Consider the following 576,716-nt stretch of genomic DNA (forward strand, 5'->3'; position numbering starts at 1 on the left):
TATCCATTCTCATTGTGCCCCATGACTTGCTAATTTAAATATAACCTCTATTGCCCAAGACAGGTTGTCCTAGAAACTATTGTAATAATGTATTACTGTTTGGGATATTTATATGAGTAGCCCTGCACACATCTTATGGCTGGTTACCCCTATAATTAAAACAGTTGTGATTATGTTATGTTTATAATTTATCATGTGACTTATAAATACCCATTTAAAATCTGTTAAAACTTCCTGATTCCCAGATGAGAAATAGAAAAGAATTTTAGAGTGAAGCTTCATCTAGAAGTTTTCCTGGGCTGTGCAAGGAGAAGGCTGTGTTCTTGTGACACTCACCACATTCTATTTTTCACTTCATTATTTAATACATCTGGTTCTGAGGAAAGCAATGGATCTGCCATCTAGCTTGTGATTGAATCTTCTAGACTTAGATTTTTGTTGATTGCATTAAATGCATGCAGAAGCAAAAGCCAGTTAATATGATAAGTGAGAAGTCATTTGTCATTACAGTTATCCCTGTCTGGCTGCATTGTTGTGAGTAGTGTGGAAGGATGGGGAAAATCATCTATCAGAAAGCACTATTGATATAAAACCAGCACAAAGATAGAAAGCAAAGCAGCCAGAGGTGTCTTAACTTTTAGCACGAACTTATTCAAATAGTCTTGATGTCAGTGTCCCACTAACCAGGGGAAGTGGCAAAGAAACTCAGATAGAGGCAAGGTGAACGCCATGCTGCTGCACAGAAACAATGGTTAGTAACTCAGATATTACCAATTGATCTGAAAACACTTTAAAGGCAGATAACTGTCAAGCCTGCATTTTATGGAGGAAGAGGCTAAAGCACAGAGTTTAAATGACTTGCTAGCAGCTCAGCAGTAAACATTGGTCTTTTGAGTCCTATCAATTGTCTGTTCATTATACTACTGATATTGCCATGTCTCTTCTGGATTTCTCCAAAGGCCTACCACAGCGTAGGAATCCATGACAAGGTTATTAGATATAAGTCTGGTATTAAAAAAAACCCACCTTTTTCAGCAGTGCTTCTCACACAGTTCTTTTCATAACCACTTCCAATAATGGTAAGGGGTCCTGGGGCTAAAAATCTTTGCATTCCCCCACACAATGCAGGAACTCCTTCAAAAGTCATTCATCTGCAATTGAATGAGGGGGAAGTATCAGAAATTCAAAAGCATGGTAGATGCACAACATTCCTCTGTGGATGGCTATTAGCTTGCTAGCAATTTGGGGAGAATAATTCAGCTTGTGGATTCTATGGCCCTGAATTCATTTTGTGTGGTCATATATAGCAATCCTGCAGTGGCAATAGATGGAAGTAGCACCCCTGCTGCCAGCTTTCTTCCACAATTAGAAAACTGGCATTTTGTTCTGAAAGCATCTTTTCACAGATTTCTTAAATTTATTGGGGGGACAGTGAATGCATCACTGTACAAATGCTGTAAAATCCAGCCTGTGAATTACTCAGCAAATGGGGTGGTGGATAGGACCCTCCATGCTGTGTTTTTCTGTTGCTAAGCTTTGGCTATGGTGCCTCTGCTATACCTTTATTTATAGAGCAACATGAGCTTTTCCAGATCAACTTAAAATGGGAGGTGACAGATTATATGACAGGCTGAGAGAGTTGGGGTTGTTCAGCCTAGAGAAGAGAAGGCTCCAGGGAGACCTTATAGTGGCCTTCCAGTACTTAAAGGGGGCCTATGGGAAAGATGGGGAAGGACTCTTTATCAGGGAGTGTAGTGATAGGACAAGGGGTAATGGCTTTGAACTGAAAGAGGGCAGATTTAGATTAGATATAAGGAAGGAATTCTACACTGTGAGGGTGTTGAAACACTGGAAGAGGTCGCCCAGAGAAGTTGTGGATGCCCCATCCCTGGAAGTGTTCAAGGCCAGGTTGGACGGGGCTTTGAGCAACCTGGTCTAGTGGAAGGTGTCCCTGCCCATGGCAGGGGGGTTGGAACTAGATGATCTGTAAGGTCCCTTCTAACCAAAACCATTCTATAATTCTATGATTCTATGGTCTGTCATTACTTAAACTGATTTCTTTATATTCACTTACATGAGTTATTTTTGTTGGATCAATATAACGATGATGTGGAATAAAGGCCTTTCTCTGCTGCCTCTAGATGCACAACTATACAAACCCTAATTATTGGTCAGAAAAGATGTAGTGAAAGTAGCACACTAGATCTTGTATAAGACTCAAGTGATAGCCAAAACTTCAATTTTTTCTTCCAGCATTTCATGACATTGTTTCTTCAGATGTGGAATGCCTGCCCCTGCTGTGCAAGGATAGGGTAGCCTCCATCTCAAGGTGTTTTACCAAAGGATTAGAGAATGGGACAAAGACCCTGTGAAAATAAGTAGAGGTAGGCAACGATATCAACAGGTGGTGGATGAGATATTGTATAGGTGATTTCATTCTGTTCATTTTTGTTCGTTTGCAAAATTGTGGGTCAAAAGAAAATGGGAGAAACTGCAGTGAATTTAAGAAGAGCTGAAAATACAGCTTGCACTGTGAAGCTTTTTGTCTAGCAGTCAGTGGAGATAAACTTTACATTTCAAAGACAGCAGGATGAGAGGCCAGATTAACAGCAGAGGAAGTTAAAAAAAATGTTTTTTTGAGCCTTCAGTAATACAGGATCAGAAAAGTTTGGTATGATAGTATATTTAACATACTTTAGAAGCCAATTGCAGGATACTTTGCGGCAGTACTGAGATCAGAAAAGACTTCAGGAATCCTAGAGGAGAGCAGAAATAGAAAAAACTTCAAGAAAACTCAAAATCCTTGTAGCTGAGTGAGAGAAGGAATTAAATATGAAATATAAACCACTGGTGTTAATATGTAGATTTTAGTATTGTAGCAAATTGGACATTCTGACTTTGCATTTTTTAGACAAAAAAAGTTATTGAGCTCTATGAAAACAAAATTACATAAAATGTTGTGAAGATTAATTATAAATTTAGCACTGGGAGAAACAATAAACATATTTTACCAAAAGAAATAAGTAGATAAGTGAAATCAGTGTTTTCCTGAATAAAAACAATTGAAGCAAACCAATTATGGGATTATGCGTCTAATTCGAACATGAATATGACAATATTGGATTTCATTGTGGCAGTAGTCCATTGTCAGTAGGAGTCGCCACGATGAAACAGATGAATTTTCTGAAAGTCAAAACATGAAATAGAAGAGCCTGCTAATACATGGAGCTGTTACATGTGAAAAATTCAGAGTAGGGTCAACCACCTCAGTTTTAGGGTGTGCTTTGTTGAAATGCTTAGCTACAGTGTGGTTCATTTAGAAAGACATTAGGTAAGGAGATACTGTACATTAGGAATAAAGGTATCCTATTAAAAATGTGGTACATCATGGGAGGACTGTCTATTATTATAGGCTTGGATGATATGTTTTAGCTAAAGGCTTACATTAGTATTCAGGCACTTGTTCTATATTTTTCCTGTTTTTACGGCGCTATCCCCTTGAAACTCATTAAACCTCTTTCTGCAGTAGGCTAGCCACTCAGGCATGAATAATCTAAGGGGTAAACAGAATATTGTTATAAATACACAAGTGTCCTTTACAAAAAGTAGTAAATTTAAAGATGATTAAAAAGCAACAACAAAGAACAAATGCCCTCTCAAGCACATTCAGCTATAACATAACCAGTATGTGTTTTTCTTGCAAAGGATTCATTAGAACATAAGTCTTAAAACTGAGTGAAATAAATAACTCAGCCTGATTAATGAGCTACCATTAATCACCTCTATATCACAAGTTCAAAACCAAAAAAGAGGATTGATTTATTATTGCTTTCTGCTTTATTTAATCATAAGAGACCCATGCAAAATAGGTATAAAAATGCTGTACTGTGTATAAACGAGGACACATTCTAACATGACTGTGTTTTTACAAGGCTTGTGAGAGTTCCGGTTCAACTGACCTTCTAAACATACATCCCTCTATTTATTATTTTATATAGTTCTCAAGTTCAACTGACTGAAGTGCAACTACATAAGGGCTATAGGGGTTTAAAAAATTTTTAAAAAGTTTGAGGTGTCTAAATCAATGTTATGTAGATGAGACAATTAACTCCAAACCTGCAGTCTGAACTTCCTCTGTTTAAAGTCTGGGGGAACACTGCAAGTGGTGTAATTTGCAAAGTGAACCAAGTACCTCCAGCACTGTGTCTCACTTGCACGAGTGTGTCTCTTGTGATCAAGACAGTAGGTGAGGAATGTCTTTGTCCCTTTTCCCTTTTGTGGCTTTTATATAAAACCTATAGAATAAAACCAGAAATCTTCTCCTCCAAGCTCAAGAGAGTTCTATCCCAAAGAACATCAAGGCATGCAAAAATGACAGGAGACCAGTGTGGATGGACAAGGAACTTCTGGCCAAACTCAAAACACAAAAAGGAAGTGTACAGAGGGTGGAAGGAAGGATGGGTAATGTGGGAGGAAAAGATAAACATTTTCTGAGCATCCAGAGATGAGGTTTGGAAAACTAAAGCCCAAATGTAATTGAATCTGGCCCGGGATGTCAAAGAAAACAAGAAGGGCTTCTATAAGTACATAAGGTACAAAAGAAAGACTAGGGAAAATGTGGGCCCATTGCTCAACAAGACATGGGATCTGGTTACACAGGGCATAGAAAGGGCTGAGATACTAAATGCCTTTTTTGCCTCAGTCTTTACTAGTAAGACCAGCCTTCAGGAATCTCAGATACCAGACACTACTGAAAAAGTCTGGAGCAAGGAAGATGTACCCTTGGTGGAAGAGGATCAGCTCAGAGAATACTTAAGCAAATTGGACACACATAAGTCCATGGGCCCCGATGGGATGCATCCACAAGTGCTGAAGGAGCTGGCTGATGTCACTGCAGGGCCACTCTCGATAATCTTTGATCAGTCATGGCAATTGGGAGAAGTGCCCAAAGACTGGAGGAAAGCAACTGTCACTCCTATCTTCAAGAAGGGCAAGAAGGAGGACCCAGTGATCTACAGTCTGGTCAGTCTCACCTCCATCCCTGAGAAGATGATGAAACCATTTCCAGAGTCATCAAGTATAAAAAAAACCATTGGGGGTAATCAGCATGGCTGCAGCAACTTGATAAATTTCTATGATGAAATGACTGGCCTGGTAGAGGAGGGGCTAGCAGCGGATATTGTTTACCTGTTTACTTCAGTAAGGCATTTGACACTGCCTCTCATAAGATTCTCAAAGACAAGCTGTTGATGGCTGAATGGGTTGAATAAGCAGACAGCGAGGTGGATTGAAAACTGGATGAATGGCCAAGTCCAGAGGGTGGTGATCAGTGACGCAAGTCTAGTTGGAGGCCAGTAACTAGCAGTGCACCCTGGAGGGGTCAATATATCTTCATTAGTGGTCTGCATGATGGGATAGAATGTTCCCTCAGCAAGTTTGTCAATGACACCAAACCAGGAGGAATGGCTGATATATCAGAGGGTTGTGCTGCCATCCAGAGGGACCTCAACAGGCTGAAGAAACGGGCTGACAGGAACCTCATGAAATTCAACAAGGGAAGTGTAAAATTCTGCACCTAGAGAGGAACAACCCCACACACCAGTATATTCTGGGGACCACTGAGCTGGAAAGCAGCTTGGCAGAAAAGAACCTGAGGGTCCTGGTGGACACCAAGTTGAACATGAGTCATCAATGTGCCCTTGCGTCCAAGAAGTCTAATGGTGTCCTGGACTGCCAACAGGTTGAGGGAGGTGAACCTTCCCCTCTCCTCAGCCCTGGTGAGGCCACACATGGAGTGCTGTGTCCAGTCCAGGGCTCGTCAGAGATATGGACATACTGGAGAGACACCAGCAAAGGGCCATTAAGATAATTAAGGGGCTGGAACATCTCTCCTGTGAGGAAAGGTTGGGAGAGCCTGAAGAAGAGAAGGCTCAGCGGGAATCTCATCAATGTATATAAATACCCGAAGGAAAAGCATATAGAGGATGGAGCCAGGTTCTTTTCAGTGGTGCCCAATGACAGGACAGATGCAATGGGCACAAACTGAAACACAGGAGGTTTCCTTCAAACATCAGGAAACACTTCTTTAATGTGAAGGTGAATGAGCACTGGCACATCACTGGAAATATTCAAAAGCCATCTGGTCATAGTCTTGGTATACTGGCTCAGGGTGGCCCTGTGAAGTGCCAGAGTTGACCTATAGATGAATCCTGTATATTTTATAACTGATAACCATTGTGCTACTAGATATTGTACTGTTATAACAACCCACTTACGCTGATGTAAAAAGTGCAAAAGTGTTGAAATACTAAAGCTTGAACAACAGGCCCCAAGCCGAAGCTGCTAACTTAGTATGTAATCGATAACAAAGTAAGCTCACTAGTGAAAATGCAGCTTAGACAGATTATAATCAGTAGTAAGGATGAAATGCTGAGAGAATGTATCCAACTTTCCTTGCTCAGCCTTGTTCAAGGCTGAGAACCCAAATGTTCGGCCTTTTAGAAACTCTCTTGGTTCTCCCCCCGGAGCCCTGGCCAGGCTTTGGGTGGAATCCAACAGGAGAATGAAACCAGAAATTTTCTGCTCAAAATAAAGGTGCCAGTTATTCTGGCTTGCCAATCTCTAGTATATAAGGCCGGACCCACTTGCAGCGACTTAAACAGGGAGCTTTGGATGCAACTCAGGGAGAAAAGGAGAGTTTACAGCTTTTGGAAGAAGGGGCTAGTGACTCACAATGATTACAAAGATGCTGTGAGGCTATGCAGGGCAGAAATCAGGAGGTCTAAAGCCCAGCTGGAAATTAATCTGGCTTCAGCAATCAAGGACAAGAAGAAATGTTTCTATAAGTATGTGAGCAGCAAAAGAAAGACCAGAGAGAGTCTCCATCTCCTGCTAGACACAGGAGGAAACATGGTAACAAGTGACAAGGAAAAGGCTGAGGTGCTTAATGCCTTCTTTGCCTCAGTCTTTAATAGCAAGACTAGTTGTACTGAGGGAATCCAGCCTCCTCAGTCAGGAGACAGAGACTGGGAGAACGGCCCCATCGCATTCCAGGAGGAGATAGTCAGTGACCTACTACATCACATAGACATACACAAGTCTATGGGACCGGACGGGATACACCCGAGGGTGCTGAAAGAGCTGGCTGGGGTGCTCCCCAAGATGCTTTCCGTCATTTACCAGCAGTCCTGGCTGACCAGGGAGGTCCCGACAGATTGGAAATTGGGCAATGTGACGCCCATATATAAGAAGGGTTGGAAGGATGATCCGGGAAATTACAGGCCTGTCAGCTTGACTTTGGTGCCCGGGAAGCTGATGGAGCAGCTCATCCTGAGTCCCATCATACAACACATGTGGGACAACCAGATGATCAGGCCCAGTCAGCATGGGTTTCTGAAAGGCAGGTCCTGCCTGACAAACCTGATCTCCTTCTACAACAGGGCGACCCGCTTATTGGATGAGGGAAAGGCTGTGGATGTTGTCTACCTTGACTTCAGTAAGACCTTTGACACCGTTTTCCACAGCATTCTCCAGGCGAAACTGGCTGCTCGTGGCTTGGATGGGCACACACTTTGCTGGGTTAAAAAACCGGCTGGATGGCCGGGCCCAAAGAGTTGTGGTGAATGGAGTTAAATCCAGTTGGCGGCTGGTCATGAGTGGTGTCCCCCAGGGCTTGGTTTTGGGGCCACTCCTGTTTAACATTTTTATTGATGATCTAGACAAGGGGATCGAGTGCACCCTCAGTAAGTTTGCAGATGACACCAAGTTGGGTGGGAGTGTTGATCTGCTCGAGGGTAGGGAGGCTCTGCAGAGAGATCTGGACAGGCTGGAGCGATGGGCTCAGGCCAAGTGTAGGAGTTTCAATAAGGCCAAATGCCGGGTGCTGCACTTTGGCCACACAACCCCCAGCAGCGCTACAGGCTTGGGGGGGAGTGGCTGGAGAGCTGCCAGTCAGAGAGGGACCTGGGGGTGTTGATTGACAGCCGGCTGAACATGAGCCAGCAGTGTGCCCAGGTGGCCAAGAAGGCCAATGGTATCCTGGCTTGTATCAGAAATAGCGTGGCCAGCAGGGACAGGGAAGTGATCTTACCCCTGTACTCGGCACTGGTGAGGCCGCACCTCGATTCCTGTGTTCAGTTTTGGGCCCCTCACTACAAAAAGGACACTGAATTACTCGAGCGTGTCCAGAGAAGGGCAACGAAGCTGGTGAAGGGTCTGGAGCACATGTCGTACGAGGAGCGGCTGAGGGAACTGGGGTTGTTTAGTCTGGAGAAGAGGAGGCTGAGGGGAGACCTCATTGCCCTCTACAACTACCTGAAAGGAGGTTGCAGAGAGCTGGGGATGAGCCTCTTTAACCAAGTAACAAGCAGTAGGACAAGAGGTCATGGCCTCAAGTTGCGCCAGGGAAGGTTTAGACTGGATATTAGGAAGTATTTCTTTACAGAACAGGTTGTTAGGCGTTGGAATGTGATGTCCAGGGCAGTGGTGGAGTCCCCATCCCTGGAGGTGTTTAAGAGTCGGGTTGACATAGCGCTTAGGGATATGGTGTAGTTGGGAACTGTCAATGTTAGGTTACTGGTTGGACTAGATGATCTTCAAGGTCTTTTCCAACCTAGACGATTCTGTGATTCTCACTTTGGAAGCCTCACCTACGGGTGGACGCACCGCGTAGGATTTCCCACTTGCCAGGACAGGTTCTCCAAATCCTCACTCTAACCTGGGCTCCCCAGCATCTGCGGATCTGGAAGATGGTAATGTATGCAAGTGGTGATGTATCTTTCTTAATCACTATTCTCTCTCTCATGTAGTAATGATTTGATGCATTACCCTGTATTTTCCTATTTGTTGCTTTAGGTGCATTATTCTGCTGTTGCTTTAGGTGCATTATTCTGCCTTTTCTTACTGCATGTTTTCTGTATTACTCTGTTACATTATTTAGTTATCACTAGTAAAATACGCCTACTCTTTTCACTCTGGTGTCTGAGTTTAATTGGTATCCTTAATCAGCAAAACACCCTGCCTGAGCAGGAAGGTTGGACCAGTTTCCCTCCAGAGGTCCCTTCTAACCTCAACCATTCTGTAATTCTGTGAAATAATCCTGAGAACTAAACCTGGAATGCAAACCCAGCTCCTGTCTCCAAGTCACTGTCTTACCCTTGGACAACAAAATGAGGCTTCCTCTTCCTCCTCTCCTGTCTCCCCTTTGCATTGCAGAGGTTATCTATGGCAATTAGGGTGCTCTCAGGTGAGAGGAGCTGTGGGCTGGAGCTGCTTCAGACTGACAAAGGACTGCTTTAGTTATTTCTGATTTACAGAAAGTCAGGCTTCTCTAATTGACAAAGATTTTCCTTTGTACTTACATCTTTACTTTCTTCAGACAACGACCACAACAAACCAGGCTCCTACAGAGAGCCAAAAGGAAATAATGAGTAAAAATCTATGTCTGAGTTCCCTTTCCCTTCCTGCTCCTGGAACTTAGGCACCCAGGTCAAGACTGTGGCTTGATGGTGCCATTGTTTTTTGACCCTCAAATCTTGTCTTGAAAAATCAATGTGTGCAAAAGTTCTTTCAAGTAACCGAAGAGGCCTCACTGCTTTTAACGGTGGAAGAGAAGGAGGTGGTAATATTGTCCACAGCCTGGGTTGTATCTGATTAGCCTGCTTGTACAGCAGGAGATAAAGTTAGGGAGAAATTCAGATGCCCAATTTAGGTTACCTAGTGCCTTTGATAAGGGTCCAGGTATCCCATGTGTTCGGTGTCATGAGTAACCATACTGGGCAATTTGGTAGTATAGTTTATGGTGCCTCAGGGCTTTCTTTGATTGCTCTTTTGAATTAAGATACAAAGATTCTGCCTAAATATTTATTTGGATACATAACTAAATGCTTTCTTAGACATCAGCCTTCCTGTTTGATTTTGGCTAAGGAGCAGTGCCTGACTTGTTTTAGTTTGTGATAGTTGTAAAGTGGGAAAAAAAATCATTATGGCTAGTGGAGCTATATTCATATAACGCTGGAGTATTTAATGTTTTACTTTACCCTAGTGCAAACATCATTGTAATGCATACTAACTCACAGAGTTACTGAGAAAATAAATTCATTAATCTTTACAGGAGGGTTATGGTCCTCAAATGAAGGCATTCAAAATGCAAAGTTATTATCTAAGAGAACCTTGACATTTAAAATTCATCTGGCAATATTTTGACATGTCAAATATGTAGTTAATTTTGAATATATGGAAAGTGTTCAGAGGCATATTCAAGTCTGTATTGTCCCCCACACTGCAATAATTACCATTTGCAGTACATCAAAAGCAAGAGCTCCAGAAGTGAAATTGACTCATGGAAACCAAAAAAGAAGAAAACAGTTTGAACTTGGACATGAAATGCTCTAAAGAATAGCGTATATACTAGTTAACTGAAAATGAGATGGTCTTTAAACCCTTGGAGGAAAAAAAAATAATGCTAAAAGTGAACTCTGTCAGAAGAGATGGCCCAAAAGGTTAGGGTAGCTGAAAAAATGGAAGATTAAGAGAGATTTTGCATAACTGAATGGGTGAATTGGATCATAAACAATTCTGTCATAGGGAGCTTTCTGTCTGTAGCTTCAAAGGTGTAAGGAATACAGAAAGTGGAACTGGCGTTTCTTTGCTTTGTTGCTAAGTTTGTGACAGAGAATGAAATCTTGCATTAGGATATCTTGTTAAATTGAATTTATACTAGAGTCTGCATTTTATTTTTTATTGTCGTGTGACACTACCTAATCCTTTTGATATTGCAGTACAGAGAGAAACCAAAATTTGATGGCCAATAGCTGTGAAGACAAGTTATAATGGAGTAATTCTTCTTTTGGCTAAGATGCAAACAAGTTATTAAGAAAACTAATGCCTGTGATTTTGCCACTTGTTTGTATTCTATATATTATGTCATTTTTCCCTCATTAAAATGTGCTTTTGCAAAGTGTTCATAGATTTAGAGATAGCCTTGCAAACTCTAAAAGCCTCAAAAATGTATGAAAAAAATATTAAGCATATGAGGAGGAAGGATTTCTTTTTTCCAAAATATCATCATTGAAATTACAATGGAATTATCACAGGTCTTTATACTGAGGCTATTGATTGTTTTTCCGCTGTTTAGTCTACAGGCAAGCCTGTTGCTTGAATTGGGATTACAGGTATTGAGACAGAAATCAGAAGGGATTGATCCTTACCATAACACATCCTTGATCTGTCAGCTGGAAATAAATCTGTTGGTTGATATTGAGACTGTGGTTTTGTTCTCATGTTTGGAGCTGCTAGGAAAATAAGACTGTTACTGCCACAAATTATCAGACAAAGTTTATGAAGAAGTATTTGTTTCTCTAATTAAATTATTATAAATGAATTTAGTTCTTTAAATTAATCCACGTTTTACTATAATTTTTGTTTATTCAGGCTGTTTTGTTACTAAAATGTAAAGGAATGTGTATGATTGGAATATTTTCCCATACATGGGGATTCTTGGATCTGAAGATTTTTCAGACTGGTGAAAACCCTTAACAAACTAGGTAGTGATGGTATGGAAAACCACCCTGTAGTTGTCCTTATAAAGTTAACCTATACATATCCATGCTGTTAGCTTTGTAAGGAGAGATGATTTGGTATTCATAATTTTTTGTAGTGTTCAAAACTCTCAATTGCCAGAAATAGAAAGTAAGGACTGATCAAATTAGACTTGGAAAATACCCACAATAGTTTAATATTCTTTATAACAAATTATTTCTTACAACTTAAAAAGTAGTTCAGGTTGGTCAGAGATTGTGTAGCTCACAGGATCTAGATTGTTTGTATAGCTATTAATACTGAACCTTGTGATACTTGGTTATGGTGCAGTTAGCAAAGAGAAATAGTGAGCTTTTCTGTTTGATTCATGATCTACTGTCGCATCTATGTTAGTGCCAGAATGAGAGGAGATAGCTTTTAGCTTTTGTTTTCCAGATTTACCTATACTTAACTAAAAGGAAGTAAGACATTTAGTAGCAAACCATAAACGATGTAAAAAGGGAGCAAATATTGTTATTGGGAAAAAAGAATCCCATGAGTACATTCTTCATTAAATATGTTATCTGTCAAGAAAACAGGTCAACTCTTTGGGAGTTGCCAGATGACATCTGGCTTTTCCAATTGTTACAAGGAAGGATGCTTTTTTGTTTGTTTTTTTTTTGTATGAAATATCATAGTATTCTACAGAGGAAGAGCCATCCTTCAGGGTGGCTCTTTACAAGAAAAGACACTTTTTAAAATATCAAAGAATTAACTGCATATAAAAATGATTTTCAGCTGTTAATGAGTCCATGTAAAATTTTTATGTGAGCTGAAAAGCAGATGTCTTTAAAAGGTAAGGACTCAGCTTTTGCTCAAGGATTTTTTTTATATTTACCGTGAGATGTAAAGCCTGGACATTGATTTTGCTGTCCTAATATTCCCAGAGGCCAAGAAGTCAAACTTTGGATTCTGGTTTCTAGAGACCATTATACATGGACACGACAATTTAAAGGGACTGTTTGGGGTTTGACAGCCAATAAAGCAATCTGTTCGGATATAGCTCATAAGACTTGGCTCTAAAATTCTGACAAATTCCCAAGCTCACTTTGGATCTTAAGCTGCCCTCTGTAATGCACATCTAAACATCTCACACATATTCATGAATTCAGTCTTCTCAAAGGCTCTTATAACAACTACATGAATAAAAACTACATGGCTTAAGAAGAGTCCACTAGAGTTCTAGACCTTCAAAATGAATAGGCAATTTAGCCTCTGCTATTAAATTACACAGTAAAATATCATTTGTTATATAATTCCAAATACATACACTGGATAACTGAGCAAGAACCAGCTGAGCGTCCTTTAGATTTATAAGTAACCCATCTATTCCAGTGAGCAGAAATATTGAGTATAAGCCCCCTAAAGCTATTACTGAAAAATAAATCCTGAAGATCCAATATTGTGCAATATCTAAAACATGTACCTAGAAGTCCTTCACTGCTTTCCCTTAACAGGAGTGAGTAAATATTTGAGCATGCAGTGTGCATGTTGAAATTTCTTCCTTTGACCCCTAAAAAGCAGAACTGTATAGGTACTGTAAGTAAACTTCATGGTGCTTGGAGAAGGAAAAATAGGACATCAGCGATACGGCAAACAACCAGGTTTCAATTCAGGATGTCTGCCTCATTGAATTCCACTTCTATGATACTGATTTGGCAGAGAAAATGGTTTTTCTGCCTTTTTCCAGTTCCAGAGAGCTTACTTAAATAGGTTATCTGATGGCAGAAGATTCTTCACTGCTATTTACCTTGAATTTCTCCTTGATGTATGAAAATTAGGATAAGTGTCCATGAATGTGCTATACTAATTTTCCACTAGTATAAATAGCTATAGAGACTTCAAATTAATAAATACAGTATCTTGAGGGTGGGCATGTAGCCTCTGCTCTGTTATAATCAATGACTTTTGGCCTCTAGATTTAATGAGTCTTAAATTTATCTTGCAATCTAAAATCCCCATAGCCATGAAATTTAATTCTGGAATTGTATTTCTGAGGGTGCAAATGTAAATATCTGGCAGCCTAGTTCAGCACCATAAGAGAGTGAGACCATGAGAAAACGTGGACTTGAATGTGGAACTGAATGGTTTTTCTGGTGGCTTAGCAATAAGCGTTTTTCTGCTCCATATAATGCTCCTTGGGCCTGAATTCATGCCTATTTTTCTTATTTAGATTCTTCCAGAATCCTGTGACATGCTAATTTGCAAGATGAGCTATAGAAAAAGCTATTTCCAGGGATTATTACTGACGTTATTTGGGGCAAATTGAGTGACAGTAACTATTTCTTCCCTAAACTGCTGTGAAATTTCATCCATTCTTCACCAGTCTGAGCTGCTCAAAACTGGGATTGTTCAAGAAATTCACAGAATTATTTGCTGTATCACTCTGGATGAACTTGCATTCTTAAAAATATAGCACACATTAATAAATGACAGTTGTAATGAAATGCTATTGACTTTGCACTTAGTCAATTTAGGTGTTAATTTCTGGTTTGCTTGCATGATTATTCTGCAGATGAACTAAATCAGCACACTGCCACAGTGTTTGAACATTAGCTTGTCTTGTCATGCAGTGAATACAGTTATGTAGTGAAATAAGGATCACGAAATATGTCACAAGGACAAAATCCGGCAACTGTTGAGAATGGGATTGCAAGAATGAAACTTTGGTAGATAACCAGAAACGGAGCAGACTAAGCCAACGTCAGTTACACAAAAAGAGGCCCTTCAGTATATGTTAATATGCTGAGCCTTAATTTGCCATGGGCTAGGCTCCTAGGCAAGTTTGCTGTCCTTGCAATACAACTGATAGCTTCTTGCAGGGGGATGTGACAGGTGACAAGATAAATATTAAAGCTGTGTCAACTAACTCCGTGTTCCTAGGAGCGTCCTAGGAGTCTTTAGCCCAGCCAATAATGCAGGTTCTACACCCCTTGTGCACTCAGAGCTCTCGTGTGAAATTAAGAGCTTTGAGTGCAAAAGCACTCAGTACTAGATTTTTGTATTGTTTTGAAAATCTCAAGCATATGTCTTTTTCTTTTTCTTTCCATCTTTAGCTACATATAAGCCACATCCCCCTCACCTTCTCCAACCCCTTCAAGACAGGAGACAGAATTTCTATACCTTAGACCCAGGCAAGTCTGGATGTTCTTGGAAAAATCAGCTTTTCTGTTTTATCTTAGGCAAGCATGGTTGAAAAGAGGACTTAGAGTCATTGCAATTTTTAAGCATAGAGTTCCTCCAGTAGTGGCTAACTTCTTCATACTTCTTGGGCTGTATTCTCCATTTGAGAAAATGTTGCTGATAAGAAATATTTATATAACAGGTAATTTAAAAATTACTTTATTTTTATGCCAAGAGTGACATTAACACTTAGATTGAGGGCTAATGGACTCTTTTGTAGTTCTGTGAAAAAGACAACTCTCTGGGTAAAAAAAAAGTTGTGAAATCCATGGTTATTTTTGTTGTCAAGTTCAAAAGAAACATCAATAAGAATGCCAGTGCCTCGAGTCCTTTTGTCCCCTTCAAAGAATATATATTGAATGTTTTGTAATAACAGTGCTTGTGCCTGTGATGGTTCTGATGCAGTAATCAGGAAAACAGTGGCAGAACCACATCAAAGAAATGGGAATATCTTTGGATAAACCAGCAGATTTTACTCTTGTATAGACAAATAATCAATAATCTGCAATTTCGGGAAGCTGGGCAGCTCGGGGACATGGATTACCTAAAAATCAAAGTTCAATGACAGTCTTTATAAAATTACATCATGAAGTTTCTAAGTTAAATCCACAACCGCAGAAATGCAAAGCAGAAGCTAAAATTCTACTTGTCCTCCATGGACATTTACCATGGACTCTTTTCCTCAAGCATGCCTAAATACTGAAAAACATACCATAAATTTTGCTTTTGCATGAAACTATTTCGCTTTTATGTGCTTGATTTGTTAGGTGGTGTGTTGGGTTTTTTAGTGTTTTTTTACAAATTAGGAAATCCCCATTATCTATCTGGTTTTGTTTTTCACATTTTCAAAGTCTTCTTAGAACTTAAAAGTATGAAAGTTCATTGCCCAGAGGAGTTTTATCAAAGCTGCCTGAACATTTGACTCAGATTTAGCAGGGTCTCACGTGAGTAAGACTACTTACTTGAATAAAGCTAAGCATTTTCCTGAAAAGCTTTCTGAAACAGAACTTAGATCTGGAAAAATATGGATGAAATACAGGTTGTCCTAAACCGTAAGACCTCCTCTGGGAGGAATCAAATGATAACATCAGTAATAATTGCTACTAAAATCACATCTTCATCCCAGAGGATCTCTAACTCATTCTCACCTGGATTGAGACAGACTTTCATTTCAGCACTTTCCAGTAGTCTGTAAAAAGTGGCTTCTGCCTACAGAATCATATAGTTTAGCATTTTTGTAAGTTCTCATCGTATGTCTCCCAGCACACTACACACTCATTTCCAGAACACAGAAGTAAACAGAAGGTCATGAATTCCCAGCATTTCAGTGGCCAGATGGGTGATATAGCATGGACACATTGATTTCAGGACCGCATCACTGTTCTGAGTCCTGCAAAAACTAAGTGTACCTAAGACCTCTGAAATGAAGGCATCTTTAGGCTGGAAGGCAGCAGTCAAACAAAGAAGAGTGACAAGTACAGGTATTTCTGTGGGGCTTTTTGTTTGGTTTGGTTTGGTTTGCTTGCTTTGTTTTGGTTTTCCCTATGACAAGATCTTACTATTGCATAACAAACCATGCCATCTTTTATATTCACTGAAAATAGTCCAAATATCTACTTGAAAAGTTCTATCAAAATATGTATTTTTTCAAGTGATAATTTAATTATTTTGAATTCTGTACAAGATTTTTAGTGGATTTCAAGTAAAGCTGCGATATGTTTAATATTCTAAGACTAGATATTAAATTGGAAGAATAATTATATCTACTTATGTACCTTAGAAAGTGCCAGTTGCTACTACTCCTTCCATCACCTTTCAGGAAAATGGAAAAGTTTGTTTTGACTTGAACTTAACTCTGCACATCACTGCATATCGTAAAAAACTGTGACTGCCTCTGGTTTTTAGACATCAATGGTATACAGGACTGTGAAACTTATTTATACAAGACTGGCATTTTTTTGGGATAGAATCAGTCTAAGAGTCGGACAAAAGTGATTTAACATATGTACTAATTCTTTAACTACCATTTTACTTTGTGCTTACAAAAGGACTCTAATTAACAGTTGAATCACCAAAGTTTGGAAGTCTTGTACACTAGGACAGTCAGAGCATTTCATATACAGAAGGTGATATTAAAATAATTTTCTGCTAATCTTTTTTCAACATACATATATCTTCAAACAGGCATGCCATACACTAAAGAATACAGATGTGGAAAAAATGCTTTTTTAAATGAAAGAAAGGCTTCAGCTAAATTATTTTGCAATTGCAGAAGTACCCAGGCCATGTTTCACAGTTTGTTTTTTGCTAGATCTATGCCTAGAAACATACCTATGTTTTTCAATTAAGTCTACAGCTACAAGGGTAATTGCTACACACATCGCTTGACATTACTTCAAAATTCTTTATTGAGTATGAATTTCAGGAGCATCAAGTTTTGCAAAGAATAAAAAAATCCATAGAGGGAAAATTAATCAGTTCAGAAATCTGCTATAATGGCATTTGTAAGTGAACCTTAAATTACTAGCATGCAATTGGGAGAACTAGCAATCCCTTCTTTACCCTTTTAGCTATCAGTATGGGCTGTGATGAGTTTAATTAACGAAGTAAGTTCCACAGATACTCATTAGAAATGTTCTTTCAGGAAACATATATTAGAATGTTAGCTAAAATAGAAATTTAATGCACTTCATGTTCTGATTAAGTTCATTTGTATGCCCTACACCCCTGGTGCATCATCTCTAGTAGGACTTTTATTCAAAACGAATACCAGAGTGTTCCAGAGAATACCAAAGAAATGAAGGGTTACACCTTGGGAGTGGACATAATCTACCTCTAACAATTTGATTTGGGGAAGTGGGCTTCACAAATTGGTCTGAGGCAATTGATACCTCTCATTAAGTCCACCAGTTGCATGCCTCAGGTAGACAGTCATTGCACTGGATTCAGCTACACAATGGGCTTGTGAACACCCTTGTTCTGGTTTCAGCCCAGAGGGCAACTGAGGGCAACGCAGCCCTTCACTCAACCCTTCCCCCCTCAGGACTGGGAAGGAGAAAATAAAGCAGAAGGCTCTGGAATCAAGATAAGGACAGGGAGGGATGATTCACCCCTTACAGTCCCAGGCAAAAGTCAGATTTGTTAGGGGAAGAAAAAAAGAACATCACTTTAATTCGAACACTAACACCACCACCACTTAACAGATAGAGTGGGACAGTGAGAAACTTAGCACATCTTAAAAACACCTTCCCCCCCACCCCTGGGCTGCCCACTTCTTCCTGGGCTCACTTTTGTTCCCAGTCTCTCTACCTCCTCTCCCAGCAGTGCAGGGGGCAGAGAATAGGGGGTACAGTCAGTCTGCTGCTCCTTCCTCCTCAAGGGGAGGACTCCTCGCATTATCCCCTGCCTGAGTGTGGTGTCCCTCTCATGGGACACAGTCCTCCATGAACTTTCTCTGGCATGAGTCCTTCCCATGGGCTGCAGCCGTTCCTGTGCTTCTCTGGCATGGGTCACCCCTACATGCTGCAATCCTCCCATCACCAAACTACAACAGTGGGGGCTTCTTCCCATGGAGTCCCAGCCTTCATCAGGTGCAGTCACCTGCTCTGGCGTGGGGTCCTCCACGGGCCGCAGGTCGGCATCTCCTCTGCTGTGGACCTCCATGGGTGGTGGTGGTAGGGCATCCTGCTGTCTCACCATGGGGTACGGAGTGGGTCTCTGCACTGGTGCACCTCCTCCCCTTCCTTCTCCTTTCTACCACTGACCTCGGTGTTTGCATAGGTGGCCTCCTCTTGACTCCTCCTCATAACTCCCACTCCTCCTCCCAGATTCCCCTTCTTAAATACATTATCCCAGAGGCACAGCCACCATTGCTAATTGGCTTGGCCTTGGCCAGAGGTGGGTCCAACTTGGAGCTGGGGAGCTTTGAGATGCTTATCACAGGGGGCCACCCCTGTAGCTGCCAACCCCACTACCAAAAACCTCGCCACACCCACATAAACCCAGAACAACCCTCAAGTCTAAGGCTGTGTGTGCTAATTCCTGAGCAGGCACCAAAAAAACTAATCATGTTTCCGTAACAATTTTCAGTCAGAATCTTTCTTTTAAGTCAAAGTTAGCCTAGCCATCATAAAGGTAGAAAAAAATATATAATTCTGGGAGTATTTTTAAAATTCTAAGACAACTATGTGTGACTTGACTGGGAAGTTGTGTTCTTCAGGCACACTTGTACAAAGCATGCAATACTGCCAGGCATCCAGCAATGGCATCTGAGTTCTGGGCTGTCACAGTGTCACAGTGTTTACAGTCTCTGCAAGCTTCTCTGTTTTTTAAATTTTGGCTAGTGGACTCTATTGACAGCACTTGTCCTGTCACAGCGGTTAAAGTGTGTGAGAATTATTTTATTTCGGGGTTTTTTTGAGAAATGTATTTTTTGTTTTCTTGCTTTGTTGGCATGCTGTAGCCTTTACCTTGCAGTAGGGAAGTTTTCATATAATGTCCACTTAGTCCTTCAGGTGTTTTAGGTTTTGGGGGTATTAACTTTTTAGAAGGAAGTTTCTGATCCTTAACTTAAAACATTCTGGGAATTGCATTATGCTACTCAGGGCTGCATGCTATTGTGGCACTGATTGGGAGGAAAGAGCGGTGAACTGCAGTGCAGCACTGGACAGGTAGCTCACACAGCGCTGGGCAATGCTAACAGCCTCTGCAAGCCATGGGAAACTCTCTGTCAGCTATTTGCCTCAGAAAGAGAATCAGCAACCAGTCTTTATGCTGAAAGATTCTTAGTTATTTTGAAGGTGACCTAAAAGTTCTGATGAATGTAAACTCTATAGACCAAATTCTCCTTTTTTTTTTTTTTTTTTTTTTTTTTTGGGCCAGGATAAGAAATTGATTTCATGTATTAAACCTACTGTAGGGGGTAAAAAGTCTAGTTCTTCTCATCCCCTTATTCCTTTACCTGTAATGTGATACATTGTTATGTTCCTATTTCACTAATTCAACAACAGTCAGGCAACAGATACCTAAGTTAGCCATGAATATAAAACATATCCTAGTCATCCTAGGCTATCCTTAGCCATATGACATTTTTATAATGTGATTGCAGGAAGAATTTCCTCAGAGACCTGTAATGGATAGACCTATTATAGCTCTAAAATAATTTCATAAGGGACAAAATAATGTCTTTGAAGCTCGTGTATGTCTTAGCTGACTTGTGCATTAGAAAACTCTCAAACATTACCACTGAAACTCAGAAAGGGTTTCTAAATGCATGACACGATGTGCAAAACAAAAGATCCATTACAGATGATGCAGGTCTTCACAGAATCACAGAATCGTCTAGGTTGGAAAGGACCTTGAAGATCATCTAGTCCAACCGTTAACCTAGCATTGGCAGTTTCCAACTACACCATATCCCTAAGCGCTATGTCAACCCGACTCTTAAACACATGCAGGGATGGGGACTCCACCACTGGCCTGGGCAGCACATTCCAACGCCTAACAACCTGTTCTGTAAAGAAATACTTCCTAATATCCAGTCTAAACCTTCCCTGGTGCAACTTGAGGCCATGACCTCTTGTCCTACTGCTTGTTACTTGGTTAAAGAGGCTCATCCCCAGCTCTCTGCAACCTCCTTTCAGGTAGTTGTAGAGGGCAATGAGGTCTCCCCTCAGCCTCCTCTTCTCCAGACTAAACAACCCCAGTTCCCTCAGCCGCTCCTCGTACGACATGTGCTCCAGACCCTTCACCAGCTTCGTTGCCCTTCTCTGGACACGCTCGAGTAATTCAGTGTCCTTTTTGTAGTGAGGGGCCCAAAACTGAACACAGTCATCGAGGTGCGGCCTCACCAGTGCCGAGTACAGGGGTAAGATCACTTCCCTGTCCCTGCTGGCCACGCTATTTCTGATACAGGCCAGGATGCCATTGGCCTTCTTGGCCACCTGGGCACACTGCTGGCTCATGTTCAGCCGGCTGTCAATCAACACCCCCAGGTCCCTCTCTGACTGGCAGCTCTCCAGCCACTCCTCCCCAAGCCTGTAGCGCTGCTGGGGGTTGTTGTGGCCAACGTGCAGCACCCGGCATTTGGCCTTATTGAAACTCCTACACTTGGCCTGAGCCCATCGCTCCAGCCTGTCCAGATCTCTCTGCAGAGCCTCCCTACCCTCGAGCAGATCAACACTCCCACCCAACTTGGTGTCGTCTGCAAACTTACTGACGGTGGACTCGATCCCCTCGTCTAGATCATCAATAAAGATGTTAAACAGGAGTGGACCCAAACCCGAGCCCCGGGGGACACCACTCATGACCGGCCGCCAACTGGATTTAACTCCATTCACCACCACTCTTTGGGCCCGGCCATCCAGCCAGTTTTTTACCCAGCAAAGCGTGTGCCCATCCAAGCCACGAGCAGCCAGTTTTGCCAGGAGAATGCTGTGGGAAATGGTGTCAAAGGCCTTACTGAAGTCGAGGTAAACTACATCCACAGCCTTTCCCTCATCCAATAAGCAGGTCACCCTGTCATAGAAGGAGATCGGGTTTTTTCCTGGTACAAGCAGTACGTCTGATTGTATCACAGGAAGTCCTCTCAAAGCAAGAATGTCTTTCCAAATAAATACTTGAGGGGTATTATGGCCACATGTCATGCGAATCATTAAGTCAGTCTCAGGTTCTCGGTCTTTCCTTTCCCAGTCTCTCTTCGCCGCCGGCCGCAGCCAAGCGCTGCCAGAGTCGCGGGCGCTGCCAGGGCCGGGGGCCCCGCCATGGCGCCCGCCCGGGTCCTCCCGCGGCTCCGCCGCTCGCCCGCCCCCGCTCCGGCCACGGCTGAGGCGCGACCGCCGCTTCGCCGCGGGCCGCTTCCGCGCCCCCTGGCCGAGGGGAGCCGGCGTCCGGGGACAGCGTCGGGGCGTGGGGCGGGGGCAGCCCCGCCGTGCCCCGTTGGCCCCGGGGAGCCGCCCCGCCGCCGCCGCTCCGTCTTGTGCGGTCCGAGCGCTTTCTGGAGCCTCACCGAAGCCCGCGCGGCGCCTCTCCCCTGAAGGCCGCGGACATGGGTCTCCTGGGCAGGCTGGCGGCGCTGCCAAAACTTGCCGGGGCGGCGGTGGGCCGGGGCGGCGGCGGGGCCTGGGGGCGGCTCTGCGCGGGGAGCCCACTCCCGGGCTGGGCCGCCGCTGCCCGCCGCCCGCCGCCCGGCGGCCGCGCCGCCTCCTCCCGGGCACCGGGCGAGTACGAGGAAGTTTTCAGGTCCTCCGTGGCGGAGCCTGAGAGGGTCTGGGGAGCTGCCGCCGAGCAGATCCAGTGGGACAAGCCCTGGGCCCGGGCCCTGGAGAGGGGCCGCCCGGGGAGCGCCTCCTGGTGAGTCGGGCTGTGCCCCCCTGGGGCGGGCCCGGGGCTGGTGGGGCGCGGGGGGGCTGCCTGCCGGGGCGCTGCGGCTGTGCTGGGTGGGGGGGGCCCGGGGGTAACACAAAACTACCCCACGGCGTATTTGGGGTGCTCACGGTGCCGTAGCTGGTGAAGGAGATGGCCTCAGAGCATGGGGGAGTTTAATGATTACACTTGGTTAAGTTTAATGATTAAAAGCAGCGTGGATGAGTGTGCTGGGGTGAGAGGGGAGTTAGCTTGCGCCGCGACAGGCGCGACATACACGTGGGTGGGTGGGTGTGATGTCTGTGCCTGTCTGGGTGACACGGGTGGGTGCGCCTGATGCTGCCCCATCCGACCCTGTTTGGGCTTGGCTTGAGAAAAGTGAGCACGGGAAACCGAGCATGAGGTGCCGGGTACGTGTATGAAAACACAGAGATGGCAGCTTTCAGCGTTGTTTAACCTTTGAAACTAACTAAGTAGGTCATAATTTAAAGGATGTGGTTAAGGTAATGTTTGGCAAAAGCATTGACACTGAAATATATATATCCACGTAGTGAAGGGCAAACTGCCCTAAGACAGAATGTGATACCCTTCTCATAAATTACTGGATAGTCAATTCTCAGTACTTTGTCAAAGGTGATTTACCTGTTAAAATTCTGTGTTGACCACCATCACCTCTTTTTCAGCAAGTTTACATCATGCTCTTTGATCTTTTCTCAAGGAGAAGATGGTATAGGATAAATAAGGCAATGCAGGGTGAGGGTCATCTTCGGTACACTGATGTTCTTTGCCATTTTTATATTTTTCTGGTTTCATTTTAATTTAAAAATACTAATCGTTCTCAAAATATAATTAAAAATATTAATCACTCTCAAATCTGTCTGAATGAAGAGATACAGAACCAGTAGAGTGGAGCTTGCTTTCTTATTGGTGACTGATGTTATTGCTTGGCATCTCTAGTAGCGACAGTTGTTTATATGTCTTAAGCTGAATGTTAAACAGCCCTCAGGCAGGATAAATCTCTTCGAGTCAGCAGGGCTGTATAACAGTCAGAAGTCTTAAAATGGATGCATAGGGAGACCTGTGTTCCACTGACCTTCATTTCTAGGTCATGGTGTTATTCAAAAATGGCAAGTAGGATTGCCTGCATAATTAAAGACCCGTAAAGCTCTCTGGCTCTGGTGTTCCTGAACAGAATAATGAAGAAGTCAATACAGTGGTTACTTTTTAAGAACTAAGGAATGGGAATATAATAGATGCCAGTGACCATGGTTTTTCTATTAGATTCTGTCAAACAAACGTGGTTTGATTTGCTGAGCACGATAATCTTGCTTGCTGAAAGTAACATGGTTAGGTCTTTGTAAAGCTTTGTGACTTTTCAGATGGAAGTTATTTGGTCTTATGGCAGGGATGACTGGATAAAGTTTATGGGCTGAAGTCAGACTTATGATAATTTCATGGGTCTTTTCTGGCCTCACTTCTACTTGCATCTTTCTCCCTCTATGGATGAAGATTGCCACAGACTGAAATTATCTCATTAATGTGGCCACATACCTGAAGGGAGGGTGTACAGAAGATGGAGCCAGGCTCTTTCCAGTGGTGCCCAGTGACAGCACCAGAGGCAACGGGCACAAACTAAAACACAGGAGGTTCCCTCTGAAGACGAGGAAACATTTTTTTAATGTGAAGGTGACAGCACTGTCTCAGAATTGGTTGTGGGGTCTGTATCCTTGGAGTTATTCAGAAGCCGTCTGGACATGGTCCTGGTCTGCTGGCTCTGGGTGGCCCTGTTTGAGCAGGGGGGCTGGACCAGCTGCCCTCCAGAGATCCCTTTGAGCCTCAACCAGTCTGTGATTTGGTGGGATTATAGAAAGATGCAAGTCTCTGAAGACTCAACATCAGGCCATAATTATTGCTTGGATGTCAGGTATCTGTTGCTCCGTTGTGGATAGTAAAACGTTAAGCAATTCAAATTTGTATAAACCTCTTTAATGTCTTAATGTGCAACATGCAATTTTATTTGTTTCTTTATTTAAGTTTGCCTTAAGTGATAACATACTAGTGTAGTACTCTAACGCCTCTGAAGTCCCAGATAGTTACCAGCATTCAGTGTGCTTGGCAGGATAACAAGTAGGTAAGTTCTTTGAGGAAAAGATGGAATGTAAGAGAGGGAGGATACAAGAGAGTCTTTCAGAGGACATGCTGAAGAGAAAACAAAGAGGATGGAACGAAAATGAGGAAGAGGCCAGGCTTCCAAGAAAAACATAGCTTGCTGGTCTAACAGCTTAAAGATGTAGTTCTTGGGGACACCTTAAAAACAGTATTAAAAAGTTCATGGATGTGCTTCTTGAGTTAGAATTTATCTCCTGTGTCAGAGACATATTATTACGTCATTTAATAAATATCCATTTATTTTCAATATCTTTGGTTCTGGTTACCAAATGTGAGATTTATGGAAACAGATACTTTTCATATATTTTCTGGTCTCATTTACTTCAGTTGAAGAAGTTGAAGGAGGTGGTTAATGAATTTGAAATGTAGCTGTAAGGCAAATGTCAATTCGTCCTTTCTAAATACCCTAAGAGCGTGAAAGAAATGTGCTGTGTGCCCTAGTGTGTTTTCTTCAGTCTTTTCCATTGGAAACCCTGGTGTTATGTGAGTAGCTTGCAGAATGATTTCTGAAAGGTATGTGATTAGTGTCACCATCCCCTGACTGTTTTGTTGAAGCAGTAATCCCAGGGTCTGTTGACTGTTCTAACCTGCATATCAGTGGCTGCTATGACTCAAAACATCATCTGGTTTTGCTCACATCAAAAATAATAAGAAGAGCAGAAAGCATGGTTGTTCAAGAAAAGGATGAGGGAATTGGAATTGTTTGGTGTAGAAGCCAAAAAGGACATGTTTTAAAACGCATAAAATTTGGCTACATAGTTGAAGGAAAAATTGTTCTCTGAGTTGCCTTTGAAGAGGTCAAAACTGGAAGTTTCAAACTGCAACAAGGGAGATGGAGATTTTAGATGTTAGAAAGAAAAATCTTTTTAATGCTAAAGGTGGTGTAATGCTTGAACAGATTATTTTGAGATCTGTGGAATCCCAGTCAGAAAGGTTAAAGCAAGGATTTCTTTAGGAATGATAGAAACAGTTTTTCCTAATGCATGCAGGCAGAGGGCAATTTTGCAAGTTATGTTTTTTCTCTGAAGACATAAGAGCAATATAAAATCACCTTCAAACTTTAGGAATGTTGGAACAGATTGCTATTCAAATGTTGCTTACACTTTTTAAAAATGTGGCTGGATCAATTAACAATATTATTGCAAAATATCTAATACTGTTGTGGTTTTGTCTAACACTTTATTCAGCTTCTGTTCTCACTTCATCTAGAAAAATAAAAAGAAAAAAAATGCAGTTGATTCCTGGGAACTCAGCTTGGAGAAGCATACATACACTGTACGGCATAAAAGGATTTTAGCAATATACTTTTTTTACTGTTATGGTACAAATTAATTTTATTTTTTTCTTTTGCGTATATGCCAGCTTTATTCAGAACCTTTACCTTCTTTCTTTTTTTATCTTAATTATCTTTGTTTCTGAGCCATTGAATGAAGACTAAAAAATGTCTCTGAATACAGCTACTTTGATTCTTAAGATAGCAGATAGTGTTGGAAATTAAAGCATAACTTTTGAATATTCTTGTGAAATGAATTATAGTTATGTGTTGCCTTCTTCACTACTATGCTTCATTACTAGCAGGTGGGCTGTTGTCACATCCAAGAGAATCTGAATATAGGTAAAAAAATTTCCAGGCCGTAGAGGGTAGATGTAAAGCTGTATGTAATGGGAGTCCTCCTATGGAAGACCTAACTTACTGACTTGCCAAAAGTAAAACATGAAGAGAAGATCAGTGCTTTTGTGCCCTCTTCTACTCCTACCCCTAAAAGGTTAACAGAGTAGTCATATTGAAGTATGATTAAAGAGGTAAGTGCATGTGCTTGAGATTCCTGTTTGTGAAACAACAGTCTGTGAGACTTCTGGCGGGGGTGAGATGGGAGGTGCTGCACCCCAGTCACGAAGAGGCAGTAAGTCCTAGGTGACTACTGTAGGCAGCTTTAAAGAGGCTCAAGGGGGTCCTAATGTGGATAACCACACTCAAATTATTAAAAAGATGCCTTATTAGATCTGAGTTATGCATAATGTGGATTATCAAAGGCTGCTGCTTTCGTGAATGTACAGGAAAAAAGACATCAAAAGGATAGGTAGATACTGTAAGAATATTGGTTTAAATGTTGTGAAGCAAGCTGTTTTGATATTATAACCAGTTTTAAATTCTGCTGTGATTTTTGACAGGAAGAACCATGTCATTTTTTTTCCACCGTAGCACTAGTGAAAGGTAGATGAGCTCTTCAAAGAGCCTGCTAGTGAACTGAATGCAGTTTCTTTTATGTATTAGAGTTGTTACTGTTTACTCTTTTTATTTGTTTTACTCATCCTGCGCTCCATTTGTTGAATGTTATTAATTTCTCAGCATTAGGAGCACAGCCTAAAATAAGGTTCTTCAGACTTGGCTTCTGTTGGTAAGCTGCATTGAGAAAATTATCTGGTTAGCAACAGATTAGCATTTTACAGTCCTGTTTATTATGGCAAGATTTACTGGCAGCTCTTACAAACATCTTGCAGATCCACCTCTGATCTTTCTGCAGTCTATTGGAATATTTTCCTTTTGATTATAAACCTCTGTTTTAAATAGGAGCATCTCATTGATGTCCTTATTCTAAAACTGGATCCTGGTGTCATGCTGCCGTTTCTTTCCAACTAAAGCTTATTCAAGCAAATAAAAGTTCCTCCCGGGTACTCATCTCCTTGTGAATCACTGGATCAACAGAAGTTTGCAGCGGCACAGGGCAGCTTTTTAGAGCCAAGCAGCTTTTATTTCTCAGCTGGAAGGAGATATTTGAGCATGTCCTTGGGTGGCAGTAGAGAAGCGAAAGTCTTGCAGTTATGGTCATGGTAGCTGCATGTCTGCCTCTGATCCTGTAAGAACCACCCTCCTGAACAGAGTAGCAAAGCTGCCATCACACTGTCCAGATAGTCTTGGGTTTTGTTTCAACCTGCAGTCACATCTTTTTCACAAGCGATTGTTAAAAATTTATGTAGCAGTGTCAGTGTTGCCCCGTATCTTTAGAACAATCCAAGCTTCGGTACTTGCTCATGTTTGGACTGTTCTTAAGTGGTTATGCATAGTAGCCCAGGTACTGTGCTTCCTTGTTCCCTTGTTTGTATTGTTCTACAGTGGTTTGATACAAAAATCAATGGTGACCTGAATCTTACACAGCTTTTATGACCGTAATTGGACGTTTCTCTATATTACATGAAACAAGTCCCAGTCCTTTATTGTCCATACAGTTCTTTTATGGAAAGGGGTTTTTAGTACAGAATGTTTTTGTTACTTTTTTGGTCCCCCACCTTCTCCTTATTAATGGCATTGTAAAGGAGTCACAATAAAAGATTGCTGCATCCTAAACATCCTAACTGGTTTTGGTTTAATAATTGTCATTTTTTGACAATGAAGACTATCCTATGGCATCTGTGCATACGTATATATGAATAATATCAAATATCCTAATTTAGAGCAGTCCTTTATCAGACAGGAAAGATAAAGAAGGAAATACTCTTTAACTAGTAGTGCATTACTTCAGGCCATTTGTTTTTATTTGTAGCTACATTATAACAATATTGCATTATCACAGTCAGTGTCCCCACAGAATTTTTTGGAAACTTTCAACTGTGTTTTTTCTGTGTGTTGCTCTTCTTTTTGCTATGGAGAGATACATGCAGATAGGAAAACAAACACAAAGAGCATTATTTAGAGTGAACTTTAATTTTTAGATTCTGTGTCATCTTTCAGTAAGTAGAGTCATCTTTAAATCTGGTGCCTTCTGTGTTTTCTTACTTGAGGATCATGCCGCACTTGAATTTTCTTTTTCTATGTAAAATTACAATAACAATGAAACCTGAGTTTGTGTTTTTCTTTAATTAGAAGATGAGAATTTTCTGTAAATGTCTGGCTGTCGAAGAGGCTATGACTCACATCACTTTACAGGGGATTTTGAGTCACATGTAAAACACGGTAATGTCAAATGCATTATGAATGTCAGACAAATTTATAAGATTTTATATTTGTTGGGGTCCGTTTCACTTAGATACAGATGCTTGTATGCTTAACTTATTGCCAGGAGATGAATAAGAATATTTTGAGTCCTGAACCTGTTCTTAAAAAGGGTATGTGTGCATACCAATAGAAAGTAGCGTAGTAACATATTTTCATAATGTCAGATTATTTTATGTGAATGTGTGCTTTTATCTGTGAAACCTTAGCTATAAAAATCAGAACGATTGATGCGAAGTAAGTTAAGACCAAGTTTAGCAGATTCTTAGTTAAGTCAATTAAGGTACAGTACTTCACTGTTTTCACTAATAGGCTTTTTGAGTAAGTTGTGAGGATATAGAATAAAAAATGACTTTTTGAACTGAGTATAAAGTTTTATGAGCTATATTTTAATTGAATGTTCTCATTCCTTAAAAAACACGTAAAATGCAAAAAAATAGTCTTATTAGCCTGGAAGGCTAGCTGTTAACATACTTCAACTTCTTTTTTAGGTTTGTAGGTGGAGAGCTGAATATCTGTTACAATGCTGTAGATCGCCATGTTGAGAATGGACGAGGAGACCAGATTGCCATTATTTATGACAGTCCTGTAACAAATACCAAAGAGAAAATAACATACAAGGAACTTCTTGAACAGGTATGTTTGAGAATAACCTTGTTACTGAAAATGGGCAGTAAATATTGCATAGCAGGTAGATACTAGAGGGGTAGAAACAGTCTACCTTCCTAGTTTATTCCTTTTGCTGTGCTTGGTATTGATTTATAAGCTTCATACCTGTACCCAATTATACTGCATCCAAGAGGTTTTGATCTTCCTCTAGTTCTCTTTCTTCTGCAGTTTTGTATTTTTTTTTCCTGGTTGGTTAAATTTTGAACTTTTCTCTGTTGAAGAACAAAAGTACAGTTCTGTAGAAATGAAGATGTGCAACTTGGCTATTGCTGCACACAATTGAGTGTAAAACCAAATGAAATTTAACAGGGAGGATCTCTATAGAAAGCTGTGTCACCTGCCCCATTGTAGGCTGTAGTGGGGGGTGCTGGTGACCCTGCACTATTTTTCTGTCTGGGAAGTCTGTGGATTTCAACTTCCCTGTTGTCTGGGGTAGCTTACCGCCAGCTGGGGTTGTGAATACCCAGCTCTGCCTCAGCCCATTCAGATTTACTCAGTGTGTGAGCACAGGTTGTTGCCACCATGGGTGTTTGCAATCTGCTCCATTCAAGGTTCTCGGCTTTCACAGCTGTCAGCTGGTGATTTGCCCTTGCGCTGCTCCTCTGTTTAGCTGACTTTTTTTTCTTCCAGTTGTATGTAGCGGTTGCACTTAATAATGAGTACAAAGAAATGTTCGAGTCAGACTCATATTCTTCCTTAATGTATTTCACTGTGCGCGATGCATTACAGTGAATGGAACACACTCACGCTACTTCAGATATGCGCATAGTGTCTGGAGTAATGTGAACCTATGGTTTAAAATGTGAAATGAGGTTCACAATACAGCCCTTCAGTTTGTGAGGGTTTTATTCCACTGTTTCAAGAAAAGAGAAGTCATACAGCTACAAAAAATTATAAACCTGTACTGCACTCTACCTTTTAAGGAAAATATAGAAAACATTTACTCCTCACCAGTTTTCTGTTGATTTACCAAGTCCAAAAATGAAATTGGAAATTACCATACAGTATGCTGCTGCTAGAACAGCTAGCTTCAGTGTTTTAAGAAATCATAAGACTTTAAAAAGGCCCAACCCCTTATCTAATTTAATTTATTATTCTATATATGTATATATTTATGTATATCATATTATATAAAAATTATAATTATATATTCAATTTTATGTCGTGCCATATATAAATACAATATATACATAATATACACATGAAATATATATGCATATATGAAATTGATTTATACATATACATATAAAAATACATACTTGTTTTATTTTAATGATGTAATACAACAGCCTCTGTTTCTCTTTTTAAGCTTGATGTTCTTATTAAGTCTCCTAAATTTGTGTCACTGTATTCCCTATAAGCGTATTAAATGTTTTAGGATATGGCAGATTTGTGCAGAATGAGGAAATGAGTTGAGATACGCATCCTTTCCTCCACATTTCTTCTTACAGCAGCATTACCAAACCAAATGGAAGAATGGATTTAAGTTTTCTGGGGGTATGTAGCAGAACTCATTCAGAAGTTCACTATAATCTTGCTGGTAGCTGAGTCCTATCTAAATACTGTTTTTGAATTCTCTACAGTTTGCTGTTCTTCTTAATCAAAAGGGAATATAAGTGAAAGGCAGGATTTGAGATTAATACCTTGTAGGTTGAAGCTTTCTAGTCCACTCTTGTGGAATAAATTTAACTTGGTTTACCTGGTAACTACTGGACACCTGATAACAAAGGTATTCACAAAGAGATCTGCTGAAAATGGAAGAGATGTGGGCTGGTGTATTTTGTGTCATGGGTCTAGTAGGTGCTGGGAGAGACTTTGAGAAAAGGCCTATGAAAACCACCGTGGAGCGTGGGTGATGATGTTTGGCTCACAGCCCTCAGTCACTGCTTTGTCACTATGTTCTCAGTCTGCTCAATGTAACCTAAAAGTACTTTATCTTGTCATTTTGAAATAGACTTTCAGTGCTCTGACTGTTTCATTATAGACCAGTACGAGTGCAGATCAGACATATGACCAAAGTTGACAAACTTTGACAGGGAAGGAAGCCTTTTGCCTTCTTTCATGACTTCCTTTCCCAATTTAAAATAGCCTGACAGTGTGTATCTGTGTTCAGACTGTTGTTTGGACTGTCCATACCAACAGATGCTTAGTAGTCTGTCTGGATAGTGTAATGAAGGTGTCTTTTCAGAGAGGCTGCCTGTTCAAAATGTCTCTACACGATATCAGCACTTGAAGTGGTGGAATTCTTTCTGGCTTTTGGTAATAAAAGTGGAGTTTATAGATGGATTCACCAGAAGTTATGTAGGATAACTATGGGACACAGGATGGGAAGATGCAGAGTTTGGTAGCAGGTTAGATCATTTGTTCCAGGATCAAACTCGTGGTAAGGATGAAAAAAATGACATAGGTGCCTGGCTAGAGATAATAAGGCTCCTTAGGGAGGGTCGGATAGCTTGAGCTATGTATTCAGGAAGCCTGTTGCATTCAAATTATCCCTATCCTTTTTTACTTATTGCACTGCTGTTCAGATGTGAGAGCTACAGTAATGCTGTGATTTTGAAATTAAGCACCACTAAACTCTAAATAATTGAGAGAAATGTTGGAAGCTTGTGGATGTTTAGTGCCCAACCTGTGGGAAACTTTTTTTTTTTTGGCAGAACTGGAACAGAAATATTTCAGGACAATTTCAGCAATTCTTTATTGATGGAAATAATGGCAAGATCAGTTTTTGTTGATATTCTGTACCACTATTCTGTCTTCATACTTGGAAAGTCTTGAGAATTACAGTTAGTTAAATTGAAGTTGTATGTAGTGCATGCAGTTGCATTTTAAGTGTGTTAATTATATGTTGTTATTAGAGATTAAATCTTCCAAATGAAGAGAGGAGGAATTTGGCAAATTTAGGACATAACAGTCTTCCAGAATGTACTGATTGGACTTTTTTTTTCTTTACTGATGCTTGTTATAGGCCTTTAAATAGGTTGGACAGAATGTTGGACTGAAGACCATGAAATGGGGATGTAGGTGAAAGTTTTGAGTATGCCTTGGGAGATTCTCTAATTCCAGTAATGAGATGACAGGAGAAGATAAGGGAGACACACATTCTGTTAGAAATATTTCTGAATCTGTGTAGTATTAGGGAAATATAAAGATACCCAGAAGAAATAAGGAGCGATGGCTTTTAAAAACAAATTTTCTGATTATGTTGGAAAATACTACCATTTTGAAGTTAAGGCAAAGGTTGTTAGGTAGGTGGAAAAATCCCTTCTGTATACATCATTGGGTGATTTCTCTGGAACGTCTCACTTGCTAAAAAGAAATCTCAAGAATGTGAGTCATATTATTTGCAGTTGTTGACACTTGACAGATCATGTACACAAAAGCAGTATGATTTCTTTCTGTGATTCCTTCCAATAACAATGCAGTTAACATGCTGAATTCCGTGCCATAATAAATAATTTGAGTGCAGTAACGTGATGTGATTAGTAAAACCAACACCCCCCCAAGTCTCTGACAGCATTGAGTGTTACAAAAACATGGATGAGAAAGAAGGGCTTCAGTTTGTCAACAATGGGCTAGGATGTAATTTCTTCTGTAGGAAGGTTTTTTCCATAATTACCCACCCTAAAAACATCTTTTTCCAAAATAGCTGTATCAGCCATTTTCGGTTTGGATTTATTTGTTGTATCTGTCTTGCTTTGATCATATCTCCTGTATGTGACTGAGGAATCACCCAGATTGTTCTGTTACTAGTAGTCTTTCTCATTCTTCATGCTTTACTCCATCTTCTTTCTTTGCCTTCTGCCTTAAAAAATGACCAATTCCTTCTTAGCTAGAAATAGTGACTTGCAAGATATTTTTTGTCAGAGTTGATTTTGAATCAAAACTAGAACGCAGAAAATCCTACTAAGACTGATAATCCAACTTTTTATCCTCTTTGGTAACGCAACATTATCTTGATAGAACTATGTATTAGACTTCTTTAATGCTGGTTTTCCTTATCTTATTTAAATCTCAAATGGCATTCTTCAGTGCATGTCCTAGAAATGTTTAACTGCAATGTCACTGGGGTAGCTCTTCAGAAATATCAATATTAGTATTCTTTGAAGGACAAGACTAATCAGGAATTTACAGAGAGTGTTGTCTTGGGTTTTTCACATTTCACGCAAAAGACTTCCAAATGACACTGTAAAAGTGTGAAGAAGCAGCTGGGTCTTGATCTCCCCTGACTGAAGATAGTTACGTTGCGGCATGTCAACTTCAACAATGCTTACAGTAATGTTTAATTTGGTGCAGCTTGGGCAGGTGAGTGAAGCAGAGCCATGCTGAATTAACTGCTGAGACTCCTGATATTTCCACTATATGTGGTTTGTGAGCTTTACATTGGACTAGGTTTAGTTTCATCCTTTGAACCAAATATCCCATAGCTCACTTCAAAGCCGTCTGAACATAGCTATCCCAAAAATCTTTGCTGCCTTGACTTGTGGATTCCTTTAGGAAGTACCATGCTTGCCCTTCTCACTGCTGCTTGATTTCTCTCCCCACTCTGAGTGGATGTTGTCCAAATAATGGCCTTTTAGGAGAACATAGATGCTGTAGGAGTTGTGAAGAACACTGTAGGCTATCCTTCACAAGTACCAGAAATTCCTTCTGAGGCAAGTGGCTGTCTGGAACCCATCTCTTGTGTGCAACCAGTCTGGAACCCATTCTCTTCTCTGCAACCAGTGTCCTAATTCTACCAGAAACCTAAACACAGTCCCATGCTCAACACATGTACAGGAAAAAGGGTATGCACACTTGCACATGAGAGCATCCGGACCACTGATTTTGCAGTTCCTGTTGCCTGCCGTGGCAGAGAGTGGGCCAAGGGGATGTTCTGCATGTTCTTTTGCAGGGGTACTCTGGAGGTTGCAGGCATGTAAACCTGTACGGCACTGTTGTCATCCTTTTCCCTATATTCTGTCCCAGGACTACTGATCCTGGGACCAAGGACGTGGATGTCTGTGGATGAGCAGTGGGCTTGGTGGAGTGCCTTCCCCTCCCCTGACGATCTGTTCAAGATCTCTCTGGTAGGGACACGTGCACTGTGTCACCTCTGAAGCATGGTTTTGCCACCTCATCAAGAACATGGCCTTCATCTATTTGAAGTGAATACAGCACCACTTGTCAAGCCTGCTGCCAAGTGGTAGAGGACTGACATTAGCAACAGAGTGGTGCATCTGCTGGAGAAGCTTTTGCAGCAGTAGGAAAAGAAGGAAACAATGATTAAGAAGAGTAATAGAAGAGTGAAGAGGCTGATCAAGGCGGGGGGAGTAGGAAGGAGTACTTCGTTTAGTAGTCTTGAAAAAACAAAACAGCGGAGAAGCTGAAGAGCATAAGGCGACTTGCTGCCTTTGCTTTAGAGGAATGCCTATGTGATGTGGCTTTTTTTACACCATGAGATGCACTTCAAGGTGTTTCAGGAGCTCTCAGTATTTGAAGAATACTTTTGTGTTTAGCTTGCATTGAAGTCCTTGACACTGGTAAGATCCAGTCATTGTTCAAGCCAGGAAGGTTTGAAATTCCTGTTTTGAGCATTTTGAATGAAATTTCTGTTTTAGTATCTTCTAAGAACTCCTCTTTTGACATGGACCAAAACTGCTTTTTGTATCTACTAGGGACAGCCAGGTGATTTACTTCAGAACTGCAGTACTTCCCCAAACCTGAACTGCTAATACAGATGTAGTATTTGTTTGGTGTCGTAAAAATAAAGCCATGCTCACTGGGGGCTTGCATTTGACAGAAGTGTAATTTAAGCCTGGATGTTCAAAGCTGAAAGCCTACTTGAGTTTCTTATTATATCATTTGGTCTCAAGTGATTTTACTACTGAAGTGTCAAATATATTAAAGTGATAGAGCAATCTTAAAACTTGAAGAAAAGTGGAGAAATAGCATGCTGGTAGGAAAATAGCAACTGTAAAATCTTGAGTGACAAAGTACGCTGTCTTAACGTAAACCATAAATGACAACACACTGTAATAAAGTGAAAGGTTTCATGGCTTTTAACAGTTGAAAGAAATGTCACTACTCACTATTCCCCCCACCCCTTTTTAGAAACAGTGATTGCTCGGATGTTTCAGGGTTTCCACATCAATCTTAAGGGCAGTGTAAACCTGCTTTATGATGTTCTGTAGTCTTCCAAATAGTTGCAGATAGAGGCAGTGTTTTATTATGTAGTTGAAATGTTCCCTGGCTGTCAGAAGGATGAGGGAAAGGGCACAAGGGAAATTGTAGATACCAATGTATTGTACTGGGTTATTGCCTTCAGTGACATTACACTCTCAAGGTTGGGGAGGTTAAGTGCAGACAAGTGATTACTGGGTTTCCATGGAAGATGTGGTTCCTGTCTGCAGCATGCTACATGTGTTCTGCTTTAAGTACAATTTACCCATGATAGGTTTCAATAAAAATGATTTAAGTACATGCAGATCTCTTTGCTGTCTTCCTCCTGTAGCCAAGTACCAAAGTTATGTAGCTTGTGTACACAGGCACTGGGAGTCTTCTATTATGAATCACAGAATCATCTACGTTGGAAAGGACCTTGAAGATCATCTAGTCCAACCATTAACCTAACATTGACAGTTCCCAACTACACCATACCCCTAAGCCCTATGTCGACACGACTCTTAAACACGTGCAGGGATGGGGACTCCACCACCTCCCTGGGCAGCCCATTCCAATGCCTAACAACCTGTTCTGTAAAGAAATGTTTCCTAATATCTAGTCTAAACCTTCCCTGGTGCAACTTGAGGCCATGACCTCTTGTCCTATCACTTATTACTTTGTTAAAGAGGGTCATCCCCAAGCTCTCTGCAACCTCCTTTCAGGTAGTTGTAGAGGGCAGTGAGGTCTCCCCTCAGCCTCCTCTTCTCCAGACTAAACAACCCCAGTTCCCTCAGCCACTCCTCGTACGACATGTGCTCCAGACCCTTCACCAGCTTCGTTGCCCTTCTCTGGACACGCTCGAGTAATTCAATGTCCTTTTTGTAGTGAGGGGCCCAAAACTGAACACAGGAATCGAGGTGCGGCCTCACCAGTGCCGAGTACAGGGGTAAGATCACTTCCCTGTCCCTGCTGGCCACGCTATTTCTGATACAAGCCAGGATACCATTGGCCTTCTTGGCCACCTGGGCACACTGCTGGCTCATGTTCAGCAGGCTGTCAATCAACACCCCCAGGTCCCTCTCTGACTGGCAGCTCTCCAGCCACTCCTCCCCAAGCCTGTAGCGCTGCTGGGGGTTGTTGTGGCCGAAGTGCAGCACCCGGCATTTGGCCTCATTGAAACTCCTACACTTGGCCTGAGCCCATCGCTCCAGCCTGTCCAGATCTCTTGAAATTTATATTAAATTGTATTATTATATATATTAAATTAATATATATGAAATTACTAATTATGATCTTTAAATTACACCTTTTTCCTTTAGCAAGCAAACATTGCCTTTTTCTTCATAATTAATAATTATAAAATAATAATAATAATGAATAATAATACTTGTATTTAACTACTTATTGCCTACCATCCACACTTACACTGACTATAAAATCACTTATTAAATATTGTTTTCATTGCCTCTGGCCTTTTTGTCAACACTCTGCTTGAGAGTCTCACAAGCAGCAAAGATAAGGATTAGTCTTCTCAACTCTCTGAGATAATGTGATAGTAGCTCTGTGTTACAATGAGTTTGTAGATTTTAATGTTTTCGCAGTAGGAAGTACAGAAAAGGAATTTACCTTTGGAAGTAGAGTTGTTATCCTCACTTATAATTACTTTCACTATTCCTATCTAGAAATGACTGTAAATGCCCGTGGTATGGCAATACATTCTAGTTGTATACATGTTCAGGTCTTGTTTTTTGTTGGGTTTTGGTAGCGTATGTCAGTTTCATACAGTATTGATAGGTATTAATAGGTCTAGAATTAAAGATACTTTCTTTTGATAATGGGTAACATGTAAGAGGTCTGTTACAAATAAATCATATATATACCTTAGTTTGTGTGAGTTTTCAGCTTGGTATGGTGATGACTTTACCTTCTAAACATACTCTCTTGTGAAAATAACAACAGGGATTTATGCAAAGTTTATGAAAAATGAAAGCTATGCTGTTATGTTCTGATGCAAGCGTGGATGCTTGGGGCTTCTACATTTCAATTTTCTTAAATCCTCAGGAAGTGTAGAAATATGCATAGTTTGATTGTGTATGAGCTGTGTATTTAATGCAAACACAGGTCAGATGCATTTGGAGCTTTTGTAATTTACTCTCAGGTTGCTGAAAGACTGAACATGTGTTCCCACTGAAGAGAGCAGCAGTGAATAATGCTGTATTATCCTCTTCAGTATGTGTATCAGATAGGCCTCCAGGACTGGATGTAATTGCCCCAAGTTTTCTTGAATATGACCATAAAAGAGCCTAATGCCTATAAATCTCAGAAAGTAACAGCGGTACTAGCATTTGAAATATTAAACTGGAATAAGGTAACTCTTTAAATAGAGAAGACTTAAATTTCATAAATAATACAAATGAAAGTAAAACATTTCAAAGAAAATCTACCTTCCTGACTAGCTCATCCTTGAAAAAGATGGTCCTTCCCTCCTGTCGTGCTAGCGCAATGTGTATTATTGGCCTAGGCAGCTCCCATTGCTTGCATTATTTGCTGGATCAGTGAAAACAGCTCTTACCGCTTTAGAAGCTTGGGTATTTTCTATTCTATAGGCAACATCCCCCTGCTACGCTCAGGAGTTTGTCTCCCCTTTCCTTTCTAGTCTGATACTACCTGAAGAGTCTTTCACGAGACTAAATTTTACTTGAAACTTTATCTATGTGATATAATGAATAGATAAGGAGTAATGCAGTACAGCTATGATGTGAAGAATTCATATATGAATAGAGTCATGTTACCTTGATAGTAAAAGAAATTGGAAACTTCCTATGTTTATTGTAGTATTTTCTAGTGAATGGCAACCTCTTAAAGAATAGTTTTACTACCATTTTACTACTAGGTAAGAAGAGTTCTCCTGTAAGACAGAGCAACTCCTTTGTTCTGAACTTAGATTTATATGTCTTCAGATATCCCAAGAACTTCCTAGAGAATTTAACTTTTTAGTCATATCATAATGTAAAACTATTGCAAGCAAAGCTCCTGTTCTCCTTACATCTGACCGACATGTAAACATGCTTCTGGAGTATTCCAGCTCACAACTTCCTGGGATGTTTCTACTTCCATCCTGTTTCCTCTTAGCTTATTAGTCTATTTTGTTTCTTCTTAGTCTACAGTTTTTCCTCTTAACCTATTAGCCTATGTTTTGTGCATAATTACACATAGTTTTACCTCTATTACTTATACACCTTTACACACTGATGTCTAATTGAAAAATTTAAAGGCAGTGAGCAGGTTTAGATACTGAGTGTTACACAACTGTCAGCTTCTGGAACTCGAGAAACCTCTGACAGCTGAGTTCATTCTGTTGCTCTTGGGAAATTAGTAATTTACTTTTCCTTCAGAAGATGCCGCATTTTCATGCCACAACAAGCAGGTTGGGACAAGTGCATGGTGCTTGTCACAGGCTCCCATGCTCACTCTAACAGAACTTACTATGTGTTAAATTGTCTGTCCTGGTGTACTAATGAAATATTCAATACTAGTTTTGTGACAGACTACTATACACTGTTGAGGTAATAAATATTTTCTCATGGTGATGCAGATGGCTGACATTGCTGCTGGTCTATCACATTTCTTGAGTTCCAGTCCTTTGCTGCCGTGCATAGTCTGTCTTCAGGCTTCTGCATACCAAAAATTGAAATCTAAAAATGGGAGGAAAAATTACTTCTTAAATGTAAACATGTTTCTCTGAATTTGTATTTACATTTGGTTAAGAGTGTAAGATTTCTTGTCTCAGATTTCTGAATTTACAACACTGTAGTAGAGCAAATATTACTATATATTGATTTGTGTTTCAAACTTAACTAGTTAGGACAGAATATTCATTATGAAATGCCCTGTTTGCATCCATTCTTAAAAGCTAAAATTCAGAAATATAAGCAATTATGAGTAGTTAGAGTGTCATTTAAAAATTTGCAAAACGTTGCTATTGATTTATTTTTGCTCTAATGTATAAAATAATTAGCTGCAGTCCATTCTCATTTTACAAAAGAAAAATGTGTTATGGTGTTTTTTTGCAAAAAGGAAATTGTCCTAAATTTATTGAACCTGGATTGCGTCATTCATCAACTTTCTGTATCATACTGGCTTGTCTCCTTAATGCCCTGCATCTACTGATTGTGTGAAAGTTGTTTTTTTATGAGGCAGATCTGGAGAAACTTTTAATATGTTGTGAATGTTTTGTCAGTACAGGTCTCCAAGTTAGCTGATGTCATGGTCAGACATGGTGTGAAGAAAGGAGATCGTGTGGTCATCTACATGCCCATGATTCCACAGACAGTGTACTGTATGCTGGCGTGTGCGAGAATAGGAGCCATCCATAGCCTGATTTTTGGTGGATTTGCATCTAAAGAGCTTTCTGTTCGCATTGAGCATGCAAAGGTAATACGTATTTGGAACAACACACACCATTGCATTAGTTACTCGTATGTCAATGTCAAAAACCTGTGTTGTTTTTTTTTTTTTCCCAGAGAGGATAACAATATTTCTCTTTGTGTGCCATGCAGTTTCAATTTGTTTATAATACCTAACATTGCAATATGAACAAAGTACTACATCTGTGCTGAGGTTGATACTTTTATAGCAGACATTGAGATACAAACTTTGACCTCTTTTTAAAAAAGCATGATTTTAACATGCTGCAGTCCGTTTAGAGCATATTTTCTTCTCACGTTTGTCAATCTTTTTTTACAAAGCATCACCTTAAAATTGGCTTTTCACCCAGCATTTTCCTCAAGTGTATGAGGAAAATTCTGCCAACCCTAAATGACTTCACTGGTTTACTTGATGTTTAGACATATTAGGTCGTAAATTTTTTTTAGCTATAAATCTACTTCATCTAATTTCTGCATGAATCAAGGCAGCTGGGGAACCAGTTGCCTTAAGTAAGTGACTCTGCAGAGAGCATAATTAATAGAGGTGAATGCTTTAAAGGCTTCCAAGTTTGACACAAGCTGAATTTGTTTATAAAGCGTTAAGTAAGTCTTTGTAAGTGAAAATTCAAATAGTACTTTAATAATCTACTTAGTAGTTTATGTGCGCGTATTAGTAACTTGTGTATGCGTTAATTTCAAACCAGCTAACAATGTTTGTATTGGAAGTTTCTGTTGTTGTTTTGTACCAGTGAACAAGACAAAAATCTTTGTCATCGTAATCAGTCACCTGGATCATTCAGACCATCCCGTGGAAGCCATCTATCACTGAATCATGCTGGTTAGATGTATAAGCCAAAACATTATGCAGGGTAAAGTCCACAGGATTTGTGGAACTTTTACTTAGATTTTGTGTATAGAAGTGCTTTTCACATCACGAAGGCTTGAATTTTATGAATATCTGTAAATAGAAAGTTGAAGGCATCTCCTTTCCCTGCCTTGATGTTTTAACAAAGAAGTTAATAAAATGGCTCTAGTAGTTTGTAGGAATTGTGAGAAAAAGCTGGGAGAAGGCTAACAACAGCTCCACAGTTTTTCCTGTCTTTCTTCCCACTCCCCCACTTTTTTAACAAACTATAAAAATTAATTTTAACTCATAGAATTAGGGAAAAATAATGTAGAAGAAAAAATTATAAACTTAAAATGAAGGTTGCTACAAGTCATGTAGCATGTTTACTTTTAGAATATTTTGCAAATATTAACTAGTTAATCCCAATGGATTTTCTCTAAGCAATGAAGGGAGACAGCACAGTGATCATAATCCTTGCTTCATGCGTTAAAAAGAAAACAGATAAAGTTTAAGTGATTTACCCAAGGTCACATAGCAAGTCTTTTGAAGGGTTAGCTATAGAACTACTAGCTGCAGGCCATGGATTAAATCCTAATTTACATTGCCTTTTTGTTTCTTTAAAAGGCAGATCTAAATATTGTGATGATTTTTGGTCCATCTGATGTGTAATGAAAGTGTAACTCAATCAATCTAAATTTCAAAACATGCCCCAGTTTTGCAACACAGTAAAGCTTTCTTGTTAAGTGAATTGCACACTACTAATATTATCTTTAAGATATGTATATAAGTAGCTGTGATACATGGTATTCTGCTGAACTCAGAAGTTAATTAAGCACTTTCAAAAAACCCTAATCTTCCTATTAGGCTTTTATGTGAATTGGTTTAGATGCTGCAGTACAGGACCTAGTGTTGGTAAGATTAATTAGAAAGAGTTAAATATGTGCAGTGCAAACCTGGCTGTGAGATGCTTTTGTAAAGACAGGTCAAACTTGACATTTTATTGGAAGATCTAAGTGAAAGAAATAAGCACTTTCTAGTGACTATGAAAAGGTACATATACTTTACCAGTTTACCTTAATTTATCTTGAATTTTAAATAGATCTGGGAATGCTGCAAAGTCCTGCAGCTGATAATTTCTACTCTTGTCATGTACTGGCAGTTACAGATAATTCTGTGGTGAATTGTGATGAAGTGGTACAGAGCATGAGAACAGGCATTTCTTGTCATCTTCCCTTTCACCTGAATCTGAGAATATATAGTTTTCGCTATTGAAACAATAGATACTTTCATAGAATAGTTTGGGTTGGAAGGGACCGTTAAAGGTCATCTAGTCCAACCCCCCTGCAATGAACAGGGACATCTTCAACCAGATCAGGTTGCTCAGAACCCCATCCAACCTCACCTTGAATGTTTCCAGGGATGGGACATCTGCCACCTCTCTGGGCAACCTGTTCCAGTGTTTCACCACACTCGTTGTAAAAACTTTCTTCCTTATATCTAGTCTGAATCTACCCTCTTTTAGTTTAAAACCATTACCCCTTGTCCTATCACAACAGGCCCTGCTAAAATGTTTGTCCCCATCTTTCTTAGAAGCCTCCTTTAAGTACTGAAAGTCTGCAGTAAGGTCTCCCCAGAGCCTTCTCTTTTGCAGGCTGAACAACCCAACTCTCAGCATTTCTTCATAGAAGAGGTGTTCCATCCCTCTGATCATTTTTGTGTCACTTCTCTGGACCCACTCCAACATGCTGATGTCTTTCCTGTGCTGAGGGCTTCAGATCTGGACACAGTACTCCAGGTGGGCTCTCATGAGAGCAGAGTGGAGGGTCAGAATCACCTTCCTCGACCTGCTCTCCGTGCTTCTTTTGATGCAGCCCAGGATATGGTTGGCTTTCTGTGCTGTGAGTGCACATTGCCACCTCATGTCCGGTTTTTCAGCCACCAGTATCCCTAAGTCCTTCTCCGCAGGGCTGCTCTCAATCCTGTCATCCTCCAGCCTGGATTGTTACCAGACTTGCCCTGACCCATGTGCAAGACCTTGCACTTGGCCTTCTTGATCTTCGTGAGGTTTGCACAGGCCCACCTCTCAAGCCTGCCCGGGTCCCTCTGAATGGCATCCCTGCCCTCCAGCGTGTCGACTGCACCACACAGCTTGGTGTCATCTGCAAACTTGTTGAGGGTGCACTGGATCCCACTGTCTATTTCAGTGATGAAGGTATTAATCTGTACTTGTTGCAATATGGACCCCGAGGGCCACCACTCATCACTGATCTCCATCTGGACATTGAGCCATTGACCACTACCCTCTGGATGTGACCATCCAACCAATTCCTCATCCACCATACAGTCCACCCATCAAATCCATATCTCTACAATTTAGAGGGAAGGATGTTGTGAGGGACCATGTCAAAGGCCTTACAGAAGTTCAGCTAGATGACATCTGTAGCTCCCTTGTCCACTGATGTAGTCACTCCATCATAAAAGGCCACTAGGTTGGTCAGGCATGACTTGCCCTTGGTGAAGCCATGTTGGTTGTCTAGAATCACCTCCCTGTCCTTCATGTGCCTTCTAGGAGGATCTGCTCCCTGATCTTCCCAGGCACAGAGGTGAGACTGACAGGTTGGTAGTTCCCAGGGTCCTCCTTTCTACCCTTTTTAAAAATGGGTGCAATGTTTCTGTTTTTGTAGTCACTAGGGACTTCACCTGACAGCCATGATTTTTCAGATATCACAGAGAGTGGCTTGGCAGCTACATCAGCTATTTCTCTCAGGACTTTGGGATGCATGTCATCAGGTCCCATAGACTTATGTATGTTCAGGTTCCTCAGGTGGTCACAAACCTGATCTTCTCTTACAGTGGGAGAGACTTTGCTCCCCCAATCCCTGTCTTGCGGTCCATCCACTCGAGAGGTGTGAGAAGCAAGGTTGCCAGTGGAGACTGAGGCAAAAAGGTTGAGTACCTCAGCCTCCTCCTCATCTGTTGTTACCAGTTTGCCAGTCTTGTTCATCGTGGGGGGATACGCTTTCTTTGACCTACTTTTTCTCTCTGACATACCTGTAGAAGCCCTTATTATTCTTTGCATCCCTTGCCAAGTTCAGCTCCAGCTGTGCCTTGGCCTTCCTGACCCCATCCCTACAGAAGTTGGCAGTGTCCCTATACTCTTCCCAGGATACCTGTGCCTGCTTCCACTGCCTGTGCATTTCCTTCTTGCCCTTTAGTTTGACCAGCAGGTCTTGACTCTTGCCAGTCTCTTGCCTTCCTTTCTTGATTTCTTACACCTGGGGATCGAGAGCTCTTGTGCTCTATGGAAAGCATCCTTAAAGATCTGCCAGCTCTGTTCTGCTTCCTTGTTCCTGAGGGCAGTTTCCCAAGGGGGTCCTATTGACTAACTCCTTGAACAGCTGGAATTTTGCTTTCCTAAAATTCAGGGTCCTGACTTTCCTCTTCACCTGACCCATACCCCTCAGGACTGTGAACTCTAGCAGTGCATGATCACTGCAGCCCAGGCTGCCTCCAATCTTTACATCACCTATTAGCTCACTTGTGTTGGTGACCAGCAGATCCAGTATCGTGTCCCTTCTGGTAGGTCTGTCTATTACTTGGTTTAAGAAGTTATCCTCAGTGCATTTCAGGAATCTCCTGGATTGCCTACAGTGCTGCTTTTCCAGCAGATGGAAAGGACATTAACTATATTTTGAGAAATAAATGTGACATCTGTTTAAACACTTTTATCTTAGTAAACTAGGAAAACCAAGAAGGCTACTTAAGAACAATATGCTTATATGCTTGTTTAATAGGGTAGTTGCTATGTCTTCAACAATCAAATTTTCTCCTGTTTTTTAAATCACAATATTGTATAGCAATTCCAGAGGACTTTTTAGATTTTAAGTCCAAACCCTGCAAAATAAAATACAAGTGATGGAGTTTTTCAGACATGTATTTTTTGAAGATGCTTCACTAAAGCAGTGTTATGATTTGCAAGTGAACAGTTCTTTGAAATACAAAATGTACAAGACACCCAAGTTGCTCAAAGCTGTTACTATCTTTCATTGAAGTGAGAAATACTGTATTCCTCACTTATTTACAGTTGACACATTTAGAAGTTTTAATAAGATCTCCTCAAAAAAATGAGCTCATATTTTGTAATAATTTATTCTGAATGAGACATAGTTCCTGCGCACAGGTATGGCTATGAATGGTTACCTCTACTTCTCACAGAATCACAGAATTGTCTAGGTTGGAAAAGACCTTGAAGATCATCTAGTCCAACCAGTAACCTAACATTGACAGCTCCCAACTACACCATATCCCTCAGTGCTAAGTTGACCCGACTCTTAAACACCTCCAGGGATGGGGACTCCACCACCTCCCTGGGCAGCCCATTCCAATGCCTAACAACCCGTTCTGTAAAGAAATGCTTCCTAATATCCAGTCTAAACCTTCCCTGGTGCAACTTGAGGCCATTCCCTCTTGTCCTATCACTCATTACTTGGTTAAAGAGACTCATCCCCAGTTTTCATCATAAGATGATCAAACCTTTTGAGTGATTAGGCAGCAAGCTCAGCTGCTGATACTTAGGATGCACAATTGCCTTATAATAGTTGCAATCCAGTCTTATCTTGTCTTGAAGCACTGTTTATTTTTAGAATACGTATTGTAGATTAGAAAGCACTATCTTCTGTTTTATTTTTAACTACTTTTATAGTATGGTTCAGGTCTTTTTCTTTAGAACACTGTGTAATGTCTGGCAGAACTTAACGTGCATGGCAGTCTGACATGGATCATCTAACCACAAAGCCAGTGCAGTACAAGCAGGTGCAGCAGACCTACATAATGACTGCATAAGCACCGGATTTCTGTAAAATCCATGTCACTTCTTTTAAGGAGGACCGAGGCACAATGAAAGTGCAGTAAGTTTGAGCATAGCCTTGTGATCAGATGTGTGGCTGGGGCATGAAAAGGAGAGAGCTTTGACTGTTGAGTAATGAGGGCCTGAGTGCTGGATCTCTCAGTAAACATCTTCATGACACTCCTGACATTTTGTGCCCCAAAGCTAGTTGGTTTTCAGTTTGGGCTTTTTGCAGCTTTATTAGCTGGCACAATAAAATGTATTTATTCCTTTTTCTAAACTTTGCCTTGTATGCTATTAAAAGACTATAGAAGAATTTGTAGTAGTAGTCTTTACAACAGAATAAAATTGTTGGTCTGGTACTGTTGGGCCTTGCTTTATCCCTTTTCCACTTCATATTTTTTTTTCTAGAGCTTGCTATAGCTGGCATGCCTTTTCCTGCAAACCTTTGAAGTTTCCTGGTTTTCCTTCAAACTAGGTATATTTCTCTCTAATCTTACCATGCAGGACTAAATGGAAGACTAAAAGAGATGGGAAATGAGTGTATAAAAGCAACATGGGAGCAGAGATGCAGGGGAAGTAATGTTAGTAGACAGAGAGATAAAACACTAGAGAACAGCAGTTAAAGCCAGCAGTGGACCTTTGATTTGCATGGAGTGATCCATGATGCTTCCAAGTAGCAACCCTCACTTAGGAAATACATCACTAAATCAGTGTTGCTTATTTTTAGACTTCCTTACTGCATACAAAGCATTTGATGGGCAGAGGTGGCACCATTTAAAAATGACTGTAAACCTGGTGTTGACAACAGTCTTTCCTCTTAACAATTGAATAGAACTGTGTTAATATCTTGCATTAATTACAGTCTAATTTCAGGGTAGCTTCCAGCTGAAGTTTCAGTTTAACTGCATTGTATTGTATCACCTTTTATTAAAATTGGTGCATCCCAAAAGAGAAAGATGACAAATTCTGAAATTTTAAAGCTCACCTGAAATCTTTATTTTGAATACACACTAATTAGCAAACTTCCCTGAATGGCAGATTTGGACAGGAAACATTTTGTTACTGCACAAGATAACAATTTAATCTGGGCTTTCTGTGCTAAGTTTAATGCAGCCTTAACTGTGGCATTGTGGTTTGTGTCTGCTTAATGACATTTATGCTAATGAATACAATTTGTAAATTAGCTTGATCAAAATGGGGAGCGTAAGATAAATATACTTCTGAAACTCCAAAAGCAAGGAGATTGAAGACTCATTCTTCTCCAATTAAAATGTGTTCTAACACGTAGTTTCTTCAGTGCTACTTTTTATTTTCTGGAATACAAGAAATAAAAATTCTGATCTTGGGACATAAGCCAAAGTAGTTTGTATGCAGATTTCTTGACTTAAGAAATCTTACATAAACCGGAGGTTGAATTAATGACAAAGATGCTAAGTCCACATTTGGAAATAGAAATTATTCTAAAAACCCCAGAACTATGGAAATCTGATTTTTAGTGATTTTGCATCCTGAATCCTGCAACCATCACTTGAAAGACTCTAGCTTTACTTCCCTCATGTGCCTTATGACTTTAGCTTATTCTCTTCTTGTATTTCTAGTTTCCTGTCATCTTGCTTGACGCCTTTTTCCTCTTTCTCTTTTCCCTCCAGTGCCATTTAATCGCAGGCTGGAAGAGAGCCAGCAAAGTGATACAGCTAGTTTTGAAATATGCCATTGGGTGCAGGCAGATGATCAGAAAGCAGGCTAAATAGGACAGATAATTGTTGACATCACTGTGCCACTTTTCCTTAATGGAGGGACTAAAACGGAAATGTTTTTTCTCTCTGTTCGTTAATCTTTGTACCACTTATAAGAACTTAATGCTGTTGATTTCTTACTCAAATTTGGTTGAAAATGGTGAAGAGTGTCAGAAGTTACTAGTGTGCTCCTGAACAAAAAACAGATGTATGGGCAGCATGATCGCACAAGCCTGACTTCCTTAGTAAACTGATCTAAACCCTTGTTTCTAATTATATGAAGATAGATTTTATACATTGAGTATCATTAATCAAAGAATTTAATGGAAAACATGTTATTAGGTTACATATATAAAATATATTGCAAATTTATGTATTAACAATCTAACTTCTTCATTTTAGCCCAGGCTTATTGTAACAGCAAGTTTTGGTGTAGAACCAAAAAGAAAAGTGGAATACATATCCCTCCTAGAAGGAGCCCTGGCAAGGGTACAGAGCAAACCTCATAAAGTTCTCATTTACAAGCGACCTAATTTGGTGAGTGTACAGTTGTTGTGCCTTTATGTTAACTTGCAGATGTGTATGTAGTGCACATGTCTTTTCTCTTTTACAAGTAAAATTTTAGTGTATCTGTTGTTGTTTGTTTTTGAATTTTATGGGAGAACTTTATACGTTTTAAATAGTAAATAGATCTAAAGCAGCAGAGAGATTACTGTACAGAAAATTGAATAGTACTGTACACAAAATTGAACAGTGCATATTTTTTGACTTCCATGTTTTGAATTCCATGTATTCCATCTGGTTTTCTTTTGATGGTTTTCTATTTTTCAATGGGCAGGGCCATGTTCCTCTTGCCCCAGGTCGTGATCTTGACTGGGAAGAAGAGCTTGCAAAAGCACAGCGTTATAAATGTGTCTCTGTTCCCTCAGACCATCCACTTTATATTCTGTATACATCTGGAACAACAGGTTTGCCCAAGGTAAAGGACTATCTGTAGTCTAAGTGTCTGTGACCAATCTATTTGCAGTTCCACTTGAGAAAATACTTAATTAAAAAGGTTGAAAATGTTTGCCAGTGCTATAAATGATAAGCATTGCTAGAATTGGTTTAATCTCATTTATTCACATTTCACTACTTTAAAGTCAGTGTCTGGGAATAAATCACGTTTGTTTGTTTAAATAGTAGTAAGATAAACTGCATTTACTTCAAAATGTTTGTACAGTGTAAACTTTTGAGGGCAGCAGAATGTCTTTTATCCTTTAATATCTGCTGTGTTTTAAGTGTTATAGATAAGCATAGTATAGTCACTTAATGGCAAGATTAATTAATACATCATTTGTGTGACAGCATTTATTGCTGAATAGTCTTTGCTTATTCATTATTTACATATTAGCTAATCTTCCCATAGATAAGATGTAGTGCATGACATTACAGATTAAATGAAATTCAGCATGTTCTGAAGGCTTGTGTTACTGAACAGTTCTGAGAACATAACTCCAATGAAAATGAAAGTTTAATCTGAGTAAGTGAAAACCGACATAGGGCATTCTTTGAAAATGTTTGCTTTCAAATGTCAATTAGTCTTTATGATCTATTTTTAAAAGATCTTATTCTAAAAGCAAACTTTTGAGTGTTTGCTTAGTACTTACAATTCTCTTCTAAAGTGTAGAAGGTAAGCTGAATATAATTTTCTGGCAGTGGTCTTACCACTGCGAATTCAGAGACAGTATCACACATCCCTGGATATGGCAGTGTTTAGACTACTACTAGAAAATTATTTAATGATGTGGCCTATAAAGTTCAGAATCTATGGGGAGGTAAAGGGAAAACAAACATCAGTTTTGCTGAGAAAAGTGTCTTCTTCTTTTACCTTGAATGTGGGCACTTTAAAGCAACATATGTATATTGGATTATTTAATTATATTGTCAAAAGGTCCAAGATAAGATCCTTTATTACAACAGGTGGGTTTTTTTGACTGTTAGTTTCAAAATATAGTATCTCAGAGATACAAGTTTTCAGAAGTTTACTTCACTGTGTTGGCTTTCCAGAGAAAAATATAGACACCTTGAATGAATCACCCTCATAAGAGGGGGATTGTCAGCTAGTGCTAAGCTACGACGAGTAACTTAATGAATAAAATAACTCTTTTGGTGATGCAAGTAAAATTGCTCACTTGTGACCTTCATAACGAAACTTCTGTTAATCTCACAGCAGGGACTAAGTTAAAAGCTGAGACTAACAAAGGCAATCTGCTTTCTGAAATTTGTGAAGTGTTAGTTAACTATCCTCTGCTGTGGCAATCTCCATTTTAATGATTTAATATATCTCCACAGTCCCTTGTTTCTTGGATGAGGCCTGAAAGTGCCTATTTCATTCTATTAACTACATAAAGAGAATGTACCGTGCCTAGCACAGACAGGTAGCTGCATTGCGGTGTCTGCAGTGTAGAATTTGGTCCAATGAATCTCATCTGAATTTTAGTTTAGGACATCAGGGCATAGTTTACTTAATTCTTTCTTCTAGAAGCAATGTAGTGGAAGATTATGAAATATATATTAAACATACAAATACTACAAAATATTTCGAAATTTTTCCTATTAACAGCATTCCAGAGCTGTTTTTTGGCTTACTAAGGTGCATGATGCTATTGAGACTCTCTCATTCTGATTTTCAAATCCCTCTTTTAGACTGAGACCGAGATGTTCTTCATTTTGCATTCATATGTATACTTCAGGCTGGATATTAAACCTTTCAAAAATGGACATCTGGTTTAAGCCAGTTTTCTGACATCTTTAGAAAGTGTCGGTGCAGAAGGAGGGGTACATTTCAGGCAGTAATTCACCCCAGTTATTTTAGGGATTGGCTACTTCACAGGTGCTCCTTTTTTCCAGTCATGATACAGAAAGTCTATGCAATGAATTACAAACTCGCCTAGCATTTAGATGGCCACAATTTAAGTGAGGTAAATACTCAATCTGTATATTGTCAGTGTATGTTGACTAAATAGTCGTATATCTGATTTTAATGAGAGAATTCTAGTTTTGTTAGTTATCTTTTGAAAACTATTGTCATCTACGCCTTGGGCTGGGTTTTTATGTTTGTTTGTTTTCCAAAATTACTTCTTCAGTGGGAGTGCTATCAGAAGCATGTACTTGTTGGAATGGATTCTTTTCTTAAGTGAAAAGTATGTGAATTAGACACCTTTAAGTCTATTAGTGCTAAAACCCAAAAATTTCACTGAAGACAGGAGTATCGTTGCATCCTTCAAATTATCTTAAATATTCAAATTTTCTCATTTAGGGTGTTGTCAGACCAACAGGCGGCTATGCAGTTATGCTGAACTGGACAATGTCAGCTGTATATGGACTCAAACCTGGTGAGGTAATTCTGTTTAAATGTCATGTAAATGTTGAACTCTTAATGTCTTAAAAACTCTTCTCTATATTTATGTTTTTATTTCATTTTAGGTGTGGTGGGCAGCTTCTGATTTAGGCTGGGTTGTTGGTCATTCCTACATTTGCTATGGGCCTCTCCTTCATGGGAATACTACAGTTTTGTATGAGGTATGATCTGTTCTAAAAAGCCAACCTTTGAAAAGGCAGCATCTCCTCCAGCTGATGATCCTGATGATCCCGTTTATGCCTGTCTATTCTTCATGCCATGTATGTTTTGTTTACATTTTGTGTATATCTTCAGTGTTTATACTTTCCCATCTATTAGAGTAATTCTTAAGGAAAACTTACTTTACTGTCCGTTGAACTTCTCTACTTCATCTGTGTGACTGTTGATGGTCAGCAGGGCAAGGAACTCCAAAATACCAGACCTAGAAATGACAGATGGTGGAGTGTACCTGGAGTGTTGCTGAGTCTTCAGCCACAGGCCACTAGACTAACTTTATTATGGGTCTAGGAGAGGATCTTATGTTTTGCATGTCTGGAGATGACAAATCCTTACTGGGTCTGAGTTGGAGGCAATCGGGAGCTTTATGGTTCGAACTGGAACTTTTAAGAAAACTTGTCTCTTCTTTCCTCACTCTACCACTCCAAGGCAGCTGAAGCCAAGACTTCTTGGGGGATGAAACTCAGTGGGGTGGAGAGGAAACTAGTCCAATTAGAGTGGTTGGCTGCATCCTAACTTTAGTGCTCAAAAAAGCAATCATGCTGCCTTTTATTGTTATTTTTTCAGAAGTTATTGTTGATTGTCTAATCTCCAGGTAGGAAGATATGGTATTGCTTGAACCATCTTTATTCTTCAGGAAGTGAATCCAGTATCTATCAGTGACAGTGAAAGACATTTTATGTAAAAGCACTGACATTGTTAGCTATTAAGAATGCTGAGACTTGATTGTCTGTATTCACCTGACATCAGGAATTCTGAGTGTGTCCCAACTCCTCCAACACTGTGCAGCATGATGCCCACCTAGTAACTGTTCTGTCTTTTGTAATGGTCCTAGAGGCAGAAGTTCTTTTAGCTCTGCCATTGTGGCATGCTATCACCTCTGTTGATTTATAGTGGTAGTTAGAAACATGTGAACCATTAAGGGAAATCCAATGGTAACTCAGAGTATACAAGAGCTGCAGAAGTGTAGTGAATGTACTGGATACTGAGGGCATGAAAAAGCACATGAAACAAGCTTTGATGACACTGTGGATATAGCAGTTGTCAGGGCACCATCTGTACACAGTGCTTCTGGAGCAAGGGAGTCAGCATGATGTGGTGGAAACTTACTGTTTTACAGACCATCATAGATGCAGAAGTTCTGCGTAAGGAAGTGGATATTACGAGTAAACTTTCTCTGTCTTCCTGCTATTACACCATACAGCTGAAGATGACCATACTAGAACAGAATTGGATTGTTACTGTTTCCAGCAGCAAGCATTATCAAAACAATCCTTTGGTGTTTGCACAACCAGTTAAGTTGGTATTGGTTGAGATGTGCTTTGCTGTTATGAACTTACTGCTTGGTGGGTAGCTGGTGCTGGGATTGTGCCTGAATTTTGAGTAAATACGTTTTTGAATCGTGGGGATACCGAAGACGCATGGGCAGTTGTAGTAAGGTGAGGTTGCCACCAAAATTGTTTGGATGCTGCTGCACCAGACACTACAGAACTGACTATGGCTGTCTTGGAAGTCAGAAGTATACTGCTGGAAGTTCACTCTGTGAATTTATAAGTGAGATTCTCACAAGCAGAAGACACCTCTTGAAGCAAGTCAAGGATCCTCAAGTCCAGAAAAGCAGTGGTCATTGGGGGTGCATCTACATGATATGTCAAATCACAGCAGTAGTGCAGTTCTGAAATAAGTCCTCTGATTGTCCTTGCTTATTGATTTGGTTCACAGAGTGGTTTTAGACATATGAATGACATCTTTACAGAGAAAGCGAAGACAGAAGCTTTTCCACTTGGGATAAAAGAATAGGATCCAATGAGTGGGACTGTACTGCTGTGAAGTTTTCTAGAACAAATGGAAAGTAAATGTGCCAACAGAAAGCTTTAAAACTGTCAAGAGCTCCCACCTTACTCTGACATACTTCTTGTGCTATGCGAAAGGGCCAGATGCTATGTGTGACTTCATATTTGCTAATGACAGCAAGATGTCTGCTTGTTCTGACTTTCAGCTGCTCCTTTATTTCTCCCAAGCTTTTGCTTCTATCCTCTTTACCAGCCCTATTTCTTCTACTGTCCTACCTTTATGAACAATATCTTTCTTATAACCTTATTAAAATTATTCCTCCATTCCTACTGCTGCATTTTGCAGTAGTGACAACTGTTATATTGGCCTCCCAGAATATTGAGCAAGGGGCAACCTGGAGCTTGACAGCATGTGCTCTGAAAGGCTCAGAAGTTCTCCAGCAGATGCATCACCCTGCTTCTGACGTCAAACCTGCTGTAGAGTGGAAGAGGACTGACAAACAGTGCTGCATTCATTTCAAGTAGATGAAGACCATGTTCTTGGTCAGGTGGGAAAACCGTGCTTCAGAGGTGGCACAGTGCATGTGCCACGACCACAGAGATCTTGAATAGTCTTCAGGGGAGGGGAGAGCACTCCATCAAGCCCACTGCTCAGGAGGACATCCACGCCCTTAGTCCCAGGACCAACAGACCAGGAGAAAAGTCCAGGGAAAAGTGTGCCTACAGTGCTGCACACATCTGTATGCCTGCGACCCTCAGAGGACTGCCACGAGACAACATGCAGGAACATCCCCTCTCTGCCATGGCAGGCGGTGGGAATTGCAAAATCAGTGGTCCAGATGCCTGCATGGGTATGTACTCTTTTCCTGTACATGTATTGAGCGTGGGACTGTGTTTAGGAGGTTTCTGGTAGAATTAGGGCACCGGTTGCAGAGCTGTGGAAAGATGGTGTAAATCTCTGGATTGACTGTGAGAGCTGCTGTGCCTTAAGAGATGATTCCCATGGGGCCATGCACTGTGAGGGAAGTTCTGTGGAGCAACAAGCCCCACCAGACACTGCCTGTGCCATCCCAGCTCTGCCTGTGTGCCAGGCACAGTCCTGGCAGCCGCATAAGTCATGGATATAGTATACCTTGATAATAGCCCTCTGAGGCTTCTGCAGAAAACCCGGCCACACTGTCTCTTTCTCAGATGCAGTATATAAAGGACCTATCCAGTGGTGGTAGCAGTGTTGGTACTTCTAGTCACCTGTAAGACCTTGTCCCTGCCCTACAATTCAGGATGATACCATTTCTTTGAAATGCAGTGGTTAAGGTAGTGGTTGTTGGCAATATCTTATCTCTTGCTCTGCCTCAAGTCACACTCAGGAAAGGTCATAAAGGGGAGGACACTGCAGGCTGAGGTAAGGCATAGTTGAATTAGCCAAGTTTACCCAAAACAAATGAATTGAATGCAGCAAGGGAGAGTGTGAAACACACAAGTGTGAAGGAGGAGAAAACTGAGGACAGAGAGAAGTATTGGGAATCAGTTCCTTTTTAATTATTGCATAACATTTGCCAGATTAAAAGACATTGATGTCCAGTGGCATTCTTCCCATCCCACTCCATGCACTGAATGCCTGACAGTTGATGACTGTCTTCAGTGAAGGAGCAGACAAAGTGCATCGCTGGATTCCCCACCTGTGACAAAGAGAGCAGAGAACTCTGTATACAGGTACTGCAGAAGCTATGCTCAGTGCTGTAATCTGAAGGAAGGTCTCAAAGATGTCCTTGCAGATGGTTCAGACTAAAAGTGATAATCCTGAATTTGCAAGGTTTTGGAAATTTGCACAGTGTCTGTCCCACATAGCCCAGTGTCTTTCAAATGACCAAATGTAGATTGCTGTTCCATTATGCATTTCATAAAAGCACAACTAAATTAGGCCTGTGCTGCACCATCGTCAATGTGGGGCACAAGGGTATGCAGTATCTCTCATGATGCTCATTGGCCTTAAGGACATCATGAATGATCTTGTCCCTTCTTGATAAGAAGGCACTGGCGTATGTTTTCATTCTGTGACCAGAGATATGGAAGACAGGGAATATAGAAACTTTATGGTGGAGCCTACTGGTGATCTGTGAAGTGACATGCTGCTGTCACCTGCATGAAACAGATGAAAAGGACAGCATGACACTTCCTGGAAGAGAAGGCCCTTCAGTCAAGGGAGCAGAGATCTGTGGGATAGTTTTCTGTCAGAGAACTCTGAGCTGCATTTTTGGTCCAGTGAACAAGGCTGTCTAGTATAACATAAACCTCAAATAACATCTAATGGAAGAGGTAAAGAGCATTGGCATTAAGTGGTTTGATCTACTAATCTGCTCTAATTCACCTCACTACTTGCTATGTAAACAAAGTCTGTGACACCGTATGTGCTCGTGTTCATGTTCACATGGTACGAAGTTTATTTTTACCAGTGCATGTAGTAGGAAGGAGATTGATAATCTCTCATACAACAGCAGATTGTGCATAGGTGACACCCGTGTATGTTGTTTTGTACAAAATCCTGTTGTTTATAATTTTTCTAACAGAACTATGTAAAATAAGGAACAAAATGCAATGTTTAAAAGCAAAGCAGATCTTGAGGTCTTACAGATGTGTTTTGGAATATGCTCTTGTCTTTGTGGTTAACTTTTAACTTTGTGGTTAACTTTTAAAAGTGTTTACTTATTCTTCTGTTCATGGAAAGACTGTGGGTAGTGTGTTAAGTTGTTCTGTGAAATAGAAAATGAGCTTTTGTCAGGATGTTTTTCTTCCATATCATTTTGTGATCTGTAGGATCTGAGGCAAATAATTTTGTTTTTTGGCTTCTAGGCATTGGATTGATTTTTCAATAATCTCTCAGAAAAGCAGGTTTTCAAAACAAGTATTTTTTATTAAATATTAAAATACACAAAGTGCTAACAAGCACAAGGGTTTTTCTTCCCTAAGCAGCTAAGACGGAGAAGCTCACATGCCTTAATGCCCCTGGGCAATCATTGCAGCAGCTGGAGAAAACTTAAATGTTTATTCTTAATTTGAATCTCAATGTACCTTCTGTCCAGATAAAGCTTACATTCAGTTGTTCAGCATGATAGCTTGCGATGAATGCATTATTGAAATACATGATGCAGAGAATATCTACAGTGCAACTATGGCAATAAAAATCAGCCATTCATTTGAGTATTGCTTATGCTTAGCTCTTTTTTGAAGAGTCTCCAATGTGCTAATCTGGTGGAATCCACTTGCTTCTGTTAATTTAGAAACCAGCTCACTGTGGAACTTCGGAAAGCTTTTGAGTCAACGACAAGTGTCAGATTGCTGATTGCAGGAGTGATGCTAGGTTCTTAGTGCACATACAAGTTCTGAAGGACATTAGGAAGCAAGGTTATTTCTAACACATTGCAAATTAAAAGTAACAAGTAGTTTTAAAAAGAGGAGGAAGGTGTTTGTTTAAAAGCAGTGAGGCAAAATCCTAGGAAAAGAAAAAAAGGCAGTATTCAAGAGGAACAGGTAAGTGAGAGAATATGTTAAACTCATGAGGTACACTCTTTTGCAGAAAGGATTCCTTAGTAACTAAATATATGTGGAAAAGGGAGTACAGTATATTTACTGCAGTTTATATGTTCAAATACATTTGTGTAAGATGAATAAAAATGTCCAAAAGAACTACCACTATATACTTGTGTACTTGAACTTGCAAATAACTCCAGATGCAGAGGTGGATTCATGATATTTTGTAGTACATGTGTGCATACTGTACAGCTTTCCTATACCTTCTGCTCATGCCAGAGGTCATGCTTGTCAGATTCTTCCTGTGTGTTGTTCGTTTATGTAGGACAAGCATGGAAATATCTGTGAGAACTCCAAGAGGTTCACTAAATAATTTGGCATTGATTTCAATATCTTGAGTTGTCATGTAGGCTCTTGGTTAATTACTTATGAAATAGAGATCACTACAGTGTGCTTTCTATTGCGTATAAAAAGATCATTTTTGATCATTTGGTCATACATATGCATTCCCATATGCAGATGGGTGTTCATAAAAGTAAGCCTACATCATATTTAAGTATACCTATACAGATAGTAGTCTCTTTTTTCTCCTCGTGTACATGACTGTTTCTTACATTTCTAAGTGTATTTAATCATCCACAGTTTTCAGTTGATTTATTCAGCTGTTCTAGTCACTAATCAAAAAATACTGCTTTGATCTTTTTTTTTTTTTTGTATTTTAGAATCCTACTGGATGAATAATAAGGCCTTCTTTTAAATTCCTTTGCTTTTTAATGAAGAAATTTTGGAGGCAGTGAACACATAACATACCTATTCAGAGCGTATCAACACTAAATGTGTGAGTTCAGCTGAAATTTGGAGAAGAAAGAAATTGAGCTCTTTTCTAGGCTGATTTTATAACTTGCATAATTTACCTGATGTTGGATACTTTTCAAACTCCATCTCAATCTTTATTGTATCTCCAGATGGTCAGTATAGTTCAGGTATACAATTTTGGGGACTTCAGTGGCTTGAGGGTCTCCACAAATAATTAAACAGAGACCTCCAGTTACAAATTACTTTCACTAGAAAAAATGGAAATAGTAAAAAAAAAAAGTAGTTTTTATTCCCTTTCAAATTGAATTCTATTACAAAAGAGTTCAATTTTCTAGTTTGTCTGAAAAAACCCAGTGATTTCACACTAAACTAATAGAATTTTAAGGCTGGGGACCACTGTGGTTGACTTCTCTGATGTTCTGAATAACAAGGAGCAAAAACTTCACCCAGTAGCAGAAATGCCCATTTATAGAATCAAATACAATATTAGCTCGAGTATTAAATTAGTATAGTCTAATTAATGTTTAAACACCTAATAGACATTAATTAGATTTTTCATTCCAAAGGGATTAATTTATCACCACCACACTAGTTAAGTAGAAGAGGAAAGCAGTGTGAGAAAAACAGCAGCTTCTTGGAGATAAGGAGAAGACTTTGATAGTTTCATAGTAGCTATTTTTGACCACTGATACACTTGGCCACATTAAAATTGTTGCATGAATTTGGCAGAAGAGAATCACTAGAATAAATACTGCAATGAAGAGGTTTTCATTCTAGCAGGTGTGGAATAAGATAAGAAGGAATGGGGAGGAAAGTGATGAGTTCCATCAGCAGTCTCTGTTACATAGTTGTCTTACAGTGAAGTTTTATCTCTGTGTGAATGTGTGGGGATCAAGATGTTATTGTCATTATAAAAGCACCTCTGAATTTAAAATGTGTTGGGTTTGGAAAATAAAAAGAGTAAAAATTCTATTTCTTTAACAGTGAGTATTAAAGAAAAATCAGAGTTAATATCTGGTTGACCTACATGTCTGCTTTGTGATTTTTGCTCTTGGTGAGAACATCATTAAACAGTAATAGGACATTTCCCATTTTTCTTTCTCTGAGATGCCACCAATCGAGTCTTCAGACAGAGTTCATGACAGCAGAGTCATCTTTTTGAGGATTAAAAATGGAAAGAAAAAGAGGGCTTCTGTACACACAGGGAGAAAAATAAAGTTGACAAAGAGGAACAGCGTATAATTTTCCCTCTGCTCAGAAGACTGTCTTAACAGTGAATATTCATAAATTTGTAGTCAAAGTTTTTCCTAAATGTTTGCCTAATGATGAGTTTTGGGTTAGGGAGTGTAAGTATGCTGTTTAGGTACGGGGAAAGAACACCTCATCCACTTTGTCTAGGGACGACCACTATTGAATATAAACTATGCTGACTTCATACCCTCACTTCTTCAATTGATTTGTTTATTTTAAAATTACTTAGTAGGTGACAACTTGACGTTCTAGCAATTGCTATGGAAACTATGTACTTTTAATTTTTACTTGCTGTGACACCATTGTCAGGAATGTGAAAACAGTAATGAATTCCTTTGAATACAGTAAGGTTTGTTTAGTTTTTTTATAATCTGTCCTGGATTGTTTTTCTCCAAGGCATGACAAACTTCGGCTATATATAAGCTACTTGAAGTCTCACAGCCCACTCTGGGTTGCTCTTGCTAATAGGATTGCAATCTGTAAGTAACAGGGCAGCATGAAGAGAAAGTCTAACTACCACCTGTGATCCTGTGATGTCAGGAAGAAGGCAGCATTGTAGTTCCAGTTCTTGGGACTTTGAATTGGAGCTAGGATATGGAAGAGGATGCCTACACTTGCCAAGGAGCCATGCATTAAGAACTTCATTTGGGTGATCTAGAACAGAGAAGGAGCTATTGTTCCACACAGAGCTGCAGCAGGATGTTGCTGTGCATGTGGAGCCTTCCTCACAACACTCACTGGGTTCCTTCCAGTCCCCAACAAATCTGCAGGGTACGCAAATCTGCTGTTGCAACAAATCTGCAGGGTACACAACAGCAACAGGTTTAAAATTACTTAAAATTAAAAGAACTTGGCACAGTTCTGGAGGCATCCGGACTTTCTACAGTTCTTGTAAGCCATTGTCATCAGTTTACAAAGCAATCACTGTCTCTGAAGTTTGCCAGTTTTGTGATCTTTCTCCCATCATCCGTACTGATTGTACTTGTGGAGTGAATTCAGTAGGATGTATAATCTCAAGTCCTTAGTGGAGACAAGGTCAGCAGCAGAAGGGTGAATGTCTCTATGAACATACTCTTGAATCCTGATGTGTCAGGATTTTGCATGTGCTTTGGTGTCAGCAGGTTTTAGTGGCAAGGAGTTCCATGTTTAATATTTGCTATGCAGAGAGAATTTCCTCCTCATGATTTTGAATTGATCTTTAATTGAAGAGCCCCTTGTTGCTAGGGGTCAGATGGATAGGGAATTGCTGCGCTGTTACTGATGCATTGTGGTTATTTTATTATAGCTCCTCTTATATATCTTTTTCCTCAAGTAATCCATCCTGGTGGCTTCTGACTTTCTCCATAGAGAACTCTTCTATCCCCTTGATCATTCTTGCTGCCTGGCTATGAATCTTCTTTCATAATCATGTATTATCCATCAACACATTCTGCCTCAGGATGTCTGCTCAGCTGGTAGACGTCTGATAAATTACATGCTAAATCTAGGTACTTCCAGAAAGATGTTCCTATCTGTCTGTCTGTCTCAGAGTCTCTTGGTAGGTTATTAAAAGAAAGTCTTTTCTACTTGAATCCTCCTAGCTGAAACAAGAAGTGTCTGTTTCTACTTTTCTTTTTTAAATTAGATGAGGCAGATCACTCTCTTTCTGACTGCCATGTTCTTGTTTACCACACTCTTAGTTCCTGCCAACCACACATATTATTGCCAGTAACTTCTAAAATAAATTTTCATCTCCAGTATTGATGCAAATACTGAATAGCAACAGGTCTTGAACTGAACCCTGCAGAAATCCAGCAGAAGCATCTCATTTGCTCATAGTCTCCACTTGACTCAGCAATCTGTCAGCATATTCTGAATTCAGTTACCCTGTGCTTTATGGTTTATATTACTAACTTTTTAAAAATCAAAATTGGATGTGGTAATAAGCCTCTCATGGCATCTTGTAGTACTTCTTAAAATTTTTGTATAATAAATGAGAACTCTCTTTGGCAATTTTATTTGCATTTTTGGAGTTCTGAAATTAATTTGCACTGTCTCAGATTTGTTTTGCTTATGTCTGTTTTTGTTTATGCATTTGCTAAACTGTGAATAGCTGCCAAGGCCTCAGGGAAGTTTTTCTGCAGAATCAGTAAGAATATTTTACAGCTGGGCGAGATTTTTTTTTCCTAAATGAATATTTTAAGTGTCACCTTATTCTTTGGGTATTATTTCCTATCAGTTGTCAGGTGAATTTTCTGTTTCTTTCCTTTCACTGTTTGTGTTTTATTTGTTTTTGTCCTAGATCTGAGAATGGTACTTCTCCAAACCAAAGCTGCTGTAGCTTACTGTGACATATAAATACCAACCTGACAGAGCCCTGCATGCCTACCCACACACTCCTGAAGGTTTAGCTGCTTGTGTTGGAACATGTGCTTCAGGCTTGCTGGAGGTGTGAGGCAAAGGCAGGGCTGTGATGTAGCTCAGGCAGGGACCAAGGGTGAGGGCCTAAGCGTTAATCACCTTCTGAGGAAGGGGAGGCTCCTTTCAGCTCTTCTCAAAACTCACTGTTTTCCTAGTGGTCTGATCCAAGGTTGCACAACTGCAGCATGGCAAACCTGGCTTTGAACATCAGCAGCCAAGCCCATAGGAGAGAGTGGGTGTGCTCAGGGCCAGATACAGCCCTTTTACGGGCTTTGGACATTTCCGTTTGGTTAAAAATAACAGCCTGCGTTGTAACTGGCAGACTAACCAATTTCAGGTTGCTCCACAGCTAGGTTTTTTGCTGTCTAAGATGATTGATACTAATTCAATGGCATAATTAGTGAGAAGTTTATGGAAATTTGGAATTTTTCAGAGTCTGAGACCATTTGTTTTAGCGTTAGTTAGTGATGTGGGCTTGAACTCCTAACCAGATGGTTACAGATCTGCAGGTATAGTGAACATTATAGGGAGATGACATGAACTTGAATAAATAAGTTCCTGAACTTGATGAACACAGGAAGGCTGTGATAAAGAAGTCTGAAAGGATGATGCTTAAAGACAGCTTAAAGATTTGTTTTGGGAACTGTGTGTTATCTGACAGACAAAAGGACATAACTGACTTTTTCAGCAAGCAAATAGCATAGTTTTGCAGGTTTTTTTGGTAATTCAGGATAGGCTATTAGCAAAAAGAGGATTTTTGGCACTGGTGATATTCCTCCCTGCTACTTGGGCTGAGAACTGTTTCTTTTTATTTTCTCCCCATTTGCTTCTCACCACCTGCTCCATCCTTCAAAAAAAAAGGTCTTTTCAATTGTGCATTCTGGTTTGTCTTGTGGTTTGTTTTTTTTTTTTTCTTTTTACGGTGATCCTCTGCTCCAGCACTCGTCTCACCAGCAGTATCTCACCATAGGGCTGCAAAGCCAATGGTACGTATCCAACCTCAGAGGTCCTGCATTCTTTAAACCTGCCAAATGGTTCATCAGTGCTCTTGCCACTGTTCAGGCACAGCCAGATGCAGAGCAAGCCTTGGGAAGACTGTAGTGTGGAAGGCAGATGAGAGAGAGGGAAAAAGAAGAATTTCTGTGAGCCTGCATCACAGCCAGCGTGCTGCTTTTTGTGTTGGGATGGGTCAACTAACTTGATTAGTGTGTGTTTTCATAAAGGCATTTACTGTGTTACTACTGTCTCATTATCAGCATAAAAATACTGAATTTAGTAAATTCTTGAAGGTATTAAAATGCCTCTGTTCCTTTTGCATCTTGGTAAAATAAAAAGTATTAGTTTTGTATGCTGTTTTTTTTTCCACTGGACCTACTAATGTATTCCAAATTTGCATTTATACAAGGATGGTGAAGGTATGAATTTGTCTTGTGACTGGTGAACTGCTGTAAAGATGGTGATGCTTCAGTAGTGAAACTTTCTCTGTGTTTGTGGCTTCTTGCATAAAGCATTGACAAAACTGTTTGCAGTGTGAAAAGTTTATGTCTCTCCTAACTTGTGTGCTCTGTCAATGTCCATCTTCCAAGTGTGGCCTTTCTAGTGAAAAGGTCATGGCAATATCTGTAGAGCTAAAGCTCATTCTACATTGACATCATCTTTCCATAATTTTAGAATATGTGTGGAGCAGTTCATACACTGCAGTAATGGCATACAGTAAGATTGTGATTATACGATCCTGTGCCAACTGCTTTTCATATTTGCAGCAACACAGAAAAGTATTTTTGATTATTTTTTGTTATTATTACTTACCATTGGACAATTTTTCACATCTGATTACTTCTGTTTATAATTCTCCTGATTATGCTCCCTAGCTCAAGACAATCTTTAGTTTTAAAAACCAGCTACAAACCAGCCCACAGACTGGTTGCACACTAAAACAGAAAAAGGATCTGGTCTTCATGTGGGGTAGCAGCCCACAAAGTTTCCAAGAAGCCAGTTGTAAGGAGTTAAGTGGGAATCTTTCCAGAACTGGGAGGAAATTACTAGGTAAGAAAAAGCTGGCATTATGTCCCGCAGGGCTTTGCATGGGGATATAGCTGCAGTGCCACTGTGTCCAGAGACTCCTTGTTCAGTGGGACTCTGGGTGTTTTACAGGCTGCTTCGCAATAAGGGTAGACGTAGACATGACTCCCTCTGCTGCCAGCATAATGACAGCAGTTTGTGGCTGTCTTTTCACTCACACGTCCATTTGTCCTATTTTTCTAAGTAGCAGCTAGTATGTGCTGTGTTCATGCAAGAGATTGTGCCCAAACCTTGTGAATTTATTTCTACAAGTGAATACACTCACAGTATTATTATTTTTAACAAAGCCTTTTTTAAAGTCTTACTTGAAATTACTTCTGTTGCTGTGCTACCACTACTGTTATGTGTTCAAGCCTTGAACTGTCAAAGAATTATGAGGTATTTTTATCCTGTGACATTTTAAATTATTCTCTCCATAGGGGAAGCCTGTGGGAACGCCAGATGCTGGTGCCTATTTCCGTGTGCTAGCAGAGCATGAAGTAGCTGCCTTCTTTACTTCACCAACTGCAATTAGAGCAATTCGTCAGCAGGACCCTGAGGCAGCCTTGGGAAAGCAGTACTCCCTGAAAAGGTGAACTAAGGGTACACTGGAAGCAGTTTCTTACAGAAACAGGCTGGATGAATTAAGAATAGCAGTGTCTGGGGCTTTGCCCGCCTCTGTATAGCAGAATTTAAATGTGTTCTTGACAATTTAGGTGTACATGTATTTGCTTGTAAATTTATATTGATAGTTTGGAGGAGATGAAAGCTGTTAAAAGGATTATGACTCTAAGGTTAAGAGCTCTTAGCGAGTTAGGAGTGCTTGCTCAACCTTAATTTTACTCCACTGTACTTATACGCTGTGATACAGTCTTGGATTACATGATTCTGTGCTGTATTCCCACATGACCTCTCATTTCATTGCCTGCACAGTATCTTTAGTGTTTGTTTAGTCAGCAGCTAGTCAATGTTTTGTTTATCTCCCCATAACATAGTTGCTGTTTATGGTTATGTGCTCCAAAGATTGAGCTATTTGCTGTCTCGTACTGTTTTTAAGGTGTTTATCACTATACTATCAGCATGCTTCAAAATCACAACTGAGTTCATCCTCACAAATCCCCTGTGAGATGAGAGAGTGGTATTTGTGTTTTGCAGATGGGAAGCTGAGGCACAGAGAGATTAAGGTCAAAGTCTTCTATTAGTTTTGAATATCCAGTCTGAGCCACTAAACTACCACTGTTTCAGAGTTCTTAGCATTATATGGTTAAAATGTGTTATTAGCATTATATTAATAAAATGCCTCTCACACTGATTTGGATCTGTGAGTGTTTAGTACTTCTGGAGACCAGGTTTCTGTATCTTCTGGCAAACATTCTAAAAATGATGTACCACATCTGATCTTGAAGTTGAATAATTTGCTCAGCATCAAACAAGGAATGTGTCAGACTGTATAGGCAGTATTCAGTTGTAAAAACATCTTTTATCACACTTGTCCAAAGAGAAGGGAAGGATAAAAAGCCGTGTAGCTTCATTAGACCTCCAGATTCTTAATTGCTCTGGAAAGTTTTATTTATTAGTAAACTGGATTTATTCCTGAGGTGTTCATTACAAGTTCATCATTGCTTTCTTCCATCTGTTTTGAGTGCTATCATTAATCCTTACCCCTCTTTGAAACAGGAAACAAACTCATTTGAGACCCTAATGCGCTATTCTTCTATGATGTTTATTGACAAGAAAGTGATTCAGATGCTAGAAAATTTAATTGCTGTTCCTCAGCATTTTTTAGGCAATGACTAAAATGACTTAGTCTGTCTTTAGAGTATTCATTTCATGGAGAATCTGCTAACCTGCTCTGTAAGTTGTCACATTTTTTGGCCAAATGAGAATTCCAGATAAGAGTCTCCTTTTTGATATCAGTTGCCGCAGATATAAAGAGGTATTTCATCATTCCTATTCAGTGCATAGTTAATGAGCTTCTCCATTTGTCTGCAGATTTAGTTGTCTCATAATTCACTCAGCTTTGGGCCATGTCATTTACTGGTACGTGACTTCTCTTTACTAAACCTTCTAGCACAGCATTTAGTATCTAGTAGGTGCAGTTAAGAAATTGAGACCAACAGGTGATTTAAAGTTTCTATTCTAGGAAGATCTTTGCTTTTGGGTGTTACTTGGATGGACTTTTCCATCCAAGGTCAAGGGAATTCTGTCTGTTTCAGTTTGAAATCAGTCTTACTTTTAGTTCATTTACTTGATCTATGATGCTTTCTTCTCTGTTATATGGTACATAATCTTTGAAATGAGATGTCTTTCTGCTACCTGGGCTAAGATGTATCCTTACTTACTTTAGAAACTCCAAAACACATATCGAGGAATGCAGTCCTGAAAAAGGGTTCTACCATATTACATTTCATTCCTGAAAAATTCTATTAAAAAAAACTGATAAAGATCAATGTCACTTTTTAAAAATCCTGTTAAAAAAGACGATTACTGATAAGGTACAAAGTTGGCAGGCAGTGCCAGCTTCCAGTATACAAGGGAGTACTTGATTTACATGAGTAAACTGAATTATAAGCAGACTTGTGTTCTTTGGAAATTACATAAGTTAAATAAATTTCTGTTTACGTGAGATTTCCAAAGGTTCTAGTGTGTATGCTTCAAATTCCTTGTTGGCTATCGGAGTCAGATCTTGAAATTTGTTTGCCTTTGACACAAAACATCACCTATGTCTTAAACATGGCTCATGCTTAACAGTAAAAGAGATGTTTAATTTATAATACTGTAGGATAAAAACCCTGTTCAACCATACTTTGCTAGAGGATCTAAAGACCTGGCTTTGATAACACACAGTGCTGCTGAGCAAGCTGTCTGATCCTATTGCTACCTGTTCTGTTTGAAAAACAAGTAACATCCAAATTCTACAACCCTCATATACCTCACCTTACTCTGTTCAACTTTTAGCATCTGTTCTCATCTTCACGAGGTAAGTCTATAACACCAAGCCATTAACTCTTCCCATATTTGGAATCACACTTCATCCTTTAATTGACGTAATTGTTATGAACTGGTTAGGTCTGATTTCCAAATGATTGACAACTGACAGTTTTGCATGAAATGGGGCAACAACTCAGCAGATTAGGTTAACATGCAAGTAATAATTTGCATTTGGTGTCCCATAGCCTAATTGGCTTGCTTTACTTTCAGTCAGCTGTGAATGTTCTGTCATTTTATATCAAGAGATTCTTGCTTATTCCTCTGATACCAGGTATTAATGCACTTGCTTTAGAAAAAAGTATGAGACTGCATAAAAACTGCAGAAATAATGAATATAAAGTAGATTAGAAACACCCATTTTCTGTCTCATAACACAGGAACAAGAGGATGTGAAATTAAAGTAGGAAATTCAAACCCGTGAGAACGAAATACTTTCTCATATAATTGATGTCTCATACATGCTGCTGGAGGATATGTCATCAAGACCCAGAATTTAGGACAATTGAAGTACATTATGTAGTTCTGCCTGCTACCCTCTACTCTGTGCTGCTGTAAATCATGTATGGCCATTGCTGTTGGAGTCCTGAGCCTTTGTGGAGCTCCCCTTCACCCACCCTGTGAGAAGGAGCTGAGCTGCAGTTGTGTTCGTTGTCTCTTTTGACTCTGACCAAAGTGAAATCTATTCAGGGAGGAAAACAAACAAACACATCAGTGGAGAAAATTCAGAAGACATGAACATATTGTTTATTTATTTTACATAAGTGTCTGCAGTCTCCAGGTGCATTAAGAATTAGTAAGAGTTCTTTATTTCCAGTTAATGTTAAAAAGTGCAAATGAACCTTCCTTGCTGTCTTTTCAGGAAAAAAAGGTTATTTAATGCCATGCTGATGGAGTTTTTCTTTGCCAGAAAAAATCTGGTGTATGCATTCCAAAATTAAAAACACTTCTGTGATCTGTTGATTTGGAAAAGTGCAGCTCAGATTATTACCCATGTGAACACTCCTGCTTTTGGGAAATGGTTTGAATATGTGGTTTCTTTTGTGTTTGGAGTGACACTAAAATGTACATGCTGTATTGAACAATTTAGATTGTGTCAGGGACATTAGGCACCTTGATCTGTCCCCTGTATCAGGTGATACTTCAAGTCCACTCTGCTGGACTCCTGAATAGCTCCTAGAAACTTGATTGCAGTGAATTTTGTGCTAGGAATGTAGGTTTTCAGAACAACAGTTTAGGACATAGGTATTTAACAAGTTTTAAGATCTTTCATCCCCATTAACTGCATTGCAGTGATAGATGATTGCTGTAACAGGTGCATTGACATGCTTTGACGTTTTAAGTGGACTGTTAAAAAATTGTTCAGTGGGACATTTTATAACCTTTTCCATCTTTCTCTTGCTATACTGTTTGATAGGAGAAAATAATTCCATAGTTCTTATACTTTGCTAGGCTTGTGGCACTTTGCTCTGATATTGTTTTTGATGGTTTTGTGCTGTGAATTTGCCAGAGCTAATCCCTTTCCTCACAACATAAGGTTGCTCTTGAGCCTGCATATTATTAAATCTGATTATTAAAACTGATTATTAAAACCAGCACTTCAGAAGATAGTAATTCTGCTTTTGGCTCAGGGGATCACATGTTGTCTTAACTTTTTCATCAAGTCTTTTAAGTTCTTGGTGTTTTAATAGCCCTATTTTTAAAACAAGGACAGTTAACAGATTTTTTCATGATCTCGTAAAGTTAATGAATTAATAAATTGAATTTTTACATCATAGCTGAAGTCTTGTGTTTAACATGCCTAATTACAGAACATTCCATATAATGTAAATTGAGCAGTGCTTAACAAGAGTGCCCTGCATGTGAACATGAGTCTTAAAAAAAGTCATAAAATACATATTCGTGGTTTTCACTTACACAATATTTTGTTCTCTTCTATCATAAACTTTTTTCTGTGTTATAACTTCCAGTTAGCTATTAACTGTAATTATCAGCAATGGCTTGTGCTTTACAATAAAAAGCATTCAGGTGCAAGATGTTGATTTGGGTCACACTCAATGTAATAATTATCTTCTAATGTGGGAGGTGTGCTCAGAAAGCAGTTTACCAAAGTGAGGTTGTGTATTTATGAGTACAGAAAACTATGCTTATTTGATGTGAAAGCTGCTTATACATTTGTTCCCCTGTCTTCTATTCCAAGAAGGAAGCCACTCTAAGCCATCTTGGGGTGTCAGAAAGGAGGGTTGGCTGAAACACTGTTATGAAATTAAGGAAGTTGAATTATTTCATCTGCATATTTAAGTTCAACATGGTAACATTGTTTCAAGATCTTTCATAAGTTTGTAAATAGATGTGCAGTAAGTTCATTTTCATATATCAGATATTATTATGGCTACCTCTATGACTGTTACTTCTGCTTAGTTCACATATAAGACCATTCTCAGGTTATTATATTTAGCTGGTGCAGGGGTCCCTACCTTGATGACTAGACTTCCCAATATCTTTTGCTTGTGGAAATTTGTTTTCCTGTATTCTAACTATGGATCTGTAAATGGATCTAAAAGACAATAAACTCAATAAATGTTTTCAGTCTAGGCCAAGCATCACTGTTAAATAAACTCTGTTCAATTTTGGGGCACATGGCTTATTGCACTTCATGATGTTTCATCCCATGTTTTGCTTACATTGTCTCCAGATGTAGCTTTACTCTGTACATTCTCCTGCCTTGCATCTACACAGCAAGTAGGTCACTACTCCTTACGCTGTGAGAGGTTGCCTTTTATGCTAATGGAACGTGCTTATCCTCTGGAGAGGAATGGAGTGTGAATATTCAAAGTATGCTTTTTGTTTTGGGCAGCAAACGCGATGTCTGTGGTCTCTAGATGAGAGGTCAATGTCTAGGTTCCCTCTTAGAGGTATTCCCAGTTCTCTGGCCAGACAGGCTAATCTGTGCGTTTCTCTTCCTCATTTCTGACACCCTTGAGTTACTTGCTCTGATTTTTCTCCTAATTTCCTAAATTGCTTTCTGGATTTCATCTACATGGAAAGATGAATCTCATAGTTTTCTTTCTAAATTACACGCCTCTGATGTGAAATTTGTTTCATGCCCACCATATCTAAGAATTCTTTCTTTTTGTGGCCAAAAGTCTACAGGTTTTACAGAATCAATGCAGTTTGTGTCCATTGCTGAACGACAGAGTCAAGTCCTTTGTTCAGAGGTTGTCTTCATTTATAATGGACTGTACGAAGACTTGAAGTGAAACAAAATGTCATTGACATTGATCTGGCTGTGGTAGAGTGTGCTGTAATCCTAACAAGGGAACATTTTTGAGAAGTATTTTTAAACCTAGGGTCTAATGTTCAGCCACATGAAGCTCCATTCATATCTTAATTAGGCATTCTGTCATCTCAGAAGCCTTGAGGATTGATGCAGTATTTGGTAGAGTGTCTCTGTGGTTTCTCTTGCATGACAGGCTGTTCTCAAAATGTTTAGTTGCTTGTAGTGTGAGTATACCTGTACACTTTCACTTGAAGAAAGAAGGAGGTTATTTGCTAGTAAACAGAGTTCTTCTGATGTGGAGTCTGGATCTGTGTTTGCCTCTTGTCTTTCCTCTCTTTCCTGAACTTTTTTAGGTTTTAAATTGCATCTCTGGGCAAAATGAAAGTGCTGTCTTTGGTTATATGCCAAGTAGGGAGGATTCAGGAGAGGGAAGGCATGACCCCACCCTCTGCAGCTATTACAGAAGACAAGCAAGTTCTTTGGTCTGTGGTGATAGGGTATTTGCATGGCAGCTTTGCATTCAGAATTCACATTATATATTCATCCTGCCTCGTGGCAGGATTGCACCTGCTGGTTACAGGCATTGACATGGCTGAAGTGTTTCAGATTGCCACACCAGCCTTCCGGGGAACGAGGAGTATAGTTGGCCATTCATTTTCATCTGTATATCATGAACCTGAATTAAAAGTTCTGTGTTTCTACCTGAAGAGGATTGTGTATTTCTTTGTTGGAGGTGTGGGGGCAAGATCGTAATTGATTCTTCTCTTTAGTATCTTGTTAGGTGACAGTGTCTGAAAATACTAAAATCTGTTTAAATGGAACATTATTAACAACTTAAAACTAAGTTATGCTACAGGTATTTCCTTTTAGTTCTGTTTATTTCTTCACTAATTTTTTCTGGTATCTCTTTCTGACCCTTTTTTGGTATTTCATTCTTATGTTTTGCCTAATGGATATCTACCTAGTTCCTGTGTACAGGTCATTTAATTATTTTTTACTTCCATTGACAGTTGCTTGCCTCTGGTCTCCCAAGGTCTTTACAGTCAGAAAAGAAAGCTTCTTTTATGTGTTGTATTAAGTAGCATAAATTAATGTTGCTAAGATTCTAATTGTTCCTTAGTGGGAAGGAGCATACAAAGAATCCTCCCTCCCCTTTTCCCTTTATCTGGGACACTGACCAGAGATATTTATTGAATTTGTTATCTTGTTTTCCTTTCCCCAAGCAGATCAAGATACATACTTTTTTTATTTTTATTTAAAGGTTCAGAACGTTATTTGTAGCTGGTGAGCACTGTGATGTGGACACACTAGAATGGTCAAAAAAGGTCTTCAAGGTACCTGTCTTGGACCACTGGTGGCAAACTGGTGAGTGTTTTAAAATACTGTTTATAAAATATGGTGAGGAGATATTTTCAGACTTCTTTCCCAAGTCTGCAGGTAGAACTGGTTTCTCTTTCCATGAACATTTAAATAGCAGGACCAAGTGTGAAGATAAAAATTCAAGCAGGAATAATGTTTTTTGTTTCTTTGGAAGTGGTCTGAAAAGTGATTTCAGGGTATATTTAAAACACAGGGTTTTTAAAAGCTATATAGAAAAAAAGGGTATTTTCTGATGGCTGTGTTAAAAAAAAAAAAAAAAAAAAGAAAAAAGAAGTTTGCAGTGATATTTTTTCCAGATGTATTTTTGTATTGTTTGCATGTGTGACTATTTTGTCACAGAGAATTTGGTAGTTAGGGAAGCTTTCAGGTTTAAGTTCAGGTTTTTCCACATACATTTTGTGTAATTAAAACCAAACAATCTGCAGCCCAGAGTAGACTCCTTGGTCTTTAATATTGTTCTGTATGGATCTCATCCAACTTCTACTGATTATTTTGGAATGTCTCCCATTTATTTCACTGGAGGAGGATTAGATACTTAGACTGCAATGAAGGAATCAGAGTACCAAGCTATGTGTAACTTTGCAAAAATCCCGGTTAAATTCTGGATTAATCTTGATCAAATGTATCTCCTTATAACTATGGATAAAAAATTCACTATTACACGATCAGATTTAGATTTTGCTGCTTACACACATTATTGTTATTTAAGCTAAGCAAGTGTATTACAAAAGCTCCCTCCTTTCCTCCCTCCTTTGCTTCCTTCCAAGAATACCTCTTCTATTTTCTGTGTATCATTGTTTTGAGATGCAAATTTTCCATGGCATTTCTCTCTATGGAGAAAAACATTTTGATTCCCCCATGATGGGTCAGATACCAGATACATAAGATTAGAATAAAAGGTGGAAATTTCTTTAGTTTATCTATAATATGTAATGGAATCAGTTGAGGAGGTTTAAAAAGCATGATTTTTATTAAAAAGCCCCCACAATCTTAGATAAATACTGAGAAGGTACTGGAAGATAGTGTCATTTTTTTATTTAATCTTGATTTAATCTGCTAATTAATACAAGAGACAAGACCTATATTTTGCTCACTTCTCTATGATCCTAATGTCTTTAGGCAAGAACATGTCTCAGTGATGCAGAATGAGCAAAATTTTTTAACTGACAAAGGTTAAAAGATCAAATAATGTCTTTGACTACCTACTGAACTGGCAGTAAGCAATATTACTGTATGTAATTTTGTGTGTGTTTTTATCTATGTGCACATATATATATAAAATTGCCTATAGCTCTGGTGTATATTTAGTGCAAATGTTTAATGTTACTGCATTCATTCAGATGTATCTCAGGTATCAATGAGAGACCTCAAAGAAGCATGTGGATGTAACTGTATTCATAGTGTGTAGAGGTAAGACTGTGTTTGAGAGACTTTTCAGAGAAGACCACGAGCCCAGCTCAAAGTACAGTATGTTTCTTGATTTTTATATTCATGGCATGCTCTTAAATTAAATTGTAGCAGGACTTAATGAGCTAAGGCCATTTCAAATACAGTGTTTGTGAGTATTTAATAATTTGGTTAGAATGAAGATTCATTTTTATTTCCAGGTGATTTTTGTAGAAATATGTCCTGTTGAATGTAAGCAAGATATTCAGTCTGAAGGAAATTACTAAGTTAGAGTTCCTATCAGAGAACTGACTTTCAAGGATTAAGGAGAAGGAAGGAAAGAAGAATCACAGAATCACTGAGGTTGATGAGGACCTCCTGAGGTCATCTAGTTCAACCCCTCTGCTCAAGCAGGGTCAGAGAGAGAGTTGCCAAGGATCCTGTCCAGTTTTGAATATCTCTATGGATGGGGATTCCCCAACCTCTCTGGGCAGCCTGTGCTAGTGTTTGACCGCCCTCACAGTAGAAATGTTTTTTCTTGTGCTCAGCTGGAATATCCTGTGTTTTAGTTTGTGCCTATTGCCTCTTGTCCTGTCAGTGGGGACCACTGAGAAGTCTGTCTGTCTCTTCATTCCCTCCCATCCAATATTTATACACGTTGATAACATCTCCCCCAAGCCTTCTCCAGACTGAACAGTGGTAGCTCTATCAGACTCTTCCTATATAAAAGATGTCCCCTTTCCTGGCTTTTCACTGGATTCTCTCCAGTACCTCCATCTCTTGTACTGGGGAACCCACAACTGGTTCCTTTAGATGTGGCCCTACTAGTGCTGAGTAGAGAGAAAGGATCATCTCACTCAGCCTGCTGGCAGCATTCTTCCTTTTGCAGCCCAGGATGCTGTTGGCCTTCTTTGCTGTGAGGATGCATTGTTACCTCATGGTCATCTTGCTGTCCACCAGGATCATAAGATCATTCTCTGCAGATTCTTCTTTTTCCAGCTGTCTGGTCCCCAGTGTGCAGTGGTTCCTGAGGTTATTACTCCCCAGATGCCAGACTTTGCACTTCTGTTTTTTGAACTTCATTGAGGTTCCTGTTGACCTGTTTCTCCAGCTCGTTGAGGTGCCTCTGAACGGCAGCACACCCACCTGATATATTACCTGCTCCTCCTAGTTTCACGTCATCTGCAGACATGCTGAGGGCACGATGTTTCTCATTGTCCAGGCAATTAACAAAAAAAATGAGTGGTATTGGCCTCACTATCAACCTCTGGTGTATACCACTAGCGATGTGCCTACAGTGGGACTTTGTGCCGCTGGTCACAACCCTCAGGGCCTGGCTGTTCAGACAGTTCTCAGTCTATCTCGCTGTCCATTTATCTAACCCACACTTTGTCAGTGTATCTATGAGAATGTTATAGGAGACAGTGCGAAAAGCCTTACTAAGGTGAAAGTAAACATCATCCACTGCTCTCCCCTCATCCACAAAGCTAGTCACCTCATTATAGAAGGCAATCAGGTTGATTAAGCATGATTTCCTCTTCATAAATCCATGCTGGCTACTCTTGATCACCTTCTTGTCCTTTCTGTGTTTAGAAGGTGAAGGGTCTGAAGAATATGTTGTACCAGGAGCGGCTGAGGGAACTGGGGTTGTTTAGTCTGGAGAAGAGGAGGCTGAGGGGAAACCTCATTGCCCTCTACAACTACCTGAAAGGAGGTTGCAGAGAGCTGGGGATGAGTCTCTTTAACCAAGTAATAAACAATAGAAGAAGAGGTAATGACCTCAAGTTGCACCAAGGAAGGTTTAGACTGGATATTAGGAAGCATTTCTTTACAGAATCTGTTGTTAGGCATTGGAATGGGCTGCCCAGGGAGGTGGTGGAGTCCCCATCCCTGGAGGTTTTTAAGAGTAGGGTCGACATAGAGCTGAGGGATATGGTGTAGTTGGGAACTGTTAATGTTGGGTTGATGGTTGGACTGGATGATCTTCAAGGTCTTTTCCAACCTAGACAATTCTGTGATTCTGTGGAAAAGCTTTCCAGCATTAGTTGCTTCATCACCTTCCCAGGGAACTGAGGTGAGGGTGACCAGCCTGTAGTTCCCTGGATCTTCTTGCCTTTGTTGAAGAGAGGACTGACATTTACTGTCTTCCAATCTCCCAGTTGCTATGACCCTTGCAAGATAATCAGGAGCAGCATTGCAATGACATCAGCCAACTCCCTCAGCACTCATGGGTGCAGCTCATGAGGCTCCATGGACTTATGTATGTCCAGTTTGTTTAAGTACTCCCTAATCAGGTCTCTTCCACCAAGAGTAACTCTTCCTTGCTCCAGATGCCCTCTGGTCTCAGAGGTCTGGGAATCCTGAAAGTCAATCTTACCAGTAAAGACTGAGGTGTAGGTGGCATTCAGTACTTCAGCCTGTTCTGTGACCTTTGCCACCAGATCCCCTGTCCTGTTCAACAGCAGGCTCATGTCTTCCCTACTGTTCCTTTTGCTGTTTGTGTACTTGTAGAATCCTTCCTTGTTGCCCTTCATGTCCTTTACCAGATTCCACTTGAGGTGAGCGTTGGCTTTCCTAAGCCCATCCCTGCACAATTGGATGGCATCTTTATACTCCTTCTGAGACATCTGCCCCTATTTCCACCTCCTCTACACTTCCTTTCTGTCTGAGTTCAGTCAGGAGCTGCTTGTGCATCCATTCTGGCCTCCTGCCTTTGATCTCGTATTTGTCAGGATGGACTTCTCTTGAGCTTGGAGGAAGTGATCCTTGAATATCAACCAGCTCTCCTGGAACCCTCTTCTCTCTGTATCCCATGGGATTCTTCTAAGCAGATCTCTGAAGAGATTAGAGTCTGCTGTCCTGAAATCCAGGACTGTGGTCTTGCTTTTGCCTTGCTCCCTCTTTTCAGAATCCTTAACTCCACTGTCTCATGGTCACTGCAACCAAGGCTGCTCCTGACCATTTGTTCCTCGTCTGTAACTATGAGGTCCAGCAGAGCACCTTTCCTTATTGGCCCCTTGATCACCTTTGTCAGGAAGTTGTCAACAATGCACTACATAAATCTGGATTGCTTGTGCCCTGCTGTGTTGTCCTTCCAGAAGATAACAGGGTGGTTAAAATTCTCCATGAGGACAAAGGCCTGTGAATGTGAGACTTCTTCCATTTGTTTAAAGAAGGCCTCATCTACAGGCCTCATCCTGATTGGGAGGTCTCCAGCAGATGCTCACTACAACAGCATGATTGTTGGTCTGCCTGCTGGTCTTCACTTGTAAGTTTTTGACTGACTTCTGACCTGACTGACCTCTGACAAGGCAGAGAACCTCTGAGGTAAAGTGCAACACTCCCTCCTTGCCTCCCAGCCATAGAAAAAAGTGCTTAATAGAATACAAGCTAATAAACTAGATTTGTATAACTTTTAAAATAGAGAATGGTCAGGTCTCGCAAGTGAGATGAAATAGAAATGCTTCTCCCCACACTGTCCTCTGTTCCTGAACTTCCCTTGAGATTAATATGCCCAAATGCTCGGGGGAAGAAGCAGGTCTTCCTCCCTCTGAAAGGCTTCACTTGTCCTGGAGCACAGCAGCAAGGGGAGCAGATGAAAGCAGCCTTCCTTTCTGCAGTTCAGTTACCTCTTTTTTAGCAGAATACAAAACATATCCCTTTAACTGTGAAAAAACAAGCAGTCATGTCACATTCAACTGTGTCTGTCACTTGGTAAAATATTGCTGAAAGTAGATTTCTGTGCTGGAAAAGCCTTTTCCATCCAATATTACTGGATTTCAGTACACTAGGTTAAAGCTGTATGTGCTGAACGTGAAATATTTTACAGAGTAGATAACCGTCTGCTTCACTTCATATTAGAAATATGCAAGGTTTGTGACTGATGACAGAAGACCCAAAAATTCAGAAAGAACAACTTTCCAAACTATCTCTAAAATAAAAAATGACAACTAAAAGCACAGAATAAAAAACCCTAATCACTTCTAGCAGGAAGAGATTGAGACAATTAGCTATCTTATGTAGAGCTAATAAAATTTTAAAATTGATTTTTTTAATAACAAAATTCAATTCAAAATAACAAAACCATTGAATTTTATGAATTGCCATTTTTGTAACTAAATTGCAGTGGAAGTTATAAATTGCTGTTTTGTTATCTCTGAGATTGAAAGCTTCTGACTTCTAGATATGAAAACACTTTTCACCTTTGATAATATGGGAAATTATTACTTATTCCCCAATCTGATATTTGTCTGCATTCTCCCAAAACAAGAGAATTGCAAAACTATGAGAAATGTTGGCATCTTAATTTTACCTGAATACTGTAGATCTTACTTATGCAGTTATGTCTTAGTTGTTGGTGCTTTCGACTGAGGCCAAAGCAGAAGATGGACGAGGAGGGCAATTCAGTATCTGGGTAATTAGTGTTTCTTGTATGATGGGGTTATTTCTGTTCCCTTGTTTATGACTGAGAAAAGGAGGGAAAAGATCAGCTTTGTAGAGATGAGAAGTGACTGAGTCATTATTTGGAGGTGGAAATGAGTATGAGTGAAGGGAAACAAAAGGCTGACCAACAAAAGTATTATAAAATAAAAAGGGAGTGTAAACCACTTGCTTCTCCAGGTTTAGTAAGGTATCTTCAAAGCTTTTGGCCCCTTTGCCGTATATTTAAACTAGAAATAAATGAGTATGGACAAAGAAATGTAGTTAGTGTTTTCTTTTGTTTTTTCATTGGAAGATTTATGGAATATATGAAATCACTGTGAGTTGAAACAGTAATTTGAAACAGTACTTTGAAACAGAAGAAAGCTTTCTTTAGGGGATTTCAAAGCAGCTATACCTGGAAAGTCTGATTGATTAAAGCTTTGATTTGTGTCAATACACTTCCATCAATAACACTTTAAATGTTAATATTTGTATTACAAGTATAGTAAGCACATCTTACAAGCTGTGAAGTGTATGTCACAGGATCAATGAGCAGCAAGTAGGATCTGAGGTAGTAAGGACTGATAAGCACTTGCTGTTTTCTTTGGAGACGTGGCAATGGATGAAAGAATGGTACTTTCAGATCCTGTGCTTCTCTGTACATGGAGAGAGGACATTCCTGTTTTGGATTTGTGCAGCTGTTTAGTTTTTGCTTATTTATATGAAAGGACGCTTAGCATGTAAATAGCAATTTTCATTTTCAAAGTAATTGAGCAAACACAATCAAATTAATTCTTTTAACGCCCCTGTGAAATAAGTAAAGTTATTCCAGTCTCGCAGACATTAAATTGAGAAAGACAAGTATCTTGCCCCAAGCTATCCAGGAAGCCATTGCAAATTCAGTTTTAGAAAACAAAGCTTTTCTTGCTCAGAGATAAATTTTCCTGTCATATTTACTTAGGTTTTGTGATATTGTGTCTGAAGGGGAACAAGAATGCACATTTTGGACCTTGTTCTGTCTTTGTGTGTACTTATGTTTAAGGAAATGATACAGTTGTTCTGTTTCAGTATTCCAGGTAAGAACACTACAGGGCACTTTGCCAGATCTGTTTAAATAGCCTAAACAGTGTTTGGGTTGTACTTGCTGTCTCACATCCTTGGAAGAGTCTTTGATATACAAAAGATGTGCGTTTGGGTTTCCTTGTGTCGTGGTTTAAGCCCAGAGGGCAATTGAGGACCACTTGGTGGCTGGGTCAGTTCTCCACGTCACCCCCACCCATCAGCCCCTGCAGTGGGATGGAGAGGAGAAAATAAAACAAAAGGCTCGGGGGTTGAGACAAGGACAGAGAGGGATGACTCACCAATTATGGTCACAGGCAAAAGACAGACTCGATTTGGGGAAAAAATCAACATCAATTTAATTTGAACACCACCACTACCACCACTACTAATTTACCGATCAGAACAGAGTAGGACAGTGAGAAGTATAACTACATCTTAAAAACACCTTCCCCCTCGCCTCCCTTCTTCCCAGGCTCATCTTTGCTCCCGATTTCTCTACCTCCTCTCCTCGAGGGGGGCATAGGGGGACAGGGTATGAGGGTTGTGGTCAGTTCATCACACATTGTCTCTGCTGCTCCTTTCTCCTTAGGGGGAGGACTCCTCACACTCCTCCCCTGCTCCATCATGGGGTCCCTTTCAGAGAAGACAGTCCTCCATGAACTTCTCTGATGTGTGTCCTTCCCACAGGGCTGCAGCTCTTCATGAACTGCTCCAGCGTGGGTCCCTCCCATGCATTGCAGTTCTCCCAGCAACAGACTGCTCCAGCGTCGTCTTCCTATAGAGTCCTGGCCTTCTTTGGGCACAGCCACCTGCTCTGGCGTGGGGTCCTCCATGAGCTGCAGGTCAGCATCTGCTCCACCATGACCTCCATGGGCTGCAGGGGGACAACCTGCCCTCTCACCATGGGCTGCAGGGAAGTCTCTACCCCAGCACACCTCCCACCCTCCTTCTTCACTGACCTGGGTGTCTGCAGGGGTGTTTCCCTCACTCCTACTCCTCTTGCCACTGCAGGTTCCCCCAGCGTTTTTTTTTTTCCTTCTTAAATACATTATCACAGAGGTGCAACCACCATTGTTAATTTGCTTGGCCTTGGCCGGCAGTGGGTCCGACTTGAAGCCGGGGAAGCTTCTAGCAGCTTATCACAGGGGTCACCCCTGTAGCCACCTCCCTCACTACCAAAACCTTCCCATGCAAACCCAGTACCCCTTGGTTTTGGAGCTAGCTTTGAATTCTAGAAGAAAAAAAGGGTAACAGCGATGAGGTTGTGTCAAGCTGTGGAAGCACAAAGGCTCTGAAAGCTTGTGTTAAACATCTTCAACTGCTTTCATGTTAGCTATTCAGTATTTTGTAATAAAAAGAAATAAAATTAAACTCTACCACATTCTTTTCACATTTGAAAAAATGTTAAGAAGTCAGATTTCTCTTTCTTCATAAGTATAGGATGTAAAGAGGTTTTTTATCTTGATATTTTAATAAAAACATTTTAAGACTCCATCTTTGAGGATGTATAGGAAAATTCAGATGAAACAGAAATTTAACTGAAAATTCAGTGATAAAATTTGACATGCATAAAATCTCATTCAAGAGACATGTTTCCATACAACTTTTTTGGTTGTGTACTATGGGAACCAAAGTTGCATGAGAGTGTAGGAGGTTCAAATTGGAGATATCTACTATGTTCTGAGTGTCAGCTCACTGGCAGGCAGAACTGTGAGAAGATTGTGCACATTTTCTGTTTTCATGGAAATAAGCTGCCTTATCCAGTAAGGAATGGGTGTCTGCAGCAGGCATTAGGACAAAAATCACATAGTGGTTGCTACAGTATGGCTGCTGAAAAAGAAGGTTATGGTATGCGCTCATCGTAATGAGATCTTGGATAGTCTGAGATGTAGTATGGTAAAATTTACTGGTAGGAATTTCCCAAGTCCCCAAGTAGTACAATTAATTAATATACTCTATCACTTTTAAAATTGGTCTTGTTCCTTCTCTGTGTCTTACCTCTGAAACACGCAAATGCTATGTTGGTAATATTTTTATTAGAACATAACTATTATGTAATTCCACATAGGAGTAATGGTTATACAGATCTTTTATTAGGACTATACAAACAAAGCAACTGTATAATTTAATTCAGCGTAAAAAGTATGAATCCTAGTTAAGTATACTCACTGTAATATATTTCAGTGAAGTATTTCCTACCACAATCATGTCAGAGGAGGAGTTTATTAATGTGTCTCCAAGCAGCATGGTGTGGTCCCCAGTCTTCAGTTTCCATTGTGTTGTCTTGGCAACATTGTGAAGAATCTTCTGTGAGTATCAGGAAAGATGGATTTTGCAACTGAATTGTGTTAGCTAATCTTTCCAGGTTTCCACCACAGAACTGTTATTTAGATGAGTTACCTTGTTAATCTAGATCTCCATCTCCCCACATTTGACAATTGGATTCCAGATTTTGTTCTTCAGTCATCTTCTGCTTTTCCCCATTCAAAACTGTGCAGATCAGTCCAGTGCATTCCTTAATATGATGCATTCCAGTCTGCATTCCTTTAATGTGGTGAAATTTTCAGACCAATAGGCAGAAGGAAGGGTAAACTAGACAAAGGGTGGCTGTTTCATTTGCAGCAAAAGAGTCAATTTTTGGAAAATTTTTTCTGAGTGCCAGAAATTCAGTTCTGGAGTTATAGAGCCCAAGAATCTGGAGCTGAGATGAAAGAGATGAAACAAATTTCTTCTGAAGTCCAGGGTGCTGGTTAAGTTAATCAGATGGTGCCTCAGTGTAGATGCAGTTCATGCTTCTTGAAGATGTGTCTCCTGTCAAGACTAGGATCATATTTTTTTAGTGGAAGTTGATATCCTGCAGAACAGTTGTACTGAGGTGAGAATTACTTTGCAGAAACTTCTGCAGCTCTGCAGCACTGAATTAGAGAGTCTTCTGAGCATAATTTTCTGGATGACTGAACTTATAGCAGGTACCACTTGGTGGATAAGGAATTGGCTGGGTGGTTGCACTCAAAGAGTTGTGGTCAATGGCTCGATGTCCAAGTGGAGAGCAGTGACGAGTGGTGTTCCTTAGGGGTCAGTATTAGGACCAGCGCTGTTTAATATCTTAAGTGCACCCTCAGCAAGTTTGCCGATGACACCAAGCTGTGTGTGCAGTCGACACGCTGGAGGGCAGGGATGCCATTCAGAGGGACCTGGACAGTCTTGAGAGGTGGGCCTGTGCAAATCTCAGGAAGTTCAAGGCCAAGTGCAAGGTCTTGCACATGGGTCGAGGCAATCCCAAGCACAAATACAAGCTGGGTGATGAGTGGATTGAGAGCAGCCCTGTGGAGAAGGACTTGGGGGTATTAGTGGATGGAAAACTGACTATGAGCACCGGCTCGCAGCCCAGAAAGCCAACTGTATCCTGGGCTGCATCAAGAGAAGCGTGGCCAGCAGGTCGAGGGAGGTGATTCTCCCCCTCTACTCTGCTCTTGTGAGACCCCATCTGGAGTACTGTGTCCAGCTCTGGGACTCCCAACAGAAGGAGGACATGGACCTGCTCAAGTGTGTCTTAAGGAGGTCCACAAAGATGATCAGGAGGCTGGAGCACCTCGCTTATGAGAACAGGCTGAGAGAGTTGGGGTTGTTCAGCCTGGAGAAGAGAAAGCTCCAGGGAGACCTTATAGTGGCCTTCCAGTACTTAAAGGGGGCTTACAGGAAAGATGGGGAGGGACTCTTTATCAGGGAGTGTAGTGATAGGACAAGGGGTTTTAAATGGAAGGAGGGTAGATTTAGATTAGATAGAAGATTAGAAGAAATTCTTTACTGTGAGGGTGTTGAGACACTGGAACAGGTTGGCCAGAGAAGCTGTGGCTGCCCCCTCCCTGGCAGTGTTCAAGGCCAGGCTGGACGGGGCTTTGAGCAACCTGGTCTAGTGGAAGGTGTCCCTGCCCATGGCAGGGGGGTTTGGAACTGGATGGTCTTTAAGGTCCATTCCAACCCAAACTATTCTATGATTCATGTAGAGGAAGAGGAGAAGAGTTGTCATTTATTGTGTCTCTACCTGGGTGCTTGCATTCTGTCCTTTAAGGGTATGAACATAAAGATTATTTCAGCCATTGTTTTTTGCTTAGTAAATCAGACGTGCAGATGTGAACTGCATGTTATTAGTTACAATAACTTGTCATTCCTTCAGTGTCATGTTAGGACACCCAGTTCAAATAGATTTTTGATTGTCCTTATTAGAAGAGAGAGAGGAGGAATTTTTTTCAGGGGCCACAGGCATTGCCAAGGCAGAGACTGACCTTTCAGTAGTTCATGGCTGTCTCATTCTGTACAGTGGCCTTTACCATTAGCTTCAGAGAAAGGAAAAGGAACAGAACTTGTATTTTTTCATTTGTCTGATCAACCTGTCAAAATCAAGGAGCTCTTTCCTAACTCATCCTTATGATTGGCTTCTGTCTTGAGGTTGGAGCATTGATAGTTCTTGAAATTTTTATTTTATGATAATTTAACAGAACTTAAAAGGAGTAACATGGGTTTACAGTAGGATTTGACACTCTTTATTTCTAATGAGCCAAGTGATTTGGGGTAAATTGCTTTGGAGGAGCGAACCAGTCTCTTAAACCTATGAAGAGCAGTTGTGCCTCTTTGTCCCAGTATTCCAGTTATGTTACCACTCAGATGTGGAGGAAGAAGGGGGGAAACCTGCCCCTCCTCAGCATGGGACATTAGAGCCCTCAGTCCATGTCTACATCCAAGGAGCGTGCTGTTATTGCAGAGACAAAATTTCCTCAGCCTCACTCTCTTTCCACCCCACCTTTTACTTTTTATTTTGGTGGTTGAATGTGTTTAAGATATAAATTACTTGTGCCTTTATATGGGCAGTCACATGGAACATTAGAATTACAGAATATTCTTAAATGAGCCTTGAGCACCCTGTTTCCAGGCAGCTAGAGAAGAGAATTAAGTGTTGAAGAGTGCTGGTGCTCAGAATCATGCATTTTATTGGTGTAATCCTTGTTAATCTAATGGTAAAATACTGAATCTCTGCTCATGCTGACACAGTTTAACATCTCCATCATACATGATTTGTGACATGCCTTAGTAAAATGGGTGATGTTACTCCCCTGATTGTATTGCCCTCTGTAGCATTTCAGTCCTAGAGTCATCTATATTCATCTTCCAGTCCTGAATTTTCATGAGTTTTCTCTGCGGAATCCACGTGAAGACCATGTGAAGAGGAGTCTCCTTCAGAAATTTAGGCTGAATCTGCTTAGCTGAGAAATATTTTTTACAGCAATATCTTGTTTATTACTATGTACTGCTTATGTGTGTGTTGGACATGAAAGAATGTTTGTCTGGATTATATACATATGCTCTAAGGTGTTTTTACTTTGAATGAATCATTACAGCTGCATACGTTTATTGTGGTCTTTGGTGCTGTTCACTTCTCCCCCATTTCATGAAGTGTGCTTTCTCCTCCAAAAATGTTTCTATTTTTAGGGTTATTTCAGATGTGCATTTCACATGGCTTTCAGTTCTCCCATGCATTTTGGGAAAAGTGCCACGTTCTAAAGATGATACTGGGTCAGAGATGGCAGGAGTGTTGTGGCTTGAAAAAAAGATTGATCTCTTTTGTTTTTATTTATGGGATTGATAACCAGTTTGGGCATGGTTAACTCAGTAAGCACACTAGGTCTTTCTGGTAAAAAAAAAGCACATATCTCTGTTCTTTAAATTGCTGGGAAGGTTCTCTTCCTCCCGGCTGTACTCTTTTCTTCCCACTGGTCAGCACCTCCTCTGTGTTGATACAAATTCAGTATCAGCTGTGCCACTGCCACTCTGTCTCATTTGTGCTGACATTTTCTAACTTAGAATTGATAGAAAGTATGTATTAAGCTTTTCTGTTGCCATTGGACTTCAGTTTCTCAGTGTTTATTAATCTTAATCTTTTCTGATTGTCTTTCCACAGGCAGCTGGGGACATGCATTAATATGAATGAAGTATTATAAATGTTTTCCTCCTTTTTAAAATTTCATTCATGTGGTTTAGAAGATTGAAAATAAAAGAACTGTAGAGCAGTCTTAAGTTACAGAACTCAGCCATGAACGGTGTTTAGTGTGCACTGAATAGGCAAATAAAGGAGAAAAGGGTACACCTTTAGGAATGAGTGTGCTAAATAAGAATAGTGCAGTCTCGTTTGCCAGAAGGAGACAAGCTGTGACAGCACCTTGAGTTTGTATGTGTGTGAAGATGTTACAGGTTGCTGATCTTATTCTTGTCACATGATAACTTCTTTTTGTTGCTCAGAGAATAAAGGCTGCATTAGTGTACAGTAGATGATTTAAGAACAGGAAAGATGGTAGTAAGATGCATGGATCTAGTGCATGGAAGGAATGATCCTTTACAGGATTTAAGGCTGCTCAGTGAAGGTGGAAAGAGAGACGAGTTTCTAAGATGTTAGACCCTGATACAGAAAAATATATTTGAATTGCACAGTAGTAATTTTATCTGTCTTTTCCATCTTGGCAGTATTACTATGCATACAATATATTAAGATTCCCCAAAATTATTAAACAGTAAATGGTTAGTACTGAGATGTGTAATTACTTCTTATAATCTCCATTTATCTCATAGTATTTTATCATGATGTTACAGTAGGAGAAAAGTAAAAATTAGAAATTAATTTTTATTCTGAAAATATATTATAAATATGTTATAATTCAATGCATTGCCCGACTTAATGCATCTTTAAACACGCCATCTGACATCTTCAAAATATGACCAAAAAACTTTCTATTCTCTGCTGATTATCTTGGCTGTCATTTTGTTATAGGCAACTTATGAGATGTACATTATAAATTACCATTTGGAGGCAAAATGAATGCATAAACCCCTGGTGCTTTTTGATGAGCTTGCCAGTTCATGGTAACTGAACTTGTTTCCTTCTTTGGTTTTAATATTTGTCATGGCTCACCAATCTTTAACTAAGCTAGTTAGAGCTTCTTTACAGTTACATTTTGTAGATTTATTCTGGAAATTTTATTTGGATGTGCTTAGAAATCTTCAGAGGCCTTGTGTGTATATATGATACCACAAACAGCACAGTTTGTAAATATTCCCTGTATTTGGATAGGATTGTGAAAGGGAGCCTTGGGGGAATTTTAATGGTTTTGGGGGTTGATTTTGTTTTCAAATGAGTGGATTGAATATAGCAATAGAACTGTTATGCAAGAAGTGCTTGGCCTTCACAAGTGTAATATGCATTCATGGTAATAGATGAATTATGACTACAAGTGCTTTGAAGCATTTAGAAAATACTAAAAGCATTGCTGGTTTCTCTTCTGGCATTAAATTCTAAGAATAAGCATGGAAACTAAGGTACTTTTAGAAAATATATTACTTTAAAAACAAAGTTGATTTTATTTTGAGAAACAGGCATCAGATTTTCAAATACCTTTAGCTTATTTTGTAATTTTTTTTCCTGGACTTCTGCACATTCACAAGAAATGAGGGAGACACTCTGCTTCTGGCTAGCTGTACACAGGTGTTGTACACATATTAATATGGCTCCATAGTCAGATTAATACTAACATTGTAATTTTTAGATTGTGCAAACACGCTTGAAGCTGTCAGTCTCAGTGCTGTATACGTGCATAATAATATGGGAATGCTTGCCCATTTAGGTAAGTATGAATATATTTTAATTAGCACAACACTGAATATAATGCAATATTTCCTTTTAAAGATTGGAAATAGTGTCCCAGCTGAGGTGGGAGGCAATCATTGATACCACCACAGGTTAGGATTTGATAGAAAGTTAAAGCAATAGAGTAACTACATAGGTGAGCTTTCAGAAAGCTGTTTGTTGCTAAAGCTCTGTTTCAGAAAAATGGCCTGGCTTATGAAAGCACTTAAATGTGTACCTGTGTTGCATTTGACATTTAAAATGTAAAGTGATATCCTAAACCATGAATTAGACTAAATGGAAAAATTGATTGTGGGAGAGAAAATTCTTGTTCCTGTATTAAATGAAACATACTGAGATAAATAGCTCAGCAGTGGCGGTATGTAACTGGGTGTGTGATTTGCGAATGGTCTAAGCTTACTGTTGTCGTTGAACTGCAGTTGGCAACTAAGCCCCACATAGACGGTCACTCCCTCTCCCCGTGGTGGGATGGGGGAGAGAATTAGAATCAGAAAAGTAAAAGTGAGAAAACTCATGGGTTGAGTAATAGGCAAAGCAACAGCCGCATGCACAAGCAGAGCAAACCAAGGAATTCATTCACCACTTCCCATCAGCAGACTGGTGTTCAGCCATCTCCAGGAAAGCAGGGCTCCATCACACATAACGGTAACTTGGGAAGACAAACACCATCACTCTGAACCTCCCCCGCTTCCTTCTTCTTCCCTCAGCTTTATATGCAGAGAATGATGTCATACGGTATGGAGTGTCCCTTTGGGCAGTTGGAGTCATCTGTCCTGGCTGTGTCCCCTCCCAGCTTCTTGTGCACCCCCAGCCTACTTGCTGGTGGGGTGGGGTGAGAGACAGAAAGACCTTGATTCTGTGTGAGCCCTGCTCAGCAATAACAAAAACCATCTCTGCATTATGAACGCTGTTTTCAGCACAAATCTAAAACATAGCTCCATACTAGCTACTATGAAGAAAATTAGCTCTACCCCAGCCCAAACCAGCACACTTACCTAAGTGCAAACCACCAGTGAAAGACAGAGCGGAGCATCCCTCCTTCATCTCTGGCGCCCTGCCTTTGTACCTCTGCTCTTAGGCCAGTCCTACCATGTGTGTGGCCACACAACGAGCAGAATCAGAGCATTGATTTAGGCAAAAACTAACCTGGCTGAAAGAAAGAATAATAATTTTTTTTCTTTTTTTTTTAATCTGAATCAGTTCAATCCGTTTCCATGTAAAAATGGGGTAAAAAGGAAGATGGAAATGTACAGCTGAGGTGTAGAAGGATAATGAGACCACACTTTTTTTTAGTTATCTTCACTGATGTGCATTTAAATTAGCTCAAGTCAACTGTGCAGTGTCCAGTTGTGCATCTTAATTACAAAATCATCCTTCATATAATGAATAATGAAAGCGAATATGGCTGTCACATCATTGTCCCTTTTAGCTATCATCTGTGCCATGTTTCAGACAATAACCACTTTCTGTGGTGTCTGTAGCGTATGGCCTTGTTGTTGATAGAGTAGCACTGGTGCTACCGTACCATAAATAATGTAGAGAACTTCAAGTGGAAGTGAGTACTGAACAGCAATTAGTCATAACCAGAAAAAAAGCAAATTTTTGTGCAATGGATTGGTCCTGTTCAAGTACTTCTGTACTTGAGAGTCTGTTTAATTAATGGATCTTTCTGGTTTCCTTAGTCACCCTTTAAAAAATGGATTGGTTCATTTCCCATTTATATCTCTTTTCCATGTTTTCCAAGTGAAGTTTCTACATTACAGTTTCTGAATAGAGAAAGTTAAACAGTTAAGTAGAGGTTTTTTAAGGCTCTGTATATAATTTAACAATGTGAGAAAGGTCAAATTTAATTTCACTTGGATGTGAAGAATAGGTGAAAACCACTGTTGTTTTTCCATGAGGCTTACAGATAACTTGTAGAGGTTTTACACTGTTTTGTAGAGTATTAGTGGGATGAACAAACATGTTTTGCAGCCATCCCACCTCAAGGTAGCAAATTGTTCCGATCTTCTGCCAAATGAATGTAATCTAAATTGTAAGCAGCCTGATGGATGCCATGCTTTAGATGTGGTAGTCTCTCTGAGTAGTATTCGAGCAAGAAAGTCTTAACTGAAGTTCTTTCCAGTTCGTTTACTACATATTCTTTACCCTAGCTGTAAGTTTGTAAGGAGTAAGAAAACACCTTGTAAAACAAGTATGAAAGTATTGATTACAAATCACTCAATTTGCATACCTCACCTAAAATTTGATACTTCATATGGGTTTTGGTAAGGTAGACTCCTGCTACTCACCATATTTTGACATTCTCTATGCACCTGATATTTATTTGTTAATGCTGCATGCATTTAAGTCACAAGATAAATGAGTTAAGAATGCAGTCAGATGGAGGAAAAATAAATGATAATTACCATCACTATTCAAGAATTTTTCTGCTGCATCTGTCATCCTCCTCAGAAATAAGGGGTGAAATGAAATACCAAATGATGCATGAAAGAGTTTTTGAAGTTTCACTACTAGCCAGGAAAGCCTTTCACAGTTTAGGATGATAGATTGTCTTTAATCAAACCTAATTGTGCATAATGTGTGATTGGATTTAATTTCACACTTGCTTTCTGACAGTTGGTAAAACTGAACCAGGGAATCCTTAAGAATTTACAGCTCTCCAGATTCTTCAGTCGTTGTCTCCTTGTGGCTCCTCTCACTTTTCTGTTATAGTTTGCTGCGGTACCCTGCTAAATATATTAGACGATGAGAATTTCACTAAATATAAACTCTTGTCATTAAATTTGATAGGCTTAAGCAAAATGAAGAGGAAATGAGTAAAATGGGTGGAAAAGTTCATGATATAATTTCACTAGCCTTTACCCTTAGTAGGTGGCAAAAATCACGGCATATGAACATGTACTAACAATGTGGGTGCAACTGTGCTGTGGACTTTTGTGACAGTCTGCCAGCTGACAGCCCAGCAACCTGTTCTCCTCTGTGCGCTTTAGTGCCCTGGGATAACAGTGGCCAGGTGTCATCTCCTTGTTTTAATGCTGATGGATGATTAGCATCAGACTGTTTGTAGTTAAATACCTAGCACTAGCCAGGTGTACTTGGTCTTTCCACACATTAATACTTCAGCATGCACCAACCTGGAGCTGATCAGAAAATGTAGATCCCTTCCAGGGAAGGGATAAAGAAAACTTTGTGGCAAAATTATATAGTAGATATTTTTGAGTCCATGCTAAAGGCATGATGAGCTGTACTACACAGAGGCTAAAATACTTATCTGAAATTATCTTCCAAGACCAGTAAGCATAAGACTAAAGTGATGCTTGGGCTACCAGCCTGTAGCATGGCTATCTAGACAGAATTTGTCAGAGTTAACAGTGCTAAATCACAAGTTGTGAGCGAGGCCACCTACTACTAGTGCAGTCAGAGACTTAGAAACTTGCTTGAGTTTTAGTGATGATGAACTGGCAGGGAAACTGACTGCTTTGCTCTGCACAGTCATATGCTGAAGAGTAAAGGAAATGAGGTCTGTATGAATACTTGATGATCTGGCCCCTGAATTTTCAGGACCCTGCCAATACCTATTATTCCTGTGGAGTGTTAGATTTAGTTTTGTTATAAGGAAGCAGTATGGTATGCTGTGATGCAGATTTTGAGTGCTATAATTCATCTGGTACTATGGTTTTCTGTTCCTGGATGTCCAGTAGTTGTTGCCATACCAGAAAGCATGTTGCTGTTACTTTATTGAATTCTTCATTCTGCCCTTTCTGGCATAATTAAAATTACCATTGTGTGAGGGAGCCTGTGCTTGTGGATGCATTTGTTATCAGTTGCTGCCTAAGCTTTCTCCCTTCCATAGACCCTCCTCTTCATTTTATCAGTGCTGTCTTCTGCTGTAGTAATTCCTTTAATTCCTCTCAACCAAAATGACAGCTTTGCCAGGAGAATTGCTTAAAACAGCACTGCCACAGTAAGAATTTAGTGTAATATATTTATTGCATTCATTAATGTGTTAATGTATGACAATTGCTCCTTTTTCTTCTCTTTTTTTTCTCCTGCTGCATGACAACTTCCCACCTCCTTTGCATGCTTCCAGTGTCTATGCATTGCATCCTAAGAAAGTCAAACCAGGCAGCCTTACATTACTCACTTAGTGCAGCCCAAACTCAAATATTAATGTCAGAATGCAGTGTATTTTCCCTAAGTATATCCTATCAGAAAATACAGTATTTCAGCAGTGTGACAGTCTATTATGTTGAGGAACATGAGACACAGTCTAGAAATTATAATATATCAGGAATGTAAGTGGTACAGAGCATTTTTCATCTTCAAAGTCCTGAGTTATTTCAAAACTGTTTATTTTGATTGAACTTGACTGTTGACTGTGAATGAGCAAGACAGTTTTGAGCACAGAACTTACTAGCTGTTTCTCTGCATCATTTGGCAGAGAACAGGTTCTGCAAGTGAGGCACATGGACAGGTGGAAACTTTCTGATGAATAAAGTCAGGCCTTTACACCCTCACAGACTCCCATTGCTACTTGTAAGAGAGTGCGCTTTTTGCTTCTACATTAGCAGCACTTTCTCTGGCATGAGAATTGCTTTCAGAGGTGCAAATGCAACAAAAATGCCTGTATCGGACTGTTCATTACTTGTCCGCTTAATAATACTGAAATATTTAAAAAATAATATCTTCCACTTACATGTAGAGCGGGACAAAACAACATAACATCTTTGAATTTCAAGGACTATTTCTTTACATCAGCCCTTATCCTGAAAGTAAAAGCATAAGGAGGGACTTGGGACACTTTAACAGCTATGATTTTAAGATGATCTCTCACTAACTCTCTCCCAAGTCTTAGTGAAGTGCTTTTCATTATTCTCAGAGGTATGTATATTCATTCCATTATAATTCAGAGCAGATGTTGAATGTAGTTACCAGACTAGTTGTGAAACATTGCTCTTCCAGTGTAAAACGTTTATCCTCTAAATAGCTGTTTCATTGTTACATCATAAGGTGTTATGCAAAAAGAAAATTGTTTTTATGATCCAGTTGTCCCTTCCACAGCCTGAGGGAAAGCTAATTTGCTAACTTAGTGAGTGGAAGGTTAGTGCCTAAATGTTTACAGAAGGGACTGACTGGAAGACAAATCCATTGTTCTCTTCCTTACATTAAAAATAGGCAAGTTCCTAAAGACTTCAGTGTTGGGAATCTGTCTAGATGCTGTACATTAATTTCAGAGAATCTGCAACTATAAACAAGTGAGTGTCAGGTAAGGGGTGTCTGTTTCTACATTCAGAAGCCTGATGTAAGGGATAGGTGGAATATAGTCTCCATTTGGCAAGCATTATCCTTCTTCAAACTGTTGCTGGTTTAACTTTCAGACCTGGGTCTCGTAACCTGCATATAGGTCCAGACTTGAATTGTAAAGAAACCAACCTTAATTCAAACTAAAGATTCTTAAGCAACATTACTTATTGGAAATATATAAAAGGGGCACACAATACTTGTATTACACATAATTGGTAAGGAAAATTTCGTATTAGTACTTATTTTTCTGTATTCTTCTGAACAGTGATGATTTTGTTTCAGCAGGGTTTTGAATTGAATTCCACTTCCAAGTCAGACTGTTTTTTCTGTGATAAAAAATGCTGTCCTAGAAAGGGTTTACTGTTTTCTGATCGTTTTGGGAAATTGATATTTCAATCCAGCATCCTGTTTGGAAGATATGGATTGATTTCCCAAAAAACAGCACAAAGGATTCATGCTATCTTTTGACAGTACTCCTTTGTGCTTCTACAGTGTAAGGGAATCTTTAGCATTCAGGAGCTGTTACCCTAACACAAAGAGCAGATGCTTTTGGGATTCCCTCTCTGAATTAGTATCTGGTCCAAGCACCAAAAAACCATTTTTTTTTTTTGTGTATATAAAAAGTCTTACTGATTCATGGGAACTGAACGTACGGCACTGGGTAAATATGAAAATGCTATATTCACTGGTAATTGAGAAGACAATAGAAGAAATAGCAGCAATTATAAAGACCTATTCACAAAGTTTTAGAACTCGTGATTCTTGATTAGAATAGTGGACTTTCATTCAGTCTTGTTCACTGTTGTCCAAAAAGCAGGGACAAATACAGATGACGTTTTCTTTCTAGTTTATATTGTTTTCATTAGCAGTGTATCAGAGAGTCATATCCAAACCAATTTTCAGAAACTTCAGATTCTCCCTCTCCCCTCAGGGTTTTTTGATTGAGAGCTCTTGCTTAGAAATGATTATTAATTCCCAGTTCATACAAATCTTACTGGTACATCAGGTTAACAGTGATGCTGTGTTCCCTACCTCTCAGTAGCAAACCTAATTACTGTGTTTTGGTGATAGGAAAATACCTTTCTCATGTGATCTGTTGCAGTATTGTTTTTGGCTCTTGCCATGCAGTATGTAAAGCAACATATATTCTATGCTATGCCTTCTTTTCCTCCTAACACAGTCAAAAAGTAAACTGTCCCTTCCACTGTCTTTTCCAATTCCCTGTTCTCTAAGAAAAAGACCGTTTTTTATTCTGTTCTGAGGAAAAGAGAAAAAAAGTCTTCAGTATAGATGCTGTACAGAAAATTAAGCTCACAAACTGTTGAATAAATTGCGAGTTTCTCTTCCTGCAACTTTCAGTGTGATCACGGATGGAGTATGTTAGATCATTTTGATACTGTGTCACCACTGTAGTTGTAGCTTGTGTGTTCTGTGTGTTGGAAGAAAAGATCAGGATATACGACTGTGTGGGTAATGTGCATTATGTAGAAGAAGGAACAGGGAACGATGGGGAGACAACTAAGCAGAGTTTTTAGCCTGTCTGCATTAGGATTGAGGGTTGATGGTTCTCATTCTGTGTCCCACAGCTGGAGTTGGGCTGTAGCTTAACTGTGCTAGGTTAATGCTAATTTTCACTACTTACTAACACCTGATGTAAAACCACCACAAGTTTCTGTAATTTTGTTGTTCTTCTTGCTTCTTTTAGCACTTGAATAGACATTTAACAACTTCTGAAGTGGCAAAGTAATTCTGTGGAAGCTGAAACACCAAAACAACTGTAATTTCGTAATGCAAGAGAACTGAAAATAGTTTTGACCGTACTGATCAGATATAAATACAGAGCTGAAGACAAACCTGCTTTGTTGTGCTGACACTTGAGGGTGGTGTGGACTATGAATTCCAGGCCAAGTGACCTGAGACTTGGGACTTCTCCAGAATAATGAAGCCATGTTTTTAAAGTAATAGTCTCATACTGTGTTTCTGGTAATATTTACAACCACCTACACTTTGTTTTCTGTGGCTCAGAGTTACAGCAGCATTTAAAAGTAATTTCTATAGATTTTTTTCTTAGAGGGAAAGAGAGAAGAGCAACTGGTCTTTTTTCAAACTTAGACTCTCTGTTATATATGACTTGATAGTTTTTATTCCTCTTATATAATAACAACTCTTGTAATATAAAAATGTTATGTGAAATTGAGCTTTCTTAAGAAAAAGAGGAAGGTGAGGAGGGAGGAATTTCTAGCTGCCTAACTGTGGGGATAATTAGGAAGGTGTAGGCATTACAGGTGTCTCATTTAGAAGCTCTGGAAAAGACATTTTATGTTGGTGCTTCAGAGGGGTTTCTAGACCTTACTTCTGTGGGCTCTGTTCAGGGAGCAAAGGCATGCAGTGCCAGTGTTCAATTTATTGGTGGGCAGTGAGATGAATGTATATCTTCCTAAGATTCAAAAACTGAGGGACATTTGTCTTCTCACATCTCCTCTGCACCCCTCAAAAAAACCCACTCCAGAATGTTGTCGTTAGTAAAACTTTAATGTTTGTAGGTGGAGGAGGAGAAAACATCTGTATTATGATCACAAAATCTTGCAGCAGTTTGATTTTCATTTCTTGGGTTGTTTCTCTTGAGTTTATTTTGTGAACACTGAAAATTTAGGTCTGACTTTTCTATCCTGTTTGTTTTTGAACCTTTTCATTATCTGGAATAGTTCTCACCAAGAAATACTAGTGAGATCTCCAGGATTATAAAAGAGATATTCCTGATTTCATTATTTACAGTAAATTTTGTTAGGCACTACCTCTTCTCCAGTCTTCCTCACCAATATTGTCTTGGAAAAGATTTGGCATTTATTCACCTTCCAGACCTCTGAATGTGTAGCTCCAAATAGAACAACAGACACTTTGATATTGCTTTACAGGGATAAGATAATCAACCAAGAATGGATTGATGTAAAAGCTCCTGAATTCTGAATCTTCCATTGCTTGTCTGGAATTTTTATTGTATTATTTTGATGTGCTGGACTAGAAGCAAAACTTAAAACCAATAAATACTTAATGACACTAAGAACAATCTTAACTGACAATATTTGTGTTCGCTTAACAGAATCTGGTTCTGCAATTACTGCTTCCTGTATTGGTTTGGGGAACTCTACAACACCTCCACCTGGACAGGCAGGAAAACCAGTGCCGGGATACAATGGTAAGACTGTACTAAACATTCTACTAGAAAAGAATATTGCTTATATTCCTGAGTAAGTGCTCTTTAATTTCCATACCTTGTAGAGAAAGCAAATTACAGTCTTTTTAACACATTTTTCTCCTTCCTGTAACAGAAAGCTCTGCTTTTGTGTGTGTTATGGAATATGAAATTCAGTTATGCTCAAGAAAATTGATCAACTACTTCTACCTTTATTATACGAAAGGACTAACACGTACTTCTACACTGGATATAAAAAAGATATGAAAAAAGTACTGTGCTTTAAGGCTTGTGTACAGTTGCACTGTTTTAAATGAGAGCAGCAATGAAATTTGTATTGGCAAATCAGAAAGAAAAATGTTAGTAATAACCATAAGCAAAAGAGGAAATGATAACTAGAGAAGTAATTGCTGTAACTTGCACTTTAAGTGTTCTGTTATACCTGTGTTTATCAATTTTCAGAGGCTAAATTGTTTTGGTTTGGGAGATGTATTGAATAATTATGTCTCAGAGACACATTGATTAGCTTGATTAGATATTTTTTTTTTTTTTGGCCCTACAATTTGATATGAGGAGTATTCTGAAGTGCATAAAGAAAATTCTTACTGAGGTCTGTCTTCCACAAATATGTCATAGTGAACTAACAAATAGCTTGGGAAGGATATAAATCTTCTATTTAAACTCATCTCATACTTTTGTAAAGAAAATCAAAGTCATTTTTCTGCCTTTTTGTACAGGTATATGGGCTCATATTTGAGAGAGTTGTTAAGCACATTATCTTTCAATACTTCTGGAGAATTTTCATTTCCAGCTGGGAGAAATGGTAGGCTATGGACCAACATTAAAAGGAAGAGCACTCATTGTATGGCAGGTATTTTCATGCAGAGGGTGAAGCTACAGGATTAAGAATGCAAAAATATTTTCATATTCAGGAACCCTGATTTTAACACAGTTTTCAAGAATTGCTTGGAAGTCCAAAAAATAATTACATTAAAGATCAAATGATCTTCAGGAAAAGTTTTCACAACACTGGGCAGAAAGAGCTAAGCTGTTTTTTTCTTCTAATACGTACAAGTGGAAGTGAACATTAAAGAAAATAAGCATTTTCTGCAGCTCTGGATTTTGGCATTTACAGTTACAGCATGAAGACAAGCAATAGCTTAAAAACAACATTAAAACAAAGCTGTGAAGTTTGTCCAGAGTTGTAATAAATAGGGAAGAGTAGAAGAATGTAATTGCATCACATGCGCTATTAAATGATAGTCAGGCCTAGAAAAAAGCGTGAGTAGCAAGAATACAAAAATTTCCTATCGATTTTTTGGAACATTGGGCCTAGTGTAAGTAAAGAATTTCTTTAGATAGAATGAAGGAAATGTCTTTAGCATGCCTTAAAAGGGAAACATAAAATGAGCACTAAAGTTCACTAAAGATTTATGAAGGAACTTTACCTCTTTCAGTCTTTGGTTTGAGGCCAGTTGTGTCTTGTAATGCAGCCATAAAATAGTGGATCTTGAAATTACTCTGTACTGGCAGCTGTCTTGCTGTCACCCACTTCTGTTTTGATGTTGTTTTGCTGCTGTTACTATATTAATTAGAAGAGATCCTTATGCCATTTAGAAGATAGATGGTTTTGGACATTGCTAAAGTTGTATTGTATTTATGCTGCAATATAAATGGAAAGTTAAAAAATATACTTTTTTTAAGCACAACTTTCCTGTTACGGTATTGCTAAAATAAACTGATTTATTTGGATTTTTTTAGTATATAAAGAATAAAAGCAGTATTTAGCTATGATTACAAAGTGCAGTGGCACAAATTGCATTTAAAAGTGAATCAAGATACTATATTAATTTCTAGTTCTACTTCCTCAAATCAGACATTATTTTGTGCATTCCCTTTGATCTACTTGAACCCTTTCCAGATAATTTCATTGCATTGTTTTCAAACTGAAGCAAGTCTGACATTTTGAAGAATTAATTCTGTTCAACAGTAGTTCAGGAGTGAGCAGTATATTATCCCCCTTCCCTGAATTTTTGTACATTGAAATACAGTGCTTGTAGGGAGGAGAATAAGTGGTGGAATCGCTACTATAAGATAGTTACAATAAACTGATTAGATTTTACTTTAGTATACTAAAGATAGGAAAAAAACAGTAGAGAGCATTGAAAGCTGCATGTAAGTGTGTCTTTTTCATTGTGTGTTCTGAGCCTAAATTCTCCAAGTCTAATGATACTATGTTTTTACACATGTTCTTACAACATCTAAAAATATATAAGAAAAAAAAAAAGTGTTTACAGATTATAAATGGGTTTTATTTATGCCATTCTTGCTGTTTTACTTAAGTGTCTTCTATGTGTCCATTCATCTTTTCGATTATCCTATCCCAGTTGCTCCAAGTCACTGATTTGTAAAACTGACCTTGTGTACTTGCTTGTGTCTTATGTGCTGAGCCATTGCTTTCAGCAGGCTCTTCAGTTACTTAAAAATTACCATCCTCTATGAAGGAGCATCTTCAGCCAGAAATAGTAAATTACAGTTGTTGGCATTCTTTGGACAGATAGGATATGATATTACTTACAAGAGTCTTAGCAGGGGTTTTAGTCAGAAGTCTGTCATCCTCTTTTCCCCATTTCCTCTGGAGATTTTTAATACAGAATGTAAGATTACTTGTAGTAATATAGATCCAGCTGCACATTGCTTTCTTTGCTTGGTCAGGCTTCAAAAGGCATGTTTTTAAATCCATGTCAGCCCAATCTGTCAAAATGTTCCCTCCCTGTTTTCCCATGCTTTAGTCATTTCACTTTGTTTAATTCCATTTATCAGAGGCCAAGTTTATTGATATCTGTCATTCCTTTCTATGCCCACACCTTCAGATGGAATGGGTGGTTGTAGACTTCCGAGATGACTGCACAGAAGAGGCTAGTTCAGGTGTTTTTCCTCAGAAACCTCAGTACCAGGATATGATGCTTTGTGATGGGCCAGTGTCATCCAAGGAAAAGGCTTCTGTTGGGAGTTCTGGATCCTTCACTGTACTCTAGCATTACCCTGCTGTGCGGCTGTGGGTAGTTTGTGAGTTACTTTACCTCTTTGTGCTAGACTAGAATAAGCCTTGTCAGCTGGAGAGCATCTTTGGAAAACAGACACACTTACTTACTGCTAATAGTATTTCTCACATTAACTGGGTTAGCCTCCAGTAATCTTAGCTGTTATTTCTTACTCATGTTACCTGCACACTTTTTCTTGTATGTTACATATCTGAAAGGTCCTTTGGTATTTGGAAATTTAGATTTTCCAGTATGAATTTGACCTTTAATTTTCAGTTCTTTAGTTTTCTGTTTGTGCTATTTCTGCTTCCAAAGCACAAGTATTATTTAAGACTTTTTGTCCTTATGGTTGGATGTTAATAAGGTCATAGAATCATAGAATGGTTTGGGTTGGAAGGGACCTTAAAGATCATCTAGTTCCAACCCCCCTGCCATGGGCAGGGACACCTTCCACTAGACCAGGTTGCTCAAAGCCCCGTCCAACCTGGCCTTGAACACTGCCAGGGAGGGGGCATCCACAACTTCTCTGGGCAACCTGTGCCAGTGTCTCACCACCCTCACAGTGAAGAACTTCTTCCTTACATGAGATTGCCCACTCACAAATTACTTAATTCCTTTAGTTGCTTGGTGTATTGCCATTCTGAGGTGTGATGTAAGTTGATAGCCATGAAGAAAGACACTGTCCTCCATCTAAAGATACACTACCTAATGGGAGTTCTCTTCCTATATTACTTTTTTACAGTGATGATACTGGATGAAAATAAGGAACCAGTGAAGGCAAAGACTTTGGGAAATATTGTGGTAAAGTAAGCAAACTAAGTCTCTTACAGTTAAGAGAAGCTTCTTACATGGGTTGATTGTCTTTTGCAAAACTGCCAGAACTTTTTATGTCTGTTAATGTTGAAAAATTGCAGATGAAACTGTGTGAGTGACTGAGTGTGGACTGCTGGTTTTTTAGTTAGACTACAGCCAAGTTTACCATTTTCTTAACTACCAGCCTATTGGCCCAGGATGAAGTCTTCCTGTTGTGATGTATGAGCAAGATACTGAATCATTCTCTTCACTATTTTATCTTTAAGTTTAGTGAAATAATACAGCAGTGCAGATTGACATGCTTTGGTTTACAGGTGTGATGCTGCCTCCTCTTTCACTATCTCCTAATCCCAACCCATGAACATTTTTAGAGGGAAAATGTATATATTCTGTTCTCTGTAAAAATGTCAAGATGTCTCTGCACATGTTTTGCATGAAACAAACAGTGTTCAGTTGTGGTAGTACTTGGACAAAATGCATACAGGAAAAGACTAGAAAGAAAGAGAAGGAAAGAAGGAAAGAAAGAGAGAGAAAGAGAGAGAGGAAGAGAGAGAAAGAAAGAAAGACCTGCTGTGCATCATGTAGGTGATTTTTAGTACCATTTAGCAGACTCCTGTCAGATGAGTTCCATAAGCTTTAACATTCTTTTTAAAAGTACAACTTTCTTTGCACCTTTTTTTAGATAAAGGGGCCTCTGTTTAGATAAGACTGTGAATATCAGTTACATTTCTCTTATCTAGCCTTCTGCCGTCTCACTGTTGCCAGAACCTTTCCTTGCTTCTGTAAAGCTCGATAGGCTACTGCTCCCCACAGCCCATGCCAGCTCTGGATTCTGGATGTTTCACAGGCTTTTAGGCTAATGGCATTTTTCTCAGACAGATACCTACTTTGTGATTAACATGCTAGCTGTAGTCTTCTCTGTTTTCAGTCACAGAAAATACTTCAGTTCTGAACACTTCCTAACTGCCAGCAAATACAAGTCCCAAAAGAAATGCATTCATTTACTTCTTTTGTGGTAAAATTTAGGAGAGTTGTGGTAATCCAGTCTTCACTGCTTGCTTAGGTGAATGGAAGGAAATATAAAGATAAGCATTAACCTTCAGTGAACTGAAATTCTGTCAAAAGCCAAAGCGTTGGGACAGATGTACTGATTCTGATGAGTTGTTAAAGAGAGAAGTTAACTGAGGACTGAGGCACTGTTCATGTGAACTGGAGATGAGACAGGCAAGAGCTACAGGCCCTGGAGCATGCTGCAGACGTGCAGTGCTAAAAACATGGGCTGGCTGGCTGCATAGTGCTTGCTTGGGAGTCGGAGTTGCCAAGGTGTGGAGGTGTTTTGCTCAGCTGTCCTACTGATCTAATGTAACAAGACCACTGTGGAGACTAAGATAGTACTACGTTAAGTTACTGTACTGTGTGACACAGATGTTTGTTTCCAGGATAAAGTCTATAGCCTGCCTAATTTTCAGCATTTTAGGCTAAGTCACCAGAATACACAGGCATGTGTTTAAGTTCACACATAATCTCCCTTGAAGCAGCAGACTCATATTTAGACGTAGTTTTTCTGTGACAGATGTAAGATTGTGCCTTTATTCCATTGCTGAGTACAAATAATTAATATCACTCCAGCCTTTAATAGATTGTGGGTTGCAGTATCAGTAATCCAGGTCAGAGTGGAGGGCTGTCTTTTGAAACTCTCACCTCTGTAGTGCCTGATGCCATAATAAAATGTAAGCTTGTAATCAATATTTTGTAAGAAATTGATCCTAGCTGTCTTAGGCATTCAGCTTGGATGGAATAAATTGCCTACCAGATGTGCTCATGTCTCTCTGCTGACTGCAGGGGTGACACAGGTAGCTTAGGGTAGGCTATTTACCAAAAATGAAATGAACTCCATCCTTAGCAACTCTGCCGAACAAGCTCAGTTGTTATCTACTAACAGGTTATGTTGGTAGATGTGTGCATACATTTCTGAGTCATTACTATCTTTAAGTGCCTGTCAGGAGTGGATATTACCATAGTAGAAGATCCTGTTTGGAGTTATTGTCAAAATCTTAAAGCCAGAATTTATATTCCCTAATGTGGCCCCATGTTTAGGCATTTATCTTAAGAAATTACAAATGTGTTTATACATTGATTTGTTGTTGTTATTGTTTATTTTGTTTTCTTTTCTGCTGCAGTCACATAAATTGATAGGGGAGAAAGGGGGGATTTTTGTTTTTGTCTTTTTTTGCATTGGGTCACTCAAGAAAGAGTAATGGCACAGGGACGCTGTTATTTTATCATGTCCATATGTATCGTAATGTCCACTGTGAAATACAGGGGAGAGTAGGGGGCAAAGAGATTGCACGGTATCATTAACATAGTCAGTATGAAACAATTCTGAGGTTTGTTAACTATCACCCCTTTTCCAGCCCTTTTCTGACTTAATCTTTTGGGACAATAGGATCACTTAAAATCCATTCTGCAGCTTAACAAAAAAACCCCCCAGCAAAACAAAGCAAATGGATTGATGAGCTTTAGGAGGCCAATTGTGGGATTTTTTAACACTTCCAACATTTCAGTCTGTGAACTGTTCAGAGAAGTTAGTTTTAGGATATTAGGGTTAGCAATGTCTTAACATTTTGTTCCAGGTTTTATTCTGGTGAGTGACAATTTGCTGCAGTGTTTAGTTGGATTTTTGGTCATAAAAATCTGTGGCTGTTAGGTTAAGGCATCACATTTTCTATCTTCTCCATTCAGCTAAGCAGTTATTTAGCTGTAAAGTGTTTTCATTTTCTGATTAGGGCTAGTTTTTATAAAGTCCTCCTGCAAGAAGCCTTTCCTTTCTTCATCTCTTCATCAGGCTTCAACATGTACAGATGCCTTAAAAACAGTGGGGATGATCCTTACTAGCAGGGACATGTCCCCATGCAGCTAGAAGAAAATGGGGTAGGCAGGATAGTTTTCACTATTACTTTGTCATACACTCAGCAGAAAAATACGGTGTACCATTTTAGAAAAAAACACAGGTATTTGCTTTATCTGCAGCATATGTGAGTTGAGAAATATTCTTCAGTATTTCTTGGAGAGGAGAGTGGCCACACACTGCTGTGAAAAAGTGGTATGCTGCTGCTCTTGGTTATTTTTATCCCAGTCTAACTCCCGGTAAAGACTGCTGGGGGCTGCTTGAGGCCTGCAGTGCTCCTAAGTATAGTATTTAAAATATCCTTGCAACAGAGTTTTAAACTTTTTAATTTTACCCTGCAGCAGTCAAATGCTTTAGAAAGGTGGTTCTTACACCTCATTACTCTACCTTTCTGCCCCAAGTATGTTCTTTTCTTTACTCATCTGCCAACTGATACCTGGGTTTTTTTCATATAACCATCTTTTCCCTTTGGAAAGATTTTTGCTGACAAGAGCTCTCATAGAGGCTAATTTACATGAACAATGCAATAATCTTTTTGACTTCTCAAGTCTTTCAGGATAAAGTAATCAAATACAGTGTCACAACATTTATGATAAAAGGGCAAGGGAAAATGAAGATGACTGCAGCTCATGAGGGTGCGCTTGTACATTTTTTTGAGCTAGAACCTTTGGACATGAAAGATAATTAACTGAGGATTTATTTTGAAGTGAAAATGATAGCAGCAATGACCTCAATTTCTGTTAGCAAGAGCAGTCTGATTTAGTGACACACTTCTTGCATTGATCTGACCTGCCTGTAATTAATACGCACGTGAAAATGTGTATATTTAATCATGATTAGCTGTGAGAATATTCAAAGTTCTGATAAGGAACGTTAGCAAAGAGAAATACCATTTAAATTCCAGTGCAGTGGGAAACTCAGTTTTGGTCTTGTACATGATAAAGATCGCAAACCTATTATGTTTATTTTATGAAGCAGTTGTCAGAACTGTCTCATTAGCTAGCATTTTTATTTATGTTCACTCACAACAGCAAGAGGACTGCATTTGCCATATACTCATTCTATCCAGAGAGTAATGCCTGCCAGTAAATTTCCTGGTAGATCCTAGTTACATTTCCTATAGTGTCTGTATCGTTAATTTTGTGCCATAGTAATGGAGGTTTACAGGATAAATATTTACAAATTTGTTTTACCAATCTCCACTGCACAGAATCACATAAATATTTCTGTTCCATATTCAGAAAGAGGTGAGACAATGTAGTTACATCATAAGTGATTCTGAAATGCTTTGGTTGCATTGGTTAAATTGTGTTTAAGGATAGCGACTGTGTGAGAGGCTCTGCAGACGATTAATTTGTGGGGTTTTTCTCATGAATTTTGGATTAGTGGAGGAAGAGAAAGGAAAATTATAATGTTCTGTCAATAGTTAAAATTATTCAAATGATGACCCAACCCATTATATAAAGTAGAATCCTGAAAAGCTTTATGTACAGTGCTGTAAGAGTGTAAAGTATTGAAAAATAATTAAGGAGGTTTTATAAAGAAAGAGCCATGATGAATTTACAGCTTTTTATAATTTTATACTTTAAGTTAGCTGACTAGAAATGTGACAAAGCTTTTGAAGCAAATACCGTGAAGTTAATATCCTTTAATAGAAGAGATGTTTAGAAGTAAGCAACCCATTCGCAGTTTCACTATTTGTGGTACTGTGTTCGATCTTTATGCAGTATTTAGAGAGCAAATAGATGTTCAGTAAAAAGCTTACTTATTTAATATTTCTTATAATGCATTAAAAAAAAATCAGTATCTGTGTGGAAGTCTGAAGCAACCTGAAGCTAGGAATGTAATCATTAAGATGCACAATAGAAAGTTAAGAGCTTAAAAGGTAGAAAAGGTAAAGAAAAAGTTGTAATATTTCACAGCACACTATAGTACCTTGGTATCTCATTAAAGAAAATAAAGAAAAATCTTGTAGGATTTGATGGGTCAACATTTGGGCATTCTGACTTGGGATATGTGCATGAGAAAGGTCACAGCTCTTGTTTGTGCTCTTCCCCTTCCCTGGAAGAAAAGGAGGCCGGGAGGCGGTGGCAGTGTGTTAGATAGTGAAAGCAAGGGGAGACTCCATCTGAAGCCGAGTGGGGTATATGGCCTTAGCTCAGAAGAAAGACAGTTAGAAGCTACCTGAGATGCCAAAATAGCCACTGAAGATCTTATTATGTAGTATCATAGTAATGAATGTTGTCAGTTTTTCTTTTTTTAAGTGTGTGACACTATTGCTGTTTCATGCTTTTATCATTAAATTTGATTCAATGATAAAAAACAATACTCAGTATTCTGAAATTTCCTTCTATGAATGTAATAATCCCCAAAATACAAGTACTTTGACATGCTAAGAAACATCTCTCTCTCTCTCTCATATGTGATTGTTCTAGAGTGTCTGAAGGGGTTTAAGCTGTATCTCCATTGCTTGAGTTGTTTTTATTTTTGTCATTATAATGATGGCTTGTCTGTTTTGGAAGTGGTGTTTAATGTTTTCCTATTATTTTTTTTAATATAAAATAAACAAAAAATTACATAAGGTAGCAGAAAATTAAAGGCAACCCAGCAGAGGCCATGTTGCAGACTGGTCTGAGTGGCTTGGCCTCAAGGAAGATTGCTTGGAGGGAGAAAAACATTGCTTGTAAAATCATGTAAAGCAAACGTGTCATCCTGCATAGACCACTTGCAATATGTTCTTGTAAGTAAAGGCCATACAGCTAGGAACAATAAAAATTTGCTAGATTTTGACATGAAGGACTGTACGCCAGAAAGCAGTGACTTACGAAGGAGCTTTTTATGTTAAAGTGGATAAACCACAGAATACACAAGATTTTTGAATGGAAGATAGCTGCTAGTGTAACTAAGCAGGCAATATGATTTCTTGCTATGCAAAAAACTGAAAAGGAACTAATACTACTCTCTGTGGATATGATGTTAGTAAAACCATTATGTTCAGTTCTTATGTCCGTATTTCAAAAGACTATTGAGAAAATGACTGGATTTTAGAGAAGATATGAATGACAGTGACTTGTCTTCTGGAAATCTTGGCTTAAAGAAATTACAGTTTAACTTGTGGTATGTAGTTCATCCAAGATCAGTTAAATGATAACTTTATCAAGGCCGGGAAATACCCACAGGACAAAGATGTCATTGAGAGATGGCTGTTTAATCTGGCATAAAGAGATTGGAAGCTGAAGCTAGAATATTCAGATGAGAGATAAAACACAGTTTTAATGGTGAAAGCATTAAACCATTGGAACAAATTCTTGGGGATATGGTGGTTTTGACACCTCTAGGTCAAACCTGGATATCTATTTTAACCAAAAGTTATGGAATTGAGGCAGGATTTAGTATATGGCATCCTTTAGCCTGTGTTATATGGGAGATCAGATTAGACGATCATGAAGAACCTGTGCAAAAGATTTCTTGCCCAGCCAGCCTTCCACATGTTTATCAGCTTTGTCTTTTCCCTTTACAAGTGAAACAATGAGTAGGACACTCATCGTGAGAGGAATGTGGCCAAAGATGGGTTTTCTAACAGATCTCTAGCTGAGAACATGTGAGTAGCATTTGAACTTGCTTTACTTTTAACTTCTTCCAAGCACTTTCACTAGTTTTTGATGGCTTTCTCTTTTCCCCACTAAAATATTTTTTTTTTTTCAAAATCCACACTGAGGCCAACTACTTTTGTGACCCCCTTCAGCTAACTAGAGTAGCATTTCATGAAGATTGATGAATGTTCAAGATCTTCTACTCTTACCTTGTCTCCACCCTTTTTCCTGTGCTATTGTTCCTAGTGTCTGAAAAAGCTTCTAGATTGCAGATGGCTTTTGAACCTTCAATCATATTTTTTTTAAGAGTGATGTTTATGCACAGCACTGCATAAATGCTGAGAAATAACATAGCTGCCAGTCAAGATGATTTAGCTCCATTCACAAGCCCAAACTCATTTAACAATGGCCTGTACTTGCTTTGACTGGCTGTAATGAACAGCCTGTGAGTACCATTGTCTACCATAAAATAAAAGGATATCTTTTCTGCAACTCTGCAAGGTAACATCACTAATAGTTTTTGACTTTCATTTGGACTTTCAGAAATCTGCTTTTCTGTGTAAATTATATTTTGAGTGCTGTGTTTATAATTGCTTTGTTCCATCAACAAGGAATCCTACACCATTTTGATGAGTGGCATCCTGAAAGGATGTGACACATCAAGTCAGATTTTCTTGGGCTAAGTTAAAGGTGGGCTGTTCTGTATAAGGTCAGCCACCATTGTATGAAAAATAAATGAACTGTGAAACAATGCTTAAAAAACAGATAATGATTATCATTTAAAATTCTCTAGCAGAAAACAGTTACTGTGAAAGTGCTTCAGAGGTTTTTTTGTGATGCTGCCAAGCTCACCTAATCTGTCTTAGTTTCTCCAATTTAGAATGAAATTACCGGCTTATCTTTGTAAAATGTAACCAGAGTGGATCTTTGTAAAATGAACCCATATAATTTACATCATTAATTTACACAGTTTACTTAGTTTTCCTGATGCTGTTCTAAATGTATTCAACCCTGAAATGAGAAATGGGCCTGAGTCTGTATTCCTGTAGTTCTACAATTGTCATATTAATGTCACTGGAGTAAACGGAGAATAGCATCGTTTGTACTGCTGTTGCTGAACTGGTGAAAAAATACATCTTTTTTGAGGTTTGAAATCCAAAGGTAAACTTTTCTCAAGTTCACATGTTTTGATTCAGCTCAGTGTAGGTTTTTCTCTTGAACCTCCACTTGGGTTTGAAACTGCCTATGCTTTGCTAGTTAAATGGGATGAGTTGACTAGTTAGCCTGATCCAATATAGCTGGTAACACATTCGTATTTTAGAAAAAGCTGGCAAGCTTGTGACTGTCCTCTGCAGAAGGAAGAAGCAATGAGGAAGATGCTACCAGAGTTACGACCATATGAAAAATCAAAGCAAGAATAGTGTAAGGGAGGGCTTATCTTTAAACCGATAGCAGATGCAGAAGCTCAACACTGGCTTGTTTGTGGCTTGGCATGCAGGATGAGGGAGAGATGAGTTAATGGATAGCTAGAGAAATACAGTAAATATGTCCCAAAGGGAAACCAAGCAGAGGAGCTTCTTTGTAAATTGTAGAAATGATGATGAAGGAACCTACTTTCTGTCTTGGTCTTCTGTGGTCCTGTCACTTGTGAAAGGAAAGCAGGACCATTTGTGGGGCAATCATGCTTACTTATGTATACCCGGCATTTTTTGGGCAATATATCCTCTTAATAAAAGTAACCCCAAAAGGCCATGAGTATCAACTCAGTGTTTGGACAAAGAGGCAACAGTTTGTAAATATAGAACTTTTAAATTCTGATGTCCTGGCAAAATTCCAATACACACAATTATGTTCTGGCAAGCTGAATTCTACCTTTATTAATTTTATTAATTATTTGTGTTTGCACAGCACCTAGAAATTCTAGTCAGTCATGATGCTAAGAACAAAGAATTGTATGTGTCCATTGATCTGGAATTACTTTGCCTAAAAGATGGACACATGGAAGATGGCATTCAGTTTTTGCTTAGTAGATGGAATAAGGTCCTAACTGCAAGTAAATTTTTACAGAAAGCCATGGAAGCATATTTTCAGACTGTGTCTGTATTGTGCTATGATTTGCGCTATAGAGGTACCTGCGGTAGCCAGTAGTTTAGCAGTCTGGTTTCCATAGACTCAAAAAATATGCACCATGGATGTACTTGTCGATGTGATTTTCCTTTAAAAAAGCAACCCCCCCCCCCCCCCCCAAAAAAAAAAAAAAAAAAAATCCCAAACCAAGTGGTGGGAGCAGGGATTATATTTTTGGTGATATGTTACATACTTCTGTGTTTAGATTTCTAAACTATTACAGTTACAAAAATGAAAATGCTTTTCTGATTTCAGCAATAAAATTGTTTTTTTCGATTTAATGAGTAACTGCAAAGTACTGTATAGAGCTGTGGAGAAATTATTACAGACTTTGTCAATACAAATTGTCCTTTCTCTCCCATCACAAGGATGTTTCAGACTGTTAAATAAATTTAAAGTGCAAAATTTGCAATGACTGAGGCTGTTATGAATTGCTATGCTATTAGCAACTAGGCAACAACCATAGTAACTACCATTCTCTAGCGGCTTTTCTTGAATCTAAACAAGAGATTTTTCTTTTAAACTCATACACACACCAGTATCAATATATTGTCTTTCTAATTATTTTTTTTTCAAGGCAAATACTCTATAGGTCCTGCTTGCCTATCACAAGGATGCTTACTAAGCTTGCAAGGCTTGAAATAGGCCAGTGAAATCCCTCCAGGTGGGCAGAAGCCAAACTGCCCTCCTGAAGCCTGGATGGCTACCTGGAAAGTGTTTTGGCATTTCTGGCCTTACCTTAACCATACTTTCAGGGAATGTGATTTATAGGATGTCTGGAGCCAGAACACTCAGAGAAAGTACTAATATTTATAGTAGTATATTCTATTATGCTAATCAAGTTGAATTAAGCTGAAAAAACCTGGGATTGTAAGAAATCATGGATTTGAATCATTAGTAGATGATGTGGCCTTTTCAATGTAGCTTGTACTATTTATACCATATTTAGGAAAAAAAAAAGTGTATAATACTATTCTTTTTGTAAATGTAATGTTAGAAACGTACATGTCACTGAGCTGGTAGCACCTATTCTTGTGACCTGAACATCATAGGAGACCTGTACTGATACCAGTGCTGCTACACTACAGAGGGGTGTTGCATTGCTAGAGATGTTGCTTTCTGGTGTCACAGGGACCCTATCAGAGTAGAAAATATAATACCCCTGGCTAAATATTTGCTGGTTAGGAATGCAGGCATATGCTAGTAAAATCTGTATGAGACATTTATGATTTTATCTGTATAAATGTGCTTGCTTGCATGATCATTCTCTCTTGTTAGTAGGGTTAAGGTTCATAAAACTTGTGTTGATATGCCCAAATATGTATCTCTTAGGCAGTTCAAGTAAGATGTGTTTAACCCTATCAGATCTTTGGAGGGAGAAACAACTTGTTAGCTGAGACATCTGTAGCTTCTCTTCTTCCAGCAGATATGTATGTGAAGTGTCCCATGTTTTGTCATGCCTGTGTCCTTGACTGAAGAATGGATGTATAGTATGCATTGAAAACTCCACTAATAAAAAAATCCAGAATTTTGCAGCTTAACTTGTTAAAAAAATAAAGTCCAGTTTTCAGAAAGTTCTAAAAGTGACTTTTATCAATATACTTTCAAAAAACTCCAATAATTCCACTAATATTATGCACAGTTTAAATAAAAAACAAAAGCATTTTTATTCATATTGTCATTACTGAAGTTGAGTTATATCTTTTTACAAAAACTGAAGATCTGATAATTCATATGTCTATGCATGTGTGAGTGTGTTTGTGTGTTAGAGAAAGAGATACCTATAATAATGAAGTTGTCTGTATCATAGCATATATGCATACAGTTCTGGCAGATACTTAATCCCTGGGAATGTTGAAAGCTGAATGCTGATAACATATTTATAGTATCGTACATAATGTTTACTAAACCAAATATTATTTTACTGAATGCCAGAGATGCTTTAAAAGGTATGGTCTGGATACAGTTCAGAGCTATATGCATGCGATCGCAACAAATGTATGGTCTTTTTGATCTGTTACCTGCATATTATTAAGCTGAACTGTTTTCTGATTCTATAGCCAATTATTATCTATCTGAATATAAAGTATGAATGGAGAGCATGAGTTGTACTTGTTATATCTGTGTTTCTTACTACTTCCCTCTACTCTTTTAATTTAAGGTTGCCTTTGCCTCCCGGAGCATTCTCGGGTCTTTGGGAAAATCAGGAAACATTCCAGAAGTTATATTTCCAGAAATTTCCAGTAAGAATTGCAAAATGAATTATATAAACATTTGGTAATCCTACAGAACTGAATGGTAGTAGATTTAAACTGGATAACATACAAAATTCTTGTACCTTATTTTAATGGGAGACCTTTGAACGTATGTGTTACATAATTAAAAACATTTCAAGGTAAAACTTTCTTCATCCATACTTCAAGATTTTGGGCACACTGTTTTCTTTTTAAGATTTAAAACAAAAGAAGTAAACCTCAAGCTTCTGAACCTAAAAGCTGTATTATGTCATTTGATCTAATAAAAGATATAAGCCTCGCAACCTTAGACTAGCATAGCTTCAAATATACTACTGCTGTTGACATGTAGTCATTCTAACTTTGTATCAGTCCAAAATATACACTTGCCCACGGAGCACCTAAACACGTTGGAGGCTCCTTACTACATTAGTTATGTTTCCTTGTCAGATGAACTATCCAGGGACTGCCTTCCTCCTTTCCAAATGTCCAAAATGGAAAGTTTGATTCAATAAAAGTAAATGAGTGAATTGGCCAGGCAAATTTTTTTGTGTGTGCACTTGAATCATGATGATGAGGTATGCTTGGATCCAGCAAAGAGGAATATCTTTAGGAGCAATTTGGCAACTGTCTTTATATTGTAACAATTCCATTCTCCTTTTGTAGATTCAGGCAACATCCTTCTCCAAGCTGTCAGGGATCAAAGTAAGCAGAGTTGGAAAAAAAAACAGGTTTATGTTTTGTCTTCTGTGTTAACAAAGCCTACAAAACCTTTCTGGAAGGGGAGCTGCACGGTATATTATGACATAAGAATGGTGAAAAATATTACAGAATTAAACCTTTCAGGCACCAAAAACATATTTCATTTGAAACAGTTTTGTTTGTTAGTTTCATGGGAAATGAATGAATTTCTGAGTTTATTTTTGGTGTGTTTTGTTTAGGGATATTATGATACTATGGATGCAGGTTATATGGATGAAGATGGCTATTTATACGTCCTCTCTCGAGCTGATGATGTGATCAATGTTGCTGGACACAGAATTTCAGCAGGCGCGATTGAAGAGGTTAGCATTGCCTCACAGTAAAATAGAAGACTGAAAGATGAATAGAGAAAACTGAGACTGAAAATCTCACAAAATCATTTTTTTTTTCTGCTTTATTTGATTGCATTTCCATCTTTTAACCAAAACATTAATTGTTTCAGGTCTTTCCTATTAAGGTGCTTTCTGAGACCATAATAAATTTAGTCAACAACAAGCAGTTTGTACCATGGGATTGATAAGACAGGCATGATTTCACATTTGAAGGTGGAATTAAGGGGCAATATAGTAGTATGTGAAGCATTCCTGTAAAGTCTGATAACATATTTATTTGTGAATACATTAAGGTAATGTAGGGTCAGTGTGCCAAGTAGTTTTACTAGGTACTGTACTTACTTAGGAGTAGAAACTTTTATTCCTAAAATACAGTTTTTAGGTGCATTTTTTAAAGTGCTTGGTGTTGGCTGAATTCTTTTCACATAGACTCATACTAGTGCTTTTTCTTGAAGAGTTTCCTCACAGTTTCTTGAGAGCTGTTTTGTCTCTTATTGTATGAGCAGTGCTAAATGAACAATGAAAATCTCTGTAAAAAAACCCTGCTGTTAAATTGAAAGTCATTAACGTAATACACATGCAACTCAAGAAGTTGAAAATAGTGCAGTTCATAATAGTATCTGAATTTCATATCACTGTTCTCTCACCCCTCTGGAACTGTTGCGATTGATTGCCAGTTACAAATTTCCCTGATGATGTATCAATTGCCTATTCAGGGAGTATGGGAAAAGGTGTGCTGGGCATGTGCAAGGGAAAAATACACCTTTAAGAACTCTGAATTTAACTGTTCGGTTAGTCAGTTTTTGCTTTAAAATGTTTGTTAGTCTAGTGACTTTTTTTTTTTAAAGGATAGAAAACTTAAAAGATAATAGACAAAATTCTGATTACACAAAATTGAACAGATTCAGATAAACATAGGCAATCCTTCGTGGATTGGTCAGCCAGGGAGCTGAACTAGCTGCTGCCCTGACTCAGGTCTATGGAGACATAAAGGTGGCTTTCAGTCTGCTTAAACCTTTTTCCCTTTGAAGTAATTTTTTCGTGTTGCTCTACTAAAGCGCAGCAGGGAATCTCATCCCCACCCCTTACTGCTCTATTGCTCTGGGGCTGACCTGGGCATTGTTTCTTCCCTTCAGGCTGAATCTGAAGCTAGTATAACAAATGACAAATTGAATCACTTCCTCAGTTGTATTACCTTTGTATTCATTGTCCTGAGCTCAGTGTCTCTGTTTTTCTCCCTGCTAGTTAGGTCTTTCCCGTAGAAACAAAAGATGTTTCATCACTGTGAAGTTCTAGAAGCTTTTCTAGTCACCTTTTGGAACAAAGCTAAAAACCAAGAGTGTTGTTAATGCATGCACAGCAAATTACTAGTTAAATGGGAAAGGATTAAGAAGACTACAATTAGCTTTTCAGTAAGATCAGTAAATACAGAATTAGAGGTTCACTGAATCACCATCTAATTGTCAGTCACCTTGTTGTGCAAGTATATTATCTACATTTACATTATAGCTGCATTACAAGTTTAACAAGATTTTCCTTAGTGCTTTGACTAAGAATTTCAGCTTTATTATGTTCCAAACAATAGTTTCTTTGTCTAAGGTATCTGTTAATATCATTGGAGCTCCATCTTTACTGCAGTGTGGTAGGTGTTACTGTTTACCTTGCCAATCAGTGAATGTTAGCCATTATGGTAACCTCAGCCTGTGTTGATCCATCCATCTCTTTTGTCTGTTCATCTGTGGTGTCCCTGCTTGCCTTGACTCTTGCTGAAAAAGTCCAAATCAGATCTTGCCTATCTGAGGTAACAGACTTGAAATCAAGGAATTTAGCATTAGTTTCTGTCTGCTGAGATTTTTCTTACTTTTAAACAATTTTTAAATGTCTAGTGCTGATTCTGTTCTTTTTAGCTGTTTTACAAAGTTTGATAATTTTTAAATTAGTATTTACAATTTCAGTCATTTGAAATTAGCTGTCCCAAAGTCAAAGGCATGTTGATAGAATTATGGATAGATTGAAGAAAAATATTACGGTGACTGCAATATTCCAGCTTAACGTAATTATGAACAAGTGACAGACTGGAATGACACAAACAAGCTACTACAAAACAAGCTGGCAACACTTAAATCTCCACCATAGGGGTCCTGTTGATGCCTGATAGGTAATTATGGTATTCATGGTAATGTCAGATTACTGCAGACCTTTTTCCTGTATTTCTGTAGGAAATAGCAGTTACTCTGGTTGTAGACCTTACTTAATTCATTGCCTTTTCTTCTTTTTTTTCTTTCCTTTTTTTTTTTTTTTTTTTTGCTTGTTCATTATATATGGCAATCAAGTTGCTGTGGTCAGGATCAAGAAGTCAGAGCAGGAAAGAATGGGTATTTATAGCAGGAAACAGAATGCATTACTGATTCTATAGACTAAAAGTGACTGAAGATCATAAGTGTATGTGATGCATTAAAATACCATGGAGACTTGGAATTGCGTAAGATTCATTCCTGTATGATTTGTCAGATTGGATACAATAACTTCTGGACAAAGTAGGCTGCATCTGAATTCAAACATACTCATATATATTTAGCTTCAGCATTTTTGCAGCAGGCTCCTCTGCCCTTCTAGTTCTGGGATGAGCCCAGCCAGAACTAACTTCAGTCTGTTGCACTTGCTGTTCTATATATGGCTTGTGCACATCCCACTTAATTCCTGTGAAAAATATACAGTTGCAAAAGCTGTGTGTAAATGGTCATGCTTTTGTACTTTGATAGAGCATGCCTCTGCTATTAAGCTTACTGTTGACCATTTGCTTTTTTGTAGCATGGGACATTTCTAGGATCATAGTCTGTGAAATAAGTATAGCTTATGTCAAACAAAGTATGCAAGAAACACCTTGTGCAGATTTATTTTGCTAAAAACTACTTGGTGTGTGTTGTAGTGACCATGGCACAGACAGCCAGTTTCTCCTTCCTGTTTTGACTACAAATCTTAAGGATGGTGAAATCTGTTTTGAGGATGGGTTGTGGGAGACCCTTTGAATTGTTCCTTCCACCATCGGTTTCACAACCAGGTCACACAAGAGCCTCCCTTTTGTTTATTGGAACAGCAATGATTCAGCTTTCCATTCCTTCAGGTTTTTTTTCTCCTGTCTTCTCTGTGCTTTTTCTGTCTTCTTCCTCATGTTCATGCCATTGTATGAGTAGCCGATTGTTGTGGTTTGAACTCTATCAGGTAGCAAATCGCCATGTGGCCAGTTGTTTACTCCCCTCCCCGCCCCAGTGAAATAGGGGAGGGACAAAAAAGAAGAAATTTGTAGGTTAAATAAAAAAAAAATTTACTAGCAAAACCAACAGTAATGATAGTAGTCCAAAACCGGTAAAATGCAGCAGTGGCTCACCAAACGGCAGCCGGCACAGAACCCATCCCCAGCAGCGATCTCGACAACTGCGCATGAGAGAGCACGTGCCCACCTATATGCTGAGCTTTGACCTCACGTGACATGGAATGCTCCAGTGATCGATCAGGACCCAGCCCTTCAGCTGTGCTCCCTCTCAGCCCAAGGAAGGTTAACTCTATCCTGGCCAAAACCAGGACACCAATGCAAACGTGGTGTTCCTACTTAATTAAAAAAAAAGCTTTTATTCTTAAAATTTTTTAGTCAGTCTTCCTTTCAGTCACACCACTGCCTTTGATTTTGACAACACAGTGTGAAGATCTGTTATTAGCAAACACATAGTCCTCGTATGCACAGATAAATTAATATGCACAGTCACGTCACGTGGCCTCTATGTGGCCTTTGTGTAGTGTCACGTTAGGTCCTCTGTGGTTGAGTACAGAGGACATGTTGAAAGCACTGTTGACAGCAAGATGCTCCAAGGGACACTGGTATCTACATGAAAAGAGCCAGTTGCTTTGGAACAGGATTCACAACTGCTGGTACCTTTAGTCCAACTTTGTCCCAGACTTAGTGTCACACATTTCAGTATGTGCTGAGACATCTTGGTGACCTTTTTCCAGGAAGTGAGAACCTCAGCTGGCTAATTGGAAAGAAAAGAGAACCTCTCACTTTTTTTTCCTCTTGAGATATTAGTGCTACTGTCCATCACTTGTATAATTGTGTAAACATGTAGTAGCAAGGAGGGGACTCTGGTTTAATTCCCTTTTTTGTATAAGGAGCTGAGACCTAATGTTTCCAAGAGAGTGAGCTGAAGTAGGCTGGCCGCAAGCTGAGGTTGTGCCTGTATTTGGCTTTGGTTGAAACTATGCCTTTGTGCAGCAAAGAATGAAAATGATATGAGTCAGAGAGAATGAACTAATATGACTTTATAGCCCTGTAGTAGGAGTGCTTCTTTGGTTTTGGTCCTTAATCCATGCACTTAACTCCATGTTATTTGTAATGTTAGACTAATGCTATGTGTTCTAGCAAAGACCTCGCTACAAAACCAAAGGTGTGATACTCTCCCAAAGCTGTGAGGAAATCACCTTTGCTTTGTTCTATATTTGTATCTTGTGCTGCCATAATTTCTTATATTTGTTTGAAAACTACAGATTAGGTATGTATGAAAGTATACACACATGTGCATCTGCAGTATGTGTAGTTGGAACCCTGAGGTGTACTTGACTAAATATTTTTTGCTGTCAAAATGTAAGAAATGAGTCTATGTTTTATGTCCATGCCTATGGATTTTTTTCACTGAAATATTCAGTTATTACTAGTTCAGTTTAGTTTTGTTTTCTGTCCCTCAGTGTATTCTCTTCCATCATGCTGTGGCAGACTGTGCTGTTGTGGGCCAGGAGGATCCTTTAAAAGGACATGTTCCATTTGCACTGTGTGTACTGAGAGAAGGTGAGAGCTTGCTGATACTGATGTGACTAAGACTTGCAAAAGTCCCAGAAAAGGTAAAACATATGAACTTCTTCACTAGGGATAAAGACAGAAGAGAAGAAGATTTTGAAAGAGATTGTTGAGCGAGTTCGAAGTAACATTGGTCCAGTAGCAGCTTTCCAGAAGGGAGTATTTGTGAAACAGCTACCAAAAACACGCTCTGGCAAGATACCGCGTTCAGCTCTTTCTGCACTTGTCAGTGGAAAGCCATATAAGGTAGGTTGGAGATGACTCAGGCACACATGCACATCCAGAGACACAACATCATGGTTTTGATTATCTAAACCATTCTGCAACTGGTCCATGACTTCAGGTGGTACATTATATTTTATTTCTACTGTAGTTTACTCAAAAGATTTTCATGTTCCAGAGCCTTCCAAATACTTTTTTCTTGTTTGCTTTTGAAGGCTAGATTTAGGAGATTCTCTGAATGAAATTCTGTTTTACTCTTGAAGGACTGAAATCTACTATCACATGCTTCTGTATATTCTTCCTTTTCAGATAACACCAACCATTGAGGATGCTAGCGTGTTTAAACACATTGAAGAAGTGCTAAAGAAAAATTAAATGGGATAATACATTGATAACAAACGTGTCAGTTACTGAAGTATACAAAGAGACTTTCTGTTAGGAAATAGCACATTTTAAAAACTAGTGATGATTTGAGACTAAATTTTTTTACTTCAGAAATGTTACTGTGTTCTTTACCATATTGTCACAGACAATGAAGCATACTAAAGTCTCTGCATGTTGTCATATGCTGGATATTAAGATTGCTAAGAATTGCAAATAGAATTCATACATTTCTATAGCCTTAAAGGGAAGGAGTCACTGGAGTATCTATCTCATATGATGTCGTGTAACCTTACATTGCAATCCATTATTGTATGCGACCAGTAACTTGAGTTTGGCTAAAACAGCTTACAAAAGGTAAGTAATGAACTGAGGATAGTAATAAATAGGAATTCTGACGTGAAGATTATTGCAGACATTAATTGTCCTCACTTGTAAATTATGAGCCTTTATGTCTTTTAAATTTTTATAAATTTTTAAATTTTAAAATTAGTTTCCTTGATTCCACTGATTTTTTTTGTTCTTTCTGCTATAAATTAGCTTCCTATAATTTTTTTACTCAATAACTTTCTTGAAGTGTCTTTTTTTGTAGAATGATAGATAATTTCTAGTTTCCACATCTGTGAAAATCTTGATTTGTCCGTAGTAATATTCAATAAAACCCATGTATTTTAAATAAAGTCAGGCATTTACCCTTTACATTTTCTGACGATTTTGTTGTCATTTGTATCACTTATGATGATGATAACCAGAATGTGTTTCTGCTGACATAATTGGACATTTCAGGCTCCCTGAGATATATATACCTGAGAAATTTAGCAAATACAGATACTAGTCAGACCATTCTTGACTTTATAGGTCACTTCAAAATACTTCCAGGGTTCTCAGCAAACCAGGGGATGAAGGATACACCCTGCATGCATTACTTCTCAAGCTGCAGGGTTTTAATTGAGCAATAAATGTAAAAATCCTTTTTAGAATACATGTTCACAGAAAAGTTTAAAAGCAGAGAAGTGACTGAAACTTGGCAGTGTTTTTCAGAGGAGGAAACAGTAAGCAATATGTAAATTCAGATAATGTTGGTATAAAAGAGAGGTTCTGTACTTAGGCTAAGCTGAAGTAGAATTTAAGTCTAGACACGTTTTGCTATGGCTGTGTGTCCTCAGAACAGTCCAGAAATAGTTACCTGTTGGTAAGGATGATAGCCTTGTTAAATGATAAAATAAGCCAGCAGATTGATATAGGAACTAAAAGGTCACAGATAGGTACTAATTAATATGAGCCATACCCCGATGTTGCCTTGTGTCTGTGACCTTTTTGTAGAGTCAATGAGCTCTACCAGTCTACAAGAAATAAGTAAAATGGCTCTGTGGTTTTTCACTAGGGACTGCATGCAGCTGAGCCAGCTGTGTTGAACCAGGTCATACAGTCATATAGTAGAGCAGCCTAGTCTGAGTCTGTGCTGTACTTGTTTTTTTGCCAAATAATTGCATAAGGTAGCCACCCTGCTCAGCTGTTTGATTTCACAATCTGAATCACAATCTGAACAGGGAGTAAAAGCATTTCAGGACTGAGTAAAGACTAATGATGCTTTGTGGTCGATATGCCTACTACACAGGTTAGTGATTTATATGTGGGAGTAATTTTGCTCCTCAGAATTGTCCTGATAACTTGCTTGAAATACTTCTTATATAAGTTGCAGTTAGTATTTTCTTCTGGATGGATTATTAAAGTACCAAGGCTTTAGTAGGAGGCCCGTGCCAAATAATGGAGTGCCTTGCAGAGACTGCCGGGTATTTTTCAGTTTCACAATGCTGCAATTTAGCAACCTATGCTGAACAGCTACAGGGCAAGAGAGAGGGATCTTGGGAGTTGTCATAGTGGGGTTTTTTAATTAGTGAGAAACTACAAGAGTCTTGTCACAGGGGAACTGTGGCACATTCACGAGGTGTATGGCCATTACTTTTTTGTACAGTGAAAGCTGAGATGATGTGTATGTTTGCTGTAGTTATCCTGGCTGCAGCCGTTATGTTGTAATTGCAGAAGCAGGGGAGGGGAACTCATGAGTGAGCACAAGCCCTCTAGTAAAGATACTGCAGTAGCATGTAGGAGAAGAGGATTAATTTCCTAGATCTTGTATAGTTTTCCCAATGATATCTCATGTTCCTGCACCAGTTTCTCTATTTGTAAGGAAAGGTATCCAGTTTTCTAGTTGGGGCTCCTTCTTTTAAGGAAGAGAGAATTAATATCAGACTTAAAAAATAACAACGCAACAGAACATTAGTAATGGATATTTAGGCACTTACCTTTATTGACAAGAAACAATTATCTCTTCTCTGAACTGTTTGTGAAAGGCTTGAATAGTTAGAATTCTCAAGTGTCTCCATGACAAAAGTATTTGTAATAACTTCTGCTTTCTGAGGAAGTGTGAGCTTTTTTTAAAATATTTTTTTTTAATTTTCTTTTTTTTGTTTATTTTGGTGGAAATTATTTAAGATCAAGACTGGGATAAAAGAGTGGGGCAGAGTGGTCAGACATACTCTGCTACTACGCTGGTAATGTGGAGGAGGATTCCAGAAATACCAAATGTCTCATTCATCAGCATTCAGAAAACCCAGCCAAAGAAAGGCACTTTACTGCAGCAGTACAGTATGGAAAAATAGTTTTCACGGGCATTGCTTTTGTTTTCCAGAGAAACTTTTTGCTGAATAACTGTGATTGCAGAATGCTTTCTCTACAGCTTTAGCTTTGTGCTGAGCTGGAGAAAGGGAGGAGGAGTAATCATTCTTGTTCACAGCCCTGGTGCTGTCCAGCAACCTGGTTATACTACCAAGGAAGAACAAGCCCATTCAACAAGCGATAGGAGAGCACTGATTTTCTTAATTTTGTTTTTAGACAGAAGCAGCATGTGGGTAGATTTGAATGGTCAGGGAGTTATTGAAACTTGTCTGGAAGAGGTTGATGTAGTAATTATTCCCAGTGTACTGAAAGGGTTGGAGCCAGCTAGACAACATCTAGCATAGCCACAATTTCTAGCTGTTGAGAGTAGAGCTTCATCTCCTATGGGGGAGACAGGGATGTGCTAGGAGATTTTATGTGTTAGCCTTAGGTCAAAACTGAAGTCATAGTAATACTCCTAACAGTGTATCTTTTAATTCTTCTGGTCTGTTTTCTTCCACTGTGAAATAAATAATTTGGGAGTGCTGTACAGCTAGGGAAAGATACCTGCAGCTTTGGTTGAAAGATCTCTCTAATTCTTTTCCCCAACACACCTCATTCCCCCCTGCTCCCTTAATTTGAGTGTGGGCTGTGACAATGCAGACTGCAAAAGAAATTTTGTAAAGTGGGAGCTGACGTTTACAAGGGGAAGTGTATTCAAATGATACTGCAACCACAAAAATGGTGTTTGCATTGCTTTACTTTGTGACAATCTGGACTAAAATAATCAAAAAGGAGGTTGAGGAAGGAGAAGAAGGAACATCAGCAATGATGTCAGTTAAGCCCGAGGAACTGTACATAAAAGAGCCATGTCTTTATACAGTTGCGTGCTAACCCAAGCCATCATATCGCACCCATCAGCAAGTTCAGTGCTCCCTCTCGTGGCAGATTCTGACCATTAAATTCATTGTACCTCATACCTGTTAGTGGCAAAATCTGCTTATGCTTAGCTATGAGAAATATCTGGCATCCAAGCTATTTTAATGCTACTATGTACCAAGCTTAATAGACTTATAAACACAAATAGCACTGAATTCTTTTTTTATTGACATTGGGGGAGAAAAATCTTTCACCATCTGATTGACTGAAGTTTGCCAAATGAAAATAGACAAAACAAATGTTTATGTACGTGCAAACATTGCAGATCAAACTGCTAAAAGAAATAACTAAAAGACAGGTCTTGAGCTAAGATCAAGCAGCATAAAAATAGCAAATAGGTAAATGACTATTAAGTAGGTCTTACTTTGAAACTTCCCATTTAAACAAAGAATAAACAACAATAACACCACCAAAGAAAGCCACAGCAGGTAATAGTTGCTCTTCTAAACTTTTATACACTATATATTAATCACTCTGTCTTTCAGTTATTTCCTCTGATAAAACTGACTTCTGTGAAGTCTCAGCAAGGCCATCTTGGCTAAAAGCATAACGTTAGACAGGAGCCTGTCTAATGCCCTGTTATAATGAAGAAATGGTGGGGTTTGGCTTCTCTTTTCTTTCTTTTTCTTTGTTGTACATATCGAAACGAGAATCTGATTCTATGCAAATATTAGATTTCATTTTCCAATGCTGGCTGGTGTCTGAAGATCCTGGAACGAAAAGGTGGCTCTTGGTAAAGCAAGATTCTTCTTGGTCCACAGGTAACATAGAAGAAAGTTTTTTGGGATTTTTTTATAAATCATGTTTTATTTTATTATTTTTTTTTTGTAAACAGTTCTTCTGGGTTTATTTATTTGTTTTTAAGAGGTGAGCCATCATGGTGCTTTTCTATAGATATCTAACATTTCCATTTTGTCTTTAGAGGTCCATTTTGGCTCCAGTTCCAGGTTATGTCATTCTATTATACATCATCAGAGGCAGGTGTTCAGCTTTAAATATTGACAGATTTTTTCAGTAGGAACATTTTGAAGCTTCTAACTCTGCTAAACATATTCATTTGACTGTTACAATCCAAAAACTGTAAAAATGGTGGAATGGAAAGATACAAACGGTATTATTGACACTGTATTGTCAAATGTTTGCACTGAGACCCCATGTACCATAGATTTTATTTTTAAAAAATCATATTTATATCCATTTACATAAGACTTACACATTTTAAAAGAAATACACAGTAAATACGTAAATGTCTAGTATTTTACAATAAAACAGATGGAACAATGTAAAAATGAGTGACTTCATTTGTTAAAAGCTTTGGATGTGCACTACTGCCAAATTTCTGATGACAGAGATGCTGAAAGGAAAGGGGGAGGTTGATTTGTTTTTCTTTTTTGTTTTTTTAGTAATTTAGGTATTTTTTTCTTCTTGTTTTAAACTAACCAATACACGAAAGGAACATCATATCTGTTTTTCTGATAAATTTTATGTGTTCTCTTCCCTATTACCCTGTTCTTGCAGAAAGTTTTAATGCTCTTTTTCCTAAGTAGTGGTAGTGCACTTCAGGTAAAGTAGAAGAAAGAGATGACATCTAAGGGGAAAAGAATAAACATTAATTAGTGAGATTCTTTGATTCTAATTTGATCTAAGATGCAATGACACCAGAAAATATTATAGCACTAAGTAAACTATTGCATGTTTTACTAAAACATGGATTATGAGTATCTGAGATATGCAGTTGTTGTTTATTTTTAGATCTGTAGCATAAATCTATTAATAATGCATTTTAATATTTTACTAATGTATACTGACTTTTGTCCTAGATCAAAAGAGACTCCTGCTTATGTTCATTTTACAGTTGTTTTCTTGCTGGTTTAATTCAGCACTGGGATTAGTTTCCTGCATCTGAAGACCTTTGCCTGTTTGGCACAAGGCTGAACACACATTTTAAGTGTATAGACCTTGTTGATGTACTTCATGATTCTCCTTGTTCACTGCAGCTTGACAGCATTTACCTTTTTCACCCTGGCAATTTCTTTGCTATGGACCAGCTGTTTCCAGATTATCATTCACACCTTTTCGGAACTCTTCGCCACCTGTCTTTACAAATCCCCTTCAGAACCCTTCATTGATAAAGTACGTCGTTGATTTTGCCAAATCCCCTTTGACATTTCATTAGGATTAAAGTGAAACTGGTATGTTCTATTGCCCCAGCCTGTGGCAGTAAAACTGTCCTGGCTGAGCCTTCTGGCTTGGTGGTGACAAGTATTTCATAAGAGAAAAGCATTGGGAAAGCTTAGACATACAGCCACCGCAGCAGAAAGCTTGACGTGTCCCATGTGCTCTATGGTAGAGTTATTTGCAAGATTAAATGGCCAGACACCATCAGTCTTAAATATTCTTAAATTTCTGATCTTGAGAATTCATTCAAACAGGGCTTGCAGAGTATGCTCATGTAACTGTTCTGAGAATATCAGTTGGTGGTTTCTGGCAACTTGTCATGGTAGTTTCAACAAATGTTTAAAAAAATACCTGAAACACAACTTGAAAGCATGTAAATTGAACCCCGCTGTTGTGAAGAAACACTGTAAGGTTGTACCCCATTGGTATTGTTGGCATAAAGTATTTTGAAATACGAGGCTTTGACATTATCTGTAAGAAAGGTGAGTAGCAGAATGTGAGAATCTACAGCCTGCTGTGATCACAGGCCATCTCATTTGTTCCACGTGCAACGTGTTCGAAGCTCTCTTTTCAGTCTGCTCTTCATATGCATATTCCCCTTTACTCTAGTAAAAATACTCTTTTATTGCTATTGTGTGATAGCTCATCCAGCTATCCATCCTCTCTGCTTCTTAGTTAGAATCGGTCCCTGATTCTATGCATGCAGATAATTTAGTCACCAGAGTAACACAGCTACTGGTGTATTCTAGGCAAGGTGGTATGAGCCTGGGTCTCCATCTGACCTGGATCTGGAAAATTTCAGGAGGCATGTTGTAATGAATTATCTTCCCTTTTGTCCAAGTATCAATCAGTTCCTTCCATGAAGAAACTGTTACTCAGGAACTGTGATCACAAAATTCTGAAAACTCTTCTGTTGTCCTTCAATCAACTTCACATCCCCCATATGAGCAGTTTTTGTTTATATGTTCATCCTTGAGATTCAGATAATTTGTCTAGCTTTTCAAGTTTGATATAATAATGAAGGCAATCTTTTTCCTGCATATTTTTTATATAATTTACTGAAATGCAAAATTATTTTAACTTGCTCTTTGGTTTATAACCTGTGTGACATTTTGAAATTGCACTTACGAACAGTGCATATACTAAAGTTCTAGTTCACACCATCTTGTTGCTTCTCTAAAAGGAGTATATGGTAAGTGAAAAGAATTAGTAGTGTATTAGTGTCAGTCATCCTCATGTATTAGCCTTTACAATTTAGATGTAAATTTGATATTCTTATAGAGCTCTCAAGCATTTAAGATTAGAATGTAATTGGCAGAATAGTGGACAAACAGCAAGTACCAATGTGACAGGTATCGTTGATACCTGAAACACTACTAATACTCCTATAGAAATTAGAAGTTAACTTTTATAGTTTGTATAACTTTGTATAAACATCTTTTTTCTCAAAATACATGACTCCCATACACATATAGTGCCAGCAGTTTGCTACTTTACTTCTCTTTGTGCATTACTACTTTTTAGACAATGTTTGAATAGAGTAGGAATAGGTAGTTTGGATAATCTTAAATTAATTTTTGTTAACATACCAATTTTCAATGTCTGCCGTTGTTGCACTCTTCAAACCTATTGGAAAATATCACCTCATGTGCATGGCCCACTACTGTTGGCCTAATAGATGGCTTGGTGTTTGAATTTCATTTCTTGGTCATACTTTATTGCTTTCAACATTGAAATTCTGAAGCGTATAGAAGAAAAGATACGCATCTCTGCTGTCAGTTCCTACTTCCACTGAACCCAGTGAGAGTACTGTCATTGACTTTACTGACATAATATCAATATCTGATCTATACATACGTAAACATAAAAAGATTTATGTAGTTTATGTGATTCATCATAATTTTTGTAGGACCAGCAGCTAAACTTACCTCTTTCAGGAAAAAAAAAAAAAATCTCCTGTGCCTGTTCTTTAGTGGTGGCATGAAAACTTCCCTTCTCTACTAGATTAAGATTTTATACTCTTGCAGTTTCCTCAAGATCTGTGAAGTAAGGCTTACATCATCTATGTGAGCAATCTACATTTCCCACTGGCAATGTTTGCTGTTCCTAAGCACTTTTTGAACCTGCCCAGCATTAGTAAAATCTTGATGGCCCCAAGCCTTTCCCAGTCTTAAAAAAGGACTTTCTTGCAGATCTTGGCATGTCTTGCCTATACTATGCAACAGCTATTGAAGCATGTTTAATGCCTGGTGAGGTTTTGGTGCTATCCAAATATTCTTTCCACCTCCCCTACAGTCCCCTGAGTAACTAAATGGAAAAGAAAACTGTTTTATTGAGAAAATAGTAGCATGAAATGGTGCCATATTGATGAAAGCGCTCATCATGTTGGTATTTTTTGTAAAACTTGTGAGGTAACAGAAAACAGTGTATTTCCACAGAACTCTGGAAGAGTGAATCTCTGAGATTCATAGCCATATTCAGAAGATAAGCGGTGAGAAATGCAACATGAATTCCACTACTAAATTTGATCTAAAGTTGCATCCAGCTCAGAATATCCTTTCTTTGTCACTGGTCAATTCTCAAATGATTTGAGAAGTGCAAGAATCTCTGTAATAGAGAACTTTGGAAGATTTTCTGTATAGGGGAAGTTTTGTTCTAGATTTATGCAGCTGTAATGTTCTAAATTGAGCCATATGTCTCATTTAAAAAAAAAAAAAATCTCTTCTGCTTTACTAACTGCTTCCCCCTCCCCAGCTCCTGGTAGATCTCCTTCAAGTTCTTATAAAGTGAATTCACTCCCTGTGCCTACTGCTGTCTCCCCAGTTCTAGCTTTCAGTTTCACAGCATACAAAATGGTTAGTGAGCTATTATCTGAACAGAGTTCTCTAAAAACTTTTATCTGCTAAAGTGGTTTCAGCAGAAAGAACCTGCTGTTTGAGATAGGGAAAAGAACAGCGTAGCATCTCCTGGACTGAGCTTGCGACTGTTGTCATGATGAAATGACCACCCTAATGAGTTGAGTTAGGTCCTCTGTTCCATGCTGGCTCTTGCTTAAATAATGCCAAGGAATATTGGGTGTAGCGTACAGTTATGATGGCCCCTTATGAATACTCACAACAATTCAGTGCGGGCTTCTTTGCTAGGCCTTGTCAGCATGAGTATGTGCGAACTGTTGAGCTGTCTAACCTCTGCAGTCGTGATGAAGCAACTGCAAATTGCAAAAAAGAGAAACAAACCAGAACCTCTTTAGAATCAAGAAGAAAATAAATCAATCTGTTTCCCACTGAAAGGGTGGCTATTAAATTGCTCTGTGGCTTTCTATGACATGATCTGGGCATGGTCTATTTCAGAACTCAGAGTTTCTTCATATCTGGTGTACTATTGAAACCTGTCAACTGAAAGTTTAAAACTCAATTTTGTCTTTATTATGTTGGAAGTTCAAATACTGTACCTATCGTGCTGTTTAAATACTATAGCGTTCTTAGCACTGGGAGATAGGAAGCCAAATCCTGGATGAAGATAGTCTTCAGAGCTACCTACCTTTAAGTCTACTGAGTTCAGTACCCAGCTCTGTCTGGAAGACGTCGAGTAAATCATTAAAATCTCCCTTGTTCCTTAGTTCCCCGTTTGTAAAATGGGATTAGTATCTTCTACATAATAGCATGGCTAGAAGATGAAATCCATGAATGTTTGTAAGGTTCTTGGCTACTACAGTAATGTGGGTCATGGCAATGCCTAGGGACCTTTATTTGTACATGGAATTTGACTTGGAATGGATTTTTGTCTTATACCTTCATCATTGCTAAAAAGTGCAGGATTAAAAGCAAAGCGTGCACATGAGCAGTGGAGTCAATGGAATTCAGTGATGCAATCAGTAAATTATTCCATCTGTAACTGCAACCATATTGTTTTTAAAGGTGAGAAGCTTTAATGGAATTTACATGGCAATATTGTCATACCAAGTTCATTCAAGAGTTACAGAATGTAATCACTACAGGTAGTGTATTAAATTACTTTGAGACAAGTGTATTCATAGATCTAAATCCTCTCCTGAGGAAATAAACAGCACTATTTGAAATGGGCCAATCTGTGTACTGGTACTTCTCAGAACTTCAGGCAGGTAGACATGGCTTTATCATCCATCTACCTGAAGGAATAGCTGCAATGGGATTTGTCCCTTCTCCCCACCCTCTTACAATGATTTTTAAATTTTGCTTATTTTCTAATTATGATCTGCTTGTTACTTTTTCAATCATTGCTGAGTTAGTGTATCTTTTGGAAATTAAAAGATTTCCAGAGAAAATTAAGACTGGTATACAGTAACTCAATGGGTACCTGAAATTCAGTATTTGATAACTACACTACCTGTTTGATTGAGTCATTTGATGGCCAAGGCTAAGCTAGTGAGTTTGAAAGTCAAATAGGAAAATAAAGGTGATAGCCCTTTCTAAGTTCATTCTCTAAAACACACTCCATCTCCTAGAGAGGCTAATGAGCTGAAAAATGTGCTTAGATATATGCAGTCTTAGATTAAAGTCAGTAAACTAATTCCTCTCTCTGGATGTTTCCTTTGCAGACCTAGGATGGCTAGATAGCCATTTATTTATTTATTTATTACTAAACACTGACACTCTGAAGCAAACCTGAAAAAAATCAATAGTACGCCAAGTCAGTGCTTTTCCATTCCGTAATTCAACTTTCCCAAACTCCTTTCATCCTAGTTACATGAGCGCATTCATTCTGGTGCCAGACAGACATGCACTAAAAGTCAATTTAGCACATTAGAATAAGCCTCTTGCTTTTCAACAATAAGTGCAGAAATGACTGCATACCATCAGTTGCCATCTTCCGTGACTGCCCTGATGTAGTGGTTAATCTGAACCCGGCTGGCAGCGTTTCTGAGGAGCCCGGCATCATGCTGATCCCATGAACCTCGCGCGGAGGAAACTGTCGTCGCCAGGAGGGGCCACGTCTGAAGTTCTTGTCATCGCTCTGTCAACAGAGTTGTATTTGATAAAGCAAAATGAAATTTTTTGATTAATTATCCAGCTGTCTGCTGCCTCCCACTGTCAAATGTATTCCACAACAACTACACTGCTCTGTTGCACTGCATCCAGTAACTGCAGTGTATTTGAGACATTCTTGTAAAAGTAAATGCTTTAGAAATAGTGAATGCTAGGGTGGAAAACTCTTCTTAAATCTCTGCCTTGATACAGTAGAGGGTTTTAGTATCAGCTAAAGTAGAACTCTTAAAGGTCAGATCTCTTTTAATGACAGAAAGGGCAGTGGTTTGTTATGGCATTAGGAAGCTTACATAGAGTGCTAATAAAGAGTTAAAACACTCGTGCATGCACAGAATTCATAGGCATCTCACATTTTCAGCAAGTCCTTAAAAGTTTTATTCCTCCTCACATGCAGAAGTCCAAGACTTGAACTTTTTTGCACTGGACTCTTACCTTAAGAGGAGTATTTTCCATAGGTGGATTTGAGATTCCCCATCCTAGATGACTGTCTCAAACCCAACTCTATTACATATTGATTAACTTTGAAGAACCAAAAAAAAAAAAACAAACCACCACCAAAAATCCACTTTTCTTCTTTCTTATTTTTAAAGAAATAGTGTAAGTGTCCTAAAGAATAGGTTGCACAGGCAGCACCCCCCCACCACTTGCTCTGGCCAGTAGAACTTCCACTCTTTTCTGCATGTTTCCTCTACAGAAAACATTCATCTTAAGGTAAAAGTGCAGTGCCAAATTTAGCATCCAAAATTATATGAATATGTAGCCATACTGAGATTACTTTAAAAACCTTTACTGGCATTTCCTCGTTTTTTTCTTAATGCTGTAACTGATTCTTTTTAACAGTGTGCGAATTAACATGTCTTCATGCATTCAATTTAATTTTTATATGTAACTGTGATATTTCATAAATACTGAAAATAAAATTAATTACTTCCTCAAGTCGTCTTTCAGTTCCTAGTGCTAAAAGGTTGTTGTATTCTCTCTCAAGGATCTGCCGTGCCTAGAGATACCAAAGTAAAAATTAAAATGGTTGAAGATGAGTAAAAGGCAATAATGGGTACAGATTAACCAGAAGTAGTATGAGAAAACTTGCCTGGGTGTTTTGCGTTGGAATCTGTAATAATAAAGCTAAACTGCTGTAATCAAAGTTTTCATCCAGTGCTATAAGTGAACCATGTACACCACTTTCTAGAATATTATTTGCATATTCTCGGAGGCCGATAGCTTGTATCCAGCGTATGACTCGATCGTTGCTCCATACCAGCACATCTGTAAGGACATAACACCGGTTCAGTCTCCTGATAGCCGGTAACTTCCAAACTGTACAGGTGCATGCCTGTAGTTGTGCATGCACTGCAGACATCATACTGCTTTATTTGTTAAATAAGGAATGCCAGCAAACTATTCATATAGCTTTAATATCTCCTATTCAAAATCCTGTGTGATTTTAGCTACTTACAAGTTAAATGTTTATTCTAAATAATGTTTCCAAAGGAGAAATGTGCCTCCAGAGGGCATCTCCAGAATGCAATTCCTCTCACCTCCTATAGATTCCCTTTTCAATTCTTAGGCAAGATTTTACAGATTAATAGTGTAAGGGCACAGGAGAAATATCTGTTCCTCAAAGCTTCACTTGAGAGTTTTATATTAAACATTTTGAAAGTTGGGTCAGCACCTACTATTTTATAACATGCCATAAAGCAAACGATGAGTTCACAATTTTAAAGACTAACACTATTTTTAGTTCAGTAAGCTGGTTGAGCTGTTAAGGTCCATGCCAATTATAAAACTAAGGTGACAAAATAAGCTAGGAAACCATTTTTGAGCATTTAGCTATTACAAGACAAGTATCTTAACCTGCCTGTAAGATTAAAAGAATGGTACTTACACTGATCTTTATACTTGCAAGTGGGAAACGTGATACTGAGTTTTGTGTTACTAAGTGATGAGGCTTTTTCCTGAACCCAGAGAAATCTAGCTAATGCAGCTGTTCTGGGAGCAGGCATTCTCCATTGCCTGACTAGGGGCATCCCAGACTTTGGGGTCAGGATTGGCTGAAACACAGTGTGGCAGCCAGGGATCACTGAGACTGAATCCCACCTGGGACCATGTCTAACTGACCGATGCATGACAGGGTGAAGGCTGGGTGATGGAGGCTATGGGTTATTACCCTTGTCCCAGTGGTGACTAGCATTGAAGCAACACCAGAATTTGAGACCACTACCCAATTCCTCCGCATCAGCTTCTAGCTACACCCACTCAGGCTGATTGACACTGATGCCTCCACATCCAAGGCAGTCTTTGCATTAGTGCATGCCATCATCTGCCTTGAGCAAATGCATGCTTTCACTAGCCATTCCCCCTTCTAATTACCTTTTTTTTTTTTTTTTTTTTTTTAACTCTTTCAATCAGCATTTTGCTTGAGAAGTGTTAACTGCTGTATTTGCTAGAGCTGGAAATGCTTAAAGGAATCAAAGGATTCACTTCTGATAATGGAAACAAAACCAACAACCCTGATTGTTATATATAAAAGGAACCATGCAGTGAGCCTGCAACTGCTCTAGAGAGCTTTACACAGAAAAATACTTTAAAATCAGCTGTTAAATCTTCTACTAAGGCCAGGTCTGTTAAGAACTATTCTTATATACCAACCAACTGCTTCAGTGGCCACCCCTCCAAGCAACATTTTCTATGATACACATTTTGAAGTAAGAAATGAAAGGCAAATGTTTTCAAAAGCAGGAGCACAGTGTTAGTGATCTGAGTGCTCCCATTTCCCAGTGTTTCCGCCAGCACGTCTGATTGATCTGCAGGCTATTTGGCCTTCTGCATCTGAGACAGAAAGAGGCTTGGATAAGATCCGTCCCAAAAATCCAATTTAACAAAATTTACGTATCAAACCGCCATTCAGAATTGCAGCCCAAATTTAGCAAAGTACTTAACTGTGCCTAATTTAAGGAGATATTTTGTGTTCTGAAAACAGATGGACTTAACGTTAGTTTTATTTAAAGCACATGCTTAAATGCTTTGCTAAAATGGCATGACAAGGGGTTAATACTGTCAAGTATCAAAAGAAGAAACATTTCCAGTATTCATTCCCAGGAACTATCACCTTTTATTTCATGCTGACTCATTTCTCTTCGCTTTTCCAGTTCTTTTCTATCATAATTCAACCTCTTTAAACACATGATTCCATATTGCAAGCTTGTTCTGTTATTTAAAGAGAAACATTTACAGAGTTAATAAAGATAATTTTGAAGATGGGAACATATGTAGGATGTATTTCCTTCATTTCACATGAGGTGTTTTATGGTGCCCAAGAAGCAAATCTTGAGGACAGAGGGGAGAGCAAAACCATTAAAAAAACTCCACAGACTTCAAAAATGAAATGGACAAAACCAAAATGAGTACGTTTGAATAAATGTTCTAGCATAAGAAACCCAAAACATTAAAAATCCTTTTCAGAAAAGGTCAGCCCTTGCGAGCCATGAAATGTTCTGTCAAATCAGGCCTCAAAAAAGTGACAAATCAGACAGTACATTAAAAAAAAAAATCCACTTCTTGTCACATAAATATCATTGTCCCTAAAGTCTAAATACCTTTATTTCCATATTTCCAATTTAGCTTCCTGGCTATATCCCTAGATAACCTGAACAACTGACAATCTGCTTGTACTGTTAACAGCTTTTATGTGCTATAGCTTTTCATTATTATGAAGATCTCAGGGCTTCAGATCTTAGTCTACCACTTTCTAATACTTTAAACCACTTAATAAATTATTACTGTTTCTGTATTGTCAAGGCTTTATTTATATATTAAAGGTTCCGCACTCATTATGAAATTTATTATAGCAATATTTTAGTTTTGAGAGACATAATTGCAATGCAGTTGCTATTACTAAAGGAATCTCTCTGAAGTCAGATTTCTGACACAGATTTCTGACACAGATTTCTGACACAGCATTCACTTCTCTGTGTGGTTTTCCACACAAGAACAACAGAAAGTAAGTGTTTTTATTCTGTGCAGCACTGATCACTACATCAGACACATAAATGTCTTCATAGGTGTAGTCTTTATGCCAACATACCGATGAAAGCTATCCACCATTTTTAAGTGCACACGCAGATCTTTCTTTGTCAGGTGATCTAACATCCTTGCATCTACCAGGCATTCCATAAAATAACTTCGGTACTGAGGTAAACCCAGACTGGGGAGCCATTCGTTACCTATCCATTCGTGGTTCATATCACCATAAGCCAGGGTCTATAGGGGAAAAAAAAAAAAAAGGAGAGGGGGAATAAATTCTTGAGTTTGTTCAAGGTTGTACCACAGACTGAAGACAGAATATCTACCTGCTATGCTCATTTCTAGTAAGATCTCCTAGCTTAGAAACCCTGTCTAAAAAAAAAAAAAAAATATTCTGTTTTGACACTGGAGGTGGAAGCCACTGTGAGATATTTGTTACTAGTAGCAGCTTTGTCTGTTGTGTCTTGTTTTCTATCTTTGTAAATTTTAAGCATTTTTTTTGTTATAAGAAATCGTAGTTTCAATTTTGAGTTTTAAATGCAAGCAAACTTATTACACATCAAAATGTGCTTGTTTCATAATCTTACTTGCTTTCCATTCTGGAATATTTAGGCTAGGCAAATCGTACACTGAACTTGGTAAAACAAATACAGCCTCAGGGAACCAATGGATGTTTGTGTCACTGTTTAGTGGGGGCTAGCATTTCCTAAACAGTATCTAATGACACTTCATGTCCTTTTGAGACTAAAAGTTAATTTCAGTTGTTTGTCAGCCAAGGTTAAGTTCACCATCAGTCACAGCAGGTGACCACATGCATTCTATTAATGAGATATTTTTAGCTGTGAACAACTTAAGTGCATCATATGCAGAGCTCAGTAAATTAATTCTTTAAGATAGAAGTAAATCAGATTCCTCCTAGAAGCTAGCATTCAGGCATTAAGAGACTTCATTGCTCGGCTGAAATTTCAGTAGGGTGAGGAAGAAAGTATATGAAAAACACACATGCATTTTGAGCTATTTTTATATTTTACATCTCACTATTGTCAATTACTTTGTACTACTAAAACTTAACAGAAAAGAGAACTCATAAATTGCAAGCTTAATACCTCCTCAATAGGATCATGCTCAGTTTGAGCATCACTTTTAAGTCTAACTATCTTTTTGGTTTTGTTTTTAATGTCTCCTGTCATTATAGAAAATACAGTCCCCTCATCTCTCATTCTTGTGAGATTTTGAAGAGAAAAGGAATGCCATAAGTAAAGACAGTAAGATTGTGTAAGATTGTGCATGTATTAGAGAGAGAGAAGGAAGTTGAAAAACATAAGTAATTGGTAGTCTAACTAAAGTGAAAAATTTTGTTCCTAATTATACCAGACTATTTGTAGACTGATACTTGGGTTTGATTTATACAATTGTTCTAAAAAAAAATCTGGTATAATTTTAGAAATGTTAGATCTCAAACTCTTGCCATATTTTATTAGCCTGTTCTCAAAAATGAGGAAAACAGACTTTCTAGATTTAACTGGAAGGTAGAAGATGTCTCTGGAATTTAGCTGTTTCTTTTAAGAAAAATATTTACAGCATATGTACCTCTTTGTGCTTACCTAGCAAACCTGTCCAAAGAATATTTTCTTTGTATTAGAAGAACTCTAAAATGTGTAAATCATAATTCAATCACTGAGATAGTGTCACAATACTATACTCCTCTATGCATATTAATACACCGTTAATTACATTATTAGCTTTCCATTTAAAAAAATCACATGAAAGAGTCATACCTGAGCCCAGCTGCCCTCTTCAGACTCCTTCTGTGTTATCAGCAGGAAGCAATTAGTAAAGCAGGTAAAAAGACAATAAAAAATTAGTGATAAAAAGATGTGGTTTTCATGTGTATGTTAATCTTAGTACAAATGAAAACATACATGTAAAATGTGCCAATAAAATAACTCCAGTCAGTGGCAATCCATGGGCTAAACTACCTTAAAAATTACAAGACCAGAACGATAAAATGTTAGTAGGGCAAATCTAGCTAAGTTTTCAAGATATAAAATCATTATAGCTTGGTGAAACTTTACAGCATTTTCTTAGACACTTTTTATGGTTTCACAATCAAAACACTACCATTTCCTTACAAAATTTGGCATTAGAGATGCCATTTTTTGTTTCTACTTAGATTTTGCAACATTCACAATAAAAAGCTGTCTTCTTGTGAATGTACTGTAGAGGAACTTTTTATATAACTTTTTTTTACAGCAAAACTATATTTTTCTGGCTGGCCAGTTAAACAGGATCAATTCGACTTTTGGTCAGTTGAGTGTTGTTATATTTGTATTTATCTTTACCAACAATAATAAAATTGGAAATGAGCTCAATTGTAAAAAAAAAAAATATTGATGAGAATCTGCTTCGTGAGTGTTCATGAGAAAACTTAAAATAGTGTAGCAAGCATAAATTGCTGAGAAATAAATCTTTATTGCATGAAAATGTAGCTTCAGTACCTCCCCCACCATTTACGGATTGGGCTGACTATAAAGTTTTCCAAACTGACGATAGGTTTTTCAAACATCTCACTGTAGGATTGTATCATGTTTTATTAGCACTGTTACGGAGTTGTTATGATGTAATGCTGAAAACAAAACCTAAAATAACTTATGTTCCAAGTAAAAGAAAAAAGTCAGAACTATCAAATAAAATCTGTTAATATTTACTTATGTGCCCCCAAAGCAGAGATAGTTTTGACAAAACAATCAATAAATAAATGACACACTCCATGCACTCTAAATCAAAGAGCATGAATACACAAGTATGGACATGAAAGAGTCAGCATTAATGAAAACACTGAGTTGTGTAATGCACAATTCTCAAGCCTTTTCTTATTTCTTTCTTGCTCAGCAGATAGAAAACTATATTAAGCAGAAGTACTGGGGAGTTGAGTACAGGGGTAATGTTGCACCTGTAACCGCGACAATTTTGTTTCACTAAATCAGGTTTCACACTCTCAGTGAAACTATTATGTACTGTACTCCAGTACTGGTTTTAGGTTCACACAATTTTTGTGACTGCAATACAGGTTGTAATCTCTTTTGCTGAGAAATTATGTAACTGTTCTTTAAATTCCATTTCACTACTTCCTTCCACAGATTTCTGATGGCATGCTTGGGAAGCATCCTACAGAAGATATGGCACCTGCACTAAAGCAGATACATCCTAGTTCTCTTTTGAGCACTGAAACCATTTTAAACAAGTGGAAAGACTAACCGTTTTAGCTGGAGCAGCAAGATTTTCCATTTCTTCATGGGTCACCCAAACATTGCCTGAGGGCTATGGACAAGGCCCACAGGAAGGCAGGTGGGATCCACATTAGGTAAGCAGTGGTAAAGAAGAAAGGCAGCACCACTGTAAGTTAACAGCGTATAGCATCACCATCAGCACAACCACGTTCTTGCCTCTACCGAGCTGCAACTAGAGACAACTGTAGATGACTTGCTTTGTATCTTTCATTAGAGGATTCTGAACAGATGCAGTGCAGTATTTCAACTAGAACTGATGGATGAAATCCAGCAGACCATCGTCACAAAGGAAAGAATAATAATTAAAGTTGCATTTCACACACAAGTGGCGAATACAACCTTTAGCTCATAGCTCTGTCTGGAGGTAAGCTTCAGATTTTCCAGCCTAAATATTCTGCACACATCACATGCTCATATTGCAATCTAAATAATGATTACTCCCCCCACATTTCTGTAAATCAAAATGTCAAAAGAATTCACTTGTAAAACTATTTTTCCTCATCCTATTGTTTTCAGTCAGATTACTACTAGGACAGTGAGATGAGGCAGGGAGAGGGTGTGGAAGTCTGCTGCGTTTTCTTGAGAGCTGAAGTAAATTAACTCCTTTCCTGAGAAAGAGGGGAGGCAGAAAGATTTGGGACTCAGAAATGCACATTCCAGAGCAGGGCAGCTTTGCCTGCCAATTACTCAGTGAGAATTAAAAAAACAAGGCAAAATCATTCCCAATGTTTCTAGCTCGCATGTACTGTTTTCTCATTTCATGTCAGTCAATGCTCTTATGCTTTTAAAATCAAAATGAATTTTGTTTATTAATTCAACATAATGTTGAGTCTATACTGCTTTACTTAGGTGAAATCCATTACAATTCATAGTATTACCATGCTTATGACATATACAACTGTTCTGAGGGGAGAAAATATGAGATGGGGAACTATAATATTTAAAGAACCTTAGCAACATGAAGATAAAAGGCCAGTCAACAGGGACATCAGAGTCCTGTTGCCCAGTTGCTTATATAGGTCAGTGGATCTGGTACCCCTCAAAGGTATCTCAATTCTAATTTCCACCAAAAGATTCTCCATTAATTCCATGAAGAGATTACAAAGTATAAATAATGATATTATTTTAGGAACACCATTATTATTTGTATCTTACTATTAGAAGTCCAGGCTGCACTACTTGAGTAGTAGTCTTTCTCCTTCACTTCTATGCTGTGTTTCCCATCTGATCAAGCCTTGTTCTTTTTGTTTTTTGGGTTTGTTTTTTTTTTTTTTTTTTTTGTTCGTCTCTGTTGCCTCTTTCACAGCCATCACCATCAGCCTCTCAGCATGAAACTCCCCCTTGTTTCTTTTTCTCCTCATCAGTTTGGCCTGTTTTTCTTCATTTTCCACTAAAACATGCTTTTTATCTACAGCACATTATGTTCTTACTCTCCCCTATTCTACTTTCTTTCTCTTCTTGGTATATTCTCCTTTTCTTTCAGACTTGTATCTCAGTATTTCTTATTTACTTGCTTCCTTTCCATCTGCTGCCACTCTCCCTCCCTTCCTCACTGTATGCACACACTCCACTTCTCCCTTCACACCTCCAATCACTGCTTCTCTTAAAAGCAGGAAGTACCTAAAGCCAGCCGACTCAGATTAGATAACATTTGAAAGGATGCAAAAAAGGGGAATGGGAACAAGAGTCAAAAGAGCTGTGTTCCTAAATAACCTCTCCCACCTCCTGCCTTGTCCACCCACTGTCCCCCCCCCCCAAAAAAAAAGAAAAAAAAAGAGAAACAAGAAAAAAAACAGAAATATAATCTTATTTGATTGGAAGAGATGAAGGAAGAGAAAGGCAAAAATACAGGCAAAATTACAAGTAAGATGCTCAATACTGATAATTTAGGTAACAGCAAGGTTAATCAAAAGCACAACTTAAAAACCATCACAATCAAGTGAGCGAGAACAGGTCTTTCTAGGTCTCTATAGGACAAGCCCCACTGATTATGAAGTGTGTGTTACCATAGAGCCACTCTTGTACTACAAAAACCTTTCTGCAGACTCCTGCAAGGTGAAGGGGGGAAGAAAAAGCTGAACAGGACTCACTGTTCTGGATGTTGGAGGTGCTGACGGACTTGTCAGTGATACCATCTCCTGGATTGCTAATCGGAGCTTTAAGCGATGTAGAGGATTGCTAATTCCAATTTCTCTTTGAATCTCAGTATCGGACAAAGCAGACATAATAGCTCCGCTCTTCACGTTAGCACGACAGGCAGCAACATACCAGGCTGGCATGCCTAGCCAGAGCTGTTGAGAGAAAGGACACATTCATCCAAAGCATTGCTTCATTTCTCAAATGAAATTAATCATCAAGGCACCTATCAAGCTGCATAAGCACAGTAATACACACAGATGAGTATGAATATCATAGTCTTTAATAAAACTAAATTGTTTCAGAACCTTTGAAATTGCCATGGCTTCATGTGAACTCTTTCTGTTGCTTTTATTGTAACCAGAACTTTAAAGCAAGGGATGCATTGAATTATTTTTAGAGCTGTGTCCCTCCATCACCTGGGATACTCCTTTTCCAGATATTTAATGAGCAAGTAGTGGCACAAGTCAGGGTTATTGCCCATTCGATAGTCTTATCATATGCAGAAAACAATCTAAGAGGAATTAAGTAATTTTTTTACTCTTGTACTAAAATGGCTTTCTTTTTCCATGTTAGTCCCCATGGTGCACAATCTTATGCTTTTCAGCTTTTATTTTCTTCATAGAAATAAACCAAGCACAGTTCAGATAACCAACCTAGTGAGGACTGAGCTTACTGTAAATTTTGGAATGGTGTCATATCCCAGCTAGAAATACTGGTTAGAAGTTGTAGCAAAGTGTGAGCACAGCTACATCACCTGTGGATTTAGAAGACACATACTTGTGACTTCATGCTTTTCCTCTCCTAATGTTAGCCTTACCAGCCTAGATCAGCAACAGCCCCTTGTTTCACCGCCTAGTCTTTCCTTGTAAGAGGTACTTTCCACTTCTAGCAGTCTTTCCTGGGACCTACCACATACGAATTCTTCTTGGTTTTCTCAGCTTTCTCATTTTGTGCTGCCTCATTAATATGACTGTCAGTGCCTACAGCTCTTTGCTCCCATAATAATTTTATAGCAGGGATACATACACGTGGGAAGTTTTTGTCACAGTATGAAATACATTATACTATAGCAAAAACTGTGAGAAGGACATAAGCCGTCAATGCCATAATCACTGAGATTTTGGGGATAACACAATGGAAAACAAAGACAGACCTAGCTAGGTGCATCTTGAATATGCCATCAGAATTAGCTGATTTCATTATTTTAATTTTTTTCTCTTAATAATGTCTCACTAAAAGAGGACACAAATGAGTCAAAACATGCCATCAGTAAATTCATCAACAAATCTGGAAAGCAGAGACAAATTAAAAGAATTTTTACCTAATTTCTCACAATACAGGGAAGTCCTGTGTGGTTATTAACAAGTCTATATCTTATCTGGGAAATATTTACTTAAAAGATATCTGTTAGATCACTTTTATGTCACAGAGAAAACAGACTTGAATGTCAGATTCCGAAAGAGCTTTGTCAGGCTTTTCTGTACTGACTCCTGATGAATCACAGAGCTTGAGGAATGACTGCATCATGTTTCATAAAGTTCTTCCCACTGATGGGATAAACCACTGATCTCCATCCAATGCTAGTCCGAACCTTAAAAATATGATCTAATTCCAACTAACTGTTACAAAATAGTTTAATGAAAGTCAGAAAATGAAAACAAAAATGTAGATTACACCCAGCTGCGCTTAAGCAAAGGGCCATGAGGAAACTATGCATAACTTTAAAATTTATTTAATATTCTCACTTAATTTGACATTATTTTTTTCATACATGCACTTGAAAAGCAGGAAAGTGTAAATACTGGGAGTTATTTACCCTGCAGAAATAGATTCAAATATTTGCTGCTCATTAGGTAAATTAGTTCTTTAACAAATTAGGTAAATTAGTTCTCTAACAAACAGCTGTCTCAGAAAATGCAGTTAGATGAAAACAGACTCTAAAAGGAGGGCACAGTAATTGTTTTAGGCAGAGAACCCAGATATCAAGATTGATATACTTTTCCTGAATTAGTTAAGAAAACCTACAGTTCTTAAAATATATCTCAACTATGTTTGTGCTAAATACAAATGACCAGAATAAATGATAAGGCTGAGAAGTTAATCCCTGTAAAGTTTGGAAATGTCACAAATGTGATCACATATACTTCTTTAATTTGGGCCTTTGTCTCCTTTAATATTAATTTCAGTTTTCAGTTGAAGAGTCACATACCATATTTTCCCCAGGAGAGTATGAATTGCACACAGCGTCCATCTGCTGACTGAATGCACTGATGCTTACTGAATAAATACAGTACTTCTGCCCTCATATCTTTTTATCATCAGCATTCAATCTGCATTGAATACTGCAACACAAACTTCCTCATGGGCTTTCCTGTGCTACTCTCATTGTATTTCCCAAGAAGTTCATAGACATCAATTTCTCTTTACAGCCCCTCTCGGAGACATTGGGAAGCATGTCCTATTTTGCAGCTAAGAATCAAGGGAAGAGAAGATTAGGGCTTAACTTGTCAGAAATATCTTCAAATTTTGGATCATCCTGGAGGACATCAAGGGCAGATTTTTCTCAGTATTCGGAAATGTATAGATTTTTGTGTATTCACATTCCCAGCAAATCAGCTTTGACTGTAATATTGAATATGTCCAACTGATAGAGATCTGGTTACATAACTCTCAAAGTCATACAGAAGTCAGGTAGTGGCCAAATTAATGGATGATCCATATTAACAGAGATTTTGGAGGGAAGGAAAATATAATGCCATTTTCCAAAGTCATGCACAAATGCTTGAACTGTCTTTCTGCGGTTTTCATTTCATCTTTTTCATTAGGTACCTTCAGCAAGTCCAATATGAAGCAGAAATTTTGTAGACATTAGCTGCTTTCATTCCTCATCCTTCATTTATTCCCTGAACATATTCAGGTTAAAGCTTTGGAGAGGCACCTTTTTCTTTAATTGAAGGGAAAAACTCTACAAATTCTATCTGATGATCAATGTATGATACCCACAGCAGACATGAGAATGGGTGGGAATGCATAGAGACGTTTGCTTTAGACAAGGAATAGACAACCTGTTCCTTGAGCCAAGAGCTTATACCTCCATTGAAGTGATACAGCCTTGCCATGTAAGTGACTGTGTACTTATGTAAGAACATCCTTACTTTCTGCCTTGTCCTCCCCTCAACATCTCAGTAACTATTTTTTTAAAAGTTCCTTCACCTAAAACATTCATTGATTTTTTGTCAAAATTGATGGACAGCTCTGCTGAATGTTTCTCTTGATGGGTTCCAAAATCCACTCACTTAGGGTCTCCAAATAAAGGAGAGCTCTCTGCAAACCTGATTTCAAGATGAAGGCACTGCCTGTCAAATCAGAGAGATTTCAACCTGGATCTCCCACACCCTGGGTGAAAGTGCTGAGAGGGACACCTCTTTTTCCTGTTCTGAGTGATACCTAGGTAAGTCAGCCCTTTCCCATTATATTCTAAAAAGACAGAAAGTTACAAATTCTTTAAATTTATTAAAAATTCTGAAGATGTAGCTTCTATGTTGACCTCAAATAAAATTTGATAGCTAATTTTTGTTTTCTCCTTAGCACATCATCCTAGATAAACTCTGTCTGTGGAGTTCCTAGATATTTTAGACTGAGAAATTATAAGATTTCAAAAATTTGGGGTTTGACTGCATTTGATAAGCCTTTTTTCCTATTCTCATCCCCCTATGTAATCCTGTCTTACTTTTTTCAGCTCTAGTCTCTGATTTACACCAACCAGTGTCAAAATCTGCTTAGTGCTCATGGCACAGTACACAGGGGAGAGAGGAGGAGACTTTAACAGTCTCTTTTAGAATTTGTAAGGACGAGCACATAGCAGTAGTCTACAAACGTGACTCACATTTCCAAGTTACGGCCAACACTTACCTCCAGCCAGGCAACCACTGTTGGCCCATCCCACTGTGCAAAAGGCAAACCCTTTCTCCGAGCTTCTTCCAGAAGTTCATGTCTAAAAATGGATCAAAAAATGTTAAATATGTAGAGGTATGTGTAATGACAATATAGATGCAACCATGCCTTTTTGTTAAGGGTAACAACAGTGAAGAACAATGACAGGCATAGCAAACACCAGTGAACAACACAGCTCCTTCCCCTTTTTGAATGTATTCCTTAATCTATTCCCAACTTTCTTTTTTTTCCTGTTGCATTTTGACACCCCTTTAAACACATAACATACAAAAGGCAAGGTTTCTGTTTGTTCTTAGCTGAAGCAATACAGAATTGGGATACCCTATATAAAAGGATCACCCATATAATAGAAGACATTGGTGAAGAGAGAAGACTGAGGGATTCCTCCTGAAACGAGCTTAGCTCTGGTCAGGTAACGACCCAGAAAGGCCCAAAATTGCCAACTTCTTGACCTGAGCTAAGCATGGATGTAATGCAGATGGGTCTCAGAGGTCTCAGTGTTTGAAGCACTAAACCTGCTGGACCAGCTATGCACAGTTCTAGGGTCTCTGGAGTAGAGGTATTCTGCATTTTAAATAAGCCATCTGTGGCTAATTAAGAATTGGTTATATCTTTAATAGTTCCATGTTAATTTTTTTTATTATTGCTTATATACAAAAGAAATCCATGTGGTTTACTGATTTGTACATTTTTATAATTATAGAATTGATGTGGTTTCTCAATTTTATGCATAGATATATTTTTATTGAATTGATCAGATATCAATCCAACTCCTGCATCTGCAGCTACTCTGGAATGCAATGGGTATGTATGTAAAACATCATTCTCAAAGCTTAAAATATACTTTTAATACAGCAGTATTAAATATTTGGTAAAGTTACGTATAGGCCAGTCAGCTAGACTATCAGGAAAACGTTCTATATTAAACACGTTCAACCATTTGATCAGACATTTTTATTCCTGGAGCAGGAATAAAGAACCCATTGTGGTGGTGCTATAGAGAAAGCAGTCCTTCAGAAGTCTTTTTTTTTTTTTTCTGGTATTTAACAACATATTTTCAGCTGCCTCCTACTGAGTGAAACACAAAAGAATGCTCTCAGCAACAAGCTGTAGTGAAAAACAAATTAGACATGGACTATGCTAATATGGTATTAAAATTTGCTTACATTCCCACATAACAAGGAATTCTTGGAATTATAGCTTCAATTTTGCTCTGTCCTCCTTTATTACCACAGGCTTTGTGGTTCAGTTATCCCTTGGCAATTCACTGCCTTAGCAGCCTTTCAAATATACGTACTACAAAATCACAGCAGATAAAAGTGATGGAGTGATTTTACTTGTAAGGAGTACTCCTTCTGGGATTTTTGCACCGCCAAGGGGCCAGACTGAGAGAATTTGTCTTTAGTAGAAAATGGAACTCAAATATGCAATTTTGCATACGTGTCTAAATCCCTGGCTCTGAATATTAATAGAAAGACAGCTGCTTTACTTTCTATGTTTATGCTGTAGTAATATGTAACATTACAAATACTTGACAGCATTACTGAAGTTTATCTAGCTTCTCCTCCCACACATCCTTTGCAGCATATCTTATCCTTTGTCACTCAGATGTCCAAAGGCATTGTAGAGCTATCCTTGCTTTCAAGGAAAACATGATCCTTGGTAAAATGAGAAGAAGTTGCTCTCTGGGTACACAAACACCATGCTACCTTCAGTAGCTGGTGGAGGTGCAGGAATCCCATATTCCTGGGGAGACAAGTAGTGAAGGCCAACAGAGACATACACACTTGGCTGCTCAGGAAAGCAGAATTAAGGCATGGCCAGACTTGGCCACCTCCCAGCTACTTGTGGATGAGGTATTTGGGTTGCAGCCTTCCCTCGGAGTTGGTTCTGCAGGGTGCCTGCAAAGCTACAGCAATGCTGTACCTCCCTCAGGTGCCACAAAGGCTCCTGCTGCCAGCAGGGCTGTGAGCTGGCATGGCTGTCCTCAGGGAGGGCAATGATTTCAGGAATGCCTCTGCCTCACCTGGCCAGTTTTGGTGTCCCACAGCAGAGCGCAGACCCCACAAAACCCTGTGTGACTTGCTCCTTCCCCAAAGCCAGCCCAAGCACAGGGAGCCACCCCTTCTGCAGCTGGGAGTCCCATGGAGACACCATCCTTGGAGGAACATGATCCCAGATTTTTCCTTATCTGGACTATTCTCATCAACCATCCTAGCTGAAAGAGAAGGGCTGGCTACCACAGTAAGTAAAAAAGGAGATTATGGCTTTGAGAGCCACTGGCCTTCCTTGCTTGTCTTGGTCTCCTCCAAGCAGGAGAGCAGCAGTACATGGTCTACAAGGAGACGGGGAGGAAGTTTTTGCCTATTTCTTTGATTTGGTGTTAAATCCCTGTGTGGCCTCACGAACTGAGGTGCTTGCAGAAGAGGCATTGGCACTTTAAGGTCTCACTTCCATGAAAAACTTAATTCCTTTATGCTGGAATTATAAAGTGTGTATTTCTAGGAAGTCTTCTGTGACTGCAACATCTGAGCTGGCCTGAAGCTTGGTGGGGAGGCTTAGCATTATTCCAGTGCTTCTCAATCAAATACACTCTCCCAGAGTAGGAAAGCACTTCTGTTACTTCAGAGGCAGTCTGGCTCACAGAGCTAAAGGAAAATATAGTTATGGTTATTGATTTTGGCCAAAGAAAATGGGGTCAGGCCAGGAATGGGATACCCTATATATATGCTATAGCCAAAGACTACAGTATGATAAACATAATCCAAATCGGTTTGGCATGTAGAAGGAAAGTGTTTTGGGTTGAAAATGTTTTTAGTGTAAAGTTAAATTCCTTTACTCGGATATGCACAGGGAATACAGCCATCATAAGGCCTGTGCCTCACTTATTGATGTGTAATACTAAAAAGATTTTTATAATATTTCTTTCCCTTAAAAAGAATTTTATGCTTCAGAATTTATACTTCCTTCCCTCAGATGTTTTGTTTAAATGCCTCTCCAATATGAAAGTTCATTTAAATTATATTTTACTTTTTGAACAGTATTCTTTGACTACTTTTTAATACACACTAGGAGATCTGCAGAACATGAATCTACAATTTCTAAACGAGAACTAAACCCAGAATTTCTATTTTTTGACTAAGAGAGATGTTCTTTAGTTGGCAGTCAAAGAAAACTTTGGGGTGTTTTTGATATGAACTAGCACTATAGAAAAACTTCACTCTTTCAAAGTAAGTTAAAAGTGTCGTATAGGAAAAAACATGTATCATTTTGATCAATAGTGCAAATCATCACAAAAATTAATCCGGTGCTCTGCCTATTTTGGAATATAATCTGAGTATCTTTGAACCGCCTATTGTCCTTGTGGGATAGTCACTGGCTTCCTGAAAACAGAAGGTCCCCAAAGCCAAATATTGGTGACTGCAGTTCAATTTTCCTCACAAAAACATACAACTGATCACAGGGGGAAGAAGAGAGGAATACCCTAAATCTCATCACTCCCTCTCCCTTTCATTGCAAAGATAGGGTTTGGAAGTTGTGAATAGCATTATACAGTTTCTCTAATCTGGAAGATGTTTTGCAGGGGAACGTGGAGATTTTCTCCTCCTAAGACTTAGTCAGAAGAGTACTACATGTTATAATGTGTCCACTTTACATTGGTAAGGAGGCATAATTAAAATGTAATTATTTCCATGCTCATTTAGGTTTTTGGCAACATATGAAAACAAACTGATAAGGAAGAACTGACATTAATTAGGCATTACTATGAATGCTATTATTTTGCAGATAGGGCTTTAAACCACTTACTACCACTGGAATGAATTCCAAATTAAAGCCGTATTTTTAAAGATAAGGTTATTACTGTTCAAGAATTAAATCTTCCTGGAGACATTATGGGAATAACTGCAACATGCTGTTTAAAATATATCATTACCCTGAGCCTGTTTTTGCAAAGTTAGGAAATTTCATGAACATCATCTGTTTAGCATTCATCCAGAATTTGAGAGATGCTTGTATTTGTCTGTTTTAGAGAGAGTGCCTTATAGTGGCTGTCTTTACTCTTTTATCAAAGACAGAAAATAAAAATCACATCATGCCAAGTTGTGTTGTGGAGTTGTATGTCAGAGAAGCAGGGTTGCTTCCCTAGCAATGACTTCTGATGTTTAATCCTTCCCCCAAATTACTTCCTAAAGATATTCCTACACTGGGCTATTTTCTTTAGCACCATTCTTCCAGAGCCAGGTGCATCTGCCCAAATCAACCTACCAAGCTGAGAACACAACTGTCTCATACCATAGGGACTATGAATGCTTCAATATCCCTCTGGACAGCGGAGGCACATTGGAGCAAAAGGAATGGGAAAACGGTAAGAGCAAAACTATGTTATTATCCTGCAAGTTTTCTATATCCTTCCCGTGCACTGGGAAAATTCTAGTTCTGTATCAGCAGCCCTCACTAACTCATTGCATAAAACTCACTGAATGTTATTAAAAATAAGAATAAACTTTAAATAGACTTTGTGTGGGAAGTTAACAAGATCTGGATTTAAAGCATGTCATTCAGTGACATTCAATTTTCTTTACAAAGATGAGACTCCCCCCATGAAGCAAACAAGAAATAACAGCTTAGGATTTCTGATACACATAATGCAAACACTCTGTGTAATATATGAAGTCCAGACACTGTCTTGATGAAACTTCAACAATGTTTCGGCACAGACCTTCATATTTCTGCAAATAATAGCATTTACTCTGATAGTTCTAGTAGGGTTCACATGGAAAGTCCTCAGGGGTAGTATATTGCACATATTATAAGGTCTCTTAGTTAAAATGTATTCATAAATGTGAGATAAATTGAAAAGGACGCATGGTGAAGTCAAGAGCCAAATCATGTTTGTAAAATGCAAGCAGAATTTATTTAAAAATTGGGGCAATTGGGCATTTTAGATTCTATGAAATGGCCTTTACTCATAGACATTTTCTCAAAATGATAACAGACTGCAGTGTTTACCAAGCAGATCCTCTGATTATTATGATTATTATCAATACTAAAATGTTTAGTTTACAACAAAATATTATACAATTGGTTTCTACAAGAAAAATAGACAGAAACGATAGACCAAATATGCTATATTCATCTGAGCAAACCTATGATTTCAAGTTAAGATTAAACACATCTGCCTCTCAAATCTAACATACTCGCATTCAAAAACTCCAAAATTCAGGAGAGAGGATTTCTAATAAATTGAGCTGGATTTGGATTTTATCTTTTCTATTATCATGTGCTAAATATTTAAGAGAGGCTAGAATTCTGTAGCTAAGGTCACTGTATGACAAAATAAGGGAGTTGAATTTGTATAAATTAATAATGAAATTAAATGTCTAGTAAAAAATAAGTTACATTTTATCTATTTATTTCCTACAAGACTATAAATATTTTTAAAGTAGAAAAGAAGTAGAAAAAGTAGTAAAAGTAGTAAAAAGTAGTAAAAGTAGTAAAAAGTAGAAAAAGTAGTAAAGAAGTAGAAAAAAAAGAGAAAAAAGACTCAGACTTGATATTGTCATATAATGCTGATTTAATTTAATCTGAAAGGATCCATCTGATTTAAAGATTACATTAATTAAAAACTGGGTCAGATCTTGTTTCAACTTTGGCACTTAAGTGACCTGTCTTTTAAATCACATGAAATCCTCATTCTTTCTCAATTTTGATACTTGATATAATAGCCAGACTAAGAACAATGGACAAAATTCAACTTCCTTTTTTTTACAAAATGTGTTGTATCCAACTTCAAGGATTTTTTAGAAAAAAATGACTAAAACACAGAAATCAAGATGCAAATAATAAATTAAAGTTTTTAAATCTATAAAACAAGAAAGTATAACTTTAAATTTAACAGCAGCCCAAATAACACAGATTAGCAAAGCAGATTTAACAATGCTGTAATTATTCTATATAGGTGTACATTTTAAGTGTATGCAAATTGAAGGGCAGCATTCTTTTTTCTAAAGACATATATTAAACTAAGTGAAGCATGTTCAGGAATGCTTAATACAGACCCTAACAAATTAGAGTTGCTATTAAAAAAATAATAAAACAACTGTGAAGTAAACACACTTGCATAATACATAGCTTTGCAATGTTGTATGTACTGTACTACATTAGAGACCCCCAGAGTTCCCAGGTTGATTAAATGTTATCAAATCTATTTTTATAAAGCCATTTTATAATCACATATTTTAAAATAATGTGGTAGCCCCTGTTCTCTTTGAGTTTTTTATCCTTATACCTTTAGAAAGTTATAGCTTATATGTGCTTTGAACAGATAAAATTTTCTCCCTAAATTCCAAAATTATTCAAAAAACCCCTGTATTTGTATGATAGATCAAGAGGAGATGAAGATTTTAAACTTGATATCAGGTTAACAATTAAAAAAAAATAAAAAATGAACTGGTGAAGAAGAAATTTATATGCACAAATGAAATATTATTATACTACTACACAACAGGAGAGCTCAAACAGAAAAAATTGAATTGTGTACTCTGGATTACTAGAGTTTTTACAAGTTTGAGTCCCCTGTGATTTAATAAAACAGAATTTATGCCTTAACAGCACTTGTTAATCTAGGCCTTCACTCTCACAATTTTTTCCACTGACTTAATCTTTCAAAAGTCTTTGTGATTCTGGGCTTTATACCTCCCAAAATGTGTTTATTTTAAAAAAATTGACAGCAGTTATCTTCAAGTAGTTAATCCATTATGTTAAGACCTGCAGGAACAAGTCCTGGCCTTAATTTGTATATGCTTTCAAGGTTTACCATTATTTTTGAATACTTTGAAAGTTTTGATGTTAGTTTCCTGCATGGATTTGTTAGATAAGGTTCACAGAAAAAAAAAAAAAAAAAAAAAAGAATAAAACATAGAAAATAAACATGGTGCTGAAAATGAGTATGTTCAGCAGCCATGGTGTTTTAACTTACCCAGATATGCTTTTCATGAGATGGAGAGATGAATGGAAAAAAAAGCACATAAATGTTAATGAACATATAGTAGTCCATAAAAAAATTAAATCATATGATAGATAAAATAATACCACTATTATAACTACAGAAATCTTTCTAACTGGTCTTTGAGTGCTTTAAAGAAATAAATGTTCTTGTGAAGAACAGATGCATCTTTCAAAATGAGATTTTAATTAAACTGATGTTGGCTATTTATCTACAAAACATTCATGACAAAGATCTGTAAACACAGTGAAAGCGGAATAGAATTTCAAATCGAAGCATTTTGCCCAGATTTGAATAATTTCATAATGATTTTTGCATAACACCAAAAATCCTGAAAATCCAAACCTGTGGATTTAAGCAAATTACTACAGAGATACAGTAAAATTGAGTGGACTACAAACCAAGGTTTATTTTCTATGTGCATTTTACTAATATTTTAGCAAAATATCTTACAGTAATGATGAGCTAGACTTAGGGTTTTGTGGTTTTTGTTGTTTTTTGGTTTTTTTCTTTTTTAAGTATGCAGGTTTCATGCACATAGGTGACTAACATTTGTAATGGTTATTCATGCCTTGCAGTATTTTAACTGGAGCTGTCATACTAATACTAGATTAGTAGCAATAGTGGTATGAGTGATTTGCCCTCTAGGTAACCTATTCTTACCAATATAATGGTAACGGTATCTGTAGGAGAAAGCAGGATGCTGCTGATGATAATAAACTTTCTTCAGCATCCTTTAATTGCCATCATAAAAAGAAAATTATATGCCTGAATGAAACCCAGACATCTCAGAATATTATATTTCTATTAACAAACGATTTACAGAGATATAAAAATGCTTGGTAGATAGAACTGTAGAAAACTTGGGTGTGAAAAGCCTGTGCTCTAATTAAGAAAAGGTGGCAGACGTTTCAGTGAGTTCAGGACAGCGCGGGTTTCAAGATCTTAAATTTTGTTTTCACATGTGTGAGATCAGCAGAACAGCTGGGAGAGAGGAGAGGAAGTGTGATACAGAAAAGTAGGTGGAAACAAATGACAAATTTGTACACAGAAAGTTTAAGAAAGGAAAATTAAGGAGGGGAAGGACAATGAAGGTATGCAATAAAAATAAAGCACTAGAGAACTATTTAAACAGTTACCAAATCTGATGGAAGTAGCACTAGAATTGAATAAGCATTCATGATTCATGCTCATTTTCTACTGTGCTAACTGTAAAGACTGACTTGAACACCTGTGCTAGAAAAGCTTTTAAATTAGGACCTTCCAGAGACTATTGAACCAGAACGCCCATTTCTTACATATTCCTCTGAGTACTCCTTTGGGTATGGGTAGAGATAAATAAACAGGGGAATTAACTGGAATGCAAGTAATTTTCTGGCAGCTTTAATGAGCTGGCAGTTTGCAGTTGCTTGGGGATAACTTATGGGACCTGAAGGCCGTTCCAGTCTCCCCCATTACAAAAGCAGAGGATCAAGGGACATTCCTTCACCTCCTGGGCATCTTGTCTGCAGAATAATAAAACACAGCAGAAAATAATGGATCTTTAAATTCTAGCTTTCACCTTTTTGTAAGACAACCATTTTATCACCGTTTTATTGAAGGAACCTATGATTTCCCTTAGACATATATTAAACTAGAAGTTATGTAGAATTATTTTCCTGTGCTGTGTTTTATCCATTCTTCCCTTAAACCCTTATTCTACAGCTAATCTGAAAGGATAGTTGCATGTGCTGGAGTTGCATGGCTTGTTTAGAGAGCCAGCTGCATGCATAAGGGTGGATGCTTATATTTATCCAGAAATCCCAAATTGCAATAGTTAGGCCTAAATGTGTAGATAAGGCAGGGACTGGGGCTTTGTTCTGGTTTTGTTTGATTAAAAACTTGCAACTGGTTGTTACAAATACCCTTATCTTTTATGAAGAAAAGAATAAAAAAAATTGGCAAAGGATAAAAATATTACTTTTAAAAATACAAGATTTTAAAAAATATGAGTTAGATATGGAATAAAATATGTTGTCAATTTTTTCATCCTCAGAATAATCTGAGTAAGGTTTATTAATCCTCTGCAAGATAAATATCCATATATCCTTACATTTGTAATGCTAAAAAGGCTCCAAGTATCTAATGTAATAGCAAGATACATTTTTAACATTGCAAAAGCTTTGACTGATTAACGATTTGAAAGGATCTTCCAGTAAGCGTTAAAAATGTTTGCTAAAAGAATTAAATTTAAAAAGAAAATTCATCTTTATGTATGCTTGAAGGATTAGACACCGATCCAGCCAAGTGAAAACCATGGTGGACACAGCACTCAATCCTACTGAACACAATATGTTTTGCTAGGAAGGGAGGAAGAACTAAAGATCAGTCTGAAAGCTACTAACATCAAGCAATTTCTCATAGATGAGGTAGGAAGGGAAGAAATTAAATGCAAAACTTGAATTTCCTAAGGATTCAGTAAATAAAAGACCTGGGGAAAAAAAAGGCATCATGTTCTTAAGAGCTACTGTAAAAAATAAATCATGTACATTTATGATATAATAGTGTTTAATAAGCATTAAGTATACAGGAACATTAGATGGATGGCACAGAAAAAGACCTTAATTAATCCAATTGGCTTCATTTTTTAAAAATGTGTGCAATTAAGAAAATCATTAGAAACAGGTATTTGTATACTGCAGAGGACAGAGATTATTTCTAGTCACAAATACACTATGTCAAATTCTAATTGCAGTTGCACACATAAAACGTAATTAAAGGGGCATTGTGTGGATTCAAAAACAACTAAATGATAACTACATCATTTGAAACTCTTATTCCACAAAAAGGTCTACCTAGACATTTTCAAGTAGCCTATTGACAGGGATTTAAAACTTAGGTTTGCCCATTAAAAATGGAAGTTCCAGTATTCTGCTTTCTTTTACTGATCATGAGGCCTATTTTTTGTGACTTCTCTCTATCATCTTCCAATTTTTGAAGGATATGATACATATGAAAACCAACAAAAGAAAAGGACCAAAGCGTTATTAGGAATTTGTCAAATTTATCAAAGGAACATATCAACATTTATCATTCTTTTTTTTCCAGGTAGAAGGGAAGAAGAGTCAATTCATACAACATGCTCTCATGTTCATATGGAAGTTACTGCTGTTTAATATGTACATCACTGTAGTCAGCTGAGACTTAACATCATTGCAATTCTCTCTATGAATACTAAGAATTTATTTTTACACTGTGATTTTACACATAAGTACTACTTAGGTCTTGATTTTATTACTTATTACTTGATTTTACAAGTCTTTATTGATGTATGTAAACATATGTATGTGTCCTGGCATATCAAGGCTTTTCTGCAATCCACCTGAAGGCAGGAGGTGGTATCTGGCAAATGAAAACCTGTACTTGTGGAGTAAATCTCCCCAAAACAGGTTCATAGGAAAGAACGGTTTACTTCGATTTTCCTTGGAAAATATAAACCTCACATCCTAAGCTCATTTTGGAAATATGGAATTAATAAATTCTTGTCCAGAGTCAAATCAAACAAAATTGAAGAAAAAAGCTCTGCTCTTGTCTGACAGATGACTAGGAGTGATAGCATTATGATACAGTGCAGTTATTTTACCAGCTATAAGGTAAGTAATGACTGTTATTTGAATGCTCATAGTAATGAACTAGGGAATTTATCAGCTTCTGGGCTGGAATCCTGTCAGTATGATCCAGGCTAACTGACTTGCATGTAAATTTTTTTCATGGAGATAATTTATATTTGGGATTGCTGCGGAAGCGATGGCATAGGCCAATCTCAACTGTGCGGCATGCACAAGGTCAAATCCACCTCTGTGTGGCAATCTAGGACTACACAGCACTTAAATGTCTCTCAAAGCTTGCCTTATGTTGGTGTCTTGCACAGGATGAAATAAACACATCCGGTGAGATATCAGTAATTATGACCAACAATTACATACTTCTATGCAACACAGAAGACATATATATCCTGCCTGTCTTCAGCCTGCTTCCTTCTTCAGGCAGATACTTACTTGCTGCAACATTGCATGTTGTTGGAGATCAAATCAAACATCACATGTGAAAAACATATATATTACTGGCACTCAGAGCTATACTGCACTTTGAAAAACAAAGAAAGACTCTTTAGAGCTGTATTTGCCACCAGTGACGCACCTCGGTAAGGACGATTTGACATCATTTCTGAGCAAAACTGTGGATAAGGAGAATACAATTGATGTTCACTAGGACAGTTAGAGCAAAAAGGGAAGCAAACATGGCTCTATTTGTTGATAATATTTCAGGTTTGGCTGAGTCCATTGTTAAAGAAGATCTTTATAAAGAGTTCCTCATATGGTATTTTAGTGAAAAGGACGGTAAAACATTTATAGAGCTTCTGTTAAGTGCCTTAATTTGCTACCTGAGATGAGGTCAGTGGGGATATGTTTTTAAGGGGGATACAGATTATTTGATTTTAGGCACTCTTTTTCTGAAGTATGAATTGTCTCGTGGGACACACGCTGATCAACTTCTGCTGTCCCAGAGGACAGTATGCCTGTATCCAAACCCTCTGTGAACCCTTGAGTTATAATAGAAACTGGACTGGCCTGAAACTTCCTACACTGGGTCCCAGCTTGGCCTATCATGACAAGCCTGAGTGAATGCCAAGGCCAAGTTATTGTGTGCCGGCATATTATTTGGTGCAAAAACACCCACAAAGGATGATCTTATGAACAGCTGGGATAGTGAATATACAATCATGAAGAAAAGGTACCTACAAAATTCAGAATTGGAAATTTGGTAACCCTTTTTCACAGGGGAAATCAGTAATTTTTCACAGGGATACTGATTACTCACTAGAAAAAAATGTACTAAGAGAAAAGCTCTATTCCTCATTTCAGTGATGGGTGCCTTCTGGAAAGTATATCTTAACCAAATAAAATTTATGATTTATATGAGTGCAAATTATTTGAATCTTTAGGGGACTTAAATGAATGTAATGGTGACATAGAGGGTATCAGCATCATTAATGCTTTTAGTCCTAAACTCCAAGTTTTCTTGAAAAAGTTACTCATTAGGCAAACACACTCTGAGAGTTAGACAAAAGGCAGAAGACATTATATACAAAATATTAACAGCTTTTTTACAGAACAAGTGAAGTGGAATATAAAGCCCAGTTTAAATAATAAAAATGTAGTGTAATATTCCTTGTCACACCCCAGCATCACTTATTTTCACCAAATAATGGAATAACACCCTAAACATTCTAAATACCCCTGATATTCATTTTTTGTTTTCTAGGACTGCATGCTCGATTTAGAAATAGTGAGACTTAAAAACTAGACCTGTCATATATTTAATGTCTGAGAGTAAACATCTATGGATGATTCATGCAACTTATCTTTTCAGATTGTTTTAGGGACATGTTTGGTCTAATTAAAAAATTCTACACAGCTTCTTTAATTTCTCTTTGATGCCTTAGAAGAAAGACTTGTTCCTAATAAATCTACTGTAATAACCAAATGCTGGATGAATAGAGACGCTTGTTTGAGGTTTATAAATGTCTGGCATATCACTGAGACAAACTGTTAATTACATTTTAATGATGCCTAAGTAGTCAATTGAAACTGAAAGAAATTTTACATCTAAATAGCATCTTCCAAGCAAGAAGCAGGAAAACTTTGAATTTTAGGTTAATGACACTATAATCACCAGAGAGAGAATTGGTCTCCAGAATTATCATATTCTCTCATGAAACTTTTCAGAGTGAAATGTATTATTCAGTAATCTATTCTATGCATGTAGATTGTGCTAAAATAGTATAACACACTGCAGCAAGTTTGTAACTCCACGAGGCCAGAGCAGGGTCAATGCATGTGCTTGGTATTCTGGAGCAGGTGGCCAGGAGAGTACCTACTAATGGTGGACCATTAGTACCTACTGGCTGCAGCAGCCAACAATGTGAAACATGATGCTTCTTCATCCCTGGGGTAGGAGCATCCTTGCTGAATTACTGATGAAGTTGAGTACAACGAAAAATGTGAAATTAGAATTTTAGCATTTTAAGGTACTTTTCACCTGGGAGTTTAATTCAACTGAAAGAAATACCATGGATAACATTTTAACAGGAATTTGTCCTTTTATAATTACTTCTATCCACTTTTAATTTACTAACTCAAAGCTAATTGGAAACTCTGGTGATGTTAATGAGTACTGTGAGAATGTGTTGATCACAGTGATGAATCAGACATCTGGTTTCACATCAGAGGGAGACTCCTTGCTTTCTTGCACCAGAACTACCATTGAACTGAAAGAGAATTTCACTGAGTTGTTAACAGGACTGAAAGCCATTTCACTTGACTTATGTATGTAAGAGAGAAACATAAATTCACTATATGGTATTATTCCTGCTTTACAGAAAAGGGAATTGGCTCTGGGTTCACTGTTTTGTTTGGTTTTCTTTTCCCTAAGGAAGTGACAAAGCCAGCATAAAGAAAGCTCTCCCAGACCTGAAACGTAATACAAAGGAGTGCTTCCCTGCCTATCCTCTAACTATCCTTCTGGTGGGCCTGGTTCTTTTGGGGTTTTATGTCCTAACCTAAACTAGAGATAGAAATTCTTAAAAGGTGAAGTGCTCTGCTCTCTCTGTTCAAGAGACTGGGCTCACTAACTCTGCAGGGTTTGTAGGGACTATTTAGCAGATAAAAAGGGAATCAAATGCCTGACTTAAATCTTACTGCTATATCATGAGATAGCAAGTGATCCTCAGTCTTCTATTAATACATCTTATAAAGACCTCATACACATTACTATCAATCTTTATGTTACACAGCACAGTATTCTCATTTGCACTATTCAGATCAGTAATGTTGCAGCTACTATATGCATTTGAAGGCTCTGTCTTCAGAGGGAGTTACATGTTGTTAAGTGTTGACAAAAAGGAATCTGACCTACTGAGACAAACTTTTCATTTAAATGACTTTCTGGACTGTTTCAACTTAATACTTTCCAAGGTAAGACACGCAAACACCTGACTGCATTTTTTACAACGAAATGTTGGTTCTACTACACCCTATTGATAGCTTGGCACCCTAATGCCTCTCATATACATGAGACTCTACTGAATTATCTCTAACACAAATGTTACATTTTTCCCCATATCACAGTTCTTCTACAACTATATAATATATATATATATAAACTAGCAATATTTGTTAACCTTTCTCTGATAGTAGCTTAAGAAGAATCTTAACACCAGTTGTAAGAATTCCAAACTGAGAAGCTATGAAGACAGACAAATCTAAAGGAACGGGGAAAAAATTAAAAATCTTCACGACATAGGTCTATAACATGTACTGAGGATATATAGTATGCAGTTCAGAGTAGATAAATAGTCATAGCCTCAAAGGAAAGATTCCTGTCCTTCAACCAGAGAACATTTCGATTATATGTAATCCATAAACAACCAAGGACAGACAGACACAGGAGAAAAAAAGGAAAGACTTGAAAAGCAGAGAGCACGGAAAAGTCTAATTGTGTGAGATTAGGCAGAAGTATAATAACAGATTACCTGTACACCTACTATTTCTGGACCCAAAACTTGGTAGCCGCTGTCATATATGAAGTAGTCATGTCATATATGTGTCAAGTCTTATGTTATTTTATCCAGTTTAAGGAACTAACGTGAAAAAGTGAACAAAGTGAACACAATTGTCCCTTCAGAGTGATTTCAATACTGTGGTACCTTCAGACCTCAGAGCTGGAAGATAAATAGGGACTGCAAAGAATAGGCTGCTGAAAATTCAATTATATTCTTTACGAATAGTAATGATGGTCTCAAAGATGCTTTCTAGATTTATTAAAAAAGCATAGTAATATACTCTTTACATCCATATATTTCAAAATGACTAATGAGTGATAAAAATTTATAGATAAGAAATATAGGGACAAGACTCATTAACCACAATATCCCTCGAAATGTTATTGTGAGTTTCTTAATTGAATTTAAAATGTTTCTTCTCTCTCAGCTAGCAAAATGACTGCTTCTCCATCTTTAATTGCTAAATTGAGGCTGATTTAAATGGAACACTTACATTTGTACATTGCATGGATGTGCACATTTAAAGTTATATTTCATCAGCAGCTTGATATGAGAGTAGTGATTAAAAATATTCTACATATAAATTTAAAGAGAAGCTGAAACATTATCCCTAGATTCTTTGGATTAGAATTGCAAATTCTCTTGAAACTTTGCAAAGGAACATTAAAAGACTGAAAGAAACCTGAAAACCCTAGAAATTTTACAAATGAGGCTTTCAGAATCCAAATAATAGCACTAAAATTAATGGTTATAGATGAAAAATAAACCTGTTTGTTTACAGAATGAGTTTGCAAAGCCATTTTTAAGTACCATCTTTTTTCTCTGACACCCTCTAATTACACTGGAACTGTGATGCTGCCAAGAGGTTTCTTTTGTGTTTGTAGCTTTATTTTAATAGGTCTCCTTAGCTTCTGGCAGCTGCTATGAGTCAGTGTACTAGTTTTACAAGGAGATGCACCAAAGACAGCATTAAATTATTATATAATTTATGTGAACAAAAAGCTAGGTTACCATTGCTGACAGGCAAAAAGAAAATGAAGCTGCTAGGTTTTATGGGGAGCCTTTGACTTCTATAGACAGAATTAATCATGTGTTCAACAGATAATGCAAAAAATCTTTTTTTCCCTTCTGAAAATATATGTAGTGAGTCATTAAATGCCTGCTTATTTTGTAAGAATTGCACAGAAGGCAAATGGCATGGAATTAATGTCAATGTGAAATAGAAAATGTCTCTTTCTCATAAACCTATGTTCTTTCACAAATGAAACACTACTGCACATTTGATAGACTCTAAATATTTTCCTCTATATTTCACATGCAGCTTTAAAAACTTTTACACTGGAAAAAAACACGCTAAGTGGTAAACTGCAATAGTAGATGGTCTCGCTTCTCATTACACGTCTGCGTAAAACCAACATAAAACTGCCATTTGAATCAAGTTTGAGCAAATGAAAGTCACATGAAAAAGGTTCTCACTTTTTCTTTAGTCTTCGGTCCTTTTCTGCTTGGGTTCCAAGTTTGCCTAATCCCAGAGATTCCTGAGCTGCTGCCTCTGTTTCCATGTAACCTCCTGGAAAACAAACCAAACCAAAGCAAACCACACTGTATTTTCCCATAACTCTTTCCCAGTTGTTCCCCTTCTCCCTTCAATCCCTTTCTCACCCACCACCATCGTCTATGTTGGTTTCTTTAAGTCATGACATCTGGTGTTTGTGGGCGAACATCTGTCACCTACAGAAGTAAATGCTGGAAAAGAGTAGAAGTAGGGGGGAAAAATTGTTTCCTCCTTGTGTTTAGCAGAAATGTATGAGAAGAGCACCCTGATCTTTGCCTGTTTTTATTTGCCTCCTAAGGCTCAGTCTCATGGTACTAAGTAAGCAATGCCATCACCATTTTTTAATCTTAGTTGGAAAATGTAGAAATGAAAGGGCCTTCTCAGGAACTGTCTCATTATTATTGACATAATACAGCATCACTTAATGGTGTAATACTAAAGTCTTCATTTTGCTCTCATATTGAGTCTTAGAGTCTTTGATGTCATTATCCCTGCAAACTCCCAAGCCAGAGATGACACAAAGAATCTGTCAGAGAAGTAAAAAGCCTCCTAGGTCTCCCTGGAGGTATCTTGTAGGCACCGAAATCCTATCAAAGTCATGGGAACTTGAATAACTGGCATAGATTGACAAGGGAAGCTAAGCAAGGACACCTGAATCAAAATAAAATCGTATTGTAAACTAAGGACATGACTGATATTGTATGATTTGAGCTGATCACAAAATATATCCACTAACGTGACTTAATGCAGAAGTGGAAAGATGCTCTGACTTTTTTACTGCTTCTGGATTCAAGGAAGAAGGGACCTGCTCATGGAACTGTTAGTAGTCTCCTGGCTCCACCTCCATGCCTCTCATCTGCACATGTATGTGTGTAGACAGAGGGGCTGCAGCACTTCTTTGAGGGATGCTTTCTTCCTGTGCTGCTATTCAGAAGGTGTGTAACTGGCACAAGAAGGGACAACAGTATGCTAAATGTTGGAACTTGACTCCATTTGGCAATGGCAACTTCTTATTTCTCAGCTAATGGATAGTGAACAATTGTAGAGTGGACACTGGCATAATTAAGAAGCAAAGTATAAATTCAAATATTTCTATTCTGATTCATTGATTTTAACCATAAAATAATGCATAAATATTATATAGTGAAATAGTATCACAGCCTTTTACAAGTCACACTTACATGAATCTCAATCAAGTGAGAACAAAACCTATTGCTGTATCGTGTTTATGACGTTAACTTAGAAAAGCCTGGCTTTAAGCTGTCCTTTCAAAGCGAGTGTAGTTTTAACACTCCTGATTGTCTAGACAGAATTTTTCTTTATTAAAGAGGACACTACTTCCGTAAGTCTCATGATGAGAACAATGCCTCCAGTCACGAATGCAGAAAACATGAATGTAGACTGCTTTACTTCGTATGACTTTCAAAGTTTTACAGAATATCTCATGGAAAGTTTATTGCTGACTCTGGAGTAAGTTTTTAATTTGTCAAACTGCTGTATCAACATATCCCACCTTTCTGAGAGAGCAGCTCGCAGTATGTTAGATAGCGATGGCATGAGTGCAGTGCAATGAGGGTTTATCACAGGTTGGAAAGTACTCTTGGCATAATGGACTTCACCATAAGACAAACACATCTAGCCCTTTGAACAACCCAGGGTACATTGTATTGGATGTGGTGATTCTGCCTGTCAGTATCTTATGCATGTAGATGGCCATGATAAATGTTTCCTAACAAGCTAACCTTTGCATACATCATACAGATTAGCTTGCTGGGGCAGGGCTAAAAATCCCTCCAATGTATTGTTTGTTTTAGGGACTAGAATATTTAAAATGTAACATGGGAGGAATATACAAGCGTCTAGTGTGGTATTCCCCAAGTGAGATAAATTTAAAATAAAATAAATAAATAAATAAATAAATAAATAAATAAACAAACAAAAGGCACTCGTACTCCCTTCTAACATTCCTTTTCCCTTCAATAATTGAAAGAAATCTCGAAGAATCTAGAAATCTCGAATCCTGATTCTAAAAAAGATCTCCTAAGGCATGAAGTTGCCTTTGAACAATAATATGAATGCTTTAGCAGGGATGGTAAAAGTAGCAAATTACAAAATAACGAAACTCTGACAAGCTTAGCAGTTGAAAACTAATAATTTCAGAGTTTTGCAGGGAACACAGAGCACAGAAATCTTCTGAGTGATAGCCTGGCTCTGTTGAAGTTAGTGGTAAAACTTTGGAGGTTCCAATATTGCTTCTTAAATATAAGTATATATTACATGTGGTTTTAGAGATATAGAATTAGTTACAGAAGTGTTATGTGTATTTACAATGTATAATATCACTGGGATCTCTAATATCCTCTGCATTGACATGAACATTTAAAGTGCTCTTTTAAGTGCAATTGTGTGCATGTGCAAGTATTCATATAAGGAAAATTAATGTTTCGGAGGCTCAAAATTATGTTTATTACTTCTTTGACACTTGATGTGCAATATAAGTAGCATGTAGCCATATCAAATTAGAATATTTATTTTAAGCAAGGAATTAAATTAGATACTTTTATTGATTTTTCATTAGAAATTTAGGTTATGAAAACCATAGAAATATACTGCAGTGCAGTAATGATAGGACTTACTCTCCAGATTTCTGTGATATAGTATCTAACTATAAATAGAACTATTAATTATATAGCTGCACAGATAGCATAGCTGCCATGGAATTGATTCAGGTACTACCATGATTGCTATTTTTTAAATTTTGTTTTGTCTTTAAAGTACTGCCATTGAATGGAAACTGCCAGTCAATATTTGTTTTTCTTTTTGTATTTTAAAACTTAAGATGAGAAAAACTACTCTATAATTCAGCTGTTTAATGCTGTTTCAATTTCTAAAAAAATTTTGCTCCTAGTTTTTAGTCAGTTAACAGTCCTATTGTTAATTTTATACATTCTTGTAAACCTACTTTGCTTAATTAAAAGGTGCATTATACAGAAATTTTTGCTGTTGGGCTAAAGGATGGAAGCCATAAAAATTTCATTTAATTGCAAATCTTCACTAATATCTTTTTGCAATTTCATGAGCTAGTGTTGGGAATTACAAATAAGCTTTATCCAATTATATATATGGCTTATTAATCATGGTGGGTATTATTAAGAAATTAATCTATTGCCAGATTACATTGTTCCTGAGATAATCTTAAATTGTTATTTTATTTTTGTTCCACAATGCAAGGAACTGCAGGGAAGACCAACACATTTATTACATCTTTGTCTTCTATGTTCCTGAATTACTGTGAAATCATAGATTATTATGCATAATCCATAAGTATCAATAAAATTGGTTTTATGGAATGTAAATATGAATTAATAATGTGGTCTAAAGTTATAAAATTCTCCATCAGTGCAGACGGTGACATGTAGGTGTTGAGAGACTCCTTTAATAGATTCTGAAATACATTAAGTTATGGAAAAGATTGAATAAATCACTTTTATTCTTCCCATAGTGAGAAAAAAGAGAATTTAAATTGCAATTAGAATTTTTTTTTTTTCAAGAACACAAGGTTCTCAGAGGCAGAGAGGAGAGAGGTTGGAGTTTAAATGGAGAATGCTGTTATTTGATTTTATTCTGATATTTTGACCTTAATATTACCTTATTTTATTCTGTATGATTTTAGTGATCGGTTTGTTAGTTGTGATAAGGACATACTTTAATTTCAGGCTTACATATTGCTTAAGCATTTATAGTTACTGCAAACCCTTAAAATTCTTTTACAGGTGTTATGTGGTCACCATGGCAGTAAACATTTAGTGTCTCACAAATTCGTACTACGTGACATCTTCGTGACTAAGAAAGAGCTATACTTCTATTTTACTGACACTTCAATTTGATGCTTGTGTTGGGATGTGTGTATATGCCAATCTTAATGTAGCTAAATCAGATGATAACCTAGCAATATAGACTGCAGCTAAGGATGTATTTGCCTGTCTGGGCAAGCAGACTATGAGCCTTTGCTGAAGACTGTCCCTTCACCTTCCATTGCTTATGTTACCTAAGGCAGTCAAATAAATTTATGCTATAACTGATTTTTTTTTACATGTGGTATAGACATATCCTATGGAATATCACAGAGGAAAATTTTTACCAGGAATTAATGATACTAAGGTCTTGCCAAGAGAAAAGGGAAGAAGAAGTAGGAAGAAAACAAAGCATTGCCCTGAGCAGCATAATTAATTGAAAGAGTATGGTGAGGACATTCAGTGATAGGCACTAGCAGACATCTATTGACAGACTGAAATCTGAAATGCAACTACACTTACTTGCAAGGATCTTCCATATCACACAGTTACACCCTTTATACTGGCTTATTACTTACTACTTTCTTATCTCTTTATTTTGATTATTTGAGAATACACTTTAGCCTAATTCAAGAGACTATCAAAGCAGTAGGTTTGGTGAAGAGGTTGACTCTCGTAATTTCTGCCAGAAGTCTCCTTTCATTTGTGCTATAGTCATAGCAAACTCCTGACAAATACAATTGCTGATAGCAATGAAGTTTAATGGGAAACTGAAAAGAGGCAAAATTAAAAATGGAAAAATGACTGTGAAATGGTGACCTTGGCTTGTTACCACTAATTCCTTACTGAGCTGTCCAAGTCGAGCCTTCTCTTTTTTACCGAACAAACGTCCTATTGAAGACTTGATTCCTTTCTTCTTGGGAGCTTTGTGCAGGGAGTCCTGACTGCTATTGACACTGCCAAGACCAATGCTTTCTGGCTCCAATGAAGCAGGCAAGCTACTACAAAACGATAATAAAGAAATGGAATAGATTACATTTGCAGGTATTTTTTTACTGTGAGCAGCTCTGCAAGCAAATTAATTGGTTATACTTTAGTAATGATCTCCCAACAAGTGAAACGATCACATCTTTTTTAAATTTTTTTTTTCTAAAAATCTTATACATGTTTCTAAACATGTAGAGCAATACAAGATCACGTTTTTTCGATCAGGCTGATTGGATCTTATTAAAAAAAGAAGGCTGAAAATAAATATATATTTTTAATTTGCTAAGAACAGTTGATGAAAAATACAGGAATCAGCCTGCTATTTGTCTTTCTAGATTTGCAGTATTGCTACTTTTAGCAGTGATCAAAACTGTACCTCAAACCAGAAATATTCAGCATGTATTTTAGCACTGAGAAACATTCCCAGGGTCATGCAAGAGACAAAGGGTAAGGCTTTCTCTCTCATGGCAGGGGAAACAATTGCCAAGAAGAAACAGGAAGAAATCAGGTCATTTTGGAATAGTTAAAGAACAACATGATTTGAAAAGAATAATAAATGAAGAACTAATTAATGTTACAAACATCTTACCTTCTGGCATCATTGTGGTATGAAGAAGGAAGGGTATGAGTCATTCTGATAGCTCTGGGTGTTGGAGGAGGAGAAGTTTCACATTTGATTGTAGCTTTATCTTCACGCCCATCTTCTTCAACTACTGCAATCTGGGGGAGAGAGACTCCATTGAGAGCAGATTAGCTTTTCAAGAAAGTTTCAACATATGCTATACGAATTTGTCAAGTGAACCAAAGCATGTATGGTCTCAAGTGCAATTTTTTGAGCAAATTGTTTGGATTCTTATTTTTGAAAGAGGCTATTAGGAAAGAGCAATTGCCTAAATATGGCAGCTTAAAGTACATATTTGAAAGAAAAGAGATTACACTTGGAGAAGAATTTCATTCCTTTTATGCCAAACAGGTTGATCCAGTAAAGATCGAAACAAGAAAATAACCTTAGACATGAGCGGGTCTCTTGCATTAAACAGGATTATTCACGTAAACAAAGTTTCTCAGGGATGTAAGGCAGAAGGTTAATACAGACAGAAACAGGACCACTCTCACCATAGCTTGTTAAAAGAATGGTCAGAATGCTTGAAAATAAGCATGAACAAAAGGGAATTTTGTCACAGCATATCATGATTTATCTTAAATGCCATCTCCTCTCATGTAAAGATAGATCCCATATTCAGTGCCAATTCCATAAGCAATTTTATATTGCTCTAGAAGATTTCAAGTGATCTGACTCTGGTTCCTCCAGCAAGAAGAATGGCCAAAATACATTTGAAGGTAATTCTTTTGTGTCCATGCTGGTTTTAACTGTATTCCTTTAAATTTGTGGTGTAGAGGCTACTACTCCACAGTATCACTGGTGGGCCTTAATTCTGTGGCTTAGCTGTGACCCCTCCAAGACTTTCCAGCTAGGATTAAAATGATTATGTTCAGGAATCGAACAAAAAGGAGCAGAGGGGATAAAGTGGCTGGCCAGGAACCTGGTTATCTAAATAGCAGATGAATACGATAAATGTGCTCCCCCAAACTTAAAAAATCCCCCAGAATCATACCTTTCTCCGATGTTTCCTTAGGTCACTTGGCTTAGATTGGTAACAAAAGCAGCAACAACAAAAAAAGAATGATTAATAAATCTCATCTGAGCATAACAAAATGCCACACATTTATTCTTCTCGCATTCAGAAGTGGGAAGCGGAGATTTCATTAATTTAATACTATCCATAGTATATACTAATTATACAATTGGTGTCATAAAATAAGCCCTGACAAATATGCCATTCTGGGAAAGTAGTAATTTTTTCTAAAGTTACAATCTCTTTCATTTTCATAAGCTTAGCAAAGAATAGGACATTGGAAGTTTATAGTAGCACTTTTTTTTTTTTTTTTGCGTTTTCATATAAATCCTTCCACTACTCCCAACACAGAGATTTTTAAATTTTTTTTTTTTTTTTTAGTTTTATCTAATATTACAAATGTATAAAGGCAAAATATCATCAACAAATACTATGTCTGAAAAAGGGGTCGTCCTCTCCAGTTATCTCATATTAAAGTGACTGGCACTTTCAGTCAATGGATGCAAATTCACCCATCTTCTCTACTACAGCATTATTTTGCAGTAGAAGACTGTTAGAACGTATCTTGTTCAACACCCTTTTCATTCTTATTTTGGGTAGATGTCTCATTCATTCAAGGAAAGTTTAGGATACTTTGCAGAATTTATATACTGCATGGACCTGGGCTGTGGAAACTCATGCAGTACTACTTCTCCAGCCAACCCCTACAGGACAATTTGACAATTTGGGCTCTAGAGACCAGAGCTCTACAGACCTCTTCCCAACTCAAAGTTTCCACTTAGAGGATGTCTGATAGCCTGTTGTGTCTGTCCCCAGCCAGTAAGGAGGAGATATACGACACTGAACTCCTCCTGAATCAGTGCAGGGCAGAAGTATCCTGAAATGGTTGATGAGGGTGAGTAAAGTTGTGGGCTGTGCTGCTGAGCACGCAGTGGGGTGCTATTTCTACAGCCTATTCTATGTCAAGAGTTCAGCTGCAGCTCATATAGACATATTCACGTGAGCTTTATCACAGCTAGAGCTGGATGCCAGCAAGGCCATAGCAACCTGAAGTGCAGAGGCTATGCTGTCATTTTGTATTTGAATCTGATGAACCTACTGAAGCCACTGCATCCAAATCAAGGCAACCAGGCAGTGCAGGTGTCGGCTGGAAGGTCAGTTTAACTATTGCCATTTATCTGTAGCCAGGCTGCTTAGTTTAAATGGCTGGTGAAATGGAGACAAACTGCATCTTCGGGAACGTGCTGCTTTGGTGAAGTGGGTGGCACTGCGGCAGCCTGCACACCCCACCTCCTCCACAACACTCTGCACCACCAACATTTTCATTTGTACTGTTCATCAGTGGGAACTGGGTGCAGCAAAGAATCGGTGCCACAATCTGCCACAACCACCAGCACTGACCTCCTCTCTGCTGTCTTTAGTTCCCAAGAAGGCAGTAACCATCCTAAACTGGGAGGGATAGAGCTGTATACAAGTAGTTGTCAGTTCCCAGGAAGAGGGAGTACTCAGCTAGATGATAGTAGACAAAAGTCCCTACTCCTAGCTGAGTGGAATGAACAGCCAGGCTCCACTCCCAGCTGTTCTTAGCAACCTTCTCAGCTAGGAGAGTTAATTTCTTGCTTTCTGATTGAGATCAAGGCTCATTTCCCTTCTACTGAGAGGCTCCACAGGGAACCAGTGCTGCTGTTGCTTCCCAGAAATGGACCATAAGGGGACATTGGTGACATGATTATCAGAGAAATAGCAAATAAAAAATAGGGTTACACATATCCCATTTTTCTCCTTGTATGTATAGATCAGCAGCATGGGCTGCTTTGAGTCTCTCTGAGAGCTTAAAGGGATGAATTCACCAAGGCTCCAAACTGGTTTGTAGCTCACACTGAACCCTGCGTCTGCACTCTTATCAGTATCAGAGTTGTACATCTTGAATATATCAACACACATACTACCTTCACTTGACTGTTGCACTGCTTCTTTTTGTCTAGGACCAAAATAACGTTTTTGGCAAATCCCTTTTCAAATCAAACCAGACATTTCAGAATGTGTCCTCAAAGGTACATTAATGTTAGAAATGCTTCGCATGACAATTTGATGGCTTGGTATCTATTTATGTGTGCTGCTTGTAATGCTGAAATATATCAGTTAAATGAATTACTGGAAAACAGAGCACTTATTTCAAGTGCTTGTTATATTGTCATGAAGAACACATACAAAATGCTGCAAGTATAAAAGAGTATAGCAAATATAGAAGTATATCAAAATGATCATATATATGAAGTAGTAGAAGGTTTTAATGTCTTCTAGACATTCCCTGGAGGTTTAAACTCAGCAATAGTCCCACAGACTATACAGTAATAACTGTATCACTTCAGAACTTTTCATTAGTAAACATTTTTTACCTATAAATTGATTACAGTAATTCCACTGATCAGTTGTTATTAATTCCATGGCCTGTGTGCTGAAGGCCCTTGATCCTCAGATCATTATGTCCCTGGTGAATCATGCAATGCTCAAAACCACAATAATCAAACCCAAACCCACCCTAATGTCCATATTCTAGCTAATTTGCCATCTGTATGTATGATGAAGTGAATAAAGAATTAGAGAGATGAGCCATTCATACAGTGAAAAGATGAAATATTTAATACTAGAAATATCACACCTAAAATTGGCATCACAAAGTTTCTTACCAGTGTCATAACCCCCATCCTGTCCATCTCCCTGGCTGGACTGCGAGGGGTGAGTTTAGGAGTTGAGTGTCCGCTGGGAGGAGATGAGCTTGCAAGTGACGATGCCGTCACAGAGCCAGTAATGGATGTACCTTGGTGGACTCTGGCTAGATTTAAGCCTTCCAGACTCACGCTGGCCACTCTGTTCTCTATCTCTTCAGCACGCAGTTCTGTTGACTCTTTCTCTTCCTGGATTAACCTTATTAAATAAAAGAAGAATGTGGTTGTATTTGTCTCTGGATACCCCAAAAGCGATACTAAAACTCATTTATTTTCAAATGAGATTTAAAAGTAAAAGAAAACAAAGATGAATATCATAGATCAACTCCAAAATAATATTGAAAAGGGTATTTTTTAATCTCTAGAATGATAATATTCTTTTTCTTAATTCCTCTATTCTCAAAAACTGAAGAATCTGCCCAACAACAGGACTTGGACATATGACATTTCAGGAAGATTAGTTCCTATGCAAAGGAGACAGTGAAGGGGAGGGGGTTTAACAATCCGATTTACCATAGGAAACTAATTCCAATCTTAAATTGGCTTCATCTGATTTTCTGTTGCTAAAGCATGAACTCAAATTTAAAGTCAAATGAAATTGGGGCTTTAAGAAGGGAATTGCTAAAATAATCCATATTATTAAAGCAAGAGAACATGTAAAACAAATTGTCCATTTCATCCCTACAAATTGATGAAAAAATGACAGTAGTTTCTAAAGCACTGAATATTTAAGTGAGTTTAATTAAAATAGCTCTCTTGTTAGCAACAAATATAAGCTCCTTGAACATATATAGCCTCAACAGGATGTTTCCACTGGGTTCTTTAGTTTTGGTTTTTAATTGTGATTGCACCCAGAATGAAAAAATGTGTTTAAAGTCAAACATTTATAAGTCCTTTGTCCATAAACAAATGTTATCAGTCTTTTTTTGTGAAAAGGAGGAAAAAGTATGATAGATCAAGGTTAAATGAGAGAATACAAAGTCTGGGGAGGCTGAAACTGTGAACCAGGCTTTTCTGAGTTAAATGAAGTAAGTACAATAAATGTAACCATAATACATTGAAAATAGAAACACACAAATTCCTGCACGGTCATAAATCTTCCCTAACATCCATTTCAAAATTTCTACAAAAAGTCTACAGTTCTTTCTGAAATGAGGCATAGTAGAGACTTAAAGGCAAATAATATTTTGAAAGGGAATTATAACAGTATTTTTCATTTTAGCAATCAAAATTCTGAATCATCTTCTATAATAAAACAAATCTAAGGCAAAATACATTTTTAATCTTTTGATATCTCCAATCATTTGATAAACCCTTATAGTGTGGTCAAGAAAAAGAAAACCAAAGAAACAAAGAAAATGCGAAATGTAGTACAGTTTATAAGACTATCATTGTAGAATCATTTTTCCTGAAACATATTAAAAAACCCCGAAAAATTAGTTACCTGGTTCTTTAATAATGACGGTGATGGTAATGAAAGCCTGTACTTCACTATAAGATTAGCAGTAGGGGAAATGAACTACTCCAGTGGACCTCCAGTAAAAATGGCCATATACAATGTGCTTCCTTTTTGAGATAAAACTCTACCTAACCTCTAAATCAAGATCCTGTGTTAAGTAAAACAGTGATCTGATTCAGGGTGGCACAAATAATATCCCACTATGTCACCTGCAAGTACAATTCCTGTGAAAGCCTTTTAATGTATTATGTGAATTGTCAAAATGCTAATATTTTTAAAAAACAAATATATTTGTTGTATCTACAGTTTCTTGAATTGGTCACAGTACTTACTTCTTTGTAATAATGGAAAATATGGATAAGGTTCTCTCTTTTACATACAGTTTTAAGGAGATATACCCTCCCAACAACAAAATTTCTCATTGACTCTATCTTGACAGGTATAAGAGGTTTGAGAAACAGCAGCATAAACCTATCTGAACAAAGAAATTCTGGGAGTACTGAAAATGTGAAGTCATAGATCTATACAAAAAGTGTTCTCCTGCACAGAAAAGTTATTCAAATTCAGTATATTCCAATAGAGCTCTCCCTTTGAAGTTACCTTGCTCAGAGAAAGACTGAGATCTGGCAAAAGGTAATCTGGTTTTGATTATATTTCTCACCACAGTCTTTCTGTCTATAATATTACCAGAAAGTCACTAATACATTTAGCAACATCCCTTCTAGAGAAAGAGTCACTAATGTGAGGATGTTTCCATACACCAAGGTTTTTTTTAAAGTTACCCTTCCTGAAAAACATGTAGGAACGCTTTACGCCTAAAATATGGTTTAATTTATAAAATCACTTAATTAAAATATGTAATTTGATTCTCTATCACTTCATTTAATTTGCCCAGAAATCCTTAAGATACAATCAATTTACCACCTATTTCCAAGCCCTATAACCTGATTTAGAGCATGAAAAAATCACATTCTATGCCTCTATAGAAAATCAAAACCATGTCTTAGAAAACATGGCTTATATTAGGTGTAACACAAGAATAATTACCAGAAGAAAGCATGAAGAGCACTGAAATAAAATATTTCTGATAGGAGGTCATTACTGAGTAAGTGGAGTCATGCAGAATATTGAAAAAGACTTTGAAGAGAGGACTATGAATAGTGATCTGTCACATCTGCCATGTGTTAGCCTTCTCTGATATATTTCTCTTCAACTGGTGAGCAGTTCTTCACTTGGAACATTTTTGAAAGAAATCTCTATGGTCAGGAAATGAAGATGCTGTTGTTATCTTCACACAATCAATACTCTTCTATGAAAAGCTCACATATTATCAATCCTTTAAGTGTACAAGTGGTTTCCTAATTGTTATGAACAGTACCTGAACACATGCACTAAAGGAAGCTTGAAGCTGTAATCATAAATGCATCACAACTTTTTCAGGCTACATACCTGATTTCCTTATTGATTGCATCTAGCTGCTCCTGAAGCATCATGGCCAGTGTCTGGGCATCAGAATGGCCACTTGGTGACAGGAGGTCCATGGAGCTGAAAAGTGTTTCTCTATCATCGTCATCAATGTCAGACATTTCAGTGTCGCTTTCAAATGGATGACTGCTCAAAACGCCAATCTGCTGGGTCCTATTCCACTCATGATCTCCAAGTGATTTTACCTGAGCAGGAATTAGGATGTATATGGCTTATTCCATGGAAAACAACTGCAAATTTGGACTTCTATAAAGTGGGAAAGGAAAGCAACTAATATTTAAGAATAGTTATTTAATGATTAATTATCCATTAATACTTGCAATATTACCGCAGATGATGTAAAGTATTTTCACATTATTGCTAATGGTGTGTAAAATTACTATCAGGAAAATTTACACAAAAAGATACCCAGAGGAAACAGATAGTCAATTATACTTGAACTCTGATGTCTGAACTTCAACCTTTTCTGCTTTCATTTTAGTACAACAGTACTCTAGTCTGAGCACGTATAGAAAAAAGCTCTGCTATTTGGGTTGGGTTTTCTTGTTTGGTGGGTTGGTTTTTTGTTGTTTTTCTTCTTGAAAAACACAAACTGTAAGCTTAACAGCCTGAAATACATTCTCTTATCAGGGAATGTATGAGAAAAAATTGGGGATTAACCTTTGGTTCATCTCTGCGTACTCCCATCCGGCCTCTTCTAGGTCGCCTTATCACTTTAGTTGACCGATAGTCAGACTGGCTATCAACCAGTGAGCCCACAGAGTACCTCAGCTCTGCTGATGTGTCAAGATGAGGCCTATAAAAAGAACCACATAAGACTGAGAGAGTAATTGGAATAACAGCAGCAATCCAATGACCTTCAGTCTAGGAACAGATTTCTTTTTTTAAACAAACAATTATTATGTATCACATAAGAAATGACAAATCACATCACAAAATACAATTTAAAAGTCTAAACTTGAAATCATGTTATGAGAAAATTAAGGAAGAAAACAAACAAATAAGACCTTTGATTTTTCAAAAGGAAGGACTTGCATAGTAAAACTTACTGTCCAAAACTTTAACATGAAAAAACTGGCAGATTTCAAGATAATTAACAGAACTGGCTGCTGAATGTACTCCCCTGTATATTTTCCTTCCATTACTTTCCCGCTGTAAGCCTGTGCTCTACACCATGAAAATATTAGTGAACTGCCCTGCAATGTATACCATCAGTTATGAATGATTCATCTTTATTTGATGATGCTTTTGAGAGTTTTAACCCCCAGGTTTTCCTGCAGTCCTGGTAAATCTTGGGACATTGTGGTGAGGCATATATGTAATGACTTCAGCATATCTTTTCTTGGCTGCAGACAATGGTCCCTGGCCTTTATGTCCTTGGTCAAACAGCAGCAGTAAAAGTTCCCTGCATGTTGCAGTAGAAGCATCCTGCCCATGGGCTGTGTATCCGAGTCAGAAAAGCAAAGGCTTCATGTACCATTTGAGCATTCAATCACAGCAGTGGAGACCTGAAAAATTTCTAGGTCTTAACATATAAGCAATCTCCACATAAAAATATATGAATAGCATGATTATAGTAAAAAAATTAAATGTAACAAATACTATAATAATAAGACAACTATGTATTTGTTTGTAGTCACTCCTAAAACATGCTTGACATTTCCCTATCTATAAGAGCATAAAATGAGAGTTTAGTGATGCACTTCCATTTTTTTTTTTTTTTCTAAGCTTAGGAAAAATGCTTACAATCACCTGCAGACAACTTATAGGGTTCACAGCAATGTTGATAATCAGTTTTGGGAAACAAAATAGGAACAAGTTTTGTTCTTAAACACTTCTTTTACTTTGAAAAGAATGCTGTTCAAGAAAATGATGGCTTTAATCCTAGACCTAAAAAAACTAAGAGAATATCCGCTTCCCAAACTGAAGGAAATAATTCAGAAAACCATATATATCTATGCTGAAAAGTGCAGGCTGTAAGCGTGACTGTTTTCCTGAGCTCTAGTGATTCCTTGATTTTCCTTGAGAAGAACTTAATTTGAACTAAAACATACTCCTACTTGGAAGACTGAAGCATTAGTCTCAAATTTCAGACATCACTTTAATAAAGTAAAAGTGAAAGATAAAATATTACAACTGTGGTGCCTGTTTATTAATAAATGGGAAATGCAAGAAGGTCATGGAAAAACATGAAAGTCTCTACTACAAGCTACTTTGACAGAATGGTATGAAGAAACATAATTACTCTCTGGTATTAAAAATACTGTGACAAATCTAAACTAATAAGGGAAGGATTTCAAGTGCTAATATAGTTTCTTTTACAAAAAATAAATACTGTAAGAAAACAAATGAAAAAGAGAGGTACCAGAATTCCTGAAACGTGAGTATGTGCCATAGTAATCAAATCAGGTACATTAAAACGTCACAGATACTGGATGTTTTAGAACTTAGGTACTGGGTAAAGCATACATCAGATCTCATGTTGTTGTCATAGATGTCCTTTACTGAACAACCATCTTCTCTTATGCTTTCTGTCATGCCTGGTAAGAACTTCCATAATATTAGAAAAAGTATGATTTTACCTTTTAAAAAATTCCTAAAACTCATTTTGGTCATTATACTAGTAAGAAAACTTGACAACAGTTGGGCTACAAATGTCCTGACCCCTCCATCTACAGCACCAGACAAAAATCTTTTGTCTGCATGTCTCTCATCTGTTATATAGCAAACCCTTTAAGGCAGTGACTGTTTTTTATTGCCTATGTACAGTATTTGCTGTAATAGAACTTTGCTCTGATAATTGATAGTACTTGGCATTTGTGCAGCAAGTTGGCAGGACAAAAGAAACAGCCCAGGTTTGTCTCTGGCAGCAGATATTTATCTGCTGACCAGCTGCATTAATCTGCTGAAAGAACAAACTCCAGCAAATACAGAACTGAATATGGGCTGAGAACAATAAGTATTTAAAGCTGCTATCAGCATTATATCCCTACTCCTGAGAGGGCTGGTAGCTTCGCGAGGTGAGGTCACGGAAGGGGAAGGATACTGCTTTAGGAGAACCTGCTGAATTATCAAGACATTTAGACAGCTTACCAAGTTCAAACAGCCATCTGACAAGGGCTAACCAGACTCCTATTTACAGAGCACAAGCTAATGATACTCATCTACCCAGGAAGAAAGGCTGCTCTTCACCAAGAATGGCTGCTCCAAAAACATCTCTGATGTTTGTTGCAGCAGATCAATAGTCTGTGTCCTCACAAGCACTCTCAAAAAATGTTGTGCATGCCTATAGTCACACTTACACTCCCAAAGGAACAAAAATTCGAACAGTTACAAGCAACACATTCTGAAATTCATCCATTTACACTTCTCAATGTATAGAAAAATATAATTCCAAGAGATAGTAAAAGATTGAGGGAGAAACCATTTCCACGTACTGAGGAAACAATAGGCAGACAATACTTGATGCGAGCAAAAAAGTTATCCAACAAAAATAACTTTAGAGGATTACAGTGCTCTGAGTTTAGTCTCAGTCCATGACCTTTGGCTGGCAGGTTTTAGAAGTTAACATGTTGCTTGTTATGAAAACAGGACACAGCACACAATTATCAATAAAGTAACAATTATATTTTTAGGGATACTTTTAGCCAAGAAGGACTTTCTAGAATTATAAATTCACTTCAGCTGTTAAGAACTATTCTATGGTATCTGTCTCACTATTGTTCCCATATTGCTTTTCTGCCAAAAACAGACATAATGTTTAATGTCCTATAATGGTATTTTCAGATCTCTCTGAATACTGCCTTTAGCTTTAGCTGAAGATCTGTGGTTGTATGCTACACACTAAGCAAAGCTGAGTTATTTCTTGCTAATAAAAAGATAATTATTAGATATAATTGACAGAATAAAGATGATCATAAATACGCTGATCAGTTTCAGCATTGAAGAAAATGGTTTCAACTTTATTTTTAAGGTGTCCTAGGAAAAAAATGGGTATTTGGATATACTTTTGAAAACATTACATAATTTAAGACTTTCCTTAATCTCAGTAATATTTCAGTGTATACTCACTGCTATAAGGCCCCGTTTACCTATGAAAAAAGTGAAAAGCAACAGTAATAATCATTTCACAGATTTTACATTTTATAATAAATACATGACTATTTTTATGCATGGTCTGAACACATCCCTGTTGTAAATACTTGACACTTACATGTATATTCTATTTCAACTCAAAGTGAGGAAACTTTTGTCATTAAATATTACCTTGACAAGGTTGGTTCAATTAAAGAACCAGCCCTCAATTTCATTTGATCCAGTTCAGATCTCAGTTTCTCAATTTCTTCGGCAAGTCTTTCCTGGAAACGAGAACAGTAAGATATACTTGTGATACAAATTATGTTTAGTTTATGGGATACTGCTCTCGTAAAACTAAACAAGTAAGATAAGATAAACTGAACATAGCACTGACTATAATAATAAAAGTCAGCAAGCTCATTCAAGTCTCATTATTGCTTAAGACATATGCATCAAGAGGAGGTTGTATAGCACTCTACTGTTTTTCCACTATCTGGAAGTGATGGCAGGACACATTTGTCCTTGAAACGTACTTTTTTGTTCTTATACAGCTAGGATGAGGAAAAGAAGAAACAGCACTGATCTGTGCACTAACTGCACTCTGTGGCAGGCATAGTTCAGCATGTGACACGACATTTGCCCTTTAGAGATCACGATCACGTCCTGGCTTTTTATTTACTGACAGAGACACAGACTTAGAGACAACCACATTATAGGTGGCTTGTTGAACAGCAGCTTTACAGCTCGCTCATGGGAGCTCATGAAATTCCAGTGCAAGGTGCTGCTGGTAAAAAATGAGTGTGTGCCACAAAAAATGGATTTTTGGAACCAACTAACAAAAAGGCTATTGACAGCAATCACTAGGGAAAACAGCGCTGTTCTGAAAACTTACAAATAATTATTGTCTACTAATAAAATGAAATCAAAGAATTTTAGAAGAAATTAAGAGAGAACATGGCATGAAGATGTAACACTACTGTTCCTAGAATTTAAAATGTTCAGGATTCCAAAATGCTAGGAAGGAGAAGGATCTGCACTGAAGTAATATCTGATTCAGTAACTCTTATTACAGTATTTTTACACTATTTCTTGGTTGAATAGAATCGCTGAGATGACTTGCTGGTCACTCTACATGCATCATTTGCTAGTTATTTAGAGATTATTAATATCTGCTGTTATGTCACAGAATCATCTAGGTTGGAAAAGAGCTAGAAGATCATCTAGTCCAACCATTAGCCTAACATTGACAGTTCCTAACTATACATTATCCCTAAGTGCTATGTCAACCCGACTCTTAAACACCTCCAGGGATGGGGACTCCACCACTGCCCTGGGCAGCACATTCCAACGCCTAACAACCCATTCTGGAAAGAAATGCTTCTTAATATCCAGTCTAAACCTTCCCTGGCACAACTTGAGGCCATTGCCTCTTGTCCTATCACTTGTTACTTCCTTAAAGAGACTCATCCCCAGCTCTCTGCAACCTCCTTTCAGGTAGTTGTAGAGGGCGATGAGGTCTCCCCTCAGCATCCTCTTCTCCAGACTAAACAACCCCAGTTCCCTCAGACACTCCTCGTACGACATGTGCTCCAGACCCTTCACCAGCTTCGTTGCCCTTCTCTGGACACGCTCGAGTAATTCAATGTCCTTTTTGTAGTGAGGGGCCCAAAACTAAACACAGTCATCGAGGTGCGGCCTCACCAGTGCCAAGTACAGGGGTAAGATCACTTCCCTGTCCCTGCTGGCCACGCTATTTCTGATCCAAGCCAGGATGCCATTGGCCTTCTTGGCCACCTGGGCACACTGCTGGCTCATGTTCAGCTGGCTGTCAATCAACACCCCCAGGTCCCTCTCTGACTGGCAGCTCTCCAGCCACTCCTCCCCAAGCCTGTAGCGCTGCTGGGGGTTGTTGTGGCCAAAGTGCAGAACCCGGCATTTGGCCTTATTGAAACTCATACAGTTGGCCTGAGCCCATCGCTCCAGCCTGTCCAGATCTCTCTGCAGAGCCTCCCTACCCTCAAGCAGATCAACACTCCCACCCAACTTGGTGTCATCTGCAAACTTACTGAGGGTGCACTCAATCCCCTTGTCTAGATCATCAATAAAGATGTTAAACAGGAGTGGCCCCAAAACCGAGCCCTGGGGGACACCACTTGTGACCGGCCGCCAACTGGATTTAACTCCATTCACCACAACTCTTTGGGCCCGGCCATCCAGCCAGTTTTTTACCCAGCGAAGTGTGTACCCATCCAAGCCACGAGCAGCCAGTTTTGCCAGGAGAATGCTGTGGGAAATGGTGTCAAAGGCCTTACTAACGTCAAGGTAAACAACATGTACAGCCTTTCCCTCATCCAAAAAGCAGGTCACACTGTCGTAGAAGGAGATCAGGTTTGCCAAGCAGGACCTGCCTTTCATAAACCCATGCTGACTGGGCCTGATCATCTGGTTGTCCCGCATGTGTTGTATGATGGGACTCAGGATGAGCTGCTCCATCAGCTTCCCAGGCACCGAAGTCAAGCTGACAGGCCTCTAATTTCCTGGATCATCCTTCCGACCCTTCTTACATATGGGCGTCACATTGGCCAATTTCCAATCTGTCGGGACCTCCCCGGTCAGCCAGGACTGCTGGTAAATGATGGAAAGCATCTTGGGGAGCACCCCAGCCAGCTCCTTCAGCACCCTTGGGTGTATCCCATCCAGTCCCATAGACTTGTGCATGTCTATGTGATGTAGCAGGTCACTGACTATCTCCTCCTGGATTGTGAGGGGGTCGATCTTCCAGTCTGGCTGAGGAGGCTGGATTCCCTCAGTACAACTGGTCTTGTTATTAAAGACTGAGGCAAAGAAGGCATTAAGCACCTCAGCCTTTTCCTCGTCGCTTGTTACCATGTTTCCTCCTGCACCTAGCAGGGGATGGAGGCTCTCCCTGGTCTTTCTTTTGCTGTTGACATACTTATAGAAACATTTCTTGTTGTCCTTGATTGCTGAAGCCAGATTAATTTCTAGATGGGCTTTAGACCTCCTGATTTCTGCCCTGCATAGCCTCACAGCATTTTTGTCATCATTGTGACTCACTAGCCCCTTCTTCCAAAAGCTGTAAACTCTCCTTTTCTCCCTGAGTTGCAGCCAAAGCTCCCTGTTTAGCCAGGGTGGTCTTCTCTTACAGCTTCTCTTACAGCACCTGGGGACAGCCTGCTCCTGTGCCACTAAGACTTTCTTCCTAAAGAGCGCCCAGCCTTCCTAGACCCCTATACCCTTCATGATTGTCTCCCAAGGGATCCTGTCAAGCAGGTGCCTAAACAAGACAAAGTCAGCCCTTTGGAAGTCCAGGATGACAGTTCTGCTTCCCCCTCTCCTGGCCTCTCTAAGAATAGAGAACTCTATTATTTCATGATCGCTGTGCCCTAGTCAGCCTCCAACCGCCACATCATCCACCAGTCCCTCTCTGTTCACAAAGAGGAGGTCCAGCAGGGCACCTTCTCTGGTCGGTTCACTCACCAGCTGCGTCAGGAAGTTGTCTCCCACACGTTCCAGGAATCTCCGGGACTGGTCCCGCTCTGCTGTGTTGTATTTCCAGCAGATGTCTGGGAAGTTGAAGTCTCCCGCAAGAACAAGGGCAAGTGATCGTGATATTTCTCCTAAGTGCCTATAGAATATTTCATCCACCTCTCTGTCCTGGGTGGGTGGCCTATAGTAGACTCCTACTTCAACATCTGCTCTGTTGGCCTTCCCCCTGATTCTAATGCAAAGACACTCCACCCTGTCTTCACTACACTTGCACTTAAAGCAATCATAACAGTCCCTAACATACAGCGCCACCCCACCACCTCTCCTTCCTTGTCTATCCCTCCTAAAGAGCTTGTAGCCATCAACTGCTGCTCTCCAGTCATGGGAGACATCCCACCATGTTTCTGTTATAGCCACTACATCATAATTTTCCTGTTTCATCATGGCTTCAAGCTCCTCCTGTTTCTTACCTGTGCTGTGTGCATTGGTATACATGCACTTCAGATGGGCTGATGTTTTGCCCTCTTCCCCCTTCAAATCTAGTTTAAAGCTCTGTCAATGAGCCCAGCTAACTCCTGCCCCAATATCCTTTTCCCCCTCTGGGACAGGTGCATCCCATCTGATGCCAAAAGGACTGGCGTCCTGTATACTAACCCATGATTGGAAAATCTGAAGCCCTGACAGTAACACCAATCTTGGAACCACAAGTTCATCTGTTGAGTTCTCCTGTATTCTTCTTCATTCATCTCTGCAACTGAAGGGATGGAGGAGAACACAATTTCTGCCCCTGACCCCTTAACCAGTTTCCCCAAGGCCCTGAAATCTCTCTTCACTGATTTAGGACTTCTCCCGGTAATATTGTCGCTACCTACCTGAAAAAACAAGAGAGGGCAGTAGTCCTTGGGTCTCACTAGAGCAAGGAGTTTAGCTGTGAGGTCCTTCACCCGGGCCCCAGAGAGGCAGCAGACTTCCCTGTGAAGCAGGTCCGGTCTGCATATGGGGCCTTCGACACCCCTCAGAATGGAGTCACCCACTAGAATCACTCTTCTGGGGTTCTTTTTTAGAACTGGTTTTAATACCTGGTCTAGAGCGACCTGGCCTTGGTGGACCTTGATCTTCCTCCTTGTTTGACTCATTTTCTTTGTCCTTCTCTACTTCATTCAAAAGTTCCAGGGCCCCATATCCGTTGTGAAGGGACACCATGGAGGGTGAGGGAGGTCGGGAGAGGATTTTCCTGCCTCCCTGAGCAGGAACCTATTTCCAGCCTCCCCCATCTCTTAGGTCCCCTCCTTTTGCCTGGCAGCAAGAGGATGAGGGATTACCTGCCTCGTTTGGAGCCTCCATTTGCTCCTGTTGCTTCAGGGGTGCTAAGGTGCTACTCCACCAATCAATTTCCCTTTTGCACTCCCTAATACTTCTTAATCTTTCAACCTCTTCTTTGGGTTCTGCCACCAGGCTGAGCAGGTCATCCAGCTGATCGCAGCGCACACAGGTGTTGTCACTGCTGCCCTCCAACAGGATTGACAGGCTCAGGCACTCCCTGCAGCCTGGGACCTGGACCACTGCATGTTTGTGTGGCAGCTCCATCTGCGTTGCCACATTCTTTCTGGTGGTGGTTTTGATGCAAGTGGAGACCATGGTTCAGTCTACTCGTGGAGGATGATGAGATGACAACTAGCTCAGATAAGTTCTAGACCCAGGAGATGGACTGTGCCCTGTCTGCTCGTCCTGCCTGCGTGAACTGCTGTGCCATACTCTTCTGACGCGTCACGCCCTGTTTGCCTGCCCTGTTCGCCACGCCCCAGGTCGCTCATGCTCCCTGAGGGATGCTCTTGCACGTGAGGGGTGTTGGGCATCATCACTCCATGTCCATCTGTCCTAAATTGCTTCATCAATTTCTTAATCAAAGTGGAACAAATAAACCCTTCAAGGTGGGAGCTTAGAAGCTCTGGAGTCAGATGTATGTGGTTGTGTGTGAAGAGAACTCATCTCCAGTTGAGTGGTAGCGGAGGTGTTCTATTTATTTCACTTCTCACCCTTAAGCAAGAATCAATAAATACAAAAATATCTTTGCAAAAATACTTTTGAAACAAATGTAGATTTTTACACCAGATTTTTAATTTTTGTCAAGAGTTGATATGCACATTCAAGCCAGAAAATGGACTGAAAAATAATTAGCCACTATATTCACTTTCACTCAAACGCTACTAAAACAGTAAAGTTAGGTTAGAGATAACATTGGAAAAATACCTTCTTTACACAGACAGTATTGGTATCCATAATTCAGGTTTAGATTCACTGGTAGCAAAATAATAGAAACTTTTGTTTCCACTGATACATCTTTAGAAAGGTTGGTGTTGTTATCTCACTCAATGGTGAAGTACGATCCTGATTTTCTGACACCTAAATCACCTTATAACTGTGGTAGTACAGGACAGAAATTTTAGTTATTTAAAATGGACTTCAAGCTCCTTCTTGGGACTTTAATTTCTCTGCCTTTCTAGAAGGTTATGAATGTAGATGAAAATAACAGTTTATTTGAACAGATACTTCTTTCGTTATTTTTCTCAAAGTTCTTGATTTTGGATGTCATATGATATAATTATATTAGTATTGAATGGAACGATGTTTTTTTAAATTCTATAAAATCGCTTTTAAATGGATTTGATACATTACAAAAGCACTGTTGTGAATCTGAATGCAGATACATTTGTGTATCCTACTGCGTTCAGGGCAAGTATAACTTCAAAACAAAATCCCAATATTTGGGATTGGAACAAATATTTATAATTTGACTGATTCACTAAACAGTATTAGGGGTTAATTTGCAATGAACTAAGAAAGGCCACTTTGAGCTATATTTAGCATAATGCCATGCACCCATTAAGAAGAATTGCATCAAATCAAGGAATTACATTCTTCATTATGAAAGTGTAACCAGTTATGCATACAGCTCTGTTAAACAAGACTTTTTCAGAATTAAAACTGCTAGAATAAAAATTCCAGAGCTGGTAAAATCAATATGAATTTTAGCATTGAATTCCTGAGGCTAGGATCTCAACCATGAATTTAGCTGAGAACAATTGTTAGAGACCTGTAAAGGATAGTTAAGGCATCTGGGCGATTAAAGGAATTATCACTGATGCCAGGAAGATTTTACATGCTAGTTGGATAATTAATAGAGCATATACATATTTCCAAATAATAAAGATATAAATATTGATAGAAACAGATAAAATCACAGTATTTTGTAGTACCTTGTCATGTAAAGACTCTTCCAGATTTTTCCTGAAACTTTCAGATTCTTGAATCAAAACATTCTAGAAATAAAAAGAAGAATAATAACAAAAATGAGAAAGAGATATGCTAAATATCACCATATACATGTAGACTCCATGTACAAGTTAGCAAAGTTCATATTCACTGGACTTTAATTTTAAAATTCTTTAACGCTTCAGTTTGAGTATATATTAAATTTTAAACACTGGAAATAATCCAAGCATGTAGGACCATGTTATTTCAAGAACAGTAAAAACTTAGTATCTTCCTTGAACTGAGCAACTGTCACATTCTTACACAACTATTTCTCCCAGGTTCTTCTTTTGGCAGGTCTATTTCTTGCTTCGTATGACATTTTGTTTCAATGATATAAACCAGAAGTACATCCTCTGAGAGGTTCTGAAATATCCTTCTGAAAGACACTGAAAGATTCCTCTCAGATCAACTGAAGGTAAGTAAGTAGAAGAAGGAGAGATTAAGGAGGGTCAATATAAAGGTCATAGGATTTGAATTTTACAGGCCCACTGTGCCTCACATCAAGGAAACCCTGTAAATAACATTCCCTCTCCAAGGGTAGATGCTCCTTCTCATGTGGTGACAGCATTTTACTCTTCCCAGAGGAAGTGAGGTGAAATCAGCAGGTTAAAATACAGGAATGACAGCACATCTGAAACATGGCAATTCCTCAGTTCTCGTCCACTTTCTCTCACTGCCTCATACCATGTCGTGCACTGGTCCTTTACAAGCTCTTCATCAGACTCCCTGCTGATAAGACGGACTCATAATATTCAGCATATCCAGTTTGCAGTAGTTCTGGAGAGATGCTTAAGCACACTCTTGAATTAAGAGTTGAATGTGTAACTTAGATCATATTTGTGGTAATATTTGGTAACACAAAATCAGCATGATGCCTCTATCCTGATAGAAGTAGAACATGTTTCCTACAGGAGAATCTTTATTAAGCTGAACTTTATACTGCTCTTTGCACTGTACCTTTTCTTCAAGTGCTGCCATTCTCTCTTTTAAGTGTAGCTGTAGGCGTTCATTGGATTCTGTCAAAAGTCTGTCTACGGTATCCGATAATCTTTTGTTGTGCTCCTCATTCATTTTTTCTCTTTGCCTTGCCTTTAATGTAGAATAGAAAAGACAGATTGGTAGGGTCCAAAATTAACCAGAACAGACTTGTATAATTAAAATTTTAAAAAAAGCTATGGTAACTGTATCCATTTAAAGAAATTCCTCAGGAAATGTAATTATAGTTACAGATTAATGCACTTTCATTTTTGTATCAGCAGAATACTTCGAACACTGCAACTACATGTAAACTGGTATATTAAGATGGTTAAGTAAAGGGGGAAGATGCTGCCATCACTCCTAAATAAAACATTTACCAGTAGATAGATTTTTGTGCTGGAGTGCATAATGTAGTGCTATATTGACAAATTAAAAGAAAAGTACACATAAGTTGTCTGCAATACACATACTCTTTGAAGTTCCTGATTCTTCTCTTCAAGTTGAGCTTCTAAGTGTCTCATACGTTCCTCAATGTTTCCATGTCTTTCTTCTGCCTGTAAAAAAATAGAAAGACTTGTTCTGTAATTTAAGTGGCTTCGTAAGTTTTTATTTCAGTAAAGGTTAAACAAAACATAAAGCAAGCTACTACTAACTGCAAACTTAGTTTTCCGAAAAGAAACTTTATTTAAACAGGCAGCTGAACAGCATTGCTTGAAATGTGTCAGCTACAAAGGCCTGTTACATCCAAGCATCAGCAAAACATTGGAGTTATTTATGAGCAATGAAATCAGCCAAATGTAACATGCAGACTGTGCATGGTTTGAACACAAACCTGCCATCGTAATATTGTAAGCTCCTGAAGCACTGAACTGCACGATGGTTGATTATCAATAAAAAAAAAAGTTAAAGAAAATGAAAACCAATCAGATGGATTCTATTTAGCAATAGAAAGTAAAGTCCAGTAGGACTACCTTCCTACGTATGGAGATCATTTCTTGTAGTTTAGCTTCCATAACATATTGATAATCATCAGATGAGGTAGAAGAGGTTGGATCAGACTAACAAGTCAAGGAAAAGGAGAGGGACAAAATTGAAAAATCAGAACTAAAGACACTGACACTGAACAGAACACAGCACAGAATGCTTAAAAGAAAAGTGTGACTGAAAATTTAATACTTTTAACTGACAGATTTTTACATGGAATAAACTACACTGATACTTGGTGAATATGATGCAGTTGATGTGGAGAAACTCAAAATAATGGAATGCTAAAAAAGCTATCAACCTACACATGGAGGTTCAAGGTTAGTGATGGCTGGCTGATGACATATTACTATAGAGTGGATTCAAAGCAATACTGTCTAATCTAATGTTTTTGTTTTTTAATTGTGACAAACTAAACACCAGAACAGAACTCTGCAAGGCCAATGTCAGAATGTCCTTTATAATAATCCTATCATTTTCTACAAATGAAAACAATGCATAAATACTAAATTAATGGATCGGTCAGTTACAGAACTGTGCAATATTATGGTACATTCCCTAATTTCTAGAAAACAGAAGGAACATCAAAAGAGACAAGGCTCAAGCTTCAGTATTCCATTTTAGAATACACTACATAAGCCTTTTCGTCCAAATAAACAATATAGATTTCATCACTTTGAAAAGATCCACCCTGGTGGATCTCTTTGGAAGATCAAGGTCATGAGATAAAAGAAGAACCTATAAATAAAAATTAATTAATAGGAATGAAAAGTAATTACTGAGTATATAAATGGTAATCCATTGAAATATTCATTACTATTTCTGACAGAAGTTGACCTTAATTAGGTCATTCATCTCAAAACATGAATATTCATGTTATTGTCATCAAACAAGGCCATGTTATCATTCAAAATGAAAAAAAAGCTCTTAAAGGGAAATGCTATATTGGATTTGTTGCTATGGAAACAGTAATGTGCACAAGGCATATAGACATTGCTACTGATGACTTTGAGTTGTGAGCTCACGGTTGTCAAATGCTATTTCACTCTGTCAGATTTAGCCTCTCTCAAAAAGAGATCCTGAACCCCATCTTTAGATGAGCAAACTTTAATATGTACAAGAAATACTAATTTTACAACTGTATTTTTTTAGTGAGACTGTTTTTCATATTGTTATCTACTAATGATTTATCAAAATAATTAGGAATAGGTAAGTAATTCCAGATGTAGATCATAACTTAAAATTACCAAGCAGTATTGTCAGGACCAAAAGATCAGACAGAAAACAAGCCTGTGATCTAGAGATTTACAAATGTAAACTACAGTTTTTGATATGAAGACATCCATATGAGAAAATCCTGCTTTGTACAAATACAAGAACAATGCTTAACTTTGAAGATCACTACTATTCTTTTCAGAGTAAGTATATTCACAGAACTCAGATTCTTGCAAAATTTAAGGGAAATTCAGTACACGTTATAACTAAGTTAATTTAATAAGTACAGTTATTGTTTCTGATCATGAAGCAGGCATTCTGCGATGTATTTGAACTTATCTGAAAATATATTGTCTATTTACTACAACTTGGGCCAGTGACATTCCTTTCATTATTTTTTTTATCTGTTAGCTTTACATATTAGTTTGTTTCAGCACACCAGTGATAATGCATTGCTTCCACACCCAACTGGATAAAAAGAAAGATAGGGTTGAAAAAGTTAAGTCCCTGTGATTGCAGAAAACCAGATCATGCTAACCCTTTCACGAAGTGACCAAGCTTTATCTTCTGTAGAAGATAGACTTTTCCCCCTTCTGAGTCCTGGCTGCACTATTGGTTCAAGGCCTTCCCTTAATGCATCTCCAAGGGTCAGGAGAAGATCTGAAATCATCAAAGCTCTGAGCTGCTGATGAAGAAGGCTTAAATAATTCTACCTCTTTTGAAACCATTTTCACTGAGGGAGATATACAACCCACTGGGGGTATCATCCTACAAAATTAAGCTACTTAGAAGCTTCATTAGCTGACTGCAAACCTTAAAAGCAAGTTACTTAATCTTCATTGCTTCTATACACTTAATTGTAGGTTAATGCAAAATATGCAGATAACCATAGTAATACTTCTAGGTTCAAAGGGGATCTCATTTAAGCCTTCTGAAATCTGGTGCTGTCTGTCATAACCCATCCTTGAGAAGCTGGTCTAGCTTCCTATATAATTTACATTTATTTTTCAAACTGAAAAATAGATTTTTCAGTCCAAACCATGCCATACCTTATTTCTTAGCAGGAAACAGTCTTTTCAATGCATAAAATAATTGTGGTATTAGGCCTAACTATTATTTGGAAGAGGAAGAAGAATAAAATTATTGTCAGAATTATGTATATTATCTGAATTCTTATACAGAAAACATGATGTTCTCTTAAGATTGTTATAGCTAAGTCTGTTATTTTGTAACTTGCTACAGTTTTAATAATTCTGTAAAGTAGATATTTAAGATATATAAACCTTTCTGCATAATAGCTTGCAGTTATTTCACTAAGAATATTAAAATGTTGATAGGTACATCCTTGTTAAAAAAATCTTTCTGAATGTGGCTCAGAGCACCTGTACTTCATTTTCCAGCAATGAAAGAAAACAGAGCTGATCTCCACATTCATCTCCTTTTACATCACTTTAGTAGGACAAAGAGACTTTAAAATTAATTAAAATTCAATATCCCTTAGAATAAAAATAAATGTAATTATTCTAAACACCTCAATTGCATTTGAATATTTTATGTTTCTTTTATCTATATGCATTTTATTTGTTTGTTCCTAATGTGTTATTCTGTATTACTCTAAAAGAACCAAATTATTTAATAATTGATACATTAAACAATTAGGCTCAGCTGCTTGTCTGGCAGAGAACAAGCACAGGTGAGCAGCCTTAGTATCTACTCTGGGCTCTAATGCTATTTAGGGATTTTAACCACTGGTTATTATGTGCAAATGCAGGAGCAGCCCCTGCAGCAGGGACATGAATCAAAAGGGTGTCCTCTGTAAGGACTAGGGAGACAGAAACACATGTACATACTCCCTTTTTCTCTCACTTGCAGAAACTCACTTGTAGACAAAGAGCAGCTCCTCCACCTCCTGGTGTGCCTAGCTGGAAAATACTCCCAAAATGAAGGTTTCAACACCTCTCATTGCCCTTTATGCTGAGGAAGGCCCCAACCTAGGTCTCAGAGAGCTTACTCCAGACAAAAAGACCTAGCAATTCAGCTAGGGAACTAAGGGATTTGCAAATGCCTCCTGCACAGACTTCTCCACACCACACTGTTAGGATTGACTGACATGCCTATGGCAGCTACATTTTTTTGTTGTCCATGTGTGTTAGTCAGCCCCCGACATTCCCACTGAAATAGACTCTTTGAGAGACCTGGGAGCCTACCATAAAAATACTGAATGTCTCTATCTCTGCCTTGAGGTTTGAGGCACGAGGCAGAGGCTGAGACACCAGTGTTAGTCATGTTCTTGTAGCAGAATTTCAGATACATGTGAGACAGAAGGCATAACTGTGGACTCTGAGGTTCATAAACAGAAGTTGGATTTCTTCTGACTTGCTTTGCTAGGAGTTAATTGAGTCAAAAGCTTTCTAAAGTGGAACATGTGTGACTACTTGCTTGGCAGACCTTACCCTACATTCTTCTTTTTAATATACGATTTGCATGCCTGTTTGCTAATACTTTATACAGGAGGATTAGTAAGACACATGATGCAGTATTCAGCAACTAATATTTAAAGCATTTAGCCAGCACATTCAGTTATAAATAGATATGCAAATTGTGCATCTTAGATTGGATTAAAAATTTATGAACAAAAACTAACAATGTCTGACCCCTACGAGATACCCGCATGAGTCTTAATGCTCACTTTGCACCCTATATGCACCCTATATGCAAACAGCAAAGAAATAGCCAGTATAAGCCAGTAACAGGCAAATTTTGCTTTGAGGGAATACCGAAGCAGTTTGTATTATTTCTCTCTAACCCTGTTAAAACTCTGCTGCTGCTCCTGCTGCTAATGCGCCCACAAATAAAATGTTGCTTTCACATCATCTGTTACTGTTGGCACTGCACATTTTCTAGGTCTTTGCATCTTAGTTGAAAAACAAAGTCCAACTTCATTTACAGAAAGCACCTGTATGGTACAGGTGCTATAATTTTTCTTACTCATGCTGAGCTGCGGGAACAAATTTAAACTTTTCTAATGGTACAAGCCAATTTCTACTTTTGTGACCTTGACTTTTGAATACCTGTTGTCTCCAGATTTTCTACCGGCTTCTTACGGCACACATCCTTTTGCTATCCTTTGAATGAGTGAGTTATTCAAGAAGAGAGAATGCATTATTGCATCAAGCTATGTAATTGAAGGTGAAAATATGTGATCATGGTGACTGAGTAACAACAGCTCACAAAATTATCAGCTACTTGTTCACATGTTCACTTCTTACAAATGTGACAAAGTATGTTGGCTTAAGTCATCCCTTTTTCTGAAACCAAACTTTTCAGTTACTAGATATCCACACATTCTTGCCCCTCCTTCATTTCCCCACTATCTTTTACATCTCCACTAGGTTTAGTAAGCAACTCCTTCAATTTATTTCTGTCAAACTTGCTTCTTTCATTTCTTCCTTCTGTCAGGACAAAACCTTCTGTGGAAAGGGAAGCACAAGAGAAGGGGTGGTTTGAGAAGATAGTACTGTGTTATAAATGTGGAGTTTTCTTAGACTTCCCTCCCCATAGAAGACTTCTTTTTTTTCCCCCCAGAAGATTTATCAGATTCCTTCTCCAGCTAACACATCTGTCTCTTGTTCTGAGAGATGCTTCTGTTTAACCATATCCACTTCTTGCGGGATAATGTCTTTCCCTGCTTTCCATACTTTCCGCTGCAGACCTTCTCTTTTCATTTTCTTGCAACTTCCCTACTTAATGCAAACCAGACCCCCACACTGTCACAAAACAAGCATCATGTCCCACTTGCCTCCAACTTTCAAGTAATTTTTTATCACCTTTAAAATAAGCTGAAGCTGTTACTATGCTAAATGTGGTTTATTATGATTATGGTTTCCTCTTCTCTATCTCAGTGCTTCTCTAATGCAGCTAAAAAGCACTGTTGGTATTTCTGGTGATCTGCATACAGGAATGATGGAGTAAAATGTTGACTGCTGTCTTGTGATCAGAGAAGTGACATGGTAGCTCTGCTGCACAAGCACCCAAAGGGGAGAGTGACTAATAGTGGGAGTGAGTGAATGGAAGAGGGAGATGCTGGTTGTCTCAACTAGACCCCTCCTTGAATACATGCAAGAAGAAACCATATTTACAGACTAACCATCTCAAGATTTTGGATGCTCCAATGTCTGTCCCTTCTGAGGAAAATAAACATCTTACAGGATAAAGAAAGGTTTGGTTAATATTGGAGGGAGGTTCTTTCTACTACCAACTGCCTCTTCTTCAGGGCAGGCAAACAGACCAATACTGTGAGAGTGAGTACAAGGTGGCTCAATGAGTCATGGCAGTCTCAACCTTGAGATACATGCTGAGAGCTGTGCTACTTGTCATGACCAGACAGATACCAGTGCGACGGCCAGGCAGGACAGCACAGTACATGGTATCATGCTGTTCCAGGTTAGTCTGCCCCAGGCTGACTAACCCTCCAGTTGCTCACCCAATGGGCAGAACACAGTGAAAACAAAGCCAAAGAAAAGTTCAAATGATTCAGGTAAATTTATGGGTACTTATCTGAGTTCACAGTATAGTCCAAACTTTTGGAAGTTCACTCCTTATGAACTAGTTTGGGCATGGAAAAGTAGCAAAAGACATTCACTAACTCATATATATAAAAAAACAACTAGTTTTAAAAACTGACACCGTAGAAGGATGTCATTCTACATCCTTCTTTTGCAGAAACCCAAGCCAGATTTATTATGAGTATCATAAATTGAGTGCTATGAGGAGGAGTATAATAAATTGAATGCAGAATTGTAACATGCATATTTGAAACTTGAGAGGAGGGGAGGGAAATCACATCCAAATCCAGAACACATTTGTTCTGTTTTATCTCCACATGTAAATACCTGGTGTTATATTTTACCCGCAGTGAAGCAGTCATGGTTTCCAGTTATCCCATACTACTTTTTAAAAAAAACCATGTAAAACATATTTGGCTTAACTCACCTCTTTCATATGATTGTAACCCCATTAATCTCAGAGAAGCCACTTTTATTGAGGTAGTACAAAAGAAAGGAGAATCAGTTTTGACTTTTTTGCAGTGCAGAAGGACTAGCTGATTCAGGGCACTCATCTTTTACTTAGCATACATGAACATGCAGTGACCATAGCTCAGGTAGGCAGACTTAAGGTAGTCTGAAGCCAGCTAATTTGAGCCCTACTGACAATGTGTATGCTCACAAAGCTCAAAAAAAGGCAAAATTAATTAAGCATTATTCAGCCCTTTATGTAGGTCTTGCAGCTTTCATTGAATAGCTAGTGTGGTAACAGTACACCGGCTAGCTAAAACTACTTAAGTATGCTGCAGTGACTACAGTGTCATCCTTGGTTTCAGGCTACATTTATGTGATCCATGAAAAGTACTGGACTTTAAACTTCAGAGCTGTCAAAGCAGAACTTTAATAAGCTCTACAGTTTGCAAAGATGTTGTATATAAGAAACATAAAACACAGGCTTATTTGGCCTGCTGGCCAAATTCTGACATTCTTCTCCATGTCATGTATATAAGTTTCTTCAGTTTTTCATGTAATCACAGAGAAATGAACAGAACCAGCATTACAGTCTGATAAACTTCTCAGAGTTTCCCGCTTGGCAAAAACTTTGATAAAGTACAAAGTGAAATGGGGTGGAGCAAGCATCAGCTCCATTCACAGCTCTCTAACCACATCCCATGAAATAATGTAAGAAGACAAACAGAGATGTATACTGCAGCTTTATGGTCACAATAACAACAGTATCTCATGGAAGTCCCTGAGTGCTCTGCATGGTTGAAATGGGATTTCTTCTTACAGTATTTGTCATTAATATATGTTAAGAAAAACGCAGTTGCAAGAAAAGACATGCTTGAGACTGCAAAATACTTACTGGTGCCTAATTGCTGGAGAAATAACTCAGGAAAAATCCTCTTAAAATAGAAAACAATATTTTTAAGCTACTGAGGGCATTAGAATATGTGATTATTTGTTGAATCAGAAACAACTGGAAAAAAAAAGTTAAAATGCCAAGAGATTGCTCTTATGAGCGCCTGAGTTTTTATTAAAATGCAATGACATTTGTTTGGTATTTCATGTAGGTCTCTTTTTGCTGATTCTTCTTTTTTTCCACCATTTTCAGTCTCTCTTTCAGATTCCCACCCATTCATATAAACCTAAAGTGGACAGCACAAATTCTTGATTACTGAATAATGATCTTGCCTTAATAAAATTAAAAAACCCCAACCCAAATTCCCCAGAAGTCCCTCTTTCTTCTAGTTCTTAACTAAATTACTTAAAAATCAGACTTTATTAATGAGCTGCTCAACACTTAAGGTTTCACTATAAATACAAACATGAGAATTTAAAAAAAAATGCCATCGAATTTAAAAAGAGCTAGGCACATAAATAGCTAGAAACATTCCTTGGCAATAGAAAAAGGAAAGCTTAGATAAATCAGAATGATATGTAATACAATCTCTTAAATGTCTTTTTCTTTATTTGTCTGATTTTAAGAGACGAAGAATAAACATATTTATATGTCTTTATGAAGCTGATAATACCTGAGCTATAGTATTAACTACATGCACGCCTGAAAGTATTAGACGCCAAATATGAAAATCACACTACTGAAAATTTATTTTTATTTTAGTTTTCTGCAAGAAAGTTGCCATATAATAAATTTATCAGAAAAAATAGTTTGAAGTCCTCTCAGGGTTTCACATTTTTCTTTCCAGATATCTGATACAAAGAATCATTCAAAACAAACTTTGAAAGTATATACTGCAAGTTGTCTTCATTTATGTTACACAAATGATCCCAGCTGCCACTAAGATTTGATTTTATAGCACTTATTTGAATGAAAATAATTGTTGTTTCATATACATAGTGTATGAAAACGTCCAGAAGAACTAAGTGTAGGAATGGGACTTCCCCCCACCCCTCTCCCCTTAAATTAGAAACTCTTACACAGTAAAATGAATCCATTTTCTTCTTTCAAATTAGCTTGATACTACTTCTGTTTAGTCCTTGAGGTGAGGAATCAGGATTCAAATCAGTGTGAAACAGTGGGTTTTCTGAAGTGAACCTATTTCTCAGGGCAGTACCTTAGTCAGAGCTGCAATTCTCTGAGCCAGTTCAGCCTCCACTTCAGGTAAGGTTTCAGCCTTCCTCATTGTCTGCTGCAGCTTCTGCTCAGCCAGCTCCAGACGCTCTTGCAGCTGTCTGTTTTTGTCTTCCAACTGAAGGCCAAAGAGAGATAAACAGGTATAAAAAAACCCCCATAATTAAGATTTTCCTTCAGTTTCTTAGGTATTGGAGAAGCAATCAAAACTCACTACAAAGGCATAGATACTCCACAACCTGTGACAGCTTATTGGAGAGGTATTAATTCAAGCATGGAACAGTGCAGGCTGCCAGTCTTACTAATCATGAGTGATTTGAGGCTCAAGGATCATATGAAGGTGAAGAAAAGGAGTTGTAAATGGCACTAATGAAGATGAACAAAAAGCTCCTTTGATCGATATGTTGTTTATCTGAGCAAAATAAAAGTACTGGTGCCAGTAAAATGAGAATTTTCTAAATGGAAATACTGAGTCCATCTCACAGAAAAGTTTATGTATGAGTTAAAACGGCAAAGTACTATTCCAAAAGGATAGAATTCCCAGCAAAGTTTCTGTCGCCAAATGCAATTTTCTGAAGAAATGTCAATCATATATCAGGAAATGTTAAAACTGACATTTCATTCATGAGCCATAACCTGGTTGCTATTTGCTAAAGGTGCAGTGATATTGTTCATTGTGAAGCTACAATTAAGTCTTATTTTACAGAGGTGAAATTGATTAATCTGTGATAACCGTTAAGGAGAAACAGGAGGACTTTTGATAACTGCAGTATTTTCTGCCTACTGAGAAGCACTACATGATTAAGAATTTTTTAATGGCTTGATGTTTCCTACTTTCCTGCTCATTCCAGGCGATAGAAGACATAATGAAAAAGAGGAGTGTGCTTTCAGATTCTTTTTTAGTCCTTCAAAAGCATGAGAAGGTAGGCTTTTCACATCACAATCCTGCAAATCAACTTTAAGTCTGCCTGTGTATATTCTAAGCCTAGTTCTATTGATCACTGCTTTGAGTAGGTAGACCTCTGCAGGACAGCATGACTTACATTGGCAGCAATAAAAACTCAGATGCAGACACCTTACTCTTCCATTGCTGGGTGGTTTGGGTTTTTTTTCTAACAATTGAAGATACCTCTTAAAATAGTCAAAGGAAGCTGGCAGAAGCTGGAGAATTTGAGTTCTGATGTTTTTATTTCCCTGAAGACATAGTCACATACATATATACACATACACACACACACAGGGATGTATGCATGTGTGTGTAAATATATTTGCACACAAATCATAGAAGCAGAGATTATCATACAGGTTTTTCCCATATAGCATTTTATATTGTTTGAAGACATAGGTGAAAAAAATAAAGACATCTGATACTCGGGCTGAGGAGCAATTTCATCTTTTACAGTTTGAATTATATTAATTTCATGTTAGCTTTCAGTTGACATTGTATTCTTCAAATTACAAACCAGTGTTTTCTATTCACTTTACACTTCAGCTTTTGGAATCACCATGGAAACAAAGTACTATGACAGAAAGCTGTACAGTCATGTTATAATCTTTTTAAAAAGATGTTCACAGATAGTTTAGCTTTGTAAATTTTTTTTTTTTTTTACACACTACTGATACATGAAATCTTTAGAATATATTGTGTGCAAGTTTTGATCTTTCCTGCAGAAGCAAATGTCTTTTGCTTATACTAATTTTTTTTAATTAAATAAAATTCAGAAAATTGTTACATAAGTAGCAAAGATAATCCTTTACTTAGGGGATATGACTGTGCATTTATGCAAGACACATATTTTCCAATGTTAAATGTACATGTTGATTTGGTATTCACAGTTGTAGTAGCTAAAATGAAGCTTAGAGGTGCTGAACAACTTAGGGGTTTTTTTATAGATTAACTGGTCTGTTGACTCAAAACAAACAGATGAACCTAGTGGAAACCTCCTACTGTAAGTCTGCCCCCTTTTTTGCATTAATTTTTATGTCTGTATGAAGAAAGCAACTGACTAATGCAGATACTGCACCTGACGTAAGATGGCTTCCTTGTTTGCCAGTTCATTTTCCAGCTTATCGTTCATGTCATGTATGGAGGTGGATTCTCTCTGTGCACTGAGGTAGCGCTTCTCCAGCGTAGTTATTCTCTCTTCCATATCTTCCTTTTGTGCCATTGCCTAGTGTGACAGAAAAACCCATAAAGAACCATGCAATTGAAATGTTACAAAATTCATTTTAATGAATTTTCATACATTTTAATTTTCATGCTAACAGTAGAAAGAGATGTAAGGTATGCTCAGCAGTAATTTTTCTGTTTTAAATAGAATTTATTTTCTTTGGGATTTCTCATAACTACAATATTTAAAGCAGTAACTGTTGAGTAAAGCAAACAGAAACAATCCTTACTTTTATATATTTTTCTAGTTTCTATATTTTTCAGTGCAAAAAGCATAGCAAATGAAGCTCACATTTACTTGCTTGCTTCTTAAACAACATCAGGCTTGATCAGAAAATAGAGAAACTGATATAGTTACACAATAGAAGAAACATAGCGCAGTGATGTGGGGAAAAAAAATCTATATGCACATTTCTACTTTTGTTCCTGGGTCCTGCTAAAATTTTCTGCCAAAGTACATGTAGCAAACAGCCCATGACATGCCCTGAAATTTCAGCAAAACAAATGACTGTACTGTTGGATACATATTATAACCATAACATATGGGTATGTTATCCATATATGTTATTGATAAGGATTTCTTTAAAGTCTTGAGCTGTTTTTATTCATGTATTACAAGCTGGCCTCACTGAAGTCAATAGCTGTAAATTAGATAGATTAATCCTTAGTCTGTCTATTACATTGTTTATTTCACTTCACTTAATTTTAGTGAAAGCAGAAAATCTTATTAGTTTTAAACTTGTGTCTGGCTCTTGACAAGACTTACAGGTTGCCATGTAATCTTTCACAATGAAAATATTTACTGATGAGCATGCCTTGCTGTTTGTATTGTATTACATTATGAACGCAGTGTTGAAGTGTGATTATTTTTCAAGTAAGACACAATGAACATATAAATGGATCCAAACAGCTAGTCCTAAAATGGACCATATTCAGGTGTTCCTTTTGCATATTGCTGGAAAAAAACCATAAAAATAGTAATTATGTATGTAATTCATTAAAAACATACAGAGAAAAATCAAATAATTTATCCAAGTTATAAAATACTAAACTACCCTTCTTGTTGCAGATATTTCTTTTTTTGCATTAGGGAGACTATCTTTTGTGGCAGTATGAAATGATGAAGACAGACACTTCCACCTTTACAAATACTTTTCACAGCAGATTTTGCACTGACATTTAGTAATTATTCCACATGCAAATGTATCAGTGGTCACTCTACTTAGGAAGCAAAGGGCTGAAAGCAACTAAGCTTGTAGCTGGTGTAATGTGGTATTTAAGAGAGAAACAGCAAGTGGCAATCAAGGATCCGTGAGACAGCAATACTTGTCAAAATGTAAATGAGAGTGGAGGTATTAGAGACCCCTAGTGATATAATGTAGCAGTGGTGAAGGAGAAACTATGGGTGTAAAGTATTCCTTGTAACCAGATAAAAATATACAAAACTTAAAAGAGGCAGGGTACAAAGATGTGAAGACACTTTGAGGCTGTGTCGGGCATCAGAAGTTCTGAAGGAACATTTCTTCCAGAATACTGGAAATAATATATATATACACATATATAATATATGTTAAATTCATACATACAAATTCATATATACATACACACAGACATATATATAAATCCATATGAAATACCTACATTGTAGGAAGCAGTGTAACAGAAAAATAACTACTCTAATTTCAAAATACTAAAATAGATTCTAGAAGCCAACCACCCACACATATTGAGAACATCCATGTAAGGGAAGATACTCCAGGGAGTACTAAGGAGCACCACAAATTTAAGAGGAGGAAAGAAAAGTAAAATTGAATTATATTTCCATTTATTGAGAGAAGGGAATAGCATATTATAACAGGAGTAATGAAATTACCACACATGAGTAATTATAACTGATTAGGTAAATAACACCATTTTATAAAACAGCCCAGGAGTTTTAAAAATGTACTTTAGACTATCTACATGACCAGCACCTCTATTTAACACGGTTCATCTTAAAATAACTAAAACTTGCCAGAACGTACTCTAGTAGTGCTAAAACACAAAGAAGTTTGCCTTCCTCCTATTAGAGTCGCACATATATGAACATGGTTTTATCCAGAGATGTCTAGTACTATTTCTTAATGTAAATTTTGTGTTTCCTATGTACAAGGGCTTTTATTAGTGCTCAGCTTTTGCTGCTCATATTCATTGGCCTATATCAGTTTGTAGTGGGTATCACAGGAAAAACAGTCAAGAAATACGAGGTGAGTTTGGTGAACTCCTTACCTCTCTAATGTCTCTCTGATATTTACTGTTCATTTCCTCTGTTTTAATAAGCTCCTTTCTGGCAGTCTCGGCTTCCTGCTCTACCTCTCCCACCCGGGAAGACAATGCAGCCAAGCGGTCCTTCATTTGTGCCATTTCATAGTTTTGTTTTTCCAGCAATTCCTGAAGTTCAACAACTTGACTGGCTTCATCATTTGAGTCTATGGAGCCATTTGATAGGCGCTGTTAACAAAGAAGTGACATTATTTATTAATTATCTTTTAATGTGGACTCTAGCTAAAGAATTTTTAAAACAAAGATTATTTTAAAAATTACAAAAGAAACGAGCAAGACAAAAACAATTTTCATGGTAGATAAAACAGATGCAGTTATGAGAAAATTGCAAAAGATTTGTATTAATTCGTATCAAGGGATTCTAGAATGTAACAACACAGAGAAGTAAATGTTTGCATTAAGGGTAGAATACTGCACAAAAATGGTTTTAGTTTGACACTATGACCAAACAAGTACAAATTGCAACAATATTACTCCTAAAAAGCACCAAATTACATCCATACCTCTTAGCTATAATTACACAGAATTTAAACTTAATGTCTCTTTCATTTGCAAAATAGACCACACTGCAGACAGGAAACAACACTAATAAATCACCAATTCACTGTACCAGAAAGTGCTTAGAGTCTGGATAACATACTGGTTAGGTCTACGTTAGAAACAAGTTCTGCTGAAGTAATTTGTGTGCTGCTGAAAGCCCTGGTATATAAAAAAAAACCCCAAACAACCCAGGAGTCCAAAACTCCCATGGCACATGGCATTTGAAATATGATCTCAAGAATATGATTTATATTGCAAATAAATGATTTCAAGAAAGAAGGGTGTTCACTAGCAGGACTTGCTGGCATTGCCTCATTATAATAGTCACACTAACCTTTTCCAGCATAGGCTAAGCCATGGTTTCATACAAATTTAATTATCTCATATAAAAAAAAAGGCAAAAAGAACAAGAAAAACCAAAATGATTTGATTTTGACCTATAACATGAAAAAATAAACTCAAAATAGTCCAACTTGCTGTTAACTTTCTTGATTAGGCGCCAATTCCTTGGTTAATTTTATATTATGCAGTATGGGAACAAAGTATTTCAGTGTAACTGTCTTTTTAAATAGGCTATGGATCTCAGCATCATATAGGAATATTGGTCCTAAAAGGCGCTTGTTGTCCTTCAGATGCTAGGGTGTATAGCAGTGTATATATGAAATATTCCTAGCAAGATTGCTTTCATTAGCACTTCTGTATTTTTATTGCCAAAATATATTTACATAGAAGTCTTCAAACAAATTCAAAGAACATTACTTTGCTTAATGGCTTTAACAACACTCCTTCCCAATCAGCCATAAAATGAACCCAGAACAAGACCACCTGCCCCTCTGCGGATCATTGAATAAAATTATTTTACTTTAAAAATTCATTACATCAGATAATTCAGTTCCAAATCTTCTTTCTTTATACTAGTTAATTATATTATCTTGACATTTTATATTAGCTGCTGAACCATCATCAATCTACTTTCAGGTCACCACAGTAAAATGACAATAGCAATTAAAAAAATTATTTACACTTAGTTTGTTGTTTGGAAAGCATTCAGTTAGTGTACTTGAATCAAAATCCCATTAATATGAAGCTATCACATATACAAACAAAATAGTACTCAAACAAGATAAAACATTCTAACCATCAGACTTTATTCCACTGTGTAAATTAGAGATAACCTTTTTTATCTGTGATAATTTGGTTTACAGGTTTAATATCATACAGCAATTCTAGCAGTTCTCACAGATGAATGGATTTTACGTTGCATTGAATTTGCCCTGTAACTCTCTAAATATTGATCCAGGAATTGCTGCAAGGTTATAATAAACCAAATAAGAAATTTGAAAAGCAATAAATAGCATGTGATCATGTAGCTTATGTGATATAAACCTTGGTAATTTTGAAATGGCAAGGTGCAATATCTAGGAGTATGTTCACTGGCAAAGAAATCTTTTCATTAATAAAACGTTTTTCCTCAAGATATTAATTTATATGTGTTTCGATTATTAAATGTAAAAGATATCTTTTTCTAATTTACTTAATATCTGAGACTTTTGAAAGACAAATAAAAATGTATTTAGAATTAATCTCTCACCACTAGACAAATGCTGTGATTGCCAATTATGCATATATATATATTGATTTATGCACATAAACTTCCCTCATAGTTCTTTGATGAGCTCTTTGTACAAGTTGCTTTAATTCTATTCATTGTTCACTTTTGCCTTACATTATTCCTGTATTCATATATAGAGCTTGTTGGTATTGAAATTTCCAATTTACCCAAAATGTCAACATTTAAATTTTTCTTAGTATGGGATTTTAAAAAAGTTTTATTTAAAAATACAATGAAAAATAAAAACCCCTCAGCTTAAAATTTGGTATTTTTAGAATTTTGAAACATACTTTAGAAGTTTATCTAGGAATTTTAATTGACATTTTGTCATTTATGCCTTGCTATTATTTTATTATCATTATACGGATACATAACATGGAGTAATCACTCCAAAAGATCACAGGTAGAAAGTTATTAAGCATTAATTCAAGGAGTAATTGACACAACATTCCTCAGGTTCTCAGGAAGGTTTTTACCAACAGTTTTATGGCCATACTTTCCCTTCTCTCCCAAACAAAAAGCAGCTTGAACAAAAATGTGAAAATATGCTATGCTGATGCCGATTCAAATGCATTTTCTGAATTAGTGAAAGGAGCAGAAACCTCCCATGCTCCAGAAGAATTCCCTATGGAATAAGCTGAGGGACAGAATGGCAACAACTTCTCTATTAGTTGTTTTATGAAGAATGTCCACGTCCCTCATAATATTTTTTTTTTTTTTAATTTTAAATTTTTCTTTTTATCTAGCTGAATTTTTTTTTATCTGGTTGAATTTTTTGTGCTGAAATATTTCCTGGTACTCAAAGAGTTTCCTGTTGATGATGCTATTTATTAATCACAATCCATTTGTAAATAAAAAATTAGTTGAATGCTTATAGTAATGAAATCTAAGTTTTGAATAGATCTCTGTTAATTACCTGAAGTACTAAGGGAAATCTTCTCAAAAGAGCATGCACAAAAAAGTTTCAAAGTACACATTCTTAACTGTCATATCCCTATACTACCTAAAATCCCCAACATATGCAAGAAACAGTGTCAAATTAGTAGAGAGAAGGGGAAAAAGAAAGTACTGAAAGTAAGCTGAAACAATTGGGAAGTCTTTAAAGGAGGACAGGAACATGAAAGAAAACTTTCTAACCAGCTGAAACATTCTAGCAGAAGAAACAAACAAACAAAAAATGTACTTGGTCCCCAGATCTGGCTTATAACTTAGTCATCCAAATAAAGTCTTCAACAAATTTCATGATGATGACTATCAAATGTGGTTGTGAAAAAGCTACATATGGACACATTCTTTAATTTCAGCAATTTCACATAAAAGTATATACTAGCAATGGCTAGCTTTCCTTTTAAAAAAGAAACATGGCAAATAGCTCATACGGACCAATGCTTCGCTTTTTTTTACTGATTAGTTTATCCAATAAAAGATAGCCCATCTGTTCATATCACATTTTCTTATTTAGATCGCAATGCTGCAGAAATGGTATAATCATATATTGTTGACTTCATCTTTTTTGCTTTCTACAGACACAACAAGTACACACAGTTGCAACCTGCACATGCCTGCTACACACACCAGAAGGGTCTCTGCCCTATCCCTCTGCCCCCTTCCCCAGGTTTCTTAGCTAGGTGAGAAATCTGGTTGGCATCAGCCTGAAAGATCTAATACAACCTCAGACATCTTTGCTTGGGCTAGTTGAGAGCAAACAAAGGTAAATGAACAACTACATCTGTACCCAGCAAGGTAGCACTTGCTTTCCTCATCGCTGCAAAGAATGAAGGAAAGAGAAGCAGCAAGAGGAGGGCCTGCTGTGGGTTTTTGGAGGTTATCACCACATACCAGATAAATAACTGAGAACTCACAGTCCATACTAAGAGTTTCAGAAACGCTCTTACTTCATAAACCAGGCTTTTACACTCACCCAAACATACTGAGGGGAGCTAGGAGGAGAAACAGAAAGGAGATGAAATAATCAGGTAAATCTGATGACAGTAATGGTACCAGCTACAACAGAGGCAGCATACCACAGAGGAAATAAAAATGCAAAAAATATCCTGTAGGACTGAGCACCTTACAGAGTACTACAGATTAAACAAGGAATGTCTGGGGGAGGGGAAAAAAAAATAAATCTTTGAATTGCTTAAGATCTGTGGAAATGGAGGAGAGAAATAAATGTTCATGTTCCCTACTGCTAAAGAGTATGAAAAGGACACTAACATCCCTGGTATCAGATTTTCTTTCTTTCAAGATCCAAAAAACACAGCAGCAAGGCAATCTGCTGCTTGCATAGGAGTGTCAGCAGGGAGAAGGACAGCAAATTGGAGCATTACACATAACAATAAATCCCCCCTAGATGGTTGCTTCTCTCCTCTATTCCTCTCTGCCATGAAATAATAAAACCAGCTACAGATTGGTTTACTAGTAAAAAACAACAATGGTAAAAGGAACACCAGGTGAAAGCATAATACAAGACTAACCCAGAATATTGTAGCCTGTGTTAAGTCATTTCATATTGCTCTTTCAATTAAGCCTTAGCAATAATACTGAAGGCAATCTGAGTGGAGGTACACTTAAGTTAAAAAAAAAAAAAAGAAAAGAGTAAGGACACCAAATACAGCAGTTATCAAAGAAATTGTAAAAGTGTCCCAGGCTATTGATTGTAAAGTACTTCTTCATTTTATTTTGTTGAAAGAACCTTACAGTCAACTACATAGGTTGCAAAATATACACAGGAACCTAATTTTATAAAGGCAAACCCCAAGAACAGTAAAAAGCACCTCCAAGTGATATTTTTCTCTCCGGTTGTAAAACACCTGAGACAGATATGTTTGGTCTAAATACTATCAACCAGTAATTAATTACATATTTTGTGCTAGAATTTAACCTCAGAGAGTGGTGAGAAGAAAAAAAAAAAAAATCTCACAGGGTTACCTCTGAACAATCAGCAGGGGAGATAGGGCTCCTCATCAGTGCCTCTCAGTTCGTGGTAGAAGGAGCACAGGTGATTCACATGATGCCCATGTGCATAAGCATTTCCATGCCCAAGGACTACATTAAGCTCTGTCTAAGCACAAGGTATCTTTGAATAATTTAAAGTAATCTTAACATTCAAAAGTCTGGTCTTTTAGAATTCCTAGAACAAACTATCATTGTTATGGTGTAAGCACTGGTTGAGTTTTTTTATTTTTGTGGGCTTTTTTTGTTTTGTTTTTTTTTTTTTAAACCCTAAAAGTGTGTGCCTTATGTCTAGCCTTATACTAAGACACTCTCTAAATTTTTTTTTTTTTTTTTAAAGGAGTACTGGCAAGTTCATTACACCATAAATCCGTAGTGTCAAAACTGAAATCCTCACCGTGTTCTCAAGTCAGTATAATGTCATTGTTGTTTTTGAGAGTTCATGCCGAACAAATTTCTTTCAGGCTCTCCTCCTAATGTTCAAGACAACTGTCTGTGTTAGTTAGGCTGGCTGACTTTGGCAAATAGCATAACCCAGGAGAGTTCTGACACTATGTTACACTATGAAAACTTTTGTAAAAAAACATCCTTTTGATTATACATATTTTCTTGACATGCAACATAAAATCTAACATTAAAATGGCTTTTCAAAGGTCTGCATATAGTAAGTTCTATTTACTAACTATGTGAAGGTTCATTTGACCATATAAATATTGTAAATATATGCAAGCAAAGAACACAAGTTTTTATAAGGTCTCTCTGAACCTTATAACATGCCAAATCAGGTTGGTTTTTTTTTTTTCCCCCCACTATGAATTTGGACAGGAAAGCAATGATCTAAAGCATACATAAAAAATAAAGTAATACATACAAGCTAAGGTTCAGCAAGGAATTGTTTTCAGAAAAATCACAATATTTAGAAAAGGTTGTAAATATAAGACAGAATTGCTTCTAAATAACAGAATGTTATTGCTGCAGTAGCTCTTGGAGACTGGAATATACTGTTACCCACCTCCAGACATGACATAACCTCACATCTGCCATAAGCCTGTGACCCTAACATTCATGGTGACTGGACTTGGTGATAATTCCTCTTTCACTCCCTGTTATTCTAGGATGGCATCTCAACCTAAAGAAACATCACTGACTCAATTTTGTGAGACTTCTCCCTTCATCTTCTACTAAAGTGGGTGCCAGGTGTTGCTTTATAAAATATGGACGTATTTGGTCAGTTGCTCTGACTTTTGGTCAGTCAACTGCTGATATGGAAGCTGAGAAATGAAGGCTTTCCTGCCCTTTATCTGCAAAATACAGAATTTCAATGGTATCAGTCACTTTAGAAATATTTTGGAAATAGAACATGGTCAGTGGTAGTACCAATTTTAGAGGCCTAAGTTATGTTTAGACTCTCTCTGAACCAAGATAATACCTACAAATAATACATATATAGAAAATTCAACATGAGGAAGAGTAGGAAAACAATGCCATATAAAGTTTAAGAGCTTTAAAAACAATTTTTGGGTTTTTTTTAGGGGGTTTTGTGGGTTTATTTGTTTGTTTTGGTTTTTGTTTTTTAAAAAGCTTTAAAACCAGTTAGACAGACAAATTGGAAAACTTTGTCCCAAATTTCAGGGAAAAAATTATTTTTTTTAGATCTGTAGTGGTGGAGATGTTCCATCTTGGAAAAGCTGGCCATGAAGGCCAGATCATCAGGGAAAAGACAGAAATACTGTATATTTCTCAGGTTAAATAAACTTGTTTGAATTCTGTAGTAAAGAAATACTAAAAAGTAAAATAATCACAAAAGGAAGCTAAACTACACATATCACTTGACTTTGTGAAAGTAAAAGTTAATGCTGTAAAAAGTAATGTCTACTAATGCTGTTTGAGATGTAAAAATAAATGAATAACAAGTTACCAGAAGATGCTTTTTACTCTACTGTAGAGTTCATCCACCCCTATTCCATTCAAATGCTTCATGCAAAAGGTTTAAAAGAAGGTAAATTAAATTAACACAGATACATAGCTATGTGATAGCCCAATCACAAGTGACAACTAAACAAGCAAAAGGAATATGATCGTCATCCATATAATCAGCACACAAAACAGAATGTGAAAAGCTATGCCAAAAATAATAGCATTATACCTAAGCTGTCACAGTCATTTCTAAGCGGTTGGTTGCCTCTTTATGTTCAAAGGCACGCTGCTTCTCTGGGTTGTTCCATATCTTTTGGTCTCCATCAGGCAGTAGTCTCATAATCATTAAAGGTCTTCTCTTCAGTTGCTCTGAATTTTCTCCAACCTCTAATCAACTATCAAAGCCAATGTTCTCCCAAGTGAAATATTTCTTCCCTACCTCAATACCAATGTAAAAATAAGTACCTTCTCTGGCACTTTTCTCCCCAGACATCCTCACTTTCTTGCTCTTCCTACCAAGCCATCAAAAGACTCCAACTTTTATTATTGTTTTAAGGAGCTGGAATAACTCTGCTTCCTGATGAGCTTTCAGATCTTATTCTTCTTTCTGATGCCTGTAATCACCTGTCACACTTCACTCTTTTTGCAAAATGGGGTAGGAAAAGAAGGTTTACTTGATGGGTGGGTATTTTTCTTCTTGTTACTGACCTCTTCCAGAATTCCCAACTATTTCTCTTTTACGCTATTAGAAAAGATTCGGAGATTTTACACAGGAGAGAGAAATCAGTCCCTGATTCTTTATTATAAGGGCTAGTTAGCTGTCCAAACCAAATTATACATGCAAACCCCACCCTCATTTGCCTTGCCTAACTCCCTTTTCTTATTAGTCTCACCAGCCTACCATTAGAAATGACTGGCCTGATAACTCCTTGCAGCAAATCATCCAGCAAAGGTCAGTCAGTCAATGCTGTCAGCTAGCACAGTGCTTGAAGTGTAAAATTCCCCTGCAAAGGTAATGAGACTTTTAAAGCAATGTTTTAACAGGTTTGATACAGAGAAGTATATAGGGGTTTCTATGAGGTAAACAGAAAGTTTTCATGACTGAAAACAAATTAATTTATATGAAACAGAAAAAGAGCTGATTTCTTGAAAAATTAAAGATCTGACTGAGAAGTCTATTGATTTATCATGTAAATGATGCGTAAGTAACGCAGCTTTTCAGGATAGTGCACTAGTGTTGAGCATTAAGTATTCATAGTCATGCAGACATACTAAACTATTATGCAGTATTTACAAAATATGCACCCAGCCTCTTTCAGAGAGAATACTTCATACTCCCCCAGACTTACTCCTTAGACTCATGAAAATCCCTAGTCCCAGCTGCAGCTTTTATCCATATTTCCTTTCACTCTGAAAACTCCTCACCCCCCCAGGTGTGTCAACCCATCAATCTTCATTAAGTCCTAGCCTCAGCACATGCTTCTTTAATTAGCTTTATCAATATTAATCCAGAAAGAGATGATTAGGAAGCCAGAAAGATATATGTATGGCTTGGAAACAAACCCATCATCTGATTATCAAATGTATTTTGTGTCTGAACTGTATTTGTTCTCTAATTCAGAGTGTGAATGACTTGGGGCAAGGATCACATCTCCCACTATTTTTTATACATTGTGCATTCTGACTGCACTCAGAAAACAGCAAAACAAAAAGTCCTTACAGCAAACTTTAAGTTACAAACACCCCTTTGATGGTTGGTGTTCAATCCTTACTAACTCCTTTTTTAGACTGGTGCTCCTGATGAGGGCTCCATGTGTCCTGCCTTCACTGATTTCTCTGCCATTCCACTATGCTGACATTTAAAAGCAAAGTTTTTTTTTATTTAGTCATTCAAAGCAAGAGAGCACACATGATATAAATTAATAAGTAAAAACTGAAACTCAAAGTTTTCTTCTGCAGTTTTCTACTAACCATACAAAGTGATCAGAAACCCCCCAAATAATAAAGTCCAAAAATGGAACAGATTCTGATGACAGCTCTGAAAGAGACCTGTTACTTTTATTATATTATTTAATTTTAAATGTATTTAATCTGCACTTTGAACATTAAGTCCACTGCGTTTGCTTTGGCAAGACACCTTTTACTCCTACAGGATACAATGTCTGTAACCGTTGTCAATGTTTTAACAGATTTTAGTACTTATAAACTACCAGCATTTGATTTAATTATTGGCATATGTTAATACTATGAATAAGAAAAGATGTGACTCTTAAATAAGCTGAATGTGACTGCCTGAGGTATATTATAAAGCAAAACATCCCCAGCTGTTTAACACATGTAAAAATAGTTATATACAGCTCTAAGTTCCTCATAAAATGTAGTATTATTTATTTAAGAGAAAAAGGTCTTTGTTGCACCAGAACTATCAGACTGTTTTACCTATCCTGGTATATGTATCTGTTTCCATATACCTAAGCCTAAAACATTGTGGTTTATTATTCTGAGGCAAAGGGGATAGCTATACTGGTAAAACTATGGGTAGGACCAGTGCAGTATACTTGTTAGAAAAACTAGTTAATGAGTTTTAATGGTACAGTTATGGATCTTGGAATAAGGAACATTTCTCTTATAAGCACATTACAGGTATCATAGTGACATATGAAATATTAAAAAAAATAAAGGCACCAAATAGGGACAAACAGTCTTTGTATTTTAATAGTGTTTTCAGGTTGCAGCTACAAGGGTCAGCAATAAAGTTTAAAAATAGGAACAGTGCGCTTCCAAGGAGAAACATCTTGATTTACACTGTACTTAAATGCTTAGCTTTCATGTCTTCAGTGTAACAGAAATCAACGCTGAAGTGCTTTGTCAAGCAGGACCCCTCTCATGCATACATGGCATCTTTGAGGATAAAAATAGTCATTCCTCAGGCCAATTAATCTCTGATAAAACTTCATTAACTTCAGAAGAATTATAGCAACGATTTGTTATATATTTGAATTAAAAGATGTGGCATGGAATTTACTGAGGAATATTCTCGAACATGGGCCAGAAATAGGCAATGAATTTTGAACCATCAAGGAAAGAGATCATTATAAGTGAAGGGGATTCTTTAATGGTGGACATTTAAGGTATACAAATACGAGAAGATTCAATGTTCTCCCAAGCAACTTCAATCCTTTCCAATTTGCATATGAGCATTTCTGAAAACATTCTGTTTTACTGCATAATTTAATTTCTGTGGTTCTTATGGAAGCTGAAATAGAGGAATGAAAAAACAACTTTATTTGAAAACAAACTACTTATTCACAGTATCATATTTTTTGGGGTCCATCAAGCACCACTTTAAAGGCACACAGTTTATAGCAAGAAATGAGAGCACACTCTGCTTCCTATCAGGATCTGAGACTCATTCCTGTTTCTTGCTCCAGTTACATATGGTAGATGGTGCATGAGATTCAGCCACAGGTTCAGGCATCCCAATATGTCTTTAAAAATACTAGTTACTATTTTAGTAAGGAAAATCTTATATTTGGGGCATGTTGACAAATTATCCTTCAAACATTGTGAAAAATATTTCATTCCTCCAACTTGACTATGATCATCGATTGGATATACATGAAAATGATTGCTAGTTCAAAATGGCAAATAAAAGTAGAGACAATGGATTCCTCAAGTAACTCATTACTTCATAAACTTAAAAAGACTTTTATATTGCTTTTTGATAAAAACCAGAAGGAATCGTACTGACAAAATTACATGGAAAACAGTACAATGGGTTATGAGTTAGATGGGCGAATAATCTGATGCTGGTCTCCAGTATGTACAATTTTTTTTTTTTTTTTAAACGAAAATATTAGTCTTTGTATAGTCACTTGTCTGAAAAACTAACGGGTGATGAAGTTTCATAAAAATACATATGGTTTTCATACTTGTAGACTCTCTCTCTTGATATGTATACTTTGTTTATAATATGAATAATAAGACTATTCAAAGTGACTTCAGATAGGACAGGAAAAAACGTTTCTGATATACTTCTACACATAACAAATTAGAACTCTGAAAAAAAAGCTTGCATAGGAATAATCCCAAATATTTGTTTTGATGGATTTTTTCTAAAACATACCACAGTCTGGAACTGAGAATAAAAAGTGCTTGCTTAACTGGATCGTTACTATGTCATAATTTCTTTCTTTTCTTTTTCCTTTGAAACTTTTCTTACAGATTTAAACAATTAATACAATTCCATTATTTTTCATTAAAAAAATTACACTGCTACATGGCAATAAGGGCTAGTTCTGGAGTTTTGCATATTCTTGGATTACTCTCATACTTATTGTTTCTCATATTTAGTACTTGTCTTTGTTTTATTAGTTTTACCATTGGATATATTTTGTCTGTTTTCTCTACTTTGAAGTTCCCCTTAGCCTTCATACATGAGAACTGGCCATGTAGTTATCAGTAAGAAGGACATATGCCTTGATTTATCATCTCATAAAACTGCTTTTGTATTCACCCAGAGTTCTGAAGCAATTACTGAATATGTTATCACTTTTATTGGCAATTAATATATTACTGTTGGAAGTCAGAGGACAGTGCTTGTGATTATAGAATTTAAAATGATGCTCCAGCTGCCCTGTGACACAGAATCACAGAGCTGGCCACCTAGCCTTCTCGGCACCGTACACTGTCTCAAATGCAAGTTATTTCTCTTAAAAATCTTTAAAAGTTTCCAGTTCTGGAGACTCCTCCTGCTCTCAGCAGTCTGTTCTAGTGTTTCATTGCTTTCACTAGATTGAATGACTGATTCTCTTTACATCTGAAGGTTCATTTTATATATTTCAAGATAATAATTCTGTGTCCATTAGTCTCTTCTTCTCTAGGCTTTCGGCCTACATTTTGAAAATTCTCCTCACAGGTTATATTCTCTAGATTTCTGATTGTTTTTATTGCCATCTTCTGAATTCTCAAGACAGTCCATATCTCTTATCAAGAGTGGGACCCAAAGCTGGATACAAGACTTCAGATGAAGCCTTACTGGGTCGAGGAAGGTCCAGGAATATTTCACATTCTGGAGGTTCTAGTTCCATTTAGCTTTCCCATCACAGCATTTACCTTTATACTGTTGATCCATTATATTTTTATCATCCACATTAATCCCCAGAACCACTTCTGTAAATTATTACAAGCCTGTTTCCCATATTATGTAGGTACTATGTATCTTCATTCCAGCCTTCCTATACCTTGTATGAATTCTTAAAAAAATAACTATGAGGTTTAAACAGAGACCTTTTTCCATACCAAGGGATGAAGCTTATTTCCTACCTGGTGTTGAGATCCTACCTCTGTCACTGGCAATCACATCACCCTAGGTTATATCTTCAGTGTAGGTCCTACCTTCTGAATAATTCTGCTTATTTCTCCTAAAACACTTAGTCCATTTCATCTTCCCACTTTGCGATTTCTAGTAGAACCTTATCTCAATGGATAGCAAGTTTTTCCTACTTAGTCTTCTACCAGATGATAACAATCTTTTTCTATATTGCCCATTGCCCCATTAACCACCTAAATTTATGAAATTTAATGAAAATTCATATACTTTCTCATATACTTCCAACCTAAGCGTTGTGGTAAAATGCATCTGTGGGCTTCGTTTTTTTATTCTTTCTCACTAAGGTAGAAATCCACTGGTCAAAGACATTCCTGCTTTTACATGAGATATAGACTGGTTTTGCCCATTGGCTCCTGAAACATTATTCCAGAGTTGAGAAAACCAAAGATCACTTGGCAAGACCACCCACACACTCCAGGATGTATCTTTCTTTCTGAGCTATGAAGCTTATCATCAAGGACTCATGAGAACCAACCCTTTTTGTCCCAAAGCTTCATAATCATTTTGGGTTTGCTTGGGATAAATAGCCTCCTGTAGTTGTTTCGGTGTAATAATTTGAGGTGGCAGATAAACTTTGGTAACACTTTACTAACGCCCTGCACTCAAGTTTCTCCAGAGGTACATCAGGTGTAGGCAATAGACCCTTCTTGTACTGTTAGGAGCGGCTCATCTGTTGTCATTCACTGCTGGCTGTTTCAGATGGGAAACCACCAATATTGAGAAGAGGTGCACCTAAAGTACACCCCACAGAACAGCAAGCACCTTCTTCACTGTTTGTGCCATTACAGAGCTTCATACCTGCCCAGCTTCTTTCCTTTAACATCCCTACATAGATCCTCCATTGGTATCATCTTGATCTCTAATCCTGTTCAGTCCCACCTTTGCAGCTTCCCTATCTGCTTCCTAAGAGATTTCCCAATGGGCACTTTATTCACTGGGAATTCTGCCTTTCCTGACCTTTGCTTGTGACCAGGCTGTGGTCCTTACAGATCAAGTGGAGGATCTGGGTGGTGACAAGTGGTGTCCAGTGGTCACAGATCTAGGTAGGAGAGTATCTGATAATAGAAATGGTTGCATCTTAATTCCCACAGCAGGTGATCTTTGCCAGGTTTTTTTAAAACAATTTTTCAAAGTCCTTTAATGTTCTTCTGTTTCTGCAAGTTGGCCTCTTTGCAAGTTTCTGTATTTGTTAGCTTTTAAATTTCTCTTGCCTAAATGATACAGCTTAGTGTGCTGGGTTTGTGTGTGTGGTGGGGGTTTATGGTAGTGGGGGAGAGGCTGCAGTGGTGGCCCCAGGTGAGAAGCTTCTCAAAGCTCCCCTGGCTCTAAGTTGGACCTGCCTCTGGCCAAGGCTGAGCCAATTAGTGATGGTCGCTGCACCTCTTTGAGAAGGCATTTAAGGGGAATCTGGGAGGAGTTGTGAGGAGGACACCTATGTGAACACCAAGGTCAGTAGAAAGAAGAAAAGAGGAGGAAGGGGAGGAGGTGCACCCGTGTACACCACCCCCACCCCCCCTGCAGCCTATGGTGAGACAGCAGGGCCACCCCCCTCCTGCTGCCCACGGAGATCCACAGTGGAGCAGATGTCAACCTGCAGCCCATGGAGGGACCCACACCGGAGCAGGTGGCTGCACCAAAAGAAGGCAGGGACTCTACAGGAAGAAGGCCCCACTGTTGTAGTTTGGCAGTGGGAGGACTGCAACACTTGGAAGGGATCCATGCTGGAGCAGCTTGGGAAGTGCTGTGGCCCGTGGGAAGGACTCATGTTGGAGACAGTTTGTGGAGGACTGTCTCCTGTGAGAGGGAACCACGCTGGAGCAAGGTAAGAGTGTGAGGAGTTTCTCCCCGCCAAGGAGAAAGGAGCAGTGGGACTGGCCACACTCCCCCATCCCTGCCCCTGTGCCCCCTGCCTCCCTGCGGGGAGGAAGTAGAGATATCGGGAGCAAAGCTGAGCCCAGGGAGAAAGGAGGAGTGAGCGGAAGATGTTTTTAAGATGTGGTAGTGCTTCTCACTATCCTACTCTGTCTGTTAAGTGTTTCTGTTGTCAGTGTTTGAATTAAATTGATGTTCTTTTTCTTTCCCTAACGAGTCTGTCTTTTGCCCTTGACAGTAATGGATGAATCATCCCTCCCCATCCTTATCTCAATTCCTGAGCCTTTTGATTTGTTTTCTCCTTCCCATTCCTGAGGAGAAAGGGATGAGTGAGTGGCTGTATGGTGCTCAGTTGCCCTCTGGGCTCAAACCAGGACACTTAGAAGCTTTAGTGTCATAGAGCAGAAATTTTAACATACCTAGGCAAGATCTCCCCTAGAGAACATGTGTGACTGTACCTGTTTAATGACCTGGCATCCCCCTGCCAATAGCAACTCACAGTGCGATCTGCAGTCTGTTCCAGGCACAAAAAGCTAGACCCAAGAAGCTCCTTGTTGTTTTTCTGTTGTTTTGTTTTAAATCAGGATAATTCCATGTTGAAATCTCTAATACTTTCCTACAGCAGATATATTCCAAAGTTTGGAATTTTGTGAAATCATAATTAAAAGCCATTCACTCTTCTTAGAACTTCTCCCTTTTTTTTTTTTTTTTTTTTTTCAAAGTAATAAATATTCAGTTAATACTTCTCACTTTACTGTTATTTTCTTTTGAGATTTTTCATTCATACTCGATAATGAGTCTCCATTTATGATTACACCCTGTCACCATTAATAAGATTTCTATTTCTTAAAGATTAAGTAGCTTGATTTCCCTCACTGCTCATTAAAAAAAATAAATTACTATGTACTGAGCCATTGCTTTATAGAAATCAATTTATGGTACAGTAGAACAATCTCCTTTTGAACAATATTTTTTGTCTCATAAAAATATATATACATAAATTGCTTTCTATAAAATGTATAAACTCTCATTTTAGTATTCTTTGATTTTCAGGTTCTGGAGGGTTTTTTTTAATACTCAGTTTTCACTATTAGCTTTTTCATAATTTTTCTGATATCAGTGTAGATAAACAGACTAATGCAACCTTGGTCATATTGTTTTAATTACTGGCATGACATTAACTCTTAGTTGTTCTGCAATGTCTCATTTTTCCAAGATTTCTTGAAAAAGAGAATGAATGGCCCAGAAAAGTTCTTGGCCTGTTCTTTCTATCCTCTTGAAAGGAAGTAGCCTAAAAGTATATAATAACTTCTTTTAGCAGCTATTCTAAGCACTGAAGTAATAAGTACTATTTCTATGTTACTGTGAAATGCAGTCAGATTATCTCATTTTTTCCCCCAAGACTATAGTAATCATTCAGTACTGATGCTACAAATGAGCTGAAATCTATGTTGACATATTTTTCCTAAATACACAAGAAGTTATAGCAGCTTCAGAAGGGATGTTAAACTTTGACACAACTAAACCTCAGAAAACAGTCCAGTCTTCATGTTTTCCATGTTAGCCATGCTGGCTAACTCTTTCTGTAGGTAACTTTTAACTGAGCAATCCTCTAATTGGCTATACCGCTTTGGGACTACCTGTTCTGGGAACCTAGGCAAGCTCTATATCGATGTCTGTGTAGACTTTACCATGTCTGTATCTCCTGGGAAGTCCAAGAAGATAGGCATGATTAATATGGTGACTTCCTGAAGGTCTTGCTTAAGTTTTACCTATATAATTGTTGCAACAATCAGCCACAACATTGAAACCTAAAATGTAGGATCTACTCAGACTGAGTGAAACTGAACCTTGATCTCCTGTATTGTAAGAGGGTGCAAACCATTACCTCATAGCTTATTGTTTTCTAAATGGATGTTTAGAGTCTGGACTTAAGCTGAAGTATTTTACAAAGAGGGGACTTCTCTTAACAAAAGAAGGAATTGATGGTGAGCACTAAGTTAATGGTAGAAAGGTAGAGAGCAGCTAGTGCAGAGGATGTGAATTAGAGTGCACTGGTTGATCTGGTGTCAATATAGCCTCCTGCTAACTCCCTTTCCAGTATGTTTTCATTACTATAAGGAGCAAAAATCAGTAAGCACAAGCCTTTAATTCAGCTTAACAAGGCCAACATAAATTGTTTTGATTAGGAAGCATAGAAGTTTTCTGGACATAATATTCTAGAAACATTTCATACAAAATGATAATTATGTCTTACTTTGGCTTTCATTCCTGTCATTAATGTTTAAATATGCAGATTTGTTAAAGGACTGATATTCTTATTTCCACTTAACTCTGCTTATAAGTAAAGAGCTCAGTGGATCAAATCAGAAGACATAACTTGCAAAGAAAGTGGAAAACTAGAGATTTTTCAGCTAAGCAGTGTGGTTGTATTTAAAAGCACGAGTGAGATGTTCACTGTTTTAATAAAATTTCACAGATGTGTCAAAGAGTAAGATTTTGCAAGGAAGAGGAAAGTAGCTGAACAGTGTTTACTGTATGTTTCTCAACCACATAGATTACTCAAGGAAAGATACACACATAAAATAAACCACAAAACATGTCAAATTAATGCTTGCAGTGCGAGTGTGCCCTTGTTAATTGGATTGCCTATAAAATAAATAAGTAATGATGAGTTATATTTTGTAAGTATGATTTATGCTACTGTTCATCACATGCCATTAGACAAAATGCACAGAGATCCAAAGAGCAGCTCTACTCATTTCAGCTGTCTGCCAAAAGTTATGTTATGCTTGCATTTTAATTTCATAACTCTGAAGCAAGAAAAGAAGATACACGACTTGGTTTTTATCAATCTGGAAAACTAAGGCTTAAAAGAAAACCTTGCTTTTAAATCAGATATTCTCTACCTTTTTTTCTCTTTAAGACTTAAGTGGCAAATACTTAGCCTGAAGTCTATATACCTATTTCTTATTGAAAGAGTGCTAAGTAAAATGCTCTTCACTTCTCTGTCTGTGAACATGGACATGAATTTGAAGAGTATCCATAGGTGGCACAGAGGAAAATGACTTTTTCTAGGGTTTACGTCTCTGTCATCCCCTTATGGACTATTTTGGCAGCAGTTTTTGCATATATATCCTTGCAAATATATGTGCCACTAAACCTTGCTCTTCTGTATGTGATGTGCAGAGGATCACTCAGCAGGATACAGTAACCTTGTAACATTACACAAAAAATTAAAAAAAAAAAAATTGTTATAAGCTGTGGGTTTAAATCAATACCCTATCAAAGAGCAAGGACCTGCCCATTTGCATTTCCTTTCCATTTAAACAAGTTCATTTTTTGATACTGATTTCAGTAGACAGACAATATTCTAAAGGGATGTCCCATAAAATATTCACATAACAAAAATCTAACAACTGATTATTTGTCATATTGATTATATGATCCAATGAAAACTAACATTTTATACCTTTTCATGAACCTTTTGCCCTGGCTCCATTCCTTCAATGTGCTCTGATTCGGCAGGCCCTTCACCAGCAGCCATTTTCCTTTGAATGTGTGCATTTTGTTCACGCAAAGCTACAATCTGCAAAAGAAAGAAAATAAGTGGTTAATATATATAACTGAGCAGAAAATTTGTTAAATCTATTAACATTTTGATCCTTTATTGGTCATTTGTAGCCTTTGCAAAATTATGATTGTACATGCAGAGAGGTTTTAAAAACGAACACATTAATAATGCCTAAAGGCCATTAAGGATACAAAGGAACCAATAAATGATAGGATAGTCAACACTGTCTTGTTTTACCTTCTATCCTTACTTTGTGCTAGGGAACTTTTTTTTTTTTTTTTTTTAGCTTGAAAGATGAAAGAGCTGTTAGGTGTTGATTTTGTAACACTGCAAGAACAAGACTCATACTTTCATATAAAACACAATGGATGCCAAACTGGCATTGTAGGAAAACAGTGCCAAAAGGCTATGAATCAAAACCAAGTTATGTAAAACAAAGTGCTATGTTTCTGTCAAATTCCCATCTGTTAGTAACTGCAACATACATTTTAAGTGGTTTTTGTTAAGAAAACATGTATGTAAAACTCCTCTACTGTGGACATTGACTATTTTAATGCATATACAAGTAGGTTTTACTGTATTAAACATATTGTTTTATTTAATCGTAGTGCTATTAAAAATCCCATACTGGAAAATAAACTGCTTTCTCTCTGACTTTGTAGCTTATTCTCAGACAATACACAGGATGGAAAGATTCAGGTCCTAAAATTTTTTACATGGTATATTATGATAAATTGGAAGATCTGGCTAATATAAAACTTATTTATTTTGACAAACTGCACAATTAGATCTTGCTGTACCAATCTGCTTTCATTAGCACATCTAAGAAATGATTTACCGAATGGCTACCATCGTGTATTAAACACACTCCCTTTGTATGCTGTAACTGGTAACTCCATAACTTTTTTTTTAATAGCTTCACTCATTTCTTTTTCTTTATGGTTCAAATGGTTCTCAAATCTAAACTACAGAAAATACGGTTTCCACCAAGCAAAATTAGCCATCAATTAGTGCTAAAAGTGACTTTCAGGTAGACTGCAGGAGATACTTAAATGTATATATTATAAAATTATGATTTATGGAGAGTAACTATACATCACGTGAAACAAACGTAAAATCACAGGATATGTTAACTGGCAGCCAACAAAGATCTGAATTTTCATATGACAGTCTTTCATTGATCCATTAAACTGCAGACTTCACTATGCCTTCATTTTGAATTATCACCTGTGTCTAATACAACTCTTTAATCACCCTTTAGCTCAGTAAGAATATTGTATAAATACTACTGCAAAATTTTATCATTCCACCACATATTCCACAACAGTTTATTTTTTCTTAGCCTCTGCTGGTCTTTAGATACCCTAGGATAACCACTTTCTAAGTAAGCAAGTAAATAAATAAAATTCAATTATCCCTTCAAAGTGAAAGGCAAAGCAAAGAATACAATATCATGTATCATTATTTTTGGGGATTCACTTGATTTTTTGAATGTTTGGGAACAATGTCTTTGCCAAAAATCCATCATTACTAAAGCTTATTGTTTCAATGGTTTTATTATGTAATGCATGCAGAGTAACTTTATACAGGAAGAAAATGGGAGTTTGAAGTCTGGAAGGTCTTAAAAGTTTCAGCTCTAGGGTAGTCAACAGATAACAGATCCAAGTTGTGAAGAACCACACAGCTAACTTGCTTTCATACTTGTTCTCTCTCCTTGATTTAAAGAATAAATTAAGGCAGAGTTAATGCTCCTAAGGAAGCATGGAAACTCTCCCATGTCTTACAAATAAACATCTATACAGGTAGCCAAAACACAGCTGAATGGATGATGATGATGAAACAGGTGAAGATGAAGACACAGATGACTCTAAATGTTTTCCTAGGTAGCCTCTGAATCTTCTTAAATTCTGATGTTTATTACAACAGCAGACAGTGGTAATAGCACAGATCTGGATAAGAAACTGGTTGTTGAACATAGATAAAACTCAGTAATATTACTTTTGAGAAATGCCTATTTCTTATATTGATGTTTTTATGTTTATGACATCCAACTTAACATATGTACTACAAAACATGTCCACAGACAGCTTTCTAAGTACCTAGATACTATTTAACCCTGTAAGGTTAAATTCTTAATGGTTTTCATGCTAAGTTATCTTTTGAAAAAGTAAAAGGTAACATTCTTGAGGAGGAAGTCATATATGCTAAAAACAAAACTAAATAAAAGAAATAAGAGACAGATTAATAGAAAATAAATGTGGATAAATACTACTGTTGTATTTATTGTTGTACTCCAAACTGCACAATCAACCAAAACCTTCACTTCCAAATAATACCTGCTAAAATAGGATCAAACATATCACATATTTTTTCTTTACCAACTTCTGACTGTGGACTTCAAATGATTAGATTCCTTTACTAAATTGCTATCACAGACATTATTTTCCTATTTAGCACACTTGTCAACATTTGACCTGGACCACAACAACACATTTCAATGGTACTCTAATCTAAAGTGCGTGTAAAATTTCAGAGATGCTAGTCTCTTCATAGTTAAGTCTAAAGATATTTTCCTGTCGCAAGTCTAAATTTGTCTCCCTGATAACTTTGCCAAACTCAAGTCAGCTGAACTGAAAAGCTGTTTTTTGATTGAAAAAAATGAAACAAGATTAAAAGGTAGAATATTACTCTTCTAGTGAACCTTTTTGACTTTTGTGGCTTAAACCCATTAAAATATCCTATAACCTAAAGAAACTTTCCTTTAGCTTGTTCTCTTCTCACAGGCATGTTGATCTTCAACATTCTTCTGACTTTTGTAGTCAGTTTTTATGACTGACAAGGGATAATTTTATAACACTGAAACTTTAAAGAACTTCCATCTATTTAGATTCTTCCTTCTGGATTTCAAACGTACATAGAAACAAATGGCACAATTCCTAAAGTCCCACTCTGTCATAATAATTCTGAACATACCTTTACAAAACTTCACCTTTTTGTCTCAACTTGAAAATATTTTCAACTTTCCTAAAGCCCAGATTTTTGAATTACAATTTTGGTAAACATCCCTACTATATTATCCATATAAATTCCCTCCAGAATCTTAGCAGAATTTGTGTCCATTATCTACAGATAACACTGACCCATGTTTTTTATGAAGTTAGGATTCAACAATTCAGATTAAAAATTACAACTGGTCTTCATTTCCATAAATGACCAAATCTACATCTCATGCCTGTACACTTGAAAATAACAGTCTGAGTTTAGGTGTTAAGGGAATATTAATTTCAAATATTAAAATACACCATGAAACAGAATATCAACACATAAGCTAGAACTGATCTGAAGAAGTACCTGATGTTACAGAATCATATCCAACAGCCATGCTGGTGAAAAGGACAATGTAAGAAAACAATAATCTCATAATGAATAAAGATTACACAAGACTATAAATCAGTAAGCAATAGCATAAATTCCATCCATTTAGCAAGGGAAACAGTCTGATTACTATCTGTAGTAGGACACTAAGACATATACATGAAAGAAATAAGATTCACATTGTAGTTGCAAAAACTGCCAAACTGTGAAGGATAACCAAAAAAAAAAAAAAAAAAGGAAAAATCAGCACACAAAAAATGGTAATATTTGAACTAAGTTTATGGGACAAAATAAAAATAAACTGGAACATACAAACTATACATGAAGATGTAACGGATTTATTCACGGTGCAAAGTCTGTCACAAGACACAAAACGAAGCAGGAAAAGCATTTCCTCTACATGTTTACTTTGGATAATTTACAAAATAATTAATTTAAAATTATTTGAGAGGTATGAGATCAGAATCCATTTCTAAACATACAAAATCCTAAATGACTGAGTACCTCTGCTGCTGAAACTGAATCAGTTCTCTACTTCCAATTGCTTGAGTGGCCATTCATAACCTCATTATAGTTTCAGGTAATTAAGTTTACTATGAATACTTAATATACTTACCTATAACAGCAATGAAAAGGAGCTACCAACTTATTACACTTATTTTATTATTAACAGTTACCTACTATAGATCAATTTTTAAATTACGTACTTGTTGGTCTGTGCAGTCTGATGTCATTCAAAAATCTGTCTTACATTTACAGAATGTTGGTCTTGTCTCTTTACTACTGTACACATATCTTGAGCATCAGTGGAAAAGCTTTTATTAGATTTCCTAGGAGCAGTAATTGTCTCACTGCCAGACTTCCCCTCAAAGCACCAGCATTCTTCAACCCCTTTCGGTTTTGTTGAGAGATATATGATGTTTTGGCTGCTTTTTGCCCTGTGTTTTGGTGTTCTGGGCTTTTTTGTGAGCATATACTAAAAGAAAGATGACTGCTACTTTGCAACAAGATGTGTAAGAACAAACCTGAATTAATTTCTTATTTTCTTGATCAAGTTACTTTAAATCCAATAAGAAAGCATCATATAACCTACAAAATACCAAGAAACTTGTCAGATATGGCTTAGATATAAGATATAAATATGTAACAATATCTTCTTGTTCAAATATTAAGTTGAAATCCCTCAAGGTTGGTGGAAAGGAACTAAATGCATTCCTTTTATGAATTATGGTGATATTTGACATTGACAAGTCCAGGAAGGAAGAATGATAACTTTAGACAGGAAAAATGATTTTGTAGTTGAAAGCTCAGAGGGGATCAGGATTTGGAAGTCTGAGATGATCACTGGTGGTGTTACCTGATAGATTTGGGATGAATCAGAGAATATTGACCAGTTAAGGACCAGACAAAATAATGCTCTCAGCACTAGGCTTTCCCCATAAGTGTTCTGACATCCTCAGGGAGAAGCTGTCGTTACTATCAATGTATAGCACACATTGTAAATTACAAGGATGGTATTCCAGGTACTTTACCTACCCATAACAATTTCCTTTGCTTGAAATCCTGGCCCCTGAGGCCTTGTTCCCAATGCTGCTGTTCTGTAAAAAGTGAGCACTCCATATCTGACCTCAGCACAGACCATGGTCTACTTAGAGCAAAAATGCTAAGTGTCAGCCTTCAGCATTCTGTATCACCCAGTGACTTAAGGCAGAATTACAACAATTGAGCTGAAAATCTTGAACTTATCTGGTTGGCACAGAGCAGCATAACTGAAAAGTCAAAACGCTGAACGTTTAGCTTAAAGTGGTTATCTGATTCCTTCTATAAATGTTGGAGGGAGAAACATTGCCAGTGGGTCTTCCATGTCTTGAAATAGGTGGGATGAACAACTCGCATATATTTTCTCCTGACTGAAGGGAGAAAAGACAATGATCTTAAACTAGAGGGTCCCATCATAATGGCTAAATTTAAGTAAAACAAATACCATTAAAGGACTGACGAAATTCCAGAAAGAAATTTATGAAGTAAAAAGCATGCCTGTAATATGGTATTAAACACTAACCTGGTCCTGCCCACTTCTCAGACACAGTGGGGAAAACTGTTCCAGTTACCTTATGGATGCATATTTCCCTTCTCACAGTGTGTATACAATAGAGAGTCCTGTACACAGTACAGTACAGAGAAAAAGAAATTTTAGTTACATGTTTTCAAAAGTATGTGGCCCCTGTGCAGGCTAAATAAAATCCTATTCTAATTTTTAAAATAGTTACATAATCAATTTCTCTATTGACTTTTTCTTTAATGTTTTTGCTATTTAAATTGTATTTAAAACCATCCACCAGTAAGGGATTTAAATGTAATTATTGTAATCATCTTGATTTAAGTTTGCTTTCCATTGAATAAATGATTACAGTATGTAGAGCTATAAAGATATTTAATTAATGAACATATAAGGCCAAATGTTTACAGAGGTTTTTGTAGAATTCTTTCTAATATTTAAAGTAGTAGAAAACTTTTTTACTTATTTAAATTTTTCTACTTTGAATTTGCTTAATTTCTCTATTTTAAATAGTTTTAGAACAAGTTAAATATACTGTTTTGTTGTTAACAGAGGCTCTAAACACACATATATCATGTTAGGCAGTCCCCAAAACCGCTAAGAACCTGGATCACTTAAAAAATGTAAAGCATTACAGGAAGACAATTATTTTAAGCTTTTGAAAAGCTGTTTTTTATAAACTTGCCCTACCTTAAATCACTGAACTTGTTTCTTTGATCTTCCAACATTGAAACAAATCTGTCCTAGGCAATTAAACTCATTGATAACCATGTTTTACTTCAACAGATCGAGAAGGCTTTTTGTTTAATCTCCTCTTATCAAGAAGGTGCTTCTTTTTACATGGACAGTATGCTAAACCAAACTTCTTGTGACTATATGGTGTCAGTTTTCCATCCAGCTCTTATGTCTTTCAGAGAACAGTGAAAATGCCTACTTGGATGTCCTCCTACATTATTCTATCATAACAGTCTATATTTAAACACTGTTAAATATCAGATTTCAGTCTACTGAGAACATAATTCAGATTCCTGGTCCACCTTCTGACTTTGCTTTAATTTTGACAGGAATAGCTTTTGTTAAGCTTTAATCAATGTCTATCATTTTATATGGTAAATATTAAGTGTAGCATGGGGAATAAAGGATGCTTAGAGACTAAGGTGATTTCCTTCTGCTTCAATGGAAATTTAAATCCTGATTCATAAACATAAATATAGCCTTTTCCAGTTATATTTCTAATTTGTGTTAACCTCAACACAGCCTTTCAGAAACCACTGGTTAGAGAGTTCAGAGATATTTAAATAAGGTGACCAAAATTGTTTCAATTGTACAATAAATTTGTCAGTATTAATATTTTATTTTAGTGATAGAAATGCACATACATTTTCTTGACATTTTATATGTAAATTTTGAACATAATTACAATGGTAATCAGCATTTTGTATTATCAGGATCTAGTATAAACAATATGCTATATTCCTTTCAGTCTTTGGTGGAGGAAAACCACTGCATGCGATGCACCCTTGAAAAACATTTTCATGAAAAACAAATTGGGTTTTTTTTGAATCTGAGTGAAAAACAGGTATTATGAAAGGAGACTTTTTTCATGAGGGAAAGAGCATTTTAACCAAACTAAGCCAATTACATGAAAATTTATGTGCTCCTTGAAAGTAGGTTAGGAAGGATGCATGTCATTCAGTGGGGGTCACCTGGATGCCTGCCGTAAACTGTAAGAATAGGACTTACATAAAAACCTCAGATATGACAAAATATTAATTTTAATTGTATTTTTCCATGAGTAAAAAGGAATCTTTTAATAAGCCTCTTCAAAAGGTACTTTCAATATTTAATTAGAATCCCACTGGATAGTTTCAGCTTTTATTTCAATTTTAGTGAACCTGTCAGTTGAGGTGTGACAGATTTAGCTGTAGTATTTTAAGACATTTGTGCCTCTATCCTCTCAGTCTGACTTTATCAGCAGAATGTCAGAAGCAGCATGAGTAAGTGCCCAGGAGTTGCTGGTCATGCTTCCACTTCAACACAGTTTCATATAGGATGCAAAACTAGGAACTGTGGTACCCGAGGCACAGAAATGCATTCTCTGTTGTAGGGGCAGGGGAAGTTATACAAGTATACAGAAAAATCTACTGGGGATTTGAAATTTCTGAGCAGATTCCTCCAGTCTACAAAGTTAATGCAATTTACAAACCAAAGGCAAAACAAACTGTCACAGTGGTGTCTGAACGTCTTTCCATTCCCCACTTTCCAGCTTATACTCCTTGTCCCACTGCTTTGTAATCACTTGCAGCCTCATGATTGCCAAATTATAGCAATTCTAGCATAGCATTGTACACACTTAACCTGCATATGTTTTCACACATATTCACATCACTGAATAAATCACTGATAACTTTGCACGACAGACCACTCATGAAATCACAAACAAGAACTCTGTAGAGGTGTCACAATAGGATGGTTTAGAAGTAGTCAAACTAGTATGAGAAGATTTGAATGGAAATTTGTTATTACAGTATAGTGGCAAGTTTTTTGAATGAGTAATTAGATTTTGCCTGAAAGTAGATGCATTATTAAGATTTTTAATTTGTTCTGACAAGAAGATTAGACATTTCTAGGCTTTAAACATATTCCAATTGAACAGTCCGATTTTCAAACATGCCTAAAATATACATCCTGAAGAACTGGGGAAACACCTACATTCACACATAAAAGTATTGCACATGTCCCTGTGTATTTGTTTATGTTGTACTATGTGCTCTGGAATGAGGTAAGAAACCACGCAGGAAAGGCAAAATCATGACACAAAGCCTTTTGGCCCAATAATCATATTTTGCATGAAAGAAACCACTTCTAAGTTACATCGTGCTGTCACTCTTTGCAGGATCCCAGAGGAAGCCTTGCGTGTGCCAAGCTACAGGGTCTCCCAGTAAATAGCACAGAAGTGGATGTAACCCCGAGCCCTGCAGGACAGTGGTTGGATTACAAACTCTGGCAGTGAGAAGCAGAAGTACCAACCCAGTGAGAGCTGCCCTGAAAAGGCACACATGGAGCACTACAAAGGATCTCCAGATTAGCAGCTTGATTGCACTGCAGCAAGATCTGTTTGTATTTCAATATGTAAAGCAGTGCACTGTTTTAAGTGGTTTTGGCATCCTGACACCTGCTATTTAAACTCTTACAAGACTTCCTTTTCCCAATAAAAACTTATATACTAATTAACACGAGCAAACCAACTGTATTTGGTCATTCACTAATGATGACTTTCTTAGCCTGTCTTGAAGATCAACAATGTTTTAAGTATTTCCAATAATCAATGGGATTGAGTCACAAATTCTGATTGGCTTCAATTTCTGCATTGATCAAAAGAGGAGCACAAGTTGGGAGCTTTCCTCATCTTTGAATAACAGTGATGAAACATGTACTAGTGGGATGGTTCAGTAATAAAACCACCAAAGTATTCCTGAAAACCCAGGGGAACAGGTGGGGTGTGTGGCTCAAATGCCTTCTCAACATTCTTTACTAGACAACAGCAGATGAAAGTCTAAGATTCACAAAATTATCTAATAATGTAAATTCCTTCTCATCTACCAAATTGTCTGACTTTGGTAGATGGAATAAAGAAGGGATTAAGGTAAGAAACATTAATTTTTTTTTTTTTCCCAACAAACAAGCAAATACAGAATTTTGGAGCTATCCACGTATAAAATAAAATTAATAAATGCACATGGAAAAGTGAGGTGTTGGTTTGCAGGGGGGGGATCCTTCTTCCTACAGTGGTAGCTAAAATCTCAGTACCTTTCAGTATCATGAACAAATGAACTGCACAGGATTGATGAGTAGCTATATACATAGCATTTGAGAGAGTGAAAACAAGATGTTCTTCAGGCTATCTTAAATGCACATTCTGACTTCATAAACCAAACTTCTCATAAATCCACACAGTCTTTTAAAACAGATAAAAATGAGTATCTCTGAAGATGGCTTTAGTGCTGAAATGCTTTAGTTTTTCCATTCAGCAATGCAGGTTCTGAGCTTTGCAACCAGTTATATTTAAAAGCGCAGGTACAGACTTAGAACTTTATTTTCACAACAGTTTAAAATAGCTGTGGACTGAACAGCATTATAATCAACATTAGCCACACTCTGAGAGAACAAAACAAAAGAAAAAAAGCCTTTTCAGATCAAAAAAAAATAATTTGGAAGACAGGGAAAGAAACCTTCAGCACTAAAAATGCATTTTGGGCTCACATTGGGGGAAGAAAAAAGCATAAAAGTTTTTTTTAATTTAGCACTTTGTCTTCCCTTCCATTCAACTACTTAAAACAAAAAGAATGAGACAAATTTGCAAGTAGGGCTTTTGTAGCACTCTGAAAATTCACTTATAAACTAAGTGTTCATGTCTGACAACCTCAGCTAGGTTTATTTTATATTTGCCTGGATTCCAGTGTATTTTATTGCTATTTAAGTGGTGAGCTTTCCAGAAACTTTACACGATTGAGCCCTTTAAAATATGTCCTGACATGTCAAGAAAAATACTACTCTATTCAAAGAAGGAATCTGTAGGAGTTATGAGTAATACATATTTTCAAGATTTTTACATCATAAACTCTTTTCTTCCTTCCTTTTTGAGATTTTTGACCTTTTACTAATATTGCTGGTTAGCTTTCATTGCTCTGGGGAAATACTCATTAAGGTGAAATCACCTTTGTGAGGGAGTCTTTATAACCCCTGGAGATTAGCCAGTAGTAGGCCTAATGAAAACAAATCTTGTACGTTTGTGCTATATGGAGTTTAAATAAGTGGAAATTGAAATATAATCTCTATGCTCTTACTCTTTAATGGCTGAGAAGCATTGCCCTATCATTACTACAAATCCATCATTTGATAGCGAGCTCTGCAAGAGAATGTACATTCAGATTTACACCAACAATTTTTTAGATAATCAGAGGAGCATTGTAAAAGAGAGTTGACTTAAAATGTCAGAGGGTCTTCACCTTTTGGCAAAAGGGGGAAGTAGTACACTGAGCTCCAGCACTTGGTTACATTATTCCATGGTTTAAGTAAGTCTTTACCTTCTATCCTTCTAGTTCTGTCACAGAAATCTAAAGCATCTTGCTTCTGCAGCTTCTGGTATGTCTTGATTACTTTATTCTTATAATCCTGATGTAAGCACTGTTCTCTGTGACCCTGCTTGTATGGTGGCTAGCACTTTCAGACTCTGCTTTCCTGTCACTGAAGTGCAAATAATGAATGACAACATGCAAAGATGACGGGAGATGCTCTGAATCTGTGTCAGATTCGTAATTTTAACTGGAAAACATGACAATACTAACCACACATGATCTTTTACTGTTGCTGGTTTGTGCTTGTGATAACTATTGACAGGTCCTGCTATCAGTGTTTCATTGACACGCCTATGAAGGTCACTTCTGTTTGTGACAAGGGTACTGTGGTCCAGGGGTAGCCCACAGCTGTGGCACTCAGCTGGCTGCAGCAGGGGACCACTCATAGGACCTCCTGCTGTCCGTTTACACCATCACTGAGCCCTAACTCCTTCTGAACACTAAGTGCCTGGATCAGCAGTCATTTTTGTACTTTAAATGTAATAATACACTACTATTTTAGTCTGGTAATAAGGCAATAGGATTTATTAGTCTCCCTTGCTTCATTATCTCTAAATTGGAGAGACATGGATTTGATGGATGGGCCACTCAGTAGATAAGGAATTGGCTGGATGGTTGCAGTCAATGCCTCGATGTCTAAATGGAGACCAGTGATGAGTGGTGTTTCTCAGGGGTCAGTATTGGGACCAGCACTGTTTAACACCTTTGTTGGAGACATGGACAGTGGGATTGAGTGCACCCTCAGCAAGTTTGCTGACAACACCAAGCTGTGTGGTGCTGTCGACATGCTGGAGTGAAGGGATACCATCCAGAGGGACCTTGACAGGCTTAAGAGGTGGGCCTGTGCAAACCTCAGGAAGTTCAACAAGGGCAAGGGCAAGGTCCTGCACATGGGTTGAGGCAATTCCAAGCACAAATACAGGCTGGGTCATGAGTGGATTGAGAGCAGCCCTGCAGAGAAGTACTTGGGGGTAGTAGTGGATGGAAAACTATGAGCCAGCAGTAGGTGCTCACAGCCCAGAAAGCCAACCATATCCTGGGCTGCATCAAGAGAAGTGTGTCCAGCAGGTCAAGGGAGGTGATTCTCCCCCTCTACTCTGCTCTCATGAGACCCCACCTGGAGTACTCTGTTCAGCTCTGGGGCCCTCAGTATAAGAAGGACATGGACTTGCTCAAGCGAGTCCAGAGGAGGACCATGAAGATCATCAGGGGGGCTGGAGTGCCTCCCATATGAGGACAGGCTGAAAGAGTTGTGGTTGTTCAGCGTGGAGAAGAGAAGGCTCTGGGGAGACCTTATAGTGGCTTTCCAGTACTTAAAGGGGGCCTACAGGAAAGATGGGGAGGGACTCCCTAAGGAGAGACCTCATCACTCTCTCCAACTACCTGAAAGGACATTGTAGAGAGATTGTTGCTGGTCTCTTCTCACAGGTAATTAGCGATAGAACAAGAGGGAATGGCTTTAAACTGCAACAGGGGAGGTTCAGACTGTACCTTAGGAAAAAATTTTTCACAGAAAGAGTGGTCAGACAGTGGAATAGGCTGCCCAGGGAGGTGGTGGAGTCACCATCCCTGGACGTGTTTTTAAGGGTCGTTTGGATGTGATGTTGGTGGATATGGTGTATGGGAGAACTTTGTAGAGTAGGGCTGATGGTTGGACTCGATGGTCTTTTCCAACCTGAATGACTCTGTGTGTGATTCTGTGTGTGACTCTACCAGGGAGTGTAGGGGTAGAATGAGGGGTAACGGTTTTAAGCTGAAAGAGGGTAGATTTAGATTAGATATAAGGAAGAAATTCACCACCCTCTGTGAGGGTGGTGAGACACTGGAAGAGATTACCCAGAGAAGTTGTGGATGCCCCCTCCCTGGAAATGTTCAAGGCCAGGTTGGACGGGGCTTTGAGCAACCTGGTCTAGTGGAAGGTGTCTCTGTCTGTGGCAGGGGGATTGCAGCTAGATGATCTTTAAGGTCTGTTCTAACCCAAACCATTCTATGATGATTCTATGATTATGAATTCTGAACCAAATTAAGTGTTACTGTGTAAATAACTCTCCTGTGCTATTGCACATAGTCTAGAGCATGCACCATTTATTTCTATGGTGTACTGGCAACACTTTGTAAACAGAATAGGAGTCATCTAAAGCAACTGTGCAGTTGCTATTATGAAAAAGAATATCTGTCAAGATTTTTCACAGAAGATTACCAGGTATATTTCAGTACATATGCTTCAGAACCCCTTATCTAAGTAAACAAAAATGTACTATTAATTTGTCACAAAAATTGTAGGAAATATGATATAGTGAAAGAATTGTCTTTTACAAAGGCTAGCACAATGGGAAAATAATAACAAATACCAATTACATGGTTGCATTATAGTGTGTATTTGATACCTGCTGACTAATTTATCTTGCTTTTTTTTATTCTAACCAAGCTCACCAGAATAGTAGAAAAATTATTCTTCTTTCATTATTACTCTCACAAAGACACTAGTAATGTACCCAAACCAGGGCACAAAAGCCCTAGAATTTGTTGGTAGTACAGGGTCTGATTTCCAGCTGGTCAGAGCTGAGGACTGATTTGGCAGAAACATTATGAACTTCATTGTTTTCAACAATATATGAGTTATTCAAATATATATACATAGTGTGTATATATATATACATGATATATAAGAATATATACACAAGTATTTTATTTACATAATTACATATTATATAATTACACCCTGTGTATATAATTATATATGGATATATATGTTTATATCCAAACATATTTTTAGTATCCAGGACATTGACCATAAATAAAATAATGTGCCTCTAAGGCTTTATGTAGTTGCTTAGTACATAAGCATTTAATTGAAAACTTCCCATGCTTAAGTTATATAATTCTGTTTGAAAAATCCTGCTCAGGTTAAAATGAAGTATTTAGCTATTTGCAATGCAAATCCATTTTCCTCTTCTAATTACATTAATATATTACCCTCCAAGTAACAACAGTCTTTCCCAAACAAAATTTTTTATTTTTTGTCTGCATATTGTCACCTAGAGACTTTGAGATTGTTTAGATTTATTTTGACTGGACACATCTGTTATGAAAACACCACTATTCTGCATGTGTAGTCAGTTTTATTAGATTTTCCTATACAGTGTATCTGTATTAAAATCGTCACCTCTGTTACTGATTGTACAAAACATGAAAATACAACAGATAGATAGGATATGAGTAAAAATCCTGAAAGGAAATGAACTTCACCCCAGAACTACAATGAAAGAATATCAAAGCCCTGATCTGCATGCACAAACTGAAGAGATCCCAACTTAGATCTAACTCCATTGTTGAAATTGAAGCAGAGTGAATTAAAATTTATATTTCAAATATTAAACCAAATGTACCCATTTAATTTTAGTCAAGATCTTAATACTTTTCAATGACATTCTTACTATGAGTCAATTTTTTCCCCTGATTTCTCCGGTGAGGATCAAGGATATGGTCCTCACTGATACAACGTTTATATAATTTTAATGGTAAAGAACATTCTTCATAAGTGGAGCTTCTAAAATAATTTTTTATTCTAGAATTACTGCAGAAAATAATCTATCATGATAGCTATTTTCTAATGCAAAGGAATTATACATTTTCTTCTTTTTCGTAACCATGGATTCCACACAATTAAATGTGTCCAAACTACACTCTCCAGGTGCAGTGTCAAGCAAGCTGGATCATTTATTATGGAATGAACCAAGCAAAACAAACCCTCTACAGCTCCTCTTGGACTAATTCTACCTATACATTGATAGTTCCTATTAATCTTAATGAAGATTATTTAATATATCTTAATGCTTACATTTTCCAATCAAGATCCCAAATAAGGACAAGTATCTAATTTCACCCCATCAAACCCAAAATACTTTTTATGTTTTTGGATCCCAACTAAAATTATTCCTATATTTATTTCTATTACAGACATGTGACGGGAACTTGTTTGCAATAAATTAAAAACCCCTGATTTTAAAAAAATTCTCCTGATACGATTACTTAGGTAAGCATTTACCAAGATACATCTATCCTTTGTATATCCCCAGCAAAGTCTCTGTTCCTATTTTTCTCACAAATATTTTATCACTAAGATGTTTTATCAGCATTAGCAGACCAGTAGCAAGATGGCAATAATTTTCTTTGTAGCGTATCAGTAACAAATGTGAAATCAATTTGTCACGCTTGTGGACCTCTCTTTGCCTATTGTCAATGGAGGGCCAGTATAGACCTCTGAGTGGCAAATTACTCTTGATTCACATTATTGCTGGCACTGCTCACAGACATCAGTTTTTAGTGTCTTACTAGTTAACTACATTATAAAATTGCTGAATACTCTTAGAGCTGCATGTGCACTGTTCAGTTGAGGTGATCTAATATGAAAACACAAATGATACTTTTTCTGGTTCATATCTTAATGGGAATATTGATTAATAAATATGAAATTTAATAATTTTATTTAATAAATATCAATTTTATTTATTGACTTATGTCATTAATTTAAATCTTTTACTCATATGCAGCATGTAAGGCCTATTCATACATTAAAAATTTATTATGGAGAGTAACAGGCATAAAACATAATACTGTGATCTTGTTATACTATTTAAAATCTGGTTTGAGAATTAATGAATGTAAATGTTCTTAACAAATCATGTACTATTTAACAAATATGCACAAAATTGCATAATCATTCCAAAGAATCTCATTAAACAAATGTTAAAGCAATCATAGAATCATAGAATCATTCAGGTTGGAAAAGACCCTGTGGATCATCAAGTGCAATCATCAGCCCTACTCTACAAAGTTCTCCCCTACACCATATCCCCCAACATCTCATCTAAACGACCCTTAAACACAAAACCAATATATTGGTCCAGCAGACTAAAACCAAAGGATACTGCGTATGTGTTTTGCATTTTCATCAAGATGGATGTGCAAGAAGGTTGTTAATGATAAAGAATCAACAAGACTGATTCTTGCAATTATCTTGATCCACATGAACATCTCATTTTACCAAACGTCAAATGACCCTGAAGCTGATACACAGAAAGATAATCAACTACGTTCTTAAACCTGAATTTATACTTTCAGAGCAGAATAAAATGGCATACATTTCAAAGTTTATGAATCCCAAAATAACAGATCAAAGAGAACTGATGTATTCTTTCTGATGCCACATGAGAGGCACTCTGTGCATACTGTGAGCAAATGAAACATTAGACATTAAAATTTTCACCGATATCCTTTGTACAAGTAATAGTGAGCTTTACAATGCAAATCAGATAAGCATACCTTTAAATATATGCTATGTTCTTTACTTTAGCAAGTTGGTGTGTTTAAAGTAAGATAATTTGCTTACACAACCTTATGAAACCAGGGCCTGTGAGAGTTGTATTCCATTGATTTGTTAAGCTCCCTAAAGAGGCTGCCAAACATATGACGTTAAATCCAGTCTGAAATTATCCCAGTGTCTAATCTCATGCTGACCATGAACAATCCCTAAGCCAACCATATACAAATAGTCTTCCAGTTTCATTAATCTCCTGGAGTTTTCAGGCATGTAGGCAAAAGATTTTGAAATATGCTCAGCCACACATCTGGCTCCTGCCATCCCTGTGTCCTGCTCTCAGCTTGTACTTCCGTGGCTTCATCCCATCTCCTCTTTCTCCCTTTTTTCTAGATTGTATGAGGAATATGTGGTAAATTAGAAATCCATGAAACCTGTGCTAGAAACTCAGAGCTTTCTTATTCTATAATTCTCTGGAATGAAGTAGAGAAGATACCAGAAGATCCATTTATCACTCTCTGAGACATGTTCTTCAGCTTCACGGCTCTGTGTCATATATTGATATATTTGTTTGCTGTTGTGCAGAAATGTCAGGCATGCTCTGTGATGCCTATTTACTGATGAATATAAAATTTGTACAGACCCCCAAAATAACTCCAATAACTCAACCTCATGAGATCCAGAAAACGGAAACTTTCCATACATGCTGATTAACTGTAGAGCAGTTGTGTTATGTAGTGAGTCCTGAACACTATGTCCTCCAGTTATTTCAACTCAGGACCTCAGGGACAGCACTGTTGTTCCCTCCCTGCCTGCAGTCCCAGCTGCTCCTCCATTAAAAAAACAGGGATGTAGCTGGGGTGAGGGGATGTACTTAGTATTTATCTCCCAGGCACGGAGTTATGACATGGTGAGCATGCTAGGATTCCTGCAGCGTACCAGGATTTATGTGGTGTACCAGGACAACAACTGTGTGGCAGACTGTGCACCTGAGTAGATGTCACTACAGCCATCAGCTGTTAAAAATCGAGTTAAGCAATTTAGCCAAGTTCATCTATCGATACTTACGAAGTCGACCATCGCACCCATGAATTCTACTGGATTGCATCCTACTTTTTCTGCTGTAGGAACGTTCAGTCAGTCACTCCAGTTAAAATAACCTTGATGCTTTTAGGAGCAAGAATATTCAAAAAGGACCAGATTAGCCTGAGTCTTGCGAGTGATATTTGCAGAGTTCCTATGATAGCAAAAAGTGCAAGTGATGATTGCCACATATATTGCACAGGTCACTGTGCTACCTTGGCTTTACTCATGTTTCTAATCATGGTGGAACAAGGTTTTGTTTAGTCAAATATTTGTCAGACAAAAAAATGAAGTAAATTTGAAGAGATTTGCAAAATATATTTCAAACATCTAGCTGTCTGCTCTTTTAATGTATATTTAAACAATTGCTTCATAGCTGCACAGCAGGTTTGGGGGAGAGAGTAAAGAAAGAGGAATTGGCAAATCATAGTTTTACACAGCTTTTTTACCTTTTGCCATGTTGCTTTAAGCATTATCTTATAAAACTTAGATCTTTCTTTTCTTCAGAAAGTGCAGTTAACAGCTTATAGCAGTTTAAGAGTAATGTATGTATGCTTACTGATACATAGGGCTGTGCCACAGCAGAAGATTGAGAGGTGCAATAGATCTCGGGCTGTTTTGTGAATAATCAGAGTAGAACTAAGATCTACTCTTCAATGATAAATATGTGAAATTGGGATTCACCTGAGTCACAAATCTTTATATAACAAATCCCATTTAAAATTTCACAAGTAAATAAAATGAAGGAGAAGTATTAGCCATGACACAAGAAAAACATTAAAATTGCAGTGGAGATGTCTAGCAGCTTGAATCATTTTAGTGGAAGAAGCCGACTCCTTCCTTAACAGCAGTAACATTCTGAAGCACCCTAATCCATTTATATTTCAGATTTTAGAATATTTTGAAAATAAAAATAGAATGTAATAATTGTCTTTATGACATGATATTGAAAGGAGAGTAATATATACAAGTTACCAAGCACTCGATATCAAAGATTTTATTAGGGCTATTAATCACACGGCATTTGTGAAGGAATAAAAGCCTCTCCATTCAGCTACATTCTTCCTCAAGAAGCTCTCCATGTACACATGAGCACAAGCAATGCATCCTTTCTGTTAATCACAGTCTTTCTTTCACATTGGTTTCTTCTAAAGAATACACAGGAGGCATTCAAATTAAATGAAAAGTCAGTGCAAAATTTGAACATGCCATCAGTATTTTAGGATTTGCTAAATGGAGGGGTAAGAGAACACAGCATTTCAGGATGTCTTTTGAAAATACCCTAAGACATTTGGGCAACTACACAATTCTGCTTTACAAAATCATTTCAGTGAAGACCAAAGTTGTTGAACTTAATTAACATATATTACTGGGTTGCCAACAATACACTGTGGCCAACACATAAATAGGCCTAAGTTACTAAGGAAAGTTATAAAAGGGGAAATTAAATCCCCAAGTATTTTTTATCAAGATTTGTATAACAATACTAAAATATGTGCAAAATCATTATCTGCTGTCACTGTAGAAAATATATGTTCTTTTTGTACTCAAAATTGGAAAATTTTTCTCTGTGGTAGAAATTTATGGAAATTATACAGAGAAACTACTTTTGTAAGTGGAATAGTGATGTTCATCTCAAACATGTCAATAGAAATTTATGTTCTAAGTGACTATCTGAAGAATGCATTGAATTTTAGACCTATTCTGCCCCGAATCTAGTGAAAAATGCTTTTGATGGCAATGCAAATATCAGCCCTGCTGCCCTCAATATCCACAAAGAATTTTAGTGGGTTTTGTCCTCTGAGAACTTAGATTAGAATTGAGGACATAAAATGAAATAACTATAGCAACTTAACTATTTCTTGTGCTTATTTCTTTCTGACTTTATAAAAAAATAAGGCAATGAAGGATATAGTGCTGCTGGAGTAATTTTCAACCTCTTCAGCTGCCATGCCACACATCCTAATTCAAATGTGTAGAGACAGAAATTAATGCTGTGGAACATGGAGTATGAGAAACATCCACAAAAAAAATCATTTTGCTTTATTACCACATTTAAAATTTAAGGGCAACAATGACTTTTTGCAGAGCTAACATTTAACTAGATGGCTAAGGTTAAAGGCAGAATGAAAAGCAATTATATATAGCACATAAAGATTACATTTCAGACCAAGATATTTTTAATTATGTGCAACTTTGCAGAAAAGATATAATTTGGCACAATTACACAGACATTTAAAATTAAAGTTCAGACAACAAAGAAAGTCTCTCCAGAGTTAGACCTGTGTAAATTTATAGCTTAAAAAAAAAAAAAAAAGTAGGAGAGAGTTTACAAAGCAGTACCTTTCAGTTACACCATTCTGAGAAAATATGGTAAAACAGGGTACTGTATATGAAGGCTGTTTCAGATTTTTTGGAAAAAACTATGCTTAAAGTATAAGCCATCTATATGGACTTCTTCAGAAAAAAAGTCATTGAATTTTACCCAGTTTCATCCAGAGATTTGATATCCATAATTTCTGAATTTCATATCGATGAAATTCTGTAAATATTATATGTTCAAGAAATGTACATGCTGTTTTTTTCAGCAAACTATTCTACTCCAAAAATCACCTTGCATTGTATTTACATACAAAGGCTAAGGACACCAAAAAACTCCTGCAACAAAATGTGCCTTATCCTAACAGGACCTGAAACAGCTGGGTATAAAAATATGTTTTCACATGCAACCACGGGTAAAAAGAACATGCCATAGTTAGCTGAGGTTTTACTTTAAAATACATATATATTAACTATTACAGAATATTTAATTAGCAGTCATGATACTCCAGTCATGTCTGCAGCAACCCTCATGGTCAGAGTCAAAACTCTTCTCAACTGTTAGAAGGTTTTTTTACTGGTTTCTTGACTTGCCCTGCATAGAAGTAGTTAGGCAATTAACATGGTATTTCAAGTTCTTTGGTGAATAAGTGGCTACATTTTCTGATGTTTCTGGTATAGAATATAAAGAATCATAAATCACAAATCATCCTTTCTCTTCAGTGGTGTAAATAATTTCTTAATGCTTTCATGGATTCTATAAAAAATAGCATTCCGGCACTCTAATGAATAAACTAACCCACTGTCAGGAAGAAACCCACTGCCCAATTAGGAGAATACATGCTGTTATATGAGGCAGAAATTCATGCTCCAAAACTCCTGCAAGGTCTCTGATACCTCCAGGAGTTCAATTTAGCCTCAAAGTTGAGCAAAATTCTGTAGAAGCAAGAGCAAATTGTAACAATGAGGTTTTAAAATGAAGCCTGAGTGTTTTAAATGTAATTTGTGTGTCAGCTGACAGAAGCAATGTAATGTTGTTTGGTATTTGCAAACAGCACTGGCATTTTCAACAAATGCTGAAGTGTATGGTAGTACAGTGAATATAAACTCAAACCAGTAATTTCTCTAATTCCATATTCTACACAGTCCCAGTGTTTTCTCAGTTCCTAAAGTGTATCTTTGAGATAATAAATGTAATTAAAGCTGTATTTTCCATGACACATTTTCTACTAATGAGGAAAGATGGGAAAGCCAGCATACTAACCAGAAAAAAAAAAGGGTTTTGGAATGTCACTTATCATATGATTCTTATTAACACAGGAAGATTTTACAAGGGCTGGATAAATGTTTAAGAAAGACATGAGAAAATTCATGTGCAAAGTAAGCACAGCCATTAAAAAAATTACTTTTTCCCGGTATAGAATTAACTATGTACAAGGCTTAATTTTACACACAAGCCTTGGGAAAAAGCTCTAAAGTCATTTTTTGGGAAACTGTTGAGAGTTCTGGCAAACAATGAAATCTGTTAATGGAAATGCCAACGGTTGTCATTTAACACTGCACATTGCACCAGAAATGGATTTAAAAGCATCACTATGGGTCAGTCTATAATCTATGTATACTTGCCCTGTGGAAGTCACTAGAGCTTGAGTTCCTGGTGATATATGGCACTAATGAAATATCTTAGTGTGTTGTTTGCACATGCTGTAGTTTACCATAATTTAACAAAGACTCACACTTGAAACGCTAATAAGAGGATCTCAAAAGCTGTGGAACACAAGTGGTTATCTTGTTATAAATTTCAATATTAAAGTTAATTTCCACAAAGATCATAAATGACAAAACTGGGAAGGAAAATTCGCATCCCACTTTCCTTGCAAATGAGACTCATTCTCAAATTAGTGTGTAAAATGGAAGCTGGTTAGCAGAACCTTGTTGGAATTTGAAAATGTTCGTACACTCACTGAAAAACATCACATTTGCCTTCAAAATGTTCATAGACAGAGACTATTTTACCACTGAGCTTTGGTATTGGATGTACCACTTGCAGCTTCTCTAATTACTAACTGCAAATTATAACCTTCAGTGACAAAACTATTTGGTGACAACATGGGTTATGTGGAACTAGATGAAAACCAACATCATTTTAAAAGCACCTGAGGGGTAAGCAAACGTAGCTGTGTTTTACAGTAATTTAACTAAAAGCAGGAGGTAAATTTGTCAGAAAATTGTTAACAATATCTGCTATTCATCTTAGCTACAACAGACCAGTTGTGAACAAATAATGGCTTCCAGTGTAAGCATAAAAGAAAAAAATGTGGTAATTTTGGGTATATCATGTGGTAACTGATGTTAAAAATCAAATATTATAAGGATGACTATGGAATTTAATTACTGTAGACAGTTATCTTGCCCCAGCCTGCATGAAAACTCACTAAAGGCAATTCAGATTGCTGCTGTATTTAAAGGTCCCTTCTACTGCCACTAATCAGCTGCAGCAAAATAAAATATATAGTCAAATAACTTTTTCCCCTAGTAAAATATATATTTAAAAATTTTTCAGTCCACTCTTTAAATATAATATAGGTCCATTTTGTATCTCCCCCATATCTAGAAGCCCACTGCCTGATTCAGAGAGCTTCTGCTGTTTGTAAGGAATAAGACACCTAAATTTAGCTGTCTATGCATTAGGTGTCTACATATGAGCTTGTTGTGAGAGTCAGTTACCTAACATAGGCATCTGGTGTCATTGCAGTGACAAGGGTTATTGCTTCCCAACCTCTAGCTCCAGATAGACACAGCCCTCCTGTTAGTTTTGTGTTGTATCTGCAAGCCCTGCCAGATTTATCACCAGGTTAGCTGGCAGACTGGATTTACTAGAGCTCCACAGACTACAGTCAAATTTTAGATACCAGCTCACATTTAGACATTCAAATTCAAGAGTCCTAATTCCTGTGCTCTGTAAGATATAGTATAATGCTTAGTGTTTGTAATGATGTACCCTGTAAGTATCCTCCAGCTTGACACAATTTAATACCAAGACTTCATATTCAGTAGAATAGTTAATGTAACTGATATGCTTAATTCTACCCCTATAACATTGTTCTTAAACCTGTAGCAAACATAAGGATTTCCTTGATAATTTGATGTATACATTGTCATTTACAGAGAACTGACTTTTTGAAAATATTAAACATTGCCTGCATATTAAAATATTACAAAAAAATCAAAATAATTTCTGTGTAACATTTATGTGAAAAGGAGATAAACTACATATTCACTTTTTTTTATAGAAACTATTGCCTTCACAGAATCAAACCAGCAATGAACCATTTGGTGGACATTCTTGTTTCTGAGAAGTTCAACTGAACCAATGACAGTGACTTATGCTGTATCAATAGTCCCTGTTAGAACTGCAGACAAAAGCCCTTCTCTATTACCCTGGTGTGACTACATATTAATATTAGCTACACAAGCTGAGTTCCCACAGTGGGTCCAACTATCCATCTCAATTGCCCCTGCAGTTTAAAGTCAGTGTGTGTTACTATTCCCTATCAAATATGACGTGCTTTGTAAGATGGTGTTGGCAACTAGAGCTGAATTCAGCTTCACCAGAGTTATAGATGTTTTCACTCCCTTTAGTATGTGTGTAATATGCTACAAAGACTGTTAAATGAGAGCTTATTTACCATTCAATGATGGAAAGCTATAGTCTCTCTCTCTCTCAATTTTTTGCTTTTATACAGGGATATTTCCAATAAGTACTCATGAGTGTCTGCAGTTTCCCATTGTTGCTTTGTGTCAGAGCCACAGTCATAAGCTTTCAGAGAAAGATGCTATTTTAACATACATATTTCTACTATTTTTATCCCTGAATCTGATATTTGTTATATACCTAATCATTTACTTGTTAAATCAGGGGACCAATTTACTCTTATTGTTTTACGTTTAGATATAGTCCTGAATATGTAGTACACTCTTAAAATCAGTATTGATATGATAGAAAATATTAATTCTCTTGGGAGAACAGACACTGAGTGACAGGAATACAGAAATTACTGAAAACCATATATTCGAATCCCTTGGAAACTTGGCCCACTTATTTTCATATATAGTAAAATAAATTTTTAAAGCTTGTGTATTCATTGTGGAATCTAGTATAAAACCAGGCTTATATAATGCAGTTCTCTAATTAATTTTGTCTTGTCTAAATAACTAATTGTGTGAACATTATCTGAATTGTTCAAATGCATTAACTGTTTGAAAATAATCCACTGATTCTCTTCCACATCTCTTCTGATCTAGCCCTTTTTTCATTTGAATTTCCATTTTTCAGCTTTAACAGTTCCTCACAGGAAACTGGAATAACAGTATTCAGATTGTCTTAATGTTAGTGTTATGCTTGGATGATTAATTGTCCTTCTAAATGTTTTTAGTATTTAGTATAACATTTTGAAGGATTTGGGGCAAGAAAAGCTATGAAAGTCCTATTTCAATTTAATTTAATTGTGTGTGTTTTCACTCCTTAATGTCAATACAAGTTTCACTAATTTTTTTAAAACTCCAAATAGTAAGGCAATGCTCTAAAGACCTGGTCCCGTTCCCAGTGAAGTGAACTCGGATTTAATTGCATCATGAATGGGAAGGATTAGAGGAGTGTGATGCATCTCAATTGGCTGGACTGACCAAAAGGACTGCTTTCTATTTAATAAACACTAGTATAAAAAACAGATTACGCAACATAGTGTGACTAAATCATTTGAATCCAAGTATTCTGGACATTATGAAATGGAAGAATAAAAAAGGAATTTTATTTTGACAGAGATGAAGTGCTGTTAGTTCAGAGAAGGGATGATTCAAAATATCTAGTTCATAGTTTATAAAAAGGAAGTACCAATATTTTAATTGCAGATCCTATTTTTAAGAAACTACTGTAAGAAAGTAACTTTTCCTAGCTGAATACTGGAAAAAAATTATTTTAGGAGTCTCTGTTTTACATTATCACACATTATTAAAATTACAGGTATTCCATTTTTCCAGAATTATTTGGTAGTACTTCAAGTTTGTGTCTGTTTTCAGTTTCTGTCTTAAGCCTGAGTAAAATGACACCAGTAAATGGACATAACCCAAAATAACTTTAATCCAACTCTATTGCTTGTCTGATTTATTTTTCACAGTGTGAGAAGCACATGTCAGGTGAAGAGTCAGAACATGTGGGAATGGTAAAGTCACCGCAGACTCCATTATTTATATTTTTTGGCCTTAGAAACATCTCTCTGGGGTGAAAAATTCATTTCTATATGTATGTACAGTTATGTGTGCAATACAACTATGTGTTGCTGTTCACCCTTTCAAAGAAAAGAGAACAGTCTGAAAACTACCATACACGAAAAAAATCTCTTGTCCAAGTTCACAATAGTTATATGACACCACAGTTCACCATGATAAACTGCAATTAAAAGGGAAGAGACAAACCTAAATTTCAAGGTCATCCATAATCCTTTCCTCCATCAGTGTTAACATTTATATATATATGTGTATGTGTATATATATATATGTATGAGTGTATATATATATATGTGCTTTTCTTAATATTATAGTAAAATGTAAATTCCGGTTATTATATTGCTTATAGTATCTGACATATTTGTTGGTTTGCTCCTTTTTCATGTCCAATAAGAAATGAGGGAATCTCTCACTAGCTCTTGGATTCTGGCTTGCTCACAAGGGAAAAGAAGAAGGGAATAAATCAGTAAATAGAAGGTTGTATTAATCTTACAACCACCTTAAACAAGCCTCACTGAGCAGCTTATTCAGAACGTAATTTACCTTTTTTTCTTTTTCTGACAGTTTTAAGAAAAGTGACAGGGAACACATGGGACAAAGTATTAGAGAAATTGAACCTCAAAAGGGGAGAAAGTGTTTTATGTTACCTCCTGGTTAGCAGCAGCTAGTTCTTCTTCCAGTGCAGAGACTCTTTCTAAAGAAACCCTCAGTCGTTCCCTTACCTAGAAGAAAAATCAAAATATGTGCAGTAACGTAATTTCTATCAGTCTTTAAAGATTATATAATCCGCCATATGCACTACTGTATGCCCTGCCAGTCTCTTTGCAGGCATGTGTGTTGCATCCTTTCATGAAACATGTGTAGTAAACATTTAAACCTAACTATAGGAAGATTTAACCCACAAAAATAGATGTCAAACTTTAAATGCCATACTGCTGTTCCACAGTTTGCCTATAATTCCATGGAATACACAGGAAATGCAAATATTCTAAGACCACATTAGGCATAAAAATAAAACGTTGTTCACAAGCATCTTTTACAAAGGATAAGGAAAAAACCTAAGGTGTTTGAAGTCCAGTCCATGGAAGATAACTAATCTGTTCATATTAATTGAATGCAATAAATTAATTGAAAAAATAACTTGCAGCATTGCCTTCAGGTACACATACTAAAGATTTTTTTGTATCGTCATGTGGTTTGCTTGGGTTTTAAAAAAAGTCATAAACAAGATATACTCTCATAAGCAGAAAAGACTGCTGCATTTGTACCAGTTTCATAGTTACTCAATTATTATTATTACTATTGCAATTTTTACTAAATACTAATTATTACTAAATAATAATAATGATTTAATACCTCTGAGGACATATTTACCATGGAGTGTTCTGCCTCAGCCTCAGCTCATGTAGTGACAGACAACCTAAGCTCTCCCAATATGATCAAAGGCACATCAGACCTAAAGTGATCTTCAGTGCTGTGTGTAGGTGACTCTCTCCTGATTATGAAAGGAGCCTCTCCTAATCTACACAACTTCATTAGGCCCCTTACACTAAATGACTTTACAACCTGGCTAATCAGTCAACACTCAGGTTATATTTCTAAACACGATCCAGCTACGCTGCAGCAATGCTGTTCCAGCTGATGATCCAAGGATGTTTAAGGCCATTAGCAATGTTTGTAGAGAAAGTTAGCACATTCTATTAGACCAAGAGATGTAGCTGGAAAACAAAGCAAAACAAAAATCAATCTTTCATGTTCAATGAAACACCGTACATTTTCATGTACGTACAATTGTTTTCACACCCTTGACAAATACAGGAGATCCCTGAAAAGGCTGTGTATATCCTAATGCTTTCATACTTTTTCCAGTGATACCTCTTAGACTAATAAATATTATCTTTCCTTACATACTTTATTTTCCATTACTAGTGACAGAAGCGAAATTTTGCAAATAGACACACCACATCCCAAGAATGGCGTTGACTTTAATAGATGAAAATTACTTAGAACTATAACATAGCATGTTCACTAAATTTTAAAACTAACTAAATCTAAAGATCAAATACATATTCAGGAAATGAACGCTAAAAAACCCCCAACTACTCAGCCTTTCTAACAAATGCAAATATAGTTGTTTATGCAGTCCTTTGAGGTTTTGGGTCCTCTTTACATACTTCAGCTTTATTAAAAGAAACAAAAATTGAAAATGTATTTTATGTATTCACTTAAATTATCTGAATGCTCTCAGGTAACTGTGGTGTTACTATACACTAAATAATACTGTTAGCCTTAACAGAACAGAAATCACTTGTGATTTGTTCAAAGGAACAAAAGAAAAGTGAGTTAGAGTGTTAAGGTTTAAGAAATATTAAGCCGTTCTCAAGATCAGAAAGACTCCTCAATTTTTTAGTTCAATTTCTGATTTATTAATTTCCCTCTATTCCTTCAGCACTATAAGACTGAAAGAAATCAACTGCTAATGTTCCCAAAGATGCATGTTGTAGCTTAAATGGACATTTGTTATAGGGTTTGACTATGTAATCAACAGCTGAACTGCCGTAACTGACTGTGCCGGTTTCTCACTTGATGCAAATGAAGTTTAAGCCATCTTGAAGTGGCAGTAACTGAGCCATCTCTGAGCAGCAGTGATAAGAGTGAAAATTACTACAAATTTTCATGACTGTTTCAACTGTTTTCATGCACCAGAACAACAGAATACAGTGAAAATATGCAATGGAACACAAAATGGTTTTGCTATTTATTAAACTTTTGTATTATTTTTCATCAAAGATGTATGTAAAAAATCTTTAATCATAAAGCTTGCTTTCCAAAATGAGCTACACAATTCCTGGAAAACATCCTCATAAAGCTTCAGATTTATGGTAGTACATAAGCTATCATACCAGTCATTTTATATAATTTTTTTTAGTATTCATTTCTAAACCACTTGAATTACATAAAATTAATTTGAAGTATTTTATATACTAATTGTAATTTATTCGTAATTTTCATCTAATTCTATTTTTAATAAAAATACTTCACACCAACTGTATAATGCATCAATTATTCTGGCTGTAATTGAAAAACTTTCTTTAAATAGCTGAAAAAGTATTTCTTACTTCATTTGCCTTTCCTTTTTTTCTATTTTTTAAATCATATTCTGCTTGAAAAACAGCATAATTTCTCCAGTTCTTCTACCAGCTTCCAAGGGATGCTCAATGAACCGTTTGCCTGTCCAGATGGACAGAAAGTTCAAGCAGTATGAGTACACTACCCAGTAGTCACATCTTTCCTCTGTCTCTACTCCTACCACACTCTCTGCCTTCCCAGATGTTCTCCCGATTCCAAAACTCTCTTTCTGTATCCTGCTTCTCTTCCCACCACCATTTCTGTCTTGCACTAGCTCTCCACTATTAAAGTCCATGTCCTACCAGTGAGGGGTGTAGTCCTGTCTTCAGGAGGCTTGATTTCAATCTCACTAATGACAGTGAGAGCTGGCAGACAATAATTTCTTAATGGAAACCTCATCTTAGATAGTAAAAGTACATGGAAAAATAACATTCATATTTCTGGCTTCAGTCCTCTTTGCTGTAAGCGCTGCTGAGGGACAAGACAATTGAGAGAAAATTCACAAGACAGCAGTTGTTAATAGCTGAAATGAAATGCAATGATTTGGTAATTTAAATTTTTATAAGTTTCCTGAAACCTCCATGTATTCAAACCTAAGTGTTTTATAAATGAGAATGCATGTTTAAAAAATATGTTATAAGATGTCTTAACACTGGCATAACTAGGCCACATTACCAAGGAGGTCACATCTCCACAAGGACCTGGAATCAGAAAAATTATCTTTAACCTTTACACACTGTAGCACTGTAGCACTGAGTCCTAATTGGTTTTATACAGACATTTTAAAGTCTGAAAACAACACTCCCTGGTAATAATAGGCATTTTTTTCCAAAGAAAATTTAGGAAACACATTTTTACATGGTATTTCAGAAAAAATAGATAGAGAATTAATGTCTTCATTCTGAATATCTAGCTATTATATTCAAATCCAATTTTTTTCATTCTTGGCCTATTGTCAGTAACAACATGGAACAGTACAAATGTGACACAGAGCAACAGTTGGAAGTTATTTCCTTTGCCTTGCCTTGCCTTGCCTTGCCTTGCCTTGCCTTCCCTCCCTTCTATGTACATAGTTAAAGCACTGCCTTTTTTATAATGACCTAACTAAAATTGCAGTCTGATGGCCCTTATTTGTTCTCTGAATATAAGAGTCGCTGAAGGAACTGAAAGCAACCCTGCCTTGGCACAGAAGACTTCTTTTTTCCTTTCATCTGACCAGTAAACAACTAATTCAGATTCACATTTGCCATGGTGACATTGGAAATGTTGCAACTAATTTTTCATGTTCAACCACATGCATAAAGCTGAAGGAAATCTTTGATTCTATCAGTGAAAAAGAGGAAAAGTGCTACCTCAGTGCTCTGATCTTAAGGAGAAATTTGTTCTGGTTTACAGTGCAGAAACTGTAACTTTATTTCTCACTTTAAATTTCTTTCTCAGTTGTCATTTGATTTTAAAATAAACTTGAGGAAGAGCAAAAAAGCTGAATAAAGATTTCAGGTTTGGTCATTCACATTCCAGGAAAGAATACAGGCTATAAATGTCATACCAACATATGTGCTGTACATATATTTTGAAAAAGATTTTACTCTGAGCAATTATTTACTGTTTAGTAATTGTATTAATGTTTTCCTGAGCTTTTAAAGTTTATATTGAATAACCTTTGAATCTAAATACAGGGCAACAGCCAAAGCTTCTGAAAAGTCATATACAAATGTATTGCAAAGAATTTTATACTGGATTCCCTCTTCAAATTTATGTTACAGCAAACAAAACAAACAGACTCATCCTCATTTTTCAGAAGTGCAGGAAAGGGTGTTGTTCCTGGTCACTATCTTGTTACAGAAAAAGGAGCTGGAACAAATGGAAACTATATTTATCTTATAATTTGTTTTTATTTTTCATGTGATGAATGCAAATTAATGATTAGAGTATTACATTATTTTCTCTTTTATGAAAGTCAAAGATGGTAAGTGAGTAACTACAGTTCGTAGAAGTAAGCATTATCTTAGTGAGATAGTGTTTACCACTTCAGAAATAACATACTACTTAAATTTCACATGGTTCTTCAGTGTATTTCTATTTTCTTTTCACCAAATAAAGCTTTATTAAATAAGGTTAAACAAACTAAGATTAATCAGATGTCACCTGATCTATCAAAACATGCTATAATATACATCTTTAAAGGACAGATTCCCATTACAGTTCCACAGACACAGCAGCAAAGGGTTTCTCCATGTTAGAGGGTATATCCAACAAGTGCCCAGATGACTGGGTATTCCTCTGGCTTTTAAGTGCAACCACATTATCTTGAAATGTAACATAGTCAATGTCATGTTAGAACTGCTGTCGGTGCAAAGTATCACCCATATTTCTCTGTCTCCTAGCAACTGCTTCCCACTTTTTCCTTGCTGTCAAATTCTTTCTTCATTCTTTCCAGATCTGTAGCCCACAAAGAGCTTTTAAAAAGCACTTGCACATGCTAGAATTGAATCACTTTTTTTCACGAACAGTCTATTGAATAAAAGCTCTCCTAGCTACCTGCTAATGAATAAAAAGATAGTGATAATGTTGACATGAATAGGTTGGTTTTATTTGCATGAATATTAGGCATACTTTTGTGCCATGAATCAATCTTAAGAGAACGAGTGTTTTTGAATCTTAGCTAGGACAATAACACTTGGTAGTTGCTTTCCTCTTTGAAAATCAACTGGAAACTTTTCTTAAAACATTGACAAAAAAATGGGTTTGGAGAAGTTGCTTCAAACAGTTTCTTCTTTCCAAATGGACACTTTAAATGTTGAACCCAAAGTTTTAAGCAAAACAGGAAAAATGTCTGCAGGAAAATAAACATGTTCTGACAGATATTAGAGGTCAATTATAGCTATGGGATGGTATAAATAAAATATCTCTTTTTTCTAGTTTTTTCTTCTTGAATTGCATATAACGAATATGTACTTCCTGATCTACTCTATACTCAGTGTCTATTCTAACCATGAAGTTAATCTGAGCTTCTTCAACTCTGATGATGTCTAGTAAATCTCAACTTCATTTGCTGTATTATAAACTATTCCATGTATATTCATTTATAATATCCCAAATATTTCATAGTGCTGTCTTACATTATTTCTACAACTTTTCATTGCATGAAATAAAACAAAGAAAGATATCAGTTACTTAGCAGAAGTAAGAGAAGTCTTTGAGATCTGAAGCACCAAGAAGGTTGGGGGTGATTAACTGAAGAGAAGTTTCCACAAAGACTATCTTCCCTATAAATAAAGGTCTGTATTTCAAGTGACTTACACAATAGCAAAGGCTATTAGAAATGTTAAGTCAGAATTTCTTATCAGTCCCAGTCGTAATCAGTCCTAACCTCTAGTGTTTAAAACTCCATTTTTTTTTAACAATGCTCATTGTTTGTGGGACATAACTTAACCTTACTCTTAGAAAAAGCCATCACTGAATTTAACTTTGAACATAAAGAAAATTTAGAATTGGTAGCAGAACTACTCATGTCTTGTGTTTTCAGATTTTAAAAAATTTTAGCATAATTAGATAAAGATGTTTGAAAATATGTATAGCTTCTGTCAAATTAAATTTCTAAATAATAATACAGCTAGTGCAGTATCAATTTAATTTTCTGTGCCACACCTCAGTTACCCAGGGAGACACAATGAAATTTCTTTGAGATACACATAAAATAGTAAATATTTATAAACTAAATTAACTCTTTCATTATCCCCATGCCCTAAAGTGAAAATTCTCACAGAATACACCAGGACTATGCAAGAACAGACTAAGAAGATTGTTGTTTGGCACTTCTAGGATTTCATATAGATAATGGGGTAAGAATAACAGCATACTCTTACTACCTTCTACTTACTAGGATGTACCTATTGGGTTCAGCCAAAGAGGACTGGCTCTCTATCATAGGAAGCTCATGATAGGCTTTCATTCTACAGGGGATGAAGGGATGCTGAAGGAGCTGTCAGACACTGAAATAACTGCCAATGACAGTCATGCTTTCTCTGAATAAAGCCATGATGGCCGTGATCTCCCTATGGTGGTCTATCTTTTGAACAAAAGGTAAAGGCAAGGCCCAGACTTCATGTAATATACCGAGACCCAATAGGCTTTTTGAAAAAAGTTAAAGTATCATTCTCCTTAAACTTAAGCAGGCCTCCCTGGAAATATGAACCCTGAATTGATAGGTTTTATTTTCCACCCTCCAGTCGTTTTGTATTTTTCATTGCATTTTATTATAGTAATGAGGACATTTTTGTAGTTCTTGTACTGTGTACATAGTAATCCTTGCATGACTAGTCATGTTTTGTGGCAGAGCTTGTTACATCACCTCGAGATGTCTTAGTGAGGAAGTGAAAACATTTGCATTTAGGAAGAATGTAAAGACTGTCTTGGGATTTTTGTAAGTTTAAAAGACAAACATTTTTATGAAAATATCTTGTTATGCTTTTTCAAGGGTGTAATGGCTAAATTATTGGTTTCAATGTCAACATTTTTTGTGAAGAAAAAAAATTAAAGAAATGTTTCCATTATTCATTTGAAAGGGTCATAATACATTTTCAATGTACTTTTGACAGTTTCCATACTCTTTATCCATTAACCTACTTTGGTTTTGAGTGTATTTTCTGCTAGGGCAGTGTTTATTTCCTTTGATATCAGTATATCATATATCATGGTTTTTTGCCTCAGTTTTTACTGCAAAGTTCTCCCCTCAGGCCTCCTTGAGCATAGCAGCAGTCTGTGCAAGTGAAGCATAACCCACAATGCAGGAGGACAAGACATACATAAGTCAAAGGGAGTAGGTTGGCTGAATCCAGGGGTGCTAGGAGACTTAACTCGTCATAGTGAGGCCTTTTTCATCTTTGACAGGTAATGGCAGTCAGGGGAGATTTCTGATGAGTGGAAAACCCACAAATGTGTCCACCATCATGAAAGGCGAGAATTATCCTGGGAAGATCCTGGGAAGTACAAGCTGGCCAGTGTTGGGAAGGTTATGGAACAAATCTTCCTGGAAGCCATTTCCAGGCACATAAAAGGCACATGGTGATTGGGAAGAGCTAGTATGTCTTTGTCAAAGGCAAATGACATCTGGCTAACCTTATTGCCTTGTGTGATGAGATTACAGGCTCCATGGATGAAAGAAGAACAGTGAATGTTTTTTACTTTGTCTTTACCAAGGTTTTCTGCAATATCTTCCATTTACCCCTAGAGAAAAGCATGAGATATGAATTGGATAAATGGATTACACAGTTCATAGAAAATTGGCTGGACTGCAGTGCTCAAAGGTTTGTGATCAGTGACACAAAGTTCAAGTGGCATCCCATTACTATGAATGGAATAACCCCAGGCAACAGAACAGGCTTAGGGAAGAGATTGCAGTTTTGCAGAAAAGATCTAGGGGTGAATAAGGCCAGACATACAGTTCAGTCAGCAGGTTGAGGGAAATGATTATTCTCCTCCGAACTTTTGAGACTCCATCTGGTTTTGGTCTCCCTGGTACAAGGAAGACACTGACAGACTTCAGTGAAGGCCCTCCGAGTTGGTCATGGGCTGGAGCACATGGCATATGAGAAGAGACTGAGAGAGGTGGGTCTGATCAAATTTAAGAAGGGAAGATTCATGGGAGACCTTATTTCTGTCTACAACTAGCTAATGAGAAGATGTTGAGAAAACAAAGCCACCTTCTTCTTGGAGATGCAGACTGACAGGACAAGAGGGAACAGGTGCAAGACTCAACAACAGAAACTCCAGCTGGGTATTATAGAAAAAAAATTACAGTGAATGTAGTGAAACACCAGAACAGGTTTTCTCCCTGGAGATATTAAGTTGATTAGACAGGACCCTAAGCAACCTGAAACAGTCGGCCCTGTTTTGAGCAGGTTAGGCCAGATGTTGTCTAGGATGTCCAACCTACATTATTCTATTAGTCTCTGAATAACTTCAATGAATTGTCATAGGTGGATTAATATCTTATTTCTGAAGGGTCTGAAACAAATCTAATTTATATTTCTGTCAAAGAAAGTGCAGAATAGATGACTCATGACATAAAGGTTTTTTAGCACATTTGGGTGCATGCAGTCCTTTTTACTTCCATTATTTTTGATTAAGAATCCCAATAATGCTGACAATGTGTGGTATAACGTGATAGCATTATATTATCAGGTATCTAGATGATACATAAAAGATCTTTGATCTAATCCTTCAAAAGAGAGACACTATAACATAAACACATAATTTTATACAGGATTTATATCTGAAAAGAATGTGTGCTAAATTTATAACAGATTATTTTAAAATAATTTACTAAACTGTTTCCTTGGTTGATCTTGGAATGTTTTATAATAAAAATATTATTTATTATATCAAAATAAAAAAGTTTCAACACATAGATGAATAGCGCATAGGAAAAAGTAATTTTGGCCAATCAATTTTAAAACTTGTTCTATAATGTAACAAATCTCCTGTTAATACGATTGTAGATGGCGATTTTTCTACACTGATAATTATCATTACCACTGGGACAGAGATCAGATATATACATAAGATGTGTACCTGTGTCACTCCAAATTTTTTAGATGAACTGAATACTGATTTTAACCTGTTACAATAAAAAAATATAAACCCAGAATTTTCAAGAATATAGGTCAAAATATTATATTTAGCTTCAATCTAATGCTGTACGATAATTTTCAAAATAAGATGTAAAATAAACTGCATAGTACCTAAACACTAAAACATTCACAAAAGAAAATGTGTAAGAAGTACATAGCTGCTGAATAATCAGAATCTATTTAAAGTTTGGTTCTTACTATTTCTCAACTTTATCCAGCATAATGTCAAAAAGTAAAAAAGAAGGAGAACTCCCTACTCTACAGTTTTATCAATGTTTAAAGTGTTAGATAAAAGATCAAAGCTCAGACCCTATTGCTCCTCAAAAGATATTTTTAATAATATAGAATTTTGTAAGTCCTAATGACATCTAAAAGTTTATTACAATTAAAAGCTTGCAGCAGCTAGAAGTCCCTATATTCCCTTTTCTAGATTTTCTTTAAATATGCTTTCATGATATGTAACTGAATAGAACATATAACTCAAGAGATATACCTAAACACAAAGTAAGTTTTGATTTGGCATAAGTTCTTTGAACCAAGTATGACTCATAACCCACAGTGTTTCACACCTCTATTTCCAATGAAAAATAAATGTTACTGTATAACTACAGCTACCTTTTTCGTAAAGCTGTTTCTTTTGATAATAGTTACTTAAATATAGTCAACTTTCTGAGTATATTTCTGAATTTTAAAAAGTTAAACTTACTACTGTGAGACTGTTGAACTGGTTCCACACAACACAGCTCAACTGTGCAGACAACAGTTTCAGATTTGTGCTGCCGAATGTCTCCCCAGCCTACCCAACCATCTCAAACAGAGAAGCAGCTCAGCCACAGAGATGAACCCAAGCAACTCAGCCAGGACAGACCCCACAAGGAACTAGGTTCTTTGCTTGAGAGCAATGGGTCTCATATGCTTCCTGCATATGTAGTTTTGAGGCACTTAATTCAGGTACATCAACTTCTGAGCATATTGTTTCTAGACATGAACTGAATTTCTGAATTCATATAAGCAATGCTCAAGGTGATACCTCACAGTTGTACAGTTTCATTCAGACAAAAGTCCTCCCTGCACAGGACACATCAGGAATTCATTGTAAAGACCCTCTTAATTAGCATGACTAGATGCTGTTAACATCAGTCATTTTTATCTTGATTCTGCAAGCCCTTCATTACCTCTGATAACAAAAGATCTACTACTTATTTTATGTTGCCCTACTTGTAGAGGGAACACTGTGCTTATGTAGTAAATGCTAAAAACATCTCTGAAACAGGAGGTTTTCCTCCTAAAAATTTTTAAGAGGCAAGTTCCTTTATGTAGTTAGAAGCATCTCATTCTGCCTTTTTACTCTGTGTGTTTTTAAAATTTGAGATACCTACATTTTCTCAGCAATAACTTAAAAGCATATCATACAGACAGTAAAATCCACAGTGTCATCTTTATTTAGTGTTAAATAGGAGAAGCATGTCTGGTAGGGGTGAGATTTGCTTGTTTTGAAAAGTCAGTCCTATTGTCTACAAAAGATAGCTAAAGTGACCTGAAGCACATTGCAGCTATTACTCATACATTCTTATGGATTTCTCTGGACATGTGTAAATGCTCTATGTACAGGACATATTCTAAGATGTTAATAAACAATACTGTTGCTCTGTTGCATCATAAGGCACAGTTAAGTAAGCTAAAGAGTGTATTTAACAAGGTTTTTTTTCCATACTGTACCTTTTCATCCAAAGCCTTGTGGTGCTCAAACAGAGATTTCAGAGCTTTGAGGACCTCAACTTCACTGGAAACTCCTGAAGGAGACTGGGCTTGCCGTTTCACCACTGTCATCCTCAGTGACCTTTCGTGTCTTGAGACAAGGCACTCCAAATGCTCCAGTAACAGCTATTGGATTTGATATAAAAGGTTATTAATTTTTGTGCACCTAAATGCCATGTAATTCTAACTGCAAAATACATGGTACCAAATGGCAATTTTCCTGGCAACCTCACTGTAGGAGACACTGCTGGAATTATTGACAATATTTCACGGTTCTAAATCAGATGGAATAAATAGAAAAAAAGGAAATCTACTCATGATTTCACTTAAAACTCTGCTATGAAAAGCGAGAACAAATCACTCAGCATAGGGTCACTATTTAACTAAATTAAGTACATATTTACAATATTAGTTATGATAGTAATTGATGAGCATTAACAATGAAATAACAACCAGAGCCAGTATAAAGCATCATGCAAAAATACTAAAGAAGTTTATAATTAATTGTAACTGTAATATATTTTCAATTTACACTGGAAGTTACTTAACAAAATACGTAAAAGTAAACAGTATATTTTATTAATTTTTTAAGAGTATTCATAAACGCCACAGCTAATGGTGTTTGTTGCTAGCATGTGCTCTAAAATGTTCATTGTCTCTGTTGTATTACAAACATGATGGAAGACAAAAAGGTTCATAAAGAAAAATTTCAGGCTATTGTAAATATCTGTAAAATAACCTGTAAATAATCTATTGTAAAAAAAAATTATAATTATTTTTCAGTATTACTCTGAGGTTAAATGAAAAATTGAAATGATGTGTTGATGTTGTATAGAAGATTCCTGATTTGTCTATACTTTCATAGGGCTACCATTGCTGCTCTTGTTGTCTGAACATAAAAGAGAATTGATTAGCTGTAAGATTAAAGCAGGGTAGCTAAATTCATGAATCACAATGTAATCTCATCTAAGTCATTGAACTGGAAATTTGAGTTACATGGATAATTGTTTATTATTTCTCCTTCAATGTGGTTCTTAATATAGCTATTATTAGTAAAGATAAATATATATCTGTAATCCATAGTTATTCTCAGTCACATAATGACCTTTATTGTTACATGAATTAATAGACATAGAAGAGCAAAAGCAGAGTGTAATCACATTACACTTGCAATATATTGCTATTAAATCAGGAATGATTAGGGTTTGATGTTATCTTTGCTTCAAACATGGTTCTCGTGTTTGGATTTGCACCTGGTTATTATGTTACAATAACTGTATTATTCACAAAAATAGTGAACACATATGCAAACAATGTTAATATATTAAGAATTATAATGACTCCACACAGTTCAAGAAAGGAGGGTATTTCTACTGTTTCTGAATTCAAGTCATGGCCTGTATTTATCAAAAGCAAATGTGCAAGAAATCCAATAGGGCTGACGCAGATACCGGTGGATTTTTAACTATTTGAGGCAGTCCAAAGTCTGAAGAGACCTCTTCATCATAGAGCCATCAGGAACTTGGTACAGGGCTGTGGTAAGGTTGTATCTTAAATGAGATCAGAATAACTTCCAAATACTTACAGAGCATTTCTGTTCATTGCAGTACTTAAAAATACAGACTGTTATCATGAACAGAACTGAATATGGGTCTAAATTCATATATCTTTGTGATTTTTCTAGGCCACTTAGTTTATCTAGGAGATAGATGGAGGAAAGTAAGTCAATAGTTGATTTCTAATGCTACAACTTACTCTCTGCCCAATCTCTCCAGAGACTGCATGGCTGCAACATTTCCTTCTCTCTGCAGCTGGGCTCTGCCCCACTCCACAGCTCTGGGGTAGCCAGACTCTGACTCTAATCTATGGTGAGGACTTACATTTCTCCACTTGTTGGCTGATCCTGCTAGTCTGGCTCATCCTGCTCTGTTGTATGTCTTGTCTGCCTTTTTTTATGCAGAAACTTTTCAATGCATCATAGCTATCTCTGAAACAGTCTAAATCTGGTCAAAATGCTATGAATTGCTGGAGAAATTGAGAAAAAAAAGGAAAATGTTGAACCACAGTTGAGCTTTTAGAATGGGCATTCCTTCCATAAGTCTATAGTTGTCTGAAGCTCAAACTGACACCCACTAAAACAGTCCAGAGTAACAAAACCTTGGTGACTATTTTTTGGCCTAATGCTGAGCAAATTTATCATATTTGATGCCCTACTACGCTAAACAACTTATCTCTCAGACAAATGCTGTGGTGATCGGAAAGGAGAATTCTGAGAGCCTGTATGCAAGTCTTAGTTGGAAGGGAAAATGAGAAAATCTGGTTTAGGAGAGAAGAAAAATTATGGTGACAGAATTCTTGACATAGAAAAAGGTTTAATGACAAAGGGAATTGCGCATAACCTATAGCACAGGGATTAATAAGGAACACAGGAAAAAAGCTAATATACATCCAGAGCTTCATTTTGAATTGGTGTAGACAGATAATCTCAACAGAGAATTTGAAGTCAGCATGGACAGAAGAAGGACAAGATCCTTACCAAGAGAAGGAATAATGGAGATCAAAGAGAGTGATGAAGAGAGCAAAAAAGTTAAACAAGGTTTCCAAGTATAAGAGTGGTTGGAACTCAAGAATTTCTAATGGGGTGATTATGGAGGAGTTTACTATGTGGGATGAACAGTGCAGCTCCCTAGCCCTTTGCAGAGCAGCAGATAACATAAGTAACTTTAGGTTAAGTTACTGTCATGTTAGAAACATGCATAATACATAAAACTAAACCAATGAAAGTCATGTATTTAATATACACAAAAGCTAATTTTGCCCTTAGCTTAGAATTATCATTTTAGAGGTGACAATATCATATTTCAATGTCTGCATATATTTCATATTCATTAAACAAATCAAGAGCAAAATATTGTGTTGCCTATTTTACTGTATCAAGACAGATGAGCTGATGTCACAACTAAGTGTCAAAATACTCAAGAAGAGTTACTGCGCTACTTTTGCACATTTTCTTTCTGTTCTTATTCACTCAAGCTACTCAGTCTGAAGTGGTTCATTTTTCTAGAGACTACCTCTGAACACTGGAATTTTCCTTATTGTGTGTGCTAGGTTTGTGTGGCAGGGTTTTTGGTAGTGGGGGAGGGGACAGCAGTGGCCCCCTGTGAGAAGCTTCTCAAAGCTCCCCCGGCTCCAAATCGGTCCCACTTCTGGCCAAGGCCAGGCCAATTAGTGATGGTGGCCACGCTTTGCAATAACATATTTAAGAAGGGGAACCTGAGAGGGGGGTGGATTTTGAGAAGGAGTTGAGAAGGACACCTATGTGAACACAGAGATCAGTGGAAAAAAGGATGAGGAAGGGGGGGAGGTCCACTGGAGTAGGGAGCCCTCCTGTACCCTGTGGTGAGACAGCAGGGCCGCCTCCTCTGCCACCCATGGAGGTCACCGGAAGAGCAGAGATTTGCCTGCGTCCTGTGGAGGACCCCCAGGACTCTGTGGGAAGAAGCAGCCCCCACTGTTGTAGTTCGATGCTCAGAGGACTGCAACACATGGAGGCAAACCATGCTGGAGCATCTCGAGAAGAGCTGCATCCTGTGGGGAGGACTCAGAGCAGGAAAGTTTGTGCAGAACTGTCTCCTGTGAGAGGGACACCATGTGGAGCAGGGGGAATAATTCAGAAGAGTGCTTCCCTCACACACACCTTGGAGGACGAAGGGGCAGACTGAATGCACCTCCCATCCCTTGTCCCTGTGCCACTGGGGGAGAGGTAGAGATATCAGGAACAAAAGCTGGGCCCGGGGAAGAAAGGAGGGGTGGGTGCTTCTCATTGTCCCATTCTGTCTATTAAGTGTTGGATTTGTTAGTGTGTGAACTGATGTTCTTGTTTTTCTTCCTCTAACGAGTGTCTTTTGCCTGTGACCATTTAAATGTGTGAGAGACCCCTCCCTGTCCTTATCTCGATTCCTGAGCCTTTTTGTTTCATTTTTTTCCTTCCCAGCGCTGATGGCAAAGGAGTGAGTGAACGGCTGCATGGTGACCAGTTGCACTCTGGGCCTAAACCATGACACCATCAGCCCTAAGAATGCTCAAGAAGGCATGCTAACATAGGTGTTTGGCTTGTAAAAATTTTGTATTTTTGCTTTTCAACATAAGTTAACTCTATTTCTCCACAAATTCTGTGAGCAGCAAATTTTCTTACAGCAAATCCATCTGGGCAAAGAGTATTATTAACCAAGTCTCCCAGTGCCACATTACTCCCAGCCATGCTGAAAGGGAAGAATAACCCAAGGGTTAGAAAATCTGACTCTGAGTGAGCAACTGATAGCAAATCCTTGTCCCCTTCTCTGCTGAAATGATACTGCTATTTTATCCATCTTTGCCCCAACTACAGTTTTATTAAAAAAAAAAAAAAAAAGGTAATAGATCTCTACTTCCCTGGAATAGAAAACGTAACTACACTGACAGAACTATGAAGTGCCTCACTGCTACAATGATGTGGGAAGGGACATATAAACATATAAAATTGACATTGAAGATAGTGGTGTGTTTAATGACTGAAGGAAATCACAATAACCTGTGGGCATGGGGGCATGCTGAGGACTTCCCCACCTATATAATTCAAGAACTACTATTCCAAATATTTGTGAGACCACCACAAGATTTCATGTCAAAATAACATTGTAACAGTATTGGTAGTTCATTGAAATTACATAAGAATTGTTAGAAAGAGCTTTAGGTATTTTAGTATGTTGCAATTAAACTCTGGCACTAATAAAGGTCATGGGCTGCTGAGCATTTTCTGCTCCCTCACACTGTCAAGTTGCTACAGTTGTCAAGCTCTCAGAGGGACAGGCAGCTTGCAGAGAAAAGAAGATGAAGATCAACAGCAGCAGGCAGGACAGAATCACCCACGCATCATTGCTATGCTTTTCCTACTGGAAAACATAAACTTGACAATGAATTATGAAATAATCTGACAAGTGAATTTTACTTTTATGCTGGGCAAATTTTAGGATGCTCAAGGTGCTGTGCTGATAACTGTATTTTAGCTAAATGGGATGAAGGTTTCTGGAGCTCTGGATTCTTCATGAGCATAAAGAATATTTTAAAATAATCATTTAAAGACTGAAAAATGTTCTAGTGCATATTCTGTGAGTGAGTGAAGCATCTTCAAAATGTTAATTAGAACTAAATAGGGGGTTGGAACTAGATGATCTTTAATGTCCCTTCCAACGCAAACCATTCTATGATTCTAAATTAACAATAATAGAAAAAACTGTTAGAATGTACCCAGCTTCCTGTATTTCTGAAATCACTTCCAAAGTACTTGTGGAACTGATTGATTTCTGTGAATGCATGGTTAAATTTAATGATGTAAACTACATCAGTGTAGGTTATCACCTACCTATGTTATGCTATACTATCATTACTACATGGACACTGATTTACATATGAAAAATGAAAAAAGTTAAAACATTCTTTTTCAGGAATGATGACTCAGTAAATTGAAATTAGTGTGATTCAGTAGAGTTTGTATTACTACAGGACGTGGATTTTAATCAATATAAAATATTCTATCATAACTTTATTTTCAACAAGCTTGTTTGTAAAAAAAAAGTTCACAGCAGGATAATAAATGGAGAAATTAAAGAATCAGGAAAGGGTGATGGAAAGAAAAGGAGAGGCATACTTAATGGAATACAGGGAAAAAGTATAAATGATAAAGGTTTCACTAAAATGAGACAGACTTAGCTTAAGGGATACCTTAGAGGAGTGGGGCAACCCACTAAGAAGACAGTTCTATTATGAGGTCTAGCTTACAATTTCTCAACTGCACAGGCAAAATTTAATTTCTTTTCAGTCTATACTTAGAATGCACATTGTTCAGTGAATCTCCATCTCCAGTGCAAGCAATGAAGACTAAGTAAAAGAAGCAAACATGGGGTTGAAGGCTATCTCTAAAACCAGTCACAAAATCAGTCATTTTCTTCAGCGTTGTTCCACAGTGGTGGAAACCATTTTGCACCTGTGGTCAGCTGGGGTCAAATAGCTATACTGTTCAATTACTGGTGAAAATCTTTCTTTGAAAAAACAAAGTTAACTACAGCATATGTCCCATGTCTGTCCTTCTGTACATCAAAGACAGAAAAGAAAATACTGTCACCTAAAACCTTAACGCAAACACACATATGTGAAGCAAAAGTATGAAAGAAAATGTAATAATCAGGATAATGATACAAAGTAATAGAAAAGAAGAAAAGGGGTTTTATGAGAATAATGAATACAAATATAATAACTATTAGATTATAGAGTGTTTGAAAATACAGGTATTGAATTACTATATATTACATTTAATATTGTCATCCTGTTTTCTGTGACAGAAGTTCTTATTTTGAAAGAAGAAACACATGAGTCTAGAAGACAGATCACAATATTGAGGTGAAAATAATAAAAATTACTGTCATTTGCATTAGTGAAATAATGCTTTTGTCTTTACAGAACTTTAGGAAACATACTTGTTTTCATGTGTACAGTGCCTTCAGACTGTAAGAACTCATGTTATCATGTTTAAAAAAAAAAAAAAGGTAGCCTCACTTAGTTTCAGCACCTATCAAACTGATGTAAGTAAAAGGACCTCTAAGAAAATGAACTAAATAAAGGAGTTAAAACCATACTTTAAAATACATTCTTAGAGTTTTCCAACACAATAAAAGGGAAATTTAATCATAAAATATAGGGTTAAGAGGGTTAAGTTCTGATCTATGGCTTTATGAGACTGCAATGCCTAATTGAAGATGTTTTATAAACCATTCACTAAGGAATTGAGACAATAAGATATGAATAAAATTAAATTCAAGTCAGCCTTATTCACTTTAATAAATGCTTCAGCTCCTGAGGTATTAAGACGATGATACTGTCTTTGTTACTGCTTTCATTCATGAAAATAGGTTTAATTTCTCCTGTTTCTAAAACTGCTTGAACTGAAATATTTTAGATCAATTTAAGTAACATTTTATGCTATATACAAAAAGCTTATGTATGTGTCTGCTCTCTGCTTCTTTGTAGTGATAAACACAGTCAGATTAATCCGTATTAGTATTGTAAAAGATTTTTGTTTCAGCTGCCAGTTCAAACCCTGAATTTCCTCATAATCATATTCTAATTTAATAAATTAATCCTACAAACTTTTTCTACTTTTAAAGAATACAGGTTGAGACAAAAATAACTTTCAAGTTTAATTTAAAATTAGCACAGCCAAATTAGTGTTATTTTATAATTTCCATTAAATAATATGTTCGATCATATTGACCTTTTTTCCAGCTTCAGAAAAGGTGCTTTCTTTCCACATGCTATAGGTGATCATTCTAGATAGAGAATATCCAGAGAAATAACTGTAATGGTTTCTATTAAGATATTTTTGTGTACGTTTTCAAAGACACATGCAATGTTTTTTCAGAGAGAATCTGTTTGTCTTCTTGTCAGCAATGCCACACAAAGCCATACATATACATATGCTCCTGCATTTTCTATTTTGCCTTGTGTACTGACAGATTAAGTTGCCAGATAAGTTTTTGACATGAAAATATTTCTACTGTAATATGTCAGAAAAAGTTAATTATTGTAGGCAGTAAAAATACATATTTAACAGCAAAAGGTCAGTAGGAAGCTTTGCATAAGAATGCTGCTAGAAGGATTGAGTAGGAACTTGATTAAATATTGGGGTAAGGTTTAAACCCTGGTATTTTGGCTGAGATGAGACCTGGAGTATACGGGTCCCAAAGAATGTAATTCCATCATAGTCTTTCTCTAATACATCTAATTGTCAGCATCTGCTACTGCAGCTTGGCATAGAGTGGCAAATCATAATGTGTGTTGTTGTTTTGGGTTGGTTTGTTTGTTTTTGTGGAGATTGGCAAAAACTGTATGAGGTTGTTGCCCAGAAATAAAGACGCACATAGGTGTGGGTCCAGAATAAAGAAAAAATTGCCAGTTAGGCATAACTGAAAATGTAAAAGGGAGCTAGAAGGCTAGTATGTACTCAGAACCTGAGTTGCCACTTTTATTTCTTCTTGCTGATCTTCAGTTTGAAGCAGTAGGTACTTCAAAGAGTATCATTATGCTGTCACTCCAGGGAGATAAAAGGTTGGATTAAAAAATTCTGAGAATTTGGAGCTGAGCCTCTTAATTGTAGGAAGTGCTACTTGGGACAAAAGTGGTTGTTGTGAGTAGTTCCACTATGTGTGGCTATGCATGAGCGTGTCCTGGGAGGGCAGGTAAGCCTTGCTAGCACAGTCAAGCTAGAGTTGGGTTAAGTGTGAACACTAGTGGAATGAAAGAAAGAAGCTTAGTTGGACTAACTTTATATATTAGAAATGACATTTAATTTCCTCATTGCAAAAGTGTATCAGTGATCTTCCAAATATTATTATTTTATTAGAATCTTTGCTTAATTAACAGAAAAAATTTGGAGCAACTTTTTCTTACAAAATATTAATGCTGCTTTTCATTAATAACAGCATAAATCTCAGTTTGCAAAAGTGCCTCTTTATAAGCAATGCCTTCTCAATGAATGGTTCTAGAAATCTCACCACTAGCATGTCATCAAGACTGTATTCTGAAGACAACAGCTTTGTATCTAAAATGCTGGTCTTCCCCTACGAAAGAAGTGCACAGGAGCCTATACAAGACAGCATGACTATTACAGCAAACTGGCAACTCATGTAGTATATGTCAGCTTAGAGCCTGGCAAGAACATATATATGACATGATGGGGTGATAATTTATTAATGAACATGCTAGAGATCAGGATAAGGCACGTCTCTCAATTTTTTCTCTCTCCTTCCCCATTAATACTTGAACTGTATCTTCCCCACTTGTTTACTGTAACATCTCCAGCATTTCCTATATTTTTTCATAGCCTAAATCTTTTAATCTCTAACACCTAGCTTCATCCTTTTTCTGAAAACACACTGGTACAGTTTGTTAATTTTAACTGCAAGGACTTCTTGCAAGGATTATCACACTATAACTCTCATTTGTTGGTATTAGTTCTCCTGGAAAATCTCTTACCAATTTTTCTTTTACATAACACAAGAAACACAGGAATGGATGATCTTTAAGTTTCTTGGTTTGCAAAGAAAGTGCCTATGACAGCTCAGTCTGATTTAGGTGATGACTTGCAGTTGACTCATCTTCCTTTTCTCTCACAGTTGTTTGGCAAGTGACTATCCTTGGCTTCTAGGCTGTTTTGGGATTTTTGCTATTCTGTACTGCTTAGATCAGACCCACAGTAAGTACTGGTACACTGCAGTTTTAATATACCAAGTTGGTGTTCAGTGGGCTTGTAGTGAAATGGATAAAGCACTGTGCTAGGCAGCTTTGTGAGCATACTTATGGAGAACTTAGGACAACTGACATGATGACCTTGCAGATCTAGTTTATATGGCATTTTTTCTGTAAAGAAAGGAAAATGGATATATGTTCTGTGCAGGAATGGGTATATGTAGATTACTGAATAGGTACAATTGAGCATATATTTTAACTACATCTCTGTATTCAAAAGTCTGTACTGGAAATTAACACAAAGTATTCTTTATTCTATGTAAATTATTTTCTTAATTGACTTTCCTATTTTTACCTTAAGTACTAAAATAACTGATACATGTAGCTGTTACTGATAATGTAAGCAGCTTTAGAAAGTCTTCAGATTTGTAGTTGAGATGGTTTGCTAAACCTAAAGAATGCAGTGCAATGCCTATGTGCTTGTACACTGATTAATTGTACTTTTGTGGGGGTCATTTTGGACAGTATAGACTGTATGAGAATTATGGGACAAAAAGGAGGCCTCACCTATATCTCCCATGACATTTCACAAACCCATCACCTCTAAGACTTTTGTGTTAATTGTGATCATCTCCAGCACCTCCAAGCTAGCATGGAGGTAGATGGGTTAGCTTTGTCTCTTCTTAGGCATCTGTATCATTTGTCCTTCCTTGGATTTCTGAAGTCTATGGCATGCTAATGCTATAGCTGAACAAAAGAAAGGAGGGAGAAAGACCCTCTCTCTGTTCTTTCCTCACGTACATTGTTAGATTGCGTTCAGAATGCAAATTAGCTGACCAAGAAAAGATGTTATCTGAGCAGCCAAAGTGCTATTAGTTTAGTGAGAGGTGGAAAACAGGAAGAGTTACCCAGATCACAGAAGAATGAAATATGGATACGAGAAAACATCCTTGGTGTTCAAACTCTTTGAGATCTATTCCATATGTTTATTACAAGTCTCACTCCTGTCTGATCTAGGACTACGCCATCTCTTTTCTCACACCTTTCCATACCCCATAAAGCCTCCTCCACTCTCTTCTTCCATTTATTGACCAATTCTGCTTTTTCCCAGACACTTGCACGTGCAAATTATTTTATTCTGAAAACCATTCTGTACACCATTTGAGAATTTTCAGAAGGTGCTATCACATATTTTTGTTCCCAGACAGAATAACATCTTCTGATTAAACTGGAACATGGTAAATCTTGTCCTCACTCAGCTGTATGGCAAATGACATTTACTTCAAGGGTCACATGGCTGCATCTAGACTAAACAACAGACTGACTGTGATATGTGTGGCAGCCTTCATCTCATCCTTATTCAGATCAAATCCAAGGCATAGGGGAAAGCTGTCTACTGTAACCTTGTCTTTTGCCCTGATAAGAGAGGTTGCATGAGTCCTTTGCTTTAGAAAACATTTAAACTGACTGTACTTACCAGAGAATCTGCTATTTTTGTAATATATCTTGCTAACCCATTTCCTCCAGGACTGAACATCCTGTTACTTAGAACCTTACAAGTCTTATGTACTTACTAAAAGGCTGGAATTTAGTCCTGTTATTTAGACAAATTTATATATAAGTATATTCCTCTTGCTTTACACATACATGATACCCTCAAAAAAGGTATGCTGTATACTTACTCTTGTGTTGTTTCTTTCAGCTTTAAGTTCTGAAATCTCCTCCTCTTTTTCAAGCAGCTGTTCCCTGCATGCATTTAATTCTTTTGTCAGTGCAGCAAATTCCTGTGGAATTAAATTATATATGAAGTTACCCAAGATGTAAGCACTAGAATAATCAAATCCATATGCATTCTAGAGTTTGAGGATTTATAAATTATCAACACAAATTAAAATAGCTTATGTAAGCACCAGGATCTACCAAAACCATTTAAAGTTTAGGCATATCTAATAAAAAGTGCCTATGGAAAACACTGATTTAAGTTTAGAAACAAAAGAAGGTTCAAGATGATGGCAACCTCCTCCACACATCAGCTATCAGAACCACACCAGAACAGAGCTGGCCTATTTCATAGCAACAGAGACACCACATTTCACACATAAAGAGGTTCAACTCAACATATCTGCTTATCAAATGTTCTTGCCTCTCTGTAAGGCACCGTTGCAATATGGCATGGGAGAAAAAGGTTAAGGCATTCACTGATCAAAACCTATCTAATATCAGATTAACATAAGTAATATGTGTTGTGAAAAAAAAAAATTCTCATTCTTTTTACTTGATATTTGAATTTAACTATTAAAATATATTTGGGCATTATAGTGAAAGACTGTGATAAGTCAGAGCAATATTCATGTTTGTTAGTTTGGAGTGAGTTTCCTATGAAATAATAACATAAAATGAAACTGGATTTCAAGTTGTTCCAGATGCTAAGTTTTATACACGCAACTAACAGGTTTTCTGAGAAACTCATTTTTCAGTTGTCAAAATTCCTATTAAAATGTCTTGATTTTACCATTGTTGTTACTTTTCAACAATACACATAAATTTTTGTCTATACAAAGGGCAGTCACAGATTTGTCATTCATTTCAATTCTGAAAAGGTTTCAGAAGGTTTATTTCAGAAAGGTTTATTTTTGACAGGCACAACATATACTAAAATGTAGTGGTTAATGTTATCATTTACAGCAGAAAGATGCTACATGTCTCACAAAAAAGTGAGGCAAAGGATGAAAAGCCTTTAAATTTTGTGATCATATCTCAGAAAAAAAAAGTCTTGATGAACAGCATTGCTGCTTAAGAATGATACATACAATTTTTTAAATATTAAGTTAATTTTAGTTTGACCAAAAATAGTCAGTGCTTAAGAGCACCCACAAGCAGCCAGAGTTAAACTGAAGTCATTCGTAATTCTCCCCCTCCCCACCAAAAGAAAGCTGTTTAAGAAAAAAACAGGTGGTTTATCTTATCAGCCAGTAGGATGAAGCTGAGACTAAATCTACTTATTTAAGACAAAAGCTAGCAATGATCTTAAAAGGGCTTGGCTTGCTGCTTCCCCTTGAGTTGCTGAAAACAGCTTTTATCTGAAGTAAAGTGCTGTTCAACAGAAGCTTGGTAGGTATTTCTAGGCACATTCTGTTTTAATGAAGTTTCTAAATAGTTAATGGTATATGGTATTATTAATAATATATTAAAAAGTATTCAAATAGATTTCAGGTGATATTCCAACAATGAGTAACTAAGTGGTTTTTTTTAACTTTTCAGCAGCTAGAACTGGATTCACGGTAAACCTCCATGCAAATTGCATGGTAGTAAGGAAAGCATTGTTTTGATGTCCTCAGTGGATTTTGTTTTACAGATCAGCCATTGATCACATGAACCATGAACTTTTTGTGTCATACCTCCTAATCAGTATTTTCATATTACACCCTAGTGGTCAATAACTTGTAAGGCTACACAGAATGCTTTGATGTTAAAGCCTTTAATTTAGCCTTGAAACTTAGATTTAAATTTTAAAACTTGTCTCTTGCTTTTAAAAAGTATCATTAAAACTTCAGTCTGTAGGTCTTACTCTAGGGTTCAAAAACTGCCAGTCCAGCAGTGTTATTCTGTCCAGAACTTTGTTTAAAATACTCTTCTCCTTAAGGTTGTAACTAATGTTACATACCAAATGAAAATATCATATTTAATAGAAAGCCAACAATCTACAGTGAGAATCAGAATTTTGAAGTACAAAACTACACATGCATACATTTTTTTTTTCTTCATATTCCTCTAAAAGAAACTTTATAGCACTACAGGGTGGAACATTTGTTACTAATTTACATACAGTTTATACACATAGATAAATGACTATAATACTCTCAGAATCTCACAGAATACACTTTCTGTGTAATCTATGTAGTGTGTCGTTGTTATTTATGTTTTCTCAATTCTTTCTATCATTTCAGTTGGAATTAAAATAGACATTTTGGCATATGCTTGGGCATCCAGATGGATGACAGGTTGTGAAAAGGATAACAAGTATCTGGTGACTTACTGTGCCATTTCCTAACTACAGTAAGGCAAAGGAGTCTGATATGATGCTTTTGTTGCTTTCCTTGGAAACAGAAGAGGGTATGAGTTTATCAAATTGTACATTCTTTGCTGTGCCAAGGCAAGCCTGATACCAGCAGTACAGTCCCTAACGACTTGGTCAATATAATCTCAAATAATTAAGGAACAGAGTTCCTTTGAGTTTGCTGAGCAGAATGGAGCTGATTCTTAGAGAAATTTTGTTTGGTCATCAGATTAAATTTTCCCTTGCTTAAAAACAAATCATTACTGAAAATTCTGCTCCCAGAGGGTCCCATACCTAACACAGTGGTCTCTCAGCCTCGAAACATCTTCAGCTTATATTTGTAATAACAGTTAGCATCCACTTTAGCTGGGCTACCTTTGTCCAGTATTTTAGACCTTTTTACTTTTCTTTTAGACTTTTTTACTTTTAGATCTTTTCACTGACACAGCCCCTTCAAGCCTTTTAATTATTCCGTTGCTGCTGCTCTCTGAAATTCCAATAGTACCGCTCTTGACATACCTTCAGAACTTGCATTTACAACAAGCAGTCACCTCTTTGTACCTCTGGAGCTAAAGTGGCCAACTTCATCTCTTCATCTGTAGTACTAGAGACTACTCAGTCATCAAGAGCTTTGACTTCTCTGACAAATGATGACAGAAAGAGGTTTTTTTCTTGGTGTTTATATCATAAGCCTTTTACAGAGGAAGTCTCGAAGTAAAATTGAGTTTGTCCTAGAGCTTTACAAATTATTATTTCTGTCACATCTGCTTTGATGAATTAATAACTAGGATAAAACCTCACAACAACTTGTTTTTCAATTCATACTTCCAAAACTACACGTAAAACTCATTTTCAATATACCTTTTTCATCCAAGGTATCCCTGAGATACGGCAGTGTAATGCTCCAGGGAACATGTTTCTCCCACAGGTTAGAAGAAAAGCAAAGCATATTTTTGTTTTACCCAGTTATGTAATAAATAACATGTGATGATAATGACCTCTGCTCATGCAATTCCCTCTTATATATACAGGGATTAAGGGAGTACTGTCATCTAGAATCATTGTGTGCAGCAGAAATCTTGAATGGTCAGTCATACTTTGGGAGCCCTGAAGGTAGTATCTGTTGCATAACTAATATGATTTGACAGGCACAACTGCACTCTTAAAGCTTATGTAGAAGTTGTGTGGCTATAAAGCTAATTAAGAACTGAAGTGAATTAAAACTGTATGAAAATTATTCAGTTGATTGCACTGCTTTTATACTATACTATGATATTAGGACACTAACAAATTTTTTTCATGATAATCCAAGAAAGACCATTTTTTTGCCATCTGACTAAATATAATCTCAGACCCTATTTTATCTGCTGTTTCTCTTTATGTCTTAATACTTAGGCTATAACACTCAGTCTGACTGAAAAATAGCTGACTCAAAATGACAGGTCTTCATTTATCCCATGTTTATCTTTGAAGAGAGGGCAGAAGCCTTGAAAACAAATTCAACAGAAATCTGTAGCCACCAAAAGGACCGCTAGGCATTACAAATAAAAAAATCAGGGACTTCCCCTGGTGATGAATCTGAGATACACTCAGAGCAGAGGCTGGAGGTGCCTGGGAGAGGGGGAGGCCATCGGGACAGGCAGGCTGACAGTGCTGCCAGATGTGTTGGCAGCAGGACTGTGCAGAAGAGGCATACACAGTGCTCTTACCATTAAATCTCTGACTCTAGGGGCTGGCTTAACAAATGCTACTTTCTTTGCTTATTGTTCCCAGAAAAGGCCTGCGAGGTTTATTTTTTACGACAAAATATGCAGAAAATGTATATAACTAGTCTCCAAGCTGAGGGTATGCCACAGAAATTATGAGACCTCATAGCTGCAACGCTGAACTGTTCAGCATGTGTATACAATCCAGTACAGAGTGAGTTGATACGAAAATACAGTCTCTCATAGTCCCCACAAAAAAATAACTACTGAAAGAAGAAATTTTGTAAGACCACCAAAAAAAAAAATCCATAAAATTCAGTTTCAGAAACACTGGGGAGATTTGGCTTAAAATCTCCTCTGGATTTTCTATCTTTGAACCACAGTTCATTTCAGGAATGAATGAGTGAACTAATCTCTGGATGGAGAAACAATAGCAAGGCTTTATAATTTTTATTTTACATTCAACACAAGCTGTATCAACCAATTTGCTTTCCTACAAATTTATATGTAACTCATTTAACATAGGAAATTACTATCTACTACAATCCCCTTGGAGTTTTAACCTTTCATTTATTATGTTTTCATCCAATCCAATTTTGTAAAAAAAATTGTACCTTCTTTCTTATTATTCCTTCATTGGAAATATTGTTGGAAATTCTCCACACTTTTTAAATGACCAGTGATTTATTTTAGCAATTTTGCCATTGCCAGCACACAGTTTTCAACCTTGTTGACTCCTATTAAGAAGACAAAACACTGCAAAGCTCTAAATGTAATTCACTGTTTGTCTTCTTACTACAGAAGAGCCATAATAATAGTCCTTGATTCTAGATTAGGTTGAATGCAAGATTTAAATATGTGGGTTTGGTGTCAATCTTCTGAAATGTTTATTGTTACATTTCTGCTCAAAATAAGAGTTCATTTGCCCACAAGTTTTGGGTTGGAAAATATGTACCCTGAAATATTGTATTGTAACAAGACCCAGGTAAAAACAGGAAATCTGTTTGGATCTCAGGACTAAACTTTTGGTCTCTTCATACATAAAAAAGACATACTTTCAAAACTGTAGAGTACTCTGAATTAGTTTCTTTAAAATATTATCAGATCACTTTGCACTATGATGCCAATTGCACAGAGTTTTCGGTACTTCACAAATAAATGTAAGCATAATTGATTCATTCCCCCTTTTCCCCTTTTTTATGCAGTGGGCTTTATTTTTTTGGTTTCTTTATCTTTTCAAGAAAAGTGGCCACTAGTAGTAAATTATATAATAAATAATATGATGTGGGTGGGCCACATCATGTTGAACTACTGAATCTCAAATTTGAACTGAGTGTTACTTTGTTTGACTCACACCATGCTTTCACAGACAGGGAATAAGGTGCTTTTCTTCAGGGGTGATCTTAGTGGCACTTACATAGCCACTAAACGTGCTTCAAACTATCAAGGAATTACCAATGCTGGTTTGGGTTATTTACCAGTCTGCAAGACATCTAAAATGAGGAAAGTGTGATTAAATGTGACAATGTAAGAGTTCATTAATTCACAGAGGTAAATGAAGAGGATGAGATTTGTGTTACATAAGAGAGAAAACTAACTCAGTAACACAGTGGACTTGTGACCCCTACTCTTTTTTTTTTTTTTTTCCAGAAATGTGGGCACTGACTGTAATTTTGAAATATGCAGACACCTGCCCACACATAAGCACACAGTCAGTGCTCCTTGGCAGAAAGAAAAAAAACTTTTCAGAGCCCATTCTAACATCTTCAAGAATTAATATCACAAAATACATTCACTGAACAGAAAATTGGACAAATGAAGAACTGCTATATAGCTTTCCATCAAGAAGGAATTCCTTCTTTGAATACTCAGTTGAATCTACATCAGATTTTGAACTAAATTCTGCAAATATTTACTTATTCAGCCATCCCTTTCTGGGTAGAAGAAATAATCTCAAACTAGTGTAGCCTCTCTGTGGATGGCCTACTATTGTGAATGAATTATTTATCATAATGACTGTGGTCCCAAATTAAAAGTGATGTAATTGTTTTTTCCGAGCAAACAGAAAATGCCTCAAATTCTGTTTCAGTACCTTAAAAAAAACCCAGAAGTTTGCTTCTAGAAAAGACATGAAAAGAATAATAGAGAACTAAGGATTGTACTAGATAAACTTTATATATCTGATTAAGGCCACTGAACATATTGAATGAATGTGGATACACAGATTTTGGTTTAGCTTTGCAGCATATGTAACCTGACTTTTATATAAATGTCATCTAAATTCAACAGCTGTATCATGTTACTTTCATGATTTTTTAGAACAAGAGTACTAAAAGTATTCAAAATTATATTTCAAAAGTCAACCAAAAAGAAACTTTAGATGTTATCTGTTTAAATGTTAGTCCATGTGATAGTACTTCTAGATAAATTTAAAGATAATGGGAAAAACATACCACTGTCAGAACTTATGATGTAATCTGCCTAATTTTCCTGCTATAGTACATAGTTGTCATATGAAGATTAATACCCACATATTTTTGAAGTCAAAGAAAATCTCCCCAGCACCATGAGTATTATGACAATGGCTCAATTTTTGGCAATGATTTTCTCACACAGGATTACTTCAGAAGAAATCTGACACTACACAAAAGACATGGGCACAAATCCTCCATGATAGTTTTCACTTGAAACTACGGCAATAATAATATGAATGTAATTTACATGGTTTTAGAACCACTGTTAAAGAGTAGTACTGCCACAAGGAATAATCCAAGTATAACTCTCTAATCAGTACCAAACAATCAAACACAAACCTGTGTTTCATTATTTCCCAAATTAGCGTGCAAAATTGTTATGTAAAAACATAAATTTTACATGACACCAGCTAAAGTTGATATTCCTGGTTTTTTTCAGAGTTAAATACTCTTTAAGGGAAAACTGCTGAATAAAGTATGCAATCTGCTGTTTTAATAATGTTTTTCCACTCCCTCTGTTTTTAAATAATTTAGATTTGGTGCTCTCTATTATCTGTTGCATACTGATCACTAAAAATTATGCTTTCTGAATAATAATGTCCACCCAGTGGGTATTGGTCTGTTAAAATAAAGCTATGTTTCACACTTACAGTAATAATAAAACAGAAGGGCAAGGGAAAAAGGGCATGATAAAATCGACAACAGATTTTTACTTTTTTACCTAAAATTTCCTGTGTTCTTTGAAACTCTTCAGATTATAACAGATGTGAGTTCACAAAAGCTTAAAAAAAAGATGTTAAACACAAGGCAGTAGATGCTAAAAATTAAACATTCCTTATTTGTCATCCTTAGTATCAAGTTATAAAGCTTGAGGCTTCAAAAGACCTGACAGCCTCCATCCATCAAAAAAAAAATTAAATATTATAAAGATATAGCCTACTTTTAAATATTTTTTATTATAATGTAGCAAATCCAGTTATACCAAACTAGAGTCATTCTCCCATATTTATGAACAAAAATGAAATTAAAGTCTTTTTTTTTTCCCCCTAAAAAAAAGCAAATGGAAAATTTAAAAGTCTCTTGTTCTGCAGTTCATGTTCGCTCGATTGGTTCAATTTGGAATAGATATCACAGTGAAGGACAGCATACTTAGTTTGAAAATCACAATTGTGTCTTTGGTAGTTTGCTCCTGACTGGTGGGAAGACTAAGGCACAGAAGGTCTATAACCAAATAAACCAGCTGTCTGGTTATTACTGAAACGGGATGGGATAAAACATCACTCATATAAACATCTGTAAACATAATAAAGCTGAATTTGTAATTCAGGTGGGTGACTTAAACAGCTCATAATATTATAGATAGTGTAGGATGAAACTGCAGACTGGCTTACAATGTGTTTTAATTAGTCATATTTCAGAATGTTCTACTAATCATACTGTACTGTATTTTGTAGAAGTATTACTCATGTAAGACACTATGGCAGCACACTTTTCAGAAATGGGATGAAAGTGATGTTTAGTTGAGTCTGTAGTGATTTTTTCTTCAAATCATACCACTGAAGTATGGAAGTAAATAAGTTATATAATAAGGGAAATTGCACCATCAACATTTTTCCACTTAATAATCAATGCCTTTGTTTTACAGATATTCGTATTCACTTCTTCTAAAGGTAAGTAAATAACATGCAGATATGGTTATGTTGTAGACTATATTGTTATTTTCAAGTGACACTCTTTAACATAAAAGATACTTATATCAGTATGTCTTGATTAATTAAATATTTTGCTGCACCAAAACTGATGACAATTAACTATTCAACAGAAATTTATCATCTATTAATAAAGAGAAAGAGCAAAATATGGGTCTAGAATGGCATACTATGACTAATTTATAAAATTATGGAAAATGGGATTGATTTTATTCCAATTCATCGGAAGTATATTTTTCCAGATATTTAAATATTAAATATGTGAAACGGTCACAGAGCAGTAGCAGAAACGAAGAGTAAAATGCTGTATCGAATTACAAGACTACAGCCTGTCACTGTCAGCACAGAATTTTCTTTTATGCTTATCATCCTACTTATTTTTTTTTTCAAAATTAAAATAAACAAAGTTATAAAGGGAATCACCCTGGATAATATCTAAATTATTGAAGTGCTTTACAGACTGTACAATGTCTTGAGCACATACATGCATACATACAACTCTCATTATAAGGCTGATTGAGGTCAGTACATGGCCCTGAGAAATAACCTAAATAAATCCTTACACAGAGGATATACGAAGGGTGACTGTAAGAAGCAACACATGCTTACCAGTAAACAGAATAGGCCTTGTCTTATAATATTGGTAAGGAACGCGCAGCTTATTTTGGTGCCAATTCCAGTTTACAACTCTGGTTGCTTTTTAGGATGCCTGACTCACTTTTCAAACTCTTTACTTCTCTAGCTTTGACTTTTTCTACACGGCATCTTGTTGTTTTCTTCCAGGCAAACTTGACAAAATACAGCGTGACCTTTCCTTCTCCCTCATTTAGGGGAACACATACTGTTCTGACACTTGTCTCCTTCTCTTCTTCCTCAGCACTGTCTCTGGGTAAATTTTATCCATGATCACTCATTCAGTTATTAATAATAGGTCAACAAGTCTGCTGTTCTGATTCAGAACACATTCTTCCTTCCACAGTAAAATCATATTTTTTTCCATCTCAGAATTTGAAAAAGCATACTAAATAACTAACATTAAATTACTGAATATTTTAAATATACTTAAAAATAAAATTTAAAAATTCATCACTTTATAAAATCAAGTGAAAGCTATCTGATATTTGGCTGTTTTCCACTGTTTCCCATTTTTTCATGAATTTGCTCAGTGTATAAAAAATTATAGAAAATGACAGAGAAAATGTAAACATGCGTATTTCTATTATTTTGAATAACACCGCCAAACTTCAGAATATCATACATACTCTGTTCTAACAAAAAATAATTATGTTAAAAAGTTGGTTTTTTTCTTCTTATCAGAAAAGATTTGTCAAGCTAAAACCAGAATCAAGACTACTAACTGACCTCATCCATCAACTGATCTCTTCACATATTTGATCTTCTTCCTGGCAAGAATAGATGCTACCTGATGCTTGAGTATGAAAACATTAGATTTTCTGGGTTGGTTTTCTCTCACCTAATTTGAAAGGTATGTTGTATTAAAATCTATATCCAAGCTGGTCACCCAAGAACAGCAAAGGGAATAAATGTACTTTTAGGATGTGATTGACCCCACATGCTACAGATACCTATTTGGCTTGAAAAGAACTTCAGCTTTGAATTCCTTATTTTTCTACATAGGGCTTCTATAAAGGCTATTGGAAAAACTACCTCTTTGACACAATAGATGTCTGCCAATCTGACCAGTCCCAGCTTAACTAAAGCTTGTTTGAGAGAAATAAATAAAATTCCCAACTTTAGCTATGAGGGATCACTTTTTAGTTGGTATCACTGGTGGCAATCACCTTCCCCACTCCGCCCCCAAAAATAAAATTGTGGAAATAACAAATATAAATTGGTAGTAATTAACTCATTCTTCTAGGTGCTAGAATTCAACTGGAGGAGTATGGGGGGGGGGTGGGTGGCGGGGGGTGGTGGTTTGGTTCTTGGGGAAGACAACAAGACAAGTGAACAAAGTCAGGATGAACACCAGGAAGTTCAAATGAGAATATAATGAAAGGTATGGGAGAGGGCATCTGTAAAATTATTTTAAAAGGACAGATTGTTTTCTCTAGAAAAGAAAAGTTTAACTGTGGATAAAGTAATGTTGCTCCAATAAGAAAAAGGTTGTTTGTTATAATGACAGGAGTGATTATTCTCCATGTGCCTTGAGACTGGGGCATAAATAATCAGGTTAAATGGCAGTTAAGGCAGTGCAGGGCAGTATTAGGAAAACCCTTCATAAGTATAGTTAAGCAACAAACCTGGCTATACAGGAATTGTGTAATGACACGCTTTCACTGACAATTCAGACAAATATCTGTGAGGGTTTATGGTCTTGTCTCAAAGAATGAAGATGGAATGACATTTGGAAGATATGTCCATTTTTTGAGTCCATGACAATGAATCCATATATATAGTTTCACTACTGTGAATTCTACTTTACTTTCTATTGGTGGGTCCTTTAATTTAGATGACTACGGTATATATTGACTTCTATGATGAAATTGCATTTACACATAGTACTTTCTTGGTGTTTCTGTTGGAGTTCATTTAAGCCATGAATTTCACTAACTTGTTTTCTGTTTGATAAGAAATGTAAGACATAAGTGGTTTGTTTTGTAGAAATGTGTTATTGATCCTTACACTGCAAACAAATTACTTTTTCTTCTTATGTTGATTTCCTCTCTTTACAGTTAGCCTAAACAGTTACCTAATATCCACAAAGTCCAAATATGTACTTCAAGGAGGAATTCCAATTTTGCTCTTTAGAGAAATCTAATAGAATATTTGGGTTTTATATGTACAATAGAAGTAACATTAAAATTTGCTCAAACCTTATTTTATATACTAAGATTGTTAATAGTACTCTTTCATTTGGTCTACACTATTACAGTGACCTTTAAAAACTTCAGTAGAGAAAACAAGATAATTAGTTGCAGACATACTTCATCAAGAAATATGAAGAATTGCTAATTACTGACATAGACTTTGTCCTGAATAAAAATATAGAATGTACTTACAGATGCCAAGAACACCTAACTAAGGAATGGCATCTTCTATATCAGAAATCGCAGAACCAGTAAAGATCTGACTAGCCTCTGTGCTTCTCATATTAAAGATAAAGGAATAATAAACCATCTTAAAATGATATTAACATTCGGACACTGGCAATTTCATCCATATGCTGTCACAACTACTGAAGTATTTTATTTTTTTTTTTTTAAGAATACAGGATAATTGATGTAAAACACAGCAGTTTTTCAGTTCTGAAAATGTAGTGAGTAAACTTATCTTTTCCTCTCTAAAGAAAGAAGTTGGTAAAGCCCAGTAGTTAATAGTGATAAAAATGTTATCCTAAAGGATTTTATTTATTTTGAGTCAGCAAAAATAATAGACAGAGTCTTGTTGATTTCAGAGAAACAGGACACTAAATCAGAAATTTTGATGAAAGGACTTTTTCACTGATGTTCAATAATGTGCTGCATTCATGAAAGGAGAAAAAAACTTATAAATTACATCATCTATACATAGTGTACTCTTGGGTATGAGAAATAGTTCAATATATAAGAAAAACTACGGCTTATTACTGCTCTGCAGCACTCTGGTGATTGCATTCAATAAATAAGAAATTTGCATCAAAATAAAGCCTCATTAGCTATACAGTTTTGAGCTGCTCACTGGACAGGTGGTCTAGAGGCTGATTCTGCTCAGACCCCAGGCAATTCATGCCTCTCTGTCAACACCTTGTCACAGGAAGGTTTGCTACCTAATTTTCACACACACACTTCAGAAGCAGTTGGGCTTGTTTGAAGTGTGACTGCCACTTTGAAAACTAAATCAGATTTGCTGATCCAGATCTAGTGCTCTAAATGAAAGTATGCTTCAAACAAGCCCAGTTACCTTTGAGGTGCTGTAGAGCTACTGTTTCTGTTTGAAGTTCATTATCCTACTACATTATTATCAATTCAATGTTACATCTGTCCCCTCTTACTACATTGTGTCTCCAGACAACTAAATAAACACAGATGATAACATTCAGGACAGAGTATAGATGACAGCTTTGAGCTCTTCTATTCAGGAAACTTCAGTTTAGGATTACAGCTATCACCAGAAGATCTGAAAGAGTCATGTGAAGGGGAGAGGAATAAAAATTACTTTTCTAAGGTAGTGTTTTAGTGAAATACATGCACATTCACAAAGGCACACATACAGACTATTGAATACTTTCACCAGATACATCTCATAACATACATCTCATACATACATACTCAGACTATACCTTAGCCCTTCTTTATCATTCTGCATTCACAGTAGCTAAAGTCAAAAGAAATTGAAAACATGATTTTAATAATACTGATTCTCAGAAATCCTGGTGTATTTGCAACATAAACAAACCATGTTTATATTATGCCTTCCCTGTGAAATAGAATGCATACAGACTCAATCCTACCTGCCCATAAATACGTCTGTCAGATTCACTGCATAGAACTTTCACAAACTTCTTGCATTTTACTGTACAATATTCAGTTTATGATTTGTATTTCTCCAAGATGTGCTAACTGCCAAGGTTCAGAAATTAAAAAAAACCAATCCAAACCAAACCAAAACCCCCAAACTAGAGAATGTGCTAAAAAGTGTATGTTAAATACATATTTTTCCCTAAGTGTATTTAAAATATATTTCCAGAAACAGGACCATTATAAAAATTATAAATAAACATCCAAACAAAGGCAAACCACCAGAAATCCAACAGAAGAGGAACTTGTGTTTTAGAGCATGCTCATAATTGCCAGCTGGGTTGAACTGCATTAGTACCGTAACCTCAGAAATCTTCCCAAAGTTGTTTGTGTAACTATTTATTATCATGCAATATTGCTAAATCAGATACCATTCTATCTTTCCTAAATTGGCTGTTTATATTTCTCATTACAACCACAAGACTGCAACCACAATATACAACTAGACACCTGCTGAAGCTTAGGGCCACATAGCAGTTCACAGTGCTTCAAAACCTTATGGCTATATTCTCCTCCTCTTGCCCTTGTACCCTGAAGCCCGTGCATACAAAGAAATTAAACTCAGCCACAACCGTGGAAAAACTTTGAAGGATTTAGCTTCTAAAAAGTCAGTCCCTGAACCCAACCCATCAATTCTTTGAAGACAATTTATAATTGAAAGCATATTAACTTCAGAGGGAAATTTTTATTGCAGCTGAGTAGAAAGTCACAGTTAGCACCTATGATCTTACAGCTAGCTCTCAACCAGGCACTCTTTCCTCCACCTCTAGCCAGAATGGCTTACTGTGTTACCTTTCCCAAACTGGTAGCAATGGATGAGATCATGATGCCACAACATAACTCTAAGTGCCAGCACTCACAAATGAGATTAAGATTGCTAGGTTAAGTATCCATGATGGTAGCCCTGTATTAAACTCTGTGCTTGCCCTGATAAACTGGTAAGCAATTAATAGCTGATAGCAATTAACTTGCTCAAACAGCTTACTCTGTCAGGTTTCTGAATGTGGCTAGTGCTTTCTTTGATGGGCAACTGGGCAAAAGGAGGTGATAAATTATAAATAATTATCTGGAAGTACCTCTTCAATAAAACAGAAAGCAAATAAAAGTACATAAAGTAAACAAAGGAATGTCCCCTCACTCATCAACTACTTGGTGTATCTACAAAAAAAAAAAAAAATCATCATATGAGAAAGCTGAGAAAAAGTGATCATTGCAATCAAGAGGATACTAAAACTTCAGTGAAAAGCAAAACTTAATAGATGACAGTCTCTCCAGAAGAGAATTTCTTGTACTAGTTTAGAGTTGGTAAAGCTGAACAGTTGCTTGTTTGCATAAATTACCAACAAAACTCTACAGTAAGCCATTTATGTTAAAAATTTACTTTTTAGTTCCTTAGTAAAAGGGGAAAATTTCTTATAATTGTAGATAAATATTTAAATCAAGAGAAATGGCATTTGGTACTTTTGATATGGAAAGAAGTAGATAAAGAATTAAGGCTACAGCATTGTATCATGCCGCTCGTATATTAAAATAAATTTCCTGGTCCTAAAAGCAAGATTTTTCTAAGTAGGAAGAACATAAATACTGCAGAAAATGATACCTTGCTAGTTCGCCATTCTCTAGGTAATGTATGTGTTTTGCTACTTGTTAAAAAAGTAGTGGGACTTAGTTAAGCGTAGTGAAGATTAATAATTACAGCAATCATACTATACTACACTTTGTTAACTTTGATTTAGAGACATGCAATCCTCTCAGGCTGAAGCCCTGAAATCTCTGTCATCTCAAAAAGGTAATTGCCTGGAATATATTTAGTATATAGCCATCACCCATTAGTTTACAAAAAATCTTGAATATATCTGTTTCAGGCAAACACCTAGTTTAGTGCTTCTGAGTTTATCTTGTTTGACAAAGACTGTGATGAGGAGAAGTTAAAAAATGAAAGAATCCATGCATCAGAAATAAAGCAGAAGATAACTCCAGAGATTCTTGTTACATGTCAAAGTCTACATTCCAGCTGCCTGTAAAACACTGTCCCACGTGTGGCCATGCAGCCCGCAACTCAGCCCACCTTCAGCTCTCTCACAGGTACTGTAGCTATCTCACAGTCTGTCTGTAAACTGCCTGCCAGTAACCTGCCTGGGCACTAAACCACCTAACAGTCTGGAAAGGTAATAAATACCTCAGTAAACATGGGCAGAGCACCCTGTCTGTGTCTTGACCTGCCTGATGAACTGAAAATCTGACTTCTTGGTCAGCCAAAAGGCTAGCTGCCTGCACTGTATTTAGTACATAACCATCACGTATGAATTTACTAAAAGTCTTGAAGATATCTGCGTAGGTGGACATCTATTTTAGCACTACTGGAATGCAAGAAAATCAGTTCATTATGGAATTGAAGGCAGCACCTTAAGGTATCATCTCTTCCTTCTGATCTTTTCTGAATCAACTGGTTTTCAATGCCCTGTAAAGCTGTGTGTTATCTAACATTTCCATTTCCAGTTTCTATTATTCAAAGCTTTATTACCAACTTTATGAATAAGACACTGAGCTATAGTATAAGTCAATACAATATTTTTATTTGAAGCAAAATATATATATGCCTTATTATACACTAAGAAAGCAATCTATTGTAATGTGGGAGACAGTAAATGGACATCTAAGAAAAGTACAATTCCTTCTTTAAATTTTGGAGTTATTTTTCAAATGCATGCAGTGGCCAAAAAGAACAAGACTAAATGAATTAAAATGCAGTGACAACATTTCAGTGTTCATTAACCACTTTTAGACCATTTTGGAAACCCAAGCATTGCAATCACATCAAAAGACTTTCTCAACATAAAAATGAAATATGAGAACTGAACAAGGTGGCTTTGCAAACATAAAGGGGATAATAAAACCTATCCTTTTTTGTACTTTATATACATAGACACACAAGCCCATATCTGCTGAAATAGAAATGCTTAAAATATCCTTCCCTTCTGATCATGCTGAGCTTTGCATAAAGTTGTACCTTCTGTTTTGCCTCAGGATGCTTATTCAACTTGATTTGCTTGTTTCCTACACATTTATTTGTTGAGATTGAAATAATTTTATTTGTTATTAGGTAGCTTATGTAAAACTGTATGAACATATGTGCATGCAATCTTTACTAGATCTTCAAACAACCATTTGCATAAGAACTTACATATATCTTAATTTTTAAATATAAATGAATTTTTTTTATTTCTTTTAAATTATTCTCTAAAGGCCTTCTCTGTAATCACTGGTTAGTATTTCATAGAAATCTTTATAAAACATTTAAAACCAAATCTTTGGTTTGGTATCAGAGAATTAATTACGTAATAAAAATAATTATTCCTATGACTGATGTCTTCTTCACCTTTCCTATGTGCAGTATCATACTTCTGATTTTCTGTTGATGAAATTTCCCTATTAAGACTTCTGTATTCCAGAAGACTTGACTAAAAACCTGAATTTTACAAGCTTCAGCTTTATTATCTGAATGTGGCCATTTGGACTTGTTAAGGAAAGAGGGACATGCACATACAAACTGATTAACATATTCTTTCTGTTCTTCCAAGAATATTTCCTGTAATTTGCAATATTGCTGATTCCATGTGATCGATCAATGAACCCCTACAATGAAATAAACTTCAGAGAAGACAGACAAGGATGATGTGCTCATGAAGCTCAGAAAATAATGTTGGAAATGGCCACAGCTATAATAAAGGAAGCTGAATTTATCTCAATACGAGGGAGACTAGAGGGTGGCCTTTATTGTAGATAAATGGCTGTATCAGTTGAGTGAGTCAACCGGTTATGTAAATGGCCTTCTTTAAAATAACTAATAGAAAGCATTATCTTCCTGAGCCAGGCAGACCAGCATGGGGGAGTCTGTATATGTGGCTCAGTCCGACAAAGAGTATAAATATTGAGCAAACAGCAAAAAATGACTTTGAAGAGAGAAACAAGTTTGAGCTGGCTTCAACCTATGTGTTCCTTCCCAGTAACTAGGAATGCCCGGTGCTGTGACAGCATATAGAGAAAGGTAATGGGAATTATGTTCATTATGTGATTTCACTGTATAGTGCAATTGCTATATTGTGCTTTCATTGAGATTTCAGAATATTTCTGTGTCACTTTTCTAAATCAAAATCCCAGGAAATATCTTCAAATAAGTAAAATTGTATTAAACATTAAACCTTCCTCATACGTAATATTTAAAAGAACCTGGTCAAAGAGTATTGAGCTCTGATATTCTGAAAACTCAGCAGTAGAAATTCAATAGCTCTCAGATTTCTTCACTTCTTTAGAAACTGATGATATTATGTAGGCATGTGTGGAGAATGTTAGCTTATGCTGGGGCTCTACTAAATGGACAGACCATGGGACCACATTGTGAATACAGAGTTTCAAAGTATCTGAATAAAAGTACTGCTCCAAGGAACTGCAAAATGTTTCCAGAAGTCTCGACTGCATTGGCAAACCTCTTAGGAGTAACAACATATGAATGATTCAGACTCAAAAGCTTTTTCCATGAATTGAGTTTCTGTTGAGTTGAAATAGGTTTCTATGGTAGCAGTAATGTTACAAATGATTCCCCGTGGCTTAAAAGTACCAGGTGACAATGCCTCTAGCACCTACTGCACTACTTTCAATCAAGAAAAAAAATCATGCTGGGATCCAGAAGATCATCAGCTATACCCTCCATCAGATCTGATAATGTGGCAAGGCTAACTACGTCAGAAAGTTAGTCCCTTGCAGTAAATCTTGCTAAATTAGATCCCAAGAATGCCTTATATTTTTAGAATTTTTAATTCCAAAAAGTAATCTGCATCTTGACACTAAATCCAGTGGATGGATTCATCCTCAAGGATGGGGTTATCGATTTATATAGTTGGGATTTCACTATCCTGACTTAGAAGTCTGACTTCAGATGTCTCTCTCAAAAGTCAGTCAGTCTAAACCAGTAAACTTCTTTTGAAGGGACAAGAACTAAACTATCAAAACTTGACAAAGCAAACTGGTGATTTTATGTCATTTGAAAATATTAAGAAAACCAAATATATCATCCCATGCATACATAGCTTTGGGAATTTTTCCACCAGAGGTACAATACTTGGAAACACTTTCTCATCAAGGTCAAATATATTGGACATTGTCGCTGGCTGATCCAAGTGAAAATAATAGAACTTTCCCTTCAGTCCTTATGCTATAACACTCTATACACACAACAAATTTATTTCATATTAAATCATTTTTATAAATTTGCACTAGAAACCCTACCCCAAGGCCTAGCATTTCATCATACTGTGTGGTATGAAAGCAGAGAAAGATATGGTTTCTCTCCAAAGGAACTTAGAATCTAAGTATAAAAAAAGAGGCAGTAAATTGCAAGGGACAAGACAGAGACAATGTGACAACATGACAGATAATTGGCTTCAGCTACATACTGCATAATCAATTTTCCTGATAAATCAACAGAAATGAGAAAAGGTAGTCATCACAGCCACCTGGGCTGATAAACAAACAGTAATCCCAGGGGAGATCTGAATTATACACTGTCATACAGTACAATCTAGAGCTTGATGGGTCTGCACTGTGTTCTCCTTCAGTGCTTTGATTGCTAACTCTTCCTTTACAGAGTTATGGGCCAGCAACATCAGCTGTGCTGCCTTTTGACACAGCTCACTTTTCAGTGGGAGCTCTCATTTTCATCCTCTGTCTCCTCTTTATGTCAAAATAACATTGTGAGTGTAAACATTGGAAATACATTCCTCATTTTCCTGATTAACACGTAAGCTTTGAAAAGTGCATTAAATTGTAAGCAAGAAAGCCAATGAACAAAATAATGACAAAAATATGAACAATATAAAACTGATGGGAATAAAAGTAAAATATGTAAACAGTAGCTAACAGTGTTATAAATGAAAAAAAAAACCCAAATGAATGCCAGGATAGGAAATTCAACAAGACAGAAGTAACCTCCAGATTTCACTAATCTTCTACAATGTAATGACATAACAAATAATTAAAAATGTGTAACATTTATGTAAAAGAGTAGTGTCTAAAAATATCAGTGAAGAATACAATATACTATGACGACCTAGGCAACAGCAGTACCACCAAAAGCTGCAAGTGGAAACTTGATACACCTCAAGGGTAAATGCAAAATTATGTACTCTGGCCAAACCTACACTAATTACACTTCCTCAGCCTTCAAAACAGTGTAACTACTAGTAAATTGCTCATTGGCTTGCTATCTCCGGCTCATGACAACTCCCAAACCAGTCCTGGGAATTGCTTTGGGTGAGAGCTAGTTGTCCTGGGGATAAATTGTGCTGTGACCATTCTAATAGTTTACAGCTATGGATGATCACCTTCAGCCACAGGGAATCTCCATGGTGTAGCAGTAGCTTAGAGTCGGGGCTGTGCTTCACTCCTGCAGTGTTCCTGGAGACAGATTAAACAAAGACTAGGAGATTCTTGCACCCAAGGATAGAAAAATATGTGATAGAACAAGAAAAAACTGTTCTGCGCCTCCCTTGCCTTTGGGTGCGTTCCAGGATAAGCAGCAGTGTACATTTATGCCAGCTACAGAGATGTCTGCCTCCATAGCCCACAACTCCCAAATTGCATCGTGAGCTGTCCACACAGCTGGCAGAGTAAAAATATAAACTGCAGGTGGCTGTTGTAGCATCTGGTTAAGATTTAAGACTCAAGATGTCCTGCAGCAGCTTCCAGTCAGTCCCTGACTCCCTGACTGTGCGAGGAACTCCTAGGAGTGATTGCCATAGCACTGCCACTTCACTCTCCTTCCTGGTCCTGATCTTGGGCACATGCTTTTGTTCAGGCCAGAAAACATTCATTTATACAATCAGAACAACCTCATCTCTGCTCACCGCTGGAGTACGTGATATCACAAACTGTGACAGAGATACAGTCTGTAGAAGACCTCATCCTCAGGCGCAGCTCTAGAGTGAAGAATAGAAGCAGATAGTTTGCTAGAGTTCAGAGCTTCATAAAAATTTAATTTTCCATGTGACACTGTACAAACCTTTTTTGTTCCTTAGACATGCTAATAAATGAATAACCGCAAAAAATGTTATAATTTTTGTCACGTGAGAACAGAATATTTTAAAGGGAGACCAAGAAGTGGAGAGAATGACATGCCTCTGGGATACCTTTGGAGGATTCTGGACTAGTTAAAATATATAGATACAGGTCACACATTTATAGTTACCAAAAAGGAACTATACCACAAAATAGTCCCTGAAAATATGTCTCCTTACTCTGTAAGGCATATATTGTTTGCCGAAGTAACTAAATCTATTGCACTGTAAAACTGCCCCCAGGTGTATGCTACCTGCACAGCTGGTCCTGGAGGTGGAGGCTAAATGAGATCTTTAAACTGTACCACTGTAACAGTCCAGACTTGTCCTCAAAGGGACATAAGAACAGGAAAATTAACAGTCATGTTATGCTGTTTGTGGGCAGAAGGTCATAAGACTAGACTGTCCTATGGAAGAAAAAGGTAAAAGAGTATCTCGGAAATACATGTTTTTTTTCCTACAGTAGCTCCCAGGAAGAAATGCTCCTCACACATAAGAGGAGCTTGTTTCTGGTGACTCTGTAATTCACAGGATTGAAACTCACTATAACTTCCAGTCTTTTCTTGCCTCCTGGAGAAAAAAATGACCTACCATGGACTAACTGTGACTGTAGAATGCAATTTGATATAGGCTATATCATACAGATCACATTATATATCTCAATTTAGAAATACTAAACAGATTATGACCTCTTAGACATATTTTTACCCTTCATCTGCTTTTACCAACTTCATTTGGATTTGGGTTCTGAGTTAAAACAGGTGTAAATGCATGAGAAAATAAAAAATGAGGAAAGACTACCAGTGTGACTGCATAGTCTCATGTCAGAATTTCCAGCTATAGCCCACGTAATTTATGAGAAATTCTATTCTTTTAAATAGCCAGGCAGGTAATACACATATTGATTAACTGGGTCTAAGTGTAAACAATACATCTTGAGAAACTGCATTTTTTCAAAGATGTTGTTTAAACATGAAGTTATCAATCAAAATTGATTCCTTCTCAAGATAAATATTGATACTTACCAAATATTTTAAAATCAATTGAGTTGAACAAGTAGTTAGTTCTGTAACTATGGACTTGTTGGAGTGGGTCCAGAAGAGGGCTACAAAAATGATCAAAGGGATAGAACACCTCTCCTGTGAGGACAGGCTGAGAGAGTTGGGGTTGTTCAGCCTGGAGAAAAGAAGGCTCCGGGGACACCTTATAGTGGCCTTCCAGTACTTAAAGGGGGCTTCTAAGAAAGATGGGGACAGACTTTTTAGCAGGGTCTGTTGCGATAGGACAAGGGGTAGTGGTTTTAAACTAAAAGAGGTTAGATCTAGACTAGAGATAAAGAAGAAATTTTTTACAATGAGGGTGGTGAAACACTGGAACAGGTTGCCCAGAGAGGTGGTGGATGTCCCATGCCTGGAAACATTCAAGGCGAGGTTGGATGGGGCTCTGAGCAACCTGATCTAGTTGAAGATGTCCCTGCTCATTGCAGGGGCATTGGACTAGATGACCTTTAAAGGTCCTTTCCAACCCAAACTATCATATGATTCTGTGATTCTGTTTTGATCTGCTTTAAGAGAAATATCAAAGACACTGTTTATGGAACAAATAAAAATGTATTATGAAATTTGAGGATGATATTTGAAAAAGAAAACTTATTTAAAGGTAACATTTCCTAATAAAGCTTCAGTAATGATACTTGCCTGAAAAAAAAAAAACCCAAAATCCTTCTGAAACTAAATGGAAATATAAAACTCATTTTGCATGACTGCAAGAAGAAACAGATTTCCAGTGTAAGCTTGAGCTAATAATATTTCAGTAATTTTCTATTTTGCTTTAGCAAAATAGTAGATCAAAGAGACAAAGTGCCAAATTTTCATCTGATGAAAATGAGCAAAATACACTGAAGTCAATAGTAAAGTACTTAATTCACCAGAAAAAATTAAAGCATTTTAAGAGGTACTTCTATCACTTTTGAAATCCAGTAAAGCTTTTCTCACAATATACACATGCTATTTTTATTTCTTTGATACTTTTGCAAAGTGGAAACAGTTGTGCTTTTATTCTTATAATCTTGTAACCAAATACATTCTTGGTCTCCTTCCCCCTCTCCCTGGTAGTGATCATGCTCTTCAAGGGGAGGCACAGAATCAGCTCATGACAAGAAGATATTAAGGACTTATGAGAGGAATCAGCACATGCTCCACATCTAAATCTAACTGGGCATCCATGCTTCAAAGTATCCTCAACTGATTTTTTTTTCAATTCTCTCAAAATTAATCTATCTATTCCTCAAATGTAATATTAGTTGATTCCATAAATCATGATAAAATTAAAAATTTTTAATAGTTTTTGATCCTCACCCTGGGGGATGTGACCATAGACAAGACAGAAGTTCTCATTTTACTCTTTATTTTATAAAAATAAAATAAGGCTATTTCTTCAAAGATATTTTTAAAGTTAGTATTTTAAAAAAATGAGACACTGTTCACTCTATATAAAACTTATTATGATTTCCTACTATCCAGTTTTCAGAATTATGTTAATACTACTCACAGAAGAGAAATTTAGACAGTCAGATGAATCCTGAGAAGTTTTTAAAATTAAGATCTGAAAAAGCTTCTTTTTCCATTTGTATTAAATTTGGATTAAGTCTAATTACAAGAATAATAAAGCCAAGAAGTAACTCAATATGCATCAAAATCAGGAAGTCACGGTAGTAAAATTTGTTCATTATTTGTCTGGGGAATAATCCATTCATGCAGAAAAAGTATATGTTTAAGTGAAAGTTTAATATGTTTAGCAGATCACAGGATGCCTTTCTAGAAGTATCTTCATAAGATTTCTTTCTGCTCACTTGTCCCTAAATATGTTTCTTTTTTTTCTTTCTAATTTTTAAATATTTCTATTATTTCAAATCATCTGTCTCTTCACACTTGTCCCTTGCCCTATAATTATGCTTTACTCTATAATTATGCCTTTTACTGTGTAAAATACAAGATGGGGAATAATGAAATAAGAAGCCAGTTGATGCTAATAATCTGATATTGCTGAGTGTCTAAGATGTGTAATACAAAGGATGGCCAATCTAGAACAAAAATAAATATTTAATTAGTTATAACTAAGATCAGACAACAAAGATGTATGACAAGCTCTTCTCAAGTTTTTTTGTGCCTGTTTTATTTATCTAGATTAAAATGCATCAACAATTTAATCAAAAAAAGGAAAGAGTTGCACAATTCATTGTATCACTGCCCAGGTAACCTTTAACAGACTTACTGCACCTGAATGAAAAAGTAATGGTGAAATTCAAAGGTCAGGTGAGATTCAAACTCTACAGAAGGATCATATTCCCACTTCTATCTTTTTGCAAACAGAAACTAATTCATATTGCAGCAGCATTAGAATGTAAATGTAACACTGGAGAGAGAGTTTCTTTTAAAAAATGCATTTGGATGTTCTGTCATCATGGCTCCTCAGATAAAGAAAATAAATATGCTGTATTTGAGATATACAGTTCAGAGTTTGCATGGTATAGATTTTTTTCCCTGGAATTTCCTTTGGGAAACTGAAATAAAGTTTAATCCTTGCCTTAGTATTATATTCAATCACTATTGTATAAAACACTTATGCATTTCCAAGCCAATGACTTCCTTGATGCACTGCGGAAATTTAAAACATAATCTTTGGTGTAAGCTTTTTCCTCTGATCCATCACTTGCAATATCGGTATGCTTTTCAATTATTTCTAACTCCAAACTGCTGTAAGCATGAAACAGGTGCTTAAGTAATACTGATCTTTAAAATAATTCCTTTTCTTTCTTGGGGCATGTTTGTTTCTTTTTAGTAGACAACTATTAGCAATTTAATAAACCATAACTATTGGCTGGAGAAACAATTACAACAAAATTTATTTCTCACCACTCAAAATGTAATATATTTGTATGTGTACGTAATTACTAAAAAGGCTATATTAGAAGAGTGTAGGAGTGCTATTTAGGTGCTAGTACCAGGATTACGATTATCTACAGAAGTGCCTTATGCACACATACCACTACTATACCATCATTCACTATTGGAACTCAGGATATCTTCTGAGGGGGCACCTCTGTTGTGCTTTCACCCTCCCTCAGTCTCTAGACCTGAGACATCTTTCCTATAAAACCTGATACATTTCCATGAGAAGTTTTCTTTTTGATGATCTGCTTTTTCAGTTGGCACACCTGGGTCGTTGAAAACTTCCTTCTCCACTGTTACTTCTCATCTGGGTCAGTTCGTGTCCCTCCCCGACAGCCACAAGCCCCTGCTCCCACTGGTGTCTCTGATCCTCCACCTGCTTCCAGACTCCATGCTTAATGATTCATCTTTATTTTCCCCCTTCCAGTCCTTGGCTGCTCTTTTTAATCTAATCATTATTTTGTTCTAGCCCAGGATTCTTTCCCTTTGCATGGCAGGGCTTCCTCCTCTGCCTCTCCTTGGTTCCAGCAAAGGTGTCACAGCAGCAAGAGAGAAAGGCTCCCAGGTTCATTAAGCAAAAGTTATACACCAAAAGCAAGGAAACCCCAACACGAAAAGTACATTTCAGCATCAATCAACATTAACTATTAGAAGTACTGAAGTCCTTGCTCTAATCTGATTATATTATCCATCAAATGTTTTTGTTTTAGAGCCTACAGTGATTTTAATTTTATTTCTTTGAGTAGCAAAGCTCAAGACAGATTTTCTGAACATCTATGGGGGTTATGTTGTCCTCAAAACTCACATGTTATTCTCAAACTCTATGCTAATTGTTACAGCTAGCAATCACAATACTAGCAGCTACTACCATTTTAAATGACAGAAGTTTCGCAAATGGGATTTAGATTGAAGGGACACTGTTTTAACCCACTAAAGCAACTGATTTGTTTTGTTATCTGCCACACATAAAATCCCTTCTACCATCTTCTGAGGAATTTAGATTCATTTACATAGATTATAGCTACATTTTTAGAAATAATTTCTAAATTATTTTAGAAACTGACGCAATTTTAAATCAAATTTGCCTGGCAGCATATTCACCTCAGCTATATCTATGTTGGGGAAAAGATACTCGTTCCACTCACAGGGTTGGATGTGCCCGACGCATGTCCCCATGTAAATCAGAGTGGTTTCTTGGTTGCCAAGGAGAGCAACACCCCGGCAGACAGGGCAGGCGGGAACAGCAATGGGCTCTGATAACAGCCATGAACAGCAAACAAGAACCATGGGTTGGATGCAAAGACCCATCAAACATCTAAAGTGAAATTTCAGCATAACCCTTGTTTTCGTAGACTTAACAACACAATTGCACAATTTGTCACTCTGAAGGTTCAGGACCAGGACAGCAATGCTGAACTGTTGAACATCAATATTAAAAGTAAATAGCGTGAACATGACTAATACTGATGCTCTGTGAGCTAATTGTTTACTGTCATTTTGTGACATTGTCCAGTTTAGGCATATATTTTAATAAAAAAATAAAGATTTCCAAATAGGTGTAAGAAAAAGTACTTTTAAACTTTGGTTAAACACATATTAATTTATGATTGTTCATCCTTAATATGTACATTTAACTTTAGCTTTAAAATGTGTTAGACGATTCGGTCAAAACCTTCATTATCATCATTCATAAAAAAACAGCATGTCCATGTGTAAGCTTAAACTTTCATAATTATTAAGATTTTGAGTAATCACATTTTGAGACTTTGAATGATCTGTCTAGTATAATTCAAAAAATTTCAACCTACTGGACACATTCTAAAAGAGTATTTTGTACATTTTAGCATATTAAAATGTTATAATGAGAAAACTTTTGATTGCTTTATAAAGTGATATTCTTTGCCATCAACTATTTCAATATAATAGGAAGGAAGAAAAAACTGTAAGTTCCTGTCGTTGTTAATTAAAACCCCAAGAAAATAAGGAATGTCAAGTTTTCATTACTTAGTTTAACTGAAGGATTCCTTGAGATCTAAATATAAAAATAAACTGAATCTGAGCTGATTTCTTTTTCACCAGTCTTGGTCCTAACTTTTCAGGACCAGGACACGCATTTTTCTATCCTAAACCCCTCCTCACTGACTTAGCCAGACTAGAACCTAACTTAGTACAACTTTCCAAATCTGTAGTGCAGAAAAAGTGCAGAACATTTGAGCTTGCTTTCAGACACACTGGGAGCAACATGGCCTGCTATTTGGGGAGATTTCACCTTGTAGAAGATTGAGAAGTATTGTAAATGTTGAATAATGTTATTTTTACAAAATCTACTGTTTAAATTGCCAGGAGTCTTTAGCAGCTATAGAAGTCACATGTAGCCAAAGCAAGAAAGAGCAGTTACTGGCTGCAGAAAAGTCTGTAATTTGATGCACTAAGTTACAAGTAATCAGAGTTAATTCTTTTTACTAAAATTAGAGCTGAAGATGTTTAGTCAGATAGTTCCATTTAACTGAAATATCAGCATATAAATACACAGTATTTAAAACAAGCAAACAAGATTATGACTAAGAAACTGCTAGATATCAGAAGTAATCTAAATCCTAGTCTCAGATGAGAGCATTTTATCACAGATTTTCACTGATGATAGCAAGTGGCAATTATCCATGCCTTGAATAGGTTAAAAATGCCTTCACATTGCAATGCTAACAAAACCACAGTACTTGACAGGCATTTGGAAAAGACAGATAAATAAAAATTTCCAATGATTTTCTGAATCCATTTAGGCTCTTATTTGCCAAGAAGCACAGTAGTCATCTTTTGAGGACAGTTTCTCCTAATGTTTCATTGACTGCGGGACAGTTTTGAGCTTTGTTGGCTTTGTGTATGGTGGTTTTTGTAAGGACCAGTAAGAATGACTGGGATGTAAAACTTCGTTTTGATTCATGACGGTGTCAGAGTGAATACAGCTCCCTGAAACTGAACGGAACTGAGATTATGTTATTAGAAGGGGATGATGACTGATCCTGCTAAAGGTTGCAGCAAAGAGTCAAGGTCTCTTTCCAGCCCTCTTAACTCGCCATAAAAAGTGTTCACAAAACTGTCAGCAGTACCATTCGGACCAATGTACGAGTGTACAGCAAAGGGATGGATGGTGTTCTTTTATTCTTGCAAAGGAATTTGCCAATTGGCCTTTCCCAAATGAGTTATTTCTCAGTCTTTAACAGCTGATGGCTCTTCTGTATCTCTCTTGCCCAAGACAAATGCAAATTCCAGAAGACTAGTAAATGAAAGTATTTAGGAGCATCACTGTTATCTAGAAATCTTTTTCCTATGCATTAAACCTCTGTCACAGAATGATTTCCTCCCATCTATTTTCTGGTGATAGGACTAAGACTTTTTTCAGTAATAATACAGAGGCAAAATGTTACCAAACCTATGAGAATCTGCTATTCTTCCCAAAGGACATCTTTATAGGCATAGATTTCCTTTAAAGGTCAGACAACGCATGACTTTCTTTCCAAATCTAGATCTTCCATCTGTGACTTGATGGCATGTGTCTCAGAAACAGTGGGGAAAACAACAACAACAAAAAAGAACACCACTGGGGAAGTCTAGAAGAAAAGAGAAAATGCTAGGTAAGTGCTTCTGTTCTTTTCAGCTCCTTTGTTGAAAGCACATGGAAGCTGGTTTGAGATGTGGCATGAGCTGAAGAGAGAGAAAGCCTCTGGTGATGAATTTTTCTTCATTTTCTCTGGCAGATGGTGGTTCATAGAGGAGTCTGAAAGCTGGACATTTTCATCTCCATTACTAGATGGACACGGGCAGCACTCATCCCTGTCTGTAGATTTGTGTGTGTGAGGTGCGCTCAGAGCACAGCTACACAAGCGTACAGGGCACAGGTGCCTAGGCGCTGGCAGCGGGGGCTGCGGGGGCCTCTCTGAGGGGAGGCTGGGGCTGCCCCATGCCGGACACGGCCGGTTCCAGCCAGCTCCAAACGATCCCCTGCAGGGCACAGCTGAGCCCCTCAGACAAGATGGTGGCACCTCTGGGAAAGTGTATTTAAGAAAGGGTAAGAAAATGCTACACAGGCAAAGGAGGAAGGAAAGAAAAAGGGAGTGAGAAACCACAGTGTGAATACCAAGGTCAGAGAAGGAGGAGGAGGAGGAGGTGCTCCAGGTACCAGAGTAGGTATCCACACTGCAGCCCATGGGGGAACCCGCACCACAGCAGAGGAAAGTGTGAGGAAGAAGGAGGAGTGGAGAGGGGCTGTTATGGACTGACCCCAACCCCCATTCCCCATCCCCCTGCACCACTTGGGTGTGGGGGGGATGGAGGAGTTGGGAGTGAAGGGGTGAAGTTGAGCCTGGGAGAAAGTGTGGGGTTATGTGGGAGGTATTATTTTAATTTTTTGTCTTTGTTTCTCACCATCCAAATCTATTTTAATTGGCAACAAATTAATTTTCCCCAAGTGAAGTCTGTTTTGATGTGGTAACTTGTATGTGATCTCCCCATCTTTATCTCGATCTGTGAGATTTCTCATCTTATTTTCTCCCCCTGTCCTGTTGAAGAGGGGGAATGAGGGAGCATCTGGGTAGGTGTCTGGCTGCTGGCCAAGGTCAGCCCACAACAAGCCTCTCAGTGAGCCACAGAGAGAGGAATGCTTGGCTTAAGGGTACTGGGTATTTCACTCTAGTGGATTTGCTCAGGAAAGCTGTCTAGTAACATCTGTGAATCCAGGCAAGATTTTTTCATATAATACTCTTCATCATGATACTGATGCACTGATTTTAAAGTTGTTTCCTCTCCCAGGATGACACAGATAAGCACCTATAAATTTGCATGCTGTAGCTGAAAACCGAGCTAATCATACGGTACTGTGTCCATTCCCAGTGTATACATAAAAATTAAAATTAAAAGGGTGTGGAACAACTTAGGTATCATCTGAGCACTGTTCCTTGCAAATCCCTTGCTAACACTGCTACAACTCCTAATTCCTGATTTCCATTTTGCAATTTTCAGTCTCTCGAATGGAATCATTGCACTGGGACTGTGTCAGTCTAAATGGCAAGGAAAAGTGTTGGAGTGCTTGCAAAGCTATGCTGGGACACTGACACTGTGCATGTAATAGCACTACCACGAGCATGCAGCCACATACTTGAGAGCAAGGACACCACACTGTTGCTAAGACATACACTTGCCAGTGATACATCTCCCCAGTTGCAGCGCATTGCTGCTATCTTTCTACCTTAGGGTTTAACATACTTGGCACAGCTGGCCAGGTGGCAGATCTGCCAGCTAATTGCCGGTCACGAGGTCTGAAGCAGAGGCAAAAATGTTGAACTGCACAGTGAGATATGCTAGCCCTGTGGCAGGGAAATGGGAGATGAGGGTCAAAAGATTAGTGTCATGCTCAAAAAATAGGGCTGCACAGTCACTGGCAGTAAGAACAAACTGAAATCGCTTTTCTGTTTGCAAGTTTATTTATTAATGAAGTAACTCCTGAAGACTTTGAACTATGGACTTTGAGTAAAACCTTGTGAAAGGAAATCTCTTTACATTTTTTTCTTTCCATGGACAAAAATAAAACATCTATGTGCCAAAAGGGTCTGACACTTGAAAGTGTCAGGTGATCACATAAAAAGGGTTTGTAGCTTCAAGAGGTAGGTCACTATTTGGTAAATCTGAATCATATGAAGGTTGGAAAAGAGCTGAAGGAGTCAAGCTGAAAGCTCAGGGACCTTTCATAGCAACCTGAGAAAGGCTGGAGGTTTGTAATTATGTTTAGGCTTCTGACTTTTTGTTCCTATGTGTAGTAGTTTTGGATTACTTTTTCCCTCAATTTCAGAAATGTTCCCAGGATAGAAAAAAATATTTCTGCTTCAGCTCACCTGAAATAAAGGCATTTGGCTTAAACTTAACAAAAAAAGCTTACTCAGCTTATTCACATGAATAAACTTATGAAAACAAGAAGGATTTAATCTTTGATAGAAAAAAAAAAAAAAAAGTATCCAGAAAGCATAGGAGGTACAGTTTCATTCTAATTTGGGAGAAAAACAAATACACTGACATTTTAAGGTATCTATATTACCAAAGCTTTGTCTCTCTCTTTCCCCCTTACTGTAACCCTCCCAAAACACTTTTGAAATAGTGTAACGAATTAAGATTGCTGATGAATGAAAAACAGTTTTATAAGATGCTGCGTAACAGCCGAATCTGATAAAATATAAGCAAATTGGTTTTCCTACAGAACTACTGTGGAAAATGTCTATATATATGCTCTATATCTTGTCTAAAGCCATAAAATAATGAAAAAAATTAATGTTAAACATTTACACACATTGAGCTATGTAATTAATAAAAACACCGACCTGAACAAAATGGCCTGGATCACATATGCTGAAATTTAAAAATCCCTGCATTTTCAAAGTAATTACTCTAGAACTTGTCACTAGCTCTATGAAGAATTCCTGAAGGTATGTATCCCTTTAGATAGAACAAATGTGGCTTCTCCATGAGAGAGTAGTGGAATAGCTGACGGTGAAATAACAAAATGCATTGGTTTTGTGCTTGATTAAAACTAAATAATTAGTTTTCTTTGCAGTTATATGCAGTGATGTATGTTTTCATTTATTATATAGAGCAATTTTGTTTTAAAAAAACACAGACTTAAGTTCTGCTATTTCGAATGAAGCATGTTTAATACATGCCACCATTTTCTTTCATATTTTGCTGTTTACATTTTTATTGTAGATCTTGAAGAGGTGTAAAAAAGAAGTGTTAATACTGCCATTTTGCAGAAGCTCAAGGTCATGTAACTACAGCAACTAGATCTGCATACAAAGTCTCCTGTCTTTGTTCTGACCATTAGCTTGCAGTGTTTCCAATCATCAAGTAATGGCATTGAGATATCAAAGTATGATAGACTTTTCTGTCTAAATGACTATCCATCAGTAATGTCCATCCAGGCATATGAGAATGCATGTATACGTTAAGAGTACATCTACAGAAATTACTTCTTATCAAGAGACAGTGTTTTCAAAGCATATAGGAATTGTAGTGGTTGTTTAAAGACTAATCTATAAAAATAATACATATATCTATAGATGCAGCCAAGATTTCGGATATCTTGCATGAAGGACAGCAAACCTAGAAGTTAAGTGTCTCTTATTATCCCACTAAGCAATACGTAAGAGAAGGGAATAAACTGCAATAGCATATTACTCTTGTATATAATATCAATTTCTTCACTCAGCTTCTGTCATGTAAACAATTTATAATAATGAGAAACAGAAACCAGAAAGCTTATGTGGGAATAAAGGTAAATTGAGGCTTATAACGAAGACTGTGGAGGTATAAACTTCACAGAGCAACAGCATGCAAATTAGATTTTTTCATTTGTGGGAAACTGCCCACAAAATTGTACCTATGAAACCATTATAGTATCTGATTCTCAATTTTGAATATATTGCAGTTTTTTCTTGAGTTTCAGTTTTATTGCAAGCTTTGCAGTATATGTCTATTAAGCAAAATTATATACTATACACCCTTTATATTTAAAAACCTGTTTACATTTGTTACTAATAACATCAGGAGATATTATTCAGGCTTGATAAAGCCTCTTTTAATATTTTAGCACATATGTCTCATGAACAATCTATTCTGTTTCTGTACAGTTTTAGCATCTCAAACTCTGCTACTAGATGAGTACATCTAGAAATATATTTTAGGTCTGAGATTAAGAGCCAGAAAAGCCAAATCAAATGTATTGTGCCTTTTTTTGACTAAATAACCGAGTTTTATAATTAATTATAAGTGTATAATTAATGCCATGTAAATAAAATGCTGAACAAGTGCAATATATACTGACTGAAAATTTTATGCTTCTGAGATCATCCTCCACAGCTATCCCTTTTAGAAAAGGCAGAAATACAAAGTTGTGCCATTCACAGTAATCACAAGAAACCAGAAGACATTTCAGAACAGCTGAATAATTGAAAAGTTACCATGCATTCAAACAGTTTCAGCTGTAGATTCGACAGCTTTAATCCCAACTATTAACACTATGGTTCACATGGGTAATTGTGGGTTTGGAATTCAATAGAATAAAATAAATGATTTAATTAATTTTCTTTGTCATATATTACAAAGTTGTTCCTTTAGCAATTTTTTTTCTAATTAACATAGGAACAATCAGTCGTAATATAAAAGCGTACGTGTGAAAAAGCCTAAAGAGCTGGGTTTTATTCAGTAATAAATAGCTACAAAAGCAGTATCCAATCATTGGGAAACTAGAGGATTCAGGAACGAATAAAACACTTTGAAATTGTTCATCAAGTTTTGGATGACTCTTTTCAGTTACAGTATTTGTCTAAACTGAAGCTGGGTCTGCTTTTGCAATTGTTACAGTGCCCCAGGAAGATCTTCTGCGGAGAGAAGTACCTGTAAAGCAGAACTGCCTTCCCTTCCTATCCTCCCTGCAAGATGCTGGGTGAAACGGTGGGTGCAGATTTCCACTCTTCACTCTTGCTGCAGGCTTTGTGCATTTGGATGACATGTAGATGTCGGTAAGGATTATATTCTGTCTCTGAACATGGTTCTTTTGTATCTAACAGGACTTTTGGTCATTATTAATTATAAATTAAAAAATCTGATGAAACTGAAAAGAATCATTAAATCATAGAGTGGTTTGGGTTGGAAGGAACCTTAAAGATCATCTAGTTCCAACACCCCTGCCATGGACAGGGACACCTTCCACTAGACCAGGTTGCTCATCTGCAACCCCTCTGGGCAACCTGTTCCAGTATCTCACCACTCTCACAGTAAAGAATTTCTTCCTTATAGCAAATCTAAATCTACTCTCTTTCAGTTTAAAACCGTTACCCCTCATCCTATCACTACAATCCCCAATAAAAAGTCCCTCCCCATCTTTCCTGTAGGCCCCCTTTAAGTACTGGAAGGCTGCTTCCCCATAACCTTCTCTTCTCCAGGCTGAACAACCCCAACTCTCTCAGCCTGTCCTCATAAGCGAGGTGCTCCAGCCCCCTGATCATCTTCATGGACCTCCTCTGGACTTGCTTGAGCAGGTCTATGTCCTTCTTATGTTGGGGGCCTGAAGTGCTAAGGCTTGGACAACAGGCCCAAGCCAGAGTTGACCTATAGATGAACCCTGTATATTTTATAACTGATAACCATTGTGCTAACAGGTATTATACTAAATTATAGCAAACCAACTATTCTGATGTAAAAGGTGGGAATACTGAAGCCTGAGCAACAGGCCCTGAACTGAAACTGCTAACCCAGTATGCAGTCATTAGTGAAATATGCATAGAAGATGTAGCTTAAAACATCATAAAACATGCCTATCTTGAATGTATCCTTCTTTGTGTGTGTGAGCAAGATAACAGGGCCACAGAGACAGTTGTCTGGCCCTGTGACCTGGTGTGTGACCTTGCTCATAAATCAACTAGATAAGCAGGGAAACTCCCTTAGCTTCCCCCTTGAGCCCTGGCCAGGCTCTGGGGGAACCTAATGTGAGATGGAAACCAGATATTTCTGCTTAAAACAAAGGTGCCAGCTATTCTGGCTTGCTGATTTTTGGGTATATAAGGCTGGACCCGCTCACAGCGACTTTGGAAGCCTCACCTACGGGTGGACGCACTGCGTAGGATTTCCCACTTGCAGGGACAGGCTCTCCAAATCCTCGCTGTAACCGGGGCTCCCCAGCGACTGCGGATCTGGATGATGGTAACGTATGCAAGTGGTGATGTATCTTTCTTAATCACTATTCTCTCACTCATGTAGTAATGATTTGATGCATTACCCTGTATTTTCCTATTTAAGTGCACTATTCTGTCTTTTCTTACTGTATGTTTTCTGTATTATTCTGTTATATTATTTAGTTATTTCTAGTAAAATACGCCTGCTCTTTTCACTCTGGTGTCTGAGTTTAATTGATATCCCTAATCAGCAAAACAGGGCCCCAGAGCTGGACACAGTACTCCAGGTGGGGTCTCACAAGAGCAGAGTAGAGGGGGAGAATCACCTCCCTCGCCCTGCTGGCCACACTTCTCTTGAAGCAGCCCAGGATACAGTTGGCTTTCTGGGCTGTGAGCGCACATTGCTGGCTCATAGCCAGTTTTCCATCCACTGCTACTCCCAAGTCCTTCTCTGCAGGGCAGTTTCAAGGAAGAAATCTGAGGAATTCACGTATAAAAAAATCATCGTGATAAGACGAACTTTCACTGAGAATTATTTTAAAGTCTGAAACAGAATACTGTATCTCCTTGTTAAGAGTCTTCAGAGTTAAGAATTCGGTTGTTTACACCTATTTGTAAGGTGAGAATCTAAAATTAGGCCTCATGACCACTTGACAATGATTTTGGGTATAAGTAAATAATAATGGCAAGAGCTTGTTTCACACTCTTTGTGACTGAACTGTGCTATTTTCCCCTGGGGAGGAAATAAACAGTAGTTTTAAGCACAAAAGTTTTTATTTTTAGTGCATTTACACTAAAAGTGAAATCTAGAATGGGAACTTTTTTATTAAAGACCATTTAAGAATTCATTCTAGTTCATGGAGGGATTTCAGAGAGAAATATTAAAACCTAGTCTTTCAACTGAACTGCAAGATTTTTCACTGTTATCTACACAGGAGTTACATTTTTTTCCGTTTCAGATTTGAGAATGCTCTTTAATGTCTAGTCTAAACTAATTTGCTTAACCTACTGCTTAACTTAAGAGAAAAAGACCCCTCAGTGAAATCCATCCAAGCTATCTTAAGAGGGTTGATTCTTCAAATGGTATACCTTGTTTTCTTCATTGAAAGCAGCTGCATCATAGCGTAATTGAACACCAGGCTTTTAGGAGGCTACAGTTTGGTGAGGTAATTCTTGTCCTAAACATCATCTTAAACTGGGAAAACAGGGTTTGTATTGCTTCATTTCAGCCACCTGTAAGCAAGGTATCTAAGCCAAGATGGCCATTTAGGTCCTCTTTTTAGTCGAGAAAGACTGATACCTTCAGGGAGACAACAGGTAAGACTGACTCTAGCCTCCACTGTCTCTAGAGCAGAGACAACAACATTAAATTCAACATTAAACTTTAGACAGGAAAATCAGGAGATGAAGTTAGATGAGCATTTAATGAATTCTAATTTTTATCCTCTTTCTTGTGGAAGTTGATATATTTCTTTTTGGAGAAAAAAAACCCTCACAGAAGTCCAAAGAGACTGTAGTTTACAATGACAGCTGTTGTGACCTCTAAATGCAAGAATAAGGATATTCTTGTTCAATGGCAGTGAATGAATTCCTTACTGATTTTAGTAGTAATGGATATAATCCAAATGATAAAAAGTAACCTCTGAGTTGTTGGTTTATTTCATTCTTTTAATAAAGCATCTATTTAGATCCTGTCTCAATGTAATTTTCAAAAAAAGAAAACAAACTAAAAGACCTCAAACAATTTTGAAGTAATGGTATGGACTTCTGTAATTAAATCTGAAATCCTGCATTTTTCCATGCTTGTCAATTCTCTCATATTATTATCTTTCACATTACTATCTTCCATTAAAAATTGTACTATTTGCAGACTGAAATACTAAAATTGCCTTGTAGAAGTTAAAAGTCATGTTGAAAATCTGGAAGACACTGGAGATTAATCATACATTATGTATTGATGAAGCTTTTTTCCTCTGCATAGAAGCAAGTCTGAAACTGGAATCGAACAGTACAAATCATAGCCAAGAACTGATAATATTGGTCTATTCAAGGAATGTATTCAGAAATCCATAATGCTTCAGATAGTCTGATGCAGTATCTGCATGTGTAAGAATGCAGTGTAAAGAATTTCTCTATGTTCCCTTAAAAGCACAAACTTTCCAGAAAAAAGATTGTTCTAAGGTGTTGATTTTTTTTTCCCAGACAGGGAGGATGAACTAACTTCTTGCCAACATTAATTAACAGTATTTTTTCTCTCAGCTATTAGTTATTTTAACTATATTGTGCTTGTACTTTGATTATTTGCTCTATCTTAAAAGAACTTAAGGTGATGGAAATGCTTATCCTGAATTCCTTCTGTCAGTTAAACACGATAATCTTTAGCTGAAATATAAATTATTAAACAAATATATATATGTTTATATATAAAAAAAGCTTCTATACAATGAAGACCCACAGTCCTTTCTCAGTGGTACATCCCAAATTCTCATTAATGTTTCCCCATTAATGTATAAGAGTTCAATTTTGGCCCAATGACTTTCTGTTATCTGAATAGTTTTAGTAAAAAAAAGACAAATGACCTATTATACTACAAGTGAATAATTTGCTTCTTTTGTTAACAAAATAGATTTCTTATTCTACCTTTCATGAGCAACAGTAACTCCTCCCTTCTTTTTTAACTCATGGGATATACTTAAGCAAGAACTATGAAATTACCTTCCTTCCAAATTTAGTATTACACATCTTTATATCAAAATCCAATTTAGAACAAGGTTAAGTAGAATAAATATAACCTCTCATTGCTTTCCTCATTTTGCCTATTGCTGTTCTACTGATTTCAACTGACAGGAGCATTGAGCTGGGTGGGTAGCAAGGTAAACACAGAAGAAACTGTGAATATATTATCATTGTCTTTATTTAGCTGCACCATCAAACCATATAGAAAAAAATGACAGTAATTGGGTAATTTTGATAGGCTGAGACCTCACTTGTAGTACAATATTCATCGACCCTGAAATACATAGTATGAAGTAACCTCAAGATGCATAAGCTTCTGTGGGCAACAATATATCAAATTCACATAAGGATGCTTCGCATTTAAATTACACAAAAATCCAAGATATTTTGAACATACATTAGGGCAGGATATGGTCCTTTGAATGTTATTCTCAATGCTCGTACCAGCAGCAACCGTCATCTGAAAAAGGGGGCAACAGAGATTCTGCTGAATGGAACAGAATTTTGTACAATGCTACAGTATATTTAAATTACACCATGCTAAGATGAATGTTATTACCATTCAAGCAAGCTGATAGAACAAAAATGTGGCTCAACCAAAATTCACATAAAAAATTTGAAAGTATTGTTACATCTTCTGGCTCATGAGGTGCTGAGAACAACCAAATAGTAACTCACTTCAGTGTTCTGTACTGTGTTCACAGAAATGAACTCTGAAGCACTGCCAAATGGTCAGATAACTGGAGAAATAATCATAGCTCCAAGGCTAACTTTAATCTGAGGTCTCTACAGAAAGCAAAAGGCTTACCTGTTTGTAAGGTTTGAAGAAAATAGGATCTTCTTCCCCAAATTAAAACACTTTATGGAAAGACACCAAAAGAAGAAAACCTATTAAATTATTAGGTAGAATTTACCTATTAAACTGATAAATTTTTCATGCTGTCTCAGACTTCTCTGTTGCACCAAACAATCATGGGAGTGGAAAGATAGTAGGAAAAAAGCCACGTGCAGTTAAAAATCTGGAAGTCCCTTCAGCTATCTGAAGAATATATTTTAGCACTGAATGCTGTTTTTCCTCCTTTTTCATGACTCTTAAATTTATTTTTGCAGAGCCCAACATATAACATTCTTCTTTAGAAAGACCTTAACTAGTAGGCAATCTGACCAGATGACATTTCTTCAGATCTCCATATTTACTTCAGAGGAAATTAACAGCATAAATTTTCAGAAAGTTCTAGAAGTACTTTTTAAACCTCTGGTTCAATCTACCCTGACTGCCACTTAAAAAAACCCCACAACAGTTCTAGACTAAATCTCTAACCAATTTCTTTCCATTGTTGAGAGCACATGTAACAATACATACAATATTCATGCTAATTATAGTTGAGCTTCATCATCTCTCAAAGTAAATATTGACCTAAGCTTTATTTCTGTGACAATTTAACAACTTAATTCAGTAAACATGGTATTCAGAACTGACAAAAAGACAGTATTTTGGGATTCAAGTATTTTTAGTAGCACGATATAACATTTATAAAATGCATATTGCAAGATGTGTTTTGTAATGACTTTACTATTATAATTTATGAGGAAGTTAAGCCTGACTGTGTATTATTACGCAGTAAACAAAAATGTGTGCATTATCACTACATTTAACAACAGCCACAGGCATGTATCCATGTTCATCTGTCTACAAACCACATATTGCCAATGAATTCATATTGTAATTTGAAACAGTTTTTAAATATTTGAAATAGTTTTAAACTTCCAATTTTTTACAGGAGAATTATACTATTAGTGGCAAAACTCTCAACGTATGCTGGCAAGTTCTTAACTTGCTTGTGTCAGATTTCCCTTCTTTAGACTTCCACCCTTAAATATTTGAAAACATTTTTATGATACTTTTTTACTGTTTTCTTTTAAAGGAGATTTCACTTCATACAAAGCAGCTACTTTTGAAAAGAACATTTCCATGCAAAGCAACTTCATGGTCAATTCATGAATCCTGTTTAGATGGATCTTTAACACCACTGTTGCTCCAGAATTTTGTAAGGAAAACACAGCCCACATTATGTCAGCACGACACTCTTTTAAATAAACAATAACTTAGCACAAGAAAACATACACATTATAAACTTTAACCATTCATCATTTCAGTCTAAGACATCTTTATTTAATAATGGTTTAATGCTTATTAAATTTAATCTCAATGTTTATACATACACAACTACTAAAAAAGGGTTGAAACAAATGCACCTGGAAAATGTGTAAATAGTTTACACTTTTTTGCACATTTTTAAATTTACATATGTCTCATATGTAATGTTTTCTGATAATTTTGCACTTTTGTGTGAAAAGGTAGATCTACTGTATACTTTTGACTGCTGCATCTGAGCTCTGTTAACTAATTCATCTTTGCTGTCCATCACTCTTAACAGCAATAACCTGAGTAACTTTAGCCTAATTTTTGAAATTATCTTGTAAATAGTTTTCCCCCCTTTTCCTCTTGTAAAACTGTGATTAACTGTGTTTATTGATGAAAGGTATAAAATGAACAGTGTTCAATCCTAGCAGCTGATAGGGTTAAGGTCCAGTATTTTGACTCTTCAGGCCTACTATAGGAAACTTTACATAATTGGAAATGAGTGATCCCTGATATTTCAATGCCATAAGGCTATTTCCTTATAGCCATGGTAGTCCAACTGGACTCATAGTGCCTAAGATGTCAAGTGTAAGAGAAGATAAATGAAACAAAAATACTCAATAAAAATATAAAATTTGTGCATTAATTCTAAAATTGTTTGTCTTCAAACTATGCACGTTAAGGCAAATCCATCATATTATCATGATGATTTTACCAGCAATCATTTGAGATACAAAATCCATGAATGAGTTATGCAGTGTAAGTAATGCAGCAATTCCCATCTCATGCATGTTGATAAAATATTTATTCCATTCAGGTGTGCATCTAATATTATAGCATCTACTTAGTAATTTGTACCCTAATAACTATAACCTATTAGAATTAATATTCATGAAACTTTCTATTACAGTTTGGTCTTCCTCCTTGAGAAACTGCATAAGTATTAAAATTTATCAGAGAAGAAAATAGGGTCAACAGGGAGAGAAAACTCTGAAAATGAAGCTCCAGAACATGCAAATATTCTTGCCTGGGATGAGCACTTCAGCTACACTTTGCTTGTGAACCACATGCACTGGGACAAATTCTCAAGGTGTATCCTAAATGATGGACCCAGAAATGTTTTCAGGCTCCTTCTCTCTAAGTTTCCACATAGAAAAGCCTTGTGTGAGGCTGTGGCACATCTGAAAACATTTTCAGAAAATGCACCACCTATGAAAAGCACTCTAGGTACATACACAGCCCAGCTACACCTCCTGGAGTTTCCAAGAACGCATCAGATAATAATCATGAATAATGGCCCACATATGCACCAAACTGGCCTGCATTTTACAACTAGATGGAAATAGTGATAAAGGATATATGAGGCTACAATTTCAAGCTTCTGTGGAAGCACTAAAATTAAAGAAAGTTTTAGCTAATTCTGTATATTAACCTTCAAGAAATACATGAAAATTCATGAAGTCTAACACTGATATACCTAAGCTTACACCATGTAGCAACTGCTTTTTTTTAATTGATTAATTACACCGGGCTTTCAAGTGACCTTGCTGTTCGGGTCACATGAAACAAGACATATTTTCCTAAATAGCAACATCATTATAATCCAAACCTTCTTAGCAACACCCCAGCCAAAGCGCTGGTAAAGCAGGAACTCTTGCTCTCAGTTATGATATGAGCAGTACAGCACTAATTTCAAGGACATGTCCAAAATAAGAACATGGAATAAAAAAGCAAGTCAGATTCTATAATCAGTGGTATCCAAAGCTGCTGACAAATTCAGATATTCACCAAATAAATCTAATTTATTGATAAATTGAAGAAACCATTTCAGAATCTTCCCCAATTCTTTGACTTCTATAATGTAGGTATCTGACAGGTGGAACCTACTTACTAGAAAAATAATTATAATCCTGCTCTCAGAAATATTCTCCCTCAGAGCAATATTTGGTGTTTCTTGACAAGAATCTTGTGGTGACCAGTCTTATACCACTCACCACAGTCCAAAATGCTATTTAGGTGTTTTAGTCTACTGAAAATTGTTTTTACTCACATAAATAAGTGAAACTAGGCAGTCAGAAAAGAACCGTTTCTTCCCTTATGTGTCATCTCTTTGTAGGGTTGCTAACTGAGGTCATGCTTAGCAAGCTATCAGAACAGTCGTCAAGGTGAAAAGCCCAAAAGGAACAGACCTGTTACCTACTTTCTAAAGCCATTCCTGTAGAAAGTATTCTAATTGTTATTTAGTAGTTGGAGAAAAAAACAAGACAAAACCAAAAAGAACACTTTCACAATACATAGGTACAATATTTAAGAAGTTTATATTTCATAGTGAAATTCACTGCCTATTCTCTGCACTCAGACTAGGAAAGTGGCTTCAGCTTAGCCTATCCTGAAGTGAAGCCTGTTCCATGTAATTTCACATGATTACTTCACAACCAGTACCTTCAACTCAAGTTGAAATCAGTTTAATCTATACCCACCAATGTGTTCTCATTTATGGAAGATCATTTCAAAACTTGACTGGACAGGACCCTGGGACACCTGGTCTAGTTATAAAGTTAGCTCTGCATGGACTATATAACCTCCAGAGATCACTTCCAAACTAAGTCATGCTATGATTTTATTATTTTTCAATATTAAATGTTATTTGGTTTTCATTATGCTAAATTTGGTACCTATCAATTGAGAAGGACAGAGAGCTCCTACAACAGAAGGGAACAAAGGATGAAGGATGTGAAGATTTACCACCTTATCCAGTCTATCCTTAGACAATTTGGACAGAATTTTAACCCTGACAATCATTCTAGTTCTGCACCTGCCTGAAGTTTCAAGTGATGGAAAAGTTTGAAGCTCTTGGGGCTTGCTCTGGATAAATTAGGTTTGTGACAACCAACAAGTTTCAGGTCTCACTTAATTGCCAACATCATTACAAACAAACATCATGTCATTTCCCTTCTGCAGCCACCTCAGAGATCCCCTGGCAGGCTTTAAGTCTTAAAACTGTCCATAAAGGCTGGCTTAGAAAGAAATGCAGCAATGAAGACAAGTCTTGCAGGCCCAGTGAAGGCCAAACTTGCCAGTCACATGCAGCATGCTTTTAGGTAAGCGTTGACTGCAGCCTCTGGGACACATTAGCGTCCAGTAGTCTGAGACTCACCAGGAAAGCTGAATGCCACCAGGTGACTCAGACTCACAGCTCACTTGCAAGGTAGACTTTTGGGTGGAAAAGAAGTTGGAAGGCAGACCATGCTACACTTAGATCTGTTGAGGACGATGCTCCTTCGGAGTATCAGACACATAACTAGGGAGGACAAAAAATGTAAAGCATACATTTTAATCTCTCCTGACTACTCAAGTGGAGGATGTAACTGACTAAAGAAGTTGGTATTTCAGAAAATATGCCTAGCAGGTTTGACCTCTTCATATCTAAATACATCATCTTAAGAAAAAAAAAAGCGCCACTGTAATTTCTTGTAACATTTGTACTAGAAAACAATGTTAGATATCTTCTTAAAAAAATCAACAAACACATCAACAATAACCTTTTCACTAAATCTAATGCTTTATATTGCCCTGTCTTACTATCAGCTGCCGTTAGTGTATCAAATTTGTCTTTGTGACGGGCCTCTTATCTGAAACTGTCAGCTGGTTCTGTGCAGAAAGTGATCTTTTATTGTTGAACCAAAACATACATACTTTATTTTTCTTCCTCCACCTAAAAAAATCATTTAATATATGATCCGTCTTCTTTAATTATACCTTCTCATTCCGTTAACTATTCAGTTACATGTAATGACATTGCAAATATGGGAAGTAAATGAATGGTTCTAAATTATCAATCTAATAGAAACTGTCCACACTCTGAAGTTAAGCAAATCAAAAGGAGTCTCATTTGTATGACCAGAATTGGTGAGTCTGTGCATGTCTGTGTACATATAAATACACAATAATTTTGCATAGATAAGATGCAATATATACAAAGAAGTATCTAAGGATGTTCAGCCTGGAGAACAGAAGGCTCCAGGAAGACCTTATTGCAGCCTTCCAGTACTTAAAGAGGGTTCTAGGAAAGATGGGGACAGACTTTTTAGCAGGGTCTGTTGCGATAGGACAAGGGGTAATGGTTTTAAATTAAAAGAGAATAGATTCAGACCAGATGTAAGGAAGACATTTTTACAATGAGGGTGGTGAAACACTGGAACAGGTTGCCCAGAGAGGTGGTAGATGCCCCATCCCTGGAAACATTCAAGGTGAGGTTGGATGGAGCTCTGAGGAACCTGATCTAGTTGAAGATGTCCCTGCTCATTGCAGTGGGGCTGGACTAGATGACCTTTAAAGGTCCCTTCCAACCTAAACTATTCTAGGATTCTAAGATTTGATATATATTGTACACATACACACACCCCCCTGTATCCATCTACATATATGTATGTACACATACTATACATAAATTAATAATTATTATATGCTTGATGATGCTAGCCTGCAGAGAAAAAGTAAAAAGAAGTAACAAAAACCACCCTCTACAAACATCTATATCAATAGTAGCTCTCTGGTATGTACACACCTGACTTTGTACATGGGAGTATTCCCACTGAGCTACAGGGAACTTGTTATCACTGAGTTAAATCTACATGTAAAAAGTTTCAAGATCTAGCCCTTAAAACCTAATATGTAGAAAGACAGACCTTGCAGTCTGTATAGTAATCTTCCCACAGTACTGTTACATGATGATACAAGGTAAGGTAATAATACATCATTAAATGATCATTTTAATGAGATAATAAGATTAATATTTATTTGTTTACCTGTATCACAGTGACTGAACTAATTATCCTTTGATTAATCATTTTAAAAATCTTTCGAGATGTGAATGCAGAAAAACACTGTAGTTACAATAAGCTCTTATATTTACACTATAAAATATTGATTTAATGTACTGAACTTAGGAGAAATTTATTATAGCAAATAAAGATTCAGAACAGTGATCACAGAAGCAGAGTTTGAGTTCATATAGCCATTAAAATATCTCAAGATCATGCCTCTGTGTTGTACCAAGGCACAGAAATAATTCAGGCATATATTCCATCACTAAAAATTTAGTTAATAAAAAGAGCCTAGAAAGTCTGAATAGTTCTTAGTCAAAAAATATTTCCTTGCCTAATTGTCAGAATTTCCTTCACATAAAGTCTTTTCAAACTACAAGATTTTCTTTATTACAAGTGTAGAAAACAAAGGACATGCTCATTTGATATAATGTAAAAATATGAAACTATATGAACATGTTGGAATGTTACGCTAATTAGTTTTCAAACTAGGTCTGGGGAAATCATGCTGACTACTCTTTTGCTCTGTCTAATGAAGCATGAAGTCTGATATTTATGTTCCAGGTCCAGTTCCAACTCATTTTATCGATGACTAGTATTGAAAAGAAAGAAAGAAAGAGGGGTAAAAGAAGTGAAAGAGAAAAATAAAAGAAAAAAATAAACCACCAACCAAATACATTTACAGTGTTTTCCTGCACTGCCTGAAATCCTGCTCCTCTAATCACCTGGCTGCTAGACTTGTCCTCAGCCTACAATAATAATCTCTTTTGTCACCGACACCCAGACTGTGGGGAAGGAAGATAAAGCAGTTCACATGTGTCTACATACTGCCCTGCAATAAGACAAACGTAGTTTAGAAAGGTGTGATGTTAACAATGTTAAACTGTGCACATGGTCCCAGGAGATCAGACCTCTGACAGATTCAGGTTAGACAGAGCTGGAGCGCACCTGAGGGATGTATACAGGTTTCAGACACCTCATGGATCTTGTGGGAGAGAGAAATCTGAAAATACGTTCAAAATACAGTGAATCATACTTGCTCTAATTTGAAAATTTTGCTTCCTGTAGTCTCATTCTCACTGTATCACTACACAGACAGCAAAGCCAAAGGCACGTCTACATCGCTTTCAACAGCATACAACTTTGAATGCTGCACAAAAGTCAGGTGAAGCCTATTCAAGATCTGTTCCTGTTCCAATCCTCAGATTTCTACATAGGGAAAAAAACCCAGGAGAGTCAATAATAGTTTTGTTTTGTAGTAATGAATGCTTCCCTCATTTCCCTAAGTGCATGTGCCAGCATATCAAATTTCCTGCAAAGAGAGGGACAATCTGCCATTTGATTTCCTGGAAGCAGGATGAGGCAGAAGAAAACATGCCTTTGGGTGAGTGCAGAATGCAGTGCCTTCTTGCACTCCTGAGAGATATCTGCTCTGCCTGGGCTATGGACTCTGGGACATGCCTATTCTGTATGAGTGTGAACAAACAAAAAGGAGCAACTGGCATGACCCCCTCTCCTAGGAATGCACAGAAGGGTATACCTCAACCCTCAATTAAACCATGCAAGGAGAATGTAAGATGGTAAGGGATAAAACACAGAAGCCTTCATTCAAGCTTTTGATCACGTCAATCTCCTCAGTGCTTATTTTTCATGTTGTTATCAGGATACTTCAGGCTGCAGACAGATAGGATTCAGGTTCACAACAGTGTTTTAATATCATTTATTATGTATACATTTTCAGAGAGAATATAGAATAAAGGCTAAATTAAGCTCTATTCTTTTTTTTATTTTTTACACAGAACAGTGTAAATGTGTGCACTATTGATGAAAAGCTTGAAAGACAGTCTTGAGGAATTTTGCAACTAAGCATTCCCACTAGGTAAGAAGTGAACGTCTTTTTCCCTGAAGAAGTCAGTCAGTGCATGTACTTTTGATTTAAACACCATGTTAACTGGCTTCACAACTAGATGAGTGTTCTTATGATGGGAAAACTGTAAAAAAAATTCCCATCACTATAAATTCTGAAACAGCAACACCGACGGCAAGTTAGTTGTATCTTAAAAGAAGAGATTTGTGTTTTGCTATTTCTGGCTCGTGTATTTACTTTGGAAAGTACAAGACAGATAGGATACTCTTTAAAGGCACTTAACACACATTTATCATTTAACTGTACATACATATACAAAAAAGAATTTGTGCTCTGCCTAATCAGTTGAAATATCCTCACCAAGCCAAATCATCAGAATATAGACTGAACTATTTTGATCAAGTGCAAAGTGGTCCTTCAATAACAGTCTTCAAGACAAGTCTATCTGGAAATTGTAATCACAGACAGCTAAACTTCAGTAATGGTTTATCTTTCATATCCTTTATATTAAAAAAATAGCCATTACAGTATAAAAAAACAACTTGTATTAATTTAAAGTTTCCTATATCTGTCTGGGAACTTCCTGTTCCTCTGCAAGTGACTGCATGCTTTGTCACATGCGAACTTGGACTGTCTATGCTATATTGGTTTATGAATCCAGAATATGCCAGACTTCAGACGTACACCAATGACTCCTTCCAGGAAAAATAAGAGAAGGCATATGAGGTAATGAGGAGAAGATCTCTTTTCAGACAGTGAAGTAGAAAACTAGCGTTTTACTCCTCTTACAAAGGAAAAGGGACATAATGTCTTCCCTGAACTCAGTCCCATGGTACATGACGAAAAAGCAATGACTTGACACAGTCCATCCCAAGCAGCCGGGGAGGCCAGTCATGAAGGACTGACAATAGCCCCACCACACTGCTGTGTTCAGTGCAGCTGTGACAAGAGACCTGGACAAACGTAGAGCGAGTTAGTGGAGAAAACTGCTTTGGCCACTACAGGGACAAACCAAGAGTGAGGTTGACTTTGACTCTGCATCCTCCATCCCAGACTCTGCAACACAGCTCAGGGATGAGAGATATAGGAAAGGCCACATTTAATGCTTCTTGGATGGTTCATTAAATTTTAAGTATGAAGGATGTGATTGCACAGTAAAATATAATAACCTTGCACAAACTGAGTGTATAACTGCAAGTTGTCTTGGTATAGCTTTGAAATGCACAATTACCAGCCTCTCAAACAACAAGATTCAGTCTTACTGATCACATCATTGGCAATTTCTACTAAGAAATTTTTGAACATTACCTAAGAAAGTACTATATGGAAAGGATTTTAAAGAACATACATATTCTTCCCTCTCCCCACCTTTGATTTAAATAAATTTTGAAAAGGTATCCACAACAAAGAAAGTGCTTCTTTTCATTTATGATGATTTCCCCTTTGGCCTTTGGCTAGTGTTTAAGAGGATTTATTTCTGCTCTATCTTTCTTTGGAGAATAGAAAAACCTATGTTTTTAAAACTACGGAGTTGGAGAAAGTTAAAGAGGAAAATAAAAAGCACATAAAAACACTCTCACCTGATGATGTAAGAGGAAGGAGGTTTTTTGATTAAAGCTCTGCCAATTCTAATTCCAGCAACAATAGGTCTGCTGAGATTATCAGTGTAAATCCCAAATCCCATGAAAAGAATTTCATATTCTAATTTCTATTTTTATACAAGTCAAGTACCTTTTTTATAACTATAACCTCATTCTACAAGGCCAGTAAATATGGCTAACACTGTTGCGCACTGATTTTTCTCAGTCTGTCCCCTCAGAGAAAAACATGTACACATACATACATATCTACAGTCTGCAAAGTGTTTTGGTATAACTGTTCTTAGTTTGGTGGTTCATTTTAAGTGCTTATCCTTCTAGAGAAGACATTGCTGAAAAAATACAGCTTGCTCTTGAACATACAAGTGGAACAGGCATATGATAGTGCTAATTCCTGAGGGATTTAATGCTACTCTGTTGGGCCAGCTTCCAAGCAATCTGGCTCTCTCCCTCCTTGTCTCACTGATGACTGTACAACATTCTGCAGGTCCTCAGTAGGTCAGAGCCATCACATATATTTCTGCTGTCTTACAGCAATTATTATTTAAGGTAATTTATATTGTAACTTGCCACCATGTTTGCTAGGCACTGTGCAAGTATAGCTCTGAGAATTTTTTTCTCTGAAAAAAGGCAGAAGGGAACATTTTGTGTGTGTATAAACAATATATGCATGGGATACTTGTACACTGGTTGGATGCCCTTTGCTGGTTTTGCTTTGTTTGTTTTTCCTGGTAAGTACAGAAGTCTAAGTCACAGACTTCAGCAGCAGCATTGTTCTTTGCATTAAAAGACACCCCACACCACCCCCAATCCTGACATCCAAATACCAAACAAATATACAGCAGTGCAGTGATACATTTATGATTTACACAGTTTCAGGAACTGAGGCTGCTTATGATGCTGCTAAGCAGCAGCAAAGAGAAATTAACAAGAATTTGGTCTTTTTCTCAGCTGTTCATAACCCTCTGAGCAACAGCCAGGTATCAGAAATCAGTTCAGCTTCACATTAATGTCATTTGAAAAAGCCATGAGCAGTGGCAGACACAGGCAGTGAAACTACACCTTGGAAAGACAGCCCAAAGGTGGAGGATATCAGTGGAGACTAAGTGGAGGTACTTCCACTGAAAATAACAAGCTGTGAGTGATGAAGAGGCAAAACAGAACTCTTTTTTACTATCTCCTGAGAGAATGTGAAAACGTGTATATTATATCTATGTGATTGAAAACGAAAGATTATTTGCATTAGCCCTCAGATATAGTTTCATCTCTTGTATTGCACCAGGGTAGGGAAATAATGTGTTTATCCACAGAGTCCAATGAGTTAAAAAAACCCAAACCCAAAAACCCCACACTATCAAAATAAAACCAAATTTCATCTGACCTATGACAGGATCTACTTTAGGGTGAAATGCACATAAAACTGGTTATTCCTCTCCATTAACTATAGCTCAAATGTAGATTTCTACTTTTGTTAACTTGGCTATGTAGGAGAGGGAGATTACCCAATCTTTCCACAAAAGCTTTCATGAAAAGAGCTATTAAGAAGAGCACATTCAAAAATGAACTGAAATTCTAATTGTAAAGGAAAGAACTGAAACAATTTTGATTTAAATTAAATATTAAACTTTGCAGGTGAAGACCAGCAGACTGAGGATTGTGTGTACGTATTAAAATAGCACTTTTATTCACAAAAGCTTTTTTAAACTCTTTTTCAGCTGTCATTTTTGACACTAGTTTATAACTCAACACCGCACTGACTGGAAGCCCAAATCGAAAATGCTCCAAGAAAAAAATAAGCTTTGGGAACTTTTAAGTAAGTAGTTAATTTTCTCCACATGTAATATTCCCTTCAGCTGCTTGAAGCACGTATCAGACCAAATTTCCTAACAGAGTATGTTGGAAGAGCTATTTCTTTTTCATGAAAATGAATAGAAATGGATGTTGAAAATATGTTGAAAGTAATGACAAGGGTGCTTAAAGTGTGTACGCCAGGAGAACTGAGGAAAGTAAGCAAGACAACCCAGTTTCCTTCTCTATGCTGCTACTAGTCCCTGGTCCTGCAGCAGTGACCAAGGAGTAGTCCAGGGAAGAAAAGGCTTCCTGATACCTAGGATCTTGCTTCTGTGCAGACAGCTATTCTACCTAGCTAAACACCAGGATTTTAAAGTATAACAATAATTATTATGCCCATATAAAACTGAGACTATAGCACAACTTAAAATGCTAAATTCAGGAGCACATACTTCACTGACTACAGTGAAAGAATATAATAAAAAGAGTAGAACATTACCCTGGCATCACTTATTCAAACAGCCAAAGCATTAGCATCAAAGCATCACTGGATAAATATTGGCTATATTTTTTTCTCAGACTCACCCACACAGCAACATGAAAGACTGCAAATCCAGACAAAACCAATCTTTTTGAGTACAACATAACTGCAGATATAGACAAATGCATATATAAAAAATACAGAATCTAGTTTGCAAACAGGTGTTTTGTTGATTAGTGTAAAAATTTAAACCATGATGGTCTGACAATAACACTAATAACATTCTGTAAGTTTAATAAAAAATGGAATTGTTGAACATTATTTTGGGGCTAGAAAAAAGAAATACAGCTTTCCAATATTTATTTTTAAAAAATCAAAATTTCACATCATATTGTCACTGAAAAGTTGGCAACTGTACCAACCTAGTAAATTATAATCTGATTTTATCTGTATGTTACGTGTATTTCAAGTATTATTTTTATAAGCTAAAAAGTGTTCATAAAACATAGCTAAAAAGGGAAAAGAAAGATATGAACTAATAGCCCCCAGAAGAAGAATCCTCATAAAACACACAGTCAGAATCATGATGTAATAAAGATCTTAGCTTTGCTAATAGGGGAAGTTTTCTAACAGTTGGGAAAGGGCAGATCAAAATACCCTGATCAGTTAAAAGACCTGTTGTACAAAGAAATGGAGAGAGCACAGTTCAATAACGAGCAACTATGATCCAGGATCTGTACCAAGATAGCTGAAATTGAATTTGCAAATCTCATCTAAATTAAATGTAATTCAGAGTACTTGAAGTTAAAAGCTCAAGATTCTGACCTGTGAGTGAGAAAAGCAGGTACATTCAAAGGTAATTCTTAACATCTGTGTGAATTGCCTAAAGTTAGATGGTTTGAATATAGCACAGTCGTCTCTCTCAGCCAAAAAGCTCCAAGCCTTGCTTCCTAAGGAATGCCAAGCATTTTGTTGTTTAGTTCATTTCTCTTGGCAAAGCACAATACATTGCTTTGAAAAGCTGTTTCCTCACCACTGCTTCATCATCACTGCTCACAGGCAAGCATAGGAAAGGAAAACTTTAGCAGGTGCCAAATGCACTGGATTTTCAGGTTGGCACTGAAGATGAACACATCTCTGTCAGAGAGAAGCTGAGCTGAGTTCCCGTTTCAAGCAAAATACCAATGAGTTGCTAACTCTTTGTAAAGGACACAGTCAGACTAAGAGAATGTCTAGACAATCAGACTTCTGAGAAACGGTGACAGCAATTTTTTCTATAAAAAATAAACCAAACTATATTCCTTACAGTGTTATGGGTTTTAACTGTAGCAAATTTATTCCAGCTTGGGAACACTCAAGAAACCCCTAATTTCACTCAGTATTAAATCCTTCCTCCAAGATGTTCTGTATTTCAGTTGCAAATGGAGTTAAAAGGCTAACTTTAATGTAATCTGCAATATCACAACTCCACATAAAACATAAAAGGAAATATGTCTCTCGGGTATTAAGATACTGCAGAAAGCATTATAATTGCAAATATGCAGATGACAGTAAATTTACCAAAAGAGGCAGTGCAGATTGACTGCCTGCTCTTGGCATGAGGAAAATACAAAGTAATTCAACTTAGAATTTCAAATGAGTAACTTTTTTTTTTTTTTTTTTCACTGTGGTCTAAACTAAGTTGCATTAGCTTGCACATACCACCAGTTAACAGTGTGCCTAAATATTCATCCTAGCTAGGCAAACTCACAGGAACATTTTAAAAGGAATATCTTAAGAGCAGTGAAAATTGTTCATGCATTTGGTAGGGGGAAGGAGGGTGGGAAACAGAGATAATTCTCTTGCAGTTTATGTTGGTAACATGCACAGCTGCCAAGTCCACACCTTAAGGAGACCCACTGCATGACATTCCCAAAAGTAGAAAGCCAGTAGAAGTGCTAGTTGGGCACAGGACAGTCACATTCTAAAACTTGCATGTGCAAGTGTTTCCCAAGTGAGTTGCCTCTGACTATAAGAAAACATCTCAAAGGATGACAGTTCTGTGTAGGCCTGAATGCTACAGAGCTCACTCCTGAAGCTAGTCTTGAGCAAGCATCAACATGAAGGGCTTAGTGCAATGAAGCATCTCATGTAACTAAAAAGTACCTTCAGTTAGTAATAACTTCACTGATTTTAGGGTGTATTTCTCTAATCATTATAGTTTTTGTGTATATGGAAAAGGTGTTTTGTTAGGATGCACTGCGAGTTTTTTCTCACATCTACCCATCCATCCATCCATCCATCCACCCACCCACCCACCCACCCACCCACAAGACTTCAAAGCATGATTAATTCCTGACTTTTTTTCCATTTACTTTTTGATTGCACTTTGGTGCATGACAGTAATTGAAACATGACACTACAATTTTTGGAGTTAGAAACATTACTTGAAATTGTAGCTGTAGTCATAGGAAATAAGCTCAGGAAAAATTGCTTAACAAAAAGTTAACATTTAGTTAATACTTCATATTGCAATTTAATATTGCAATTGACTAAATAATGTTTTAAATACAGTATATTATCTTTCAACAATATAAAAAAGCAAACCTAAGAAGAATTCCACCATAGACATATTAACTAATACTCTCTCCAGACAACGGCTTAGTATATGTACTTGTGTGCATCAAAGGAATACATGATTAACACTGGCAGAAGACATAGTTAATAATATGTGACTCAGAGTGTGGCAGTTTTAATCATTAACACATTTGTTGTGGAACAAAGATACATACATTCTATCAAGTGCATTTGTTTGATAGTCTTAGCTATGAGTGTCATGTAACCTTAACAGAAGTACTGTCTTTTCTAGCTCAGAATCCCACTCTTTTTATCAACAGCTGTGCCTCTTTCAATGCAGTTTTAACAGCTTTATGGTTTTACTCATCCAGCTGTCTCAAATACAATGATGACATTAATTATAAGCATCTATAAGGAAAAAAAAATTTCAAGATGTTTTCCAAACCTATGTGATACTGAATAATTAAATAGTGTATAGTGAAAGAAATACCTGTGTTTCTATAATAAGATAGGAATTTCAAGAAAATCATAGCTATGACTTCAGGTTAATCTGTTTTGTAAACATACTCTGTTTCAACCATCATCTCAGTGAAACTGAGAATAAAACATTTTACATGCATATTTGTTTAAGAGAGTTTATGTGGTTATGCATCTTCTTCAGTTCCATATATCTATGCTCACAGTCTGGGTTTGCTATTAATATTCAAAAGTTTCAATCACTTGAAATCCTGTTAGCAACTAATATATTGTTATTAAAAATATATTATGTATGCGACATTCCAGTGGGAGTTTAGGTAGCAGCTAGGCAGTAAAGCTGTCTGTCTCCTGTCCTCCACTGTCACCCTGAAAGAGTATCTCTCTTTTACTTCTGTCTTAATTACTAAGAGCATTTCCAATATAAGACAGAGGCCCCCCCGTCAATGCACAGTATAGCTAAGGGACTCACACGATAGGGAGGATACTCATGTCAAATTTTGTCTCTACCATTTTCAGAACATGGACATGAACCAAAGTCTGCTACTGCTCAGGTGAATGTCCACAGGAATTTGGACATTTGTGAACCTTAATCTCTCCTACTGGAGTTATTCCCCTTTACCTACCTATGGTTAACTCCTCCAGAAGAGCAAATGACTTTCAGACCAGTTGAGGCACTTCCTGCAGTAATGGCACACTTGGGTTTTTGTCCCTCGCCTACTCAGTTGATAATGGTTTACCACATGATGGCAGGAGTGGAGGCAAATTTTCCCAAGCACAGAAGGAATCTAAAGGCTGCTTGGATTTCATGCCTGATCCTGGATCAATGTCCCAGCTACTAAACAACAGGTTAAAAAAGATGACCATATCATGCATTCTTGTTTACTTAAATTACCTACGTAAACTATCAGCTTTGTAACCAAATGTCTCACTTTTTTTCTGACAAAGTTCTTATTAATACAAAAATTTAAACTTGCACTTCGAGCTCTGATGTGAGCAGCCATGAAAGTGACCTGGTTGGAAGTGAAAATTACTGAATAGAATAAAATGTCTGCTGAAATATTGACAGAGAACATGCCTGCCAGCCTGGGACCTGTTAGCGTGGGAACTAGGCCTGTGAATGAAAAGCATCCCTGAGAAGCGCAGCTGGCATCTTTGAAGTAGATCTGGGTACATAAAAACCAGAGATATCCTGAAATACCATCGATAAGTGCAAAACCCATGAACTGTAATGGCAATTTATCGACTAAAAGTGTGAAAAATAGTCTGGAAAAAGGGGAAAACATCCTGAGAAAGTAAGAATCTGTAACGGCCATTGGCTGCTCTAATTGCAAGACCTGGAAAACAGTCTGGAAAAAAAATATTGGGGTTGGTTCATTTTGTCCTCCCACTTCTGGGTTGGTTGGGTCCCATTCTGGGATGGATCACTCCTCCCCTCTGGGATGGTTTGGCCGCTTCCAGAATCTGTCTAATGTGCTTGGTACCATATATATACATATAAGTAATCTGTCATAAGTATATCTGCTGTTATATTACTAAATTTGCTTCACTGGTTCTAAGATTGTGGCAATAATATTAAATAGATACTTGATTGCTGTTATTGGGTGCTGTTATTGACTGTTGCTGCTATTGATCACTGCTATACTAATGATTGCTGACAATTTGTAATAGCTCAAGAGAGAAATATATATTTTCTTCTTTATTAATCACAGGTATACTTGCTAGTGGTGAGTTTTGTGGTATTTGTGGTAATCTTTAATAAAGTAGAGATTTAAAGGATAAAGTCTCCATGTCGTATGAACCCACAGTTTCAATCTTTACACACCCGCAGGCCAGGTAAACCTTTAGGTTATCCTCTTCCATTTTTGTATCATTCTGCCAAACAAAAAGATCAGTTATTCACTGTCACTATAACAGTGATTCTGAGGTGATCAGTTACTGCAAGTAATGGGCTGGTATGAGAGCCAGAATAAATGAAACTTCTGCCTTTCACTGTCCTGAGGAATTAAAATTAACCCTTTTCACTTTTCCAGTTTGTGTAAGCCTCATCAATTTATCTTCATATTTGAACTTCCCAACAGAATCTTCCCAAGAGGATGAGATACAGAAACAGTGCAATTGGAGCATTTAATGAAAATCTGGCTTTTATATATACGCCTGGTTGGGTCTGTTACTCCAGTGATTTTATGGTTGTAAGTTTCAAAGACTGAGTGTCAATGAATAGATGTGGGCTCCTCTGTAGCTATTTTTAATTCCATCAGAGAGGCCTAGTGTTAAACATGTGATGGAAGAAACATTAGTCAGAGGAAAGCAGATGGGATAGCTAATTTTTCTTTCAGTGTTTACACATTGCTGAAATTTTGTTAACTCTCACAGCAGAAAAACAAGAATACCCTGCTCACATACAGCAGTATTCATCAGCAGGCTTTAGAGACAAAATTGCTAAGTTTTTATCTGTTTTTATCATTAGGTAGCCTGGCAATGTATGTACCACTAAAGGCTTGTATCTGTAGCCAGTGCCAGCAGCCCACAAGCTTCAGGTGCTGTTCAGCTCTCCAGGCCAACTACACTTCTTCAGTGTGCGCATCTGGACCCTCCTGCGCTCTGGGTGCATGTGTGAGTTGCATACAGAAAAAAAAGTACATTTTATGGTTTATTCCTCATAAGCATAGGCAAAGAGTAAGAGGCAAAAAGAAGCCCAGCCCAGACTGTACCAACTAGACACAGAAAATAAACAAAATATGCCAGCATTTTTTTTTAAAAAGGATTTTTAAGCAAACTGGAACCATTTCAAAATCTACAGTGTAAGGAACAGAGTCTGTAAGCACAGCTATGCTGTGCAATAAAAGACCCCTGAATTTCTCCTGAATGACCTAACTCCAGTACAGGAAGCAGCACAGCCCTGCCAGTGGGGCATGATGCCTATGAAGAAGGAGCGCTCAGTAACTCAGGAACAACACCACCACAAACCCCTTCTTTTGGATACAAAGCAGGCATTTCTGTGCTGCTCTGCACCATGCTTTGCTGAGATGTTGGCTTCATTGGGACTGCAGTGAGCTGTATAAACTCATGGGGCTCCAAAAGAGAAGATGAAATGGTTCACATGTCATATTAGTTGTCTCTAAGATCTCTGATGACTCAATTGACTCTTATTATAACCTGCAAAACTAAAAAAAGACAGTAACTTGCATTTTAAAAAAATGTAGACAGATTTCTAAGCAAAGCTTTTCAAAAAAATGTCAGCACTGCAAACATAGTACACAGATTTTAAACATTTGCATTATCAGGCTTCCAGCATTGCTTCTTAGGGTTTTACGTTCATATACTATATTAGAAAATACACTACAACTCATATTATCATTGAAATTATTAGTATATTGAGATTATATTATATCATAATATCATATTATTAGTATATCATTGAGATTATTAGTATAAATACTACTGAGTAATCCAATGAGAAATCAAATGCAATGGTTTTAACCATTTCATTTCAGTAACAATAGCAAATTAATGTCCTGTTTGCACATATTGCTCTAGATAAAAAATAATCCTACTAGGTGTCGGAAAAATAATAAAATAATCTACTGCTGTGAACCAGTTCTGCTCAACTTTAAGTCATATGGAATATGAACACTAAATCTTTGCATGCTGTGAAGAATAAAACCATGTCACCCTTGTAAGAAAGGTGCTCCAAATATGCTCAACACAAAAGCCAACTACTTCAAAGTATATGATTTGAGTACTTGAACTTCAGTAAAGAGGAAGATGCAGACCGCAACTTCTCAAAACTATGTTGCTTACGTAACACTTTGAACATACGTTAAAAAACTAGCTTTAAGGCTTCCAAAATTTTCCTCTGAACATTACTGGATGCATATCGAGAAACCAAAAGAACAACCCAACCCCACCGACTTGTCTGTTGTATCAACAGAAACACAAAATAAATGGAAAAAACATGAATGAAGCTCACTCATTTTTCACATTCAAGATCAGCAGGAACAAGTTTGGAGAAGTAAAATGAGAAACTCTTAGTAACTTCAGGAATATTATGAATGAACCTATTATCAGAGCTCCTGCCTCAGATTTTTATCTATTTACAATTGTATAAGAGACAGACAAACTGGAATTTTTACTTCTTGATAAGTATCTTCTAAGATTACTCTTTTAAATGTGTTTTGAAACCTGATTTCCAGCTTCAGGTCAGCATAAATCACAAGAGATGTTCTTAAAATCATTCAATGGCTGGAGATCATTTGAAGAGAATTTCACATAAAAATATTTAATCTCTCTCCAAAATTTCCAAAACAGAGTTTTGTGAAATATCCAAAATACCTGGGTTATTAAAAGAATAACCCTTAACATTTTCAGCCATTACAAGTGCATACTTTTGCTCAACACATTATTGCAATCAAATGGAGGTAGAATAGATCTATTCAATGCTGCTATTCCACAAAGGCAAATGAAAAGCTGTTAACAAGTACCTTCCAAATGGTTGATTTTGTAGTCTTTTAGTGCCCACGATTTATTTAATAGACAAATATCTTGTCAGAACAATCAGCACTACTGCCAGCTCACCTCTTTTTTTTAAGAGAGAGATGAGACTGTCATCCCAAGAACTGTAACCAATATATTTATCCTTCTGTGGAGTTAATACACTATCATTTCTAGACCTCTAAAACTTTCAGAGCTATCCACATGAGCTGATGAAAAAAACCCCACATTTCATTTGGATCTGATACTTTTCCAGACACATGAGGATACTAGGCTGTACTTGGTACTCCATTATTCTGAAACCACACTTAGGAGAATGTGGGGTTTAAACTAACAAAATCACTTTCTTACAAGTGAACTCAGACTGAAAAATTTCAGATGTCCCTTTGTGATATCCACAAATTTGCATGCATACTTTTTTCTATGTCACTCCTGACACTAGATGAAAGAACCTGCATGGAAAAATCTACTTATACTTTGAAAACAAAATGGAGTGATGTCTAGATTTTAACATTTGTTGGATGGGAATGAAGTGTCACATCTTCACCTGATCATGTTTTATTATGGTTTTGAATATTTAAGACTTTCATTATTCCTAATCTTCTGAACTACATGCTTCTGTCACTGCTGTCTAATAGAATTTTATCTTTCCTAAATCACTACTGAGTATTGAGCTTTTAGAGCACAAATTATTGTGCTAGAAACAGAGACATCCACTTCTGATAAATCCCAACTATGAAACATGTAAAATGCCTTAAAAAAAGCAAGTTTGCAAACATTATTTGCAAGTACAATAAGCATTACATGTTTTATGCAGTAATGTATTGTTTTCTGCTTCTACACCTCTGTTCCAGCCTGCCATTAATGTGGTGTATCTAACTGTTAAACTGTTGCCACGACTTTGTAGCCACGACTACATTTCTACCCTTCCTGAAACAATGGCACCTTACCCTTAATTAGGCTAAGTAGTATCACTAATATTGAAGACTGCATACACTACACAGAGCATATAACAGTCCTGATGTTAAAAAAAGATGCAGTATTTTTGAAGAGTACAAATGTTGTATGTCACAGTGATGAATGTATAAAACTGTTCTTTACAAATATTATAGTTAGTTCAAGGTTTTTACATGAGGCATAACCTTATAATAAAACCTTAAAAATGAAAGCCAGCAGGGATGGATTAAGAAGGATCCTGCAGATTAGCAATCTGTAAAATCATGAGGCAGAAGCAGAGCAGCAGGCAGCATTTCTGAACATGGCTGATTACTGCTGGCCAATCTCCCAATTTAGGAAGCTTTACTTCCGCATTTCTGCAGGAGTTAAAGAACTGCAAAGCTGAAGAATGAATTTGGACAGGTGCAAAAGGAGAAAGATTCTTTTGTATAGGTGTTCATCTTGGAGATAAGAGTTTTTGCCACTGAAAATCAAAATATATCGAACTGTAGCCTTTGTACAGCTAGGTTAAACCTGAAAATATACACTGAATGGTGTAATTTTACTTCACAGCACAAAAAAAAAATTATTTTTATGAAAGAAGAAAAAACATTGTGAGAGGCATGGGTTCTAAGTGCTTCTCTATTTCTCAAGTACATTAACAAAATGGTAATTTTATTTTGCTAAGACAGAGGGGGTTAGGTAGCTATGTCTTTGTTTCATTGGGCATGTTTTTGTCAAAATACTTCTAAGCTTTTCCTCATTTCTAATCTGTCAACAGTGCTGTTCTGTCATGTATCAGTCCACCTTTTCCTCAAATACTGTAAATCATTCTGCCCTTAAACACCTGAGAAGTTTCCCACTTAGTTTCACAGCTCTTACGCACTGGTACTCCTAGCACTTCATATTCTCTTGTAACATCTAAAGGACGCTTACCAATGGCCTGGAAGGTAGTGTACCCTGCCCACTTCCCATTATGCTGTTTTTACTGCCTGCTGCCTTTCCTAAGGACTTTGTGTTAACTAACCCAACAATAAACTGTCTAACCTTGCATATGCTTTTGTGTTGTACACACTTTGTGTCCAAACTTAGCATGGCAAAACCAAATACTTGACTGGGGCCCATAGAAGCATCCAAAGTTGAAGTCAATTGGAGTCAACATACAAATGTCACATGTCCTGTGACCACTTCTCTGTATCCCCTTCTCACAAGCTTCAGGAATGTCACCTTGTTTGACAACTTTATGCTGTAAGATGTTTAGGCATCTCAGTCACTTTTAAAAACCACATCACTTGCTATTTAGATTTTTCTTTTAGAGCAGTACCGGGAAACATACTTCAGACTAAAGGCTTTTTGACAGCTGGCAGTGTGCTGAATTAGTCAGAAAGCATTCATAGTATTTGTTCACAGCCTATGTTTGATTAGGGTTTTATATATACTTACACATATAAATATACATATATTTAAATTGAAAGAAAAGGGTTTTTCTGACAATCCTCATTGTGCTGATTTGAGTTTTTTTCTTAATTGAATACACCCACCAAAAAAAATAATTGAATGTGTAGCATGATGGTGTCCACTAATACCTCACTGAATAAACCCTCATGCAAATCCCAGCTGTAAATATAGGTTAAGTCTTTATATTGTTAAAACGGTATCTTCTTAAGTACATATTAGAATTCTGTGTGCATCTGTTTGACTAACATAAAACCCTGTCCATATGCTGTTACAAGAATTTTTAAGAGAACAGTTTCATTGTGGAATTAAGTCAAACAGACAGACTTTAATAGCAGAACTATGGGATATAAGCCATTTTTAATTGAACAGTGCTACTGGCAGCCTACTTAACCCTCTTATGTCTAGGACAAAATGACACAGATTTAGATTTTATATTTAATAGCAATCTATTTCCCAGCCATCCTCCTCTTGTAACCACTTAAGTCTTTCAATTCTATCAGAGTTTTGAGGGATAAGCTACTAATGAACGCAGTTTTATATCTCTATTTCATTTAAACACACAAAAAATAAATAAATAGGAATACAGTTACAGGAGTTCCCATGGAAAATCTTTCTGTGGTTCAACTTATCCATTTTTATTTTGGTATTAATGCAGGTAACATCAAAATAAGAAACAAGCTGAATATTCAGTTCTCTTTCAGGTGTATTAGTAAATCAGCATGCAGCTGGAAAAGTAAACACAAAACATTTTCAGGCTGGTGATTGCTTTTGAATTTTTGTGTTTGAAACTTCTCCAATAGCGGTCTTTCTAAAAATTTCTTTAGATTTTCTGAAGTCTAACAACATGGAACTGTATCAGCACTACAAAAATAATTTAAACCTTGTATGAAAGCCTATAAATACTGAAAACTACTCATATCAATTAAATTATACAGAGTATGTACATATATGTGGCTACAAACCTTTACAGCTTTATATACTTATATCTCATGCATTTCTTATGAAAACTGCTTAAAGAACAAATCCTCAAGAATGATTTTGCCAATAAAAGTAGAAAGATTATGAAAGCTACTTAAAATTCTACTCTCTTCAAAATAAATGCTGGATTGAGGCTTTTTCTCTGCACTGATTTCTGAAAAGCACAAAGAAAAGTAACAAAACCACTCTCCACTAAAGGTACAAGTTGATATTATGACTACTATTAAAAACTATTGAAAAATTAATTCTAATATGAAAAACATATTTCCATTAAAACGCATAGAGAAATACGCTGCATGCAGGTTGACACGAGAATCTGAAAGTCAGAAATGGTTATTTTTATCTTGGTCACCAAGAACAATTAACATTTTGGAATCAGAATGCAGTCAGTGTTAACGGTGATGATATCCCAGGTGGAATACATTGCACCTCCATTCCCTAGAGTGCTGTTGATATTAGAATTCTACAGAGGAGAGAAAAACAGGAAAAAAATAGTTGTCCCTGAAGTGCATGTGTATGACTCAGAATGTGTGCAAGAGACAGATCAGTGGAGTGAGAAGAGATGATACAAGATTATTTTCAAATATAATTATAAAAATAAAATTACTGTAATACTGTGAGAGGAAGAGGCCAATTTCAGCTTCAGATTTTGGTCCTCTGTCCCTTTCACTTCTTCAAGCTGCAAATGAAGAATCTCTCTTTAGCTTTCTACTTAAATAGGTGTGTATTCATGTGAGTTTCCTCCCTCAGGAACATGCAATAATACTCCCTAATTATAAACGTGCAAGCGTTCAGTGCAATTTGTATGCTTTTAACATACAAAGCCTTTTGTCTAATCTCTTGACCTCTCAGTATCAGGTGCCTGACGACAAAGCTGGAAAGTTATGATGGTAACAGAACATTATAAGGCTGAGTCTTATTTTTACTACTCCATTGTTCCCTCTGCATTAGTTTCACCATAATATTCCCCCTTGAGGGAGTTGTATCGCACTTCTCTTGCTCCCGTGTCCATGTGGAAGATCACTGATACCAATGATTTGGAGAACTGGAGGAAATAATGGTGTAAAAATAACTAATCCTATTTTTGCGTTGTTTGCACAATTTCTTCTCAGACTGAATGTTGTTTAAATCCGTAATTGGTTTTAGATGTGATGTAATCTAATCTATTAACTAGAAGATACAGGTCATTAGAAGTCCTAACAGGGGAAAAGAACAAGAAAATAAATACTGTAAAGTAGTGTTCAAAAGGGGGTTGAGTAAACAATTTTTATTTAATAGCAGATTGCAATCAATTATTTTGTTTTATTGATATAAATTGCTTTTATTTTAGGGGCACTGAATATATCATTAGGATATACTGTTTATGTCCATGGAACTCTGTTGTATCTAAACTGTGAAGCTAGAAGGGCTTTATTGGCTATTACTGGTCTGAAGTTATATAGTTTTCCTCACAAACATTTGTCTTTTTGGTTTTCCAAGTTTTTGTCATGTGACCTGTGCCAAATAGAAGAATCTGAGCACTAAACAACACTCAATATATTCAATATCAGATCAAATTTCAGACAATATAATTCTACCTCTGGAGCACTTACCCATCACTTGTTGACATCGCTACCATACCTGTCAACAGCTCTTGAAACAGAACAAATGTCATTTGTACTAATTTTTCCAGTAGATGGACTCTACAGTAGTATCCAGCTTTAAACTTTGCATGTCATTTGCAGATTCATACCACCATGGAGAGTCAACTACTGTAGTAATAGAGATGTCATGGCATGGAAAGCCAGGCTCTTGTGCTTTATGAGTAAGGGCCATAGCTCGCACACACAGAAAGCCTGTGATATTTATGTAGAAGTTTCTGCACAATTACATGCACAAACATATCAGGGAGGAGCAAAAAAGAGAGCTTGTTCCTTCCTATTCAAAGCCAGATTAAGGTAATCTTACAACCAGAGTAAATTGCACACTTACAGTCTCCTTGTGCAGCAATCCCAGATCAGCCTACAACAGTGAAAACTCTCAGGGATTACAAAGTGGGTAGAAAACGGTTCTTCTTTGACACATCTGAGATGCTCTGAGTTCAACTGTTGCATTCAAATATGCAGTATCAAATTTATTTAGTTTTCCATTCATCGTATGTAAGATTTGAAGTTAGCTGGAACTTGCCAGTTCAAGTGGGCCTGAAGGACTAGTCAATTGTCTGGAGTCTCAGAGGAATACTAAGGTTACTAAGGTGTTAGCTACCTAGTAGCCATAACAATGTATGATGAGGTAAACTATCATTAGGAGCCATAGATCAGCACTTGGTTCTTTTATTCCTTTTCTACCTCTGTCGCTCGCTTCCTTAATATTCTTGCCCTTTTAATTGTTGCAAACAGATTCCTAAGGCTGTTCTTTAACTGTTTCTATCTACTGGATTTTCTTTGGCAAGAAGGAAGACAGCTTTGCTCAAGAGCTACTCCAGAAGTGCCTCATTACAGCAAAATCCTATTAACTCCAGCACCACACCCAGCACATGATATGTAAACTGGATTTCAGGAATGCATGGAAAAGCTTCCAAAAAGCATCACAAGGTTTTTTAATCAGGCCTTGACTTTCTCTGCACCACAAGACCAGTTAAAGCCCATTTCAAAGTGAAGGTGATTCATGCTCCAGTTCCCTTATCAAATAAATACTCTGACTGAAACCACAATGAGCTACTGACAATGATGAGGACTGGGATACCATTGGCACAAGTCTTCCGGTGAAATTCAGGACATGGATTAATGAAATCATTCCTGCCCTCTTAGTTATTCCTTCTCACTTTCTGCAAACACTGTTACACTTTAAAGCACTCTTTTTGATTATCAAATCTAAACCAACTTTTTTCTTACAAAAGAGGCTGTCTTCTGTATTCATCAGGGGACTCTGAGAGCCTGAGTCCTGAACACAGTCCTACGTCGTGTTTAGCAGAGGCAGCTTTCAACAGATGACACACAAATTCACAATAGCAAAGCTGATAGTCATACTGAGCACCAGTTTCCTAAATTTAGCCTTAAGTACATTCTGTGCAGGAAAGAGGATGTGTTTGTGCAGGAAATTCTGAGACGCCTCATTTAAGAAATGTGTTAAAGAAGTAATTTTACCACTATTACAGTATTTCATAAGTCCAATGACATACCTTGTACTCAGAAGTTTTTCTTGCAGTAAAACAAATGCTGTAAGTGAAATAGGATGGATCATTGACTTAATGCATGCACTGTGAGTCCCTGTATAGGCCCCCTCCCTAAGCATTGTTTACTTGCTTGCTGAGGAAGCAGTGGAAGATATGTAAAATGTTACAGTGGTAGATTTAACAGAACATTTTGCAAGATCAGGCAGATATATGTGTAGCTTGGAGAGCCAGTACTTAAAACATGCTTACACTGTTATTTAGAATTGCAAAGGGACATTTAGGTAGACTCCCACTCTTTGGTGCTATTTCTGCTTCCTCAGCTGAAAGCAAGGAAATTACCTTTGAACAGAAGTCACTACCATAGCCCCTATGTGTTATTCAAATAAAACGTTACTTGAACAACACAACATTAAAGCTGAATATCTTTATACATACAATATAAAGGTATTAACAACAGTATCTAAATATAATTAGAAGAATTAGCACTTCATGTGTATTATGGCATTAACTAAAGGTTATATTATGCTCTAAAATCATCCTACGTATCCTGTTGTAGCTTTGTACACAGGCACCACTGAAATCTGTACTGAATCTTTAACCTCATTTAATGTATTATTTTTAATATCCAGTTATACCTACCGCTGTGAACATATGTGAATAACAGTGGTCTTTGACAAATGCTTAACAATAGAAGTGTAAAAGTAACGTTCAGAAAAATAACTATATGCCACAGCTAGCAATTGTGACTATTTGATTCAGAAAGGCAATTTCTTCTACAAGGAGTCAAGATGTGCAAATAACAGTGGAGTCAAGTTGTGGCTGCTTAATGCCTGTCTCCCTACAGCTGGTACAGAGTGCCCACTCTCCCACCTGTTTCAAAACGGACATATATCCATCTGGGAGATGTAATCTATAAATACAGACAACACCCCTCTAACAGGAAAAGAAGTGTCATAACAGATCTATTAATGTTCTTATGGGTACACTGTTCTAGTCTAGTCTTAATATCCAAGAGTCTTATTGAATTTTTATATGTAGCCACAGTCTTTCCTGTAATATAAATTAATTTAAATTCTGGTAAATCTGAACAAGGTGGTAACAATAAAGGAAAGAATGTGATGGCCAAACTATGCTTACTAAAGTTAATAATGACTGTGTTCTACCTTAGACCTCCTATGAAGTAGTACATACCTTTAGTTTGTTCACACTCTATCCACAAATAAAAGAAGGCTGAGGCAACTATTATTAAAAAACATTTATTTGCTTTCATATGCTATTTTAATAAACACATTTCACACTTACTTTCCTACCTATTGGTTTCTTATTAGAATATACAGAAGTAACATGAAGGCCAGCAGTGTAATAATGTTACAGACACTGAAATGGGAAATATCAGAATTATTAGCCTAATCTTTAACTATGTAATAACATCAAAATAAAAGAGATTATATAAACTCATGTCTGTCCTCCCATTGTCTTGACAGTTAAGCTACAGCAACACCTACTTCCTACCACTTAATTTTACCAACACATCAAAAAATACAACTTCAGAATGTGAAGAGATTTGGGGCCAGGAGTGGGGGATATTATTGGGAAAGGGGGCTGTATCCAATGACAAAGAATAAAAATACCCCAAATGTAATTTCATATTAGGAGAAAATGGAATCACTGTAATGAAAACTGAACACCAGTTGTTTAGCATGGAAGGAATACACTGCTGTAGAGCAGGATTTACAAGTGTCCCTTCATCATGTAAATCAAGTTAGTTTAATATATAAAAAATCAGCTTTCATTTCAATACAGTTGCACCAGGTCAGATTTCTCAGAGACAAATAAGGTCAAAAGTACTATGATTTTGAAATACAAGGAAGCTTGATGGAAAGCAGCTTGCATTATAACTACACAGTGTCTCTAACATAGTCTCTGAGTAACAGTAGTTTAGTGCAACCGTGTCAGTCTGCTACACAGGTACAGTGAGCACACTCCCTCTCTGATAAAAACTCTCATGAGATAGCCAGAAAATAAGCAACAAAATTATTATGACTTCATACATGGGCAGAGAAATATCTGCCCCTCAGCTTTCTCCTGAAACATAATTCGACCTAAAATTTAACTGTCCAAATCTCTTAGAACCGTGACCTTATCTCAGAATATATTAAAAAAAAAAAAAAGGACAGATTATTATGTAACTGCATAAATACTCCATGTATTAATAGTTTAGGATAGAATAATCGAATGGAATTTTGCAAAAGAAAATAAAATCTAACTTTGTGCTTTCCAATTACAAGTTTCCCTTAAAGCCACTGCAGTGGACTCAATTATTCCAAAACCAATTTAAGAGAAATGCACAGAATGAACACATACAATAAATTTTACAATAAGAATTTTCAGATTAAACAATTACTTGTTATTTGGAAAATTAAAAAAATTGCTTGGATTAGTTGAAAATTTCCCTGTGTCCCTGAAGTATCACCATAACTAATATTTACAATACTTTAGGCATAAAATTTATTCATGATTCTGAATAATTAATTAGATTCTATACATAGGTGTAACTGACTCTTAGCAGACTAAGAAAGTATTAGAATAATATTCTGTTATTTAAATACAGCAAATGAGAATACAGGCCCTCCAGGCTTAATACTGTGAAATAATCACAAGCATGTGTACACATGCAGACTTGGGGTATTAGGAAGAGCTAATTATGGAGTATCTGTTTTTATTTAGGAAGAGAAGTTACTGATTTTCTTTGGCCTCATTACATAGAGACTGCTAACAGAAAAGGATAGTATTTAGTTACAGAAAGCTTTTTCTAATTCTTTTCTTTCTCTATGACTGCCAATTTCCAATTTTTTAACATAGTAGGCAGCATTCGTGGTTTGGCTTGATACTAAAATATATCTATTCAAGTTAAACTGCAAACTAGAAAAGTCCTAGCAGCTTATCCTCTACTAGAAACACTGATAAACATATAGGAACAAATAAATTAGCTTCTATAGAGGGAAGACTTGTAAAATAGTTACATTACATATTAATTGCAGACCTGTAGGTCTGAGTTACGCAAGGAGATTATTTCATTATTTTACAGAGGTGCCTGACAAAGTCTTCTCTTTTAATCTTTAGCTTCTAGGGACACTTGACATTAAAAAAACCCCAAACTCCCAAAACCTCAAAACAAACTGTTCTAAGAATTAATGTAGAGTATAAAAGATATTAGAAGCTGTCTGTATCAGTGTTCCATAACTGAAAAAGCTTCAGGTCAAGTAAATGTATTATTAATTCACTATTATAAGCTATGTGCTCTTTCTAAATGTAAATTATGCTCTGTAATTATTTTTAAGTTTTAAAGAGCATCATTCATAAAGCCAATTAAAATGATGTTGTGATTAAGATAATCAAAATTCCTGTACAACATCCCAGAGGGCAGCTGCAATGACATGATAAATTACACAAGTTTAGCAGTTCAAAACTCTATGTAGATTAGAAAGAGGTCATCATCTTCAGAGAGTGGCAGAGTGCAAGACTGCCAAAGAGAAAATCAAAAGAACTTGTTCATTGATTTTTGGGGTGGGGGGGAATACTAATGCTGCCTAACTGAGGCATGTAGGTTGGAAGCCAAACTGCCCCACGAGCAGCCCCAGAAGAAAGTGGACAGGGTGCATTTCTGCCAGGGTGGTTCAGAGTACACTTTCAGGAGATGTAACAAGCTGACATAAGAGTTTACAGGTTCTGAAAGGGTAGGTCCCATTTCCATACGCTGAGCATATGCACCTCTGCAGCTTATCTGACTCCTCTGTGAGATCGCTTAATAAAACCAGAAATTTTCAGGGGGAAAAAAAAAACCAAACTGTCATGGGGGTGATTTAAACCATCCAGCAAATGTCTTGGCAATGCAAAGGGGAGGGCAGAACCTTGAGGCCACAACCTGGTAATAGAAGGAGAAAACAGGGGTCCATGACTGCCCCATGGACAGCACGCAGCTGGTATGTCAGGTCAGGGGCTCTGCATAATCACAGTCTCAGGGCAGGTGAGTCCTAAATTTGGTCTTGTAGAGGAGCATCTCTGTCTCCCTTATCAGGAAAGCTACTGTAAACACCCAGCATAAGCAGTGTGAATACCTTCCCCACTATCTCACTGGAACACTATCAATAGGAAGCACAACATAAACTGGAAAATCTCTTAGTTCTCTGGTATCCATGGAAATCAAACTTACATCAACTTGGTACCTAATTTTCACAGACACAAAATATTCCTAATGTTCTCTGAAATTTCCCTTCTCAGGTCTAATGCCCTTGACAAATCAATGGCCAGACTGTGCCTCCATGAGTTTGGAAGTAGCCCGTATTTTGGCAATATTTTTGTAAAACTACTTTGTAAATGTAAAACTACTTTGAAAATGTAAAAATACATTTCAGCTTATGATTTTGCAAGGTTCTCACTGTTATGCCCTTGTATTTTGTTTTAACACAATAGATTTTTTTTTTTAACATAATTGAAAGTTTCTTCTTAATTTGTGCTGTTAAGCTTCTTAACCTGTGTGTGTGTGTCTAACTGGTGTGACACAAATTAGAAATTTACATAGCTCCTACTTTATAAGAAATATTAATTTGAAAGATGGTTTGACAGTGAAACATCCTTTGAAATAATTCTGTCTTTCAAAATGGACTGGAGGAGAACATAGGTAAACAGAGATTCAAGAGAGTAGCTATCATCTCAGTACATATTAACACTTTTTTTTTCTTACCTATGTATCTACCTATCCTCCTACCTGTTTGCAACAGTTAGGTCATATCCTCACATGGGCTAAGTTTTGAGAATTACTCACAGCTCATGATTTAGTTTAGAGGCTTTGCAGTTTTTGCTCTCCTAATAATTACAAGGTTTATAATCTCTCAGATGCTGCATGGAAAAAGCCTGAAAAAGCCACACAGGATTAAGTATTTTCAGGAAAGTTTCTCTTAAACCTACAAAATTATAGGGTTACTCATGAGAGGGTCTGTATTTCTGAGCTATACTTTGTGTCATCTTACTGCTTCTGCAGTAGGCATAAGCATAAACACTGCCTCTTATCACTCCATTACTGTGCGCCCTTTGTTCCTCTGAAAGAATGAAAAAGTGAATTAACTAAATTCTAGTGCAGCTTTTCATTAGAAATACTGCCAATTCTCCGAGGGAGCATGAGACATTTAACAGCTGCTGCTGAGTTTCAGCTTCAGCTCAATCTGGCATGTCTCCTCCAGACCAACAGACAGTTTTGGTGAGAGTATGCACTTGAAACTTTTCTTAGGTAATGCTGAAAGGTCTACAAATTGAAAAAGCCAGTGTTATTGGCCAGCATCTGTGTGATTTTTCAGAAGTCGTATCTGATCAAGTGAATGTACTCTGCAAAGACATAGTCACTTAAAAGCACAGGAATATATTTGTTTGTGTATATTCTAATAGCAGAAATTACCTCTCAGAGTCTTTTTAGGTACAAATAGTACCTAAAAAGAAGTTTGTATCAAATACATTATTTAGGTACTCAAAAACAATGGGAATGTTTTGTATCTCCTCCCCCCCCCCTTTTCTTTTTTTGGGTAGTAATGCAAAATAAGACTGTTTTGCTCATTTTGAAGCAGAACACTGCCCTCTGTTATTTCATATTTCAGGGACATTTCCCATCAAAAGGTAATTGCTTCCTCACAAGGCTCAAAAAAAGCCTCCAAAAACCAAACAAAAAAACCCCACCATAATTAGAATGAATTGGGTCCTCTTTTGCTTTCTGGACCCTTTCTAAAGCTCACACTCAGCACACAGGTGTATCAGCTGGCAGTAGCACGTCTGGAGTCCTGCCAGAGCATGTCCTTTCCCTAATGTGAGGATGATATCCAGCTGATAGAAGTTAACAGCTCTAACACACATCAAGATACCAAAAAAGCACGGTCATAATCATTCTCCTAATAGTCTATAATTGCAGTGCACTGACAAAATGAAATTCATTTCAGCAAAGAGCAGAAACCTACTGCTTCATAAATTAGTACCTTTGTCTTTTTGGTTTTTATACAGAAATGATTTGTGAAGAGTGAAATCCATTCTCGCCTCTGTGAACTCTATAATATTAAAATTGCCACAGACATTGTCAACTGTTTCTTCATTTGATGAAAAGTACATTTTCTTACAGGTGTTCTGCAGAAATAAAGAAGAGCTATAATTACTGGAAATGATTTGTGTAACCCACAGTAAGGTAATTTACCAGGTAGTTTTGTTTAGCTGTGCTACACTGGATCACTGGAGAAAGTGCCATTAGAGGGCAGACTTGGGTTTCTCCTGCCTATCTAAATCCACACACCAATATGAGTTCCCAAAAATTCTAGAGGCTGAAAAAAAGGATTTCTGATGGTATGTAGCAAAATTCATTTCAACTTCTTAAAATACAATAAAAACTTTCCACTATATATTTTTTGCATTCTGTGAGGAAAAACACTCTCTTTCAAATTGAGAAATATAGTTGTTTCTGAAGAAGTTAAAACTGTTCAGATATACACTTATAGTTTGCGGTTTCAGTCTTGCAGTTTTCTCTAAAAACCAAAGTTGAATGTTGGTGAAGAAAAACACTTCCAATAATAACTTGAATCTAATCCTATCAAAATTTAAGAACCTCTCCCCAAACAATTTTAGTGTCCTAATCCCAATGCAATGAAGATGCACAGTATGGTTTGAGCAACTTTGTAAGGTATGGGCAGGAGTAGGTTATAATTTTTAAAGGCCTTGAGTACCTTTAATAATGCATAAGTAACCTTTTTCATTATTAAAAATTTCCTTTGGTCATTCCACCTTAAAGTCTGAATAAAACATCACTGGCAGTTAAGTCCTGCAGTAGCACCTGAATACAGTAAATTCAGTGTGAATATATTTACAATAAATTCCATGTGAATATATTACAAAGACATGTAAATTAGGATTTCGTAATAACAATCTTCGCAAAATCTGAGAGTGGTTTTACTATATGAACACATACCATTACCTTGATATTTATTTTAGCTACCTAGATAATTTAGCAGCAATTTTTTTCAACTAGAGTTTAATCCAGTTATCTAATGGATAACATCTTTATATTATTTATAATTAAACAGTGGCATTTCAAAGACATTAGGAAAAATGTTGTTTATCATACATAACAGCTACATTATACTTAACACGTTAAATTTCAGGTAAAATTCTGTGCAAAAATCCTATGCAATTTTTGCTATAATTTTCTTTATGGTATTTTGTAACTCTTCGACACGGCATTGCTTTCCAATTACTCTACTGAAGTACATTTGTCTGAAACATATGTCTAACCTTTTCAGCTATTTGAGGGTTGTTCGGTATGGTAATCTCCATCAGTTTAGTCAACTTAAAAATCCCCACTGATCCCTTCACATAAAAGGTTTAAAGACTTGGAGCTTAGGATCCTCCTCACTGTTAGCAGCAGAAGCTCATTCAAAGCATTCTTTTACTCTAGATGAAGCTAATCCCTTGTCAGAAAGTAGAGGAGTTTTGCATTTCATACAACAAAAAACACAAGCACAGAACAATAACAGAACACACCAAAACAAACTTATAAATAACAATCACAGAGGGCTTCGCTCAGATTTCAGGTGAATACATAAGGACTCTGAAAATGCTGAACTGCCCCAGACACACAAAGCAGCGTGACACAAATACAGACCAAAGCTTAAATGACAGGCCACAGCTCTCTTGAATACACACGTGAAATAATAACCAGGCATAAGGTGTGCATATCCAGATCTTGGTAATAAAAGCACCATTTATATTGCATAATCATGTGAGCAAAACCCCTTTAATTCCCTTAGGGATCACACTGGATGTAAGATATCTCATTTGCTGGACCTAAAATTCCTTAACAGTGTTTCCTAAACTCATAGCCCACCTGACAACTTTAACCTTTGTTGGTGCTTATTTGTGTAATCACACAATAGCTTGGCAGCTTTTGGGACTATAAATAACCTACCCTTGAGGCCACAACATGGCTGTAGAACTCCCATGCTCTGTAATTTTGTAACACCAATGAGATCGAAAAAAAAAAAAAAAAAAATCAAGACAAACCAAAAAAATTCCTAGATGTCTGTTCAGCTTTTTACAGGAATTTTTTTTATTTTTTTTTTTTTTTTTTTTGTAGCTCCTGCTATCAAAGGAACTGTTTATTCCATACACATGCCATGACTGACCACTGACCCATGGAACACTGGACCTGTCCAGAAACTAAAATCTCACTCACCTCCCCAGTGCAAAGAAAAGCTTATTTAACCTTAAACCAGTCAAATCTCACACATGACCCACAGATGGAAGCACTTAAATTTTCAGAATAGTGATTTCTAACCATTGAGAGGCACCTAAAAACCTTGGTTCTTCTTGGAATTAGCAAACAGACCTATTTGAAGAAAGTGGCATGAGTTATTGATTTATACTTAAGCACCAGCAAGAAAAAAAAATCAAACTACTAAGCCATCACAGAGCAGAGTGAAAAGCCATGCCATGTGCATCAGTCAAGAAAGGAAAAGTGCTTGTGCACCCTGCCAAAGACAAATATGGTACAGTGCTCCCAGAAAGAGTAAGCATCGAGGACTTGATCTCTTCTTCAAGTAGCCAAATGTCCTTCCTGGGCAAAGGGAATAGAGTTAATAAAACCAAAATCTTTTCCAAATCGCCTGGAAACTGATTGCATGTAAGGAAAGAAAAAGTATTTAGGTTTGTTCTTTAAAGCACCTCTTTTCTGAGTCAAACCACTTGTCTTCAATGCTGAGCATTCTTGAAGTCTATAGCATTGCCGCATGAACTATGTAGGTATTATTCAATGAGGAACAACATATGGAAGATACAGAGTAATTTATTTTCTTGAGAAATCTGAGAGAAAAATACTCGCAAGTACAGGCTACATAAGAATTATATCAATATGCAATGGGAACTTTAATAATACTATATGAATTTTAAAAAGGAATTTTACTTTTATTGTTCAAATCCTTTTGCTTTAATTTTTCTCAATTAGAAGATACTTTAATTGCTTTAGCTTATGTATTTTATTCAAGAGAAAAACCAACCCTATGGTACCTGGATTAAAAATACTTAATTTTATCTTATTTATCAAATGTTTATTCTTTTGTGAAGGTTAATTTCATTCTCTACCAAATGCTTTTTTTAATACTTTTTCAAGATGTCTCATGCTTAGCTCTGCCTTACTTTTTATAGCCAGAATTTCTATGTTTTTAATGAATTTTGTACATTGATAATGAGCTTAACTGCAGTAGGCTTTCTGTAAATTCTGTGAAGTCAGTTAGATAAGTATCTTGGGTTCATTTATGTGCTTATCAAAAGTATTATTGCTAAAAACGGAATACTTTTAACAGCTTCTTGACACACTAGACTTATTCCTCTTTCATTTTTATGGGTGCCAACCTTCAAGGTCTCTGACCTTACAAATTACTAGACCATGTGCTTAATTTTAAGCGCAAAGAATCTCATCAGCTTCAGAAGGTCATCATATTCAAGTAAGTTAAGGATGTCTAATACACTCGGATGAACCTAAAGCTTCAGTCTTTATAGTTCACTAACAAAACAGTAGCTTCATTTCTCCAATCAAAACCATGTGTTGACTAATACATAATAAATGGGACTTCACTATGTTATTAATTAGCTGGAAGAACATTTCAACACTCTTTACACAGCTTTTTTAGGATTAAAAGCCACTAATACAAGCATCATAGAAATATAGCTAACATATAATTATCTTCTCCCAGTATTATATTTTTTCATTTTGCTACTTTTCCCTTGTCTTCATACATACTTCAGTCGTCTAATTAGCATATTTGGATCAAATAAAACACTACATAATAAAATTAGATTACTAAAGCCATAAGGAATATTCAAATTAAATTAAGCAGCAGTGGGTTAGTAAACTGCTTTACTGCTGTATTTCTCTCCTTACTCACAGCTGCAGCTGCTTGTAGAGGTGGTTGGGTAGTAAAAGACACTTCTAATAAGAAATACATCTCAGAGTAAGTGACTCTTAAGGACTCTGTGGACCACCAAGAAGGTGTGTCCAGGCTAAATAATTTTTTTTTTTTAATCTGCCTATATACAGAAAGTCAGTTAATGCTCTTCTGATGTATTTGGTAGCATACAGTTTTAGCTCTGGCTATCAGGAGAGATGAATTTTTCCCACAAAAATAAATACTACGTGCATCTTTTTTTGATTGCACAACTAGCTTCAAGAAAGTTTTCCAGGCCTCACCAACAGAGTACTGTGGGTTGGTAGAGTGTATTACACAGATTTCAGAGAGCTTTCCCAGACGTAAGCTCTCTGGTGATAGTAGTCACTATTACTTTTTTCTAAATGGCACAAAAAGTCACCATGTTACATTTGAAAATAAATTGGCATAGGCATACTGGTCTGAAGTCAAACATCATTAAAAAAAAAAAAAAAAAAAAGAAAAAAAGGCAGAATGAGATAACAAAAAGTGGTACTAATTCAGGGAAGCAATGTTATTCACTGGATGCCTGGCATGGTGTCCCTTTGACTTCTGTAAGCCTGAAAGCTTTCAGATACCACTGATATCTGTTTTACCAATAGGATAAAACAAAATGAAACATCACTGAGGTTCTGGTATGGGTATACAAAAGGCACAAACCAGATGTAGAAAAGAAAGATGGGCCCAGTGGCTTGCAAGGTGAAAGTTTCTGATTATTTGCTTCCCTGAGAAGGCACTAATATGGCCCAAAAGCTGACCTATACTATCTGTGAGCAGCTGAACACAGGGACTTCAGCTAAGAAAGACGACTTGATTCACTGGCAGTATGAAAACCCATCTTTGATCAGCTATGACAAGCACTTATGTACATGCTACAGTGGTTTCACTGAAGCAGAGTCAAGCCAGAGAGAGGATATGAAGATGAGAAAACCAGAGATGGGAAAAAAAGGAAGTGCTTAGCTGAGTGATTAAGAACTACCTTGTACGATACAAAATACAAAAATGTATTTTTCTAATACAAATATGTAGTTATACACTTTACAATATTTAATATAATATCATTTAAACATTTCAATGAAGTAATTTTTAATCAAAAGTAAAGTATGTGCTTGAGATTGTTTGAACAAAGTATTTAAAGACTGCAAGCAATGGAAAGAATGCAATTTTTTATGACTGTAGATTTTTAAAGAGGTAGGTCCATGGCAACCTCCTATAAAAATAATTTTACCATCATGTCATGGGAAAAATAATGGAAGGAACTTCCATTTTTCATTCTAACAGTAATCAAATTTATTTTTCTTTCTAACAGTAACACCAAAAATTCAGAGATTCAGGTCAATAAAATTATTTACAAATTTACTTTCATTAGATGACAGATTTTACTAATATTTTTGCTAAATTTTGATGTCTTCAAAATTATTTGAATTTTTATCTCAAAATACTAATTTAGATATTGAAAAAAATCTATGTATTTAACTTCTATGGGACAGTATTTCATCTGGAAATGAAATAAAGTACCTGTCTAATGAAATATCTAGTTCAACTTAAAACATATTTTATGCTTCCTTTTCAACTTGCTTTTTGGCAAGGAAAAAGGTAAGATCCATTATTCAGTCTTGCCCTAAGTTGAACATTTTCATCTTTATGGTTCAGTAAGACAGTAAGATAACCAGAGCCTCCTGGGTTTCACATTGTGTTCTGTACTGAGACGTCTACTAGACCCAGCAGCAGTGATCTAGAATGTCTCTCTTCTCTTTCAAAATTACCTGTTCCCCCGACAGTCAGTCCATGGGTTAGAACTTATGTGCATGCAGTTGGTGGTGAAATTTGATTTGGCATCTAAGTGATATATTTAATGTTCTTCTTCATAACCCTTTTTTTCCCTCCCCTCCCCTCCCCTCCCCTCCCTTCCCCTCCCCTCCCCTCCCCTCCCCTCCCCTCCCCTCCCCTCTCCCCTCCCCTCCCCTCCCCTCCCCTCCTCTCCTCTCCTCTCCTCTCCTCTCCTCTCCTCTCCTCTCCTCTCCTCTCCTCTCCTCTCCTCTCCTCTCCTCTCCTCTCCTCTCCTCTCCTCTCCTCTCCTCTCCTCTCCTCTCCTCTCCTCTCCTCTCCTCTCCTCTCCTCTCCTCTCCTCTCCTCTCCTCTCCTCTCCTCTCCTCTCCTCTCCTCTCCTCTCCTCTCCTCTCCTCTCCTCTCCTCTCCTCTCCTCTCCTCTCCTCTCCTCTCTTTATTTTCATGATACTTTTGCCCATTGCAGTAGATACCCCTGATTATTTCAAATGTTGACTCCCGGAGTAAGAGGTTTAGGGATTGCGGGGAAAGTGTGCATGTACAAGACCAATTAACCGAATTCTGTTTGTATACTGTGTGGTTAAATAAATAGCCAAATATTAAGGGACAAAAATTGACCTTCAAAGAAAAAGTGACCTTCAGAGTCTGTGTTTGTATAGATCTTGCATTCTTATAGCATTCAATTTTTATGTTTTTCTCACTTATGTGATAGTTTGGGAAGCCTGCCGGGGTACAAGTTAATAATTCTAACTGATTTGGAGGGCTTTATCACAGGCTGCAAGCCTCATTTTAATGTGGAGCCTTATTTGTTTCCTTTTTAACTTCTGTATGAAACAATGATGCAATATAATGAAACTATAAACAGACGATCCTCTGACTTTAAGGAGTTTTTCAAAGCTCAATGTCAGAGAAGTGGGTCAAGCAACAGATACCTAAGGAAGGTGACTGAGTGACACCAACTAAGAGACCATCTGAAAAAGGTTGAAGCTATAAAGGAAGACTCTCTCTAGTTGTTTAGTATAAGAGAAGAGAATGTGGAGATCCATATTGTAAAAGAAAAAGATGCTGAAAGGAGAAAAGGAAGGAAGGATGTTGGATTTTTAAATCATGAGCCCCCGAGTCCAGAGAATGTCTGATTGGCAGTAATTCTGTGAGAAAACATATTCAACTCTTGCATTTTTCTTCTTAAATCATTATTTTCTTGGGCTAGCAAAAGTTAGAGATGATCAGTGTTGGAATACCTGCATGACTTCTGAGTCTGCATGCTCAGAGAGATGGGACGACTGAGCTGGAGCTGGAGAACCTCTGGAAGTAAGGTCAGGCTTCACAGGAAGATTCCAGAGCTGTGGTTCGTATATTCAGGGAGAAGACATGGAAGGCCAAAGCTCCATTAAGGTTGAAACTGGCCAGTTTTGTATCAGATAACAAACATTTCTGGACAAAGGGGCTGTGGGACTGCTTTGGTTACCCACACCAATGAGGGTGAGCCACTGAAAAACAGGCATCCAGCTGGGCAAGGGCAAGGAGAGAGAGAGCTGCAGCTCAATCAGCCTGGGGGAAGCTGAATCAAATTTAGGCTAAACATCATAAAACTCAAAGCCAACAGCAGATTCTGGGTGAATGTCCAGGTCAGTCCACCTCACTGAAGCACCTTGCTTTTAAAAGTTATACTCAAAGATGGTTTACTACAGGCACATGGACTCAAAACTAGGAAGCTCAGTAATATTTTTGTTACAGAAGCAGATGGGTTTGTTACAACATGGAAGCTCCATTTGCTGTATTGGTAGTATCACACCAGTTGTCAAAATGATAAAGCTATTAAGAATGTGGAGGACAAGAAGAGAAGCCTGAATATGAAATAGAAGGTATTAGCTTATTTACAAATGCTTAATATATTCTGCAATGAACAAAGAATCAAAACAAAAGTACATGGTGCCTTTCAACAGTAATGTATCCTTGAGAGATAAGTAAGAGATTTGCTTTGTGAAACATCTAAGTTCTTTGATGTTCTGATTTTGCAACCTTGATGTACCTTAATGCAATAAATTCTGATCTATGATCCATGCACTGAGCATCACAAGACTGAGATTTAATTATTCCTGCATATGAAGAGAATTATTTACAGGATTTGCCTCTGGACACATTAAAACCTACTGATAGCTTTGATACAAGTTTCCTCAGAATAAAGAAACAAACATTGGGGTCTAAAAAGAGTTAAATTGAATCCATTAGTACTTGTAGGTATTTTACAGATACATAACCACTGTTTTTCTTGCACATAGGTGCCACTGCCCAGCACTGCGAGAAATAAACGCCTGAGTAGCATGACTTTAGACACTCGTTGGAGACACGGTGCTCGCTCTCCTGCGACACTTGTGGAGGTGGCCGGCTCTGTGACCTTGGCTGGGGGACACAAGGGTCTCACTGGGCAGCAGGCAGGAGCTGCAGCGGGGGCAGCAGGCTGGCGCTGGGTAGCCGTGCCCAGCATCTATACTATATTGCAGTAACTAAACCATGTTGTACAAAGCTGTAAGAATTAATTAAGCCTCTACTATTTTTAATTGGACAATCTCAGTATAAATAGAAACATTTCAAGATCAAATTAATCTTTTGCATAAGTGCTATAATGGATTATATCAGTAATGTGCAGAGGAAAGTTGAACACTCTAGGAGAAAAAAGACTAGGTTAATTTAAAAGTAACAATCAGGAATAGTAGACTACTTCTCACAACTACTTAAAGGGAGGAAGGAAGAAAAAGTATTACAATCAGGACTTGTATTAGTGGGATCAAGGCAGCTGCGGAAGACAGAGACGAGGCACGTTAACAACCATTGCTAATGAGCATACATTGTATACAAGCATAGCAAAACATAAGCTATAACTGGTTTGATACCTCAGAAAGATTGATTTTGATCAATAAACCCATCCTTGAATTAACCTAATTAAAGCAGTCACTGGCCAGTCACTGTTCTCTTTGGTGGGAGAGAAAGGATCCTCACGCCTGGGTCTTCTCTCCCTCCTCTTAAAAGGGGGTTCAAAATATTTTTTTAGTACTACAGTACCTACATGTTCCTCTCTAGCTTCTTCATGGACATGGACAGCACATGATAGGCTTTATCAGAACATGTATTTTTGGCAACACAATGAAGTCATCCTAGTTTTAGTTCACCCAGTCCTGGTTTTGGATCAAAAGCATTTTTGTTTCAATAAAGGGATAATACCCCCTAAAAATCCTATATAGCAGTAAAAAGATTCCCCCACAGCTGCAAGTATCAGCAAGAACAAATCTGTGAATTAGACCATACTAAAGTGTGGGTCTGTGTTGGTCTAAGCATACCTGTAGCGAGGTTTTGGCAATGTTATAGCTAGTTACAGCAGGGGTATTAGAAGGAGGGTGAATGTCTATGTACCAGGTAGTCCCATATTTTCCTACTTCCTCAAAAGATAATAATAAAAATTGATCCATTCTTATTTATGTCCCAATCCTGATATTCGCTATATGTCCACTACTGAATTCATGCACAATAAATAAAGGATCAGAATTATAATGTGTAATTTTTCATTTCTAATCCTGTTTTTACTAGTTATCCATGGTAATTATGGTGCTGTTAGCCACTTAGTATTAGACATGCTTTTCATTTAATTGGACACTGCCAACTCCCTTAGGCCTACAGTGAACTTTGAATTCAATTCCTGTGGTAGCAACACAATTGGATTTATTCATGTAATTCTACCATTTAAAACAATCACACACCTTAATTACAATAAACTTACAAGGCATGATCTGCATACATGAGAAGCCAAGCAAGCCTGACACCCCTTGATCTACTCAGCTGTTTGATTATATACATATACATGAATGTGATGCTCAGACATCTATTTTATATGCTGAAAACTACAAATAAAAATTAATAAAGTAGTTAACCATATTTCAAAATCTGATCAATACCCTTTTCTTATATATTTTTTTAAAAAATTAGTGATTTTTTAATCACAAGATGTCACAAGATAAATTGTCTCTGACAATTTTATCTAAATATAATCACATATAGGAAAAAAATGTTTCTATTCAAATTTGTGTTTCAGATTTTTTAAAAACTAATTATGGGCTAAAACATGGCAATGAAAGTTTGGAGCCAAACAGTAAATGTATAGGCAATCTGCTCCAACAGGTAGCTCTTGGAAACAGAAACATTCCCTGTTTATAGGCACCAGATTCAGTCTGGCTTTACCTATTTGAAATCAAATTTCCTCTCAGCTTGTTACTGTATTTTTAAATAACTACTAGGTATTACATATTAAGTATTACTCCATGATGCCAGATTATCCTACATCATGGTGCCCCACTGTTTTTCTAAATTTAGATGCCTATACTGTCTCTCTAATGTACCTTAGAATCGACTGTCCCCTAGATATTTGTCTCTTTCATAGTATTTCTAAAGTGCAGGCTCTAGAGGCTAGTGTACCTTTCCCAGCATCTATTGACACTGAGAGCAATATGAGACATATCTCCAAGTCCATCCAGAGAATGAAAACATTTTCTTTGATAAGTCTTTGTATACTTCTTCATAAAAATCATCAACAAAAATATCTCTTCTTTCCAGAAAGTTGGAAAGTGACTTAAAAATAGGACTGCTGCAGATCTTTTTCTATGATGGGTATTGTCATTCTGTCTCGTGTCCCCAGAAAAGCCTATATGGAGGAGCATTTTATTTCAGACCTTTTCCTCTGTACTTTTCTACAAGGAAAATGCCTTGTCTATTACTAATGAAGAAGTCACAAACTAAATTAAGGTTCCTTGGTAGCATTTCCTAAAGAGTTTGTCTCAGCACAGTGTGGGCAAAGGCAATCCCTTTAACTAGGATTAGTTTCACCAAAAACTTGAAAGGAAAAAACAAGGTTACCAGTTTAAAATGTGACACAGAATGAGTATCACATTTTATAAAATGGTTTTATAGACTTAAAGGATTGATAGTATCCTTTTGACAGTCTTAATTACACTGGATTATTTATATCCCTGACTTTACAAGCAGTCCATTAATAATAAATAGCACTAGTATTGTAACTGTTTCAGGGGGTACATTGCTGTTGTCCTGCTTACATAACAGTTGACCTATAATATAAAATATTACTTTAAAAGAAAAAAACACACTTCAAATGATATACAAAGTCAATATAAACTTGTATTTAAAAACTATGCTGCTATTAAGACAGGAGTAAAGTAAAATTGTTCTCTAAAGAATTAATTACTGCAAAGTAATCCATGTTTATTCTGTTCATCCCATATTGGATTTTTAAACCTAACACTCACTATGGCTATCACACAAATAATTTAGCTGAATTCAGAGAAACCAAATTGAAATTTAAAAAATCAAGCTGTCACGTGGGATCATAGCTTTACCAGCTTGTTACATACAGAATTTGTTGGTTTAAAAAAAAAAATAAAATTCTCCCTTTAAATTTTATTGGTCAAACCTGACCATAAGATACTGCGTGATTTGACATGCTCCCAATAAAATACAGCAGATGAGATGTGCCCAGAGATATCTGATGAATTAAACATGATTTTGGTGAAAGCTGAAAAATGTCACATAGCAAGAAGCAAAAACATGATCTGCACTCTCAGCCTTACTTGAATTTCCTTTATTGTTCTGCATGAAGCTTATCTTTTAAAATAAATAACTGCATTTGTGATCCAAATTAGAATTTCTCCTTAGGCAGCCTCTATTCTGTAGGATTTGATCAAACCAGATGATTTGATTTTCTTCATCTAAGCCACACCTCCCCTACAGCTTATCTGTGAAGTAGCTTTGATAGGAGTCTTAGGCAGGTGACAAGCTTTACCTTCCCAGAGGAAATTTGCCAAATCCCTCCACTTCATTATCCTTGAAACCATGAAGCATCCTACGGAGTTTTAGTAGACTGATCCTACTGACATTTTCACATCTTGAGATGTATGAGAAATACCACTTCATATGTCAAATCACCTCCGGTTAAATGCTATACTGAAACTTTAGCTTTTGGTTTTGTTACTTATGTTTCAAAAGAAATACAAACAGTCTCAAGAAAAGGAAAACCTAATACTATTGCTTATGCAGTCATTTTTTCATGAATATTTCATGCATATGGCATGTTATTAGGAAATTATGTCAAAAGAAAAAGGACATTATCTTAAAATTTAAATGAGTAGCATTTCAAAATCCAAGAATGGCTTTTCAGCCAGACTTTAATTTGAATGTAATGTTTCTTTTCTCAAAAATAGAACACAGGACAAGTCCACAGGTTCTTTTTAACATGTATTTAGTCTTTATTTGGGCAAACTTCTATTATAATTAATTATGATGGTGCTTAAAGGCCAAATACAAGGTTAAAGACACAGTTTTCCTAGTATCACTGAAGTAGGTTGTTAGATTTGTAAGAAAGAAAGCACACTTCATTTGAAAACTGTAATTCAAAGTAAAGCCCCATTCATTATTTATATTTGCTCAACAGCCAATATCTTTCTCTTGGCTCCAGGTGAAAAGAGTGTCCCAAAAGTCACCAAAACCAGACTACTGGAATAATAATTTGGGGTCATCAGGTCTTTCTGAAGCAGTTTGGCCCTGTCAAAAGTCTTTCCCTCCCTCTCTTTCTCATCTTGATGATATTTAGTTGCAGCAGCTTTGCTAATTGTATCTTTGGTGCTGGTTCACAGGGGGAAAATGTCTCAGGAAGGCTAATTGTTTCTAAAAGAAAATTGGAGCATTTAAAGCAATAGAAAAGTCATGTGGTCAACAGCCTTACTCCCTTCCTCTCCAATCTTCAATCTAAATAAATCAGATGATCAAGGGGTGAGGAAAAGGGCATTTTAATCTCATTTTACACCTGCAGAATGAAGGAAAAGGAAGGTCAAGTAAATTGCCTGAGTCTGTATGAGAAGTTCGTCACAGATTTTCAGGATTGCAGCTCAGTGGTTCAATTTAACTGACTCATGAAGTCAGTCTGTTTAACAAAAACATGAAGTTTGACCCTTTACTTAAGATACATTTGGTGCTTTCTCAGAAATACAGACCTTAGTACAAATTCTGATGTCCCGCAGTTTAGTTTGTGTGCATATTACAACTGATATCTGCAGCAGCAGCCAGAAGCTTCATGCTCTGTATTGTGTCAGAGTTGAGACACACAACCCCGGATCTCAACAGGAGTCACCTGAAATAACAATAGTAGTGCCTGATACTTGTCCCAGCAAAATGATGTCCCACTTTCAGGCCATCCTCAAGAAGTGGAAAAGGCTGATTTTTTTCAAACTATTGCAATAATGGTAGTTTCTCTGGGTGAATACGGAAATTGAAGGAGTAAATGAGACAACATTCAGGCTTTGGATAGACAGAAAGACCTGCTCTGCTCTTGCATAACAAACTCATTTTTTACTGTCAGGCTGCTGAAGTGTAATAAAAAATCAAGAGTGGCTAATGGTTCTTTTTTCCATAAACATAACCAAGTTTTACTTGGAGTCAAAGGTGTTGTTTCAGTAAATGTTGATGAAAGCTCTGAAAAGTAGCAGAAGTACTGGGCAGATTATCCATGGACAGCTGGATGTTTCCAAGGTAACAGAGCTATCTTGTTTTGAAGGGCATTCTTCAGGTCTAACAATGCAAAATAGCATGAACAGAAATCACTGCTGGCAGAGTTCAGTGCGACTCCGTGCACAGCTTTGTCTAGTATACATAGGCTCTAGATTTCTTACACCATGGAGCTTTCTTCTTGCAAGTCTTGCATTTCAATCACAGCACATTTAATACACACGTCCATACTGCACACTGGACTGCATATCTTTCTGAAATGTCTCACCAGTTTTCTGAAAGTGCAGAGGTAGGGCAGAGAAGCTGCAGAGCCTTCTCCACAGAAGTAACAGAGACAGGTGAACCCATGAACATGAGAGATGCTTAAAAGTATAGGAGTTTATCTGTAGCAGATTTCTGCTTCTAAAAGGGGAGGCCAGAGTAAGGAGGAAAAGATGGGAAGAAGTGGAACAACCGTGCATCTGATGTAGATTACTTTCTTCCAAAAAAGGTTGTATAGTAAAAATTTAGAACAAAAGAAACAAAGGCAAAATTGCATCATGTGATCTAAATTAGGAAAAAGGAAAAGTGATGAAAAAGTAGGAAATATTTTTTTAAATTGCTTCAGTTTTTCTAATCTAATACAAGAAGAGGTTTCCTATGTAGAGCTAGGGTTCCAAATACGGAATAATTTCAGCTTCTTCAAAAGATTAGTTTGGTCTCATCAGTCTCATGCCAGCTTAATTTTAACTTAGCTGTAACATCAGCGTCTGGCAATAAAACTTCCTGCTAAGCATATGGTGCCAAAATATTTCCATGGCTAAAATCTTCTAACATTCCCATGCCCTTTCATGCTTGGACCCCACTGAAAATGTGTCATTAGATAAGTATGAAGATAACGTCCTATCCAAAATACTTGTTCAAAGGAGAGCATATAACGAGTGTAGTGGAAAAAATTGGTAAGGTGAACAGAGAAAGTTAGAGACCTGGATTGCTTTGTACTATTCCCTTGACACAAACCTTATTGAAATTTACCTAGTGAAAAGTTTTAGACTGAGAGGAATTGGTGAATCTTTTTCCTTCCACAAGATTTGAAGTACTCACAGATCAAAGTGTTTCTGATAGGTTTTTTAATTTTTGAATTAGTAGTCTGATAATATGCAATGAATTACAATTTTCAAGCCTAATTTAAAATACAAGAGAGTGATAAAAATTGAGATTAAATTTTTTACTGTTTATTCTGGGCAGCTTTATTGTATGTGCTGAATTACGTGAAAAAACATGCTTGGTGGTGTGCTTTTAAACCTTCCATGTAAATGTTGGAGAGTTTTTTACTGTTTAAATCAAAGTACCTTTTCACACAGTCTACAATATAAAAACAATCCACTGAAAAAAAGTTTTGTTGTATTTCATGTATGATTAATGTCGTGGTTTTAAAAAAATTGTCTTATTTTTAACTTCACGCATATTAGGCCATGACTAAGACTTATTTTCTGTGTGCAATTATAAGTGTGTATTTTAATATAAAGGAAAAAAAGTTTCTCAACTCTACAGTTAAAGAAATACATTTTGAAAACTCACCAGAATAAGGAAAACATGCTATACAAAGATAAAATATGCACAAGTCAGTTACAGAGAGAGAGGGAAAAAGAAAAAAATACGCTCTTTCTGGGTCATTCATCTGAAAAACTTTACATAATACAGCCAAAGTGCTGAAGGAAACTGGACATAAGTTCTGAGCAGGAAAAAATAGCGAGAGACATATTCAGTAACCAGAGAAATTTCATGGACTTGTTCCATAGTCCTATATTGTTATTAAATGCATTATGAAAAGAAATTGGGACTTTGGACTTTGCTGTTTGGGTTAGGGAAGATTAAAGAACATATCATTTAATATTTTGTTTTGCATTTATGGCACACAAAACAACAAAACCCTCTCATTGCTCCTGGATCACAAAGGCCCCCTAAGGAGAAGTAACCTAGTCTGTTCTTAAGACAAGCTTCAGAGAGGGGAAAAAATGACAGCTGAAATCACCGGAAGATGTTTTAAATTCCTAGTAAAAGATGACAGTCATTTGTAAATTCTTCATCTTGTTGTGTATACTGTCCTTTATGCAATACTAGCTGTGGCAGTCATTATCCTGTATATATGACCATGACTTTATTTTTTATTTCTTTTTCTATCCATAGGATGCCATCCTTTGGCAGAGTGAAAGTGAAAGTTGAAAGAGGTAGCTAAGAAAGTCCGTGACAACTACTTTTTCTGTCTTTTTCCCTGACACTAGTCTGCATTTATTCTCTCTCTCCTGGAAAAGCAAAACTAGCTGTTTTACTTAACAGTTCTAGTACTCTTTAATTACTAGTAAGCTCCCAACAATGCTGAAAAAGAAGTACAGGTCATACCTGCTTGTTTATTTTAGTGATTTTGCTCTTTGGCAGTAAACCCGAAGTTTATTATCCTTCATATCTTTATATTCCTGTTGTAGTGAAATATGCCTCTAGATTGAATCGAGAGGCTGACACGTTTCTATTAAATATCAAGCTGGACCGGAATAAAACCTAACAGTGTTTAAAACAGATCTAGCCTATTTCTCAAAACCTTTAGAAGAAATATTTAATATTTATGTATGATTATGATCTAGTAATAGTTGCAGTTACACTTAATGGCTACATCTCTGCTCACCACCTCAGCTTGGCTTAGGGAAAAAAAGTAATTTTCTGTCTAGGTACGATTTCAAAATACTTTGTTCCAAATATATGAAAGAGAGGCTCCATTTTTTTGTTTTTCTCTCTGGATGAAGCATTAAATTGTTAATGTCTTCACTTATATTGTAATAATGACCCAGTTAGCATCAATCTTCAAAACTAATTTTGAATTCTATTTTATATATACATGTAATTATACTTATTGAGGGTTTTTTGTTTGGCTGGTTGGGTTTTTTTCACTTAAGTGAAATGTTCAAATAAAGCTTCTGGAAAGTGTCTGACAGCAAAACTATCAACCCACTGACCAGTATCAAGCGTTTTTGTGTTCTTACAGAGGCGACACACCAAACACCACACAACAAAGTGTTGCCTCCATTTCTCTAGCAGAAATGTTTGTAAAAGCTTAGCACAGTTAAGCTAATATTATATAGAGTATTCTGAAAAAGACTCTATTAGTCTGCTTTCTGTACATGAACAATGCAAAACACTTTGAGACATTAAAATTTTTTTAAAAATAATAATTTGAGATATGGTTCTGATAAAACTATGTTTCTGATATAGATCTTAGGGAAAAAAAGTGAATGCCTTTGATAAAAGGCAGTATACAAATACTATATAAATTTCAATTATTTTTAATAATATTATATATATATAATAATATTTAATATAAAGAATATATGTGAGAATTACATTCCTTAGCATTTTAACATCCTATAAAACAGTAATGGAAACTAAATCAAAAGTAGCTTTGTTAGCTTAATGTTTTATCTATTTGGTCTTACTGTCTTAAAACAGCACTATTAAACACATAAAAAAGAGCCTATTTTTGAGGTCTTACAGAACCACTGAAGTCAGTTGCAGTTTTCCATATAGAAAGATTACAGATAGGATATTTGATCTGATACTCAAAAAAATGCACCATGGCAAGGAAAAAAATTAAGGATGATTTCTAATACCTCCAACCAAGTATATGTTTAGTGTTATAGAAATATTGGAAATAGAGGTTCTGCATGATTATGGGGAAAGTTAGAGAACCATTATTTGGTTTTAATATCATGCCTTTAGTATTGCTAATTTCCAACTGTAACTAGTAGGATAATGGAAATTTTTTAAAGGAAATATATCATAGAAATGAATTAACAGAAGGATATATTTGTGAACCCTTGCTGCTATGGTCTATGCCAGCCAAGGTATCTCATACATTTTATAATTTAGATACTACACTGCCATCAAATTCCAGCATTTCTAAAACTGACAGTTAACACCTAAAGTTTTATAATTTTAAAATAGAAAGATAATTACACCAGATTATAATATTTATTTTCATAAAAATCATAAAGATACTATATACTTTAATGTGTATTTGATAAAAATACAGTAACAAATAATACATAGCATACTAAATCATGGAATATACTTATACGGTTTCATATAAAATTTTATATTAAAATATTCAGTTTTAAGGAAGTAATTTATCTTATATATTTCTATCAGCTTTCCTATACAGCAGTATTTTTTTGTGTAATATGTCACTTACACAGTGAGTAAGCTCCACAAAAGTGACAAAGCTTTGGGGGCTCACAATCTTTGAAAACACTGACAATCTGAACGAGACATGCCAGCCTTTATCATTAATCCCTCCTTTGAGAGACAGAAAAGGTTGGCTCACAAGTTGTTCATTCTGAATACTTGCAACAGAGCTACCCTTACATTGTAGGTGGTAAAACTGTCATTATTATTACCACAGCAGGACTTTGAATGGAAACACAAGAATGTAAAAAACTTTTAGGCTGTGAAGGAAGCTTAAATTTCTTAAAGTATTTTACCCTTCTATCTTTTAAAAAAAAGAAAAATATGCAAAATGTAGCTTTTCTTAAGATAATCAGGACATAGGGTAGGCAGAAGCAAGAAAAGAGGAGAGAGTAAAGAGAATTATATGCCTTCTTTTCACCGCTCTGAACAAAGAAGGAGAAAGACAATAGCTGATATGAAACAAGATTTAATTTGTGTTTAATTAGCAAGTTGAAAAGCACAGAGTTCCATCTGTTCCGCTAAGGGCTGCAATAAATACTGTTTCTTGGATTTGTGGGTCTACAGACAAAATCATTCTACTTCAGTAACTGTTTTGCAAGAACAGATAATTATTTTGCTTTGGAGCCCCCATTCTCCAGCTTTACTGTTTTCTACAGAACAACTTCTTTAAATGTTGTCAAAGCTACATTAAAGAAAGCAATTACCTGCTAACTTGGAAAAAAACCTAGATAATGACACTGATCAATTTGTCTTTTATCTGATGGCATGTTCAGAAGAAACCTTTCACCTACAGCTTTAATGCATGAAACATTTGATATTGTGGCAGATCCTGTTCAGTTTTTAACCATTATCAAGATGCTTGATTTTTATATGGGAGTAAACTGTATTTGCGAACTAAGGAGTGTCACAGCTATAGATCCTGCTACGTGTCTAATTAGCCCCTGAAGTGAGTCTCCAAGTCCTGCCACTCCATGCTGAAGGCAAAAATTATATTTTTACCCACAAAAAGACCTGCATTTCCTTCGGTCTTGTATGGGTTTCAGACAGTTTTGGCTTTAAGAAAGGGAGATTTGGAGCCAACTGATATTTTGAAAGATAAATTCCTAAAAACCCCTTTGACAATGAGTTGCATTTTCTGTCCCTATGGAAGTCATTCTTGGCTAATAGACTGTGGCACCTTCTGCATCAAATTCTCAACCAGCAGATCCTTTAAAATTCCATTCAGAGCAGCTCACTTGAAATACGAGACTTTTAAAATATCTGAGACATTGAGAAAAGGTTCAACATTAATGACCAAAAAAAAGAGACAAATATATTTTTTTATCTAAAGTATTACCAGGCCCATATAATCTCAGACTTTGAAAATCTGGGGTCAGTATAGTTTTCACTCTGTGACAGTCACTGATCAGTTCTTCTCTTTCTAGACAGTAACTCTGTAACTTCTTTCCAATTTGTTGTTCCTAGGTTCAGTAGAAGTCCACAGACGCTGCAGTTACACAGAGTTGGTTTCTTTAGAGAACATTGTTTCCTAGACCTGGTAAAATATTTTCCAGACAGCTGCTTATCTAAAGCCATTGCAGTTTTCTACAAACTGCCTAACTACACTACTTTAGAACCAAATCATTAAAGATTTCAAGAACCTAGTAGATCCCTACATATATTACCTCACTATGCAGGTCATAGCTTCTGTAACCTGCTGCAGAGCAGTGCTATGACCATCATAGATGGCTTGAAATAGTGAAAAAAAAGATGCAGTTCTTCGGTCTTTCTACTTCTACTTAAGAAAAGCTTACTTTTCAGAGCCAGAGGACAAAAGGGAAGTTGCCTCTCAATCTGTCATTCCTGCAGTATGTTTTTATTTATTGGATATATGCTTTTATTTGATGGATTTACTACCTTCTTCCTATGATGGATTTCAGTATGGAATCAAATAGGATGGCAGAAGAGAGAAAATTGGGATAGATTTTAAGTTTCAGCCATACTACATGCTGAAATCTACAATTATTTTTACAATTACACTTCAATAAAAGAGATAATGTTCATTTTCCATAGTCAAATGCCTCCTTATATATTGTTTGTTCAGTAGATCATTACTTGAATTCTGCAGAAATCTCTCTTCATTACTTTAGAAAAGTGACAAATTCCATTGAATTTCAGCAATAGTATGTCTAATTTTTGTACTCACAAACCTGAGTGTATTCCTGTAACCAAGCATAAAAGGGGTTCATTTTACCTAGAGCTGATGTCTGATGTCAAGGTTAGACAAAACGTACAAAAATCGAACAAGTTTTCCCTTAAACTCTCTGGCTTTTTAAAATCAAACTCTGTAGTTCCTCTGTTTTTATCCAAAAAAGATCATACAGAATTTAAAAGGGATGACAATTTTAATACATGGTTCTTACAAAGCATAATATACCATTATTTATTAAGCCAAGATTGATCTCTTGATATGTAAACTTTGACATAATTCATTTTGTTTTGCTCTGTCTCTCAATTCTTGACAGATAGGTTTATATCAAAACTATTTTGAATATTAAACAGACAGAAATTTCCTTCAGCAATGTAAGCACAGTGAACATATCTTAGAGTGTTCAAATCTGAAAGCATAGCCAACTCTACTACAAATGTAAATAAACAGTATTTTTAGATGTGTTCTTTAAAGAAAGATTGATCTAAAAATTCAAACTACATCTGTTCTTCACTGGAAACCCCAGTCTTGTCATGGTTATAGACATAACATTTGATATCAAAATCACTGAATGGTGTTTATTTTAGTAGCACAAAGTCATTTTTCCATGTCTATATCACACTCTCTAAAATCATGTTAGGCAAAAAAGGATCAAACAACCACACATTAAACCTTACTATCAGATTATCCATTTTTTCAGAAGGTGATTGGAATATACAGTTTTCATATTCAGATTTGCTTTCCTCAGAGTAAGTATACAGTGAACACACACACACACACACAAAATTTGCATCAAGAATAACTTCTCCTTAAATTTTCAAAATGCAAAAATATGAGCTAAATTTAAAAACAAAACAAATATTCACTCTTAAGCCTCTGGACACTGCAGGTAAGTTTGATTTGACCAAAAATCAGCATGTAATAAATTGAAGATAACCTTCCTAAGTTCCCCTCAAAATCTTAGAAACAGGTACTTTTAGAGTAGTTTATATCCTTACACAGTACACAGAAAAGAGGTTAGTGGAACTGCAAGTAGGTTTAGAAGTCTGGGTAGAGTTTCACAGTACAGATACAGAATATCAAGTGAGGTGAACTTTGCCCTGAAAGAGAAGGTGAAACTTTTATATTAGAAAGATGAGTCCTCAGAGGACCCCAAAACACGAATGGATCCACTGACTTCTAATCCAAATTTGTTTCTGAAAAGAGAAAAAGTAGAATTGTACCTTCACTTACGAAGAAATGGGTCTTAGCTGTGCTCATCCATTTATAAAAATTGTACATATAATTGAAATGATTTTAACTCTCACACATCACACACAAAGACACATATACACTGTAAATAAAATAATGATGATAACAATCCTGCTAGCTTTCTGCTGGTCAGATAAATTCACAATTGAGTTTTCTGAAGAATCTCAAACCTTAGTTTAGGAAAAATCTCCAGAGACTTTAATTAAGCCCTGTCAGGAAGTAATATAACACTGTTATTTGAAAGAAATTAAGTGGAAGAAAATAATGGGTTTGACTTTCCATTCTTACACTGGTTTCATGCAAATGTGAGGTGAAAAATCAGAGCTAACAAACATGTCTGGTTTTCCCAAATATGTAGAACATATGGAATGAAAAAATTTTTATTATTCCTTTAGTAGATTATACCATCCAGTCATACCATACTGTATACTCAGCTGCTATCTGAATGTATATTTTTGTCATGTTCAATGAGATGGTAAAAGAACTGTAACTATATCAGAACTGTAAGCGGAATAAAAGGAGACTAAATGGTGAAAAAGCAGCTGGTACATAAAATGAGTGGGACTTAAATTTGAAAATATTCATACCCTTTTTTATGTGTGAGAGAAATGCAATCCAATTTGTGATTTGGATCTCACATGCTGCAGGTGCCATAGGAAAGCTTCCAGCATATTCTTCAGCCCCACTATCAGTCCTTCTCACTTAAGCTTCTCAAGATCAAAATGAATGCTCATTGTCTCCTTGGTAAAATCCTCTCTTTAATGAAAACAATTCACGTCTCCAAATTCTTTTCTCTTACAAGTATTGGTGATCTTCAAAAGACCTAACTCTAGCTCTTTGCTCTATTGCAGATATCTAGGAGATTTGTTAAGTTTTTGTTTGCTGAACAGGAAATTACCAGGGATGATTTCACAAATGCTGCCTTGACAAAAGCAAATGTATTTGGTCTCGACTTATTTATGGAGGGAACTGTGTGGGCCAACATACTACATTCCCTTGTTCTGGCTACGTTTGGGGGAAAAGGATAGGCTAAATGTGATTTTCAAGACTTACAGGTGCTTAATTGTTTACTTAATTGCATTTGCTCTCTGTCACTTAATCTAGATTTAGATACAATGGCATTCCTACCTTTTTAGTGAAATCTGAGAGCCAAAGTAAGAGTCATGACAATATCTCCTTGTGCATCTGGCCCTTGGCTCTTCACCTTACAGCTCTGAAATCATTCTTCATTGATGGGTAATAAACTAATGGATTTTTTTCCTGAAACTGAAATCAAGCATTCAAAAGCAGTTTTCTGAAATCTGGCATTCTATGAATGAATCACAGAGATGAAACAGGCAAACATGTGTGAACTATCAGCTGCTACTATATGCTGACTTTCGCCAGCTTCCTTAAAGTCAGGAGTCTCCCAGGAGATAAAAGTCTCAAGGTGAAGTTTTTGTCATTCAGATAATAAATGGGAATGATGAAAACAATTGCCTGGACAGTCCATTCTTTTCTGGAGAAATGGAAGGTAAGCTCGCTCTTTGTTCACCAGTTTTCTATGCAGCCTTACCCAGTGAAAGCAGTCAAAAAGCTAAGGAATAAAAAAGTTCTATTTACAGAGCTCCCAACTGGTCACACAGTGTGGAAAGCATATCCTGAACTGTTCAAGCATTTCACATATATCATATTTCTACCCACAGGATTAGGAATATGATAGATACCAGCATACAAGGCTAAGCTTCTGTCCTGGACCGTATGCCAGTGACATATCAGATGCTTCAGCTGCACTTCCACTAGAACATTAGAATTTTATTAGTGTATTATTTTACTCAGATACCACACAATAAGCCTTTAGCTGATTTTACCTACACAAAGCAAGACTACATTGCCATACCCTCAAATATGTCTGGAAAAACACAAAACTTTTTATGAATGGTGTCAGTAATTAAGTAATACTCAGCATCATATTTAAGTGGTCTGTGACAGCTAATGACAGCTGCATAGCTGTAAGAGCTTATGCTTTCTCAGAGACATTTTTAAACGCTCACTGCTGAAATCCCTTAAAATTACCAAAACCCCCCTACTCCTAAGAATTCTTTCAGAGCTCCAAGGATTTCTGATGTCCTGTCAGTTATTTCAGACTCCAAAGTGGTATTTTTTCATAGTGAAATATATATATTTATGCACATACGCACGTATTCAAATTAATGTATATATATTTAGTTTATATATAATTTCTGGGGAAAAACATTCCCAGGAAAAAGTGACTGCATAAGTACTGCCATAAGAAAGATTTCTCAAGTGCCTTTCTCAAATTTTGCAGGGTAAAGCTTTATCAAGACATTTCAGAATAAATCTTCTATAATATCAACTCACAAACATGCTGGAAGTACAGATCTACTTCATACGGTTTACCTCAACATACAAAATATGTATTATTTAAAAATGTCAATGCTCTTGAAGTAATAAATAGATTCATTTACTATTGACCTAGAAACTACTCCAAAACACTTGTGTTGAAGTTTCACAACATCATTATGGTACTTCAGGAAAAAAAACCCAAATCATTAAAATAGCAGACAAGTCCTTCAATGAAAGCAGGAAATATTGAGAGCGGCAGTGTTTCACTATGCTACCACAAACAGTGACTATGTAAACTGAGATACAGGTACACCTGCAAGTGCCACTTCTCTAAAAAAAGTATATGAGAGTTGATGAAATAACAATCTCCCTGATTTCACTTAGCTTTACATATCATGTTTAGCATAAGCTAGATAGCAAATTTACAGACAGGCAGGCTTGGGTCCTGTGAAGATACCTAGATGCTTATAGTCACGGATTAGGAATAATTCCTTTGAAATCAATGGTCTGTCATACAGAGAGGGGAGTTTTATATTCTTTTACACTTTTTTCAGAGTTAGGATCTTTATTAAATTACTATAACAATTGAATTTACAGCAGAAATGGACAGCTTTTCCCTTTAAACTTTCATATTAAAAGATTGGAAAATAAGAGCATGGATTTTCTCATGAACATTTCCTTTGAACTTCTGAATTTCCTCTTCTCCTTAAATACACTAGATATTCTATTGTTCTAGTAGAGCCCACCACTGTTACTCTAGAGACAGTCACAGACCACACTGGTGCCATAATAATTTAATTTGGTGATTCTGATTGACTAGAAGAGTGCAAACTGTTCTTTCTCCAGAAAGTAAGAGTTTGAAAAGACAAAATCACATTTGTTTTAGTTTAGAGATAAGAATTAATGTAAAGGTATAACCATTAGATCTAATACCACCTATTTTCAGGGTCATGCCACATTTCCTTAGCACAATTTTTAAAATAAAGATGACCATGCCCACAAATCAGGGGACTATGGGTCCAGAGCTCTTTTGAAAGTTCTCAGTGTATTCCAGTGAACATCAATGAGACTTAAACAGGATCAGGAGCTGGTGTCAGAAGACTTCAATGCACATCAGATTTCTCTGTTTATACAGGAAATCAAAGATCTGATGCAAATTGCAGCAAAATATAGACTAAAGGGGGTAATATATTTTTCTTTTATTTTCTACTTCTAGCAATCATATTTAAAAAATCTTGCAGATAAGCATTACATTTAAGTAGAAGACACCAACATTAAGATGGAAGGGCATTTAAAATTAGACAATCTAATGAAAACTTCCACTTGTTGAATAAAAAAGATTGACTGTCCTCTCAGTTGTTGTTTTACAAAGATTGGAGATTAAATTTGACACTAATGCATTACTGATACTTTCATGCTTCCAGAGGACTAAGCTTCCCTCTATAAATAGCCTATGAATATTAAAAAATCATATGTAATGGAAGGACAGTTGTGTTCTCCTCACAAACCAAAGGTGAGAGAGAGGATAAAACTTGTCCTGAACGTCAAACCCCAATGAAGTTGCGCTGTTCAGAACAGGGAAATAGATGCAGTCTGTGAAGCGTTGCCATATATTGCTATTCCTGGAAGAGTAAGAAAGGAAGTGAGAAACTGTGAGAAACTTCCAACAGTAGTTTTGTTCTCGGTTGTTTTTGTTTCAGCTTTGGGTTTTGTTTGGTTTTTTTTTTTTTTTTTTCCTCATGGTCCCTGATGATTTACTCTGAGCATAAGAATGTAATTCTGCATAAAAGGTATTTGGCCTATTTGATGTCTAACTCTCAAAATGATACTTGACAACACCTGCATACTATGCATAATACCTGACCAAAAGTGTGTGGCTTTAAACTGTAGCTTGAAATTATTAAAAGTCCATGACAAGAAAATGCCCTCCAAGAGAGCAGGCTAAAAATGATGATTATCAGGGAATTTCATCACCACAAAGTTTGGTGTTTTTAGAAAATCACATAATAAAAGTGCTGAAGATTAATAAGAACTACATAAAGAATCCAGTTAAAGGTATCTTTAACAGGTAACAAACACAGACTATGAGGTTTTTAACATTGGGCTAAATATAAAAAGTATACCTTTAATACGTAAACAGCCCAAATACATTACAATTTTAGTTCAACCTGGGACATCACCCTCAGGAGCTCTAATTCCACAAATGCCAAAGGCGCTGTGCACTAAGTAGTACCTTGCTGGGTCTGAAATGCTGGTAGTGAGAGGGTAAAAGCTAAATGCAATGAAAAATATGAATTTTGCCTTGTCAGGAGACATTTATTTAAAATACTGCTGGACTCATTTGCTACACAAAAACTGAATGAACTCTGTTACTTGAATAAGGCACATTTTTGTGTCAGTTTGCATCTATTTAGTTTAGAGAGCCACTGAAAGGTAAGATCACTGGAATCAGCATAAGTGAATAGTGAATACTGACAAAGCTGAAACTTACTATTGACTTCAGATACCACTTCTTTAGTGGCAGAGCTCTACAAAAGCAAGAGTTCCTTCAGGGTATGTACAAACTGGGACAGGCTTTCATATCAGTTATGGAAAGTATTGCCTGTCTTCTAGTCACCAAAGATGCGCTGTGGTAGAGCACAGTGTTGGAAGAAAATATACTTCTTTCTACTGCATTCAGTAGCAGCTGTATTCTGCACATTATTCATTGAGTCACCCTTAGAAAAAAGGAACATAGCAGAAAATATCTCAGCATAACTTTTACATTTTGTTTTCTTACTATTCAAAAGGATGCAACAACAAATACTGACTTCTGAAAGAGAGAAAAAAAAAGCCATATTGAGTACTAAACATGATTATATATACTATGGTAAATGCAAAATCCAATTAAGCTTTAACTAAAAACCATGACTTATGCTTCCAAAGTTACTTTGAGTAAAAGAGGATAGCTATTCAACTATTTGCCAGCAACTCAACTCCAAGAAGCAATTGAAAGCACTACTCCATAATGAACCCATTACAACTTTCCATCATACCTCTAGAACTCCCATAAATCTCTTCCAAAAGATATCTTTAGAGAAGTGTTGTGTGTGCTTGGAAAGATACTATGTTTAAAAACAAAAGTAAAAAGTAATGCTTCTTGAGGGATGATCTATGTAAAATTGACAGATTCTTTAGTTTAATGGGTAACTTTTAGTTTGGTGTTCATGCTTCCTACTGATCTGAATTTTTCCTTGGCTTCTTGATTAATAGTTTGGTTAAATGCATTGAGTTTTTTACCATTATCTGAAATAGAAGGAAAAAACCCCACCAAAACCCAAACTATTTCTGATTATCTCTCTGACATTGTTCCAAAACTGCTCATTCTTTCTTCATTCACTTATATTTGTATGTGAGGTGTGTTAGTTTTATGTATGTGAGAAACATGATGGTGACTGTTATATCTGCTGAAAGGAGAGAGGATTGTTTCTTCTGGTACTAAACTGGAAGCTGCTGGAGGATTCCAAATTCAGTTTTAATATCACCCGTGGTTTATTCAAACTTAAAAATCTTTTGGTCTCTTTTACTGAACAGCTGAAAATTCAGATCATCTCAAACAAGCTACAATGTTCCCAGTCTGAGGAGATGAGCATATGCACTACTGTCATCAGATCTTTATTTGAAGCACAAATGTTGATGTTGACAGCTTTACTTCAAGCAATAGATGTGTGTATGTGTGCGTTTAGTAAGTTACTAATTTAATTTTTTTGCTGAGCACAGTTTAGCAGATATTTAGGTTTATGCTCCACTGTTCATTACAGTGCTAGCCAAGCCATCCAAGGCTTCAGGCCTACAGAGACCATATATATTTTCAAACCTTATGAGATAGATCAAATCCGTCTACTGAGCCAGTCTGGAATTAGGGTTCTCAACTATATTAGAGACTCAATTACTAACCTGAAATAATTTTCTGCCTGCCTATTACTGATACAAAAGTATGGTACAGAAAAGAGGTTTCCATAACTTAATGTCAAAAAATCTTCCTCTCTGCTTCATCAAAAATTTGCTCAGAAATGTAACATCCTAATAATATTTTTCTCCACATAGTATTTATTTTAGTAATAAAGTCCTAGGAAAATAATAAACACACTGCAAATAGCAGGCCTCGAAAAGCTTCATCTGAAATTACTGTATGACATTAGAGAGTCAACAGTCTTTGCCAATATAGTTATATTGACAAAGATTAGCTCAACATAGAGAGGCTTATCTTTCTGGACTCCAGAAGAATACGCTCTCCCATAATACAATTTGTGACTCATAGAACTCAGCCCTTATACTGAAATGCTGTTTATCAGAGCCTGCCATTACAGAAATCAAGTCTACATTAGTGTTTTAGTTTGCATCAGGAGGTCTGAAGTAAATTTCCCCATTGTCTCAACTTGCTTTGGTTTGCATCATGAAGTAATTTCAGAGTGCCTGAACTGGATGACTCCTGGATGAAATGAAATTGAAAGATGATCTCTTAGATTGCATCTAATGCTTTCCATCCATTCGTGGATGTTCAGCCTATTGGACCTGATTAGACCTATTCCAAAATAACCCACCTGGCCTCCAAACATGGATAATACAGACATCAGATCCTCCTCCTTTGCTCTAACATTTATTCTGCCACACTACTTACTAATGGAGATATAAACACAGGAATTCAGATCAAGTAGCTTCCCTCACACCTTGGTTAGGCTTACAGCACAAGCTTATCTCTACATGTAATCACACCCTAAATGCATTTCCAGTGCCATTGGCATCTCCTCACTACTCTGGCTTTGCTCAGCACCAACACTGTTATGGCTGATGGTGTAGACAAAGTCATTCCTCTGCACTGTGGCACCACCATGCATGCAGTATTAGAATACTTAATTTAAAAAAAAATCAACTTATACATTGTTAGACCTATCACTAGAAATAATACATTCTATGGGAACAAGCACTCTTACTCATGTGAAACTGTGTAATTCCTCCTAGTGAAAAAATTTAAACAGATCACTTAAATTTCCATGAATCAGTAATTCTAATTCTTTCAGTGGAAATACTGAATCCATATTTTTCTTATTTGTTTCATATTTGAGTGAATCACAATATCAAATTAATTATGTCAGCTGTCATTTCAAAACAATTCTAACCTTATGGTCTTCCATAAATGTTATGCTAAGCATAACTGCCAACTGAATATTTAACTAGACAGGAACAGGTGAGGCAAAATAAAATTTATTTGCAGAAATCACTACTAAGAAATTTAGTATTAAAAATCTTGTGATGTATATTAACATTACTCCAAAATGAAAATAGAACCTATGAATAAGGTTGAAATATTTACTTTAATGCTTCTATCACAGTAATTTCCCACAAATAGACATACCTATAGGCTAAGTTCCCCAGGAAAAAAAGCTTATTCACATCTCAACTTATTGAAAACCATTAAAACAATGCATTTTATCTCTTGCCTTCAATCACAGGACAGTTCAACATGCCAAGTATTTTGCATTGTCTGCCTTCATCTGCTTGTTTTCTTGCCTTAAGACAGAGTAAAAAAAAGAAGAAATTTTCAGGTAGATCACCCACCTCTCAACATGAGTGTTACATGAATAACAGGCAAGCAACAGATCCTCTTGCCTTACAGATCTATGAACTATGTACAAAACGACCGTGAGAACAAAATACGTTATATAAAATAAAGTGAAGTGAAAATTGAGCCAGAAACATGATTTCTAGCTATGATTCAGACACTGTACCACAATCCTATTTCTGGAATAGGAGGAAAGCACTCCTATTGCTATTCCTCCTACTGATCCCCTGCTTTCATTGGTCACATCCACTCAGCTGCAAAAGAAACAGCAGCTCTGTTTTAGCTCCAGTGCTTCTGGCAGAAAAAGGACAAGTTACCTTCTGACTCTTTACTCCATTACTTCGCAAAGTAGAATTGGCCACGCTCTGAACGACAGGAATTCTGCATGGAAAAGGTGCACTGACTGCTCTGCTTGGCTACTGTTCAGTTTCAACACATGAAAAAATGCTATTATGTGGACAAAATATTTTTGTATGACAGGCAAAAGAAAAATTTACATGAATATTGACTTAAGCCACAAAGCCTTTAAGCGCTCTTTTATGTATGTATTTTAAGGTCCTGTATTCTTTGCTTACTCTAATTATCATATTTTTTGAGTAAATAGCATAATTTACTAAGTCTCTACAACTGAAAAATACTATAGACAGAATCCTTTTATGCTCAATTTTTTTCTTAATTGTTTTTTGGAAACCATGTGTCTGTGTGTGTGCATATGTTTAGTTTCATCTTGTGGCTTCACAAAATTATTTTTCCTGATTTCCACTACCAAATTCATGGTAATTAGGTTTATCTTAGAACCATAATGTTTTTTGTTTCTTCCTCAAGCAATGTGTGTTTCCACCCAAAGAAGGATGCAAATGTATCAAATACATACATCAAATGTATCTATAGATCAGTTAATATTCAGTCAAGTCACCCTTCCTAGTTCACTGCATGAAGAACAGCATATTCATAAAAACTATCACCATTTTATTGACTGGCTAGAAAAAAACTATGGAAAATGTGGGACCATGCAGTGCTACTGATTTTTAAGCAGGAAGTGGGTATGTGGTGGCAGTTGGGGCAGCTCTCAGCATGATTCCAGCTAAAACTCAGAAGTTAACCAGAAAACAAGTAGCTTTTCAAAGATACTCCCTGTATCATAGGTGTGGACAGGGTTGCTGGTGGTGAGGACATTGTCTTTCATGAGCACTGATGGCCACAAATCACAATTCTCTGGCACAACAGAATTATGCAAAAAAACCCTTGTTCAAACAAAATTATTTCTCTAGAAACCTAAAGCACACCACATTAAATACTTCACAGTAACAGTTTTAGGGCTTTTTAGCTGAAAACTTAGACAATCATATTTTCCTGTCAGCCTGAATAATTCTGTTCTATGTGCCACATTCTGACCAACTCAGTAAAATGATTAAACCTACTAATTGTCAGTATAGCTAGACTGATTAACAAATGCTCAGTCTTCTCCATTCTACCAAAAAAAAAAAAAAAAAAATTAACAGCACTACCAGATGAAACTTATTGAAAGTTTATTTGGTATAACATGTTTTAATGTATAAAATGTTAAAATATTTTTCCTTCAAAATGTTATAATTTTTTAATACAGAGAACATTAATATTTTGGGGGTACATTCAGATTAACACTGCATTAACATGTCTGTATTTGAGCAGAAAATCTTTAAGTTTGTTCTTCACAAAACAGGCAATAAAAATACATATCACAGAATAATTATAGTAAATAAGAATAAATAACACTCACTTGTAATGTAACACCAGCCGCTATTGCCATTTGTCATTTATATCTGAGTAAAAGAGCCTGTAAGCATATTGCTCACACTATTCCTCTAAAGTTCCTAAATTCTAAAATTATATAAAACCCACTTACACAGCTATAAATATTTCCAAGCTCTTTGCAATGCAAATCACTGTATTATTGTCTCCTGCCTTTGACACTGCCCATACTTTGTAATGATTTTTCGGTTTTTTGGCTACAGGGTGAAGCACTGGTCCAGCATTACCATTTTCTGTCACCATTAACATGTCAGAAGTCTTTAAAAACACTTCACTGTTAGCCTTTCTGCCACTGTTATTATTTATGTTCACTAATGCAGCTTTCAAACCTTCTGAAGTCTACAATAACCTTACATGATCTGCACCACAACTTTTTGCATGTAAAACCAATTATTCAGTTGATTCCTGTTATAGCTGGCCTTTTACTGATGTTTACCTGCATTACTGATACAAGCTACCAGTTGGCTATGGACTTGCAGTTTTCACACAGAACATGCCTTTAGTACTTTTACATTATGTTTGTGAAAGAAACATACTGTTTCAGTGCTTAAGTGAAAAATCTTTTAAATAAAGATTTAGATAAAAATAAAGGCAAAACTAAGGGAGAAATGCCATGCCTGGCAGAGGGTTGCTGAAAGGTGCTGCCCATTTGCTTGGCCAGAGGAACAGTTTGAGGTAAGATCAGATTTCACAGTTCTTCCATGGACCAGGTGACACAACTCTGAAAGTACACACAAATTTTTGGCCGTATTCTCATGTTATATATGGTATATTTTCTGCATGTGCAATTAAGTCTGCATAGACTAGGGATACAGTCGTCAAATATACATTTTACAAGAATTCTGTAGCAATATGAGTGATCACATCAAATACAAGGTGACTAACAGCCCATCTCTATCACCAAATTTTTTTTTTTTTTCATAAAACTGGGGATTTCTGCAAATAAACTCAAAATCTGTTGTCTTTGTTATTAAATTATATTGCACAGAAATATGTGAGGAAACAAAATAGTCAAAAAGAAAAGTTACGGCCTACTAGAGTAGCATAGCATACCTGCCCAAAGCATAATCTAATGATAAATGTATGCTAACAAGTGCAATTGTAAATTTTAACAAGATACTTTCTCTTATAAAGAGGCTTTTTGTTTCATTTACTATTTCCATATAAGAAGATACATGAAAGAACAATAGATTACTTAAACACTAAAACTACAACAGTATAAACCAGAAGTTTTGAGTAAGTTCATTTAAACTATTAATATAGGAATTAATAGGAAAATTTATGAGTGCATCTAGTATTTCTTATAGAATATGCTTTTTTCCACACAGCTCAAAGCACATTCTGTACCAGAAAGTAACATTTTTGTTTGCATTCTGTTGTTAATTCACTGTCATTGGAGTTAACATTTAGTTGCTAAGAAATAAAAACCAGTAGTAATCAGTATCATGCTGATAGATATGTTTTATGTATAGAAACATTTCCCAGTTTCCCAGTAACCCAGTTTCAAACCTTTGATCAGCACTTTTACAGTAGTTCATAGTGTATTTATATTTTTATGTCATATCAGTATTTTAGGATTTCTCTGCAGGTTTTGTAAGAAAGTGATTTTATTTCTTTACAGACCTTCTGACCATCAGTTAACTTTAAAAAACTGCTTTAACCTCCCAAGGTTTCAGAAAAGACCAGTTCTTATTTCACTACTTGTTAGCAAGAAGGAATATAGTCTAGTTGTCGTAAGAGTTCATTTATAAACTACAAATCTCATCTGACTAGAAAATGGGCTAGTATTGCTTCCAAATATTTGAAGGTTTGTGTTTAACATTTATGGAAACTGTTACTGCATACTGCTGATTTCAAAGCTAGAGATGCAGCCAGATCCATGAGACCCCATGTACTGCCACAATTTGAGTGTGTTTGTCTCTCTCTACTGCACATGCCTAGTTCCTAAATTCTGCCTACTGGCAACTACTTTTAGCCCTCATTTAGCTCTGCGTTTAGATCTGTGCTTTAGATGTGTACTTAGCTTAATAATTGAAAGTTACAAGAGTTAAAAATACTATTCACAGAAATATTTCAGGTTTTTTTTCTTTTGGAAAGATCCTGAAACAAAGGTTCTTTCAATTTCAAATTTTGTTGAAATAAACATTGTCCACAATGTGAAGATATTTTGAATGTTTGTAAGTTGTGCAAGTTAGCATACACATCTATTGGTGTTGACAACCAATTTAAGAACACAAAAAATATTTACTGGATATGATAAACACCAACATAAATTTAAGTTGCTTTTATTACACGACTTTCAAAAACAAAATCTGAAATTTCAAGATTAATTTTCTTTGTGATATGCTCCCATAAAAAGGAACCACCCTCAAGTTCTCTATAAAAACAGCTTGATTAAAAATTTTTTTCAGTTCATTAATGTTTCCCATTTCATAACCAATATCCAAGTTAAAAATATCTCCTTTCTAATCCAAACTTTTCCACCCGTATCATTATTTTATGCAAATAACTGTTAAATGCAGTGAAACGCAAGACCAACCAGAGAGCAAGGCAATGTTACTACTTGGACATTGATGTTTACAATGCTCATGAAAAGATACATGCTTACTGTGGAACTGCTGGCAAACTAATTTATCCACATAGAGTAGCAGAAATACTACCTTTTTACCAAGCTTGAAGACAAAAAGAAAGAAAAATCACTGCTTTCTGTTATATCGCTGAAGAAGTCTGACAAGGATGGCACAAGCAAATTGAGATGAAACAGAGAGATACTGAAATACAAAGAGCTAAACTCTGGTATTGCCTTGGTTATTATAAAACTAAACCTTGTTCGTAATAGTGTTATAACTCCTTCCTTTCATACAGTATGTAGTTTCTTTGTATGACCTTCTCATATAGTTTTATATTTTAATTGCTTTAATCAAGCACAGTCTAGGGACCAAAGCTTAAGCTTCTTTAAATTATAGCATTTGGTTCAGCCAATATACTGAATACCGACGCTTTTAACATTTTCAGAATCTCACGACAGATTTCCTGAGCAGAACAAAGGTACTAGCAATTTCATCGCTTCTAGATAGTTGCAGATATCAATGTAATTTTAAAATTTAATACTTCTTCTGAACAGTAGGTGTCCTGGAGACCAAAGAAGCTAATAAAACACAACAAAGAGGGAGAGAAGGGAGAAGTTAAAAAACCTGTTTATTCATCCTGTGTCATTACAGGTGAAAATAGAACTAAATGTTGCACTTAGTTGTCAAGAAATTTGTTGTTAATTTAATCTACTGGAAGTAAAGTTCATCAGGCAAGAAAATCTCTGAATTTGAAAATTTATGGCAGACTTCTAATTTCAATTAATGCTCAGTTATAGTGTGAAGACACTTTATAGTTTATGTTAAAGCATACTTAGATCTTAATAAATGCTTAAAAACTTGCAAAGATATCCACTAATTATGATTCTCCCCAGTCCAAGTGCTCTGCCAGATGCACCCCTGTATGGCCAGTCTGATTCCTTGGCCAGTGGAGACCAATTTGGTCTTATTTCCTAAGAACATCAGTGAATTGCCGATAATAAAGTTACAACTTGCACTCATGCTTTGTGCTTCTTTCAGTACCATTTTTGTTGCTGAAGGAATTAACATGTTGTGGTTTTTAATCAATGTACAATTAATTCAGCTGCTTAATCATTACATCAATGTACAATTAATTCAGTAGCTTAATGACTCATTACCCTCCATCAGTCAGAGTTCAGATGCTCATCTCACAATTTTTGTATTTGTTCAGTTTCAAACATGCTAGACATTGACTTTGCTAAGACTATTTTCACATATTTAGGTTAAATACCAGCACATGTATTTCAAATTAAGAACCATTAAGCTGTCCCATAACTTTGCAAGCTATTTAAATGGAAGAGATTCTCTGTCTCAAAGTGATCACAATGTAACATATAGAAACAATAGAAAAGGTAAGAAAGCAAAAGGTGAAAGTTGTTTAAAACAGATCAAAACAATTAACAAGAGTCATATGAAGTCCTCAGCAATTATTACATTTGCAAAAGACTGAAGAAACTCAAGAGGGAAAGAGAAGATCCCACAAACATGGTGATCAAAAGCTAGGAAGCAAGCAATGACAAAGGAAGCCAAAGCAAGAACTGGAAAGTTCCATCACATATCTTTCTTTATACTGCATATAGTAAACAAATAAATATTAAAAAAAAATAATTTTTAAAGGGCATTACAGGAAAATATAGGCTCTCTTTGGTCGATTTTTTTTATTTTTTCAGGGATTCTTTTAGCACTCATAACACCAAGCTCTTCTAGAAGACAAATGCAGACTGTCCTGAATTAGCAGCTTTACATTCCAAGATCATTTAACTCTATATTGTTCATTAAAGTATCCAGAACACAACAGGAAATTTGGTTATATTTCCCTTTTATTTATTGTGCCCTCAGCTTAAAACTCAGTGGAAGAAATAATTTTCAAAAGAGAACTTTTTGTATGTGGGATAATATCTACAATAATCACAGAGATTGCTAGTAGCAACAATACATACTGTAAAAAAATTATATACTTCATTGTTAGCGTTTACTTTCATAAGTACCACATAATAAAATAGTCAATTTGGTATCACAACCAAGCATCCTAATTTTAGTGACTTTTTCAACTCAACACACTCAAAAAGAATACCTGACGTCAGGAACTGTGTTTAAGAGCATAGCTACAGTAGGCTGTACAGAATATTTAGATGTCAGTGTGTGAAAAAAGTAGTCATGCTGTAGAGGAACAGGCCTGGGGCATTCATGTCTCTGAATCACTGCCAGGATCAGCAGATCGTCACTGTTAGGAGGATGCCATTCTTTCTGCACAGCCCTCAACTATCATTTGACATCACTGTAAGAAGGGCAAGACAGTACAATTAAAAACAATGGATTAAAAGAAGACAAAATGAAATGCAGTTATTGGACCCAAAGAATGGGGTACCTGTATTTTGTGAAAGAAGTTTGCCATGCATTTTATGATCAACTTTTAATTGCCTCAGATTGTTTTCTCTGGTAGCATACACAGGATTTATTACATATTAAAGACATCACACTACATAGCATAAAGTAACTAAAAAGGCAAAACGGTTATATTATCAGGAATGGGCAGGTTACTTAAAGCCTAACTATCAGAGGCTGAGCTGAAAAAGCTATTGCCACTTTAAGTCGTGGAGTGTCTGAACTGCCCTGCAGGGCTGGAGTGCTATAAGGAGCAGCTGGGACAGGAGGTTTGTGGGGTTTTTTAATTATTGTTAAAATCTTAATGTAGGATTACATAGTTTTCCAAAGCCAAGGCACTGAAGATTTCTTTTAATTAAATGCTACTGAAAGATGGTTGTAATTAGACTGGTTTGCACATTAGATTTAGAGCATATAATAAATTCTTACCTTTAGTTAAGAACACAAACTTATTTACCTGAATAAGGCAAAACTTGGCTTAAATGAGAACCTTAATAATACTAACAATAGATTCTGCTGTTCTATCAATTGCACATGTGTGATTACTATCCACATGAATCAAATTAAGCATCAGCTAGCACAAAACTACATTCAGGATTAATATAAAAAATCCAGACAGGTACAACATACAAAGGTTTTAAAATATTTTTTTGTATAATATGAATTTGGAATTTCTGATAATGCCAACACAGTGCTTATCTGAACTAAGCAGGAAGACAGTGTGGGTCCATCTAAGGAACTATAAATCTAATGATTTGTAAGACGATAATATTATTGGGAATGACAATCAATAGCAAAATCATTGTGAATGCAATTTTATGTTTGTTTAGGAACAATTTACATGCTGATTTTTTTAAGGCAGTAAACTTACTGTGATAATATTGATTTCTTACATATTTTCTTGTACCAATATGAAACTAATTAACACATAAGCTTCTTAACCTATTAGTTACTCTTACTCAAAGTTTACCTATCGTTTACGTACTAAGAAAAATCCTTTCAGTTTTATTAAAGTTCACTTACCTGAAAAGTATAAAACCGGGTCCCATTAGGAGGATGCACTTTAGAAGAGGCAGAGACAGTGTTCATATCCGAGAATATCATTTCTGGTCACACTCACAATACAATCCACAGAGAGCTACAGATGCAGAGTGCTAAGCTCAGAGATAAATCCTTTCATACATTTAGGGAGGCAATCGTACAAAATGCAGTCTGTCCCATCCATTCAGATGTATAGTGACAGCGCTTTGAATTCCCCACTCCTACATCTCTGAGCTAAACTGTAAGGTCATCGCTCCCTTACCTCTCGCTCAGCTAGCCCTTCAAAATATGCACAATGAATAAAAATAAGAAATGCCGAAGAAAAGAGAGCTAGAACCTACAGTACATGGAGCTTGTGCAGAATCTGGCAATGCTTTGGACCTGCCCATCTGTTCTCAGTGATAATCACCTCCCTCCACCACAGCCTTCCAAAGTGATTATGCTAAGCATCCCAGTTAACCAATAACACACAGTTTCATTTCAAGCAAGCACGCACAGTGAAAAACAGAGGACCTCTTCTGACTAACCTGAAGCATGTCTTGTGTTCAGTTTATAGCTGTATTTGATAACAATGATAATTTTATCTTTTCAGTTGCTGACAGCTATGTTAACACATCCCAACTTGCTTTAAATAACACGAAGGTGGTTTTTGTTTGGTTTTTTTTTTTTTTTTTGACTGCCTTGCCGAGATCAAAGAAACAGGGTATTGCTCTCCAAATTAATATTTTTTATACTTCTTAATTTTTTGGTTCTATTACAGGCTGCAAATAGTGGGAAATAAATATTTATGAGACTGTTTACAGAGCTACAGTCAGTTTAAGTATAATACTCATTATAAGCCTCTCTTTTCTCATTGTTTTCTAATTCTTTTTTCTCATCTTCAGTCTGAATCTCTCTTTAGGAAAGGTTTACCCAACATTACTAAGTATAAGGTTGAAATTTTATTCTGAGCCTTACTGTGCTCCACAAAGTTATAGATCTACAGCTGAGCTCATTAGCTATATACAGTATATTTCAAAAAATGTAATTTTTAAGGTTGATAATATTGTGAACACCTGCATTGAACATCCCAAAAGCATTCATTGTATTTTTCTTCATGCACAATTGTTTGAACTACATGAAGACATTAAAGAAAGTAACATTCAAAGAACTTGACAACTTTTAGCAACAAAAAATAAGTGTTCCATTTACAAAAATTGAAAAGTAGGGTTTCAGTAAGGGGTAAAAATGTAAAGAGGTTGGAAAACTAACTTCACATGTTCTGTCAAGCACTTTGCATTTTATTCATAAGGTTTAAGAGAAACAGACAAACCATTTAAGAAATGGTACTTTCAAAATGAAACTTGTCAAAAATCTAAAAGCCTGCTGAGTTGCCAGGCTGCCTCTGTTTTTTATCCTGTTTTATCTTAATGCTTTTAGCAACTGAAGATAATACAGCTTCTAAAGTAACATTACTATGAAAGGAGTTGGGATAGATGCAGAGATGTCTGTCTGTTTAAATGTGTATGCTAGTGTGGCACATACCACAATAATCATTTTCTAAAAGAGAAGAAAACTCTTCTTAGATCCTAGTCATGTCTAACAATTTCTTATAATTACCATGATATTGCTTCTATAACATTTACTGAATCAAAGCAAAACTACTGTCTGGAACATTTTCTTGAAACCTAGATTTCCAATTAAGATTATTCTCCCCTCTCTGCATTTTATTCCAGAAGATCTAGATGCTGGTGTTAGCAATGGGCCCCTCAACTGGTCAAAGAAGTGGTACCAGATTGTTGGTAATCTGAGTATAGAACCTTTTATTCCGAGCTGATTCTTTCTCCTTTATGATCTACTGACCAAACATGCTATTTCCCTGCAGCTCAACAAATAAAGTTTCTTTTATGGACACTTAAGACTGCCCTGAAAATGACAGAAATTTACCTCTTATTTTTCTCACCAAATGCATAATTAGAAGAATTCATGTGCAAAATCCCACAAACATTTCTCCAATTGACAATTACTTTCATTACTAAATAACTACCTATTAGCTTGATTTTCTCTTGCTTCAACTTTCACAACTTCACAACTTTCACAATCCTTGTTTCTACCAGGGATATAGGAAACTTAGGTCATCTCCCATATTGACATTTTCTAAACCTTAAGCTAGTTCATTGCTAAAAAAATATTTTCAACATCTTTAAGAAATGGTCAATACCAAAGTTAAACATAACTGCTCTAGTGACAGTTTCAATAATGCCTTCCACAATTGTAATACTATTGCTGTATTTTGACTTGCTAGTCCCATATTTGTCCCTGAAAGACTGCACATCTTCTAGCTGCAGCCTTCCACTGGGAACTCTTACTGGGATCACTGTCCACCATGACCTAGCTGCCCATTATTTTGAAAAAAATACTGGTTTTCAAAATACTGCTCCCAATCTGTTGTTTTGGTTTCCCTGCTTAGATGAAGGAATTTGCACCTAAAAAACCCAATAACAACAACAAAACCCCCAACACCCTCCCCTCCCCCGCATTTAAATTCCAATCAATACATATCCCTAGCTAATCAGTATAGATCTGGAGAGAAGGCATGGCATTGCAACTGTTGTTCTATCTCTCCACTAACTTCTACCTCATGTGAAATGCTCCCAGTAACGACTATAAATTTATTTCTAGCTCACTGTGAAACAGGCCAACACCATGTTCTTGCAGGATTCTCATGGAATGAAAACATATTTTTTATGTAACACTCAAACAGCTTGAAAACGTTTGTGTAAAACAATGTTTTTCTGAAAAACATGAAACCAGTCTCCCTTCAGGAACTGGTCTGGGTATAGGAAAATTCAGTAAAGTATGAACTGATGCATGGCAATATGCGTGTTCACAATTACAGAAAGAGAAGTCACATTTCAGAAAACCTAGCAACCCCAAAGCTGGGATTCAGCAATCTCCTCAGAGCAAGGAGCTAAAACCAGGTCTCCCATGTCTAACTGGGTATCAAGCAACACAGCCTGAAAGGGAGCAGAAAGTGGAACAGAATAAAGGAAACTGAACAGATCCAACAGGACAAACAGAGAAACACACCTACAGACCATGACTACAGCTCAGTGGTAGGAGTGCTCACAGAGGATATAATCCCAATTCAGATACTTGCTCCAATGAGTCTTCTGATGAAATGATTTTATTATTCCATGAAGTGAAAGAGTTTTAGTGGAGGAAAAAAAACCTCCTATATGAAAAAAAAAGAAATCCTACATGTTTAAAAGTATGAGACATGGCAATGCTTCTGAGATGGCTTTAGTTCCAATTACTTTTGAACGTATGAGTTACCAAGCTCTGAATATATATTATATGTGTTATGCTGACTTTGTATTTTAATTAGATACCCCTTCCCAAAACTTTCAATGTGGTATAAATTTAAAAAAAAATAGTGTTCTTTTTTGATGTGTAGCCTAGTATTTTTTATAGTAGATACAGAAATGTAGATATATGTTGATATATGTAGATAGGTAGAGATATATGTATGCATTAAAAACCAGTAAGTTACACATCAAAAAATAAGGAATATATATATCAGACCATTATGTGATGTACTTCGAAAATTCAGGGACACTAATACAAGAACTTGTATCTCTGACTGAAGAGACAAGATGCACTTTTTAAAATTACAAACACACTTAGCTTTTTAATTTGCTAGTGCTTGTGTGATATAATTTCTCTTCAGAATATGTAGTGCAATAGAAAAGCAGATGTTTTGAGTTAAGATTTAAATCACCAGCTCTTATTAAATTAAGTGAGTAATTATCCAGAAACATGTACTTTATATCACATACTGTTCTCATTTCTGTCTCTATCAGGGAAAACCATGTTAAAGAAACATGCCTTCCTCCAGGAGCAGTGAGAGTGTATGATTTTCAGAACATTAGAGATCTTTCACATTAAACCCAGATTTTTACCGGGTTCTTACTTCACAGACCCACAGAAACCCTACTAAGCTTCCAAAATCTACAATACTGTACTTGAATTGATGTTTCTTTAATACCTGCTGTTGTAGACGTCAATATAGAGGGAGTATCATATGATACATTACTCATGTGGATAAAATACCCTGAATTTGCTTTAAACAGAAAACTGTTAATGTTTAGAGTTCTGATTTCCAACTATTAATGGCCAAAAACATGTTAAACCTTTACCATGGTTCAGAGAAAAGCTATTCAAACTGCTATCAAATTGCAATTAATATCTACATAAAGGCACACATCACATCTAATTGTTCTCCATATCCAAATTTACAATTCCTTTTAGCTCATTTAATGAAGTTCTACATCAAAAGTATTTCCTTTTTTTCATCAAAAAAACAACACAAAAACATTATCTGACAAATGAATATACTTTAAAGAATGTATAGAACTCATACATATCAAGTTTCAGAAACTAACCTTTCCCAGCTGCTATAGCTCCCAGAAAGCAAAGTGGGAGGGAGAATTAAGGAAAATGAAACCCAGCACAAGGAAGTTTTTGCTCCCTTTCAGCCTTCTGGTACAAACAGAAAATCCTTTTAGAATGGAAGACTCGTAGAAATAGATCAGCTTATCTGTTATTCATCCTGTTTCTGTAATTAAGAGCTGATTATCAACATTTTCCATCAATGTTCTTTGTTGCTTTGTATCTTGAATATACAAATACCAATGCTTGTACAGGAAAGCCTGTCTTACAAGAGCAAGTGCTGGTACCAATTCAGCATGCTATTATAAGCCCCATTTTAACCTCAAACATAAGGATTTGTGTATCCTATGAAGGCAAGCACACCGCAGAACAAAATATCTTCTGTTAGCTGTATAAACTGTATGTCAGCAATAGTAAAGTATAAACCATGTATTCTGTACAATGGCTTCCCGTTCAAGCACACGAACAATGACTGAAGCTTTCAGAAGAAATGCAAATATGAATGTAATTTCTTTTTGAAGTACTCTTGCTTTGTTGTGTGTACTGGGACATTTTACCAAGTATGCAATTATTTTAAAAAAACAGAGTCAACATCGACAATCAACTTCAAACTTTCAAAACCATTTCTCTTTTAAATGGCAAACTTCACAATTCATTTTTCTAACTAACACTATGCTATAAAAGGTCAATAAAATTAAAATCACTGATTCAGTATCTAAGTGAGTTTATGAATACAGGAGCTAATCCAGAATACATTTCCTACAACCTATCATGTATGTAGTCCATAATCGACAATCATCAAATGAAACCACAATGCAAATAAGTCCAAAAGAAAATTTTGATTTTGCAATTTGTTTGCTTGGGAAGAAGTAAAATTTCCCTTCCTTTTGTACATTCTGGAGAGGTAACTGTTGACCACAGCTAGGACCCCTGTGCAGCAGTGGCCTACAATATTCTGGTCATCACAGGTGTGAAAAATTAATTCTCACACTCTCAAGGCTTACTGATCAAATAGTTCTATATCTGACTCCCTTTCTGTATGGTTCAACAAAGCTGGGATGAATATCCAAAGGACCTTTCTGTTTTTCTTGAAACACTTCAACTCCTCATCACTGGATCTGTGTTTCCTCTATATAAATTGACTATCAGTAAATCAAGATTGTACACAGAAGCTTATTAGGTAACTGAAATTAACTTGATATAAACACTGTTTTTATCTATTTTTAAGTTATATGTTGATGACAGTGACTCACTAAGTGAATCTAAAAAAGAAACTGAATGAAAACATAATGCTTGATTATAAAGAAGTATTCTGGATGTAGAGCATAATGTGAGAGTTAAAGGAGGAGAGGAAGGCAGAGTTGCGAGAATGTGTAATGAAACAAAACAACAAAAAAATGAGGGAAGATTTATCTCTGTTCCACTAAGTTATATCTTACCTGATTTGAAAAGATACAAACTTTTCCTTTCTCCATGACTCTTGGGATTCAACTGCCAAAAGCACAGATATGAATCTATATTTAGTACACAACCTGTGTCCTCTGCCATTCACTTTTGATGCCAGGAATGACTGCATTTCTGTATTCTGGCATAACTACATATTTAATGAAAAAGTGTAGAGGCTTTTTGGAATTAAAGACACTTTTTAATGTAGAATCACAGCAGTGACTGCATTTATGAGTATTTTCAATAAAAATCCAGTAAAATCTAACATTAACTTTTGATGAATCAAGACCAAAAACTCCAAAATAACGCGATTCCAGATGGTAGCAAAGAAATAATGAAAACAGGCAGCTTGTTATTTCACCCTGCACGATACCACTTAGGTATCACTTTCATTATTTACATCCTTTAAGTTGTTTATATTGTAACATTATACACAGTGGTATCACTGTACTTTGCAAAATAAGAGTCATTTCTTACCAGTAAATGTAGAATCTAAATCATATAAATTACTGCCAAGGATCACAGTACATTAAGGATGAGAGAAATTATGAAAGAACGTAAGAGATGATAATCATTGCCTATGTATCATCCTCAGCAGAGAGGCTTTTTCTTTTTAAGTGAACATCTTACATTATGTGCCTCATCATGAGGTTAAAAATAGGATGAGGTCCTATGATGGAAAAACAAAAGAAGATACAAATTTGAGATAATGTGTTCAAGCACTATAACTTACCACAGCTCACTATTAACCTGCCTATCCTCCCTTCAAAAAATACTTTTTCTTCTTAATGGCATTATTTTCTTCATTTTCATACTATTCATTTATTTTATACCAACTCTGCAATCTTTCCATACCCTGAAATGTATCCTGTCCCACAAGTATAGAAACTATTCAGAGAGTAAACTACTAATGAAAATGAGTAGCAGAATTATATCTAGAAGATAAGGGCTGTCAGGAAAGCTTGTGCCAAGGCAATCGTCTTTGTCTTTTATTTCTATTTCTGCTCCATCTGGGAAATATCTTTTGTCTTAATGAGTGATGCAAGTTGCTAAACTGGTCCTTTGAGTAAGAACTTGAAGAACTTAATCAAAAGCTAAAATTCACAACTGATTAGTTCCATATTTTACATGGGAACTGGGAATACTCACTTCAGTAAGGACTGCAGATATCAGTAAGCCTTTGCAAAAGAAAGTCTGCTTGTTTTCTTTCTCAATTAAAATTTCCATAGTGTTTGTGAACATATTTCTGGATGAAGCTATCAGGAACTGGAGAAACATGAATAATCAGAATAAAACCCATAAAACTGAATAATCATGCCTTCTTTCACACTGTGCAAGAATTGAAATATTACTGATGTTCTAATAAAATTCCCAAAAGTACATTTACTCCAGTAGCTTTTCTGTCCTGAAGCCAACTAGAGCAATGATTCTGAATGGGATTATACCCCTTGGAATCTGCTAAAGGACTGTTAAAGGGAACAGTATTTACAGTCATACTTCCAAAAGCAGTAATTAAATCAGTTGTTTAATTGAAGACATCTTTCATCTAATTTTCAAGGATGCTTAGTCTTTGAATAGCATCACTAAGTCACTTCTGTCCTGCCAATGTTGTTATAAGCCATTTTGAGTATAAGGGCTCACTGTTGTACACATAACAGGTCAGGTACTTGGAGTGACTGAGCAAGTTTGAAAATGTCAGACCTGTTGCTCCAACTCTATTCACAAAATGTAGTCTTCTACAGATGATGCAAAATTCCCATTTATAGCTAAAGAGAAGCAATCAAACCTTCTAAGACTTTTTTCTTTAAGTACATACCACAAATCAATAATGATATATTAGACTGAAAAGACTTCAAGACTTTGCTGTAGTGTACACCATTGCCATACATACAGCCTTATAAAGATAAGTGGTCATGGTAGAGAGCAGAAAGAGTTTATCTTCTAAAAATGTATCCTATTTCTTCTGCACTTGTCCTTAACCTCTTGATGCCATTTTTCCTTTCAAAAGTGCAGTGGGAGTGTTTGTGTGCTGATACTGTCTAAAATCATCTTTCCAACACAGAAAAGATATGGGATTATAAAATGAAACAGTCAATACTGTCCTGAGGGCAAATGGCTGTTCCAGCTCTTGACTCAGCAGACTTTCATTTCCCCTTATGAGATATTATAACAATATAGAACAATCCAGCAATTGCATATCTATTAAGTAGGAGCAAACATTGCAGTTTTCTGTGAAGAAAGTTATGATATACAAATACAGTTGAAAGATACTTGTCCAGTGCTAGAAAATGTGAATTCAAATAAAACTATATATTTTTGATTTTTTATTTCCTTTGCAATTCAAACTTGGGTAATCACAGAATATGCTGTGCTGATTAATGATGATCTAATGAGGCTTTTCAATTACTCTATCTTTCTGAAAATTCTGAAGGCAAAAGGCAACAATACAAAACCACCATTTTCCTAACCTTTGGGCTGAATGGCTTCAAAACATTCTAAATCCCAAAAAAAGGACTTTCTAAGTCTTAATCTTCACAATAGCCACCTTTATTCTTTAGTCACCTTTATTCTTTATTAAGAGGAATACAGAGAAACTGTCTGAGTAGGCAGGGATCAGGTTAGGAAGGACAAAGCCGTGATAGAATTAAACCTGGTCAGGGATGTCAAGGGCAACAAGAAAAGCTTCTGTAGGTATGTCAGTGACAAAAGGAAGACTAGGGAAAATGTGGGTCCTCTCTGGAAGGAAACGGGACACCTGGTTACGTGGGATATGGAGAAGGCTGAGGTACCTGATGACATTTTTTCCTCAGTCTTCATCAGCAAGTGCTCCAGCCACACTGTCCAAGTCGCAGAAGGCAAAGGCAGGGACTGGTAGAATGAAGAACCTCCTACTGTAGGAGATCAGGTGCGAGACCATCTAAGGAACCTGAAGGTGCACAAGTCCATGGGACCTGATGAGATGCATCTTGAGAGAACTGGCAAATGAGGTGGCTGTGCCTCTATCCATCATATCTGAGAAGTCACGGTGGTCTGATGAAGTTCTCTTTGACTGTAAAAGGGGAAACATAACCCCCATTTTTAAAAAGGACAAAAAGGAAGACCCAGGGAACTACAGGCCAGTCAGTCTCACCTCTGTGCCTGGCAAGATCAGGGAGCAGATATTCCTGGAAACTGCTAGGGCACATGGAAAATAAGGAGGTGGCTGGTGACAACCAACATGGCTTCACCAAGGGCAAATTATGCCTGACAAATCATGTATCCTTCTACAATGGGGTTACAGCGCTGGTGGATAAGGGTACAGTAAACTGACATCATCTACCTGGACTTCTGAAAAGCATTTGACACTGTCCCACATGGCATCCTTGTCTCTAAATTGGAGAGACATGGATCTGATGGATGGACCACTTGGTGGATAAGGAACTGGCTGGATGGTCGCACTCAGAGATTTGTGGCCAACAGCTCAATGTCCAAGTGGAGAGCAGTGACAAATGGTATTCCTCAGGGGTTGGTACTGGGACCAGTGTTGTTTAACATCTTTGTTCGGTGACACAGACAGTGGGATTGAGTGCACCCTCAGCAAGTTTGCCGACAACACCAAGCCGTGTGGTATGTCTGACACACTGGAGGGAAGGGATGCCAGCCAGAGGGACCTTGACAGGCTTGAGAGGTGGGCCTGTGCAATCCTCAGGAAGTTCAACACGGCCAAGTGCAAGGTCCTGCACATGGGTCGGGGCAATCCCAAGCACAAATACAGGTTGGGCATTGAGTGGATTGAGAGCAACCCTGCGGAGAAGGATTTGGGAGTAGTAGTGGATGGAAAACTGACTATGAGCCAGCAATATGTGCTCACAGCCCAGAAAGCCAACTGTATCCTGGGCTGCATCAAGAGAAGTGTGACCAGCAGGTCAAGGGAGGTGATTCTCGCCCTCTACTCTGCTCTTGTGAGACCCCACCTGGAGTTCTGTGTCCAGCTCTGGGGCCCCCAACATCAGTAGGACATAGACCTGCTTGAGTGTGTCCAGAGGAGCTCCATGAAGATGATCAGGAGGCTGGAGTGCCTCCCATATGAGGACAAGCTGAGAGAGTTGGGGTTGTTCTGCCTGGAGAAGAGAAGGCTCCGGGGAGACCTTATAGTGGCTTTCCAGTACTTAAAGGGGCCTACAGGAAAGATGGGGAGGGACTCTTTATTGGGGAGTGTAGGGATAGGACAAGGGGTAATGGTTTTAAACTGAAAGAGAGTAGATTTAGATTAGATATAAGGAAGAAATTCTTTACTGTGAGGGTGTTGAGACACTGGAACAGCTTGCCCAGAAAAGTTGTGGATGCCCCCTCCCTGGAGTGTCCAAGGCCAGGTTGGACAGGGCTTTGAGCAACCTGGTCTAGTGGAAGGTGTCATCTGCCCATGGCAGGGGGGTTGGAACTAGATGATCTTTAAGGAGTCTTCCAACCTAAACCATTCTATGATTAAACACGTTTTGCAAAAAAAAAGTAGGAAAAGATATTAAGTAAGTAAAATACTGTTTATAGGACATAGGAAAAACAAAAGTAGTTTTTATTTCCTTTCTGCATTCAGTCTGGATGACATAAAAATGGCAAAAAAGAATTTCCTTTCAATATTCGTCATGCAAGTGACTAAGTATCATTATTCACGATTTATCTTTCTATGCATGTACGAAGTGCCATAAACTTATAAGCAGTGTAATATATAAGTTCTTAACATTCTTATGGCTTAATCTATGCCTCTAGATAGAAAATCAAGATGAAGACGGATCAGCAATTAACAAACGTGTGTGCCTATATTAACTGTTATTAAAGAACTGTTGTTATTAAAGATCACGGTCTAAAAACATACACTTTGAGTGGTCAGTCATGAAAAACAGCTACTTGACAAGAGCATAAAAATGTAGCCAAACCTAAATTAAACACTGTGGTACTCGCACAGTACTGCTCTCATTTTTAAACAAAATCTTGTCCCTTCTGCATAGCTGCAGATGACTACTGCTTGGTGTTCTGCACTCATAGCTCATTTTGAAAATGCTGAAAGCTTAGTGGTAAGACTATAAAGATGCTAGATCAAACAAGCATTATTTATGGCCAGAGAGCCTCAGCTGGAGTGATACCAGGTGGGAAGCTAAGAATTATGTGGCTGCTATTGAGCAAGGACTATATCCCCACATTGAAACCTCCTCACCAATGTACCTAAGGTAGCTTTTCCATTTCTTTCTTTCAAGGAAGCAATGGCAGCAATGAACATCAGCGTCTTCTGGTGGGCTTTATTTGGAGTGTAAGTGCCAGTGTCTCTGTGCATTACCACAGGTTCCCTTTAAAGTCGATAAAGACAGGCACTTTCAAAGGGCACTGCTTCTGACCTATTTTAAATGTCTATTTCAGTTTGAGATGAATCACACCACAGAGGTGGGAGGCAGTAAAGACAGAAATGCCTACGCTGTAGATGTCTGAAGTTACTGTGCACTGAATCCTACCCTGGGAGCCTGAACTGAATGTTAAACAAGTCATCAAAATATGACAAGAAAATATTATAATCAAGGACAAAAAACCCACCACTGATTAAGTGCACCTGAGGGAAATTTATTATTAAAATAACTATTCCTATAACTACGTGAAATAAAAACAAAACCACACAAACCTGAAAATGGCTTTTCGTACTTTCCTAAAACAAATTATGTGAAAAGCAACATCTGCAGCAACAAATTCACAGTCACACCCAGATTCGGTTTGCTGTTATAATCACATGCAAGATTAACATTCCAGACTAAGATACAGAACATTACAGAGCACAGCAAAATTAAGTGCAAAATTACTCACATTTTATAAAAGGAGATATTGTGACAGAAACAAGTTAAATCACATCTACAAAGTTAAATAACACAGCAACCTCAGACCTAATTCTCAGTACTATATCTGTGCTTATTTCATGTTCACTGCAGCATGAACACATATCTCATGTATATTAAATGGATACAATATACATTTATTATAATTCAAAGATCAAAATTTTGTTTAGAATTTCATGTAGTATTAAGAAGCTTTAAATTTTGATAAGTGTCAAGCAGTGGCAATGTTAACATGTTCATAAGATGGCATACGAAATCCTTAAAAAGAAAGAAATTTCATTAAACAGCAGAACCGTTTTCTACATTTGCACTCTCTGTTTAACTGAAAAAACTCAAATGACCATAGACGTGGTTTGACAGACAAGCAAGATAGAACAGTTGGGAAAATAAATCACAGATGAGTCAACAATTTAAATAAAACTTGTGATTTTATTTTTTAAAAATTTCAAATGACTCATTCATGATTATCTCCCCATCATTTTCCATTGCATACACTCCGCCTCATAATATCTGAACAGATGAACTTGGTTTCTGTTCAAGCTAAGCAAGATACTTTATTGCTTCATATGTCTTTGAACCATTCACATATTAAATTAACCAGTGAACTTTTCATTTGCTTTACAAGAACCTTGAGAAATTCTCCCTGATTTCTGCAATTTCATTAATGCACCTAAAAGGTAAAATGGTAAACTGTTATTAGAGAACAAAATGTCTGTTGTGGAACACTGAAGGCTATATTTAGATTAAAAATGACATGTTAGATCAAGCTCCATGGTTAAAAATCATCCCTTTTCATGAGGGCTAAAAATAAGCTTTTGCTATTATCAATAACTTTCACCAAGCACAAATCTGTGTCATGGATACCCTTTCACAGACTCTTTTTCAGCTCAGTTGTTTCTTGTTTCAGCTTAGACAAAGACCATCCTCCTAAGCAATCCCATCCCAAACACTACTGTATTTCACCGTTACTGCCCATCTTTGGAGTTGCAATCTGAGTTGCTGGAGACATTAACAGGGCAAGAAAGAGGCAGGCAAAACCTGTCAAAGCTAAAACAGAAGAGGTAGCAGAGTTGGCATGGAGGCTGTGACACCATTAGAGGGGAAAGGAAAGCTATATTTATAGGAGTAAACTAAATGTGCTTTGGAAAGTTCCCAAACGTAGCCACCTGGCACAGAAGAGTACACAAATACACTAGCCAATACTGAAGTGTCCGAAGAGGCTGCATGCAAACTACTTATTGGGAACGGTCCCTGCAACAGTCCTATTTCCAAACCATACTTAGGAATTGCCTGGAAAAAGTGTAAATTAGTGTGAATGAAAAGTGTGCCAGGGTCTGGGCCAATAGATTGCTACTACAGATAATTGTGTTTGACAGTCCAGGAACATTTCCCACTACTGTTTGATTTACTAGCATATAAACATGCCAAGCCTTTCCAGAAGGTTTAAAGTTATGACACATAATAAAAGATTTCATGCATTTCAAGTCTTGCTGTTGAAAGTCATTTGGTGTTTAAAGATAGAATATCAATGACCAATATTAATCAACTATTTCTATCACACTGGATGCAGTGTAGTAGTTGCACTTTTGACTAAAGAATACAATATTGTAATTGGGGAGAGAATGCAGCCTGACACCACATACATGACAGACACCTTTAATTCACTTCACTCCGTTATTCCTAGCTGTTGATGTAAACCAGCATGTGCTCTGCCTGTATTGTCTACAGAAGATCACTGATTCCTGGCATCTGTGCTACCAAGTCTTCAAGGCTCCTTATATGCAAGTCATCTAGAACAAACTTGGCACAAGTTACATTATCTAGACATATTGCAGTCTTATCTCCTGAATACAGAGTCCACGTAGTCTGAAATAAAGCCTGAAAGAATGGGGAGACGTAAATTGTCAAAACTTTACAATTTTTGATATATTTATCCTTGTAGAATATTGAGAATATTGGGAAGACTCTCCACAGTTAGTAATGAAACAGTATGTGAAAGGTGACTCAAGATTCAGGCATGAGTTTACCACAAGCAGCAAACAAGGAGAAACACACACAGAGGTGTCAAACTGAAGCACAAAGCCTGTAATGTGTACAGCACAGTTAAAAAACACATGGGAAACATAACAGAAATACAAAAATGCAAAGGGACAAAACCCAACAGAAAAAAAACCAAACCAAAACAATACAATGCAAGTTATATGGGAGCTGTCAAGAGCATAGAAAATACATTGTATTTCAAGCAAATACTTAGAAATTAATATATCCTACTAATCTTCAAAAATGAGAAGATAAAGCAGGAAAGGATACAAATTAAAAAGATAATAGTTTTTTTTCTGTTCAAGGGAAAACCTGTTTGAGAAGAACCCACAACCGAAATATAAATAGATACAAACAGACCATTGCACAAGGGTTACATGTATCTTGTAATCAGATGTCAGAACTCAGGTGAATAGTTAATGATACAGGAATAGAATTGGCCAAAGGAAGTATGTATCTTAAAAGTATCTTGAAATTAGATGCAAGTTTCAGTCCTAGAATAGAACAGTAGTTCAATGTTGAAAATAACTGAGTTTGGATAACATTCAACTTCTGTAATGTAAATTACATGTAATTTATACAACAGTGTGTGTGGTCTAGACATGAGGGATCATGTCATAAGCAGACATTCCCAGAAAAGTACGTCTTAGCAATATTAAAAGAGGATGACATAAACCTGTTGAAACATGAGAAGAACATGCTAAAAATGAAAAAGGAAAAGAAAAAGTTGAAAACTATTCCATGATAGTTGCATAAGGTACTAAAGAAAAGGCTGAAAAATGTGTCAGTGGAAGACAACATTTGAATAGTGTAATAGCCAAGCCAAAAAGCAACATAGCAGATTTGCTGGGCTGGTGGTGGTGGTGTTTTACTTTATTTTTAAGGTGTTGGGCTCAGTTTTAAAACATTTGACCTTATTCTTTAGAAATGAGAGTTTTCTTGAAATGGAGCCAAATTACTAGATGTCGGCAAAACATTTCACATATTTTCTCAGGCTAAGAAGGTGAAAGATGTTCCTATTCAAGGCATTCTTTGACAACTACTAATTCTTTCAGAGTATGTTTGCATCAAGAAATATCACTTTTTGCAACATCCTAGACAGTAGAAATAGCTCTGCAGAGCAAAAGGCTACCTCAGTCCTTCAGAGATGCTTGCAGAAGGGAGCAAATGAACCACATATGAACCACAGTGTAATGTTTGAATTCCAAGTTTTGCTGTCCTCTTCCGTAAAAGACTCCATATAGAATCATAGAATAATTTAGATTGGAAAAGACTCTTTAGATCAAATCCAACTGTAAAATTAACACTCCCAAGTCCACCACTAAACCACGTCCCTAAGCACCACATCTACATATCTTTTAAATACCTCCAGGGATGGTGAATCATCCACCTCCCTGGGCAGCCTCTAGACCCTTCACCAGCTTCGTTGCCCTTCTCTTGATGAGCTCCAGCACCTCGATGTCTTTCTTGTAGTGAGGGGCCCAAAACTGAACACAGTGTTTGAGGTGTAGCCTCACCAGTGCCGAGTACAGGGGGACAATCACTTCCCTAGTCCTGCTGGCCACGCTATTTCTGATACAAGCCAAGATGCTCTTGGCCTTCTTGGCCGCCTGGGCACACTGCTGGCTCATATTCAGCTGGCTGTTGACCAACACCCCCGGGTCCTTTTCCACAGGGCAGCTTTCCAGCCACTCTTCCCCAAGCCTGTAGCGTTGCATGGGGTTGTTGTGACCCAAGTGCAGGACCTGGCACTCAGCCTTGTTGAACCTCATACAATTGGCCTTGGCCCATTGATCCAGCCTGTCCATGTTTTCCTTATGATAATTTTTATCCTTTTATGTATTCTGTTCTAAGCATTAAATCTGTGTAGTATGGAGATGTTTCTTATCCTATGGAAATAAGAAAGCAGCAGTTCCATAGTACTTTTACTTGATTTGTCAGGACAGATCTTCATGAAAAGTTTCTAAATCAAATATATTTCCAGACTTTTTTAAAATTTCCTAAAATTCAGCATAATGAACTACTCTGGATGATGACACTCTTTATGGTCTGATATCTCTTATGTTCTCCCAGGTTTTAAAAATATTTTCAACATTCTGATGCTGCTCTCTGAATAAGAAGGTATTCAATTGCTTAAGACCTGGCCTTACAATTAACTTAGTCTTGCTAACACTCACCCAGGAAAATCTGTATTTCTCTATACTGCCATTGCATCCCACTGATTCAAAGTCCCATTTCTTCTGTGCAACTTGAGATGAGGTTGCTTTTTACTTTCCAGTATATATCAGTAATTCAGACTGAGTGACACTGGGAAACTGCAGCCAAAAATGTCAGTTAATTTTACATCAGACAGGAAGTACCTTATACAACTTTTTTCAGCTAACTCAATATTATATGATCAAAGAAATTTTGTCATTCTTACTGGGAGTGCTTGAGACCTGCAAACCTTAGATGGTCTCAAGAGTTAAGAACGGACACCATGTGTCATGACCAGCTCTTGATTGTTAAGATTTATGTTTATGTGACTTGACCAAAATCACACAAATAGTCTGTAGCAGAGGCCGCACAGCATGCTTCAGAGAAACATTCAACTCTTCAGCCAGAAGGCAGGCTTTTTCTTATTCTGCTCTCTTGCCACTCTCCAGCATCTTAATAGCTGTAAACAGTGGCACAGCAGAGTCCAAAAGACAACATCCTCCTTCACTAAGTGTTCCTGATTTAAACACCAGAGTACAGATCACATTGAATCTTGCAGACAGAAGTGCTGCATAAAACTGTAGGCACCTCTGCTTCTAAAAGTTGAGGGTTTTTAAACTTCATTTCTTTTTTCAGTCTACTTGTTTCACAAATTATTTTATTCTTCAATAATATGCAGTTACGAGCAGCTGACTCCGGAGAAACAATTTTTAATTAAAACCTGTTTTTTCCCCCATTTTGTTTCAGTTCATGACTGTCAGGAAGTGTTGCTAACCACAGGCCCTTTCCAATACATGCTGAGCATCCCCATATCCTATCACCTTCCACAGAAATTATGGGTGCTCAGCACCTATGGTAAGTAAGGGGACACAGATACTCCTCTGGCAACTGAGCTGTGCTAAATGAAAAGTATTCACTGATAAGTTATTTTGTAATCAGTTCTTCATTAAAGGAATCTACTTCTATAGTGAATAACATTGTCCTAAAAATATAGAAATACAGAACAAAAAGTTCTGCATCAGTTATAATGGTAAATAACTTTTGACAGGATGTTAATGATTTAACAGTTTTCAGTGTTTTCTAAATCAACTCGTAAAGCTGTAATATATATGCATTCATAATACTTTATATTTACTTCATGGCTGGCTGGGGGTTTAGGACCTCAGTTTGAGCTAGGATCATGTGGCTAAATTCAGAGCACTAAATGTTTTTGCTCATTCAGTCATTTAAGAAAAGAGCGATTAACTGTAGTATCTTTAAAAATGCTGCTGTAAAAACTACACTGGACCTCTTCCATCAGAAGAGCCGTTTTCAACATTAAAGTTTTTGTTCTATGGATTTGGTAGGTTATACAATGAAAGCCTTCTGGATTAGGCATTGATAAACCTGGGGTTTTTCTTCTCTTGTTTATTGACTTCTTCAGGAATTTGGTGAGCTAGATTTTATAGAAACGACTAATAAAATGTTGCTTTCATTAAAATCTAGTTGGCTCAGACCTCATTTGATATTTTGTTCTGAAGATGGCAGAACACAGGAGTTGTATCTATGACCATTCAGACATGTTACTATCCACAGAAAAGTCCAAAACTGTACAACTCTATACAGCCCTTTCTCATCTGTAGACTGTGATGCGTCAGCCCTGGAAGCATACACAGTGAAAATAAAGTACTTTTACTCCCTTCCTCCAGCTGATACAGAAAATACCAGTGACCCAAACCATGCAATAAACACACTATGAACCAATTACCAAATGCATCTCCTAATGATTTATAATAAACTACTAGGCTAGTTAAAACAAATGTTATACTATATAAATAGGTTTCACAACTGTTGCAAAGCAAAGGCTGCCTCGCAGAACAGTGTTTCTGCTGACACAGAATATTGCTACGTAAGTATTGCAAATATGACATAGGGAAAAAAATGGCTTAGATTGGAAGATGAGGAGCTTTTTCCATGAAGCTAGGCTACATAAACATAAGGATGAGGAATAACAGTGGACCAGTTACAAAACTACCATCAAAAAAAAGACTTCATATACCATCCAAGTGAGGACCTATCCCTCCTGAACTGGGTTTTCCAAGCACTTCAGCATACAAGCATCATGATGTACATGTAGGTGTTCGAAGGAATTGTCTAGCACAACGAAGCTGTATCTTTTTCTACTTCAGCTAATAAAAAAAGTGTTAGCAGAGCCAGGCTTTTTCTATACTATTCAATCGGCAGAGGGAGGGGTCTGTGAGCAGCACATGAGTACAACAGTGCTGTGTGGGGTGAACAGCAGCCCCTCCCAAGGTTCCAGCCAAAAAACAGAGTACTTTTTGGTTTCTTGTTGCTGAAAAATGACATCATTGGAAGAGAAAACTTTAGGTTTTGGCTTCTGTGTTGATGTAAATTTTGTATCACACTCTAACAAATATTTAAATATCACTCTATCCCCTATGTCTTGGACTGGGTTTCTATCACTTGAGGCACTTTAAAAATCAACTTTCGCTGATGATCATGCAGTGTTGAGAATGTCTTCAGAAAAATGAGGATGTTTCTTCAGAAAGAAAAGAGAACAAAGCCAAAAACAAGTTAAAAGGAAGATATTTTAAAGGAATTTGCCTTATGTGAAAGATGCAGCATTCCCACTGCATTGTGGTTGCTTCTAAAACAAAACTAATTATCCCCATATGACTTGCAATTGCAGATACAAAGAGAACAAATGTGGGTATCAAACTATTCATGCAAAAATAATCTGTGAATCATCCTACCAAAGGTCACATCAAAGTTGCATACTGGCTTTTAAATAAAGGTGTTAGAAAAATGCTTAGGGAAGCTGTTGATATACTTAAAAAGAAGAAAAAAAACACTCTGTGGTTCAAGAAATTATTTTTTAATATTTATCATCATACAGGTAATTTATTGCAGAATGCACAGGTTTAATGCCACACTAATCTCTGCTCAGTATCATGGTTTTTCCATATATAGTAAATAGGCAGAGCATGCTATATATCTGAGATTAGAAAGTGGCCCCTCAGTCACTAAGTAAGCTTTTCTTTAATTATATGCATATCCTATTTAAAACATAAGGGCCCACTTTCTAATCTCTGTCAAGCAGGATGCAGTTAACAGACATCTACAAACATTCAGTATTACAATACATGCGAATCGGGTGATTTCTTAGATATGCAGTGACATATGTAACAAATTTAGCACGGACTTAGGCACTAAATCTTTAGGGTAAGAATAGCCAAGTTGACACTGGTGCTTTAGAGGCCTATTTTCATTTTAATGGACATGGAAGGGAGGATTTACGTGCATGATTCATTTTATTCCTAGCAACAGTTATCTGTTAAATGACATGAGGAAAACAGACATCCTCCTAGCAAAATGTGACATCTTCTGCAGGATTTAAAGCTGAAGCGACCATCGATAAACTGTAAGATGTAAAGGCATTATAAGGCGTTATTTCTAGTTAAAGATACTATACTGAAGCTCGAAAACAAGCCATTTGCTTGCATGTCTGAGAAGCCGAAAGGCTGATTTTCTGAAACCAGTCGACACCCTCTCCTGCACGCCCGTGTTCTCGGTTTGTGTAACACCCCCAAGCACCAGCACAACAAATGGCGCCAGCCAAGCCCTGGCCCGATCCTCTTCCGCTGACTGCCATCTGCCGGCAGGCCTGGCAGGCAGCACGGCGAGGCCGCTCCCGCTGCCGGCAGCCGCGGCCCGCCGGGGGGCGGCGGGCGGTGCGGCCCCACGCGTCCGACGGGACTCCGGCCCCACAGGTGAGGATCCTTTAAGGATGTTCTTTCAGGTCATCAGTGAATGAAAACGGGTTTGCAAGAGTTGGAGACAGACGATAATTCTGGGCAGGTATGAAGTCTTTCATTGGAGGAACAAGGGTAATGTTGAAGAAAATGACGAATGTTGGGGCTTCTCCACCGTTGCCACTCCCCTGCAAAGCGCTTGCTTCTTGGAAAAGAAATCTATGAACAGTTTAGATAGAGATGGGCGCTTGTTGTGGAACGCGGATTACTCAATCCGTAATTGGTGGTGGAGGTCAAAGGAAAACAGGAAAAAAATAGTATGTCCCCGCCTCACTGGTGTCCACGTGGCAGCTTTATATTAACTATTAAAGTTTTAACTCAGTCACTGGTCCATTACTGTTTTATTATTACTTTAACAGAGAGGCAATAAATATAAATGACAAAATCAAACTTTTCTGCAAGCTGTATGTTGATTTCTTTTTGTCAAAAAGACAAGCCAACATTTAGTTAATTCAAATTTATAGTCCTTCCACAGCTAATGCACACAGTTATAACAATTTTAGAAACCCTTTGTGTTTAAAATCGCTTAAAATTAGTGATAAACTGTTCGTATGGGAGCAGAAGGCAATTACAGAGGAAGTAAATCAGGGGTCCTTTGAAGTGTTATTATGGCTGTTATCAGAATTAAGTAAGTTTGTTGCCTCGAGAAAAGGCAGTAAGGTGAACTGTAAACTATTTTTAATACATACATAAAATGTTTAATCTGGAAAAATATGGGACATAATTTGGATTATTGTTTTCTTAACAGGTAAGTTTGGCAAAAAGGCCGAGCATTAACTCATGATAGTTCTCTACAGTTTCAGTCTTGCAAACATATTTGCACATAAGCGACTTTGTTCAGCAGTAGTCAGTAATACATGTTTTAGGTAAAGGTTTAAGATGAGCATTCAAAATCACTGATAGTTAGAAGTACCAAGTACTTCTCATGAATTTTTTGTCAGTTTGTTGTTAGACTACTGAACTCATTAAATAGCAAATACAAAGTACAGTCTTACTGGAATGAGTTTTAAAGCCCACATGAGTGGAAGAAGTATCTGTATCCCTTGTTGTCGTGGTTTCAGCTGGAATAAAGTTGATTTTCTTCCTCATAGTGGTATAGTGCTGTGTTTTGGATGTCAGATGAGAATAATGTTGATAACACACAGATGTTTTAGTTGTTGCTAAGTAGTGTTTATACTAAGTCAAGGTCTTTTCAGCTTTTCATACTGCCCTGCCAGTGGAGGCTGGGGATACAAGAAGCTGGGAGGGGGGACAGCCAGGACAGCTGACCCAAACGATCCAAAGGGGTATTCCACACCATATGACATCATGACCAGTATATAAACTGGGAGGAGTTGGCGGGGGGCACTGCGACTCGGGAATTGGTCAGCTGGTGGTAAGCTATTGTATTGTGCATCACTTGTATATTCTCTTCATATTTTCCCTTCCTTTTCAATCCTATTAAACTGTCTTTTGTCTCAACCCATGAGTTTTAGGGTTGGTTTTTTTTTTTTTTTTTTTTATTCTCTGCCCCATCCCACTGCAGGGGGATAGTGAGCGAGCGGCTGTGTGGTGCTTAATTGCCAGCTGGGGTTAAACTTGTGAAAAATTTGCACAGAACTATACATGCTTCTGTTTCATGCAAGATAAACAATAAAAAAGACATAACCACATCTGTTCTCTAGAGGTAGTACCGTGTTACTCGTATATGACATTGTAACAACAGTGCTATAAACTGCAGTGAGGCTGAAATTTTCTCAAAATTGTCCCTGCATTAGGAGTATGTTTCAAAATTTTCTCTTTCCAGGAGAAAGTCAGTGCTAACACTTCTTACTGAATTTATTACTGTGGAATTATTCAATCATAGAGTATCAAAACATGCAAACTCTGCCATTTGTTGCCAGCAATCTTGATTCATGGTATGTCCCTACAGTTACCTTAAGCAAAACCATGGACTAGTGATCTGGGAAGACAAGTTTTCTCCTTCTCTGCAAGTGCACAACACAAAGAGAGTGCATGACAGGGAAAGCAAATGCTGGTGGGAGTCACCTCTTCTCTGAGTCATGAGATCACACAGAGCACTGCCAGCTTGGCGCAGGTGGGGGATCTGCCACAGCACCTGACCAGGCCAAACAGAACTGAGCAAGCAAAAAGAAACCCAACATCCCCACTTGAGAATGGTAAAAAAACTGAAGCAAAAGGATTTCTGAAACTGGGAAATTTGTGTCAGGTGCAGGGTTTCTCTAGACTTCTAGCTGTGTTGGAGACAGAAGTAATCAACTTACACATAAAATGTGTATAGATGTGTTGTATTCTACATATATTCTTAAAGCTCTCAGATGCCCAGCTGCAAACATAGACTGCCTGCAGAAGTGGAATCAAGGAAAAGGACTTGTGGGCATGGCTGGAAGGCCAATGGATCTCAGAACTAACTGTGATTTTAAAAAAACTGGGCAAAGATTGCTCTACACAAGAGCGAATTCAGGCAAACAAGCTTTTTTGACTCAGGGTTCTAACAAGGAGAGGCAGTAGGCAGCAGCACCAGGGACTGTGCTTGCCAGAGCTGAGACTAATCGACAGAAATTTATCAAAGATAACACACAGTATAGTAGGCAAATTGTGGTTTGTTGGCCACACAGACTATTACTTAAATTTAAGTAGTTGATGACTGCATTTTTTTGTTCACCAAATAGCAGACAACACTTTAGTGTTCACCTCAGCAGAACACGCCAGAAAGTTTTACCCAGCTTTTGACAAGGGAACATTTCCTTAAAAGCATATGCAAAAATAAGTGCTTCATGTAGAAAGTTTAAACATGGCTTTCCTGTCAGCTTGCATAATTGTTTTAATGACCTCTTTGGATGAGTATGAATCCTGACAAATTACATAATACAGGGACAGATTCTTGAAATTACTTTGATACATATAATAAAATGGAAGTTAGCAACTACTCCTGGTAGGAAAACACATCCCACAGTCTTTTACAAGTTTGAGTAACGCTACAAAGCCAGGATCATTACAGAAACTAGAATTTCTTATATTTAGGGAAGGAGGGGAACAAGAAGGGTTTTTTTCTGATTTTGTTTTAATATATTTGCTGCGCACAGTGAAATCTCAATATTATGCAGCAACTGAGGAATATTTAAAAGAAAAAGAATACAACAGAACAAACATTCAAGCAGTCTTATAAATAAGAAATAATGAGGCATGGGAGAAAAAGCCCTTAGACAAAGACAATTACACCACCTTCCTTCCATCTCCAGCAGAGCCGTTACTGTTAGATTCCAGGCAGATGTATTTAGATGTGTGATTTCAGGAGGAGGCATCCATCACATATACAACCTAAAGAGGAAAAGCTGTTCCTAACACTAAGAAACTTTTCACACATCTTAAACATGAATAGACATGAGTAAAGGCAATGATTTTCTTAAACTATAAGAAGTGGTATTTATACCCATTTATAGTATTCTGCCTTTTTCACAAATGGAGATTCACACACACAGATCACACTTGGTAGGCTGCAACATTAGCTCAAACTACTAATACAAATGATTTGCACTGCTTCACTGGATTGTGATGTGCAATGGCTGAGATGAAAGTACATCTTAATTTCTGTCAAAACGTGAGGTGATCCAGACCAAGCGTAGGCATCTCTCACCGAGTAGAGAGCGACAATATCTGAAGCTGCTGCAGGCATTTCTTTCAGAACATGTTCTGATAGTTTTTTGAGCAAAGTAAAAGATACAAAATGCTCCCCAAAACTGCAAAGTGGCAGCAATTAAAGAGGTAAAGGTAACAAATGTCAAATCCATTAGAATAGTCATTCAAAGCCAGAGAATTTAGAATATGTACAGCCTATTTCTTTGAGTTTTCACTTCCACCATTTAGTAGCTTTCAAGTTAAAGAATGATCACTTACCTATACGTACAAAACATTTAGAATTGTAAGATAAAATAAATTTTAAAAAAACCTGTGAAAAATCATAGCTTACCCAAGTGGAAGATTCCAATTTCTATCTTTAATTTAAAGTTCTAAAACAAAATAATGCTTCTCCAAAAAACCCCACCCACAAAGAGGCAATTTCGGTTGTAAATGGATAGTCAAAACGTCCTTCAAAATTTCTTGCATTTTCTGTGGAATTATGTATCCCTAAGCATGATTAAAGGGCATACCAGACTGTTAGATCTCCAGTCACCTCTACTTGGCAGCACCTGTGTTTTTCTATCATACTTAGTAAAAAGTCTCATTTGCTGATTTCTCAGATGACGGTGTAATATATAGCTTGTGCTCATTTTGAACTGTGTGTATTGGAGGCAGACACATCAAACTTTAAGGCTTTAATATATGCTTTTAGCCTAAATACACACACAGCCACAGACAAAATGCACTTACCAGGATAGGAAAAAAGGTATCACTGTGATGGGTCATGTTAGCCTAACCTTTAACAATAGTAAGAATAAGCTGCTTTCTAAAAAGAACACTACAGTTTGAAGTTTTTCAGGAAGCCATCAGAAATAATCTGACTCCTTGAAAAGCTTAAATAGAAATTTTCAGGAAATTTCCTGCTTAAAGAGCGATTCACATATGAAAGCATGTGTTTCTGTGTGATTTAGCACTTGCTTTAAACACACACCATTTGATATGAAATAACAGTAACAATGGCTATATAGGATAGCTAGGACATTTAATGGGAATATAAAAATGATTTTCATGGTTATGAAGTCCACTGTGGTAATACAAAAGGGATTTCTAAGTACTTTTGCAAGTCATTAAGTTATACCCATCTTGAACTGCATTTCCACCAACAAAACAGTTATTGCAGCTGTATGTTGGAAAGAGACATAAAAATGTAAATCTGCTCACTTACTCGCTGAATCAACTTTTGGAAATTATTCTTCAGAGATATATATGTATGTATATATCTGAAAATATACATCTGTATTAGATATATTTATGTATGCATATATATAAAATGTTAATATCAGTGCAAACAGGGTATTTGTCATAGGAGAACCTTTTCTGCTGTTGAAGGCAGAAGAAATCCTGTATTTAGTTTTGAAGCAAGATACTTTTATGCTTCTGTACAAAGGTTTTATATCTGACATACCAAATGATCAATGTCAGTGTGATGCAGTTGCCTGGTGGATGATGGTATTCTTGCTGGGACAATTGTGCAGTTGTTCATGGGCACACAATACCAGGCCGGATTTGAACAGTTACTCTATGTTAACAGCTCTTATGTTAAGAGCCATAGCAACTACTCCGGAGGATCTGAGAGTGCCACACACACACATGAAAACGAAATGCAGTAAAAATGGAAATTTTGAGTGCTGATTTATTTGAATTTTATGTAAATAAGTGATAGCTTGACTAAACTGATCAGTTTATATAAATAGAACCAGTTTATCATCTCATTTCCATTTAATGAAGCAATTCTATTTGACATTTTTATACTTAATGACTCTGGAAAACAAAGCATGAAACCAGACAGTACAGAGAAGTACAGAGAAATATCAAATATAACAGAAGGTCTAAGAAGACTGCACTTCACCTATAGCATAATAACATCTAGTACAAAAGTGACTGCTTTACAATGAATGCACCATAGGCTTAAATCCAGGCTCTAACAGCTGGCCGTACTGCAAAGGACAGTTCTGTGGCTTCCCTTTTAAGGCCATTGCCTTGGTCTGGCAAACAATTAATATGAAAGTGTAAAGCATAAACTTACAGTCTAAAATAATTTCTGTGCAGGAATCATAAACCTCAAGTTCATGTTCTCAGGAATTAGCCTCAAATATAGCTTTGTCACTTTGTCATCCTAGAGTATGTATAAAAGTATCTCTTTATTTATTCTTAAAGTTTATCTACATCAATAAACTCTGAAATTATTTTTATGCTTCCAAATTAGTCTTCATGAACCCTCATGGTAATACAAAATACATATGTTATCTCATGTTCCTCTTTTATTTTTTCTTATTTTCTTAATTCTCAGCGCTAAAACTGTAACTATAGTGACTACTGATGCTGAAAGTTGCAATGCCCAAATTTAACAGCACAGCTTTAAACAGGATTTTGGCTGTTCAGCACACTCAGAACACGTACTGCCACAAGATGGTGCTCTTTCTTAAAAATCCTCCTTTATTGTGCCTAACAAGTTAAAATACCGAGAAACTATAAGAGGTTTAACTCCATTTTACTTATGCAAGTATTTTCAAGGATAATATGCTGACGCCTGCATAATAAAACGTTTTGATTAATAAACAATGAAGAAAAATACTTCAAGGAGACTAATTTGCTTGTGAAAACGGGATTTAAAGCACTGTAGTCTTTGGCCAGTGACCTCCTGGCAATCCAGCCGAGGTCACATAAAAGGTGCCTTGTCCCTTGTTTCCCGAGACGATGTTCACCACGGCAAATCTATAGGAAGCAGAGGGAGCACGACGCTGGTCCCGCAGCAGCGGCAGCGGGTGTTGGGGTGTGGAGCCGGGGGTGCTGGGTGTGTGGAGCTGTGGCTGCCTGCCTGGGTGAAGCTGGGAGCAGCCGTGGGCTGCAGGCCGGGAGACACAGCTCCACAGCTCTGGCGTGTCCTGCAGAGTTTCACCCCACACCTTTCAAGGGCGACACGGATCACACAGAACTGTGTGATGAAAACAGGTCGCTTGGTTTCAAAGTATCAGACTGGCTGTGGGGAGCCCGGAGTTCATTTCCTGTTGGTGGTTTTGAACCCATCACTAAGGAGCTGGCTCAAATGGGCTCCAGAAAGATTTAACATGCCCTTCAAGCCTGTAACAGCTGTGATTTGCTCCATGAAAGAGCTTCACTCACAGAAATAGGGTTATTCCCAGAGTCAGGAACTCTATAGGGTAAGCATAATTGTCAAAACTGGGTTTTTGATCCCTCTTCATTTTGTTTCCTCACTGGGAAAATGTACGATGATTACACATCTGACTCTTGTGGGAAGGAGGTTAGCACAAATCCAGTAAAGTTGTGAGTTACTCATAGGGACAGATAAATAACAAAACCACACGTAGTAAAGTAAAATATTAATAGGCAGGTAAAGTTCTGCTGTTAATGAAAAAGACAGGCTTCAGTGGGAATTCCGCAAACGTCACTGAAACCTGAACTTCTGGTCCAACAACGGATATGACATGTTATATTTATTGGTTTTCGTCCATTTTCATTAATGTAACAACATTTGCAGATGTTGACATTTGTTTTCCTTGAAAAAAACAACTTTCTCTTGTGACCTGATCTGCCCTTAGCTATATGAAAAATTCTTTTACCAACCAATAAACTTGAACTGTAATTGGTAACAGAGATACTGTAGCAATCATATATTCACAGCAGAAAGTCGATCTTTTTGTTAAAGTGCTGTGAAGAATCAGGTTAAACAGCAAATAATATTGCATGACATTGGAAGCAGGTACTGGGCAGAATTAAAAGATACTTGAAGACATCTCAGCCACATGAGTAAAATATTGCTGTAGGAGTGGGAAGTAGAAGTATGCTAGATACGTAGTGGGGAAGCTAGGGAGACAGGGAGATAAGTGTGCTTTCAGGACCTCTCTTTCCATTTAAAAAACACTCTCCTCCCCCCTCCACCTTCCCCCATGTCATCCTCCTTCCTTATTAACACAAGGCACTCAACTCCTGCCCTTGGGCTGGCAGGAAGGGTTCAGGACCATCTCCTTCTCCTAGGGTTTACGAGCAGCTGCAAGGACAGAGACTGGGAGTCAGAAGAAAGTCCACAGACCAACGTCTTGCACTTCTGCAGAGGATCACCCACACTTCTCTTCACAGCATCTCCAGCACCAAGAGTAGTAGGAATGTGTGCAGCCTGCTGGAACAAGCAGGGTTGCATCCTCTGTCCCCAGGCACAGGCTGGGCAGAGTTCCCTCTAACCAGACTTGTACCATTCTCTTTGGCCACCTCATACTCATAAAAAATTAAAGCAATAGAGATTCACTTGCATCAATGAGCTAAGTAATCAAGAACAAAAATAAAAGAGGAAAGCCTCTTTCTACTTTTTATTGTGATGGCTGTAATTTGCATCAGCTCACAGAAAATAATCTGATCCTTATATCAGTGGATCCAGCCTAAGGAGAAATAGAAATCAAGTTCATTTCACAGGAAACTGCTCCGGGATGCTTTATCCATCATGCATACTGTTTTTTTCTACCTGTCCCCTCTCCCTCCAAAGACAGTATCCAAAAGATGCCAGCATGTGAAGGGATTATCACCTGTCTCCAGCCTTACAAATGTCCATTTTAACATGGAGCAAAACCAGTACCTCCATGCCCTCAGTTTTGCCCCAAGCATCTGCCAGTTCCTGAGAGCTGTCAACTGCCTCTGATGCCACAGGGTGCTATCCGCAGTTTCACTCTCGTGCTGGTGGCTCAGCCCTTCTTTTTGAAAGAAATCAGACGTCAGAGAAGCTTACTACAACATCCTTCTCTGATCAATAATGTTCAGGATGACTAATGAGTTGCAGTATCTCAAATTTCAGCTAACTTAAAGTCTTCGTTAGTTCTAAGCTGGCTGGTTCAGTGAACAGAATGACCCAATAATTATTTGAAATTACAGCATTGATGTGGGCCAGGAAGCTAAGGAAGTTTTCTGAGTAGCTGTAAATGTCTCAATAATTAATGCTGCAGGTGGCTGGTTTCCTGTAGCTCTCTCAATTCCAGTACCAAAAGAGCTCAACTGGCGGGAGACTTTCCAGCATTGTAGCTACATTGTGCAGAAATACTGGGGGAGAGAAATGGGACTTTATATCCCTGCCACCCCCATTAGCCTCCCGATGCTGCACAGACCCTGCAGGTCTCTCTAGCTGCTTCAGCCCGGGTCCCTGATTTACCAAGATATGGAGAAATCATACAACCCTTTTGTAAACGTAAGTGCTGCCAGCTCAGTGAGAGCATGTTATAGGAATTAGGAGAGGAATTCAAGTCGGGTTGAAGTCTCATACTGAAGGGCCATCCCCACCACAAGGTCTATGCTCATTTCCCCCACTCACATCAGAGCTATGTCCAACTCCATCTACAGACAAGCAGCATCAAACTGCTTGCTGAGACTGTAATTTTGATACACAGTAGGTGCAAGGAATAAAATGGGAATTAATCAATGGATAAATTATTAAATTTTCTTGAAAATAAGAATTCAAAGTTACAGTCTGAGGTGCATGGCTTAATGTTACATATCTATATAGAAGCACAGTGGAGTTGAGATGTTTTGCACTACTGAATTGCAAAGATTATCACAGAAATAATAATTTGCTGTCACTTCCTGCCTTAATCCATGACAGTTTATATAGTCAATTTTTCCTAGTATGCTGGTAACCATATTTTCCCCTAAGATTATTATACTGTCTGCAATCAGCATTGCTGATGTCTGAGAAATATGTTTATTGGTAAGAAAAAACTTGAAGCAGGGATGTTATTTTATAGACAGGTTTGGGGTATTTTTTCATTTTAAATTAAATATACTAGAAATAAGAAAGCTTTACACAAGCACACAGGACCTTATTGCTTCTCAATAAATTTAAGCAAACATATTTATGAAATGAAGTTAAATTCATTTCTCTTGAAATATACTACTAATAAAAGTATCAATAGTGGAAATAGCTTTGTCTAACATAAATGCTACATTTTAAATGTAATTTCTTTTATCATGGATCACAGAATCTCCCAATATGATTATAATTTCAATTTTCTTCTATGAACATGGTTTGGCTCAGCCAGAAAAACCCTCTGGCAATGTGTTAAGACAGTCTCTCTGCAACTTTGCTGCAGATACGCAGCAGAAGTTGTTTTTACGAAGCAAATAGGGATTTATGGCAATCTTTTAAAGGAAATCACTGACAAGGTTTTGAGAGAAACTCTTGTCTCATTTATTTAGTTTCAGTACACTGCTACTGTCTATATCCTGATTGCGCTATGCTTTAGGCACATATAAACATAATATGTATTATCATTTAGACAGGATAGAGGGGGAAATAGAATAAACATCAACATGATATGCTCCCCCCATCCTTGTTTTCTTGCTCTCCATGTGTAGGCACAGCAAGGGGAAAAACCTAAAATCCCAGCTCCTAATGTTCTCTGAGATTTGTCAATGACAGTTTGCTGTGGCTCACACGCAAAGCAGAGCAGCAGAGGAGACAACTGCAGAGAGCAAATCAGGAGTGTGAAGCCACAGAGAGCAAAGCCACAGGGACAGAACAATCTCTAAGCAGCTGGGGACGAGAAGAGGAAACCAATTAAACAGGAAGCAAGGAAAGGGAGTAGGAAGCTACAAGAAGGCAGCATAAACCACTTTTCCCATCTTTTTGATGAACAATGGAAACTGAACATGTTTTCTTTTTTTAATTGCCGAAATATGGAATAGTCTGAAGCTGTATCACGAAATACAAACATTTTTTTATTAGCAAAGCATAACTCTTGACATCAGACACAGGCCCATGTTTAAAGTTACAGTACTAATTTTATATATTGTTTTCTGGAGGCTTGGAAAACAAAAAAAAAAAAAATAGAGGTTATTTTTCTACTGCTGAAAGTAAAAGTTCCATGAAGCATTCTGCTTCACTCAAATCTTCTTGCTTTCCTTCCTCCTCAAAATGGAAATGCCTTTTACGATGATAAAGTAATTGGATAGATCTATTTCTCCTTGGCAGGTGGGGGGTGTGTGGATTGCTGTATGCCATGATGCACAGGAAATTTTTAATCTTTAAACATCACTTGGGATGCTGTTTTGCATATGATGCAATGAGAAGTTACACTGCTCCTATCCATGATGTTTGGTTAGAAGATATCCCAAGACAGCGTGATGCAGAATTGGATCCTTTCAAGTCTCATACTACTAGTATCAATTTTATCCTGTGAGATACTGTAAACAGCTGTCCGGGACAAAAGCCAAAGAGGACAAGGGAAATCCTACAACCACCATATAGGGAAAATGACAATACGGCTCCTGTGACTTTGGGGAGGCCCTTGCTCTGAAACAGACAGTAAAAAAGATATGGTTCATGTCTCCACAAAGTCCTAGCTATGTTTAGTCAGTGGTTCCTAATGATTCTTTCCAAGTCTTTGCCTAATTAAGACTTTTTATTTGATGAGCAGATGGGAAAGTTAATCCAATTCAGGGTCCAAACATTCTGAGACAGCTATTATTAGTAATAATAATAACTGCAGCAGGGTGACTAATACACAATGAACAATTACTCTCGCTCACTGTATCTCTATTGCTGTTTTTGAAGTCTGGGAAAAGAAGTTTTTTCAGTATTTATTTAATATTGGGTGGGGTTCTAATTATTTTTACAAACAACTCTTGGTTGTTGCTTTTTTTGAAAATGGGTGAGTATTCTCATCTGACATCCCTTTCTTTAAATGGACACATTTACATCTTTACATACATAAATCAATTTCTGATGCCATCATTCACAATTATAATTACAAAATTCACTTTGCATAACTAATAAAATCCCTCATATCACTGAACATTCCAGTTAATAAACTCATTTGTTAAATGTCTGTGAAAAGCAAACATGGCCTAGGAAATTTCTATATATTCTCCAGCAAAAATTCAAGGAAAAATAATTTCAGCACTACTTCCAGATGTTAAAAGCAGCATATTCAAAGTGGAAATATTATGCAAAGATTTGAGTGTGCTTGTTATGAGCTGCTGGCAGCATGTGGTCGTTTCCTTTACAGAATTTTTGAGTATCTGCCAGTGGTAGTCATAACTGATGCCTTAAAAAAGTTATGTGTTTTCATTTTGTTCTTACTGTACTATAGAGTTGCAACAACGTTATATAAAACTGTGACTTTGCTATGGTAGATCCTTCACTTAATAAAGGAAATGTTACAGGAATGGTATCTAAAATGAGATACTGGGAAAGCAGTATTTTATGTATTCCTCAAAATGAGATGACTAGAAATGAAGGTGTTCTCACACAGTGCTTAATTTATGACCAAAAAGGAACAGATTAGAGGATTCCCAAAAGCGTCTCCATTAGAGTCAGGTATGGACTTCAAAATCATAGTTCTTTAAGCTTAGCCAGAGAGGCAGGCAAAAACATCTGAGATTCTCTTTTGTATCACAGGCAAGATCCTCACAGCTGAAGTGCCTCAGAGCTCTGCCCTGCTTCTGTCTTCTCTATCATTTCTTCCTGTTCATCATCTCTTCTCTAGCACTATGTTTTGTTTGTTTTTTTCCCTCCAGAAGCAGCTTTGTGATGAAAGCTTGTGAAATAATATGTCTTTGTGAACTCTAGCTTGGACAACTTTGAAAATGTATATGAAATTTAACTAGGCATTTTGTTAATTTTGGCTGTGGAAAAAAAAAGGGCAAAACCTGAAGATTTTAGATATAAGATACTCATTTGCTTTGTTCTTGTCTCTGGTATTGTACTGTATATATTTGAGACTAGAATTAAGATGGAAGAACACTACCCTGTTTAGAAATTAAAAAACAAAATAACTTACCACAAAATTTGATGTATTCAGTCTGAGTCTCTAAAATGAAGAGGTTTAACCCACTTCAGTTCAGACACAGTGTATGGCAGTACCTAGGAGGAATTCTATGGGCAGATCTGTGTAGCTGATCCTAGTGGTCCCTTTCTAGCCTTACTTTCAAACAGTATCCCAAATTTGTTATTTTAGAGCGTGAGGCATCTCCCCTTCCTCCCTTCCTCCAAATTATTTATCTGCTAAATCTGAGAATTAATCAGAAAATGGATTATTGGTTTAGTTTTGCCTTTTCACATGCTATGAAGGAGACAAGATTTAATATATGTAAAGAGGCCCTTGGCAAGCCAGAGAACAGTACTCTTACTTTACAGTTCCTAACTGGTGCAGAATCACGTCACGTATCTATTCAGGCAGTCAGCTCATTCAACAGAACACCAGCCTGCAGAGAGCTTTCCAAATTTAGCTGAGAGATAAACAGCAAGGAAAAAATATCCTGAAAATGGGATGCATATAATAAAACAGCAATCAAACATGCAGCACATTGGGATTCACCTTATAATTTTTACCACTTCTAGCACAGAAGGGGAAAGGCAACAAAAGTAGCAGGGATGATAGCAGGAAGACCAAGTAACAGACCAACCTCCCTCCTAGTTTTGATTTAACCTACATTTTTTAAGATGCTTTTGTTTGTGCTGCTGTTTCTTGATAACCACAGCATGATTCTTCTTCTTCCCCCATTTTATACAGCTACGGAATATCAACAGCAAGAGTTGTTTCACTTGGTAGGACAGTTTTCAGAACAACTGATACTTGACCTTTACTGTAAAGAGCTCTATTTGCTACAGATGGCTACAGATCAAGTACTTTCGATTTTCAGTACCAGAAACTTGGCCTGAATAAATTTTATAAGACTAAATCACATTTTATCAGATTTATTACATATCCAGTGAATCCAGGAATGATTAAACCTGACAGTCATAAACAGTTCAGGAGCCTGACAGATTTTGCTGTGATATGAACAATTGTTCCTTTCTTATGTACAAGAATCCTTATTAATAATGATTAATTTCAGTTGTTTCATGTGGTGTTAACCAAAACCTATACCACGTATCTTCAGGACAGATTTCTATTCAAAGTTTCAACATTCTGTGAAATACTTTTAATTCAAAAGGAGTCACTCTTGTATTCAAGCTTTCCTTATCTGTTACTCCTATTAAATCTCTTTAACAATATATTTAAATGAAAGTTACCATGCACATTTGCATAGGTATGACCTATACTATTCTGATTTTTACAATTCTGAATTTTTTAAAGTAAAATAAATCCACTTACATATTTTTTGCTTCCTCATGTAAAATTTGTCCAATTTGTCCCTGATCAGGGAGTTATTCACCCTACTGTTTCCTAACATCCAGCTACCTCATGTCACTGGACATGTCGCGGAACCTTGAAATTCAGCAGTGATTGGCTCTCCGGTTTAATGGCTAGACATAAAAAAAAAAAAAAAAAAAGTGTCAGGAGCTTATACAAGTAACTTGGAGGCACCTGGTCACTGGGGTGGAATCCAAAACACTGTATTAGGCACCAAGGCTTCACAGAGCGTACAGGAAATTAGGTATCTCAGAATAGCATCCATAAATACAGACCTGCTGACTGGGAAGTTGCAAGATCTGTAAAAAGACTGGGTCCTACTTAGTGTTAATAACAGGAGTGCAAGGCAAGCCGTAAGTGCCCCTTATTATAATGCTGCCACTGAACGGATTAAATTTAGGAAGAATAGAGGATTATTTACAGTCCCTAACCTTAACATTTAGCCATCTAGTTTTCTTAAGGCTTCCTCTATAGATTTTCCTCTGCAGATTGACCTCCAGACTATGTAATTTAAATGAATCATATGCTTAAAGGAGGGTGGTCTGAAGTTGTACAGGGATAAGCCTATAGAAAGTTCTGATGAAACTGGAAAATCTCTTGCAGCCCATCATTTATTAGGACAATGGAGACAGAAAACAGCTCTCCTTTAGTGCTTCAGAGTAGGCTGTTTCACTTCCTATGGTCTATAGTAGCAATTCTCTGAGCTGCAAAAGGCCATCATTACTGACCACACACTCCTAATGTACCCTGAGACATCTCTAGTATACATTCCTGAAATTTCTTAAGAACGATCTGGTCTAACATTTCGAGCACAACTGTTTGGGCTCCCCTCTCCTAACGGGAGGCTGCCCGTTATTTCTGGGATATGGCAAGAGAAAGCAGACAAAAAGGTATTTTGTGAAGTCCTTCTAAACTGCTCTAAGAATATCTAAAACCCTCCATGTATCTTCAAGCTTGGCAAGTGGTTTTGAAGTAGCTCTGAAGAACTTGCTTTTGGTTCTCTGACAGTTTGCCATTTCATGGAGGTATATTGTGATGCATTTCAGGAACTCAGCACTTCCTAGTCCTTGTTTTCATTATTGGAAGGCCTGATTTCATCTATAGGTCCCTGAAGAATGTTTAGATGTATTTGAGGTATATGCACAAACAATACACTATCATAATGTGACTATACTAAATTGAGGTCATGTCCTAATGGTAAAAACACTTACACAGCCTAGGAGGCTGTGAACCAGAGCTCCCAATTCAAGAAGAAGCCTTAACTTCCAGGCAAATGCCTGCTCTGTGTAAGAGCTCCTGCCATGTCTCTTGCTAATGCTGGGACTGCAAAACAATACAAGGGTCCAGAAACAAGGCCAGCAAGATGAACCTTGGTATAAAGGCACTGTGAGAATTTAGGACACTTGGTTGAAAGAAGGTTAGTACAGTGGTTTTCTGTGCGATTCCAGCAGCCCAAGCACCAGGTGCTGGAACTGCCAGGCTGCTCCTTCCCAGCTGGCTGGTCTCACCAGACTTGTGCTGTACTTCAGCTCACCCTTGTTCCACCTGAGAGGTTCTTGCACTTATGGCTGCAGAGTAACGCTGCTTCCCTTGGAAGGATGCTGAGGGGCCTCACTGACAGCTGCTGGCAGTCTTGTGGCTAGGTCATTCATTTACACAGTTATGGATCCAAGCTGAGAAGAACCAAGATTCCAAATCTCCTACTCTAACCTTTAGACTACTAAATAATAGCCTGTCATTTCAGAAGATAACTGAGTCCTAAATAATTCTGAGAAGCACTGATTCACCTGTGTGCACAGAAGTATCTGATATGTAACATTTCCTACCAGCTGTCTTAAGACTTCCAGGCCAGCATGCAGATACATCGAATCACTTTACAGAGCAAGACTACTTGTGAAACTAATCTAGAGACTGGGGCTCTTAGTTTACGCACTTTGGGCTGCCCACCTGAAGATTTATACAAATATGTATCCATTATTCATATGGAGAACTTGGACAATTTAACTAAAAGATTGCATTGGATTACAGCTAGAAAGGAACAGCTGACCAATTATATGTGAGGAAGCTTAGGTACACACCTTGGTAATGTTAGCTCTTAAACTTTTTCTGTCTGTTCTAGACAGGCAATGACACTGGCAACTCCAGCTCAAACTTTATGGCGTGGAGCCAGCAGGAAGGAGAGGCAGAAACAAAACAGATTGGCAGAGGCCACCAGGACTGACATTGTTCAAAAAAAGGACAGCAGTATTTCATAATGGAAACTAGTGTTTCTTTAGGACAGCATACACCTAATAACTGGTTTTGAGCTATTTATTGTTGTTTTGTTTGATTTTTCCTGATGGTGGGCCTGAATTTGCTTTGGTAATAATTCTCAGTCTAATGTGCTACTGAAAAAATCAGTTATGAATTATCAGCAAAATTTAGAAAGTTCAGCTCTATCCATGCCCTTCCTTGATCAAAAATAGACTGGATGATTTTATATATATGTAAATATATATATAATAGTCCCCTACAAACAGGCATTGCTAAGCTTTTTGCACTAGAGGGCACTTTGCTTATTCCCTTATATTTCATGGAATTAGTGCACTATAACCTGTATGGAGTTTTCTGCAATATTTGAACTCCAAAAGCTTTTAGTGCCGTTAGGGTTTTTTGCAATAAGTACATTTATGTGAATATCAATTTCAGTCAGTACCTATCTGAGATAACCCTGAAGATCTTAAACCATAGGGGAAAAAATAGGACAGATGCCCAGTCCAAATCCTTTCAGTGATTTTCAGGGTACTGAAGCCATTACAGAATCACAGAATCATCTAGGTTGGAAAAGAGCTAGAAGATCATCTAGTCCAACCATTAACCTAACATTGACAGATCCCAACTACACCATAGCCCTAAGTGCTATGTCAACCTGACTCTTAAACACCTCCAGGGATGGGGACTCCACCACTGCCCTGGGCAGCCCATTCCAGCACCTAATAACCCGTTCTGTAAAGAAATACTTCCTAATATCCAGTCTAAACCTTCCCTGGTGCAACTTGAGGCCATTCCCTCTTGTCCTATCACTTCTTACTTCCTTAAAGAGACTCATCCCCAGCTCTCTGCAACCTCCTTTCAGGTAGTTGTAGAGGGCGATGAGGTCTCCCCTCAGCCTCCTCTTCTCCAGACTAAACAACCCCAGTTCCCTCAGCCGCTCCTCGTAGGACATGTGCTCCAGACCCTTCACCAGCTTCGTTGCCCTTCTCTGGACACGCTCGAGTAATTCAATGTCCTTTTTGTAGTGAGGGGCCCAAAACTGAACACAGTCATCGAGGTGCGGCCTCACCAGTGCCGAGTACAGGGGTAAGATCACTTCCCTGTCCCTGCTGGCCACGCTATTTCTGATGCAAGCCAGGATACCATTGGCCTTCTTGGCTACCTGGGCACACTGCTGGCTCATGTTCAGCTGGCTGTCAATCAACACCTCCAGGTCCCTCTCTGACTGGCAGCTCTCCAGCCACTCCTCCCCAAGCCTGTAGCGCTGCTGGGGGTTGTTGTGGCCGAAGTGCAGCACCCGGCATTTGGCCTTATTGAAACTCCTACAGTTGGCCTTAGCCCATCGCTCCAGCCTGTCCAGATCTCTCTGCAGAGCCTCCCTACCCTCGAGCAGATCAACACTCCCACCCAACTTGGTGTCATCTGCAAACTTACTGAGGGTGCACTCGATCCCCTCGTCTAGATCATCAATAAAGATGTTAAACAGGAGTGGCCCCAAAACCGAGCCCTGGGGGACACCGCTCGTGACCAGCCGCCAACCGGATTTAACTCCATTCACCACCACTCTTTGGGCCCGGCCATCCAGCCAGTTTTTTCCCAGAAAAGCGTGTGCCCATCCAAGCCACGAGCAGCCAGTTTTGCCCGGAGAATGCTGTGGGAAACGGTGTCAAAGGCCTTACTAAAGTCAAGGTAGACAACATCCACAGCCTTTCCCTCATCCAATAAGCGGGTCGCCCTGTCGTAGAAGGAGATCAGGTTTGTCAGTCAGGACCTGCCTTTCATAAACCCATGCTGACTGGGCCTCATCATCTGGTTGTCCCGCATGTGTTGTGTGATGGTACTCAGGATGAGCTGCTGCATCAGCTTCCTGGGCACCAAAGTCAAGCTGACAGGCCTGTAATTTTTTGTGCTTATGTTGCTATGCTAGTATATAATGGTTGGAAATAAAATAAACATGACAGCATCTCAAATATTTTGTAACGGAAAATTTAAATCATTATTTAATATAGCCTAAAAGAGCTTAGCTTATATTTTGCAGAGTATAGCAGCCATTAGGCTCAGAAGATCAACTCCTGTCTACTCTGTTGGGAGAAGACCAACATTGACAAATATATGCAAGATATTTCACTCATTTTACTATCTCTTGTGAAGAGATATGTATGTTGCTGTCTGTAGATAAGTGTTCATACAATGAGAAAGTCATACCACCTAGGAATTCCATTACTACATTTTGTATGCTGCCTTTTTATGCAGCAGATATAAACAAGGCAAGTATTAAGGTCAGACTAATTAAGATTATGTACATATCCTCACTCATTTATTGGATGAGAATTATTTTAGGACAGTCTGCTCTCTATGCGATACATCCTACAGTAAGTGGTCTTCTTGAGAAATCAGATGTCTGTGCATTGATCAATGTCCCCCTGTTCTTCAGCCTCAGGGGCCCGAATATGTGGAGTTCAAGTAGTCAGAGAAACCTAACACAACAGACATGATACCAGATTCTCCCCTTGGCCTGGCAGGTTCCACACTTTAAAATATTAAAACTATACTGTTCTTCTTATAGTTCATAGGAGATAAAACCAAGGAAAGATTCTTTCTTGCCTTGTTTCCATCACATTAGGCCATTCTCTCTTTTTCCTCCCTATTGTTCAGATACTGCTTTGCAATATCTGAGGATAAGTATATAAACCTGAGGAGCTAACAATTCAATCCTACACCAAAGGAAAAACTTCCTGCAGAAGTGAAGACACTTTCAGGATTATGCAGTCTTCCACTGAAAGCCATTGTTGCCTGGCATACATGCCCTACGGCAAGGTTTTGACCTACTTGAGAACAGGCATTATGCCATCCAAACAGATGGGCAAAAGCGTAGACAGTCAGGAGACCATGTTTGTACATCAACCATGGATGACGAGGGCATGATTCTCAGTTGAGAACATTTAAATAATTGTTCATTCAAAGCTTATGCTCCTGTCAGAGAAAGTAAAGTGTCACCATTAATCAAGCTTGGAGTTCAATGCCCTTTAGGAAAGGCACTGTAATGTAAGGTGGATATAATCACCTAGATAGGATTCTGGGAATGACTGGTCTGCAGCACAATTACAAAAATGGTTGGCTTCTAGTCCCACCTCTGCTACTAACTTCATAAAAGTCACCTTGAGCAATTCAGCCACACTGCTTCATTCCCTCTCCTCTTGTTTTACCAACACAAACTTACACAGTATACAAGCAACAACATGGGTATGAATCAATGTGCACAAAGCATCTGTAACAGAAATGGGTACACATTCCTATAGCTGCTTTATCATTTGAACCCCTTATGTGAAATTTTGGTGCAATAGGTACAAATCTCCATTTGTGGGCATGACAAATTTCACATGGCTACAACTCATATTGTTGGCCTTCAGTGTCATGGGGATTTTATTTTTGAAGATTAAAACAGCTAATCTGTGAGCAGAAGTGGATAGAATTGTGAATGCTTTCACTTTTTTGTTTACAATTTCACATGCTTCATTGATTTTCAACATGATCAGCATGCAAAATATAGATGAGTGGGTATAACAAATGATTCCAGACTAATGCCAACATTAATAATAGTCACTATTTATGTACTAATTTGTGCTAAAACTGTTTTGGACAAGAAGCAAATAGAAAAGACATATGTTGTGTACATATTTTTTGCAAACCAGACACATATTAAGCAGGATATAAAAAAATTAAGTACTATACAGAAACAATTGGATGTATTAAAATTGGTGCTAAGTGCTCATGGCAAATGTCAACTTTTAGAAATAATGTCTGTGTTGTTATTAGAATATAAAGCCCAAATTTCTTTACCAATGCTTGTATTTCTTTACCAGTGCTTGTAGACATGCAACTCATAACTCAAGACACAGCTATCTACAAAGTAGGACTTAAGCCTGAATTTCAAAAAAGCATCTACTGATTTAGTACACCCAGTCTGAGAACCTTTTCCTATGTGACTTTCATAAGGCAGTTTATTAGCAGTGTCTGAGAGTTAAATCAGTAGGTGTTGTGTAATGCCATGCAGAGTTATTCAGGTATTTTAGCACACTTAGAAGCAATCAACTTTTTGAAGAACTCCTCGTGTACTATTAATCTAATTTCCTGCCAATCAGGTGCTGATGGAAAGGGTATTATCCAAATCCACTGCAAGTTGTTCTGAAATCCATTTAAGTTGTACTGGGACAAAGTCAGTTCCCAAAAGTATTTATCAGAAAAGCTACAATATGTTAAATTGGTTATCATAGTAATTACATATTCAAATATACTGTCCATTAGCAGTTAAGTGTCAAGAAAATATATAGTATTGTTTTTAAAATGTGCTGTTATATTTTAAACCAAACGTGTTGTGCAGTCTAAGAACATTTCTAAGAAACCAACCTATTTGCCAACTGATAGCATTGTAGCATTTTCAACATTTAGTCAAGCTTAACTACTTTCAGGGAAAGGAGTCATCCTTCAAACACGACATGTATTTATTATCCAATTCACAAAGGTTTCAGTGCAACAAAGCAGCAGTGAGCCTTTATGATGATTAAAATGTCAAAAGAAAATCTAATCAGTCATACTGTGAATTTTCCCGAATTATAAACACCACTGTTGTAGTATTACAATTCACTGTTGATGACAGAGGAGGTCCAATATGGAGGGCAGGCTGTGATCTTTTCTGTGTAATTTATATAGTCAGGAGTCATTCTTAGGGCATCGTTAAAAGTAAGGTACACAGGGAGAAGCACAGCTGCAATTATTGGACCTCCCAGAAGATCACTCAGTTGTAGCATAAATAGGAATGTAACCTTGCAAACAATGCAAGCTATTAGAGGCAGCAAACTATTCCTCTCCCCCATCACCTTCAGCAGTGGATGAAATCTTTCTCTGGGCTCTGAAGTTGTTCTTTTTGTCTCTACCTCCCTGAGGCACACAATGCCCCCCCTGCATTTCCCTTGAGGTAACGTGGCTGTGCTTCTTGCAATTTGGGTCTGTCTTACAGGCACAGACTTGCTTTCTCTTCATATCTATATGCAATTAAGCAGTAGGAATGCAAATATAACTGCATTTTACTATCTCCATTCTCCTGAGACGATCAGTTATAAAAATGTGATTTTTGGTTTAGGAAGTAATGCAGTAATAACACAAGTCCTTTACAAGAAGAAAGCAAGAGTCAGGAGCATGTAAAGGAAGTAATAAAAAATTTTCTTGAGTTGGGCATATTTTCTCTTTTGATTATTGTTTCTAACATTGTCTTATTCTGTACTTAAGTATTTCAGTTACTTTAGTAGTGACAGGAGGCTTCAAGCTGTTCCTAAATTCTTGGTTTAGAAATATAATTGTTTTTTTTTTTTAAATACATATTTCATAAATAATATTAAATTGTTTTTAATAAATTATGTGCCTCTGTGACTACTGTATAAATTTCCCTTGTAAGTATGTATTTATAAACATATTCAGTTTCAGGAAGATCATACATAAGTAGGAATATTTTTCATTTCTGTTCAAAACGAAATACATATCCAGCTCCCACTAGGAAGTGGGAAAACCAGAAAGGTAAAGATTATTGAAACTGTTCTTCATGCATAACACAGAAAGTATTTACATGCCTTTCTAAATGTACATTAAAATGAATTTATTTTATTTTGAAGAGAAATGTCAGTCAAATCACTAGCTTGAAGCAAGCACATCACTTTTATCACATATCATTAGCTTCATAGGAAGCATGGCTTTGGTTCATCACGTTTGAGAACAAATCTCTCTCTCTGAAATGAAAAATATTTAAAAAAACCCCTATAATTACTTTTTAAAAGTTAAGAATCATAGCTGAAGCACATGAATGCAACCTTCCATCTTAACTGAAAAACACCTGAAATTCCAGTACACCCTGAAAAACTTGGGAGAGGATCTCCAAAGGGCCTCCTCCCCTACCATCTTCTCTGGGGCTAATACGATGGACTGCCTTAGAGATTTTATAAAACTGCCAACATGTGGCTGACAGGAGCTAACATCCCAGACTAACTGCAGGAATTATTATATTATAGTCTGTGTCCTTAGAGATCTCCCACACTGAACATCTTGCACTGCCCTCTTGCACTCACTTCAGAACTGTACTGTTTCACTGCGAGAAAGCACAGTGCTCCTAATATATGGAATATTTTATTCAAGACAATTTCATAATTTAAATAATCCCATCTTTCCCAGTACAGTGCATGATTTAGCTGACAGACGCCATGGTACATGTAGCTGGCCTGGGATGATTACAGAAAAGTATTATGAATTACAGAAGGATTCCAAATTTTGGAGGGCCTATGCAAACCTCGAGATCTTCATAACTGTTAGTTTCCTGTGTGAAACATTAAGTTTGGCTGTTAATTTTAAATTTTCATACAAATACATTCACTAACTTTAACTCCCTATTTACTGTATATTGCAAGTAAACAGTCCTATCACTCTTGGGTGTTATTTATTCTTTTTAATTATTTTCAGATGAAAGTTCTTATGCAACATGTTTGTAAAAACTGCTTTCCTTTTAGAGGAATGATAGCTTAGGGCATTAAACTTTTAAGTAAAATCTTCAACTTTGTCCTTTGATAAGATACACAAAATGGTATCTTCACCAAAGATTCTGTAAAATGAGCAACTGTTTCTCCCCTGACATGTTTAAAGAATATGTCCCAAGAAAGATTAAAATACATAATTATTTAAAAAAGTTCTGTTTGAAATTAAACTATTGTACTAGAAAAGGAGAAGGTTCAAAGTTCAAAAGATGGACTGTGGGCTTTCCATCTGGAGTTTATGGGACTAACACTTGCTGATCCTTAAATCTCTTCTCTAGTATCTACAATTGAATTCCTGTAAAGGGTGAAAAAGTTTGTTACATGCAGTGAAGATTTTACAAAATGAAGTTTTAACAATAAGGAGAACAGGAGACAGAGCTTACTAACACATCTGATATTTTCCTGGTTGGATACCATCAACATGAAAGAAAAATATGCAGTTAGCTCCTATGTATAGCTAATGCCCTCAAAGGCATCTCATTTTTCAGTTAATTTCTGCTATGCTTGAAGTCCTGAAGGATGGTTCCATCACCTATCCTGCAAATTTGAATGCTATACACTACCATATTTAGCTGTAATGATACAGCTAAATTATTCTGGTATGTCTAGCACTCATAATACTCATAAAATCATAGAATGGGTTGGGTTAGAAGAGATTTTTAAAGATCATCTAATTCCAACACCCCTGCCATGGGCAGGGACATTTTCACTAGATCAGGTTGCTCAACATCCCATGCAATCTGACCTTGAGCACTTGCAGGGATGAGGCACTTCTTACAAATTCTCTGGACGACCTGTCCCAGTGTCTCACCAGCCTTGTCATAAAATTTTTTTCCATATATCTAATCTAAATCTACCCTCTTTCAGTTTAAAACCATTGCCCCTTGTTCTGTCACTGCAGGCCCTGGTAAAAAGTCTCTCTCCTTTCTTGTAAGCCTCCTTTATATATTGAAAGGCTGCAATAAGGTCTCCCTGGAGTCTTCTCCAGGCTGAACAACCCCAAGTCTCTCAATAATCTACGAGGCTCTTCAGTTATTCAGGCCCTCTCTAGTTCTTACACACATCGTATGCCTCTCTTTGAGCTTTTTGGATCCTAGTGGATAGAGGAATGCACAAAAATGGAATGTGAAGATCCATGCTTGTGTCTTACTCTCCTCAGTGATTAGTACCAGTGAATTGCTGTGAGTTTTTAAGGTGTATTGTTGCCTACAGACTGTTTGATTTTTTAATTCACATCACTCACCTTTGATTGATGAAATGAGAAATTATACATAACCCTGAAAAATGTTCAATGTTTGTGTGTGCTCCTTTCACAGTGAGAGAACTCATAAGGATCCAGTGCTGTTATTTGCACGTGACTTAATCCTTTCATGGAGTCTCCCACATCCCTATCCTCTTATCATTTTATTCAGAACACAATTTCCCCTTCACATTCTCTCTTCCAATCACCTCCTTTCATTTTTCTCCCTCCTACCTCCCTTTTCCTTCTGCTGATATAAAAGCATTTGGCCATAAAGGAACCTCCTAAAATTATAATCTGGTGCTTCATTCAACATATATTTCTGTATTGACTCCATATCCTGTCTCCATTAAAAAAAAAAAAAAAAAAAAAAGCCACAAGGGGGGAATTAATCTGCAACAGAATGTCAGATGATCGAATCAGTGGTGCAAAGAAAATCAGGAAGAAGGGGAGAATCTGACAAGGCAGAAATTACTATTATCCCTTCAGACATAGGTTCACATAAGGGAATAGAGTGATGAGCACAGAGCAGCTCATCAGCTTCTTGTGTTAGTATCACTGTGAAAAATCCATTTTTCCCGTTTGGTTGCAGGCTGTTTTCTTTGCATACCCTTCTCTAGCTGGCCAGTCAGAGATATGTCCCAATGCTTTTTCAGACTCCTTTTAGTCTGAACTTCATCCAGCAGTTAAACTTCTTGTACACCTCTGAGAGAAACTCCAGGTAACTGTGACAGCAGAAATGCCAGTATAATTTAAAATAACCTTAGTAGTTCCTTTAACTTGCAGCAGATTTATCTGGCAACTCATGAACTTTATGAAATTTCGCAGTGCTGTGATTATTTTGTGAGACATTTTCTCATACTGGGAGCTTAAAAGAGAGGACCAAGAACACTAATATCATTCCACTAATATCTCTCCTTGGGCAAATGCCCAAGGTAATTTTTATTTGTGCTTCAAAATACAGCCAGGACTCCCATGAGGTTTATTTTACAGGTAGCTGCCACTTACAATGCACAGAATGGGCACAGATTAAGATGTTGCAAGAAAACGGGTTTGTTTAAACTAGAATGAGGGCTCTTCTATACCATCACAATGCACATTAGTACATCAGAATAATTAAGGTTGAAGAGAGAGGAAATAAGAGCAGTGTTTCCAGATGAAGTGCACAAAGTATACCACATGCTTCATAGTTGCAAAAAGCATGCACTACACATGTAGAGAATAGTGTTATATACATAGGCTGCATCAGCAAAGCACTGATTTACAAGTGACGTTACTGCGAAGTTTAGAACCCAGCTGTGGATCACTTAAGTGAAAATAAATAATTTCAGTGGAAAAAAATGCAAAGAGCTTGTTTCATGGAGTGAGGAAGGTAAAATAAATTGTGAATATGTCACATGCCATTGTGCAGATACAAAAACAGAGGCAGTACTGCTCCAAAAGATTTGAAATGTATATTTTTTTCATTCTCCATTTAAGTAGAGGGGTTTTCTATATGAGTTTCTGAGGGATAATCTTCTGTCCAAAAATGTTGGTTTGTGAAAACAAAACCATTTTATGTGAACATAGATTTTCAACATTTACTTCACTTGAACTTTGAAAGGAAATGTTACACAGCACTTACTGTTGAAATACTCCATTAACATTTTTCCAAACTAAACATTTTTGATTTCTGCAAACAAAATTCAAAATATATTTCAGATAAATTTTTAAGTGTGATAAATTCAAATACTTTAATTTTAAAACTGAGCATTTTAATTATCAACACTGAAGTACTTCTGTAAGTGTAGATTTGCAAGAAAGGTTAAGATTTTAGCCCCTAAAATGTTCATCTCACAGGAGTGTTCAGAACACAAACTTTTCTTTCTATCAGTGATGTATTATTTCCTGCACAAGTCTACTCTTCAGGATTTTTCCCATCAAAATACAAGGCTACTAAATGGAAGAATAAAGGTGTGTTTAACAGAACTATAAATTTCTATTATGAACTCAGGAAATGGAAAGAAAGAGCATTTCTTTTCTAGCATTTGTTTTCTATAGAATTTAACTTCCTTAAACCAATCTCAGAGATATTTTTGGAGACAGTAGGGTGTAAAACAAAAAGTCTAAGGACAAATAACTTGCTTGGAATCCCTTTAGTACTCCCTGCCTATTGTAAAACTATGTAGATGCTTGAGTAACAGACATCTATTCATATGGCAGTGACTGATTTTTTTTTTTTCAGAGAAGTCTATGTAAATTTGATCTTGAGTACTTTAATTGTCAATAAGAGGAATAAATCTAATGAAGGCCTTAGAAAATGCAAACCTAAACTAGATGTGTTTCATTATTGTATTTGTCAACATAGAAAGAACATCTGATTTATTTTTATGAAGCATGACAAATCTAGAGCTGCTACTTAAAAGAGAAATTCAAGTTTCTATGTTGTGAATGCACGCAGTTTGATCATTCTTGGTACGTATTACTAAATTAGTATGTGATATTTACCCATCCTTACATTCACTCTAAATACTGGAATTGATAATAGATACAATAGAGAAAATGAATAACTAGTTAACTGCTAGTGAATTCTGAGACATGCTATAGTTGGTATAAGATATCTCTTATTAACTCATAATTTGCATTTCATCATTGCTTCCTAATTATAGACACAAAGCTGGGGGGGTGGGAGGGGGGAGAGGAGAAGGTGATTTTCTCTGACAATCTCTTTTACTAAATGTTTAAGACATGCCATATTTTAAGATAAAGTCATCCTTGTTTTCACAGTTTCCTGTAAATGCATATCACATGGTCTTTGCAGCTTCCACAGAAACACTGTTCTCTCAGACTGTCTTTCTGAAAAGGACAGAAAGATTAAACATATGGTATAGTTAAAATTAACAAAACAAAGTTTGCAGGCACTCTGCCTACTATTTTTAAAGAGAATCTTAAAGCACTGTGCAGCCTCATGCCAGTGGGACAGCATCCTCTTGGAGTTGCCAAGAGTTTGGAAGTTCCAAATTTGTTAGCTCTATTCATGCTCTTCAGGTTTCACCAACAGACATGAGCTACTGCTCAAACATAAATCCCCACTTCAACAGCCCTGTGGATCTATCATTAATTAGACTTTGTGGGAGTGCTTTTGAATTACCTGAACTTCTCTTGAATCAGTGGAAAGTAGGACCTGAGTTTTTGTGACAGTCTACAAATAGCAGTTCATATCTACCAGGTTACCAGGTAGGCAGTATCTGGTTTTCCTAGTAGGTATTTATGATTTTGGTATATATATTGCATTTATTTGTAATGCTTTACCTCTTCAAGTGTTTTGATTAAAATACTGGCTGTCACTTGCTTATTGGATCCTAATTTGTTGTATTTTGGCAAGTTGGCTTTCAAGCAAAGATTCAGAAATTCAATTTCAGTAAAGCCTGCTTAACCCAACACCACTTTCTCACTTTTATCAAAAATCACTTCTAAAAACACAATCAATGTATATTATTATCTCTGTCATAAAACATGTGATGTCTTTGATTTACCTGAATGGTACAATTCAGATTGTCTAATAAAATCCCAGCTGTGAAGAGACTATGTAATATTTAGGTATCTAGTCAAACTAAAAAACAGACCTGGCTTTTTCTAAAATATACTATTTCAGAAGGAACTAACTTGGATATAAATTTCTACTTGAAAACCATGCTTAAAAGCCTTTAGGACACAAAAGAGGTTTCTTGTTTTTTAACTTATGTATGAACTGGACTGCTTGTAAACTCCTATTCTTCTACACTAGCAATTTCCTCTATGGCTAGTAACCAACTGCAGTTAAATTTAATCTAACACATTTTTTCAAAACCAAAGAAGTTAATTGGATAAAAGCCCAGAACCTTAAATAAGGATGGCAGGACTTTTGCGACGTTTTGTTAAACCTTCTTTACAGGAAATTGTCAGTGCCACAGCTTCTGAAGTGACGAAGATATTGTTCAAAAATTAAGAGTTCAAATTTATTTCTAAATAATTATTTGCAAAATAATGGTTGCCTCACTGAGGATCAGGAACATGCTATCAACGATAACTTCATCCCACATAAAATTAACTTTTGGTAGCTTTATGCAGAGGCGTATTTGTTTACCACAAAGTAAGTTTTTTTCACTTTAACAAAATTCAGTACAATGAATACTTCACAAAAATGCCTGATAGTGCAGATGTAAGAATAAGTGTGTCTGTCAGTCTGTGTATGTGTATATACTTTTGCCACAGTCTTCAGTACTTCAGTCTTCTAAAGAAGCAAGAACTACATTTAGAAAAACAGAGTAGAAATATATTTTCAGAATTTCAACTGCAGCGTATTAGTTGTTTGTTCATAATTGAAAGTATCTACTGGGGAAAAAATGAGAGAGAAATATTGCTCCCCATTATCCTCCTCTAAATTGGAGGGAAATTGTCATTACAAACTGGGAAAGCATTGCCTGCAAGTTAAAGCAGAAAAATATTAACATCTTAAGTAATTTATTACATATGTATTCACATTAACAGTGATTTTCAAAAAAAAAAAAAGGCATTAACACATTAGAAGAAATTTCGACAGAGCTTACAGAATTCATGCTCAGGTACAAAGACAACTGATTATGATAAAGCAAAACATATGTCACAGCAAAAAAGATCTATCAGCGCTATAAAAGGAGAAATATAATGTATCCTTCAGCTGTACTAGGTTTGCAGAATATGTCTCAAATAGGATGGCAGAATAGAATTTGGAAATACTCTTGGTGGTTCCCTCAGAAACTAGAACAGCCCTGAAAAATCAAGTTAATATGAAACAGACAAAATTAATTCTCTTTAGATGAACTGCAAGGCTATTTGATACATTAATATTAATACATAGTATTTAGTTGCTATCTGAATCTTAAAATAATTTGTGGTTTTATTTTTTAAATAGAAAACAGGGCCTGCATAAAGCAAGGAGCAGTTTCAGAAGCTTATGTCCTATTTACTAAATAATGGTGTATTGAAGAGGACACCAAGTTTTCCATGTGATTTTTGCAATCATAATGGTAACAAGAAGGATTTCTGATGTGATAATAATTTTAACACTTCTAGAAAAGACAAAAATGCATGCAAATAAGTAGCAGATGATGCCCTTATTTAAAAATCAATCGCCTTTGTGTGACAGTAAACATGTAAACTTTACCTGCTGCACAAGGCACTGATTAATTTTCTTTAAAAGGTTTGTTGTGTGTGCATAATTCACATAATTCTTACACCTGATTTAAAATATTTCAAAACACTAAATTACCACTTGTGACTTTGCAAAATAGACTGCATTTACGTAGGGAGGGCACATTTCAGACCGCAGTGCATATTTAGAGATTCACAGAGATTACTGACGGGCATGAAAATTGATTACATGTCAAATACATAAATATTTCTTTCATTTCGCTAAACAAACGAACAATCAAAAACCCAAACACATTACAACCTTTGGGGCAAAAACACTTGGTGTTTTGCAAGACGGAGTCTACGGAGGAACATAGAGTTCCCATGGTCCTCTTTCCCCTGACAGGTTACACCTGTTACAAGAAGTAAGTTTCTCAATTTCCAACAAATCACAGTAAAGATTATCAATCTTTCAAAAAAAAGCACCTAAATATATTAATATTTGCCTACATGAAAATACTTTAAACAATGGTTAAACTACCATAATGCAGATTTCTATATGAAAGCCTTATTTGGCCATTTTCTGGGTGTAAGTGCAACCATTGGACTTAATAAAGCACTCCTTTTTGCACACCTTTGATAAAACCAACAGGTTAGAATGACAATAGCAATTTCATTGAAGACACAGCACAGCAAGAACTAAGATTGTTTTTTAGTAATTTCTGTAATCACAGTCCCTTCTTTTATTCCTTAGATGCAGTATTTCTATTCTGCTTTGTCTACTCTGTTTCTTTGATATCTGGGCTTCAGTTTTTTCAAAGGAAGAAAGAGGCAGTATAACAATGAGACAAAAGATTTTATTCTGTGTTTTGATTGCTTTTTAACACTGTTTCAACAGTGCAACATGTTTGCTGCAACATCCACAGTATTGAAAATTCTGTCTTTCATCCAAATTGTCTCCTTAATTATCTGGAATTTTATGGTTCCAGTGGCTAAAAATACTGAAGTTCTGTTATTATATTTACTAGGGTGAAAGTAAGTGGAGGTAGTAATTCCAAACAGACTTGATTTCAGACATAGGAGGAGATAATCATTTGTGCTGGTTTGGCTGGGATAGAGTTAATTTTCTTCATAGTAGCTAGCATGGGACTATGGTTTGGATTTGTGCTGAAAACAGTGTTGGTAATACAGGGATGTTTTTGTTACTGCTGAGCAGTGCTTACACAGAGTCAAGGCCTTTTCTGCTTCTCACACTGCCCTGCCAGCAAGGGAGCTGGGGGTGCACAAGAAGTTGGGAGAGGACACAGCCGGGACAGCTGACCCCAACTGACCAAAGGCATATCCCAGACCATGTAATGTGCTTAGCAATAAAAGGTGGGGGAAAGAAGGAGGAAGGGGTGACATTTAGAGTTATGATGTCTGTCTTCCCAAGTAACCATTACAGGTGATGGAGCCCTGCTGTTCTGAAAATGGCTGCCGATGGGAAGTAGTGAATTAATTCCTTGTTTTGCCTTGCTTGCGCACAAGGCTTTTGCTTTACCTATTAAATTGTCTTTATCTCAACCCACGAGTTTTCTCTTTTACTCTTCTGATTCTCCTCCCCATCCCACTGGGGGGCAGTGAGTGAGTGGCTATGTGGTGCGGTACTTAGTTGACAGCTGCGGTTAAACCACAACCTGGTTAAAACTCTGTAGTCAACTATTTAATCTCTTGCAAAATTTTCTGCAGTAGTTTTTATTTATACTCTTTTTCAAGCTTAATAAATAAGAACTGTTACACAATAGCCCTAAATAGAGTTAATCACATTGTACATGCTCTCTCAATTCAAACAGTAACAATATTAATTTTAGCACTTTTTTTTAATATTTCTAACTTCCAGCCTCATGCTTTTTCCAGTGGGCATTATTTTTTTAAGTATTGATCTGATCTCCTTTCTCTGACGGCAAAAAAAGAAGACAGAAGGAAATAAAAGCAAACAACAACACAATTCCTGGCCATGAAAAAAGTTGACAAAAGTTCATCTAGATTACTACAAACTATGGAACTGCAGATGATCAGCCTGTGCCAGAAAGACCCATCTCCTAGTGCCAATGAAGATGAACACGTTATATAACTGTTCTCATAAACTGACCAATCTCTACCAAGTGTAGCTTTTTTCCTTGCCTTCCCCCCCCCCGCCCCATTTCATTCTTTAATACTCTCAGAATTACTAGGAAGTAGAAGAGACCTTATTTGCCTTCAATGAGCATTTTATACTTATCAACCATGCTAAGAACAGCAGTTACTTCATTTGATGTTTTGCAAAATCAGGCCTTCCACATATCCGGGGGTGGAGGGCAGAAAGGGGAAGAAAAAAAAAAAAAAAGGATTTATTCCAGAAAATGAAGAAACACCAATTCCGGGATGTCTCAAATAATGATCACCAATTCCAGTGCCGTAAGAATTCCTCAAAGGCTACAAAGCATGCAATGAGAAGATCTAATGTATTTCCCCATAGCAACCTTGCTGCTTCACGTCCATTCTTACTCCCTTTTCTGATATACCATCAGGTTGCTCCAACACATTTACATCATGTTCTCCAGTACTACGATATACTAAAAACTTGTCTTTCACATGTCTCATTTAAATTGAAGCATGCATGCATTTTCTCACATTAGCAAGAGAGACAGTATAGAGAGACTTTACTTTGTAATTGCCCTGTTTAATCTCTTTAAGTACCCCCAAGTCTTGTGAAAAGTAAACAACACAGATTTGAAAGGCAACAATGTTGGTAATTTATTACCAGAGTAAAACTCTGCATAGAAAATACACACATAGAAAATGAAGAGAAAAACAGGTAGAGCATCAATTTCAACATCCTATTTTTTTCTTCAAAGGACAAAATTATCTTCTGAGACTTAGTTATTATATCCGTGACTAACTTCTGGAGTTAAACGAAAAGAAAAAAAATGTTATACCAAATTAAAAAATGAAAGTGGGTTTTTGTGTCTTTTTCTTTCTCCAAAAGCTACTGACAGAAATATGTATCTTTAACAAAACCATTTGTGATACATATGACACCCAGAGTTTTAAATCCTCACTCAGTTTTCCATATCTATATATCAATCTACTGGTATTCCTGACAGGCAGTCCCCTGATCTGGGATAACATATGACATGAATTTCTGACAGTACCCTGTCAATGCTTGAAACTGTCACTCTAGAAGGATATAAATGAAAAACAACACACACACACACACCCCCAATATTTAGGGTTAAACTGCAAGTTGAGCAACAGATCATTAATACCAACATGATAGAGTAATAATAGATTAAACTTTATGTCATTATTTTTTCATTCAATTAAAAAACCCAACCACACAACTAAAAATACCCTGTATGTTGTAATTGTACTAAAATTCAACATGATGTCCATGCTTAAAAGTTATTGTCAAGATATGGAGGGCTTTCTGTGGAGAGTACTCCTTTGCCTACAACAACTAGACCATATGTGATCTATTCTGACAGAGGATGGCAAGGAGATGGTATCTGGACTATCTTATTTTTAGCCTTGCCTGGCTGTTTGTTGATATCTTTAGTAATTCAAGAAGTGGCATTTAATTCACCACTTTAGATGACAAGGTTACAGAGAATTCCTTTGAAATCTCTTCATTCATTAAGCAAGCATTTATGTTTCTGGTTTCTGTTGTTGGACAGATGAAGTAGAAGTGAATTCTATTTTTGAAGCATTCCTCTGTTAAGTGGCATATTCCAGAGGCATCACATCCTAATTGCTTTCTCCTCTTGTTTACTTTGGTCAAAAAGTGGCACCTCTGTCTGTGGATGCTGTTACATGTTACATATTACAGAAGGAAAAGAATGAAAACAAGTAATCCTTTACAGCTGATGATCTCCAATGGATAATAACGCCAGGTTTTTCACAATCAAGGAAATTAGCACTCCCAGAGACTTTTGCAGACTAAAGAGCAGAGTGAGGAAATACTTTTTTTAATACTTCCTCATTTTTCAGGAGGTCGCCTGAAGTGAGAGTTAACTGCATCAACAGAAAGATAATGGATGGGAGAAAAGGGTCTTCAGCAGGAATAGACTGGTACCTTCATACATAGCTCTTCATTTTGAATGGGAATGTGACAGAAAGGGATTTTGAGTGGAGGAAGCAATAGGGATGAGTTAGCAATGGAAACCCTGCAGCCTTGTCATAGCAATTAGTAAACTAACAGAAGTCATACACCCAAAAATGCAGAAAGAGACTCACTCGAATATGCAGTGGGAAAACTGGTAAGCTGTGTCTCACTACTATGTGCTACAGCGACACCATGGGTCATATATTAGAACTGCAATATTTTACAGTCTATGTCAATAGTCTGATCTTCTTTAAAAGAAACAGGAGCCTAAATCATGCCGTGAAAGAAACTGAATTCTCAATAACATAAAGGGCCCTTGGAGAATTTGAGAGCATGGCAGGATGGGGAAATGCCATAAAGCTATCTTGTTTTAATTGTCTGCCTCCAAACCTTGTAATGGATGATTATGTTCCCAACAAGGAGACTGAGGCATCAGAATAAACTTGCTGGCTCACATTTCCATTATTACTTTTCCCCTTTACTTGCGGCTGTACTAGTTCCTTCCTCTGCTCCTTGACTTCATTTTAAACCATGCACCAACATCCATATGAATAAGACTATGTGAGGGTCAGTCAGTTTGGAAGGAGAGATGGCATTCATCACTATGAGGAGATCCAGGACTGTACGTTGTTTATGTCACTGGCTGTAAGTGTACTGTAACATAAACAACATTATCTTGCGCCAGGGAAGGTTTAGACTAGATATTAGGAAGCATTTCTTTACAGAACGGGTAGTCAGGCGTTGGAATGGGCTGCCCAGGGAGGTGGTGGAGTCCCCATCCCTGGAGGTGTTCAAGAGGCGGGCTGACAGAGCTCTGAGGGATATGGTGTAGTTGGGATCTGTCAGTGCTAGGTTAATGGTTGGACTAGATGATCTTCAAGGTCCCTTCCAACATAGATGATTCTGTGATTCTGTGATTCTGTTATCTGCTTGAAGGCTGTTCCCTTCCCAGGCTCCTCCAACTATGATTCAAGAAAGGATAAAGGACTGCTCCACCTCAAGCAGTATGTCTGTTCTGAGGTTCACCATGCCAGACACAGGGTTTCAGAATCATCCTCTGGGGAGGTAGTGTCTCTTTCCCCCATGGCAGCGTTCTTGCTTGTGCTTACTGACTGCTCCGAATTGGTGGCGGTGTCTTGATCTGGGCACTACAATGACTCCTATTCCATTAATCCTTTTCCAGAGGACAGTGATATCAAGGACAGCATCCTGGGACCAAGTTCAAGCTTACAGTTCAGTTCCTTTGCCTGGAATCATGGTGCATGAACTCTCTACCAGCTGGCATTTTTCCAGCTTGCATAGGGCGAGCAAGCTCAAATCTGCTGCCAGAAGGTGTCAGCTCCAGAAGCCTTCACTCCTTTTCCTTCACCTCCACACAGATAAACATACTTTGATGAAAGCTCATGCTCTTAAGGTATGGTAATTAGGAAAATTTTAAAAGGAAGTAGCAACATGAATAGCAGTATTAACCCTAAAGAGGTATACAACTTTTTCCTATCTTTAACCTCAGCCTAATTTTTTTTTGTGGTGAAATGACCACTATAGTCTGCCATCTCAAATGAAAGCATTTGTAAAATGAGAAGAAATATCTGTATACATTTTTGTGACCATGTTTGCTTTCACCATAAAAAGTGTATTAGAGTCTTACCTTCCCAAATAAGTTTTGAATTTAAAACTGTAACTTAAGTGCTATAAAGCTGTTACTGGTTTTCCTTCCAGTTTAATTCAGATAATTCTGAATTGTTCCTTGGGTTATATTTTATGGTTTCAGGAATCAATATAATTGAGCTATCCCCCTGTTTCTGGATAACAGGATGATAACTGAGATATCAGTGAAAAGAAAAAATGATCCTTTAAATGCAACAGTCTCTTCAGGTCTCATGTCTCTGATGTAACACAAAATAATGTATTTCTTTTCAAGCTTTTTTCCTACAGTTTACATGTCCTTTCATTTTTCTGTGCCTCCTGTACCTCACACCTGATACTTAAAATATTTACCCCATTCCTGCATCTTTGAGAAAGTATTTCTCTACAAGCAGAGCATCCTCAATCCCTTTAGGAAAACTTTCAGGGATTGAAAGCACTGTATCTGGATATTAAATACACCGTATTACAGGTAGATCCAAATCCCTCTAGCTGTCCTTGCATCTTGTTTTTTTGCTGTTTCTCTGTAGCTACTCTTCTTTCAAAAGGTCTCCAGTACCTCCTGAAAGAGACAATTACAAATCTCACAAGTAGCAGGTGCAAAAAGATGAACACCACAAGAGGAGAAATAAAGTCACAGCCTAGACCTCAGACCTTGTAAAACCTCAGGAGTTCGTACTCAAAAGATTTTGGGATGGACTTCGTTACACCTTTTGTAAACTACGTACAATTATTTTCTACTGAAAAGCACCATCATGCACCAAGTCTAGCTCTGCCTCTCAAATGTACGGTTCTGATGTGACCTTTGTAACAGAGAACACAATAAAAAAATGCAGTGTAGCAGCAGTTACTACTACAAAAATATACAGTCTTCCGTCATTTTAAAGGGAGGTTTTGTACTCTGTACACGTGAAGATGCCACAGACATTCAGATACAACATGCATTCAAAGCATTATTTAGGGCTCATCTTGTGGAATTTCTGAAAAAAAGCCACCACAGAGAGGACTGAAAGTACTTAGAGCAGGCTATAAAACTTCTGATTATAAACAAATTGCTCTAATTAAGGTAAATTAGCAGCCAAGGCCTCATCTTCTGCTTTCTTTCCTGCTAGAACAATCCGCACTGGTCCTACACTGAAACAGCTTTATCTCACACTGGTATGAGGGGAGCACCAGGTATACCTGTCTAGAGTAACCAATCAGAGCGCCAATCAGACAGAAAAAGCCAGTCCATTTGGTTTCATTAAGACGACACAAGGAGCTTTAAAATGAACTACTCTAAAACACCAACTATAGTTAGCTACCCAATTAAATATCTTAATTCCAGAAACATTAATTGGTGTCATTGCATGTTTGCATTCTGAATGAGGTATGGTGAGTACATGTTTAATGTTTTTTTCTCTGACATTCAAAATGACCATGTAACAAAACATAGGTGAAATGGGAATCACAAAAAACATAATCTTTTTGTCATTACACTCATATAAATAAAGGACAAAAATCTTTATTTTAACAAAACCTACCTGTCCATTCCTAATCAGCATTAGCCCAAAATTGCCTTAAATTAAAAAAAAAACTCCAACAAACAAAAAATATTTTTTAAACAAGCTTTTGTTTTTCATCAAATTAAGTATTTTTTAATTCATTAAAGGTGAAATATCAAAATTTAAATTTTTGCATGCAAAATCTAGCAGATTAGTTTCAATCTGGTCTGAACCAAATTTCCTCTCATCCACTATTTCACTGCATACAAACACAAATGAAGTTCAGTATTTAATGAACTCTACTGGATAATGCTTTATGGTTTATTTTTAGCCAAATAGTCCTCTCCCTGTGTCAATGCATTAGGCACATTAAGTTCAGGAACATCACATACCTCCTAGCTTTCATAGAAAAACAATTTTAACAATGAATATCCTGATAGATTCCATCTTTTCTTTTTTTTTTCCTAATAATACTAGCCAGTATTTTTTATACAAATTAAGACATCCAGACTTGCAGGTGCTGAAATTTAATGCAAAGACAAGACTGGTATATGAGAAATATATTCTTTAATTATTAGTTTTTACAATATGATTTCTTACAAAAAAGAATGAGGGCTTAGTAACAAGTACTTATCAGTACCTCCCAAAAATTTTCTCACTTATGTGCAGTTATATCAACCACAATAAAAGCAGGCACTGGATGAAAATGGTCTTACATTAGATTTTTACGTTATTAGTATAAACTCTGTTTGTCAGTTTAGCCATTTATACATGCATTTTTTAATAATAAACGTGCATATGCTAGCATTTTATTACAATGTTCATGTTTGAAAACTGATCTCTGAAAAATGCATGGTAAGGTTTCAGATACCACAGGGATGCACAACTGAGAAGATTAATAGTGACACTAAAAATTTTTGGAGGGGAAAAAGAAAAAAGTGTTTTCTAAATCACAAGGCAAAAAAAGCTTGTCTGAATAGCAAATCTACCAAAGCCATTTTAACATGTTTTTATACCAGCCAACCAAGGAATGTTGCTAAAACAAGACACAAGAGAAATCCATCTGTAACGCTGATTTGATATGACACATATATATACAAAGCAAATGAAAAAAACACAGAAAAAAAAAATCCAAGTTCATTTAAGTAATTTCAAGTAATTTCAAGTTCAACCGTTATAGTATTGTGCTATAGTATCTCCTTCAAAGGAGAAGACAACAGAAACATGGTTATAGATATAACTCATCTATATATGCATGATTTAGAAAGGTCTCAAATATTAATGAAAAAATAAACAAATGAAGTGTAGCATAGACACTGAGGTTTTCCAGCACCATCCAAAAAAAAAACCCAGTAGGAAAGCCATGTCTCTTTTTATGAATTTTTTCAAAACATACTATACTACTGTTACAGTGTACATACATATTAGTTAATAATTATTTAAAAAAATATTTCCATAAACAGGGCATAGGTATTTTAAAATATTCTAAATACAAGTGTCACACACAGAGATAGTACACTGCAAAAGCCATCAGAATATCACAGTTTATGCATGATTATCTACTTAAGATTTTTTTGTAATATGTCTTTGGCTAAGCATTATGAGAGTTTTGTAAAGAGCAGAAAATTTTCTCTAAGAAAATCCATTTTTTCCCCATAATTCTACAATGAACAACTATTAATTTGATGTTACAGAAAAAGTAGAAAAAAGTAGAAATTTCTTTTCTTACTCACCCAACTCTTTCCCCCCCAACTTATGATGACATGCAATATTGACAGATAGGGTGCATGTTTCACAGGTCCCCCCAAAATGAAGACATGTAATAACAACCAGTTCCTATTAAGAGACAGGTACATAACGAGTACGAGGCCTTTCCGAGGCCTTCCACATAAGTACTGAGGTAAATACTACACTAGTTTATCAATATGGACTTCAGAGGTATCTTGCATATATACATGTAAACCAAGCTTCTATGGCAGCTATGAAAGGTGGCAGTCTTACATGCATCCTTTTCACCTCTATAAAGCAAGTAGGTGGGAGACTGCTAAAAAAACTGATACAATACTGAAAAGAAGGAACAAGGAAAGATATATAAAAGCAGAAAGTAGAATTTTTTTTAAAAAATCACAGATTTAAAATAAACACCGATGTGCATAAAAAGTAAACTGGATTATCGCTGAAGTTGTGTTAATGGGTTGGATTGTTGAGACAATGCTGTTAAAGACATACATTCAAACCAATAGTTAATTTTCTTATATCATTTGAAAATAAATGTAGGCAGATACCAAAATAAATTAATGCTTCTTTTCATTAAAATATAATACAGTAGATCAATCCACGTAGTATAATCCAGTAAAGCAGCAATTAAAATTACAATTGTTTTTAAAAGTGCCTTTTTTCATTTGCATTTGAAGAAATACAAGCAATGAATATCTCATGCTGAAACTGAACACAGGTACCAGAGTAATAGAAACACAGTAAAAATATTACAGCATCTTAGTAGTAATAGTAGTAATTTCTAAGTTACTCACAATGACACAATTGCAGGTATATTTTCCTGAACTCAAGTAATATAAAGGATAGAGCAATCACATCCTGAAGTAATGTTTAATGTAGCACCAATTTCCAAGAAAAATAAAGCACTATAAAACCCTAATCATGTTCAATTCTTAGTAATGTCTCCCAATAACTTAACTATGTATTTATTAGTTATGACCAACTAGAAAATAATGTTTATTTGGAAGAAAACATAGCATGGTTTTCAGAGTAGCCGAGACATTACATGTTATTAAAATCCACTGGAAGTACAACTTTAAATACAAATTCATCACAGTCTGAAAACAAACCCAAAACATTAGCTACAATGAAATACTACCCTTGAGCATCCTTGACATGTCTTTGATTAAGAGAAAGCAATGCAGTTTTGGCACAGCCACAGATTTCACTTAGCCCGTTAGGAAGAGAAATTGGTCTTTAGAAGGAACGTCTCCACCTACACAACAAGAATAACACCCTTCCACTCCACGGTGGTAGACCTGAAGACAAGGGATGGAGACATGCAGCACAACAAAGATGCAAGGGATATTGATGTATCAGTAACTGTGGTAACACTTGTGAAAGCTCAGGCTGTCTGGACTTAGGACCTCTAAATGCAAAAAGGTGCTGGGGACATCAGCCTATCTGAAGTGCATCTATACCAATGCACACAGCATGGGCAGCAAACAGGAGGAGCTTGAAGCCATGATTCAGCAGGAAAATTATGATGTAGCGGCTATCACAGAAACATGGTGGGATGTCTTCCATGACTGGAGAGCAGCAGCTGATGGCTACAAGCTCTTTAGGAGGGATAGACAAGGAAGGAGAGGTGGTGGGGTGGCGCTGTATGTTAGGGAATGTTATGATTGCTTCGAGCACAAGTGTAGTGAAGACAGGGTGGACTGTCTTTGCGTTAGAATCAGGGGAAGGCCAACAGGGCAGATGTTGCAGTAGGAGTCTACTACAGGCCACCCACCCAGGACAGAGAGGTGGATGAAATATTCTATAGGCACTTAGGAGAAATCTCATGATCACTTGCCCTTATTCTCGTGGGAGACTTTAAATTCCCAGACATCTGCTGGAAATACAACACAGCAGAGCAGGACCAGTCCCAGAGATTCCTGGAATGTGTGGAAGATATCTTCCTGACACAGCTGGTGAGAGAACTGACCAGAGAAGGTGCCCTGCTGGATCTCCTCTTTGTGAACAGAGAAGGACTGGTGGATGATGTGGCGGTTGGAGGCTGACTAGGGCACAGCAATCACGAAATAATAGAGTTCTCTATTCTTAGAGAGGCCAGGAGAGGGGGAAGCAGAACTGACATCCTGGACTTCCAAAGGGCTGACTGACTTCTTTAGGCACCTGCTTGACAGGACCCCTTGGGAGACAGTCCTGAAGGGTACAGGGGTCCAGGAAGGCTGGACACTCTTTAAGAAGGAAGTCTTAATGGCACAGGAGCAGGCTGTCCCCAGGTGCTGTAAGAGAAGCTGGCGGCAGAGAAGGCCATCCTGGCTAAACAGGGAGCTTTGGCTGCAACTCAGGGAGAAAAGGAGAGTTCACGGCCTTTGGAAGAAGGGGCTAGCCACTCACAATGATTAGAAAGAGGCTGTGAGGCTATGCAGGGTGGAAATCAGGAGGTCTAAAGACCAGCTAGAAATGAATCTGGCTTCAGCAATCAAGGATAACAGGAAATGTTTCTGTAAGTATGTCAACAGCAAAAGAAAGACCAGGGAGAGCCTCCATCCCCTGCTAGGTGCAGGAGAAAACATGGTAACAAGTGATGAGGAAAAGGCTGAGGTGCTTAATGCCTTCTTTGCCTCAGTCTTTAATAACAAGACTAGTTGTACTGAGGGAATCCAGACTCCTCAGCCAGAAGACAGAGTCTGGGAGAATGACCCCCCACAATCCAGGAGGAGATAGCCAGTGACCTACTGCATCACATAGACATACACAAGTCTATGGGACTGGATGGGATACACCCGAGGGTGCTGAAGGAGCTGGCTGGGGTGCTCCCCAAGACGCTTTCCGTCATTTACCAGCAGTCCTGGCTGACCGGGGAGGTCCTGACAGATTGGAAATTGGTAAATGTGACGCCCATATGTAAGAAGGGTCAGAAGGATGATCCGGGAAATTACAGGCCTGTCAGCTTGACTTTGGTGCCCAGGAAGCTGATGGAACAGCTCATCCCGAGTACCATCATACAACACATGCGGGACAACCAGATGATCAGGCCCAGTCAGCATGGGTTTATGAAAGGCAAGTCCTGACTGACAAACCTGATCTCCTTCTACGACAGGGCGACCTGCTTATTGGGTGAGGGAAAGGCTGTGGATGTTGTCTACCTTGACTTTAGTAAGGCCTTTGACACTGTTTCCCACAGCATTCTCTGGGCAAAACTGGCTGCTCGCAGCTTGGATGGACGCACACTTTGCTGGTAAAAGACTGGCTGAATGGCCGGGCCCAAAGAGTGGTGGTGAATGGAGTTAAATCCAGTTGGCGGCCGGTCACGAGCGGTGTCCCCCAGGGCTCGGTTTTGGGGCCACTCCTGTTTAACATCTTTATTGATGATCTAGACGAGGGGATCGAGTGCACCCTCAGTAAGTTTGCAGATGACACCAAGTTGGGTGGGAGTGTTGATCTGCTCGAGGGTAGGGAGGCTCTGCAGAGAGATCTGGACAGGCTGGAGCGATGGGCTCAGGCCAACTGTATGAGCTGCAATAAGGCCAAATGCCGGGTGCTGCACTTCGGCCACAACAACCCCCAGCAGTGCTACAGGCTTGGGGAGGAGTGGCTGGAGAGCTGCCAGTCAGAGAGAGACCTGGGGGTGTTGATTAACAGCCGGCTGAACATGAGCCAGCAGTGTGCCCAGGTGGCCAAGAAGGCCAATGGTATCCTGGCTTGCATCAGAAATAGCGTGGCCAGCAGGGACAGGGAAGTGATCTTACCCCTGTACTCGGCACTGGTGAGGCCGCACCTCGATGACTGTGTTCAGTTTTGGGCCCCTCACTACAAAAAGGACATTGAATTACTCGAGCGTGTCCAGAGAAGGGCAACGAAGCTGGTGAAGGGTCTGGAGCACATGTCCTACGAGGAGCGGCTGAGGGAACTGGGGTTGTTTAGTCTGGAGAAGAGGAGGCTGAGGGGAGACCTCATCGCCCTCTACAACTACCTGAAAGGAGGTCACAGAGAGCTGGGGATGAGTCTCTTTAACGAAGTAACAAGCGACAGGACAAGAGGTAATGGCCTCAAGTTGCGCCAGGGAAGATTTAGACTGGATATTAGGAAGTATTTCTTTACAGAACGGGTTGTTAGGCGTTGGAATGGGCTGCCCAGGGCAGTGGTGGTGTCCCCATCCCTGAAGTTGTTTGTCGGGTTGACATAGCGCTTAGGGATATGGTGTAGTTGGGAACAGTCAGTGTTAAGTTAATGGTTGGACTAGGTGATCTTCAAGATCTTTTCTAACCTTGATGATTCTGTGTGAATGGTGCAATTCACTGCCAGTAGTTCCAGCCTAATTGTCTGTGATGGAAACCCAGCAGATCCTCCTCTGGATACCACTAGACAATGGCTCACTGCATCCCAGGAACAGCTACGGACAACAAAAGGTTTGAAAGAGACATATCTAAATCAAAGTAAATTGGTAACCCACAGCTGGATTATGTCATAACAGTACAGTCACTCATTCCAGATGTTTCACACAATCCACTGAAATCTCCAACTAGTATATTTGCTGGACTTAACAGACTCATGGCCAGCTCTCAAAGCCCAGTTTTAGGAGCTGCCAATTCCCCCAACAGATCTGAACTGTTGAAGAAGATATTCTTCTTTCAGTGAAGGAACTGCCTAACTATGACCAGAACTGTTTTGAGAAGGAGAAAGAAGTTCCTGGTAATTGCCAGGGAAGGAAGTCGAGCACCCAGTATCTTTCCCAAAGGATCCACTTGAGTGCTTATGCAGCAGGGAAGCTACACTAACTCTCTTGCCTGCAGCTCCTGGCACGGTCTAACTACACGACCAAGAGGTCAGTTTGGTGAAGAGCTGCCCGGGAAATGAGGAAGTCAGCCTTTTCCAGTAAAGGACTGTCCAATCAACCAGAAGGAATTTCCATCAAGTGCCAGAAGTTACTTTCCTCAAGAGTAAACATAAATATATCATCCAACACATGACAAACACTCTGCACAGGAGCAGACTAGTGGGGTGATAGTCACAAGGCAATTTGAAAAAGCCAAGGGCACAGATGAAGAAGGGACTGTCTCATGGAAGTCTTGGTAAAGTCTTCATTTACAGGAACAATAATTTTAAGTGATTCAGTGATTCATATGCATCTCATCTTAGCCTATTTACTTTTCATTCATATTATATGAAAGTAGTTGCGAATAATCTAATATTCATTTACATTGCACTACATTTGAAATCAGAGGCATTAACACGGTGCTTACCTTCGGCAGAAAGTGAGAGAATTTCAAAGTAAAGGTTACAGTTGAAAAAACTTTGCCTTTCATTAAGAAGAACTCTTTTTAAAGCAACAATTAGTGCATGGATCCAGGTCTTACTTCAGTTTTTTGTGTCTTTGAAAAGATCATTTAACCCATCCATTTCTTCTGCTTTAAAAATCAGAATAACTAAATGATTGCCACTGAAAAGAACATTCTTTATTGGTCTTCACTCATAACATAGTTTGGAGATATAAAGCATTTTTAGTTTTATGTATTTTAAATGAGCCCTGGTAGCTCCTGATATACAAGGATGTAAAGTTGTGGGGGTTTTTTTTCCCCAAATGACACAAAATAAATAGCAGGGAAAAACTTAAATTTTTTAAAAAACATCAGCGAAAGTATTCAATTTACATAATTCCTATTCACTGAAAAATTTGAGAACTCCCTCTGAAAAGCTATAGAAATAGTCAAATGTGAGTTTCAAATTATCCGATAATAAATAATTTGTTGAATAATGTCTTTGACAAACAAGATTCAACCATCTCTAATTATAATGCTCTTTTACCCCCTCCCATTTTCATAACTTTGGGAGAAATTAACATCTGTGGCTACATGTTTCCATACTTGCACTTTCACCGAAATGTTTTGTTTTGAAAGAGTGTGCTGAAAATCCTTTCCAAAATTTCTGAGTGAATAATTCCAAAGGACAGCAGGACAGAGGGGATACCTGTCTTGCTTCCCATCAGTAAAATAAACCAACTCACATTAAATGGTTTGTATTGAAGGATATGCAATTAAACACCATAAGCCTCAGCAAGAGCCAAATGTTTGTTAGATGAATCTTTGCTAAATATCACCCTCATTTTCAAATATCACCAATAGGAAGCAATGGCATTTACAGTCCTGCAAAACAATCTACCAAGATACATCTTGAATGGTTTAATACATTTGCTTTTACAGTATTATGGTAGAAAAATATCACTGTCCTCTTTGTAAAGTGGCTATTGCCCAGGCCCCCTCAAAGACTGGTAGGACATTTAACCTCATCTTTAAATAGTATTTTACTCCAAATTGCCTCTCAGGAAGGACTTCTTGTTTCACTTGTCTCATCAAAATATCTTAAATATGATTGAAAGCTGGCATTAGTACATAAAAATTGAGAATAAATACAAACATATGCCAAAACAAAGAACAAAAGATCAACCCTTGCAAAAACCAAGGTTGAAGAAAGAATGAAAACCTGGTTTGCTTCTATTTGAAACCAGCTTGTCCAACTTAGTGTGTTTTTATGTGATTTTGCACACCCTGGAGGTATGTATGTTCCTTGTTGAGGGGACATAAACACAATGACAGGTGGAGCAAAGGGGAGACAGTAATCTTGACTGTGCTTCAAGTGCAATCACAATAGATTGGTTCTACTCCTCTCACAGAGAAGGCACTTTCCAAAGACTGATCACAATACATTTTGTAAGTAACACAGATAGGAATAAGAATCTTAAATGTTTAGGATCATACTGTTTCTTTCCCAAAAATAAGCTCAAGTCTTTCATCTCTACTCCATTTAACCAGTGGAAAGAGACATTTCATGTGATAGAAAATATATCAGATATTCAAAAGTAGACATCTTTTTAAAAAAACCAAACTACTTTGCTTTTAAACTTTTAACAAAAATTCTGACATACATTACAGTTTATTCTTCAACTCAGTAATCATGAGACCGCTTAACATTTCTGAGCTTTATATCACATTTGCTTCATGTTATTCTAGTGCTTCAGTGAAACACTGCTTGGGACTTAAAAATCACTTGTGTTCAAAGGTCCCTAAGCTTACTATACTCTTGAGACTTGATTTCTCTACTTCTTTGGGAATTTTAAGCTGTATTTTCAGAGGAGTAATGGTCATTACACAGGCAGAATATAACAGGCAAAACAGACGGGGCGGGGAGGAAGCAAGTCCACTTGCAGACCCTCAGTCATGTAGTTTAGCCCTTTGAAGGTTTTTTGTTCTAAAATAATAATCTTTATAACAAAGTTGTCTTCTAGTCCAGAACACATTTTATACTGAGGAGGCATAATGACTTAAAAACAGGCATTTCAGAGGTGTTTGGGTTTTTCTTTAAAAAAAATAAAAGCTACATTCTGTCCAGTCATGCAGCAATATCATAAGTATTTCAAAGTCATGCGGTTTTAAATACCACAGGATAAATTAGTAAGTCCTGAAGTATTTCCCTGTATCATACTCAAAACATGTGCAACAAACTAAACACATCGTGTACAGCAGTAGTTTGTATTCTCTTTAATCAAGCAGGACTCTGGGGAAATTATGTTATGTCAAACCAACTGTTTTTGAGCACCAGTCCAGTCGGTTGCACCCTCCAGATCATAAATTCTTGATAGATACTTTATTCATACAAGCATGCTTTTCCATTTTGGGGGAACATGATGGAAGTTATAGAGAGTAGCTTCTTATTTTAATAGCATCTTTGATTATATTTCACATATCTACTAAAAGATAATGAGGGACGGGAAGAGAGAGGATCTATCCTCTTGATTTTTTAATGATAAAAATTATTACAGCCTTCAGACACTGCACAGAATATGTTTTATTAGTGATCCTTCACTCCAGTTTAATGATCAATATAGAAACTCTATTCATGACCGTTTACAAAAATAAATTCACAGATCTATAGAAATAAAATAAATTCAGAGTCTCAGCATATTTTGCAGTTTTGTTTCAAGGAAGGGCTATAACTGAAGTTGAATAGGTTAAAGAAACTATGACTAGGGTAAATCACTAAGCTGTGAGAGAATCATTTTACCGCCCTAAACCATCTTCCTTCAGACAGGGATAGCAGTATTTTCCAGATTTTAATTTTTAAAAAAAAATCTACAAAATTCTGTATGCAATCGTCACGCTGTGGCTTTTAGCAAGTGTTCATTTTTATTAATAGATGTTACTATCCTGAAGAACTGTTACATCAAATGAAGTCAAGCTACATGAACTGTTTTTCTTATAAATGACAGTATCAATTTAAATTTTCCAATAAGAGAAGAAAGCTGTATATCTCATGAGAGACATGAGGGATAAACATGTGTTTCTGCCAGCTGTTCCTTTGCTAATGATTCTTTTTTCTCTCTCTTACTCTGCTTATGTCCCCATATACATGGAGAGTTTTGTTTGATTATTCATGGCTGTTTGCCTTTCTAATACAATGTCCTTTCTTTTTCAGTGGGTATGAACATCTATGCTGAGATATTTCAGCATGCTATGCCTATTCAATTCTTATTACTCACATTTTTGGACAAGTAAAACTGGAGGCAATCTATTCTCATTCCACGTAAAAAGACAAAGAAATCTGAAAATGTACAAAATGCAGATGAGTGAGAATTCACATAGTCTAATTAATTACACTCTAATTAAAGTTGAATTTGAGACTTTTTTTCCTTGTTCTTTTGAGATTTTATTTTGTAAGCAAAACAAACAAATCTGATCATTGCCTGTTTTAAGACACCATTTCATATCTGCCCCTTAAAATGTGTCTGAACTTTCTTTCCTCTGGACAATGGAATGTTGATGAAGAAGTTCCCATAATATTAATTTGTGTTTGGCCTGTCTTCCTTTATTCAAATGAACATTGCTTACAGATGCATCAGCAGAACTAAGAAGTTTGGTGAATAAATCCATGTTTATAATTGACAGCATTGAATAGATTGCGGTATTAAGCGATGAGGATAGAGAGTGAAAACAAGTCTAGAGCCTCTACTTCCCAACCTTAGATCTGCATCATGAGCACCACTAGCTCTCATCCATGTCAGCTTGTGCCTGTACTGGCTCCAGAAATACAAGACAATGTCACTGTATGGTATTATTATGGTTTCTGAGAGGTCTGAGGGAGGTGAGAGCCAAGGTTGTTGCATGTTCCTAAGTTTGCACTGCTCCGGTGCTCATAACGGCTTCTGGCACATCTAAATTACAGCAGGAAATACCAGGCTCCCCTAGGTGGCAGGGCTGTCCAGAGCTGAAGTACAAGAGTTTGCAGCTCCATCTTTCCCGCTCCTGATGCTTTTCCCTACATTAGTGCCAAAGTTGCTAAGGCAAAGGAATATTCCACTGAGCCCACTCTATGGTTAAAAGCTTTTTACAACAGAGCAAAGCTAAGTGTGTGACTAAAAATAACAGAAAGATACTCTGGACTTAATTCAAATCTATGGCTGAATTGCAGAAATGCAGATTACAGTGTTCTCCAATAGACTGGAATCTGTGTTCATTCAATCTGGCTGTTCTTGTCAGGACATCTCAGAAATGTGACAGGTTGCTCAAAAGAGGTCTTGGATCAAGCCCTAAAGCAGATCATTACACATGCAATTCAACTGAACTTTGTATCAAATATGACATCTAAATCTCAGTAATTTCATCAATACCTGGTCCAGAAGTTAGAATAGGGTGGCTCTGAAAAGCTCCATGCTATTTAATTCAGAATAGAGAAGTGTTTACAGAAACAGAACACCCAACAGCCTTTAATGTTTAATTCTCTTTGTTGCTCTGCTTAATCATTTCTCTCTCACAACCATAACAGCATTAGAAACTGGTGTGAGAATACAAATTCTCCTTCCTTTTATAAAAATTATTGACATGTGTAAGGAAATAAAAACCCACAACTTATGGATTGTCCTTACACTGTATTTCTCCTTCACGTTGAGCTGTAATTTAAGGATATATCAGCTATAACCATGCATTTCCATCAGCATGCAGAACTAGAAACTTAGTTCTAGGTTTGCTTCTGACTCCATGTCAGGAAAGAATTTGTTATGTTCAGATTCCCCTTCCTGTTCTGAGTGTCCATGAGAAAGACATCAAGAAACACAGACCAGAGGGAGCCTCCAACACTTGGCTGGAAATGATTCAGCTATCAAAGAAAAAAAAAAAGTTAAGTTCCCAGAATCCAGAGAAACACTTCTTCCTGAAACTCTCTAAGCATTTCTTGAATGCACAGCAAGTATATTCATACATAATTTTCAGTTGAGCCTTCCCACACACACTCCCTTTTGAGATGTTTATTGGTGAGAAGTGTCTTAAACACATTTTGAAATTACCCATTAGTAAATAAGGTAGCGGGCCCATAATACCAGATACTGAGTTGAAGATTGAATGCAACAGGAAACAATCCATTAAATTGGGCTACAGCAACATAACAGAGACTGCCTAAACTAGGACATCAAACAAAAAGCCCCCACATCATTTCTCTTATGCACCTAAGTGTGAAAAGTAGTTGCTTGATTCATGATGCATTTATCTTCCAAAAGGAATGATGTTTCTTGACTTCTCTCTGTCTCAAACTTCAGTGCTAGTAAGATAGCTAGCCAAAATCCTAACTGGAATTCTATGGGGGATTCAATGGGAGCTGACCATTAAGCATACCATGATATATAACTCTGCTTACTTGTGACATTCTATAATCCACATCTTTTGAGTTTCATCTGAAACTGTTTCTCATTTTTGAAAGGAATTCCCCACAAATTTCTGTGATTTTATTGCTTTTCTTCAAATCTAAAAAAATTCTTCAAAACTAGTAAAATTCTGTTTTGTTGAATAAAAACTTGTGCAAGGGCTGATGTGGTCACACCTGAATTAACTTTGTGATCAATATTGTCTTCTGCCAGTGAACACTGGCAAGTTAAATTCCTTTTGCTACCTCAACCCACTGTCCTATCTTAGTAGCACGTCTTTGGTGTAGAAATCATCTCCTTGTCCTCTGCAAAGTATCTAGCAGATGGGAATAGTATCCCTAAATTCCACAGCAAACATTAATGTGTTTTTTAAAAACTTCATAGAACACAATGAACTAACATTACTAAGAACAAGCCTTAAAATACTTTAAAGAGATTTTATCTTTTTGCATTGAAAATCTGTAGATTTTAAAAAGATGAAGTCTTCTGTATCTAACATTATGAGCTAGAGTCTCTACTGCAAGTCTCTCTGTAAGCAATTCCTAACAGCTGTGCAAACATCAGCCACAATGTACAGGCACAATGCCAAATAGAAAATTACCAAATAGATGAAAGTATCATGTCTTCACTGAAATTGTTACTTTCCAGCAAATTCTAAGGTACACACATGAACAGTACCATCTCAATTGTTTGGAGTTCAAAGTGATTGTTCAGTCTTGAGAGGAGATGGCTCAGAGGGGATCTTACCAATGTGTATAAATACTGAACAGGAGTGCAAAAAGAAGATGGAACCAGACTCTTCTCGGTGATGCTCAGTGAATGGACAAGAGGCAATGGGCACAAAGTGGAATACCAAAAAAAAAAAAAAAAAAGCGCCTTTTTACTCTAATGGTGATCAAACACTGGAACTATTTGCTGAGAGAGGTTGGAAGTCTTTGTCCCTGAAGATACTCAAAACTCAACTGGACATGGTCCTGAGTAACCTGCTCTAGCTGACTTTGCATTCAGCATGGTGACTGGACTTGAGGGTTGTCCAGGGTCCCTTCTGTCCTCAACCATTCCACGATTTTTGATATCAAGTTCAATATGAATCCTTTTTACCATAATCAGTCCTTAATTTTATGAAAAAAGTAATTGCTAGGAATCAAACAATGGGTGATCACAGAATACAGAATCTGAATCTTTAGTCTTCAAAAATGAACTATCAAGTTCTACAGAAAAGCAAAACTTACCAATTTTATAGATGCTTTGATTTTCTATAGGATTTTTTAATAGTAAAAGAGATGCAGGATAAGGAAATAAAGACATAATTTTATATTGAAGTAAATAAAACTCACCTTCAAGTGTTATGATCTACTTTAAGTATGAAAGAACTACTGCAGAAAATCCATTTCATTTATCAGTGGGAGAATATACTAATACGCACAAAGTACTCAAATCACAGTGGAGCCAACAACTAAGAAAGTTGCGGTTCTATTCTTCCATAAAATGGAACAATTTACAATGCTGAAAGGCTCATCACAGTAAAGGATGAATACATAAAATACTTCCAGGTCTGTTACTGATGAACAAAATAGGCACAGGCACAGAAAAATGCTAACAGACACACTGCAGTGTTGCAGCTGTGACTCAAGATCAGACTAATATCAGCAATATCTTAAAGACTGAAATCTTCCTGAACAGTCAGTAATGGTCTGCTTTCTCTTTTTTTTTTTTTTAATTTAGGTGGGCACACACAGAAAATCAGAATGATGCAGCCATTCCAACTGCTTCCCCCTACAAATTGCTTACATGAAGTGAGGCTACCTGACTTCAACAATTCTTTTGTGTTTAAGACGGCTTTAAAAAAAAACCTTAGTAGAATTTTTCCCTGACTAATTTGTAGTCTACTTCACATTAAAACTTTTATGTTTAACACATTAAGAAGACAGGAATTACATCAGTCTGTTCAAGTCCAAGCATATGGTCAGGCAAAACTGACAATAACATCAATATGTTCTTACAATGTGATATTATGCAGTCAATGCATTTTCCTAAGAGGTTGATTTACAAGGAAATGTCAATTAAAGACCAAGAAACACAACAAACATTCAACTCAGACACATTTTTAAAAAGTGGCATTATGAAACATTCTCCAAGGAAGAAACTCAGCTAGGTTTACACATAATATTAATGAACAAGGCCAGATATAGTCTTAGCCCTCCTCTTTCTCTTTCCCTGCTCAAGCTCAAATTTTCTGTATTTCAGCATTCATCAGTGATGAACACTGTCACATAAACTCCTCATACCACAAAAATAAACTGACAGGACTAGCATTATCTACTGATACACTTCCATTTTGTGTGGCATTTGACATGGTTTGCCTTTGCTTTAGTGCCTTCCTGTTCCTAGTGGGATGAGAGGAGCCTAAGGCAAATTTTTTAAAATCACATAATAAGTAGAAGCAGAGAAGAAACAGTTAAGTAACTTTTGGAGCAGAAGAGTGCTCCTAAAATTCTCCATATTTTAAATGAGGCAATTCCCAAACTCATGTTTGCTTTTTATTTGAAGCTCACAGAAGAAGTATCTAACATAATTATATAGCCATTATTAACTCTGTACAATGAAAAATGTTTTAATGCTATTTTCAGAAAACTAAAACTAAAGAAGCACCATGCAAATTAAACAAGTTAATTTCAAATTAAGAGTTGAAACTTTCTTAATTAAGAAAGTTCATTTTGAATGAAGAGTAGATTCTTAATGAGAATTCTTAAATGGGGAGTGGAAGAATAGAAGGATATACACTCTTCCCAATTCCCAATTTACACCCTGTTTCCCAATCATTGTGATTAGGGGATAGATGCTATAACAGATCAACTGGAAAGAAATCATCCTGGAGAATTGAAAAGAGCTCTTAATCCAGCATGTGTCATTCACCCACTGGAAAAGATGAGAAAGAAGGGTAAGAGATGAGACTCTGAAGCAGTTAAGGCTGACATTAATTGATCCACAAAATTTTAATTGACAAGTATGATTTAGGATTACAAAAGAAAGGCATGAGGTGAAAGTGTGTAGCCATTTCTACGAAGAAAGCAAAGCAAAGCAAACACTAAAACCTCACACTTTTCATAGCTAGGAAAAATCTTAAGTGTCTCCCATTGTTCAGCAAATCTCTACTGTACACACAAAAGTTCAGGCTTATTTACCATTGCTTTATGAAATCCTGTTTTATGCTATAAACAGTATCTCTTTCTAACAGAAGATATAGAACAATTCAATTAGAGAGAAGGAAAAAAAAAAAAAAAAGGAGTCACATCTGATAAAATTATGGATCTGCCAAGCATTAGTAGGGATAAAAGGGATAGATGCAGCTTCAAATTCTTAATTAAACACACTCCTTGAAGAATAAGATGTATGTCAAGAATTCCTGCACAACTATAGTTTACAACTGCAGAGGGGGGACAGCTACTTCTTAAATAAACCACACTGGCAGCATCAAAATCAGTGCAAGCAGTGGAGCTGCACACATTGCTCTCATATCACAGAATCACAGAATCATCTAGGTTGGAAGGGACCTTTAAGATCATCTAGTCCAACCATTAACCTAGCACTGACAGATCCCAACTACACCTTATCCCTCAGCGCTATGTCAACCCGCCCCTTGAACACCTCCAGGAATGGGGACACCACCACCTCCCTGGGCAGCCCATTCCAACGCCTAACAACCCGTTCTGTAAAGAAATGCTTCCTAATATCTAGTCTAAACCTTCCCTGGTGCAACTTGAGGCCATTCCCTCTTGCCCTATAACTTATCAGTTGATTAAAGAGGCTCATCCCCAGCTCTCTGCAACCTCCTTTCAGATAGTTGTAGAGGGAATATGTATATGATCATCCCTCACATCCCATTTAGAAGGCAAAACACTGCATCAAACGAATTCCTACCTGTGAGCCGACAGACTGGAAATTGGTAAATGTGACGCCCATATGTAAGAAGGGTCAGAAGGATGATCCGGGAAATTACAGGCCTGTCAGCTTGACTTCGGTGCCCAGGAAGCTGATGGAGCAGCTCATCCAGAGTACCATCATACAACACATGCGGGACAACCAGATGATCAGGCCCAGTCAGCATGGGTTTATGAAAGGCAGGTCCTGCTTGACAAACCTGATCTCCTTCTACGACAGGGCGACCTGCTTATTGGGTGAGGGAAAGGCTGTGGATGTTGTCTACCTTGACTTTAGTAAGGCCTTTGACACTGTTTCCCACAGCATTCTCTGGGCAAAACTGGCTGCTCGCAGCTTGGATGGACGCACACTTTGCTGGTAAAAAACTGGCTGGATGGCCGGGCCCAAAGAGTGGTGGTGAATGGAGTTAAATCCGGTTGGCGGCCGGTCACGAGCGGTGTCCCCCAGGGCTCGGTTTTGGGGCCACTCCTGTTTAACATCTTTATTGATGATCTAGACGAGGGGATCGAGTGCACCCTCAGTAAGTTTGCAGATGACACCAAGTTGGGTGGGAGTGTTGATCTGCTCGAGGGTAGGGAGGCTCTGCAGAGAGATCTGGACAGGCTGGAGCGATGGGCTCAGGCCAACTGTATGAGCTGCAATAAGGCCAAATGCCGGGTGCTGCACTTCGGCCACAACAACCCCCAGCAGTGCTACAGGCTTGGGGAGGAGTGGCTGGAGAGCTGCCAGTCAGAGAGGGACCTGGGGGTGTTGATTGACAGCCAGCTGAACATGAGCCAGCAGTGTGCCCAGGTGGCCAAGAAGGCCAATGGCATCCTGGCTTGTACCAGAAATAGCGTGGCCAGCAGGGACAGGGAAGTGATCTTACCCCTGTACTCGGCACTGGTGAGGCCGCACCTCGATGACTGTGTTCAGTTTTGGGCCCCTCACTACAGAAAGGACATTGAATTACTCGAGCGTGTCCAGAGAAGGGCAACGAAGCTGGTGAAGGGTCTGGAGCACATGTCGTACGAGGAGCAGCTGAGGGAACTGGGGTTGTTTAGTCTGGAGAAGAGGAGGCTGAGGGGAGACCTCATCGCCCTCTACAACTACCTGAAAGGAGGTTGCAGAGAGCTGGGGATGAGTCTCTTTAATGAAGTAACAAGTGATAGGACAAGAGGGAATGGCCTCAAGTTGCACCAGGGAAGATTTAGACTGGATATTAGGAAGTATTTCTTTACAGAACGGGTTATTAGGTGCTGGAATGGGCTGCCCAGGGCAGTGGTGGAGTCCCCATCCCTGGAGGTGTTTAAGAGTCGGGTTGACACAGCGCGTAGGGATATAGTGTAGTTGAGAACTGTCAATGTTAGGTTAACGGTTGGACTAGGTGATCTTCTAGCTCTTTTCCAACCTTGATGATTCTGTGAGCCAGGAAGCATACAGGCGACTTGGATCTCCACTTCTGGACTTGTCACTGCAATTTATAGTCAAGGAAGGGTAGCGGGAGAAGAATGCTAAGCCAGCATATGACACAGCGGCATTAATTACTTCATCTGCAGTGGAGTTTGTACTGGTTTTATCTTAGAGCAGCCATGAAGCTTCATTGCTCATTCCTCACCTTCACTGTTAATATACACCCTTAGACTGAAAGGACCCACACATTATTTTAGAGTTTGTGTGACTAGACTGGAAGGGACTATTGGATCAGAGGTTCTCTCAATGGCATTACAAACATCAGGTGAGCCTGTCACCTTCCAAATCTGTTTATTCATTCACCAGGAGCCAAGTACTATAATGAAGCATGAAAAATTTCTTGATTAAATGAAATTAAGTCTGAACAGTGAAGAATGGGAGGCATTGTAGTAGATGACAATTTCTGACCACCACCACCACAACTTGGCCTCCATAAGAGTGAATTTCTAAGGTCTGTCTGATAGTACCATACTAATAGTGTTCTTCTGGTTAAAACACGTTGTCTTCTTTCAGTTTAAAGAGACATACTGACAATAGCTTATTTTTATTATTTGTTTGGTAGCTCTGAATCTAAAGTAGATCTACATTGTATTTCCCAGTCGTAGTTAACCTTCTTTTGACTTCCACACACAGAATCCTGTCATAACCTTCTCTACTAAGTCACCAAACTGGACGTGGTGTCTACATAAAAGCTGGCAGGGGGACAGTAATGATGTGTATGAAATACACTGGCAGTTATTTGTATCCCTTTTACAGGACTTGGTAAGATAACAGGTATCCTGAGTCTCTTAGGCATTCATGATCTATTTTCCTATATGTCAGTGTATATCACCCTTTAAAATTTTTACACTGAAAATTAGATTTCAAGGGTCATTTCACCTCCAAGATAAAGTGTTAGGGATAAGAAGAAATGCTAAACACAGCAACAACATGACAACAACAACTCTTGTGACAGAGTTGGAATGCATTAAAGAACTTAGTAGGAAGTGAGGGAAATCATGCACCTATCAGAAAGTGCTCAGCATTGTCTATTATGAAGTTGCATATTGCAGATCATCTCCTATGTAACTTTTGGTTCCAGCCAGCATAGCATAACTTGCATATGATTAAATATTTAATGTTTATGCTCTATAAGACTTCAGAATCTATGCAAATATTATGTCAAAATGTATTAATTTCAGAAGGTAACAGAAAACCATGTTGTAATTTGTGTCATTTCAGTGTTGCAAGGAAGCTGGAATTCTTCTCATGCAAAAACTCCAGTTGCTTCAAGAAATAAACAAAATTGCCCTTCTGTGTCATCTGTTTAGACAAGTTTTGGCCATGATAATCTATGTTTTATTGTTGACAGATAGACTTAGTGCTTCTAAACCACAATGAAAACCAAGCTATAGTTTAAGTGTGCAGGAAGAAGGAAAATAGGGCACTTTATATTGCATGCCAAATGGAATGATAATCAGAACTACTTCAATGTTAGAAAAATAAAATTAAGCTTCATTCCAGTGCTTAAAAACTTCTCATCATTCCTTAGGGAGTCAAAACTACCAGGCAATCTTAGTAACACATACCACCACCTACTCCATCTTTAATAAGGTAAACTGGTGAGGCCACACCTTGAACACTGTGTTCAGTTTTGGGCCCCTCACTCCAAGAAAGACATTGCAGCGCTGGACTGCATCCAAAGAAGAGCAACGAAACTGATGAAGGGTCTGGAGCACGTGTCTTATGAGGAGAGGCTGAGGGACCTGGGGTTGTTTAGCCTGGATAAAAAAAGGCTGAGAGGAAACCTTATCACTCTCTACAATTACCTGAAAGGAGGCTGTAGTCAAGTAGGTATCGGTCCCTTTTCCCAAGTAAGAAGAGATAGCACAGGAGGAAATGGCCTCAAGTTGCACCAGGGGAGGTTTAGATTGGACATTAGGAAAAATTTTTTCACTGAAGGGGTAGTCAAGCACTGGAACAGGCTGCCCAGGGAAGTGGTTAAGTCACCATCCCTGGAGGCATTTAAAAGACATGTTGATGTGGTGCTTAAGGACATGGTTTAGAGGTGAACTTGGCAGTGTTATGTTAATGGTTCGACTCGATCTTAAGGGTCTTTTCCAACCTAAATGATTCTACGATTTTATATTCTATCTTTATCTAGTTGTTTTTCTAATTTAAATCCCCCCCCCTTTTTTTTAGTTGAGGACACATTATCAATTGCTAATAATAAAGAATTTTGAGGTCTTTTTAAGTTCAGACCAAAATTATCAGACTAACACTGGCCCATCTGATTTGCTTTTAGTAAACTGATGTTTTGATTTGATGTTGACAGCCATGGGGTATACAGCACAGTCCCCTGACCATTTTTCTTCTCTGCAAAGTCTCTAATATGGAAATAAGTCTGTTGTGCTAGTAGGAATGAACAGATAACTAAAATATACTAGATCTGAGGAAGAACACAGTGTACATTTTCTGATCCAAGTGAAAAAGACAGACAGAACCAGGCTGTAATTAAATACGTTCATAGCTGGATAGATGTATCCAAAGTAATTCTGATCAGGGCCAGAATTTAATATATTGTTGTGCATACAGGTAACATATACAAACACATACAGGCCTTGAAAAAACTCTCCATAGTTAAAGAAGAAAGAGAACAGAGAACAAGAGGATTCCACACTCGTAAAAAGCCTCAGGTAAAATGCTACTGGTTTTGATTTTGAACACTATTGAGTGTTCTCAGTTCACTGATACTTAAAAAACTCGATATGCTAGAAAAGCTAGTTTGCAGGAGCTGAGGAACAAATTACCATAACTTTAAGCCCAGTGGTTTTTTTCTTTGTTATTTATTTTTAAATTATCTTGTTAAAGTAAGAAAGGCAGATGGAGACAAAACGGTTCCATTTCTTTTTGTTGTTAAGTTTTGTGGATGATTCATTATTAGAACAAGAATGTTGTTCCTTCCACACGTTCACTGCAGCCAGCAGGATACTAATTGATTCTTCAAATTGTAGGTTTAGAGGTAAAAGCACAGGCTGAGTTCATTTAAGAAAACACCTGAAATCATTGAGATTTCTAAGTGTAAAACAATCACAGAGTGAAATCAAAAGTCTGTTGAGAATTATCTTATGTATCAATAGGAAGCGAAACAGCAAAGCAAAACCAAAAAAATGCCATGTAGACATATACTCACAACGGCATTTTTATTTCATTTTCTGACCTCCTAATAATACACCTGTAGCATTCTGCCTAGCACTAACGATCGTTTAAGTGGTATGTTTTGAGAAGATAGCAAACATGCTACATCTGAGAAAAAGCTTCATTGTAAGAATTCCAGACTCTAATGCAAGTCAATAGAAACATCTTCAACTGCCTAGTTTTACATGGCTAAAAAAAAAAAAACCCCTTAAGAAAAATAATCTCAGTGCCCTAACGGAGAACGCTTGGAATTATTAGCCCCTTATCACAATAAGGAAGCACAAAAAAAAGGCTGGCTAATCCAACAGGTCTCTTCAACATTTCTGTAGGTTATTTTCAATGGACTCTTGTATATTAGGTAGCATTGTTACAATTTGGTTTTAGTAATTCTCTTCTTTTGTATTTCTGTAACAAGATATTAGGTGTGCATCAACATACTACTTTCAGTGGCAGCATGCATGATATAGTCAAAATGCAAATCATAGAACAAGTTAAATATAAAAAAAAAAAATAATCAGAATTTGCATCCCCCAACGTTTCCATTATGAATTAGAGGAAAACTAACTAACTAACAGTGATTTACCTTTTTATTGGAAATACCATCCTAACTTCATCACTTAAAGATCTGTATAGCTTTAGCGTGAACAATAAGAAAAACCTCCTTTCACCAAATTATTACAAAAAGTTGTCCTGGTGGTACATTCAACAGAATACAAAATTCTACAACAAACAGATAAAATAAAATGTAACAAAATGACCAGAATTTCACTTTAGAGTTGTTGTTCTGCATATCAGATTAATCAAGCTTCTTACATTATTTGATTTAATATTAGATTCCTGTAAGGATAAGTTCAGACAATAATCTATACTGATCTTAAGCATAAACAGAAGCTTAAAACATAAAATTTCTCTCCCTTCCATTTGCCCTCTACATTCACTATATCATCATTCAAAGCAGTTTACTTCATGTAAAGGTCTTACTGTAATAAAGCTAATTAATGGGGTTGTATAACTTAATGATGATACAGAATATAATAAATTACTTCGGAGGGCATGGCACATATTCAAAGATAATACAGCACAAAACTGTAGAATCTGTATCAGCTCCACAAGGACATTTGAGTGCTCACTGAATTATTTCCAGGGAACTACATACTGAATATCGAGCAAATGTTTTTCTAGAAAGGCACTTGAAACTATAAATCAGTAAGCACAATGCCAAATACTTCATTATTTTCAGAAATTCAATGGTAGCATAAACATATGACTACAAAGCTTTAACTTCTTCATTTAATATTAAACATCAACACTAATTTGAAATATTAAAAGAGGTAGTATTAAAAAAATACATGTATGTCTACAGACCACTGGCAGAAGACAGCTGTCACTGCCTGACTAAAATAAGGCACAAACCAAACATATTAGGTTCAGACTATGAGAAGAAAACTTAAGGTAACTGAGTATGTCCTTTTTGAAGAAAACTGAAAATTAAAAGAGACACTAAAAGTTTCTGAAAGTAATACAAATTTAAGAGTGTGCAGTTATTATTAGAGGCAAGGCTAACAAGAATTCTACAACAGAACAGGAAAAAACCCAGACAGGCCCATCCTGATACTACCTTTCTTTTTCTAATTAAATTCTTTTCTGTGTAGGAGAAAGAATATATTTCTGAATTCACTGCCACCAGCACACAGCCTGGTATCAGACATGTTTTAGACCAACATAATGGAGTGAGATAGCCCTACAGAAGCTATTTTGTCTGGTGATTCTGAACAGAAACAACACTTCATCAAGATTCTGCATCACAAGCTTAACATAAAGAATGGCAAATTATTAGTATGATCAATAAATCACACAAAAGGGGAGTTACAATTTAGTTATGGATAATTTGCCATAGGGAAGGAGACAAGAAGTTCTCTCCACAAGTTAGAAGGTCACTTACAAGGTTGACAGAACACAGATATAGGTTCTTTTTGGCTTTACAGTAAGGAAGATCAGAATAGAAGTAAGAGTTTTTAAAACTCAGTGTTGTGAATCTATGCCTGAAAAACCATGCCTAAGAAATTTTATTAAAAAATTAGAGTAACTGTAGTTAAATCAGCATGGAGCACTGTTAATGTAAGCTAATGAAAATATCACCATTGCCACAAGAACAAATAAGAAATGAAGCAAAAAGAGCATTAATACAAGGAAATACTAGAGAAAAAAAGTCTGAGGTATTAACTGTTGAGGCAGAAGTGTGACAATGGTACAACAGGACACTGTCTCACCACTTCCCATCCAGTAGTTCACAAGGAACTCAACAGAACTCCAGCAACACTCTCCTGCTTTCATGGCAACACCACTCCTGATATATTACTCAAACTTCAGTAACTAGTCGCATAGGAGCCAGCAAGGAAGCACAAGTTTGCTCTACAACCAAGATGAGAGCAGCTATAACCATTTCTGTACCACTCCCTGTTATTCCTCCTGCTACTTTTATGTAACTTCAAGAAAAAATAACTTCAGGTACTGCAGAATCCCACTTTGAAGCTCCTTCTTCTGCAAGTAGACCAAGGGCAAAAACATCCTGTTGACAGTGGAAACCATCTGATAAATAGGCTCTCTCCAAAGTAGTAACTTGGGCTGGGCCAATTTCCTCCCTGACACAAGGCAGCAGTCTGCAGCCAACCAGCCCACCAAGCCTCTCCCTGCACACAGCTGCCTGCCTTGTTTTCTGCTTGCCAGCTGGTTACTGTCTCCCTTCTTGACATCAAACCCATTCAGGTGTAGCTTAGCCACTCCTGTGCTTCTTCACCTTTCAAAAACATGCACGTGAGTGCTGAATGCAAGAAGTCTCTTTTCTATAAATAAGTACTTGTGTTTTCATGCCAAATACGTTTCTAACATTGTTTTTTTACTCCACCACCAGTCACTTTTTAATTAATATTAGTTAATTAATACTTCATGACATTTGCACATACTGCTTTTCTTATGCAAAGAACTTTCTCTCAAACCAAAATATACCAAAATTTTTATCTGCACTGGAGCATATCTATATATGCTGTGACAGAAGCACTTTTTTTTTAAAAAAAAAAAAAAAAGAACATTCAGATATGTATAATTTAAAGGGACCTGGAGGTAACCGTGTCACACAGCTGTTGATGTGGGTGAAAGCTATAAATCAACAATCTGAGGAAGAAAAGTGCACAATGAGGTTGAGATACAAATCAGTAATGTCAAATATCCCTCTGCTCATTTCTTGTCAGCTACTCCTGCAGTTTTAAAATGACTAAAATGTATCAAATCAAAACCATTTTTACTTCCCAAAAAAGCCAAGATAATAATATAAAATTAATAAAATAGCTAAACTATCAAAAATTACTTAAGTGCCAAAATCCTTCCTTCTAAACTAAGCAATTTTGTGTCTCTCTAATAGGTCACGTTCTCATTCCACAAACAAACAACATGAGGCTGAACACTTCATGAAGCTGCTGTTTCTATTTATACATAGGCCCATGGGATTTGCTTTAAGCACAGGTGAAGTACAATGGGATGGCAGGAGCAGGGTTTGTGCAAGGTCGACTCTACCACTTCCCTGTCCCCACACTGTGTTAAAAATAAGTTCTAAAGAGAAAAGCTCTATTTTATTAATACTGATACATAATTTATAACAGGGAAACAAAAGGAGCAGAATAGGGGAATATTTGCATGCAGAGTACCATTAAAATACATTAATAAATTCAGGGCCCTGAAACCAAACTGGTTAAAAGAAACAGCAGAAAGAACCACTGATCCACAAAGGAACCATTTTGCTCATTAGGTTTATTATTTTTGTTTCGTAATGCTTTAAGTCGTGCCTTTAAGTATCAGTGTGACTTCCAGTTTGCTTGCTACTTTTACAGTCCTCCCCCTGTGGGGCTTTCTCATAGCCATTCCACTTCGCAGCATATCAACTGAATGTTTGATTTTGTGCCAAGAATTATTACTGATTTACCTTACTTTTGTAAAATCTCTCTTTTTAAAGAAGCCTTACATAGCCTTTTAGAACAACCCACATAATTTTTTATGCAGAACTTTAGTGTTCAGATTTTTATGATTTTAAGCAGATGAAGAAATGTAACACAACATTTGGAAAGAAGTTCAGGTTCATTTTCCTACCCACAACATATTATCATAAACAATGAAAGAAACAGTTGCATGCCTATCCTGATTTTCACTCACATAGTTGCTAAGATACTAGCTGCATTTTATTATTACATGATTTTATATTAAATATGTTTCAAAAGAATATTTGTATTATAGCAGGTTTTTCCATTACATTCAAGATTGACTAAATTTCTTTTATTTGCATGCAGTCTAGCCCTCCCATTCTAATTACACACAAAACCCAAATAATTTTTTTCATGAATATGCAATGTTCATGTGCATTCTAAATTTTATGCTTATCTGACTTCTCTAACCTTTTATCTTTTCCAGTGTTATGAAGCACTACCAAACCTCAGGATCCCCTCTACATTTAGAGTTTCCAATGAAAAAAAAATATTTCATACCATATTACATATTTCACCATCCGTTGCAAACTTCACTTCTTCCTTCAAAACAGATGTCCCTTTTCAGTTTTAGTCTTTATATTTTTATTTTCAGTACTTGAGAATGCATGATGTCATTTTCCATCCTTTCATTGTTAAGTAAACTGTCTTGCAATAAGCCTTTCTTACCTACATGGCCAGTTTACAACTTCATTTGACATACCTTCATATTATTCCCAATATTTTGAAGCAATCTGCTTTTAACTGCAATGTACACTTTTATTGAGAAAAACCTGAAAAATTCTGAAGTCTTTTCAATAAGAAGCACTTTTTCTTTTTAAAAAAAAAGGAATTCATCAAATTCCTTGATAACTTTTCTTACTCTCACCGATGACGTATTATCATCATTGACTCTACTCAAAGAATCTTACCTCACGTCCACATTAGTCTTACTTCAACTTGTAGGCCTTTCTAGGACATTAGAAAGCAGAAATGTTATCTCTGTATGTATTTTTACTGATTAAGGTTAACCTCAATTTATCCAAGAAGTTATTTTTTGCTGTTTAAAATATCCTTTTAGCATCTAAAATACAGATAATTTTAACAGGTTTGAAAATGGGAGGTGCTTATTAACAGACTAATTTTGAAAAAAATAAAATCTCAAGATAATTTTGAAGCAATTTACATCAGCATGTCACTTCATCTAACCTAGTGACTTCAGTTCCCCATCCCAGTCTAGAAAAAAAAAGATATACTAGAGATGTCATTTTAAGATTTTGTTGTCCTGTCTTCTGGTTGACTTTGGTGACTGTATCCAGCCTTTAAGAAGCTGGTAATGTGTTCCTTAAATTAAATTATCAGTTCAGATTCTATAACCCTCAACTAACAGTTATTGTAAGCCTAAATCTATACTTTTTAGAAAAAATATTGCTTCACTAGAGCTCTATAATGGCAACAGTCTGCGTTACCATTAGAGTGTTTCCATGACAACTGTACACATATATATCATGAGAAGTACCTATATGCTCCCAATATAGAGTTCTCCCTCTGGGGAAAGGAAGACTTACTGAAGATTTGTTCATTAGTGATGAACTAGATTAAGTTTGTTGTTTTTTTCTTTTCGTTTTAGTTGGTTCCATTTCATGTGAATACTACTACAAGCCCACAAAATCAAGAAAAGAAATTCAGATGATACTACTCCCAAAAGTTAGCTTTACTTTACATGCAACTGCATTCTCTTAGTGAGGCTGGTCAGAGAAAATAAGTGACCCAGACTACAAGCCAAATCATGATCAGAGATTAGAAAAGACCAACTTTCTTTTGAAATAAATCCACTCAGATGAAAGATTACAGAGTGCAATGTTATATATATTTGCATAACTCTGCCCAGAGGAGATGAACAGCCAGCATAATGTACTGTGCTCTCTCTATGACCTCTCTTATACGCAATTCAGCATCAGTTTTGAGCAGCCTGAGAAGCCAAAAAATACATACATTCTCAGCCAATTATACTTGGTTGGCCAGCCTATAGGCAATATAAAAAATAACATATGGTACTCTAGAGACCTACATTTTATACCAGGTTTGTATTTTTTAGCATTAAAGCAATGAAGCAAAACTGTAGGTTTTTAATTTCCCCCAAAACAGACAATGACTAGATGAGAATCAAGGTTCCTTTTCCAAGAACTTGCAGCAGTGTAGGCTGTCGGCTGCAGAGACTGCAGCTGCTAGCCCCTCTCAGCTAATTACTGGCACAGCGAGGAGTATTTAGCTGAAGCCAGTGGATGTGAAAGTTGAGGTACAGGGCTCACAGAGGAAGGCTGGAGGTTTGGATAATGAGTTGGTTGTGCTTAATGGGACATATGAAGCTTAACCTCTTTGAGGAATGAAAGACAGTTAGACAAAAGATACCTTTAAGGATCTGGGCCATTTTTTAAAGTCAGCGAAACTAACAGGGATGCTGCAGATGCCCCAAAGAATGAGGGCAATCTGTCCCACCAGGGCACAAAGTCACCCTACTGATGTATGCCCATCTGACTGCAGTTATGTGGAGCAGCAATGACTGTATGAGCTTTCTAACTAGGTTAATCACCCAGCCTCTCAAGTGATTTAACATATACCTATTTTCCAGTTATATTTGGAAGCTGACAATGAATGGGGTATGAATAATCTTCTGTGTTAAAAGCATCTTTAACAGTATCATAGAATTTGTTTAATCTCTTTGAAATTATTCAGAATTACACAACTATTAAAAAGCATGAGATTACCACTTAATAGCATCCTGTACCTTTGCAACTTAAATTATCTAGACAATCTTCACAAATATAATCATGGAGCTCTTCATGAATTTTTTTATCGATTTCCAGAAGTGACACTTTTATAATTAGGGCTGTCACATTAAGATTGTATCCCACCAACCTAAAATGCTTTGAAAGGAAGGGCAGTCATTTGAAAGTGTTAAAGTACACATTAACCATCATTTATAGGGACAATAATACCATATTTTTCCTTATGATGAATTTTTTCTTCCTTATTAAATGAAGTATCCTTTTTTCTGTATGTTAGACAACCACTAAACCCTTATGTAACAAAGACTGTAACAATCATACATGGTTTATAAACCTAGGTACATTATACCCCTTCAGTCAAGTAATTACATGAAGTATCTCTGTTATAATAAAAGGAACACCTCCAGATCATTAAGCTCTAAACCATTAGGTAAGATCATCTGTGACCAAGTTCACTAGTATAATAATGACTAAACTATATCCCATATGAAGGAATTTCAAGACTCATTTTAGTCGAGAAGTATTTTTGTTCTAAAATCTCAATGAGAATTGTCATCTCTAACAAACCTCAGTTATAACCTAATTGGGTATTGATAACAAACCACACTAATTTATACTGTTTGTCACTCAGGCATATATAATTAGGGTCATCATCTTCCTGCTAGCAGAGCTTAAAAAGGCAACCAAATGATTTTTAAGTCTCTGGGTGACAGAATTTAAATTTTCTTAAACTTCTAAGAATGTTACCTATCTGTGATCCACAAGGCCCCCTGCTTGTTCAAAAGAGCACTGCCCTACCAGCTGTCTGAAGCCTGCTGAAGACAAAGGGGCTGAATAGAAGACCTTGCCACTTGCTATAACCTGCAAAATCATAGCTTTTGAATATAACTGTCAGTGTGAAAATTGGATTGGGAAATTCCTTCTGAATTATGTATTTCAAATTTGGGGATAAATGAAAAAAAAAAAAATTAATCGCAAAGCATGAACCATTATTATATGCAAAATAAAGAGGTTTTCACATTTCACAATATATTTGTAATCTGTCACCCCCCAGTGCAAGTAGTGGAATCCTATTGTTTCATAAACTCACCAGATCACAACACTATCAAAGCCACCCTGGAAAAATACACTGAAGTTTTCTTTCTGTGAATTATAGAATATCAGTTAAAGAATTTTTTGTTAAAGGTTAAAATGGTAGCATTTGTATCCTTTTCTCTTTCCCTTCAGAACTCAATACATTAGGGCCCCTAGGTCACCACTGGCCCTGACTGTCCCTGACCCCTGCCTGGGGCTCCCCCCAACCCCCAGGACCCCATGTCAGCCCCCACGGGGCCTTCAGCCCCCAACCCAGCAATACGGCAGCAGGGCCAGTCTCCAGGTTCCCCACAGCCCTGCCCTACCCAGCCACAGGCCTTGCTGAGCTGGGTTAACACTAATTTGCTCCTCATTTCCCCTTTCAAAAGTAACTTAAAAACTTTATTATAACAGGTTTCTTGGTAAAACTTTGTTCCTATGTTTGAACAAGAAAAGTATTTAAATATGCTATGAGAATGTCCACACAGTCTGTTCCAAAACCAGCTCGAAAATTTTCTTCAAAATACTTTTTCAGCCTAGTTTCAAACAGTACATTTGGATAGCACTCTGCTGTTCTCTTTGGAAGACTACTGTATACCTTAATCGAGCTCAATATTAAGAAACTAGAATAATGTGCATCTTGGTGTATGGAGAGATTGCATCTTCTTGAGTGACAGAGGAAGTGAGTGACCAGTTAGATCAAAGCCTGGGCTACAGCTGAGAAACATTAAACAGGTAAAGAAACAGAAAGGAAACCATCTCAGATATTTGACGAACAGCAAATTTAAGTGACTGACCTATGGTTTCGTAGGGCATCAGAGGTATACCTAAGTACTCCTGAGCCTTTCTAAATCACAGTCCAGTGTCTTGTTTTACAAGACTCATTTTCTTGCTGTGTGCTAACATCCCAAGTACAGACTCCCAAGCATATAGTCCCACTTTTTTTTTTTTTATATTCAAAATACTTCTGCGGACTGAATTAGTAGAAGTAAACATGAATACTGCCATTCCTCACTGCTCTATTTAAATTAATAAGTAGGTAGATCAAAGTACAAAGTTACATTATCTGTAACTTACAAGAAAGAATTGTATGTGTGCTTTTATCCTATTAAGCACAAGTTACACCTTCCAAACAAGGCTGCTCTTTCAAAATACGGCCACTCTTACTTCTAATTTAAAAAAAATCAATGTTTTTTAATTAGGTACCTGTCTTGTTACAATCACTTTAAAAATCAGTGTAATAAATAGAAATTATGCAACAATGGTCAATATTTTGATTACTCATGTAATACATGAGAGATACAGGCTTTCAGATATTTAGGACCTTTTTCCTTTAAAAAATAAATGCACTGCTTAACTGTTTTCAGCTTCACTTTGCAAGAAACAGAAGACAGTTAGTTTAGAACAAGAAAAGCATATCTGCAATCTACAAAGGCAATCTGTTCATCACTGACTGAAGGCAGTTGTAAGATGACCCTCGATTTTCCTGCAATGTTTCTACCAGCTGAGTGACCCTGAACAAAGAAAGGAAGAAATTATCTACAGTGGGTTGTCTCCTCACTCCTTGATGCAACTGGTCCTCAGTCCTACTGCAGAAATGCAGATTAACTTTTTCAAAATATTTTTAATTTTTTTAATGAAAGTAAGCATGGAAGTGACGTCTATCTGTTCAAGATAGGAAAAAAATACGTTTCTCCATTTTTCAGGAAAATCTGAAGGAAAAAAGCCATCTTCTATAGGGGACAGCTAAACAAATGAAGAATTTAATTGTTTCAGGGGCATTCCTAACAACAAATAGGTTGTAATTTAAAAAAAAAAAATGTAAACTGCTTTATAAAAATATCACGTTTTGATTTCCATTACATTTTACCCTGGTGTAGAACACTCAAAAAGTATGAAACATTAACATTGTTAAATTAAACTTCATGTTTTATTTTGAGATGTAAGGTGGCAACCTGCTTCAAACAGTTGAAACTAAACTCTCTACAAAAATGCCATGAGGCAAGAATTTAGAGAACTTTGTATGTGTACTCAAACCACTTTGCTGAAGTTGCAAATGAAACTTTCAACTACAGTCTGTTCTTCTCCCTTCCTCTTCATGTGCTCAGTAATGCTGAGTACTTTGTAGTTATTAAATGAGAAATAAGGTTGTCGTTCCTGCTATGCCCAAAATATGGAAAGAATTGCAAGGTGTTTCCTTAGTTCACTGAACTGCAGATTTATAGAATGTGGTAAAATAAGCTTCAAGAGATCTCTGTCCAAAGCTTATTAAGAAAAGGTCCTATGCAGTTCCATAAGGTCCTAAAGACCAATTGTCCCTGAAGTCCCAAACAGAATATTAACTAGATTTCCAATCCAAAAGGTTTGCATATGTCATGTTAGTTGTAGGAAAGACTTCCCATTCAAATTTGACTCAAAAATAAAGTCACTAATGTGAAATGCAGTGCATTAACTACTTTTGGAGACAAAGGCTTCGGACTAGACTGGTTAGATGGTAGAGGGCTGAGAAAGCTCCTTAAATAATCCACTGACAGTTTCTTAAATAAACCAGGTGCAAAAGATGTAACTGTTGGAAATTTATATGGGCATATAGACTGAGTTCAATTAAAAAAACAGAGGGGAAACATTTAATTTTAAATCACAGAACAACTAATTAATTAGAAGCATGTCCTCCTTATAAATAAGTACTTTGCCTTTAAGAAAAGGTAGAATTACAAAGATCAAGCCACACCATAGTATTTCCTCTTCTCTTTCTCTCAAGCTATGAAAAGAGGCAATCAACTCTACCACTGAATAATGCTAAGTAAAGTTGGAATCTACGTGTTTGACCAGGAAGTGTTTTAGGAAGAAAGGCAACAAGAAACACAATTGTAATGGAAGACAAAATAACCACTATTTGTTGTTTTACTAAAACAGAAGAGAAATGGACAGAGAGGAACTTTTACACCTTCATGAAATACCAATCTATTTTATGTCTCATTAAAAAAAAAAAAAAGGACATATGGGGCATATCCTCCTAAAGTACTCATTACCAAAAGTGGAATGTGAATGGCTACCCAGAGTCCTAGCTACTCTTCTTTCTGAAATCATCGTATTTACATAAGTAAGAAGAATTCAGTGAAACAGACAATGGTATGTAACAGAACATATTCATGCTGATTTCACTGCTTTAAAATTAAACAACTGTTTTTGAAATTTAATTTCTAATGAACTGGGTTTAGTTTCTACACTATAGAGGATTTTTTTTTTCTGATTTCCTTGATAACAAACACCAGACAAATCCCCAAAATCTTCTTTTCATTTCAGCTGTAATGTTTTATTCCAGCTGAAGGTAATCTTTTTCTTTTTAAATAGGCAAATTCAATGAAAACTATAAACATTTCACTAAGGTGTTCAAAAATGTTTCAATGTCTGTAAGAAAATATCTTCAAGTTTTCTAATGTTAGGTTTTTTTCTTAACAAAAACAATATCCCAGTCATGATATGCTCTGAAAAATAGGTGTGGCTGTCAAAACAAGAATTTATAATAAATAATTTATTTCTTCACAAAATGGAACCTTTGCTCCTAATATAGAATTGTATTTTTTCCCAATAAACTATTTTTTCAGAGATGCATGTATATTAAATGGTTCCAAAATACTCTTCTAAAATAGTGGAAATATTTAAAAGTTTATCCTTCATAAAACATCAAAACTATAATGATTTTTAAAATAATGTTTTAGATAATAAATAACATTTTAAAGAATGATTATGCAATCAGATTAATTTTGGATTTTTTCTTTTTTATGAAAATCAGTAGTAACTTTTGTGCAGTAGCAACTGAATTTTAATAGAAATTCTCAGTTAACTGAACATGTGTATTATTACTACAAGAACAGCTTCAGCAATGGCAGAGTATCCAAGACTAGGCACACGCAGCCAGCAGTGTTTTATCCATATTCCATGTAAACCTACTCTCACAAGTGATTAAAACTGCTTTCAACAAGTGTGTATATTGAGTGCAAAAATTGCTTCCAGAAGCAACAAACTGCAGAAGTTTTTGGAGTAAAAAGGTCAGACATAGGGGAAAGGAACCTACATATCCAATAACAGTCTAAATAGATACCAATATTGATTTCACTACTAGAAATTAAACGAAGGATCCTGAAGGATACTAAGGGTAGGTACAACATAATCAAATTATATAACTTCCAGTACTACATTACAAAATGACCACCCTGCCAGAAAAATTTACTGCTTATCTTTGACAGGTAGACCATCAGCCTTTTCAAACCAGAAGATGTCACAAGCCATTTAAAATTCTGTTAATGTACAACATTCCGTGAGAGTATTCTAATAATATCTACTGTGACTTTGAGTTGTGTCACAGTTCTTCATACATAGCACACTTTATACTCATAAAATAACTCACTTTTGGAGGACAGTGTACAAGTCATGAGTCACAACTGACTCATGGAAAAAGAGGAGGTAGACAGGTTACATTCCTACTCAAGGATATGTTCTGTGCAAAAATGACAACAGAACAATTTTGCAAGGACAATGTATAACGTGCTCTTCCTTCTGCCAGAAGCAGACTCATTAAGAGAACACAAAAAGTATTTTGTATTCAGTAGTATCCATACCTTTTAATTTTTCTCTTCTTACTTGGAGAAAACACTTGAATTGATGAGTCTGCTAAATTTAACTTGCTACTGGACTTGGTCACCTTGTTTTCAGATTTTTAAGTGCATCTGGACCAGTAACTTGCAGCTAATTAATATCATGTATGCATTCTTTTATTTCATTGTTTGCATGCAGACAAGCATATTCATGTACAAGATTGACATGATTACAAATATCTAAATACTTTCTTTTTTGTTGAAAAAGTGAGAGCAAGGCTAATTTTTCATATCACTGAGGTCTTTTTGGAGGTGAGGGTATCAGCTGGTGATGTCACAAGTAATACATTTTTAAAAAAAACAAAGTAGGTGGATGTCCATGCTACGATTTTTTTTAAATTTTACATGGGCCCAAAAGTGACTGGACCAGTTCTGGAACACACTTTACTTGTATCTTAGAAGTAGCATATAAACTGAAGTTGAAGTTGACAACCTGCCCTCAGCTGCAAATGACAGAAGTCTGGGAAAGCATTCTGGAGATCTCACAGTACAGTGCTTGTCCAGTTGTTACTCCCCTCATTAGGCCTTTTATATCTTCTTGTGAGCAGCCAGTGTGCATGCACTCTAAAAATGAGCACTATGGGGTTATGAACCTGGCAACACTTGCCTATATGTTATGCCTGAGGTCATTCTCCCATCTCTGGAAAAATCAAACAAAGAATTGTAAAGCTAAAACTGTTCTTAATGTATAGGCCTAGAAACTTCTGCTTTGCATTCAGTTCAGTGACATACGACTTCAACTAAAGTACTTTTTTGTTTGTTTAAATAACCAGTGAGAAACAAGAATTTTATTATCATCTGGAAGGCATCTTTAAAACACATCTAAAAACATTTGTAAGTGTAAACTCTTTCTTAAACTATGAGTAAAAGAAACACTTTTGTGACTTCTTTAAGGAGATTATTAGCATATCATTATCACCATGCAAATTAGGTAGTATAGGAAAGTTACTCTGGAAAACAAAGAAACATCATGCTGAAGGACTCAAAAATGCAGCACTGGGTTAGGACAAGTAGCATTTCAGATGTTTCATACCTATCTGCTAGTATTCTTCCAGGAGACAAGTAATTTCTGTTTTATTCTGTCCAGAGCAAAAGCGATTCTTCTCACTTCTCTTTCTATAATGTCTGAGAATACAAATAATGACCAACAACAAAAAATTTCTTTTTCTGTATCTTCTAACATAGATAAAAACATTGATTTTTTTATTACCTTCAGTTGTTACTGATTTTCTTGTAATCCTACTTATTATAGCTCTGTAATACGAAACTAAGAAGCAAAATTATCAAGGATGTATTCGAACAGAAAATAACTGTCAGTGTATGGTTCAGATCCAAGCATGAATAAATTATAAAGAATTGTAACCAGCTGAAATATTAAAATTAGAAAGGTATAGTGATATTTTTAGTACCAAATGTACATATTTTAGCAAGTCTGATTCAGACTGAGATCTTGTTTAACCATTTGTTTTGCAAATCAGATTACCAATTTTCAGACTTAAATGTAGGTTCCCAAATAATCTTCACTGATCCTTATAAAGTATGCAGAAGTTTCTACTTGTATGGAAATAAAACCATCTGCTCATGCACAGTATTATTTCTGAAAACTTAATCTGAGACTTTATAAATGCATAGACATGTTCAATTTTGTGAAAAACTGTACTGCTTCTTGATAGCATTTTTTCAGATTTAGAATACATTTTTTGAAATTACAATTTTCAGTGAACAGTACCTCCTCAAGTCCGCCCATACCATCCAAATATTGAGTCTCTGTAGTGAATCTATACAATACATGTGAGATATGATTACATTGTTGACTGCATGCCACAGTTGTGGCCAGAAGTAGCAGTAGTTCACACTGAAAATGGATCAGTGGGACTACACAAAAATAAATACACATTTCTTTCTTAATACAGGAGAGAGTTAAATTTGTATTATAGCTGAGAGCCTAAGTAGAGTTAGATGGAAAGGAATATGAGCCACAGAACTTAGCTGAATATTCAATAAAATAGGATAAAGACATGGGAAAGTCAATTTATTTATTCTCCACATATGCAGTGTTAGCATTTTAAATATGTTTTGGCTGACAAAGTTTGTGTTAGTTTATAGCACATACAAACAGCAACTCAAATAATAGTCAGGTATCTGGATCTGATATGAATGTCTATAAATTACTGAATAAGAAATTATCTATCTTAAAATATCTCATTTTTTCATGGAATACTTCTGATACCAAGATTTTACTGCTAATGACAAATTAATTGAATAGGGGCAATTATATCTATCTAGTGTTCATTATTTCAGAAGTACTGTCTTCTAAACTTTTTTGACCAAAGATCTAGAACAATGTGCTTACGTGCCAATTATATGAAATAGTATTCATCCTTCATCATTTAGTAAAGAAAACATTGCAAAGGCGTTCAGCATTTCTTAGTGTCTTAGGTATTCATTCTTTCCATTGTCCATGCAGGATTTGATATTACTAAGCAAAGGAAGCATAATGCACAAACTTAGTGTATAAATATAATCTCCAAATCCCATCTCCAAAACACATTTGGCCAGATGACACTTTTATTCATTAGTACCAAAGAAACAGTAACTTTTTTTTTCAGGGGTGTAAGAGACTGTGTTGGACTGTGTTTGTTTCGACATTGCTGCTGCACCACGACCACTTCCTGGCCTCAACACTCTGAAGGAGACGAATTGTCCCCAAAGAAACCACCATATCTGCCCGAAGGTAGAAAAACAACATCCTTGGCAGTGCCTACCAAGATGTGCTTGCGCACGAGCCGGGTGGAAAGGAAATCAGGGTGAGGAAGACATGTGGAGGCTGAAGATGCAGCAGGTTGACCCCCCCCCGGCTCAACCACCGTGAACACCTGGGCATGTGCGCATGGAGGAACACAGGGTGGCAAGTACGACAATGAACTCCGTGGAAATGGCCAGACTCTTTGGAGAAATTGTGGAGACTGGGACAATAAAAGGACTGCATACTCCTCTCTCAGAGCTGGGATTTTGACGTTATCTCTCTGCGGAGCTTGGAGCTCAGAGCTTGGAGCAAAGACCCATCACCTCCACCAAGACCGAGCCAACAGGATGCCGCTGAATTCATGGTGGTGGTAACTGATCTTGCTGCATCTCTTCCGTTTGCTTGCTTAGGTATTCAGACTTTTTCTTTCTTCTTCTCTCTGTCCTATCGCTATTACCCCTTGTTATGGAAATAAAGCTTACAAGGTTGTATGGCATCTGAACACATTTGTGTCTTAATCTCGCTGTTGGGATCATATCGAGACCTCCCCCAACATTGGATCGGGACAAGGGGATCATAAAATCTATCTTCTGAACGTAGTATTTATCTCAGTGTTCAATGCCTATACCGTATTTGTCATTATAACAGCAAAAAAATACAAAAATCAGAATTTTGCACTGCAGACTCAAATACTCTCATGAGCCTTGTTTTCATAGTTAGAATGGCAAGGAGCACTTTTGATGTGGGTGCAGAGCAAATTTTCACATTAGCTTAGTCAGGCAAGCTAAAAAATTAAGAATCACAAATGGCGTTGCCCAACCAAAATGTTTTCTAGAAGCCCCGTCATGCCCAACCAAAATGTTTTCCAGAAGCCCCTGGGTATTTCTTCCCTAACTCACTAGGATATGTCTAAAACACCATCCAGTGAACTCCAGAAGTAACTGCAGCATGCGTTTCAAGAAACACTGCATTCTGATGTATGTGTCCCATCTTCTGGATAATCCATGAAAGTGCAGACATGGAGGGGACTGTTCAGGCAGAAGATGAAGCTCCAAAGGAATCATAGGAAGGTTGTTCCAAGACAAGGGATTAATTTTTCCTTATAAAACTGCAGGGTTTTTTTTATTGTGTGCGCTTGTTTAAACTTGCAATGCAATTATTTGATAATGGATGTTACTTCAATGCCAAACAGCTAGTGAGAAAACAATGATAACAGATTTGCAGACCCTCTGCCCCTTTGCTCAGCTTGCTCCTTAACTACTTGATCTTTAAGGACTAGTTGTATCACTGACTGATATGAATAGAAAAAATTCCATACTGACTTCCATGAAGTCTGGCCTAGGGCTTTACTTCCTGTGCTGACTGTCTTTCACTCTATCCTTCTTATTGAGTTCTACCATTTTGATGCAGAATTATGGTTTATCTACTTGTTCATTACCTTTTCATTATTACACCTTCCCTTTATTTATCATTATGTTCTCTTTTGCTTAGAGTCTTATGAAAAAAAACCCATAAGGGAAAAAAAAAATCTGTAACTTGGTTACTTCATAATTTCAAGTAAACCAACCTAAAAGAGAGTATCTTACTGTAGGTCTCCAAGATTTATTTAATATTGTCTGTTTTGACAGGTGATTGAGTGTCATAACAAATTGACTGTCACAGTATAATAGTGTTTTTTCTTCTAGAACTCACACATGGCAAAGAAACTAGTAGACCAACAATAATTTTAAAAAACCCCACCATAATCCGATCCTAACTAGGAAAAAAAACACACTTAAATGATAAGATATTCTCACCAAATGATGGTTTGGAGCAGATTCGTGAGTAGACTGTAGAAAAGTTATATGATATAAAATAACGTTACTGCTCTACCTGGCCCTTAACTTCTACCCATAGAAGTTCAGATTCCTGGGGATCATGTGAAAGATAGATACACATTCAACAATACAAGCAAACTTGTTTTCTTCAGAGTCAACAGAAAAACTCCACAAACTTCAGTGAGAGCTAAATTATGTGTACTTTAGAAAAAATCATGTCCCTAACATAATTTTATGTTTTTGAGCAAATGCTTGTTTGTATAGGCAAATATTTGTTAAATAGAACACAGCCTGAATAAGACACTTCTAAAAGATGATTCTTAAATATTCTGCATTTTCTTTGCTTTTAATAGAGCAATTATTAAGGAAAGAATATATATTTTCAAGAAGCTACATTTTTATCTTTCATTTTTGTCCTGATGTGCTGTTCTTGGATGATGTCTGAGCCTCTACCATCCACTTTCAAAGACATGACCAAAGAGTATCCCATCAGAGTTAAGCTTTATAAAATTGCTTTATTTTTTCCAGTTTTTCCTCACCATAAAACAGACTAGAATATTTTCAGCTGCAAGGGACCTACAATGACCATCAAGTCCAACTGCCTGACCACTTCAGGGCTGACCAAGTTAAATGGCCATTGTCCAAATGCCTCTTAAACACTAACGGGCATGACTATAGCTGTTATGACTATAGTTGTTATGATAACTATTGTGTCTATAATTTTCATGGCAGCAGCTTCATTTATAAGGACTTGGATAACCATCTCTGCTCTATTCTGTTGACCAGCACCACTGTACTTTTATCTAATATTCAGTCATGTGTCTTTATAAGCATTCAGATATGAGCCATCACTAGTTAACGTAGCACTTGATGTGCCTGGTTCAAGCTAAAATAATTGATAGCAACGTTTATGAAGCAGATACAGAGTGAAATGTGAGTACACAGTCTTGTTGCTAGCTTCAGGCATTCACCACATGCCCCTCCTCCTCTAAATATTTATGGTTCTGGTTTTTTTTTCTTGTATCCCAGCTTTTTCTTCTGCTGGACTGTCACATCAGTCTTCTTCAGTCATCAAGTATTTACCTCGAAGTCCACAGTTTTTAAGAGAAAATCTTCTGCTTTAAATATTTGCAATATGCTACTGAATACACAAACTTCACAAGAGCAAGCAAATAAACTCATACTTGAAAAGAATTTAAGTAATTACTTGTATGCACAATTATACCTATGATTGTGGTCTGTTGGGAATATGCTGGCAGTTAAAAAAAGAAGACAGTCTAGAGAGGAGCCAGTTAAAGTGTTGTCCTACTTACACCACTGATAACAGCCAGTCTGTGTTTTGACAGATAATATTAGTTAGGAGTTGTTAAAAGTGTTTGTTTTTTTCTGGTGGGCTATTTTATTTTTGTATCTAGGTCACTACATGTATCTATATGTATGTCACTATCTTCTATCTATGCACTATATGCACACACATTTAAACAGAAAATACAACCTCAGAATAAGGCCCTACTGATTTACTGTTGTCTTCCTATATCTTTCTTGTCCCTGGAAGTAAAACATTCATTGTTTATCGGTATTGGAAGACACTGCAAGGCTATCAACAAAATTCTCTAATCACAATCCTATTAAAGCTTAGTATCGATCAAATTACATAAACTGGTTCAATAAAACAAGGTCATTACATTTCCCTCTTTGGATTTTCCCTTTTATCATGCCTCCAGTAAGCATTACTAAATAAGTGGTATCTTATTAGATGAAATAAAACCTTAAAGATTACCAGTATATTTCTATTACTGATTTTATTACTGAATTATTGTAGCTAACAATTAGAGTTTAGCTGAAATCTATGGGGTGCTAGGGGTTATCAGAGGATTCTTTTTAGCATTGAAGTTCCACACCACAAACAATTCTACTATCTATATCCAGACAGAACAGATTTTCAAAGAGTGCTAATGATAATATTTATTACAGAGAAAAAAAATATTTTTGCAACATCTTGAAGAATTTATACTTAATTAGAACTAGGTGTTTAGATCTCCAGAGAGATTCACTTGAATCACAATACACTCAAAGCTGCTGGAAATAAAAACATTAAATAAAAGTAGATTCGGAAACTGGAGCCATTTCCCCTCCATGGTTCTTATCAAGACAAAAAAGAGTGACTTTTAATTCTTTAGTACTGGATGTTTCCATGTCTGTTGTAAAGATTCATAGTAAAGATACTTTCAGTAAATTTCTGAAGAGCCTACTATAGAAACAGGCAAGTCAACTGTTCTATTGTACATGTAATATTAGAAGGTCTTTCATAAAGTTGTACATTTTTATTAAAACATTTAATCAAATGAAAAGTTATACATGTTTTTGTATGCTAGCTACCATTCACAGAGTTGTTTACGTTGCTGTACAATTTCTTGGAGGAGGATGCTCTCTCAGGTGGACTAGATGACTTTTAAAGGTCCCTTCAAACCCAAACTATTCTACGATTCTATGAAGTAGATTAGTATGTATTTCAGTAACACCCTCTTCCTAGGCCTGGATAGCTAGCCCTGCTTTGCAGGGTGTTTAGACCACTTGAGTTCCAATGGTCCCTCTCAGTATAAATTATTCTATGATCTCTACCAAGTAATAGAATATTTAGACTGCTGTAGTTTTAAAAGGTCCATATTAAATTTAGTTTTTATACCCATGCACAGAAGAATTCACCACATGTAAATTTGGCTATCTAGAAGTTAATCACCCAAGCTAGAGATTAAGGCTCTTTCTGTAGTCACAAGAAAAAAACCAAACCAAACCAGAGCATTTCCAGGTTCACCCTATCCATCTTACAGAATGAACTGCCCTTTCTGAAGGGCCTAATTTTCCCATTTTCTTATAGAGAGATTCTATATGACTTAAGACTGAATGCTTAACTTTTAGACAGCTTTATTAGTCAGAATGAATTGTACTATAAAAGACATCCCATAGGTGCAGATTCTGATCATCAGAACATGAAAAGAGTTATAGCCATGTAAAAAAAAAAAAAAAATCTGCTAACATAAATGGTCAGTGAAATCAGAACTTAGACCTTTACAAAAATCCAGCAACTGACCAGTAAAGGAGATCAAAACACACAAAGGGAAGATTTGGTAAATAAGGAATTGGGTACTTTATGTATTTTTTAAAGCCACAAAAACTATGTACCAATGTCTTTTACCCACTTGAAAACATCAGCATAATGACAGTAATGTCCGTGCTGGTGTGACATTTCCATCACACATGAATTTTCTCCAAAACCAGGGGGGGTTTATTCAAAGACTGAACAAGATCAGTGTATTACTATAATATCAAAGCACTAGTCAATGAATGCAGGTCATGATCTACCATTTTCAATTGCAACAATATTTCACCTACAAAGTTTGTTTTCAAATTGTGATTATCTCAGGCTTTTCAGCCTTGCAACATTTGTCTAAACTCTGTTAGACTGAAGTGTAAAAACCCTTTAGCAACATTTAAAATTTAAAAATGCTGATTTTATGAAATAAGCACAAAACTTCAAAAAAATTGTTGCAATATCATTGACTTATAGTTTCCATATAGTTATTAAAATTATATAAACATTCAAATTTAAAATCAAACTGTTGTATTTGAAAACTTAGTTTGGAATTTATTTTCTCAGAACCATCCACAATATAATTCTGTTATTAGTCCAGATTCAAACAGAAAGTAACTCACTCATCAGAGTGGAAAGATCTTAACACATTTTCATTAATCCTTTAATAATGAGGCCAGTGACATCCAGCTAAATTCCCGGTCCAGGACAAGAGAAAGAGACTGACAACTATCAGAGAAATTGTCCTGACTCTGACAATCATCAGGATCCGTTTCAGCATTTCAGAGCCTTTTAAAGCGCTTGCAAAGTTGCTCTACTTTATCATCTTGCACAGCCACAAGACTGGGCCACATTGTTATCCTGTTTCTGTTAATATAATATTCAAGGGGCGATGGGCACAAACTGAAACACAGAAGGTTCCTCCTGAACATCAGGCAACACTTTTTACTCTAAGGGTGACTGAGCACTGGCACAGGTTGCCCAGAGAGGTTGTGGAGTCTACCCTCAGAGATATTCAAAAGCCATCTGGACACAGTTCTGGGCAGCCTGTTCTTAGTAACCCTGCTGGAGCAGAAGGGTTGGACAAGGTAACATCCAGAGGCCCCTTCCAACTTGAACCATTCTGTGATTCTGTGAATATTAGATTAATTCTAAGTAAATCACTGAGCAAGTACGTTACTAGTGAACAAAATATACATATTTGACTAGAGAGTGATAACCTATGAACATCTTCATATAAATACTACCTCAGCATCTTCCATACCTTGAAACTTATTTTTAAAAGACTAAAAGAAACAATGAAACAACCACAAACCAATCCTAATTAAGCCCTGTTTATCAGAGCACATTTATAATTAAAACTCTTATGATTCTTATGATTCAGTGTAAGTCTTACGATGACAGAAATTGTATTTTTTCAGTGTTTGTTTATAAGGCAACTAATATAGGTGACACTTTCTAGAAAATTTAGCTTAGAGAAAATTATGGTGAAATTTGCTTGAGAAACTTGCAGTTGAGCATTTTCCTCTTCCTACCACTCAAAACAGGAGCTACAGTTTCTAACTACAGTTACTAACCTTTTTAGCAGAACACTTTTTTATGCTATAGTAAAAGACCTAATTTTACTCCACTAAAATAAAAACATACTGTTAAGTATTTAGATCCTATGCTTCCCCATAACAGTAGAGTTGTATTGTATTTAGCAATTATTATTTTTTTGCTGGACTCAAGAGTCATGACCTAAATACAATAAATACCTGTTCTAAGGGAACATGCAGTGCAGACCCAAAAACACTTTCCTTAGAGGCTACCGCTGTCAACAGGCAGCTTTGGAAAGAATAAACAAGACCACTTGTGAACTAGATTCTTAATATCAGAACACCTATTACGCACAGAACACTTCTTAACTGTACTATCACATAATTCTAATAGTTTTAGTAAAAATATTCAGACTGATGTTTCATGCTTTGTGTGAATAATCCCACACAAACTAAAATCTCTCCAAAGACTGAAATAAAGAACAGGAAAGGGTGTTCTGGGTCAACTTCAGAGGTTAACCAAAGGTGCTATGGTATGTAATGTCTTTCACACCAGATTCATCTTGAAAACATTTTGGGGTTTTCATCCTGTCTAAGATGGATTCTTTCCTTGATCCAAGTCATTCCTTGATCATTCAAGACCTTCTTCTGATGAATGATATACCTTTACTCATGGTAATGTATATTCATTTTTACCTCCATCAACATTATTTTTGGCTTAAACCATTTCTTTCATCTTTACCTAGTTGCTCTATCTTCCTGCCACTCCAAGAAAATTTAAGAAATCACTCATATTCCCTCTCAACTTAGTTTTCCCCAGAAGTAAGAAAACGTCTATTAGTCTTTTCATGCAGAAGATGTTATTGTCCCTGTGCTCTAGCAGTCTTTTGCTGAATCTCTTCCAGCTTAAGGTTGGCTCTCAATCACTACTGAGACAAAACCCAGACAATAAGTTTCAAACCACTCCTTGGTTTCACTGAATTAATACTTATCTACTCCTAATAGAAATATCTTACATAATACATTTCAGAACGATATTTCCCTTTTTTACACCCACCTCCCATTGGCTGCCTACAACAATTGTGTGACATATATTTTCCCTCTCTACTACTGCTATCTAAAAGGTCAGAACATAAACTTTGTTATTAACTGCTAGATATAGGGCCCTCATCTTTGTACCATGCAGTATCATCGCACCTCTTTTACTCTTGTTCTTCTGTACTATCATACTCATTCCCTTAGCTGACTTTGCAACTCAATTTTGTCATCTAGAATGTCCATTAGCATGCTCCTCCCTCTTGTGCTCAAATTAACAAAAATTGATCCCAAAATACATTGCTAATCAACTACTACTAGCCTTCTTCCATCCTGTCAATGCCTACTGTAAGTGAAAATTTTCCTCTCGCTATTACTTACCTAATCATCTTACCTTTTCTTACCCACCTCACATCTACTAGTAATTTCAGTGAGACCACTTCAAACCATACCTGTTTTAGGTATATCATAGTTCCCTAGTCTAACAATTCTGGTACCAGAGAGTGATGTTGAGCTATTCTGTATAATTTTGGTAAACCCTTGACAGATTTTTAACTTTTATTATTAGTTTTTCCTCCAAAATAAGCTTTAAAGTCTTCTCTATTTAGTCATTTAGTCTAACTGGTCAGTAATCGCCTGCTCACTTTTTCCCTCCTTCCTTAAACATAGCTCTTCAGTTAAACTTAGATGTTCATAAAATTAAGACCGCTAATCTAATGGAAATAAAAATTACTTCAGTGATAGCAATTAGCAAGACAACTATATTTCTGTAACTCAAATTTGAAAGATGTAGTTAACTATATACATTGTTCTGCTGCAGTATAGATCAGTATAAAAACTTAGAGCCATGTACAGTCATACTTCATATTTTGGATACAGCATTAACAGCTGTAGCTGTAACAGCATTACCTAATATCTCAGGCTTCATATTTAATGTTAGTAATTATTTGCTATTTCCAGTCAGACAAGACTTGTCAAGGTCTCATTCATTACCCCAGTTTTCATGCAGGTTCTTTTTGTTCAGATTCTATTTATGAAAAGTGCAATGATTTTTCCAGATCATATTTTTAACTGTTTAAGACAATAAACAAAAAGTGTCCTAATAAAAATGCTTCAGAATGTAACTGTGTCAATACACACTTTCTACATGCAAAGCACTATGTAAATGCTAAGAAATAATTGAATTTTGAAAACGACTCAAAAAATCAAGAGCTAAAAGAAATATATTGTGATAAAGCAAGACTCATTAGATGTCACATTATAACAATAATAATTATCATATCGTTACTGTTCATGTATGTATTCTTCTCTTAAATCAAGTGAACACAGAATTCTTCCTCTCCACAATAAAAGCATTGGGTAGTATTTTGTCATAGGGCTATGTCAGGCAGCTAGCAATGCAAGCTTGCCGTTCATAAAACTGTAAACAAAAAAGAAAATTATAAAAATACTATGTAGAATATCTCATATCCACAAAGGAAGCTAAATAGTATAGCAGTCATATGGAAGTTATTTTCTTGGAAGACTGTATTACTAGGCCAGTGTTCTGTACTTATAGAAAGATTTCTACAGAATTGAATTACTTACATGAAGATCTAGACAACCTAATTGATGGGAAAAAAATCTGGTTCTGCTTTTAAAGTGTAAGCAGTATGTCACACTGTTTCTCATACAGGAACCCTACATCTCTACTTAGATACATTGATGAATGCTACCTGAAATATGCATTCTTAATGGTACGTGGTAGCGTGAAGTGTTCAACTGACAAATCAATTACTTTTAGGGGGTGTACAGCTATCATTCAAAAAACACACAACACCAACATTATTAGAAGAAATAAAGATTAAAAATCATATAATGATTCAGTTCCTTAGAATTTGCTTCTTTTAGGCTCTATATCACATTTATGCTGAACACTATTTTCCTTAGCTCATCTCCTGCATTTTAGCAGGAGTTTTATTTATGTGAGACACAGAAATATTAAGGCTTAGACACCTGCTAGTGCTCAACAGAAATACCTCACTATGGGTTGAGTGGAGAGTGCCTCTGTAATAGGTGGCACACCAAATGGGGGTTCACAGATGCAGAACCTCCTCTCTTCTTCAGATTGCTAGTAATAAATCTTTGAATAAAGGGTCTACGCTGTCTTCCACTTATTCTTTTACACTCTTCTATGAAGAGACACCAGTGGAAAAGAAGCTTAACTACCCACAAATTAGAGAAAAAACAAAAAAAAACCCACTTGATTTTACTGTATATCAAGATCATTGCTACTCCTTTTTGTTTGACTCAAGCCAAGTGTAGTCACTCTTACTGCCTGGAGCCAATGCTGAAGTTGCTAATGCTAACCTTCAAATGACAACAGTCTCTCTCTCATCTTCAGCCCTACCTCAAGATCTTCCAATAACCTGCTGGGGTCAGCCCTTAAGCAACTGCTTCTGTTCCCTACTCCAGTGGGTGCCTTTTTCTTTTTATATCTTTAAGAACTTTCTCATTTCATTCATCCTTACCACATCCTTATTCCAATCACACAGCTGAATTGGTTTTCCTTCCTCTCTAACCACTGTTGAATAGGTATACAACTTTGCCCAGGCAAGTATGCCCAGGCCCTCACAACAACAAGCAAATTCTCTACTAAGTGACAGTTGGGAGATACAAAGAAAATAACATGGAGAAAAAGTGCGTTTTGCATCATGGTATATTTCAAACCTCTGGCCAGATATACAGATGCAACTAAGATGTTTCGTTGCTTTTATTCTAGTATATTGAAAAATAATGTTATATTGATATATAATACTGAAATATAATATCAAATTACTGAAGTAATTAATTTTGCAGTTCCTAAAAAAGACCAAGGTGATTTTAGATAATGAAATGTATATAATTATTTAAAAATAAAATAATAAAAATATTAAGATATCAGTTGTTTTTGTGGTTTTGTGTACTACCTTATTTAATCTACATAAGCTAGTTTTGTTCTAATGCTAGTTAGAAAATCTTATCTGGAATAGAGTCTGTAGGAAACATCCTCATTCTTTTTTCTTTGTTTCCACCATTAGATCTTTAATTTAAATGATCCCTCATCTGTTGTAAATGCTAGAGCAACAGCCAAAAGAACCAGTAGCTACAGGCCTTCATCCTGCTCTCCTTGAAGTCAACAGCATTACTCCTACTCTTAACTTTGAAGAGAAGACAGGTCCCAAAGAGGTCAAACCAGGTACTATTAAATTGATAGGACTTCTGCAGCCAACCTCAAAGGGAGCAGAATTTGGGCCTCAAGGAATAAATACCGATTAGGACTAAAGTAAGTGGCATTATGTAGAAAATTGGTGAACCTAAAAAGAAAATCTTTATAAACTACATACCTGAGGCAGTGCTGAGTTAAGCTGTCGCTGGAGGGAGTCTCTGTCGTAGATGACATCCTGTAGGCGTTGCTGCGCAAGTGACAAGCTTTCCTGTGTCTCCCGAAGAGTATCAAGGAGACGGTCCCTTTCATCCAGCATGTTCACCATCAGCTGCTCAAAGTGAGAATCCGAGTCCGAGCCACTGCTTTGGGACCCCCGTTGACTCATCGGGGTGTCCTCGTTTATCGTTGGCATCACTTCACACATCATGTCTTTAAAAAAACACAAATCAAGGAAAAGCTCTTCAGCAGAAAAACACTTGAGGGGATTTCATAAGAGGAATTAACTCTGTCACATGGACACAGTTAGTAGATTATTGCATTGTTCCCTCTTTCAACTTTGTGCTTTCAATGTTAATCAGATGATCGATAGACAGGGATTAAATACAGTGACTAATTCCACACAGCAAAGACTTTGAATGTGCATCCGAAACTGAGAGAAGAATGACTGGAAGGAGATGGAGGGTAACAGAATATTTTAAATTAATCGTTTCGCAAATAATGCTGTCTTAAAATGACAGAAAATACTTCCTCTGCAATTGTAGTCTCCTTAATTGTTGATTTTCTCCCCTCTCTTACTTAATGTCATTGTTGAATTGTTGGTATTGATGCCAACAGCTGCCATTAATTGCCAGATTTTTTCCTGCTCTAGGCATTTCTGCAGTACAGCTCAGGCTAACCATTGATCCAGTATCATGCTGCCTTAACAATGCCAGGTTAATCTATTTTCCTATCTAGTTATTCCCACCCTTGGGAAATTCTTCTCTAGTGAGCTTGTTCAGTAAGAGGTCAAGAACTAGAAACTCTCTGCTAATTACCAACCCTGTGATATCTTGTGCAAACTGCATTACCAGGGACAGAATCACTGTTGTTTCCCAAAAACAGTCCTGAGCAAATAATATCACCTAGTCCCAATCTTTCATTATAAAGCTTCTTAGGTAAATCTCAAACCCTCAACTTGTGTATGGGGAGAACCATATGCTACGAGATACTGGGTTCAGCAGATGGAAAAGAAAAAACCAAATGAAAGATATGACAGGTCTCAGAGATCAGTTTTTTTTTAAAAAATAAGAAGACTGTGTTAACAATAGATGATACCTACCCAGTGACAGCCACCCAAAGAATAGAAATTGTTTTTCTAGTATTAGTGAAGTAGTACAGCAGAAGGAACTTTATACATAGTTAAGGGTCAATTTCTGGAAATTCTCTTATTGTAGTAACTATTGGAAGCCTTTTATCTCAGCAAGTGGGATCAAGGTGCTTTTGGTTCATCTATTGGAAGTTAAAATATTTTACTTAGGAGTACTGTGGACCTTCTAGACATGAACTTTGTCTACAATACATGTGACTGACACACTTCCACTATTAAGTGTGCCATCATCTAACATTCCCATCATTTCAGTCAATACTATGACGGATTAACTCTACATATTCTTAAATCTGATCTGCTTTCCACAGTGGGAAAATGGAACTTGTGAAAGCGGAATTTACAAAAAAATGGAAGATCTAGCTGTTGCAGAATATAACTTAAAGACAGGTCATACACCAGGGAACAGAGGAGCTAAGACACCTGTATTTAATTCATTAAAACCATCTCCTCCTACTATCACTAAGTCACAAGCAATCCTTGTGCTAACTCTGCTTGCTGCTAAGATTTACTGGGAAAATTACAGAGCTTTGCTAATGTTAGCTGGCCTTGATCATATTCTGAATGCTCATTCAGAATTTAGTATTCTTAATTTTCATTTTTTTGGCAGATGTGATAACTAGTAAAGTTGGCACCAAACACTGGTATTTCAGCATGAATTATCAGCTACTACTGCGTAGCTTTCACAGGCAATAGCTTCACTACTGAAGTTTCAGGTAGTGTTTGATCCTGTTTTTAAAGTGTCTGGACTTGAGGCAATGTCAAGTTTGCTTGTGGCTATTATCCACTTAGTAATTAATTAGGTGCAAGAGAAGCAGTTAATAGCTTGAAGTGATAGATACTGAAAAGTTCCTCACATCTCCGATATATTTAGGTCAGGTGTATTTACTCAAGATTATCTGATTTGATGCTGCATATCTCCATTACTCATGAGGTTCAAAACTTTCTATTCCAGAAACCTTTGCCTCTCCTGAACTACAGGCTCCACTAGGAAGCACCCAATGGCTTTTCAAATTGAAATGACATTAATACATCAGTGCCTCCATCGCCATAAAAAAACTTCAAGTTTAAAAACATTTGCACCATTATCAACCAAACTTCATGGTACCTACCGCTTCCTCTTCTGAGTATGGACAGTGTGTACTGTGAGGCACCACAGATGGGGAGTGACTAAACTCTGCAGCTGCACCAGCAGAAGGACAGTTTGAATAAATGAGTACTCATCCTCCTACACTTCAACTTCCCTGCAGAGTCTGAACAGCTTTCAGGGAGTTCTTGCTGATGTAACCACTTTGTCCACTGACCACAGATACCTTGAGATGTGGAACTACCAGCAGGGGGGGAGACATTGTCTTACCTCCACAATCCTCTCACTTGTGGGAGTACATTTCACTCAGCAAGTGGACATCACTCTGGAGTGTCTCCACCCAGGCCCCACCTGTGGCTAACCAGCTTGGGATGGTCAAGTTCACTGTGAGCTAAGGGTCAACTCAAACATCCAAGGCCATCTGCCACTTGCTCAGTTTAATCACACCTTTTCAGTATGCAGCAGGTGGGCCAGAGACCAAAGTCTCTGCATGCTTATTCTTCAAGACCAAAGAAAACAATTCAGATGATTGTCACTGAACCTCTCCTGCCTCATGATCATGGGGCACGCTTCCTGCCCCAGGGGATTCTCAGCAGTGAACATACATCATTCAAGAAATTATCTCCAATGTCCTGCACACGCAGATCAAGTTTATGATCTGAACAGCACAGCATACACTACCACTGCTCACAGGCACTGGCAGAGAGTGGTGCAATTTTTCACACACGATGCTGTGTGTGTGGGGGAACAGGCAGGGAAACCTCTGGGCCGACAGCTGTTCCTACCTTAGCACCCTGTATTCAAACTAGATAGAAAATGTCCTCCTATAGTCATTACGGGGATGTGGCAAGCCATATATATAAGTGGTTGTGGGGCTGCATGGAATCCATGGCACTATTACCACGTCTTCTCCCCCTAAGCTGCTGCATTCAGGGAGGGGAGTGGACCATGCACTGTGCTTACTTTGAAAGCCTGGGCTGCGTTATCCTGACATGGCACAAGTAACAAACTTGGTCTATGAGTAAGACCGCAGAGAAGGCAGGGAACGGGTGGGCAGTTTCTGATGTAGGCAGTTGCTATTTGGAAGTTTTCTCCCACAGCTCACAGCCCCGGGAGAATCTTTAAAAGGTCTGGCAGTTCCTGCAGTCAGACTGGTGAGGTACCTTGCTTTCTGGCAGTTTGGAGATCAGTGCCATTATTCCATTGGAACCACATGCATCCTTTCACTTTCCCTACCCTCAGTTTGGAGCCAGATAGAGAAAAGCAGTATGCTAACCTGGGCCAGATCAGAAATGCTGGTAGGGCGTGCCATAAAGGGATGCATTGATTCTTGCAACAGTGAGGAGCAGGGGAAAAGGGAATCCTGGGACATGTCCTCACATGGAACTTCTGTGGGAGCCAGCAACGAGGACCCCACAACAACTCTGAAGGGAACCTGACTTCTCAGGGTGTTCCTGGGTCATTAACCCAGAAAAAAGGAACAAAATTTTGAACAACTGCAGGCTTATTGTGGGGCTCCCAAAGAAAGATTTCTTACAGCTCTTCATGAAAGACATGTATGCCATGTTGTTCTGATTTACTACAATTTGTCTCTTCTTGCCTTTAGAAAATAATTCTTTTTCTTTTTTTCTTTTTTTTTAAACTTTATCTGGCATTTATCACTCTTATACCTGCCAGCAGATAGATGCTTTCGATGTCCTGAGGCTGCCACCATTTAACACTGTTCCCAAGAAATGCTGGCCTTCTTCCCCACTTCCCCAGGACCTTATTGCACACTTTATGAATTGTCTGCTTGATAGCAGGAAGGAATCAAAATATTGAGAATATCTGAAGAATTTTAAAAAGAAAGGATAAAAAGGAAAAAAGAAAAGGGAGGTTCATCAAGAGGGGCTGTAACAAAAGCTGGGACAGATAAAGCAGAGAAAGGACCACCAAAACCAACAAAAGTAGAGGAAGAGTGTCAGCAAACAGATCGATCACAGTTTAGTAGTAGATTGGCAGCTGAGGACAAATAGCAGGGCACATATGCATTTGTATCTTTATATAGGAAGTGAATCACGTCAGGGAGTTACAAGATTTCTTGAAGTTTCCAGAGCCTTCTGATGGTGTGCATGTATTAGACAACCCTTGGTTAACCACATGATGATGTGGTTCACACATAGGGTCAGGACATTAGATTTAAGAGTCAGCTTCCAGTTTAATTACAGCTGGAAGGAATTTAGTTTGCACACACCAAAAGCACACAGTGAACCAAGCCAACACAATGCAGATGGAAACATCTGAAGGATTCACATAAAACAAAAATAGTATTGCTATGAACAGCTAGGTCTGATTGCTAATGTGGTCATACCCTGAGTAATTTTATTTTTAAATTTCCGATGGGGAAAGAAAGCAACTTCTGATTTTCCTTCTATGTAACTTTGAATTTTAAACCTAATTTTGGTGATTAAAAAATGCCAAAATCACAACAATTTTTACTGTGGTTTCATAACATAATCAACTGAAACATTTCATACACTGAAATCAGAAGGAATTACTGTAACTACCTATTCTTGCCCCATTAATTGAAGACCATAAATCTGTGTTAAACTGAAGTATATTTTATACAGGAAGGATTTCAATAATTAGACACTGAAAGTGATCTTTCTAGTAAAATAACTAGAATTAATCATTCTTTCTGTGAAAAATATATGCCTTTTTCAATTGTATTTATAGGGGAGACACAGTCACATGCAATGCTGCAGTTTTTAAAGGCTCAGAATAAGCCTATTGGCAGGCCCACTTCTATTACATTTTAGACCTACCATGCCACATGTGTTTCTGTGGCTGATCTGTGAGTTCTGCAAGTTACAGAACTTCTGAGACATCTCAGATACATTTCACTATACATGTATAAATCAATTTTCATATAGACAGGTCAGATGCATCCTGGACTTACTGGCTATATATACAGTTCAGGAATAACAGATCCATGCATATGTGGCAGGTGTTTGTCTCAAGTACACAGTTCCTACTAATTCCTGTAGATATCAATTCCACTCAGAACAGGATTCAGCAGGATAAATAATGGACCATCTTTAAACTTCCTTTTTGTCCTCCATTCTTACTGATTTTCTAAACCATAACTTTTGGATAGACCAAATACAGTCATCAACTGACATCTGGATATTTCATGTTTACTAATTGTGTTTATCAGCCAATGGTTTGAGATCCTGCTCCCCTGTCATACAATTGCCTGCATATAACTATATAACCAGAGACAGCCCCAAAAGATCAAAGATCAGGATGAAGTTTCCCAGCCCTCTACTCCTCTGAACTGGTTTTATACAGTTTAATGGGCTGTTGGTTCCTCATTCAACTCTGTGTGCACACTGAAATTCAGAAGCAAAAATATGTTCATTGAGTCTGTGCATGTATTTTAATCTCTCCATTCAGTGTGCATGTGCCAGCTCCTATGTTAAGATTTTTGTTATCCCAGGGTAGTATTCCTTTCATTCAATATAGTCCCATCAACTACTACAAGGAAATTACAGTTACCTATCTTTGATGAGTCTTATTAGGGAAAAAGAATTCAGAGCTTTGAGTAAAAGAAGGATAAATGAAGACAAACAACAATATGCACGAAACATCAGAACCGCTTCTCTTAAGTTTACAACAAAAAACTTGAATTGCATTGCCACAATTCTAAATTGCAAAGTAGCTTCTCTTATAATTATCAGGTAATGTGACAAAGTCTAAGCAAAATTGGAGTGTATAAATATCTGCCTTAAACTTCAGAAATTTACAGTGATTTTTGAATCTTCTTTTTATTTTCCAAACCTGCACTAAGCAACCTGATCTTAATTTGCAGTTGGCCCAGCACTGGGCAGGGGTTGGGACAGATGAGCTCCAAAGGTCCCTTCCACACTGAGTAATTCCATGAGTGAATGTGAGAGCTTTAAGTCCAAAGAATTCACTCATTTACCACAGAGATTCTGAAATCTAATGTACATTTAAATAAGGCTAGAGAGAAATTTGAAATAAAAAACTCCAAAAAAATCCCACATTGTGGCTCATCTCATGGCATTCATACAAAAAAAAAAAAAAACCAAAAACACCACATTGATTTTATTAGGATGGCCTGCCTTGTGGAGAATTTGGGCCTCTATATACTTGGAAGACTTCTACAGAAAGTAAAGAAAATTGTTATTAAAAAAAAAAATAAACCTCAGTTATACTTGATTACAAGTATGGCCACATTTTCAAATATTGCCATTTATACTAAATGTTCTAATGTCTGAGTGACATTAAAAAAAAACACAAGCCAGAGAAACCTGAAAACATAACCACATGAGGATGGGAAACAAAGCCATACTTTTTTAGACATCCAAATTTAAACAAAAATCTGTGCTTATTTTTTGGCAATGTAGGCTACTCCTTTCTTTGTCAGAAAATATACACAAAAAAATACACTAAAATATTATACTGGATGATAAAATGCCACGTCTCAGAACATTTTAAATTTAAAAGTTTGAACAGTCTTGAATAACTTCTATGGCCTCACTTATATTCTGGCTTTACTTATCATTCAAATGGTTTAAACAAAAGAAAGGTTTGAAGAAAGATTTTAATGCTTTATATTTTTTCACCTACCCAGTGAATCACAGTAAAGCAAATAATGAAAAAATATTTTTGGAATAAAGACTGAAAAGCTGCTGAAGCCTAGCTTGTCAGGGGAACACATATGTATGGTATGACAGTAGTTAAGTGGTATATGCTCCTTCTAGAATCTAAAGGGAAGTAACAGTAAATATAAATAAATATTTTTCCCCAAAATTTCAACACTGATGCTGTTCCTATTCAAGGTCATAATCTGTTATCAAGTCAATGTTTACAACATACATAAAGGCATGAAGGTCCTTCATACATTTAGGAAGTTTTCTGACTATGCCGTTAATGAGAAATAAAAATATGAACACATCACATTCTCATCAGAAAAAAAAAAAAAAAGCTTTCCTAACACCATCCTCTCAAGAAACAATCAATCAGCCAAACAAACAAACCAACCAAGCCGCAAACAAACCCAAGAACCCAGAAACAGACTTGCTTTCTTCTCAAAAGAAAGATATGTGGTGTTGAATTGAGCAAACTCAGAGATCTGTAACCAGCTATCAGGAGTCAACTTTGCAGAAACTGAGTGAATTCCCACTAAAGTAATTTACTAAGGATTTCTTTACCAAGACTCTGGTCACATGAAAGATAAAGGAGAAGATGAAGAAGGAGTACTTCAGGCAGCCAACTTGGTCTCCTAATTTGATACCTCAAATCCTACTTAATTATACTAGTGGTGCCCAACCATGCATCTAGCAAGTCATGCAGCTGTTTGTGTCACTAGAGGAGAACTGCAGGCTGATCCCCCCAAAAAACTGAGTCAGAAAAGGAGTTGGGGAGGAATGGAAGTGGAGAGGGAACAGATAATGAACACCTTCATTAATCATCCTGGTCCTCAGGAGTAAGTGAGGAACAGGCCAGATAACTACAGTAGCAGCAGCCCACTACTAAGTGGCAGCCATCTTGCTGTTAGGATATGACCGAATGCACGCTGAATTATATACGAGGGAACACAGGCATCCAAGAAAGAACATTGAGGGTGATGGAATTTCTTTCGGTTGGTCTTAGGAACTGCAAGAGGTCGATTAAACACCTTTGTGCCATATCTTCAGGACCACAGAAGTCCATGATAACAGAGTAAGCCCTCCTGTACATTATTCTGTGCAATACTTCCTCTACAGCCAGGACTGCAAAGAAGAGGAAGGAGTGGAGGGAAAGGTCTTAACAAGGTGACATACACTTCATTCATACCTAAACATGCATTCATTATGTACCTTTTTACTCAAAGGAAAAAAAGAGAAATTTTGTGTTCCTTTGCCAGAAAAAGGCTGACTTGCCCTGTAGTAATACAACATAAAGTTATGCTTGAATCATCTAAGTCAACAAAAATAAGACTTTTAAATGTTTCTCTTTCTTTAAAAAGAAAAAAAACCAGCTCGATTGATAATGAACTTAGTATATCTGCAGTAAAAAGTTTACCACTTTACCTGGTATTCTGAACGCAAGTAAAGCAATCCCTCAATGAAATATGCATTTAAGTCACCAGCATTTTACTGGTAATACACAAACACCGTTTCTTGGACTCATCAGGAGCTGCAGAGCATTACAGTTCCCTTGCTCAGGGAGAACATGAAATGCCCCAAACTCGCAAGGTCTGCAACGGATACTGAACTTCTGTAGTACCTTATGACTATCCCAAACCCTCTGAGAGGTTCTGAAGCGGGAGCAGGATCCTGACAAATTACTGCTTCCCTTAAAATCAAACAAGACTTTTAGGCAATGTAATAACTTTAGAAATCTTCTTATGTGAAACAAAGCCTAAGCACTTATTTTAATAGTAGTTCTAGACCTGAAGTGCTCAGGTATCATAGCCATACACAATGGCAGCCTGTGAAGCAGCACATTGAAAGTTCTCTAAATACATTCTCTTCCTTGTCCATTGTGTATCTACTATACCATCTACGGCAAAATCTATTCCTAATTGATTGGTTCCTAGTTCAGTGTTTTCTCCAACCATCTGCATGGAGCCTAATCCAACAACTGCATAAATTCATAGAAATTCCATCATGGACTTCAGTGGGTTTGAATCAGTGTAGATGGTTGGAAAAGTCACTAACATAGGCAAGCTGTCAACCTCCTGTCATTTTACTACCTCCAAACAGGACCATGAAAATCACAAATGTGTGTTATGAATGCCTAAAGAGCATGCTGGATGTTATATGACCATTACCCACAATATTAGGAGAAATCACGAACAGGTTTCCCCTCTAAACACAAAACATTTAACTGGCAAAAAAGCAACGACTGTTTAAAGTAATTTGTTCTATGAGAGGGGGAAAGAATGCGGTTCATTGTCATCGCATTAAACATTTTTCAGGTTGTATGAAAAAATGTCACAGCAAATCTATAAGATTAGCTGCATTATGTCTCCATCAAGAGTGAACTCAGTATTAGCTCAATTAGGAATTCTGCAGCTCGGTTTAGACATCCAGATGAGTGAATGGACAAAAATTGCAACAAACAGCACAGGCTATGCCCACCCTTGGTTAAGAGTTATATAAAGCCCTTTTCAGGAGCTATTCCACTAACAACTAAATTGATAGCACTTCCCTTATATTATCTTCTGTCTACAGATGCTGATAATCATGTACGGACCAGGTGTGAAAGTGCATCCTTAATACTGACTTTTTCTAAAACTACTTGAAATTTCTGTGGTACGTATCCTATAAGGCATATGAAATGAAAAAAGTTGTCATCTTTCTTCTCATTGGACCCCACCCTATTTGACATCTTCTGTTACCTCAATTGTCCAAGAGTCTTGGAATTATTTAAAGTGCTGTTGTAACAAACACCTCTGCAATCTCATGTAGCCTGGGAATAATTTACCAGCTGGACTTCTTTCACTTGGGCATGTTCTGGGAATGAGGAGACAGAACCCTACTTAGCTTCTGCCTGACAAAAGCTCTTAGACAAGCATTCATTTTGCTCACCTTGAAGACTACCACCTTAGATGTGAACCTAATTTTATTCCCTCACCTTTCTGTCCATAACTGGTTTCAAAAGCTTGTTTTCTGTATACTCAGATGTTTGATTTGAACAGCAAGGTTGAGGAGTCATTTCAAGTTACTTGTAATTTTGCTGCAGGAAAAAGAAGTAGAAATCTAACTACCATATATTCTAGCTAGTCCAGTGACATCAGCTTGAAAACTCATTTCATTGGATCATTCCGGATATTTTGCATTTACAAGCTATATTTTTCAAATCGTTAAATAGCTATAGTGGCTGATAAATCCAGTTCTTACTGCAATTATGTCTTATCAGATGTTCTCAGCAAGATTGCTCTTAGGCAGCACGGTGTAATTCCATAAGGAAAATCCTTCCTATTGTCTGAGTTGCATTACATGCATATTCCTCCTCCTAGTTAACTCCTTACCTGCCAGTCTCCACTAAACTATGATATCACCTTTAACAGAAGCATCCTGCGCTCCTTCCACACAGGAGGGGTGATCAACACAGTACCTTAAAAGAAGGACTCATTCCAACTATTTGTTCTTTATGTCATCCCTCCGGTCTCGTATCTCCCTCAAACGCACCAAAAAAAAGAAGTTGCCTTCACGTTTTTTAGTCTGAAATTCCCCAACTCCCAACTCCCATTACAGAAATGCATTTAAATACCACACAAGTACTACAGCAAGAGGCAGACAGCAAGATTTTGCATTTGCACCTCACCTCTCGGAGGATATCGGGGCTAAGGAGGGAATGCTTAACTCAGAAATAGAAGGTTCAGTACCTAGTGGCTTTTATTTCGGCGTCTGCTATTTCACTTGATCAATAACAACCGCAGTCTCCACCGGCTTCGAGCGGGGACTCACACAGCCGAGCACTCCTGGACCATCTTCCTAGCAATGGTGACACAGGCGTTGCTCCGAGGAACCCCAAGCCCCCGCACCCGTCCTCCGGCAAGACTGTCTGCTTGGCACCTGAGCATTTTCTTCGGTCACTTCGTCAGCAGCCAAGAGGAGAAGCATCCATGGGAAAAATGGCATATTACAAATTTTGCTTTGGGAAGCAGAGCTTGGCTCAGACCATTGTCGGGAGCAGGAGGGGGGGGGAACGGTTCTTAAAGCTCCAGCAGCCCCTTTCGAGCAGCAGCATCTTTGCAGCTGGAGGCAAGCGATTACAGGGGGGAGGGGCCGGGGCGAAAGCATCTTTCTTTTATTTCTCATCTTTTGTTAAACTTAACTGAGCGGTATCTGGCTTCTCTGGTTCTTCAGTGCCTCCCAGGCTAACTATGCCTCTGTGCGTGACTCAAGTCCACACGCACGCACCACTCCCCGCACGATTAAAAGCAAACGAGGTTTTCTGCTTCACAGAAAGAAACCTTCTGTCCACAGCTCATCGCTGCGGGGCCGGCACCGTCCAGAGCCGGATCTCAGCGGTACCGAGCAGGAGCCGCGGCGCCGGAGTGGCGGCAGTGGGAGCTGGGAGAGCCCCGGCGGGTCACCCACGGCCCGCGCCCCAGCCTGCGCCTCCCGGGCGCCTCCGCTCCGCGGGGCAGAGCCAGCGGCACCGGGGCACCGCCACCGGCTCCCCGCCAAGGGCCGGGCTCTGCCGACCGCCGCACTGCTCGGGGCCTGGCCAATTACTCGGTGATGCCTGTACTGAAAACGGCATGAGAGCTCTGAACGGCTACATTCTGTAATTTAAAAGAGTTCAGGCAAACACGGGTACATCTCATCTAATCGGATATATAGTGTAATAAAACGTATCATCTGCTGTAATCCGACCATGACAAAGCAGTGGTAAAACCTGCTATAATCTGAATAGTCCAGGCGTGTAATTAATATTACGCATTTAGAAACGCCAGGCGTGGGCAAGCGCCCCCTCCCCGCGGCCGAAGCCCGGGCGGGCGGTACCGCCGGGGGCCGGAGGGCGGCCGGCGGCGGAAAGAGGCCGCGACGGAGGCGGAGGGAGCGGCCACGGGCGCTGCTGGGCTCGGCGAGCTCCTCGGCGGCGGCAGGGACTTCCCCTGGAAGCCGCTGCAGTGGTTTCCACCGGTCCTTAAATAAATTCTGAAGTAATCACGTCTGCTCCCCCTGCCTCACGCACGCGGCTCCCCAGAGGCAGCTTCTGCTGCTGCTTCGCGGCTCGCACGGCGCTAATTCCCTCACGCCCACTCCTTAGAAAAAGAAAAAAAAAAAGGGGGGGGGACACTAGGGTGCGAGCCTAACCGGAGAGCGGCGCTTCCTCCCCTCGCCTCAACTCGGCCGCTCCCGGCGGGCCGTCACAAAGGGCGGGCGGGCGTGTGCCCGGCCCTTGGGCGCTCGCCGCTCCCAACGGCTGCGGCGCGCGCGGGCGCGGCCCCCGGGGTGGCTCCAGCAAAGGCCGCCGAGCCGGCAGCGCGGGGGCCCGGCGGGGCAGCGGGGTGCGGCCCTTCAGCCGCTAAACGCCGCCTTCGCCCGGCCTGGCGGCGGGGGTCCGCTGCCCCGGGGATGGCCCGCTGCCCCCGGGGATGGCCCTTCACCCTCCCGCCCTGCGACCCGAGGCGGGCGGGTAGGAAGGGGATGGGGAGGTAGGGAGGCGGCATGCTGGCGGGTGTTCCCCTGCGAACCGGGCGTCGCGAGTAAAGGAGTACCAGAAACCGATTTAAAGTCAGGGCTTTCCGAGCGTTCATTTGCAATTAAGTTCATCCCAGTTGGAGGACGATGTGTTGGTACCAACTACGCAAACGTGGCTCTTGCAAGAAACATTGCAGTATTTGCTTATATTTCTTCCACGTCCCCCCAAAAAGATTTCATCCATGCAGGATTGACTGTGTTGCTTCAGAAGACTGAAGTCACTTCATCCGCCTTAGAAGGGTGCTGGAGAGGTGGGGGAGCCACGGCCAACAGCGGGTTCAGGCTCAGCAATTCTTGCTGCTGTGGTGGCTTCACAGTAGGGTTACTCCTGTATTGTGGAAAATGTAAATGCACAGGGGATGCACATGTATCGTAGAAGGCAAATCTCTGAGAAGGGTTGTCAACGTGGCCATTTCAGAAACAAGTGCAAAGTACTGGTGCTATGCCAGAATTTGTTGCCAGAACTTGGCCTTCCAGTGCAATGCATGGGTTAAAAGACCCAAAATAAAATAATTCTTCCACTCCAGCTGTGCCACTATTCCAGGTGGCTTTTTGCCACTTTTTTTGGTCATTTCAGATCCTTATCCTGACAATTTATCTTCAGCGTACAAACCACTAGAGCAGTTGCCTGACAATCACACTGTAGCTGAGAGCAAGATTCATCATCCATCAGAGACTTATGCACATGGCTATCACAACAAATCTGAGCTTTGAAATAGGTGAGTGAGGAAAAACTAAGCAGCTCAGAAAGCACTTGTGAGAGCAAGCATGTTCAGCAGGCAGTCACACAGGCTGGCTGGTATGAACTTCTTCAAAGAAGGGCATATCTGATGAGGTTTTTTTCATTATTTGTTTGGGGTTTTTTTTCATTTCTTTGGAGTTAAAGCAGACTACTCTCTGTACAATAAGTTACGTAGGTCAGATCAGGATTTGCAGCTTCAAACTCTAGAACTCAGCACTGTTATTTTTTATAACAACATCTGTATGCGTGGAAATATCTTTTCTAAGTATTGCTAAAGATGAGTGTCACTGATGACACCCTTCCTTCTTACCCCTTTCAAACAGCAGCTTACTGATTAAAGCATTTGCCAGGCATGCGTGAGATCTGAGCTCGCTGTCCATGTTCACCAAAGGTGGTTGTTTTCAGCACTTGCCTTGGAAAAGATTCCAGTCTGTGTTCCATGGATTGGAAGAGTCAATTATTTGCAAAGCTGTATAGCAGACAGGCCTCCTTCATGGTCATTCAATTTATAAACATTTGTGGAATTCTTTAGGAAGTCTGTTGGCCCCTCAGCTCCTCATGCCCATCCTCTCTACTGCCTTTAAATCATTAAAGCAAAAACCCAGCACAGAAACACTATTATCGCCACTCACAGTATTGTCCTAGTTGACCTGCTGCCCTTAGCTTCTCTGTTGCTGGATTCACAGACAAGTAAGTGGCTGAAATACTGTTTCACAGTGCTGAGGTTACTGCACAGTGCAGAAGCTGCCAATTAGTACCTGTGCTTTGTGGTACCAATTTAAACAGGAGCCTCCTTCTATTCAAACAAGTAGACTTTTGAGGTCAGTGAGATGGAAGGAGAAGGAAAAACTCTAAAGAATGGAAAATGAAGAACTATGGAAGAACCACAAAAACTGGGACGGAGCAAGTTCTTTGGTCTTTGTCAGAATAAGCGAATGCTGCCTACAGTAGAGGGCATCTTTTGGTAAAACTTAAGTTCATGGATAATTTTGATCAAGAGCACAAAAGCATAATGATATATTTTATGGAAACTTCAGTAGTGAAAGGTACTGAATGCACTATTTAATTATGAGTTTAAGCTTCCCTTGAATGGAATTTGACCATCAGATCTCCAAAACATAGTTTTACTTATCTGAACTCCAAGTATGCCAACCAAATCTATTAATTACCCCAAAAGTATGAAATACCCAGTCTCTCTGTCAACTGGTTCTGTTTCATCATGAAACTTACAGGAGATAAATTAAGTGGGTAAAGACAGGTAGGAAGTTTTCCTTACCGTTTGCCATCTTATTTCAAAAAATAAAATATAAACTTATGTCAGAAAGACTTTGAAGACACGCCTGAAAGCTGACTTCCTCACGTGTGTAAGTCTCGCAATGGGTCTTTTTCACATGTTGTCTCCATCGAAAATAAAGTGGAGACTTATGAAATCTTTTGCTGTGAACAGTGTAAAAGAGGATTATACAGAGAAGTGAAGAACCAGCTTGGACTTTACTTTCAAGACATATAGTGCAAACTGAGGATCAGGTAATGGTTGCAAAGATATGTGATGTAGTCAAAGCAGTAAGAAGGGAAAATGATTCCTGTAGCCCTGCTTTGAATAGTGATGATGCAGCACTTAATTTGTTAAAGCCTGCCAACAGCTACTACAGCATGGTGACGGCCTGCATAAGATTTTTAGATGAAGATGGGGAACAGAAAACCTTAGAAATGTTACATGGGAAGAAAAAAAAGCAGCAATATTTAGAGCTAGTCTTCACTTGATAAGGAAGCCATTAGAGACTAAGAGAAGAGTGCAAAAATAAAGTTCAGAGGATCTTGGCTGAGACTGGAAAAAAAGAAATGTAATATTGTGTGAATAAATTACATTCCAATGTAATCTGAGTTATAATTCCAATTGTACTTTACAATTACATTCATGCTTATTTCCCAAAGGTTTTCTGCATATTATCATAGCTTTAAGGGTTCCTCTGTAGTTCCTCACTTTGAATTTCTTGCCTATTTCAGCTGTGAGTTTTACCTACTTGATTGCTGTGTTTAACTAGAAGACTCTCACAAAGTTGGTTTTCTCACACAAGAAACATTCCTATGTAACCTCAAAGATCATCATGGTAACCTTAAAAAACTTTCACTGCAGACATTTGATGGAGGGAGAGGATGTTTAGAACAGGGACATACCTTTAGCTTAGACGTGAATTGTTTAAAGCCAACTGAAGACCAGTAGAAGACAAGCCTGAGAGTTTGGTAGCTTAGTTAGCACCTTTCAGTACAACTGAACGTCCTCAGCTGGGAAAGAACAGATTTTATCTCTGTCTTGGTCAGTCTGATCTGCAGAGCAGACTCTAATTCCTGGCTATGGAATTGTTTATTAGACCAGAATCTTCTGGTTTTATACTCCTTCAGAGTGCTTTTTCTGGAGACGTGATTTAAGGGTTGATAAAGACATGCTTGAGAATTCCAGTTACTCACACACTGTTGTATATGAGACCTGAAAACTGAAGGGGACCTTTTATTTTTGTGATCTGAGGATGGGAACGTTGTCTAGGAGCAGTCATTCTGCTCTTTTTCCACTCTGTGTCATGTTACTCTGTTGAAGTTTTGCTTGCAACTAAAGTAGCATAAGATGTGAATAAATATTTTAATTCAGTCTGCTATTGAAATACTTAAGGTGTAATAGAAAATATTATCCTACTGTGATTACCATAAAAAATAAAAAATGGCATTCAGGTGTATTGACAGTAACTAGCTGTGCTATCAGATTATCAGACTACAATTTAGTTATTATTTTAACTAAAAACTGTATGGAGGCAAGAAAATAATTCCCCCATCTCTGGCATAATTTTTCGGTTTTGTCTCAGTTCGGGTTTTTCACAAATTGCTCTAAATTGATCTTTACTCAATGGCATGAAACAGATCTAAGTGAGTAGCAGTGATGTCTTTAAAAGCCACTGAAATCCAGGCACGTGAGAGAGAAATTTGTGTCCTGTGCACATTACCCAGCTAAGGAGCTTCCTTTTCATCCATGGAAATGTAAAAACATGCAGACTATCAAAATAGCAACTGTGATCACGAAACAATGTATCATGATTTTAAAAATAGTTTAAACATTTTAAAGTTTGTGATCATAATGCATTTGTTAAAGGTCATTCATTTCATAATCCACTTCCTTACATAGTGTGAGTTAAAGGAAGAGGAACTAATTCCAAAGCCAAGTGTGAGGACCACAAAGTAGACATTGACCAGAGGAATCAGCAAAGATTGACATGAGCCATTTCTGATACTGGTGAAAGATTTTATCATTAAGAAACAATCCAATCTATAACACAGCCAGCATCACAACAAACTGACACCATTATTCTACCTTTTCACCCCAAGATTCTTTCTCCATCACAAACCTAAAAAAGATAAGAAGGTAAAGACCAATGGTCTCTCCATCTGAAAATGTCAAGACATTGAAACATCTCACAGGTGTTTCAGGTCATGCCTGGCTCCTTCACACACAAATAAATCAAACCTGTTTACACTAAACCAATGCAAAACAGTATTCACATTAAAATTTCCATCGTTAAATTGCCAGTAAACTCCATTTCAGTGTAATGTCAGTGAGGTAGCTTCAGCTACTTAGACATTCATAATCTCTCAACTTTGCTACAAAAAGTGCTATTTATGTAAATAAAAATCCTTCTGTGATCAGCAAACTGCAAGTATTGCACTGTGGTACAATATGGCTCCTCAGCTAGACAGGAGAAAGCTGAAATATACACTCCACTGCTCATTCTAGATTTTAAGCATGGGGATATGGAATTTTAAAATAAGTTCTCCTTCTCAATACTTTAAAATATTCCATGGGTTTTTTGGATGTCTGTAGTTTAATTAAAGTTTGGGGTTTAACAGTTATGTTCTTTTATTATAACAGAATGTTTCATTATTGGGAAAAATCTGCTCAACAAAAATAATAAAATGAAGGACACTCATAGGATCTTTTTAGCTGCTGGGCTGAATGTGGCCATGTATAAACATGCCAAAGCAAAGACACACAAGGAAACATGATGAAGTAAGACACTTCATTGTGCACCTTCTGCCTGTAACAAGATTAAAAAATGCACAAGAGATGCTAGTTAAAACAGATGTTAGTGAAAACGCTTTGTGAATTATTTCAAAAGTATATTAATATTATGCTAGAGAATGGGATATAAAGAACCATACAGGTTAAATGCTTTAGCTGGAATGTTAAACAGATTTTCACAAAAATGATCTGTTTACTTTAAAAAAGTTTCCTCACCTTTCAACCATTCACTTTCATGTGTAGTGTCCTGGTTTTGGCCAGGATAGAGTTAACTATCCTTGGGCTGAGAGGGAGCACAGCTAGAGGGCCAGGCCTGGATCGGTCATTGGAGTATTCCATATCATGTGATATCATGCTCAGTATGTAAAGGAGACGCGTGCTCTCTCATTTCTGTTTTGCGGTTGGCGTGGCAGGATTTTTGGTGTGGTCAGGATCACTGCTGGGGGCGGGCTGTGTACCAGTTGCCGGTTGGTAAGCAACTGCATTATGTATTATCCATTTGGACTTACTATTGTTACTGTTGTTTTGTTACTATTACAACATTTTTTTTATTCAACCTACAAATTTTTTTTTTTGGTCTCTCCTCTGTTTCACCAGGGAGGAGGGGAGGGAAGTAAACAACTGGCCACGTCGTGATTGGCTACCAGCCGAGTTCAAACCACAACCGTTTTTTGGTGCCCAACATGGGGCCTGAGGTTTGAGATAACAACAGATTGGGTCATAATGTTTATTGTTTGGCTCCTTAAGATTTTGTCACCTCATTTGCCATAGGTACTCCCCATGCTGTTTCTCACCATCTGTGAGAGTTGGGTTAAGATTTTGGTTTTTCTGTACTATGTAATGCTGATCTATGACATGATGCATTCTTTGGTTCTGGGGCTTTTTATAATTGTGTTTGAGAGTTTCAGGAATTTCAAATATCCTTGGAATGTTGACATTAACATGGTCATCTTACTGCTAGGAGCCAGTGTGTTCCTGCATGAGGTTCAGGTTTTGTTCAGGGTTAAGCAACTATTTAAGAGTATCACCTGGAAATCTACCCCAAGGTTGGAGAATTATGAGTGGCTGGGGGTGTGGAGTAGCATGGGCAAGTACCTAGAACAGTGAGCACCTCCAGTGTATTAGAACTTCACTCCTGAACAGGTGCAGAATTCTGAAGAACTAGTAAAATATTTGGAAAAAGTATGTTGTCACCCAGGTAATTCCATGCACAGCTCACTGCAACATGCTGGGGCCTAGCCCATGCTTACCGAGTGCTATTAAACACTGTTCAGCACCCTCAAGAGGAAGAGAAGGGCTCTGGATCTGGTAACAAAATAACGGACATTGCAGCCACTCCAAAGTCCACAACAGAAACTGCAGCCACTACAACCCCGACCACAGGCACTGCAGCTGAACCAGAGAACCAACTCATGACGGTGTCAGTTGCTCCTATACAGAAGAAGAAATACACAAGAAAATCCCCTTGCAGTGTACAGGGTGATGGTGAACCAGGCCCGTCACAAGAACAGGAGGAGGAGGCAGAGCCAGTGATAGTCACCCAATCCTTATCCCTGCATGAGTTGCGAGACCTGCAGAAGGATTTCGGCTGCCGTCCAGGTGAGCAACTCGTTACCTGGCTGCTGGGATAGCGGGGCTAGTAACGTGGAACTAGAGGGTAGGGAGGCGAGGCAGCTAGGATCCCTGTCTAGGGAAGGGGCCATCTGATTCCAAGCAATTGGAAAGAAGACATGAAATCTCAGTCTCTGGAGGTGACTCCTATCTAGTGTGAGGGAGAGCTATCCCTTCAAGGAAGATGTTATATGTCATCCAAGTAAGTGGACCACTATGGAGAGAGGTATTCAATCCTTGAGGGAGCTAGCCATGTGGGAGATGGTTTACTATGACCCAGATAATGCACAGCTACCCCCAGATCCAGATGAAGTTCAATGCACCCGGCCCATGTGGAGGAAGTTTGTATGGAGCACACCATCATCATATGCCAGTGCATTTGCAGTAATGGACTGGAGAGACGAAGAGGGCCAACAGTGGATGAACTGGCTCACCGACTACAACAATATGAAGAAAGTCTCTCTTCCTCCCTCGTCACTGCTGTGGAGAAATTATCTCAAGAATTCCATCAATTTAAAGAGGACATGTCCTACTCCCCATCTGCATGGACTAGGATCTTGGCTATCAGGAGCAGTCATTTCTCTACTCGAGAAAACCAGTATACACCACACAGAAATCTGTGGCGTCGCCTGCGTGACCATGGAGAAGACATGAAGAAATGGGATGGAAAGCCTACCTCTCCTAGAAGAGCGGGTACATGAGTTGGAGGGAAGAACAACTACAAAACGGGGTTCTTTTAGGAGAAATGCTGCTCCAGTTTCCAGTAATCAAGTGCTCAAACACAGCAGAAAGGTCAACTTTGTTCACGATCCTATGAGAAGAACTTCTGATTTGTATTCACAAGAAGTAAGTGATCAAGATGAGACTGAAACCCATGCACACCACACTAACCCATTTGTCGTTAGCAGGTATTATGACCAACATTAGAGGGGCCCTGCCTCCAGCCAGGTGCAGGACAGGGACAGTCAAGTTTACTGGACCATGTGGATTCAATGGCCTGGCATGTCTGACCCCCAGCAGTATAAGGCTTTAGTGGACACTGGTTCTCAATGCACCCTAATGCCATCAAATTTTCAAGGGGCAGAACCCATTTGTATTTCAGCAGTGACAGGGGTGTCTCAGCAGTTGACTGTATTGGAGGCCAAGGTGAGCCTAAGTGGAAAAGAGTGGGAAAAACACTCCATTATGACTGGGCCAGAAATTCCACGTATTCTTGGTATAGATTATCTCAGGAGAGGGTATTTTAAGGACCCAAAAGGGTATCGGTGGGCTTTTGGTATAGCTGCCTTGGAAACAGAGGAAGTTAAACAGCTGTCTGTGTTACCTGGTCTCTCAGAGGATCCTTCTGTTGTGGGATTGCTGAGGGTCAAAGAACAATGGGTGCCAACTGCCACTACAACAGTGCACCAACGGCAATATTGCACCAATCGAGACTCTGTAATCCCTATCCATAAACTGATCCGTCAACTAGAGAGCCAAGGATTCATCAGCAAGACGTGCTCCCCCTTTAACAGCCCCATATGGCCAGTGCAAAAGTCTAATGGAGAGTGGAGATTGACAGTAGACTATCATGGCCTGAATGAAGTCACACCACCGCTGAGTGCTGCCGTGCCAGACATGCTAGAACTTCAGTATGAACTAGAGTCGAAGGCAGCCAAGTGGTACGTGTCACAACTGATATTGACAACACATTTTTCTCCATCCCTCTGGCTGAAAGCACTAGGGGACACTCGGGGTCAACCCCTGGGGTTTTGGAGTCAGGGATACAGAGGATCCAAGGACCACTATGCTCCAACCGAAAAGGAGATACTGGCAGCATATGAAGGGGTCCGAGCTGCTTCAGAGGTGATTGGGACTGAAGCACAGCTCCTCCTGGCACCCTGACTGCCAGTGCTGGGCTGGATGTTCAAAGGGAGTGTCCCCTCTACACACCATGCAGCCAATGCCATGTGGAGTAAATGGGTCGCATTAATCACACAACGGGCTCGAATAGGGAGTCCCAGCCATCCAGGAATACTGGAAGTGATTACAAATTGACCAGAAGGCAAAGATTTTGGAATGGCACCAGAGGAAGAGGTAATGCATGCTCAGGAGTCCTCACCATATAATAAACTACTGGATAATGAGAAGCGATATGCCCTGTTTACCGGCGGGTCCTGTCTCATTGTGGGGAAATATCGAAGGTGAAAGGCAGCTGTGTGGAGCCCCACACAATGGGCTGCTGAAGCTGCTGAAGGAGAAGGTGAATCGAGTCAGTTCACAGAGGTGAAATCCGTCCAGCTGGCCTTGAATATCGCTGAGCGAGAAAAGTGGCCAGTGCTCTACCTTTATACTGACTCATGGATGGTGGCAAACACGCTGTGGGGGTGGTTACAGCAGTGGAAATGGAGCAACTGGCAGCACAGAGGCAAAGCCATCTGGGCTGCTGAACTATGGCAAGATATTGCTGCTCAGGTAGAGAATCTGGTTGTGAAAGTACACCATGTAGACGCTCATGTACCCAAGAGCTGGGCCACTGAAGAACATCAGAACAACCAGCAGGCGGATCAGGCTGCTAAGATTAAGGTGGCTCAAGTAGATCTGGACTGGCAACATAAGGGTGAACAATTTATGGCTCGCTGGGCCCATGAATTGTCAGGCCATCAGGGAAGAGAAGCAACATATAGATGGGCTTGTGACCAAGAGATGGACTTAACCATGCACAGGTAATCCATATGTGCTACTATCAAGGAAGCCAAAAAGTTAAAGCCCATTTGGTATGGAGGACTGTCCTGGATTCAGCCAGGATAGAGTTAACTTTCCTTGGGCTGAGACAGAGCACAGCTAGAGGGCCACGCCTGGATTGGTCACTGGAGTATTCCATATCATGTGACATCACGCTCAGTATATAAGTAGACACGTGCTCTCTCGTTTACATTTCCAGTTTCCCGGTCGGCGCGGTGGGATTTTTGGTGTGGTCAGGATCGCAGCTGGGGGCGGGCTGCATACAGGCTACTGGTCGGTGACAACTGCATTATATATTACTGATTTGGCCTTACTATTGTTACTGTTATTTCGTTACTATTACTACATTTTTTTTATTCAACCTACAAATTTCTTTTTTTTTTTTTGTCCCTTCCCTATTTCACTGGGGTGGGGGAGGCGGGGGGAAAATCAAATGACTGGCCACGTGGTGATGGTGATTGGCTGCCAACTGAGTCCAAACCACGACAGTAGCTGAAGTATGTCCTCTTCCACTTTGGTACAGTTAAGAGAATGGTAACTTCTGGTGTTAGGAAAGAACTTCAAAAGGTAATTGGTTGCCAACAGATTAAAGCCTTGCTTTCTCAATAGACAATGTCAGTAGTTTAGGAGATTCCAGCACTGCATTTCAATATCTGCTCTTGCTGAGTCCTGCTATGTGTAAAAAGTTTCAAAGAATGCTGAGTTGTTTATGGGGCTGTGTTGTAGCTGGGAAATCTTCATCACAGGTGTGCAAAATTACATTATTTAATATTTTTTAAAATAAATAATTCATATGCTTACAGTACAAAAGTTAGCAATACAATTTTAAATGTTTCTTCACCAAAGTATTTTTTTAGCTTTACCATATACATGTACTGACTGTTTCTCACTGTTTTAAGGTGTGGGTTGAGGTTTTTTTCTTTTCTTTATTGGTGCAAATTGTTGGTCAAAGGAATTACATTAAAGCAAAAGAAAAGAGTTTTCTTGCTTTCTGGACAATGTAAATTCATCTTGTTTAGTACATGGGGCCAATTATGAAATCAGGCCTTTAAAAAAAAACAAGAGAGAAAAAGAAACTGTTTTCTTTATGCCCTGTGGAGTACCTGTTAACAACCAGGTACTTTGGAGGGGTTTCCAGTTTCATTTCCAGAAAAAGTGAAGTGACTGCAGGAGTTCCATCTGTACAAAGTGTTTTCTTAATTAATGGAAAACAGAAAGAGAAGCCAGTAAATGAACCATACATCTTTATGGCACAAGCTTAGGTTCATGATCATCAATAAGAAGAGCAGTGGAAGATGTGGGACTACAAAAAGCCAAAATTATTTGCTTGGTTTGGAAGTTCATGTACTTAAATGTGTTTTCATGCACAAACCATTTTATTATGTATCTGTTGAATTTGCTGCCCACAAAATATACCTGACAAAGAATCTCAAATAGTAATCAAACAAATGACAGACAAGAACAGAAAAGAGAGAGAGAAATTAAAGTGGCTTGCATGCTCTTGTTCTTGCAACTAGAAAAGCATATTTCATAATGTGGCCCAGACAGCATTAACTACATTGCAACAGGGTTGGCAGTTTTCAGCCTCTCCCCATGTCAGACTGCACACCAACACAGGGCTCTTAGGTCTGCTCTTTTCTGTACTTCTCTATACACTTATATAGTAAGATGAATAAACAGCCATCCATGAACAAAGAACTATAAGTGCTTGTCGTGTCATTAAACCTGAAGCAGTGCAAATTTAAATTTGCATAAAACTCAATAATGTTGAGCCTCTCTTCATTTTGCTGTCTATATGTTAGATTGTTATGGATTACATTAGACAAAAGGTAAGCTACTCTAAAGCACACTTGGCATAAAATATTATTGTCAAGTATGTCACTTTTGCTTATAATTTTTAGTGCTATTTAATGACCATTATATTTAATGAAAATATGAAAATGTTAATTCTACTTTTTTCAATTATCTGAATAAAAACTCACAGTAGAAAATAGTAATGGACTAGAAATTCAGTAGTAGGGAGAAATACATGTATTTGCAATATTTCTAAGTTTTACCCCTTAAGTGAGTCATATTTTCTGCTAATTATGTGCATTGCTGCTAGCAATTTATTTTGTTACTTTCAAACTATTTTCAGTCATGGCAAAGATTTCTTAACATCTGTATGCATGACAAGCTTCTCATTTCTACCATTAGTTAACAGAAGAAGGAAAGGAAAGGCAAGCAGAAAAGTAGAGATGAACAAAAAGTCATTGTTTGCAGAACTCAAGATCCCAGCTGGAGGAGGCTTGTCACATTTCATGCATACACACATACTTGCATACACACCCACCAACAGATCCCCAAGAGAATTTAAAAAAAAAAAATCATGTCTGCAAAATCTCAATGCAGTAAGAATTCTCCAGAAAATTACTAGGTAAATTTATCAAAATCCCAAATATTATTTCAGTATTTTTTTTAATATTAATCACTTGAAAATGAGCAAATCTTACTATAAAATGTGACCAATAGAAGTTCCATTTTAGAATGAAATTTTTACACACTGAAGAAATTCTTTTGTTCATTCTGCTTCTCCATGTCGCCTTTATATCCTGGAGATCTTTTTTAACATTTGTCTCATTTTGGTGAGAATAATTTTTCAATTTATTACTGCAAAGCTGAAGATGACCATTAACAGATTTTTTTTTTTTTTTTTTTTTTAAGAAAAAGCAGCTCTACCTTTTCCTTCCAGGTAGTCCATTTCTGTCTATCTTCATTTGTTGAGATGAAAGCAAATCAAATCTAATACACAGAGATAACTATTATAAAAGATAAAAATCTCTCAAGCGGTAGGAAAAAGACCACCTGAAATTTGCAAAGGAGAAAAATACGCAGTTAAAAGTAAAAAATAAATGCTGCACAAATAGGAATTATTTCAAACACCAGACAGGAAGGTGAAAGAGATATGTAGTTAACCAATGAATACATCTTACCTAGCATTCTCAGAAAGAAAAAACAGCTGTTATCATTCATGGGGTGATTAATACAATTAGTCAGTTATTTTCCAATTAAACTGAAGTTGTGTTAAAAAGATGACTGTCATAATTCTCTTTCTGCTAGACAATGACTAACACTAGTGTCAGAGTACAATGGTCAAAGCACTGACAGAGTACAGGATGCTCCTTTCCCATCTCCTGATGTAATAAGTAGTTATTGACAGGCCTTACCCCATGATACTGTATGGTCCCCTTAGAATACAGACTAAACCCTGTTTTCCTTCAGAGCATCTCCTACTGTTTGGCATAGACAAACTGTCCTTAACTCATTTTCTTGTGTGAATCTCATCAGAAGCAATAGGGTATCTCTTTGGCTTAACTCAGACCTAAAGAGTATGGTGGGGCCAATTAAGTCTTACAAAGCTGAGAACTTCCCTGCTGTGGATCTTGAATGCTACAGATGCACATGGGGAAAAACATTCCAGTGTAGTCTTTCCAGGAAAAGGATTAAAGAAAACTTGAGTTTGGCACAGAAAATATTTTAGTGATAAAGGTTTCTGTGGAACACGAAAAACAATGGAATCTTAATGTTAACCAATAGTAAATCATTTACCTAAACATGGAGAAAGTTTCTGCAGATCTTAAAGTTAAAAATACACTGAGCATTTTGCCAAATGGTTTCCAGGTAGTGAAAGCTCCCAAACAACTCTCTTCCCCCTGCATTTATTATTTAAGATCTAACTGATAAACATCTGGACAAAAAATCCCATTTTCTTTCCTTAAAAAGCAAACCTATTAACTAAATAGAGTAAGAAAAGTTTTGTAGACCTGCTACTTTTCTTGAGAATGTTTTTAATACAGAATGAGAAAAACCCAGAGACTACATTGTGTTCTACAAATTGGCATAAAGAACGGCTGACATTCTGGCTCTACATAGGCATGGGTTTTGGATTTCATGGTGTTTAGATGTTCAAATGAATTATTCGTTATATCTGTTTATTAATTACAAGTACAAAACCAATTGGTATTCTCTTTTCTTCATGTGTTTGAGCAACTTGGTATGTTGACTCCCATACTAATTGCTGAGTGTAAAAAATTATTATTGTTTTCTGAGTCTTTGTGGAATTTTATCAAGCATTGAATCTAAGTAGAAAGTTACCAGCATTTGTTAATAGCTGCTGTCAAGGCCCTCAGGCCCCAAATATATTATATTTCCAATCTTCTGTAATCCAGTGAAAATAGTGGAATCTTATTATTTCATAAACTCACCAGATCACAGTGCTATCAACACCACCCTGGAAAAATACACTGAAGATTAATTTCTGTGAATTATAGAATATAAGTTACAGATTTTCTTTTCTTAAAGGTCAAAAGGGTACCGTTCGTAGATATTGCTCTCTCCTTTAAAGCTCAGTAAATCAGGGCCCCAAGGACACCATCAGCCCTGACTGTCCCTGACCCCTCCCTCGGCCCCCCCACCCCATGTCAGCCCCCAGGGCCGTCAGCCCCCGCCCCAGTGACAAGGCGGCAGCAGCAGGGCTGGTCTCCAGGTCCCCACAGCCCTGCCCTGCCCGGCCGTGGGCCCACGTCCAGCCCGTCCCCAGGGAGGTGCCCGGGGCTGGGGCTGGGATGGGCCCTGCGGCCCCAGGGGAGTCCCTGCCACCCCAGCCCCGGCCCCGCTGTGCCCTGACAGTCACTCTGTGTGTTCTTCACTGCAAGACATTTTCAGAGAATCTTTACTGTTTAATTTTATCATTTTTCTTGAAGTACTATGTTGCATAAAATGTTAAACATATTATAATGTAAGAAATTAAATTTTATGGCAGCTCTCCTAAAGCACTCAACAGATTGTCTATATTTTAAATGGTACTTGTCTGCCAATTTACCACACATTATTTTTACAAATAACTTCATACTGACTGTACACAAAGACTGAAAGCTTTAAATAGTGAGCCACATAAATGGGGAACAAACTAAAGAATAAGAGACTGAAGTACATGCAGCTTTCTTGCCTTTTTTGGTTGCTGTTTCAAAGTGAGGGTGCATTTGAGGTGACTGAGCTTCGTCTGGGAGAAGCATACATTGGTACGCTGTAGTGAGTGAGGTGTCACTGAGCACATATGTCAGCCTGTGATCCCAGCACTGATCCTTTCAACACCCAGTGCTTTTTTAGGGCTACTCTCTGTGGCCTTAACATGCAACACAAGTCAGTGGCTCTCAAAGGACCCCTCTCAGGGCAAGCCAGGCATTTGCTTGGGGACGTTTCTCTGGCTTTCACCTCCAGAGAGCCATCTTAGCTCCTCCTGTCACTGCCGCCACACTGTTACTAGGTCTCTGTGCAGCTAGCGCTAGCAATGTACTGAGCTGAAGGGATGCACATCCATGGTATGAACTCTCGGGAGCACTGTCACAAGTGTGGCATGGCAGAGGCACAGGGCTGTGAGGTCCATGCTCTCCTCTCTGTATCTGGTTGCAACAGATTTCAGAATTTAGGTTTCAGGTTTTCTGCACATATTGCAGTATTTGTTACATTTGGTTGTGTTTTCAAGACTTCTTTTGCAATATAATGGAACTCAAGAGTTTCATATTTTGTTTAAAAATAAATTTACTCTCATGCTGTCTTATGACTCTGGGATTTGAAGTGATAGGCGTGTCAAAACCTGTAGTTTAACTAGGACTTCTGAGTAGAGAGGAGGAAAGAGACAGAATAAGGACAACCAGAGTGATGCTTGTGAAAAAAATCACTGAGTACCTAAGTGTCTTCTTTCATATTGTTTTGTTTTCCTTTTAAACATGGGTCAGTGATTCTGAACCTGGATGAAACAGTTCCAAGGAGATTGAAATTGTGATCTCAACCTGGAAGAATTAAGGAAGAAAGTAAAAATAACATGAGAAATAGTTAAGCCTTTGTCCTGACTTCTCCATATGAACAGTAAACTCCACAGCAGGGAGACTGGCCTAAAGATACATCATCTATGGGTTGTTAAACATCACTTCCAAAATGCAAGTGTTAAAATCAAGAGAGACACCACTTTCTGTCTGACTGTCTGTCAGCAGTTCTGAGGTTCACATAAGCTGTTTGTCCCACAGCCCAGATCTCTTCTGTAGGTGATAAACAGAAACTACTATGGCAGAATTTCTAAACACTTACAGTGCTTTGGTAGAGTCTGTCATGACTTTCATTCGTATGTAAATAAAGGGATAAAACTTTCTTACTAAGTTACTACCCTGACTATTTGATTTCGGAGAGTTGGCTCTTTTGACCCATTATATTTATTGGTAACTCATAAAGAGGATTTAAAAAATGCACAATAAAAAGTATAGCTATGCTAATACTTCCCATGGGTTTTTTGTCTTTATGTTTGGAATTTCTTGCCATCTGAGTGCTTGAATTTTCAGCCTTCTTACTATATTAACTTTAATTATCTTGTAGTCAGTATTTCTAGGAAATAGGGATGCCTTCATGTGTGTTTATTTTTCTTCTGACAACTTCCCTCACTTGTTTTTACTTTTCCTTCTGTATTACATTAATCCTTGCCATTATATCTGAAGTAGATACCAACTGTGGGGATTAAAGATGCAGAGTTCCAAGTTTCAGATGAAATTTCAAGAGGAATGGAAATATCTTCCAAATGTATTAATAAATGTCTATTTGGGAATAAATGTAGTTTAAATTCATTGAATTAATCCATAACTGCTTGTTAGATCAAATGACTGAAAGAAAATATTTGATGAGCATATACAATGCTAATGATTGTACTAGAAACTATCTGCATATATTGTCTTATTTTAGCTTTTCACCGCATGATACAGTCTTCATAATTTCCAAGCATTCTACAAAATATTACGAAATCAGTTAAGACATATAGTGTTTTCAAGCATGTGATTTTTTCCAGTAAATCAGGAAAGTTCTGGAAGTAATGAGAACTATAATATACTCCCCTAAGTCTTATGTCTTCCTTATGTAAGACATTCTGTCACACTGGATTCAAATCTATCTTGCTATCAGAAAGACCTGCTGTTTTCCTCTTTGCCTTTAAAATGGTGTACTAACAATAGAAGTACTCACTGATGAAACCATGGTTACAGTGGAAATAAGTTGTATCTGCATCACTGTGAATTCCTTTTTATTTTTGTTGTGTCCTTCATTGTAGGCATGTATCCAGCATCTCAAGTAGTAGCAGTTGCTCTGGTATTTAGAAAAAGAGAGAGAGGAAGGGAGAAAGGGGGGAGGGGGGAGACATCATTCAGATACCTAGCTATGGTCTTCTTTTGAGAAAAAACGTTCAAGAGTTCTCAAACTTCAAAATTCTAACTATGCCCTTGTGACTCTTCAGCAAGTGGGAGAAGAGCAGAAAGAAACATGCTGACTTGGCATCACTTCTTTTCAAATGACATATCAGTTGTCCTTCCTTCTGCATCACTGATGTAAAGCAAAACCAAACCAGAACACATACTAGGCACTTTTCTCCCTGGATTCAGGGCCAGACCAAAAATCAATGAAACTGTTCTCAAGTAAAATACTAATCAGCAGGACTTTAAATGTGTCAGAATATGTTTCTAGATGGTCAGCAAATAAAGCATCGGATGTATCACTTTTCAAAACAAATTAATGATCTCTTCCCAGTATATTTATATCTTCTGCACCAAGACAGCAAATAGAGCAGAAAACAAAATCTTTCATATTCAAATTTTGCTGAACACGGGATGAATTTACAGCTACAAGGCTTGGATTTCATTTGCATGCACACTTATATCACACTTGCCTCTTTCTTGGACTGAACTTGGACATCCTTTTTCAATAACTACTGTGGCACCCCTCTTGAAGATGATGAGTCTAATTGTGGATTAATGGCATGTTCAGAACATGTAGTGGTATCAGAATTCATTGCTTTAGAAACAACTTCTTTTAGTTGTGTGAAGTTTGGGAGTAGGTTGGTCTGTTTAGGGGTTTTTATGCAGAGGAAAACAGAACATTCATTATCACGTCTAATTTTTGCATGATACCATATTTTTCCCTATGAAGTAGTTTAGGCAGTACACTAAGACAAAAACAAACAAACAAAAACAAAACCCTAAAAACCTAAAAACCCAAAAAACAACCAGGAAACAAACCAGTTCCCAACACAGATAATGATAACATGCTGTACAAGCAGCAAATTCCTCATCTCAAAAACCATGAATGATCAAGCCCCTCAAAAGAGTGAGTTCAGACTTGTCCAAAAAGGGTTTTGGACAATTGAGGAGTGCTGCTGTACCTGTGGGAAGTATGTATGTGTCTATTCCTCTTCATTTTTCTAAAGTAGCATTACAATTTAAATATGCATCTTTATTCAGCATGCCTTAATGAGTGGTGTTGTGCCCTGTACCAGAGCATATCACTAGAGGTATTTTGATCACCTGAAAACCAAGTCAGTAATGCAAGCTTGTACATATTTCCTCTTTGATGTTTTCAACTTCTTCAAAATTAATAATGAAATTTAACAATTTGCAGAATGATATCCACTCTTTTGGGAGAGAAGGTTGCACACTGAATAGAAAAAATTTAGTATGGATCAGGAAAACTGATTTCAAATAATCACAAGCAATCCAAATCCATCCTTATCATGCCTGCAAAAAAAGAAAACAGGTTTTTTGTCTAGTGTGAATATTTCTACCTTTTCTTCTGGCTCCTGGTTTGTGATGATATATATTAGTTGTATGAGGACTGACTTGGGCTGTGGAGACAAGAGCGTCATGTTTCTTGTTGCTACATCTGCAGAACTCAGCTTTGGATGACTCCAACTGTGTGTAGCTTTCTGGTGACTAGAGGATGGACTGAGAACAGAACTGAAGGATAAAAGCAGGATGCAAAAAAGATAATTGTTTGAATACGAAGAATATAGAAGTGAGTTGCACAGCTGAAAAAGAAGTGAAGTAAAAATGGACAAAAGAAATAAAAACAGAAGAAGCTCTAACAAAGGAAAGAAAAAACAAATTAGTGTGACAACATGAGAAAGCTTGTTTCCTAATGCAGCCTGTCAATAAAGGCATTATGAGCTAAGATATTTTACTTCAAGAAAGTACCAGCTCATTCTTTTTAAAAACGTAAATCGTTAGACAAGATAATTTGGGTGTATATAGAAAAGGCAAAAGCAGTTCAATGCATTTTATTTTCTGTCTGAGGTGTTTTAGGGTTACTTATTTTCTGTAGTATAATGTGACCAAAGTATTCACATCTCAAAATGGGTCTTTTTTTCACTACACACCAAAGAAAAGATTTTTAGTTATTGTTGTGGCCATTGAAGAGCGCAGCCTCTGTTGCTCTGTGATGTTTTACTCCCTTAGGAAGATAGATCCTTAGGTTGGAGGTATGAAGAATGCTCTTCAACTTTAAACCCAACACAAATTAAATATCTACAGAATTTTTTATTTCTTTTTCTACTCTGTGCATGCAGGGAGATATTTGATCTCAAGCTCTGAAGAAAATTGGGAAAGAGAGCTAAAGAAAAGGTTCCATCTTTGGAATATCTGTGTAAATATTTATTGTGTGTAACTTCCTTGAGGAATAAATGAATTTACACTGGGAAAACTGCAAAAAAAAAATGATTCAGAATAGCAAACAGAAATTGCAGTAAAACCAAAACAGCCTCATGAAAAAAATTATTTATCAAAACCAGTATTGTTCCAGCAAAAACAATAAAAGGAAATGTAAAAGCAAATGAAATAGTTAGAAATAAATACATGATCTAATAACCTGTAATTCAGCCAAATTTTGTGACCTATTAAGAAATGGCAGATGGTTTGGAAATACCTTTGTAAAAATAGCATTATGGATTTTACATTTCTTGTCACTACTTAATATCCCATGTCAAATGAGCAATGCTTGAAAACTAGGAAGTGTTAGATATGGCTAGAAGGAGAATGAGAAAGCATGAATTTTCTCAGTTGGAATTATAAGCAAGAAGTATTTCTTTACAGAACGGGTTGTTAGGTGTTGGAATGGGCTGCCCAGGGAGGTGGTGGAGGCCCCATCCCTGGAGGTGTTTAAGAGTTGGGTTGACACAGTGCTTAGGGATATGGTGTAGTTGGGAACTGTCAGTGTTAGGTTAATGGTTGGACTAGATGATCAAGGTCTTTTCCAACCTAGAAGATTCTCTGATTCTGTGATACCTACCAATAATAAATATTTAACAGTTGGAATATTGGCCTTGTCTAGATATAAAATTTGCATTGGTTTAAGTAAAATTTTCATCTGAACCATATAAAAAAAGAGATCATGTGAAGGGCGCTCAATACTTGTGGCAGTAACAAGACTGGATCTAAGAGTAAATTTTGAAAGCAATCTGAAACAAAGAAGGAACTATACCTGTGCTAAAGGGGGGAAATGTTTCCATGTTTAAACTCTATAATGCAGAGTTTTTTAATGGCTTCAGAAAAAAATAAATCTATATATTAATGGGTTATGAGATAAACTTTTGTCTTTAAGTAACTTGAAGTAAATTATTCTCTTGGTCATGTTGGTATGCTTAGAATTGGAACCAGGAACGGACATTTCATTCAGTAGGTAACTCTCTTACATTATGCAGTAAGAAGAAATTTGGCTCCATGTGGTTTATGGTCATGTGCAGCTGGAAGAAATATAAATCCTAGTATCTTCTGCAGTTTGAAAAATACAGTGGGCTTCTTGTAAGTGTGTGGGAGTGATCTGGAATAGAAATTAGAACTGCTTAGTAGATTTTTTACAGGAAAACTGCTATTTGTTTCAAGAGCAAGTTGCTTTCTACAGTGTTTCATGAATTGTACAAATGGATTTATTTGGATGTGTTTGTCATTTTCTGTTGCTTTGGGGAATGTGAACAATGGATGGTAGCAGAGCTGAAAAAAACTCCTTTTATAATTTGCAGAGGTTTTAAGAAATTTCCTGTTATTATTATTTCATTGTATTGTGAGAAGGTGATAAACTCTACTTAGACAAGTCAATTCTGTGTACAGGAATCCAAAAATCCCATTCCAATTAAATTAGTTTTGCAACTCTCCCATACAAAAAGGCATAAAACTAAAAATTTATTTTACTAAATTTGTATTATAATGTTTAAGGAGAATGTTGCATGCAGGGCCATACCTGCAGAACATTTAAGGGTCAAAGAAAGAGTGTTCATTGAGTGGAAGGGTGTAATATGTGCTCTCTATATTAACTTCATAGAACATACCGTGTTTTATATATATTCTGATATATTCTAATGGGGCAACACCATTCACATTGATTAAAAGTGTATTTCATATTGTTTTCATCAAGCTCTAAACAGAGATGAAGAGATGGAAAAAAAATCCTCTGAAATCCCAGTCCTCTGCAAGCCCAGGAATAATTTCAATTTATGGATGAGATTTGCAAAATACTTAAGATCTAATTTACCTTGCAAAGTCTCTAGCTCCACCTCTGACGCTCTGATGCTGTCCCACAGCCAATTAAATGAAACTGATGGCATAGCTCATGAACCTCTGAGGACCAGAGCCCTGTCCTGACAGGATTTATTCATGAAATGTGACATATACAGCAGAAAGCTCCTGGGCAAAAGCCTACATTAATTATAAGCCCATTTGAGATGAGAGATTTTGGATCAGATTCCTACTCTGCCTGATGTAAGGTAGTGACCTGAACCTGTATTTTGGGCAAATGCCCTAGGTCAAACATCAATGGCAAGGTGGAGAATCTCTGTCCTTCATGATGAAATTCTTCCATTTTCTGTGATCAACAAAGTATTATTTGGGCCAGAACTGTACCTTAGAGGCTAGAGGTGATGCATGTAACTGAGACCCAAATACCTTTTTTGGATGTAAATATTTAAAACCACTAAAGAGTACAAGAAGAAAGACTTCTGAAAGAGGGTTGTGCTATTCAGACTCTGATGGTTTTAGCCTAATTTTGGTGTTGAAGTCCCTGCTTCAAATTGGATGAAATAGGATTTTGATGCCAACTTTCACATTACTTAGGCATGTTGTTGCATAGTTTGGCAGGCCTGCACACTTAAATCAGAGATGGCAATTCTGTGAGATGGCAGAGGTTTGAGATCAGGGTACTCAGAACTGAAATAATTGCATTTGTTTGAGTGCTTAAGTATAAGCTGTAAGTTTCTTTAATAGCAAACATTTTCCAGTCAAAGCTACCTAAACCTTTATGACAAAGCCTGAGTCTTGGCCTGCTTTTGCTGATATCCAGGAAGCCAGATTTTATCCACAGCTAGTTACAGACTTATAGCCAGGCTGAATAGTAAACAGGGAACAAACAGGCCTGAAGACCTGTATTAGATAGAAGTTCAATGCAAGTTTGCAAGATACCTAACAATGGTGCTATATTATACAATTTTGCAATGCTGAATAATTTAGAAGATTTGTTAAGATACTGTGAAAAATTATGAACTGCTAATGGAAGAAGTGTAAATCACTGTAAAAAATACTCTCACAGTAACATCGTATATTTCTGTAATACATTTTAATATTTTTATTTGCATAATTAACATATATAGTTAGCATAGATATAAGTACATCTAATCAAAGATCACATTTCTGAAATAAATTCATAGTGAGAGGAGTACAGATAGAAGTAACTCTGAAAAGGAAATGTCTCAACATAGTGTCATTAGGAGGAAAATACTTCAGAATGCTGTTTATCACCATCTCACCTTTCTTTCTTGGGACTCCCCATAAGGATTGTCTGAGTAGTGTATATTGAGATTTAGTCACGTGCTAAATCCTGCCTAAATTAGGAATTAGGTTTATTTCAATATTCTTTTAGATCCAAGTAACAGTACAGCCCATCTACTTTTCAGGACTCTCCCTAATTTTTTAATAGTTCCCTTGGCACTTAACATTAGTCAGTGATACTTAAAGGTGGCTGCTTTCGACAGAGTGATCACCTGTCTCACAAGTAGAGCTCTGCTGATGTGGAGATTTAAGCAAAAAACATGTCGACTGCATCTGCAGTGTAGTCATTTAAAAAAAGAAAGGAGCTATGTTAGATGAACTGGATCTGTCTCTGTAGGTCTTCAGAGGCACTTCTTTCTCTCTGTTAACTGGGAATTCAGGCAAACTGGATCGATATCTTCCTGGAGCAGTCATCTGTAATTCTGGTGAGACAATACCTGTGTTAGTTCTCAGCTGAGATGGGAAGATTGTAGTGCATCTGGATACTGACAATTTATATTGATTCTTTTCCTCTGTCAAATGTTATTGTGCTTTTGTGTTGTCATGATTTTGTACCAAAATTTATTTTACTTCCCAAGCTTTTGTCTCACTTGTGTGAGTCAGGTCCTCAATAATCCTCTTGTTGTAACAGTGAATGAAAAAATAAAGTACCGTGGTAAATTCTAAGAGGTTGTTTAATTAATATAGTCAATGCAAACTACAGACTATTTTCCAGGATCCTGTGGTGGACAGAAATGGCTGTGCTAGGCTGAAGTCAAGAAAAATTTTCTGGAGCTTGTATTTACTGTAATTTACTAAGTAAAAGTCAGGTATAACCCTAGCAAACCAAACTCATCGTGTTTCATGCCATTCACCTTCCCAAGCTGAAATAGATAATATTTTCCACTACTTGTTCCAACAAATAAGGCATCAAAGGCTTTTGCATGTCTTAAGCTTTTATAGAACCAGAGTATTTTCCTGCTTTGTCAGATGCTAGTAGTGAAAGTCAAGTGGATTTATCTGGGCATTCAAAGCAAGTCTTTCATGTGCTCTACTTTCTTTCAGTTATAGCTCTAGTTGACTAATCTGTAGTGATGTGCCATTTTTTCCATAAAAAATGAATCAGTCATGCTTAGAGGTAATGAGCCAAACTGTGTGGGTGTGTCCCCACCAGCAGACCAGGCAGAAGCCAAAATAAGCTTATCATAGCATCAAAAATCCCATTTCAGATGTTTTCTGTCTTGTAGACACAAGTTAAAACAAACAGCATATAGATCCACTACTAGAAAAAGTACCACTTGCATTTATTTCTCTTCTCATACCATTTGGATTGCAGTACAAAATCTATGCAATTTTTAACCACTACTGCTAATGTGGAAGGAGCAGATTAGACTGATATCTTTAAAAATTAGTAATACTATTGATAAAAGATTGTATATATGTATAATTAATTTCAACAGTTTGAAAGATGACCCATTGCCTAGTATCAGTTTTATTTCATATACTTAAAAATTACAGTTATATTCCAGTTGAGTTTAGAATGCTCAGTAGCAGGACAGAAAATGCCTTGGTTGGAATCTACATCACAAGCCTATCCACGTACTTCTATAGCTTTCAGAACTGAATCATAGTTTTTTAGTAATCTGATTACTATATCAAAACAAAAATGAAGATGTAAAAGTTCCTACTGTATTAGGCAAAAAAAGGAAACTATGCCCTTAACTAGCTATAGTGCACTGATAAGCATTATAATAAATAGCTCTGCCTGAGGTGGGTGGAATCAATGCCAAGATTGCACACAGTCAAATATTCCCACAGCAGCAGGATCTCCACTTACTCAAAAATATGTCATTTTTTAAAAATAACTGGTCTACAGAATGATTTAGATCTTCTGAGAGAACATCGTCTTTCCTTATAAGAGCACACTCAGGGTACACATAAATATTGATTGTTTATTTTTAATGTATGAGTCATAACTAAAAAAGATTAAATGGCAACCTAAATGAAGACACTTTGGTCATTGTATTCATCACTAAAACAAAAATAAAGAGCAAACATGAGACTTTGTGATATTTTAATCTATTCTTAGTTTAACCCCAAATTTAGAAATATTGCTTAAAAATCATAATGCTACCCTAAGTGAGAAGAGCATTGTGAATAACATAAAATATTACTTTGAACAGCTATGCTTGTTATTTAAGCTAAATTACTGTAGAGATCATGAAAGGCTATTAACAGGAAAAGTGTAAGAATGGCTTTGATAAGCAGTAGAACCCCAGTGTTACATTTTCTTTTGCTCAGAATAAGAATCTGCAGACCAAAAGTATCAATGGGAAAAAAGATTCAACCTATAAAAAAAGGGGGGAGGAGCAACAGATGTCCCAGTATAATATTTGGACTGTAGCAAAAAGTCTAACATTTTGTCCTGATGACAACTGGAAACATCAAAATTAAATTCTGTCTATGTAAGGGCTTGAGGGAAAGCCAACAGTAAGAATATATACACATATGTTACTTTTAATTACTTTCTGAGTGCTGTGAATCAGAGTGTGTTTTAAAGAAACACTGTAGCATTGAGCCCTATTACTGTTCACAAGTCATAACAGCAAATTTTTGCAGGGATAAGGACTGTAGTTTAACAAGTGGCTAAATAGAACAGAGACATTCAATCAAAGAGAAGAAGGTGAAAAAATTAGGAGACCTGATCTGGAGGAAAGTACACATACTGAGGAACTGCCAAATTTAGAATTCAGTGCAGTATATCCAGGAATATAAGAAATTTTCTGCAATGCATTATTAAAGCTAAGACACTTATTACAGAAATAAAGATAATTTTGCAGTTTGTATTATTCTGTAAGTTCTCTTTCTTCCATTAACTTCCTCTGTCACCGTTGGAAATCAGTGAAGCCCAGATCATCAAATACATTTTGGGATCTGTACATTTTGGTAAGTCACTGACACATTACTTCAAGAATCTCAGTATTACTGGGACACACAACTCCCTACTTAGTACAAAGAGTTCATGAAGAAGAATCTGTGAATTAGCTCCAGGATCATAGATGTGAATGGAAGATACACGAGGTTCTCAATGGAAAGGCTTGGATCAGGCAAATACGGAAAGAAGTCTTTCATGTTCTCAGGTTCACTGTGAGAATAAGATGTAAGAGAAGGGTTGGGAACAGCTGAGTAGATCTCAAATACATTAAATAAGCCTAGGGACTCTTGGGCGAAAGTAGTAGGGCTCTATGTGCGTTGTTGAATGAGTGAGACATGAGCGTAGAGGAGACGAGGATTTGAAAGGAAGAACTTGGGGGTAAGGTCCGGAGTAGAAGGTCTGAAGTTCTGGGAGAACTGGAGGCCCCTGAGGCAGGAAGTGCTAGAAGCTACTGCAGACCCTGCATGGGATCTGAGGATAAGGATATGCATATACTCCCCCTGTCCTCCTTGTAGATCCCTCTCCCTGCTTCATCCTCTTTTTTGTTACTTAGGCTGAGCTCATTGACTCAGGCACGGGTGTGCGCTGTTGGCTCTCCATGACTTCCAGACCTTGCTGGTGCAGTCCAGCTGGCTCAGAGTGTGTGAGCAATCATGTTCTAAATCTACCTGTTTAAGGGAAACATACCCTTAAACTGAAACCAGCACAGAATATCTGTGCTGTTCATTTCCTCTTAGAAGTTCTTTCTTTTACTAAATGATGATAATTTTACTGAAGACCAAGTTGTGTCCTCTGTGGAAATCTGGTTTCTTCACAAAACATCCAGGTGATCCTAAGGAAGCCACAGACAGAGGTCACTTTGGTATTAATGTTACTATATCTACAACTCTTGCTAATATCCATCTTCCTGGTGTGTTGTCTTGGCTGCTGGTACTTAGATTAAGCACCAGCATTTTTAAAAGAACTGACATTTCTAGAAGAATTGACAGTGAAGAACAATATTTTACCAGCGCAAGATAGTAATCGCAACACCTGTACAACCTTAGCTGGTGTTTGAAAGTACATTAAACTACACAAAATTGTTCATAAATAGCTTTGAATAACTGTAGGGAGATAATTTCTTTCAAAGACCAGAATGCTTCTTAGTAATTAGTTTTTTCTTCCAGTGAAAGGAATTTTTATGAATTTAACTACTAGGCAAAGTGACCTAATATGATATTAAAAAGTCCATAGTGCTCTGTGAGTCTCATCCAGTCTCAGTTAAAGCCAGATAATTTCCACTCACTTCAGAAGATAATGGATCAGATTCCTGATAAATATGACATAATATGTGCACATGCAAGGAATATTTTTGTTTTGTTTAGTTATTCATTATTTCTTATCACCTTAATCATCCTGTATGAATTAATGTGTGTTAAAACATACCTCCTTTTTAGTGGTTTTAGATACCTAATAACTCTGACCTTCTGCAGTCAGGGAGAAGGCACTGTCACATTGAGGTGTATTTTAGATTTTAAGCTGCACGAATTAATGCTTTAGACTACCTTAACATGAAGAGCTGTCTCACAAAAGAGGTCACAAGGCTTTTATACCCTATACCATCCAGTTTTTAATTAAAATAAAGAGGGTGTTCTAGCTTAATCTTTTGAAGAGGTAACATATGTATCTTGCTAATATACTTTTGTTGTGCAATTGTAGTAAATATTAGTTAGCAATTAGAAGTAGACTGTTATCAACTTAGTTTTCGTTCTTTGAACTTCTCAAGTATATTTTAGTAGCCTCACATTTTTGTAATAACTATGAGAAAAAAGTGTGAAACAAGAAATTAGTATATAATTTCATAACCTGTCACTAAAACCAGTGAAGAAAATTGTTATATTCCATTGTAAGTTCTTATATTTATTGCAGAAGGATTTTCTGCATGTGTCGTACTACTCTGCGTAATTAGAGAAAGGAAATGCAAAAAATATTGTATTAGTACCAGTAATAGGTATAACTGCACAAATTAATGCCACTATAAATCTAATCATAGTGGCAGATATGTTTATGCATTTTGTGGCATGAAAAATCGAGTCAAATAATTCAGATTTCTGTTGAGGACAAAAATCAAGGAAAGAAAAGGCACTTTTCCCTAGCTTTCTTTTCAAGATGAAGTTTAAAATTGCACAGATGATTTCATATGTGGCTGTCTGAAAGTGTTGTTTTATATTTGTTTCTTGTTTTAGCATCTCTTTTTCTAATTTAAAATAGCTTCTAGCTTTCCCTTTTACAGCGAGAACTGGTGTAGCACAGCAGAAGTGCTTATATCATGTTGAAGCAGCAGTCCTACTGTGCAAATTTTATAATTGTAAATTACCTGAAGCATATCTGAGAAACCACATGTATTTCACTTTCAGAGTTTGATTTATCTCTCCACAGGAGGTCTTACGTTATGTCTACATTGCAATTGAGGACATGATTGCAGCAACAATAACTATACTTAAACTTGATTTCATCCAGCTAGCTGAAGCATTCATTCCACAAATGTCATACCTGTAGTTAAGTTTCTGAAAGTATGTTCTCATAGGCCCATACTGAAACCTGAGCTGCTAACTTTTGATTGCTTTACCCTGCTAAATTTAAGCTATATAAGGTATGTCTTTTTAGGCTGCACTCAGGCCTCCCATGTAAAAGGTCAGTATGATCTTACACAGATCCCGAGAATACTGGCCTGAGAGCGCTTTTACCCAGGCTGATTTTATAGCCATAGTATCTTGTGTTTGTTACCATCAGAATGGAGGTAGGATGGGTAAGAGAAAAAATTTTTTAATTTTTTAAAAAAGAGGCTTGCACTTTAAAAAACTATAGTGTATGTCACTGCTACTATAATAATCATACTAGTATAGGAAGAGCTGCTTCAGCAAAAGCATTTTTTTCAAACCAGAAAAGGATGTCGGAGGAGTCGTCTTGAAAGGTTATTTGAGGAGGTGATGACTTTTTAATTCCCAGTCAAATTTAGCATTACTCTTCAGTATAACTTGCAAGAAGAATGACATGTAGTGACTACTGCAATGGTTATTTTCCCTGCTGAAGACACTTATTAAGATGTTGCATGATATAAATAAGTTATTTTCATATACTACATCAATCATGTTTTAATACATTATGTTGTATATTCTTCTTAAAGCAATGACTTTTGAGACACCCAGTTTCTTCATCAGATATATTTTAATTGTCCCATTCAGGACCAAAATGAGATTCTTTTATTTTTTTACCATTAATAATGCCATTTTTTTTCTTTCAAAATTTAAAAGGAATTTAAACATGGAGAATCGAATTGAAAGATATTATCTTTAAAAGCCATGATTTTTTTCAAACTGAACACTTGAGTTCCCATCATGTTTAGCATTCCTTTCTAAGAATAATATATTTGTAAACCCAGGATTCTTCATCTCAGTAATCCATCTAATAGGGGAAAAATCTTCAAAATGCTTCTCAGCTTTCTCCCATTAATATGTCAGCAAGTTTTTTCACTTAATTATTTTAAAATATATTTATAAATGCTTTTATTTACATTCAAATAATGAACTTTATTTTATAATAACCAGTTAAGACTCTTTCTACCCCTGGAACCTCCACTCGCCTTCTCTAAAAGAACCTTTAGGAGTTTTACTTCTGTTATTTAAACTACAATTAGTTATCACAATGTCCTGGTTTAGCCAGGATAGGGTTAAGTTTCCCCAGCAGTGGGGGGGAAGCTCTAGCCGGGTTATTCATATACCATGCTGATGTCACATCCTGGCACGAGCGTGGGAAGAATCGGTGATCGCGTGGGTTGGCGCAGCCGGTTCTCTCACTGCTGTATCGGTATATACTTTGCTCTGTTCATTGTTGTCACTGTTATTGTTATTGTTGTTGTTTGTTGTGTTGCTGTTGCTCTGTTGTATTAAACCTTTCCTTATCTCAGCCCGGGGCTTTGTATTTCACTCCCTTTGTGGGGGAGGGGCAGCAGCTGCGTGGTCTCAGACCCCAGCAGGGACTAAACCACCACACACAATAACACATCAATCTACAATTCAATACTATCAATATAATTTAGAGAACAACTATCAGTAACACTATGGAGAACTTACTTATTCTAATCTTAGTTCTGCTGCTATTAATAACATTATTTTTCTGTAAAATAATATCTCTACAGGAAGGTGAATTTCTGTATTTTCATTTGTTCGAGTATTGTAAGAATTAACATCATGACTTCACTACATAGTCACATTTTTTAAAATATTAATTTATTTAAAAAGTTCTCCTTCACATAGGTTGGGTATTTAGTTTAACATACCAGAATTTTGGAAATAGTTATTAGTCTAGGAGAAATATAATGCTTTCAAGAGAGGCAGTGGTACTGCTTAGTTAAGAAAACTTAATTTTCTGGTGGAAGGAACTTCTGGTGGAAAAATTCTCTACCACTTCCTAATGTGGGCACTTTCATAATTGTTACCATCAGTTCAGTTTATGTGGTTACTGAATGATTTGAGGTAACATCCCTGTGCAGAAACTTCTGTGGTTGCACGTACAGTGCATCACTGCTTAGGCCACCAGTGAAGCTGCTGTCTCTGCCTCCTGGTGAGTGCCAGAGTGCACTCAACCAACCACCTGCCTGTGACACTGCCATGTTAAACAGCCCCTGCCTCCCCAGGGAACCTGACTCTCTGACCATGTCTTCCCTTTCCTCCCAACCTATTATTCTCTTAAGAGAAGGAAGCAGAACATCAAATCACCATTAGCAGATTTATGCCCTCTGCAAATCTATTATTGCTCAACCATTTCATCACACAACAGGGTGGCATTGAGTGTGTGCGTGTGTGCGTGTGTGTGAAACACTGTGCAGTCACTGTTGCCAGTGCATTTAGGGAGGGCACGCCTCAAGCCCCAGAGAATTCATGCCTCATGTAAATTAAGAAACAGATTTTACTAGTCTGCTTGATCTACTTGGGAGACAAAACAAAAATGTGACATGCAAAAAGCAGTACCCAAACTCCACTCTCAAATATTTCACATTTGTAGGTATGAAATGCAGAGATACTCACAAAATTTCTAATGGAAAGACAGAGACGTATTAATTTGAAAACAGAGGCATATTTGTTTCTTCCCATGTATTTCCAGAAGGAGGACTTGGATACTTCTATGAAAGGAATCAGAGCAATTTTGAAAATTAGAATTCTGAAAAGACAAAAGCTTAGAAAATCTAGAAAAAAAATTAAAGCTCTTCAACAGTCTTAGTAGAACAATACAGAAGCATATGAATCAATGTAACCAATACACTCTGAAATGGGAGCAATTGTTAAAATTGATTCATAAATTGTAGAAATTACTTCTGAGGAGACTTCTTGGGGCAATTAATGCTCAGTCCTGTCCTAGAATGAAAATATATTTCTCTCCCTGGTTCCCCTTCTTGTTATTACTAATGGTGAGGTTGTGGAATGAAGCCCATTTTTACCCCTGATCCCCAAAAAGGAAATTATTAAATGATCAAAATTCTTTTGCATCTTTTCTGTGTATACGTTATTCTCACATCTATTCAAAATCAATGCACTTTACAATAGATCTGATAACCCTTTTTTATAACTAGAAATTCTAAAACTGAATGATACTTCTCCAGTGATGAAAAACAAAGGTGGGTCTATTTTAATGGTTCTGCAAAAGACTCATTCTGAGATTTCATGAATTAACAGAAAGACTTTCATTTACTACACTCATAAACCATCAACAAGCATTAATACCACATAGCACGTTTCATCTTTAAGTTACTTTAAATATTAATCAATTAATTGTACAACTTCGTTGATGCTAGTGGCAGATGTTCACATATTCTCTAGGATGGGGTACTGCCTTCAATACAAATGCAACTGAGTATGCAGCATTTTCTCTCATGCAGTGTTACAAAAGAGCACAAGAAGTGCTAAAAACTGCTACAAAGGCAAGACTGGATCATATCAAAGTCAACTGCAAGATGTGTTGAGGCAGTGTACTTCTTTTTTGTGTGGTTTTAGAATATCTTATGTATTGAAATACAGAGGGCACATTAAGACATCGATGTATGGCTGGGATCTCTATGTGCTCTGTGCTCTAAGTGCTACAAAAATAACTTTTTCCAGAAGACTTGGAAGGGCAGTATGATGGCAGCATGAATCATTTCATAAATACGTTGTGAACCATTATCTAACAGTTAGGAATTTCTGAAAAAAATGGTTAAACGGGCATCACTGGTATTCCTAACATACAGACAAATTATCTGTCTTGAACCTAGGAAGTTTGTTGGGCAATAGTTAAATGGTAAGAGCTTTTATAGCTGGCGATGTATGAGCAACATTCCAGTCAGCTCTGTTTCCCCGTCTGATAACCTACATCCCTTAGAGCTGGACCACTGAATGTCCACTTTGACATGAGTGTGAGGTGGCACTCAAACTCAGTCTTTTAGATACATAGCAAAAACCTTCAGCCCCACCATAACTGCACCTTTTTACAGAAAAGATAATGTGTGTTTGTGTTGCAATATGATTGGACAAGCTGAGACAAGATGATTTTATTTAAAACAGATACAGTTTTCTGACTAAATTCACTTTGCAAGCTGTTTTCATTAGCCTAATGTCAGTGAGCATCTGTTGAGAAACTAAAGTTCTAATGTTCTTTTCTGAGGAATACCCTGTTGGATTCCTTGCCCAGCACTGGCCTTTTATCATTCTCCCTCTTCCTGTCTTTTATAAACTTCAGTTATTTCCCATGTGTCCACTTGAGGGTACAGAGCTGTGAAATTTTATAGTGTGATTACATTTCTGATCTTTTACTGAGATTTTGATTGAGTAGACGTGAAAATATCATGATGTAAGACCAGAACCCAGAATGCATAGCTGAGTGAAGATGTTGCACCCAAGATATTTTTATTCCAGCTTCAGGTATGCCTGAGTATGTGAGACACCTCCTCTGACTTCACCCAATTTTTTCTGATCACATTGGCCAGTTTCAAACAAATTTTGGAAATATGTGATTTAAATATTTATGAAAATATATAGTTGTATAGAGAAAAGATATCTTATTAGTGTTCCCATGGATAAAACTGCTAATAAGCTCACTTCTTTGTAGACATGTGGGAATCCGATGGAATATTTTGTTTTGAATTAAGAACATATGAATAATACCATGCCTCCCTGGAGGCATTAATAAATCTAAAGGTTCAAGGAAGGTTATCTTTGCTTTGATTTTTCGTGACATCAGTGGACTTCAAATTATTTTTTTTGTCATTAGCTTCACAGAGCTACCAGCTAATTTTCTCACTAACTGCCAAGTTATTTAAGCAAATCTGGTAATTGAAGTTTTTACAAAAATGAGATTGTTCAGATAACTTATTTCCATATGTCTTGGCTAAATCCAGTTCCTTCCAATTCTGTGAAGCATGATCTTTCATTTTTTCATGTTTGGACTTTTCAAATGACAAAGTCACAGATATAACTTGAACTGGCTTTATTATCTATAGAGTTGAAGTATTTCTGTATTTGATTGCTTAGTTAGAATATTATTTTATTTTAGAAAAAAAGAAAAGCAGAATCAGAAGAATTCTGTAAATCCTAGCCGGATTTGATCCTTATGGGTTCCTTCCAACTCAAGATATTCTGGTTCTATGATTCTATGATTTCTTTTCTAACTACTATAAACCATCATTCTTAGCTAATCTTGATTGTTTTAATCTTGAAGTTTTTGACTTCAGCCATAATTCATTGTGTTAACTACTGCAACAAGATTTCACTGCTGAGATAATGAAATCTATTTCATTTTAAATATAATAATAAATTTCATGATTACACACTGTATGGGGTATATCTGTCTGTTTCCCCTAGAGGGAAGATATATCAAGTATATTAAGTTCCTACAAGTTTCATGAAAACAGCTAGACAGAAAACAGATGCTGTTAGTGAGGAACAAGCTGAGCCTGACTTATTTCATATGTCTGATTATAATTTTTGCTTTCCCACTTATTTCACATACATATAACATACTCTTCCACACATGGAGGGGCTAGTGCTTTACTTCCACTCTATTCAGTTGGTTTGTCCAGTTTTTTATTTTGGGGTGTTTTTTTCACTTTCTTGTTTTTCTCTGTACTCTGCCTACAGTTTCATGGTTTATCATTTCCTGACTTAATCTTACCACTTCATTCTCTATGTGGATGACAGAGAGAAGCCATCCTTCCCGAGAACCTGCATGGCTCGTCAGTATCAGGTCTTTTTAATCCCTGCAGGTGCACATTGAACAAAAAAAAATCATATAAAATTACTTCTTTCTAATTATGATTTCTTTCTAGTTGTCAGTAGACATTTAAGTCACATATGAGAATTCTTAGCATGGGATTCCAGTGCTCTGGGGTAGGACAACCAGTTTCCAGTTTGTTAAGCCTTTATGTCCTTGACATGTGATTCTTAAGTGTAATGAAATATAGAAAATTATAATAAACTTTTCTATGGGTTATCTCAATTGTATTCATATCTGTTTTACTTTGTCAATACACTGTCAATTTGCTGTATGGCACATATTTGCCATAGCAGCATATTCTGGATCTCTCTTTTTTACTAAGGCTGTGGTGATTTCTCTTTTACCCCTTTTTTAAAAACATGTTAATAACTTCTTAAAAATATTTCATTAAATTGTCTCTTACCTCTTTTGTCCCATTGGTCAAACTTCTTTTGGCTTGCACCATGCTTCCAAAAACTGGTTAAGTGCCTTCTGTGTGGAAGCTGGAGAACCGGGGACACAACTTCTTACCAGCAAGTCCAGTGCAAGGTCTGACAAACAAAGTACTAGCAAAGCAGAAGAGTGCTTCTCAATCTAAAGTTTATCTCCAGTATTCCCAGGAAGAGTTATTTATATATTCCATAGGGCTGCAAGAAACCCCAGGATAATTTTCCTCTGATTCTGGGGATAGAGCAATAGCTGATGATGGTGATGATGGCAGCCCTGCCTCCCCTGTGCAACTCCTGGGTGGTGAATGAATCCCACAGAGTCTTCTGTTCAGCTTTAACTACCGTTTTCCTTTCCAGTAGATATCCCCTGAGATAACGCCAGACAGAGCTTAGAAGATGGCTTATTCCAGAGACAGTTCCCAATAGGCATCATGGACAAAACTTCACCAAGCTGAGCTCCTACATCATCTTCCAACATTATGCTCCCACCAGGCTTTGCAACTTCTAAACAGTCTCATGCCTTCATGCCATACCACGGAGCAGGTGATAGATGCATTCATTTTTATGATATGAAATACACCATTCTGATGGACTGCAACACATTCCTCACATTGTTGCATACAGCATAAACTGGAAAGAGCAAACAAAAAATGCTCATCTCGAGTCAGGGGTTCCTCTCAGGGGAAAACCAAAAAATATCCTGAGCCAAATACTATGTAATATGGACACAACCACTGGCCTCAGGGTCAAAAGCACTCCCTAGGCCTTTTGGCACTACAGAATCTTTTTTTAGGAATATGAAGACAGCCTCTTGGCTACAGTCTTTCATCCTCCATCTCTTGTGCTACCCAAACTTATTGTTTTCAGGCAGAACCGTGGTTAATACCTTCTGGATCAACTGTTCTTAGCTAGCAGGTGTGACTGTGTTCTTCCTTTTGGGAGGCTGTAATTGGAGATGAACAGACTAAATGGAGAGTTTTCTTCAAATGAAAACGTTACTTAATCGAAATGACAGGACCGAGCACTGTATTGAAGAAAAAAGTTATTTAAAACACCAGACTGCATCCACGAATGTCAGTGTCCTGGTTTAGCTAGGATAGGGTTAAGTTTCCCCAGCAGTGGGGGGAAGCTCTAGCCGGGTTATTCCATACCATGCTGACATCACCTCCTGGCACCCAAGCGCGGGAGCACGGGAGAATCCGTGAACACATGCGTTATGCGGAACTCTCTGCTCTCGCTGCTGTATCGGTACATATCTTGCTCTGTTCATTGTTATTACTGTTATTGTTATTGTTGTTCTTTGTTGTGTTGCTGTTGCTCTGTTGTATTAAACCTTTCCTTATCTCAGCCCGGGGCTTTGTATTTCACTCCCTTTGTGGGGGAGGGGCAGCAGCTGCGTGGTCTCAGACCCCCGGCAGGGACTAAACCACCACAGTCAGTCACAGCTGAACTTCACTGTTCAGTAAAGACACCTGTCTTCTCTACTTGTTTATCAGTCCTTGGAATAGCCTTCCATTCCTTTTCCATTTTGATCTTCACTTTTGACTGAATTCCTGTTTCTCAGCCGGGTTTTTGGTTTGTTGTTTTTGACTCAGTCCATTGAAAAATAATTCAGTGAATTCAGGAGGTTGAACTAACCTCTTCAGTGACTCATCTTCAAACTACCCTCAAATGTTTGCTGTGGGATGTTATTCTGAGTCATTGTTTTGCCTTCCCACTTGCTTACCAATAGCTACCCTGATTTAACTCTTAATGAAAAATGACATTCTCCCTAGAGGAGAGAAGTCTGATGGGAAATGAGTCAGGCTGGAGAACTTCAGTTATAGATATACTTTTATTCAATTAAATCAACCCATGATCACTCAATCCAAGATTTTTTTGTTTGCTCTTTTATTTCTATCTCTTTTTTAATGACCTCATTATTTAAAAAAACCCACAATTAAAATAGGATAGTCCCTTTTCAGTTCAGTGACTATGGTAGAAAAAGTAGCCTATTACACTTATTATTATATATACTGCAGAAAAGCCTAACATTGTTTTTTTACTATCAGAAGCTACAGTTTCTCATAACAAAATATTCTTGGCAGTATTGATACCTCTAATAATGTTACTCATATTCATATCCAATCCTGGGGATACACAAAAACATTATCCAGATGAGTCCCTTTTACATCTACCTCCAAAGTGGTTTTGAATGAGAAAAGCAATCTGTTCTATTTGCTATCTCTCTTTATTCCCTAAAGTGTATCAAATCCTTACTGTCTAATACCATCTTAGAGCTATCTTTTATATATACATATATGTACAGGTTAAGAACACTGCCCATCCTTCAATAAAGGGGATATAGATGGGGAAGTTACTTCACTTAAACTTCAGAGTTGGGTTTCTTTCTGTATAATTGAGTAAAGCTTTTTTAAGTGTGAGCTGTATAAAACAGAAAAGAAAATGAGTATTTCTTGCATTATTATTAGTTGCTTTTTTGAGCAGATACAGAGCTTTGACTAATTGCCCTGTGTACTGATTACACTTCTGTCTGCTAAGCTCTTTCCCTCATTTATTAAAGTCTTGCCTTGTCAGATAAACTGGCATCAAAGCATTCTCTTAAAAGAAATTAAAAGACTAAAGCTCTGCATTAAGCCACAAAATAGTTTAATGGAATAGGTTCTCAAGGAACAGAAAGATAAATGTAGCTGCTTGGTTACATGCTTCTATGGTGTATCTGTGCCATTGCTTATTTGGATGTCTTTAGTAGTACAAAAAATGTCTTTGCATATCTCAACTTTCCTTACAGTTTGTTTCTCAAGTCTCTTTACAACTTTGTATGAGTTTACCTCTTCAGTTCTGCTGTGATATACAAATTTATTCAGAGTTGAATTTACACCAAAGAAAGCCCTGACAAAGAAAGAGAAGAAGCAGCAGACATGCACAGAAGGCATGCTACAAAGTGTTTGCTACTTTGCAGACGAGTTGGCAAAAAAAGTCTTAGAAATCTTGAGAGTCGCAGCTTAAAGAATGACAGGTGCTTGATTATTTCACACAAACTGGAAACATTCCTTTGAAAACAATAAAAAACTAATTGCCCTAATCAACCTGTACAATGGTTGTGTTTTGAGTTGTAGTTTTGAATCCTTTTACGCATGCACAAGTACATTCTTGTGGGGACAGGTTCCTTCCCCTCCTTTTCTACAGAGCACATAATTTTGCCATTCTTAGACTAGGGCACACTGACAGACCAAATGTACTTGACATTATTCCTCTAGAATCACCTAGGATGAAGACAAATCAAATTGATGCTTTCAAAACCATTGTTTACTCAAAGGTATGCAGCTTCAAAGACAGAAACTTGGATCTTCTCACTTAAGTTGAAACTCTTCCTTGATTAGAGAAATCTGTTTAGTCTAGTTGACTTTGTCTTTGGATTGTGAGAGGCAGATTCAGCTTCTGATTCAACAACTGTGTCTCTGAAATTACAGGCCAGATGCTGATCTAAGTGCAAGTTCATGAGTTTCCATTATAAACACAGAGCATCTAGTGCCATTTGTGGTATCGTGCTTGAGCTTTGCCAGTCCAGAAGCCTATGGGACTCCTTCAGGTGGTGCGTGGAGGCCAGCCCCAGCTGAGAGCATCAGATACACAAGAGAGTCTCAGAGGGCACTAGACACCTCAGTACAGCTGACTGAATTGAGCACCGTATGTCTTGTCAGATTTGGTCATCAATGGAGTTTGTCAGAGTACTTTGTTTCTGGCCTGTTTTTGAAAACATCTGATTTCAGTGACAGACATCTGTGTTTATAGCATGTCAGTACTGTAACTGGAACACAGCAATGATGTTACTTTTACACATCAAGAACATTTGAAAAGTTAGGTCATTGAAAACATGTATCTTTTTTTTCTGCTGGATGACAGTATTGATTGATCTCAACTTCAGGTACAACCTCTATTTTAAGACTTAGAAGCATTGGAAACTACAGTATCATACCAGTTATTACTATGAATCATGGTTTTGAAAAAAATAGGGATACTCACATCTGCTCTTCAGAAAATGGAGGACATGACAAAAAAAGGAGGAAAAATGAACCAAACCCTCACTTGGTAATTTTTATAGTATGCCGTTTGTAAGATGGTTCTCTCAAACAGTCAAAGCAGGTAGTAACATTTAAGGTTAAGAGATACTGTGGGCCTAAATCTTCAGCTGTTTATTGTGTGAATAACCTCAGTGGAACTGTAAGTCCTTCACAACCATTTTAAAGGTTTACTGTAGTTTTAAACCATAGATATTTTTGAACAGCTTCTCAGTTCTCACTGAGAAGTTGATGAGATTTCCTTTTACAAAGTGCCATGCTTTTCTTAAGATGAATAAGGAATAACTCTCAAGGAGTTAGAGTGATGATGATTGTTGTATGATTAGTTTTCAGGTAACTCCACCAGACAGCTTCTGTGTATCACTTTGTATACCACAGCTCAGAGACAAACAAGTTTTATGTGCAATAGGTTGTTAAGGATTTTTCCCTTTCTCATGTAGCAAGAGAATAAAATCACAATGACCCACCTGAGAAATATGGATAAACCAAAACAGTACATTCTTTAAAATATAGGTACATAACCATGTGCAAAACATACCTTGGAATTGGTACTGCCTGAAATTATACAAGCACATGGCCTTTTTTCAAACTATTGAAATATGATTTAGAATTTTAACATATTTATGTTCAAGAGAATATAGTATTTATTTCCCATGAAATTTTTTACCTAAATACAGCAGTTGATCCTTTTATCAACTTAGCCTGACAAGTGACTAAACAAGATTTTATGTGACTTATCTCCATTTTGCTTCTCACTGAGAGAAACATCTGATTTTTTTTTTTTTTTTTTTTCCTTTTCATTCTGGTTATGTGCCGTGAGCAACAAGCTGTTTTCCAGCAATTTGATTAACTGAATGTGTTTCTCTTTCACTACTCATTGGTAATAGCAATGATGACATTTGTTGGCATGTTCAAAGGTGAATGGGCATTTCCTGTTATAGCAATATTGTAAATAGACCTGTAGTATATAAATAATCTGAACTTAAATTTTGTTAGAAAATAAGAAAATTAGGAATCCTGTGATTTTATAAAATCACAAGAGTTGATGATTGTGTTACTTAGAGCTACATTCCCAAGGTAGCAGAGGTACAATTTAATTTGCAGCTGAGATTTGGCTACTTCTGAGCTCCTAGTAACTTAGTCTGGAATAAGTGGACAAAAAGACACATTCACTTAGAAGAAGCACAGCTATTTCAGATAACATGTTTCCATAACCACCAATTCTTTACTTTTGAGTTCACTGACTTCAAAGTTTAGAATGCTTGAATAGGAAGCCCTCTGTTGATGCCCACACTAGTTCTTTACCAATATAAAGATCAGTGTCTTTTTTACTGACTGGTAGTTTTCAAATAGTCATTCCCACATGACATGCGCTTTGCAGAGGGATGGATATAACTTCTCCCTCTTTCTGGGAAAGCAGGAAATTTCTCTCTTCACAACAGCTCTGTCCTTAATAGTTTGCAACCACACAAGACAGAAAAAGGACATGGAAATGAAAGGATTACTCATAGGCAGCCAGAAAATATATTTAAGCTCAATGTAAAAGACTCCAGAACTGCACCCAGATGTCTTAATTCGAAGTCCATTTCCTTGACCAAAAGACTGCATTAATCTTCTGACTCATGTTAGCATATCGATTCCATGAGACCTTTAAGAGGCTGATTAGGCTACCACCTAATCGCTGTGTGATTTTACAGGCAGGTGAACCTGAAGTCACCTGGGCTCTTTTGAAGCACTGAAATTGTAGACATATTTTTTAAGCTTGCATTAAAAGTTGGAATTTTTGTTTCATGGAAGAAACCCTAATGGTATATAAACACAGTGTCTTTATTTCTTTGGATTAATGAGCAAATGTTAAAATTATTTTTGACTCTGAGATAATTAAGCTTGCAAATGTGAATGAAGGAATACTACTTCATTTCTTACCAGTTAGATAATTTCGCATGTTTATGCCAGAATATAATTTTCATTCTTTTTCCACCCATTTGGATGTAAATAGGACTTTTAGGTGGCAACAGTGGTGAATGTAACTGTCCATTTGAGTTTCACACCATTCCACTGAGACTGTTTCTAATATTTATTCTTTCAAATTGTGCAGTTTAGCTACACTGAGGATTTGAATTTTCATGCCAGTAACAGGAATCCTTTTCACCTAGGTTTAAGAAGAGCTCTTCCTATTCAATTTCAATGCTGCCAAAGAAATCAACTGACAAGTGGTTAAAGATAAAACCTAATTTCTAGAACTTAATCCTGACAACTTGAGGGCTATCTATTATTTTTTAAAATTCTTGAATTGAGCAGCTTTCCATCCTAGTTGGAATTTGCTTTGAAAGTTGCATTTCAAATTCTAAGGATGGTGTTAAAATACACCCCGTCTTTTTGACAGACTTCCCTGATCTGGTTAAGCAGCATATTATGTCTTCTCTTTCTGCTTCATATAATGTAATAAACCCCTACTATCATGCAAAAATTATCAAAGTATTTTGAACATTTAGAATGTGGATCAACAAGTGTTTCATAAAGTTCCCAACCTTGCAGAAATTTCAGCATGCAACAGAAATGCAAAAAGCAGCAATCTAAAACTCAGAGGTGTTAGGATTTAATTCTTCATCATGTTGCACAAACTGAATGTTTATGTACACAAAGATTTATTAATGGCCTCCATAGCTGATGACATAGATTGAGTCTAATGGTGGAAGTTACTTTCTAGGGAAAACAAGAAAACAAATGAGGAGAGAGAGAGAGGGAGGAAAAAAGTGAAAGGAAAAATTCCTCAATGGCTGTCAAGCAAAAGAAAAGGCAGGTTACAGAGCTGCATATATAAGGCCCTTAATGCAGTGAGGACACTGCGACACACTGGTATACCCCAGGGTATAAACTACAAGCTGCCACATTCCATTGGTCATATTTATTTATACACAGCTTTCTCAAAAACCTAAAAATGTTTTTGAAATTCACCTTGGCTCACAATATAAGAATTGCTGACCAGCTAACCAGTACTACTGTGGGAATAACAGGTGACATGAAGTACTAGGAAGAGTCACTACATAATTTCCAGGAGACACTTTAGGAGTTGTTCACTTCCATTCCTGAAAGAGTTTTATAAGGAGTAAAGAAGAAGTGAAATCTGAAGTTAAGATGGCTTTGACAGAGCACGGAGCTGACAGCTGGTTATAGGCTGTGTTCCCAGAATTATCCTCATTGCATGCCACAGAACTAGTTACTGTAGAGGAAAAATAAAGGTGTTTATGAAATACAGCAGGTAGGTTCCTTGTTTATCCAAGGTTGTACTTCACAGAAATAAGGAAACTTGAACTCTGTTAGGACTCTGTAATCTCAAATGGAGGTGCTGCCATGATAGCCATACTGAAGGACTGGATAGACCTTTGAAGGAAGATCCTTGCTTAAAGACAGGATAGAATGCGGGGTTATTTTAAAGCCAGTTTTTGACTCCATAAGTCATGAGATGTTGCCTGAAGAGCAAAACCACATAGCCAAAGCAGAAGGGAGTTGAAGCACTAGCTGCATGTGTACAACAGGCTGTGTTCTACCAATGCTCCTGAGTGAGCAGAGTATTTAGGTACAAGCTTTATTTTGTATGAAAAGCAAACATACATGCATTTTGTATGTAAAAATAATCACACTGTAATTGCAAGGGTAGAATGAATTTGCTGTTTGAAGCAAAATAAGTGCTTAAGAGCTACACTGGATCTGGGCCCATATAAACGTTTAGATCAGATAGAGTCAGATTAGACAGAAAAGTCCTCCTACAAAGATAAGATAATAAAACTTGGAAAGACTGTAACATTTGAATAGCTTTTTCCTGATTCACCACATAAACTGCAATTACAGGGAAAGTCAGCTGCATTAGACCTGCCTAAATCTGTAACAGTTTGCAGGAGGAAGCCATAGCATATGAAGAGGCAGAAATGACTTATACGCTTTAAGTAAAATAGAAACAGATAGGAGCCAGCAGTGAAAATTAAGAGAATGCACACTTTCTCCTGATATACTCAGAAGAGTGTGTGTATGAGTGTGTACGTATGGACACGTGTCTGTGAGGCTTCCACATTTTTATTTGCTTCCATGTTATGTTTTACCTCTATCTCGTATGTCTGACTTGCTAGAGGCTCATCTTAAACAACATCTAAACTGACTGGCAGATGAGCCCAATGAGCTCAGGGTATCAGTCACTGTGATGAGATACTCACCAGGAACTGCTGCAGGTCCCTTCTGGTCTGTATAGTGCTGTTGCCTTTCCCTGGAAAGCGAAGCACAGAGCAGAGTGGTGTGGTGCTGAGCTGCACCCAACATGACATGAGGATACAGATAGGAAACATATTGCAGCTTCAGTCAGAAGCAGGCTTACATCCCACATTTTAGAAATGCACAAATAACAAGGAGAAGATGCTAAGCAGATGAAAAGGATTGTTTACAAAGAATTCTTCTCAAATCTCCAGGGCATGATTTTCAGAGACTCTGATTTGTACTAGCAGTGCTCCCAGGGAATTCACTGGAATTTTGCTACTGATTTCAGTGAAAGCAAAGTTAGGCCAAAGTTGATCACTCATAAAATCTGTTCATTTCTATGTCTTTTGGTATCTTAACTAGATTACTCCCATTTTCAGACATTCTACATACTCTGTGTTTCCGTGCTTTGCCGTGTGATTAAAGCAGTTACTGCTTTTTCTGGTGGCATTTCTCAGGATTTTCATTAATATTTCAACTGTACAAAAGCAGGAGAATTTTGGTTTTGTTAGAATATGGAAGTTTGACTCTTTCCCATGCCTGAAGCATTATTAATGATACAAAATTTTACTACAGCACAACCGTATATTTAATTTCTAATCTAGTGTTTTTCATTGAGGAAATTTTTTTCATATTTTTAGCTTATTGCAACAGGAAAACAAGAATGTTATATGAGTTTTCTTCAGAGACATTAATATTTTTCTTCTCCAACTCTTTGTTGCTTATGTAAGGCTATAAAGTCTTTAGGACATGAGGTAGGTGACCTATCTCCTGGTATGAATTGGTATAGTACCATTAAAAACTGTCTTCTAATATTCATGCAGTGTTGCTGCCACACTACATTGCTGAAGAAGCGTCCACATACTTGCCCATATAAAACTATTTCTAAATGAAAAAATAATCAGCATCACACTAACCATTTCAGCACTGAAATGAGTGTGGCCACATTAATCTTCACTTTATGTTGTGTACATGAATTACAAATCTTATTATAATGTAAATACATTTAGTTTTAGAAAAGCTGCCTTTGTTTCATAGATGCAGTTTAAGTGATGATTTATTGCATTTATTTGTTCTTGGGGCCTGTTCTGGTTTCAACCAGGATGGAGTTAATTTTCATTGGGGTATTTCATACCATGTGATGTCATGCCCAGGGATTTAGGTAGGTGGGCTCTCTCTCTCTCTCTCGGTTTTTTGCTTGGGGGCTTGCACGCACGCTGTCTGCTCATCGGGCCGTGTTGTTGCTGGGGGTGGGGGGGTGGCAGTCGCCGTGCTCGGTAAGCCACTGCTGCATTTTCCCCTTTTTCTTTTTGGACTCACTGTTGTTCTCTTGTTATATTTAGTAAATTCTTTCTTTTTATTCAACCTACGAATTCTCTACCTTTTGTCCCTCCCCTATTTTACCAGAGTGGGGAAGGGGAGGTGAACAGCCACGTGGCGTCTGGCTGCCGGCTGAGTTCAAACCTCCACAGTTTTTGGCGCCCAACACGGGGCCCCGAGGTTTTCTTTTTGTTTGAGATAACAACAAAAAGGGTAAAATGCGGATTGCTTGGCCTCATAAGATCTTGTCACCTCATTTGCAATACGTGTTTCCCATGCTGATGCTCACCTTCCGTGAGAGTTGGGTTAAGGTTTTGTTTCTGTTGTACTATGTGATGCTCATCTATGATAGCGTGCAGTCATTGGTCATGGGGCTATTTACAGTTGTGTTTGAGAAATTTGGGGAGTTCAAATATCTTTGGAATGTTGACAAGACCTCAGTAGATATTTTATTATCTGAAAAGAGGGAGGAGTACTACAAGACCATAAGCAATCTCATTCATGTTGGTATATCTCTGAATATTTCTTCAGTGAGAGAACTGTTCTCAAAGTAGAAGACAGGGATTCCTTCCAGACAAGGAACAATGTGGAACATATTTGTTGACTGCAGAGTATCCAACTGAAGTGTACCAGTTCATTTAAAAATAGAAGGCAGAACTCTAATGAAGAATGTGGTCCTAGAAAACAGCAGTGGGTAGTGCTTAAAATACATAGGACAGCAATAAGAAACCATGTCTCTTTAACAATTTATAGCAAGGAGTATTAAAAAATTCTGTTTAAACTGTAACACTGTATTTATTAATCTTATTTCTTAAAACCAGTCAACAAGTTCCCAGATACCAAGGAGTCTTTGGAGGTCCTCAGCACTGTGCAAAAGTAGATTAAGCTAAACTTACTGTCTATGAATGCTTTATCTGTGTAAATATATATATGTATGTAGAGACAAAAGTATCTTTACCCAGCCTCATCGTGACGATAGGAATAAAACATGCTGGGTTGCAGCAAGGATCACAGCTACATAACAAATTGTCTAACATAGTGCAGAACTGTGGATGCTTATAGGAGAGTATAAAAAACATTTTTTCTGAAATTCTCTTCCAGATTCAGCAGATTAAGGCTTTCTTGAGCTAGGGGTATTTGCACACTCAAACAGTCACAAATGAACATAACTTCCATTAATTTGTCTCCCCATTTTTAATATATTTCCAGTTTTCTGCTCCACAATATTCTTTGGCAATTATTTTCACAATCTAATATATGTTGTATAAAAATGTTATTTGCTTTTGTTCTGTTTTAAAACTTTTTCCTGATATCTTCATCCACTGATGAATTCTTAGATAACATATGTTCTATTTATATTAACATATATAGTCAATTAATAACATTGTGCATTTCACTTTAACAAACTTTTTGGGTTTTGATTTTCTCTTCAAGTTTTTCAGCTAAATGGGAGAATTCCCTCTTTGAGGATGCAAGGACCAGAGTACTTTTCTTCATTCTTGTTCACAACAAACATAATTCTGTTTATTAAATCACATTTGTTTGACAAAGGGGATAGAATTTAATTTCCCTATCTCTTTAGGATCAAACCATACAATGATATAATACAAATTTAGTTCCAAATGTTTAAGATCTATCATTTTATAGAGCCATTGCAGAGGTTTCCTCATAAAAAGTGGGAACAATTGCACAAGCTACATACATTTTTTTGTCATTTTCCATCAGTTAGCCAGGTGAATGAAGTTTAATTTAGTCTTCATTTTTCCAATAACAAAAATCCAGTTTCCTGTTAGGTGATTTATCTTCCCAGTTTTGAATTTCAGCAAAACTCCTTGTATATATTTCTGTATTTAACATACAAAAAGATATCAATCTAACATAATTTCATGGTTTGGTTTAGTTCATTATTTTTAATTTAGTGTGGCATAACATGTAAGCTAGTAATAAACAGGTCAATGTTGAACATTGATGTTTCTACAAATTATCTTCTATTGATATTTTCATTATTGCTTACAAGATACTTCCTCTGAAACCATTCATTATTTTTTGTTATGTCACACTATGCTGTGTGAAACTGAGGTACATGTCACAGCTATGCACACACTATAAGATTCTTACATAGCTGTAATCACTGGGACTTTAAAGGGTAACACGGTCCTAAAAAATCAACATAGTCTATAAAAGAAATATATAGAGGTACATATTGTGCTTTTTGTAACCATATCCATGAAACTATTCAAAACAGAGAGATGAGTTTACATAATTTCTATGAACAAGTAATAGGTGACAACCAATTGGTGTTAAACTTTCCTAAATTATGTCATGGCTAGACTGAACAGAGACTTGAGGTAAGGTGCATGAGCATATCTTCATTTTCTGAGCTCACAGTAACAATGAATTAGGACATGGAAAGCAAATTAAAAATCACCTTCTTATATTGAAAATTATCACTCTTTCCACCTGAACTGTCAGCTTGGTGGTACTGTTTGAATTATTATGAAATGATGTCCTGTTTATGGAGTAGGTGGTCACTGTTGATTCAGTGTGATGTCTTTCTGACAACATACTCTGAGCCTTTCTGTAATTTAAAACCAGAAGAAGCACAGTAGTCTATAATTCCTGTGCGCCTGACAGTGATCGCTATGTTCAGAAAGGTTTTAATGATACAGCTAGCTACGTCACTATTTTGCTTCAAGAGCATTTTCTTTTACATAAGCTGTCCTTAAAGATTAGAGTATAAACTTTTATTTGTAACAAGGGATCATGGTGAAACTGCCAAGTAGAGAAGCTGAGCTCAAGAGATTTATTACATTCACTGAAGCTTTAAAAAAAATATAAATGCTGTCAAATCTGTATTGAAGAAATTTGTGTGTCTAATGCTCAGAAAAATTGTAAAAAAATCAGGTTCAGATTTATCTTATTTTCCTTATGCCAAAGCTGCAATATATTTCAAGATATGATCATTATTTGAGATGGAGTAATTAAATGCAATGCTTTTTAGAAAAGAAAAAATGGAAAGTGTGCCAAAGTTATCCACAGATTATATTATTCATTTAAAAAGCACCAGGAAATGTATACATAACAGTACAGTTCCAAAGTCTGACTTTTACCAAATAGTCATAATAATGATAAAAAACTGAGATGAGTACTCTATATTTAGGAGTTTCAGTCTTCCCATCTCTGAAACTAAATGAGAGCTTTGCCTCCACCTCAGAGGCCCAAAAGAAAACATTTTCTTTTAATGAAAATATCTACTAAGGAAAAACTTTGTGAAACCATACTTGCTGTATTCACACCAAAGAATTAAGTAGTGATTGAAAACTCTAGTATTATATACATTTCCTCCTGCTCCTGAAATGCACATCGAAATTGCAAAATTGGATCAGGCTACATTAACTGGGCTTCCTATATCTTAGGATAGAGTTTTGACTGGTAGACTTGTATACTTTTTTCTTCCCAGAAGCCTGTCTGCTGAAGTGTAAGAATAAAGAGTATTGCTTGAAAGGATAGCTTGATGTTATTTTATTTGTTTATTCTTCATTATTCTAGGTGTATGGATCCGTTCATTATTTACTGAACCTATTCTGAACACAGAATTGTTCATTCTGTCATGAGCTTTTCAAAATGCTTGCCAGTGCATCCACTGCATTTTTTAAAGATGCTGATGAATTTGTGTAGATACACAGTCCTTCTGTGAGGTAACTCCATTTCACACATGGGGAATTGTCATAAATAGCTTAAGGCCAAAATTTTCCAAAGTATCCATTCTTCAGGGTGCTAATTTGAAACACACAGAGGTGAGTTTTTCAGAATACTTAGTGCTTTGATAACATTTGTATGCATTTTACATCTTTATATGCTGAAAGCAGAGCTCCTTGTTCATTTCTGTAAAATGGAGCTAAGGTGTGTTCTTTGAGCTATCCAAAATCATATACTAAGTCTGGTTTAAATGATCTGTCCAGCTTCTCACAAAGTCACTGAGTGGCAGAAGCAAGGACATCCACCACTGCTCTAGGGCATATGTCTTTTTTTTTTTTTTTTCTTTCTTCTTCTTCACTGAGCTTCTGAATGGGTGCAGCACAATACCATTATTCCTGCCCTACTATGAGTGCCCTCACCATTAGTTCTTTACTTCTTTTTGTTCTTCATACTTAATAAGATCAGGATCTTGTGGAAAGGGATCACAAAATTGTGAGCTGTATAATAAATACCTCTGCAATAATTTGTTTGACACACATTCTGTGAGCGTTTAGTCTCAGGCTTATACATGGGGGACAAACATTTCTGGATCTGGAGATGTCTCTATTCTCAGACTCTCCTTTTTGCCTTCATCTTCTCCAGTGCTTTTGTCGTGGTGGAGGAGACCAACATGTTGCTGTGAGTGCTCTCTCTTTTTATTCCTCTCCATGGGCATACCCAAACCCATCTTCCTTTCAGGCTCTTACCTTCCTGATCCCATCTTTCCTGCATCTCCCCAACCTCCTTTTCCCCATGTTCCTTTGTCTTAGCTCTTCCTTCTGCTCTTCCTCCCTCAATCTCCAAACCATCCCAGCACCTTTTCCTACCTCCCATCCTCCTTCAAAATTCTTCTTCCATTGCCTAGCTATCCAACTCTTCTTCCTTTTCCCTGGCTATCTAAGTTCTTGGCTTTCAGCAAATCCCTACCTCCTGAGGGTGCCAACTCTCATCTCAGCACTCTCCTGATCCATGGCACTCTGAAGCACTTCTGGGACAAACAAGCATTGATAATTCTTAGGAGGACACATTACAGCCTAGTCAGGTTTTGAATGTTTTCATTTACCTTCTTGACTCCAGCTACCTGTGATCACCTCCTCCTCCTTCCCCTGGATCACCATCCCTCACACTCTGTATTTGTAAGTGCCAGTTTAGTTAGTACAGCCTTCCAGGAAGAAATGTGCATAGCACATCTCCTGGAGGAAAGAGGAGGAGGAGGTGGCACCAGGCACTTAACAGAAGGGAAGGGCACAAAGTGCTATCCCTTCAGGGAACTAGGCCATCCTTTTCCTTACACATGTTCACCAGCAACTGTCTCTTCCCTTTCCACTTAGTGACTTGACAGGACTGTCGTATCCCACTAGCTTCAGCTCTCAACAACTCTTCCCTGGAGCAAACGAATACACTCAGGTTTCCAGCAGTGGTCAGCAGTGGCCTATGTGAAGCCAAGCAGCCCTGCTTTCCTGCAAACTTTCTGGAATCAGATGCTTCTTGCATACCCCTTTTGTTACCAATTACTGTGTCAACAGCCTACGTATATTCTATATTCCCAGTCCCATCTAGTACACCCAAATGAGATGAGAGTGCATGGATCACAGCAGGCAGAGTATAACATTAATTGCCATCTGCATATTGTAATGTTTTAATGGTTTATCAGTTGGCCAAGTTTGGGAGAACAGTAACAAAAAAAATAAATTATGGTTATTTTCTTACATTTAATAAAATAAGAAAGCATGACATCTTTCAAAAGAAAAAAATCTCTGCTTTAAGAGTGTTATTAATGTAAGGAATAAAAATATTTTCCATAAGCTCTTCCTGGGCAAAGGTTAAAATCTTTTAACTGATATTTCCTCAGCAAATTCTCTCTTCTGTAGGCATAGCATGGAAAATTCCCATCTGAGTCGTACATTAAGTTTGACAAGATTAAAAGTAATTACAGACTGAGTCTTTTAATGGAAACTAGTAGGCATCCTTAAGTACAGGCTTTACTACTTACACCACCTGTAACAAACAATTTTATTGTATAATCATAAAAAACATCTGTTGCTGATTTGTACCACTAGAACACTTTAAAATTTTATATTTTTCTAATATATCATACACACATAATAGTCTATGTAAACCCATTTAAAAACTCTTTAAAGCAACATTTCTTTAGTATTAGAAACAGTTTTTTAAACTCTAAAGTACATGTTCTTTCATAATAAATGGGGAAAGCCAAGAGAAACATGTTCTGTTAGTCTATTTACATGCTTTTTAAAATAAGATATATTCTATTGAAATCACACAACAGAAACAGATAGCTTGTCAGTAAGCACTAATAGAACTATTTCCTACTAACAATATTGCAACTGTTAGCTGCAAAATGGTTAGAGACATACTATTCAATTATTACAGGATGCAGAACCACCCCTTGTGATGAGAAGAATGTAGGTGAAGTCAGTTTGCTCTTTGCTTTGCACAAGTTCCCTTGCTGTGAAAGGATACTACAGAATCAGTATATCAGTATCAAAAGATGTTGACTACTTCATGGGCAATGTGAGGATGTCTTTTGTCTAATTAGCCAAGTTATTTAAACAGACTATGAAATGATAATGTATGAGTATATGGTTGCAAAATTCTCCCAAACCACGAATTCATATTCTAGCAGGAGTGACTGAGTGTATCTTTCCCTGAGTTGCCTTGAAGACCTGAGAGGCTGGAAAACATCTTTCTAAGCACTGTGGCCAGGATTCAAAACCATCTCAAACTTCCTAAAATCTCTTCCAAAAGAACATGAGATGCTTTCAAGAGAGAGATTGGCCTGGAGTCACCTGTTTGCTGACAGGTGTTTATCAGCAAATGGCTCTTACCATGCAGCCACCCCTCATAAATGGTTTGATTTACACTGCTTTTCTGCTTCTGTTTTCATTTACAGTAAAATGTGTGAGTAAAAAATTCTGTTAGCCAGTCTCAGTACTGCTTTACAACCATTTTGCAATGATGGTATAAATGAATACAGGAGATACAGCCATGCAGAGAATCATATTCCTCTTTTATCTTTTGAAAAATTCAAATTCATAGAGTTCAATATAATAAGGAAACAATATTAAAAGAAAATGAGAAAGCAAAGAATACTGTCGTTATTCAATTTGCACTAGTACAGCTTTGTTAAAGACAAGAATATGGAAATGTTAATTCATATACGTTCAAAATAGAGACAAATTTATATTATACTTGCACTGGGATGTTGGAGTTTCCCATTTAATTCTCTGCAGTGAATGAGAGTGAAGATAAAGAAAATGCTTTAGACTGAAAAATAATGACCTACTCAAATGCCTTACTTCAATAAAATATTTATGTGCCAGAAGCAAATATAGTTAAACTATGCTCTTTTACATTTTTTCTGTCTGCCTTTTTTCACTCTAGAGGCACCAGCAAACTATAGGAAAAACAATTATGTCATTATGTTTTGAACTGTTTTGGATAGATAAATGAATGGATAGATATAAACACAACTATAGAATGGTGTGGGTTGGAAGGGACCTTTAAAGATCATCTAGTCATCTTCAACTAGATCAGGTTGCTCAAAGCCCCGTCCAACCTGACCTTGGGGTTGGGCATCCACAACTTCCAGGGTCTGGGCATCCACAGCTTCGCTGGATCACTTCTTCCAGCATCTCACCACCCTCATTGTAAAAAATGTCTTCCTTATAGCGAATCTAAATCTACTTTCATTTAGATTAAAACCATTGCCCCTTGTCCTGTCGCTACAGGCCCTGGTAAAAAGTCTTTCTTCATCTTTCTTATAAGCCCCCTTTATATATTGAAAGGTCACTATAAGTTCTGCCTGGAGTCTTCTCCAGGCTAAACAACCTCAACTGTCTCAGCCTGTCCTCACAGGAGAGGTGTTCCACTCTGATAATTTCTGTGGCCCTTCTCTGGACCTGCTTCAACAGGTCCATGTCTTTCCTGTACTGAGGACTCCAGAGCTGGACACAGTACTCCAGGTGGGGTCTCACCAGATGTCCTGGTTTAGCTAGGATAGGGTTAAGTTTCCCCAGCAGTGGGGGGAAGCTCTAGCTGGGTTATTCAATACCATGCTCACGTGTCACCTCCTGGCGCCCAAGCGCGGCAGCGCAGGAGAATCGGTGAACGCGTGTGTTATGCGATCTCTCTGCTCTCACTGCTGTATTGGTAGATATTTTGCTCTGTTCATTGTTGTTATTGTTATTGTTATTGTTATTGTTGTTGTTTGTTTTGTTGCTGTTGCACTGTTGTATTAAACCTGTCCTTATCTCAGCCCTGGGACTTTATATTTCACTCCCTTTGTGGGGGAGGGGCAGCAGCCGCGTGGTCTCAGACCCCAGCAGGACCTAAACCACCACACCAGAGCAGAGTAGTGGGGGAGAATCACCTCCCTCGACCTGCTGGCCACACTTCTCTTGATGCAGTCCAGGATACAATCGGCTTTCTGGTCTGTAAGTGCACATTGCCGGCTCATGTCCAATTTTTCATCCACCGCTATCCCCATGTGCTGCTCCACAGGGCTGCCCTCCATTTGTCCACCCTCTAGTCTGTACTGATATTGGGGATTTCCCTGACGAGGTGCAAGACCTTGCACTTGGCCTTGTTGATCTTCATAAGGTTCACACTGGCCCACTTCTCAAGCCTGTCAAGCTCCCTCTGGATGACATCCCATCTCTCAAGCACATCAACTGCACCATGCAGTTTGATGTCATCTGCAAACTTGCCGAGGGTGCACTCAATCCCCTTGCCAGTGTCATTAATAAAGTTATTAAACAGTGCCAGTCCCAATACAGACCCCTGAGGGACACCACTTATTACTGATCTCCATTTGGTCATTGAGATCTTGACTGCAACTCTTTGGGTGTGGCCATCCAGTCAATTTTTTATCTATTGAATAGTCTGTCCATCAAACCATATCTCTCCAATTTAGTGACAAGCATGTTGTGTGCAGACATGTTGTGTGGACTAGAAACTCAAGGAAAAATGCTCGAATCACTCCTGCTAGGATTTAAATTTATGTTTTGAGAGAATTTTGGCACTCATACATTATTATTTTTAAAGTTAACTAATAATAGTTTGATTAACTATTTTTGCTACTTAGACCATGTAATCATGAGCAACTTTCTAGATTGTTGATATATCAGAAAGTTTCTTTTGAAGTCCTTTTTTCCCAGTTATAAAGATTCAGTAGGTCTGTTGCTTATGATTTAATTCCTCGCAGGAGTGACTGAGCATCTTTTCTGGAAAGCCGAACCACCTGTTATGCCATTAAATATTTGCTGCTTTTGATGGAGACCTGAAAGGACTGTGTCTTAATCTTATGTCTTAACAAATAACAAAGATCACACAGCCTACACTTAAAGAGTTCACCGAGAATTTCTTCCCCAGATTTTGCCTTCCCCTCTCTACACCTATACAATGCTTAAGGTAGTCACCCTCCTTCTTCAGCTGACTGTGTGCATTCCTGGGCTATAAGGGCTACACAAAGTAGAATACTTCTGATAGAAATGTCCTGCATAAATGTGCTTGTTAACTACACCTACTAACAATGCCTCACCCCATGATTTTGGGAAGGATCCTGGATTCTAATTCAGGAAAAGGGCCTGTTCACACCAGTTTCACTACTGAAACAAGAATCAGGTCTGAAGAGCTCAGCTAGTTCATTATATTACATTGTTAATGGAAACAGTCATTCCTTTGAGCAAAGCCCAGGTTTTGGTTCAGTTTGTGTTCACAAGCAATGATAGGAGAAACCAGACTTTGCATTTTTGAGGTCCACATATCTGGTGGATACGTGTGTGTGTGTGCATGTGTGTTTCTCAAACTTAATTCCAAATGTCTCTATTTAAACAGGAATAAAAGCACATTTTGTCTAAGTCTTCCATACAACATACACATGTGGCTGTTACCACTTTAGCTATCAATATAAACAGAAATCATCCACTGATCTCAGCTGTCTCTTTTGGAGAAACGTGGTGTTTTGCACTCCTTCCCCAGAAGGACACCTGTCTTGGGGAGGGAGACAAGCTGTGCTCTCAGAGATTGCGTCAGGTAACCAATATAACTCTGTAAGAGCTACAAAAAATATTAACAAGTGCAATAATAGGTAAGGTACAAAGTAAATGAGCTTGAATTTTACAAAGAAAAAAATTCTGAACAACAAATAAAATGGTTTGAGGAGTTGTTGGGCCAGTTTGGATTGTATATCACTGTGCAAAAGATTAATTTCTTTTGTAGGAAATCTACAAACTTCTGGATTGAATTGCTGCAATCTTATTAGACGTGAGAAGAGATATTTAATCCAATCAGGAGTGAAATCACAGTAGTAATAGAGTTTATCACAGGGCAATAAGCACAAAAGAGATATTTTTATGTTACTGTATCTGTGGATTAACTAATGAGGATAAGGTTTAGAATTATGTTTGAGCAAATTACTACTCACTAAATGAAACTTCTGATACAGAAGGCTTGGGAGATATCTACTATAGTTAAATACTACTTTCAGATTAAGAAATGGGTAGGCTTTTGTTATGCATGAAAATGGCTTGCATTTTTAAAGTGCAAATTTAGGAAAATTACATGAAATAAAATAGATAATATTTATCACAAGGCCTTAAAGTACGAGCTATCATGTAGCTGAATTAGGAAGATTGTTTTGTGGTAAGTAAACTTCAAATCAATGTAGAAGTAAAAACCTAAAACTAATTGTAAGAAAAGCACATATATTTGAAATTTTATTGCAATCAAAATATGGTAACATTCCTAGATTGTATAAAAATGTAATGAATACAGAATAAGGCAAACAGGAAAATGAAGAACAGTTAGCTAAGCATATTTTAAAAGCAATGTAAAGTTTTAGAAGTTTGAATGACTGAAAGGATCACAAGATATTTCAGGTTGGAAAGGGCTTCAGGAGGTCTCTAGTCCAACATCCTGCTCAAAGCAGGGTCACTTCTGAGGTTGTTCTAGGCTTTATCCAGGCCGGTCTTGGAAACCTCTGAGGATGGAAACAGCATAGCCTCTCTGGGCAATCTGTTCCAGTCATTAAGCTAATAAAGGGTCATGAAATGGGCAGTAAAGTAAGATGTTACTGATTACAAAAAAACCCTGAAGTCAAAATATTTTCTTCCTAGTTGTCCTTAGTTATCAGCATACTACTCTGTGGCTATTTGGGAGGTAAATTGCGTTCTGCAGCCATGACTGCATTTCAGGTAACTAAAGGGTGTAGAAGTTTGATTTGTTTATATTTGTAATAAATGCATCAGTCATCCAATCATATGAATTCATGTAGTCTGAGTCCAGTCAATCCTTCTTACATAGTACCTCATTCGGACCAGTCCATATCACAACATGTGGAAGCATAGATTTGATTTTTCACTTATATGTGGAATGAGTCTTTTCTGTTATTGTGATGAATATGGCTTTTTTTATTGAAAATTTCCATCTCACTGGCCTTTCATGTTTCACATTTCATAGCTAGAGCTTGTGGGTGGAGTTACTAAAACAAGAAGACAGTATGGAAGGGAAATAGTCAAAGCAGTTTTTCATTTCAGTGAACTGTGAGTTTCACTTCCATGTTCTTGATGACATGGAGTTTTTTGTTATTTTTTTGTTAAGGATCTACAGGAGGTGCAGTAATTACAGTCTTCAGCTACAAAATAAGTTATTGCAAATATCATGCAAAGACTTTCTTTTTAAAACTGTACTTCACTAAAATTACCCCCTTTTGTAGCTTCAGTAACACTGTAATTTTTATTTAAAAATTTAATCCATTTAAAGAAATACGAAGCAACTAAATTCTGCTTGAATCCTATGGTAAGATCCTGTGGTAAGAGTAGACCATGGAACAAATTGGCAGTACTGGCTCCAAAATTTGACCCAGCCTCTATCTTATCTCCAGCTCTAGTCAGTAATGGACACTTAAGAAAAGACTTATAGAGATTTCTCCTTTGAGGAGCTTCCTGGCCCAAAGAAAGATATGCTGATAAACAAGGTTTTAGAATGGGTGCTGAGGGAATAATTAGATTCACAATTAATGTATTCACACATGTTATGTCATGTAGTGCATCCAAGTACTGAGATGGCTCTCATCTCTGCATGCTGACAGCTACAAACACCATCTTTCTTTCCTCAAAATATACAAAGGTAAAAATATCCATCAATCAATTTGGCATTGGGGACAACAAAACAAAAACAGAAAGAGAAATTAAAACTGCGCGGTGATGGTGTCAAAACCAGAAGAGCACAACCTGCCTGCCCAGCTAATTCCTTGTGTAGCTAGATCTACACTAATGAAATGGGCTATGGTGTAGGCACAGGCATTTTCTTCCGACATCATCTATATCATTTAGTTGTTAACATGCTCCATGTCACAGCTCTGACCTCTGGCAACCAGAAGTAGCCTGAGAAATACCTGGACCAAGTCACTGGGACAACATAGGACAAGGATTTTTCTCTTCTGTTTATTTCTTTAAGGAGGTGGTGTTTGTTTGTTTTGTTTTTTTTTTTTTTTTTCTTGTGGAGAAGAGCTGTCTTATGCCTCCTGCTTCATCTACTTTACTGCACAGGCAGATGCAGGCTCTCAGGCTGGTGTGTTCATGAGATTCGTGCGTGGCTTTCTTGCTGGGGCTGGCAAAACAAGAAACAAGGATTCTCCAGGGGCATGGAAGGCAGCGGAGGCAGTCAGCAACCTGACTGCTGGGTACCCCTCGGGTGGGGGTTACAGCAGAGACACAGATATCTCCCACCACTGGCAGCCACCTCTGACTAGAAGAAGCCTGAGAATGAGACAAGAAGACTGGGGAAAAGGAAAAGCACAGACTGATGATAGTAGAAACTGAAGTCTCCGGTTTCAGAGTCAGATAATCCAACTATCTGTACAATACAGCTCGACCTACATTTGGCAGCGTAGTTCATTAAGCCTTGCTAATGTCACAGACTTCAATCTCTGAAGTGATGTTGCCATGACCACTTCCCTTGATAGTTTATTCCACGGTCCAGTTGCTTCTGCTGTTTTTCAAAATGGAACTGTAAATTACAGAGTGTTAATACACAAAGATTTGTTCGTGCTTATTCTGGATGGGAAATTTCTAACCGGAGTGGTGGGGCTTTTGTATCTGAGGGTAAAGGTTTCTACAGTGAAACATGAATTAATTTTTGATAGCTTAGAAAATTTTAGTGGATTCATTTCTGTAAGATAGATTCAATTATGCATTTTCTTTCTTTGTAAATGACTGACAAGTACATTTGCAGTTATTATTCAGAGCCCTCAATTGGTTTTACCAATGATTATTTTTGATTTTGAAACAAGAAAATTAGGAGACCTAGCTGTGATTTAATAATGGTGTCTGCCTCATTTTAGACTTCTCTGGGGACAGCTGCCTTCATGAGCTTACTGCTCAATGATACATATTTAAATAGCTTATAGGTAATGAAAATCAACTGAAGAATTACTTAATATTGAATTGTGCAACTATGCAAAAAAGTGCATATGCATGCACATGGTTGCAAATTTTACCTTGTTAACATCTGTTCTCCTCACACACCAGGATTAAGCTGGTTGTAAGTAAATAAATATATAAACTCTATGATTAAGTTTTGTCCTAATTCACTAGAACTGAGAGTTGCTATTGTGCTCAGGCAGATAGACCATGAAAGACATAAGATGGGGTAAAACCCCAAAACTAACAAACCCAAAACAAACCCCAAAAGCTAATGTCTTTTAGCAGTTTGGTGAGGCTGGAAAGAAGAATGACCCTCCTGAGACAATGAGTCCAGCCCTTGCTCTCAGAGACAGCAGCACTTATATGACCTTCTTTAACAAAACAGTGACAGTTTTTGGGCCCATGACTTCCATCTTCACTGTGTTCCAAAAATGAGTTATTTTGGTTTTCTTTTTCTGCTTTCTGGAGAAATTTGTTCTTGGTCAACTTGTTGCCATTTTCCTTTGGTGCTGGTCATGGCTGTTAGTGCAAAGATTTTCTTCTCCTCCCATTGTTTTTTTTTCATTCTGGTTTTATGCAATGGTGATATCTCCTTTAAACTTTCATTTGATGAAGCAAAGAACTTAAACTTTTTTTAGTTTCCATATAGAAAACATTTCCTTCTTCCTATCAGCTTAATCTTTTTCTGTTCCTATGCAATTCTAAGATATTTCTTGAACAGAATTATACATAGAATTGAGACCTTAAGAGGGTATTGTTACTTTCATGGCCCCACATCATCTGGTAATCAGTCAGTACTTCTTTGTTGTATTTCCCCTTAGATCCAGCTGAGCTCCTGACATTAAAAAAATCTCGTTTTTATTTTCCAGAAATAAGAACTTGCATTTTGTCTTGCTCAATTTCAGCTAAGAAATAATCTGGCTCAAAAAGCTTTGAGAACTTTTGCTCTTCCTGAGGTTTACAGTTAAGCAAGACCATACACACCTGGAAGGAATTAGGAATCAATACATTCATTTTAGGGAGTGAAAAAATTACATGAGTTTTAAATGATTGACTGATTTAGCTTTCAGTTTTGATTTATGATGAGTTTATGATGCTGAAAACATCAACCTTTGTCTGTTACCTGACAATAGCTGCATGATGTGCAGTCTGTGAATAATCTTTCTCAGACCATTTACTGTCCTTGTTCCAAACGTATTCCTGTGCAAAACCCCTAAATCCTACTTATGTTTCATATTAGCTCCTAAACAAAATGACACAAACATCTGGGAACGGATACAATATGGAGTGCTCTTCCAAAGAAATGTATTATTGACACTCCCCCTGTTCTCTAACACAAATAATTCTTTCATCAGAAAACAACATTTAACCTTGGTACCTGTAAGCTTCAACTAAGATTTTACCATGAAAAGCAAGGGAAAAGAGTTGTGTTGCAGTTAATTATATCGTTTCCCACAGCAGTGATCACAGATTCAGAACTCATGGGGGAAAGTGGAAAGTATGAATTTCTGCTAAATCTCAAATAGGAGTTCTTCCCTTAAGGAGAAATCAGAAGGAAAGTTGCTTTAATTTTTATATACTTGTTACTCCAATGCAAACTATAAAATAAAATCTTATACTGAAGTATTGCTTTATAGACTTTTCTTCATTTTGCTTCTTTGCTGTTTTTTTCTTGTTATAATTGTCATATTATTTCCTGATCACAATTGGTAAAAAAATATCCAATAATGTGTATTATACATGAGACTACATGATGTCAAAGGAAGACCCCGATAGCTTATTACCTCAAAGAGATAGTAAAAAATGGGTGAAGTCTGAAACAGCATCACAGCCTTTGAAAGCAGCATCTGCACAAAGTTTCCTGAAACAATGGCATGAAATTATGTGCTGTGGAGCTAGGTCTCAGAGGAACAGAGACCAGTGAAATGTAGTAATCCTAGGAAAATCTTACCAGTCATGGATATAAAGAAAGACTCTTCCAAGGTTTCTATTGGGAAACTGATTACATCTTGATTAAAGTCAAAGACTCCCACCTCAACTGTAAAGAGTGGCAGCCTTTTTTTGGCAATTTGTGTATTGTTAAATGTTTTTTCCCTTGTTAAAACCTAACCTTTATTCTTTACAATTTATTGATAAAACTTGATGTGATGTAGTTTTTCTAAGAAAATTAATAAGGACTACCTAGAGTAAAAGCTAAATGTATCATTATTAAAATTAGTCTAAATTTCCCTCATCTTGCACAACAACAGTCAGTTCTTTCTATCTGAAAGAAATGTTTACAACTTTAAGGCTTTCAACTTTTCATCCTGACAGATTTTCCATCAAGGGATATCAGCCAAAATTTTCCTAGGAACCACTACTTGTCAATGTGAAAAAAACCAACAGAATGCAATCACACCCATCTAATCAAGGAACAAAGATAATTTACATAAATAGTTAAACACAGTAAAGCTCAAATTTCAGATATTTCCAGGGAAGTAGCCTAGAAATCCCAGGAATAATCCTCTTTCTTCTTCTCCTGCCCTTTCCCCATATCATCATCATCTCAGAAAAGCCCCAGACACCTAAGAAAACTTCATATGCATTTGAGAAAATATTTATAGTCATGCCTAAATTGTTTAAGAGGGATACACTGGAATTTCCCATTCGTCACACTGGTGAGGTCTTTTTGCAAAAGAAAACAAGTTCATATTCTCCTTCTATTTAAAAGCTAGTCTCAAAACAAAGACACCAGAGGAAAATTAATGTGTTTTCACTTTGCAAAAAGGATTGACTAAGTAACAAAAATATCTGGTAAGACTATCTCATTCAGATAAGATAATTTTAAATGTCCTTTTGAGAAAGATCTATATATTTAGATAGAGACCACATGTTTAGATAAAGCTATAATCTTCACCGAAGTGAATTTAAGATAGATAATGAATCTTCAACATTTTTCTGGTTGTTAATCTTCTCATAACAGTGAAACATCTGATAAAGATCCACATTTGCTACAGAAAAAAGGTCTTATGAGCTGTAGGAAATACAGTAATTAATCAACATTTCTTGATAGTACTGGAAAAGTTGATTTGTTCCTAACACGTCCCTTGAATAAACATTTGCTGCTGTTCACAAAGTAAGATTTCCTGACTCCTGAGTTACCTGTGGCCCAAACCTTGCTTGTACTCCAAGAAGTCATCTGCTTGTCTCCTCTTGCCCATAGTTATGCACCAGAGACTGCAAAGTGATGCTGCCATTCTGCTGCTTCCGCGTAGCCACTGGCTCCCTGCAGAGCCTCACAGGTACACCCAAAACTTCTGTTTATCCTATATACACAAAGCATGTTGGCCCACTGGTGAGCATTGCACTTCTGGGCCCTGAATCTCACCTCATCCCACAAGAGGTCTGCAACAGGAAAAAGGGTACCATTCTGCAGAGAATGATAGACTCATAGTTGGTTTGAGAACCACATCAGATTTTTTTTGACTTATCAATCGTTAACACCTGAAGAGATGACAGATGCACCTGCAGCAGCAGTGATCTCTATGTTCACAACAATAGGCAACATCAGGCTTTGGAGAGGAGTGAGCAGAGACTCCAAAGGTAAGTGGGGCTGCAGCCTTTTTTTCATTAAGATCATGACAGTACAAGTTGCACAGGGAATAGATACATTAGAGAAGTATATGGGGCACAAGCAAGATCAAAGGACTGTAGGGTACATACTCAGCCAAAGCAATCTCCAAATGTTGTGGGATGGAGTTGCTACTGTCTTCTAAAGAGTGTTGGCTTTGAGCAATGTGTATATAAACCTCTGTCCAACTTAGACTTGGAATTAGAGTGTCTCATGGGTTCCCTCCTTCTCCAAACTGAATGTGTCCATTTCTACCTCATTTTCTACACTTCCCCTAAAATGAGTGACTTTGCTTTGATTCTAATCAAATGCTGGTTTGGGACCAGCAAGCCACTGGGAATCCTATATGCTTAAAAATTCCATCAGAATGGTCAAACATAACTAAGTTTTCAGCCTACAATACAGCAAAGTTCATCCTCTCTTTACCCTTTTCTTGGGTTCCAACATTTTTCCAGTCCTCCTATTTCTACTGCACACCATTGCACATTCTGTTTCTACATGTTCAATCTAAACTGAAGCCACCAAAACCAAAGATATTTCAGATGCACTCGGAGGTCTTATCCTAATGACATACAACAGTACATTCCTTAGTTGTTGTATAGGGGTTCTTGAAAAGACAGTGAGTTTATCCCCACATAAGCTTTTTTTAACAAGTTACAGTATTATTTCTGTAATAAGTTGAAGAAGTTGAGATACATTAAAATTGTGTGTCTTTCTCAAGGTCACAACAAATCTGCCAAACTGGAAATTTAACCCACATTTTCTCAGTCATATCTCAGTGCTTAACAACAAGATCCTCTTCTCTTGCATCTCTTGGAGTTACACTGATGTAACACCAGTTTGAAATCACAATGAAGCTTGGATTTTTAAATTTTTTTTTTCCAGTTTTATTGTTCATTTCTACAATATGCATGGCATTATGTAAGAATAACAGGAGGCACTGGTTGGCACCAGTTTATTGGATTTTACTCCAGAAAGCAACAGAGTACGTCAACAAGCAGTGACATACTAGAGGACACCAAAAACACTCTGCCAATACAAATCTTTCACCCTCTGCCACTTCACTTCTCATGGGCGTCAGTGCAGTAGTTGCTGCCATCCACAATGACATCTGACATATACAAGACAACATCATTATTCTTCAGAGATTCTTGTAGAAGTGCACACAGGAAACACTTGACTGAAACAGTTTAAAAGTGTGTTTCAGTGAACGGTATGAATTCTTGGAAGGAAACCCTAAATATATTTATGTCTTCTAAGTTCATGGTTCTTTTCACAGTTTGTTCACAGAAGTATTTCAGAAACACCTTGAAGCAGAAATCTTGTTTACTAATGATGTAATAACCACTGTAGGTGTTGAACTGCAAAACAAACAAGTTTTAATACTTGTCCAGATAGCTTTTATTTACGACTTTAGTGGAAGGCCACAGAATTCTGCTGATTTCCAGGTGAAAATCATGTCACTGGTCTCAGAGAGAAAGTAGAAATGCTTAAAAGTAAAACTATCCTCCTGGAAGAGGAAATTTTGATAATGTCTTTCATAGTCACCATTTGCATCAAACAAGGTTGCGATTGTTTTAAAGGAACACAGATGCCACAGTAAAAACAAACAGCAGCCATAGTCAATAAAATCATAGCTGCCATTTAAGAAATTAATGGTTTAAGGTTAAAACAACATAGTTTTCTTTAGGGGTCTTTCAGTCATTACAAGAAATCATTATGAATCAGGTTTTCTAAGAAAATAATTAAGAAATGAGCATTACAAATTCAGGGTGGCCAATCTGCTACTGAAACATATTTATTTTCAGTCGGTGGCTGGTCATCTCATCATGGTGACCCCTAATAATTTCTAACAATACAATCATAAGTATACACTTACGTATTGCAATTATTTCTTCATTTTTTTTATTACACGTGTTTTGAATGTGTTCTGAGGCTGTGGTTCTAGTAACATTGCCACACTGCTTCATTCTGAGAGCATAGCTCACTGCTAGGGAGTTAGATATGGTATTGTCACAACAAAAAACATCTGTATTTGACAAACTTATTTTGTTTATGTGTTCTTTTGATTTTTACTTTTATAGTACCATTGCACTTTTTACAGTCTTTGAGCTGTCTGTGTATTTTCTCTACCACTGATAACAAGATTTGTCAGGTCTAATATTTATAGGTGCCTCTACATTTGCCATGTAGTACAAAGTCAGTTAAATGTCTGACATGCTAGACATTTTACCTAAAATACTTAACACACATTATGTGTTTCAGATAACTTCATAAAATCTAGAGTTGAGAGTTATTAGATATTAGAAGAGAAGCTAATAATCTACAATCCCTAACAATTTCCATTAGAAAGGTTCCGCTTCGTTCCAGTATCAGCATGCAGGTATTTTTACACTAACCAGTAGTAACTGGTTAATAACTAACTTGTAGTTATTACAACTTCTAAAATAAACGTACATGCTGATTTGTCTCAGTCCTATTGCCAACTATGAGTGACACAAAGCAGCCAGTTCCTTTTCCTCACTTGCAATCCTCAGAATTCCTGGAATTTTTTCAAAAAGACTGAACATTACAATGTCAGAGTGACAGAGTCCACAAGCAGTAACAGCACATACTACTCTGAGAACTGCAGACTGCAGCTATACCTTCTAAAACAGGGAAATGCGGAAGTGAAAGATGTACAGAGGGACTTCAGCCCTTCAGAGGGGCTTCATAACACTTGTTCAAGAATGGGACTTAATGATTCATTAACTGAAAGAAAACCTGTGTAATGTCTTTTCTTCCTATATATATAAATTTCCACTGATAATTTCCATTGCACAATAACTACTAAAGTTTATTATTTTAGAAGACTAAAAGGAACTTCCTCACACATGACGATTTTGTCCCTGTATCCTCTAATTTCATTAACAATTTCACTAAATGGACATAGCTTTCCATCAGGTTTAATAAGGTGCGGTTTGAAACAAAATCCATTTAAAATGTTTACTAACCAATAGCATGTAATGCTGGCATTGCATTAGGACTTATCTGATGAACTTGCCTTTGATGTCCCCACTCATGAAAGTACACTTCTGAACTGCACACCTTCCAACCTGCTACAAAGAGAAGGTGGGAAAGAGACTTTAGGCCCTCTGTGCCTTACAGAGAGATGTTGTTTAGTTCAGTTCTTTTAAACGGCATGTGAAATCATCAAAGGATTGACCTGTAATTTTGAAGTTTATGCAGAGAAAGTTATAAACAAAGCAACAGGGTTTTGGAGTCGCAGTGATTAGGTAGTCTCAGTCATAGGGTGGCCTCACAAAAGCACTAAGTACACAGCTTAGCAGAACTGTAGTAAAGGCAGGATGTTGAATTTGTAAGGATAGCAAATTTAGTGTCCAAAGACATTAGTCAAAAGATAGAACAGATGCAAACAGTAATGTGTCATGGCATTGTCCAGCCTTGGAAATCCCTCTAGATTGGGGAAGGTGCATGTCACTCAGCAAAAACAGACAAAACAGCAAAAACAGGAGCACATCCCTATCAATCAGGTGGATCTTGCAGCTCCTGGAGCACCATCATGGATTAGAGGCTCACTGATCATATTGGGTATGACAGTTTGCATTCAGACCTCACCAGGAAATTCGATCTTGAAAATGGTTCTGCTGTAATGTTAATCCTGCAAAGTGAAGCACTAAGAAGTTAAGGAATATAAATGGTGATAGTATGTTTATTGTCCTAACATTGAGTCATTTTCTTCACAATGATACATGTTGATATTCTTTAATTAGACAATACGCATTATGATTTCTGCTAGAATTCTGCCTTAGGTTATTGTAGTAAATAATAACCCAACATATGTGTTTTGACTGACTGACAGCCACCACTTGTAGTCAATCTAGCAATTATAGTTCATGGTTTCTAATATTTCTGTGCTTCAATCAACAATTTTATTTGTTAGAAGTAGTACCGACTGATACTATTAGATGTAATAATTCTCCAAAGGTTGAGTATATAAATCAGAAGGGAAACACTGTCTCTTGGAAATACTTCATATTGGTTAATTCCCTGTAGAATTTTATGGACACTCTATTCCATTATCAAAATTAATTGTGTGATTCACTGAGTGCTCAGTTCCAAGAAAACATTACATACTCTGTGTATCTGAACAGCTTTACACTTTAAATATCCCACAACACTAGATGCACTCTATACATACTCTCTAGGATAAGTGCTTTCTTCCTTGGGTTGGAGTGCTATAACTTCCAGTTACTTGTCACCCACAATATTTATCAGAGGGAAAAAAAGTCACATTCATTAATTAGTCAGGTGAAGATTTTAAAATATTTATGTCAGACATTAATGCCGATATGTCCCTCGTTCTCTCTCAGATTTTTCTTTTTTGAATAAATACTCCAAAAACATTTACTGGTGATGTTAGTGGGAGAGCTGTTATTTTCTTATGACATTGTTTCACTGTGTCTACTATTTGAATGAATGGATATACTTATAAACTACAAATGCCAGGATCTTAAAGTTTCTAAGAGGAAATTCAAGACAGTCAGGTACAAGTAAAATATTTCTTAAAACTCAGTCTGAAAGGTTGAGAGGGACCATAAAATAAGAAGAAGGTAACTGTCTTAAATAAGAGAGTGGGAGACACAGCCATGAATATGTCTTCTCAGATATCTTGGAATAATAGTAAATGAAGATTAGTGTAAAGCAAATGCCATGATAAGACTTATTCCTATTTTCTCCTTATACATAAATGACAAGGTTTATAAACTATGAAAACATGGAGCAGCATATCAGACTGGAAGCACAAGAGCTTCCAGAATAATATAGAGACACATAACTAAAAACATTCTCATTATTAATAAATAAATATCGTTTGAGTACTGACAGCTGCAGAGTAATTAGTATTTGCAAAAAGTGTTGCAATATCTTGGGGTCTGAACCTACAAATGGCAGAGCCCGCTGCCTTTTCTGCAGTATTTTAGTTTTGCACATACATTGGATTTTAATTAAAAATCTCTTGAGGTAGTGACAGCTCATAAGGAAAAGAAAAATATAAAGATAACACAGAGCAAAAATACAATACATGAGGACCTTAGGTTCCAGTACTGAAACATTACTTTGCAACCTGCTTTTGGTTTGCTGAATGTCGTTTGCCTGCTATAATGATGGAACACAAATGCAATGAAAAAGAGCTCATGTTTTTCAAGTTGGGAAGATAGTGTATCTTGAATTTTACAAAATTTCAATATTCAGTGTATGAAGAGACAGAGATGGAAAGACTGTTTTCTGAAAGGGTTTGCATGAAGCTGACAGCCCCATGCATTGAAAACTAATTGAAAATAGTATAAAAATATATTTTTTAAAACGTTTAACTGATATTTTAACACACAGTTATCAGTGAGCGAACACTGCAGTTCAGGTGCTCCTGCTGGGCTGAATGCAGACCAGAGAAGGACCACACTGTGCCTACCATCAGCCTGCTATTATTTCTTCAACAAAACCTTCATTCCCTACTGCTACTAAATACTTACTTCCAAGCAAACATAAAACGAGCAGGGGGAAAGCCCATACTTCCCATGAAATTTAAGGCAAAATCCACTAACGATTGTTTTGCTGGCTCAGCCCTCAGATGCATGCATTGCACATATTATGTAGCCATTCTTCTGAATAAAGCAAGAGGAGAATTTTCTATTTTGTATCCCTTCCCAGCTTTGACAGTGATGACTTGAACAAGTCATTTTTGTACATCCATTTCTCTGTTTATAAAATGGAGATAATAAGGCCTCATTTTTGAAGGATTCAGAGTTATCACTGAAAAACTCTGACTAAAGCTAGGTCTTATTATTAAGTACAGAATTAGCCATCAGATGTTCTGGAGGACAATAAATCCCTTTAGAGTGCATCTATTATTGTGCAATGCTTGTGGGGAAAAAAAAAAAAAAAAGGTATTATTCAAAGGAGTTGTGGGCAAATTCTTGAAAGCTCAATCTTCTGCCTCAGCTGCGAATGGACTTGACCTGCCTGTGTGAAAGTACTTCACTTCTTGGTTTACATTTCTGTCATACCTGCCATGACAGAAGAGAGGATGTTAGAGGTGTGTCTCTCTCCCAGGCAACACTCGCTAGTTAGTTCTCAACACCCCCTGCAGCAATACAAGAGCTGTGGCTCTTTGCTGTGGCCACATACCTCTGCCAGGCAGATTGGCTGCTCAGAGGGACTGATGACTTCCATTTGCTAGAAGAGACTGATCAACTTCAACGGCTAATTCCTAGTGACTTTAATGAGAGCACAAACATAGGCAATCCTGATCTAAGCAACACTGGCTGGGCTAGAAGAAAAGATTTAGCTACCAGTCATTGAATTATCTGTCTTCTCTTAATTTTGTAAGGGTTTCTTTTATCAATTTGAAATATTTTTGGTAATAAAAGGCTAGCCTCTTAAAAAGGATTTTTTTCTTTCATTCTAGGGAAGAATAAAATATAATAAGCTATAGAAAAAAAAAACAGATATGCAAATTCACAAGAAACAGGGTATTATATCAATTAAAATATTTTGTCTTATTTTAAAATTTGTATAGAAATTATATTTTTTTTCCTGAATCTGGATTATATCAGTATCACTAGTAACATCAGCACTTTTCAAGATCTGAAGTTAACAGCTGCTTTACTTTCTAGGTAACCTTATATATACATATGCCAGAACTTACAGGAGGTGCTATGCAGTGAACTTAACCTTGTAGGAGTTGTTTTGATATTTATATGTCCTGATTTCTAACAATTAGCAGTGTAGGATCTTACTGTCGCATCAATAAAACGATACTGGCTTGGTTGAGGTCCCTTGCAGCTTAATACTTCTATAAATCCAATATCTTGTAATCAGACTTCTGGATCAGTGATAGCCATTGTGTTCCAAGTATCCACTCTCAGAATGATTTCTTAAAGCACTTTTGAAGGCAATTCTCAGTGTGTTTATAAGAAACTTTATAAGAAACTCTCTGTGCCACAGTGAATAGCAACCTTGGCTTCCTCATCTTTATTTCATAAGACATCACAGACACTGAAAAAAACTTTATTTCTGATTGTCAGAAATCAGAAACATTTGAAACATATCTGAGCAAATAGTGTTAATAATTTATTCTGTTTTCTTTCCAGATGTTTTTGCAATTACACTATTTAACTGTAACAACAAGGATAGGACTAGTTTTGACTACCTATTGCAAGATAGAATAAGGAAAGGAACTGCTGGGTTTCCTGTCAAAGTTCTTGCCACTGCTAAAAAGAGAAAGCCATAGGGGTGTCTGTGCTTAGATTTTGAAAATCATCAACATTTATTTAAGTGCTAAAAAACTACTCTTAATATATCTCTATGCCTAGATTAGTAGGCAATGCAGCACAATGGGAAAGGATCTGTAAACAGAAGTGACTGAATCTAAGGCTACTCCCACTCCCACCATATGATAGTGCAGGGATTATTTCAGTTTAAATTCTATCTGGATTAAGCAATTCAACCCATTCTTTGGGTTAAGTCTTTCAGCTATTCATGTGGTTGGGCTCCTTTTGTAAGGAACAAATGTGAAGTACATGGTGGAAGATCTTGTGGTGGTACAGCCTGAAAATTGGTTTGGAGCATAATGTCCCCATTAGCACTGAAGCACTTAGAGAGCAGAGCTTCTGATTTAGTTTCCTCTGAAAAAAATCTATTTCACAAACACCAAAACTGCTCTCAGCAGTGAGGCAACACACCATAAATGGAGACAAGCAGGGGATTAACTTCAGAACTGTACTTCTGCTCTGAACAAAACCAGTACACAGAGCCATTAGCTCTCTCCAGGCCAGTTAGAGCAGACAAAGAGTTCATTTGGTACAGTGCTTCTGCTTTCTCATGTAAGTGCAAAGTGCACTGCAATTTCCTATCTATACAGTTCAAATTACATATTTCATTCAATCTCTACCGCTTCTAAAACCTTATTGAATTACACACATTTTACTGAATGTTGTGAATGGTAAAATAAAGGTATTGATTGCATTTAGAATCATAGAATGGTTTGAGTTTGAATGGACCTTAAGGATCATCTAGTTCCAACTCCCCTGCCATGGGCAGGGACACCTTCTACTAGACCAGGTTGCTCAAAGCCCTGTCCAACCTGGCCTTGAACACTGCCAGGGAGGGGGCAGCCACAACTTCTCTGGGAAACCTGTTCCAGAGTCTCACCACCCTCACAGTAAGAATTTCTTCTTTATATCTAATCTATTTAGATATCTAGTCTCTGATATTTACATCCATTTAAGGTTTATTAGCATCTAACTACACTTGATAATATCCACAGTTGAAACTAAAAAAATTTAAAACCAAATACATTATCAGGAGAAGCAAAGATGGAGATATCACATACCTTTTAGAGATGGGACTTCCAAGAGTGGCAGAGCACACAAATGATAAAAGACATTAGTGTGCTTTAGAGGACTGTATGATCAGTGCTCTTTTCATTTACTCTAGTGTAAATCAGCCTCATGAGCTCAACACTGTAACTCAGATGGAAATGAGAAAAACATCTCATCTTCCATATGCTAAGGTTTTAAGGGAATTCAGAGAGAACTCTGGACCAGTTCACACACAAAGATATAAGTGTCTAGTTCTATCTTAAGTGCACAACAGTATCTGAAGCATCTGCTCCTGTAGGTAACCTGTGGCCTCTGCAAATGAAGGCTGGAGACTGAACAGGATATTCTTCAGTGTCAAAAATGTTACTGCACCCTGCATTTAGTTCTTGGACTTTATAAAATATTCCTTATAAAGGAAATTATATTTTTTAAACTTCTTGTAACCTTTGGTGTTTGGCCACAGTTTGGCCGTTGGAAGTGAGAAGTCTTCAAGAAGGAGCAGTCAACATGCTGCCACCACAGGTTCAGGAGCCACAATTTGGAACTTCTGTGTAAAAAACCTCTGCTTTAACTGATGGTGTTGTTTGTTAGTACACAGAAAAGTTCCTCATTATTGAGGTATATAATACATTAATAGGGCATATCCATTATATTTATTGACTACTTAACTTTCAGCATTGTGTCAGGAGGTTAGATTTCTTAAGGGAAAAATATTTGTCCTTACAGATGTTTGGTAGAAATACAATCAATTACCTAAGGAATTAGGAACAAATGATCTGAAGAATGCTTTCTCATAGGGCATGCAATTGATAATTTTGTCCCTAGTCAGTGCACTGGGAATTTCTGGAAGTAAATAGCTTTCACCTGTGCAATAGTTTAATCAGGCTTTTCCTACATATGAACTGACGTCACCTTTTAAGAAAGAATGGGTAGAATACAAAGGTGTTTATCAGAAAGATTTTAGCAGAAACTCAGAAGAAAATATTAGTCCATTCTTTGTCTCGTATGTAAAAATATATGTAAAAATATTTTATTTTCCTGAAGCTAATCTGTGAACACAAATGAATAAGCAACTCCAAACAGTAATTCCTTGTGCTGATTTTGGCTGGGATAGAGTTAATTTTCTTCATAGTGGGTAGTATGGGGCTATATTTTAGAATTGTGCTGAAAACAGCGTTGATAATGCAGAGATGGTTTTGTTATTGCTGAACAGGGCTCACACAGAGTCAAGACCTTTTCTGTCTCTCACCCCACCCCACCAGCAAGTAGGCTGGGGGTGCACAAGAAGTTGGAATGGGACACAGCTGACCCCAACTGACCAAAGGGATATTCCATACTGTATGGTGTCATGCTCAGCTGGGGGAAGAAGGAGGAAGTGGGGGATGTTTGGAGTGATGACGTTTGTCTTCTCAAGTAACGGTTACTCGTGATGGAGCCCTGCTTTCCTGAAGATGGCTGAACAACTGTCTGCCGATGGGAAGTGGTGAATGAATTCCTCATTTTGCTTTGCTTGCATGCACGGCTTTTGCTTTACCTATAAAACTGTCTTTATCTCCACCCACGAGTTTTCTCACTTTTACTCTTCTGATTCTCTCCCCCTTCCCAACATGGCAGAAGTGAGTGACCAGCTGGATAATGCTTAGTTGCTGGCTGGGGTTAAACCATGACATTCCTGAAGGAGTTGTGTGGAGATAATCCTAAATAAATATTTGCAGATTGTCATGACTAGTTAATAAATTGTTGATTTACACTGCCACACATTGTTCAAACCCTGGCAGTATTTCACGGAATCTTTCAATTAACTTTGGCTTTCATATGAATGGCTGAATCTTGGTGAGGCTGTCAGATGTTGTCTCCTGACTGATTGGTAGGCAGTATGTCTTTTTACAGCCAGGCAAAATATAAATTTTCTACATTTTCAAGTTTTCAGACACCCTCGGGAGTAGAGCACAGCTTGTAGAAATTGTGCTACAATAAGATTTATTGCCAACCAGCACCAACTTACTCAATATAAGTGGGAGTAATAGCTCTCTAAAGTATATGAATATTACATAAAAGATTACCTATTCTGAAAGAACTTTGTGGTCTTTAAGTGCTAGATCAAGCAGCCAGATTTTAAGAATAACATAATTTCTGTTCCTGTATATATAATATTAATTTGGATCCTCTGTGATTATGGAAACCAGATTTCATATACAAGTTCTCTTTCTATTCTTTTGTTACAGCATTCCTGCTTCCTTCACTGAATATGTAGTTATTCAGCATTATTTTCATAAACATCAGTCCGTTCTTGGCCAAATTCCCTTTTCACTAACATATTCTCTATGTGCTGAACAGAAAACATTACCTGTTTTTTAAGGGTTTTTGTTTCCACAATATATGAAATAGACAGCAGATGTTAAGGTGTGTATTTTAGTATCACCTCTGTGAAAAAATGGAAATTATTATACTAACTTGCACATCTGGAATTGAAGTATACAGAGAATGCCCAAATTTCCAACTAAAAACTAATTGTGGATGCTAATTGCAGAAGTCCAGGGCATTTTTTTTTCAGATGATTTGGCAGCATGTGACACTTCCTTAGGTTCAAAATAGAGCTCCCACTAATTGCATTTGTTCTGCTGAGCACATCTACAAAACAGGTCAGGAGTTTCTCCACCTGTTGTATAGAAAATGAGGAAGATGGGAATTCCTTTTATCCATTCTCTTGTTCCTTGTAACTGCAGTAATGTTCATTTTGCCTGTGGAGAGACTTACTCCTATTCCCCCCACACCCCAATCCTTTTTCACCTTTCATTTCTGCTCTCCTGAGTTCAGCATCTTTCTTACTTCTTTACATGTGAGAATACATTGTTTTTCTTGTATACTGCCTTACCTGACAAGGAAGACCAGGCTCTCAGTTCTGGTGTCTTGTAGCATAATGCCTCCAAGAGCAGAGAAGAAAAATTTCAGGAAAGCTCAAATTCAGTGTCTAGGCTTCTGGGAAGTCTGGACTTAGGAGAAGTGAAACCTTTAGACAGCTCGACTGTGAGAAATGCTGAGGGTTTTTTTAGGAACTCGGAAATCAACCAAATCTGAGATCTTTCACAGAAGGACGGTAAAAGCATCTTCTTGACACTAAGATGAACTCTTTGTCAAATTTTGAGTTGCTTCCAAGAGCAAAGAACTACCATTTTACAAACAATATGAGACTCGGATTTTTTAAGAAAAACAAAGCTTTTTCCTTACTTATTTCTCTGAAGAGATGAACATTTTGTCATGGAATTTATGTATATATACATAAATCTATGTATTTTTATATATGTATATGCATACTAGTTCATCAAGGGTAGACTTTTATCAAGAGAATCCCAGCCTAACAGTAACATTTCCCAAAGCTATAAGTAACTGGAAAAAATATAAAACAAGACTTATAAGTCATAAGTTTTGCTGTGGTGATCTTCAAGTTTGAAAACCAGAAACCCTTCATTTTCAGAGTCATACCCTGATGGGGTTAATTTTCTAGTACTTAAAAAAATGTACAGCAAATGCAACATTGCAAATGCACTATGAGTGCCCCAGGGCAGCTTGTAGGGCAGGGCTGAGTCTCTGCCCCTGCACAAGGTACGTTGGATTGATGTAAGCAATTGGCCAGTGCCGGAGAGGGGGAGGGAAGGAACAGCACTGCAGGGAGGTGAGAGCACAGCGTGTGGGAAACAGCACCCAGGGGTTGGTTCCCTCCCAGCCAGAGAGAAGACCATGGTCACAACAAGGCCAAGAGGCAGAGTGATGAGGAATGTGGGAACCCAGAGAGAGGTCCTGCACAAACAGGCAGCTATGCAGGTCTCTCCCTGCTGAGAGTGCCTGAGCCTGGCACCTGAACCAGAGGGAGTCAGAGACACCGTTTGTGTGCGGGGTGATCAAGTAAACGATCTGCTCAGGCAGGTGGTTGAACTGAGGGAGGAGGTAGAAAGGTTGAGAACGATCAAAGAGTGTGAAAGCAAGATTGACTGGTGGAGCCACACTCTGGGGCAAAGGCAGCAGGTAGAGGCTCTACAAGAAGTGCAGGACCTCCTCCCCTCCTCTCACCAGGCAGAAGGAGGGCATGTAGGTGACAGGGGGGAATGGAGTCAGGTCCTTCCTTGGAAGGGCAAGCGAAAACCTTCTCGGCCCCCCTCCCCTTCCCAGTTGTCATTGTACAACAGGTATGAGGCTTTGGAACTAGACGGTCAGCCAAATAAAGATGGAAACGAGGACCCATCTGGTGACTCACCCACAGCTTGTCCCTCAGCCCCACAACTTGTGACTTCTTCAAGTAAGAAGGAAAGGAGAGTAATTGTAGTGGGTGACTCTGTTCTGAGGTGTACAGAGGGGCCCATATGTTGACCATACCGCAGGGTCTGCTGCCTCCCTGGGGCTTGAGTTAGAGATATTAAAAAGAAGGTCACTGCTCTGGTGCAGCCCTCTGATTACTACCTTTTGTTGGTTATCCAGGCAGGTAATGATGATGTGGTAGAGAGAAGTCTAAAGTCACTCAAAAAGGACTTCAAGGGACTGAGGTGGCTAGTTGAAGGCTCAGGAGCTCAGGTGGTGTTTTCATCAATCCCTCAAGTGGAAGGGAAAAACACTGAAAGAGGGTGGAAAACACATCTGATTAGCACATGACTCAGAGACTGGTACCACCATCGGAATTCTGGGTTCTTTGATCATGGTGAAGTTTATAAGGCACCTGGTCTGCTGGTGACAAATTAAATAGGTGGGATGCAGCTGTCCCAGAGGGGGAAAAGGATTCTGGGCAGGAGTTAGCAGGGCTTATTGACAGGGCTTTAAACTAGGTATGAGGGGGGAGGGGGAGATAACTGGGCCTGTTAGGAATAAGCTCAAGGGAAGCATGCCAAGGCTTGAAGGATGGTGGACTAGTGAGGGCTCTCCCTCTGCCATTTCATTTGAGAGAAGGGATAGATGTTTAGAAATCATGGAAGCACCTGAGAAGGGTCTGGTAGGAAATGGGGCCCACACTCACAAAAAGGTGTTGGATTCATTAGCTCATCTCAAGTGCATCTATACCAATGCACCCAGTATGAGCAACAAACAGGGGGAGCTTGAAACCATGACACAACACGAAAACTATGACATAGTAGCTATCACAGAAACGTGGTGGGATGTCTCACATGACTGGAGTGCCACAATCAATGGCTACAAGCTCTTCAGAAGGGATAGACAGGGAAGGAGAGGTGGTGGAGTGGCCCTGTGTGTTAGAGAATGCTATGAGAGCTCAGAAATCAAGTACAGTGATGACGGGGTGTCGCGGATGAAAGTATTGACACGGTAATACTTAGTAAGAAATCTAGGTTTATTAATAATTTACAGCAATTTATTATTATAAAATAATTCAGAAATACTAAAAGAAAGAAAATCAACTTATTCAGATTCTAAAATGACAAGATTCACACTAACTTACTTAACGGTATCTATATATATACATGCATGCACATAACAAAACAGACAAACATACAGAAACAAAGGTGTTTGGATTCAGTAGAATGAACACAGAACGGACATACACACACAGAAACAAGGGTACGTACCCACACACACACACACAGAGTAAAGAGAAGCTAGCTCAAAGAAAATTTCCCTCTCGATTTTAGAGCAAGTGCTCACAATGCCTTGGCATTCCTCAACGGGCGATAATTGAGACTCGAGCGGGGGACTTCGCCCTGGCCTTCCGTCTGGAGCAGACGACACCTTAAGGGTTTGGTACCTGAGAGGCGTCCCAGCCCAGGGGAGATGCTGGTCACAGGCCCACTGCGATCCAGGAGAGCTCAAAGGGTCTTCCTGGTGGTCGCCATTTATAGGGTCCAAGATAATTGACTTTTGTCAAATACCTTCTGGTGCCTTCCAGCAGTAACACAAGAATTTGATTAATGTGCGACTCTGTTATTGTTCCCATTTGACCACATCCCAGGCACAGGTGTGCCAGGCCCTTAGGAGTTGATGGGCCGTTATAGCTGTTTCCGAGCAATCGGGAGGGGCAGGAGCCAGGCTCGTTAACATTGTCAGTCCTTATCTCCACAGACTGGTGTATAGCTCGGGGGATGTGGGTGGAATCGCACGTAGCACCAAGCAGCCCAACAAAGAAGGGGGGGGGGGTGGTGTAAGAATTGCACCACCACACGGGGTTGAGAGCATTTGGATTAGGTTAAGGGCCAATAAAGTGGATCTTGCTGTGGGAGTCTGCTATAGACCTCCCAGCCAAAGCAGTGAGGTGGATGAAGCTTTCTATAAACAAAAAATTGGGAGAAATCTCGCGGTCACTTGCCGTTGTTCTTGTGGGGGACTTTAGCCTCCCGTGTATCTGCTGGGAATACAACACAGCAGAGAGGGAACAATCCAGGAGGTTCCTGGAATGTGTGGAGGATAACTTCCTCACACAGCTGGTGCTGACCAGGGAAGGTGCCCTCCTGCACCTGCTTCTTGTGAACAGGGAAGAGCTTGTGGGGGAGGTAAAGGTTGGAGGCCATCTAGGGTGCAGTGATCATGAGATGATTGAGTTATCGATCCTTGGAGAAACAAAGAGAGGGGTTAGTAAAACTGCCACCTTAGAATTCTGGAGGGCAGACTCTGACCTGTTCAAAATACTGATTAACAAAATCCCTTGGGAGGCTGCCTTGAAGGATATGGGAGTCCAGGAAGGCTGGACATACTTCGAGAGAGAAGTCTTAAAGGCACAGGAGCAGGCTGTTCCCACATGCCAAAAAACAAGCAGGCGGGGAAGGAGACCAGCCTGGCTAAACAGGGACCTTTGGCTGGATCTCAAGAACAAAAGGAGAATCTATGATGTTTGGAAGAGGGGGCAGGTCTCTCATGAAGACTATAAAGATGTAGCTATGCAGGGAGAACATTAGGAGAGCCGAAGCGTGGCTAGAGCTCAACCTGGCTACAGCTGTTAAAGATAATAAAAAACGTTTCTATAAATTCGTTAACAACAAAAGGAGGATTAGGGAAAATCTCCCTCCTTTATTGGATGCAGAGGGAAACATGGTAAATAAGGATGAGGAAAATGCTGAGGTGCTTAATGCCTACTTTGCCTCAGTCTTTAGCAGTGGAACTGGCTGTTCCCTGGACACCCAGCCTCATGAGCTGGGAGATGGGGAGGGGAAGCAGATTGAGGTCAGCACAATTCAAAAGGAAGTGGTCAGAGACCTGCTACACCACTTGGATGCACACAAGTCTGTGGGACCGGATGGGTTACACCCAAGGGTGCTGAAAGAGTTGGCAGATGTGTTCACCAAGCTCCTTCCCATGATCTACCTGAAGTCATGGCTAATTGGGGAGGTCCCATTGGATTGGAGGGTGGCAAATGTGACACCCATCTACCAGAGAGGCAGAAAGGAGGATCCAGGAAACTATAGACCTGTCAGTCTGACCTTGGTACCAGGGAAGGTCATGGAGCAGATCATATTGAGTGCCATTATAAGTCATATAATGGATGACTGGGGGATCAGGCCTAGTCAGCATGGGTTTATGAAAGGCAGGTCCTGCCTGACAAACCTGATCTCCTTCTATGAGAAGATGACACGACTACTGGACGAGGGAAAGGCTGTGGATACTGTCTACCTGCATTTTTGAAAAGCATTTGACACACTTCCCCATAGAATTCTCATAGAAAAACTGTCTGCTCATGGTCTGGACGAGTGTACAGTCTGCTGGGTCAAGCACTGGCTGGATGGTCCCAAAGAGTGGTGGTCAGTGGAGCTAAATCCAGCTGGTGGCTGGTCACAAGTGGTGTTCCTCAGGGCTCAGTGTTGGGACCATTTCTGTTTAACATCTTTATTGATGATCTTGATAAGGACATAGAGTGTATTGTCAGAAAGTTCACAGATGACACCAAGCTAAGTGGGAGTGTCGATCTGCATTAAGATAGGGAGGCTCTACAGAGAGACTTGGATAGATTGGATCGGTGGGCCAATGTTAACGGGATGAGCTTTAACAAGGCCAAGTGCCAGGTCCTGCACTTGGGCCACAACAACCCCATGCATGGCTACAGGCTTGGGGAGGTGTGGCTGGAGAGCTGTCTGGAAGAGAAGGATCTGGGGATTCTAATTGACAAGCAACTGAACATGAGCCGGCAGTGTGCCCAAGTGGCCAAGAAAGCCAACGGCATCCTGGCTTGTATTAGAAATAGTGTGACCAGCAGAAGTAAGGAGGTGATAGTCCCCCTGTACTCTGCACTGGTGAGGCCACACCTGGAGTATTGTGTCCAGTTTTGGGCACCTCAATACGAGAGAGATATCGAGGTGCTGGAGCGAGTGCAGAGGAGGGCAATGAAGCCCGTGAAGGACCTGGGGAATAAATCCTATGAGGAGCAATTGAAGGAGTTGGGACTGTTTAGATTGAGGAGGAGAAGACTAAGGGGAGACCTCATCACTCTCTACAACTACCTGAAAGGACATTGTAGAGAGGTTGGTGCTGGTCTCTTCTCACAGGTAATTAACAATAGAACAAGAGGGGATGGCTTTAAACTGCAACAGGGGAGGTTTAGACTGGACATTAGGAAAAAAATTTTCCCAGAAAGAGTGGTCAGACAGTGGAATAGGCTGCCCAGGGAGGTGGTGGAGTCACCATCCCTGGATGTGTTTAAGGGTTGTTTAGATGAGATGTTGGGGGATATGGTGTAGGGGAGAACTTTGTAGAGTAGGGCTGATGGTTGGACTCGATGATCCTAAGGGTCTTTTCCAACCTGAATGATTCTGTGATTCAGTGATTGTAAATGCTTCAGAAAAAAACCCAAATATTAATTTTTGTTGGAAGCGGGGGACACTGCTTTGTACTATTGAACAGTTGAAATTGTTATAAACAGCTATTGTCTGCCCTGCATCTTCTTTAAAACAAACTTGAATTTTCCTTTTTTTTTGTCCAACCATCTCTTTTACATTTTGCTTTATTCCTAGCTGTTAGCCTCTATTCTAATCATAAATTTATTGCACTTCATGATGAAATGTATCCTGTGTTCAGAAAATGTTTTGGGATGAAAATTATATGTGAAGATTAGGTGATTTTTTTAATATACCTATCATGTTCCTTTCTAATAAAACAAGTTTACCACACAAAATGCACATTGTGGTGCATTTGTTTTGAATATTATTATATTAAATATTATCAGTCTAATCTAACAAACTGACATAGACACTTAAGGTTAAGTCAAAGACTTTGAATGTATTATTTTCAAAATATTTTCTTAATTTTGCATATTGCTCCAGTCTGTGTGTTAAACTTCTTTTGCTTTCCAGAATGTGAATAATATGATTTGCATTAACTGTCCTTGCTGTGATGAAGAATCCCATAGTGCTAATATTTCAGGAGTTTGAACCCAGTCTTAACTTTGATCCACTAAATCTCACTTGTTTTGGCAGATGTCCTAAATGGAATCATATGAAGAAACTACTCATGAAGACCTGCAAGGTATCTGTATATTACCAAAATTATTTGACTTAGAGAAGGGTAACTTAACACTGCAGTGGTATAAATATAAGTGAAAGCCCTCAAAAAAACTCATCTGCATGAGCACAAGTCATAGTTACAGCTCTTAAATAGCTGTTGTTACCAAATAATTAGAATTTTGAAATATGAAATGTAATACATGATATGCCTTATGTATCTTGAAAATTACCTTTATTAAAACATATCTTAAAATAAGAAGAAATCACAGTTTATAACACAATGGGTGGCTGAAGCTACATTAAAGAGTTTCACATTTCTTACACAGTTTAACCCTGTGGGCCATTTTGTGTAATTTGCATCTTTTGTGAGAGCTGACTGAGTAGGGGCAGAATGGAAATGGAGATTGCCAAGGAGTAGGCAAGAGAACTGCTTCTTCTCCACAAACTGTTGAGGTTGCATCTGATGGGGCAGTGAGTTTGCTGCCTCTGGTGATGAACCTGTGAGCCAGCCCTTTTCAGAAATTCTTCTGGGGTAACATTGCCTTCTTGACAGGTGGAAGATGAAATGCCAGCCATGATTTTCCTGAGCAGTTTCTAACATGAGTAGCTTTCATATGATGTTTGATTTGATTGCAGAACCAGAGATGCTGTGTATACACCAGTTGCTGAGCACATTGCTGTGTTGGTACAGCCTAAGAGCCCATTTTCATCTGCAACGGGAAGAGGTTTTGAGCTTATCTTTGATTATTTGTTTCTTTTTGTACTTGCTTCCTTCATCTCTGGAAAAAAGTAGCTATCATCCTCCATGTTTCATACTACAAAAGAAAGAGAAATGGAGCAGATTCATTTTCTTCTCTAACAATGCTTACCTAATGACATTTCTAAAAGATAAATTTGAAGTTAAATACCACAGCTATTAGTAAGGGATTAGATACATTGCCACATGCAGAACTATATTGTACAGTAACATTTTTATACTAAATTTCTCTTCAGAAAAGTACTCTTTATTGTTCCTATATTTCACAAATACCATACCCATATTAATCATAGAAACATAGAATTATAGAATGGTTTGGGTTGGAAGGGACCTTAAAGATCATCTCGTTCCAACATCCTCTGCCATGGGCAGGGACACATTCCACTAGAGCAAGTTGCTCAAAGACACGTACAACCTGACCTTGAACACTTCCAGGGAGGAGACATCCACAGCCTCTCCAGGCAACCCGTTCAAGTGTCTCACCACCCTCACATGAAAGAATTTATTCCCCATATCTAATCTAAATCTACCCTCTTTCAGTTTAAAACCATTACCCCTCATCCTATCACTACACTCCCCAAAACAGAGTCCCTCCCCATCTTTCCTGTAGGCCCCCTTTAAGTACTGGAAGGCCACTATAAGGTCTTCCCCGAGCCTTCTCTTCTTCTCTCTTCTCTCTTCTCTCCTCTTCTCTCTTCTCTCTTCTCTCTTCTCTCTTCTCTCTTCTCTCTTCTCTCTTCTCTCTTCTCTCTTCTCTCTTCTCTCTTCTCTCTTCTCTCTTCTCTCTTCTCTCTTCTCTCTTCCCTCTTCCCTTCCCTTCCCTTCCCTTCCCTTCCTTCCCTTCCCTTCCCTTCCCTTCCCTTCCCTTCCCTTCCCTTCCCTTCCCTTCCCTTCCCTTCCCTTCCCTTCCCTTCCCTTCCCTTCCCTTCCCTTCCCTTCCCTTCCCTTCCCTTCCCTTCCCTTCCCTTCCCTTCCCTTCCCTTCCCTTCCCTTCCCTTCCCTTCCCTTCCCTTCCCTTCCCTTCCCTTCTCTTCTCTTCTCTTCTCTTCTCTTCTCTTCTCTTCTCTTCTCTTCTCTTCTCTTCTCTTCTCTTCTCTTCTCTTCTCTTCTCTTCTCTTCTCTTCTCTTCTCTTCTCTTCTCTTCTCTTCTCTTCTCTTCTCTTCTCTTCTCTTCTCTTCTCCCCCAACTCTCTCAGCCTGTCCTCATAAGGGAGGTGCTCCAGCCCCCTCATCATCTCCATGGCCCTCCTCTGGACCCATTTGATCAGGTCCATGTCCTTCTTATGTTGGTGGCCCCAGAGCTGGACACAGAACTCCAGGTGGGGTCTTATAAGAGCAGAGTAGAGGGGGAGAATCACCTCCCTCTCCCTGCTGGCCACACTTCTCTTGGTGCAGCCCAGGATACAGTTGGCTTTCTGGGCTGCGAGTGCACATTGCTGGCTCATAGTCACTTTTCCATCCACTGCTACTTCCAAGTCCTTCTTCGCAGAGCTGGTCTCAATCCACTCATCACCCAGCCTGTATTTGTGCTGGGGATTGCCTTGACCCATGTGCAGGGCCTTGCACTTGGCCGTGTTGAACTTCCTGAGGATTGCACAGGCCCACCTCTCAAGCCTGTCAAGGTCCCTCTGGATGGCACATCCCTTCCCTCCAGTATGTCAACCGCACCACACAGCTTGGTGTTGTCGGCAAACTTGCTGAGGGTGCACTCAATCCCACTGTCCATGTCGCCAACAAAGATGTTAAACAGCATCAGTCCCAGTATCGACCCCTGAGGAACACCACTTGTCACTGCTTTCCACTTAGACATTGAGCAATTGACTGCAACTCTCTGAGTGCAATCATCTGGCCAATTCCTTATCCAGCGAGTGCTCCATCCATCAAATCCATGTCTCTCCAATTTAGAGAAAAGGATGTTGTGTGGGACTGTGTCAAATGGTTTGCACAAGTCCAGGTAGATGATGATCTACCTGGATGATGATTTCAGATATTACAGTACAGTGGATACATTGCTTGTTATCATGTGAACAAAACAACCTCTATTCAAGGAAAGTGTTTTTGTGAAAAATTTGGTTGGGGCACACACTATCTAACATTTTTTTATGTATCAAGTACTGGGAACGAAGCAGCAGAACAAATTAAAAACAAAAACCAAAAAAACCAAAAAAACCCAAAAAACCCCCCAAAAAACCAAAACAAAACCAAACAAACCCAAGCCCCCAGATCCTCAAAATAATGATCTTTTGCCTTATATCATATCACAAACCTTACAGCTCATGAAGAATGAGAAAACCTTCCCTGGATTGCTATTGCCAGAGGAAGAAGAGATAGTAGGTCTTACGTAAATTTGTCAAGTTAATTGTAAATTGTAATAGCTTTTCAAAATGAGAATACTTCAGTTTGTGGCATTCATTTTATATTCATACAAACTGTATTTGGAGTATAAATATTTAACACCAGGACTCTACCATTTGGAGACTCTGTAGGTAGTGCCAATATATTCTGTGAGCTGATTTATAAGTAGGCATGTAACGAGGAGGCCATACAACAGTGTATTCCCACTTTTGATATCTGGAGGTCAGAGAATGAATCATCTCTTAAAAAAAACCCAAAGGGATTTCTGATTTTCAAGTCCATTGGATATTTGGATTACAAAAGAAACTTGGACTAAAGGCAGATCTCAGCCCCCAAGGTCATGCTCCTTTGGCAAAACCTGAGTAAAACCCCAAGTTGTAGCTTAACATGTAGAACTGCACGTGTTTCCCAGTGAGGACTCTAGTCTAGAGACACACTACATTCTCTTGGTATCCATAGTAAAACTATGTCCTTCTATATATTCTGAATTATTTTTATTTGCGGATTTAAATGTGGGCATATTTAGTTACTCTGCCCTGTAGTAAAGCTTCCATATGGTCCTTCTTGTTATTGGGGGCAATTAGTTTCATTATCTAAATGGAAAATGGTAGTATCCTTCAAAGAGGCAATGAATAAATTCAGAGAACCTAAACATCACTTATTACGAGATGTTCTTGTTGATTTTTAATCTTTCCATATATTAAAAATGTAATATCCCTTTCAGGAGTCCTGGATTCTTTCCCCATAACATGCCTTTACAGATATAGAATTCAGAGGGTGTTGTAGTTTTAATTTTTCCATGTATTAAAAATGTAATGTTCCTTCCAGATGGTCTGGACACTTTACTCTTAACATGCCACTGCAGGTATAGAATTCAGAGGGGGTTGTGACTGCTTTTGCAGGTGGTCTGAAGGACCTCCACTTTTTTGATACTGTCAACAAAAAGCAAAGCTCCTTCTGTATTATTTAGTGATGAGGTATGGGGTCTTTTGTAATAGCCAGTACTTCATTTGAAACATAAAAAGTAATTAAAAGCAGATAGACATAGTTTTTGTCTACATATATTCTACCATATTAATGGTTTTGAATCAAAACTGCCCCATACAATCACAAAACTTCAAACACAAGCTCAAAAGAGAAAGCTCAGTCTAAGCCTATGATTTAAAACATGCTCAGTATGACAGACTGCAGCATTCAACTTCAAGGTAAAACTGCTTTTCCACAAATGGTTGAAATAATTCTTCATTATTTGCTTTCCACCTGCCAGAACCACCAGTTGTAGAAATATTTCCTAGCTGAGCTTTGCAACATCTCTGTGAAGATCCATTATGTTACAGGTTAAGGTTTAGCTAGAGAAATAGTCTAGTTTTCTCAGTTTTGGACTGGAAGAGTAAGTCATGTCTGCTGCCTCCTCTGTCCTTAGAAAGACTTTCATCCATCCTTGAACTGAAAAAAAAAACAACCAGAAAATAGAGGAATTGTAATGAAACCAGAGAAAGCACCTGCCTCATCATTTGAATTACTTGTTTCATGAGAATAAAGCTTAATCTATATCTAGAGCATTTTTAAACACAAAAGTATGCTGAGTCAAATCTAATTATGGCACGACCAATTATTCAGTATTATTAGGTTTTATTAGCCCTGATTATACACTGAATGAAACATCTGTAGCCTAAACAGCAAAATTTACTTGAACAATTATATTGTTTAAAGAATGTACAACTGTGTATGATATAATCAACTGCTTGTAAAGCTTGTAGGAAAAATAGCCGGTGACAATCTGTTGGCATTTAACCAGCTTCACAGTCTCTTCCCTTTTATATTCAGCATTATTCCTTAAAAGTTTGAAACTTGGTCAGTGACTTTTAGAATATTTTTTCCAAAGCATCAGAAGATCATGTAAATCCGTTATCTCTGCAGCTCAGTTCAGTATGGTTTGATATGTAAACAGAGTGAAGAGCAATCCACAGAGCTGAATGAACCTGGGATTGTCCACTTGCTGTTAACTTTTTTCACAACAGCCCCTATGATGCTGTTTTGGATTTGTGACTACGACAGTGTTGATAACACACCAATGTTTTGGCTAATGCTGAACAGTGATTGCACAACATCCAAGCCTTTTCTTTTTCCCACTCTGTCCCTAACCCAGTAAGTAGGCTGAAGGGTGGACAAGAGATTGAAAGGGGACACAGCCAGGACAGCTGACCCAAATAGGACAAAGGAATAGTCCAATATAACATCATAACTCAGCAGCAAAAACTGGGGTAGAAGAAGAAGAAGGGGGATTTTTTTCTTCCCAGGTGGGTACTATGACAGAGACTGGCTGGGCATCAGGCTGCCTCTGGGAGATGGTGAGTGATTTTCTTTGCTTTGTTTGGGTATTTTTTCCTTTTCTTTCCTTCACCTATCTTTATCTTGACCAATGAGTTTTCCTGCTTTTGTCTTCCTATTCTCTTCCGTTCCACTCTTGGAGATGGAGTGAGGGAGAGGCTGGGAAGGGGGGGAGGGGCTTGGCTGGCAGCCAGGGTAACCCACCACAGCCTAATATACATTTAGTAAGCCCAAATTTTCTTTATACCTGATCAGAGAGTTCTATAGCCACAGAGTAATTTTTTTTTTCAATCTATAAAAGAGTTTGAAGACAAATGGAAAAAAAGGGAAATCTGAAAATTAAATAGATTCTCATATTTTAGTCAAGATTTTTCTTTCATCCATTGGACAAATGAAGGAAAAAACAAGGGAAAACTACCTACTGAGCTAGAAGGAAGAATAAATTGCAAATGTTAGGTCAGAAAATGAATAGATCTGATGGCAGATTAATTAGCTAATGTGCAAAAATGAGCAGTTAACTATTTTATAAATTAATTGGGTAAACAGGGCAGCTGTAATACCTCTCAGAAGGAACATGCATCTACACTTTAAAAGTGTTAAGACACAGAACTTCAGTAAATCTTAGTATTTGCCATAATATGCCAAGATCCTTGAAAAGCCACCCTCTCAAAGTAAATGTTTGAAGATTATCTAGAAATAATGAGTTTGTCACCATCTTCTGAAGGAACTTTTGGGTCCAGGCATAGTCCCCATTATATGAACTGACTGCCAGCGCTCTTCCTGGCTCAACCCAAACCACCAAAGGACCATCCCACTGCAAACACAAAGAAGGAACTAGTCAGGCATAATCTTCCTCCCCAAAACATGTTTACTTCTACTTTATTCAGGAGACAAAACTTTTCCTCCAACTAAAATAAATATTTTTCCCTTCACTGGAGTTTAAGTACACCTGGTATCATCTCTTAGATTTGTTAGACACAACTGATTTAATTGTGACTTTCTCAAAAAAAAGTGGTCTCTCCCCATTCCTTCTCTACCCCAATGGGCCTCCTTCCACATCAGGTGTCTCCCTCAATGGAATTTTGTATTCTCTTGTAATATTTTAATTTTGGTTTTTTAAAGTTTTGCAGTCATAAATCAAATATAGCGGAAAACTATCTTACTTTCATTTGGATAATAACTGATAATTATTCTATATATTTCACATAAACAGTGCAAAAATCATTGTTAGTAACTTAGTGGTATAGTCGTTAAAACTATTTTCACAGTGAAGATGAAGGTAACTTCACTATAGAAAGGGAATGGCTGGAATTCCTTCTCATCAGATCATCTTGCAGTTAGGGATGGAGAAACAAAGGCTTTCCTATTAGCCAGCAGTATTGCTAAATCTTATAAAATTTTAAAGTTTTTTTATCAAAAGCACATATACAAAACAGACATTCCAGGAAGTGTGAATGCTGGTAATACTAGTTCTCCTCTCTATATATAATCCCCTTGCTTCCCACTCTGTATCCTCAAAGAAGTCTGCTTTTAAATCTGGCTGAAAAAGTAATTTCAATTACATTTTTTAGATAAGACTTGCTCAAAAAAAAGTTGCTCCCCACCAGAAGAGGAGAATATATATTGCAAAATGTATTTAATTAAAAAATCCATTCTGATTTTTTCAAATACTGTCCCAGTGACTAGAAAATTTTTAGTAATTAAGGCTTGCTGTGCAAAATTTCTGTTACGTTAAGAAAATCTGATATTATAGCAAAAGTTCTAGCTAAGGCAATTTTTCGTCTGGTCTCTGTATGGCCTGTACTATCTACTAAGGCCAGATCCTTAGTAGGAGTCACACAAATATGCATCTGCTGAGGATCACAGTTTATTTCATTTTTTTAAAAAAAATTAAGCTTATAATACCAGTATTAAAATCCCAGTTTTAAAAGGGAATATAAACTCAGAATTCTGTAAATTGCAATATAAAGCTATCTCACTAGATCAGGGTTTAAACAGTTCAGCCAAGGATAGGTGCTTTTAAAACACTTACTTCAGGACATATATTTCTGCAGAATTTTAGTGTCAGCACTGTTATCTTTCGTATTTTTTTCAAAACTGAGGAGCAGTAATGTTAATTTGCCATGCTAAAAAAATCTGGTTTCATCTTTATGAAAGGACAATATTTGGTACCATTTGGTAAACAATTTCCCACAGATGTCAGCATTCCAAAATAAAGCACCCTGTAAATTGAAGGACGGAATTGGTAAGAGAACAAGTTCCCCAGGGAACTGAGACTTCCATGTCTGAGACACAACAGACTTACTTTTTCATTTATTTTATTGGAAAAAATGGAGGCATCACACACAGTGAAGACTCACAGATTTTTTTTTCTCCTGGAGTTTTAGAAGTAAGCAGCATCAGTCATCTTTATGACATGTCTTACTTTTATGAAAACAATATTAAAAAAATCCCTCCCTGCATGTGTCCTGGACCAAAGAGGACTTTAAAAAGCATAAATGTTAATTAAGCTATCTATTTTAAATGTTGCAAATTCTGGATAAGGACAGATGAAAAGACTGTGATAAAAGATTCTTGCCCCTTCAGGTATTCCTCCAGGACTTTTGGAAAAAAATTAATGAGAAAGTTCAGGTCTCTTCTAAGAATTAGGATATATGTATAATTTTAGCAGGTTATTTTTATATTCTGAGGGTATAATAACCCCAAATTAAGTATCAGTAGTAAATTAGCTTTGAAGTACTACAGCAATGGTTTTTGTCTTGTACAGTTTCTTTGGAGTTTCTAATATTAATAAAAAAAATTTAGAATCATTGATTATCTGGAAAAAGGAAGATGAAACACTGACAAATATTAAAGGCCAACAGAAAAAAATTAGAAATAGAGGCTTCTAGGCTCAATTCACTTCTTACTAATGTCAGTAAGACCTTTTCATGCTGACGTTACATGTTGAACAGCCCCTTATCAACAAAAGAAATTGAGATTAAGGATTAGGTAAAAGATAGTTCTTTGAAAGAGAATTGAGATCATCATAACGGAGGACTGTGATACAGTTTAGAATACTTAAACTTTCAGTAAATGCAGAAGATTTGACGCTTCCAGCAACAAAGATAATTAAGTTATTAAAAATTTTACCCAAGATATGTAATATTAGAAGCAGGTTTTTGAAGGATAGCATATTTATCCAAGACTTATACTCACTTTTGTATTTTTCACAGAGCAACTGTTAGTTGAATACTAAAACCAATACAAAATTGTTGCATGAGTCTAGTGTGTTTTTCTACTACCTCGACATGGAGCCAGTCAATTTTTTGTATTACAATAAATGTTCAAAAAGTATGTATTTTTCATAATCACAAGTTTTGAAAATATTTAGATGAAGTTTCTCAATTCCTGACTGAACCAGTTAATAAAGAATTTTGCTTTAGCTTGGGTAATTTCCTCTACAATATTTTAAATACTATTTCACCTTTTTACTCAAGTTTGAAAACCGTTTCAGCAACTCCTTTGCCTGTCCTCTGAAGAAGTTTTAACAGAGTTAGCAGCCAAAACTCTATAGTTCTAGGGATTGACTTAAGTACACATTATGGCATTTTCTTGACACTACTTGATCTTCAGATGAACTTTTACCTTAGAAGTTATTTATTCCCCCCACCCCCCAATATTTTTTCTAACAGAGAAATTAAACTTCAGCAGCATAATAGTCATCCAAACATTGAATATTTGAGAGAAGTCTTCTGCCTGTACCTACTGCTTCATTGTAACTAATAATAATTTCAACAAAATGAAGGACAGCTCACATGCCAATGAATATATTCTAAAATATACATAATGGACTCATATTAATGAGTGGGGAAAATCAATTGGCAGGACTTTAAACAAAAAATAAGCAGAATTGCTTGATTAGGTATCAGCCTAATAAACATTATTTCCACCTTATATAAAAATTGGGACTAAACCAAAATTGCCCAGAATACTGTTTTGCCCCAAAGAGCAGACCAGTCCCTAAACTCTTTCTACATTCATTGATGATAATTTGTCTCCAGGAGAAAGCTGTTCAAAGCAGAACTGCGATTCAGGCAGTCTGTATTAACTTTCCTCTCTAGGGAGTCTAGAGAGAAAAGAATTTCATGTCACAGGTTAATTTTGATAGTGTGATTATGTTTGGGTATCCTCTCCCAGAGAATTTAAGAGAAAAATCCTTTCTTGCTCCTGAGGAAGACAACAGGAGCTTTTCTGTGACACCATCTGGAGTAGCAGTGTTTAAAGCAGTCATTAATCCTGCTGAGTGACCAGGAGGTAAGTGAATTCTATATTGATAAATATACTCTCTAACTATCATTTCTTATTTCTGAAATACAGTTTCATAGCATGGAGTATGCAGTCGTCCCTGTTTTTCAGTCCTTATAGTTAATCCAAACTTCCACCAGAAAGTGTAAAATCTGTTAGTTCAACTGTTTTTCAAAAGGTTGTCCTCAACACTTTAGATTTTCTCCCTTTTCACCTCCTTGGCATATTACAGAAAGAATAGATAGACTACCCCGAAGTATTCTGGTATTCCGTGTCGTACGTGCCCATGCACCCTTTCATTCATATCAGTGTCCTGCAAAACTGCAAAGAAATGCAAATTGACAAAGGAGTTCATGCTGTACTGCAAATACTTCACCTGATGAGTGATGCTGTGTTATGTCTGAAGGACCCAGTAGTTTGGTGTGTTCTGGACTTTTAGTACATTTCTAGTCATATATGCCAACAATATAAATTGTATACCTCAACTGTCAAACCTAAAAAGATAAACTAATGCCTTTTTATATGATACCTTCTGGTTTATTTCTTAGCTTTTAAAAATATCTAGCAATTAAAAATAATGTGAAGAAGAAATAATAATTTAAAGTACATAAAATATTTAACAACTTGTAAAAAATAATGGGAGATTTATGATTTCTGATTGCTAGTACCATCTATCATTGCCTCTAGAAAAGTCGTATCATCTGCAATTCTGATATTTTTTATTAACACCAAATTTACATGAGGTTCCCTGGGAAACTGGAAAGCTACTCTGCAAAGACCAAGATATTGAAATTATTATTCTACCTCAAACTGATAAAAAAACTCCATTTAGTCTTTATTAAGTTATTCCACTGCAATTTCAGATATTTTATAGAGTTCTGTAGCTTCTGTTCACAGCTTACTGTTACCATTAAGTGGAATATTTAGACGTAACTTTAACAGAATGATGTAACACACTGCAGAACTCTTTCAAATGACACTTCAAAGAATACAGTAGTGTCAAGTTTTTATTATAATATAATTTTTGTGCATCTTAGAGTGAGAATGCACATACACTGAACTTGTATGGAGACCAATATATTATATAGTACTGTTTGTATCACCATACCTCAGTAGGTCTCTTTGGTAGAATGCAAACTTAAACTTGAGCTGACAAATCTTTAGTATGAAAGGACTAGACTCTCTATATAATATCCAGTTGCCAAGAAACAGGAGTGAAAATAACAGAGAGTTTAGGTGATGACTAATCTCAGAAAGGTTTTTGGTCTGTACAAGAAAATTCAAAATAAGGCAGAATTCTGCCATGTCTTGTGCCTCCATGAGCCACCCCAGCAGAATGTGGAGAATGGTCATTCATCTGCAAAGAGGGAGGAAGGAGTTGACTGACTTAGTTGGATTGCAGGGAAGCGACGAGTAGCTAGGTCACTCTCTTCTTCAATACTCCATAGGAAGTGATGCACTAGAGAAGGAAGGATGTTGCTTCTCTAGTGCCTGGGAATGTGAAGGAAGTTTCTGTAGTCATTTGTACCTTGCATCCTAACTGGATACGATCTTTTTGTCCACAAGTCTGCTGATTTTTTAAAGGAGTATATAGTAAGGATGAACAACTGGATACCCATGGCTTATCTGGTATCCCCTGAAGGCTCTGGACAAATACCCAATTTATTTTCTTTGGATGTTTAGATTTATAAACTTGTCTCAAATTATGTAACTCGTAAATTTACTTTAATATACACTTTCTTATATACAAGTTATTAATTTATTTCAACAATTCAGATAAACAAGGCTGGATAACAGGCTCAGTAGTGAGGGCCAAGTAAATTTTTTTGAAGTTTTGTTTAGTTTTACTAAAACCCTTTACAGAAAGGAAAGGAGGAAGAATTTGAAGCAGAATTATGTAATCATAGAACATGTGAAACAACAAAACAAAGGTTTTCAACAGTATTTTCAATAGTAAGCAGTGATTACAAAATGCTCCCTGTTGCTCTATTCACATTCTAAGAAACTAGATTGTTTGAATAAACCTGAGGGGGAACGATGCATATTAGAGAACTACTCAGAGAGGATGTATTCCTAGCTGACTAAAGTAGTTCAAGAGGTAACTGCCTATGCCTGCATTTTATTTCCTCTTATGTCTTATGATTTTGATGTGGGTTTTTTTGTTTGTTTGTTTAGAAATTTAATCTGGTTTTACAGTTCTCAAAGATAATTATGATGTGACTTTCAATGCCATTTTTTGGGATGTTTAATGTAGTCAGTGATTCTCAAAAAAAGATGAAAAGATACTGAGCCTGCATACTGCATGATTTAAGATACATACGTTTAGCATAATAAAGACAATCATCCTTAATATTGTCAATCATATGTATATATGTGTAATTATTGCTTGTAAATTTGTCTAACACATTATCCCTTAAATGTGACTGTCCTTGTGCACTGTTCTACATAGTTCTGCAGTTTCATGGTGTGTGAGGAAGATTGTGAAAGCTCTAGGATAGAGGTTTTGTTATTCCCTAGTGGATATAAGAATCAAACCTCTAACAAAAGTATGTCTTTCTTTTTACCATACTCCTCTCGAGAGGAGCAAATTAACTTATTTCTTCAGAGTAAGCAACTACCATGCCTCCCACACACTAGGTTCTGATTTCAGGACCAATCTCTGTTCTACTGTGTTTCACAAATACATAGCTGAGAAAGGGCTTTCAATTACATTTAAATCAAGAACCAAAACAAAGACCTGGGGGGTAATGAGATTGCAGTTGAGATCACTGAGTCTTGTCCCCTCACAATCCTTTTTTACTAACTTTACTTTCAGTGGTGACAAGAGATATGAGCAAAACCTTTAGCCTATTTCTGAAACACTCTGCTTTTACACGTCTCATGGAAGAAGCTCTTTTAACTTTGCATCTGGAGTCGAATGTAAAGCACATAAGCCAATTTCCAACCTGTAATGCCTAGAGAAGTTAGTTGTTCTGAACTGCATCATCTCTGCTCTAAGGTTGTTCATGAGGCAAATTCTGACTTTCTCCCACAAGGCTTCTCCCCAGGACATATTCCCGTCTACTCCTGATGGTACTGATTATTTTCTGCCTTTTTAGCACTTACATATGTGTCACGTTTCCTAAAATTCATTTGCTTGAAATGGAGAAATGAGTTTGATATTCAAATGAATTCATCTGTATCCTCTCTTATGGTGTCTGGTGTCTGTACCAATAAGCAGTTTTTCATGATCTATACCAGAGGATAGTTAGCTAGTCCTAAAACAGTTTCCCCCAAGAGTGATTGGGTAAAGACCAATATTTTTATATACTGTGTTGCTGTGTTTTCTGGCTGAAAGGAAAGCAAGAGTTCTGCCACTATGCACATCTGAAACTCAGCGGTTAAGAAGCCAAGACAGATTTTCTTAAAAGCATGCAGGCATTTGGCAAATCAGGTACTATTTCCATTTGACTGCCTTCCTTTTTAAGTAATAAAAGATCACAGCACAGAAAATGGAACATTTGAAAGGTTGTAGGTAGTCTTTCCACTTTTTTTCACTCACAGACTTGTTTTGAAGGGGTTTTAGTGGTGGCTTTTAAAGGTATTGAAGACATTACTTGTAGAAAAAGCAAAAGGCTCTCTTTGAGATTCTCCCAGAAGAGATCATCAGTACTTCCACAGGAACTTTAATTTTATATTCTGTAAATTTTTGAAGAGAGAGCTGTAACGACAGATCTCAATCATAGACTTATCTGCCTACTGACTTGTAGGCAGACTTGAAAGCTAAAACAAGCACCATACATTTCTTCCTTTTATACCATGAAGTGCCTGTATCAGTTCAACAATTTTTGTGGAAGATTGTCTGTGGAATTGGACAGACCATCGCCTTTCTACTTCATTTTTTATGTACCAAATAAGAAAACTGATGTAATCTCCCTCACATTGCCAGTATTTCAATTTATTTAATTTATTTTTATTTTCTGTTGTTTCTCTTTCTAAACACATAAGGAGCAGAATGGGCAAACAATTAAGGTAGAACCTTTCTGTTTATTAATAAACAGAATATTTTTGAGATAAACTGAAAGCAGGGAGCAACAGTATCTGAAAGTAGATGATTGAGCGGTACAAGAAACATTATTCTCACAAGGTATCTGTCATCTTGCAGGTAAAATAGCTCAGGGAAAGAAGGAGACTACACAGCATCCTTTTTATAATGATTATGAACAAGAAACGTCTTCTTCGTTGCTCTTTCTGAATTTTCTGCAACTTGGCAGGAGAGTGAAGAGGGATCTGAAAAGAATTACCCTCAGTTCTTTGTCACTTATTTTGCCTGTTTTTAGTGAAGGAGCTGGCAAAACCATCTTCATTAGAATCTTGTTTGCACAGAAAATGGGGACTGGCTTTCCCCAGGCTTTCACCATATATGTTCAGTTGTCTGTGAGGATTTACCCAGTGCTGTCTGAGAGTGGGATGTATGAAATTTCTGTCTTTGCTGTCACTGAAGGAGGAGAAAAGGCTGAGAACCTGTCTCTGAAGTGTGGTTCTGACACACAAGGGATAAAGGTTTAGCAACCTTTAGATTAAAACTGTCGAAGATAATTGGTTAAACCAAAGTATATTCTTTATATATATAATAACATTATCTCTGTCTAGCTTCAAATTCTGCAAACCCTCTTTTTTATATGGACTCAAAAGTTTGCTGCATGTGAAGGCGAGTAAGAGTAATGAATGGACACAAAACATGGAAGTGTCCACAGCTGCCATGGAGACAGGGGAATCCCCACTGTGAAAAAGTCTGATGTGAAAGAGAACTTAACTTTGTTGGGGTTTTTTGTATTCTTTTATTTAATGAAATTTTGTGACATACTCATTGAACTTTTTTCACTGAACAAAAAAAAGAGCTAACCAAACATTACTTTTTATTTCAAAATTAATCACATTCTTATATTGAAAATAATGCCACAATTTAGACTTGTTTACATAATAGTTTGTTTATAACTTCTTCAAATGATTTCTTTTTGGTCACTGTACCACTGTTTTCAGAAAGTCGCCCTGTTCTTTCCCTCCATCCATTCAGACATTCACATTTCAGTACAGAGATGCCCTTCCTCCTAAGCAACCACACAGTGACATTAAGCAGGGATTCATTTCATTTAGTTAAAGATGTCAGCTAAGTCAGTGTTTACATTTAAGTAATTTTTCTACATTTCCTAGAAGTGTCCATAGTTAATAAGAGCTTCTAGACCACTATTTATCACACATGGTTTAGATATAAATGTGGGCTGAATCACACTTTTCAGGTGCCTTTTCTTTTTTTTCTGAATAGCTGAACTACGGTTAAATAAGAATAAATGAGGAATCCTTCCCTTTACCACCTGAACCACTAGCATTATATTTGGTTCGGTATTATTCTTCCTTTACCTACAAAGTATCTGTCTATCATATCTCCATTTTTTCTCTTTATTTTACTCTTCCCTGCTGGAACTACTTCTAATTTAAATTAATAAGCAATTTTAAATTTGTGATTGTTTTTATTCAAAACAGTTTTACTGAACTGATATTTTCCCCCCTCCTTATTCTTATAAGTAATACATTATTCTTCTTGCAAATTAAAAATCCTCCACCAAATATAATGAGTAATCCAAGTAAGCATGAATAACTGTAAGTACTTTGGGAAGTTATTAGCATCAAAATGCAGCCTGTGTTTAATGTTTTGCCATAGTTTGGGATCTAAAAGAAAATATTGCTAGATGCGAAATGTCAGTAAAGCATTTAACTGTATGTTCACTCAAAAAGATATTAAAATACATCTGTTTCTTTTTAAACGTGACTTTTAGTAGAGATGGACTTATAAAGCTTCTATGTACTTTGCAAAAGTAACCAGATTTGACCTGAGAAATATAACAGGAAAAAATGTTATGAAACACACTACCTTTCCTAGTTTTAAGAAAGTTACATCCTAGTTTTAGACTGACATATAGTTCAACAGCATACATTTCGTACCCTAAATGATTTGACAATTTGAAAATATTTCTTTTTAAAAAATCGCTATCTGTTCAAACAAATATCTATCTTGGAAGGAACTCAATGAATTTTCTGTTTGTAATTAAGTTGGCAAATTGGAAGATACACATTGCTAACACAGACCAAAAGTTAATACTCATACTCTCCTTCCATGGAAAATTAGTGCAAATTTACTCATTATCAAATGAGTCCTAATAGAATCCCTTGGAGGTCATAGCTACTTTTACAGTCTTGGGCCTCATTACTCTGTGCATTAAAACAATTTTGAAACACTTTCATTCTATAAATAAATATTACATTCACTTTATGGCTTATGTATGTGTCAAAACTGATAGGTGGGTCATAAAGAATTACAACCCCTTACTGAAAAATATTTTGATCAGATAAAATCAGAAATTAAAGATATTTTTTCTCATTTTACTTTAGAAAAGAGTACTCTGTGTTTTTATTGTGAGATAGTTTTCATATTAATAGGATCTTCCCATTATTTTTTCTGTAAGATGGAAGAAAAGACAAGTTACTTTGAAAAATAAAAGCAAAATATATGCCAGCATGTTTTTCAAAGTGGCAGAGTTTTATTATTGTGCATTGAGGACCGAATGATAACTTTAGAGTCTCTGAATTTTATAGCTTTGTAGAAATAAAAAGAAACTTTAAAAAAAGTATAATGCCACAGACTATTGTTTGTGGAATTCCTAACTCATTATTTAACTTCTAATAGTCTACACAAGTTCTGTTTCTTTTTTTCTCTGAAGACTTGGTACCATATTTATTACTAATTCTTTGTTGAGAGACATGGAGAGATCAGTTTTGTGTGTGTTTGCAATGTTTTACTATATAGTTATAAATCAGTGTTGGAAGAAGTAGAAAGGCAAGGACATCAACCTAATTTGCAAGAGACAGTAACAATGCAGCTGTGCTAAACCGAATTAAGTTTAAGGTCAGGAATCATGGAGTAGAATAATGCAAATGAAGCTACTAGACCATTCTGCTTCATTTAGTCTGTGATGATAATGAGGTATCACTGAATGCTAAATAGATTATACATGGCAATTTGGGCTTGGAAGGAAAGCTCTTATCCTTTTTAAAGCAGTAGCAGAGACACCCAATGATTTCATGACCCAAATATTTATTTTCACAGAAGACATTCAGTAGCCCCTCAATCTCAAATTAAAGGTACAAAAAGTTATTTTTTAAAACTAAGTGTTACAATGAATTGTTTTCCAATGCAATCATTGCTCATTGCTGAAAATAATTTTCCTGCACTCATTCTTACCCTTCTGTACCTATTTCCTTAGTCTTAAAAAATCTATTTTAAATTTAACTTCATGAAGAACCATTTCAGTGCAGTCACTGAATGTTGTTGAATATAATTTTCCTGAAGTCAGTCTAATTTGTGACCCTTCATAGCTATTTCTCAGTCCTTTCCAATAAACTCAGCCCCTCTACTTTTTTTGTTCCAGTATTAGTCATCCAAAAAGTATTAGAAACATGTCAGACTCAAGACAATCGGAAAATACATATATTGTAGGGAAATAAGTTTCTGAGGTACACATTTTACATAGGTTTTAAAAGCTAAGTAGTAATGAAAGTGTCATGAAAAAAGAAGCAATTGTTATATTTTGCAGTTTGAGTTGAGGTCTTTGTCTTCCTTCTTACTCCTACACTGATCTATAGTTATACAGTAAAACATCACTAATCAGGTCTTCACTTATCCCTATACACTACAGATTGCAAACATACACAGAGAAATGATCTCTTCATGCTTTTCAGCAAATATTTAGCAATGCATAAAGATTTAATAATTTGGTGCGGGCAAAAATGTATGCAAAATATTTATATGCAAATTCTGTTCATGATGGTTTTATTGTTTCTTAATGGATAGTTACTTATATTTAAATTTTGATTTCTCTATACAAATAAACATCCTCCTAAGTGTACCATCCTACAGACAGAACTGGTAGTCATGCACACAGTTAAAATTAGTTGCCATTTCTAACATCCCCTATGGCTTTAAGTCTCACACTTTCTACAGTTGTATCTAATAACAATCATAACCACTTCAACAATTCTATCAGCATATTGTGCCCCACAGGGGACCTATGTCAGGGTTAAAATAATGTTCTCTAAATTTTCTGGTGAGGATTATCCATGCTAAACTGAACATACTGTCACAGTAGACTATTCCAAGGCGTCCCAGCAGAATTTTAATAGCATTTTATTTTGAGGAAAAGAAAGTCTAGAGATAAAAGTAACACCTTTAAGCACCTAAAAAACCTCCCATAAAACTTACCAAATGAAGATCAATAATTATAAAGAAAAAGTTTGAAGTAAGGCTACTGGAGACACTGGTTTTGTATTTTATAGTAGCTAGTCATGGGATCAGATGAGAAATAGTTAGGCACCTAAGGATGAAACTCAGGATTCATTCATTCTAAGAGGTGGCCAAATCATGCCATCACAAAACTGGGTTTTCTCTTGAATTATGAGATTTTCCATTACTTTGTTCCCCAGAGGTCCAGTATCAGGGATGTGGGCATTTTCCATACAACCAGGCTTACACTCTGTGGTGGTTTAGCCCCTGCCGGGGTCTGAGACCACATGGCCGCTACCCCTCCCCCACAAAGGGAGTGAAAATACAAAGCCCCAAGACTGAAATAAGGAAAGGTTTAATACAACAGTGCAATAGCAACACAACCAACAACAACAATAACAATAACAGTAATAGTGATAGCAATGAACAGAGCAAAATAGCTACCAAATACAGCAGTGGGAAGCACGATGTACAAAACCACGAGTGCACCGCGCTCCCGCGCCAGGAAAAATGTGACCTGCCAGGATGTGACGTCCGCATGGTATCTGAATAACCCGGCTAGAGCTCCCCCCCCACTGCTGGGGAAACTTAACCCTATCCTGGTTAAACCAGGACACACTCAGTCAGGGTGTTCTCCAGAAAGGTGAACAAAGCTATTAAAAAAAAAAAAAAAAAAAGGTGAAATATAAGATGTATGCTAAATGGGCCATGGGAACATAGGACAAATGACAAGAAAAACAGATACTGAATAGCTACTTATTTAGCAAATGATGCAAGCAGCTATCCAAATCAAAATGATGTGGCCTAGTAAAGACTGAATGAACCCATATATGTGCAAAAGAAGAGTCAGTTAATGGTAGGAATTAATAACTTAGCATTTTTTTAGCATTTGTGTGCTTACATTTGCCATCTGAACATCCTTTTAAAACAGTGAACATTATGTAATATTTATGTGGGGGGGGAAAAGCATAAAAACAGATGTATGATCCTCCCTCCTAAAAGGCATCCTTTGACTGGAAACTTTTGACCTCCCCTAGTGTGTATATCTGGATTACTCCAGTTGTAAACTGGTGTCGATCTGTCAGCCCTTTATCAGGAAGCCCCAGGTTCTGCAGGCTGGTGGCCAAGGAGAGGTGAGTGGGCCAGGTACTGGGAGTGGAGGTGGGCACCCATTGCTGCTGTGGCAATCCTGTAGCCCTGCCACGGTTTGGTGTGGGACCTGGGGACACCCTCTGCTTGAGGAGCAACCAGATGTTGGGGGGGAGAGAGGTGAATCCTGTCCTGGCTGTTGATTGCAGCAGTGTGGCTGTGGTACAGGGGTGTTTTAGCTTCCCCTCTACCCTGCTGAGCATCTCCCACCTCCCCCGACCATGCTGAACAGCCCAAATGGGAGCTTGGGCACCCTAATGCTCCTGCCAATACCTACGTACCAAAGACCTAAATTTAGGACACATTGAATTTTACCACACTTGCTGGCTGTCACAGACATTTTTCAAAGGCTCAAGTTAAGCACAGCTCTCCAAAAAATGATTTCTGTTTGAGCAAATGGGGACCAAGTTGTTTTCTTTTGTTTTCCAGTTGCTCTTTTGTGCTATGGCCTGTACTTAATTCTCTGTGACATGTGGCCCAATTTATTCACTCCTAATTAGAGGAATACATGGCTGCGGATATAACCATAATACCTGAATTTCCAGACTGGAGGCTTAAATGTACAAACTGTGCCTCGTTTCACTGTCATTTCTTGCTCCCCTGCATCATTTCATTTCTATGTTTGTACTTACTGGAAAGTGCGGTTATGAAAGTCTTGTGTCTTTAGTGCAGCACTGCCAGAGTGTAAAATGGTGGCTGCATTGTCAATATTTATGTATATGCATGCATGCACACAAACACATTTTTATTATATTCAGTATTAAGTGGCTGGAGATTAAAAGATAGGAGGTCTGTGACTGTTATTCCCATAACTATTATACAAATCAGCTGAAATAAATTCTTTCTGTGCACTGTGATTGAGATAAAACTCTGATACAGC

The 576,716-nt window shown here is 37.3% G+C and overlaps 2 protein-coding genes across 16 annotated transcripts; one reads left to right on the forward strand and one right to left on the reverse strand.

Moving 5' to 3' along the window:
- The first annotated feature begins 21,338 nt into the window (after positions 1–21,338).
- On the forward strand, positions 21,339–115,094 carry ACSS3 (acyl-CoA synthetase short chain family member 3). 3 transcript variants are annotated; one of them, XM_074869390.1, is made up of 16 exons: positions 21,345–22,110; positions 28,774–28,918; positions 39,341–39,529; positions 47,357–47,491; positions 47,793–47,933; positions 50,256–50,336; positions 50,423–50,518; positions 62,863–63,014; positions 69,952–70,055; positions 93,041–93,136; positions 96,920–96,983; positions 107,780–107,861; positions 108,794–108,916; positions 113,684–113,783; positions 113,863–114,038; positions 114,324–115,094. In XM_074869390.1, the coding sequence occupies exons 1-16, from the start codon at positions 21,806–21,808 to the stop codon at positions 114,387–114,389; spliced, it is 2,055 nt and encodes a 684-aa protein (XP_074725491.1). In that variant the 5' UTR covers positions 21,345–21,805; the 3' UTR covers positions 114,390–115,094. The 3 variants fall into 3 exon arrangements, with proteins under 3 accessions (XP_074725492.1, XP_074725491.1, XP_074725493.1); XM_074869392.1 differs by lacking the exon at positions 21,345–22,110 and adding an exon at positions 28,165–28,243; XM_074869391.1 differs by lacking the exon at positions 114,324–115,094 and having other exon boundaries at positions 21,339–22,110; positions 113,664–113,783; positions 113,863–114,041.
- A 2,701-nt stretch (positions 115,095–117,795) lies between these two features.
- On the reverse strand, positions 117,796–477,366 carry PPFIA2 (PTPRF interacting protein alpha 2). Of its 13 annotated transcripts, none has more exons than XM_074870669.1 (33): positions 477,136–477,366; positions 466,484–466,734; positions 294,178–294,240; positions 257,489–257,590; positions 246,489–246,653; positions 235,653–235,727; positions 210,324–210,440; positions 192,510–192,731; positions 190,096–190,242; positions 188,055–188,189; positions 179,704–179,790; positions 179,203–179,286; positions 178,712–178,843; positions 177,697–177,759; positions 171,122–171,213; positions 167,516–167,651; positions 166,820–167,040; positions 163,873–164,110; positions 161,162–161,191; positions 160,135–160,265; positions 159,405–159,559; positions 154,686–154,779; positions 138,559–138,640; positions 134,598–134,798; positions 132,476–132,538; positions 130,996–131,022; positions 129,279–129,454; positions 128,304–128,401; positions 126,285–126,460; positions 126,123–126,191; positions 125,003–125,162; positions 123,286–123,378; positions 117,796–119,580 (listed from the first exon to the last, which is right to left on the reverse strand). In XM_074870669.1, exons 2-32 carry the CDS (start codon positions 466,730–466,732, stop codon positions 123,320–123,322), a joined length of 3,849 nt encoding a protein of 1,282 aa, XP_074726770.1. In that variant the 5' UTR covers positions 466,733–466,734; positions 477,136–477,366; the 3' UTR covers positions 117,796–119,580; positions 123,286–123,319. The 13 variants fall into 13 exon arrangements, with proteins under 13 accessions (XP_074726770.1, XP_074726769.1, XP_074726780.1 ...); XM_074870668.1 differs by having other exon boundaries at positions 130,996–131,025; XM_074870679.1 differs by lacking the exon at positions 294,178–294,240.
- Positions 477,367–576,716: the final 99,350 nt, after the last annotated feature.

This window comes from Strix uralensis, chromosome 5 (assembly GCF_047716275.1).
Source record: "Strix uralensis isolate ZFMK-TIS-50842 chromosome 5, bStrUra1, whole genome shotgun sequence".
Taxonomy (NCBI): domain Eukaryota; kingdom Metazoa; phylum Chordata; class Aves; order Strigiformes; family Strigidae; genus Strix; species Strix uralensis.

Bases quoted from the DNA above. Each gene is read 5' to 3' on its own strand.
- ACSS3 (XM_074869390.1), top strand. From the start codon at position 21,806: ATGGGTCTCCTGGGCAGGCTGGCGGCGCTGCCAAAACTTGCCGGGGCG. The intron at 50,519-62,862 runs GTATGATCTGTT...TTCTCTCCATAG, and splicing joins ATACTACAGTTTTGTATGAG to GGGAAGCCTGTGGGAACGCC. The intron at 70,056-93,040 runs GTGAGTGTTTTA...TTCGCTTAACAG, and splicing joins GGACCACTGGTGGCAAACTG to AATCTGGTTCTGCAATTACT.
- PPFIA2 (XM_074870668.1), bottom strand. From the start codon at position 466,732: ATGATGTGTGAAGTGATGCCAACGATAAACGAGGACACCCCGATGAGT. The intron at 246,654-257,488 runs GTAAGTATACAG...CAAATCCAATAG, and splicing joins CTGAAAGAAACAACACAAGA to CTGTTACTGGAGCATTTGGA. The intron at 167,041-167,515 runs GTTAATCCCCAA...ATTCCTGCTCAG, and splicing joins TACGCAGAGATGAACCAAAG to GTAAAATCACTTGGAGATCA.